General features: G+C 41.8%; 5 protein-coding genes, 2 long non-coding RNA genes and 1 other non-coding gene across 13 annotated transcripts; 5 read left to right on the forward strand and 3 right to left on the reverse strand.

Annotated features, from left to right (window-relative positions):
* The first annotated feature begins 321 nt into the window (after window positions 1-321).
* XPOT (exportin for tRNA) lies at window positions 322-37,716 on the forward strand. 3 transcript variants are annotated; one of them, XM_042947061.1, is made up of 26 exons: window positions 322-690; window positions 2,202-2,261; window positions 4,012-4,145; window positions 7,959-8,041; window positions 11,276-11,332; window positions 12,023-12,092; window positions 12,825-13,043; window positions 15,507-15,691; window positions 15,792-15,960; window positions 17,781-18,017; window positions 20,022-20,060; window positions 20,187-20,249; window positions 21,182-21,306; window positions 22,010-22,154; window positions 22,305-22,424; window positions 22,785-22,879; window positions 23,670-23,739; window positions 26,219-26,457; window positions 27,911-28,196; window positions 29,095-29,284; window positions 30,105-30,221; window positions 30,399-30,514; window positions 31,194-31,241; window positions 31,771-31,842; window positions 34,433-34,489; window positions 37,112-37,716. In XM_042947061.1, the coding sequence occupies exons 3-26, from the start codon at window positions 4,086-4,088 to the stop codon at window positions 37,136-37,138; spliced, it is 2,889 nt and encodes a 962-aa protein (XP_042802995.1). In that variant the 5' UTR covers window positions 322-690; window positions 2,202-2,261; window positions 4,012-4,085; the 3' UTR covers window positions 37,139-37,716. The 3 variants fall into 3 exon arrangements, with proteins under 3 accessions (XP_042802995.1, XP_042802994.1, XP_042802996.1); XM_042947060.1 differs by lacking the exon at window positions 2,202-2,261; XM_042947062.1 differs by lacking the exon at window positions 2,202-2,261 and having other exon boundaries at window positions 416-685.
* A 3,070-nt stretch (window positions 37,717-40,786) lies between these two features.
* TBK1 (TANK binding kinase 1) lies at window positions 40,787-90,837 on the forward strand. 2 transcript variants are annotated; one of them, XM_042947069.1, is made up of 21 exons: window positions 40,787-40,886; window positions 43,307-43,424; window positions 48,875-49,015; window positions 51,867-51,996; window positions 55,394-55,575; window positions 62,640-62,800; window positions 65,477-65,587; window positions 70,588-70,767; window positions 72,999-73,195; window positions 73,951-74,009; window positions 74,869-74,960; window positions 79,410-79,511; window positions 80,292-80,370; window positions 80,978-81,099; window positions 81,199-81,275; window positions 82,161-82,200; window positions 82,697-82,798; window positions 82,904-83,000; window positions 83,886-83,992; window positions 84,209-84,280; window positions 90,077-90,837. In XM_042947069.1, exons 2-21 carry the CDS (start codon window positions 43,338-43,340, stop codon window positions 90,126-90,128), a joined length of 2,190 nt encoding a protein of 729 aa, XP_042803003.1. In that variant the 5' UTR covers window positions 40,787-40,886; window positions 43,307-43,337; the 3' UTR covers window positions 90,129-90,837. The 2 variants fall into 2 exon arrangements, with proteins under 2 accessions (XP_042803003.1, XP_042803004.1); XM_042947070.1 differs by lacking the exon at window positions 40,787-40,886 and adding an exon at window positions 40,950-41,475.
* LOC122224783 lies at window positions 58,692-80,052 on the reverse strand. Of its 2 annotated transcripts, none has more exons than XR_006204933.1 (3): window positions 79,566-80,052; window positions 70,609-70,720; window positions 58,692-59,095 (listed from the first exon to the last, which is right to left on the reverse strand). It is a non-coding gene; the product is annotated as an uncharacterized LOC122224783 (long non-coding RNA). The 2 variants fall into 2 exon arrangements; XR_006204934.1 differs by lacking the exon at window positions 58,692-59,095 and adding an exon at window positions 62,730-62,817.
* An 82,513-nt stretch (window positions 90,838-173,350) lies between the features above and the next one.
* RASSF3 (Ras association domain family member 3) lies at window positions 173,351-247,248 on the forward strand. The gene is made up of 5 exons (XM_042947071.1): window positions 173,351-173,640; window positions 237,265-237,372; window positions 239,454-239,691; window positions 241,668-241,777; window positions 245,814-247,248. Exons 1-5 carry the CDS (start codon window positions 173,530-173,532, stop codon window positions 245,961-245,963), a joined length of 717 nt encoding a protein of 238 aa, XP_042803005.1. The 5' UTR covers window positions 173,351-173,529; the 3' UTR covers window positions 245,964-247,248.
* Window positions 207,526-207,627, forward strand: LOC122225688. Its single transcript, XR_006205302.1, has one exon. It is a non-coding gene; the product is annotated as a U6 spliceosomal RNA (small nuclear RNA).
* Window positions 247,249-260,280: 13,032 nt separating the features above from the next.
* On the reverse strand, window positions 260,281-316,561 carry GNS (glucosamine (N-acetyl)-6-sulfatase). Its single transcript, XM_042947073.1, has 14 exons — window positions 316,192-316,561; window positions 310,705-310,764; window positions 307,950-308,156; window positions 304,484-304,549; window positions 303,924-304,022; window positions 302,099-302,266; window positions 300,170-300,252; window positions 298,800-298,918; window positions 296,810-296,913; window positions 290,322-290,423; window positions 268,763-268,870; window positions 267,724-267,834; window positions 265,779-265,939; window positions 260,281-262,989 (listed from the first exon to the last, which is right to left on the reverse strand). The coding sequence occupies exons 1-14, from the start codon at window positions 316,378-316,380 to the stop codon at window positions 262,911-262,913; spliced, it is 1,656 nt and encodes a 551-aa protein (XP_042803007.1). The 5' UTR covers window positions 316,381-316,561; the 3' UTR covers window positions 260,281-262,910.
* Window positions 316,562-329,986: 13,425 nt separating this feature from the next.
* On the forward strand, window positions 329,987-414,356 carry TBC1D30 (TBC1 domain family member 30). 2 transcript variants are annotated; one of them, XM_042947074.1, is made up of 14 exons: window positions 329,987-330,073; window positions 334,509-334,673; window positions 376,779-376,840; window positions 377,368-377,433; window positions 379,719-379,844; window positions 382,262-382,447; window positions 387,852-388,020; window positions 389,925-390,093; window positions 394,171-394,276; window positions 402,962-403,074; window positions 404,559-404,698; window positions 407,060-407,266; window positions 407,431-407,490; window positions 410,464-414,356. In XM_042947074.1, the coding sequence occupies exons 1-14, from the start codon at window positions 330,052-330,054 to the stop codon at window positions 411,234-411,236; spliced, it is 2,364 nt and encodes a 787-aa protein (XP_042803008.1). In that variant the 5' UTR covers window positions 329,987-330,051; the 3' UTR covers window positions 411,237-414,356. The 2 variants fall into 2 exon arrangements, with proteins under 2 accessions (XP_042803008.1, XP_042803009.1); XM_042947075.1 differs by lacking the exons at window positions 329,987-330,073; window positions 334,509-334,673; window positions 407,431-407,490 and adding an exon at window positions 372,904-373,066.
* A 58,750-nt stretch (window positions 414,357-473,106) lies between these two features.
* On the reverse strand, window positions 473,107-486,690 carry LOC122223662. Its single transcript, XR_006204382.1, has 4 exons — window positions 486,457-486,690; window positions 481,748-481,833; window positions 476,754-477,035; window positions 473,107-473,318 (listed from the first exon to the last, which is right to left on the reverse strand). It is a non-coding gene; the product is annotated as an uncharacterized LOC122223662 (long non-coding RNA).
* Window positions 486,691-549,111: the final 62,421 nt, after the last annotated feature.

Raw genomic sequence — 549,111 nt, forward strand, 5'->3', positions numbered from 1 at the left:
TCCTAGACGCTAAACACGTGGGACCATGGAAGAGCAATTAAACTGAATCACATGTGGTTTGGATCACGTCATCTGGATCTCAGGAGCGCCGCACTCGAATCCACCAGCTAACCTGAGGAGGCCTTCACGGAGCGTGCTAAGCGCGCCCTACCCTGCGGCTAGAACCACCAGGATTCAGCAGCGCGGGAGGGACTCGCGCCGGACACCCCATCCCGGCATGCACCACAGGCCCGGCGAGCGCCCGGAAGCGCCGCCTGCCCCGTGCATGCCGGGAGTTGTAGGCTCCCGGCCCGGGCCCGCGGGCTGCCGTCTGCACTCTCCATGAGGCTGCTGGAGCTGGCCCGCGCGGCGCCGACGCGGGGAGCGCGCTTCGCGCTGACTCAGCGGCGACGGAGGCGGCGGCGGCGTTAGCCGGCCCCTCGCGCTCTTTCCCTTCCTGGGGCGCCGACCCCGCCCGCCTGCTTGCTAGGTTGCCGGTCCGGCGCCACGCAAGAGAAGGCGTCAGGGGACGCGGAGCGGCGCGCGGCCCCAGCCAGCTCTGTCTCCGGCATTAGCGCTGCGGCCGTGGCGGAGGACGACGGCGACAAGGACGAGGGCCGCTCTCCCCGCTCCCTGCGTGCGGCGTCGCTCCGCTCCGCTGACCAGCCCTCGGGAGTGCAGGCGGGGAGGCGGGATGGAGTGATAGGGAAGGTGACTCGGAGCTTGGGGGCGGCGGGACCCGGATCCACCTCGGTCCGCTCGGGAATGCGGGGAAGTTGTCTGGGCGGACTGGCCCGGGGAGCCCCCACGCCAGGGTTGGGGTGCGGGCCGGGGGCCGTCCAGGGAGGTGCGCCCCAAGGCTTGGCGGACTGGGTGGGGGTGGGTACGAACCGCGGCCGTCGCCGCGGAGCGCGTCCCGAATGCGTGGCCGCCCGTTGCCCGGTGTTTCATCACCCGAGTTGCCACGAGGCTCCTTTCGGGGAGGGACGGGGTGGGGGAGGAGGGGGCAAGGCCGGCCGAGGAGGGTCGGCTTCATCTGTGGCCCCTGATGTACTAAAGGTGGCCAGCCTCATTTGTAATAGCGTGTCCTACCAGTTTCAACTGCGGAGACCTCAAACTTGCTTCGCTGCCCACCCCCCAGCCCCAGGACAAAAAGGAGAAAAGTAGTATTTCTGTGTAGTAATTTTGCCAGCACAGACACGCCATTTCTTCTCTTCCCTTCACAGTTTTGCAGGAGTAGACAAGCGTGATGTTCCCTATAACTAGAAGAAACAAGTACTTTTTGAAAGTGCTAATTAGTTGTTACTGGGGGAAGTTACGTTTTATTAAAGCGACTTGTCAGTGTGGTGGTAAAAGACTGGAAAGTTTCAGTCCTGGTCTTTGAACAGTCTTTAGTAGGTGTGGAGGAACTTTCCCAGATTGTTTGATTTTTTTTTTTTTTTAATGGCTATCAAGGAATAGTTAGGGCTCAGTATTTTAAGTATGTTGCTTGCTTCCCTCCACAACATTTGCTGGATGCGTAATTGACATGTTTATCGCATTGTAACAAATGTTTAAGCCTGCACGTCCGTGGCTTGTTAGAACATTAAGTGTTCATGCACAACCTTTAATTGAGGGAATGGTTACCTTTTCGCACAGGTTGTAACTTTTCAGTTCTTTGCACACACACGTAGGTAATTTACCATTTTATGCTTATTTATGTTCCACTGCATATTGATTTTTATCCAAGTGCCTCTCTATGGGGGATTCTTTCTGTACCGACAACGGTAACAAGTTTATGTTTCCTTAGGTTATTTACTGGCCAGTTTTTTTCTTAAGACCAGTGCTGTTTCACTTGATAGAACTAAAGCGACTCAGCTTAAGCAATTTTCCCTAAATTCAAGATGATTTTATAGGACGTTTTAATACGGAATTCACAGAAACTCAGATTTTCTGAGTATGCAGTTTTCCAAAGAATCATTAAATTTTCATTTTTGCAGGGGTGAGGGAAGAAAACCTGTGTTTTCCAATCTGTTCAAATGCCCATTTTTTAGTATATGATAAATCTAGACTACTCCAAGTAGTCCCCTTCCCCCATGTGGCAAGCTCTGAATTCTAAATAACCTGTTGAGGGCCCACTATGTGCCAGGCATGCTTTACATGTCTTATCTCATTGAAGTCTTAACAGCTTTATGAGGTAGATGGTCTCTTTCCCACTTCATAGAAAGGGCTGTTTTTTTCAGATTTCCTAGTTGTCCATGTGGCCCCAGTTTGAAAATTACTAGATTGGAGTACAAATCCAGGTATTTCCAAACCCAAAGCCTATGTTCTATGTCTTAGAGGCATAATGGTGAATATTTGAGACAGTTCTTTCCCTTCAAGATTATGGAGAGAAAACAAGGAGGCAGCGACAACATATCAGCACTTAAGAGGGGCATTTAATCCAGTTTAGGAGAATTGGACAATAGGGATCAAAGAAGTTTTCTGGAAAGAGGTGACATCTAAGCTGAGTTTTGAAGGACAGGCAGGGGTTAACAAAGTAACAAGAAAAGAGCAGTGAGTGCAAAGATGAAAGGCCAAATACCACTGGCCTTGCTGGGTTCAGCTGAAGAATAGTCATTCAAAAGTGTGTGCACCTTAATCCTGGGGGGGGGGGGGGGGGGGGGGGGCGGTGCTACACTGCCTTGCTGTAGTCTGCAAGTATCTAGAAATAAGAAGGGGCTGGACTTTACTCTCCAAGGGCTCTCAGCACATAACCCGATTTATTTGTTTCAGGCAGGCCCTGGGGAAGACAGAAAAGCATATTGTAGTTGGGGTCCTCTAACCTAGATCAGATCCTGGCCTCACCACTCCCAGAAAGGCTGTGCACCCCCATCCCGGGCCTTTAGTCTCTTGGCTTCTTTAGGCTCTGATCTTCTCTTTGGTTTATGATAATTAAAACACCCCTCCCCCCCCCAAAAAAAAAAGCCCTACAGCCATTTTATGTGAGCAGTAGTCCTGGTTTTTCTACCTCATAGGTATTGAGAGGATAAATGTGATTTTCACATTATTTAGAATTTGTTCCTTGTTTCCTCAACTGTACATTGTATCAAAAACCAAGTAGCCTTTTGGGACTTAATCATGTTCTTACTTGAGAACGTTCGACCATATATTGTGAAAAAGTGAATTGCTTTCCAGAGACTAAATATTCTTTTTTTTTTTTTTTTTTTTTTAATGTGTATTTATTTATTTATTTATTTATTTATTTTTTAATATATGAAATTTACTGTCAAATTGGTTTCCATACAACACCCAGTGCTCATCCCAAAAGGTGCCCTCCTCAATACCCATCACCCACCCTGCCCTCCCTCCCACCCCCCATCAACCCTGTTTGTTCTCAGTTTTTAACAGAGACTAAATATTCTTAAGACTAGTCAGTATTAAGTTCTTTATCAATTTTTATAGCTACTATTAAAAAATGTTTTGTGAAATAACATTTCTAAAAGTGGCTGTCAAGAGAGTCTGTTGTTTAAAAGTTAAATGCCTGGTTTTTCACTCCTCCACTTCTCTTTCATTTGACTTCTCTTGAAGTACTTGGTAGACACTCCAGTAAGGATATTGAACTCTGAGGTCACTATTTAGCCATTCTGAGTTCTGTATTTTTTTTTTTAAGATTTGTGATATTGACAAATGGAAAGGGGCAAATTAGTATAATAAGATAATCTAGGCTTGTCATTTTTTGGTGTAGTCATACAGTTGTACTTTTAAGTACTGGAGGTAATAATATTGCATAAATTAGATACTTCTGTTTAGAGATGAGTTACTTCCTATATTCATGATCTTAAAAATTTGAGAACATCAATGACATATGTTAGATTTTTAGAAATTACACATTTGTGGAGTATTTAGTATTTCTTCTAAGACGGGCTCCTTTAGTTGTAATTTTGGATAGTTTTCAAAAGTTCTTTTAACATTTAAACTTCTTTGCATAATGTTATCCACTTGTGATATTCTGGATAAGCATTAATTTTGTTTATCAAATGTTTTCTTTCAACTTTTTGTGTGTCTGTGCAGATGTTTGTGGATTCTTCTGTGGGATCAGAGGGCACGCCTATTGTAATCAGAAAACTCCAAGAATAGCAGCAGGGATGGATGAACAGGCTCTTTTAGGGCTAAATCCAAATGCTGATTCAGACTTCAGACAAAGGGTAAGTTAAGTCAGCTTAATCATTTTTTAAAGGTTACTACAGATTTGCATTTTAGAGGACTTGAATTAAAAAAAAAATACATCTGATGAAGATTTCATTTGAGTAGACATGAATGGAGACAAATTTGATGTACTTGAATATATTCTGAATATACAAACAGTGAGCATTGTGATTTGTGTTTTAAAAGTTGGTTTAACAAGTATTGAAATCCCATGTGTGATTCAAGGCAGCTCTTTATGTCACATCAGTCATTGTTTCTATTTAGTTAAAAGTTGTAATGCAAAGACTCTTCGAAGAACTTTCCATAGTGACAGACATGCGTGTTTTATCTTTCTATTGCCTGGCTTGGTCTGATGTTAATGATACTTAACATCCTTGTTATTTAGTCCAGGCAGACATGTAAATTAGCAGTTAGAATATGCCATGTCTTAGGTTACATAAAATGGTCAGATGACAAGGAATCCATGGGGCGCTGGGATATTTGGACAATTAAACATAATGTAGGCTACACCTGTAATCATGGCTATAGCTGAATGATAAAAGAAGAATCTAAAGAGCAAGCCTATAATTACATTTGTTAAAGATGTGGGTGTTTTGAAGTATAGGGTAAGTGGAAGGAGAATCCTTTTCTCTTTCCACTTCTCATAGCAAAGGATATTTTTTACAAATGAGCTAAATGAGGTTAACAATCTCACTAAATAGTATTGCAGTTTTTGTGCTTTTAAGCAGAATTTTCTTCAGTAGTAAAAAAAAAAAAAAAAAAAAAAAAATTTAAGCAGAATTTTCTTCAGTAGTAAACAAAAAAACAAAAAAAAACCCAAGTACTTTCTAATACAGTTTCATGCCTCTGCTGTTGAATAAGTAACAAGCCCTCCACATTGAGGGCAATAACAGGAATTGAGATTTAAATATCTGGCTAGTTACAAGATACTTAACAAACTAGTTAGGACATCAAAAGACATTTAAAATCACGTTTTCTCTGTGTAGACAAATTTCTTTCCACAGGAGTTTAAGCTGCCTTATCTTCAAACCCTTAGTCACATAGTTGAAGTATCATAGATGTTTACCTTGGTATTGTATGGCTATGATTAAAAGCCTTTTAGTATTTGTTATTATAGTCTTTTGTGGTTTTTTTTTTTTATGATCCCTTTTGGAAATTATTCATTTTTTATTAAATACCACAATCCAACAGATTAAAAAAATTTTTTTAAATGCTTATTTATATTTGAGAGAAAGAGAGATGGAGTGTGAGCAGGGGAGGGGCGGAGAGAAACAGAGACAGAATCCTCAGCAGGCATCAGGCTCTGAGCTGTCAGCAGAGCCTGAAGCAGGGCTCAAACCCACAAATTGAGAGGTCATGACCTGAGCCGAAGTCAGATGCTTAACAGATCAAACCACCCAGGTACCCTCTCCCAACACATTTTTTAAATGTGTAATTATTTTATTTTTTGGAGAAGTAAACCTAATGCATTGTTAGTAGTTTTAATATAAAGTTACGCTTTTATCAATAAAATTGAGTTCCATCAGTCATAGGCATATATTAAGCATCCAAATTCAGGCTTAATTTGATCCCCTTAAGCCATCCTGAGTAATGGAATTAATTAGGATAAAAAAGAAGGAATCTTAAAGTGAGTTCTAATAGTTCTGATGCTGGAAATGAGTAGTTGGGACACTAATTCAGTTTGATTGTAAGATAACTGTGTGCCAACCCCATTTCTTAGTTGTCTGGCTATAGTTCTGTTTTTCTACAGGGGCAGTAGCTGAAGTGCCTCTGTTGCCACTTAGAAGCAGCAATCTAGAGCATTAGAAAAAAGGTATGAAATAAAAGAAATAGGTGATAAAAGCTTTGACTTGTTCATCATTGCCACAAAATTTTATTTTAAAATGTTGGTAATGCATGGATTCAGAGTTAAAAGACTTCAGTTAAAAACTGAAAACTTTCAAGTTATTTTCACTTTTTTAATGGAATCGCTGTCTTTGGCTTAAAACTTACTAGTTAAAGAAACTGGTAGGTCAGTGATACACTGAATCCCCCCCCCCCCCCGCCTTTTTTTTGGTAAGTGATACATTAGGTGGTAATGCAACGTACATGATTGACTTCCACCTTGTCCTTAAATGGGACAATAAATGTTCCTAAAGGAAACCCAACGTTTCATGGAATATTGTTAGACAACAACTGAACTAGATTCTTTGCAGCAGCCTGGATTCTTCTGGTCTTAATTTTCAAAGAGAGCCATTATTTATACTTGTGGGAGCAGCCAGTGAGACCACATATGAAAACCCATTCCCTAATCCCTCACTGATACAATTATAATAAAAGAATATCACTTAAATATGGTAGCTTTTTGGCTTTTTTTTTAAACCTCTAACCTAAAGAAAAAATTTTACATCTTGATTGTGTGTATGTGTGTGTGTACAGACATATATGAATAAATATATTTTTTATTTAAAAAAATTTTTTTTAACATTTATTCATTTTTGAGAGACAGAGACAACATGCGTGGGGGATGGGCAGAGAGAGAGGGAGACATAGAATCTAAAGCAGGCTCCAGGCTCCGAGCTGTCAGCACAGAGCCCGATGTGGAGCTTGAACCCACGAGCTGCGAGACCATGACCTGAGCCGAAGTCGGATTGTTTAACCGACTAAGCCACCCAGGTGCCCCAAGTAAATATATTTTTTACATGTGTATACTGTGTGTATGTATATATATGTGTACATATGTACACATTTTATATGTATGTATATATATACATACACACAGTATACACATGTACACATATATACACACACGTACTCATATATAACTAAAACAATTTACGCAACATAATATGTGCAGTGTACTGATATTCTGTCATTTTTTTTATTGCTGATCAAGAGCTATACAATTTATTTCATTACTATTGGAGCACAAACCATAGCTTTAAAAATATTTACTAATTAAAATTAGGTTCCTCTAATACGTAATGTTCTTTCTACGTCATTTCAAGGTTTATATCAGTCATTTCAAGGTTTATATCAGCTTTAAAATTATCTAGCACTGTTTTTGTGTTATTTTCTTGGCTGTTTGAGGTACTTTTCACAGCTCGCTAGGATTACTATTTGTCCATTGTCCTACGTGACATCTGTATCTGTCATTGATGCCATTTGAAACAGGCTACTGGAAGAGTGGCAGAAGTCGTTCCCATTTTCCCAGCAGTCTAGTAAGGAGCACATGGACTTGGTGCTTCATCCATCTTGACTATATTTTTGAACAAAGCCCTGAATTCCCAAGCAGAGAAATATGAAACATTTCCTAAAGCTTTTCAATTGTTAGTACTTTTCCAAAATTCATATCATGTAATTGGACTCATTTTGTAATCACCTCTTTAATAGCATATTTGCTATTAAATAGGAAAAATGCCCTTTATGTACCATTTTATAATTACATATACCTCAGGAACACCGCACTTGACAAAGCACTTGTGGTTTTTCTCTTAATGCTCCTAATTATTCACGGGACAAAGCACTTGTGGTTTTTCTCTTAATGCTCCTAATTATTCACGGAGGTCTGCAGGGCATTTTTGTGTTGTCTTCTTTGCTGTAAGGAAACAGGAGTATCTAACTAATAGAATTTGCTTTTTACGTAACCTTTTTTCTAGGAATGATCACTAAGTTGCACATACTTAGAAGCCAGTATTTTAGCGCTTTTTTTTTTTTTTTTTTTTTTAGGTGGATTGATTTGTTTATGGTTTGCTACTCATAAAATATTTTAGTATCAGTAAGGCACTGAGACTGACCATTCCACATATGTTTTCGGCTTTGTAATCTTACAGGCCCTGGCCTATTTTGAGCAGTTAAAGATTTCCCCAGATGCCTGGCAAGTGTGTGCTGAAGCTCTGGCCCAAAGGACATACAGGTAATTAAAACAAAATTTGCATGACTTAGAGGAATTTAAATTTCTGTGAACCTGATAGGACTCTTAAATTTGCCTGTATTTGGAAAACGTTTCCATAAAAACATTTTATGGCTTGTGTTTTGGAAAACCATTCAGTGTAGAAATGAGAAAAATAGTAAACTAATAATTTGGCCATTCCAGGATTGACTTTTCAGTAAGTCTGTCTTTTGCCGTATGCTTTTTGCACCCGATAGCAGATCCCAGCAGGAATACAGTGCAGTAAGAACTTCCTTATGATGGTTTTCTAAAAGGTTGGCAGAGGAGGTAGTCATAAATTGTATGTATCTTAAGTTTTTATTTTAATTTAAAGTATAAAAAAAATTTAGAGTGTATACACATTCACTTAGCAGCTTCTTTATATTAAATCAAGCTCTTTCCTTTATGTATATGCCACTACCATTCACTTCATCATTCTTACATTGATCACACCTATAATGCATCCTCTACAGTTTCCACTTTGGCTCTCCAGTGGATTGAAGAAGTTAGATGGTTTAGTTACTTAGCCCCACCTCTCCAAGTCTTCTAGTTATCTAGCCCACATCAAATATGCAGAAGGATTTTCCTTTTATAATCAAATTTTTTTAATTTTTCTTTTTGTTTGTTTATTCACTTAGAGACAGCACAAGTGGGGGACAGGTGGAGAGAGAGTCCCAAGCAGGCTGTCTGAACCATCAGCTCAAAGCCTGACCTGGGGCTCAGATTCACAAACAGTGAGATCATGACCTGAGCCAGTCAGTCACTTAACTGACTGAGCCAGCCAGGTGCCCCCTTTTTAAAAATTTTATTTTAGGGGTGCCTGAGTGGCTCAGTCAGTTGAGTGTCCCAGTTTTTTATTTTGGCTCAGGTTGTGATCCCAGGATTGGGGGATTGAGTCCTGTGTCGGGCTCTGTGCCGAATGTGGAGCCTGCTTAAGATTCATTTTCTTTCTTTCTCTCTCCCTCCCCCTCCCTCCCCCCCCCCCCCCCTTTCTTTCTCTCCCTCCCTCCCTCCCCCCCCCCCTTTCTCTCTCTCCCTCCCTCCCTCTTCTCCTCTCCCCCCAATCCCCTGCTCCTCCCCCTGGCTTGGCATACGCTCTCTCTCTAAAATAAATTTTAAAAACTTAAAAAGGAAAAAAAATTATTAAAAATTTTTATTTTAATTCCAGTTAATTAACATGCAGTGTTATATTGTTTCTAGGTGTACAATATAGTGATCACCCTGTGCTCATCATGACAAGTGCCCTCCTTAATCCCCATCACCTATTTAACCCATTCCCTATTTAACCCATTCCCTTAGCCACCTCGCCTCTGGTAATCATCAGTTTGTTCTCTATAATTAAAAGTCTTTTTCTTGGTTTATGTATCTCGCTTTTATTTTTTCCCCTTTGTTCATTTGTTTCTTAAATTCCGCATATGAGTGAAATCACAGAGTATTTCTCTTTCTGTGACTGACTTATTTCACTTAGCATTATATACACTAGCTTCATCCAAGTCATTACAAACGGCAAGATTTCTTTCTTTTTTATGGCTGAATAATATTCCATTGTGTATCTATACCACCTTTTCTTTATGCATTCATCTCTCAGTGGACACTTGGGCTGCTTCCATGTCTTGGCTATTGCAAATAGTGCTGCTATAAACACAGGGGTGCATGTATCCCTTTGAATTAGTGTCCTAAGGTTTTTCCTTTTTGTAGTGTGACTTCCTGTGAAGTCTTTTTAAAGCGTTCAGCTTAATTTTTACAAAAATAGGAACTTTCATACTCATTTCATTAGTTTATATAATGGTTAACTAAGTTACTTAACTGAAAAAGACATACAATTGACATAGTAGGGCGTAGGGAAACCCAGCTGACTTAGGGTAAGCAGACAACTTGCTGGTGGCAGTAGATGCCCCTGGGTGTTAGTGATGGCTTCTAGCTGGCATAGTCAACGTGCTGTGGCTGTGAGTTGCCACCGTTGACGGTTGGAACCAAGTACTCCACGTTAGAGTTTATTTCGAGAACATCTATATGCCTTAGAGGATATAAGATCTGGCTTTTAAAAGGATTTCTGTAGTATATTTTCCAGTGGAAACCTAAGTCTTTTATAGTTCAGTTAAGGCTTCAGTGTCATCCATGGTAAGGATAGAAACCTTAAGTTCTCAGAAGAGGTGGTAATTAAACCTAACTTAATTAAAAGATTGTTTCAACTTCTTGTGTGTGAAATTATTTTGTTTAGTTAATTCATGTAGTCTAAATTAAGATACTGCCTATCCTTGTATTTACCAGTTAGCTTTAGATATGAAAAATTGTTCAATGATTAAGGCTGGCCCAGACAAACTACACTACATGAACAGATTGTTGTTATTGCTGGTATTTTTGGTTTTGCTTTGTTTATTTATTTATTTTGAGAGAGAGAGAGTTGAGAGCAGGGGTGGGACAGAGAGAGGGAGAGAGAATCCCAAGCAGGCTCCGCCCTGCCACCGCAGAGCCCTATGGGAGACTCGAACTCACGAACCGAACCGCAAGACCATTTGACCTGAGCTGAAACCCACTTGAACACTTAAATCGACTGAGCCACCTAGGCACCCCTGTTGTTCTCTAAACGGATTTTGTTAGAGATTGTAGTTGACTCACTGCAGCTCTGCATCACCCCTAGAGAGACCCTTGAGAGTAGAAAACTGGTAGATAACTGATTTTTGCTCCCTTCTTACAAGGGCAGTGTATCTGTAACTTGGTTTTCTGCATGACATTTTGAGGCTGAACTACCAGTCCGAGTGACACTGCTCGTTTTGGATTTGGTGCAATGGAGCTGTCTAGGGTTGAATTTTAAGTATGATTTCAGTTACTAATCTCTGTTGGAATCAATCTCTGGGTATTTGACCATTTGTTATTCTACCCCTATTCTAGCCTTTCTGTTGTAAAGTGTAGGAGTTGTTACAGGAATCCAAACATCTAGAATTTAGGGGGAATCCCTTCTGTTCGCAAAGCGGTATACTTAAGCTGCATCTTAATTTTTGTCATCATTTTGCTTATCAGATTTAATGGAAATATTCATCATTGTATAATATTGAAGTTCTAAACAAATGGATATCTGTGTAACATATGAGATCAAGAGGTAGAAAGGAAGCCAAAGGTCTCCTTTGAGAAACTTTTCAGCTGTTTCACTAGTATTTTACTTTTGATTTGTTTTCTCTAAATTCTGTTCTAACCTGGTTTTCCTTTTTTCTTTTTTAGTGATGATCACATAAAGTTTTTCTGCTTTCAAGTACTGGAACATCAAGTTAAATACAAGTAAGGCTTTTCTCACTGTTTTGACTCTGAAATTTGTGAGGAGAGACCATTTTCTAAGTTAGTTTTTTTCTGGGAAAATCATAATATAAGCTGTAGGTTGAGAGTGCATAAGTCACATCCAGTTTATAGATGTGTTTTGATTTATTCCAAAGTGTTTTAAAAATACTGACTTCATTGGTTACAATAAAAAATCCAGACATTTCACACAACAAATTAGATTTCAAGCTTCTCTGGAAAAATCAGAAGATCTAGCAACAGCAAACCTGTTTTCTACATGATAACTCTGTTGGAGGTTAGTGGCAGTGTGGCCGTTTGCATTTAGAAACCTGCCTCAATTAAGCAGAAAACAGTGAATCACTGCTCAGAGGACCCTTGGTTTGCCTGTCGATTTATTTTGTAAGTCACAGACCTCAAAACATAGCCATATTTCCATTTGAAAAATTCCACAGCTCCCATTTTATTTTCACGTGAGCTGAACCTTAAACTAAGATCAGTGGTTGATATACTACCTACCAGGCCCACCCGTCTTTTCTTTAAAGCCATGATGAGAAGCATTCTCAATTTATTTTAGGGAGTTTTAAGTAATTGAGTGTTACATAGATTTTCCCTTTCAAATATATGAGGCTGTTACTTTTTAAACCACAGACACCAAATACAGGCGTTACTATTTTTCTTCTCTATTTTGGACAGATACTCAGAACTAACTACAGTTCAGCAACAACTAATTAGGGAGACGCTCATCTCTTGGCTTCAAGCTCAGGTAAACTAGTAATTTTATTCCGTACCTCAAATTGCCAGATATTTAAATTTTTAGTTTTGTAAGAGTTTAAAATTTTACCTCAAAAATGTTGGACATTTATCCTCCATTTGATCCCATAGCTCTTTTAGAAAGTGCTGATTTCAAAGATCATGGGTATAAGAAAGCCTAGCAATGATTTAAAATTATATCAATAACTGAAACTGTCATGCTTTCCATGACACATTGTTGAAACTTGGTTTTAAAATAGTTTGTTGTTGTTTAACTACTTGACAGAAACAGATACTTGTTTACTTTTAAACATGAGCCCTCCTGGACAGCCTCTTTACAAAGGGGGGGGGGGGGGAATCTTAGAGTTTTTTGTTCATGTTGTGTTCTTTTTTGTTAATTTTAACTAATCTTAGCATATAAAGTAGTAGTTATGTAGGTGGAATTTTTATTTTCCTTAAAGAGCAAACAGCTAGAAGAAAAGCAGTTAGTAAAAGGAGTAAGTAGTAAAACTCTACATGTGAAACTTTTCTCTAAAAGTGTGAGAAAGAGAAGTAACCATCTTTGACTCTTTTCCACCTGGGTAATCACTTAAATACTTTGGTAATTTTTAAGCATATTTGTTGCATAGCTAATCTAGACTGTGTAGAGGTTTGGTGAGTTTTTGCCTATCGATGATAAATAGGAAAACAGTATGAGAGTTTCCAGTTTACATTTGATTTCAAGGACAATTTCTCTGTTTGTCAGATGCTGAATCCCCAACCAGAGAAGACCTTTATACGAAATAAAGCAGCCCAAGTCTTCGCCTTGCTTTTTGTTACAGAATATCTCACTAGATGGCCCAAGTTTTTTTTTGACATTCTCTCAGTAGTGGACCTAAATCCAAGGGGAGTAGATCTGTACCTCCGAATCCTCATGGCAATTGATTCCGAGTTGGTGGATCGTGATGTGGTGCATACATCAGAGGCAAGTAACTTCCCATTAATTGTTAGTTGATTTTTTTTAAGTTTATCCATTTTGAAAGAGAGAGCATGCGTGAGAGAATCCAGTTCATGAGCGCAAGAGGGGCAGACAGGGAGAGAGAAAGAATCCCATGCAGGCTCTGTGCTGAGCCCAATGCAGGGCTCAGTCCCAAGACCGTGAGATCATGACCTGAGCTGAAATCAAGAGTTGCATGCTCAACCAACTGAGCCACCCAAGTGCCTGTAATTGTTAGTTTTTAATGAAGATTTTGTAGGAGGTGATGGGAACATAATAAAAAAAGAGTGGGATGTCTCTTTTATTCAGAGACACATTTTCTTTTTTTTTTTTTAATTAAAAAAAATATTTTTTTTTAATGTTTATTTTTGAGACAGAGTGCAAGCAGGGGAAGGGCAGAGAGAGAGGGAGACACAGAATCTGAACTGGGCTCCAGGCTCTGAGCTGTCAGTACAGAACCTGACATGGGGCTCAAACCCATGGACTGTAAGATCATGACCTGAGCTGAAGTCAGATGCTTAACACACTGAGCCACCCAGGCATCCCTGGAGACACATTTTCTTTTCTTTTTCTTTCTTCTTTTTTTTTTTTTTTTTTGTTATTTATTTTAGTAATTTCTACATTCAACATGGGGCTCAAACATCCCCAAGATCAAGAGTTGTATGCTCTTCAACTGAGCCAGCCAGGTATCCCCAAATTTTTGCAATGATTATAAATTCACCCATTTTTAATTTTGTTCTACAAAGGAACTTGAACTGGCTTTTTTCCCCCAAGTGTATGTTGAAATTAGAGTATTACTTTAGAGGTTTGTTTTTTGTTTTTTGTTTTTTTGGTGGTTTTTGGGTTTTTTTGTTCATTTGTTTTGTAATGAGGCAAGTACTTTCTCCAATGAACTACACAAATTGGTTCTCTTAGGAATTTTTGAAGCAATGCAGTCTGTATTTACTCCTGCTATATAGTTAGGAGGTATCGTTGCTTATCAATCTGTGCCCTTTCTTCTGTATTCTCAATTACACAGCCCATCACCTTAGTCTTTATTTCTTCATTATCTGATATAACTTTTCTCCTTATTCTTTCACTTTTTTTTAATGGTTTATTTATTTTGAGAGCACGTGGGCAGGGAAGGGCAGAGAGAGAAGAGAGAATCCAAGCAGGCTCCGTGATGTCAGTGCAGAGCTTGACACAGGTCTTGATCTCACAAAAAAACCGCAACATCATGACCTGAGCCAAAATCAAGAGTAAGATGCTTAACTGATTGAGTTACCCAGGCACCACACTTTCTCCTTATTCTTTTTTTTTTTTTTTTTTAATGTTTATTTATTTTTGAGAGAGAGAAACACAGAATCTGAAGCAGTCCAGGCTCTGAGCTCTTAGCACAGAGCTAACATGGGGCTTGAACCCATGAACTGTGAGATCGCTACCTGAGCCAATGTTGGACACTTAACTGACTGAGCCACCCAGGCACCCTTCACCTTCTTCTTAAAGGACACAATAGAAATTGCTTGATTCAGGAGTATCTGGGTGGATCAGTTAAGTGTCCGACTTTGGCTCAGGTCATTATCTCACGGTTTGTGAGTTCGAGCCCCATATTGGGCTCTGCACTATAGTGGTCCCTCTCTCTCTGCCCCTATCTCAAAAATAAATAAACATTAAAAAAAATTGCTTGATTCAAATGTATAAAATAAAGTCATATGTCAGAAATACTTAAAACTGTAAAGGTTATTATTATGCATTTAAATTATTACCATTCCTGCAGAATGTATAAAGATGTTGATTCACTATGTTGTATACCTGAAACTGCTGTAATATTGTAAGTCAACTATACTCAAAAAAATTTTAATTAAGAACAAATTTCCACTCTCTTACGTAGGTTAAATAATCATGTTTGTATAATATTGACAAGTACCTTTTATCATATGCTTTAGATTTCTAAGTAATGCTTATTTATAGTTGGGTTTTTTTTATTAAAAAAAATTGTTTTTAATGTTTATTTGTGAGAGAGAGAGAGAGAGAGAGAGAGAGAGAGAGAGAGAGAGAGAGAGAGAGAGAGAGAGAGAACATGAGCAGGGGAGGGGCAGAGAGAGGGAGTCACAGAATCCAAAGGAGGCTCCAGGCCCTGAGCTGTCAGCACAGAGCCCAATGCAGGGCTCGAACTCACAAGCCATGAGATCATGACCTGAGCCAAAGTTGATTTAACTGACTGAGCCACCCTGGCACCCCTATGGTTTATGTCTAATAAGAAATCTGGCGCTGTGGAATGCAACAGAAAAAGGAAATTAAAAGAATCACAGGATATGATTTTAGAGTTGAGAAATAGAAAATAGTGGCAGGGAATGTGTTAACAAGTCTGGAAGTTTAGTAGTGAGGAAATTTGTGTAACTGTTCAGATGTCAAAAATTATTTTGTGTGGTAATCTACTCGATGCATAAGATGTTTTATTTTGTTTTTTAGGAGGCTCGTAGGAATACTCTAATAAAAGATACCATGAGGGAGCAGTGCATTCCAAACTTAGTGGAATCATGGTACCAAATCTTACAAAATTATCAGTATACTAATTCAGAAGTGACATGTCAGTGCCTTGAGGTAGTTGGGGCTTACGTCTCTTGGATAGACTTATCCCTTATAGCCAATGATAGGTAAGTATACATATATTATCAGGATTTAAGTCTACAAAATACAGTGTGTAAAACTCATGTGTTTGAAAATGTTGTAACAGTTTTATTTTGCTGTTGCCAGGTTTATAAATATGCTGCTAGGTCATATGTCAATAGAAGTTCTACGGGAAGAAGCATGTGACTGTTTATTTGAAATTGTAAATAAAGGAATGGATCCTGTTGATAAAATGAAACTAGTAGAATCTTTGTGTCAAGTATTACAGTCTGCTGGGTTTTTCAGCATTGACCAGGTCGGTAAATTTACGTATTAAGTTTTCAAAATTGTTAGAACAAAGTAGGACAGGTATTAATTTAAATACGCTTTCTTTTTTCCTTTTTTCCCCAATGTTGTAAACTCTCCGTGAGATTGTAAATAAGGAAACACTGTATTCAGAAAGCCATAATGTTCGCTGTAGCATTTGCCTTGGACAGTAAATTATATTGTTATATTCAATAATTACATATATAATAATACTTATTATGACATATATATTATATATACTATAATGTATACATAATATATATAATAATACATATATAATATACATACTTATACTTATATATCTATAATATATATATGTGTGTGTGTGTATATATATATATATATATATATATATATATATATATATATATATATATATATAATTATACCAGTTCTTAAAGTTGAAGACCTGGGATGGTACCTGCAGTTGTGCATTTTTAACAAACTCCCAGTTGAATCTGATACCATTGGTCTGTCCTTTAAATAGCAAGGAATATCCTATATACATGGCAGTGTGTTTTGTTTTTTTTTTTTTTTTTTTTTTTTTTTTTTTCAACGTTTTTTATTTATTTTTGGGACAGAGAGAGACAGAGCATGAACGGGGGAGGGGCAGAGAGAGAGGGAGACACAGAATCGGAAACAGGCTCCAGGCTCCGAGCCATCAGCCCAGAGCCTGACGCGGGGCTCGAACTCACGGACCGCGAGATCGTGACCTGGCTGAAGTCGGACGCTTAACCGACTGCGCCACCCAGGCGCCCCAACATGGCAGTGTGTTTTGACCAAAACTATACCCCGTTATAAATGTTATATTTTCACCATACTTTTGATTGTTATTCATTTGAGCTATGTACGTTGTAGCCCCAACAGAGTGAGGGCTCTGAGTGTGGTAAATAAGTAATTTAGAAACAGAATATGGAGGGGTTTTGTTTTTAAGATTTTTTTTTTATGTTTATTTTTGAAAGAGTGCAAGTGGGGGAGGGGCAGAGAAAGGGAGGCAGAGGAAACAAAGCAGGCTCTGTGCTGACAGCAGAGAGCCCAATGTGGGGCTCAAACTCACAAACCGTGAGATCCCGACCTGAGCTGAAGTTGGATGCTCGACTGACTGACCCAGCCAGGCGCCCCATGAAGGTTTCTCTTTTGCCTGTGACAGTGATAAAAAATTACTAAGGAATCTTTGAATTGCTGGTATGTCAGTAGTACAGCTCTACCGTTATCCTTGCCGACAGAAGAATAGTAGTGTTTTCTTACATTGCTAACAATTGTCTTATTTAGTCTGCGGTAAAAGACCTAAAATGATGAAACTAAGATCTCTAAAGAATCATCGTAAGAATAATTAATGAAAATAATGTGAAGTTTAAGTTCTGACTCTTAACACTGGTATGACCTTAGGCAGGTGGTTATAATGGCAGTTCTATCTTTCTGTAGCATAGTTGAGGCTCACATAGTTTCAGAAAGGACTGTTACAGATTGTTATACTGTAGTGTGACATTAACTGTTATAGCATATTTACTAAATCAAACAATTTAGACAGAAGGTTTTGAAACCACAGATCTCTTTTTTTAAGCTTTTATAACGTTGGCAGTAGAAGCACACAACCGTTGGAAAGAATTGCTTGGAAGAGTACCAATGGCCAATAATAGTAGAAGAATTCAATGAGTTTCCAGTCCAGGTAGTAGAATAGTTAAATTTCTGTTAAGTTTAAAATCGAGTTGTAGAATTGTCACTTGACTCATACTAAAGTTGATAGAGTTTTTCTTCTTACTCTTAGGTGGGAGGTTTTAAATTGAGGTCTCTTTTGATTGCTTGTAGGAAGAAGATGTTGACTTCCTGGCCAGATTTTCTAAACTGGTAAATGGAATGGGACAGTCCTTGATAGTTAGTTGGACTAAATTAATTAAGAATGGGGATATCAAGAATGCTCAAGAGGCACTACAAGCTATTGAAACAAAAGTGGCCCTGATGCTGCAGCTACTAATTCATGAAGATGATGACATCTCTTCTAATATTATTGGATTTTGTTATGATTATCTTCATATTTTGAAACAGGTAAGTCCTTGTTTTAATCTTTTTGTCCAGTACATAATATAGAAGAGCCACAGAGAATTGAAAAATATAGGAAAAAAGAAAATACCTGTCATTCTACTAGCTAGCTACATTTACTGTTAAATATTAATGTCTTTCCGTCTTCTTTTTTTTCCAACTTCTTAGCCAGAAAACGAGAATGGCCAGAATCTAAAATTTGCTAGATTTTAACAAGCTCCAGAATTAAGTGTAGGTTTACGTTATTTTTTCATTTTGAATCTGTGTATGTTTGTTTTGGCTCCATGCCAAGCGTGGAGCCCAACTCAGGGCTTGAACTCAAGAACCTGAGATCAAAACCCGAGCTGAGCTAAGAGTCAGATACTTTAATCGACTGAGCCACCCAGGTGCCCCTGTGCTTGGTTTTAAATATAGTAGAAATTTTGTTAAACATCATTCATTATTTTAACTAAATATACGTTACTTATAAATAATTTTTTACAATTAAAAATCTCTCCTTACAGAGTTGTTTCCAATAAGGACTTAAAATGTAGACAGTAATAGTCTCCATGTTAGGGCTTGTAGCCATTTATTTATTTTTGTTCATTTTTTTCTTTTAATATTTATTTTTGAGAGAGAGAAAGCATGCATGCAAGCATGGGGAGGGGCAGAGAGAGAGGGAGTCAGAATCTGAAGCAGGCTCCAGGCTCTGACAGACAGCACAGGGCCCAATGTGGGACTCAAACTCACAAACTGTGCCATCGTGACCAGAGTGGAAGTTGGAGGCTTAACCAACTGAGCCACCCAGGCACCCCTGTTTATTTTTGAGAGACAGAGAGTAGAGGAGGGGTAGAGAGAGGGAGAGAATCCCAAGCAGGCTCCGTGCTGTCAGCACAGAGCCCTACAACATGGGGCTTGATCCCACAAACCATGAGTTTATGGCCTGAGCTGAAATCAAGAGTTAGACGCCCAACCTACTGGGCCACCCAGGTGCCCTGAGAAGTTGCTGAGTTTTTTGTTGTTGTTGTTTTAAAGGGTTTTTTAATTTTATTTATTTTGAGAGAGCACAAGCAGGGGGAGGGGTAGAGAGAGAGGGAGAGAGAGAATCCCAAGCAGCTTCCACACTATCAGTGGGCTTGAACTCACGAACCGAACTGTGAGATCATGACCTGAGCTGAAATCAAGAGTCGAACACTTAACTAACTGAGCCACCCAGCTCCTCAAGAAGTTAGTAATTTTTAAAAGGCTGCAGGCCCTAGGGTGCCTAGTGGCTCAGTGATTAAGCATACAACTCTTTATTTTGGTTCAGGATGTGATCTCATGGTTCCTGAGATCGAGCCCCACATCTCTGCACTAACAATGCAGAGCCTGCTTGGGATTCTCTCTCTGCCCCTCTCTCTCTCTCTCTCTCACTCAAAATAAATAAGTAAATTTTTTTTTTTTAATCACACAGCAGGGCAGATTTATTAAAAACAAATTAATAACTTCTCATTATGTAATTAGATGAGAAAACCGTTGCTATTTTATTTACATTTGATTAGTTGAATCAAGTCCAGCTTAAAATGATTTTTTTCCAAACTGAGTTTAGCTTCTATATTATTGTTGAAAACATAACAGATGTCTGCATACATACCTTAAGAAATTTTAGGTAACGGAAAGACGTGAAGAAAGTTAAAATGACTATTGGTAATTCCACTGTATGTCTCTTAATGGATTTCTAGCATTTTTTTTTTTTTTTGCCTTGTTTGAAAATAAGGGAAGACCATACTTTACTGTCCTGTAAACTTCTTTGCTGAATACATTATAAATAATCCTTATAGTTGAAATTCATCTATGTGTCAAGTTATTTACTAGAAATGGACTTGCTAGATCTTAGGTTAGGTGCATTTTAAATGCAGAAAGGTACTACCAAACTGCCCTCCACAAAAGTTGTGTGCATGTTTTAAAAGGTCTTAATTGATGAAAAAAACATTTTGATGAGTACGACTTTAGGAAACCTAATAAATTGTTGCTTGCTTTTTTTTTTAACAGCTTACAGTGCTCTCGGATCAGCAAAAAGCTAATGTAGAGGTAATTGACTTATTTTTGCTTCTTATAAAGTGATACCAGAATTTGTGACTGCAGTCTGTCTTGAAATATAACAACTTCAAAATATGTCAAAGGAAACTGACCCAAGATATTTATTCTTAATTTTAGGCAATCATGTTGGCCGTTATGAAAAAACTGACTTACGATGAAGAATATAACTTTGAAAATGAGGTAAGAATTTTCATTGGGAAGAAATCAGTTTTATTCGCTTACCTCAAATTAACATTTTCAGTTTTGCTTAGAGTTCTTTAAATAAAACAAACATTTTAACACTCTTGCTTATATTGACCTCCACCTTAGGTGAAATTAATAGAAGCCTCATAATCCTTCATAATACCCTCAAAAAATGCCTGTTTGGTATTTTATCCCTTTTTAAAACACTTATTGTAGCACTGAATTTCGTAAAATATTGACAATACAATTGCTGATCATATCTCACTTTGTATTTAATAGAAGTGATGAGTTGAGACCTTGTCAGTGGACCTCAGATCATAAGTGTCTATGGGAAAGTGGGAATGAAGCACTTAACTCTCTGGACTTCTTGTAGCTACAAGTCTTGTCCAGGGTTGCCAGTGAGTTATTTTACACACAAGGATCGTCAAGTACTTTCTATCAACTCAAGCGTGGTTTATACTATTTTGCAATGTGCTAAGTGTTCAATTCCCCATCTGAGGCTTTCAAAAACTTTGGACTATAAAAAGGTAATGGTGATGATAATGAACAAATTGCACACTTTAGTACGAAACTTGTTATATACAATATCTTTATAAGATATTACAAGATACAAGGAGTATGAATAAGGTGGTGAACCTTTTGTGAAGCCCATTGTGAATCCATTCTGCCTCTAGGTTCTTGTCCTTAACCTCCTCCCTATACTGTTTCTGGCTCTAGGCTTTTGAGGGCTAGGGCTGTGTTCAGAAATGTTTGTTGTGAACAGGGGAGGAAAGGCTACTAAACGTAGTAATTTTTCCTACATAAATAAATATTAACGAAAAAAGTACATATTAAATTTACAAATGCAGAAAACTGTATGAGAATGAACCATTTACATGAATTTTAAGGTCTTTTAAGTTTTAAAATGAGAATTTAAAAATCTGTCTTAGGGTGAAGATGAAGCCATGTTTGTAGAATACAGAAAACAACTGAAGTTGTTGTTGGACAGGCTTGCTCAAGTTTCACCGGAGCTACTGCTGGCTTCTGTTCGCAGAGTTTTTAGTTCTACACTGCAGTAAGTGTGTGCCTGTTTTTGTAAGTGGTCTCTCTCTTCCCTTTTCTCCGTGATGATGGTCTACAGTGCATGATTCGTGTAATTTATTAATCTTTGTTATTTACCAAGGTCTTATGTTGTATCTGAAGCAATGCATTTGACTCCAATTATCTTTTTTTTTTAATCCCTGTATAGGTAACCTGCAGTGTTATATTAGTTTCAGGTGTACATTATAGTGATTCAGCTTTACACATTACTCGGTGCTCCTCACCATGAGTGCACTCTTAATCCCTTTCACCTATTTCATCCCCTTCCCCTCCCCCCTCTGGTAACCATCAGTTTATTCTCTAGTTCTCTTTTGTTTTTTGGTTTGTCTTTCTCTCTTTTTATCTCTTTTTCCTGTGTCTGTTTTGTTTCTTAAATTCAACATACGAGTGAAGTCATTGGGCATTTGTCTTTCTCTGGCTTATTTCACTTAGCATTATCCTCTCTAGCTCCGTCCGTGTTGTTGTTGTCTCCATTTATGATGATCCTTGTGGGGAAAACACTGCTTTTGGAACATAAACAGCGAAATGTATCACGAGTCATCTCTAATTTTGTGATGTAATTTTGTTGCCTGTTAAAATTAACCATTACTATGATTTCTTAATAACTAAAGAGGCTTTTGTTGGTGTTCTATAGAATGTTTATATGCAGATGTCATGTACATGTTCTCTCTTGGTAGGAATTGGCAGACTACACGTTTTATGGAGGTTGAAGTAGCAATAAGACTGCTGTATATGTTGGCAGAAGCTCTTCCAGTATCTCATGGTGCTCACTTCTCAGGTGATGTTTCAAAAGCTAGTGCTTTGCAGGATATGATGCGAACTGTAAGTATACTACAGATCATTTATTTTGAACATAATTTTCTGTTTTCACTGCAAGCTAATGGGAGTTCCTTAATTAGCATCTGTTAATACTGGGGTATTTTGATGTTACAATGAATTAAGGACAGATGTCTTAACTTTTTTCTGCTCCAGTTGGTAACATCAGGAGTTAGTTCCTATCAGCATACATCTGTGACATTGGAGTTCTTCGAAACTGTTGTTAGATATGAAAAGTTTTTCACAGTTGAACCTCAACACATTCCATGTGTCCTAGTAAGTATATATTTTATCCTCAGTTTCTGGGTTTTTTTCCAGGTATTTCTGCTAATGAGCAGATAGTAGTCTATTTGTATACATTTTCTTGGAGCCAGAAGCTCTCAGAAACTCTTGAATACACTGAAACCGACCCCTACTCTATTTCTTTAAAATAGACAGTTTCTGGCTTAATCAGTCATCTAAAACAAGTCCTCCAGGGCCTATTGGTGTCCTCAAGAATTATTTGTTAAATATACCAGGTTCCTGCCTTCTGGGAGCTAAGAAGTAAAATCTGATGGGAACAAACATGTATTGTGACAATAACAATAAAAGCCGTAAGTAAGTGCAGAAGTAGTGAAAGTGTCTCCGTTTCCTTAGATGGCCTTCTTAGATCATAGGGGTCTGCGGCATTCTAGTGCCAAAGTGCGGAGCCGAGCTGCTTACCTGTTTTCCAGATTTGTCAAGTCTCTAAAGTAAGTACGAAATATCAGCTGTTATGTGTCCTTTTTAAGATTATTAAATACGACCTATAAATTATTTTCTAAAAACCTAGTGTAGATTTGGTTCTTTTTGTTCTAAGGCTTTTTTTTTAATGAAATGTTCTTTTTTGGTATCATAATGTTACGACTTCATTTACTATTCATTAGCCCCAGGTACTTTGCAAATAAAGCATACCTTTATATAGAACAGCTGTTGTCATTAACGGCATTAGTTATTTAATTTTTTTTTTTTAATGTTCGTTACTCACTTGTGAGAGACAGAGAGAGAGAGAGAGAGAGAGAGCATGAGCAAGGGAGGGAGAGAGAGGGAGGGAGACACAGAATCCAAAGCAGGTGACAGGCTCTGAGCTGTCAGCACAGAGCCTGATGTGGGGCTCAAACTCATGAGCTGTGAGATCATGACCTGAGCTGAAGTCAGACGTAATGGCATTAGTTATTTATTTAGCCAACAGTTTTATTGGTGCTGTAACTGTATGCCTTCTTTGAAATTCTAAAGAATATATTTCTTATTCTTAGAAATAAATTTTCTAACCTAATCTGTTTTTGTTTTTTTTTTTACTAGTACCATTTTTGGGGGGAATGAAAACTCATCCTAAGGCTTATAAGGTTATAATTTTAAAAAATCATAGCTAGTCTTAATGATTACACTGACTAACGTAGAACGGAACTTTTTTTTTTAGTTCTGCCCTTTATAAAGGGGGATTTGGTATTTTGAGCACTATTTACATAATTGTGATTTTTTTCTTCTTTTGCCTTTTTTCAGTAAACAAATGAATCCTTTCATTGAGGATATTCTGAATAGGATACAAGATTTATTAGAGCTTTCTCCACCTGTAAGTATCTATCTTTCCAAATTACAGATTCTCTCCAAATATCATTGAAGCCATACGTGCCTTTAGCCTTTAATGCTAATGCCTTGTAGGCAGTTTTCTTAATGAAGGGTCAGGGTGGCAGAGAGGAAGAGGGTGTGTACAAGGATTAATTACTTCTGTTTACCAAAATTCTGTTAGGATTAGTAAACATAGTACTAGAATTAATAAAATAGTGATAGAAAATAATCAGGAATTGACTGATAAATTTGGCAGAATGAGATACGGTCTGTTCTCACTGTTAAATGTTGGAAGTATCTTACGGAGAAGGAAAAATTTAATTTCTAAATTATTTCTTATTTAGTATATGATCATATTAGCCATTCTAAGTGACTACTACCAGTAGAGTGACTTTTTTTGAGTAATTTAAGGCTTTGGCTAAAAATGTTTAAATGCTGGTTGATATTTTGGTATTCATTTCATCAGAAAGATTTAAATTGAGATACTTTGTAAGTATATTTTGACCTCTACATGTTTTTGTATACTGACGTTGACTCATTTTTTTCATTTTGATAAAAGTTCCTACTAAAGCTTCCACTTGAGAAGTGTTAAACATAAAATAATACTTTTGTTCTTTTCATTGAATATCAAAACTTAGGGTTCAGTGGTTACATAATTTCACTAAATGAAAGATTACTAATGAATTATATGCTTAAATTGTCTTGGCATATTACAAAAACCTATATATGAAAGAACTTCACCTAATTAATGCCAGTTTTCCTTGGCAGCTTTACAGTGACCTTATAAGACCTAGGCATTCAGAAAGTTTTATGTAGCAATATCATCTTATACATATTAGAAATCTTTGATTTTTTTTATACTGTTTGTATAAACAAGGGCTTAAACTATAGCTGCAATCCCTTTTTAGTATATAAAAACACTTGGTTTAGAGGCTTTTACTGAATGTTGTCTGCTTAATAGGGTCATGAGTACCCATTTTTAAGTACCGTTAATTAACTCATTTATTTTTTATTTTAAATATTTATTTTTGAGAGAGAGAACATGAAGGGGGGGAGGTTGGGTAAGGGAGACCGAAGACCTGAAGTGGGCTGTGCACTAACAGCAGTGAGCCTGATTCGGGGCTCAAACTCACCAACTGTGAGGTCGTGACCTGAGTCGAAGTTGGATGCTCAACCAGCTGAGCCACCCGGGTGCCCCAGGACCTAATATCCATATGGCTGCTTTATCTTGGTGTTTTTAACCCCTAAAGCAGTGATTAGTCCTAGTGGTACTTAAATGCTTTAGCTACTTCTATATGGGGACATGCTTCTTTTAATAAATGAGGTACTCTTTTAAATAAAATCACCACATAATTTGTTCTAAAACTAGATTTTTATGTAAATTTTTTTAAGTTTATTTATTTTGAGAGAGAGAGTGCAAGCAGAGGAGAGGCAGAGAGAGAGGGAGACTCTCAAACAGTCTGCACTGTCAGTGCAGAGCCCAGCACAGGGCTCTAATTCATGAAACTGTGGGATCATGACCTGAGCCAAAATCAAGAGTCGGACTCTCAACCAACTGAGTCACCCGGGCACCCTTTTTATGTATTTTTTCTTAGGTTTATTTATTTTGGGAGAGACAGAGACAGGGAGAGGGGCAGAGAGAGAGGGAAACAGAGAATCCCAAGCAGGCCCTGCACTGTCAGTGTGGAGCCCCATGCGGTGCTCGAACTCACGAAACTGTGAGATCAAGACCTGAGCTGAGATCAACAGTCTGATGCTTAACCAACCGACTGAGCCACCCAGGTGCCCCATGTGATTTTTTAACAGGGAGCTTTAGTGTTGGATCTAGAGTGCACTCTGGTATTTTCACCCTCCTTTTGATCCCTTCCAAAGTAAAAAGTAATAAAAGTCATTAATGTAATGTAAAAAAATAATAAAAGTCATTAATAAGAATTGACCAGTGTATGGGATATTTACCTGTGCTTGAATGAGAACTATTTCTTCCATATGCAGTCTTATTTTCATACATTCTAAAGTAACAACTGGTGTGTGTGTGTGTGTGTGTGTGTGTGTGTGTGTGTGTGTGTGGTGTGTTTATTGTGTGGTTTTTATTGTTACTCAATTCTTAAATACTCCTCAAAATATTTACGTGTGTGATCTTTGTATTAACATTCAGAACACCTTTATACATCTCATTCGCCTCATAACAGTTTTACAAATAAGATTGTTCTCAAAAGAGAACAAGTTAGAAGGCTAACTAATAATTTATATGACAGTTTACTGTTTTATCAAGGATAGAATTAGACCTTTGATCTTTTGACCTCAAATTCCATTCTCTTTCCATTATGTGGTGCTGGGAGAAAATTTGTTTTTGGTAAGTACTTGATCTTTTTAATAATGAGTTGATGTGATAGATTGTATCTCCTGTCCCTATCGCACTAATTGTACTTAAATGAGGGGAACTGAACAACGATAAACACCAGTAGGATTAAATTTCTTTCTAGGAGAATGGTTACCAGTCTTTGTTGAGCAGCGATGATCAACTCTTTATTTATGAGACAGCTGGAGTGCTGATTGTTAATAGTGAATATCCTGCCGAACGGAAACAAGCATTAATGAGAAATCTGTTGACCCCACTAATGGAGAAGTTTAAAATTTTGTTAGAAAAGTTGATGCTGGCACAAGATGAAGAAAGGCAGGCATCACTAGCAGACTGTCTCAACCATGCCGTTGGATTTGCCAGGTGAGTGTGATTGCAATTAAGATTGTAAAGTGAGTATGCACACACAGAACATACATCAAGAACCATTTACTTGGATCTTTTAGCACTGGGTGCACACACACACACATAAAATAATTGGGCACACATATCCACGTTTTGAAAACTGGATTGTCCAGAAAATTATCTAAACCTTTCTTCTCTATATCCAATAAATTAGAAGATTTAACTGAAGAAGGGACTAGGTCACATAACATTTTGCATTTCTGGTTTGATAACTATCCAAATCCTTGATCATCTCACTTCTTTGGTATAAATTGATTGTATATTTAGGGGGGTTAACTGAAGAGTTTATATACTAATGACATGTGGAGACATCTTGGATCAGTTTAGATACTTAAACCAACTTGAGCCACTCAGGCACCCCTGGATCAGTCTTGGTTCTTTAAAGATGAAGTCTTGAGGTTTCTTTTTAGCTCTTGCATTGTGTCCTGAAGACCACCCCAAGTGCCTTTTTTTTCCTCTTTGCCCATATATTTTATTGGCAGACAATAATGTATGAAAGCTGGAGTGGTTGCTAACTGGAAATTGCTCTACAGAATACTTCAGTGTAAAAGCTAATGTTAGGATATATAAATAACTTGAATTCTAAAGACTGTTTTCTAAATTTAAGTCAGTAGTTTGCAGATTGTCTAATATAGCCCAGTCGTAGTAAGTGTATTTTTTTTCTCTTTTCTGCTTGCTTTATCAGGATTTTAGTAAAACATTTAAGTAGATTTTCATTAGAAGGCTTGTATTAATGACCTGTCATTCGTTTAACCTGAGCCTATTCTGGAATGGTAGCTAGAAGCGATAGTACGCAAATAACTGTATTAGCCGAAGATGGAAGCAGTTGTGACATAGAAAATAAGTAATTGGCAGGGCACCTGGGCAGTTCAGTCAGTTGAGTGTCCAGCTCTTGATTTCTGCTCAGGTCATGATCTCATGGTTTGTGAGTTCGAGCCCCGCATTGGGCTCTGTGCTGACGGCGTAGAGCCTGCTTGGGATTCTCTCTCTTCCTCTCTCTCTGCCCTTCCCCTGCTTGCTTGCCTGCTCGCTTGCTCTCAAAATAAATGAATAAACTTAAAAAAAAAAAAAAAAAAAAAGAATTGGCTTCTTCTGTCAATTGTGTGATTTATTGTGTTTTGTTTTTTTTTTTTTTAAACAATAATTATTTTTGAGAGAGACACAGCGTGAGTGGGGGAGGAGCAGAGAGAGAGGAAGACACAGAATCCAAAGCAGGGTCCAGGCTCTGAGCTGTCAGCACAGAGCCTGATGCAGGGCTCGAACCCACAAACTGCGAGATCATGCCCTGAGCTGAAGTTGGCCCTCAACTGACTGAGCCACCTAGGTGCCCCAATTGTGCATTATTTTTAATTACTCCATAAAACTTCCAAAGAATAAAGCTAAAACTAGTTGCTTGATTTTGCTTATGTAGTCGAACCAGCAAAGCTTTCAGCAACAAGCAGACTGTGAAACAATGTGGCTGTTCCGAAGTTTATCTGGACTGTTTACAGACATTCTTGCCAGCACTCAGTTGCCCCTTACAAAAGGATATTCTCAGAAGTGGAGTTCGGACTTTCCTTCATCGCATGATTATTTGCCTAGAGGAAGAAGTTCTTCCATTCATCCCATCTGCCTCAGAACACATGCTCAAAGATTGTGAAGCAAAAGACCTCCAGGAGTTCATTCCTCTTATCAACCAGATTACAGCCAAGTTTAAGGTACCACAGACCTTCAGAGCTCAGAGAATCACCTGACTTACAAATTAGACATATTTTGGCATTTGCCCCTTAGCTTGTTTTTTCTTTAAATATAAGTCACTTGAGGGCATGGACCATAGGTCTTGTTGTCAACCCTTGTCTGGCACACTGCCTGACACATAGGACATCCTTAATAAATGTTTTAGTAAAAACATTTTTTCTGCTCTTTGCAAAAGAAAACTATTAGTCTGCTCTTTTAGAAGAGCAAATAAAAATGACATTGAGTACTAACGGTCTAGGGGTAAATAAAAAGGATTGTAACTTGGGTACCCAAGCAGGAGTTTGAAATTAATTCAGTGTACTAAAGTCACTTTTATTGTACAAGGAGATTTAAGGCAAATATAAGCCGCGTAATAAAATTTACTAACAGTGCTTTCTGTGTTCAAAATCTATTCTAAGCCTTTTTTTGTACATTCATTCATTCAATCCTAACAGCCCTAGAGATAACTATTTTATATATGAGGAAATTGAGACGAAGATGTTAAGGAGTTTGCCAAAAAGCATGTAAAGCCTTGAAAGCCCAATCATATAAATTCTGCTAAAAATTTAGCAAAATAGAATTCGCTTCTTGAGAATTTAAATTTGAATATATTCCATGGCAATACTTGATGGTGAAATACGTCTGAGTCCCTATTATTTTAACCTGAATCTTGGGCTGTAGGCAATGAGTTAACAATTTTCAAGATTTCAATAATGCACATGTTCAATGTAGATTTTTGTTTTGACATTGGTATTTGCTAACAAAATTATGTAAATATATTAAATTCTGGATAAAGACTATGTAAAACATGTTTTTTCTGTTTCATATTAATTATCTTACTCATTTCTGAAGTAGTAATAGTTTTTTTTTTATCTTCAGATACAGGTATCTCCTTTTTTACAGCAAATGTTCATGCCTCTGCTTCATGCAATTTTTGAAGTGTTGCTCCGACCAGCAGAAGAAAATGACCAGTCTGCTGCTTTAGAGAAGCAAATGTTGCGAAGGAGTTACTTTGCTTTCCTGCAAACAGTCACAGGCAGCGGAATGAGCGAAGTCATAGCAAATCAAGGTGGGGGTGCTGATACTGTCTGCTCGAGGCCTTGTCACAGTTGCAGTTGCACCTCCGTAGGAGTAAGAGCTCATTGAAGTGAATACCAAACTTCTAAGGTGGTTGTATGTTCGCACCTGGGTTGACAGTTCGTTATCATCAAGGTGAAAATCTATCTCATGCACAGGACCTTAAAATTAATTTGTATTCAGTTCCCCTTTTCCTAGGGCAGTATTTTTTTTTTTTTTTTTTTTAAGATTTGTAGTTTTAGTTATTTTTTTTTAAGTTTATTTATTTATTTTGAGAGAGACAGACAGTATGAGCGGGGGAGGGCAGAGAGAGGAGGAAGAGAGAATCCAAAGCAGGCTCCACACTGTCAGCACAGACCCCGACACGGGGCTCAAACCCCCAAAACAGCGAGATCATGACCTGAGCTGAAACCGAGAGTCAGATGCTTAACTGACTGAGCCACCCAGGAGCCCCCTAGGGCAGTCTTCTTTAATTGATTCTTTAGTAGTATAAATAGCATGGTGGCAGCTTACCAGCATTGATCTGACAATTGAGTCGCACTGGCCAGCTTGCCATTTTGAAATTAAAAATAAATGGGACTATATGGATCAACATAGAGAATTTTGCTATATAAGAAATCCAGAGGTCAGGATAACAAGAGAATAATTACTTTTTAATGTTTTATGCTTAAAATTTAGCCAAGTTAATAAAAATTGAGGGATCTTACCAATTCTGTAAATGCTTTTGTCTTGTTACACTATACGAAGTGAAAGCTTCAGGTTGCTTTTCTAGGTCTTTTAAAAATTAAACTCAAGTTTTTATTTTGCTTCAGGTGCAGAAAATGTAGAACGAGTTCTGGTTACTGTTATCCAAGGAGCAGTCGAATATCCAGATCCAATTGCCCAGAAAACGTGTTTTATCATCCTCTCCAAGTTGGTAGAACTCTGGGGTAAGATGATTAAAGCAAAACAAAACACTTCATTCCACAGCTTGTTTCCTAAGACTCTTAGAGATAAAGTGGAACCCCAGCTATTAACATGGACGAGAGCTGGGAGTTGATTTTCCCCTCATGAAAATTAGTTGACTTTCTTTTTATGCAAGATGAACATATGACTTTTCTTGACAGGAGGTAAAGATGGACCAGTGGGATTTGCTGATTTTGTTTATAAGCACATTGTCCCTGCATGTTTCCTAGCACCTTTAAAACAGACCTTTGACCTGGCAGATGCACAAACAGTATTGGTAAGCACCTCGGAATCTTTGTTCACCTTGTGTACATCTCATGTATTCTAATTTACAGTTTACTTAATGCCAGATTGACTATATTAGTCTCATTGGCCCACCCCCCACCTTTTTTTAAATTTCAAATTAGGATTCACTTTTAAAAGGTTGATCTCTTCTGGATCTTTTGTGGGTTCTTACTGAATCCTGATACTGAAGTTTAGAATATAAAATACAGCTCCTTCAACTTTAACAGTCCTTTTTCAAGGACTGGGAAAGGATACATTATACAAACATTCTTTAAAGCTTGGTTAAGTTACACTTTTCCACTGCTTTCATTCTAAACCTTGCTCTTAATGGTATTTTCCTAACCATTAAAAGTAACTTTCTCTTGCTCAACTAATAGTTTCCCTAGCTCTTACTTTCAAAATACTTAATTTCAAGCAGTGCCCTTTAACCATTTCCCCAAAACCTAGTAAAAGCTAGTTTTTGTCATTTGATTTACTGCATTAAGACAGCAATTTTGTATTTTTTCCCTTTTTCTCTCCAACCCACTTACTCCACATGCTGGTCACCTTCCTTCCTCTGTCTCTTGTTTGGAAGTAATTGTTAATGAGCAGTGGCCAGGGAAATAAAAAGACAAGTGGGATCACTAACCAAAAATTGACTGTATTAAAATTCTCAACCTTGTTGTTTATAGGCTTTGTCTGAATGTGCGGTGACATTGAAAACAATTCATCTCAAACGGGTGAGCTTTGTACTCCGTGCCCCTTCATTTTCATCTTACACATAGATTTGTTAACATCTTGGGGTTTTTTTTTTTTTTTTTAGAAAAGCACAAGCGGGAGAGGGGCAGGGGGGAGAGAGAGAATCTTAAGCAGGCCCCACGCTTAATGCTGAGCTGGACATAGGGCTTGATTCCACAATGCTGGCATCATGACCTGAGCCTAAATCAAGAGTTGGATGCTTGAGCCCCCCCCAAGCACTCCGCCAAGCACTATTCAAAAGCTTTATATTTCTTAACTCATCCACTCCTCACAATAACTTCCATTTTTCATATGGGAAAACTGAGGCTCAGAGAGGTTAAGTAACCTCAAGTTACTAGAAGTTTGCCAGAGTTGGACTTCAAACCAAAGCAATCTCACTCCAGACTCTCTGTTCTTAATCACAATGCCATATTGTGTTTGAAGTATACATGTGTTGTTCTAATTCATTTTTATGCATTATTTTAATATCAAGGAAGAAAATAATTGAGTTATAATTATCTTAATTTTTAGGGCCCAGAATGTGTTCAGTATCTTCAACAAGAATACCTGCCTTCCTTGCAAGTAGCTCCAGAGATAATTCAGGTAAGAGTCGTCCCAGCAGATTCCTTTTACTTTAATTAAAGAAATATGACTGTGTAGTTCAATTTATATTTGGATTCAAGAAAGTCAAGCTGCATTCAACTTGATGTTTTACTGTATACAGGATAGTAAGAGTTGAAACTTCGGGGGTATGTGAAATTGAATGGGAAAAAATTGTATTTTTATTTTCACTAAACTTTAACCAGAAATTTAATTTCCTACCATGGTGTAGGTGACAAATCATAATACCATTCCCATTGCCTGTGACTTTGTCCCCGGTAGAAATCACAGATGTTTTCGTTTCACATTAGTTGTTCCAGGAATCTCAAAATACTGTGTACGCTCCAAGATTTTGAAATTTTAAGTTAACACCCCTAGACCTTGTCGTCTCAGTCAGCATCTCTTACTGTTCCACCACATATCAAAAATATTTTTGATAACCAGAAGTCATTATAATTAGTTTCCTTTCTAATCCCGTGTGTTATAAATGTATATATTTTTTAAATTTTTTTAATGTTTGTTTATTTTTGAGAGAGAGAAAGAGAGGCAGAACGTGAGCAGGGGAGGGGCAGAGAGAGGGAGACACAGAATCTGAAGCAGGCTGCAGGCTCTGAGCTGTCAGCACAGAGCCCGATGCAGAGTTTGAACTCACAGACCGTGAGATCATGACCTGAGCTGAAGTCAGACGCTTAACCAACTGAGATACCCAGTATTTTAAAAAACATTCTAGGGGTGCCTGGATGGCTCAGTCGGCTAAGTGTCCGACTCTTGATTTTAACCCAGGTCATGATCTCCTGGTTCCTGGGTTCGAGCCCCACATCGGGCTCCATGCTGACAGTGTGGAGCCTGCTTGAGATTCTCTCTCTCTGCCCCTCACCCCCCGCTCAAAATGAATTAAAAACAAAAACACAATGCTTTAAAAAAAAAAAAAAAAAACTACCAAAGTCCAGTGGGCTCCCCAGACTGCCAAAGGGCACCCTAGCACACAAACCTGTTCTGAAGATTTGTGCTGGGTGGTTCATTTTACATGTGCCAAGCTTATCAATGCTTAATTTTTAAAACCTGAAACTGTATTTTGAAGTAAGTATCTGGAATGCAGTCTTACATTTTTATATATTACAAAGTAATTTTTATAATGGTATTCAGTTATTTTCTTGGCATGTAGTTACCCCAACTTACCTAGTAGCACATAGATCTAATTGAGGTATCAGAGTTTTGATTACAACTAGAGTTAGACTCTCTTGAAGGGATTCTAAGAATTCCTTCAGCAACAGTGTTTTTTAAAAGTTTTAGGGGCGCTTGGGTGGCTCAGTCGGTTGAGCGTCCGACTTCGGCTCAGGTCATGATCTCAAGGTCTGTGAGTTCGAGCCCCGCGTCGGGCTCTGTGCAGACAGCTCAGAGCCTGGAGCCTGTTTCAGATTCGTGTCTCCCTCTCTCTGACCCTCCCCCGTTCATGCTCTGTCTCTCTCTGTATCAAAAATAAATAAACGTTTAAAGAAAATTTTTTTTTTTAAGTTTTTATCATGCTATTTTATGAAAGGCATTGAAAAAATTGAATGAAAAATAGGATAGATCTCACATAAGAGTAATCATTAATGAATTTATGGTCTCATTTCATAACATGCTATCTTTAACTTTAGAGGTATTAATGAATTTTCTTAGCTATAACTTGTTATATAAGTATAAGGTAATGTTTTAATGAAAGCAGTGACCTTCTTGCACATCAAAAATAGAAATATACCAGGTTAAGTAAAGGAAAACTATATTTCTGTCTAATAATTTGATCATAGAAGATAAGCATCCCCAGTTTTCCTTTTTTTTCATATGTCTCGTGACAACACTTTTTCAGAATTCTGTTAGAGCGCCTTAATTCTTTTTCTTTTGGTCTAGCTCTGCTCAGTTACTGCTCTTACTGGGTGAGAACAGCCACAGCAATGCAGTTTTTGTCCCACTCTCCCTTCTCAGGCGTGAGTCAATCTTGTGGGAGAACCGTGTTCTCAAAGGTGAAAGCAGTCTCTGAAAACCACATTTGAAATGCCATAGAACCTTTTTTGCTGAGGACCTGTTATCTGACTACTGTAGATTTGAAGCACCTTATGACAGATGAGTAGATGAGTAAAATGTGGTATTTACATACAATTGAATACTATTCAGCCGTAAAGGAAGGAAATCCTGTCACATGCTACAATCTTGAGGGAGCCTTGAGAACATTCTGCTAAACGAAATAAGCCAGTCACAAAAAGATAAATACTGCATAATTTCACTTACATGAAGTACCTAAAGAAGTCCAACTCTCAGAAACAGAAAGTAGAATGGTGGTGGCCAGGGGCTTGGTAGGGAAAGAAAGGGGGAGTTGATGTCCAGTGAGTATAGAATTTCAATTCTGCAAGATGAAAAGTTCCAGAGATCTGCACAACAGTGTGCAGATAGTTAATGCTAATGTATAGCATTATGGTGGTTAAGATGCTCAGTTATACAGATTTTTTAAATCACAGTTTAAAAAAGAAAACTGTGGATTTGATTTACAGTGAATTTAATACAACTACAATTCATTCTCTCTCTCTCTCTCTCCCCTCCCATCTGGGCCCCCCAGGAGTTTTGTCAAGCGCTTCAGCAGCCTGATGCTAAAGTTTTTAAAAATTACTTAAAGGTAGGTATTTGGAAAACTTACACATATTCATATCATTAGGTAATATTTTAGAGCTGAGAGACAATACATATTACAGGATACTGTGTCATACTGTAGTCTTACCAGTTATTACTTGTTTGGGGATCTCTTTGTTCTGAAACCGACTTCCAAGAATTTGCGGTTTTGGATGTTAATACTTCAGAGTTTTCTATAAAGTCCCTTTCAACTAAGCTCTTAGAAAAGATCATAAAAAGTGAGGTAAGCACACTGTGTATATGCTTGAACGCACTATGAAAATGCCAGTTTCCTTTTATAGTGTGTGATGTAATTAGATAGGAGCTACAGGATTGGGACAAGTCACGTTTAAGAACATGTGCCCCCAGGGTGCCTGGGTGGCCCAGTTGGTTAGTGTCCAACTCCTGACTTCAGTTCAGGTCATGATCTCACATTTCATGAGTTCGAATACCGCATTGGGCTCTGTGCTGATAGCATGGAGCCTGCTTGGGATGCACACTCTCTGTCTCTCTCTCTCTCGTTCTCTCTCTCTCTCTCAAAATAAATATATTATAAAAAAAAAAAAAAAAAAGGAACGTGTGACCCTATTGAAATGAAAGAAAGGAACTAAAAATATAAAAACAAGTAAGAATTACCTGGTGTATCTTATTTTGAAACTTCTGAGTTGTAGAACGAACAGAACAAACTCTCTGATTTGGCAGTCAAGGCTCTTTTTACATTCATAAAATGAGTGAATTTTTTAAAAAACTCGCCAAGTTGGCAAGAAGTACCAAATGCTTATTTGGCATTCATATTGACAATTTAAATTTGTAAGGCAGAACTGTCTTGCTGTCACCCAGGTAGTCATTCAGTACTGCATCATGACTTTTCACGTAACAGGTACTGTGCTAACTGCTGCAGATATCTGTACGAGTGACTTCTCTTGCCTATAAAGAGCTTGTGCTCTGGAAATAAAATTCCAGTGTGACAGGATGAAGACGTGTTCTTTATTTTTATTACCTTCATTCAGAAAATTGGAGGCCAGAACACTATGCTAAATATGTTAGTAGCAAGTGACTTAATGAATGGCTACCAGGTTTTTTTTGTCCGAGGCATTCAGTAAAATTCCTAAGTCAGGGCCTTTGCTGAGGAAGTAAAGTGTGTCATGCTTGGGCTCCGGTTATAACATCTTCCCTTGCCACTTTTTTCCCTAGTAGTGGTCTGTCAGCTTAAACTGATGAGAGTTTTGTGAGAAGATGATCGGGAGCTACTGGTTATCATTGGGAACCCTCCCCACTCCCACGTCCCTGTAAAAGCAAAGTGCCTGTAGAGGTAATCTCTGTTAAATAACTGATCAAACTGGATAAAAGGACTAAAACAAATTGTAACTGGCTATTAAAGGTATCTGTAAGCAGATGCAGGAACAGTGGCAGGCTTGTGCTCCAAAAATACTAATTCATGCAGCTGCATTTATACAACGTCTGCACCCAAGCCCAACATCTCTTCAGTGCTAGTATTATCTCTGGGAGAGCACTATTCTTGTTGGGAAAAGTGGATTCCTTCTTGTGTGCCTACTCTCTTTAGGTGTTATATCTTATAGATTCTCTCTTCCTCACTCTTCACTTTGTCTCCCCTGCTGCTACTCCAGTATGTGTTGTTACCTCACACTGATCTCCCTTCCCTTGTAGCCAGGCCTATTTGAAACACTGAATAGTCCTCTGAAATTCATTCCCCTCATTCTTCATAAACCATATAGTTGACTACAAAACAAGTTCATGTTTCTTAGTTTGACATTCAGGCTTTTTGTTTTTTTATTTTGTTTTCTTATATTCTGATCTCAGACTGTCTTTCTAGTTTCTCTTGCAGGAGTGGTCTTTGCTGTTCTTCAACAGTTCTGCCTTATTAGCAACCCTCCTCATTTATGAATTCTACCCATTTTTTTAGGCTTACCTCAAGCATGGCCTCTTTGTAAGGCTCTGTTTTGCTCATATACCAATCCTTCTCTTCACTTAGTCAATAGATTTGTTCAATGAATGCCCAATCTGGTAGGTGCTAAGGATGCAGTGATGACTACAGTCCTTATCCTTAGTGAGTTTGCTGCCTATTTAGTCTGTCTAGTGCTCACTTAGCATGTACCTGACTGTGGAATATGGAAGGTAGTATGTACTATTGGGCCAGTCCCCAAAGCAGCCTCTAGCCTATTCATTCATTGTCTCCAATGGTGAATTGCAAGTATTGTTTTATAATCCAATGAATAATAAATTCCTTAAGGGATAACAGCTGTTATCTTTAGCTCTGATGTGTTTATTTCTTCCTAAGAATTTAATTTCCCAGCGTTGCCTTTGACAGTGTGCCAGTCAGCAAACGGTGTCCGAGCATGTTTTCTTGTGCACACTTGATTCTCCTAGCCTTAGAGTTCATACCATAGTTTCACTAATTTCCCGGCCAACATCAACATAAGTTACCACTAGATTTGGTCAAATTGTCCAGAAAAAAAGTTCTTGTACCATGTGTGGATTTATGAAGCATGTAAAATGTTCTGAGTAGTGACTATTTCGTAAAAGAGTGACTAGCCTTACTGACTTGGAGCCATTCTTCACGTGATACCTTCTGACACCAGTGCTAATTGTACTGATTCTTTATTTCCAGGTATTCTTCCAGAGAGCAAAGCCCTAAGGACTGGATCTCCCTGTGCCTACTTTATGATCAAGAATTCCAGTTAATAATTTATAAAGAAGCAGTTTTTGTGTGCCATTCACACTGGTCTTTTTAACATTGCTTTAAGCTTATTGCAGTATATGTATTGGAACTTTTCCTGTAAAATGGGTGTAATTTTCTCTGAATACAGGTATGTGACAACAAGAGAAGTTGCTTGCATGCCAGTTCAAATTGTTCTATATAAAAATGCTGTTAAAAGATACAGCACGGTTATCTTAGTACCCCCCCCCCTTTTTTTTTTTACTGGAAATGTTAAATCCTTTATAAAGACCACAAAGCAGGAAAACTGTGCTTTTTTTCAATTGCTAAATATGTTTGAACATGTTAATTTCCTTTTATGTGTGCAGACTCCAAATATGGGGAGAATATAACAAATCAAAACTAATTTTTTGTAGATAGCCATTACATTTCTTTAAACTGTTTCGATGCCAATGTGTGTTCTACAAAAGAGAATGGTTTCATAAATTAACTGATTTAAGAGTAGGTGTCAGTGTTACACACTTTTTATAAAAATAAATTTTACGTAGTGAAATCTACCATGTCTTTTTTGGAATTATTATAAATAGTCTTATTTTCTTATCTCTCCCTGATTTCCCATTTAAAGATTGCACATTTAGGCTTATGGATGATTTATTTATGCTCTCAAAACGTTATATGCAGCATAGTTCTGTTGGACTCTTTTTTTGTTTGTTTGTTTTTATATTCCTTATTTTGAGAGAGGGAAAACGAGTTTAGGAGGGGCAGAGAGAGAAGGAGAGAGAGAATCCCAAGCAGGCCCTTCATGGTCAACATGGGAGTCCATTGTGGGGCTTGAACTCACAAACCCTGAGCTGAAATCAAGAGTTGGTTACTTAACCAACAGAGCCACCCAGGTGCCTGTTAGACTTTTTTTTAAGATGCTAGAAAAAGCATGTTTCAATCTGTTGATAGAATTTAAAATCCAATTTCCCCCTCCTTTATTGGATTTACTTAGGACACTATACCTATGTGTTAATGAGGCTTACGAGTAGCTGCCCATTTAGTTACTAAAAGTACTTACCGCTGTTTTTATTCATGGCTATGCAAGAAAGCAAGAGGAAAAGTATCAGTAGTAAGTAGTATTGGAAAACTAAGAAAGGAGGGACAAACTGAACAGGAGAATTAAATTGCTGCAGTCATATAAGTTTAAATTCTAAAAGCCTAAGGAAGATTTTAGGGGATTGTTGGTTTGGTTTTTCTTTTCAAACTTTGGCCCATGTGGTTCCCCTATGGGTTTCACGATGGGCTTCAGTGTAGTCTATAAACTCCCTTAAACTATTCTGAATGATATATGTAAATCTTTTTCTAGGGTTAATTCCATAAGTGATTTTAAACATTTTCCTTCATCATAGGACAAAGGTACTAAAGTAAATTAACAGTTGTCAGAATAGATTGGTGAAATGTATATTTCAATAAAAATATCTTCAAAAGTAGATAAGTGAGGGGCACCTGGCTGGCTCAGTCATATAGAGCATATGACTCTTGATCTCATGGTCATGAGTTCAAACCCCATGTTGGGCATAGAGATTACTTTAAAAAAAAAAAATACATAAAAGTTAAAAAGCGAAAGCTTGAGTGTTTCATTGATAAGTTTTCCTATACGGTGGGAAAGACCATTGGCATCTGTTATCAGAGCACTAATTTTCCAAAGTACTAACAAGTCACATAGTGTAGTGGTTAAGAGTTAAGACCGGTTCCAGATCCAGAGTAAGTAGGTTCAGGTAACAGTTCTGCCAGTCACTGGTTTTTAGAAGTGGTTTTAAGCAAGTTAAATTTCTCCCTACCCCAGTTTTTGCATCTGTGAAAGTGTGAAATGAGCTTACGGTACCTGCTCATGAAGGCTTCATGCTAGCTATGGCCACTGTACTATTAGTTCCGTATATGTGAAGGTGACACCTCTTTTTCCCCTGTCTCTTTAAAGCCCTTCAAAAGATTCCCGTGTATTCAGAGCCAAGCAAAATCAAGACATGGAAATTAAGAGTCTGCAACAGAAGTTAAACTTCATGTTCTATAATCATGTATAATAATTCCCATTTTTTCCCTGAAGTTATCCAGAGCACTTTATTTAGGGAGTACCATAGCAATTAGGTACCTCTGCTTCATCATGAATTACCTTATTTGTAGTTTCCAAAAACAAGCACCCAAATAATTGTCACAAGAGTGAATCTCACCTCTTAACAGATGGGGTCATTGAGCCAAAAGACAGATTTGTGTGACTTGACTACAGAACCACAAGGATTTTAAGATACCTGGTCTAGTTCTGTGCCTAACAGTTTATTTAAAGTCTTAAATTTAGTTAACCATAAGCTGGCTCACTTAATACTGTTGTATATCAATATGCATCACTTATGTGGTAAATATGTGAATCAAGGCCTTTGGCTCAGCTAATCACATTTTCTCCCATAAAACTTTTGAGCTGTGGGTTTTACTGTTGTTAAGGAACCTGAACAGGTCCCCTTCTTGTCATTAGATACAAGAGAACTGAAATTGGTTGCAATTGTAAGCAGTAAACATTTGTTGGAATGGTTCCATGACTTAAGCATTGTTTAAAAGTCTAATAAAGTAACTTCCTTTGTAATAACGCATTACTGTGGGCTTTTGTTATCTCCATTGTGCAAAGGACACAACTGACTTGGAAAAACATGCTTAGAGTCAGTATTTGGTGGGGAGCGTTGAGATTGCGACCCCAGATCTGTTCCATTCAAAAGACCCTGCTCTTAACCACTCTGCCTTGGTTTCCTAATTCATTCCCGGTTGCCGTAGTTCTCATCCGGGGAAGAGTCCTTTTTCTTCCCTCTCTCAGAAGTTTAGCCCTGGATCATCAGGAGTCTCTGTGGCCTCTCCATCTGTTGAGAAAGGCTGCGATGCAGTCAGCTGGCAGAGGGGATCACTCTTTAGGGAACAGCTGCTTCAGATCTTGGAGGCACGAATATTCAGGACCGGATTTTAGCCGAGTTCTCCAATACTGCTAATTTCCAAAATACATCGCCATTTTCCAAAATACCGCTTAAAGAGAGAATGAAGACATTGCGGACTCCCTCACCCCACAACGGCAAATATATAAGAAGTGAGCTCATTTACACTAAGAATTACGTCCGGATTATTCTGAGGCGATCACGGGGCTCCACGGCTGCCTACGGTCTTTAAAGCGGCTCCAGATCGATCCCTCCAGACGATGATATTCCCCAGTGACAGCCTCTCTCGTGTCTAGCAGTCTGCACACCTGTGACTCTGAGTGTTTGCGATCAGGAGTTCGCTGTTTGTCTTCCCTACTACCACCGCACGCCGCACTCTGCCGTTGGCTCTCGAGAACTGGGCGGGATTTGCAGTTGTAGGAATCTGAAACTGCTCACTGCGCAGGCCCTCCCCCCCCCCCCCCAGCTTCACCCAGAGAGCAAGGGGGGGACAGGCAGAGGGTGTGGACCGGCTCGGACTCCAGACAGCCACCGGCCTCCCCACCCCTCCCTAGAAAGGCTCGGGAAGTCAGCCGCCGCACCAGACACACAGCACAGCACCAGCGTCAGGCTGCCGAGGCCAGGGCCGGTCCGGCGGGCGTGCGCACGCGCACCGGCGCGCGCCGGCCGTCGGTCACGTGGCCCGCGGCCAGGGCTCGCGAAGCCGGAAGTGTCCCGAGGCGCAAGGAGGCCGCGGGAGCCCGCTGGCGGTGGCGCGACGGAGGCCGGGCGCGGTAAGTGGGGTTGGCGCGGGCGGAGGGGCCGAGCCGCGCGGGGCACGGGTAGCGAGGTGGGCACGGGCTCGCGCCGAGCGCTTCCGCCCCCTGTGGGCAGCGGGGATGCTGAGTCAGAGCGGGGGCGGGGCGGGCGACCCGAGAAGCCCTGCACGACCCGAGGCCGAGCCCTCCCCGGACCTCGACTAGGTGGACGCCCCCCCCACCCCGGGTGTCTGGGGCGTCCGAAACCCGGTGGAATGGTCGCGCGGGCCCGGTCCCTTCCATCTCTACTCCTCGCCCCCTGGCCGGCCCTCTGACCGGGGCCCTCCCGGGTCAGCGTATAGCGACGTTGGGCAGGAAGAAAGAGGCCGTGCCCGTTACCGGGTCTGGGCCCTGGCCGCGCTGCAGAGACGGATTCCTCTTTTCCTTGGAGTTGGACCGCTTCTACCCCTCTTTATGAGCGTTGACACGATCGTCACTGTTTGAATGGATTGGTTTTTCAGATGATTCAAAAGAGACGTTTCGTTTGGGTTTTAGTGATGATGACGGCGGGGATTGACTAACCGGAAGCTGGAAGCAGACGTTTATTAATATATACACCTATAATGTAAATTCCCAAACATTCCCTTTGGGAAATGCCTTACGGGGTTGTTTTCCAGTCCGTTTCCCAGGTGTTTTTCAGTAGGTGGCCTCAAAACAAGGTCTACCCGTTAACTGTCCAGTACATAACCAAAAACCGAGTGTTGTTGTTTTTTTGTTTTTTTGTTTTTTCCACTCTAGAACCCTGAATTATTTAACATAGTGGTAGAGTTTGAAAATCCTTGAACTTTGCCCGCATGCCTGTCACCAAACCTGTTCTCATCTATGGACGAATAATAACTTTCGTTTTTGGACGGTGTAAGGAAGTAGGCTTAAGGCAGAGTCACTAGTAACATACTTGTTGAGTGCTTGCCTGTAGTGTATCAAGATTTATAAAGCATACACCTTGTGGATGTGCTGAGTCATGTTTTAGCATGCTGTTATTGTGGGTTTATTGGAAGGTAGTCACCAAAAGACATTTCCCCCTGATGACTGTGAAACTAGTCTGCTATCTTCATGTAGAGAAGCAGATATCTGAGCTGATCAATGTGTTTATATTTATTCACTAGGTACATATAGGTACCTAACGACACTGTTTTCCATTACAGTCATCTCAGCACAGTTACAGCAATTAGGGAAGGGTTTTCATTATTGACAAGTATTTGTAAATATTGAAAAGATAGTTGAGGAGTTTATTGTTATTACCTCAGCTGACAAAGGTGTATCCCTTACTTGTAAAAAATGAATCTTATTTTTATTGCTTATTTGCAATGAAGTGCTGTATATAACATTCCTTATCTAAATTAGATGGGTGGTAAAATTATATATCTTAGTATATCAAAGATTGTTGAAAATTGGCCATTCTTTATGTTCCTAATCTTTCTTGGAATATTGGCAGTCATTAGTTCATCACCGAATTCTAACGGAGTTCAGAGGGGTATTAAGATCCCTTTTGATCTGATATTACAGCACATTTAAGGTGGCATGGTGAGACTAGGGTTTATGCTACTTAGCATACCTGATTTTTATTCCAATGGGGAGCTCAAATATTTTAATATCCTTATAGTTATATAGCTTTCCAGTATTAAAGGACAAGGCTAGGGGTGTTGCTTTTTTCTTAAGTCAACTTTTTAGAGCAGTTTTAGGTTTATGGCAAAATTAAGCAGAAGTTACAGAGATTTTACTTAATATATAATAGTCTGCACTTGCATGCATAGATAGCTTCCACTTGCTCATTTTTTAAGACTTGATAATATACACTTAGTATGTGTCTGTTTTTATACTTGGAGATTGGAGAAACTATCCTTAAATTAATTTCAGGAGAGTTAGTAACTTTTCAGGTATAAAAAACCTTGCACCTTTCCATTATGATTGTCAGGTGCTATGCAGATGAAATTTTAAGCTATGGAAATGTTATGCCATGGCAACAGTTGTTTTCATTGTGTAACCCTGCCCTTAAGGAAACAAAGTAGTTCTTTTACTGTCTGTTATATTGTACATTGTTGCTTTATTTTAAAACACTTTATAATTCATCATTGATCAATCTTTCAAAACATTTGAAGGAGAGAAGTGGCCAGTATCACTCTGACAGAGGTAAAATTAGAAGGGAAATAGATATTTCTGTAGCCCTGTGATAAATGAATTAAAGTGAATATATGTCATCAGTTAATGTTTTTTTCAGAGCCCAGCCAGCATTTTAGCCTTTAATGTTGTTGGAAACTTAGATTGTTACATTAGACTGTGTGCTTCAAGTTAGCAATAACTAAGGGGTGATCTTACTTGAGACTAAAAGGATCTAACATTTGTTCCTCAAATGTGTTATTCCCTTAAAACAAACATGCAATTTTTTTTTCTCTTAGTTTAATAAGAAGATCTCCTGACCAAGCCGAGATGCAGAGCACCTCTAATCATCTGTGGCTTTTATCTGATATTTTAGGCCAAGGAGCTACTGCAAATGTCTTTCGTGGAAGGCATAAGGTTGGTTCAAAGAAAACCCTGAAGACTTTTTAGCACTGTGTATGTACTCTTCTGAGAAGCACTCTTGTACTAAGATGTGAGACTTGATGTTTTTGGTCATACTGTCTAAAGAGAGTACCTGTTCGTGTGGTTATTTCAAGTATAGCTTGTGTCCGAGTCAGTGATGTCTGCCCAGTGGTGGCAGAGGTTATGTGTTGAGAGTGGGGAAAATAAAGAGACTAGGAAGATTCATGTTCTACCTTCTGATTCTTTTCCCAACCTAGGCCTCCGGTGGTAGTGAGTGATCTCCCTAACAAGTTGGGTATGTCGGTGTACCAGACTGGACTACAGATGAGGGAGAAATACTGGGAGGCAGATGTATGGTTTGAGGGGAATCCACAGATGATGCTGATATGCTGTCCAATAGCTTCATGCCCCGATAAACAGCACCCTGCAAGGTAGCTTAGAATCAAATGAGATTATCAGCAAGGAGTCCACGTTTAAAAGGTATGAGGTAGCCAGAACTTGTTAGTGGAAGTGAAAATAGAATAAGAGGGCTAATCTTGGAGGCACTTCAAGAACCAAAAAGATTTTCTGTCAGATTCGATATTGGAGGATGAAATTAAAGATAATTAATATAATTTAAAGTGAAGAAATGTAAGGGGCACCTGGGTGGCTCAGTCAGTTAAGCATCGGACTTGGGCTCAGGTCATGGTCTCACGGTTTATGGGTTCGAGCCCTTCGTCAGCCTCTGCCCTGACAGCTCAGAGCCTGGCGCCTGCTTCTGATTCTGTATCTCCCTCTCTCTGCCCCTCCCCTGCTCGCACACACGCTCTCTATCTCAAAAATAAATAAATGCTAATTTTTAAAAATTAGAAAATAAAGAAGTTAAAGAAATTTAAGATCATTAGAGCTGTTCTGGGAGGGAAGCTGGAGTAGAAAATTCCTTTATAATGCAAATAATCCACTAATTTTTCAACACTTTGAATTTGTTTTGAGCTTGATTTTCAGAGCCTTTTAAATTCTTATTTTGAGAAACCAGAGCTTTAAGTATTTTAGTAAGGAGGAATTTCTTCATATTTTCCTGTAGCCTTGGTGATTACCAATCAGTTCTGTCCGTAACAGTGAGATAAGCATTCAGAGGGGAGGGACTGTTTCCTCTGGGGAGAGATTATGACTGTAAACAGTCTCTGTGGTTCATAGAGAATGAATCAGAAGTGTCCTACAGAGAGCTTTTAGCCTTTTTCTCTCTTCCAGAATTATCCACTGGTACTGGTCCTTGATCAAATTTGTTGTCTTTGTGTCCATTGTGATCAACTTTGGGTATTCCTATCCTAGAAATTGTTTTTGCTTTGTGCCCTGTGCCAAGAAGAAGAGGTGGCTGGCGACACAAGGTTTAGCGTTGAGACTACATCTGATTGTCTGTCTTCCTATGACCCACATTAACAGATTTTAATAGTCACTTGGTATGTGACAGGCACTGTGATGAACCTGGTGAACATAACTGCAAATGATGCACAGTTCCTTCCCACAGAGAGTTTTGGGTTTAGTAGCAAGGTTGTCAGTTGGAGACTGATAGAATGATAGGTAGTCAATAGTGATAGAGATTGGGTGAGGCATATTTAAAGTGCCTGGTGCTCGTAAATATTTCATTGATTCTGGTCCTCTTTCCCTACTTAGATACTCAGTGCCCTCCTTTTAAGTTCCTATATATAGTAGGCATTCTGTAAATGTTGAATGAATGAATGAGGACAGATTAGACTACCCTAAAACAACCCAAATTCTTCCTCAAAGGAAACAAAAATGTACTTTATCCAATATAGTCAGAAAGCCTAAAATAAGGATTTGAGAGGCATAGGAATTTACTTAAAAGATTGTGAAGACTCAGTTTAGTATTCAGTCCATAATACTCTTCCCAGGGATATATTTTAAGAAACCGTGTTTGTTCTCAGTGACATTAATTTCAAAGAATTAGGGCTATACCCGAAAATCCTACTTGCTTTTAATAACTGCTTAAGGATTTTTTAACCATGATATTAGGTAGGCCCTTTCATGTTATTGCCTAGAATGACCAGGTTTCCAAATTTACTATTTGTCCTTCAGAGTATGTTACCTACTTTGTCTTTTTCATGGAGTTGCTTATAGTTACTAATGTGTGTGACAGGTGTGTGTGTGTGTGTGTGTGTGTGTGTGTGTGTGTGTGTGTGTGATACCCATGGGGGAGCTAAAGGGAAGAGAGCTGTAGGAAGGATGTGGTGATCTGCATATGTGTGTACAAGTGACTCGTGAACACCATAGGTTTGAACTGTGTGGGTCTACTGACATGTGGATTTTTTTTCAATAAGTACAGTATAGTACTGGAAATATGTTTTCTGTTCCTTATGACTTCTTAGTAACATTTTCTTTAATCTAGCTTACTTTATTGTAAGAATGTAACATACAACGTATGTTATAGAAACATAACATACAAAATATATGTTTTTGTTAAGGTTTCCAGTCAGCAGTAGGCTGTTAGTAGTTAAGTTTTTGGAGAGTCAAAGTTATACGTGGAATTTCGACCACATGGAGGGTTGACGCCTCTAACCCTCATGTCTTTCTGAGGTCAACTTTATATATACACGTAGATCTCTAAATATTATTCATATTCCCTTTGACTTAGGGACAGTGAATGATAGATGACTGTGCAGTTGAATAAATGGAAAACAATAGATTCCCAACTGTTGTGCCAATAATCTCACAGTTATGATATAGACTACAGAAGTTTGGAAAATGCTAGCCTTGAACTCAGTGGGCACTTTGCAACATTATATTATTTTCCCTGATTGCTCCTCTGATAGGATTATCCTAATTTTAGACTACGTTGAAGACAGGAATCCTCAAGCAAAATCTTGGTGGTACACGTTGGGTCGTATAGATTTGACAGTGTTCTTATTCTGGTTGAACAAATGGAAAAACTGTAATTTGATTGTGGTTCAGTTGTTATTCTCTTTTCATATTGTCTGAAAATGGTCAGTGGACGTTTTCTCTGGAAAAAAATATATGTGTCTTTGGTGTGAGGGGAGGACAAGGGTGAGGGAGTTGTGATCACGGCACATGGATGGTGGTCTCCAAATAGTGATCTTGAAGAGAGATTGTGAAGCAGTTAAATGGTTTTAAGAAAAAAAGATCATGAGGTTCTGAGGTGAGAAACAGATCATGAGGTTCTGAGGTGAGAAACAGATCATGAGGTTCTGAGTGAGAAAAAGGTCAAGAAGTTCTAGGGTGCCTGTGTGGCTCAGTCAGTTAGGCATCCGACTCTTGGTTTTGGCTCAGGCCATGATCTCCTGGTAGGTGAGAACGGGCTCCGTGCTGGCAGTGCAGAGCCTGCTTGGGATTCTCTCTGTCTCTCTCTCTGCCCTTCTCCTGCTCGTGCTCTCTCTCTCTCTCAAAATAAATAAAACTTAAAAAAAAAAAAAAGATCATGAGGTTCTGAGGTGATCATGGCTGTCAGCAGTGGGAAAGCTGTAGAGAGAGCACAGAGATCCTGACAGATGGGAAGCCATGAAATATCTTTAGGCAGGTGGTGCTCGAACCCCAAATTCAAAGAGGAAATGATCTTTCCACTTGCTCCAGGGAAGTTCAACCTTGCATTATGGGAAAAGTAAGATTTAACTCCGAGAATCTGGATTGACCACCAAGGAGATTGCTTAGATTAGAGTGATTGGAAGGAGATGCGAGGGTCTGGAAGAGAGCTTAAAGTCAGGTTAATATGAAGAACATAGGTAATGTGTATCTGAAATGAAGCTTATGTTTGTACCTCGAAAAGTCCCTCCCAGCCAGAAGGGTGCATTGTCATTTTCTGTGTAATCTACTTCAGTGTGCTGTGAGAGTGGGTGCTGCAGGTACATCCACAGAGAAGAGGAAATACCTTTGATCCTCTAAGAGAAGGCTTTGTGAAGAAACAATCTGCCCTCGTCATCTAGGTGAAGTCGCAGAAAGTTCTCCAAGGCAGCAGTGGTGCAATCCAATGACGATACTCTACTTGAACCCGACCGACTCCAACTCCTACTTCCACTCGCATATCCACACACACAGCGTTGCATAGAGGGGGTGTTTCTTAACAATTAATTTCATTACTTTGAGATCCTAATGAAATTTCCTATGTGGAATGTGGTTTTCAATCTCTCTTTTTCTGTTTTGTTTAGTTTTTAAATTATGAGGCCCAGGAGAAACCCTTGTGAGTTCCCCTTTTTTTTCTTTTTGATTTTTTTTTTTTTAATCTTTATTCATTTTTGCCAGAGAGAAAGAGATACACACACACAGTGTGAGTGGAGGAGGGGCAAAGAGAGAGGGAGACACAGAATCTGAAACAGGCTCCAGGCTCTAGGCTCTGAGCTGTCAGCACAGAGCCTGACGTGGGGCTCGAACTCACAAGCCATGAGATGAGCCAAAGTTGGATGCTCAACTGACTGAGCCACCCAGGCACCCCCTGCCCCCACTTTCTTATCTAAAATATACTTTCACATTTGGTATTATTAAAGCTCTTTTTTTTCTTACATGTGAAGGACTATCTTTGCCTCGTGTATCATAACAGAAGCTTTTTCCCCCCCCAATATTCATTCATTTATTCATTCATTTTTAAGTGGGCTCTAGGCCCAATATGGGGCTTGAACTCATGACCCCAAGATCAAGAGTTGCCTGCTATACCAACTAGGCTAGCCAGGCACCTCTGGAAGTGTTTTTAATATGAAAGAAAATAGCCATTTCTTCATTCCAAAGCATACCATTTGAAAGAGATTTGGAGCAGTTGATTGACTGATTTTAGCTTTAAAAACAAGTGAAGTGGGCGCCTGGGTGGCTCAGTCATTAAGCACCTGGCTTTGGCTCAGGTCACCATCTCACAGTTCCTGAGTTTGAGTCCCACATCAGGTGAGCTCAGGCTCCACTTTGGTGAGCCTTGCTTCTCAATCTCTCTCTTTCTCTCCCCCTCTCTCCTTCCCTCCCTCTCTCTCTGTCTCTCTCTGTCCCTCACTCACTTGCTGTCTCTCAAAAAAATAAATAAAAATAAAAACAAATGAAGAGCCCTAATAGAATTACCTATGCTTAAAAATATTTAACTGTCCTATGGGGCACCTGGGTGGCTCCACTGGTGAGCATCTGACTCTTGATTTCGGCCCAGGGCATGATCTCACAGTTCGTGAGATTGAGCCCTGCCTTGGGCTCTGTGCTGGCAGCTTGGGATTCTCTCTGTCCCTCTCTCTCTGCCCCTTCCCCTCCCCTTCTCTCAAAAAAAATATATATATATATATATTTAGGTGTTCTATAAGAAAGGTAAATTGCTATCTAGTTCTGATGGCAGCTTTATTTATTTATATTTTATTTCTATTTTAATATTTATATTTTAAATAAAATATATTTTATATTTTAAATATTTATATTTTAAATAAAACCTTTCTCTCTCTCTCTCTCTCTCTCTCTCTCTCTTTTTTTAGAAAACTGGTGACTTATTTGCTATCAAAGTATTTAATAACATAAGCTTCCTTCGTCCAGTGGATGTTCAAATGAGAGAATTTGAAGTGTTAAAAAAACTCAATCACAAAAATATTGTCAAATTATTTGCTATTGAAGAGGAGGTAAGTAGTAATACTTTAGTTAATCTTCTCATGTTTGTTGTAGTTATTGCAATTTAGAAATGACCCAATGTAAAAAATTGTTTTATAAACAATGAGTTTTTTGTTAATGGTGAAAATTACAGTTCATATAACCAAATACTGTGTCCTCAAAGATTCTTGAGGAGATATAACGATGGAAGTATCATGGAATCAGAAAAGGTAGCATAAGAAATAAGAGTATAGAATATGGTTACCAGCATTTTACTAAAAACTAAGTGAAGTTAAATTGACATAATTCTATTTTTTTTTTATAATGTTTATGTATTTTAGAGAGAGAGAGAGAGAGAGTGTGCAGTGTTGGGAGGGACAGAGAGAAGGGGAGACACAGAATCCGAAGCAGGCTCCAGGGTCCGAGCTGTCAGCACAGAACCTGATGCAGGGCTCGAACCCATGAACCCTGAGATCATGACCTCAGCTGAAGTTGGACACTTAACCAACTGAGCCACCCACGTGCCCCATGAAATCATCATAATTCTGAAAGTAACGAGTCAATACAAAGAAGGCTTTGTAAAAGGATAAAAATCCTAGGAATCCAGAAATTTATATAACATAGAGCGTATATACTATATATATTAATACAGTATGTTAAGGATAGGACTGACTTTAGGGAGAAACAATGAAAATAAGAATGTCGTTAGGAAAATTAGAAGTAATGGAAATAGAAATCTAGTTTAATCCCCTTAGACATGGGTAATCAATAAAATCACACTTTTTGAATAATAGTTTGGCAGTTTATACTCCTTATAATAGTGATTTCATTTTTAGTGAGTACTTCCTTTTAGGAACTAATCAGAAATGTAAATTACAGTTTTATGCACAAAGATGTTCATACTGCCCTGTTTATAATAAAGAATGGTTAAATAAGTTAGAATATATGATAGATACTCAGTTTGCTATACTCCATGCTAAGAGCGTAGCCCTTCAGACTGCCTCCTCTGTTCAAGACTTTTTGACCCCAGCTGCTGCAGAAGAGTTTGGCATACTGCACAGTTGGAGAGAACAGTCCCCACAAGACTGTGCTCATTCAGACGCTGGCTGTGAACTCAGGGGTCCCTGAGGCTGTTTGGTCATCACTTGACCGGGTCAAGTCTGGAGCTCCCCGTGACTGTCCCCAGGTTTGGTAATTTGCTAGAAGGTTGAAGGACTCACAGAACTCGGGAAAGCTCTATCCTTACAGTTCGTTTTATTGTAGCGAAAGGATACGACTTAGAACTAGTCACAGGAAGAAATTCGTAGGCGGATTCCAAACATGAGTCTTCCTTGTCCTCGTGGATACATTACCCTCCTGGCCTTGATGTATGACAGTATGCACAGAGCGTCGCTAGCCTTGGAAACTCACTAGAGCTTTTGATGTCTACACTTTTTATTGGGACTCCATCACATACTGCCTACGTGGCTGCCCTTTCCAGAGTTTCAGGCCAACCCCTTCAGTCTCCATTTCCTCTGGAAGTTGAAGTGGATGTGTGCATCCTAAAACCCCCATTATAAATTACATTATTAGACTGTTATGTGGCCAGAGCTCCCAAAGAAAGACACTTCTGGCACACAAGATACTCCAGAGGTCTAGTGATCACCTCCCAGTTGCCCAGGGCAGACAAAGGCCTGACCTTTCTTGGGGTAGAATTTATTCTTCGCTACACAGTAGTTAAGCAGTAATGAAGAGATGTTTACCAAAATTTGAATCACCTGGGAACATGTTTGTGTATAATATTACGTGAGAAAAATAGGATTAAAACATACATGCAGTATGATCCTGAATGTACGGTAGGTATCATGTACAAATAGTGTTATGTATCTATAGTGTGGTTCGATATATAGGAAAAAGGCTAAAAGGAAGTGCACCAAAATATTAGCGTAATTATCTCTGGTGATGGAATTATGGATATTTCCCAGATTTTCAACAATCAGCATATATTATTTCATTGTCTAAAAACAACAGTCTTGGGGTGCTTAGTCGGTTAAGTGTCAGCTCTTGATTTTGGCTCAGATCATGATCTCACAGTTTGTGAGATTAAGCTGTCAGTGCAGAGCTTGCTTGGAATTCTCTCCCTCCCTCTCTTTCTGCCCTTTCACCACTTGCGCACTCTCAAAATAAACATTAAAAAAAAAAAAAAACAACAAAGTTAAAAATAATTTAAAAATAATGCATTTTAAAAAATTTAAAAAAAAAGGATACAAAATTAGAGATAAATACTGGATTTTAAGACTTATAATCACATTTTCAAGTTCCTGAAGCTGTTATGAAATTGGTTATGAATTGTTATGAATTGTTTTTCCCTCTGAAGCTGTTATGAAATTGATGGTATATCTTACAATCGGTGGTACATGAAAATCAACATTTAAAACAAATGAGCAGACTAGAACTTTGCTACAAGAGGGACCACTCAGCCATTCTGCCATCTTTTTGTTTTTAAGGCTAGAACTCTATTCCTTGAAGTAAAAGTACTTGTCCTGAGAAGAATTTCAGGTGTTAAGAGATTTGTTAGAAGATTAGTGTCCTAAATGTACTATTATGTATTAGGAATTAAAGATAGTTTTCAAAGAACCATTATAACGGTGTAGCAGTGATTTTTCTAATTCAGATTTAGCCAGCTTTCATTGTCTTCAAACATAAATCCAGTAGGAATTTACAAGATGTTGATTGTTATGTGCATATGGTCAGTAAATATTTAACAAATTCCAGGTAAAGCAGTTCACAGTGCCTTCATCATTGTAATAAATTCCACATTTAAGTGAAATTAGATAACTATTGGCATATAATAAAAACTTATTTTTATATTGAGTCCCAATCAGTGATTTTTTTTTTTTTCAGACAACAACAAGACATAAAGTACTTATTATGGAATTTTGTCCATGCGGAAGTTTATACACTGTTTTAGAAGAGCCATCTAATGCCTATGGACTACCAGAGTCTGAATTTTTAATTGTTTTGCGAGATGTGGGTACGTTTGTTTACATGATTTTATAGATCTGTGTAAATACAATTTAATCATACAAGAATTTTTAAAAAGTAATCTATTCAAAACCAAAGACCTTTATGCAGTGCTCTCTTAGATCTGACCCTAAGAGCACAAGTACAAAAAGAAAAAATAGATAAATTGGAACTTCATCAACATTAAAAACTTTGTGTTTCAAAGGACAACATCAAGTAAGTGAAAAAACAACCCATAGAATGAGAGGAAATATTTGCAAATCATTTATCTGATAAGGAACTTTTTTTTTTCCAACATAATACTTAATTTTATTTGTTTTAATTTACATCCAAATTAGCATATAGTGCAACAATGATTTCAGGAGTAGATTCCTTAATGCCTCTTACTCGTTTAGCCCATACCCCCTCCCACACCTTCTCCAGTAACCCTCTGTTTGTTCTCCATATTTATTAGTCTCTTATGCTTTGTCCCCCTCCCTGTTTTTATATTATTTTAGTTTCCCTTCCCTTATGGTCATCTGTTTTGTCTCTTAAAGTCCTCATATGAGTGAAGTCATAGGATATTTGTCTTTCTCTGACTAATTTCACTTAGCATAATACCCTCTGGTTCCATCCATGTAGTTGCGAACGGCAAGATTTCATTCTTTTTGATTGCTGAATATTATTCTATTGTATGTATACATATATATACCACATCTTCTTTATCCATTCATCCATTGATGGACATTTTGGCTCTTTCCATACTTTGGCTATTGTTGATAGTGCTGCTGTAAACATGGGGGTGCATGTGTCCCTTCAAAACAGCACACCTGTATCCTTTGGATAAATATCTAGTAGTGCATTGCTGGGTCGTAGGGTAGTTCTGTTTTTAGTTTTTTGAGGAACCTCCATACTGTTTTCCAGAATGGCTGCACCAGCTTGCATTCCCACCAACAATGCAAAAGAGATCCTCTCTCTCCACATCCTCGCCAACATCTGTTGTGCCTGAGTTGTTAATGTTAGCCATTCTGACAGGTGTGAGGTGGTATCTCATTGTGGTTTTGATTTGCATTTCCCTGGTGATAATGTTTCTGTTAGCCATCTGGATGTCTTCTTTGGAGAAGTGTCTATTCATGTCTTTTGCCTATTTCTTCACTGGATTATTTGTTTTTTGGGTGTTGAGTTTGATAAGTTCTTTATAGATTTTGAATACTAACCCTTTATTTGATAATGTCGTTTGCAAATATCTTCTCCCATTCTGTCGGTTGCCTTTTAGTTTTGCTGATTGTTTCCTTCGCTGTGCAGAAGCTTTTTATTTTGATGAGGTCCCAATAAGGAACTTTTATTCTGACAACTTAATAAAAAGACAAATAACCCAATTTAAAAATGAGCAATGGAGAAAAGTAAGTAAGTAGGGAAATGCAAATCAAAACCACAAAGTGATGCCACTTCATCCCCAATAGCATAGCCAAAATCAAAAAGACAAAACAAAAGTGTTGCCAAGGGTGTGAAGAAGTTGGAGCACTTTATATAGCTGGTGGGATTGTAAAAATGTGCAGCCACTTTGGAAAACAGTCTAGCAGTTCCTCCAAAGATTAAACATATGACTTAGCAATTCCATTGCTAGATATTTACTTAGAAGAATTAAAAACATCCACACAAAAACTTGGACACGAGTGTTCATAATAGTCACAAAATGGAAAGAGCCCAAGTATCCATCAACTGATGAATAAACAAATGTGGTATATCCATACAATGGCATATTATCTGTTCATAAAAAAGACATAGGGGTGCCTGGCTGGCTCAGGTGATAGATCATGTGACTCTTGATCTTGGGGTTATGAGTTCAAGCCCCACGTTGGGCCTAGAGCTTACATTAAAAAAAACAGAGAAATATAGTAGTGATACATGCTGTAACATGGATACATTTTGCTAAGTGAAGGAAGGCAGACAACAAAAGGTCACAGTATTTATATGATTTCATTTATATGAAATGTCCAGAATAGACATATCCATAGAGACAGCAGATAAGTCATTGCCAGAGGTTTGAGGGGACGACAGAGTTGAGGACTAACTGCTAATGGCGTGGGGTTTCTTTTTGACATAATGAAAATGTTCTGAAACTAGTGATGGTTGTTTGACTTTGACTCTTCTGAAAACTACTCAGTTGTATACTTTAAAAGGCTGAATTTTATATGTGAATTTTACCTCAAGAAAGCTATTTTAAAAATTCAAATAAATAAATATATATATAGCAACTGAAGAGAATAATATCTTCTTGGAGAGAAATGAATCAGTATTTGAGGAATGAGTAAAGCCCAGTGATAAAGAAGGCATAAGGTTAGTGGGAGTTCTTGAACTTGGCATTGGAAGCAGTGTAGAGATTCTTTCAGTGAGGATAAAATAAGAGAAAATCGGGGCGCCTGGGTGGCTCAGTCGGTTAAGCGGCCGACTTCGGCTCAGGTCATGATCACACGGTCCATGAGTTCGAGCCCCGCATCGGGCTCTGTGCTGACAGCTCAGAGCCTGGAGCCTGTTTCAGATGCTGTGTCTCCCTCTCTCTGACCCTCCCCCGTTCATGCTCTGTCTCTCTCTGTCTCAATAAATAAACGTTAAAAAAAAAACACCAAAAAAAAAAACTTAAAAAAAAAATGAGAGAAAATCTATGCTGCAGCCTGTTTAACCTAGTAGAAGTTATAGATAATCAATGACTTCCCAAGTATACTGGTAGCCCTGAGTTTTCATAATTGAATGTGATACCTCTAAACTTATTTTCATAGGTTATATTTGGGCATTCATCTGTCAGCTGTCAGACGTTTCAAACTAGCATTTAGGGGCACTACCTACCGCCCAAAACAGGTTAATTTCAGCATTGTAGCCACCTCTACCCTTAAAAAAAAAGGAAAATGGCCTTTTTAGAATAGCTTTAAACATATGAGAAATAATATTCTTGGAAGCTAGTCTGACACTTTGCCTCTGTTACTTTTTTACTGTTTTATGTATTGAGTGCAGTTTACTTTTTTATGGAATTCTTTCCCCAAGGTAAAGAAATATGAAACTATGATGAAAGATTGGTATCTTTCTCAGGAATCATTATTCTTAAGTTTAGGCAGATTGCCCACATGTATATAATCAAAAGTAATTCAGGAAGTCATATGCTTAAGATCATTTTGTTCCATTTTCCTGATAATATTTAATTAAGAGAGATTGCACTCTTCCTTAGACCATATTGATCCTTATTCTAAAACTTTTTATTACTCAAATATGAGATAACATAAACATAAATACTATCTATTTCTTCTTTGGTAAAAATGACTTTGGACCAACTTATGGAAAAACATATTGAGTGAATATGAGTGAATGATGTCTGTGAATTTGATGCACACACACATAGATGCCTACATTATGATTTCCTTTGTTTTATTAAGTGGGTGGAATGAACCATCTACGAGAGAATGGCATAGTGCACCGTGATATCAAGCCAGGAAACATCATGCGTGTTATAGGGGAAGATGGACAGTCTGTGTACAAACTCACAGATTTTGGTGCAGCTAGAGAATTAGAAGATGATGAACAGTTTGTTTCTTTGTATGGCACAGAAGAATATTTGGTAAGTCATGCATCAGTAATTTATTTAAAGATGAATAGGTTATAAATACAGGTAACTGGTTAACCAGTTTACTATAAAATGTCTTAGTAACTTTTAGGACAAAACTTAAACTTTTTATTCTAATGAATTTGGTGTGTAATGAGGGAATTAGATATTGGCTTCTAAGGATGCTGTTATTTTTCTGTTGAAAATTCTTACATGAGTTTTAGGGGCACCTGGGTGGCTCAGTTGATTAAGCGTCTGACTTTGGCTCAGGTCACGATCTCATGGTTCATGGGCTCGAGCCCCACGTCAGTCTCTGCGCTGACAGCAGAGTCGACTTGGGATTCTTTCTCTCTCCCTCTCTCTCTGCCCCTTCCTCACTTGCGCATTCTCTCTCTCTCTCTCAAAATAAAGAAATAAACTTAAAAAAAATTCATATAAGTTTTTAACACTCTTAGGTTCTTTAATTTACTAATGCTGTGGATCTATATTAAAAGAAAAAAGCTGTATGTACACTTAAGAAGCATCTAGCTAGTAAATGCTCTTTTTTTTGATCAGAGCAGTTAATATATTACAAGCTTGTTATAATATCCCCTGTAGAGCAAAATTCATTATAATTCTGAAGCAGAAGATTCTATTCAGGGAGATTGGTTATTGAAAGACAGGACCATTAATAGAAGCACACAAAAATGAAATGTTTTTTAAAAGATCTAACTTAAACTGCTAGAAAGCTAGAAAAGCCCTGTGTTGAAACTGTTTGTGTTGGTGTGTTTGTGTGAAGTTAGTATAACGTTTGGAAAAGTTAAGAAAATATACTTTAAAATAAGTACATTTACTTTTTTGAGCAACCGCCATACTATTTTCCACAGTGTACCAATTTACTATCCCACCAACAGTACCTGAGAGTTCCCTTTTCTCCACATCCTTGCCAACATTTATTATTTCCTCTTTTTTTAATGTTTATTTATTTTGGGGAGACAGAGAGCATGTGCACATGCATGCAAGAGGTTGAGGGGGGAGAGACAGAATCTGAAGCAGGTTCTGCACTCACAGACTGTGAGATAATGACCTAAGCAGCTGGACATTTAACCAAGGGAGCCACCCAGGCCCTTTGTTATTTCTTCTGTTTTTATACTAGCCATTCTGACTGGTATGAGGTGATAATCTCCTGGTTTTGATTTGCATTTCCCTGACGATTTGTGATGTTGAGCATCTTTTCATGTGACCATTGGCCATATGTATGTCTTCTTCAGGAAAATGTTTTTTCAGGTCCCTTGCCCATTTATTAATTGGATTATTTTTGGGTTTTTGGTGTTGAGCTGTAGGAGTTTTTTTGTTTTTTTGATTTTTGTTTTTAGGATTTTAAGTAACCTCTCTACATTCAACCTGGGGCTCAAACTCACAACCCTGAGATCAAGAGTCGTATGCTCCACCGACTGAGCCAGCTGGGCACCCCCATATGAGTTCTTCATATGTCTTGGATATTAACCCTTTACCAGAGATATCATTTGCAATTACCTTCTCCCATTCAGTAGGTTGCCTTTACGATTTGTTGGTGGTTTCCTTTGTTGTGCAAAGCTTTTTATTTTAGTGTTTATTTTTGCTTTCATTTCCTTTGTGGTAACTACACTTACTGTGGTGAGTTTTGTGTAATGTATAGAATTGTTGAATCACTATGTTATACACCTGAAACTAATATAACAATGTATGTCAATTATATTTCACTAATAAAAATTTAAAACAAAAAGTCAGTACGTTTGACATGTAATCAGGAAGTTTATAATATATAGCTATCACTAATTGCTCATGGCTCTGGACTTTATCTTAAAAGTCTTAGATTATGGGAGCATTTCACTGGCTCGGTCAGTAGAGCATCTGACTCTTGATCTTGAGGTCATGAGTTTGAGCCCCCTGTTGGATATACAGATTACTTTAAAAAAAAGTCTTGGTTTCTGTGACTTTTTTCCAATTAGATTCTGCCATTGTAGTTTATAACATGGAGAATAAAATCTAACTGCCCCTATAGGTTTATTCATATTATTCTAAGTCTGCCCTGAATTTAGTGTCTTAAGTTGTTTGGTATATACTGTTATATATAACAGTATATAACCCCAAATTAATTTTTAGTTATATTTTGATAATCTTTTAATACAAAAACTTACAAATGGATTAGATTCATCCAACAAATATCTATGGGGTGCCTACTGTGTGCCAGGCAGTGTTGTAGGCCCTGGAACTTCAGCCGTGAACTGCATGCACACGATTCCTGCTCCTAGGGAACCCACATTCTAGTGGGGAAATAGTTAATAATAAGTAAATAAGATAAATTCAGGTAATTAAAGTGTTGGGAAGACAATAAAGTAATAAGATTAACAACAACTAGCAGGAGAAAGATAGCTAGGGAAAGCCTCCTTTCAATCCTAAGTGACACTTAGATGATTAAAAAGAAGCAAGCCATGCAAAGATTTGGGGGAAGAGCATGACAAGCAGAGGGAACCAGGAACTGCAAAGGCTTAGAAACAAGAATGACCTTGGAAGTTTGAGAAACAGAAAGGATGGCAGTTTGGCAGAATTTAATGAGTGAAGGGAGGGGGGGGGTAGGAGTTGAAGTTGGAGATATAAGCAGAGGCCAGCCATAACATCACAACATACAACCCTAGTGGTTTCAACTCTGTATGACACCTCTCTCTCTCTCTCTCTCTCTCTCTCTCTCTCTCTCTCTCTCTCTCTCTCTCTTAAGAGAGCGAGCACACACACCAGCAGGGGAGAGGGGCAGAGACAGGGAAGAAAGGAGAGGGGGAGAGAGAGAGAAGAATGAATGTTAAGCAGGCTCCATGTTTAGCTTGGAGCCCAACGCAGAGCTCAATCCCACAACACTGGGATCATGACCTGAGCCAGAATCAAGAGTCAGACACACTCAACCACCCGAGCCATCCAGGCGCCCCAGTCACTTCCTTTTTGTAGTAAATGTTTTACAGTGTTCCCTTCAGTGTCTTGAAATGAAATTCTTAGATATAATCAACTCGTGTGCCTAATTAAGAGAATGGCATATCACCTCAATAATAATATAAAAGAAAATATTTATAATAAATATCAGAGATATTTAATATATAAAAGTCTAGGAATAACTTTACTGACAAATTAAATAATCCAATGCTTACACTTGCACGTATTATCATTTCCAGCGCAAGTGCAGTGATAACTTGTATGTTCTGTTAATGAGTCCCACATCACAAGTGGTGGTGTCACTGACAGGATTTTCCAAACCAGTGAATAATTCTTAGTATTTTGTAACTAAACAAAATAGATTTACATAAAGGTACATTCTTGTAGCTACAAAAATACTTTGTGTACAAAAATATTTTACATTTATTTATAAGATGGAGTAATAGACTTACCACCTCCACAAATGTCTGGCAGAATATTCAGAAGTCATGCTGGATATCAGAAGCTTAGTTTTCAGAACTGTTCCCTAGTCAGCAGGATGTCTTTCCCGTCTAGTCTCTGCCCACTAAATACCGGTAGCCCTTCCCGGTAACTGTGATGAGCAAAACAAACAGCCATTACACACCAGCCTTCATGAAGCTGATCGTCCACTATCAACTATTAATGTTTCACATATCCTAGGATCATTGTTTAACTTTTGCCTCTTAACAGACTTTTAAAATGGAAAAAAACAAAACATTAAATTAACTCCCAAGTTCATGCTGTACTCTAGGCTGAAATTTTACTCTAATCTATTTCCTATTTCAGATTATGCCCAGCCCTATTTTCGTATACAGCATACCAGAAGTTATAAAAAGAGATAAATAATAGCCTGAAGCTCAGCAATCTAGAAGTATTTATATTTAAATGAAAATTTTTCTCATTTCGGAATTCCTAGACCAGATGTTAAATCTTCTCCCCTTTGTTTGTAAAAGTCCAAAGAAAATTTCAACATTCTTTCTTCCACCATTTTCAATATGATGGATATCTTTTTTTTTTCTTTTTTAAAAAAATATTTATTTATTTATTTTGAGAGAGAGTACATGCACACAAGCTGGGGAGGGGCAGAGAGAGAATCCCAAGCAGGCTCCATGCTGTCAGCACAGAGCTCGACGTGGGGCATGATCCCACAAACCGTGAGATCATGGCCTGAGCCAAAATCAAGAGTCGGATGCTTAACCGACTGAGCCACCCAGACGCCCCTGTTATGGATATCTTAATAATGTAACCTGAGAGCTTTACAGTAGCTTTCTTCTCATGTTCCTATTCCAGATGTGGAGGCCCAGGCCCAACAATATGAAGCCCTACACAAACACAAGTAGCACATTCAGGAGAGAGCCAATGAGCAGAGATCATGTGTAACCAGCGTATATTAAGCCAGTATTAGTCACTCTGTGGGAGAATTATTTATTGCACCTTTTGTGGAAATTTCCCTGTCTCCTTCTAGAAACACTGTATCTTGTTTTCCCAGCTTGGCACCCTCGTGTGGTAGGGGATATCAGGCATACACAGGTGCTCTTGGTCTGTTCACATCACCATTTAAACACTGAGTACCAGCTACTGTGTCAAAGGTCTGGCTGGTGCTTCTTTGGATAGTAGTTTATATGCTGTGCCACAGAACCAGCAAAACCACTGAGACCCCATATATCTGGTAGACATCTGTTTAGACACTCACTTCAAACCTCTCATGCTAATCACCTCTTGATTTCTCGTTAAAATGTATTTCCCAAAAGAGTGATTCCCCCATCCCCACCTCCCACCCTGCTATACACACAGAAAATCCAGGGATGGTGACCCTTTGGAGTCATATTCACAGACCACATCATTTAGAAGCACCCTCCCCATAGTGTTTGTTACCTGCATTCATTCCCAGTCTCTTAGGCCACAGCCACATGCCACAATGTCGTAAAGCATTTGTTTTTATTTGGATGATGACTCTACTTTGGTCCTGAGTACACTCTTGTAGCTTTATCTTCCAAGAATTTTAAAGTTTCGGTGCGTAACTTCTGTGAAGGCAGATGTCAGGAGGCTAAGCAAGTATGACTTCTGGTGGTATTCTGCAGAACTAAATGTCCGTCAGAATCTCTGTCTAGACCTGTAAGCTGCTAAGCCATGTCATATAAGATTTATTGTACTCCAGGGGTGCCTGGGTGGCTCAGTCGTTTAAGCGTCTAACTTCAGCTGAGGTCATGATCTTGAGGTTTGTGGCTTTGAGCCCTGCGTTGGGCTCTGTGCTGACAGCTCACAGCCTGGAGCCTGCTTTGGACTCTGTGTCTCCCTCTCTCTCTGCCCCTCCCCTGCTCACACACACTCTCTCTCTCTCTTTCTCAAAAACAAGTAAACATAGGGGCGACTGGGTGGCTCAGTTGGTTTGGTGTCTGACTTCGGCTCAGGTCATGATCTCCCGGTTCATGGGTTCAAGCTCTGTGCTGATGGTTTGGAGCCTGGAGCCTGCTTTGGATTCTGTCTCCCTCTCTCTCTGCCCCTCCTCCACTTGCACTGTGTCTCTTTCTCACTCTCAAAAATAAACATTTAAAAAATTAACATAAATAAACAAACATTAAAAAAAATTGCCGGGGGGGGGTGGGGGGGTGGGTGACGCCTGGGTGGCTCAGTCAGTTGAGCATCCGACTCAGGTCATGATCTCAGGGCTTGTGGGTTTGAGCCCCACAATGGGCTCTGTGCTGACAGCTCAGAACCTGGAGTCTGCTTCCGTTTTTCTGTCTCCCTGTCTCTCTGCCCCTCCCCCACTCACGCTGTCTTTCTCTGTCTCTCAAAAATAAACATTGAAGAAAAAATTTTTTTAATTAAAAAGAATTTATCTGTACTCCATACATCTGTAGTGTAGCATCTTCTGGACTTAAAGTCATGTGTTTAACATCATATTAGTTACTTGTCTGGCCTACTAGATCCCCAATCAACCCAGTCAGACTAGTCCTCTGAAATAATTCTAAAAAATTTAATTTTTATCTTGGAGTCCTTATGACTTGCTCTGATGGATTGCATTTAAGAGATGAGAAAAAAGGAGTCAAGGCCACCTGATAGGTTTGGGGAATAAGTAACTGGATACATGGTGGTACAGCTTACTTAGGGGATAAAGATTAGTAAGAAACCGGTTTGAGAGCAAGACCAAGAAGAGTCTATTTTGGACATGTGAAGTTTGAGCTACTTTTTTTTTAATGTTCATTTACTTTTGAGACACAGAGCGTGAGTGGGGAAGGGGTAGAGAGAGAGAGGGAGACAGAGGATGGAAAGCAGGCTCTGTACTGATAGCAGCGAGCCCGATGGAAGGGCTCGAACTCACAATCTGAAAGATCATGACCTGAGCTGACATCAGACACTCAACACACTGAGCCACCCAGGCACCCCGAGTTTGAGCTACTTTTTAGACATTCAGGAAAACAGTAGAATATGTGAATCTGGAGCTCAGGGCAGGAAATAGTTTTGGGAGTTAAAGTATATGGGTAATTAATACCATAGGCCTCCTTGGGAGATGAAGAAATAAGGTAGTTATAAGTGTGGACAGCTACTTTGAGAAGTTTTGCTATCGTGGGAAAGAGAATTGGGTCATAGCTAGAAAGGGTCGTGAGATCAATTTAGGTTTTTAAAAAATAGGAGATCTTAAAGCATGTATGTAAGCTAAAAGGACTGATCCAGTAGGAGGAAATTGATGCATAAAATAAAAAGGGTAATTGCAGGAATTGATTTCTGGAATTGGCGAGACATTAGTAGTATGGGTTCCGTAGCACAGATGGAAAAGTTAGCCCTTGATAGGACTAGTTCCATCATAACTGGAAAGTAGGCCTAGAGTCTAGACACATTCAAGAAGGTTGGTGTTTGGTAAAAAGCATAAGGGAGAATTGATCTCTTTTGCTTACATTTCCTCATTGAAAGACAAAGTGAGGTCATTGAAATTGAGAGTCAAAAGAGGGTGGTGTTGGAGGTTTGAGGAGGGAAAAGACGACATGAAGTAGTCTTTTCAGGTTGGGAAAGTGAAATTATTAGGGAAATATGAAGGACTTTGTAGGCATTATTAAATACCCATTTGTGTGTAATACCATAGAACACAAGTTAGTTCCTTCATCCTTTTTTTTAAGCATCCTGATATGTATGAGAGAGCAGTGCTAAGAAAAGATCATCAGAAGAAATACGGAGCAACAGTTGATCTTTGGAGCATTGGGGTAACGTTTTACCATGCAGCTACTGGATCACTGCCGTTCAGACCATTTGAAGGGCCACGTAGGAATAAGGAAGTGATGTAAGTGATTTCTCCATCTAAAATTAGAAATAATTTTTAAAGTGTACTTTTGCTTTATTTTGTTTTGTCATATGTTAGAGGTATATGCTAATGAAAATTGATTTAGCCATCATTTCTGATATTTTAAGCTATTTGGTTTTGAATAAGAGTGCAGCCTTATAAAGTGCTTAGGCATAATTTTTCTTATTGTGTTAAAATATCTTACGTACAAAGTGTAAATGGCATCCAGTCTTTGGCCCATCATTAAAAATACACTGCTTTCTGGATTATATTTCAGAAATGTTATATATGTTTATTTCTTTTTGTGTACTACTTACCAGGGATTTTCTTTTATGTAACTGAAAAAAATTGTACTTCTGTGGAGTACCAGAACCATTACCAGATGTAAAAGAAATAAAATTTTTACCCTGAACTGATCTGATTTCTTTTATCATTTCAAAAATAACATTTAATATACTATTAAATTTTTTTCTAATGTTGTGGTTTCAGTCCAAAGACTGAATGCATTTTACTAGTACATTATACCTTTATGTTTTGCCATAATTATTAGAAAATAGTTGCTGTGTGTAAAATCACTGTTGTAAACCAAATAATGGAGGAAAAGAGATGGAATTCTAGATGTGAAATTTATTATATAACATCTGTACACGACCACACACCTTTTTATTGTGAGAGAAATTAGCGAATGACCTTGCTTCCTGAGAAACAGCCAATCCACGCACACATAAACTTACGAGGTTATGAATGTTGTTTAGAGAATGTTTGGGGACAGTAACTCACTGACAGCCCAGTGTATCCAATCATTCTTTAAATCTTACCTTTTCCCTCAGACCTTTATATTTGACCAGGCCTTTTGTAAGCAAACACGACTTAAATAATCACAACTGTAAAAATACAGTCTTTAATCTCATCTCAGGAAATTGAGGGAGAAGCATATTTTTCTGTTTGTTGATTTCAGGAGGTAAAACCAGCTGATATAATGGCTTTTGCTAAAACCTGGATATCTACCTGTTTTCAGCAAGGACAGAGCACCTCTTCATGGGAAGAAGACATCCATTACTATAGTGATGATTTTGGTGTAACATCATTTTGAGCCTGCTTTTGCAGCAGCGTCCATTTTGTAAAATCTCTTCATTAATGAAGGCTGAGAGTAAATTTGTGTTTTTCTCATTGAACATAAGTTGCGCCTAATAGTTTACCATGTTTTTATTGTCGTACATACATTTTAAAGCTTTTGAGGCATTTCTTGCTGTCCTAAAAATGGATTAAATAAAAGCATGATGCTTCCTAATAAAGGAAACATGTGACCCATCAGCAACTAGAAATACCTGAAAACTTTGTCATCATGTGCACAGATACACCATTAGAAGAGTTTTCTTTCTTTATATGCACAGAAACTCTGGTTTTGGGGAACACTGATAATGAACATTGAGAGGTGCTTGAAGTAGTAATAACACCTGTTTTACTATCAAAGGATGCATCTGCCTCACATTATAGCTGTGTTGCCCCCTCAGTGTCTCATTTACATGTTGTCAATGTACTTTTATATGGATCTTATCAACATTAGTAAAGCTTTTCTAAGAATGTTAAGCACTCCTTTAAGGATTCTGTTTTCATTCTATTCATTTCTTTTTTCTTGCATGAAACTCACATATCTCTACTTACTCCTCCACAGTCAGACCTTTCTCATGTGAGTGTACCTTATTTTTATTAATTTCCTTCTTCTGTGAAAACTCTGTTAAGGCCGAAACCCCAGCTGCCTCTTTAGGAAAGAGGCAAGTGATCCAAATCAGTGGTACTACTGGTTTGTTGTACTTTTTAGAGAAAAAATGATTTTTCTCAGAGCACATTTATGTAGACATTAAACAAACAAAAAATTATGCCCAAAATAATATCTATAAATTCATCGAAGACAGCTATATTAGGTTTCACATTTTCACCTGGATGAAAGTATTCCAGAAGGCATGAACTTTTATTTCTCCCTCACTCTCAGGTTTTGTTTAGGAAAGTGCTGAAACCTAAGAGGCTGCTTTTATTGACTTGCTGCATCTTTTATAGTATTCTTTTGCTTCCCCATCCATCTCTTTCTTCCGGTCATCTTTATTTTTATCACCTACCTCAAGGATCAAATTCAATTTGGCTTTTAATTTTGGTACACACACCTATTCCTGTATGTGTATATATTTTTTCAGTATGCAAAGAATCTTTCTGATACTATGCTGTGTATAGTTTTGTCTTCTTTAAAAAAAAATCAGGCTGTTGTTCATTCTGCAGTGATTTCACAGTCCAGTTGACTGCCTGTGGATAATTTGGGTAAAAGGGATTTTAATGGCCTAGAGATATTCTGTAACATAACTTTTTTTGTGTTTGCTCGATTTTTTCAGATGGAAAAAATTAATATTTTTGTTGTGAACATCAAGCTGCTGTTATATGGCACTCTGAGATCCCAATGAAAATTAATTATGGCATATATAAAATAATCGTACAACCACTATTCTACTTCAGTCAGTCAGATTCAAAGTATTTTGATTGTTTTATGGATCCTCTGAACATCAATCACAAAGTTTCGTCTAGTAGATAATTGTAGGTGCAACTGAGGAAATATTTTTGCAAAGCCCATTGATAGGCTCTGCAATGAGGAACTGCTTAATTTATTCTCCATCTATTCCTCCCAAGGTATAAAATAATTACTGGAAAGCCTTCTGGTGCAATATCTGGAGTACAGAAAGCAGAAAATGGACCAATCGACTGGAGTGGAGACATGCCTATTTCTTGCAGTCTTTCTCGGTCAGTGTGGTGTATGCAGCTCTTCTTTTTTTGCACTTTGGTGTTTGGGATCTTCAATGAGTAAAGTCACAGATACTTAAGTGTAGTTTGGTTTGGGGTTTTTTTTGTTTCTATGTTGTTGTTGTTTTTAAGATTTTACTATGTTTTAGATGTGCTTTGATAGGTGATTTTAGTCTTTGTGGCAATGTAAAGATGGATTCTGATCTATATGCGTAATTTTGCCAGAGGTCTGTTAGGGCAGAAGGCATACGTTTTCAGGATTGCTAATCATTAGTCTTAGAATTCTGTCCAGTGTAGGAATCCAGCTTAGAGACCTTTGTATCTTTTATATTGATCATCCATATTGATGGATGGTGATACAGATACAGATGATACAGATAGGAATAACTAGATACAGATAGGAATGGTGATACAGATAGGAATAACTAGAGTTCTAAAAAACAAACCCTCAAGAAGTTTATTTAGTTTTGTTTAATTTTTTTATTTTGGAGAGAGAGAGTGAGTGGCAGAGAGGGGCAGAGGCAGAGAGAGAGAGAGAGAATCAATCTTAAGCAGGCTCTGTGCTCAATACAGAGCCTGATGTGAGGCTCGATCTCATGACCCTGAGATCATGACTGAGCTGGAAGCAAGAGTGGACACTTAACCTACTGAGCCACCCAGGTGCCCCAAACACTCGAGAAATTTAGTATTATCTTCATTTTTAAAAAGTACTCATATTATTGAAAAGGTAAGAATTAATAGTTTTCTACTACATTTTTCAGCATTCCAAATGTTCAGATGGGTCTTTTTTAACTTAGTAGCCAGAACTCAGAAACGTTATTATTGTCAGACATGAATTCTGTTATCACAAAGAAAAATTTAAGGAGAAAGAAATTAGAAGTAGAGAGTAAATTATTTTAGATTTTACTCTGGAAATAAAGCCAAAACACTCATCAATATTCAGAATTTCTGATTCCTGGGGTTCCTGGGTGGCTCAGTCAATTAATCATCCATCTCTTGATTGTGGCTCAGGTCATGATCTCATAGTTCATAAGATCAAGCCTTACATCAAGCTCCACACTGACAGTGTGGGGCCTACTTGGGATTCTGTCTCTCCCTCTCTGCCCTTCTGCTGCTCATGCGTGCATGCACGCTCTTTCTCTCAGAAAGAAGGAGAGAGAGTGAGAAAGAAAGAAGAAAGAATAGAATTTCTGATTATTGAATTAACTTCCATTTTTCCTGAGTATGGCAGTTATATAATCCACAAGTAATACAGGTTATGATTTACTGGCTTAACTACCTATTATAATTTGTGGGTGCTTTTTGTATGATTTTCTACATATAAAAAAAAGAAAGAATTTAAATATTTAATATTTTAAATATTGAATATTATTATTTAAATCATCTATATAAGCTAATAAAATATCACCTATCATTTTATATTTCAATGTCTGCGAAATTCATTTAAACTAAGAGTTCTAATTCTAAAATCATTTTTGAAAACTATTCTGACAGTTTCATTTTTGTGTGTTGTTTAAAGAAGTCTCCAAAACAAAATTGGGTCATGCAGCCAGCATTATGAAGAGACATTCATTTCATTCGGGAACAGAAATTGCATATTGTCATAGTGATTTGTGTTAACTTTTGATTTAGAAAATACTCATTTTTGGAATCTCAGGCAAAACATAAAATGTAAAGGCATCAGGAACACTGGCTTTTTAATAATTGCTGAAACTTAGAATCAGTAATTTGACAATCTGAACTACAGATTACATATTTCAGGAGGGTAGCAGGTCTTAACCTGCCTAATTAGTCTTGAGCATACTGAATTATAAATTCTTTGATATAAATTGCTTAGGTAACAGAAAACATATCATATAATCTTACGGGGTTTTTTTAATAGTAAGGACTTCAAGTACTACAAATCAGCAGTGAAAACGACTATCAAAAATAAAGCATCTATAAAAAAAGATAACCATCACTTCTTATATGTATTAGCCAAGACTGATAACAAGGGAGAAAAACCTAAGTCAGCTGGTTTAAGTAAAGAAGGATATAGATTGGCCTTGTAATTAAAAGTATACATATGTATGTGACTCAAAGCCCAGCTGAATCCTTGGACTCAGACTGTGTCATCAAGACTTGGTCTCTTCAAATTGTTCAGGTCTGCTTCTGTCTGATTTGTTTTTACTTTAGGTCAGCCGCAAGGTGGCTGCTACCATTCCCAGACTCACACTCTCAAAGCTTTGAAAGCCCAGTGGGAAGACAGACTTTCTTGCCTGATAGTTTGAGCAAAGACTTCTAGGTTGATTATCACTTCACTAACCTGCATGCTATCACCTGCTCACCTCCAACTAACCATAATAACCATACCTGGCTGTCATGCCCATCTCTGCACAGGGAGATAGTAGAGGAGAGGTATGGATTCTCTTACAAAAGGAGGGAGAATAGATACCTGTTAGTCAAAACTTAAAATATCCACTACTAGGGCACCTGAGCAACTCAGTCGGTTGAACATTCGACTCTTGATTTTGGCTCAGGTCATGGCTCTAGGCCATGTGTGTTAGTCTCCACGCTGAACATGAAGCCTGCTTAAGATTCTCTCTCCCTCCACTCCTCTCCCTGCCATCTGCCCCCTTCTCCCGCTTGTATGTGCACTCTCTTTCTCTCTGTCCAAAATAAAAAAAAAAAATAAGATCTCCACTACCTACTTTAAAAACTCTTAACAAAGATTTTTTCCAGTGTCTGCTATATAGTCAAGAATGTATTTTTTTTACTTTTTTTTTAATGTTTATTTTTTATTTTTGAGAGAGAGCATAAGTAGGGGAGAGGCCGAGAGAGAAAGGGAGACAGAATCTGAAGCAGGCTCCAGGCTGTCAGCACAGAGCCCTATGCGGGGCTCGAACCCATGAACCATGAGATCATGACCTGAGCTGAAGTTTGATGTTTAACCGACTGAGCCACCCAGGTGCCCCAAGAATATATTTTTAAAACTATTTGAAATTCCATAATTGAGAGTCTATTTGAATATATTGTGTAATTCATTGAAAGCATGAGAAAGAAAAAAGGTCCTTCCATTTTTTTTTTTTTTTTTTAAATCTAAGCCTACAAGGGGCGCCTGGGAGGCTCAGTTGGTTAAGCATCTGACTTCAGCTCAGGTCATGATCTCACAGTATGTGAGCCCCACGTCGGGCTCTGCTGACAGCTCAGAGCCTGGAGCCTGCTTCAGATTCTGTGTCTCCCTCTCTCTCTGCCCCTCCCCTGCTCATGCTGTGTCTCTCTCTGTCTCAGAAATAAATAAAAACATTTTTAAAACTTAAAAAAAAAACCTAAGCCTACTAGTCAAAGATTATCTCTAGTTGAATTGGCACTAATTGATTGTCAGACAATTACATTAATTTTACTTACTGAAGAAGTATACTTCAAAAAAAATAGCAGTATACTACAAAAGGCATATAAATTCAGCATTAAAAATTATATATTTGAGGGACACCCTAGGTGGCTCAGTTTGTTAAGCTTCCAATTCTTGATTTTGGTTCAGGTCGTGATCCCATGGTTTGGGAAATTGAGCCCCAAATTGGGCTCTGCACTAACAGCAAGGAACTTGCTTGGGATTTTCTCCTTGTTTCTCTGCGTGTCCCCCCTCCCCCCCCCCCCCCCCCCCCCCCCCCGCTTGCTCTCTGTCTCTGTCTCTCAAAAATAAGTAAACTTAAAAAAATTATATATTGGAGAAGCATATTAAAAGGACATTAGAGGTGCCTGGGTGGCTCAGTCAGTTAAGCGTCTGAATTTCGTAGTTCTTGAGTTTGAGCCTCACATCAGGCTCTCTGCTGTGGAAACAGTCCCCACTTTGGATCCTCTGTCCCCTTCTCCCTCTGCCCCTTCCCAGCTCAGGCCCGTGCACTTTCTCTCAAAAATAAATAAATAAATAGATTGATAGATTGATTAGATAAGTAGATGGACAAATAGACATTAAAGGGATGCCTGACCTTGGGCGCCTAGGTGGCTCAATCAGGTAAGCATCTAACTCTTGATTTCGGCTCAGGTCATGCTCACGGCTCATTGTGTTCAAGCTCTGCTAAATGCACAGAGCACAGAGCTTGCTTAAGATTCTCTCTCCCCTCCCCTCTCTCTCTGCTCCTCCCCATTCTCTCTCTCTTTCTCTCAAAATAAATAAACTCTTTCTTAAAAAGGTGGAGGGGGGGGCCCTGGATGGCTCAGTCAGTTAAGCATCTGACTCTTGATTTCAGCTTAGGTCATGATCTCATGGTTCGGGAGTTCGAGCCTCACATCGGGCTCTGTGCTGTTAGCATAGAGCCTGCTTGGGATTCTCTCTCTCTCTCTCTCTCTCTCTCTCTCTCTCTCTCTCTGCCCCTCCCTCACTCTCACACTCTCTCTCAAAAATAAATAAACTTTAAAAAAAAAAAACCAAACGACACTAAAAACCCTGAAATTAAACCATTATCTTATCCTCATAACTGCCTGGTTCTAATCAACTGATCTCACCTGGATAGCCATGTATATATACATATATAGATTGTGTTTGGAAAATGAGAAAACTTGGGAAGGGACGAATCAAAGAGAATAATCAATAAAAGATAAGTTAACATAAAAATACCATAACCCCAGGGGCACCTGGGTGGCTCAGTTGGTTAAACGTCAGACTCTTGGTTTCAGCTCCGGTTATGATCTCGCAGTTCGTGAGTTTGAGTCCCACATCAGGCTCTGTGCTGGTGGCACAGAGCCTGCTTGGAATATTCTCTCTCTCTCTCTCTTTCTCTCTCTCTCTCTCTCTCTAAATAAACAAACAAACTTTTCAAAAAATACCATAACTCCTGATGCATTGACAGGTAATTTTAAACCAAGGTTACCTGACATTCTGAAAAGTTGGCAGATTTTTTTAAATCTTAAATTAATCTAAGTAATAGCAATTCCTTTGATTTGTTGGTAAATATTATGATTTTGTATCTGGACAGAATGTAACATTCACTCTTCAAGTAACTTTCTCAATACTATTTTAGGGGCCTTCAAGTTCTACTTACCCCTGTTCTTGCAAACATCCTTGAGGCAGATCAGGAAAAGTGTTGGGGTTTTGACCAGTTTTTTGCAGAAACTAGTGATATACTTCATCGGATGATAATTCATGTTTTTTCACTGCAACAAATGACAGCTCATAAGATTTATATTCATAGCTACAATACGTAAGTACCTCTTTATGTTTTCATCCTGTATCATAATGTTGTGTTTTGTTTTGTAATTATCTTCCTAAATTAGAAGAGGAAATGGAAAAGATGTCTCAGCTTCTCTAAAAGTACCTACCCACTTCTCACTTAGGAAATTATGTTTGAGCCTGGTTAGTACTTGGATGGGAAATTATGTTTGAGTGTTTACTAAATTCTTTTTTGCTTATTTTTGGAGTAAAAAGATCAATTTTCTACTTTTATAAAATATACAGGTAAATTAGCTTGTTCTTAAACTGCAACTTTTACAAGACTATTTTTGTTTCTGTGCCTTCTCTCTTACATAATCACATAACCACAAATAACATCCACAAATCCATAAATGGGCTAGGTTTTATTAAGAGTATTATGGTCAGGGTCACCTGGCTGAGTCAGTAGACCATGTGACCCTGAGTTCAAGCCCCATGTTGGGCATAGAGCCGACTTACAAAAAAAAAAAAAAAAAAAAAAATTTACAAGTACTATCCTATCATTTAAAAAACATTAAAGCATAAGTCTTAAATATAGCTAGCATAGTTATTATTTGCATATGTGGCATAAACCCCTTATTAGGTGCTGGAGAAGTAATCATTTGTTTTACCTAAACAAAAACACATTGTACCTATATTAGAAAAAAAAAATCTACCTATGTGATAGAACTGCATTTAACTAAATACACTCACACTTACATGTAAAGCTAAGGAAATCTGAATATCATAGGTGGATTATATCAGTATCCATATCCTGGATAGGATACATACACTATTCATATAGTATAATAATATATCATATGCAGGATGTTACCATTGGGGGACACTGGGTGAAGGGTATATGGTATCACTGTGTATTATTTCTTACAACTGCATGTCAGTCTACAGTGACCTCAAATGTTCTTTAAAATGAAGGGGGCACAGGGCGCCTGGGTGGCTAGGTCGGTTAAGCGTCCGACTTCAGCTCAGGTCATGATCTCACGGTCCGTGAGTTCGAGCCCCGCGTCGGGCTCTGTGCTGACAGCTCGGAGCCTGCCTGGAGCCTGTTTCAGATTCTGTGTCTCCCTCTCTCTCTGCCCCTCCCCTGTTCATGCTCTGCCTCTCTCTGTCTCAAAAATAAATGAACGTTAAAAAAAAATTAAAATGAAGGGGGCAGCTCTTTCTGCCCTCGGGTCCTGTCCCTGTGCTATAATAAAAACACCTTTTGTACTGAAAAAAATAAAAATAAAATGAAGGGGAAAAAACATTACACCCATTCTGCGTGCCTTAATGTCTGTTTTGACAAGAGTCAGATAGCAGTTCTGATATCTTATAAAACCTTTACTGGCAATTAATGTATTCAGGAATAAAATTAATTAGATAAAGTAATATTTTAGGTACTAATATGTAATATGTATAATATACTGTTAATATAAGCATAAAAGAATACAATATAATGAATAAAATAATATTAATATAAAATTAGACTAAATGTGTATTATTCATCTTTATTTTGTTATGTAATAGCGTGAATAAATCTGTGTCAGAGTTAGGTGTTGGCAACTATTTCATTTTAAGAACATATGTGAACATTAAAAAGCCCACCCAAGCCTGAGCCAGATCACAGCCTTTCCACTGAAATGTCTCTTTGATTGCATAGATCTGTTTAGGGAGAATCTACTTTTCCCCCTAAAACATCATTTTGAAAATACCTGGTTGTATTAATTCATTCAACAAATATTTATAGTCACGTCACAGATACCACTGTGAGTTCTTTGTCATTTAATCCTCACAGCAGCTCTGTGAGGTGGGTACTATCGCTTGTGTTTTATAGATGAGGAAACAGCATAGAGGTGTTAAGTAACTTAAGGTGTTTCAGCAAGTCAGTATAACTGGAATTTGAACCCACGTAGTCTGATCCAGAGTCCTTGCTCTAAAGTGCTGTGTTATGTTGGCTCCCCATTATTCAACATGAAGAATCCTGTATCTTATACATATTCAGTATAGGTGTTCAGACATAAAAGTATTCTAGAATGGATTACTGCATAGACAGGTCTGTGCAATTTTCAGTTTGATAGACATTATAGTATCCACATCAACAAAACAGTGTTTCTATAGACCTGCCATGATCTGAAGTATCTCTTAGAAAGAAATGTTGTACCTCCCTCCCCCCCCCCACACACACACAGATTTACTTCCTACTCCATCCCAGTAATGTTGTCCCTTTGCATTTTTCTCACACAGTGCTACTGTATTTCATGAACTGGTATATAAACAAACCAAAATTATTTCTTCAAATCAAGAACTTATATATGAAGGACGACGTTTAGTTATAGAACCTGGAAGACTGGCACAGCATTTTCCTAAAACTACCGAGGAAAATCCCATCTTTGTAGTGAGTCGGGAACCTCTGAGTACCATAGGATTGATATACGAGAAAAGTAAGTTGGAATTTTTCTAGTGTTCTTCATAGCCATTAAAAAAAAAAATGACCTGTAAAAATGTTGGCATCTTCATAAAGTTGATTGATGATGACAGTAATGTAGAATTTTCAAAAACTTAAAAATTTTGTAAATAAGTTGAATGAGACTAGTAATAAAATTGAAAAGCCTTATAGGAACATAATTTGACCTTAAATATTTTGTGTCATAAAATGGTAGTTTGTCATGTATACTTTACTGTAGCTCTCTGCTTTTAGTATTTTACTAACATTCAAAATAACCTTTTGTATCACAAGTTTGAGCCAATATTTATTGTGTCCACTGTGAATAGGACACTTTGTCAGGCTTTGGAGTCTATGAAAAATTAGATCTACATTTTGGAATCTTAAATTATTAATTGTACTGGTGAAAAAAAAATTACCCAGATTTTTACTTTTCTGTTTGGATCTTTGGGATTTGATTTAGATTTAAAGAGAAGCATTGAGCTTGTGTTGTATTGGAATATATCTAAGAAAAGAACTAAACTCCTTAGAAATATTTTGGGTAATTTCTTAGTTGTTAAGGAATGAGCATTTTTGCTTCAAGTGATTTTTTTTTTTTAACCAGGAAAGAACATAAAAGAGTTTTGTTACTAATGTTTAATTTGGGGGTAATGTAGATGTTAATGTTTAATTTAGAGATTGCTATATAAAAGCAATAGTAATTTATTCAAAATACTTTATTTCTGATTTTAATTTTTTTACTTCATATTTCAGTTTCCCTTCCTAAAGTACATCCACGTTACGATTTAGATGGGGATGCTAGCATGGCTAAGGTTAGTGTTTAATTAAGTTACTATGTAAACATCTGAATTAAAATTATCTTATCAACAATGGAAGCAATAAAATGTATTATCTTTACATACGCCTATACAATTTAGGAAATTATTCATTTAAGTTGTTATCCATTGCAGGGGCGCCTGGGTGGCTCAGTCGGTTAAATGTCCGACTTAGGCTCAGGTCATGATCTCATAGTTTGTGAGTTTGAGCCCTGCGTCGGTCTCTGTGCTGACAGCTCGGAGCCTGAGCCTGCTTCGATTCTGTGTTTCCCATTCTCTCTGCTCCTCCTTGGCTCATGCTCTATCCCTGTCTGTCTCTCAAAAATATAATGTTCAAAAAAAAAAATTGTTACCCAATGCAGATTATTTTGTTCTTTTTTGTTAATTTTTTTTTTTTAACATTTATTTAATTTTTAGAGACAGAGTGAGACAGAGCATGAGTGGGGGAGGAGCAAAGAGAGAGAGGCGGGGACCCAGAATCCAAAGCAGGCTCCAGGCTCAGAGCTGTTAGCACAGAGCTCAATGCAGGGCTCAAACCCACAGACCATGAGAGACCATGTCCCAAGCCGAAGTCAGACGCTTAACTGACTGAGCCACCTGGGCACCCCTCTTTTCTTCTTTATATCTTTTGTTAAATTCCTAAGAAAATTTTCTCTATTGAGACAGAACATGTTTAACATTATCATGTTAAGGCTGAAATATTTATTGTATCTGTCCTTAGCTTTTAGAAATTGGTAGTTTGTGTTTTTAAATTAACCTGATAAAAATATATAAGCTTGAAAATTTTTCTGTAAAAGTTTTTCTTATCCTGTGCCACAATTTGCACCAAATACTGACATTTGTGTTTCTTTATTAGGCAATAACAGGAGTTGTATGTTATGCTTGTAAAATTGCCAATACCTTGCTGCTTTATCAGGAATTAATGCGAAAGGGGATACGATGGTTGATGTAAGTAATAGACTGAAATTTGAAAATGAGTGGTAACCACTCCATCATTGATACTTTACCTCTTCAGACTAAGAAGCATCAAGTGCTTGGGGTTTTTTATTGTTTGGTTTGGTTTGGTTTTTAAAGATTTTATCTTTCCTTTTTTAATTTTATTTTTTTGAGAGAAAGAGAGAGACAGAATGGGAGCAGGAGAGGGGGCAGAGGGAGAGAGAGAAAGGGAGAGAGAGAATCCCAACCTGGCTCCATGTTCTGTGCAGAGCCCAGCACAGGGCTCGATCCCACTAACTGTGAGACCATGACCTGAGGTGCAATCAAGAGTCACATGCTCAACTGACTGAGCCACCCAGGCTCATTCCTAAAGATTTTATTAAGTCATCTCTACACCCAGTGTAGGGCTCGAACTCACTACCGCAAGATCCAAAGTCACATGCTCCACCTACTGAGCCAGCCAGGCACCCCTTCTGTAATATTATAATACATTTGTTTCACATTTGGTGTACAAAACATTTAGCAACTATTTTTTTATTTGATTCCTGCAGCAACTTGTAAGATACATAGGACAAATAGTATCTGAATTTTAAAACTTATGCCACACTGTAGTACAGGGTGATGGTAAATGAATTCTTTTTCCAAGGACTTGACTCAGCTGTCATTTCACTCTCTTGGTGGGTGGCCTTTGGCATTGTTGTAATCCACGATAGTCTGGACTTGTTCTAGAATTCTAGCCCCAGGCAACCTCTCATATGCTTTCTGTCTATATAGATTTGCCTATTCGAGACACTTCATATAAATGTATAATAAATTATACAGTGGAGTACACACTCACCTTGACAAGCAATAAGAGCTGTTTTTTTTTTTTTTTTTTTTTTTTTTAAGTAAATCATGTTAATATAGTTACTCTGGGTCAGAATATTGATTAATTAAGTATTATCTTTCCTGAAAGTGACTCTAAGAAATATTTTGTGGATGAATATGATTTGCCCCCCCCTTTTTTTTTTTTTTTTTTTTTTTTTTTTTACTTTTCATGATTTGTAGATGTTCTTTCCATCTGATAGAAGTGGAGAATAAATGGTCTCTCTTGAACATCATGCCTCTAGTTTCTGTACACCATCATTTAAGGCTTTTGAATTTTATACACACACAGCAATGGCCTCATGTTCCCTGGGATCATAATGCTCTTTGGCCTACTGCTTGTGACAGTTTATATGTACCTCCCTCACGCCTATCCTTCCCTTCTTACGAAAGCATGTCATCATTCTCATTCTGCTGGTGCTTTAAGAAGAAAAAAGAATGACACTTTTTTTGTTAAACTCATAAATTTATGGGGTTTTTTTTAGGTGTTCACATATCCAGCTTATAAGCCTATGCTTTTCTCTTTCCATTAAGAAGGCTTTTTGTTTTTACTAAATAATTTCTGGAAAAATCTGAGTGTTGACTCCATTTACTTTTGTGGTATTGTAACTAACAGCTCTCATGTTCTCTTGTTCTTGTTATGTACCACAGTCACTGCTCCGTGAAGCTTTTATTCCTTTTACCTATTAACTTTTGGTTTAATAAGTCATGAGAAAATAGTTTTTTGTTTTGCTTTGGTTTTGGGTTTGGGGTTTTTTTTGAAAATGGGTTTTTTTTTTTAATTTTTTTATTTAAAAAAATTTTTTGGGGGTGCCTGGGTGGCTCAGTCGGTTGAGCGTCCGACTTCAGCTCAGGTCACGATCTCACGGTCCGTGAGTTCGAGCCCCACGTCAGGCTCTGGGCTGATGGCTCAGAGCCTGGAGCCTGCTTCCGATTCTGTGTCTCCCTCTCTCTCTGCCCCTCCCCCGTTCATGCTCTGTCTCTCTCTGTCTCAAAAATAAATAAACGTTAAAAAAAAATTAAAAAAAAAAATTAATGTTTATTTTTTGAGAGAGAGAGAAAGAGCAGGGGCGGGGCAGACAGAGAGAGGGAGACACAGGATCCGAAGCAGGTTCCAGGCTCTGAACTGTCAGCACAGAGCCCGATGTGGGGCTCAAACCCACAAGCTGTGAGATCATGCATGACCTGAGCCGAAGCCGGATGCTTAACTGACTGAGCCACCCAGGCACCCTGAAAATGGTTTTTAATGTAGACCACTGCTGGCAAGCTTTTTCAGTTAGTAATTTTTTTTTCCCTTTTTTTTTTTCCACCAATAAAGGACTTTATTTGAAATCTGTATCTGTTCCATGTTTCAAACACAACAGTTTTGTATTAGAAATACAGCTCTCTGCCGCTAACTATGGGGGATATTTGCCCTGCTAATTAACCAAAATTAAAAGGATCCAAAGAGACAGAGAGTGACCAAAGAAAGCCTCTGGTGGTCTATGAACTTGAGCTCCTGTCTCTCATACTCCTTTGTTGTTAATTTTTTTTAATCAAAATATATTTTTTTAGGAATAGAATTTAGTGATTAATCACTTAGTAACACCTAGTGCTCATCCCAGAGTCCTCCTTAATGCCCAGTACCCCCTCAGCACTTCCTCCCACCCAACACCCCACCACCAACCTTCAACTTGTTCTCTGTATTTAGGAGTCTCTTATGGTTTATCTTCCTCTCTGTTTTTACGTTATTTTTGCTTCCCTTCCCTTATGTTCATCTGTTTTGTATCTTAAATTCCTCATATGAGTGAAATCATAAGATATTTATCTTTCTCTGACTTATTTTGCTTAGCATAATACACTCTAGTTCCATCCACATTGTTGCAAATGACAAGATTTCATTCTTTTGATTGCCGAGTAGTACTCCGTTGTATATATATATACACCATATCTCTTTTATCCGTTCATCTATTGATGGACATTTGGGCTCTTTCTGTACTGTAGTGCAATTGCTGGGTAAGAGGGTAGTTCTATTTTTAATTGTTTGAAGAACCTCCATACTGTTTTCCAGAGTGGCTGCACCAGTTTGTGGTCCCACCAACAATGCAAAAGAGATCATCTTTCTATGCATCCTCACCAATAGTCGTGTTGCCTGAGTCGTTAATTTTAGCCATTCTGACAGGCGTGAGGTGGTATCTCATTGTGGTTTTGATTTGTATTTCCCTGATGATGAGTGATGTTGAGCATTTTTTCATGTGTCGGTTGGACATCTGGATGTCTTCTTTAGAAAAGTGTCTATTCATGTCTTTGGCCCATTTCTTCACTGGATTATTTGTTTTTTGGGTGTTGAGTTTGATAAGTTCTTTATAGATTTTGGATACTAACCCTTTATCTGATATGTCGTTTGCAAGTATCTTCTCCCGTTCCGTCAGTTGCCTTTTAGTTTTGCTGATTGTTTCTCTGTGCAGAAGCGTCTTATCTTGATGAGGTCCCAATAGTTCATTTTCACTTTTGTTTCCCTTGCCTCTGGGTGACATGTCAAGTAAGAAGTTGCTGTGGTTGAGGTCAAAGAGGTTGTTGCCTGTTTTGTCCTCTCGGATTTTGATTGTTTCCTGCCTTACATTGAGGTCTTTCATCCATTTTGAGTTTATTTTTGTGTATGGTGTAAGAAAGTGTCCCAGGTTTATTCTTCTGCATGTCGCTGCCCAGTTTTCCCAGCACCATTTGCTGAAGAGACTTCTTTCCACTGGATATTCTTTCCTGCTTTGTCAAAGATTAGCCGGCCATACGTTTGTGGGTCTATTTCTGGGTTCTCTATTCTGTTGCATTGATCTGTGTGTCTGTTTTTGTGCCAGTACCATACTGTCTTGATGGTTACAGCTTGAAGTCCAGAATTGTGATGCCTCCAGCTTTGATTTTCTTTCTCAAGATTGCTTTGGCTATACGGGGTCTTTTCTGGTTCCATACAAATTTTAGGATTGTTCCAGGTCTGTGAAGAATGCTTGGTGGTATTTTGATAGGGATTGCCAGTTAGTAAATATTTTAGACTTTGTGGGCCATATAAGGTCTCTTATTTATTTATTTATTTATTTATTTATTTATTTATTTATTTATTTTTACAGCCTTTAAAAATATAAGTATCATTCTTAGCAAAAGCAAACATCAGGCCTTAGTTTGTTGACCCTTAGTGTAGACCAAAAGCCCTCCAGTTTTATTATTAATTATGTCATCCTCCTTCTTCAGAGATCATAATTTATGAGCAGTAAAAATTAATTCTGGTGGTATAAAGCATAACACATATGGCTTATTTGTATGATTGTAGTTTAGTTTACACTGTTTAATATAATTTTAATGCCTTAGATTTCTAAACTGTTAACCCAATAAGTAGTAACTAATGGCCCGTGCCCTAGATATGTATAAGGGTCACAGAGATGCTTTCAGTAATAAAAAGTGAATTGGTGAGACTCAGGCCAAGGGGGACAAAAATGAATTGGCTTTCATAATATAAGACTGTTAATAAACTTGTCTGAAGAGTAGTAACAGCAGTGTAATTAGTGATGGACAAGAGGAAACAAATCATTCCTTAGGTAAACTAATGAGGGTATTATTATTTTTTAGAGAATTAGTTAAAGATGATTATAATGAAACTGTTCACAAAAAGACAGAAGTTGTGATCACACTGGATTTCTGCATCAGAAACATTGAAAAAACTGTGAAAGTGTAAGTAGATTACTTCCTTACTAATAGTGGTGAAAATGTTAAACATTCACTTACGTCGTTATCCTTGGCGTAGTAGAACATGCTGTGCAAGTGTTTGAGTCGAGCCCCCACTTTTGATTGAGTTACTTCCTCACAAAGCCAAAATTATTTAGTTGTCTCAGTACGAAGTGAACATTTGGCGGCATTTCTCCTTCCCCTTACAAAGGAAGAGGTAATCTGACAGAAACGTCTCAGTTTTTAATTTTGCAAAGCAGATACTCTGAATAGGAAGATATAGAACCTACAGTCAACAAAGGAAGCGGGAAGAGGTGTTCTAGAACTGTATTTTAGTAGTTGTAGAATTTGGGGATTACTTTTAGTTTACTCTTACTTATTAATCTTATCCCTGAGACTGTTTTGAAACAATATTTTAGACTTCTCTCTTTTTAGGCTGTATTATTTGTACTGCAGAGAAAATATAATAATTGAATTCAGTATGACCTCCAATCTGTAATCTAGTAGTTTGACCATTATCATGGCGTAAGACTGTTGGAAATTAAGTTGTCTTTTATATTTTGTATAAAAATTTATAAGTAGGAGTATATAAAATTCCTTCTTTACAGACATCAAGTTTTCTTGGAATCTGTTGCTTGTAGGCTTTGCATTCAATATTTTATTCTTAAATAGTTACGATAATAAAAACTCAGGTATAATTTATAAAACATCTTTTAAAATCTTTATATTCAAAAATCTGTATATTCATTATGCTCATTGAATTTTTCCATGCTTGTTTTCATACAGATACGAAAAGTTGATGAAGATCAACCTAGAAGCAGCAGAGTTAGGTGAAATTTCAGACATACACACCAAATTGTTGAGAGTGAGTATTTACACAATTATGAGAGTCATTGGCTCATAACCTATTCCTTTGCTAGTCAGATTAGATCTCAGTTTTCCTAGAAAGATGATATACCTAAAGGATTTCCAGAGAAGGAGTAGCCTTTTCCCATCTTTAGGAACTATTTACAATATTTAAATTCCCTTGCTGACATGAAGTTCTTCATGATGTTTCCAAGTGCCTGCTTTGCTTTAAGTCCTTTTCTCTGTAAAGTCTCTCTCAAGTCTCCCTTTAAAATCCATAATGCTCAGGGCGCCTGGGTGGCTTAAGTCGTTAAGCGTCTAGCTCTTGATTTCAGCTCAGCTCATGATCTTGTTCATGAGTTCACCCTGACAGTGTGGAGCCTGCTTGGGATTCTCTCTCCCTCTCTCTCTCTCTCTCTCTCTCTCTCTTCCCTTCCCCAGCTCACTTGATCGCTTGTTCTCTCTGTCTCAAATAAATAAACATTATTCTTAAAAAGGGGGGGCAGGGCACCTGGTGGCTCAGTCAGTTGAGCAGCCTGCCTTGGCTCAGGTCATGATCTCATGGTATTCTGATTATTGTTTCTGTATTTTGCTGATCTGCATCTGAACCCACTGGTTTTATTTAGCTTTCCAGTTCTCAGGGAACAATAGAAACCAGTCTTCAGGATATCGAAAGCAGATTATCTCCAGGTGGATTGTTGGCAGACATGTGGGCCCATCAAGAAGGCACTCATCCAAAAGATAGACAGTAGGTTATAGAACTTTATTGGTAGTTTCTGCTCTTATTATTAAATGTCCTTTTTCACATTGACTTATATAATTTACTTGGATTTTTTTTCTTATATAGTGTAGAAAAGCTACAAGTCCTGCTAAATTGCATCACAGAGATTTACTATCAGTTCAAAAAAGACAAAGCAGAACGTAGTGAGTAAAATTTGCCATTTGTTAATCTAATGAATCAATTCTACTAGTTGTAATTCAATTGAATTCATTTGGTATATTTCTGAGGAATATTTCTGAGATATATTTCTGGTTCCTTAAGTTATTTATTTCAGAGACTTGATTCTGTTGGGAAAGAGGTTGAATATACTAAAAATTATTCCTAAAAACAATCTTTTGAAAATTTTAAATCAGGGGTCCTGAACTCCAAAATCTCTAGAGGCCAGTCATAGAAAAGAAAATGATTGGCCACTGGAGACAGGAGGACAGGAGAGGAAGTACCCCGTCTAAAGAGGAGAGTCACTACTCAGATTCACCAGATTCATTGCCCAATCTTCCTGTTCTCAAGGGAAGCTGGAAGTACAGATTTTATTAAAAACCCTGGGGACACCTGGCTGGCTCAGTTTGTGGAGTGTGTGACTCTTGATCTTGGGGTCATGGGTTTAAGCCCCAGATCGGGTATAGAGATCACATAAATAAATAAATCTTTTTTTTTTTTTTTAAAGGAAAAAAATGTCCTGATTTTAAATGTTGGCAGTTAATTTTTTTTTTTTTTTTTTTTTTTTTTTGATGTTAACACTGTATAGATCAAATGAAAGCATTGGACTATATATCTAAGCCATGAGTCATGAGTTTGTGACATCTACTCTAAACTCTGCCTTTTTGGGGTGCCTGGCTGGCTTAGTCGATGGAATATACAACTCTTGATCTTGCAGTTGTGAGTCCCACATTGGGTGTAGAGATTACTTAAAGATAAAATCTTAAAAAGAAAACCCTCTTACCCTTTTTGAAGTCATAATTTCAAAAGATAAAAATTTTTGCATGACTCTGTGATTCTACATTTACAGAAGCAATATTTCTTATTTGTAGGACTAGCTTATAATGAAGAACAGATCCACAAATTTGATAAGTAAGTGTCCATTTTATGTTTAACAATTGTTTTCAGCATTATGTTATTAATATAATTCCTCTTAAAATTGAAATTAATTACAATGAAAAATACATTTTCATCTTAGCTTTACAGAATTGTTACTGTGTATGTACATATTTGAGGTCCATGTGTCTGGTCCCTGATTGAGAGGTTGAAGAGAAGGGAGAATAAGGAGGTGGTCTTCTGCTTGCAGAAGGACAAATAAGGAAGAACATAGACAAGGCCAGCCTTAACCACTTTCTTACCTTAACTTCATTGAATAAGTATTTGTGACCATTCTCCTTTATGAACCTTCTCTTTTGCTTCCTGCTGCTATAATGTCGATTTTAGAAACCTTTGGCTTTCTACTATAAATATTCTAAAGCCATAACAGTCATTATTAAGAAACATAAGTTTTATATGTTTGAAAAGTTTTTAATATTTGAAGTAGAAACCGTGACATTGGTTTAAACCTACAATTATTTCTAAATTATAGGCAAAAACTGTATTACCATGCAACAAAAGCTATGACCCATTTTACAGACGAATGTGTTAAAAAATATGAGGCATTTTTGGATAAGTCAGAAGAATGGATGAGGTAAGTAAGCTTTGTGGTTGACTGCACAATGTACAATTCAGTGAATGTTGTATTTTTTAAGTAACACTGATATTAGACTGCTTATTGATTCTTTTTGGTTTTCAGAAAGATGCTTCATCTTAGGAAACAGTTATTATCACTAACTAATCAGTGCTTTGATATTGAAGAAGAAGTGTCAAAGTATCAAGATTATACAAATGAGGTATGACTATGAAAAGTATCTAGAAAACATCTCTCTTTTTCCTATTAGGAAAAAAAAATGTATTTCTTCTCAGTTTGAAATGATTGAAAAGGGAGAAATAGGACATAAATTGCCTTATATTCAGTTCTGTTTACCCATTTGTAATATGTGTTTTGAGCCAAGTTTTCAGAACTTAGATGTCTTATGATTAAAAGCATATGATAAAATATTAAAAAAAAATTTTTTTTACATTTATTTATTTTTGAGAGACAGAAACAGAGCACTAGTCAGGGAGGGATAGAGAGAGAGGGAGATACAGAATCCGAAGCTGTCAGCACAGAGCCGGACGCGGGGCTCAAACTCACAAACTGTGAGATCATGACCTGAGCCGAAGTCAGACACTTAACTGACTGAGCCACCCAGGCGCCCCTAAAAGCCTATGATAAAATATTTTTTAAAAAATTTTAAAGCGTATGTTAGAACATTCTTTTATCTATAAGAAAAGTTTTCTTTAGGGGCTCCTGGGTGGCTCAGCCGGTTAAGTATCAGACTTAGGCTCAGGTCATGGTCTCACAGTTGGTGAGTTCGAGCCCCATGTCAGGCTCTGTGCTGACAGCTCGGAGCCTGGAGCCTGCTTCAGATTCTGTGTCTCCTTCTCTCTCTGCCCCTCCCCCACTTGCACTCTGTCTCCCTCTCTCTCAAAAATAAATAAAACATTTAAAGAATTTTTTTTCAAAAGAAAAGAGGAGATTTTCTTAGAGTATTCATTTAACTACTGTATCATTCATGGTTTTGAAATTAAAATTTAAAAGCTATAAAGGGCTTAATAAACCTGGAACATTTGATGTAAGATCTGTAGTTTGTACTTCGTTCAGTGATTGATGTGAATTTTTTTCGATGTTTTAGTTACAAGAAACTTTGCCTCAAAAAATGTTTTCAGCCTCCAGTGGAATCAAACATACCATGACCCCAATTTATCCTTGTTCTAATACATTAGTGGAAATGACTCTTGGGTAAGAAATTTATTATTTGGTAACTATTATGTTTCTGTTCATTTTTATTTCAGTTTGTGATCTTGCTCTTTTATTTTGAAATTTTTGGTGTTTGTGGTGACTATATTTGCTAATGTATTTAATGGCTTACTTCAATCAAGAGAACTAAAACATGGTGTAATTCTAAAACATTTGCATACTTTTTTGAGCAGAGACATTCTTATTTTGTTTGTATAGTATGAAGAAATTAAAGGAAGAGATGGAAGGAGTGGTTAAAGAACTTGCCGAAAATAATCATATTTTAGAAAGGTGAGTAATGGAAATGCCATTCTGCTCTGTGATTTTCTTTCTTTTTTTTTTTTTTTTAATGTTTTTATGTTTGTTTATTTTTGAGAGAGAGAGAGAGAACATGAGCAGGGGAGGGGCAGAGAGAGAGGGAACACAGAATCAGAAGCAGGCTCCAGGCTCCTGGCTCCTAGCTGTCAGCACACAGCCGGGCGCGGGGCTCGAACTCATAAACCGAGATTATGACCTGAACCAAAGTCGGACACTCAACCGCCTGAGCCACCCAGGTGCTCCTCTGCCCTGTGGTTTTCTGTGCACTAGAGCACATATAGATCTAAACTTGTACCTGTCTGTCTGTAGTAGTAGGTTAAGTAGTGGGAAAAGGATAGACATCAAGTCGAGAACCCTTATGTTTTGCGATTTCCGTGGTGCCCTGTAATGTGCTTGAGGTTGGTTGGATAAAGACAAGTCAACTGTGATTGATTCCATTTTATAGAAGCACTGGTTAATAGAATTATTTGCTTATTTGAGTCAGTTTGTGAAAATGAAAATCTTTTGCACATTATTTTTCATACATTTTCTCATTAGAATCATAAGTTTAAATTTTGGAATCAGAATGGCTTATAAGAGGCACCTGCCTGGCTGGCTTAGAGCATGTGGCTCTTGATCTCAGGGTTGTAAGTTTGAGCCTGACACCGGGTGAAGAGATTACTTAAAAACAACATCTTTCAAAAGGAAGAAAGAGTGGCTCATAAGATGCTGGTGCTCTGGTGCTCTGTAACTTACAAGCCCTCTGCAGACCTCTGTGCGGGTGAGCGCCCTCTGTAAATGCAGTTCCTTGAGAGCTGGGTATCAGCTTTTCCTATATATCCTCATAGATCAGGGAAGGGCACCTGGCTGGCTCAGGCAGAAGAGCATGTGACTCTTGATCTTGGGGTCATAAGTTTGAGTCCCACATTGGGTGTAGAGATTACTTAAATAAATACTTCAAAAAAAAAAAAAAAAAATCCTCATAGATCAGGGAGAGAGAGAGTTGGAAAACACCCAGAGCCAGTAAACCCACTTTTGAATGCTATTTCCTCGTCCCAGTTCCTCAGGGAAGTTAAGGAATATTTGGCTTTCTAGTAAGAACCCTTCTCTTTGAAGCCCTTACGTGCTTATCGATATGTTCTCTAATTCCCAGCACACTAATAAAAGTACTTCACACTTGTGCGACATTTTATATGCTTGCAGGGCACTTTCACACTGCGTAAGCTTGCTCAGCATGCATTCCAGCCTCGTACAGTAGCTGAGCAGACAGTCTCTATCCATGTTTCACAGGTACTGAAGTTCACACCCTAAGAGGTGAGCTGGAGCTGGAATCTAGCCTCCTACTTCCTCATACAGTCTTATCCCCACTGGAACTATTCTCGCAAATAAAAGGACCAAAGAAAGTTTCCTGTAGTTTGGAAAGATTGTCAGAAAGTCACATGATTTTTGAGCTATGTGCAGAAAGTTATTTGACATTTCTTTTTTTTTTTTTTTTAATATTTTATTTTAGAGAGAGCACAAGTGGGGGGAGAGAAGAGAGAGAAAGAGAGAGAAAATCTTAAGCAGCTCCACACTCAGCCCAGAGCCCAATGCAGGGCTTGATCCCATGACCCTGGGATCACAGCCTGAGCCGAAATCAGGATCTGGACACTCAACTTTGACTGAGTCACCCAGATGCCCTGACACTTGGTTTTTTTTTTTGTTTGTTTGTTTTGTTTTGTTTTGTTTTGTTTTTGAGTAATCTCTACACCCTATGTGGGGTTTAAACCCAAAACCCTGGGGTCAAGTTGCATGCTCTACCCACTGAGCCAGCCAGGTGACTTACTCACTTCTGTAGTATTATCAATTTTTTCTTTTTTATACATATATATATTTATTTTATTTTTTATAATTTAACTTTATTTTTTATTTTTTTTAATTTACATCCAAATTAGTATATAATGAAGCAATGATTTCAGGAGTAAATTTTTTAATGCCCCTTACCCATTTAGCCCATCCTCCCTCCCACAACCCTTCCAGCAGCCCTCAGTTTGTTCTCCATATTTATGAGTCTCTTCATTTTGTCCCCCTCCGTTTTATTATATTATTTTTGTTTCCCTTCCCTTGTGTTCATCTGTTTTGTCTCTTAAAGTCCTCATATGAGTGAAGTCATGATTTTTGTCTTTCTCTGACTAATTTCACTTAGCTATCAATTTTTTCTCAATGAATTAGTTTTTAGAATACATTCTATAAAGATTTCCTACAATATATGATTGTAAAAATTTGGAAATGAAAGGCTCTACCTGCCTTTTCTCATGATCCCCTTCCACCCCCGCAGAAGTAATTACTATTAAGAGTTTGTTGTGCATGTACGTTTTATGTGAATGGGATCATTCTGTTCATACTGGTTTAGTCTTTTTTCATCTAAGACTGTATATCACCAGTACCTTTTCATGTCCATATATATAGCTCTATTTTTTCTCATTTTCTTTCTTTCTTTCTTTCTTTCTTTCTTTCTTTCTTTCTTTCTTTCTTTCTTTCTTTCTTTCTTTCTTAGAGAGCGAGGGAGAGCAAGCAGAGGGGGCACAGAGGGAGAGAGAATCTTAAGCAGGCTCCATGCTCAGCACAGGGCCTGATGTGGGGCTCAGTCCCACAACCCTGAGATCATGACCTGAGCCAAAATCAAGAGTCAGATGCTGAACCAACTGAGCCACCCAGGCACCCCATTTAAAGATTTTATTTTTAAGTAATCTCTACACCCAATGTAGGACTCAAACTCAAAACCCCAAGATCAAGAGTTGCATGCTCTGAGCTAGTCAGGCACTTCTTTTTTCTCCTTTTCAGCAGCTGCCTAATAGACTAGTGTATGGCTCTACCGTATCTATTTGGCTGTCCTATTTGTTGGGCATTTAAGTTGTGTTAATTTTTCACAATTATAAACCATGCTTCAGTGAACTTATTTGTATGTATACCTTCATGTACTTGTGTAAGAATATTTGAGAGATTGGAGTGCCTCAGTCACTTGAACGTCTGACTCTTGGTTTCGGCTTGGGTCATGATCTTGCAGTTTGTGGGTTCGAGCCCCACATCAGACTCTGTGCTGACAGTGAGGAGCCTGCTTGGGATTCTCTTTCTCCCTCTCTCTGACCCTCCCCTGCTTGCTTACTCTCTCAAAATAGATAAATTTTGGTAAAAAAATTATTTAGGGGCACCTGGGTGGCTCAGTCGGTTGAGCGTCTGACGTTGGCTCAACTCATGATCTCGCAGTTTGTGGATTCAAGCCCCTCCTCGGGCTCTGTGCTAACAGTGTGGAGCCTGCTTCACAGCTGTCTCCCTCTCTCTCTGCCTCTCCCCTGCTCACATTCTCTCTCTCAAAAACAAATATTAAAAAAAAAATTGTTTGGGGTACCTGGGTGGCCCAGTTAATGAAGTTTCCAACTCTTGGTTTCAGCTCAGATCACGATCTCACGGTTCGTGGGTTCTGCACTGATGGTGCGGAACCTGCTTGGGATTCTCTGTCTGTCTGTCTCTCTCTCTCTGCCCCTTCCCCATTCACACTCTGTCTCTCCCAAAATAAATAAATAAAGTTTAAAAAATAAATAAATAAAAATTGTTTAAATAGGGGTGCCTAGGTGGTTCAGTCAGTTGAGCATCAGACTTCGGCTCAGGCCATGATCTCGCAGTTCACAAGTTTGAGTCCCACATCGGGCTCTGTGCTGACAGCTCAGAGCCTGGAGCCTGCTTCAGATTCTGTGTCTCCTTCTTTCCCTGCCCCTCTCCAGCTTGCACTCTGTCTGTCTCTCTCTCAAATAAATAAAAACATTAAAAAAATTTTATTTTTAGTTTAAAAAAAAAAATATTTGAGGGATCAATTTCTAGATGTTTCTAGATGTGGAATTGCTGGGTCACAGGGCATCACATTTAAATTTTGGTAAGTATTAATTTTTTCTTTTTTCTTTATTTTTTTATTATTTTGAGAGAGATAGAATGCATGTGGGAGAGAGGGAGAGAGAGGAACCCAGGCATGCTCCGCACTGTCAGTGCTGAGCCTGACATGGGGCTCGAACTCAGGAAACTGAGATCATGACTTGAACCGAAATCAAGAGTTGGACGTTCAACCAACCGAGCCACCCAGGCACCCCAATTTTTTCTTTTCTTTTTTTTTTTTTTAAGGTTATATATTAGAGAGAGAGAGAGCATGTGGGGCAGGGGCAGATAGAATCCCAAGCAGGCTCCACGCCAGCAGCACTGAGCCTGACTCAGGGCTCAAACTCATGAACTGTGAGATCATGACCTGAGCCCAAACAAGAGTTGGACGCTTAACCAACTGAGCCACCCAGGCGCCCCTGTTTATTCAAATTTATATGTGTGTGAATTGCCTGTTGGTTTTAAAATCTTTTTTGTATTAATTTATAGCAATTACATAGTAATTTTTCTTTTTTTAGTGCCCAATTTACTTTCTTTACAACCTTAGCTAAATATCAGCAAGGAGAAGAGACTATTAAGTAATGCTTTTAACAAGCTTTTATACTCACTTTCTTATGTCGTATGCCATAGAATCCCCACTGCCCAAAGCACGTCCCATAAGTCACTTTCCCCTTTTACTTGCAAGTTTATGTAACAATAAATGGGTGATATGACATGGTGTAATCGTAACTTAAATGCTAAAGGACATAATGGAATCCGGGTCTTGAGCACTGTCTCCACATGGGTATCTCATTATCACTTTATTTCTTTCATATCTAAAAATCACATAATATCACCCTTCCCAGCTCAGTTTCCCCTCCTATTTCCTCATTCTATTCAAAGGAACCACCTTTCCTTCTGCTTCCGTGAACATACATCATTTTAGACACTAACTGTTTTTTATTGCCTTTCATTAGTTTGGTGATCTTCCTTCAAAATGTTTCCATTTTCCCCCTCTCAGCCTCATGAGACCCCCTTTCCTGCTCACATGTGAGCTGTGGTGATAACCTATTATTATCTTCCTAAGCCCAGGCCTTTCCCATCTGTCATGGGCTAGTACAGCCAAAGGTCTAGTCATGCCATGCCACTCCTTTGGCTCAACAATTTCTAAACTCCTCTTACCTAAAAGGTCAAATCTAAATTCATACTTGAAATCACAGGATATAATCCTCTGGCCAGCCTATTCACTCACCTTCATTTCCCACTAGTCCCCAAAATAACATTCCATTGTAGCAAGGTCGCTTTACTTAACTTTACATAATTTACTCTCCGTTAAGTATGTCACACCTACTCCCAACTCCTTATCTTCGCTTTTCTAAATCCCACCCCACCAAAAGGAAGTTGTCCAATTGTTTCTAATACTTTCTAGATCACATCACTCAGCCTTTTCTCCTAAGAAGTCTCCCAAGCCACTGATTGGTATTTTTTCACATATTTATAATAATACCACCATGTCTCAGTAAAAATTGGGGACATCATAGTTGCTTAAACTTTTTTTTTTTTTTTTTTTTTTTTTTTTAACGTTTTACTTATTTTTGAGACAGGGAGAGACAGAGCATGAACAGGGGAGGGTCAGAGAGAGGGAGACACAGAATCTGAAACAGGCTCCATCCAGGCTCTGAGCTATCAGCACAGAGCCCGACGCGGGGCTCGAACTCCCGGACCGCGAGATCATGACCTGACCTGAAGTCGGCTGCTTAACCGACTGAGCCACCCAGGCGCCCCAGTTGCTTAAACTCTTAAATAACAGTTTATTCATCTGAAAAGTACCCTATATACTCTTTAAAATGTTACAGGCCAAATAAATGAATCTTCTGAGATTTCCTGTTTTCTTTTGTGTTTTAGGTTTGGCTCTTTAACCATGGATGGCGGCCTTCGCAATGTTGACTGTCTTTAGCTTTCTGGGAAGTTCGAGAACAGTTTTAGTTTGCACAAGAAAATAATGCTGAGACATTCATTAAATGAGTGCCTCTATAAGTGGTCTCTTATTTCTACAATTCAGTATTTGATGTGGTCTTGTAAATATGTACAATATTGTAAATACACAAGAAAATATATAAATTTTTGGCTGCTGTTAAGATGTAATTTTACCTTTTAACATTTATAATTATATGAGGACATTTGACCTCAGTGAGCACTAGAAGAAAGCCATGACCGATATGTTGAAATACTGGAGTAAGGCTAACTGGGTTGTTTCTCCGCCTGCCTACTGGAAACATTTTTTAAATGGAACCAAAATTGTCATCCTTACAAATCAGAAAAGACTGATAGTTGACAGGTTTGTAAGTGATAGGATGGAGAAGTGGCTTCTTTGGGTGAAGAGCAGAACCAAACCACTGTTTTACTAGGATCACAATTTTGGGGGAAGGATAAAGTGACATTATTTCATTTTACAAGGTGCCCAGATCCCAGTTATCCTCACGTCTCTTTAATTTCAGATAAATTATTGAGCAAAATTTTTAAAGTGATTTAATTATTAAAAACTATTCATTTTATTTTGGCCATAAGTGTATGATTGTCATAAAACATTTTAGGGTTATTTCCACTGTTTCAAGCTGTATATTTCTTGTTTAATTTAATTCTGCTTACTCCATCATGAAAAAATATCAATAAATTTCTCAATTTTAATGTAAAGAATTTGTATTTTTCTGTGTACAACAGTTTGAGAAACAAAAGGTGTCTTTTGAAAGAAAGAATATCGATGGTGATGGTAAGTTATTCTCAGACTGTTGGATATATGGACGGTTTTGTTTCTCTTCTAAGTCTGATTCCAAGTTTAGTATAAGTTCTCCCATAAATGTATACAAATCTAAACAGAACATTCTCTTTGAAAAATCTACCCAGAGTCCTTTGCTAAAGGGTATGTTCAGCAAGGAATTATTTCTCCAACAAGGGTGTGGTTTTGGTTGTGGTTTCTGATTTACCAGATTATTGAAGTGTGCGTGTATACAACCTGCGTATCACAAAGATACCACGTCCCAAAGACTAAATAAATTCGACTCCCATGAGCATTGGAAAACTGAAAATGGATTAGGACTTAATTTGAAATCGCAATGCATTATCATAGTGGAGAATTTTAAGCATCATCTGTATGCATTCTAGACATACATGCACGAGTAGGTAAATGGTCTCTGTCAAACACCTGTTCGGGCTTAGAGTTTGTGGGGGGGGAGGGGCTATCTGTTGAATCCCTCTTGATTTTAATTTTCCATTCGACTATCTGACACACGTGTATTTAATTGTATCACTTTTAAATCTGCGTATCACTGAACACCAGGTTATGTGATTACTTAATACGTTTGCAGATTTAGTTTTCAGCACCTCTGGAAAAGGTCTCCAATAAACAAACTCTTGCTGCGGGGACTGAAGTTTTAGGAGCTGTATTGTTAAGAGCAAATCCATTCCGTGTTAATATTGGTTAAGAGTTAAGGTTTTATTCCCCATTACAGCAACATGAAAACCAAGCATTCTTGCTTTTTAATATTTTACCTTCAAAAATATAACCCTCTTTCAGAACATTTTAAGTTAATAAATACATGGTGATGCTACTCTGCTAACCTAATAATAACCTAATAAGTTGCATCTCCAGTCTAGTAGCCTTTTTTCCATATTAGGATATATTTCTTAACGGTAGGGATTAATGATATAAAAACGGTATATAGCTAGTGGATTTAGTTTTTCACATAAGTTATAGTTCTTTTTTTTTATTATTTTAATGTCTATTTATTTATTTTGAGAGAGAGAAAAAAGGCTGGGAAGGAACAGAGAGAGAGAGGGGGAGAGAGAATCCCAAGCAGCTCTGTGCTGTTAGTGCAGATCCCAAGGTGGGGCTTGATCTCACAAATCGTGACCTGTGACTTGAGCCTAAATCAAGAGTTGGACGTTTAACTGACTGAGCCACCCAGGCGCCTCAGGTTACAGTTCTAACACCACAAGAAATAAAAATGAAGTAAGTGAACGTAAAGCATATGGGAAAAAAGATATTTTTGAGTAAATCAAAAAGGAATTAGAGGTTAGGGAAGAGATGTGAAAAATAATCCCATAACATCTTCTGGAGTTCCAGGTTCAATTATTTTGGAAACTACCAAGTACTGTATTAGTGGCTTATAGACCTCCTTACACTTTGTCAAGCAGGGTACCTCTTCTTAGATACAAAAGATCTTTTCCTCAAAATTCTTCTTTAAAATATATTTATCAGTAAATTAACCAGAAAGAAATTATAATAGTCTTGGATTTTTCTTGTTTTCCTGTTTTTGTTTATTTGTTTTTGAGAGAGAGGTCTCTGAGTGAATAGGTTCACTTTCGTGTTCTATGGTAAAAATAAGAAGTTGTTTGGAATTAAAGGCACTATCAGTAGGAATAAACAATCTCCATTGAAATATCAAAAATCTATTCTCCTGGGGCTCCTGGGTGGCTCAGTGGGTTAAGTGTCCGACTTGGGCTCAGATCATGATCTCACAGTTCGTGAGTTCGAGCCCCTTATCAGGCTCTGTGCTGACAGCTCAGAGCCTGGAGCCTGCTTCAGACTTGGATTCTGTATCTCCCTCTTTCTCTGCCCCTCCCCTGCTGGCACTTTGTCTCTCTCTCTTTCTCTCTCTCTTTCTCTCTCACAAAAATGAATAAATGTTAAAAAAAAAAAAAAAAGGTCTGTTCTCCTTTCAGAATCACAGTCACAATCAGGACTAACCTTTTATTTCTGATTTCACTCCACTCAGAAGTGCCTATTACGCATTATGCTTTGCCTTTCAGGAGGTGCTGAGGGAAATTTACTCAAATGTTTAAAACTGAGAAGTGTTGAAAATATAAAGAAGTTGTAAAACTCTTGTTTTAGCTGGATCCACCACCCTACATCCCACTTTTAAGAAGACTAAAGTTGGGGCGCCTGGCTGGCTCAGTTGGAAGAGCGTGCAAATCTTGACCTTGGGGTCGTGAGTTCAAGCCCTATGTTGGGAGTAGAGATGACTTCAAAAACAAAAAAACTGAAGAACCTGCAAAAGTCTTACACTGTTGTTTTTAGTTGGACTTCCTCCCCACTTGTCACCTAGAGAAGCACTCAAAATCCAAATTCCTAAGGAATACTGAAAATGGGATAGAAAACAAAGACGCCGACCTGGAAATAAAAGTTGGTAATAGCATTTGGGTTACTTAGAGTGTAAGTCAGCACCAGAAATGTAGTGTGATGTATAAAAGCATACCCCAGGGGCGCTTCGGTGTGGCTCAGTGGGTTGAGCATCTGACTTTGGCTCAGGTCATGATCTCATGGTTTGGGAGTTCAGCCCTGCATCGGGCTCTGTGCTGACAGTGCAGAGCTGGGAGCCTGCTTCAAGTTCTGTGCCTCCCCCTCCCTCCCTGCCCGTCCCCTGCTCACGCTCTCTCTGTCCCTCTCTCTCTCTCTCAAAAATGAATTATACATCACACTACATTTCTGGTGCTGACTTATACTCTAAGTAACCCAAATGCTGTTACCATCACAGGGCTCGAACTCACAGACACGAGATCATGACCTGGTGTCTTCAGGTGTGGTGACGGGAACGTCAGTGCCAGTTGCTTGGTAGACACTGGTGTCTGCTGAGCTAATATGCAATAAGGGCAAAGGTCTAGAGAGAGATTCAACAAAGGGCTAAGTTCCAAAAAAAGGACCCTGGAAAAAAATCTTGTTCTTTTACACATTTCTTGGCTTGTAAGGATACGTCAAACTTTTTTTTCTGGGATCCATTCCTGCCCCAGTTTAAAACACACCGTTTTTTTCACTGGAAAAAAATTTCAGTTTGTACAAAATAAAACATTTTTTAATTCGTACAAGCAAACGTGACCTAGGCCATTGCTTTGGGAGGCAGCTTGTTAATCACCACCAAGTCCCACAGATTGCCACCGAGATTCCCCCTATGCTGAGTTTAGTGGATACCGGTTACTTTGTTCCTCTGTGAATGTAACTTCTTATGAAGGGGGAGGGGCAGGAGGGTGTGGGGAGTCTGTGCTTAAAAATTACCAAGTGTTACAATAGGTTAGAGTTTCTGAAGCTTAAAACTCTTTCTTTAGAAAGAACATCTATTAATACAGTTTCTAGTTATGAGGGCTAAGGTCTAAAGGACAAACCAAAGGAATGACAGGGGAAGGGGATTTAGGGCTAACAGGTGGTCCCCAGACATATTGGCTGGAATAGAGTTCACAGCCAAAGTGTCATATGTGGGTGTTACTGTGTTTTCCTCATCCATGCTCTCTGTAGGGAGTCATTCTGGAACATGCATAGTTCTAGCTATGGCCATAAGAAGTGACTTCAACAAGACCTTCAGAAGAATAGCCCGGCTCTTTTACTGGTTCCCCAAATCACTGACCTGCTCAAAGAATCGGAAATCAAAGTTGGTCTGGAGCCAAGGTAGAGGTAAGTTTTCTCAAGCTAATGCTTCATTACAGATACTTTTTTTCTGTTAGTAGTGTGGGGCCTCCCTCAACTATGGAGAAAAGAACAAAGCTCTTAAGGCATTATTTAACATGGTCATTTGAGAAAAAAACAGAGAAAATGAAAGCGATTTGAAGGTGAGAGATTAAAAACCATGAACATTTCTGTAATTCCAATTTTATGCTTCGTAGGCATTTAAGTTCAGAAAAGTTTTCTAGAGAAAGGTGGAGAATGTTTAGCTTTAAAAAAAGTAACAAAAATAGCTTTTATTTTCAATGAACCTTAATTTGCTTGTAGAATTAAAATCCTTCAGAACAAACAAAAAAGAATGATTAAATGAGTTTCTCCTTTTCCTAGAAAACTAAAAAGGTCAATGGACTTTATATTTCTTTGGTTTGGGTCAGTTTCTGCAGCATATTTTAGTCAGGTTTTGGGTTTTGTTTTTGTTTTATAGTCAGGTATTGATGTGAGATTTTAAAACACCTTAAATACACTACCACATAAAGCTCTGCATTTTCTTTATTTTTTTTAATGTTTATTTATTTTTGAGAGAGAAAGAGAGAGGGAGGGGCAGAGAGAGAGGGAGACGCAGAATGTGAAGCAGGCTCCAGGCTCTGAGCTGTCAGCACAGAGCCCAACACAGGGCTCGAACTCACAGACACGAGATCATGACCTGAGCCAAAGTCGGATGCTCAACCGACTGAGCCACCCAGGTGCCCCATAAAACTCTGCATTTTCTATTCAGCCCTGCCTGACTGGAGTTTAAAAGGGCCGTGGGGCGCCTGGGTGGCTCAGTCGGTTAAGTGCCTGACTTTGGCTCAGGTCACGATCCCATGGTTTGTGGGTTCGAGCCCCGCGTTGGTCTCTGTGCTGACAGTTCGGAGCCTGGAGCCTGATTCTGATTTTGTGTGTGTGTCTCTCTCTGCCCCTCCCCTGCTCATGCTCTGTCTCTCAAAAATAAATAAATGTAAAAACAAAAAAAAAAACAAAAAATTTTTAAATGGTCAGAGGAGGGGGTAGGGAATGAAGGGAGTAAGGAAGGGGTCCTGGTCTGGTGTCTGAAGCCAGAGCTGGCTTTCACCTTTGTCCTCTGGGACAGGAGGAGGGTCCAGCACAGCACCTAGAGCAAGGTAAGCAAACTCTCTTTATCAGGTTCCATCCTGCAACAGGATTACAGTTGTGATCACATGTTCTTTGACGCCCATATAGTTCTGTGTCTTATATGAGTACTTAACATTTTCCCCTTCACTGGTAGATTATCAAACAGAATCTGATGATACAGTCGATGATCTAGAAGCAGATCCTCTCTTATTATTTTTTTTTTTTTTCAAGTAAGCTCTACACCCGACATGGGGCTTGAACTCACCACCACTAGATCGAGAGTTGCATGATGTACCCACTGAGCCAGCCAGGCACTCTCACATCTTCTTTTAACGAAAACAAATGACAGGGCACCTGGCTGGCTTGGTTGCTTAAGTGTCTGACTCTTGATTTCTGCTCAGGTTATGATCCCAGAGTCATGGGATCAAGCCTCTTGTCCGGCTCTGTGCTAATTGTGGAGCCTGCTTAAGATTCTTTCTCTCTTTCTCTCTCTCTGTCCCTTTCCCTCCCCCTCCCTCTCCTCCTCTCCCCTGCTCGCGCTTGCTCTCTCTCTAAAATAAAAACCAAAACCAGAAATGACTGTGATCTATAATCACGAAGGAAGGTGTCTGATTAAGAAACTTACAAAATGTAAGGCCTAGTACATTTCAAGCATGTATTTTCCCTTGAATTAAGATTTTATTTTATTCTCTTTTACTGTCAAAATAAGTTAAAAGTCCCTCTGTTTGTGTGTGTATATATATATATATATATATATATATATATATATATATATATACACATCATCCTTCAGATATGGAACAGCATAATTTGGATGTCAGAGCCCCCAGGGAACTTAGAAAAATCATCTTCTCCAATCCCCTCATTTTATTTTATTTTTTAATTCTATTTATTTTAAGTGATCTCTATACCAAATGTGGAGCTCAGACTCACGACCCTGACGTCAAGAGTCCCATGCTCTTCTGACTGAGCCAGCCAGGCATCCCTCCAATCCCTTCATTTTAAAGATGAGTAAATTACCTCCAAAAGGTTAAGTAACTTCACCTTCCAAAACTATTATATGGGAAGAACCAGAAGTTTATCCTACATTATAATTATTGATCCAGCACTCCAAATTTCTGCACCACAGTGCTATGGGGTGTGTGCATCAGAGAATGTGAACATATAAACCCTCACAGCATATTTTACAGATAGCCTTCATTAGTGGGTCATCTATCCTTGGGAAGTTTGGTTATTTATTTCCAAAGCAGAACTTGCTACTATCCTCTTTAGTTTGGAGATTAATAGCCTGTATCCAGAAATCATTTTACTTATGATCTGATAAAATACAGCCTTTTGATGAGATATTACCCCATCCTAAGGAGATTATTTAAATATATGCCTTACAGAATTACATCTCCTTAAAAGCAAGAATTATCTTCTGTCTCCGATACTTAAAACAGTATTTTGTGTAGTGGGCAGTTTAATAACTGTTTGTCCTATTGAATTGACATGAATACAGCCCTGTGGGATCTGAGTTAGATGAATTAAAAACGAAATAACTCATGGGGCGCCTGGGTGGCTCAGTTGGTTAAGTGTCCGACTCTTGATTTTAGCTCAGGTTATGATCTCGCACATATCTGATCTTCGTGGGTTCAAGCCCCACATCAGGCTCTGCACTGACAGTGTGGAGTCTGCTTTGGATTCTCTTTCTCACCCTTCTCTCTCTGTTCCTCCCCGACTTGTGCACTCATGCTCTCTCTCAAGATAGATCGAAAAACTTAAAAAAAAAAAAAAAAAAAAAAAAAAAAAGAATGAATTGACTCTTAGAAATAAACTAATCCCTGGGATCTTTCCTCCAACCTTTTATGTAGACTGATGGATTGTGGCCGCCTACAAAAGATTGCTTAACATCAGGTCACCTCTTCAGGATTATACTCTTTCTGTCACTTATTGATATCTTATACTCTAAAGGTGCCACAGAAATAAGCCAAGGGTTCCTAACCAACTCCATATGAAAACTTAAATGGTCTCAAGGCAAGGCAAGACAAATGATTGATTTTTTAATTTTATTTTTCTTAAGTTTATTTTGAGAGAGACAGAGAGTGAGCAGAGTAGGGGCAGAGAGACAGGGAGAGAGAAACCCGAGCAGGCTCTGCACTATCAGCTCGCAGCCCGAGGAAGGGCTCGAACCCACGAACTGTGACATCATGACCTGAGCCAAATTCAAGAGTCCGTCACTTAACCAACTGAGCCATCCAGGCACCCCTGATGGATCTTTTAGTACCAATAAGTGAAAGCTTTATCACCAGGTCACATTGGCAACCTCTCCTTTATTTCTTCTCTGTCTCCCCACCTTAGAAAGCAGTAAATTACACCAAAGCATGAACTAGGAAGAAGTGTAGAAAGTCAACAAATCTGAACTCAGTACATGTTGTAAGCACCTCACTAATGTACGGTCTGGAAGGGAAAGAACAGGGAGGGGCATGTGAGGAAATCCACACTCAGTGGCCTGGAACCATTTCTAATCCAGTTGAGAAACCTCAACTATAAGTGGAAACTACCGAGCTCAGGAGCAGGGCTCGGAAGGGAAGAGCTGGGGACCTGGGCGTCAGACCTTGCTCCTTCTGCTGCTGCTGTGGCCCTGAGCAAGTCACTCGACCTCCCTGATGCACGATTTCTCATCTGCAAGATGTATGGATTGGACTTGATCTCAAAGACTCCTTCCAGTTTTCCAGCTTCGTAATGCCATGACCCTAAGATACGGTAATATAGATGAAGAGCTGAATAGTTGCTGAAGAGAGCAAAAAAGGAGGAAGGATTCTTGAAATCAAACAGCATATCGCTGTTTGATTGCCGATATCTGAGACTTTATGTAAAATCCTGTTTAAGGAGCTACCACACCAAATGCACGCATGCTCTTTTTTAAAACAAATACGAGATCTAGACTCTCCATACGTAAGAAGGTGTGAGATGAGAGGTGTGAGAAGGAGGGGCCCCAGGGGGGTCTTTTATACTAAAGACCTTCTCTGGTTCTCCCTCTCACCCCTTTTGCCCCAGGTTTTAGCGGTTAACTCAATGAAATTTGGTGACTGAACAAAAGTCTGTAGCTTCCTATAAGGAGGCAGATGTGAGCACATCTGGAATACCCAGAAAACCACCTCCCTCCAATGGAGAAGAGGACAAAGGGGAGAGCTGCTCACCAGATAGCATCCCATTTGTTGCCAGTGTTCCATGGTTCCCTGGAGCCCTGGTAAGGACACCCCCCAACCTTGCAAGCGGAAGAGCAAAGAGTAGGGTGTAACCTCCTGGTAGCATTTATTCTGTGCATCAAGACGACTTCACAAAATCAACAAGGCCTGTCTTGTACTTAGTGGCCTATAAAAAGCAACCAATTGGGGTAACTGGGTGGCTCGGTCAGTTAAGCTTGATTTGACTCTTGATTTTGGCTCAGGTCATAATCTCGTAGTTCGTGAGTTCAAGCCCCACATTGGGCTCTGCACTGTCAGAGCAGCCCAATCCCACTGCTTGGGATTCTCTCTCTCTCTCCCTCTCTCTCTCCCTCTCTGTCTCAAAATAAATAAATAAACATTAAAAAAAGACAATGAAGACTACCCTGACTCTGAGAGAGAACAAGCTGGACACAGATGTACAATTATCACTATCGAAGGCTGGTTATCTTTCCTCTGGGAGGAGAGAGGAGGAACTTTAGATGCAAAAATATATATTTTTTCACACACACACGCAAGAAGAGTTCTTACAGATGATTTAAACAATAACTCGGGGGCACCTGGGTGGCTCAGTTGGTTGGGCGTCCAACTTCAGCTCAGGTCATGATCTCACAGCTCGTGAGTTCGAGCCCCGTGTCGGGCTCTGTGCCAACAACTCGGAGCCTGGAACCTGCTTCAGATTCTGTGTCTCCCTCTCTCTCTGCCCCTCCCCTGCTCATGCTCTGTCTCTCTCTGTCTCAGAAATAAATAAAAACATCAAAAAAAATTTAAAAAAAAATAAAAAATAAACAATAACTCAGGCCATACTAACAAAACACCAATAGTTATGAATCTCTGAAATGTGGAAGCTGAGGGTAAGAACCTGCTATCTTCAATGAAGTTGTCTCCCGTCTAGACAGCCGAGACATTCTTCCCTGCTGAGGCACCTCTCAAATGAATGACCTCATGCATGTCCACATTCCCCAAAGTGGCCACGACCATTCCAGGTGGTCCTCAGCGAAGTTATGTCAGGACGCAGTGTAAGTTTGCAGGAAGACAAGCCCATGAGAAAGTGGCTGATGGTGGATCAAAAGATACTGCTTCTGAGCATCTCAGCCCTCGACCCTAAAGAAGCCATCCTGACTGTTGACCTAACAATCAATAGCCTGCTGGCTGCCAGAATATGTGAAGAGAAGCTCTCTCCCAAAACAAATTTCTTATCCGCAGACAAGGCTGAGGAGCATTCTTCGGGTCACCCAACGTATAAGATGTTGGATAAGCAGAAAGAGAAAGGACAAGGTGTTAAAAGCCAGATCTTACCAGAAGGTACCAAAGTCTGTTAAAATCCTCAAATCTCGGGAAGTAAATAATAAACCCAATGCTGAAGAGCCTGAGACTGTTCAGAGTCTAGATTCAGTGCAAAGCTGATATAGTCAAGAGACAGATGAGCAGGTGAGGCTCCGGGGTCTCAGGTATGCATGTTCTTACCGAGGCAAGGGTCCCACTAGAAGCAGCCAGGGTCTTGGGCAAATCTGAAGGACCTCCTACCTGTCCTAGTTCAATTGTCCTAGTTCAGTCAGTTTAGCCTCCTGGAGACAGACCCGTAAACCATACGAGGAAGCCCTCACTCCAGAGCAATCATGGGATGTCTCCCCAAAAGAATGGTAGGTAGGGGCACCTGGGTGGCTCAGTCGGTTGAGCGTCCGACTTTGGCTCAGGTCATGATATCATGGTTCATGGTTTCAAGCCCCGCGTTGGGCTCTGGGCTGACAGCTCAGAGCCTGGATCTGCTTCGGATTCTGTGTCTCCCTCTCTCTCTGCCCCTCCCCCACTCTCACTCTGTCTCTCAAAAATGAATAAACATTAACAAAAAAATTTTTTAATAAAAAATTAAAAAAAGAAATGGTAGTACGAGATGGGGGAAATGATGGCGGTTAGGTCAAATGTAAATGAAACAGGGTTTTGATGGGCTCAAAGCAGGGCTATGCGTAAAAGGATCAGCATCAGGTCTGAATTGCAAAGTGGCCCAACTCCTATGTCTTTGGAAACCACGGGTTAGATGAATATGGAATGTCATATTTAGAAAATCCTTATCTGCAGTTGTGTGCCTGGACTGGGAATCAAAGCTGCCATGTTGTGTCAAAGTGACTTAGACCCTCAAGTGACAAGTGTGATGTTTCATTCTTACGGATCTTACTTCAATCGGCAAAATTTCTCACAGTGCATGATTTGGGGGCTTTCTCAGGGAACATTATGACACTTTATAGCTGCATGTGAGAGAAACATTAGCATTATCTGTTTATTTTCCCAGACTGATGAATCGTAGGAGAGAGTTTAACTTTGTTTTTAATGTAAGTTTTTGTAGAAATGTTTCATTTTAATTTTTTTGAAATTTTTATTTTTGAGAGAGAGAGACAGAGAGCAAGTGGGGAAGGTGCAGAGAAAGAGGGAGACAAGAGGATCTGAAGCAGATTCCACACTGACAGCAGAGAGCCTGATGTGGGGCTTGAACTCATGAACCGCAAGATCATGACCTTAGCCAAGGTCAGATGCTTAACTGACTGAGCCACCCAGGTGCCCCGAGAGTTTAACTTTCTTAGTCCAAACTACTTTGTTCTTCCTATATTTTTCAATAGCCTCTCAATACAATTTTATTTATAATGAAACATTTTAGAGGTAACCTGTCACTTTCATATCCCACCCTTACCCCCAAGCCCCAGAGCACTCTTGTTCCCATATGGACATATTGCTCAACACTGGTTGAGCCTTTATCCTGGAAATTCCCTTTACCTCTTTCTTCAGTTGGATCCCCTACTTCATGAGTCCTATTTCTTTGTTCTTTGTTTACTCCTTCCTTTTAGTGGACAACATCTAGTAGCTTTCTGTAACAAGGGCTCATGAAAGGCATTTCATGTCTCATATGCAGAAATTCCCACAAGGAAGTGCTTTGGAACGGGTCCTTTTAAGGTTATTTATTTAACTTGTGCCACCTGGGTGGCTCAGTCACTTGAGCGTCTGACTTCAGCTCAGGTCATGATCTCTTGGTTCATGAGTTCAAGCTCTCCGGCTCCCTGCTCTCAGTGTGGAGCCCACTTTGGATCCTCTGGCTCCCCCTCTCTTTCTGCCCCTCCCCCACATGCACTCTCTGTCAAAAATAAAACATTAAAAAAAAAAAAGATAATTTATTTAACCAGACACTCACTGGGCCTTTTCAAACCGGAAACCCGTGTCTTTCAGTTCTGGGAAATTTTCTTGCATTATTTCTTTGATAATTCCCTACCTTCTGAGTCTTCTATTCTCCTTAAGGTTACCATACCTCTTAGATTAATCCTCACTGACCCTTTCTCTCCCGGGCCACCTCTTTGACTTTTCATCCTGCATTATATCCTAGCAGCTGGTGTGGGCTCCAGGAGGATGGAAACTTGTTTTACTCCTTATCCCCAGTCCCTTCCCCAGGACCAAACAAGTTCTGGACAGTTACGTATAAACCTAACAAACTCTAGAGGGACCAGAATTACTTCTTTTCAGCTTTGGAAACTCTTAATTATATAATTACTTAAGAAAAACAGAAATATTTGGAAATAAAAAGACTGAAAAGCGATGAACGTTGAAACAATGCAATGTAGCCTCTTCTGACTCACGGCATCTGGGTTAGGCTGCTGTTTGCTTTTGTGTACGCTGTGAAGAAAGACTTGGCTAAACATCATTTGAGAAGAACACAGCGGGGATGTTAAGCTGGTTCAGAGAGCCAACTTCTTCTAAGTACTTTATTATGTTATTTTTAACAAAGACCATGGCTGATTATGAAGTTAATGCTCATCAATTTCATTAAAAGGAACTGAGGGGTACCTGGCTGGCTCGATACAGTGTGCAACTCTTGATCTCGAGGTTGTAAGTTCGAACCCCACATTGGATGCAGAGATTACTTAAAAATAAAATCTTAAAAAAACAAACAAACTGAAGTCTTACCTATTTCAGAAGCTGGCCATCAGAAAATTAGTTCTGGGCTGCCTGGGTGGCTCAGTCAGTTGAGTGTCCTACTCTTGATTTTGTCTCAGGTCACGATCCCGGGGTCCTGGGATCAAACCCCTTGTAGGGCTCCGTGCTGAGCGTGGAGCCTGCTTGAAATTCTCTCTCCTTCTCCCTCTGCCCCTCCCCTGCTTAAGCTTCTCTCTCTCTCTCTCTCTCTCTCTCAAAATAAATAAATAAACATTAAAAAAATATGTTAGTTCTTAGGGCAATAGAAATCAGAACAGCATTCGCCTGGCAAGAGATGAGGAGGACTGGACTACAAAGGGCCATGAGAGCTGATGGAAACGTGTCATATCTTCACTGGGGTGGTGGTTACATAGGTGTGGACCTCAAAACTTGCCCAACTGAAAACCGTGTTTCCCTGTCTGTAAACTATACTGCAAGGAAGTTAACCTAGATCTTTATGTCCTCTGAAAAGATTTCAGGTCAGAGCAACGTTGTGGGTGATGTTAGAACCAAACCACCCGGGCTCACCACCTTCCACGTGTGACCTTGGTCTAGTTCTCAGTCTCTCTCTAAGTTGGGGATAATAGCAGTACCTCCCTTGTAGGATTATTCATGAGGCTAGAGTGAGTTGATAGAAATAATGCCTTTAGGGGCGCCTGGCTGACTCAGAGAGAAGAGCATGTGACTCTTGATTTCGGCATTGTGAGTTTGAGCCCCGCATGGGGTGTGAGATCACATAATGCATTTACATCAGAAACTGGCACAAAAGTACTTAATAGGTGTTAGATTCAATGTCTGGTTGTAATGGTGCATTCAGAAAGGCTGCTAATTTTTGATCCTTTAAAGCAAAAAACAAAGAAAAATTGTGTTGTAGATTTCCGGACTGGAAGTCTAGATAGATGTGTTAAATATGAATGTGGTGTTTCAGGTCTCTGGTTTTCTGTTATTATTCCTGCCAGCTAAAAGAATATTGAGGTCATTACTAAAAAGAGGACACTGGAAGAAAAAGAGAAACCAAACGATTGGTTGAAATAGGGGGTGTTGGGGCACCTGGGTGGCTCAGTCGGTTAAGCGTCTGACTCTTGATCTCAGCTCAGGTCTTGATCTCAGAGTCGTGAGTTCAAGCCCTGCGTTAAGATCCATGCTGGGCATGAAGCGTACTTTAAAAAAAAAAAGAAAGAAAATAGGGGGGTGTTAGTATAATCTCTGGAGAGTCTACAAATAAAGTCTTAGAATAGATGGATTTGAAATGTCTATGAGCCCAGCAACAAAAGCAACAATAGGCAAGTGGGACTACATCAAAGTAAAAAGTTTCTGCACAACAAACAATCACTAGAGTAAAAAAGACAATCTATGGAATGGGAGAAAACATTTGCAAACCATATGCCCCATAAGGAGTTAATTTCCAAAATATATAAGGAACTCCTACAGCTCAATAACGAAAAAACCCCACTAACCCAATTTTCAAATGGGCAAAGGACTTGAACAGACATTTCTCCAAAGAAGACATACAAATGACCAACAGGTACATGTAAAGGTGCTTGATTGACATCACTCATTATCAGGGAAATGCAAATCAAAACCACAATGAGATACCGTCTCACAACTGTTAGGATGGGCATTACCAGAGAGAAAAAACAAGTGTTGGTGAGGATGTGGAGACGTTGGAACCCTTATACTCTGTTGTGAATGCAAAATGTGCAACCACTATAGAAAATAGCGTGGAGATTTCTCAAAAAATTAAAATAGAACTACCATATGATGTAGCATTCCAAGTCTCGGTATTTATCCCTCCAAAAGTGAAATCGGGATCTCAAAGAGATGTTAACACTCCCGCACTCATTGCAACACTATTCTCAGTAGCCAGGATGGAGAAACAATCTAAATGTCCATTGACAGATGAATGGATTTTTTAAACTGTGGTACCTACATGCAATGAAATGTTATTTCACCTTTTTAAAAAAAAATTTTTTTTTTCCTGAGAGAGAGAGAGAGAGAGAGAGAGTGTGTGCAAGTGGGGAAGGAACAGAGAGAGAGAGGGAGACACAGAATCCAAAGCAGGCTCCAGGCACTGAGCTGTGAGCACAGAGCCCAACACGAGGATCAAACTCGCAAACCGTGAGATCATGACCTGAGTCGAGGTCGGACGCTTAACTGATCGAGCCACCCAGGCGCCCCGAAATGTTATTTCACCTTTAAAAAGAACAATATCCTGCAGTATGTGACAACATGGATGAACCTTGAGCATATTGTACGAAGTGAAATAAGGCAGTCACAGAAGGAGATTCATGGTTCCACTTCTGTGAGGTATCTAAAATAGTCAAAACTCAAAGACGCCAAGACCAGAATGGTGGTTGCCAGGGGCTTGGGGGAGAGAAAAAGTGGGAATTGCTCATCAATGGGCATAAAATTTCAGCTATGCAAGATGAATAAACTCCAGAGACCTGCTGTAAATTGTCCCTCTGGATAACAATACTGTATTGTACACTTACCTATTAAAAGGCTCTCATGTCAAATGTGTTTCTCACAATAAAATAAAAAAGATTTTTAGAGTTTATTTCAGTAATCTCTACCCTCAACGTGGGGCTCAAACTCATAACCCCGAGATCAAGAGTCGCACGTTCTGACTGAGCCAGCCAGGCACCCCTAAAATTAAAATAAGTAAATAAATGTTGAAGAACCCAAAGGAGCCAGAGTCAGTCATTCTTTAGAATAAGTGGAGGTGGTGTCAAATGCCTAAATGTAGGGCTCCCAGTTGCAGCCTGCTGGTGAAAAAAGTCTACAAACAGGGAGCAGGTACGTGGACTGAGCAACATTCGCTGCGTTCGGCCAGAAACAGCCTGCGGGATCATCTGTAGACGTGTGCGGAAGATGGATACCTCCCCGGTGCAGGAGCTCCCCGGGCCATGGCCCGAAACGATGCAGAGACTTTTGCCTCCTGCCTCACCCAAGGACGAGACCCAGGACCCATTCCTTGCTGCCTCCAGTGTTGGGGACCAGCCCCCAGTAGTCATGCTCAACCATGCCCCATGCTGGATATGTCACTCACACAGACAGGCAGGATTTGGGGGGCAGAGCGACAGGGAGCTGAGGAATGCACTTGGGTGGAGACACCTGTCCTCCACTCCTTGGACAGTGGCAGGAGACCGACATCCCTCCTGTGAGGCTCAGATTGGGGTCCCAACCAGAGGATGGCATTTCTGGTTTTCCCTCACCTCCCTGCTGGCCCACATGCCCCCCTTGAGCATGTCCTCGGTGTCAGGGGAGTGTACTCATAAGACAGAAACTCTGAAAATGCATAAATCTGCTCAGGCCAAAATTAAAGTCCAAAAAGTCTTTTAATTTGGAAAGTCCAATCTTAATAATGTAATGCAGACAAATGACATGTGGGCCCTATAAGTGCACAAAGGGAGAAAAAGCAGTGTCCATGGATGTGGGAATTGTGGGTAATATTTTTCTTCCTTCCATGTGTCTTATGTTTCTGTTTTCCAAAGTTTCACCACTCTTTGGATCACGGCTCTGTGTCCGCGGCCTCTACTGCAACACCGCACATCTTATTCCCCGCCCCATTTTATTTTGACCAAAGAAGGAATCAAGGCTCAAAGCCTCAAAGAAGCTTAATACATTGCCCAGATCCCTCAGCTGAAAAGTGCCAGAGGCAGGGGAAATGAATTTTGGCTACAGCTATGCCTGAGTTTGAGTGCTCCCCCCACTTTCTTGGGCCTCTTCCCCCAAATGGTGGGAGCACAGGCCTTCCATTGTTGGGCTGATTCATCGCTAGAAGAGAGGAGGAATCTGTGAAATTATACAAAGCTCAGCTTGTGAAGCTTCAAAATTTTAATTTCACACTTACAAGTTCTTTGGAAACAGCAAACTTTTTTCGGAACACCAGGACGCGTAAAAGCAAATGCCTTTGGCAATGCATTGTGTTTCCTGTGACACGGTTTTCCAGATAGATCTGGCAAGTTCCAAGTAGAGCACCTTTGAAAATACCAAAAAGTCTGTGACAGGATAGATCTTCTCCAGGCTCCATACTATTCTTTCTTTCTTTCCTTTCTTCCCCTTTCTTTCTCCCTTTCCTTCTTTTTCTCTTTCTTTCTTTCTTTCTTTCTTTCTTTCTTTCTTTCTTTCTTCTTTCCTTCTTCTTTCTTTCCTTCTTTCTTTCTTCTTTCCTTTTGTTTGAGAGCATATAAAATAAAAACAGCAATTGCAACAGAACTTCTGTTCTCCAGATGTCAACTCTATTATTTTCATCTCAGCTCCTGCTGGGGGACGTGGGGAGAAATTGGCACGACCTGTCTTCAGCTTCTTTTAGGCACCAAGGCACCAGCACCGTGGTAGGGCTGTGGTAGGGTGTGTTCAGTGCTGTTGATGAAATACGTGTTTTAACATTTTTTAATCCTCATCCCACCTCCTTCTCCTCCTCCCCGCAAGCCCAGCACGCGCACAAAAGAGCACAAACATTTATGCACACATGCGTACAGCATCTAATTAAGTCTCTTGTCAAGAGCACTTTTAGGTTTGGCCACCATCAGATGGTTTGGATGATCTGCCTTCTCAGACTTTGTGCCAAGGGAATGGAGAATGCATTGGTGAGAAGGCTGTGACAGCTGGGTACCAGGAGTGCCAATCCAAGGCGTTAAGTGACTGGCAGTCTCCCCCCTCCTGCCCCCAAAATTATCTTCTTGGCTGTGATCTCCAGAGCCATCCACATACCTGGTTTTTGCTAAAGAGGCTGGGAGTACAGAAGTTTCTCTGCACTGGCAGGGGTTTAAGATGTAAGAAAGCGTACAACCTGATAATCTGGTTCCCTGCAAAGTGGGGAAAGGATATGGTCCCCTCCGTTCCTTCCTCCTCACTGTTCTGGGCTGCTGAGCCCCTCTGGGAATCCAGAAACCGAGCGTTGCTTCTAGACCCTCTACATTCCCCAAACCCGGGGTGTCAACATGGCAATGGCACAGTGCCGATTGATTTCTGGGCAAAGGAAGATGCTGCCCTATTCTTTTTCTGAAGTTCCATCTCTGCTCATTTGCTCAAAAGAATGGGCTTCCTTGTACAGGCGTCGCCTCATGGATAAAGAGGTTCCCTAATGTTCCAAAGGGCTCCCTCCTTGCCCCACAAATCCACCAGCCTGCAGCAGGAGCTCTCTGTGAAGACAAGCTCCCACATTTGCAAATGATCCAGAGTCGCTTGTGGACTAAGACCAAAGACCCTGAACTCTGGGATGGCTTCAGGAAGGAGAAGACCAGCCAATGGTAACAAGGACAAACATTTTTAACACGGTGGTCCTCGCCGTCTCGGGCCGATCACTTGACCCACAGCCCAGTTGCTGAGCTGATCAGGTGACCGTTTCAGGAAGGACTGGAGGATTGGTGGTGGGGAAGGAGGCCCCAAGTCCCACCGGATGTTGAAAGAGACACAACGCTGTCATTCGCCAGCTAGTCCTCTTGCTGTCAATCATCCTTCCTTCCTTCCTTCCTTCCTTCAGGCCCCAAGCTTCCCCCAGAGTGACGTGCCAAAAATACGAGTGGGCTCGCATCATTCTCACGCTGCACTCTGTTCTGTGGCTCCTCACAGCTTTGGTTCCTGGCTGTTGTTTTACTTCTAGGCCATTCTCATACAAGACACGCTCCCAGAAGAACAACTCTCAGTACACTTGGTAATGGCAAGGTGGAGGGGTCTAAAGAGAGCACCCACGTGTCAGCTGAAAACCACTGACTTTTTTTTTTTATTTTATTTTTAATTTTTTTAAAATTTACATCCAAATCGGTTAGCATATAGTGCAACAGTGATTTCAGGAGTAGATTCCTTAGTGCCCCTTATTGGCCCATCCCCCCTCCCACAACCCCTCCAGCAACCCGCTGTTGTCTATATTTAAGAGTCTCTTATGTTTTGTCCTCCTCCCTGTTTTTATATTACTTTTGCTTCCCTTCCCTTATGTTCATCTGTTTTGTCTCTTAAAGTCCTCATATGAGTGAAGTCATATGATTTTTGTCTTTCTCTGACTGACTAATTTCACTTAGCATAATACCCTCCATTTCCATCCACGTAGTTGCAAATGGCAAGATTTCATTCTTTTTGATTGCTGAGTAATACTCCATTGTGTGTGTGTGTGTGTGTGTGTACACACACCACATCTTTATCCGTTCATCCATCGATGGACATTTGGGCTCTTTCCATACTTTGGCTATTGTTGATAGCGCTGCTATAAACATGGGGGTGCATGTGTCCCTTCGAAACAGCATATATCCCTTGGATAAATACCTAGTGGTGCAATTGCTGGGTCAGAGGGTAGTTCTATTTTTAATTTTTTGAGGAACCTCCATACTGTTTTCCAGAGTGGCTGTACCAGCTTGCATTCCCACCAACAATGCAAAAGAGATCCTCTTTCTCCACATCCTCGCCAATATCTGTTGTTGCCTGAGTTGTTAATGTTAGCCATTCTGACAGGGGTAAGTGGTTTTGATTTGTATTTCCTTGATGATGAGTGATGTTGAGCATTTTTTCATGTGTCGGTTGGCCATGTGGATGTCTTTCTTGGAGAAGTGTCTATTCATGTCTTTTGCCCATTTCTTCACTGGATTATTTGTTTTTTGGGTGTTGAGTTTGGTAAGTTCTTTATAGATTTTGGATACTAACCCTTTGTCTGATGTGTCATTTGCAAATATCTTCTCCCATTTTGTTGGTTGCCTTTTGGTTTTGCTGATTGTTTCCTTCGCTGTGCAGAAGCTTTTTATTCTGATGAGGTCCCAGTAGTTCATTTTTGCTTCTGTTTCCCTTGCCTCCGGAGACATGTTGAGTAAGAAGTTGCTGTGGCCAAGATCAAAGAGGTTTTTGCCTGCCTTCTCCTCAAGGATTTTGATGGCTTCCTGTCTTACATTGAGATCTTTCATCCATTTCGAGTTTATTTTTGTGTATGGTGTAAGAAAGTGGTCCAGGTTCATTCTTCTGCAGGTCGCTGTCCAGTTTTCCCAACACCACTTGCTGAAGAGACTGTCTTTATTCCATTGGATATTCTTTCCTGCTTTGTCAAAAGTTAGTTGGCCATACGTTTGTGGGTCCATTTCTGGGTTCTCTATTCTGTTCCATTGATCGGAGTGTCTGTTCTTGTGCCAGTACCATACTCTCTTGATGATTATAGCTTTGTAGTATAGCTTGAAGTCTGGGATTGTGATGCCTCCTGCTTTTGTTTTCTTTTTCAAGATCGCTTTGGCTATTCAGGGTCTTTTCTGGTTCCATACAAATTTAGGATTATTTGTTCTAGCTCTGTGAAGAATACTGGTGTTACTTTGATAGGGATTGCATTGAATATGTAGATTGGTTTGGGTAGTATTGACATTTTAACAATATTTGGAGAACCACTGACTTTTAGCACGCAAACCCTTTTGTGGCATTAAAGGCCCACACCACCCAGCCCATGTGGCCAATCTCATCTCCCCACCCTCCCTGCACCCCCTCCTCTGCAATAACTACATCAGTATCCGTATCGTGCTGGTCCGAAGCTCCTATGCTTATGGGAATCCAGGCATGACTTAAACAAAAAGTGTCAAGTGTAAGAAAAATGGAAAATACTGAGCACTATGCAAGCTGAAGAGCTCTTGTTCTGGCTTCATCCTTCCCATCATTAGGCATCAGATGTTAGAGTTCTGAAAGTGTTTTCATTCATTTGCTCGTCAAGCACACTCCATCCCTATTTGAAAATGCTTGTACTCCTCTTGCAGTATTTGCTACCATCCCGTACTTTGCAAGGTTGCTATTTGTGCTCATTGTTTATCTATTTTCTGCACCTGTGCCTCTGAGGGGGCCTGTAACCAGAAGGTCACGTCCTTCTTTTCAGAAGCTCTGAAGGCATTGTCACTTCTTTTTTTTTTTAATTATTAATGCATTTTTTAATTTTTTTTAACATTTATTTATTTTTGAGACAGAGAGAGAGAGCGCGAGCATGAACAGGGGAGGGTCAGAGAAAGAGGGAGACACAGAATCTGAAACAGGCTCCAGGCTCCGAGCTGTCAGTACAGAGCCCGACATGGGGCTCGAACCCACAGACCGCAAGATCATGACCTGAGCCGAAGTCAGACGCCCAACCGACTGAGCCACCCAGGCGCCCCTATTAATGCATTTTTTAAAGTTTACTTATTTATTTTGAGAGAGAGAGAGAGAGAGAGAGGGAGAGAGCAAATCCCAAGCAGGCTCCGCACTGTCAGCACAGAGCCTGACACAGGGCCCGAACCCACGAGCCAAAATCAAGAGTCAGCTGCTTAACGGACTGAGCCACCCCGGCGTCCCCTTCCCCTCTCAGTGTTTAGCAGGCCTGACGAGCAAAGCTATGCCTGGGGCACAAGCATCTCTTTTGCTCATTGCCGCTTTGGAAAAGTCACACGCTGTTCTTCCATTTCTTCTTCAGCCGTTGTAAGCCCCATCTAGCCAGCCTCCTTGCGATCCCAATGATCCCGGCTGCGGGACGGGGGAGGGGCTGGCAGGTGGCAGTGGTGAGCATGGGTGAGATTCTGCAGACCCGTCATATGTTTGCTCCACACCGAACTTTTTCAAAGCCTACCTTCCTACTGTCCTCCTCTTTGGAGTTCCTTTTATTACTGGTAGGTGATCAGGGACATAGAGATCTGCTGTCAGAACAGCCTTGAGAATAAAGATCAGCTGGTCCCTCGCGGCTGCTGTGATGTGTGTCAAAGGAACAGTTGAAAGAGACCCGATGTCTGATGTCCGCTCATTGCTTCTGTCCCTCAGGCTGAGAAAGGCCTCAAGTGCGAGAGGCGAGCCAGGTGAGCCCAGGTCCCGACAGTGACGCATTCTTCTAATTATTCCTAGGATCGCGGCCGTTTCTCAACATGAGACCGTAGGTCCACCTGCTTCAGAACCACCTGGGCTGAGTGTTAAAGCCCGGCATCCCCACACCCCTCTGATCTGACACCCAGGATTTATGGAGGAAGGGCTGAGAATCTGCGGTTTTAACAAGCTCCTCAGACGATGCTCTTGCTGGCCTCGGTGGGGACCCCCTGAGCCATTGAACCCCATCTTTGTGTCTTGGTGAGTCCTTCGCACTCGTCCAAGGTTGTCAGCAGACCACGAGGACTAGGAACGTGGCTCTGCCTCATACTGGCAGGTGACGGTAAGAAAGCAACTTACTTTCTCTGTGCCCCAGGGTCCTCTTCTATTGAACAGAGATGATGGCTCCTGGGTAGCTCAGTAGGTTAAGCAACCGACTCTTGATATTGGCTCAGGTCATGATCTTGAAGTTCATGAGATCAAGGCCCGCGTCGGGCTCTGTCCTGACAGTAGGCAGTCTTCTTGGAATTCTCTCTCTCTCTCTCTCTCTCCCTCCCTCTCTCTGCCCTCCCCTGCTCATGCCCTCTCTCTCTGTCTCTCAAAATAAATAAATAAACACTTAAAATAATTAAAATATAATGACAGCAATAATCACATAGGATTGTTTAAAAAATTTTTTTAATTACTTGACGGTGCCTGGTTGGCTCAGTCTGTAGGGCATGCAACTCTTAATCTCAGGGTCAAGAGTTCAAGCCCCACGTTGGTCATGGAGCCTACTTTAAAAAAAAAAATGCATATTAAGTGCAAGGTTCTTGGCACATAGTAAATGTTCAGCAAATGGCAACTCTCATTTCCCAGCCCAGCGTTTCCCAAACATCAGTCATTCACAGGCGACAGTCACATTTTTTGCCATGCCTGCATAACCCTCCACTAGAATGTACTTAATGTTTGTTACAAAATAACTGGTCCTTTTTATTTAGCATCATCCTTAGAAGTGAGACCTGGGAAACGATTGATGTGATGTACTGTATTTTTTACACATTAAAATTAATACATAACTACTGAAAATCTGAAATATTTGTTTTAGGTACTGCAATGGTATGTCCACCACCAGCAGAAAACACTGTTTTAATCCAACTTCAGCTCAGGAAACTGAGACTCAGAGACGTTAAGTGGATTTTTCAAGGTCACACAGGGAATTGTTGGAAAAGCCAGAAATGGAGGACGCATAACTAGGGAAGTGCTCTACTCCACATCAGCCTGCTGGTTTTACAGTGTTCTTAAATTTTTTTACATGTTTACTTATTTTTGAGAGAGAGAGAGACAGACAGAGCGTGAGTGGGGGAAGGGCAGAGAGAGAGGGGAGCACAGAATCTGAAGCAGGCTCCAGGCTCCAAGCTGTCAGCACAGAGCCTGACACGGGGCTCAAACCCACGAACCACAAGATCGTGATCTGGGCTGAAGCAGGACGCTCAGCTGACTGAGCCACCCAGGTGCCCCTATAATGTTTTTAAACGACACATCGAGGAGTGCCTGCCTGGCTCAGTCATTAGAGCATGCAACTCTTGATCCCAGGGTTATGAGTTCAAGACCCATGCTGGGCGTAGAGCTTACTTAAATTTACAAAAGGGGGGCAGCTGGGTGACTCAGTTGGCTAAGTGTCAGGTCATGATCTCATGATCCGTGAGTTCGAGCCCCACCGTCAGGCTCTGTGCTGACAGCTCAGAGCCTGTTTGATATTTTCTCTCTCTCTCTCCTAAAAATAAATAAATAAATATAAAAAAGAAAAAAAAGACAGTCCTGAAAAGATCCCTGGGCCTCAAGTGTGGTGGAGACCTCTCATTCCATGCCCCCCTCTCCCCCAAGCCTATCACCCTGCTCTCAAGGCTCTCACCTCCGCCTAACCTTGGGGGAACCTCTTAGACCTTCTGAAAAGGATGTCAGCCTGACCTAGGACTAGCCTCTGACTCCCAGAGCAGTGGTCCCCTCCCCCAGGTGCAATAAGAAGCCTCAGAGCTTGTGTCTGGGGGAGAGGGGTGAGGCTAGGGGTCAAGACCTGGCCTCTGACCCTGCCTGCAGCAGCCCCTGAAGCCCAGTCCATCCGGCCAAGAGAAGGACAAGGAGGGCCCAGAGTGCCTTCTCAAGGACGTCTCTCTTGTGGGCTGTTCTTGTGGACTCTCGCTAACATTTACATTCCATCCTGGAATATAAACTGGCCACGGGCTATGTCCACGTGTCTGGAAGGAAATACACCCTTTCGTAGAGATCCAAACACACACACAAAGAACTCATATTGAAATGTACTGAAAGGGAACATTCTTTTGCGAGTCCAATGTTAGCAAATGGAAGCAACATCTATATATTAAATTGGCTACAAACAGACTTCGGCTCAGGTCATGATCTCGCGGTCCGTGAGTTCGAGCCCCGCATCAGGCTCTGTGCTGACAGCTCAGAGTCTGGAGCCTGTTTCAGATTCTGTGTCTCTCTCTCTCCCTGACCCTCCCCCGTTCATGCTCTGTCTCTCTCTGTCTCAAAAATGAATAAAACGTTAAAAAATTAAAAAAAAAAAATTGGCTACAAACATTCCCGCCCTTCAGCATTAGGCAGAAGAGGAAGTTGAAGGCATTGGTTCACCTCGTTTCGTCCCTGTCTGCTCTTGCACTGGGCGCTTTGCATGGGTGGCTTGGCACCTGGGACAGGTGAGGCCGAGCAGCGGAGCCCTGGAGGCACCGCCTCGTGACACCCTGCGTGACTGTGACTCCCAACGACTAGTAATGCCACAGAGGGAGTCCCTCTGCCGCGAGAGCAGCTACAGGCACAGGGTCAGTGTCAGATGGGCCTGGATTCTAAGGCCCCTCACCGCTCACAGGTTTGACCTCCAACAAATCACTTAGCCTTTCAGAACCGCAGTCCCCTTGTCTATAACACGCTCATAGGGTGGCCAGAAAAATTAAGTACTTTCTAGAGAAAGTGCTTAGTGCAGCAGGGATGCTTTTTTTTTTTTAATTTTTTTAAAGTTTATTTATTTTGAGAGAAACAGAGCGAGCGAGCAGGAGAGGTGCAAAGAGTAAGAGAGAGAATCCCAAGCAGGCTCCACACTGTCAGCACAGAGCCCGACATGGGGCTTGAACCCACGAACCGTGAAATTACGATCTGAGCTGAAATCAAGAGTCAGATGCTGAACCGACTGAGCCACTCAGGCACCCTCCCCACGTTTTTTTAAAGTTTATTTATTTATTCAGGGGTGGGGGGATGACTTTTTTTTTTTTTCATTGTGCATTTTCCTAGACTGAATAATCATATGCAGTGAAATACAATTAGTTTTTTTTTAATATTTTATTTATTTTTGAGAGAGACAGAGACAGAGAGAGAGCAGGGGAGGGGAAAAGAGAGAGGGAGACACAGAATCCGAAGCAGGCTCCAGGCTCCGAACTGTCAGCACACAGCCCAATACGGGTCTCGAACCCACGAACCGTGAGATCATGACCTGAGCTGAAGTAAGATGCTCAACCAACTGAGCCATCCAGGTGCCCCTGCAATTAGCTTTTAATCCATAGTTTAAAAAGAATAGGGGATAGAAAACCTGCTACACTGATTCGATCTTAAATGCCCCTTCTAATCATATGAGTCCATAATTCTATGCATATTTAATATAAAAAGCAATTAATTTCCAAAGAGCCAAATTTCCAGGAAATAAAATTAGACACCCCATCAAACTAATTATTAGTTCCTTGCAGGGGTTAATTCTACAGGTGTAGTACATACCTGATTTTCTTTGAGGAAACACTCCCTGTATGCAATTGATCTGTGGATAGACTCATGACTCAACCCTGGTCAGTCAGCATTTTCTAACATCTAGCCATAGACATATAAGCCCATCCATCCTGGAACTCTTAGGAAAAGGAAGCACTCTGCTAGGCGTAGGCCGTGACTTACTGATAGTCATCTTGCCACCATGAGAGAAGACCTTCCTAAAGAAGGAGCCATCACAGAGGGAGAAAAGAGAAGAAAGATGGAAATAGATCAAGAGCCAATGAGCTTGTTTGGGCTCCTGGATCCAGCCATACCTGAATGAGATTTTCCCTGAACTTATCCATCTGTGATAAATAAATTCCTTTATTGGCTTAAGTCAGTTTGAGACAGGTTTCTTATTACTTGTAATCAAAATATCCTCACCAATAAAATAGGCAATATCATTTTCTTGCAAAAATACAAGGAAACCTAACCCAACGTATTTGCCCAACTTATTCCCATGGCAAGCAGAGAAGAGATAGATCTCAAGAGACTCAATCTCGGATCTTGTGGCGATCCAGCTTGATGAGACATTTCCCAAGTACTGTGCATCTACCCTGCTACCTTGGACCCTATATTCTTTTCTACCAATCTACTCTCATCTCAGAAAACCTTGACCCCATAACCTTGGGAGTCCCCATAGTCAAGATATTGAACATATCCATCACTTCCCAAAACTTCCACAAGCCGCTTTATAATCCTTGCCTTTCACCCTTCCTGCCTCCTCCCCCCACATAACCCCTGATCTGCTTTCTGTTGCTATAGATTATTTTGCATTTCTGGAAAATTATATAAATGGAATCACGGAATACATACTCTTTTTTGTCTGGCTTCTTTTATTCAGTATAATTATCTTAAGGGGCGCCTGGGTGGCTCAGTCGGTTAAGTGTCCAATTTTGGCTCAGGTCACGATCTCACAGTTTGTGAATTCGAGCCCCGCATCCTCTGCACTGACAATGCAGAGCCCGCTTCAGATTCTCGGTCTCGCTCTCTCTCTGCCCCTACCCCGCTCATGCTCACCCTCGAGGGTGCGCCCTCTCTCTCAAAAAGAAATAAATAAGCAAACACTTAAAAAATTAATCCACATTGTTGTGTATATCAAAATAGTTCAGGAGAGCCTGGGTGCCTCAGTCGGTTAACCGTCCAACTTTGGCTCAGGTCGTGATCTCACCGTTCATGGGTTTGAGCCCCACATCAGGTTCTGTGCTGACAACTTGGAGCCTCGATCCTGCTTTGGATTCTGTCTCCCTCTCTCTCTGCCCCTCTCCTGCTTGTGCTCTCTCACTGTCTCTCAAAAATGAATACACATTTAAAAAAATAGTTCGTTTTTTTTAATTGCTGAATAGTGTTTCATTATGTTACAGATGGAATTGTCCATTCCCCTGTTGATAGACATTTGGATTGTTTCTAGTTTGGGGTTATTAAAAATAGAGCTGCTTGGGGCACCCAGCTGGCTCAGTTGGTAGGAACACCTGACTCTTGATCTTGGGGTCACGAGTCCAAGCCCCACACTGAGGGTAGAGATCCCTTTAAAAAAAAAAAGGAACTGCTATAAATATTTGTGTACAAGTCTTTGCATAAACCTACGCTTTCCCTTCTCTTGGATAAAGACACAGGAGTGGAATGGCTGGGTCATGTGGCAGATGCGTACTAACCTGTCACAAGAAACTGCAGGGTACCCAGCCACACTGCACAGAGGAGTTCTGTTTGCTCTTCTCCAACACGTGCCACGGTCACTTCCATCTCAGCCATTTTAAGTGCATAGCAGTATCACATTGTGGTTTTAATTTACATTTCTCTAATGACTAATAATGTTGAGCATCTTTTCATGTCCCTATTTGCCATCTGTGTCTTTTTTTTAATTTTTTTTTTAATGTTTACTTATTGAGAGACAGAGAGACAGAGAGACAGAGCATGAGCATAGGAGGGGCAGAGAGAAGGGGAGACACAGAATCCGAAGCAGGCTCCGGGCTCCGAGCTGTCAGCACAGAGCCCGACGCGGGGCTCGAACTCACGAACCGCGAGATCATGACCTGAGCCGAAGTCGGATGCTTAACCGACTGAGCCACCCAGGCGCCCCGTGTGCCTCTTTTTTTTGATGAAGTCTGTTCATATCGTTTACCTATTGTTTTAAGTTTATTTATTTATTTTCGAGAAAGAGAGAGAGAACAAGACACAGGCAAACAGAGGATCTAAAGCAGGCTCTGTGCTCGCACCACAGAGCCTGATGTGGGGCTTGAACTCACAAACCTTGAGATATGACCTGAGCCAAAGTTGGATGCTTAACCGACTGAGCCACCCAAGAACCCCTCTTTGGCCTATTTTTTAATTGATTGTTTACTTTCTGGTAATAAGTTCTGAGATTCATTATGTTTTTGTAGCAGTTATGTTATTTGCAAATATTTCAGCCTGTGATTTGTCTTTTCATTCTCTAAGCAGTGTCATTGGAAGGGAAATTCTTAATTTTGATGAAAGCCATCTTACCAACTTTTTCTTTTATCAATTATACTTTTGGCATCTTCTCTAAGAAATCTTTGCCTAACCCAAAGATTTCCTCCTGTTTCTTTCAAGAACTTTCATGGCTTTAGGTTTTGCATTTAGATCTATGGTCCATTTTGAATTAATTCTTGTATATGGTGAGGCGTATGAATTGAAATTTATTTTAAACAAAACATTAAAAAAAAAAAAACACCTTTAGGAGCACCTGGGTGGCTCAGTCAATTAAGCGTCCGACTCCTGATTTCAGCTCGGGTCATGATCTCACAGTTCATGGGTTCAAGCCCTGCGTTGGGCTCTGTGCTGGCAGCTCAAAGCCTGCTTGGGATTCTCTCTCCCTCTCTCTCTGCCCCTCCCCCACTCTCTCTCTTTCTCAAAAATAAATAAAACATACATACATACATACATACATACATAGAATATTCAAAAAAGGGGTGCCTGGGTGGCTCTGTTGGTTGAGCATCTGATTCTTGATTTCAGCTCAGGTCATGATCCCAGGGGCGTAGGATCAAACCCTGCATTGGGCTCTGCACTAAACATGAAACCTGCTTGGGATTCTCTCTCTCTCTCTCTCTCTCTCTCTCTCTCTCTCTCTTTCCCCCCCCCGCCCGCCCTCTGCCCCTCTCTCCTGCTCATGCTGTCTTTCTCTGTCTCTAAAAGTAAAAATACATATATGCAAAAAAGCAGATAAATATCCAATTGTCCCAGTGCCATTTGTTAAAAAGAGCATCCTTCCTCCCTGATTGCCTTTGTATCTTTGTCAAAAATTACTTGATAAGGAAAGTGTGGGTTTATTTCTAGACTCTCTAGTCTACCTGAATATTGTTTTTTAAATTTGCTTTATTGTGAGGGGCACCCAGGTGGTTCAGTCGGTTAAACGTCTGACTCTTGATTTCACCTCAGGTCATGATCTCACGGTTGGTGAGATCGAGCCCCACATCGGGCTCTGTGCTGGCAGCACGGAGCCTGCTTGGGATTCTCTCTCTCCCTCTCTTTCAGCACGTATGCTCTCTTTCTCAAAATAAATAAATAAACTTAAAATTTGTTTATTTTGTTTTGTTGTGGTAAAAATATATATGTAACTGAAAATTTGCTGCTTTAACCAGATTAAAATACACAATTCAAAAAAAAATGCAATTCAGTGACATTGATTATATTCACAATGTTCTTCAATCACCATGATTTTTTCCAAAATGAATTCTTTCAATCTTTTTTCTTTACAAAGTACAAAAAAAGGAGCACCTGGGTGGCTCAGTCGGTTAAGCGTCCTACTTTGGCTCAGGTCATGATCTCACGGTTCGTGAGTTCAAGCCCCGCATCGGGCTCTGTGCTGACAGCTCAGAGCTTGGAGCCTGCTTCACATTCTGTGTCTCCCTCTCTCTCTGCCTCTTCCCTGCTCATGCTCTGTCTCTCTCTGTCTCAAAAATAAATAAACATTAAAAAAAATTGTTTAAATAAAAAAAAAAAAAACCCTGAGAATTTAGAATAGCCTTCCATCACACCCCTAGTGTTGTTTTCATATGAAAACATAATGCCAACGCTCCAGAAAGATGAACATATTTAGCCTGTAGCCTCGTGTGGATTCCACACGGCATCCCTCCATCCCTAGGTTGTTCAAATTCCCACTTGAGAACCTTGGAGGAAAGTAGAAGTTACAGAGATCTTACAGGTGACTTTGAAGCCCCTTCATTTTACAGGCGTGAAAGCTGAGAGCTCTGGTCCTGTGCTGGTGAATGACAAGGCCAGCTGAGAAATAAGAAATGCTATTTTTGTGCCATGAAGGGTTTGCACCAAATCCCGGTACCTCCCTCCATGAGACCTGGCTTTGGTGAGGCCATTGCTCTCCCTCTCAGGACACCACAGTAGTGAAGCCATGCGACCCTCCTTAGAGGGTCGACTTGAGAGTTCAACCAAGGCACAGGAGTGCCCCAAAGTCAACAGAAGAGGGGATGGTCAGGAATAGAAAAGAGCTCTCCGTGGGACTTCTGACCACCAGGATGTGGCCACTGAGGCAGAATGCTTGGAAAGAGTTCTCACAAGAGGCAAGGATGATACCGATCAGCAATTCCTGCCCTCAGGATGGACTGCGAATTGTCACTACAAATAGAAAACAGTCCCGTTTACAGACTTGATTGAAGAATGCTAATGAGCAGCCTTACTTCTCATTTCTGGCTATTATTTTAGTGCTCCCTGCCCCCAAACACCGGGAATTGTGCTCTGATTTATCATATGAAGTGGGGTTTCTTGGCAGTAGCTATAAGCTACTACTCCAATCAGTCGCTAACCCTGCTCACAAATGCAAATTTTCCTCTTTTTTTTAACGTGTATTTAATTTTTTAGTAATCTTTTTTTTTTAATTTTTTGTTTAACATTTATTTATTTTTGAGACAGAGAGAGACAGAGCATGAACAGGGGAGGGGCAGAGAGAGAGGGAGACACAGAATCCGAAACAGGCTCCAGGCTCTGAGCTGTCAGCACAGAGCCCGACGCAGGGCTCGAATTCACGGACCGTGAGATCATGACCTGAGCCGAAGTCGGCCGCTTAACCGACTAAGCCACCCAGGCGCCCCTAATTTTTTAGTAATCTCTACACCCAGTGTGGGGTTCAAACTCACGACCCCGAGATCAAGAGTCACATGCTCTTCTGACTGAGCCAGCCAGGTGCCCCCAAATGCAAATTTTCTTAACAAGAAAAGCACAGGGTTTCTTTTAAGAACAATCGTAATATCTATGGCTAACACTTACAGAGCACCTACTACGATGTCGGCCATTATTCCAAGCACTCTTCATATTTATTAGAACTCTGTGAGATGGGAACTATTGTTTTCCCTCATTTTCTAGAAGAAATGGAGGCACAGAGAGATCAAACAACTGGCCAGAGATCACCCAGCTCGCCTCAGCTGTGTCCAGAGGCCTTAACAGCTACATTACAGGCATCTCCAATCAACACTGTGGTCTGGAGATGCTCCCTTGACCTCTCTAATGTGATTTACAGATACGCTTGTGAACGTTTGACAGCCTTGATGAGCAGAACGGCTGAGCGTGCTGCTGGCCAGTTGGAAAGCACACGAAGCCAGGGACTGGAGGGACGCCCAGCCTCCTGGTGGGCTCTGAGTCACATAGGTCCGCCAGGGCTGGCCGGCTCAGCCTGTCACCCTCAGCTGTCTCTCTTGTGTTGCACGGAGGGGCTCAGAGATGGGAACTGCCATTTATAAGCTCTCTGGCAAAATCAGCTTCCAGGTGAAGAAAACCCACATACCCGGTAGGTCGTGTTTGCTTCTGAGTCTGATAGCACCTGGGCTGCCGGGAGGAGTAGGAACCTCCACGTTGGTTTGATTGTCTGTGCCTTTGATGTGATCGAAAGACCCAGCTGGCCTTCAGGGCTGGAGTAAATGCTTCAACAGGGTCTGCTGTTTTGGTTTCTCATTCATCTGAGTTCGTTTATAAGCCAGTTCAGTTCGCAAGGAAGCTTTATTTCTTGTAAGCAAATGTGCTTTCAGAGTTAAACGAAGGATGGAGACCACGGAGCCATGCGGCTTCTTGCTATTACAGGACAGCTCAGTAGGTTTAATTTTCCATAACAGATGGAACATTAACTCCAGCATTATTTTGACCAGTTATAAATATCAAAGACATGTGTTTTGCAGTTCAGATTCTTCCTAAAAGGACTCAAGGCCTTCTAAGCTTTAATCCACAGCTCCGAAAGCCTTCTTGAGAAGCAATGGAAAACGCATTCAGGCTTATGGCGCTGGAAGGAGCATTGTGGGGTGGGGGTGGGGGGTTCAGGTACAGTGGCACACCTGTGAATGCATGGGAGCTTTTGGGGTTCTGCCAGGCTCAAAGAGCGGGCAGATCCTGTTCTGCGTCCCCACCATAGTGTTACAGCATTCGCCACACCGTATTGTGAGTATCGCTTCTCTTACCCATTCCTCCCACTGAGGGCAGAGACTGAGTCTTCTCTTAACTAACAAGCCCTGGGATGAAGTAGGCACTTGCATTTTTTGCACGGACTTATGAATGTACACACACGCGTGGGGCGCCTGGGTGGCTCAGTCGGTTGAGCGTCTGACTTTGGCTCAGGTCATGATCTCGTGGTTTGTGGGTCCGAGCCCTGTATCGGGCTCCGTGCTGACCGTGTGGAGTCTGCCTGGGATTCTATCTCTTTTCCTCTTTCTCTCTGCCCTTCCCCCCACTTGCACTTTCTCTCTCTCTCACTCAAAATAAATAAACTAAAAAAAAAAAAAAAAGAATGTATACATGCATGAGGGATAAGCTCTGCAAATTAGTTGAGTCTGACTCTAGAGGCTGTGGCTTCTGGTGACCTTTGGATGCTGTGCTGTGAGCCAGGTCCCTGTTACCCTCCTACAGGTTTAATCAGGGCATCGGCACACAAAACATTTTGATGATGCTGATGACGATGTAGACTGCTTCATCCTTGGCTAGAATAAACACTGTGAATAGAGCTCTGCCCTAAATTTTCCTGCAGGGTTCTGCTTACCCGGCTACTACTTTAATGGGTAAAGTTACTTCATAATGAGGTCCCTTAAGGACTTAGTAATGGGGACACCTGGGTGGCTCAGTCGGTTAAGCCGCCGACTTCGGCTCAGGTCATGATCTCGCGGTCCGTGGGTTCGAGCCCCACGTCGGGCTCTGTGCTGACAGCTCAGAGCCTGGAGCCTGTTTCAGATTCTGTGTCTCCCTCTCTCTGACCCTCCCCCGTTCATGCTTTGTCTCTCTCTGTCTCAAAAATAAATAAACGTTAAAAAAAATTAAAAAAAATAAAGGACTTAGTAATGTAATGGATTCCATTACCAGACAAGTGTTGTGAGAATTCTATTTGCAGGTGAACAGAGTTGTAGAACTGCTCTTTTCAAAACATTTACATCAGAAACCAGTTCGGTAGTTTCCTCAAGACAATCAAACAGAGTTACCATGTGACCCAGCAATTCTATTCCTAGGAATGGAAAAACCCAATGTCTAGCAACCAGTGAGTGGATAGACAGCATGTGGCCCTTCCAGGCCATGGAATATTACTCAACGATAAAAAAAAAGAATGAAATTCTGATACATGCCACACATGCTGAGTGGGAGAAGCCAGCACACAAAAGGCCGCAGATTGTAAGATTCCATTTATAAGAAATGTCCAGAAAAGGCAAAGCCCCAGAAAGCAGATGAGTGGTCACCAGGAGACAGAGGAAGAAGAAAAAGGGAGTGACTGCTACCAGGTAGGGGATTTGTTCCTGGAGCGAATGAAATGTTCTGGAATTAGACAATGGGGATGGTTGCACAGCATTATGAATATACTAAAAAAGACCAAATTTTATTCTCTAACACATAACTGTACATTATGTAAATTTTACCCCAATTGAAAATTGCAAAAAAAAAAAAAAAAAAGTACAGCGGCTTATTCTGTCTTTGCGAAATATATTCACTGACATGTTATGTTTAGATTTAGGGATAGGCCAAGACAGCCCAGGGTGAAGTGCTCCGCCTACTGTGGGAACAAATGGGCCTTAGGCAACACGGGTTCATTACTCCGGGTCAGACGCTGGCTTTTGGTTTTGGGGGCTTCGCTTTCCCTCCGCCACGTGCATCTAACCAGGAGCCGTCTGTGCTCTCTCTTTCAGAAGGGAAATACATATGCCACTCTTACTGCCGAGACCTGGTGCATCTGGATTATCCACAGAATGGGAAATTAGCGAGCCGCACAAATGCTCGCGAAGTAAGACATTCGGGCAAAAAGAACGCTCAGGTAGGCAGGCCCTGTTGGCGGGCACTCTGCGTGGGTGGCGCCATCTCTCCCACGCGAGAGGAATGGCCTTGTCACCCCTGGGGCTCTGCAGGTCTCAGCCCCTGCTCCTCATCTGCCATTTCCCCCACCTTGGGGCCTGTCCAATCAGAAGCCTGAAATTAGGGCATGCAGTGCAAATGTGTGGCGCGCGCGCGCATGTGTGTGTGTGTGTGTGTGTGTGTGTGTGTGTGTGTGTGTCAGTTGTCTCCATCTGATAAAGAACCTCAGCTCCAGCACTCCTGCTGGGGAATCCATCAAAGCAAGGATCTCGGCTGGCAGGTGGGGATCTACTTCCCAGTAGATCCTTAGCTTGGCCTCGCCCAGGACCTCCTCCTCCTCCTGGTCTCCCTGCCTTTTCTGAGATTCTCCAAAGGAAGGGGGTGTGAGGGCTGGGAGGCCTGTTCCTCTGCAAACCCGACTATTTCTAGCATCCTCTCTCCTGGCACCTCAAGATTTTTCTTACAAAGTCAGCTTTTTCTCCCCCCCCCCCCATAAGGTTGAGGACACTTGCATTGAATGCTCTTTGTCTTGGCAGTTTCTGGGAGCGCTCGGGTGTATCTGAACAGGGATACTGAAATTAGGCATCAGTATTCATCTTTCTTTCATACGTGAATAACGCTATGATTCAATTGGGGACCACGAGGCTGGCGATTCCTCACTGTCCCCCGACCAGTACAAAAGACCAGATCCATGGTTTTGTGGCCACTTTTTTCCGCTAACAAAGTTAACTCTTGATCAGAACAGTGATGGTTGTTGTTCAGCGTTTGTTCAGCGTGTGTGGTTCACATCTGCTGAATTCCCGTTCGACTTCATTACACTTGGCGGGGGCTCGGGATGTGAATGGAGAATCTGTCAAGGGCACGAATAACAACTTTTCTGGCAAACTGATGTCTTCGTTTTAAGTAAAGACTGATGTGAATTTTACAACTGGGGCCTATTGGACTTGCGGCAAAGCCGTGTCAGCCTTAAAACTAACCTCGGAATATGCCTTCATCTCAGGAAGAAAAGCTTGGATTAGGGATGCAGTTTGTAACTTAATAGGATGACTGTGGAGCGAACAGAGAGGATCATAGAAGTATTATGAGAAGCCCCAGGGAGAACAAATATATGCTTGTTCGGCTTGAAAAAAAAAAATCCAGAGTTCAAGTGCAAGGTTTAAACAAAGGCTTGAGGAAGTTTCTCAGAAGGTACCTGAACTGCCAGTGCTTAAATAATTTACATTCTTTGCTTATATAGATTTTTTAAAAAAGTAATACTGAGTTCTCCTATGTGGCCCTGAGAGTTTTAGAAAATGGTAATTTGGTACTTAATTTATTTTGGTTCAATTATTTTGAAATTGTAGAATATAAAATCTAGAAGTTGACATTTTGGGGAGTCCCAGATTTGGTGCAAGACAGAGCCACAAAGAACATGTGAAAACAGTCTTCCCAATAGGCTGAGTAAAAATTCCTCCCTATTAGAGTAAGAATGCCCCTCTAGCAGATCCTTTCCTGGACATACATCTGAAGGATAAAGATACATACCTGTCCTGGGGTGATGAGAATCCTATTAGAGCTTGAATTTTTTTTTCATGAGGCAAACCCAAAATGTGTTGCTATAATATATGGTTTCGACATTCTACCTTCTCTTGTTGGCTTTAAGTGTGCAAAATGATACATGCTGTGGTTCCAAAGTCATTAACAGCTTTCCAAGTGTTGGCGATATCTCTAGCCTCAGGATATTAAGCCTCACGTTACACACTTTTGGAAGTATCAGCTGATTGGGTTACAAGATCACTCAGTCTCATTTTAATCCCCAATGCCGTTGGCTTTGGCCACTGATGGTTGCATAAACTTCAGAATGGTTTCAATTCAGCAAAGACCCTTGAACAATTCAAGTAGAATCTCCTAGAAAGCGTAGAATTTGGCCAAAGAACCAAAAAAACCAATTCTCTCACTCTTATTTTCCTGCTGCTTTCTGATTTGGTGAAGACTTTGAAAGATTGTTGACAAGCATTTTTCAACTATAAACCACATATTAAAACGTATTTCGTTATTTATCAACTTCAGATTTTGATGAAACCTGGTATTCAGTTTCTACATTTGACACCATGAAGATTATGAAACTAAAATTTGACTGACTTTGCAAATCCATTTTTTTTAAGTTTATTTATTTATGTTGAGAGAGAGAGAGAGGATGAGCAAGCATGAGTCGGGGAGGGGCAGAGAGGGAGAGAGAGAATCTCAAGCGGGCTCTGCACTATCAGACACAGGGCTCGATCCCACGAACTATGAATCATGACCTGAGCCAAAACCGAGAGTCGGACGCTTCACCAGCTGAGCCCCCCAGGTGCCTCCAAATTGCTTTATAGTCCATATATTTTTGTGATTATGAAAGTAATACATGGTAATTACAGAAACTTTGGAGAATGTAAAAAAGTTTAAGAAAGTATTAACATTAAAAAAAAAAAAAGTATTAGGGGCACCTGGGTGGCTCAGTGAGTTGAATGTCCGATTTTGGCTCAGGTCATGATCTCACTGTTCGTGAGTTCGAGCCCCACGTTGGGCTCTATGCTGTCAATGCAGGGCCCACTTTGGATCCCTCTGTCTCTGCACCTCCCCCTCTTGTGCTCTCTCTCTCAAAAATAGATAAACATTTAAAAACTGATAATTTTTTAAAAAGTATTAAGATTGCCTATAATCCCACTACCCAGGAGTAATTACTCAGTATTTCGATATGTTTATTTCCTCTTTTAAAAGTGTCTATTGTCAGGGCGCCTGGATGGTTCAGTCAGTTCAACATCTGACTCTTGATTTTGGCCCTGGTCATGATCCCAGGATTGTGGGATTGAGCCCCACGCTGGGCTCCACACTGAACTTGGAGCCTGCTTAAAGTTCTCTCTCTTTCCCTGCACCCCTCTCCCCTGCTTGTGTGTTCTCTCTCTCTCTCTCTGTCTCTTTCTCTGTCTCTCAAATAAAAAAATAAGGTGTCTATTTTCTATATGTATTTCTTATAAAACTGGAATCATTAGAGGGCTAGATAATAGATATATCTTCACTCTTCATTACATGTGACCATTTTGCCTGTCACTCTATATTCTTTGAAAACATGATCTTGAAGATAGAATATTCATCTTGTTAATGTTTTATACTTGATTTAATAATTGTTTGTTTTAGTGTTGTTTCTTACTATTATAAAAAAACCTGCAATAACATATTTCCTTAAAAATATTTTTTATATATTTTTAACATATTTCCTGCAATATTTCCTACATATTTCCATTTTATATATTTTTAACATAATTTTTAACATATTTCCTGCAATAACATATTTCCTTAAAAAATTTTTTTTTAATGTTTATCTTTGAGAGAGAGACAGAGTGTGAGCTGGGGAGGGACAAAGAGAGAGGGAGATACAGAATCCAAAGCAGGCTCCAGGGTCTGAGCCGTCAGCACAGAGCCCGATGCCGGGCTCGAACTCACGAACCATGAGATCATGACTTGAGCCGAAGTAGGATGCTTAACCAACTGAGCCACCCAGGCACCCCTGCCATAACATAGTTCTATGAAAATCTTTTCTGCATGATTCCATTTATTTTCTTAATACAGACTCCTGAAGGAGAATTATTTGGTCAAAGGCTTTTATGACTCTTGATACAAAGTTCCAAATTCTTTAACAGAAAGTTTGTACCAGTTTGTACCCTCACCAACAATTCCTAAGCAGGCTTATCTCACTGTAAATTTACCTGTAGTCTCCTTCATGATGTGTTCCATTAAAAAAAATTTTTTTTAAGCTTAGTCCCTTAAGATTTGGTGGGTGAGGTGGGGAAATGACTGAGTGTCTGGGGCTATTCTAATTTTTCAAAACTGTGATTGATGGGGCTCAGTTGGTTTAGTGACCAACTCTTGATTTCGGCTCAGGTCATATCATAGTTTGTGAGATCGAGTCCCACCGGCTCTGCCTGTTTGGGATTCTCTCTCTCCCTCTCTTTCTCTGCCCCTCCCCATTCTTACTCTCTCTCTCTCTCAAAATAAATAAGTAAACTTTAAAAAATTGTGACTGGTGATTTTGTGACTCCCCAATCTGTCTTTCTCAGAGGGGAAAAAGACCCTTTATGCAGAGGGTATGGGGTTCACGATCAGTCGTCCTCTTGATCTTCTGAGAGGGGATCTTCTTCCAGAGTAGGGAATGAAATGGCAGGCCTGAGTGCCTTCCAGAAAAGGAGGGTACAAACGCCCACCACCACCTGTGTTTCTGATTGAGGCAAGGGCAGCGATTTAAGGATGGAGGATGTTAGAAGAGATACAGGTGATTAGGAAACCCGCCCCCTTTATTAAAATCCCTGAGGGGTTTGACTAAATGGGAGAAGTTATCTGTTCCTCTTTTACCTCCAGGTCTCTAAGGCCACAAAGTCACTCTTAAGTCACTGTGTGTTTTGTTTCCTTGGTTTTAGCACGTTACACTATGCACTCAGATTTTTAATTACTCCCCAAATAGAAGCAATTATTAGGTTCAGTCCTATGACACTGCCATTTTGGTCGGTCAGAAATGGCTGACTACTGACTCATTTCATAAGATGCCAACTCAAATGTAGGGAATTCTTCATCATTATGAGTTAATGGTAACGTTTTGTGGTGGGAGCACCTGATGTACGGCCTCTACCGCACTCTTCGTGGGGTGGGTGTAGATTCGTGGTTAACCGCAGGACAGAGCCTTCTCTTCCTGGCCCCATGGAGAGGGAGGTGGGGACCGTGGGATTTGTTTGTGGCAGCAAAGCCACCAGAGGGCGCTCTAGCATTGGTTACTGGAAGTTTGCGTGTTTGCCACAGATTCCAATGAAAAACAGTAAATATATAATTGCTAGTATTTCTTGCATGCTTACGGACAGAACTAAAGTGTAACAAACCATGCCATTATTACTTTTGTTAACATCAGTTCAATTTCTGTGTGCTTGCCGTATATTATTTCATTCCACGCTTACCACAATTCTATCAGCAAGACACTATTTTTATTTTTACAGATGAGGAGAGTGAAGCGTACAGAGGTTAGATGGTTTTACAGATGAGAAAAATACAACTGATTTTATCTACAGGCTCAGCCCTCTATTAAAGCTTTCCTTCCTTCCCTCCCTCTTTTTTCGCTTTTCCCACGGGCAATGCAAAGGAGATATATCCTTGCTTGAAAAGAAAAAGAAAAAGAGCGGAAGCTCATTCCGAAGGGCCACGAACTTTCCACCCGTGCCTGCCCGCTGCTAAAGCAATACCACAACCAGCCACCCCCATGCCTGGTCCCACACATTTCTCAGGCCTCTGCCTCTATGACTCCTTAACCCCCTCAAGCTTGCCTGAGATGACTATTTGATATTGCTTTCAGCCTTATTCAAATTCAGAGGGGTGACAGGCAGATAGGAGGAGAATGTTAGGACTCTCCATAACCCCTCAAAGATGGCGGCCATACAGTACGTGCTCAAACTACCTACGCAGCACCGTGACTAAGAGCAAGAAGATACAAGGCATGCTGACTGCCGCTGCTAGCTGGGCGGCCTTGGCTTAGTCATTTGACCTCATCCTTAGCGTGTAGGCAACAAACATAGTACTAGCTCATTCTTTTTTTTTTTTTTTTTTTTAATCTTCGACAATAAGGACATTTTTTTTTTTAATATATGAAATTTATTGTCAAATTGGTTTCCATACCACACCCAGTGCTCATCCCAAAAGGTGCCCTCCTCAATACCCATCACCCACCCTCCCCTCCCTCCCACCCCCCATCAACCCTCAGTTTGTTCTCAGTTTTTAACAGTCTCTTATGCTTTGGCTCTCTCCTACTCTAACCTCTTTTTTTTTTTTTCCTTCCCCTCCCCCATGGGTTTCTGTTAAGTTTCTCAGGATCCACGTAAGAGTGAAACCATATGGTGTCTGTCTTTCTCTGTATGGCTTATTTCACTTAGCATCACACTCTCCAGTTCCATCCACGTTGCTACAAAAGGCCATACTTCATTCTTTCTCATTGCCACGTAGTATTCCATTGTGTATATAAACCACAATTTCTTTATCCATTCATCAGTTGATGGACATTTAGGCTCTTTCCATAATTTGGCTATTGTTGAGAGTGCTGCTATAAACATTGGGGTACAAGTGCCCCTATGCATCAGTACTCCTGTATCCCTTGGATAAATTCCTAGCAAGTACTAGCTCATTCTTAAGATTGTTGTGGAGATTTGATCAGTGCGTAGAACAGTACTTAGTACCAGTGGCTCGCAGGTAACTATTCAATTGAAGTTCACGGAGACTACTGTTTTCTTTACTTCTCCTTACAGCCTGTAAGGTAGGAATTTAGCAGAGAACCTGCCTTAGAGCGCAGTGTGTTGGGCGCTGGTGGTTAATGGAAGAGAAAATCTGAGTTCCCAAGAGGCCAAGCAACCTACCAGAGGTCAACAGCTAGCATTACGACTGTAACATATTTTCAAAATTGTTTTCAGTTTTTTGGTAGGTGAGGCTGAGAGATGTGATTTTCAAAGAGATTACAAAAGACACAGCACTGTAAGCTCACATTACACAAGTGCTAGAGACCTTCCAACAGCCTTCAGACAAGGCCTGGTGATTGTTAGCTGGGGTTCTAACAGCACAGTGCCACCCCCAGATTTAGGGGAGCCATAAAGATGATTTAACTTAAATATTGTAATGTAACTCTCCGAACAATTAGCATTTCCTTTATGCTTTGACTTTTTTTTTTTTTAATGTTTATTTATTTTAGTGGGGCCTAGAGAGAGGGGAAGAGAGAATCCCAAGCGGGCTCCACACTGTCAGCACAGAACCCAATGTGGGGCTCCGTCCAACCAACCGTGAGATCATGACCTGAGCTGAAATCAAGAGTTGGATACTTCCAACTGAGCCACCCAGGTGCCCTTATACTTTGTTTTTAAAAGGTTATGGGAGGACGGGGTGCCTGGATGGCTCAGTCATTTGAGTGTCCAACTTCGGCTCAGGTCATGGTCTCACGGTTCAAGAGTTCGAGCCCCGTGTCGGGCTCTGGGCTGACAGCTCGGATCCTGGGGCCTGCCTCGGATTCTGTGTCTTCCTTTCTCTCTGCTCCTCTCCCACTCACACTCTGTTTCTCTCTCTCAAAAATAAATAAAACATTAAACAATTTTAAAAAGGAAAAAAGAATATGGGAGGATATAATTGGGGGTGGGTGGGCTGGGGGTCATGGCGGAAGGGGATGGGAGAAAGAGAAATCAAGTGTGGTGTGAAGGCCCAGCAGTGAGGCAGGAGATTGGAACGCTGGACCTCCTTGTCCTTCCAAAATGAGCAACTTGGATTCTACTTCTAAAGTCCTGTGATTTGAATATTTTCTTTCTACCATTTTCCTGCAGATCTTTCCACCTTCTCTTTTAGATATCACACGAGGCTTTACATGCTCAGTACCAGCTTTAGACGTCTGCACGTTTTAGCTTTTTCTGTCCAGCAACTACTAATACATTCTTTTTTAAAAATATATTCTTAAAAGGTTCAATAATTACACAAGGTTCATTCACTAACTGAAGGGAAGAGGTAACGTCATTTTGTAGAGTAAAACTGAGCAATAAATAGGAAGCAAACAGCTAAGTGCTTCTGGGGTGCAGAACTACTATGCGGTGAGGTGGGCCGGGGTGCTTAAATGTCCCTGGCACTGGACAGTATTTATGAAAATTGAGCTGTTGTTAAATTACTGCTAAGAAATTTGACATTTTTACTAAGAATTATAGTAAAGTAGATGTTCAAGGTAATATGTCCTTCACAAGTGGAAATATACCATGTGGAGTCAAGAAACATTTGACTCTTGGGGCACCTTGCTGGCTCAGTCAGTAGAGCATGTGACTCTTGACCTCGGGGTTGTAAGTTCGAGCCTCACATTGGGTATAGAGATTACTTTAAAAATTCAGTCTTTAGGGGTTCCTGGGTGGCTCAGTCAGTTGGTCATGATTTCACGGTTCATGGGTTCAAGCCCCACGTTGGGCCCTGCATTGGCAATGCAGAGCCTGCTTGGGATTCTCTCGCTGCCTCTCTCCATCTCTCTTTCACTCTCTCACTTTCTCAAAATAAATAAATAAACATTAAAAAATAAAATCTGTAAAGTATGTATATATGGGAAACATATTCAGATACAATGCTGCCAGGATGCAGAGGAATCTGGTGGAAAGCCTTTCTTAAATGTAGAATTCCAGGGAATACAAAAACAGAAATGAGCACATTCCAGGAGGTATCATGACCAAGTGAGTGGTAAGAGTAGTCCATAAACTGGCAGTTCCTTTAGGACCATCCTAAGAAGATGCCCGGTCTGCCCTCTGGGTCAGTTCAACTCAATGAGATTCAACAAGTGTTTATTGCATTCTCCACTATGCATAGGACCCTGGTGATTTCAACACAGACCGGTCCTCAAGGAGTTCATGACCTAGAGAGCAATCTGATCTAAACCAGCCGGCTCAGTCACTCTCTCTCACAGCCTCTGCTTTATTGTCTTCAGGTACTTCATTCTAGAAATATTTACTGAATGGCAACCATGTGATCAGAGTAGACAAACATCCCTGCCTTTGCAGAGCTCACATTCTGGTGGGAGAAAACAGAGCACAAACAATAAACAAAATATGCCATTACATTATACAGTATAATAGGTCCTAGATAAGTGCTTTGGAAAAAGAAAAGTAGTAGAAAGAGGGCAAGGGAATCTGGAGTGCCAAGGGGTGGTGGTTTTCAAATCCATATGTGGTCAAGATAAAAGGTGACATCTTGAGGGGCACCTGGACCACTCAGTTGGTTGAGTGTCTGATTTCCGTTTAGGTCATGATCTTGCGTTTCTTGAGTTGGAGCCCCATGTCGGGCTCGCCACTGTCATCCTGTCAGCACAGAGCCTGCTTCAGATCCTCTGTCCCCACCTCTCTCTGTCCCTCCGCCGCTTGTGCTCTCCCCAAAATAAATATTAAAAAAAAAGAGGTGACATATGGGTGGGGGAGAGGGGAAAGTGGGTGATGCGCATTGAGGGGGACACCTGTTGGGATGAGCGCTGGGGGTTGTATGGAAACCAATTTGACAATAAGTTATATTAAAAGAAAAAAAAAGGTGACATCTGAGAAAGACTTGAAGATGAGGAGTGAACCATGCAGATAACTGAGAAAGAGCATTCCAGACAGATGATGGAACAGCTGATGCAAAGGCCCCGGGCAGAAGTGTGCCTGGCCTGTTGGAAGCCACTATGGCTGGAGCAGAGTGAGTGGGGAGGAGAAAAACAAGGGAAGAGGAATGGGGGTGGATGGTGGGGTGATCTGTAACCCACTATAGACTTTGGCTTTTATTCCGAATGAAATGGAGAACCATCCCATGGTTCCACATTTTCTTTTAAAAGGATCACTGGTGGGGCACCTGGTTGGCTCAGTCATTAGAGCATGCAACTCTTGATCTCAGGGTCATGAGTTCAAGCCCCACGTTGGGTGCGGAGCCTACCCACACAAACAAAAAAAGGAAAGCTAGGATGGGATGCGACAAACAAAACATTTACTGTGAGACCTTCTGTGAGGGGGAGGGAGCCAGGGAAAGTGAGGAGAGATTTCACGTAGCAGCACAGACTTGACACTGAAGAGGAAAGGGAAGGAAAGAGATTGGGTAGGAAAAGCCTGAGGCCGCAACACCGTGTGGAGAAATCTGTGAGTGGGGAGTCCTTGAGTCCATTAAACCATGGACTAAAAAAATCCTGCCACGTTTGCAACAACATAGATGAACCTGGTTGGCATTATGCTAAGTGAAATAAGCTAGACATGGAAGGACAAATACTGCATAATACCACTTACATGAGGAATATAAAATACTGAAACTCCAGGCACCTGCGTGGCTCAGTCGGGTAAGCGTCCGACTCTTGATTTCGGCTCAAATCGTGATCTCATGGCTCATGGGTTCGAGCCCCATGTTGGGCTCTGGGCTGACAGAGGCTCAACGCAGAGCCTGCTTGGGAGTCTCACTCTCCCTCTCTCTGCCCCTCCCCCGCCACACACACACACACACACACACACACACACACACACACACACACTCTCTCTCTCTCTCTCTCTCTCAAAATAAATAACTATAAAAACAAAACAAAATAAAGTAGTCAAACTCAGAGAAGCAGAGAGTAGAATGGTGGCAAGGGGGTAAGGGATATGGGAAGGTATTAGCCAAAGGGTATAAAGGTTCAGTTATGCAAGATGAATAGGTCTTAGAGACCTACTATGAGGCACAGTGCCTTTGGTGAACAATTCTAATTCTGTATTTTATACTTTTATATTTTATACTTTAAAATTTGCTCAAATTTGCTCAGAGGGTGGATCTTATGTTAAGTGCTCTTATCACAGAATAATAATAATGATAACGGTGATAAATAAAGAGGACAGGATGGATATGTTTATGGCATAGATTGTGGTAAGGGGTATATAACTATCTGCAAATTCTTCAAGCTGTATATATTAAATATGTACAGCTTTTTAAATACATCAACCATACCTCAATACAGTGGTTTTTTAAAAAATTAAAGGGGGAGCCTGGCTGGCTCCGTCAGTTAAGTATCCAACTCTTGATTTCGGCTCAGGTCTTGATCTCAGGGTCCTGAGTTCAAGCCCCACATTGGACTCTGTGCTGTGTGTGAAGCCTGCTTTAAAAAAAAAAAGTAAAAGGATAGAGGGGCAACTGGCTGGTTCAGTTGATAGAGCATCTGACTCTTGATCGTGAGGTCATGAGTTCAAGCCCCACACTAGGAGTAGAAATTACTTAAAAATAAAATATTTTTGGAGGGCGCCTGGGTGGCTCAGTCAGTTAAGCATCCAACTTTGGCTCAAGTCATGATCTCACCACTCGTGAGTTCAAGCCCCTTGTCAGGCTCTGTGCTGACAGCTCAGAGCCTGGGGCCTGCTTCAGATTCTGTGTCTCCCTCTCTGCCCCTCCCCTGCTGGTGTTCTGTCTCTCTCTCTCTCTCTTTCAAAAATAATAAACATTTAAAAATTAAAAAAAATAAACTATTTTAAAAAATAAAGTAAAATAAAAATAAAAGGAAACAAAAAAGTTTTTCATTAAGGAGTCAAGGTCTAGCAAGAATGGGCCTGTAATAGTCTCCTCCTTGCTCAGTGGTTGGCTGGGAGCCCCAGCCAGAGTGGGCTGGATGCAGATGGTCAGAGCTCTGGCCCTCAGTCACACGTGCCTCCTACAGCAGGAGACCCAACTAGCTGGTGAAACAAAAAATATGGGAACCTTCCTCCACTCTTCTTTCCCTTTCTCCCCGCATCCAATGAGTAAATTCACTTGGCTCTGTCTCCAAAATATAAGCAACATCTGTCCACTTTTCTGCACGTCCACTCTTGCCACTCTTGTCTGAGCCACCAACATCTCTCCCCGGTACCACGAGGACAACCTCCTACCATGTTTCCTGCTTCTCTTACACGCAGCAGCAGTCAGAGAATATTTGTAAGACGTAAATCACATTACATCACACACTCGGTTAAACCACTACTGCCCTTACTGTCAAACTTGCTATCTTTACCACGCCTTCCAAGGTCCTGTATGACCTAGCCCCTGGCTACCTTGCTCATCTTGGCTCCTACCACTGCACTTTCCAGTCACTATGTAATGGCTCTGTTGACCCTTATTCTGTCCCTTAAGTATGCCAAGCTCAGTCCTGAGCTCCTTTGTTGTTCACCCTGCCTGGAATAGTCTCCCCAGGTCCTCTCTCTACTGGCTCCTTGATTCAGGTTTCAGTTCAAATGTCACCTTCTCAATTAAGCCTTCCCTGATCATCCAGACTAAAGTAGCCCCCACCGCACATATTACCCTGTTTTCTCGTCTTCATGTCACTTACCATCCTCTGACTTTATTTTATTTGTTTCCCCCATCTAGAATGTTAGTTTCCTTTTTTGTTGGTTTGTTTTTAAATTTATTTATTTATTTTGAGAGAGACAGAGAGAGCACTGGCAGGGAGAGGGGCAGAAGAGAGAGAGAGAGAGAGAGAGAGAGAGAGAGAGAGAGAGAGAGAATCCCAAGCAGGGTCCACACTCAGCACAGAGCCCCACGTGGGCCTTGATCCTACAACTCTGGGATCCCGACCTGAGCCAAAATCAAGAGTCAGATGCTCAACTGACTGAGCCACCCAGGCACCCCTTTAAGATTTTATTTTTAAGCCATCTCTACACCCAATGTGGGGCTTGAACTTACAACCCCAAGATCCAGAGTCATTGCTCTACCAACAGAGCCAGCCAGGCACCCCTAGAATGTCAGTTTCATCAGATAAGGGGCTGTGTCTGTTTTGTTCATGGCTGTAACCCTAATGCCTATCTTTCCCAGCCTGCCACAGGCTGGGTTCTCAAAAATATGTGAATGAATGAATAGTACCTTTGATGTGCATAGTCCGTGTGTATCTAATGTTGCAGATTTTGATCATTGACTTAGATGATCTTGGCTCTCGATATACAGCATCCCAAATGTTGGGGTTGTTGTCTCGAATACTTTCATTGTCACTATTGACTTCAACTCTCATCTGATAGACAGTATTTGCTATTTGACAACGGAACGTGTGTAATTTCAAAAGAGAATCTTCTATAAACAAACAAGTGAGGGGCCCCTAGATAACTACTATCCTAATTTTATTGGATTGGGGAAGATAATTCTTTGTTGGCCTTGAAATTCAGTAATTGCCTCCTCACATTTCTACAAGCTGCCATCTCTGACAAAGAAGCGACCATGTTCTTTGAGAAAACAAGTCTCAACACTTTAACATAAATCCTCAGTAACCTCAAAACTAAATTTGACATGAGGAATAGAATAAGGTGAACTACAACTATCATGTGAGCAAGAAACAAAAGACTGGTCCATGAGCAGACAAAAATTTCTTGCTTCAGTTTGGGGTGTGCGTTAGGAGGGTGCTGGGGGGACATCTTTTTGTCCTGATCACCAATCCCTGAAGGACTGAAGGGTCTTGCTGATGGAACTCTATCCAGAATAAGAGAGAAGAGAAACTTCTCTAAGAATGCTCACCATCCTAGACATTTCTGCTTTTTTCCTCCAAGGAATGTGAGCTATCTTGTTTTACATTTTTTATTTTATCATTTAATCCATTTGCATGGCACTGTTGCAAAGCATTTGAAAAACACATTCCAAAGCAGACCTCATTGGAAGTAAAGCCATTGGCTTCAAAATCCAGCGTCCAGCAGGGCCCTGTACCTTGTGCGCACTCAGTAAGTATACTAACCAGACCCAGAAGTCCTGAAAGGGTCCCCAAAGGAGACAGAGCCCCAGTTCCCAATGGCTCAGTCATGAGGTTCACTGTCAATATTACCGACAGAGTAGGTGAAATTTTGGGAGGCCGGGGTGATAGAAAAATAAATGTTAAAATGGCAACGCTGAGGGGCGCCTGGGTGGCTCAGTCGGTTAAGCGTCCGACTTTGGCTCAGGTCATGATCTCACGGTCTGTGAGTTCAAGCCCCATGTCGGGCTCTGTGCTGACAGCTCGGAGCCTGGAGCCTGCTTCCGATTCTGTGTCTCCCTCTCTCTCTGACCCTCCGCTGTTCATGCTCTGTCTCTCTCTGTCTCAAAAATAAATAAACATTAAAAAAAAAATTAAAAAAAAAATGGCAACGCTGAGAACTCTAAAACAGACACGAATTTAGGGTTCCCAGACAGAGACAAATAGACCACATGCTATTACTGTCAGAAGCCCATAGTGAGGCTTTGGGGCACCTGGGTGGCTCAATCAGTTAAGCGTCTCACTTCAGCTCAGGTCATGATCTCACAGCTTGTGAGTTCGAGCCCCGCATCGGGCTCAGTGCTGACAGCTCGGAGCCTGGAGCCTGCTTCGGATTCTGTGTCTCCCTCTCTCTCTCTGCTCCCCCCCAACCCCCCCTCTCAAAAAATAAATAAACATTTAAAAAAATAAAAAAAAAAAAAAAGAAGCCCATAGTGAGGCTTAGATGTAAAGATGGTGGACAGGGACACCTGAGTAGCTCAGTTGGTTAAGTGTCTAACTCTTGATTTCAGCTCAGGTCATGATCTCACAGTTCGTGAGTTCAAGCCCCGAGTCAGGCTTGTGCTGAATGTGAAGCCTGCTTGGGATTCTCTCTCTCTCTCTCCCTCTCTCCCCCCCTTTTTCTGCCCCCACCCCCACTCATTCCCTCTCTCTCAAAATATATAAACTTAAAAAAAAAGTCTTTAGGGGTGCCTGGATGGTTTCATGGGTTGAGCATCCAGCTCTTGATTTCGGCTCAGGTTTGGTCCCAGGGTCGTGGGATCGAGCCCTGCGTCAGGCTCTGTGCTGAGTGTGGGGCCTGCTTCAGACTCTCTCTCCCTCTGCCCCTCTCCCCGGCTCATGCGCTCTGTCTCTCTCCAAAAATCTTTAAAAAATAAAAAAATGAAGATGGTGGGCAGGTCTGTTGCAGATAAACAGAACATTTACTTTTCTGACCATTCCGTACGCATCGCGTCTGTAAAATGGAGGCTATTGTGCACGTCTGTCCCTATCTCCCCTGAGCGACAGGGCCTCCAGACTCTTGAGAGTCTGAGGTGGTGTTTTTGTTTCTGCCAGGTGGGGACCAAAGGCAAAGAGCAGTTGTTCCAGTGATTAGGTCCAGATTAAGTGCAGCTTTATGGGCCAGGGCTGACATCTTGAATCCTATCCTTTGGCAGATCAACAGATGCTGCAATTCATTGAGGGCGGGGATAATTGATTCCCTTCTACTGGCCAAGGAGCGAAGGAGCAGCTGGGGTTTGCAACTGTTGTGGCAGATCGATTTCAAAGGAGGCCTGGCTAGAAGAAGCCGGTTGTGGGAGCTGGGCCAGGAGACAGAGGTGTGGGTGACCACAGTGATTCCCACGGGAGGAACCTGGGTGACACTTTACCTGAACCCAAGGAGTGATAGTCACACCCTCGTTCTTGATCCTGCCTTTATCAGTCCCGGCTACAGCAGCAACTCTCTTGCTTGAGCAAGGCCAAGTACAAAGAAATGCAAGGAATCCCCTCCCTGCTGGCCCCAAACTGCAATTTCCTCTCTGCAGAGAGACCTTGACTGGCAACATTCATGTATCTGTATTCTCTTCTTTTTTATTTTATTTTTAATTTTTTTTTTTAAATTAATGTTTATTTATTTTTGAGAGAGAGAGGGGGGTAGGGAGGGGCAGAGAGAGAGGGAGACACAGAACTCGAAGCAGGTTCCAGGCTCCGAACTGTCAGCGCAAAGCCCGACGTGGGGCTCGAACTCATGAACTGCAAGATCATGACCTGAGCCAAAGTTGGATACCCAACCCACTGAGCCACCCAGGCGCCACTGTATTCTCCTCTCTCCTCCTGGGCATACAGCGGTGTTACATTTCCCAGCCTCCCTTGTGTTAAAGGTGGCTTTGTGACCGAGCTCCTGCCAAAGAAACATGAGTGGAAGTAGGCCCCTCTTGGCCTGGCCCCCAAACCTGTCACCCAGCCATTGATTGCGCTCTCTCCTCAGCCACCGGCTGAGTGGAGACAACTTTGGGAGGCTGAGGGATGAATGGAGCCACGCACAGGAGACGGACCCTGAATGACTGCTTACCCACATGGACTACAGTCCCTGGAGTAGGATTTGGGGATTCTCTGCAACAGTTAACATACCCTGAATAACACACTTCTGGAACTGCGACTCTAGAAACGCTGTTCCCTGAATGAGCCTCACAAAGTCTCACTGATGGAGCTGCGGGCCTGAAAGACGGGGCTCCGGACACCAGAGCTGCCTCTCAGGACGCTTGCACCGCAGGGCTCCCTGGCCTCCACTTCCACACTTGCTTCCCAAGCTCGCAGCTGTGCAGGAAGCCGCCTCTCCACCGGGCAGGGCGAAGGTGGATGCTGGAAGAGGCCTTGGCTAGACTCCCATGCCTTTCCCTTTATACTTTAGGATGTGTGTCTCTTTGTGTGCGTTTGCTTGTTTGTTGTCTTTTATTATTTTTTTCAATTAAAAAAATTTTTTTCCATTTATTTTTGAGAGAGAGAGGCAGAGTATGAGCAGGGTAAGGGCAGAGAGAAGGAGACACAGAATCTGAGGCGGGCTCCAGGCTCTGAGCTGTCAGCAACAGAGCCGGACGGACGAGCATTTGTCCTTTTAACCTTTGCTTGTTTTTCTTCCTTGTATTACAATGGAGGACCGTAGGCCTCGGTAAGGGTCACTCATTCCCGTTCAAGTTGGGTTGGAGACAGTTTCTTTTCTTTTTTAATGTAAGCTCTGTGCCCAACCTAGGGCTTGAACCCAAGACCGTGAGACCAAGAGTTACATGCTCTACCAACTGAGCCAGCCAGGCACCCCCAGAGACATTTTCCACAGCTGCTTTTCCTCACACCCCCCAACACAGCACGTGGTAGCCATCTTTCTTCCCCCTTCTCTGTTGCCGAAACAGCCTTTGGACTCCACCAGTGCAGGCGCTGTAGATGGGCACTTCCTCCTCTGTTTGAGGATCCCACTCGACAGAAAATTCCAAAAAGTATTTCGTTTTCATTCAGCCCCTAGCACGAGGCTTAAGGCGTAATGCGCCTTTTCTGAGTTGGCAGCCAGGAAGTAGCAGGTCAATTAGGGAGTCTCAAAGAGGAACATGAGGACAGTTGGTGGGGATTAAGTTTTGCTGCCAGAGGAGGTTCTGATCTAAGACATGTTTATGCCCACTCCAAAGTTCAGCGACCCAGAAATAGCAATGTGTATGTGGATGACAGCTTCTCTCTTGCTTCTCCCCCACTGATGACCTCTTCTAGCAAAACTGCTCCCCACTCTTTTTTTTTTTTTAAAGATTTTTATTTTTATTTATTTTTAAATTTTTTTAATGTTTATTTTCGAGAGAGAGGGAGACACAGTGTGAGTGCGGGAGGGGCAGAGACAGAGGGAGACACAGAATCCGAAGCAGGCTCCAGGCTCCGAGCTGTCAGCACAGAGTCCGACGTGGTGCTGAAACTCATGATCTGTGAGCTCATGACCTGAGCTGAAGTTGGACACTTAGCTGACTGAGCCACCCGGGCACCCCAAGATTTTAATTTTTTTATGTAATCTCTACACCCAATGTGGGGCTCGAACTCACAATCCAGAGATCAAGAGTTGCATGTTCCACCAACTAAGCCCACCAGGCACCCCCACTCCCCACTCTTAATACCCCTTTATGGAAAAGCCATCTTTCGCTGTTGCTTTTGAAGCCTCCAGATTTCCACTGGGGCATAGCTTTTTAGCACAAATTAGGAAAATTCTCCTTCTCTGACAGCCTCAGCCTTGCCCCAGAGCCCAGCTTGCCTGGTGGAGGGCAGGCTGGATTTCAGCCTCCACCTGGACCCCAGTCAGGTGCTTTGTGCAGTGCACAACCTGTACATCTGCAGTGCTTGCCCCTTCCATCTGACTGCTGAAGTACCCCCCTCCACCCTCACGTTGCTGTGAGTTATAACCAGTACCTCCCTCCTCTAGGTCATCAGTGCCACCCTAGGGGCTCAAAGGCATAGGCTTGGGGGTCGTAAGGTGACTGGAGGTGGAGGTGACTTGGGTTACACTATGCCAAGTAGAATTCTGTGCACTGACCTGAGAACACAACTATCACAACATCATCGTTCCTATGGGGAAATATGTTCTTAGGTCTTTTCAAACAATCAACTCAAAAAAGTCTGTCCACTAAAAACACAGGACCTGAAGGTGCCTGGGTGGCTGAGTCATTAAGCATCTGACTTTGGCTCAGGTCATGATCTCACAGTTGGTGAGTTTGAGTCCCACATCTGATGAGCTCGAGCCCCGCTTTGGGTGAACTCGTACCCTGCTTTGGGTAAAAACATGAGCCCCAGGTGAGCCCCGCTTCTCTCTCTCTCTCTGACCTTCATAGAATTCTCTCTCTCTCTCTGCCCCTTGGTCACTTGCACCCTCTTTCCCTCTCTGTAAAAAAAAACCCAAAAAAGAAAAAAAAACACGGGGCCGGACTATAATGTATTTGACTTTCTTCTCCTCAGGCTTGTGAATGTGTGTGGCTCACTGTAACTTGGGCCATGGCTGGCTCGGATTTGATGTTGGCTCTCTCAGACTTTGCCCTACAAGTTCTACAAACTTTGGAGACTAGATTTCTGGATATAATGTTTTCTTTGAAACTTGAACTCCACACAGAGGATGTGTCTTTGTAAATGACTGATGTAATTAAAAAGTGGACAGGCACTGATTATATGCCTTTCTCCTCTTGGAATGCTTATTTTGGTGTCTTCCTAAAACTGATGTTTTGTGGATGATGGGTAAGGAGAACAGATGTTTCAGCTTGGACTCTTCTCTTTGGTATTTCTCATCCGGGCATCATCACAATATCAAGGGACAAACAAAACTGAACTCAACACCATCACTTGACCTCATTTCTGATTTATGAATTCCCCTGTGACCGTGCAATTTGAGAAGAGGCCGGCTCTGAAGTGTGTTTTGAATTTTAATATCTTTTCATAGTGGCCTCTTTCTTTGTCAACCACCATGTGTGTGTCTGGCTTAACTTGCTGACTAGAAAATTGAAACATACTTCTAGCTGGCAGCCGGGAACAAAGGGAAAAATTGTTTGTCTAAAGAGCCATTTAGCTGCCTGCATTGCCCGCCCCCCAACACCCCCTCGCTTATATGAACAACCCCCACAAGGATCTAAGCTGCTTTTGTATTGCTGTTAGTCGTGGCATTTCTCACAGGGTTCTGTCAGCCCTGAAGTGGCAAGGGTTCTGCCATTTCAGTGAGGTGCACGGGTGCCCAGTGAAGTGTACCATTTCTGCCAGAGGAGAAGCTTGAGGGGTGGGGGGGTGGTTCCTCACATCATCTGGCAAGCCACATTCTGGGTTAAGAAGTGTCTAGAAACCTTGCTCAAGGTTATGTCCTTTTAGCACTGTCTGCTTCCTGGCTCCTTGGGAGCCAGTCAGGATGGACTCAAGGAATTGGCAGTGACTTCCTCTGAAAGCATTTTCCCGAAACATGTAAATATCTGTGCCTCGGGGAACGCTCTGACTCCAGAAAGGCTTGTAGCAGCATGTGCTGCGTAGAGGCAAAGCCGAACACTCTCAGAGGAGACCGAGTCTTACCTACCTGTCAAGAGCATTTTGAATTCCAGTGACAGGAACGACCCATAATAGGAAAGTTCTATCGGAACAGAGAGGGTGGGCGGGAAACAGGCAGTGCCTGAGTCAGGCTTCCAGATGTTAACTTGCTAGTGGAGAAGGCGCCCTGGAAATGTCCTTGCAAATGGCAGTTCAGTTCGTCTCTGAGTTTGTCCTGTCCTGTGCTCTATAATGACATGTTGCAGATGCTGGGCCCTGAAATCCCTGGACAGAGAAGGGAGGTGGTCAGGTTTTCAACACAAGGGTTCAGAGGACTTCGGGGCCACTGGGCAACAGGAGATGAGAACACCCCTCTCAAACCTGGACGCAAGAGGGAAGCCTCACGGTCACTAGGTGTCGGAGCCGAAGCACGGGCAAGGGGTTCTGTCTGCAGATCCGCTGGCCGGGCGGAGGCTTCCACATTAATAAGCTTCCTGATCGTTCGGCACTTTCTTAAGACACCTGTGCTTTTTGGCTGCCACAAGGGGGAAAAATGCCAAGCTCTTGGCAGCCTCGTCTGATCTGGTGTTAACAGCATCACACCAGTCACTTCCAGAGATTCATTGCCCTTTGTGTGGTTCCCATGCAGACATTAACCCTGGGAGATGATTTTGTTCAGAAGCTTCTCTTCTCCCCAGGTTCCCAAGTGCTTGGCCCTGCCTAGCCATAAATGGCTGCAAACACAAACCAAGGAGTGCTGGTGAGAACAGAGGGGCCACGCAGGGTAGTTTTTGAGATTCTGTTGGTGCTAGAATCACTCACTTATTCTTTCTGAGACCTAGAGGGCAAAAGTCCTTTGACCACGCTCAGAATTCATAGATTATGATGTTGCTTTTTTGTGTGTCATTTTTTAAATTAATTAATTAATATCAAGTTAGTTAGCATATAGTACAATAATGATTTCAGTGGAATCTAGTCATTTATCCCCTACATAGAACACCCAGTGCTTATCCCAACAAGTGTCCTCCTTAATGCCCCTTGTCTGTTTAGCCCATCCTCCCCACCCCTAACCCCTCCAGCAACCCTCAGTTTGTTCTCTATATTTAAGATTCTCTTATGTTTTCCCCCCCTCCCTGTTTTCATATTATTTTTGCTTCCCTTCCCTTATGTTCATCTGTTTTGTCTCTTAGAGTCCTCATATGAGTGAAGTCATATGATATTTGTCTTTCTCTGACTAATTTTGCTTAGCACAACACACTCTAGTTCCATCCACGTAGTTGCAAATGGCAAGACTTCATTCTTTTTGATTGCTGAGTAATACTCCATATATATATATATGTGCGTGTGTGTGTGTGTGTGTGTGTGTGTATATATATACATATATATATATTTACACCACATTTTCTTTATCCATTCATCTGTTGATGGACATTTGGGCTCTTTCCATACTTTGGCTATTGTTGATAGTGCTGCTATAAACATTGGGGTGCATGTGCCCCTTGGAATCAACACACCTGCATCCTTTGGATAATTACGTAGTATGCAATTGCTGGGTTATAGGGTAGTCCTATTTTTAATTTTTTGAGAACCTCCATACTGTTTTCCAGAGTGGCCACACTAGTTTGCATTCCCACCAGCAGTGCAAAAGAGATCCTCTTTCTCTGCATCCCTGCCAACATCTGTTGTTGCCTGAGTTGTTAATGTTAGCCATTCTGACAGGTGTGAGGTGGTATCTCGTTGTGGTTTTGATTTGTATTTCCCTGATGATGAGTGATGTGGAGCATTTTTTCGTGTGTCAGTTGGCCATCTGGATGTCTTCTTTGGAGAAGTGTCTATTCATGTCTTTTGCCCATCTCTTCACTGGATTCTTTGTTTTTTGGGTGTTGTGTCTGATAAGTTCTTTATAAAGTTTGGATACTAACCCTTTATCTGATTTGTCATTTGCAAATATCTTCTCCCATTCCGTCAGTTGCCTTTTAGTTTTGCTGATTGTTTCCTTCGCTGTGCAGAAGCCTTTTATTTTGATGAGATCCCAGTAGTTCATTTTTGCTTTTGTTTCCCTTGCCTCCAGAGATGTGTTGAGTAAGAAGTTGCTGCAGCTGAGGTCAAAGAGGTTGTTGCCTGTTTTCTCCTCGAGGATTTTGATGAAGGTTTTTTTTTTTTTTTTGGCTTTATGTATATGAAGACGGATTGAACTTGTCAATTACTTCCAAAGTATTAATTAAACATCTATTCTGTTGTATTAGGGAATTCAAGGTGAATAAAATTCAATTTCTATTTTTAAAAGCAGTAGTTAGGGGTGCTTGACTGGCTCAGTCAGTGGAGCATGCGACTCTTGATCTCAGGGTTGTGGGTTCAAGCCCCATGTTGGTTGTGGAGGTGACTTAAAATCTTAAAAAAACAAACAAACAGCAGTTAAACTGTTAAAATAACAAAACTGACTATCCCCTAAGTGCTTACTAATGCATAATTTTATTTATTGCTTACAACAGTCCTATGAAATAGATCTTATCGTCCTCACTTAACAGATTTAGAAAGGTGAGCTCAGAAATAATATTGGTAAATTGTATTAAGCTTTTACTAGGTGCCAAGACTATTCGACCTGTTTTACCTCCATTTATGAACACACTTAATTCTCAAGGCTTGACTAGGGAAAGGTCCACTTCCAAGCTGACTCATACGACTGTTGTCAGGACTCAGGTCCTCACTCACAGTTCACCAGAGACAGTTCCTTACTAAATGGGCTTCTCTATAGTTGTAATCACAACATGGCAGCTTGCTTTCCCCAGAGCAAGGGCTCAGAGAGATAAAGGCTGAAGTGAAAATCTTCGTAACTTAATCTCAAAAATGACTTTCCACCCCTTAATTATTGCCAATTTCGATTCATTCTCTATTCTAGTCATTAGGTCCAGCCCATATCCAATGGGAGGGTGTCAGACAAGGGCATGAATTCCAGGAGGCAGAGATGACAGCCCATCTTACAGACTTCCTACCAAGCAAGGGTAATTTAATAGCCTAAGTCAGTCAGTGTATTTTGTCACATAAATAGTACAAAGAAGAAAAATATGGTCACTTCAATAGATGAATAAAGTCTTTGATAAAATGTGATATTCATTGGTGACAAAAGTCCTTAGAAAACTAGAAATGGAATTGCTCTTATTCTGAGAAAGACATGTGATAGATTGCAGTGATAGCCTCATTTTCTCACTCTTCCTATGTACCACACCCTTTGCCACATAACTTTACAGTGTCCTCCCATTATGGGCAAAGCTACTGTTGACTCTGGACTCGGTCATATTTGTCCATAATATTTAGCATATTGGCAGGTGTGCTGCCAGCAAAGTTCTGAAGTGGGATTGCCTACTAGTGGGATTTGCTTTTTTGTTTTCTACCATTTACCATGAGAAGGATCAACCCAAGCTAGCCCGCCAGTTCCAAAAGGAGGATTAGAAATAGGGAGGATACACACATGCACACACACTGGGAGGGAGGGAGAGAGAGAGAGAGAGAAAGAAAGAAAGAAAGAGGAAGAGAAGAGAAGGAAAAGAAAAGAAAAGAAAAGGAAAGGAAAAGAAAAGACAAGAAAAAAGAAAGGAAAGGAAAGGAAAGGTAAGGAAAGGAAAGGAAAGGAAAAGAAAAGAAAGAAAGGAAAGGAAAATAGGTAGGACATAACTGTCCAAGTTAAGGTACCCAGTCAAGACCAGGTGAGAACATTTTAACCCCTGACCTATAGATGCATGCATGAGCCCAGCCAAGACCAGCAGAATAATCCAGCTAAGCCCAGCCCAGATCAGCTGATTGCCACAGATGTGTAAGAAGTAAATATCTATTGTTATGTGTCACTGGGTGTTTGTGGTACTTTTGTTATACAACAAAGGCTAACATACAGGTTGTCTACAAAAAGACCTTTGGCAGATAGCAACTTAATGGTGAGATGTTGAAAGTTTTCCTCTGAGACTAGAAATTTGCTAAATTGACTGCAGTCACTACTTCTCTTTAACTCTTTTCTCGGTACCTTAGCCAGTGTAATAAGACAAGAAAAAGAAATAAAAGACATAAAGATGGTTGGGGCACCTGGGTGGCTCAGTCAGTTGGGCGGCCGACTTCGGCTCAGGTCATGATCTCGCGGTCTGTGAGTTCGAGCCCTGCGTCGGGCTCTGTGCTGACAGCTCAGAGCCTGGAGACTGTTTCAGATTCTGTGTCTCTCTCTCTCTGACCCTCCCCCATTCATGCTCTGTCTCTCCCTGTCTCAAAAATAAATAAAACGTTAAAAAAAATTTTTTTTAAAAAAGATGGAAAGAAAGAAATAAAATTGTTATAATTTGGGGGCACCTGGCTGGTTCAGTCTGTAGGGCATGTGACTCTTGATCTCAGGGTTGTGAATTCAAGCCCTACAGTGGGGGTAGAATTTACTTTAAAAAATAAAAACAGCCTTATCACAAAAAAAATTATCATAATTTGCAGATGGCATGTATACAGAAATCCTAAAGAATCTTTGGATCAGTTATTGGAATTCACAAGTGAATTTATTTAGGTCACTAGATTCAAAGTCAATATACAAAACTAACTATATTTCTATACACCAGCAGCAAAATAATTTTAAAATAAAGTTGTAAAATGTAACATTTGTAGGGGCACCTGCCTGGTTCATTTGGTGGAGCATGCAATGCTAGATCTCAGGGTGGTGAGTTCAAACCTCAGGTTGGGTGTAGAGCTTATTAAAAAATAATAAGAAGAACATCTGTAATGGTATGAAAAAGAACCAAGTACCTAGGAATAAAACAAACAATATTTTTAATATCTTTGTACAGAAGATTATTGAAAGAAACTAAAGAAGGTATATTTAAAAACAGAAAACAACAACAAGAACAAAAAGGAAGGTTATAACATGTTAGTGGATTGGAAGTTATATGTCAGTTATCCCCAAACTGATCTCCCCAGTGCAATCCCAATAAAATCCCCAAAAGGTCTTTTGTGAAAATTTACATATTGATCCCAAAATATATTTGGAAGTGCAAAGAGCCAAGAATAGCTAAAATCAATCTTGAAAATATGGAAAGATTTAATTTTCTCCAAAAAGTTAAACCAATATAATTATTATATAATAATATTAAACCAAAATAAGTAATTATAAACTGGGGTGCCTGCCTGGCTCAGTCAGTGGAACATGCAACTCTTAATCTTGGGGTTGTAAATTCAAGCCCCATGTTGGGTGTAGAGGTTATTTAAAAATAAAATGCTTTGGGGTGCCTGGGTGGCTCAGTTGGTTAAGCATCCGACTCTTGGTTTCTACTCAGGTCATGATCTCACAGTTTGTGAGTTCGAGCCTCATGGTGAACTCCATGCTCACAGTGCAGAGCCTGCTTGGGATTCTTTCTCTTCCTCTCTCTTTGTCCCTCCTTTGCTCTCTCTCTCTCTGTGTCTCTCTCTCTCAAAAATAAATAAATAAACTTTAAACATTTTGTAATAAATAAATAAAATATTTTTTAAAAAGAAAAGAAAGGTCCACCTGGATGGCTCAGTCAGTTATGTGGCCAACTCTTTGTTTTGGCTTAGGTCATGATCTCACGGTTTGTGAGTTTAAGCCCTGCGTTGGGCTCTGCGATGACAGTGCAGAGCCTGTTTGGCACTCCCTCTCCCTCTCTCTCTCTCTCTCTCTCCCCTGCGTGCACTCTCTCTCTCTCTCAAAATAAATAAATAAACTTAAAAAAAAAAAAGTGAAAATGTAGGGTGCCTGGCTGGCTCAGCCAGCAGGCTGAGTTTATTTTTATTAAAAATAATATCTTAGAAAAGAAAAGGCAAGTCGATGAGTGGGGAAAATGATATGTAACTAACAAAGATCTCCTATCCAGAATATTTAATGAAGCCCTATATATTAATAAGAAAAAAACTGTAGGGGCGCCTGGGTGGCTCAGTCAGTTGGGCGTCCGACTTCCGCCCAGGTCATGATCTCACGGTTCGTGGGTTCGAGCCCCGCGTTAGGCTCTGTGCTGACAGCTCAGAGCCTGGAGCCTCCTTCCGATTCTGTGTCTCCCTCTCTCTCTGCCCTCCCCCTCTCACATTCTGTCGCTCTCAAAAATAAATGTTAAAAATAAATAAATAAAATAAAATAAAATAAAATAAAATAAAATAAAATAAAATAAAGATAGCACTACACACGCCCAAGAATGACTAAAATTACAAAGCCTGAAAATGTCAAGTGATGACAAGAATATAGAACAACTGGAATTTCCATAAGCTGCTGGTGGAAGTGTAAATGACTACAACTACTTTGAAAAATGATTTGATAGTGTCTACTAAAGGTGAACATATGTATGTTCTATAACCCATTATCTCCATTCCTATGTAGATCCTGAATGAGTAAGCGTATGTCCACCATAAGTCATATACAAGATGTTGATAACATTATTTATAATAGCCAAACTTTGTAACAATCCAAGGTCCATCAGTAGTCAAATACATTGTGGTAGTCATACAGTAAAATACTACACAACTATCTGCATTGTATGATTCCATTGATACTAGATTGAAAATTAGGTAAAATGAATCTGTGATGTCAAACGTCCATCAAGTCATTCCCTTTAGGGAAGGAGAAAGGAATCGCAATTGGGAGGGAACTTGAGAAGCTTGAGGCTGCCAGTGTTGTGTTGTATTTTTTAATCTAAGTGGTGGTTGCGTGGGTGTATTTATTTTGTGATGATTCATTGAGCTGTATTCCTAAGAGTTAGCACTTTGATGCATTTGTAAATTATACTTCAATCATCAGCCTTCAATTGTGAGTTGCTGGGTTGAGCGCAGGGAACGCCAAGGTCTGATTGGCTGAAGACTGCACACCTCGGGGTGGGGGTGGGGGTGGGGGGGCGCCTGGGTGGCTCGGTGGGTTAAGCGTCCGACTTTGGCTCAGGTCATGATCTCGCGGTCCGTGAGTTCGAGCCCCGCCTCGGGCCCTGTGCTGCCAGCTCCGAGCCTGGAGCCTGCTTCAGATTCTGTGTCTCCCTCTCTCTCTGCCCCTCCCCTGCTCATGCTCTGTCTCTCTCTGTCTCTCAATAATAAATAAAAGTTAAAAAAAAAAAAAGACTGGACACCTCAACCAGTCACTGTGGCAAAGGTGATGGGACATCCTTACAGATCGTACACAAGTATTTTTCAACAGGAGTCTTGTTGGCATTTTGAGAAGATAGTTCTTCATGGTGCAGGACGGTCCCACAGCAACCCTGGCTCCCCAAACATTAAATGCCACCAGACACCTCACTGCACCCGCCCCTCACCGCTTCCCACTTTGGGGTGGCGGGGGGCACATTCTGCTTTGTTTGAAAACAATCCCTTTACACTAATCAGGACCAACTTTTGGAACTGGAGTAAATCCCACCAAAGCCCCAAGGCTAATGCATAATAATGGAGGGTGCAGTGGTTTGGGGGAGAAAAGTACAAAGGGCACTTACATACTGATGAAAAATAGGGACTGAAAAAACATTAATCATCCCCCTTCTGTTTGCTCTATTGTCTTTCATTTCTTTAAGGGTGAAATTCAATCTTCCAGGGGAAGCAGTGTGTTCACTTAGTGAAAATATTGATTTAATTGCTTTGATTGTGAGAAATAGGTAAAGAAAAATAATTGGTGAGTTGGAAGGCATTTCTTTACTTGCAAATTAGTTTAGTATCTTAAATGTTCATAATTGTGTTTCTGCTCACACACAAAAAAGGAGTTAATCTGACACGTATGTTTTTGTGAATGTACACTCAGCCTCTGAAAATTAATTTGAATGACAAAAATAGGGGCACCTGGCTGGCTGTCAGTAGAGCGTGTGACTCTTGATCTTGGTGGTCGTGGGTTCGTGCCCCCAGATTGGGTCTAGAGCTAACTTAAAAAATAAATTTAAGGGGTGCCTCAGTGGCTCAGTCGGTTAATCTTCCAACTCTTGGTTTCTGCTCAGGTCATGATCTCTCAGCTTGTGGATTCAAGCCCTATATTGAGCTCTGCACTGACAGTGTGGGGTCTGCTTGGGATTCTCTCTCCCTCTCTCTCTGCCCCTCAACTGCTTGTGCTCTCTCTCTCTCTCTCTCAAAACAAATAAATAAACTAAAAAAAAAATAAATTAAAAACTAAATAAATAAAGCTTAAATAAGTAAATAAATAAGTAGATAGGTAAATAAATGACAAAAAATAGGGGAACGGGGGCACCTGGCTGGCTCATTTGCTGAGCATCTTACTTCAGCTCAGCTCATGATCTCGCAGTTCGTGAGTTGGAGCTCCACAACGGGTTCGCTGCTGTCAGGGGTCAGCGCAGAGCACACCTGGGATCCTCGGCACCCCTCTCCCACCCCCTCCCCTGCTTGCACTCTCCCCAAAATAAATAAAAATGTTTTAAAAATTATCTTTTTTGGTGGTGCTCTACTGGCTCAGTCAGTAGAACATGTGACTCTTTTTTTTTTTTTAATGTTTTATTTATTTTTGAGACAGAGAGAGAGAGAGAGAGAGAGAGCATGAACAAGGGAGGGTCAGAGAAAGAGGGAGGCACAGAATCTGAAACAGGCTCCAGGCTCTGAGCTGTCAGCGCAGAGCCCCACGCGGGGCTCGAACCCACAGACCGCGAGATCATGACCTGAGCCGAAGTCGGATGCTTAACCGACTGAGCCACCCAGGCGCCCCAGAGCATGTGACTCTTCATCTCAGAGTCATGAGTTCAAGCCCCACATTGGACTTGGAGCCTACTTAAAATTTTTTAAATTTTTTTTCAAAAATGACCTTTCTGATGACATGTAGGAACGTGGAAGAAGATGTGTGCTATTATGCAAAGGAGAGGACACAAGAGGCCCACAGACATGCACCCTATGATGGCGCATATGTAAAAATGAGTGCCTCTGACCAAGGACGGAACGATGTTTTGCAAAAACAAAAAAAGTTGGTAGTGATCATTTTTTCTTTTCTCAAAATTGTTCCATGGCCTTCTATGAATGACAAACTAAAAGAGAAAGGAAAGCCTTTCTCCCCTTGGAAAAATCCCATTTTCCCCATAGTTCAAGCTCTACTTTGATGAAGTTCTTTAAAAAGGACTAGCCCACCTCCCAGGGGCTGTGCTGTTGGGAATTCTGGCTTCTAGTTCCATCCCTGCTGGACTGAGGATAGACCTCACGCATGCGCCTTAAGTTTTCCCCATGTCTGAGGCTGAGACGGTTCTACCTGCTGTCGCCATTTAACCCAGTGAGGTCCATTTAATGCCCGTGAAGCTCATTGTGGTATTTCAGATTATAGTCTTCGAGAAATTGGTGCTTCTGGAGGAGAAAGAAATAGTAGGAGTGCTGGTGTGTTTTAGAAGTGAATTCCTTTAACTAACTTTATTATACAGCTTCATATGGAAGGCACCCGATTTGGACATAAGAAGTATACAAAAAGATGTCTAAATTGTGTTTGCTGCCTTTCAGGGGGCTTACAATCTTATAATGATGAGAATACATGATATTTACCAAGGGTTTACAATGTGACGGGCACTGTGCTTTATGTACATTCATTCTGTACAAATTAACTATGTATTTTTATCATTACTATATATTAATTAATATGTAATGAATTTATTTAATCCCAACAACATCCTAAAGTTATTAGCATCATTTTATTTTATTTTTTTTTAAATCAGGTTTGTTTGTTTTTTTTTAATTTTTTTTTTAACGTTTTTATTTATTTTTGAGACAGGGAGAGACAGAGCATGAACAGGGGAGGGTCAGAGAGAGGGAGACACAGAATCTGAAACAGGCTCCAGGCTCTGAGCTGTCAGCACAGAGCCCGACATGGGGCTCGAACTCATGGACTGCAAGATCATGACCTGAGCTGAAGTCGGCTGTTCAACTTCATTTTATTTTATTTTTAAGTAAACTCCATACTCAACATGGGGCTGAATTTATAACCCTGAGGTCAGGGGTCTCATGCTTTACCCACTGAGTCTGCCAGGTGCCCCTATTAGCATCTTTTTTTTTTTTTAATGTTTATGTTTATTTATTTATTTTTGAGAGGGAGAGGGAGAGGGAAAGGGAGAGAGAGAGAGAGATTGAGATCATGGGTAAGGCAGGGGCAAGGGCAGAATGAAAGGGAGACAGAGAATCCCAAGCAGGCTCCACACTGTCAGCTCAGAGCCCGACTCAGGGCTTGATCTCACAAACTGTGAGATCATGACCTGAGCTGAAATCAGAAGTCGGTCACTTAGCTGAGCCCTTAGGTATGCCCCCATTAGCATCATTTTAAGAAATAAGTAAATTATGGGGCACCTGGCTGGCTCAGTCAGCAGAGCGTGTGACTCATAATCTTGGGGTTGTAAGTTTGAGGCCTACGTTGGGTGTAGAGATTCTTAAAAAAAAAAAAAAATCTTAAGGGGCGCCTGGGTGGCTCAGTCAGTAAACGTCCAACTTCAGCTCAGGTCATGATCTCACGGTTCGTGAGTTCGAGCCCCGCATCGGGCTCTGCGCTGACAGCTCAGAGCCTGGAGCCTGCTTCGGATTCTGTGTTTCCCTCTCTCTCTGCTCCTCCCCCACTCACCTCTGTCACTCACTCTTTAAACATTAAAAATTTTTTTAAAAAAATCTTAAAAGAGGAAAGGAAGGAGGGAAGGCAGGAAGGGAAGGAGAGAGAAAAAGGAGACAGAGAGAAAGAAAGAAGGAAAGAAAGAAAGAAAGAAAGAACGAACTTAAAGCTGAGAGAAGCTAAGTCAAGTGCCTAAGGTCATGAACTAAATCTGCGTGACACTGACAGGGCTGCTTGACAGCAAAGTGCATGCTCTTGACTCTTGACCTCAGGGTCATGAGTTCAAGCCTCATGTTGGCTGTAGAGATTACTTAAATACATAATACATACACACACACACACACATATATACATAAACTTTAAAGAAAGAAAAGTTCATGTTCTTCATCAGTCTCCTACACTGCCTCTCACACATTAGCATTACTGCCTCCCTCAGCTAGCTTACAACCAGTTAATCCTGACGTAGGTTCTGATCTACAAAATGATGCCTGTTTTTAGTTTATTATTTTTTTAGTAACCTCTACACCCAATGTGGGGCTCAAACTTATGACCTGGAGATCAAGAGCCATATGCTCGGGCACCTGGGCGGCTCTGTCAGCTAAGCGTCTGACTCTTGGTCTCAGCTCAGGTCATGATCTCAAGGTCATAAGATCAAGCCCTGCATCAGGCTCTGTGCTGACAGCTCAGAGCCTGGAGCCTGCTTTGGATTCTGTGTCTCCCTCTCTCTCTCTCTGTCCCTCCCCCACTCAGGCTCTGTCTCTCTCAAAAATAAGTAAACATCAAAAAAAAAAAAAAAAAGCAAGAGACCGCACGCATGAACTGGGGAGAGGCAGGGAGGGGGAGAGAGAGAATCCCAAACAGGCCTGGCACTACCAGTGCTGAGCCCCACTTGGGGCTCAAACCGATGAACCGTGAAATCATGACCTGGGCTGAAATCCATAGTTGGGCACTCAACTGACTGTGCCACCCAGTCGCCCCAATAATAAGTAGTTTTAAAGGCACATTTTATTTTATTTTTAAATGTTTATTTATTTTTGAGACAGAGAGGGACACAGCATAAATGCAGGAGGGTCAGAGAGAGAGGGAGACACAGAATCTGAAGCAGGCTCCAGGCTCTGAGCTGTCAGCACAGAGCCTGACGCGGGGCTCGAACTCACAGACCGTGAGATCATGACCTGAGCCGAAGTCGGAAGCTCAACCGACTGAGCCACCCAGGCGCCCCTTAAAGGCACATTGTAAATGTTACATACAAGATAGAAGGAAGATCTATTGCCAAAGCCTGAAGAAGAATGCATCGTCTTTTTTTTTTTTTTTTTTTTTTTTTTTTTTTTAAATCTGAAAAGCCTTTCAAACGAGTTCAAGAAGACATTTGTTCTAATTGTAAAAGACAGATCCCAACTAACAGGGCAGGGTCCAAGGAAAACCGTGAAGCCTCCCTTTCCAGGTCTCTCGGGATGCTGCTACCCCTCTGCCCGCTCTCTGAAATTCGTCTCGTTTCCCTCCTCTGCCCAGCCCCAGCCTGCTCAGGGGAGTGAAAAAAAAAGGTTACCTAGCCTGATCTTTCCTTAGGCGATACCTAAACAAATCCTTAGGCCTGTATTCACTTTTAAAGGCTTTCCTATTTTATGCGTAATTTTTAGAACTTAAAGGACACTCTGACTAACTGAATCTTTTTGTGTCTCCGAGACATTCAAGTTGGAAACAGTCCATATCCATTACCCTGCCTGCCGAGATTCTCAGAGGGGCTACTTTGGGAGGGGCCCGAGGGGTACATCTTAGGGTGAGAAGAAAGAAGGTATGAGGTTTGAAAAGATCTCTCTGAAACAACCTCCCTTCTACTTCCCACCTTCGCTCCTGTGAAGGAATCCCTACCGCCTAACCTGTTTCTCGGAGAGCGGGGTCAGTCTCCCATGACAAAACACTGCCTGTGTTCTGGGCTGTGCAGTCCATGAAAGGTACTAAGGGTTGAGGCGGGGTTCCGATTTCACTCTGCTGGTCGTTTTCCTAAGATCGTGACCAGCTTGTATGTCCAGGTATTTTTTTATCCCTCACAGGAGTAGGGTGAAGAGTGTAGAAGGAGCTTTGCAGACACACCAGTCATTCTCCAGGGGCAGAAACTCTGGGCCTCTACGCGCACGTTTCGAAATGAGCCTTGTACCTTTTGCTTGCTTGCGCAACCCGCAGTTCTGCCCCTGTGGAACTCTAAGTCCTTCCCCCCACCTCCACCCTCCTCTCTACCCCAGGCAACGGGGAGGCACTTGGGGCACCACTCAAGGCAATGGGTATTGAGTCTTTGTCCTGGGGTGGGAACAAACGATCTCCGCCCTCTGGCACAGTTAATGCAGCTGATTTGTCTGGGCTTTTTGTGAAATTGAAAATAATCCCTTTGTTTACTCCCTGTGAATGGGGTGAAGAGCTCAAGGGTTCTGTGCCAGGTTGGGGAAATCAGACTTGTGTTTCAGTCGTCCAAACGATTTTTGCTGGCCCCAGGCACGCGTTGCACCTGTCTGCCCTCAGTGTACTAGCCTAGGAGAAACCAGGACTCCCGGTGGTGTTTTCTTGACTGCTCGTCCCCAATCCTGTCCACTTCCGGTTGTCTTTCGAAGATCCCTGGCAAGTTGTTATTGTGCGTGAAAAATATGGTGGGTTTATCAGTGCTCCCGATTTCTGATGGGTTTACATTTCAATCTCTGTCAGCCCATGTCCCAGGCTCTAACTTGGCTTGAACGGAGCCGCACAGCTCTTGCGCGGGGATGGTGCCGTCCAACTGAAATCACATATGGAGGCACTGATTACAGCGAGACACTGACCTTGAGCTTGAGCTCCGTTGCTGTGTGGTGATCCAAGCCATCTGCACTCGGCAACAATTGAAACCTTCAGATCTCTCAGGCGTTTCCTTCCTCTGATTATAACTTAGGGGTTGCAGCAAAACTCAGAAGGAAACACAGCAGGCTTTGGTGCCAGTTTGATTTCTGCAGGGCCGTTCTGAACAGAGAAATCTCCCCTTCACATCACCTCTTTTCTCAGCGGAAATACAGGTACTTAATTAACATCTGACACACGTTGAACATTTAACTATTCTGATTGCCCCTTTTGTCCAGAGGTGAAAAGGGGCCTTTTGTTCGTGGAGCCAGAATCAGGCAAAATTATGAGGGCAAGTTTGTCCTGGAGAGCGCCTAGCTCCCCCGTTTTCCACATCTCCCTTTTGGCCTCTCTGATCTGCTCTCCATACCCTCAGAGGTCTCGTTGCCTTCTACTAGAAATGCCCAAATAAATAAATAACGCTGCCCAAATAAATGCCCAAATTAAAAAACAAAAAAAACAAAAAAAACAAAAAGGAAAATAAAGTTAATGTCCCATTCTTCATCTTTCTCTTCCCTTAAAATTCCCTCATCTTTATGACTGTGACTTTTCTTGTGAATTCCGGAGGAAATGCATACAAATAAACGCGTTCAGCCAGAGTGCAGAAGAAGGACACATTGGCTCTTGGGAGGTGGGGGTGAGGAGTGGCAAGGAAAAGTCCTTACGAAGAACAGACTGAAGAATCGACTTGTGATGGGAAGCATCCAGCTCTTAGCAAATCCCTGGGAGGGAGGGGTGGGTTTGCTGGCAGGAGCACAGCAAGTCATACTATACCCACTGCAATATTATTCTACAGGAGCGCTCTGGAAAGGCACAAAAGGATTCTTTGAACTCAGCCTCTCCTGAAGGATGGAGGCTGCCAGCTTCAGCCCAGGGATACCAATGGGGATTTCTTGGGTGACCTCTAAAAAATCCAAGACCATAAGGATTTCTGTGTCTGGGCACCAGGCTGGGGAGAGAACTTTGGGGATACAGTACTTTTTCTTAAGCATGAAACTTTGACAGAATAGCAGCTAACTCAGGTGCCAGTAAGTGAGGAGGGGAAAAAAATGAGACATTTCTTTCCCCAGTCCTTGATCGACACTCTTACTGAGTTTTGCTAGATCTGTCTTTGACAACAGTCCTCGCAGAGTATTAGTGTCTACAAAAACTTTTACATTCATTGTCTTACTTGTTCCTATTTAGAACCTTCTGGAACAGGCATTTTCATTCTCTTAAAAAAATTAGAGGGGCACCTGGCTGGCTCAGTCGGTGGGACATGTGGCTCTTGATCTCAGGGGTTGTGGGTTCGAGCCCCATGTTGGACACAGAGATTACTTAAAAATAAACTCTTTATTTTTTAATTTTTTTTTTAACGTTTATTTATTTTTGAGACAGGGAGAGACAGAGCATGAATGGGGGAGGGTCAGAGAGAGAGGGAGACACAGAATCTGAAACAGGCTCCAGGCTCTGAGCTGTCAGCACAGAGCCCAATGAGGGGCTTGAACTCACGGACCGCGAGATCATGACCTGAGCTGAAGCCAGATGCCTAACTGACTGAGCCACCCAGGTGCCCCCAAAATAAACTCTTTTAAAAAAATTTAGGAAGTGAAAATTCCCCATTAACTCATTCTCTAGAGATAATTACTGACATATATATATATATATATATATATATATATATATATATATAATTAATATTATTATCCTCATTTTGCAGATGAGAAAACCAAGATTCAGGAAAAGTAAAATAATTCACTGAAAGCCAAATGATCTATTTCCAAAGTTGCATGCTCTTTTAAGTCTATTTCCATGTTCTCTCCCCCTCTTTTTTTATGGAGTGGTAGTAGCTGTGTGTGTGTGTGTGTGTGCGCGCGTGTGTGTGTGTGCATGTGTGTGTATGCATTTTTTAATTTTTACTTTTTCCCCAGGGGGGAAAAATAGCTAATAGTTGGAAAACAACTTCACCTTGCTGTTTTATCTGTAAGACGGCTATGCTGCCTGGCCAGGGTATTGACAAGTGCCATGTAAAATACATATGTTTTTTAAGTAGGCCCTACACCCAGTGTGGTGCTTGAACTTGGGACCAGATACTAAGAGTCAATGCTCTACAGACTGAGCCAGCCAGACGCCCCTAAGATGCATAGTTTAATTTAAAAAGCCTGTCTTTTGTTAGTGGGTCACCATCCATAGGATTAGTGTGTCTGCAGCCTGGTGGTGTGAACGTGCCCCCTTCCCCCTGCGGGGTAGGGGACAGATGCTTTTAGTGCCGAGGGTGGTATTGTTGGTATTTGCCTGGCTGGGGCTGGTGGCTGATCTTCCACAGTTGTGTCTTCTATACTAAGATAAAAAAGAACTGGTTTTTATCTTCCAACCACTTACAACATGTAACTGTTTGAAGAATATGGAAACTGTAACAGTTCTATTTTTGTTCCAGTTAAAAATATTTCAACATAGACAATGGTATCTCAACTGAGTAGAGACCATAGTATTTGGTTGTTTCATGGTATTAACTAAGTGAACACCACCCCCTGGCTTTGTATCTTTAGATTTCTATATTTATCAGAATCCATTTGCTAAATGAGTACATCAGGAAAGAGCCAGTTATTCCAAGTTTTGAGAATGCAGAGAGGGAATAGAAGGAAAATGTCTCAGGGGAATATTTCTCTGCATTTGGGTGTTTGTTTGTTGTGAAGGACGGAAGATTGGAAAAGCGAATTGTTGGACTGTCCAGTCAACTGTACATTTTGTTGTCCGTTTTTGCATGCCACAGACTTGCTGGGAGCTGTGTATAATCATTATTAAAAATATTCATGGGCACCTAGGTGGCTCAGTCAGTTTAGCATCAGACTTTAGCTCAGGCTGTGATCTCATGACTCATGGGTTCCAGTCCCACATCGGGCTTTTCACTGATAATGCGGAGCCTGCTTGGGATTCTCTTTGTCTCTCTTTGTCTCTGTCTCTCTCCCCACATCTCCCCCTCTCTCTGTCCCGCCAACACTCTCTCTTGATCTCTACCAAAATAAATAAATAAACTTAAAAAAATATTCGTGGGGTGCCTGGGTGGCTCAGTTGGTTAAGCCTCTGACTTCGTCTCAGGTCATGATCCCAGGGTTGTGAGATTGAGCCCCATGTCCGGCTCTGTGAATGTGAAGAGCGTGGAGTCTGCTTAAGATTCTCTCTCTCTCTCTCTCTCTCTCTCTCTCTCTCTCTCCCCTCTGCCCCACTCTAAAGAAAAAAGAAACACTAATAAAAAAGATGCTTTTAATGTCTACATAATACATACAAAAACCTTTTTTTAATGTAAATTTCAATGTGATTGAATATTTTTAATGGGGTCAAAATGCATATCTTTTATGTCCTGTAATTTTTTACATGACTTCTCTTTAGTTTTTAATTTGCGAAAAGCTGCTTTGACCCAGATTACAATAAAACCTGAAGGAAAAATAAAAAACCATTACAGTGCCTTTTGAAATACAATAAAACGAAGGTATTCAAATAATACCAAATGTGTTACATAAATCAAAGAACAAGGGCAACATGGGAATTTAGTTGAAAGTTAATTCTCTTTTTCACATAAAACTGTCAGCACACTCAAATAGTTAAAGCTGACACTCCATAATTAAAGACTAAAGATAGTAGGTCCTATACTTAGGGCCTTCCCACATGCCGATATTGCTTCAACAAACATGAGCATATTTTAAAACATTTAGGGATGCTGTTTTAAATTAACTTTTTTCCCCCCACAAAGAAAAAGGGTTCAAGGCTTGCCCTGTAACAGTGCATTCTGTGACTATTTGACAAACTGAACTTCTTGGCTTAACTCTTCTCTAGAGGAAGTAATGGGTCCAAAACAGCACAAACATACTCAACAAGCACTGTGTTCTATCATAATTATTTTGTAGACATAAGCCCATAATCCTGAGTCTCAAATAAAGTAGAAGGGACACCCTTGATTTCCTAGTAATTCTTGAAAATGGGGTTAGGTGGACACACACACACGCACACACCAGAGAGAGAGTGAGAGAGAGAGAGAGAGAGAGAGAGGGTGCCTAAATGCATAGTAAGGTTTTTAACTCATTCTAGATGATCCATTACATAGGAAATTGAGAGATTTTTTAAGAGTTTATTTATTTTGAGAGAGAGAGAGAGAGAGTACAAGTGGGAAAGGGGCAGAGAGAGAGAATCCTAAGCAGGCTCCATGCTGTCAGCGCAGAGCCCAACTCGGGGCTCGATCCCACAAACCGTGGGATCATGACCTGAGCGGAAATCAAGAGTTGTTTACCTAACCAACTGAACCACCCAGGCACCCTGGAAGTTCAGAATTTTTATTTGATCTAATACGGGGGCACCTGGCTGTCTCAGTCAGAAGAGTGTGTGACTCTTGATCTCAGGGTTGTAAGTCTAAGCCCCCACATTAGGTGTAGGGATTACTTAAAAATAAAATCTCTAGAGCACCTGGGTGGCTCAGTTGGTTAAGTGTTGGACTCTTGATTTCAGCTCAGGTCATGATCTCACGGTTTGTGAGTTCGAGCCCCGTGTTGGACTCTGTGCTGATGGTGCGGAGCCTGCTTGGGATTCTCTCTCTCTCCCTCTCTCTCTTCCCCTTCAGTGCTCTCTCTTTCTCTCTCAAAATAAATAAATAAACTTAAAAAAAAAAAACCAAACACTGGGCACCTGGGTGGCTCAATCGGTTAAGTATTCAGCTTTGGCTCCAGTCATGATCTCAGGGTTGGTGAGTTTAGAGTCCTGCATGGGGCTGTCTGCTGTCAGCTCAGAGCCTACTTCAGGTCCTGTGTCTCCCTCTCTCTCTGCCCCTCCCCCCTACCTCTCTCTCTGTCTCTGTCTGTCTGTCTCTCTCTCTCTCACACACACACACACAAATAAACATTAAAAAATACAAAAATAATTTTAAAAAGTTGATCTAATATGTATACCATATAACCACAATGTTCTATAGTAAAAGCAAAAATATTATGAATTCTAATCTCATCTCTTGATGTTTCCTCTGTAATCTGTATAAAATAGTTGAATTGGCTGATAGGAAACCTGAGACTCAATATCAGCTCAACTGTGATCATAGACGCATTGCTTACTTGTTCCAGACTCAGTTTCCCATCTGTGAAGTGTCACTAATTACAGAGCCTTTAGGTGAAGCCGAGACAACTATGTGTGTGAGAAAGTGCCCTAAGCATTTTAAAAAGCACAGCCCAAGATACATCAAGCTATTATTATTATACTCCTGTTATTTAGAAATGCAGCAATTAACTGAAATACCACTCAACAACACAGTGAAGCTTTATCTTTGAGATTTTTAAATAGCTTTGAAGATGAAAGGACGCTCAGAAGTTTCTTCATAGGGGTTCAGATCCCAGCTGAATTTGTTTTTTAGATAGGATAAGAGGTTGATGATTGTACTTCAGCAGAATTGCTAAAAATTGAGATCTTATGCTTCTTTAAAAAATTTCTGGGGCTCCTGGGTGGCTCAGTCAGTTGAGCGTCCGACTCCTGATTTTAGCTCAGGTCATGATCCTGGATTGTGGGATTGAGCCCCACGTTGGGCTCTGAGCTGAGCGTGGTCTGCTTAAAGAGTCTCTCCCTTGCCCTCTGCCCCTCCTGTGCCTGTGTGCACACTCTTTCTCTCTCAAATTAAAAAAATAAAATTATTCTGAAACCTAACATGAGAACAAATTGCATAATGAATCCCCAGGTACCCAGCATTAACATTCAACAGTCCCATCCTTGTTTTATCCATTTCCTTTTTCTCTCTTTTGCTCAAGCAATTCCTGGCCATCAGGTCATTTTATCCACACATACCTCGAAATATATTTCTAGAAAAATATGAACATAAAAAACAATACTTAATTACTTTACCCTAAAAATATGCCTATAATCATTTAAAAATAACAATACCAGGGGCGCCTGGGTGGCTCAGTTGGTTAAGAGCCCAGCTTGGGCTCAGGTCATGAGCTGGTAGTTCATGAGTTCAAGCCCCACATTGGGTCTGTGCTGACAGCACGGAGCCTGGAGCCTGTTTCGGATTCCGTGTCTCCCTCTCTGTCTGCTTCTCCCTACTCATACTCTGAGTCTCTCTCTCTCTCAAAAATAAACATTAAAAAATTTTTTTTAATAAAAAAATTTTTAAAAATAACAATACAAATGTAACACTATTGCAATTTAAGATTACTCGATAATTATTTTATACTTAGAATTGATCACACTAAGGAACATATAGTAACATATTATTTAAAAATTTTTTTCAAATTATTTTTTTGTTTTTTTTGAGAGAGAGAGAGAGAGAGAGAGAGATAGAGTGCGAGCGGGAGAGGGGCAAAGAGAGAAGGAAAAACAGAATCTGAAGCAGGCTCGAGGCTCTGAGCTGTCAGCATAGAGCCTGACACAAGGCTTGAGCCCTGAACCCTCATGAGATCATGACCTGAGCTGAAGTCAGATGCTTAATCCACCGAGCCACCCAGGTGCCCAAGATTTTTTTATTTGTTAAAAAAAAATTTTGTTTTTAATGTGTATTTATTTTTGAGAGAGATAGAGAGAGACTCTGTGTGAGCGGGGGAGGGGCAGAGAGAAAAGGAGACACCCAATCTCAAGCAGACTCCAGGCTCTGTGCTGTCAGCACAGAGCCCAACATGGGCCTCAGGCCCATGATGGTGTGATCACGACCTGAGCCCAAGTCAGATGCTCAACCAACTGAGCCACCCAGGTGCCCCAAGGTTTTTTAAATTTTTATTTAAGTAATCTCTACACCAGGGACTTAACATTGGAAATCAGGCTCAGAGATCAAGAGTTGCTGGCTCTTCCAACTGAGCCATCCAGGCTCCCCGCTGAGACCCCTTTTATCACCAGGGAGGACCTCCCCCCCTCCTCTTTGATATAAAGATACTTAAGCTCCCGTCTAATGCTTCTTTGGGCTCTCCTTTTCTGTGAAGCTTCCATATGCATATGCAATAGACCCCTTTCTCCTGTGAACCTGTCTTTTGTTAATTTAATCTGCAGGGCCCCAGATACCGGACCTAAGAGAGTGGAGGAAAAAGTTTCTCACTTTCTTCCACCGCCCATATCCCTTGAATATTTTGAGTTTAGCAGGAAGATTGAATTTTGGTGGACTGTGTTCAACAACAGTCATCCATCAGTGACAGCAAAGTTCAAGGATTTGGTGTTGTTTTCCAATGCCTAACCAGCGCTCCACCTCTGTGCCGTGGGAGTCCCTCACAAAACCACAGGAAGTTTCACAAGAGATGCACAAGCTTGTTTGTCTGCTCCTCTCTGGTTGGGTTTACAACACAGCACCCCCCCCCCCCCCCCCCGCCCCAACACCTCCAACTCTCTCTTCTCCAGGTCACCTCCCTGGAAGTTCCCCACTTCTTCGCAGATAAGCCCAACTTGCCTTATCTTTCAACTCCTTGGCCCTCACCTCTCTGGTCAACTTTTCCCCTCAACTTCAAGTGTTTGATTCAGCCCGAGAATAGGCTGTGCCTAAGTTGTTGCTGACGACCTTTCCTCTGGTCTCTGCCCTTCGTGTTCTCTTCCTCTCTGTCTGTCTCCTTTAGGACTCACCAAATCTCACGCTTTCTGATCATTGTTTTTGGATTTTGATGTGTCCTTCATAAATTCATCGATTGCCTGATTACAGTATGTCATTGTTATGTAATTGTTCCACGGGATATGTTTTTCTCACCAACGAAATTATAAGCGTTTGGAGGACAGCAAACCTACCTCTTATTTTGTACCTTACCAGCTTTGGTGGTGCTAAACACATAGTGAGGTCTGAATAAATACTTAATGTAAAGAAGAAAATGGAGGTTGCTGAGCCCCAAAGTAGAGTGGGGGAACCTTAATGCTCCTCTAGGAATCTCTCTCCATCAGCGACTGTCCTCGTCTTTGACAATTCATGCAACCCAGTTTAAGCGGCCTTTAAGCCCTCCTCCATAGAAACCCTGAGGCCACCGCTAGGTTTCTGTTTGTATTTATTAAGGAAGATCCCTATTTCCCTGGAATGTCTTTCCTGAACAACAACATCAGAAGCATTTTTTTTTTTTTAACATTTATTTATTGTTGAGAGACAGACACAGAGCATGAGCAGGGGAGGGGCAGAGAGACAGGGAGACACAGAATCCGAAGCAGGCTCCAGGCTCTGAGCTGTCAGAACAGAGCCCGACGCGGGGCTCGAACCCATGAACCGTGAAATCATGACCCGAGCTGAAGTCGGACGCTCAACTGACTGAGCCACCCAGGTACCCCCGGAAACATTTTTTGTTTACCTAAAGCTGTAGTCTTTAGACACAGATTTCAAAGTCCGATGCCTTGGGCTCTGGGTCCAGGTACTACAACTGAAAGAGAGTCATCAGATTTCTGCCATGTATTTGTAATAAATGGTCCATATTCAGCTACAGAACATTCTCTATTTCTTCATTCCTTCCTCTACCTCCCAGTCTCCTGAGATTAATGACATCTAAAGCAAAAGTGCAGAAAAATGTCTCTTCATTCTTCATAGGTTACAAAATGAACATGTCTACAGGGAGGACACCACTTGACAAGGAGACCCAGCAGTGGATAGTGACTCTTCGCCTTGAGGACAGTATTAACCTCCTAGGCACAGGCTCTGGTTTTAGATGACCCTGCAAGAGATAATGCCAATGTGAACGCACCATAATAATGGCGACTACTTGGGGCACCTGGCTGGCTCAGTCCGTGGATCATACGACTCTTGTTCTCGGGGTCATGTGTTCAAGCTCCATGATGGGGGTAGGAATTACTTAAATTAAAAAAAAAAAAAAGGCGACTACTCCATGACAAAATGAATGAAGTCCTTCCTCCTTGTATTCAAAATAAGGGGCTACTAAGCCTTTAGCAGAAGCTGAGGGTAGGGTGGGGACTTAAATTAGTAGGAAGGATTGATCAAAATAACTTTTGGAAAATTCAGTGTCCTGGTCAGCTGAATAAAAACAATCTCTCCGGGTGCCTGGGTGGCTCAGTCGGTTAAGCGACTGTCATGAATTGTGAGTTCGAGCCCCATGTGGGGCTCTGTGATGATTCCGTTTCCCTCTCTCTCTGACCCTCCCCCACTCACACTCTCTGTCTCAAAAATAAAATAAACTTTAAAAATTTTTTTTAAAAATCTCATTTCAAAACTTTAAATAGGAAATATCTCCTCTCACACAAATATTCTATTAAAATTAACTCACTGGAAATCACTTCTGACTGGCAGAAACCTGGTTTTCCTCTGAGACAGTCTGACTCTACTCCCATTCTAGGCTGGTTGAGTCCTAAAGGCAGTGTAGTCCAAAGGTCAGGAGGGCGAATTTAGGAGCGAAAGCAGCTTTATCGAATGGAAGCTGTACCCCCTGCTCCATGCTTCTCTTTCATTGGGGAAAATGATAGTTGTTGTAAGCACTCAGTGAGTTAATACAGGCCAAGCACTCAGAGTACTGCCTAGCACATAATATGAGCTCAGTAAATGTTCAATGAATTATTATTATTATTATTATTATTATTATTATTATTATTATCAGCCCTTGCTCCTGAGCTGGGATTGAACCTCTTTCCCTGAGAAGGGAGGATTCCTGAACTTGAGTCCTTAGTTGGTTAACAAGAAAGAGGGTGATATATGTTGAATATGCAACAAGGTATAATATTTGGGACCAGAAAGAGTAATACTTGCTTGGCCCTCTTCTATGCCCAGGGGTTTTACATGGATTCTCTTGCTTAATCCTCATCGTAAACTAAAGAGAATAAAATGGAGCTTAGTTCTTGCCATTTTACTCATGATGAACCTGAGGTATGGTAAACGAATTAAATTGTCAAAGGTCACACACGAGTTAAGGAACAATGTTGTCATTCACATTCAGGTTGCCCTGACTTCCAAGGCCATGCTTTTCCATATGACATAGGTATCAAAGGAACAGTTCTCTGTCAGTGAGAACTTTATTATTAATTTCCCTGACAGGGGCACCAGGGTGGCTCAGTCGGTTAAGCACGAGACACTTGATCTCACCTCAGGTCTTGATCTCAGGGTTGTGAGTTCAAGCCCCATGTTGGGCGCTGTGCTGGGCGTGAAGCCTACATTATATATATATATAAAAAAAAGTCTCCCTGATAAATCATCTTAGTTCCTAGCACATCTTAAGAATATTACTTGGAGGGGGGGGCGCCTGGGTGGCTCAGTGGGTTGAGTGTATGACTCTTGGTTTCAGCTCAGGTCGTGATCTCACAAGTTTGTGATTTTGAGCCTCAAGTCTGGCACTGTGCTGGCAGTGCAGAGCCTGCTTGGGATTCTCTCTCTCCCCCACCGTCTGCTCCTCCCCTGCTTGCACTGTCTCCATCTCTCTCAAATAAATAAACATAAAAAAAAACCCCAATATTACCTACAATTACAATTATATAAATATAATCATATATATTTTTTAAAGTTTATTTATTTATTTTGAGAGAGAGAGAGAGAGAGAGAGAGCAGGGCAGAGAGATAGGGAGAGAGAGAGAATCCCAAGCAGGCTCTGCACCATTAGTGTGATTAGTGTGGAGCCCGACATGGGGCTTGAACCCCATGAAACCATGAGATCATGATCTCGGCCCAAATCAAGAGCTGGACACTTAACTGACTGAGGCACCCAGGTGCCCCCACAAATGTAATCATATTATACATGTTGTTTCATGACCTGCTTGCTTGCTTTATTTATTTATTTATTTATTTTTAACTTTTTTTTTTTTTTTTTTTTTTTGAGACAGGGAGAGACAGAGCATGAACAGGGGAGGGTCAGAGAGAGGGAGACACAGAATCCGAAACAGGCTCCAGGCTCTGAGCGGTCAGCACAGAGCCCGACGCGGGGCTCGAACTCACGGACCGCGAGATCATGACCTGAGCCGAAGTCGGCCGCTTAACCGACTGAGCCACCCAGGCGCCCCTATTTATTTATTTTTAATGTTCATTTATTTTTGAGAGAGACAGAGTGCAAGTGGGGGAGGGAGAGGGAGAGAAGGAGACCCAGAATCTGAAGCAAGCTCCAGGCTCTGAGCTAGCAGCAAAGAGCCTGATGCAGGACTTGAACTCATGAACTGGTGAGATCATGACCTGAGCTGAAGTCGGCCCCTTAACTGACTGAGCCACCCAGATACCGCTTATTTGAAAAATATTTTTTTAAGTTTATTTATTTTGAGAGAGACAGAAAGAGCATGAGTGGAGGAGGGGCAGAGAGAGAAAGGGAAAGGGAGAATCCCAAGCAGGCTCTGTGATGCCAGTGCAGAGCCTGATGTGGGGCTTGAACCCCCAAAACTACAAGATCATGACCTGAACCAAAACCAGGAGTTGGACACTTAAATGGCTGAGCCACTCAGGCACCCCTCATTACCTGCTTTAAAAAATACTTGCCATGGGGCACCCGGGTGGCTTAGTCCATTGAGTGCCCAACTTCAGCTCAGGTCATGATCTCATGGTTTGTGAATTTGAGCCCCACATTTGGCTTGTAGCTGTCAGCACAGAGCCTGCTTCAGATCCTCTGTCACCCTCTTTCTGCTCTCTCTCTCCAATAAATAAATAAATAAATAAATAAATAAATAAATAAAATAAAATTAAATTAAAAATAATATTGCCAGGGGTGCATGGTGGCTCAGTTGGTTAAGCATCTGACTTTTGGGGCACCCGGGTGGCTCAGTCGGTTGAGCGTCCGACTTTGGCTCAGGTCATGATCTCGCAGTCTGTGAGTTCAAGCCCCGCATCGGGCTCTGTGCTGACAGCTCGGAGCCTGGAGCCTGCTTCAGATTCCGTGTCTCCCTCTCTCTCTGCCCCTCCCCTGCTCATGCTCTGTCTCTCTCTCTCTGTCAAAAATAAATAAACATTAAAAAAGAAAAAGCATCTGACTCTTGATTTCTGCTCAGATCATGATCTCACAGTTGTGAGATAGAGCTCAGAATCAGGCTCTGTGCTGAGCATGGAGAACTGCTTGGGATTCTCTTTCTCCCTCTTCTCTCCCTCTCCCTCTGCCCCACCTCCACTCAAGCACACATGCATGTGCACTCTGGCTCTCTCTCAAAAAAAAACCCAAAAACTTGTCAATTTCAGGGGTATGTAGTTGGCTCAGTCAGTAGAGTAAGCAACTCGATCTTGGGGGTCCTGAGTCATGAGTTCAAGCACCATGTGGGGTGTAGAACTTACTTAAAAAAATTTCTTTTGAGAAAGAGAGCATGGGGGGGTGGGGTGGGAACAGAGAGAGAGGGAGCCAGAGGATGTGAAGTGGGCTCTTGGCTGACAGCAGTGAGCCTGATGTGGGGCTTAAACTCACTTCGTGACCTGAGCTGAAGTACAGGTCTCAACAGACTGAGCCACCCCAATGCCCCCTGGGGCATAGAGCTTACTTAAAATAAAAAGAAAAATACCAAAAAAGCCCACAAAAAATAAAAACAAAACCCTTGCCAATTTCATTGGTGGAAAATGTCCCTTGTTTTCATTTGCTTGAGTTTTCATAAGGCTTACCATTTTATTCTTTACCCAGAAGCCAAAGGAGTCCTTTAAAAAAGTAAGCCAAATCATGCCATTCCTTTGCTCAAAATCTCCAGGAGTTATGTCAGAGTAAAGATCAAACTCAAAGCTCCCATAAGTGCTTTCATGGCATTATAGGAACAGTAAGCTTTCTGACCCTGTTACTTTTTGTACCAAAATTTCTCCTACTTTCTCTTCCACTCGCCCACCTCAGACACACTGGCTTCTTGGCTCATTTCAAATATGGCAGCACACTTCCTCCTCAGGGCCTTTGTACTTGCTGCTCTCTCTGCCTGGAATGCTTTCCTGGGGATATCTGCCTGGATAGCTCCCTTACCTCCTACACGTCTTTGCTGAAAAGTGACTTTCTCAGGGAGAGCTTAAACAGCAAGTCTGTATTAACCATTCTTTATCTTTCTTCCATGATTTATGTGAGAGTAATTATTACCTTCGAACATACTATATAATTGTCTTCTTTGTTTCCCCTGTTTCCCTCTAGCCCACACTGAAACATGCTCTATGAGGACAAAGAGTTTTGTCTGTTTTGTCCAATGGTGCACCCTTTCTGTTGAGGTCAGCATTTGACAGATAGTATGTGCTCAATACATATTTGTTGACTGAGTGAATGTTTTAATGTATACATGACTGATAAGTTACTTTATTTTTCTTTTTATAAACTTATTGTCATGTTTTTACTTATGTCATGTCATTGTCATGTCAATTTCATTGATTTGTATGAGCTCTTTGTATTGTAAGGGTATCAGTTATATGGCAAATATTTCCCTCCATTTTTTCTTTGTCTTTACCATTGTGTGTGTGTTGAAAATATTCCCAAATTTGCACAGTCAAATCTATAATTTTTTTCCTCATTTTATTAGGACAAGTTGACAAAAGAAAAAATGTACTTTTGTGTTTTTTTTTTTTTTTTGAGAGAGAGAGAGGAAGTGCGAGCAGGGGAAAGAGCTGGGGGTGCAGAGAAAGAGGAAATTTTTTTAAGTTTATTTATTTATTTTGAGAGAGAGAAAGAATGAGTGAGGGAGAGGGGCAGAGAAAGAGGGAGAATCCCAAGTAGGCTCTGCAATGTCAGCATAGGCCCTACGTAGGGCTTGATTCCAGGAACTGTGAGATCATGACTTGAGCCAAAATTGAGAGTCAGATGCTTAATCAACTGAGCCACCCTGGTACCCAACAGAAGAAAGATTTTGCTTTTTTTTTTTTTTTTTTAACTTTTTTTTAATGTTTATTTATTTTTGAGACAGAGACAGAATGCGAGTGGGGTAGGGGAAGAGAGAGATGGAGACATAGAATCAGAAGCAGGCTGCAGGCTCTGAGCTGTCAGCACAGAGCCTGATGCAGGGCCTGAACTCATAAACTGTGAGATCATGACCTGAGCCAAAGTCAGAAGCTTAACTGACTGAGCCACCCAGGCACCCCTTGAAAGAAAGATTTTACTTTTAAATGTATTTGGTTAAAAGGTGAGATGTGCTTAAAATGTTTTTTTTTTCCCCTACATTGATTATATCTGAGTTTCTACTATTTGTGGATATATAGTGCTTAAAGTATCTGAATAATGATTTAAACTTTTGATTTATAATCATACTTATAGGATTATTTTTCTCCTCTTTTTTTTTTTTTTTTTTTTTGTTTTTTTAAAGTAAGTTCTTACCCAAGTGTGGGGCTTAAACTCACAACACTGAAATCAAGAGTCACATGCTCTCCTGGCTGAGCCAGCCAGGCATCCTTCTTCTGGAGGGGGGTTTATTGGGTGAACAAGAAGGGTTAAACTGTTACTATAGCTGCTCCTTTTACATTGATTCAAGGAAAATGATTTGATGCACAGGATGGTTACAATTATAAAACATTTTGTGTGTATTTATAGTTTTTGCATTTAGTTATTCAGTTTTAAATATATTCCTCATTTAATATGGAAATAAAAGGTTACTAGGCTATAAATTTAAATCATTAGGCTCTGTATCACTGGGACATTTATGGTAATGGAGTCCACTTACAAATCCTATTGTGTTTGACAGTAAGTTCTTTCAAAACTGAACTTAGTTGCATACATTTATTCCACCTCCTTCCTTGAATTTTAAATGCTAGTTGCTTAATGTGACATTTTGAATTTTTACAAATACTAATTTCATGAGCCAAAATTTAATATTATTTTATCAAGAATACTATCAGAAAAATTTAGAAATATGATTATTATAGTGCTTTTAGGAAGTAGAATGCCAATTCTTCCTTCCTTCATGTTTTTTACTTTTTGTTGTTTTTATCTTATTTTCTTAAAATTTTTAAATTGTTTTTTAATGTGTATTTACTTTTGAGAGAGAAAGAGAGACAGAGGGTGAGTGGGGGAGGGGCAGAGAGCTAGGGAGACACAGAATCCGAAGCAGGCTCCAGGCTCTGAGCTGTCAGCATAGAGCCCGATGCGGGTCTTGAACTCAGGAACTGTGAGATCATGACCCGAGCCGAAGTCAGAGGCTTAACTGACTGAGCCACCCAGGCGCTCCTGTTGTTTTTATTTAAAATTTTAAAATTTTATTTTATTTTGAGGGAGAGAGAGCACATGGGTGGGGGGGGGGATTGAGAGAGAGAGGGAGAGAGGGAGAGAGAGAGGCTCTCAAGCCAACTGCATGCTCAGCAAGCATGGAGCATGATACAGGGCTCTATCCCATGACCCTGGCTTGGATCATGACCTGAGCCAAATCAAGAGTTGGACGTTCAATCAACTGAGCCACCCAGACGCCCCTACTTTATGTTGTTTAAAAGCAGTGCTTCTCCTTCATTATTCAATTATGCCTTTTTGTTATAACTGATTCTGATGGTGTGCTGACGGATATAAAAATTTAGTCCTTTGGAACTTTAATACCATGAAACAATCCCTTTTATGGTATGGTGGATCATAAAACACTTAAGTGTATTTTTCCTTTTAATATTTTTCTTCCAAGTATTCTGAAACTTTAATTAGTTCAGGTTGGGGTTATTTCCCTCTTCCCACCCACAATAAAACAAGTTATTTCAATTCTTTAACCTACACATTACTCTTCAATTGGAAGTTTTTAATAATAAAGATTACGTTCATGTAATAACAGAAACCAGGTAACACAAATCTACCATAAAGTAAGTAAATTGTCTCATTCTCTGACATTAGGTTACGTGCATGGCACCAGCAGATCAGTTTAGTCTGGGTAAAACAGCAGGGAGTTAGAATTCCTGGTTTCTAATTATTCAGTAGCTGTGTGGCCAGGAAGAAGGCTTTAATGTTGCAGGATCTTTAAGATGGGCTGTAACTCTGAGGCCTGCCTCTTGCAGTTGTGAATCACTTGGGGTAACGCACAACTTTGCAAGCTGGATGTGTAAGCCTGAAAGTGGAGAGGGTTTGCAAGCCTTCCTTTTGCCTGCGGGTAGGCTGACTCAAGAGCCAGCTCTCCCCTCCACTAGTGCACAAAGAAGCACAGCTGACTGGGGACCAAGCCAATCTAGAAGGGTCTCTGCAGACTTTGAGATAAACAGAAAGCAGATCGGAATGGCCCCCGCCCTACCATCCACAGCTACTTTCCTCTTTAAACTTCAGCTGCTCTGGGTATGAAATGAACATAAGTAAGTGCTAACTATCTTATACAGTTGTTTTCAGGATTGAAAGGAGATAATGCAAGAGAGTTTAGCGATAACGGGTGAAGATTCTCTTTTCTAACCCTTCTCTTTCTCTCCTAATGAAACCTCTCTTAAAGCCTGGTTACCACTGCTTTGAGGCAGTGGTGAAGCCTCACAACCTCCTTTCAGTCAAGATGTCAGCACGGAAGCTAGTATGACTTAAATCAGTTAAATAACACCAAGGTGTGAATGGTACCCACAGGTGGCTTGAAGGAAAATTTTGCATTCTAAAAGAGGATTAATTGACTGGAAGGGTTTCAGAAAATAGGGATTTTTTTTTTTTTTTTTTTTTTTGTAGGAGGTGAATAGAATTCCCTGAACCCCATCACTGAAACCACGCCTTTGTAGGATTGTCGGAAGGGAGGTCTAAAACACGCGTTTAATGAATAAGCACTCGAACTAATTCACCCCCACCCCCTTCACCAAGAGGCCTCTAAGATCATAACGACCTTGGCCGTTCTTTGGTCATCCTAGGCGAATGAACCTTCGCTAGAGAGAAGGCGGGAAGGAAAGACCGAAGCTCAACTGAATTACCAGAAAGGATGTTTTCATTTGAATAAACTGCCCAGTTGTTACCTCCCCACTCATCTCCGCTAACTTTTAACCCTCCTGCTGGGGCGAGATGCGGGGTTGAGGACGCGGCGAAAGGGGTGCCGGAGGCCCGACGGTCGGGGGGCTCCTCCGCTGGACAATCTCTACTGCCGCCCCCTGGACCCCGGGAGGGGCGAGCAGGGCGGAGACAGTTCCCTGCTCTGCCCGGGTCCTCCCCAAAGCCCCAGCTAGCGGAGTGGGGGGCGGGTAGCCGGATCACGGAGGACTTGGCAGTTTCCGGGAGGTTGGGGAAGCGACCCCGAGCACAGCCCGGCCAGACGCAGTCGCCGAAGCGGACGTTCTAGGTGGCACAGACACCTCCGGGGTAGAGCAGGCGCCCGGGAGGGCGGGCTGCACCACCCCCACCTGCGGCCACGCGCCGAGCGCTCCGACCGCGTGGGCACAGTCCCCAGCCTCCCGGGGAGGGGCACCCGGGAGAGGGCGGGGCCCCGGGAGGCGGGGTCGTAAGGCTCTCGGAGGCTAAAGCCGCGCCCGGAGCCTGGCGGGGAGGCGGCGGGAGGGGCCGGGACGGCCGGAGTGAGCGGCGGCCGCAGCTGCAGCTGGACGGCCCGCGGGCGGCTCGGGCCGCGCGCCTGGAACCTCGCGGGGCGGGCGGGCGCGGTACCCCCTGCCTGGCCGCCTGCACCCGGGGGAGGCGGCCCACGCGCGACGGGACCAGCAGCATGAGCAGCGGCTACAGCAGCCTGGAGGAGGACTCCGAGGACTTCTTCTTCACCGCCAGGACCTCCTTTTTCAGGAGAGCGCCCCAGGGCAAGCCCCGCGCCGGCCAGCAAGTGAGTGGCACGCGCCGTGGGCGCCGCAGCCCGCGCCCATCGCTCCCGGGGTCCCCGAATCCACGTGTGCCTGCGAGGCTCGCTGGGGATGCCGGCTGGGAAGGAGGAGGGGGCGGCCGAGAAGGGGCTCCTGCCGTTTGGGATCCCAGGGTCGTGCCTGGAGCTCGTGCACATGGGCGTGCGGACGTGCGCGCGCGGAGAGCGGCCAGGGCTAGGGAAAGAGGAGGAAGGGCAGGAGACCGGGGGCCGTCTCCTGCCTTCCGCGCCAGATGGCCTCTGCGGCCCAGCTTCGGGCTGCGGGCAAGCAGTTCTGAGCGTGGAGGCGTCCCTCGCCCATCCCGGCGTTTCCTCTGCGCCCCAGCAGTCCGTGGTCGGGTCCTGGCCCCGGCCCTCACTGTGAGTCGGCTCAGTGGGCACTGAGTGGCTTGGGCACCGTGTAATAGCCAGGGGTGGCGGTGGTGACCTGGCTTCCCCTACCTTCCGGGTCCGGGACTTTGGTGGTGGGGGTGGGGACGATAGAAGGCGCTCACTAGATCTTGGTTGCGGGAGTCAAGGTTGTGCGTTTCCTGCAAAGTCAAGTTTGTGAGTGCCTCCAGTGTTTTGCAAACAAGTTCCGGTGCTAGGTAAATACCAGCCGGCGAGAGCTGAGCCTTAGGCCGGTTTCTTCCTTTTTTGGAGGAAGCATGCCGTGGGAAGTAGGACTCTGGAAAAGATGGGAAGGGAACTTGGGCCGGTTTCGCCGACCGTGACCGTGTTATTCAGGGAGGCTTTCTCGAAACGGGCCACTTGGGGTGGACTTCTCAGTCTGGAGCGTGAACTTGCGGCCTCTTGGCCCTGGGAACCACACCAGGGAGCCCCGCCAACCAAGCCGTGCCCACATCAGATTAGTGAAGGCTGTAATGGAACAAATTTGTTGCCCTTAAATAACATCAGGCGCTCCCCGAACTTTGCTATTAGACAGTCCTGGAGACTAGAGGCAAGGAAAATCGTTCAGGGCCGGAAGAGGAGTTATGGGAGGGGTGAGGACGGAGTAATGTGTCAGGGTTTCCTTGCCAGACCTTTTAAGTTTACTTAACCACTTTCTGAGGTCAGATTTCCAGATTCGGAAGTTCTAGTCTTCTCAGCCTCTTAGCCCCCAAACCAGAAGGAGGGGCAGAGGGGATGGTGAAGGGCCAGAGTGAAGTCAAGTGCCCTTATTCAGTAAGCAGGTAATCCTAAGTGAAGTCCTGGGGCGGCAGTCCGCCTTCTTTATTGTTTCTAAGGCTTAGGGTTGCACTATTTACTAGTCACTTTGAGCGATGGCTTAGCTCAGGCTGCTGTAACAAATACCGTAAACTAGGTGACTTAAACACGAATATTTCTCATAGTTCTGGAGGCTGGAGGTGGATCTGGGTGCATGGTGGGGTTCTGGTGAAGACCCCCTTCTTGGCTTGGGCTTCCTGGCTGGGAGACAGCCCACCTCTTGCTGTGACCTCAGGTGGAGAAAGGGCTAGCTTTCTTCCTCTTATAAGGGTGCCTCTCATCTTGGGGGCCACCCTCCTGGCCTCATTGCCTCCCACAGATCCCCACCTCCAAATCCTGTCACGTTTAGGGCTTCATCATTTGAATTTTGGAGTGGGGGGGGGGTCCACGTGGAGTTAATAGCAATTGATCCTTCTTTTACAATAGAGTGTATTTTATTTTATTAAAAAAATTTTTTTTAACGTTTATTTATTTTTGAGACAGAGAGAGAGAGAGAGAGAGAGCATGAACAGGGGAGGGTCAGAGAAAGAGGGAGACACAGAATCTGAAACAGGCTCCAGGCTCTGAGCTGTCAGCACAGAGCCTGATGCGGGGCTCGAACTCACAGACCGGGAGATCATGACCTGAGCGGTCGGACGCTTAACCGACTGAGCCACCCAGGCGCCCCCAATAGAGTGTATTTTAATGGCATGCGTTTGCTGTGAAGTTTAGAAGGCAGAAACACTGTTCTTCTGTCTTTGAGGGAAGAATTAATCGCTTTTCCTTATGCTTCTTTCTTTCGCTTGGCTCTTCTTTCTTTCTTGATCTCTCCTTTGTTTCTCTTCTCTTTGTATTTTCTCCTGCCACTTACATTGCTGTCACCGCCTGACACTTTCGCTAGAATTTGACAGCAGTGGTTGTGCTGGGTTGATGGCCGTTCCAGAGGCGGCTCTTGATCTCCAGAAAACTTGCTGGTTCTCAGGTTCTCCAGGTATGCTCCTTCCCAAGGGCCAGATTATCCAGGTTAGAATAGTGTGAGAATGTTTCAGTGCTTTAGAAAGTAAAAGCCTCTTTTTCTCTGGGTTTACAGTGTTTCTGCTTGTTGATCTAGCGTTCATATTGTTTAATACTTATTTAGCATTTAGAATTAGTCTGACATTCATTAGTGTTGTGCTGAAAACCGGGACAGTAAGACCTAGTTCTTTGCTTGAAGATCCTGTTCTGTATATTCTGAAGCCTTATTGCCTGTGTATTTCCCCTTCTAACATAACACATGGAAGGCGCTGACTTCTGGAACTTACTTGCCAGGTGGAAAAAGTGTTTCCAACTGAATTTTTGTGGGCATTTTGGTTAAAGTGCCTGAGGGAGTGTGTTAAATTCCTGATAGGATTTGCAAGTTAAAGAAGTAAAACTTTTTTAAAAAATTTTTATTTATTTATTTATTTAAAAAATTCTTTTAATGTTTATTTCTTTTTGAGAGAGAGAGAGGGACAGAGCATGAGTAGGAAAGGGGCAGAGAGAGAGGGAGACACAGAATCCGAAGCAGGCCATGTGGGGCTCGAACTCACAAACTGTGAGATCAGGACCTGAGCCGAACGAAGTCAGACGCTCAACCGACTGAGTCACCCGGGCGCCCCCTTTTTAAAAATTTTTAATGTGTATTTATTTTTGAGAGCGTGCAAGGAGAGGAGGGACAGAGAGAGAGGTACAGAATCTGAAGCAGGCTCCAGGCTCTGAGCTGCCAGCACAGAGTCCGACACGGGACTTGAACCCACGAACTGTGAGATCATGACTTGAGCCAAAGTTGGTGTTAAACCGACTGAGCCAGCCAGGCGCCACAAAGAAGTAAAACTTCAAAAGCAAGGCACTCTAAATATAGAACATTTGTTTTACCTATGGTTAGATGATAGATAAGCCTTTGTCATTTTATTATCTTATTATTATTATTTTAAGGAATCTCTGTGCCCAATGTGGGGCTTGAACTCATGACCCTGAGATCAAGAGTCGCTTGCTATATTAACTGAGTCAGCTAGGCACCCCACCTTTTTCATTTTATTATGTTGGTGATTAGAAGAAAAAGATAAGCATATCTGACAAAGTGTGAAAGTGAAATTGAAATTTATCCTTTCTTTATTTAGAGAGGTGCAAAGAGAGATGTTGCCATAGGCTTTGTTATTGATAATGGTAATTGTGGGTTTTTGTTTTTGTTTTTTTGGTGCTGAACCACCTGGTGAAAAAGCCAGGAAGATATGGTTTCTAGGACTCTTGAAAATATCCAGAGAAAGCAAGATGTTTGTGGTAAATTCAGGATGGAGAAAAAGGGGGAGGGGAGTGAGGAATTTCTTTTCTTCTCTTGCCAGGCAAAGGAATATAGCCCAACTTCTATCTCCAACAAAAACAAAAATCTTATGGATATAAAGAAAATGTTACTGTTTTCTTTCTTATATTATGTTGGTATCCTCTTTAAAAAAAGCAAAAGACTGAAAAACCTGTCTGGAGGATATAAACAGGAATGAACACATGGCCTTTTTGTGGCAGTTTGGATGTCCTATGTATTGTTGTATCTCTGGGGTCTCCATTGGTACCTGATACACAGTGGTTGCTCAGTGAATATTAGTTATGTGACTCCTTTCCTGGTTTGATAATAATTGGCTCTTTTTAAGTTTATTTATTAGAGAGAGAGACAGACAGATACGGGGGAGAGGGGTGGAAGGGAGGGAGGGAGAATCCTAAAAGGCTCTACAGGGCTTGATCCCATGGATCATGAGATCATGACCTGAGCTGAAATCAAGGGTCAGAAGCATAACCGACTGAGCCAGCCAGGGGCCCTGATAATACTCGGCTCTTTACAGGTTTTCAAATGTATCCTATTTTATGATTCTCCCCAGAACCCCCCTGGAGAATTAATGAAAGGTAAGGCCTTTATGTTAAGGGATTCACCGAAGGGCCCACAAACTTTCCTTTTTTGTTAATTCTCAGCCAAAAAAAAAAAAAAAAAAAAAAAAATTAAAGTTCAGTTTTCTTGTTGCACATATGGACATCTATAATTTAGGAGTTTCTTAAAATGTTGGGGACCCGTCCCCCATTCTGCATATATCTTCATTACAGTGTTCATAATTCTTAATGTAATCTATTGGAGCATATCTTACCCCCAGCTAAGGTAATTACTTTTCTTTCTGGGCCTTTGGTAGTTCAATAGGAATAAGGAAAGGAGACCCTGTTTTTGCTTTAGCAGAATAGTCAAGAAGCCTTAAACTTAAAAAATTGTCTCTGAACCACTCACACTTCTAAAAGAAGTTACCCTGAAAAATTGTTTAATAAGGCAAGCCTGTGAGACCCCATATAACAGGCCTCAAGTTTGCCCTATGGGTTCTCTCCTTAGTATAATTTAAAGTTTTTTCTGGCTTGTTTGGTTCTGTGTCACATCGTTAGAATCAGCAGTAATGAGGCACACTGTTTTTCTTCAGTGTTTCCATTAGAAGCTTTGGCGGTAGGTCACTGGGGATGAAAGAATAATGGTTTACAACTTCAAAAGTATTTTGACTTTATTGCTTTTCTGCATGGATTTTTAATCCCTATATTGTCAAACATAAGTATTCCTACCAGTCCTTTTGCCTGGTGTGGGGTGATTTGCACGTTTCGTCTCCATGTTTGCTATGTCCTGTCCTTACACAGTACATATTAATCCATTGGAATTTTGTGTTTGTGTGAACAGGACTCACAAAGACACATTCCTTTAACTCAATTTCAAGAGAACATTAGTCACCTCTTCTATGAAAATACATTCTCTTCCCCGTTTCTTCTTCTGGCTAACTTGCAAAGATTTGGGATTATTTGGAAAGCAGTGACAGAAAACATTTATGAAAAGAAAAGCTAAAAATATCCAATAATGTGCTTATTCTTTTTAGACTTCCTTTGGCAGTCCATGCATGTCATACTGTAAACATTCATTTTCTGGGAGGAAAAAAACACGAGGCAGACCAAGTACTTTTTAGTGTGGTGTGGTCCCCAATTCTTAGCCGTGAGCATCAGCTCTTGCTCACCCTCAGCTGCCCACAGAAGTAGCTGTCCTTTGATAAAGGCCCCTGTTTGAGGCTTGCTTTTCGCTTCTGATTTGGCTTGAGGCCATTATCTAGTTGGGGCCCTTGTTCAGAAGTGCTGGTGAAAAGACAGTACAGGATAGGAGATAGATGCCTGGGAAGGAGCTGCTTTTATATACTGTATCTTGGCTAAATTCACCTGTTTGTATCTTTGTCTCATTGAAGAGCTATGCACAGTGCCTAGTAAGAGGTTTAATTCTGAATAAGCATTAGCTATGTGACGAGGCCCTGCTTCTTGTTCATTTTCGGATGCAACAACTTTTGTTTGTTTATTTATTTAAACGCTTATTTATTTTTGAGAGTGTGAGTGGAGGAGGGACAGACTGAGAGGGAGACAGAGGATCCCAAGCAGGCTCTGTGCTGACAGCAGAGAGCCTGATGAGGGGCTTGAACTCACCAACTGTGAGATCATGACCTGAGCTGAAGATCATGACTAGATGCTTAATGGACTGAGCCACCCAGGCGCCCCTGATGCAGCAACTTTTAATGTTTATTTATTTTATTTTTATTTTTATTTATTTATTTTATTTAGAAAACTAGAGCCAGAGAGGGGCAGAGGAGAGGAAGAGAGAGAGAATCCCAAGCAGGCTCCACACTGTCAGCACAGAGCCTGATGCGGGGTTTGAACTCTTGAACTATGAGATCACGACCTGAGCTGAAATCAAGAGTCGGATGCTTAACTGACTGAGCCACCCCAGGCTCCTCTGCAACAACTTTTAAATAACTGCATGTAACTAGGACTCTGGTCATACTAGTCTTCACTTCCTTTCTGGAGCCGTGTAATTTGCCATCACAGAACCTTGGCCTGGGATTGCTTCCCTCCCTTCTCCGTCCCCTCAGAAAAGTCTTCCTGAATCACCACTCTGAAGTAGGCAACCTCTCCTCTTACAGCCCTCTGCTCTTTCCTTTCATAGAACAACAAAATTATAATTTTTGCTATTTAATGAGGACAGGGACTACCATGTTGACCCAGCACATAAATAAATGCCCCGTACTTAGTTTTTGAAGGAATGAAAACCTACTGATTTTTTTTAATATGAAATTTATTGTCAAATTGGTTTCCATACAACACCCAGTGCTCATCCCAACAGATGCCCTCCTCAATACCCATTCCCCGCCCCCCCCGCATCAACCCTCAGATTGTTCTCAGTTTTTAAGAGTCTTTTATGGAAAACCTACTGATTTTGGATGGAAGTTCCAGTCCTTGGTACTGTGACTTTTCCTTTATACACAAGTATACAGAATTTTTCCTCCTCTCCCAGCTGGACCAAAAGTTTCTAAAAGCATCTTACACGTTAATAGTCATTTAAAAATAAATGATATCGGTAATCAGTGTTATTACTGGTTTAGGTATAACTCACTTTATGTATTTCCCCCTTATTTTAAGAAAGCCCATTATTCATCCATTTAACATTTATTGAATTTATTTTGCCAACAATTTATTTTTGCTATGAAGGGAAGGAGCAGAGGGCTTAAGAGGGGAGGGATGCCTACTTTGTTTTGCCTTTAAGGTTTTATTTATTTTTAAGTGTTTATTTTATGTATGTATGTATGTATTTATTTTTGGAGAGAGAGCACACGCAAGCAGGGGAGGGGGCAAAGGGAGAGAGAGAATCTCAAGCAGGCTCCATGCTCAGTGCAGAGCCTGATGTGGGGCTCGATCCTGTGACCCTGGGATCATGACCTAAGCCAAAGTCGAGTTGGATGCTCAACCGACTGAGCCACTCAGGTGCCTCCTTTGAGTAATATTTTTTAAAAGCTTACCAAATAGAATATCTCTCTAATTTTTCTTTAAAGAGCTTGTCCCTTTAGTGTAAAGGAAACTTGTACCTGTTGACAGTTTTTAAAGAACACTTGTATTGTGTAAAGTGTGGTAAAGCTGTACATCAGTTTAGATGGAAAGGCTTACGGAGAAGTGTATCTCTGTAAAACAAGCCACGTTTTCCTGTTGACATCTGTCCAGAAGCTGTAGATGATTGTGTTCCAACAGAAACATCATCATCCTCAAGGATATGAAGTGCATTAAACAGAGTTCATATTAATAACACTAACCAGAGTTGATCAAACTCTCCCAAATAGTGTTAGTTTTTCAGGTTTTTCTTAATAGTTCTGGTTTGGCTGTCAGTGGCTAGTGAAATGGTTTTGTTTACTTGTTATTATCATCATTATTTTTTAAAGTTTATTTTTGAGAGGGGGTGGGGCAGAAAGAAAGAGAGAGAGAGAGAATCCCTCTGCTAATAGCACAGAGCCTGATGTGGGGCTTGATCCCATGAACCCTGAGATCATGACCTGAGCTGAAATCAAGAGTCAGATGCTTAACTGACTTGAGCCACCCAGATGCCCCAAAAGTTAGAATGTCTATATATATACACACATATATATATATATGTGTGTGTGTATATATATATACATATATATATATATATATATATATATATTTTTTTTTTTTTTTTTTTTTTTTTTTGAGAAAGAGAGAGAATGAGTCAGGGAGAGGCAAAGGGAGAGAAAGGCAGAGAATCTTAAGTGGGCTTCATGCTCATGGCTCAGTCTCACAAACCATGAGATCATGACCTGAGCTGAAATCAAGAGTTGGACACTTAACTGACTGAGCCACCCAGGCGCCCCTAACTTGTTATTTTTTTAATGGACAGGGCCAGATATGCAATAGGAAGGATGTCAGAGCCCATAAAAAAATGATTAAGATGTGATATGCACATAAAAATGTTGTGAATAGAAGTGGTCATCATTCTAAAACTGTACTGTAATACAGTAGTTACTGACCACATGTGACTCTTGAGCACTTGAAATGTTTCTGACCTGAACTTAGAGGTGCTGGAGGTATGAAATATACACTGATTTCTAAGACCAAGGGAAGAGAATATAAAATGTAAACAATGATTGCTTAATATTGGTTATATGCTGAATATTTGGGATATACTGAGTTAAATGAAATTGTTACCTGTTTGTTTTTTAACTTGGCTACTAGAAAATTTAGAATTCTGTATGTGGCTCACATTCTGTTTCTGCTGGGCAATGCTATCTGCTAAAGCAGAGCTGCTAACTCTTGCCGGGGGTTTCGATCTCCATCCTCTGCACATGGATGGATGGGTTGCCAGCCAGGTGCCCTGAGAAGATTTTTCTTTGTGAAGGGGAACTTGCCCTTTACTGTTGGGAATAGTTTCTTCTCAGCCTATCGAGGGTCATGCATACCAGCATTTTGAGGTTGTGAAACTTTTGTGTGGGGAACTTCCCTTTTTTCTGACCTATGAGCTGATAGGATAAAAACTGTCCTAATGGCATTCAAACTGCAACCCTGCCTTGAGTTTAAAGAGAATGGAGCTCATTATTTCATAGGGTATTAAAACAACAAGAGTAATACACATTTTATGGACTATAATTGCTAACTGCTGCTACATGATTCAGTCAGCTAAGAATAATTTACTAATTATATTGTAGCACTCAGTTCTTTTTTCCAGATGCTAAAGAAAGTGAGATAATTAGAGCAGGAAGAAGGATGAATTTGGGAATTGGAGACCAGAAGAATAGATTTAGAAGATCTAGATTTAAGAGGTTTAGAATGCAGTCAGCAAACTTTTTCATGAAATTAATGCAGGTCAGGCCATGTTTGTGTGTGTTAAGATTGTGAAGGTAGTTTTCTACATTCATTCCCAAGTGTTCATGGAATGTTCGCAATGTGATAGACTGGTGCTAGGGTTTTGATGAACAAAACAGATAGAAACCTGCTCTTAAGAAGTTGAGTTCAGAGTCTTACGGCACTTGGCTAGCTCGGTGGATAGAGCATGTGGTTCTTGATCTCAGGGTTGTATGACTCTAAGTTTGAACCCCACTTTGGGTGTAGAGATTACTTAAAATCTTTTAAAAAGTTGAGTTTGTAGTCTGTATACATCATTTCTCGTCCATGATAAAGAGCAAGGTCTTAGTTCAAAATCTGGCTCCATGTTTGTTTCGTATATGCGAAGAAAGTACTTTATCATAGGCATGGCATTTTTACTCAAAGGATATTAAGGTTTTATTGGTAGCTGGAGCAGTATGTTTAAAAATCTTTTTTTCCAGAATTTTTAATATTTGTTTATTTTTGAGAGAGAGAGAAAGAACGAGTGGGGGAGGGGTGGAGAGAGAGGGAGACACAGATAGAATGTGAAGGAAGCTCTGGGCTCTGAGCTGTCAGCACAGAGCCCGACATGGGGCTCATACTTACAGCCATGAGATCATGACCTGGGTCGAAGTCGGATGCTTAACCACCTGAGCCACCCAGTTGCCCCCCCTCCCCCAAATTTTTTTGATAATAAGAGTGCTGTAAAAATCGCATCATATACTTTGAGGGGAAAATGGTCCATTATCTAAGTTCAGGTCAATATCCTAATTCGAATATTATTTTGCAGAATTGTTTTCTAGTTTTTTTCATTTGTCTTATTTTTTTAAGTAATCCCTACACCCAACGTAGGGCTCAAACTTATGACCCCAAGATCAAGAGTCCCATGCTTAACTGACTGAGCCAGCCAGGCACCCCTCATTTGTCCTTTTACATACATATAATTGTTTTGTCCTGACTTTTAAAAAAATTGTGGTAAAATACACCTAAAATTTGCCATCTAGTGTTAAGTATATTTACATTGTTATGTCTCCCATTGCCAGAACTTTTTCATCTTGGAAACTGAAACTCTGTCCCCATTAAAGTGCAACCCTCTCCCCACCGTACTCCTGGCAGTCAGCATTCTATTTCTGTTTCTATGGGTTTGACTGTTCTGGATATCTCCTGTAAGTGAAATCCTACAATATTTGTCTTTTTGTGACTGGCTTATTTCACTCAGCGTAATGTCCTTAAGGTTCATCTGTCTGTAGCATGTGTTAGCATTTCCTTCAGGTCTGAATACTACTGCATTCCATGTATGTACCACATTTTGTTTATCCATTAATCAGTCAGTGACTAGTTGGGTGCGTCTAACTCTTGGCTATGGTGAGTAATGCTGCAAGGAACATGGGTACACAGATCTGTCTTAGGTGAATCTCAATTCTTTCAGGTATATACCCAGAAGTGGCATTGCTGAATCATATGGTAAATTTTTTAAAAAATTTTAAGATATGTTTTTTTTAAATGTTTGTTTTTGAGAGAGACAGAGACACAGAGCATGAACAGGGGAGGGGCAGAGAGCGAGGGAGACACAGAATCCAAAGGAGGCTCCAGGTTCTGAGCTGTCAGCACAGAGCCGGATGGGGACTTGAACCCATGAACTGTGAGATAATGACCTGAGCCGGAGTCGGATGTTTAACTGACTGAGCCACCTAGGTGCCCCTGAAGGCTGTATTTTTAACTAGTTTCATTGTGCCCTTAGCTCCACTGGGCATCGTCGTTAAAATAGAGGGAAAAGTGGGGTGCCTGGCCGGCACAGTCAGTAGAGCATGTGACTCTGAGGACAAAGAATAACTCATTGTTATTTAACTTGCATTCCTTTAACAGTAAATTTAATATGTTTCTGTACTTCTAAGTAGACCTTCCTCTTGGTGTGAGCATTGCTCATGGCCTTTGACCATTTGTTAGGCAGGCCGGAAATCTCCCAAGAGCTCTGTTCTTGAGTCGTGTGCATGTTTAGCGGGGGAGATGGTTCCCCTTTTTTGTGGTCAGCTAAACTCCAGGTTATTTTTTGACTTACTCTGTTTGTACCAAAAGGACATTACATATTCTGGCATTTTGAAATCCTTTAGAGTCTGTCTCAGGCTGACATCACTCTGAAACTCCAAGCAAAAAAAAACCCCACTTTACTCCTATAATTATGACACAGGAAAGGCATTACTAAGAAAGCATCTGTGTCCTGTGAATACACTGTGGAATACAGAGGGTGGGAGCTGGACGATGTGCCTTTTACTCAGCATGTTAAAAAAAAAAAAAAAAAAAGTGACTGAAGGTGCCCGTTTATCTTTGAATTTCAGTACATTTAGTGTGAGTCTTCCAAGCCCCCGGGAGAATTCAGAGGAACCTAAGTTTTATAAACAGACCAGATATTGAAAAAAAGGATTGTAGGACAAACTGCTAAAAAAAACAAAAAACAAAAAACAAAAACCCACCTACCCCAAAGAATTTTTATACTGTTTACTTATTGGCCTACTGTCTTTTGTTGAAACATTGCAGTTAGATAGAATCGGGCATCCTTCTATCTTAAGGCTTGCCTGTGATGAAAATTTTGGCTTAATCTCTTATAATCTGATGAACCCGTAGTTTGTCCTCATTTAATTTTTTCTTCATTCATAATATTTTAATTAAGTGAATCTTTTAAAGAGACGGAAAGAATTATTTCTGACTTTAGATGGATTATGAAGCCGCCTTAATCCTCATATTCTTAGGCAACTCAAACAAGTTTACTCTGAAAATTTCCTACAAATGCTTGTTTCGAGGAATATTTTTTTGATACTTCGCCAGTGAAGTCCTAGAAATTTATGTGTAGTTGATACAGTTCTTGAGCAGCCAAACAAAAACCAAACACTTTTATGAAAATATAAAAAAGCTGTATGCATTACATAGGGAAAAAATAGCAGTACTAAAAATGTTTAACATTCCATCGTGTTTTATAGTTAATGGAGCTTTCCAAGAGAATTAACATTCAGTTGATTTATTTGGACTTTAATTTCAGTGGAACTTGGAAATGAGAAATTAAACCAACAGAAGTTTTATTGGTTTAGACCTTCACCAGATCCAGGTTTTAATGGCACTGCGGAGGTGAATTCAGAGGTATTTGACTGTAGTCCATGATTTCCCAGCTATGGGAAAATGTAAATATTATGTAGGTGGTTTAAAGAAACAATAATATTACTTTTGTCCATTTAAGGTCTGTTTCTGTTTGTTTAAACAGGCTCGTGGATAGCTTTTTCTTGCCAGTTTTCCTTTGGGGGAGAGTCACTGCCCTTTCAGATCTTTCTGAAGTTTGAAAATTGCTTTCTTGCTTTCTCTAATGACCAGGCCCACGTGGTGCCCTGGGGGTGGGGGTGGGGGGGAAGGAGTGTGGTGGTGATGTACTGTGCTGAGGTGTGGGGTTTGATTCTTGGCTGTCCTGCTGGTCTGTGCTAGAGAAATTTGCTCTATGAACTGTACCCAGAGTGCAATTATTCCTGCCATTTGGTGCAGGGGACTGGAGGTAGGTTATGTAGGGGAAAGTAATACCTTTCAAAAAGGCAAATATAGCACCCAAATCAGCAAATCAGCGTAAAATTCATTCACACTGGAGGTACTTCTGAACAGTTTTTTTAAATTTTATTTTTAATGTTTATTTTTGAGAGAGAGAGTGAGAGCAGGGGAGGGGCAGAGAGAGAGGGAGACACAGAATCCGAATCAGGCTCCAGGCTCCAGGCTCCGAGCTGTCAACACAGAGTCAGACGTGGGGCTTGAACTCATAGGCTTGAACTCATAGTGAGATCATGACCTGAGCCGAAGTGGGATGCTTAACTGACTGAGTCAGTCACCCAGACACCCCTGAACAGTTTTAATTAACAGTGGATCTTGATCTTTTCTGGTGAGGGCTATTAAAAAAAAAAAAAAAAAAAAAAAAAGAGAGGGGGAACTGGATTTTGTTATGGGCTAAAAGGATGTGTGTCCTTGATTAATAATAAGCAGCTGTGTAAGGCAGCCTAGGTTTAAATCTGCCCACCATTATCTTGGGCAAGTCCTTGCACCTCTTTGAGCCTCGATTTCCTCATCTGTAAAGTAGCAGCATGCCTGGCACATATAAACAGTAATAAGTATTAGCAATTAAAAAAAAAATTACCTTTTATTTTTAAAAGGTTCTTCCACATTTGGTCATGTATTTCATTTGAGTTTTGGGCTGAATGGAGAACTGGCCGTGCCTGGGAGAGTTGAAGCCAAAGAATGAAAGGTAATTAGGTGCATCACTTTGGATTTATTGACCAAAAGAAATTGGGAATCTCAATGTCCTTGATCAGGAGGAAGCTTTAGTCATTGCTGGAGGCTTAAAAAAAAATTTTTTTTTTTTTCTTTTTGAAACCACTTTCAGTCTCACTGTAGTGCTTTTGTTTTCTGGTAAAGGAGTTGTTGTCTCCTGACCAAGCCTGAGGCCACCTATCAAAGTCTTTACTAAAGTCTTTTTTCCCCTTAAAGTTAGCCACCCCAGTGGAAAGAGAGATCGGACATAGGAAAATGTGGTTCTTTTGCTCAAGAGTTGGTGTATACCTTAACACACTGAAGTTTTTTTCTTTTTCTCCTCTTTTCTTTCAACTTCCTTTTGTTCTCCCTCTCTTATCTGCCTCTGGCTGCAGGATTCTGGCTGCAGTTTTCTGCTGGAGGCTACTGGCTTGACCTGGTGACAGATTTTTGCTTCTTCCTGGGGGGCTTCCCTTTTTCCTCCAGAAGGTGTAAATTGCCTTGTGCTCATTGTTTAGGGACTTAGTCACTGTCTTGTTTCTGGTTTTCATGAGATCAAATTGAATGGGGTAATTTATGTGAACTGAGTACCTCACGGCAAAGGGGATGTGTTGCTGTCCTTTGAATCCATTTCCACGCGCTGTGGCTGGGCTCCCAGCCCTCTGGTCTCCCACTCAGTGTTTGAGCATTGCTGGACACATCCACAGTTCGGAAGTAAGCTTCGCTTGTGCACAGTTTGAACACAGGCATTAAAGAAGCTCAGTGAGTCACGTGATCTGTTTGGCTAACTCTTCAGAGTTCATTTATGCTCTATAAAACTGGCATGGGTTTTGGAATCTGGTGGGAAACCTCTTCCTTCAGACCATGTGAGCCTCTTGGGGTTTGCCATTCCCTCTCTGTCCCCAGCCTCCCCTTCCTTTGGTTGTGTTTCTTACAATAAATTGGTTGTCTAAAGCTGGCTTTATATTCTGAATGCCATTGTGAATATTTTTAATCACTTCCATTGTAAATTTAGCTGAACCGTAAATTTTACTGATACTCCTACGTAAATATTCTCTTGTTAATATAAAAGACTTGGGACATTATCCAGCATGTGAGTACATATTCAATAAATGTTGACTATTATTTCTAGTAGTATTAGCATTATTCATTAAAAACAATTTCATAGGAGCTCTAAGATAGTGTGATATGATGGGAAAGTCTAGGGATCTAGAATTGGGAAATCATCTTGATTTTGAATCTGTCATTCACTAGCTCTGGGAGCTTTGAAGAGGTTCCTTAACTTTTTGAGTATCAGCTTGTTAATCTTTAAAACATATTCTAGAGGGGTTATATAAGATAATGTGTGTGAAAGTACTCCCAAGTTATGAATTGTTACATAATTGCAAATATTAGTGTTTAGAGACTAGTATAAAATTGTTTTCTTAACATATATTGTGTCTTATAAATTGATTTTAAATTCTCAACCTATGGTAGTATTGGAGGTGATACTTGATAAATGGTTATTGAAAAATGAATTTATTCCCCCATCTCATTCATGTATATTTTGTTAATTTTGATTTTCATTAAAAATTTTTTAATGTTTGTTTATTTTTGAGAGAGCGACAGAGAGACAGTGTGTGAGCAGGGGAGGGACAGAGAGAGAGGGAGACACAGAATCTGAGCAGGCTACAGGCTCTGAGCCTGATGCGGGGCTTGAACTCACAACTGCGAGATCATGACCTGAGTTGAAGTTGGTTGCTTAACTGAGCCACCCAGGCGCCCCCAAGTATGTCTCTTTTTATCTGCAAAATGGTGATTTGTATTGGGGGACCTGAACTTTTTTTTTTTTTTTTTTTTTTGGTAATATTTTTGGATAGAAAGCATGAGCTGGGGAGAGGGGCGAGGGGCAGAGGGAGAAAGAGAATCCCAAGTAGGCTCCATGTTCAGCATGAAACCTGATGTGGAGTTCGATCCCATGACCCTGGGGTCATGACCTGAGCCGAAATCAAGCGTCCCACTCTCAACCAACTGAGCCATCCAGGCACCCTGGATGACCTGAGCATTTTATATCTAAGCAGCAAGTTTAAATTACCTTATGAATGAATTGTGTTTATGAAGCACTCTGATGCTTTGGAGAAAGACAATATCCCATTCTTATTATTGATTGAATGCATCAGGGGCTTTGAGTAAATTTAGTTTTAGGCCTTCCAGATTATCCTGTCTGTGAGCTTCATGAGGGCAGGCCATTTCTGTCTTGTTCACCACTAGATGTTCATTGCTAGTGTGGTACTTGGCACAGGGCACCAAGTGGGGTCTATTGTTATTTGTTTTTATTTATTTTTTAAAGATTTTATTTTTAAGTAATGTCTACACCCAATGTGGGGCTCCAACTCCCCGAGTGCTGAAATCGAGTCACATGCTCCTTTGAGTGAGCCAGCCAGGTGCCCTGTCATTATTCGTTAATTGACCGCGTGGTTTTCATTTGGTCAGATTTGTGTCAGAATCCTAATCAAGAAAAATAAGTTGGTTGAAAGCAGTGAAACATGTTTCTTTTTTTTTTTTTCAAGGGGAGTAATCCTAAAATAAATAATGGTAATAGATTCTGTATCATGTGAAAGTGAGCCATTTAGGCGAAACGGAACATATATTGGGCTGGGGATGTGGAGACCTGGGTCCTAGGCCTCTACTTTGTTCCAAAGAAGTAGCTTTGGAATTTAATGGCTGATTTATTCTAGAGCTGAATTCTTGATTGGAGGGAAAGTAACGGTGATAAAGGGCTTGAAAGGGATTCCATGAAATGTATTGCGATGCCAAATGAATTAGTTAGGAAATAGCTGTATTAGGTCATATCTGGTTGGGTGGGGTTGAACTTAAGTGAATTGGTTAGTCATGGGTGTTTGAGAAATGAGTAGAATATGTGGAATATGAGTAGAATATGAATTATTCCTTTTCCTAAAGAGGGAATGTCTTGGGTAAGAAATCAAGGGGGTCCTGGTGGTTTATTGAATTCATCCCTATATAGTTCCAACAAGAATGGGTTTCATGCAAGCCAAAGGAAAGCCTTAATTATTGCAGGAGTTGTAAACATGATGTCAAGAACTATTTAAGAAGGAGCCCACCAGAAAGCAACTGGGCAGGATGAATGTAGGAGAGTCTTGTGCTTACAGAGAATGCTAGGGTAGTGTGGGTAATTTAGCCCCCGTGCTTACTGAAGGACGAGTGCTTACAGGCAGGTGTGCATTCACATTTGGGAGTGAGGGAAGTGTATTCATTTCCTTTGGAAGATTAAATGTTGTCTTTTGTTTCCAGTGTCTCTTGTATTCCAGTTGGTCTGCATTGACCCTTGCCAGGTAAATGTTCCAAATCAGTTTCTTTTAAATTCTATTATAAAACCTCAGAGTCTTTTGCCTAATACAATATATCCAAATATGAGGCTTCCAGAGGCTTCTATCCCCTTGCCCACACCCTGTGTAGAGTGCTTTACTCAGCTTCTCCATTCACTGATCCATGGATATCCAGTTCAAGGCTCATTTCTTACAACAATGTCTTGTCCTCTGATTGCTACAGGCATATTTAAGTATCGCCTTCCTGACAAGAATGAAAACTCTTGAGGGCTAGGGATCTTTGCTTTATAGAGGCCATATTGAATGATTCGTGAATGTGATGATTAACCTGATTCATAATTGAGACATTGTCATTCCCAAGAAGAATTATTTTCAATCTGAGCAATTTATTTAGAATTTTCATCTGTTTCTAATTTCATACAGACTTCAGGAGATATTTCAGCAAGACCCCATAGGGAAAGATATTTCTTTAAAATTTGACTTTTAAACATTTGAGGGATTATTGATAATTTAGAAAGACATAACTAACTCTAAAGGAATGGCCTGAGTGGAATGGTTCCTTTTAATGTGAAGAGTCTGGTTTTCTGCAATTAGCTAGAAGGAACATACTTAAACACATAATTATAGGAAGCTTTGTTTTTAGGAATGGAAATCACAAAAAAAATTATTTTTGTAGCAACTCCCATTTTTTTCATTAAGCACATTGTAGTGTCCCTGAAATTCTGTGGTGCATTTTATTTATTTACTTATTTATTAAAAATTTTTTTTCAATGTTTTGTTTATTTTTGAGAAACAGAGAAACTGAGCGTGAGCAGGGGAGGGGCAGGGGGAGAGGGACACAGAATCTGAAGCAAGTTCCAGGCTCTGAGCTGTCAGCACAGAGCCCGATGCGGGGCTCGAACTCTCGAACCATGAGATCATGACCTGAGCCGAAGTCTGAGGCTTAACTAACTGAGCCACCCTGCTGCCCCTGTGGTGCATTTTAGATTTGGAAAATGTGTGATACGATAATACAAAGAGATGGCAGATTTAGTAGCTGCTCACATTTGTGTTCTTTTTAATTTGAAATGTAGGCTCTATGAAAATGAGTGTTGTCAAAATGGTTTAGGTGAACTAAAATGTTGCATTACCATTTTGTGGCAAGCAGAGTATCAGGACTCCAGACCCTTAATGTTACAGTTATTAAACATTATTTGAAGTATCTCTGAGTTTGCATATAGGCATTACATTCATTTAGGCAGTGATTGATTTTAACAATTCTAGTGATCAGAAAAGGAAATGTGGGCTGAAGTGTGAAGGAGTGGATTTCCCCAGCTGCATAATTTATGTCCCCCCCAAAAGGTAGACACATGAAGCTAAAAAGCCGTGCAAAGTACTGACCTGTTCTTTGTGGCTATCGGGGCTTGCAGGAGTGACTTCTAGCTAGGCCTCCGTGGCTGCCCAGTTACTGAGGTGGAAGGAAGGCAGTGAGAGTGGGGATGAAGCGGAAGAGGGGCCAGGTTGCAGATATTGGTGAATTGGGATGGGGTAGGTCTGGATGTGGGTACTGGGGGGTGGTGAGAACGAGGACAGGGATGAGTTGTGGTTTCTTGGCTTGGGTGACTGGGAAGGTGATGTCATCACTTGCCAATTAAGGGAATATGGAAGAAAGAGGAGATTGGGGAGGGAGGATAAGTTCAGACCGTGTATTGACTCCAGGCAGTCAATAAATAACGAATGAATGAATCTGGGTGTATTTTTTTTGAGCTGTCGGTAGGGTGTCAGTGTTCCCTGAGCTTCTTGGAGGTATAGCTGATCTGGGGAGAGAGCTCTGGGATTTGTTGAAGCCATGGGAGGAGGGGGACCCAAGCAAGGAGGATACACCAGCATGCATGCATTCATTCATAAGTTTGCTTATAAGTTTCTTTATTTTGAGAGAGCATGCAAGTGGGGGAGGGGCGGAGAGAGAGAGGGCGGGTGGGGGTGGGGGAATCCCAAGCAGGCTGCCACTACCAGTGGTGAGCCGCAGACAGGGCTCAAACCCACCAACGGTGAGATCACGACCTGAGCCAAAGTCCTATGTTCAACCAACTGAGTGTTCCAGGTGCTCCTTGCATTTAAAGGGTAGGCAGAGAAGAAGGGTGTGTCTCCAGAGATAACCAAAGTGAGTGACTCGAGAGGTGAAGAAAGCCAGGAGAATGGTGTTGTGGGAGTCCAGGGATGGGCCGCCTCAAGAACAGGCACGTGGTCAGTAGGGCAAGTGCAGCACGCAGAAAGGCCAGGGACTGAAGTTGAGCCAGTAGGAGCCTCTGGAGGCCTTGAGGAGAGCCTCTTCAGAAAACTGGAGAGGCAGTCGGACTGCAGAGGGAGGAGGACTGAACAGCTATGGAAGAGACAGGAAAAGTGGGTGCAAACTGCTCGCTCTTACAAAGGAGAGTGCCCTAAAATGAGTCCATGGGGAGAGGGAGTCGTTGGTGTGTTGGCATCATTTTTAGATGAGCGACCTGAGTAGAAAGAAGGCGGATGGGGATACAGGTGAGGCACTAGGGTTCCCTCAAGGAAATGGCTGCCTTTGCAGCGGAAGGGGTGGTGTTTGGACCGGAAGTGGTGGAGGACTGCTTAGAAAGCGGGTGGGTCCTCTTGGAGAAGGCGGGCAGGGTTAAGTCTGGTAAACTTGTACCTGATACGGGGTTGGGGGGTGGGGGTGACTAGAAGTTTGAGTCGTGGCCGATGGGCACCGACCAAGCAGGTGGATATGCGTGTGCAAGTGCTGTTGTGTGGAGAGAAAGCCGGAGGCACAGAAGCAGAAGGGGAGCTCTGTGGTGTGTCTGGGGGACCAGGTGGCCTTCTGGGTGGAGCTGTCGGGGAAGGACACACCTGCGGGTGTGGTGGGTGTGGTGAACGACTGGGGAAGGAAGCCGGCTCTAAAGGGGCCTTGTTTGTCAGGCTGAGGACTTTGGATTGCATCTCCTGGGTGGGGAGGAGCCACTTAGGGAGAAGTAACGGGGTCAGATCTAGAATTTGGGAGCTGAGAGCAGTTTATGGAAGAGTTTAGAGAGAAGCAGGGGTATTGTTCGGGAGGCCATTGCGGTAACCTGGGTGACGGTCATTAGGGCTTGAAATGGGGCAATTGCAGTGGGAGAGGTGCGGATTTCTGAGGTTGACTGATTCCTGAGATTGACTGATTAACCAAGCGGGGGGAGAGAGGAGGAAAAAGGTGTGTGTGTGGGGGGGGGAGGGGACAGCTGAGAGGATGGCCCTGCCGATGGGGAACTGGAGAACACAGGAGGAAGAGAGGCAGGTCTAGCCAGGTGGTGGGATAGTTCAATTTCAGGCACATTTACAGAGCGTTTGTGTAGCACCCAGCTGGCTACGAGAATCAGGATTCTGAAGCTCAAGACAGAGGTCCCTGCAAGAGAGATCGGAAGCATGAGGTCATCATCCTTGAATTGGAAGTGGTTAAGATTTATTTGAAGGAACAAGAGAAAAATAAATCCTGATGTGGATATGGACTGTGAAAGCAAACTTCTTAGACCATTTCAGTGTATTATTAACTTTCTTAGAATAAAGCCTTTGATGACCAGAATGTGGATGTGACCCAACCCCCCCCCCCCCCCCCCCCCTGCCGCCCCCCAAATAGCTCAAAATTAATGACAAAAAGATGTTAGGAAATAAATTCAAGAAGTTTCGATAGAAGTGTTTTTATCTTGATAGTTTTCTTTTTTTTCTATCAGGTCGAAATCCCTTTCTTAATCTCTGTTTATTATTTTTGATAAGAAACTTGAGAAAACTGGGGACTATCTGGTTGTATTTTTGAAACCTCTTTGAATATGAAATATACTGTCTGAGTGTGGTATCACTGGATTGTATTCCTCAGGCTTGACATCAATGGATACCTAATAATTAATATTCTAATGCAGTGTCCTTAGATCGATTAAAAAAAAAAACAAACTAAAGTGGTTTTCAGGAAATATGCTGATTACAATTTATATTTAGCTCAATACTGGTTTGTAGAGCCTTACTTTGGATCTTCCATAAAATCCACGTTTTTCTGTTTTCCTTCCCAAAATGTAGAAGCACACAATCCTGTTGATCTGTGGAAATGTTTACTAAGGAGAAGTCTTTATTTTTTCCTTTTAATTTTATTTTTATTTAAGTAATCTCTACACCCAACATGGGGCTCAAGCTCTTTCCACTGAGCCAGCCAGGCGCGCCCCCCCCCCCTTTTTTGGGGGGAGGGGGAAATAAAGCCTGTAAAGAGCTCATGAGCCTGCCGAAAGGGGCAGAGGGAGAGAAAGAGGCTGCATGCTTAGCACAGAGCCCAACGCGGGCTCCATCCCACGTCCCTGGGATCTTGACCTGAGCCAAAATCAAGAATCTGACACTCAACCGGCTTGAGGCACCAGGCGCCCGGAAGTAAACTTTTGAGATCCTTTGGAAGTTCCGACAGTGCAGTGGGTGCTCTAGAATTTGTGTGGGGATGTGGGTGGTTCCGGTTATTTTCCCTAGCCCCCTCCTACTTTTTTCTGAACTATCTGCAACTACTGTATGGTTTATGCTGTAGCAGAGAGATTACTTTCCTGCTTCCGTGGTCTCAACAAACATTTATTGGGTGCCTGCTTTATAGCTGGTGTTGTGCTTGGCCCTGGGATTTAAAGAGAAGGAAGGCCAATATCCCACCTCCAGAGCATGCAGTCTAGTAGAAAGTCATAAAGAGCCATTGTGATATTGTGACGTGTAGTATATATAATGGAAGGAATTTGGAAGAGCTTCTGGGTTGGTGAACATGGGAGGTGAAGGGGGAGTGGCACTTGTGGGGAGGTCGTGAAAGCTCTGGGCCCCTTCCCACCTACCTCCTCTTGTGTATCTCTTGGCTGTTCATGAATTGTAGCCTTTGTAAAAAAACAGGTAATAGTGATTAGAGTACTTACCTGAGTTCTGTGGGCCATCCTAGCAAATGGATGAACCTGAGAAGGGCGTCATGGGAATCCCTGATTTATGCCTGGTCAGTTATAAGCATAGATAACTATCTGGATTTGCGATTGCACGTGAAGTGTGTGTGTAGAAGGTGTCTTGTGGGACTAAGCTCTTAAATTCACTTGTGGTATCTATGCTAACCCCAGGTGGATGGTGTCAGAATGGAGTTGAATTGTAGGACGGACACCGGGTGGGTGTCTGCAGAGAACCTAAGAATTGCTTGCTTGGTGTGAGGGGAAGCCCCGCCATCTCTGGTGTCAGAAGCGAAGTGTTGTGAGTAGTGGAGTAGACAGTCCAGTTTTTCTTTTCAGCTATAAAGAGACCATTGTTGATGCACGTGGAAGGGATACTCTTACTGTTGATAACAACGATGGCTCAATGCATTGTCCATTTATTGGTTCATTTCCTCCTCACACTAACCCAGTGAGGTAGGCGTGGATATTCTCTTTGTAGAGAAGAGGCACAGAGAGGGTCACAGTAGCTGGTAAACAGAGGAACTAGGGTTAGAAAATGGGCAGTCTGGTGTAAGAACCCATGCTTTAAGAAATCGATGAAGAATAGGGAAAGCAGCAGTCTCGTTGGGGTGACTGTGCCACATTAGCAAAAGTCAGTGCTTAGTGCTTGGAGCTTGGGCCGGGGGTTGGGGGGGACAATGGGAAGGGAAGTCATAGGCTTATGGTTAAATTAAGCCTGGGTAGACTTGTTTCAAGTAGTGGAATAGGAGAGGGGGATGGGAACCAGATAAGGCAGTGTCTCCTTGCATATCAAGATTTACTGTGAAATCCCTACAAATGTATGTATAGATTTGCATATATTGTACATTGACGTTACCTTTTGAATTTCTAGCATTCTTGTTTTCATACCGGTTGTGTACATTATCATCTAACAAAGTGCATATATATGCACTACACAGGTGTAAATGATAGTGGTTGTAATGAATGTCACAACTTGTAAGAAATTGGGGATTTCTGTCTGGTTTGTTGTGATTTAAAGAGCAGTCTGCGATTAATAAGCTTTGGAGATTTGTTTCAAGGAGTGGAAAATGAAGTTCTAGAGGCTGGTTCTATATTGCTATATATTCTCAGAAAGAAAATGTAAAGGATCTGGGTGAGTTCCAAAAATTGAGTCATTCACATCCTTATTGGCACACTGAGATTGCTCAGATGTTTGCAGTACGTATTGTTGAGCACGGACCATGCACAGGGTTTAGTACTACATACAATTGGGTTATTATAAAAGACTCTCCCTTCCTTATAAGGAACTCTCTGGGATTATATGAGGAGACCAACATATAATATGCAGTTTGTGAATGGTAACAGCTGTAATAAATGAGCACAGAACAACTCAGAAGAGATTAAATACATTTAAGAGACATTTATTTTTTTTTAAATTTTTTTTTTTCAACGTTTTTTATTTATTTTTGGGACAGAGAGAGACAGACCATGAACGGGGGAGGGGCAGAGAGAGAGGGAGACACAGAATCGGAAACAGGCTCCAGGCTCCGAGCCATCAGCCCAGAGCCTGACGCGGGGCTCGAACTCACGGACCGCGAGATCGTGACCTGGCTGAAGTCGGACGCTTAACCGACTGCGCCATCCAGGCGCCCCATGAGACATTTAAAATAAATATAATAGTACCCTTGATTTATTGGTTTTGTACAACTCTTGTTGAGTGAGTGGCACCAAGAGGCTGAATAGAAAAGGGCAGACCTAATTAGGAGTACTTCTTGGAGGTTGTAGACACTTGGATTTGGGTTTTGGAAGGGTAGAAGTTCAGCCAGTGACTGGGTGTGCAACTTATTTTTCTGTAGAAGAAGCACTGATGTGTGTTTGGAAAAGGTTTAGATTGCCTCAAAAACATGAATTTTCAGAAATGGCATGTGTCTCTAATGGGGTGGTCTCCAGGGATAGGTACACAGAATGAGTGGTGACTTTCTTTTTTTTTTTTTTTTTATTTATTTTTGGGACAGAGAGAGACAGAGCATGAACGGGGGAGGGGCAGAGAGAGAGGGAGACACAGAATCTGAAACAGGCTCCAGGCTCCGAGCCATCAGCCCAGAGCCTGACGCGGGGCTCGAACTCACAGACCGCGAGATCGTGACCTGGCTGAAGTCGGACGCTTAACCGACTGCGCCACCCAGGCGCCCCGAGTGGTGACTTTCTAGAAACACTACAAAGTGTATCTGTGAGATTGGGATAGATCTTAAAATCATGATCTCATGGTTCATGGATTTTAGTCCCATGCCAGGGCTCAGCAATGCTGATAGTAAGTAGGAGCTTGCTTGGGATTCTCTCTTTCCCTCTCTCTCTGCCCTTCTCCAACTCTCTTTATCTCTCTCAAAGTAAATAAATAAACTTAAAAAAAACTAAAGTCATGCAGAATATAGTAATTCATAGTACAGTAATTCACAATACAGTTATTCAGAATACAGTGATTATGTAAAAGTATATGAATGCCTTTATAGCTGATCGTCCAACCTAAAATTTTTTTTTTTAATGTTTATTTTTGAGACAGAAAGAGACAGAGCATGAGTGGGGAAGGGGCAGACACACACACACACACACACACACACACACACACACACAGAGAATCCGAAGCAGGCTCCAGGCTCTGAGCTGTCAGCACAGAGCCCGACACGGGGCTCAAACTGTGAGATCATGACCTGAGCCACCCAGGTGCCCCCGCTGATCATCCAACTTTAAATTTTTTTTTTTTAATATTTTATTTATTTTTGAGACAGGGAGAGACAGAGCATGAATAGGGGAGGGGCAGAGAGAGAGGGAGACACAGAATCTGAAACATGCTCCAGGCTCTGAGCTGTCAGCACAGAGCCTGATGCGGGGCTCGAACTTACGGACCGCGAGATCATGACCTGAGCCGAAGTCGGACGCTTAACCGACTGAGCCACCCAGGTGCCCCGATCATCCAACTTTAAAGATAACACATTGCAGATGTAGTTGAAGCCCCTGGGTATTCCTAGCTCCATGTTTGCTCCCCTTCCCTTTCTCTCCAGTTGTTTATCATTGCTGTCCATGTATTTAATACTTTAATTACTGGTGTCTATGTAAATATTAATCATCAATAGTTGAGTGTTACTTTACGTGTTTTTTTTTTTAAACTTCTGGCTGTAGTGTCCTATTGCCTGTTTTCTTCTGTAGCTCAACGTCTATTGTTAGCTTTGTTTTTGAGATTCTTGCTACTCTAGTTCATTCTTTTTAATTGCTATACACTACAGTGTGTCCATTTTCCTGTTGATGTACATTTAATTACTATTTCCTCCCATTTTTCTCTATTACAAATGACATTGCAATACACTTCTTTACGTGCCTCCTTTCACGTGTATGGGAAACTTTTCTGTAGGTTGTAATCCCCAGGAGTGGAATCGCTTAGTCACAGGGAAGGGAATGTGTATCTTCATGTTCATTGGGTTAGTACTTCAGTTCCATCTTTGAATTGGGAAGCTTGAGGATTTAATTATTTCTTTTTAACTTGTATGCTAATATTTTCTTGAAACTGTAATGGACCTGTGGAAACTTGTGGTTTGGGGACAAGTTGGAATACAGAAGATAATATTTATTATGTGTTAATGGTTGGTAACTTCAGTGATTTGTGTAAAATTCCACTTAACTGGATATATGGTTGCATATCTTCACCTAAAATCGCAAAGAAAGACTATAAAAAAGAAATTCCTAAACTGTATTTCTTTGGTCATCTGTGCTCACCTGAAGGTGCAGGAAGAATGGCTTGGTGGGGCAGGGGAGACTTTTGAGTAGATAATAACATTTTTTTGTGGTGTTTAAATTTTCTATAATTTATTTGAAACTGTCTTTTTAAACTAAAAAACATATTTGAGGTGTAACTGATGTGTGTAAGTTTCAGTTGTAGACCGGTAATGATTCATTATTTGTATATGTTGCAAAATGATCATCAAATGGCAGTACCTTGTTTTTTTTCTTGTCAGGAGAACTTAACTACCTTAACTGCTCCTCTCTGAGCCACTTTCAAATATATGCTGCAGTATTATTAACTTTAGTGTCCATGCTGTACTGAAAACTTCTTCAGTCCTCTTTCTGTCTCAAAGTGATCAAGTAGAAGGGAATGAAGAATGGCATAAATCCTGATGGCATCTTTTTGGAATAACCTGGGGAGTGCTCCCTTTGGGCAAAGGGGGGGTGGGGGGTTCGGTTCGGTTTTCTTATAGCCTTCCTCAAGCTGCCTAGGTTTAGTTTGTGGTTTCCAAGAGACCTGTTGGACTGGCTTTAGGCTGATAATATCAGTTTCTTCATGTTTTCCCCACGTCTCTTAAAGGAACTTTTATGTAACTCTTCTTTTCAGTAAGATCCTAAAACCATTTGCTATTATGGTTTAGTTGTTTCTCCAAACGTTTATTTCCTTCTGGCAGGAATCCGTAAGAGAGCTACTTCTCATGGATCTTGGTTACAGGTTCTATGATGAGTCATTATTGACAGAAACTTTATGCCGGAATACAACATGAAAGGTCTCCTTGCCATTGTAGGAGAGGGGGTGAGGGGTGAGCTTTGCACTTATGCGGATTTAATGTCGATCAGATCACCGACTGATTAATCTTAGGGCCTCTTACATATTCTTCACTGTCCTGCTAGTTTGAACTAAGAACTTTAAAGCAGGTGATGGTCAAAGTAGAGAACAAATGGGAACCCTTGTGGAGGTGGGGTCCCACGAGTCTGAACAGCTGTCAGGGTGGGGACTCCAAGGGACATTTCATGGGCAGTTAATGTGTTCTTCAATAGCAGCATTTCTTTAGTCATGGATAGCCTCCTTTGTGACTCTCTGAATTTCTAGTGATTCTCCTTTTTTTAAAATATTTTTTTAATGTTTATTGATTTTTTTTTTTTTACAATGTTTATTTTTGAGAGAGAGAGAGCACATGCGTGAGCAAACTCACGCTCATGAGCAGAGAGGGGCAGAGAGAGAGGGAAACACAGAATCTGAAGCAGGCTCCAGGCTCTGAGCTGTCAGCACAGAGCCCGACGCGGGACTCGAACTCATGAACCACGAGATCATGACCTGGCCGAAGTGGGACACCTAACCAACTGAGCCACACGGGTGTGTTGTCCCCCCTCCCCCATTCTTACCCTGAGACTTAGAGCCATCGAATTACAGTTACTTGTTGCAAATCATCTACTTACTGTATTCGGCTTCCTTGTAAGCTGATCAAAATGAGCTCTGGTTGATGGCTCATCCACCTGGTTATTTAAATTGTTTGCTTTCTGCTCTGACCTACCAGTTCTACCTCTAAAAGCGTACCCTTAAATTAAAAAACAAACAAAACAAAAACCACAAAATCAAACCCCCAAAACCCAAGGATGTATGAAAAATCTGTTCTAAGGCAGCTCATCAAAGCATTGTTTTTAATAGTGGGAAATTTGGAAACAGAGTAAAGGTCCAACATCAAACCTGTCCAATATGCAGACATTTAACAATTTGAAAATATTTATATCGGAGAAAAAATATTTGTAGGCTACAGTGTCTAGAACTTCAGGTTCTAGAGCCAGACTGTGAATTCTGACTCTGGTGCTGCCCCTTAGAGCTGTGTGACCTTGGGCGAATCTCTTTCTCTCTTTTAAAAATTATGGTAAAATATACATAACATAACTTTTACCATTTTAACACTTTTTAAGTGTATAATTAAGTGACATTAAGTGTATTCACATTGTTGTGCGGGCAAGTTTCTTAACTGATCATTGTCATCACGGCTTTCTTGAGGTTGTTTTGAATGTCAAAGAAGGTCATGCATGTAAAAAGCATAGTCATGGCCTAGTCCCTAGTAATACTCAAATGTCAAAATATTATATATATTTTCACTTAAATAAAAATTGTTACGTATTTAAGACCTACAACATCATGACTTGATATATACACAGTGAATTATCGCCATCAAGCTAATTAATGTGTCATTTCTTCATAGTTAACCATTATTTTTTGTGATGCCAGCAACCTGAAATCTGTTGTAGGATATTTCCTGGGATCAGTATGATATTAACTATAGTTATCCTATCCTGCCTGTGCGTTAACTCTTTAACCTCATCTCGCAGAACCGAAACTTTGTACCTTTTGACCAACAAACATTAACAGTTGTTAAAGTATTCAATACACAGATCTTCACGACATTTTTTAATTGGAAAAGATTTTAAAAATGGCATGTATACAGGTGCCTGGGTGGGTCAGTCGGTTGAACATCTGACTTTGGCTCAGGTCACGGTTCGTGAGTTCGAGTCCCATGTCAGGCTCTGTGCTGACAGCTTAGAGTTGGAGCCTGCTTTGGATTCTGTGTCTCCCTCTCACTCTTCACCTCCCCAGCTTGTGCTCTGTCACTCTCTGTCTCTCAAGAATAAAATAAACATTAAAAAAAAAAAAAAAAGGCATTTATAGGTTAAATGCAAGAATAGAGAGGGGAAAAAGAAAACCCCAAAGGGTTTACTTCTCTGGGTGATAGGATAAATCTCATTTGGCTTCTGTGTTGTTTTTTTTTTTCCTCCTATAATTGTCTTGTTTTTCTTTTGTAAATGAAAAAAATTTGCATATGAATTTTATTCTGGGTAGAAACAGCCAGAGGTTCCTGCAGGTTAATCCTAAAAAGGACAGTTTGATTTTTCAGTTTCTCTTAGAGTTTCATTTGTTCCCCTTGATTGACTAATTATTTAAATAAAGTTACCATTCGTTGTGGCATGCATATGGTTGTGTCCAAAATACACTTTCATACAATGGCGACTTCTTAAGAGCATCCTTAAAAGTGCATATCGTTTGTTAATCTTACTGTGGTATTTTGTTTGTCTTAACTGTAGTTTCCTGTTCTTTCGATTTTTGCGTGTCGACTTGCTGAAAATAAATATTTTGTTTTACTGGGTTAGTAAGCCAGACAGAGTGGTGTTGACAATTCAAGGAAACAGCCCAAGCCATCATCAGTTAAAATTGCATTAAGAAGCCAGGAGTACCTTGATTAGAGTTTTATAAGGTAGAGAGCAGGAATATTCTAAATTCCTGGTGCCCGAGCTGTGAAAACTGTTCCTGAAATGAAGGTGGGGAGAGCAGGAGAGGACGTGGGTGGGTCAGGGAGAATGAGGGCCAGCGAACCACACTTCAGTGCCCGCGGCTGGGCGCCGAAGACTTCTCAGCAGTGCTTTGTGCTGCCTTGGCGAACGTCGCAGCCTTCTTAACGTCTGCTTAAAAACACCTACGTTTTCTTTGAGGTTTTAAGTGAGACCGCCTCCGGTATATATACCATATTTACCTGAACTCCAGTACACCTTGGTATGCCCCGAGGTTTGTACAGACACTGGCGTCAGAAACACAGCCTCAACAGCTTTGTATTTTCTTGCGGAATCAGGTGGGAATTGTTGATGGTTTGCATGCTCGGAGAGAGCCTCTGAGTTTATTTTGCCGATACTAAATGCCTGCTGGGCTGAGAATTTTTGAGGGATGGGCTGAAAGGGATTGAAGGAGATGGACAGATAATTATGGCAAATCAAGAGTGATGAGTATGGACCGTATTGATGAATAGGTACTGTATTAAGTGCTTTATTATGTGATCTCCTCAGTCAACTATCACAGTAACCCTGTGAGATAGGTATTGTTACCCACCATTTACAGGACGGTGTATTACAGATGAATTTATCCTTTTTAAAAAATGTTTATTGAGGCACCTGGGTGGCTCAGTGAGTTAAGCATCTGACTTAGGCTCAGGTCATGATCTCACGGTTTGTAGATTCGAGCCCCACGTCGGGCTCTGTGCTGACAGCTCAGAGCCTGCAGCCTGCTTCGGATCCTCTCTCTCTCTCCCTCTCTCTGCCCTTCCCCTGTTTGTGCTCTCTCTCTCAAAAATAAACATTAAAAAAAAATTTTTTTTTTTTTTTTAAATTTTTTTTTCAACGTTTTTTATTTATTTTTGGGACAGAGAGAGACAGAGCATGAACGGGGGAGGGTCAGAGAGAGAGGGAGACGCAGAATCGGAAACAGGCTCCAGGCTCCGAGCCATCAGCCCAGTGCCTGACGCGGGGCTCGAACTCACGGACCGCGAGATCGTGACCTGGCTGAAGTCGGACGCTTAACCGACTGCGCCACCCAGGCGCCCCAAAAATTTTTTTTTTTAAATATTGCCATTTTGAAAGTTTTTGTGTTCTTTAGTTGTGTTGTTTTATTAAGTAAAACTTTTTGTTACTAGCCTTCTGTCATCTTTTACCAAAAACAACAACAACAAAAACCCAAAACAAAAGATATTTTGTTCCTGAGGTTAAGAATGGAGTGTGGTTTATCTTCAGACACAGAATCCTCATCTTTATTTGTGTAGGTATTTGAATTTTGAAAATCGAGGCATGACTAGTATAAAGTAAAATGTATAAATCTTAATTGTACAGCTTAATGCGTGTCTCTTCCCCTCAGTTTCCCTCCCCTCTTGCCCCTCCCAACTACCAGCTATTTCCAGCTCAAAATACAGTATGTTTCTGGTACCCCAGAAGGTTCTTTTGTGTCCATTCCTCCCCCCCCTCCCCCCCCCCCCCGCCCAGTGTATGTGCTGCTGAAGTGAGCATTTTTGTAATCATTCCTAATCAGTAATATTTTCACCTCTCCGCTAGAACCACTGTACTTTTAGTTTAAAAGTTTATTTCTTTATTTTTTAAGAGTGCGAATGCAAGTGGGGGAGGGGCAGAAGGAGAGGGGAACAGAGGATCTGAAGCAGGCTGTGTGCTTCATATCAATGAAATCTGGAGTATATACTCTTTCTGTAGCTGACAGCTTTTGCCCAATGCAATGTCATGTGATTCATCCACATGTGATTTATCACTAATCAACAGTAAACGAAATCCGGGGTGCCTGGGTGGCTCAGTGGGTTAAGGGGGTGACTCTTAATTCTGGCTCAGGTCAGGATCTCAGGATTGTAGCATCGAGCCCCACATCGGGCTCTGTTCTGAGTGTGGAGCCTGCTTAGGATTCTTTCTCCCCCTTTCTCTGCCACACCCCCGCTCATTCTTTCTCTCTCTCTCTCTCACTCTCTCAATAAATAACTTAAAAAATAAATGAAGCCCATATTTGTTTTATTCGTGGGGTTGTTTTTAGGTCCTTTTAGGAGTATTAAACAGTACATGAGAAATCAGTCCAATTTTAAGAGTCCTGTGTGAGGTACCCAAGGTAGGAAATGCATATGGCTGACCATGACATAGAAAGTGCAGAGGAAAACTCCTGATGATGTGCTGTGGCTGCCCTGGTACCAGGCTTTGTGTAGAAGGAATGAGACCTGTACCTTGGAAAGTGGCTGGACCTCACGCAGATGGGCACTAGATTTTGGGCTAAGGGATGGAATCTGGGCTCCCAACAGGTGTTTGTGTTTGATGGCAGGCATAAATTTGGTCCTCAAACCTGGAGCAGGTCAAGGAGGCACTTCCTGAATGTCTGGCCCTGCAACCTTTGAGATATTTCCCCACTTTGGAAAGGTTCTTTGGGCAGCGGGTATGGCATTGCAGTAGGATGTTGGCCATGTCGAACTGAGGGTCAGGAGGGAGATCTGGGCTGGAGAAAATGAACACAAAACTGGTTGTAGCTGTGGAAGTGGACTGGGGCTCCTGGCTGGAACTCTAGAGTGGTGGGGTTCACCCAGGATGGTTGTCAGAATTGCTCATAAAACTCGTGGAAATACAGTGGCTGGGCCTACCTGGAAGCTTTGATGGGTGTTCTGGGGTCACAGCAGTCACTTGGATTTTTGTTTATTTATTTTGAGAGAAAGAGCATGTGAGCTGGGGAGGGGCAGAGAGAGGAGAGAATCTGCCTGATGTGGGGCTCAAACTCACAAACCAGGAGACAGTGACCTGAGCTGGAATCAAGAGTTGGACTATTAATTGACTAAGCCACCCAGGTGCCCTGCTATTTGGATTTTTAAAAATGCCTCTATTTATTCTAATGTACTTTCCCTCCCCATGCTGCAGGTTAGAATCAGTAAGGAAAATGGGTCTTGAGCTCCCCTCTAGGACACAGTCAGATCCCAGGAGAGTCAGAAGATGGAAATGTTGACACCTGGCTAGGCAAGAGAGCGGTATTAAATGTGTCTGGTTTCCAAAGTGGTCATGATGTCCCTGCTTAAACACTTCCAGAACAGAGAGCTTGCCAGTTTCCCAGGCAGCCGTTTTTGGAAGATCGGAAAAGCTTTTTGGTAAAACAAGCCAAACTGTCTCCTTGTGTAGCTTTCACAGAGTGGGCTTTGCTTTTGCAGAGTGGGCTTCATATCTCCCTGGTTTCCTTTTCCCGTGCTGAACCTCCCCAGTGCTTAGTCCTCCTGTGGAGTTTTCAGAGCCTCTGTTGCCATCGTCTTTCAATTGGTCCTCTTTCCACTATTGCTCTTCAAATAAGGCATCCCCCAAATTAGGCATTTTTTTGACGAGCACGGAGTGGGACCATTTACTCCTCTCTTGTTACAAAGATAATAATATACTTCTGTCTTTTTTGAGGGGGAGTGGAGGGATCACAAGTGTAGACCTTACGTGTGCCTTTAGTTCATCTTGGATTCATCCTATTCTTTGAGCCCCTGGATGTTAACTTTGATCTGGCCCACCCTCCCAGCTGTCGTTTCACCAGCGTGATGAGCAAATTTGATCCTCCCCAAGGAGAAGAGGAAGCAGAGCCTCCGAGCCAGGCTGAAGCAGTGCCTCAATGTCCCTATCTCATGACTCCCATAATGTGCTGAGTTCTGAGCTGACAGAGAAGATCAGATTCAAGTATTTAATCAATAGTTGGCTAATGAGTTGTCTTCTGTGGCTAAAATAAAATTGCCTTTGCACCCCAGGAGATGTTTACTAGGGAGTTTTAGGGGTCCTGCCTCTTCCTGTACCTTACAGAAGCAGTTGCACTAAACTTGCACCAAAGTGATTTGCCATTTTGGGTGCTTCCTATGGATTCTTACACGTATTTGCTTACAGTAAATCACACTCCTTGGAAAGTCCCTGCTCTGAGTATTTACTTTTAGTCCTGTAAACTATATGACTTGGAGTTGCACGTAGCACTGACTGAGCCAGCCAGGCACCCGCAAACGTTCTTATTTTGAAATATTGGAAGATCTAAGGCAGCAGCTTGAGATTTACAACAGACTAGTTGGTGGTTAGACATTACATTATCATGCTTTTCAGTGTATCAGCAATATCCTTTTTGAATAGGGATGAAGAGGAGTGGCATCGTGACTTCAAATTAGCTGAGGTTCTAATGGCAGAATAAACAGTGTAATCTTAAGGTTTCTTGAATAGTATAATTTTCTGAATGATGACATATTTTTGTTTTGCTTTGTACAACCAGATCTGTGACTTCTTTAAAGGCATTGTTTTTAAACTTTCTCCACCTTTCTGTGTATGCTGTAGCACACTGCTTGCTTCATGGTAGGTGCTCAGACTTTTTTTTTTTTGAGAGAGAGAATGCACACGCCGGGGTGGGGGGGGGGGTTGGGGAAGAGAGAAAATCCCAAGCAGACTCCATGCTGTCAGTGCAGAGCCAGATGCAGACTCCAACCCATGACCGTGAGATCATGACCTGAGCCAAAAATCAAAGAGTTGGATACTTAACCGACTGAGCCACCCAGGGGCCCCAAATTCTCTTTAAAGTCTTGGTGTCTTCAGTACTCAACCAGAAGCATGTCTGTGGAGTGATGTCTGAGGATGACCTAACCGGGTCCTAACTCCGGTTCACCCTCCAGGATCACCAGGTTGGTGGAGGGCAGTTGTTAGTGGAGCTCCTCTGGATCCAAGAGCAAATTCATGTTGGAGAAAGATATTATCGCTCCAGTGTCAGATTGCCCATTTTCCCTCCTTCTCTCAATTCTGACTCCCACTAAAATCACTTTAGTAGCACTAGGAGGAGTATTTTCTACCTTGGCATAATCGTCTAGCCACTAGTCTAATTTTTTTTAACATTTTATTTTGAGAGAGAGAGCGTGCGTGTGCGAGAATCAGGGAGGGCAAAAAGTGAGAGAGAGAATCCTAGGCAGGCTCTGTACTGTGAGTACAGAGCCTGATGCGGGGCTCAAACCCATGAACCGTGAGATCATGACCTGAGCCAAAACTAAGAGTTGGACACTTAACCAACTGAGCCACCCAGGTGCCCCACCACTAGTCTAATTTTTAATTAAAACTATCTTCCATCTGAAACTAATTCACCAAGGTTCCCTTCTCTCATTTCCAAGTAAGTGATTTCAGTCATGTGCATCTTTGTTTTTGCATTAACTTCCATGGATGCTATTCAAAAGACAAAACAAAACTACTTATGTGCCATGACTTACTAGTCTTAAGAGCTAATGACACCGATACCCGTCCCAGGAGAAATCCGCTCCAGAGTGAAGTGAGAGCAAGGGGAGATGCTTAATTCACAGATGGTTTGTGGACACGTTCACTTCAGCACATACACTAAAATTGGAATGATGCAGAGAAGATTAGCATGGCCCCTGCTCAAGGATGACCTACAGGTTCATGACGGTTCACTGTTTAACAAAGTGGTTTGTGCACAAAGCACATGCTTCCCTCTGAGTAACACTGGTATAAATCTGTAGAGGTGTTCAAATCTACATAAGGCCCACAGGTATTATATTTCGTATTTAGTATTTCTGTGACCAAATGGTTTACCTTAAAAAAAAATCTTGTGATGTCCCATTTCTTTTTCCCTTTTTTGAGAGAGAGAGAGAGAGAGAATCCCACAAGGGTCAGAGAGAGAGAAAGCAGGGCTCGTGTTTTTGTTTTTGTTTTTGTTTTTAACCCGAAGTGGGGCACGAGCTCACTCAAAGTGGGGCTCATGCTCACCCCATGTGGGGCTCAAACTCACGAACTGTGAGATCATGACCTGAGCTGAAGTCAGGTGTTTAACAACAGACCCACCCAGGTGCCTTGCGATATCCCATTTCTTTGAAACGGCTTCATTTAAGAGGATACGGTATCAAAATTAAAAAAAAAAAAATGCACGTTATCAAATGAAGTATCATTCAGTGGCCTGTATGTGTTGTTTTTGGAGGGAATGAGGCCGGAATCTTCATGGAACAGCTGGCCAGATCTAGTTTCCTGGGGTGGTGGCGAGGCAGGGGACTGAGAAGAGAGTCCTAGATGCTATGGAGAGGAGTTCGCTCCTGAAATGCTTGTTTTAGCCATTGTTCTGTCTTCTAAAATTATCTAATTGTAGAAAACAAAAAACAGAACATGGTGCTGTTTTGGGAACATATATCTAGCTTAAAAACTTTTTCTATTTAAAAAAAAAATTAAAATTAAAAAAAAAATTTTTTACTTTCAAGAGAGAGAGACACACACACAGAGCATGAATGGGGAAGGGGCAGAGAGAGAGAGAGAGAGAGAGGGAGACAACAGGATCGGAAGCAGACTCCAGGCTCTGAGCTGTCAGCACAGAGCCCGACACGGGGCTCAAACTCATGAACCCTGAGATCATGACCTGAGCCAAAGTCAGAAGCTTAACCAACTGAGCCACCCAGGCGCACCCCCCCCCCCCCAATTTTTCTCTTTTTAACTGGAATCTCATTGTCGGAGGAGGAGATCTTGGCATATGCCTACTTACAAAATTTCTGAATGTAATGTTTACTAGACAGAATTATTTTTGAGGTTATTTGTGGCATAGGTGTATATGCATCTGATGGTGACGGACAGGTACGTACCGGACTTTTAAGTACTTGCTAAGTACTTTGGAAGATGTAGAAGGAATGTAAGACTTTTTTTAAGATTTTATTTTAAAGTAGTCTCTACATCCAACGTGGGGCTAAAACCCACAACCCTGAGATTGAGAGTCCCACACTCCACTGACTGAGCCAGCCAGGTGCCCCTGGAATGGAAGACTGTTAACGAGATACTAACTTTGAGATGGCCTAATGGGAAGGAGTGGGGTCCAAATACTAATGGGATAGGATTTCTGGGTCTGTGAATATTGTAAATTTAGATCTTGGGAATGGTTGTATACATTGTGAGTATACTAAAACCACTGACTTGTGTGCTTCACGTGGGTGAATTTTATGGTTACGTGAGTTATATCTAAATAACTTTAAAAAAGAGATGTTACCAATTTTTAGTGCAGAGAAGATTCCCAAATTGCTTGTGATTTCCTGCTTTCCTTTTTCCATTTGCCAGATCTCCCAAAGTAGTTGAAATGAAAGATAAAGAACCTTTAACGCTCGTATCTTCTGGTGGTAAGGAAATGCTGAGTGGCCCTGAATTTGTGCAGTGAATGTTGTTTATACAAGCCTGTGTCTTTTAGCCCAGAGACCAGAAAAAATACAGGCTGAAGGCTCGCTTGAGCAAAAAGCGGTCGGAGAAATGGGCCTGTCTGCCCGTTGGAAAACCTGGGACTTCATGATATTGATCCCTTAATTTATGGACCATTCCAGGCTGTCAACAAAGTAGTTGTCTAAAGTAAAATCCTGACGCATGCTCTAATGTGGATGAACCTTGGAGACCTTAAGCTAAGGCACAAAAAGACAAATGTTACAGGATTCCACTTACATGAGCTACCTAACGTAGTGACATTTATAGAGATAAAGTAGAATGGTGGTTGCCAGAGGCTGGGGGAGAGGAAAATAGGGAGATACAACAGATACAGAGTTTCAGTTAGAGAAGGTGAAAGCAGCCTGGAGATGGGTGTTGGTATGTTGCAGAACTGTGTGAAACTGTACTTAATGCCCCTGAACTGTACACTTAAAAATCAGTAAAATGAGGGGCGTCTGGCTGGTGTAGTAGAGCGTGTGACTCTTGATCTCATGGTCAGTTTGAGCCCCATGTCGGGGGTGGAGTTTACTTTAAAAAATGGGTAAAATGTGGGGTGCCTGGCTGGCTCAGTCAGTAGAGCTGGCAACTCTTGATCTTGGGGTCATGAGTTCAAGCTCCACATGGGGTGTAGAGCTTACCTAAAATTAAAAGAAAATGGGTAAAATGTTAAATTCTTTTTTTATAAAGTATTTTTTTCTTTTATCTTTTAAAAATGTTGATTTTTTTTTTTAAATATTGTTTTTTTTTATTTTTATTTTTATTTTTTTTTATTATTTTTATTTTTGGGACAGAGAGAGACAGAGCATGAACGGGGAGGGGCAGAGAGAGAGGGAGACACAGAATCGGAAACAGGCTCCAGGCTCCGAGCCATCAGCCCAGAGCCTGACGCGGGGCTCGAACTCACGGACCGCGAGATCGTGACCTGGCTGAAGTCGGACGCTTAACCGACTGCGCCACCCAGGCGCCCCTTAAATATTGTTTTTAACATTTATTTTTGAGACAGAGAGAGACAGAGCATGAACGGGGGAGGGTCAGAGAGAGGGAGACACAGAATCTGAAACAGGCTCCAGGCTCTGAGCTGTCAGCACAGAGCCCGACGTGGGGCTCAAACTCACGGACCGCGAGATCATGACCTGAGCCGAAGTCGGCCGCTTAGCCGGCTGAGCCACCCAGGCACCCCTAAAATGTTTATCTTGAGAGAGAGAGAGAGCACTCGCGTTCATGCAGGGGAGGGGCAGAGAGAGACGTAGAGAGAGAATCCCTAGCAGGCTTCATGCTCTCAGCGTAGAGCCTGATTCGGGGCTTAAACTCAACGAACCGTGAGATCATGACCAGAGCCAAAACCAAGAGTCCAAGGCTTAACCGCCTGAGCCACCCAGCATGGGACTTACTTTTAAGTAATCTCTACACCCAGCATGGGACTCAAATTTATAATCTCGAGATCAAGAGTCACATGCACTACTCACTGAGCCAGCCAGGTGCCCCTAAAATTTTAAATTCTATGTTATGTATATTTAAACACACACAGGCACACACGCACACACGCACACAGAGAGAAATTAATTAAGAGTAAAATCACTTTGGAAGAAAAGAGAGTGGGACACAGCATCTGAATTCTCCACCAGACTGAGCACTGGTTCCAGTAGCTTAGCTTCTGCCACTATCCCGAGTATGTGTGAGGGACGAACCAGATGCTCAGCGAGGTCTCCACCTACTGTACCTTCCTTCTGATCCTCCCACCTGTCATTCCTGGAGCATCTCCTGTGTCCCAGAAATTGAGCTCTGCCCTGGAGAAAGGTAAACGTGTGCCCCGAGGCATTGATAATCCCGAGGGAGGTTGGGAGAGATGCATTTGCTTTTTGCCAAGTGTCCCATCGCATAGTGTGCTCATCTGTGGTAGTAAGTGTGGGTGGCACTATTTAGGTAGTATTTGGGGGGTGGCAGTGAAATGTCTGGAACCCGGTTTAAAGGAGTCAAATCAGTACATAGCTGACATTTGATGCCCACAGATGCACTCTTAAAAAAGACAGTGTCAGTAGAAGAGTAAGACTCGTTTATAGCCTGAAAATTCATCATGGAAGAAAGAAGTCCTCATGGTGCCAGAGGAGCTGTGCACTTTTGTGAGGAGCCACCAGGATGAGAAAGAGGCAGACTTACCTGATGGCTCTCCTGTTTCCTGGGGCAATACAAGGCCAGACACACCGCTAGTTCCTTCAGGAACTGACGGGGCAGTCAGTGGAGGACACAAGAATACAAACCCGAGACGAAACATGTTTACAGTGTCCTGTAACAACATAGCGTAGACTGGGTGGCATATAAACCCCAGGATTTTATGTCTCACAGTTCTAGCAGCTTAGAAGGCCAAGACGAGGGCCGTGCACATTGGGTGTCTGGTGAGGGCCTGCTTCCTGCTTCACAGCAGTGTTTTGCTGTGTCCTCCCTGGTGCTCACAGGGGCGGAGGAGCTCTCTGGAGTCTTTTCTGAGGGCACTAATCCCTCAGGAACCTGATCAAGTCCCACAACCCCACCTCCTAATACCATCTCACTGGGGATTAGCACTTCAACATACAAGTATCAGGAGGATGCAAATATTCAGTCTGTAGCACAGAAGCAATATATAATTGGTTGAAAATTAATTTGCTAAGAACAAATGACAGAAGGGAAACATGAAAGTCTGATGGGTCATTGATCATGAGCTTGGACAGTCTAGCTTCAAAACACACTTTATATGCTGTCAGTGTTTTTAGGGAGAGCTCATTCTCAGAGGCGGTCTTCATCTGTTAAATAAATTCTTTACCAGGGAGGAGGAGGAGGTGAGGGAGGAGGTAGGGAGGTGAAGGGAGGCAAGGATGTGATATTTTTGGAACAGCTTGAAATACAAAGTAATTTCCTGATAAGATTAGTTCCTCTTAAGCGAAACCCCAACTGTGGTCACTCGCTTAGTAATGAAGAAGTCCAAGCAAACTGGACAGGTTTAGAAAAACTGGGTCCCTAGCTCTTGTGCTGAATTCCCAGGTCATGTCCTACACCCACTTGAAGTTCACTTCTGGATCAGGGAGGCATCAGTTTTTGTGGAGTACTTTATTTTGATTTGATTTGTGAATTTCGTAAGTAAATCAGTCTTTATTTCCCTGTCACTTTTCCATATGGAAAAGCACTTATTCAGAATAGAGCAAATTTTGAAAGGAAGTATAGAAAAATCAATGCTGGGGCACCTGGGTGGCTCAGTTGGTTAAGCGCCTGACTTTGGCTCAGGTCATGATCTCACGGTTCATGAGATTGAGCCCTTTGTGGGGCTCTGTGGAGCCTGCTTGGGATTCTCTCTCTCCCACTCTCTCTGCCCCTCTGTCATCACGCTCACTTTTTCTCTCAAATAAACTTTAAAAAAAAGACATGAAAAACGCTAAGAATTAGGTATTATTAGCAATGCTCCTGGAAACAAATTCTGGGTTTTTTTCCCTATAAAAGGGACACTAGAAAATAATTACACTAAAAGCAATACTTCTTTCCACTTGCTAATTCCATTATCATTTACAGTTACATTTAGAAGCTGTTGTAATAGGCATTTAAAAGGAAAATATTAAAGAGCTATCTTATTGTGTTTAAGGGTATGAATACTGAGTCTATGTTGGCTTGTATTATAAGGAAACTGTTGCCTAAACCTGGCTAGGTACTGTTAGGGACAGATACAATTTCATATTTCATAAGTAAGTTTCTGCTTGGTCATTAATCTGATTTCTTGACCTTTAAGGAGTAGGTCACAAATCATTTCTTTTGTTTGTTTTTTTTTTTTTTAAATAGGCTATGATACTGTCATTTATTTTATATTTTAAATGCAGGGAAACATCTTTAAAATATGTTTTCCCTGGTGACTAAGATAATACATGCTCAATGCACAATACTTGGAAGTTAGGAAAAAAATGGAGAAGTTTCTGGAAAATCTCTTCCTTTCAGGCAGTCTGTTTCAGGATAACTGCTGGGTGTGTTTTGAGCAAGCTGATTCCCTGTTGGTTTGCTTTCATCCAGCCTAGCCACCCCTTCTGCTTTGGAGGATGTATTTGTAGAGGGGCTTGTCAGGGTATACCACTGTCCTTTTCCTGCCTCCTGTCTGGTCTCTTGAATGTGGAGGATTTGGGAGGCAGTCACCTGGCCTTACCCCATCAACTTCCTGTCTTCTCCATGGGTGCACAAGGAGCTTTATTTTGCATTTGTTAAATGTTAAAGTCAACAGGGGGCACCTGTCGTTGGAACCCGGGACTCTTGATCTCGGGGTTGTGAGTTTGAGCTCCTTTTGGGGGTAGAGCTTAAAAATAAAATCTTAGACAACAACAACAACAACAACAACAACAACAACAACAACAAACCAACCCATTGAAGTCAACAGAATATACTGCAGCAACCCTGTACTTGTGAATGTGTGTTCTCGGGGTCTGTTTCTAAATCTGGGGCAATCAGAAGACTTTCTGTACAAGGGAAGACCCCTCCAGTGGTAGGCATTGGGTTCAGATTCTGGCTCCACGATGCACTGGAATTGTAGCCGTGACAAACAAGCTCAACTTGGTTTTCTCATTAATAATAACGTTCTTTAGATAAAATTATGTGATTGATTGATGCATAACAGGCTACCTCCATTGATGGTGTACCCACCAAAACCTGTCTGTTTCTTTCATTCAGCAGTGTTTGTGGAGCATCACCTGCATGCCAGGCTTTGCCCTTGGTACTGGACACCAAAACAGAGAAAAGAATACCCTGTCCACAGGGAGCTCAGAAGGCAGTAATAAACAAGATAATTGCCTGAAATATATGATACATTAAGTAGTGATAGGTACTAAGGAGAAAAGAGTACAAGCGTGAAAGGGATCTGTGTATGTGTGCATGTGTTAGGGGAAAGGAGGAAATAATTCAGTTATTGAACCTGTAATGTAGCTGCATGTTGTTTCCATGTGTGATGGATCTTGATACTCCAGTTGGAGGCCAGAACTTGTCCCTTTGTTGAGGTGGAACTTCCTTGATGCCCCTGGCATGGTGTTTTCGGGAGGAAGTGGTGGGTTCTGATCCTGCCTGGCTGGGAGTGCAGGTTCTAGTAACGAAGGGTTTGAGAGGTACGTGTATGTGTGGTCTTTCGATCTATCCTGGAAAGTGCTTAGAATAGTGTCAAGCGTTCAATAAATTTTAGTTATTATATGTTAACACTGTTTAGCTATTGTCTCCTGTTATAAAACTCAGAAGTTTTAAATAGAAACCAGAGGGGCCGCTCTCTTGGAAAAAGTGCCTGGTGCTAGAAGCAGTAATTACGCAAGTGTTAGATTTGGAGCACAGATATGATGTGGACCCTCCTCCTCCCGATTTCCCACTCTCTCATCTTTTTTCCCCTTTCAGCCCTTGCGGCCATTTGGAGGAATAAATTTTTAAGGCAGGAGCCATGGTTAATGTATGTAACAGAGGCTGTGTGTTACTTAACGTCTGTTGAATCAATAGGCGAAAGGAACAAGCACATTCTCAAAGCACAGTCAAGTTTGTAAAAATGTACTTCGATAAAGGGATGAGGATAAGAGACTGTAGTAAAGGTGTGGTGCATGCTGATTGATGGGAAGACAAGAACAGTGCTTTTCCTAAACTTGAGCCATATCTTATTGAGCGACTACATACGGGTTTTGGAGAGTAACGGAATTCCGTTCAGGGATGTGAGCTTATTCTGTGTGATGGTATACCATCAACTTCTCATTCTCAGTGATGCTTTTTTAGCTTAAGAAATAAGGATTGGGGCGCCTGGGTGGCTCAGTCGGTTGAGCGTCCGACTTCAGCTCAGGTCGTGATCTCACGGTTTGTGGGTTCGAGCCCCGTGTCGGGCTCTGTGCCGACAGCTCGGAGCCTGGAGCCTACTTCGGATTCTGTGTCTCCCTCTCTCTCTGCCCCTCCCCTGCTTATGCTGTGTCTCTCTCTGTCTCAAAAATAAATAAGGGGCGCCTGGGTGGCGCAGTCGGTTAAGCGTCCGACTTCAGCCAGGTCACGATCTCACGGTCCGTGAGTTCGAGCCCCGCGTCGGGCTCTGGGCTGATGGCTCGGAGCCTGGAGCCTGTTTCCGATTCTGTGTCTCCCTCTCTCTCTGCCCCTCCCCCGTTCATGGTCTGTCTCTCTCTGTCCCAAAAATAAATAAAAAACGTTGAAAAAAAAAAATTAAAAAAAAAAAAAAAAAAAAAAAAATTAAAAAAATAGAAAAAAAAAGAAATAAGGATTTCTACTACTGGTATTAAAAAAATTAAATTTTACTGAAGGTTACTGCTAATTATTTCAGTTCTCTATACATCATGTCTGCCTCAGTTTAGTAGTGGTCACCAAGTCAGTTTTAATAGTAAATAAATGTCCACTGAAGATATTACAGGGACACCTGGGTGGCTCAGTTGGTTAAACCGTCCGACTCTTGACAGTTCAGGTCACGATCTCACGGTTTGTGAGTTCCAGCCCTGCGTTGGGATCTGTGATGACAGCACAGAGCCTTCTTGGGATTCTCTCTCTCCCTCTCTGCCCCTCTCCCACTCATGATCTTTGTCTCACTCTAACAAAATAAATAAACTTAAAAAAAAAAAAAAAGAAAATATTAGAACTATCCCCTCTCCCTAAAAAAATCAGAGGCCCAGAATTAAAAGACACAGTGTTCTCTGTTGGTTATGGTATTTTGCGAGCTAAAGTATCCTCTACAATTAGAAAAGCGATGAAGTACAGTGGAAAGTTTAGCATGGATCTAGATGTCAGCCTCTTTCTCAACCATTGTATAAAATTTGAGGCTAATCTTAGTGTGTCTCTGTTTTCTCACACGTGAAGTAAATGTAATGATCTCAAAAGGTGGTGACGATGATTTGATGGGTTAATATAGGTGTGTCAGACACAAGGTAGATGTTAAAATTACATCTGGTTGATTTGGCTTTTGTGAGGAAGGAAATTTGTTCATTCCTGATGTTGACTTTGAAAGCCCTCAGTCAGGTTGCCCCATTGATAAACATTAATTTTTATGTTAGAATTAAAAAAAAAATTTTTTTTAATGTTTATTTTTGAGACAGAGACAGAGCATGAATGGGGGAGGGAAGAGAGAGAGGAAGACACAGAATCGGAAGCAGGCTCCAGGCTCTGAGTTGTCAGCACAGAGCCCGACGCGGGGCTCGAACTCACGGACCGTGAGATCATGACCTGAGCCAAAGTTGGATGCTTAACCGACTGAGCCACCCAGGTGCCCCTATGTTAGATTTTTATTTTTTATTTTTTATCTGGGGGTGGGGAGGGGCAGTGGGAGAGAGAGCATGAATCTTAAGCAGGCTCCTCACTCCTCACAGAGCCCGACACGGGGCTCAATCCCATGACCCTGGGATCATGACCTGAGCCAAAATCAAGAGTTGGATGCTCAACTGACTGAGCCACCCCGGTGCCCTTTAATGTTCAGTTTTAATCTAATGTTACCGTTAAACACTGGCTTTAATAATACTGCTAAGCGGGGAAACCTGGCTGGCTCAGTTGGTAGAGCGTGTGACTCTTGATCTCAGGGTTGTGAGTCCCAGCCTGCGTTGGGTGTAGAGATTACTTAGAAAAATAAAATCTTAAAACAGAATGCTGCCAATCGCTGTCGTGGGAATGATGATGACCATAGGCAGCCTGACACTGTGAAGGGCTTCATGTGTGTTAGTTACCCCGGTGGCTCAGAACAGGGACACTCTGAGGGCATGTATTTCTGTGATGATCTTTTTGCTGACAAGAAGCAGATTAAGAGATTTAGAAAGTAAGAAAAGTAAGGAAAGAAAAATGTTAAGAGATCACTTTTTGTTGGTCCAGACAGCATGAGTTAAAAAGTCATGGGAGGTTGCTGATAACAGTTGGCAGTTAAGAACTTTCTTTTGGAAGCAGTTCAGTGTTTTGCGGGACAGAAGCCAGGTCTTGCTCTGCCTGCCCCTACAACAGCTAACCGTGCTTCATGCACACAGTATTGGGTTTTTCGAATGCCAATTGAACGGAATCCCACAGGTTGGGTGTAGTTGCATGGTCTCCCTGAAAATTCCTGGAGAGTTTCTGTGTTTTCCTCTAAATTGATCTGTCCACCCGGCAAACAACTGGCTTATGGCTATTAGTTCCCACAGGAACGAGAGCCGGGCCTGTAATCTCTGTTCTGCAGGGAAGGAAGTAGGCTGGAAAATGACAGCAGACAGCTTGGTCACCAGACGCTCTGGGCAGGCCTGAGACGGTCACGATGTGTGTCACCTTCTCTGTCTTCGGGATTCCTGATGTTGGGGTTCTCCAGGCAGCTGGGAACTTGGGGTGAATCAGCAATTGGCTGTCCTTACACCTAGCAATTTAGAACTTTTGATACACCTGATACTCTAGTTACCTGGAAAGGAAGATTCTAAGGTCTAGAATGCAACATTATTTTTGTCTCCTGACTTTTGTGCTTCCTCTTTGAATGTTGACATTTTAGTGAATATGGAGAGAAGTTGATTTAACAGTTTTTCTTAAAAAAAGACCAAAGAGACATAACATACCAATATGAGCCCCTTGAGTAGATAAAAAGTGGCTGTAAAAGATTATTTCTGGAACAGATGGGGAACTCTTACTATGAAAGGGATATTAAGAAGTTCTTATCGATTTTTCTTAGGTATGATGGAGGTGGTTTTGATTATGTAGGAGAATGGCCTTCTTCAGAGATTCATGCTTAAGGATGGAGGGGTAGAGGGTCATCATGTCTGCAATGGAGAAATGGTTCTGCAAAATAAATAACGTTCACTCCCTACAGAGGGCTGGAATTGAGTGCACGGAGGGCAGGGACCACATCTGCCCTAGCGCCTGACACATAGTAGCACGCATAGTATTTGCTGAGCGGGAAGCCTTTCCCCAGAAACCAGCCAGCGCCGTTTCGCCTGCTTCTTCCCCTTCCCTGGGCTCTTCAAGGGCAGGGTCTATCTTTGAATCTTCCCAAAGCACCTTGCGCAGTCCTGGGCACTCATTTAATCTCTGTCGAATGAATGGGAAAAATGTGAATAGCACCACCATTTGAAAGTACTGGCAGTGACCGTTTCAAAGTGAGCTGTTTTGTTTTCCTTGCAGACTTACTGACTGGCAGGAACCCAAGAATGGGGGGCATTCTGTCTGTTGGGTTCCTCATGGGTGTTTTCAGAAAATAAGGCCGAGTTTGTTACAGATCTGACAAGGGAGCGGCAGGGCATTGGGTGGTCCAGTTCAGATCTCCAAGACTGATGTATTTTTGCAGAAAATAAGCAGGTGCCACTGTGTGTAGTGAAAGCTGAGCTTTCTGGAACTTCCCATCCCAAACTTTGGAATTTGGTTTGCTCTTGGGCTGGGCCAGAGGCTTTAAGAGGCTAGTGGGTAGGCTTGGGATTGCTGTCAGGTTATGAAGTGTTGTTTAAGCCGTTGGGTGATTTGGGGAAGGGAAGGAAAATTTACCATTTTGTGCTAATTTGTTGCCTATTGCTCATACTCTTTTACATTGTTCAGTGCTTTTTTTTTCCCTCCTCAAGATATGCAACGTGAAATGATAGCTGTAGTGAACTTTCTTCCCTAAGTGCTAAGCAAATACCTTCAGTGTTTAGGCATAGAATGGAATTCGTTACAGAGTGCTGTTTATTTTCTGTTTAGGAGGAAAGAGCTGGAGCACAAAGGAAGGAAAACCATTTACTGGCTATGTGAATTTGAAATTTCTTCCTTTCTTTTTTCTGTCTTCTGAGACGTTCAGAGTGGTTAACTGAAACAGACTTCTAAAAATACCCGTTAGCACAGCAAGTATTTTCTCTGTCTAAAATTAGCTGATTTGAGCTATGTAGTCTGGTTTTCTAAATCCTTCCATCAGGTGCTCTAGCCGCTTCTCGCTGTCGTTTTACGAGCTGTGGGTAACATGTTTGGGGGATGCAAACTAGGAATGACTTTATCTTTTATACAAAAATTTACAAATACCTGAGGTGAGTTCCAGCTTCGGGCTCACTCTTCCAGGAGGCCTTCCCAAGGTGTTTCCTGTGCTTTCTTTTCTTATGAAAGAGAGAAAGAGTGAGGGGGCGAGGTGGGGGAGGTGGAGTGGGGAGGAGGGGCAGAGAGAGAGAGAGAATCCCAAGCTGGCTGCATTCACCACGGACCCCCACAAGGGGCTCAGTCACGACTCGAGCCGAAATCAAGAGTTGGACGCTTAAGCAACAGACTGAGCCCCCCCCCCCCCCCCCCCCCCGCCCCGCACCCCTCCTGTGCTCTCTTTCATCTCACCTGTCGTTCTCAATAGCTCAGCTTTCTGTGTCCCACCCCTGTCCTACCCCGAAGGGCAGAACCTGTGCTCTGCTCCCTGTTCTATCCCAGTGCCTCATACAACTATTTGCTTAATATTTAGGCGCCTAACAAATATTTGTCCACCGTTAAAAAGTTGGTCCATTTACTGAGCAGAAAGAAAGGGAAATATTATTTGTTGGTGGTGTTGACAAAGAGACCTGTCTCTTCACGTGAAAATTAAGGAAGTGGGAACGGAAGAGAAAGGGGGAGAGAAGCTAGTTGGGCTGGGAGTGGCTCAGAAGCGTGGCCAGGGTCAGGGTGTAGTGACAGAAGCCCGTTGCCTGACAGAGAGGCTCCTGAGAACACCTCCCTGCCTACCTTTCCTCTGCCTGGGCCGTAGATAGCACTGGGCCTTTCTGAGGTGTGTTTATGTTTTTAAAATACTGTCTGTGCTTTCCAAAAATGTGGTTTCCCTGCCTCATATGGGAAACATTGACTTGGTGAAAGTTAGGTACACTTGGTCAACAGTTTGCATTTGTCCGTTTCTGAAACTGTTTTCCAGTTTTGTGAAAGTGTGCTCTTTGTGTTACAAATTCCTTGAAGGGAGGGGTCCTGGCTTCTCTTTGATCAGTTAGTCGAGAAGGAAGACTGGGGTAAGGAAGGTAGAGGCCAAAGTTTGCCTTCATGGCTGACGGCAGAGGATGCTGGTGTGCAGAATGTGGCTTATTCTTATGGGCAGAGGGCCTTCCCAAGGCTGGCCTCCGGTGCTCTGCTGGCCCCCTCTGCAGGGTGAGCGCAGAACGTTAGCCCCCAGGTGAGGACAGAGGGACAGGGGGACTCCGCGTGCACTCCTGCTTTCTCCTTCCAGACCCACTGATGCTGTTCTCCTCCCTTGTTGAGGAGGCAGACTCATGGGTGGAGAGAGGAGGCCTTCCTTTTCTATTAAGAGGTAAGAAAATGGCACCCACAGAGGTGATATCCTTTCTTAAAGTCACACAGCTAGTTGGCAACAGATTTTTCTCCTGGGCTTTAGCAGCCATTTGGAATGCATGGAAAGGGCATGATTTTGGAGCTGGCCAGGCCTCATGTTCACGTGCTACTACCTCTGTGACCTTTGCATTGGTTTATATATCTGAACAATGGGATTTGACTTCCTGACTTCCGACCTCAAGGCCTCTTGGGAGGGTTACAGTAGATCTAACCCATGTTTAATAGCCTGGGCCAGTACTCCATTTCCCCCTAATCAGCAATGCAAATCTCCCCAGGCCTGTCCACGAGTTCTTTCTCTTAAATCCTGGCTTAGAGTCTTGGGAAACTTGGTGATGGGGAGGTGGTTCTCAGAGTGGGACTTGGAAATTGAGGGTTTTTTTTTTTTTTTTTTAAGCTTATTCATTTTGAGATGGGGGGGGTGGCGGGGAGAGGCAGAGAAAGGGGGAGAATCTCAAGCAGGCTCCACAGAGCCTCTGCGGGGCTCGAACTCATGAAACCATGAGATCAGGACCTGAGCCGAAATCAAGAGTCGGACGCCCAACTGATTGAGCCACCCAGGCGTCCTGGAAATTGAGTATTGTAAATTTGATATTTTGGGAGGAAAAGAGTTGTTCCTAAGGAAGTAAAGTGTTAAATTGGAAAGAATTTCATGTGTCCTATCCACCGTAGAAGAACTTGTGTCACACCTGGAATTGATTTGTAGTCAGGAACTGAACAGTGTGGCCTGTTTAACTTTGGGGAACAAATGCCTTTCAAGTCTTAAATGTTCGTACTTCTTTTCTAGGACGTTCTGTAAGTCTTTTGTTGTTGTGTTAAAGTTGTTTTGTTAAACGTACAAGTGGACTGTTAAAAAGTTCCTGGTTGGGGGCATTGGTGGGCTAGGTGAAAGGGTGAGAGGGGAAACATTCAGATCTGTGGGCAGGGGACCTGGTCTAGAACATGTGAAATGTGATGGGAGTCCTGTCTCCATGTTTCCTGAGGTGTCCTGGATGAAACAGTCTGTGCCGGGCCCTCAGGGACACGGTTGCTGCAGGCGATGCCCCACACAGGGAGAAGAATGCAGCTCTAAGCAGGCGCACATCCGGGCTTGAACACTGTGCGGTGACCTCCTCTTTCCGTGTCCGCTACTTGCTTCCTGTCCAGGTCTTCAGGTTAGTGAATGCTGCTCTGAAGCAGTGTCCACGCCACCGTGATCCACACACATCTGTCTCGACCCCTGATGCTAACGATACGTTCGTTCGACTACGTTTGGTTTCTCTTCTTCCCCCCTCAAGTCTGCTTTCTGCTTTTTGTGTGTTTCCAGCCCACACTTGGCAGGCAGAGCTCCCTGCCCGCCCCCCTGCAGGCCATGCCGACCTGGTCTTGGCTGGTGGCTGGTGGAGCCGGCTGGGTCCCTGACCCCCCCCCCTCCCCCCTCCCCCCCCAGCACTGAGGAAAGGTGGGGCGGGAGGGCACTTCCTCCAGGCCTTGGGCTTCCTGTGCAAGCCTGGAGGAAAACAGAGCTGGAGGGTGTGTGAACCCTCAGGTTATACCAACAACACGAACACTCCTCCACAACAAAGACGACTGAAATGCTGAACCCCCCTGCCCCCCCCCCCCACCTTTTGGAGAGTCGCTTTTAATTTATAAATTGTTGACTTGGTCGAGTGATGTTAAAAACCTATGCTTTCTTTTTGACAGTCTTTGGCAGTAGCAGGTTTTCGTTTTTTTGTGAGTGGCTGGAGGGGTTTTTTTGTTTTGTTTTTTTTTTAATTCCCCAGACCGCAAGCCTGTTTTTACCTAGGAGATCTCTGGTTTGCTCTCTAGCAACTTCCTACGTTGGTGTCTGTGCAGCTGGCTGCCAACATTAGGGAAAATGGATAACAGCCTTGCCACACTGGTGCCTCTGTTCTTAATGTGGGGTTGTTTATCTAGAGGTGGCTTGCCCCCCAGGCGCAGTCAGCACATCAAAGTGTGTTTCATTTATGCTGATGGGGGCTGAATTGCATTGTGTTTACTTTTGTTTTTAATGTGATTTTGAATTTTTTTTTTAATACGTGGAAATCTTTTATTTCCTTGCTAGATTCCTGCCCCACCCTGCCCCCACCCCGATTAACGATTAACAGTTATGCAGACCTCGGAGACCTCGATTAACAGTTATGGAGTTTTTGAAAATTTTGTGAAAGTTTTGTGTAGAAAGAAGAAACCGTCTCCGATCTCACCAGACTGGCATAAGCGCCGTGAACATTTTGGAATCTTCCTTTCTAGTCTTTGAGGCATGTTAAAAAACAAAGTTCAACGGAGTAAATTTTATAAGATCTTATTGACTTTAGTCAATGATTCATGAATTGGGCAACATCCCATCTGGCAGATAGAACGGAGCTCCAAAGAGCTGTACAAAATGAGAGGTTTTCAGGGGTTGGGGGCGGGGCACGCAGGGCGTAGGGGACACTAACGGGGAAGTTACAAAAGCAAAAAGCAGATTGTGGCAAGGTCACCTTCCTTTAGGGGACAGCAGGGATCTATCATGCTGCTGACTTCACTAGTGCTGACCAGGTAATTCCAAGTTGACTAGTTTGAGGTTCCACTGGGGGGGAGGGGCAGGGGGAGCTGAAACTGTAAGTTAGGTATGAAATCTTAGTTTGGTGACTTGGGCTTAGCAAAAGTGACTCCATTTTTCCAACAGGCACATAGTTTGTCATAGTGGATGTACAGTTCCTCTGATTTTTTTTTTTTTCTCCTCCCATTAAAAACTCTTCTGTAGGCTTCATGTTAACAGCTCCTATATGGTCCATCTTGACATTTGGAAGTATTACTTAGCTATTTTCTTTAAAAAAAAATTTTTTTTTTTAACGTTTATTTATTTTTGAGATAGAGCGAGACAGAGAATGAACGGGAGGGGCAGAGAGAGAGGGAGACACAGAATCTGAAACAGGCTCCAGGCTCTGAGCTGTCAGCACAGAGCCCAACGTGGGGCTCGAACTCACAGACCGTGAGATCACGACCTGAGCCGAAGTCGGACGCTTAACTGACCAAGCCACCCAGGCGCCCCTGCTTAGCTATTTTCTTAATGCTGGGAATACAGTTTCTGATTTTTAAACGAATTCTCTGTGGTCCTGGCCAGATTACTACTTCCCTGATAAATTGCTGGGTTGTATTGGTAGCTGCCCCCCACCCCAATTCAAGTTGAACACAGTGTATTAAAACAACTAAGCAGGCGTGCCTGGGTGGCTCAGTTGGTTAAGTGTCTGATTCTTGACCTCAGCTCAGGTCATGATCTCACAGTTCGTGAGTTCGAGCCCTGCGTGGGGGTCCACACTAGCAGTGTGGAGCCTGCTTAGGATTCTCTCCTCCCTCCCTCCCTCTCTCTCTCTCTCTCTCTTTGTCTCTCTCATAAATAAAACAACAACTAAGCCTCCAGGAGCCAGCGGTGCTAGACCTGAGGGTTTCTCAACTCACTTTCTCTGTCCCAGCACATGGTTGGTTGTTTCCTCCTCCTCCTGGCTTAATGGGCTTTGAATCAGATGGACGCGGCACAACCCTTACTTAGCTTCTACACGAACCAACCTCATGTCCTTGTAAGCTTCTGTTTTCCAATTGCAAAATAGGGAGAATAGTGGTACCCAATTTTGGGTTTATTCTAAGAATCCCGAGTCAGGTTGTGATGAGGGTGGCACGGTGTCTGGGGTTTGGTGACAAGTTTCACTAAGGGCTTTTGCTGTCCACCTTCCTCCCCACCCTCAGCCCCTCCTAGGGATTTGGGTGGCCTAATTCTGTCCTGTTTTGGAAGAGTGGGCAGAAAAGAAGGAGAAGCGGAATGGGGGGGGGGGGCGGTGTATCCAGAAGGCCTCCCCCCCACCCAAGTGTAGGGAAAGGTCAACTGTTTCAGAGATTGCCAGAACCCTCAAAGGCAGTGGTGCTGCTTTACCCCACTACTGCTGGGGTTGGGTTCAGTGAGGTGGGTGAGGTTGGCCAGGAGCGCCAGGCCCCTGGGCGTTTTTGCACGGGGTTCTGCCTCCCTGGGCTCTCTTCTGGTCATTCTTTGGGTGTCCTAACTCACCCCACACCTCTGACCGTGACCAGCCTTGTATCCCTGACACACTTCCTGTGACTTTTGTGGTTCTCACCCCATCTACAGCTAAGCAGGAGGGCAGGAGCGGATTTCTGTAGAAAAAGAGTGTCTTTACAAATTCCTGGGTGAAACCCTTCGAGGTAATAATCCACCAGATTTTTATTTGAATTGCTCTATCATCTTTTAATTACTCCAGAGTGCTTTCGCCTCCCTGGTAGGAAGGAGGAAGGTGATTCCTCAGATGAAACCAAAACCTGGGGCCGCTGAGGTGGAGCTGGAGGTACGGGTGTCTTTCTGAGAACGGAGGGCAGCAGTGGGGTATCTTTCTCTGTCCTCCGTGTATTGCCTGTGGTGTGGAAGAGTGAGTCCTCATACACACAGTAGTACTTCAGCTAAGCCTTTTAAGGGCTAGGAACAGACTTAAAAGAGCCGCCTCGAGTGGAGCATAGAGAAGGAGACCTCAGGAGAGGGGATGGGGGGACGGGAACAAGAGTGATAGAAAATAGCTGAAGCTTGCGTCCCCCTTCAGACTTTCAAGTTTGTCTAATTAAAATCTTTCGTGGTCTGGACATCTGGCCTGAAAGGACCGACGAGTCTCTCCCTATTCCTCAGACCATATGAGAGGGAGCTTTACAAGTGTGTTTGGACTAGTGCATTAGCAAGGCTACGGTGGGTAAGAATAGAGGATTTGCAAATCCAGACCCTAAGGAGTCAAATGTGACTTCCTGGACATTCTCCTCCTCAACAAATTGTTGTCATCCACACTTTTTAATTGTTACATGAAAACATAGAACTTTAAGTCGCTTTCAAATCTTTTATGTGCCGGCAACTTAGACTCCTATTAGAGATGGCAAGGAAGAACACCAGGTGTCTCTTAGATAAGCTTGCTTCTGATCACTTTTCTTGGAGTGCTGGCCTATAGGCACTTCTGATTTTCTTGAGACACTCTGTCCCTGTTCAGATTAGGTGACGACTCCTATTTGCTTGTAAGCCTCTGCCCTTGACTTTCACATTCCCGCCGTAGGTGGAGCTGGAGCCCGCTCAGCTTCCCAGATGGGCTCCACCTGCCCCGTCCTGGTGGCTTCAGCGTTCCTTCGCGCTTCCCGTCTGGCTCACTTCCAAACGAGCCTGCTCGTTTCCTTTCTCCGGAACCTACCTCCCCTTACAGCCAAGGTACAAGGGTTCCATGAACACTCAAATGATGTGGAAGTCACAAGATCTGACCTTTGGAAGAGCCTCTAGTGCCCCTGGGCTAACCTGAACTAGTGACGATGGCCTCCAAGGCCACAATTGTAATTGCTCTTAGCCAAAGGAAGTGGCTGGCTGCTGAATGACCCTTAGAGCCTTGAGCAGTGAGACCATTTAATCTAGAATTTAGGGTGGACGTTGTGTCACCGTTTGCCATTGTAGTGTCTTTCTTCTCTCCTGGCTTCTCAGCGATCGCTCATATTATTGTTCCAGTTAATTTTCCTAATACTCAGTGGACTGACTTTGTAGGTACTTGATTAGGACAGTGGTATAGATAATACAGAATATTAGAAAACTGGGGCACCTGGCTGGCTCAGTTACAAAAGTGTGCAGCTCTTGATCTCGGGGTCGTGAGTTCAGGCCCCACGTTGGGTGTAGAGGCTACTTAAATGAAAACAAAAATGTTAGAAAACTCACTGCTGAAAAGGACAGGGACCATAGTCCAATGTTTTCTTAATAATCAGGGAAACTCCTTGAGGACCCACCTTCCTTTGGAAACCTGAGAATCCACTGCAGCTTCCTTTCTGACACCTCAGAGAGCTGGGCCTGAGGCAGGCCTGCTGACTCACCTGCGGCCATGTTGTTTTTCTAATTATCAGAGCTGATTAGCTGGATTTGGATGTGCTTGGCTCTGAGGGCTGTAATAATCTTCTTTCTTTCTTACCTAGCTCGCCTAGAATTTGAGAAAGTTAAACCAGTTGTGAAAATGTATCACCTTTCAGAAATGAACAGCATCTTAATTGACTCCCTTTGAAAGCACGTCAAACTGGGATTGCTGAGGTTGAGTGTAATCTGGTACCCCTTGAGGTTGGGCGCTCAGGCTGGGGCACTCTGAGGAGACTCGTCCACCTCCAACTTTGTTTTCTGGCTCCAAACAAACGAGTGGCTGTTTGACGATTGGCACGCGACCCGGGTTTTGAAAGCACAGCCATATAGGGTATTGCGGACTGGGAACCAGGGGGTTTAAAAAGTGAGGTCATGGAAGGCCCAGATGGAACTCTCTTCGCGTGGATCACAACTGCAATTAATCTTATTAACATCCTGGGCCCGTGCCTGCTCTCACTGCCTCGGGTGTGTTGAGGGTATTTAAGGGGCAGGCTTTGAAGGACTGTCTCCTTTGATGGTGCAGATGCATAACAGAAGCGTGTAAAACTTTGTATCTGCTGTTATAAAGGCCTTTTGTGTGCCCTCGCAGATTCATTTAGTTTGGAGAAGCAAACAGAAAACCTCCTGCAGATAAGATGTTGCGAGGCTGGGTTGCAAATGCAATCTTGTAGATGCGGGTTCTGTGACCAGATAGAATCAATCAGTTGGAAAGGAATATTCCCCCCCCCCCCCCCCCCCCCCCCCCCGCTAGTTCCAGCACCGTATTCCAGAGTGAGTGGAAGACTTAAAAATGCTGTCAGGTCACGGGGAGGCAGGAGCAAACATAGGAAACAGCAAACTGTGGAGGTGTGTGCGGTGAGTGCTAAATCGGCAGGGATGGGGTACCCCAGGGGTTCCTAATATACAGGGGTGAGTGAGGGCTCTTGTGGCTAGGATGGCTTCCTGGGTGGGGTGGGCCTCGAGGAGGTGGCCCACAAGGTGCTCTCAGGGCACAGTGGCTCGTGGCGGAGTGGTAGGGGTGCGGCTGGGAGAATTTAAAGGCAGTGGGTGGCACACTGACGTCTCTCTCAAGTGCATGGAAGACGAGCCTAGTATGGTGTTCCATCCTTATAAGGGTGCTGCCTGCTTCTATTTTTGAAGCCCATTTTTTAAAAACTCCTCTAAAATGCCCACATCGACTCTCTCGTGCTGTTCTCTTGTTTTAACAAGTAGCCTTGGGACAAAGAAGTTGTTTAAAATTGTCAAGTTCAACAGATGTGGTTCATGTGTGCTAATATCCCAGAATTGAGTACAGAATCTACTCACTAAGTGAATAATTAAGAAAAGAAGTATCTGTTCTTGTGTAATGTACCCATTTGCTCATAATTAACGAATGTCCCAGTTACAACATTATGACAGGCCTGTTTTCTTACAAGTTTTCTTGCTGTGTACCGATACAGGGTTTTTTTGTGTGTGTGTTGTGTTATTTCGTTTTAAACCTTCGGGTCTTCTCAGATCTCGGTCCCTCTGGGACTCGCCAGGGGGGTGGGAGAGGGAGGCGAGGAGCGGCGGCGCCCTTTCTGCCCACAGAACATGCTGGGGGATTAGCGTTCTGGGGGGCACTCTTGGGGAGCCTGGCACCCAGCCTCTGGGCAGCACTGTGCGCATTGACCTTGTCCTCTTAGCTGCCCTCCCGTCCCTCCACCTGCTCTTCCTCCCCTGAGATAACAGAGATGCGTTTCTCCATAACAGGAGGATGGAGCGGGCTGGGACATCTTTCCCTTGCCTTTTCTTTGCCGTCGGAAACCTGAACAGCAGACCTCTTTTATGGGTGCAGAGAAGCCTACAATGGGCAAGGTGAATCCCTGAACCTCACCTAATGGGACGTAATATATCCCAGCTCTATATCCCGCAGTTAAAAAAAAAAAAATCTTCTCATCCGGCAGGGGAAAAAACTCTGGACTGGCCAGGGTGAATCAGCAGGCCGTTCACCAAGATAAGTGCGAGTCTCTAGACGTGGCACCCAGCCGATTGTCAACACTGGTGCCGTGAGAACGTGGCAGCAAGCAGCACCCTGTACTTTTAAGGTCAAGAACGGCAGCACCAGGCCCCCTGGACACAGTTGCTTTTTCCTTCAGGAAGAGAGTTTCATTTGTCCCAGAAAGGTTGTCTTTTTACTTAAAACACAGAGTTCGCGTTGCTTTCTTGTGGGCTTCCCCACCTTGTTGTTCGTTTGCACGGCGCCCAGTGCAGTCCAGATTCACGTGGCCGGGTCGAGTCCCACGAGCCACACATAACTACTTACACTTAAATTATTGAAAATTGAAATGGAAATTCATGGTCTCCCTTTACTTGCTCAGATACCACATGTGGCTAGTGACTGTTCTTTTGGACAGCAGTTATAGGACATTTCCCTCGTTGTGGAAGGTGCTGTTGTCTCTCGGTGGTGCCGCTCCTTATTTGAGAGAACTTTCTGGGCTCACTCAGCTCCCCCGTCTGCTCTGCCTACTTTTATATCTTAGAGGTTGTGGCACCAAAAGTGAAGAATGTCCCAACAGGCATCTAATGTAAGTACACAGCTGTCCCCTGTGACCCTTCTCGCCGGGCACGATCCTAGCCTAAAAGACCCTCTAAGGACTTGGCGGGTTTGGCTCTGTGTGACGGCCTTTCTTACATTCCTCACAGGGTTTCTGTTCTGCACACCTAAAAGACATTTCAGAACAGTTTTTCCCTGCTAATTCTACTTTATTAGTTTTTTAAAGTTTATTTATTTTGAGAGAGAGAGAAGGAGCGATGGGGGGGGCAGAGAGAGAGACAGCAGGAGCAAGAGGGGCAGAGAGAGAGAGCAGGAGTGAGGGGCAGAGAGAGAGAGAGCAGGAGTGAGAGGAGTTGAGAGAGACAGCAGGAGTGAGAGAGGGGCAGAGAGAGAGAGAGACAGCAGGAGCGAGAGGGGCAGAGAGAGAGACAGCAGGAGCAAGAGGGGCAGAGAGAGAGAGAGAGCAGGAGCGAGAGGGGCAGAGAGAGAGAGAGCAGGAGTGAGAGGAGTAGAGAGAGACAGCAGGAGCAAGAGGGGCAGAGAGAGAGAGAGAGCAGGAGCGAGAGGAGTAGAGAGAGACAGCAGGAGCGAGAGGGGCAGAGAGAGAGAGCAGGAGTGAGAGGGGCAGAGAGAGAGAGAGAGAGCAGGAGCGAGAGGAGTAGAGAGAGACAGCAGGAGCGAGAGGGGCAGAGAGAGAGAGCAGGAGTGAGGGGCAGAGAGAGAGAGACAGCAGGAGTGAGAGGGGCAGAGAGAGAGAGAGAGAGAGCAGGAGCGAGAGGAGTAGAGAGAGACAGCAGGAGCGAGAGGGGCAGAGAGAGAGAGCAGGAGCGAGAGGAGTAGAGAGAGACAGCAGGAGCGAGAGGAGTAGAGAGAGACAGCAGGAGCGAGAGGGGCAGAGAGAGAGAGCAGGAGTGAGGGGCAGAGAGAGAGAGAGCAGGAGTGAGGGGCAGAGAGAGAGAGAGCAGGAGTGGCAGAGAGAGAGAGAGAGCAGGAGCGAGAGGAGTAGAGAGAGAGAGCAGGAGCAAGAGGGGCAGAGAGAGAGAGCAGGAGTGAGGGGCAGAGAGAGAGAGAGCAGGAGTGGCAGAGAGAGAGAGAGAGCAGGAGCGAGAGGAGTAGAGAGAGACAGCAGGAGCGAGAGGGGCAGAGAGAGAGCAGGAGTGAGGGGCAGAGAGAGAGAGAGAGAGAGCAGGAGTGAGAGGAGTTGAGAGAGACAGCAGGAGTGAGAGAGGGGCAGAGAGAGAGAGAGAGAGCAGGAGCGAGAGGGGCAGAGAGAGAGAGCAGGAGTGAGAGGAGTAGAGAGAGACAGCAGGAGCGAGAGGGGCAGAGAGAGAGAGCAGGAGCGAGAGGAGTAGAGAGAGACAGCAGGAGCGAGAGGGGCAGAGAGAGAGAGCAGGAGTGAGGGGCAGAGAGAGAGAGAGCAGGAGTGGCAGAGAGAGAGAGAGAGAGCAGGAGCGAGAGGAGTAGAGAGAGAGAGCAGGAGCAAGAGGGGCAGAGAGAGAGAGCAGGAGTGAGGGGCAGAGAGAGAGAGAGCAGGAGTGGCAGAGAGAGAGAGAGAGCAGGAGCGAGAGGAGTAGAGAGAGACAGCAGGAGCGAGAGGGGCAGAGAGAGAGCAGGAGTGAGAGGAGTTGAGAGAGACAGCAGGAGTGAGAGAGGGGCAGAGAGAGAGAGACAGCAGGAGCGAGAGGGGCAGAGAGAGAGAGCAGGAGCGAGAGGAGTAGAGAGAGACAGCAGGAGTGAGAGGGGCAGAGAGAGAGACAGCAGGAGCGAGAGGGGCAGAGAGAGAGAGCAGGAGCGAGAGGGGCAGAGAGAGAGAGCAGGAGTGAGAGGAGTAGAGAGAGACAGCAGGAGCGAGAGGGGCAGAGAGAGAGAGCAGGAGCGAGAGGAGTAGAGAGAGACAGCAGGAGCGAGAGGGGCAGAGAGAGAGAGCAGGAGTGAGGGGCAGAGAGAGAGAGAGCAGGAGTGGCAGAGAGAGAGAGAGAGCAGGAGCGAGAGGAGTAGAGAGAGAGAGCAGGAGCAAGAGGGGCAGAGAGAGAGAGCAGGAGTGAGGGGCAGAGAGAGAGAGAGCAGGAGTGGCAGAGAGAGAGAGAGAGCAGGAGCGAGAGGAGTAGAGAGAGACAGCAGGAGCAAGAGGGGCAGAGAGAGAGAGCAGGAGTGAGGGGCAGAGAGAGAGAGCAGGAGTGGCAGAGAGAGAGCAGGAGCGAGAGGGGCAGAGAGAGAGAGAGACAGCAGGAGCGAGAGGGGCAGAGAGAGAGACAGCAGGAGCAAGAGGGGCAGAGAGAGAGACAGCAGGAGTGGGAGGGGCAGAGAGAGAAAGAGAGAGAGAGAGAGAGAGAGAGAGAGAGAGAGAGAGAGAGAAAATATCCCAAGCAGGCTCCACGCTGCCAGTGCACAGTCCGATGTGGGGCTCACTCCCACGAACTGTGGGATCGTAACCTGAGCTGAAATCAAGAGTTGGACCCTTAACCGACAGAGCCATCCAGGTGCCCCTTTATTTTTTAATTTTTTAAAATGTTTGAGTGGGCTCTGTGCCCAGCGTGGAGCCGAACCTGAGGCCTGAACTCACGACCTTGATGAGATCAAGACCTCAGCTGACAACAAGAGTTGGACGCTTCACCGACTGAGCCACTCAGGCGCCCCCTGCTAGTTATACTTTAAAACCTAGTTCAGGAGCATCTAACTGGACTTTCTGGAAGTTGCCTTGGAGTCCCCTAACTGCTTGCTCACCCGCTGCTGGAAATCACTTGCTTGATGCTGGTGCTTAAGTGCGAGCCTGCTTTGGTTTGCTTTTAGGTCTGTCTGTGACCGCAGTGGAAAGATCTCTCCCAGAGAAGATTTTTCTGTTTTGGTTAGGTCCACAACACTTTATTTGCTGTCTTTGTGGGAACGGAGCCTGGGAGGAGGACATTTAAAGAAGTCACTACCAACACTCCATTCCCCTCGAGCTGTCCCTGCATTCCATTTGCAGCGGGGGCCCGTTGCCCCCGGACAGTGCGGTTACAGCCTGCGGGGTCCCTGTGGTTTGTTCCGTACCCAGGTCTGCACTGGTTCCGTGTGTAATGCGCCGGGTATCCCAGTATGTTCGGGACATCATTAGGTGACTGCCAGTTGCCACCACCGGAAGATGAGCTTGAAAGTAGGAATTCGTAAGTTTGGAATCTAGCATCACTTAGAGTAAGCGCCTGCTGGCCCGGTAAGTTCACCCTTTCCCACTGACACATGCTAGCCCTCAAACCTGGCCAGGAGTCAGAGCAGCTCCACACGAGAGCCGTGGGACCTGTGGGACCGGGAGGTGTTGACACCATCCACTGCGTCTGTCATCAGGCACCGCGCGTCTACCGGGGCGTCCCCCACCCAATCAGAGAAGCTGTGCTAGTTGCTTTTTTAAAGGGTCAATAGTTTTATTTTTTTTAAAGAAGACACGAGAGGGAGTGGGGCGGGAGTGGGTCAAACTTGACTAGGCTGTCAGCTGTGGAAAGGTAGAAAGGCAGCGGTCACGGCCGTCTGTCCTGGCCGTAAGTGCGTGGCCCCGACCGGGGCGCCCGCAGGCACTCAGTAGAATTGTTGGATAATGAGTTGTATCGTATTTTCATCGCAGCTCTGTCAAGTACGTATTGGCTTGCACGTTTTACGGAGATGAGAAAATGGTCTCCAAGAGGTTAAAGAGCTTGCCTTGGGTTACACAGCGAGGACGTGGCAAAGCTGTGAATCACACCTGTGTATGCCCACGCCGGAGGCCACATGCCTTCCCCAGCGCAAGGGGTCCAGCCCTCGTTCCCGCTCGCGGTCACAGTCCTCCTGGATGCTTTCTGTTTTGCTGTTGTTATATTTTGGACTTAAAATTTTAAGGTGAGATAAAATGTCGAATTCCAGGAGAGTTAGCAAGAAAGGGTATAAACAGGTTTGTAAAGCGGTGCGTTCATTCTCAGACAGTCTTGATTTAAAATGGGATGGGGCCACGCCGCAGGAGGACCACGCCGCGTCTGGGAGGCAGGGTGTGGCCCTGTGAGAAAGTTCACCGGTGGAGAAACGTCTCGGTGACCCCACCCAGGAACCGAAGCGAACCCCAGAGCAGCCCTCGGGCTTGCAGGATGAACACACTAGGGAAGAGTCTAGGGTTGATAATTTTTCATGGAAGAACTGAAAAACTGGAGGGTTGGGAGACTATAAAAGAAAGGTGGCTTATAAAAAAGAGGACCTGTAACTGCCCAGACAGACGTACTTGGGTGTGGCGTCACCGCCTCGGCCGCCAAGAACAATAAGGATACTTCAGACTGCTGCGCCCCATGCCATTTCCTGTCCTTGCCATCGCAGTTCAAGGTTAACGTCTATACTATTTGATCTGTTCTGCACTTGCCACACAGGTTTTTAAAAGCTCCTCCTTATTTTTACCTTTTGCACCCATGTACCTACTTTGTCCCTTCAGTGTTGCATGTTTTTTTCCTTCTTTCTGCTCGTAAGGCCGTCTTCCCAAAGGCATTGTATTTGGAGGAAGGGCAGGGGGATCCTTCCCTGTGTGAGAGGAAGGGGGGGGGGTCTTAAAGGGATAACAATTTGGAAGTTTTCCAGCTCTAGAGACTTCCTCCCATTCTGATACTAACAGGAACCAGTGTCCTTCACTCCACAGCCTGAGCTCGTGACTTCTGTTCCTTTCCCCCTGCTTCTACACTCCACTCAGAGCGTTGCTTTTATCATTTCAGAAGCTTTTTTTCCTTGACATTCTTCACTGAGACTCGGGCTTCGCTGGACAATAAGTGTCATGAGGGTGGAGGTGTGGTGCCTGACGTCCCCACGCCCAGGCGAGCGCTTGGCACACAGCAGGAGCTCAGTAAATATTTGCTCAGTGAGCAGGCCTTGGTCTGTGGCCTTTGTGGGCAATTGCTATGTCAGTTGACTTAAAAATATGGCGTAGATCTTAACCGTTCTTACAGGAAACAAAAAATCCTAATGATGTGAAGTGATGATGCATGTTAACTAAACTGGGGCTAATTGGTTTGAAGTATATACGTATGTCAAATCCTTATGATGTACACCTAAAACAAATAGTGTTATATGTCCATTATATCTCAGTAAAAAACTCAGGGTCCCAGCCTTCTAGGGTTTAGCTGCTTCTCTGGGATTTACTTTCCAGTTAATCTTTTAATAACAAGGTGTTTTGCCTTGAAAGGATCGTGGAGGTCCTTGGGCCCAACTCTTTTCTGTTATCGTTGCTTACAGTTTCCTTGGTTTTTAATCTCCGAGAAGGAAGGATAGCTGTTGCACAAGTATGTCTCAGCTATGCTTTTGTGGGCAAGCCGGGTGAGTTTCTGTTTGCAGGCCAGCTAGCGCCTTCGGTTTTCCTCACGCTGCTGGGAATGCTGACATGAGGTGGCCTAGGGACAGTTAAGAACTCACTAGGGGCGCTTGGCTGGCTCAGTAGAGCATACTACTTTTGATCTTGGGGTTGTGAATTTGAGCCCCGTGTTGGGTGTGGAAAGCCTGGGTGGCTCAGTCAGTTGAGCAACTCTTGGTTTTGGCTCAGGTCATGACCTCACATTTAGTGGGTTTGATCCCTGTGTTGGGCTCTGTGCTGACAACGTGGAGCCTGCTTGGGATATTCTCTCTCTCTCTCTCTCTCTCTCTCTCTCTCTCTCTCTCTCTCTTTCTTTCTCTCTCTTGCAGCCCTTCCCCGCCCCCCAAATAAATAAACTTAAAAAAAATCTTAAAAAAAAAAAATCACACAGATTCTTAAAAAAAAAAAAAAAAAAAAAAAACCTCACTAAATTCTAAATGGACTTGACCTTGCTCTTTGCTCTTAATCACTCCGTTTCCCCCTTCTCTTATTTAGGTGGTAAGCCCCTAGGGTGGACGTACGCTACGATATTTGTGTAGTTAGCTACTTTGTACATTTTTAATGGTGGGTCTTTGGTTGCCTTGATTCCTCAAATGGAACCATTTTGCCCCATAGGTCCCACCAGTGAGAGCAGTGTCAGATTTTTGCAAAGTTGTCCTGTTAGGGTCAAGAAGCACCGTTGAGATGATTCACTCTGGTCCCTTTATTTCCTAGGAAATGAGGCAGTGGCCTCAGGTCAATGAGCGGAGGGCACGGGATTAGTTGGTGAGAGACTCTGGACCAGAGCCCCCCGTCTCGCTGGAATTGGGCACGCTTTTCACAGCACCCTCTAGCTCTGCCAGTGCCACATCTCACCCGTTAGGAAGTGGAAATCCCTTAGGTTCACTGTTTAGTATTTGCTCTGAAGAGTCTTTGGACAGTCTGTACTGAAAAATCAAAGTCGACACAAAGACTCAGGATCTTTTTTCAGCTATGGCCCATGGCCAGCTAATTGTGGATTGGAAAGAGCAGGGCCAAGCCGAGAGTTACAATATATGTTTTGAATTTCCTTAGAAATAGTCATTGAAGCTTCTGTAAAGTTATTTTTTTATTTTTTTACTCCTTTTTTTTTTTTTTTTTTAATGTTTACTTATTTTTTGAGAGAGAGTGAGCATGGGCAAGTGCATGGGGGTGGGGGGGTGGGGGGGGGTGCAGAGGGAGACAGAGGATCCGAACTGGGTTCTGTGCTGACAGCAGAGAGCCTGATGCAGGGCTCAAAGTCATGCACCGTGAGATCATGACCTGAGCTGAAGTCTGACGCTTAACGGACTGAACCACCCAGGCGCCCCCCTATTCTTGTTAGTGGAAGCAACATAGAGGACCTGGGTTAAAATTAAATTTGATCTCTTAACTAGTTGAGGTGTCCCCGGACAAACCACACACTTCCCGAGGGATCTCAGGATTTGGAGTTACTGAGGGTTGGTAGGCTTTGGAACCAGGCTTCAGGGAAGTTCTGTCACTGCCACAGAACCGCTAAGTTTCTATTGGCAGGTGAATTTACTTAGAACTTGACTTCCTTTGGAAGCCGGAATAATAATGTCTACTTGGTTAGGTTGTTGGGAGAATTAAATGCAACACAAGCCAGGTGTGTTGTATGCTTGGCTTCTTGGGGGTCACAGCACACTGAAGTCTGGCCGTCTGTGATTGCATCTAGCCATTACATCATATCACGCACTGCTTGAGCTCTTTAGACGAGAAACCGTTATTGAATTCTTCAGTGGAAAGAGGGTTTACTATCATCCCGTCCACAGTGTGGACAGTCCAAGCCGGGGTCGAGACTGGATGGGTTGCGAGTGGGTGAGTAGGGGAAATCTGGCTACTTGTATCTTGACATGACAATGTGTTTGGAAGATCAATTACCCTGTGGTAGTTGTGTGTAATTAGGTCATTGGTTAGTGCCAGTTAACATGATTAATTACCATACTTTTTGCTTATAAATATGGCATAAAGCTGTAAAGACCGTAAAGTTCGTAGAATTTGCTAATGAGGAGCTTTTGGTTTGTGTCTTTATTTTTTTTTTCTTTTTTTTTTAATTTTTTTATTTTTTATTTTATTTTTTTCAACGTTTTTAATTTATTTTTGGGACAGAGAGAGACAGAGCATGAACGGGGGAAGGGGCAGAGAGAGAGGGAGACACAGAATCGGAAACAGGCTCCAGGCTCCGAGCCATCAGCCCAGAGCCTGACGTGGGGCTCGAACTCACGGACCGCAAGATCGTGACCTGGCTGAAGTCGGACGCTTAACCGACTGCGCCACCCAGGCGCCCCTGGTTTGTGTCTTTAAATATTGTTTAAAATGGAAATAGCCTGGGGCACCTGGGTGTCTCGGTTGAGGCTGAGCCGGCTGACTCTTGATTTCGCTTCAGGTCGTGATCCCAGAGTTGTGGGTTCGAGCCCGTGTCAGGCTCCACGCTGAGCATGGAGCCTGCTTGAGAGTCTCTCCATCCTGCTGCCCGTTTCCCCTGCTTGTGCGTGTGCGCTCTCTCTCAAAAAAATACAATAAATGGAAATAGCCAATCCTATAGGCACTCTGAGAGAATGGTGTCTGTGCAGAAGGGAAATTTAGCAAAGGCGGTTTCACAAAATAATAATTAATGAAGCGTTGCCATTAGCTGCTGACAAATTAGTTGTAGCCCTCAGGAAGGTGGTAGTCTGAAGGAAGGAGAACCATATTCGGTGGATGACCCTGAGAGTTTGACAGCGAGAGGGTGTGTGTGTGCTCATGTCTGCGCGTGTGTTTCGAGGTGAAGTGCCCCAGAGTTCTTGTGGGGACTGTATAAAGAGTCCTGCCTTACCTGCATTTTTTCTATGATTGTTCATGTGTGGCACGGCTTGTTTTCCGTCTAGGATGTGGAGAAAGAGAAGGAAACCCACAATTACCTCAGCAAAGAGGAAATCAAAGAGAAAGTTCACAAATACAACTTAGCAGTCACCGACAAGTTGAAGATGACCTTGGTAAGCACCCACGGTACTGTCCATGTTGGCACGGGTCGAAAGACAAATGAATGTAAATTGTTGGGACTACAGTCTATGTGTTTTAAAATCTCCGAGTAGCGTTTGCAGAGGTTGAATGGCCAAGGTGTGCAGGACGGTAAGGTGGAGTGTTTCCGCAGCTTTCAAAGTAAAGTTCTATGTTGAAGTAGGTGAACATCGGTGAACACTTTACAGTTTTATTGTAAACGTTTTTGTGACCCCCCCCCCCCCAAAGGATGTTTAGCGTTGAGTATAACCACTGTCTGTTTCACATACAGGTGGTGACTCAGATTCTAATAAGGCTTTAGATAAGTTTTATCTTGTGCAGATAAGTTTGGAAGTGTCAGCAAAAGGATTTCGTGCCCGTGGCTCAGAATATACTTGAGCTAAGATTTCTCTCAGCTGGTTGTTGTGGAAGATGAGGGAGGTCGTGCTCACGTCCTACACGTTGCCGTTTCGGGCTTCAACAGTGTGGTACCGAACGCTGATGCTCAGCGGGGGGTGAGGGTTTAGGAGGAAGGAGGCCCAGGGCTTAGTGACAGTACAAGGAGAGCCAGCAACAAAGCCACAGTATTCATGTGCCTACAGACTGGACTGGCATCTGTGCCTCGTCCTCGCATTTGGTGACTTTCCTTGAGGCACCTGCCATCCCTTTGCCGGTTTCCAGGGCCCTTGGACTTCGGCCTGTCAGTCTGTTGACCGTGAACTTGACAGTTGAGCAAAGACTAGGCTGACCCGTTTAGGACAGGCCCTACTGAGCTCTCTGACCTTTGGGGAGGAGCCTTTAAATCCAAGCCTTTGTGATAAAGAACCCCTCCCCGGCAGACTCCCCCAGAAGGGGGGTGGGACAGACGATCCCAGCTTCGTCATTCCAATGCTCACATTTCTTTTTTCAAATGCATTTTTCATCAGAGGAGAAATAGTCCACTTGCCATGGTTTCTTCTTCCCTTCCCACCATGGAGATTAAAACATGCAGGTTTCCATTCATTTCATAGATAGAAATTTTAAGTGTCGTATAATACTTTCCAAGGAATGAACACACGAATTGGCATTGTAAGTTGACCTTGTGGAAAGGAAGAAATATATGGACCAAAAAGGATATTTTTAATGTTTGACTTTAACTGTCTCATTTATCGATATAACACCTGAAGATTTGTTTTAATAAAACGTTAGAATAAACTTTTTCTAAATATACCCGCTGTAAAAGAAAAAGTGAAGCCCAGACCGTTATTACTATTTTTGGCAACCAAGAAATAGTAATTCTGCTCTCGGTTAAACGCTAAACTCAACAAGTTGTCTGTATAAATATGTGTGATTTTTTTTTTGGGGGGGGTAATAAAAATTATACCTCAGTAAAACTGTTAGGAAATAGTATGTAGACGGAGGTACAAGTCAGACCAGAAAGACAAGTCCTTACAAACTCTGTAGTTCACATCGTACCTTCGGGCTGTTTTGCACATCTTGTCGCTCGAGGTGCCGGGATCACATCATCGTGTACCCCACGCTGTATATGGCATATGTGTTGTGTACAAAAGTTTGAGTGAGATCGGTCATCGAGGACATACCATAAAGCCACTGGGAATGAAATAGGTTGTTCATTGACCACTCCAGGTTACTTGGGTGTCTCCCAGCCCCCCAGTGACCTTCCTTTTCTGTGTAATAGCTGGCCATCAGCTGCGGATGGACGGAGGCCCCCATGTGTGAAGGCGTCTTGGGATTTGGCTGGCCACTGCCCCAGGGGATTGTAACCTCTCCAACGGGCCCTGACCTTTCACATGTAGCTCCGGGCGCTTCGGGTCTCCAAAGCAGGGGGAGGCTTCTGTCCCACATCTGCCCTACAGACCTTGCTCTGGAAGCACTTTGTTGGGGGTGTTCCCTCCCTCTGAGATCATTCCCTCAGGGGTGATCTTTACTGAAGTTCTGCCACAGAGCAGGAAAAACAAAGACCAAGAGAAGGAAGGCGAGACATTCTTTCTCTTGTTTTGCCGGGGTGCTTCCCTCGAATGCCATGCCGAATGCCGCAGTCAGCGCAACTAAGTGTGTGCTTCTCTTCTGGCTTCAGAACTCAAATGGGATTTACACTGGCTTCATTAAAGTCCAGATGGAACTCTGCAGACCCCCACAGACTTCTCCGAGCCTTGGAAAGCTTGCTCCCAGTAGCAATGGCTGTACGAACACGCTTCACATCAGCAGCACGAACACCGTGGGAGAAGTGATCGAGGCCCTGCTCAAGAAGTTTCTCGTGACCGAGAGCCCTGCCAAGTTTGCACTTTATAAGCGTTGTCACAGGGAAGACCAAGGTATGCTGCCGTGCGTGAGATGAAAAGGTCTCTGCTTTTAGGTCTCTATCCTCATTCGCAGAAAGGACACTGCTGGGTGTCTGTACCTCGGTGGTGTCAGAGCCCTGGGGTGGGTTCTGGAAGCTGTGGTGATCGTGGCTCACACCTGATGTTTGCTGGCTTTCCGTATTTTTGAGTTGGCTAGTTGGGGGTCTGAGGAGCCCCGAGGCAGCCACATGTGATGGGCCTTTGTGGAGGAGTTTGTGATGTGTGCACGGGATGGGGGGGGGGGTAGCTTTGAGGGTTTTTTTTGGTTTTTTGTTTTTTTTTTTTTTTGTTTCCCGCTTTGATTTTGATGCTCTTCAGGACGAAAAGGAATGCCTCTGTGCTTGAAGGCTTCATTAGCACATCCCACATTTGATGTGCATCCGAACATGGAGTGGTGTGGGGGGGGGGCCTGCGTCCTCAGAGACTTTGAGGGTGGGAGGCACACGTGTGCCTGAACATCTCGGCCTGGAGTGGCACAGCCGTGAGTTCTTCAGTTTCTTTAGCTTGCCACACTGGCCTTGACGCTGGGGCATTTTGGTACGTAGCTCTCCAGAGGCCAATCCGCTGGATGAATGACATTCCGATCTGGGGTCTGCCTGTCTGAACTTAATACCCACGTTCGGTGGATAGAAAGAGAATATTAAAGAACTGCATGAAACTGAACACACAGTAGTCGAGGGCAGGTACTTGAGCAGAAATCGATACCACTGTGATCCAGTGATTCACCAAGAGCTCGTTTGCAAATGGTAACTATGTGTAGGCGATCAGCTACTTAAACTGTGCTTTTGGGGGGTAAAGCCTCCAGCAGAGCCATGGAGGAAAATACACTAACCTGACACGAGAGAACTGCCCTTCAGTTGCATGGGGATGGAACCCAGCTAGTTGCTAGGTGTGCATGCTCTGTTTTGAGCACAGGCCACCTGCAGAATACGAAGAGGGGCAGGCCAAGATTCCTGCCTACCCTCAAGAGGCCCCAGGCTCAGAGTTGTGGGGGTTTCCGTCCACAGGGAAATCAGGACCTGCGATGCAGTTTTTTCCAGAAGTGCCAAAATAACGTAAAAGAGCTCAGATGGCATTTTATCCTGCCAGCTGCTGTGCCTGCCCACCTGGACTGGAGTGGCACACACGGACAGTAATAGTGTGATAGCGGCCTGTTGAGATAGTACCCTGATGGCTGGCGAAATCTTCCAGCGTTGCAGGCAGTGCTGGTACCCTCGGGGGAGGGTGGGGGGGTGAGTGTGTGGGAGGAGACACATACAGCTGTGCTCCTGAAGTCACCAGAGCTTGCATCCTGACCGCCCGGTTTATTTGCAGCTGCTAAAATTCTAAATCTGTAGACAGATTTGCTCCTAGTGCTCCAATTTTGTGTTCTTTGGATGGTGTATTATTTTTATGGTTTCTGAAAGGGGTTGCAGATGCGTTTTGAAAGGAGGAGCAGAATGAATTGTAAGCCCGTTTGGGGACTAACTAAGACCCATTTAAATTCATTCTGGACAGTTATTTCCTTTTTTTTTTTTTTTCCTTCAACGTTTATTTATTTTTGAGACAGAGAGGGACAGAGCATGAACGGGGGAGGGGCAGAGAGAGGGAGACACAGAATCCGAAGCAGGCTCCAGGCTCCGAGCCATCAGCCCAGAGCCCGACGCGGGGCTCGAACTCAGGGACCATCGAAGTCGGACGCTTAACCGACTGAGCCACCCAGGTGCCCCGAGAGTTATTTCCTTTTTGATCAAGGCGCAGCGTATATTGTGCAGCTGTCCATACGGTGGAAATAGTGTAGATTTCATTCCACTATAGGCTGTTTCTGGTCACAAGAGGAGGAGGACGGTGACTTGGTGGCTGGGTGACATGGGCTGTTGTGTTGATCTGGAGGAGGGGCTGGTAAGCAGGGCATATGGTCTGGGGGACGGTTCAGTACTCTGTCACATGCCGCTTGTCTCCTCACCCAGTCTACGCCTGTAAGCTCTCAGACCGGGAACATCCGCTCTACCTGCGTTTGGTGGCTGGGCCCAGGACAGACACCCTTAGTTTTGTTCTTCGTGAGCACGAAATCGGAGAGGTGAGTAGTTGTTCATTCTTGCTTTAAACCGTACGGAGCAGCCGATCCTGTTTTACTGCTGTAGTGGAGTGACTTTTTATCCACTTGGGAGGGGGACAAAGGGAGAGAATGTGTGTGTGCGCGCATGAGTGTCTGGCTGTATCTCTTGGGAGGGGGGGAGAGCTGGTCTGTGGACGATACCTTTCTGTGGTGTGTGTGTGTGTGTGTGTGTGTGTGTGTGTGTGTGTGTGTTTTAACGTGCTTTCTCTCTTTCTCTCTCTCTTTTTCTTTCTTTCTTTCTTTTTCTTTCTTTGTCTTTCTTTTGTTCTTTCCTTTTTTTCTTTCCTTCTTTCTCTTTCTTTCTTTCTTTCTTTCTTTCTTTCTTTTTCTTTCCTTCTTTCTTTGTCTTCCTTCCTTTCTTTCTTTCTTTCTTTCTCTTTCTTTCTTTCTTTCTTTCTTTCCTTCTTTCTTTGTCTTCCTTCCTTTCTTTCTTTCTCTTTCTCTCTTTCTCTCTTTCTCTCTTTCTTTCTCTGTCTCTCTCTCTCTCTCTCTTTCTGTCTCTCTCTCTCTCTCTGTCTGTCTCTCCGAATGAGAGAGGGTGGGGATGGGGAGAGAGAGAATCCCAAGCAGGCTCCACGCTATCACTGTGGAGCCTGACGTGTGCCTTGATCCCACAAACCGAGAGAGAGCATGACCTGAGCTGAAAGCAAGAGTCAGACACTTAACCGACTGAGCCACCAAGGTGTCCCTGTGTTTTTCAGTTTTCAGAAGCAGACCCGAAGTTAGCGTACGATATAATTTTTTTTTACAACATCCATTCTTTTGGTGTGTAGTTTTCAGAGGTGGGAGGAGAGTAAGAAAGAAAGCTGCCTCCCACCTAAAGAGCGCTTATCACCCCTTCTACCTCCAAATTGCCAATCCAGTTAAACTATGAAAGTTGACACTCTCCATATGTTTGCTACTAACAAACATCTGCAGGCTTATTCATTTAAAGAGAAATAAAAGGAAATGGAATCTCTTTACCATGAAAGACCTTTAACTTTCTAGAATCTTTTTTTCCTCTTGCCAGAATGATTTAGAAATTATGTTGGTATATGCATCATTTGCCATTTTCTCTCCAGGGAGGATTGAATTTAGGCCAGTTCTGTTGAAGGAAAAAGCACTTTATACCATTTTTCTAGATCAAATGTCAGGTTTAAAATGATGCTTGAGTAAATCTTGCAAGGCCTGGGTCTCCGTCTTCTGTCTAGAACAGGAAATGTTATCCATGTAGAACATCATGTGATACAATGAGAATAGTTTCCAGGTTAAAAGTTAGGAAACCAGTGGGGTGCCTGGGTGGCTCAGTCAGTTAAGTGTCTGACTTCAGCTCAGGTCATGATCTCACGGTTCTTGAGTTCAAGTCCCACATCAGGCTCTGTGCTGACTGCTTGGAGCTTTGGGTTCTGTGTCTCCCTCATTTGCTGCCCTTCCCTGCTCGTGAGCGCGCTCGCTCTCTCTCTCTCTCTCTCTCTCCCTTTCTCCAAAATAAATAAACATTAAAAAAAATTTAAAAAAGGAAAGGAAACCAAGTCTCAACTTCCTACTGTTCCTCTTGTTAGATTGGGAGCATGACCTTGGGTAAATCTTCCAGTCTTTTCAATCCTCAGTTTTAAAATCTGTAGAGTGGGACTAAAGATTTTAAAAGGTGGTTTTGAGTCACAAATTAAAAATGTATGTAAACATGCCTTGTAAATTATGTTCATATGTCTAAATTGGAAGTTTATTTGGGGGGTTTTAGGAAGACAGTGCTTTTTTTTTTAATTTTAATTTTTTATTTTTAAAGATGTATTTATTTAAAAAAAAATTTTTTTTAACGTTTATTTATTTTTGAGGCAGAGAGAGACAGAGCATGAACAGGGGAGGGTCAGAGAGAGAGGGAGACACAGAATCCAAAACAGGCTCCAGGCTCTGAGCCATCAGCACAGAGCCCGATGTGGGGCTCGAACTCACGGACCGCGAGATCACGACCTGAGCCGAAGTCGGACGCTTAACCGACTGAGCCACCCAGGCGCCCAAATGTATTTATTTTTTACTGTTTAAATTTATTTTGAGAGAGAAAGTGTGAGCGGGGGAGGAACAGAGAGACAGGGAGAAAGATTTTATTTTATTTATTTTTATTTATTAATGTAAAAAAATATTTATTTTTGGGAGAGAGAGAGAGAGAGACTGAGAGAGCGTACACACGAGTGGGAGAGGGGTAGAGATCGAGGGAGACAGAGGATCCAAAGTGGACTCTGATCTGTCAGCAGAGAGCCTGATGCAGGACTTCAGCTCAGACACGATCTCACAGTTTGTGAGTTCAAGTCGGACGCTTAACCAGCTGAGCCACCCAGGTGCCCCAGTTTTATTTTATTAAGGAATTTTTTTTTCCATTTTATCTATTTTAGAGAGAGAAAGTGCAAGTGAGGGAGAGGGTCAGAGAGAGGGAGAGAGAGAATCCCAAGCAGGCTGTACCTCTCAGCACCGAGTCGGATGCTGGGCTTCATCTCCCAACGGTGAGATCATGACCTGAGCCGAAATTGAGAGTCAGACGTTTAACTCACTGAGCCACCCAGGCGCCCTCCCCGCCCCCCATTTTCCCTGACAGTGCTGTTTTAATTAATGGCGTATTCTAATGTAGAAAGTTTTGTTCTCCTACTCCATGTTTAATAACCAGGTCAGAATTCCTCTCCAAAAAGCCTTCTACCATGTGCCCACTTGGCGGTTTTATTCCTTCTGTTCCATCTGTTCCACTTGTATTAGGTTATCTCCAGTCTTTTTCCTCCCCACACTCCTGGGAGGTCCCCATTGGAAATTGTTCCTGACGGAGGCAGTGACTCTCAGCAGAAGACCCAGGGTCCCCTTTTGGGAGGGGAGGATGTGTCGAAAAGCAAACAAACAAAAACTCCCCCGTGATGCCAAGTACCTTTCTTGACTGCTTTAGTTAAAACAAAATTTAAACCCCACCGGTGTTTATTTTGTGCCTGCTAGGTACCAGGTGCTGTTGGGGAAACAACTCAGAGACTCGAGGGCAAGAGACAAACCTCAAATAGTGAGAGGTGCAGCAGCTGCAGTGTAGGTAAAGTGTAGGTGAGGGAGGTACTCAGCAAATAATGGTCATAACTTTTAAATCTTTTGTGATCGTGGCTGTCATTGCTCAGTGAGAGCTTCCAAGGGATGTAGTTCTGGGTGGGAAGGGAGGGAGGAAATTATGGAAGACTTCTTAGAGGAAGTGGCATTTAAGCTGAGGCTTGAAGGTTGAGTTGAGTTCGCCAGGCAGAGTGGAGAACATGTGCACAGCCACGGAGGCTAATGTTATGGGTGAGGGCCACAGCATGGCGGGGTGGGGTGGGGAGGGGGTGCGGAGGGTGCTAGAGGGGTTAGAGTCTTTCAGACTTAGCAAGAGCAACTAGGGGAAGCCACCGAATGATTCTAGCAGGGCAGGGTGAGGCCTAGATTTGCGTCTTACAGAGGATTGAGGCTCACTGTTGGGGGAACAGAGTGGGGAACCTAAGACCAGAGTAAGAAGGACATGGGCGAGGCTCTCCCAGGAATGGAGAAAAGGATGGCGGATAAATCAGGGGCAGTAAAGGTAGAGAAAAGCAGGCCAATTGGACAGCTGCTTTAGGCCCCGGTAAGATTGTGGGAGGTGAGGAAGAAGGCAGTGACAGTGGTGACTCCAGGGAGAGGGGGCAGGTAGGGGAGCCTCTGGGGTCAGAGGAGGAGGGGCCAAATCAGCAGTGAAAGTGTCTAGAGCACTTTGGCTCTTGTGGGAGCCCTTGTGGAGGCCAGTGGGAAGAGGGAAGGACGCGGGGTGAGAGTGTGGGGGTTGGCCTGGCTGCCATCTGGAGGGCAGGGGCTGCATTCCGTGGGAGGGCTGCGTAAGACAGCCTTAAAAACCTTGTAACCTTGTAAAACAGGCCTTTCGAAACGCTGGCTGGAGTAGGAGGGGCAGCCACACCCCCGCCTGCTCTGGGCCAGCATTCCCGAGTTCTGACTTCAACACCTGGCATTTTTCTTTTGTGTCCTTTCACAGTGGGAAGCCTTCAGCCTTCCAGAACTACAGAATTTCTTGCGAATCTTGGACAAGGAGGAAGATGAGCAGCTGCAGAGCCTGAAGAGGCGCTACGCAGCCTACAGACACAAGCTGGAAGAAGCCCTCAGTGAGGTGTGGAAACCCGATTAAGGCACCAGGTTCCCTGCCGCTCGGGAAGGAAAGGCGCAGGACCTGTGTACAAACCGGCGCAAGGGTCTCTCTCGTCGGAGGGCTGTCTTCTTGCCCCGTGACGCTAGGGTCTTCCCTCTTCGATCGCTAGATCTAGTTCCCAAAACCTGGTCACGCAGCGTCCCGCACCTTAGGCATCTTCTGTAAGGGATTCTGCAAGCTTGTTCTGTTACGGCACTGCGGTGTTACCTCTCGGCAAGCTGTGAATCTGTAGTCTCATCTGGAGCCATCCAGACTGCTTTGAAGCATGGACTCGGGTTTTTGTTTTTGTTTTTAAGTCCTTACTTTCCTTTAGTTACTTTAATTATGTGATGATGCTGTTAAGCTGAAGGATGTGCAAATGATTTTTTAAAGGCTTAACAAGGAATCTATCTGAACACTTGTCCTGTGTTGAAACTACCTGTTTTTTTTTTGTTTGTTTTTTGTTTGTGTTTTGTTTTTAAATGTCAGAGAAAGCAATCCATGTGAACTGTAAGGCACAGGAAGCTAGGAACTCTGAGGACTTTGTGAAGGGTTTCGTAGGAGTTTGACAAAGGAAGTGAAGAGCAAGTTTGCAAGAAGGCGACAGTGGAAGTTGGGGAGCTCTGCAGGAATGTGGTTTGGGTGAGGCGTTGATGGTAGGGGAGAAAGGTGTATTTGCTGATGAGGTGGACGCATTCGGTTTTGAGATGTTAAACCCATTGTAGTATTGCTTGATTACCTGGTGAGTAAAATATGGGAACAGAGCCAAAGAAAGTAGCAGCTAGACCAAAAGGAGGGACCTGGGAAGTCTGCAGCTGAGCAGAACATTCCAGCAGGTGGACCTCGCAGACCCATACATACAGGAGTCATGCCGCTGGGGCTGCCCTCCCTGTGGACGGTCCCAATGCTCTCTTCTCAGGGTGGTGGGACAATGACCGTTTGCTAACTCTGTTATGTTGTGGTCCTCCCCCCACCCCCCCCCCCGCCCCCCAGCTGTTTTCTGGATTGAAAAGGAGTCTGGGTAGGGAGCGGCTTGTCAGGTAGAGAGCTCGCAGAAGCATACTTTTGTGACAATCACTCCCCTCTTTTCCCCAGTTTTCCCCTTTTCCTCCCCTTCCCCTCCCTTCCTTCCTCCCTCCTTCTCCATCTCCCCTCTTTTCCTTCCCCCTTCCTCTTACAGTCTGTTCTGACATAAGGTAGAATCGGGATATGGATTGTATAGACCCTAGGACTACTTGGCTGTAGGGAGGAGGGTGGCGAGAAAGGGAGGGACCCTCCCCCCCCCCCCCCCCCCCCCCACCGCCCCGCAGCTGATCACACAAGAGGGGTTCTTTCTGGAAATGCTTTCACAAACGTGCATGTTCCTCCCAACCAAAGAAAGGCATGTGCAATAGGAGCCTTCCTGAAAGCAGGTAAAATAACCCCATTCTTTTTTCAGCAATCTGAAAACAATGGGAAAGGTGTGCTTTGGTTCTAGAGGGGCCTTGTGGTCTATTTTAGTCTAGATGTGTTTTGTTTATAAATTCCCAAGGAATTGTCCACACTTTGGTGACACCTAATGGATTCTTTTTGAAATTCCAAGGTGCTTCATTTCTTTGCCTCTTACGTGAACTGTGCCTTTTATCGCAGCATTTCTGTTCCCCTCTTGGTGTGGCACTTCTGACTTTTCAGAGCACACCCATCTTGTTGGAGGCAGGTGTAAGTGGCGGTCATGCCGTGCCACACACGTTACTGCGACAATCGTATCTTCCTAAGCTTTTTAAGGAGAGTTGGGGGGTGGGGTGGGGAAGTAGAACTAGCTATAAAATATGTATGGCACAACTTGTTTAATTTTGCATGTAACTTCTTTTTAGTGCCTCGATGAGGTTTTAGTGACATTGTCATCTAATACTTTACCTTTTTTGTTCAGGGAATGCCTTCGTGATTTTTATACTGGTTTTACTATTCAAGACTGTGGCTTGGGTTTGAGCGTACTGTTATCAACCACCTGGTCTTCTATTCGCCCATCCAGTAAGCTTATATTTTGTGAAGCTTTTGTTTCTCTGATGAAGACACTGTTAGAACCTAAAGTAGTAGCTGATGGCTATCTGTGAAGGAAAAAAAAAAAAAAACCAACTTTTTTTTTTTTTTTTTTTTTTTTTACTTGAACTAGATTGTCTAAAATAGGCATCCTCCTCCGTAGTACCCGGAACCTCGCTCATTGTCGTGTGCACTACAATTTGCAATTTGGAAAAGTTGCTGTATTGAAATTCTGTCAGTACACAGTTCTTTGAATACTGATGTTCTCTCCCAAACACTGGTTACCGCAGCAGCGTTTTTCATGGGCGAAAGAAGAAAGGCCACTAAGGCCAAAGATTTTAAAAAATCATTGTACAAATTCTTACGTTAAATTAAACTAAGCTTTGCTGTAATACTGTTTTCTCTTCAGTATGTGATGGTACAGGAATGTTGTTAAATGAAGGGCGTAGTATTGCAGGGGAGCATTTTAAATCGCAGAAGTAAAAAGTTATAATATTTATAATTTTGATGAGTTTATTTTTATAGGGAAGATTTTTCTTCCCTACAGTTGTTTCTGGAATGGCAAATTGTTTCCATTATTAAAAGTCGAAGTTGTTGATGTTTGTTCGTGTGTTTTTATTTATGGCTCGTAATATGCCAGGTGAAAGAAGGTCACGGGGGTGGGGTGAACTTCTGCAGATATGTGAGGACCATACGGGAATGCAATGATTTACTGGGTTTGAGTGGGGCACATTTGTTCCCCCAGGGGTTGTTTCCTTTGTCTTATCCTCTGGGGAAAATAACCCCAGCCGAGTGTCTGCCCATACAGCACATTTTAATTGTGAAACATACATCCACTCAAAAGTGTATAAGGGGCACTTGGGTGACTGAGTTGGTTAAGTGTCTGACTCTTGATTTCGGCTCCCGTCAGGATCTCATGATTTGTGAGTTCGAGCCTGGCATCAGAGCCTGCTTGGGACTCTCTCTCTCCGTCTCTCTCTGCCTCTTCTTGGCTTACGTGCATGCGTTCTCGCTCTCTCACAAAAAAAAAACAAAACACAAACGCATATAAAGCATGTGAACAAAGAATTGACATAAGGTGGGCAGCCTGTGGCCACGACCAAATGGGAGGGCTATCATCAGTTCCTTAGAAATCCTCTCCCTTTACCCTCAATTCCTGCCTTTAGGTCTCCTGTCCTTGAAACAGACCACTGTTAACATTAAAGGTATTTGTGTTTTTTGGCCAGCATGACTGTCTTACACGGTATGGTGGGATGGTGAGTGGTTGGTGGTCAGCAATGGTGACCGGGTAATATGCTCTGTGTGCAGACCTCCATGCCCGCCAAGGCAAGTGTTTTTTTTTCTGCTACACTGCCCCCTAGAGGCGTTGGTGAAATAGCGAGGCTGCACCCATTGGTGAGGGGGAAACATTCCAAGTACCATAGCTTTTTTATAAGTGAAAATACTATAGTAGAAAATGATGGTGTGGGGCGCCTGTGGGTGGCTCAGTCAGTTGAGGGTCAGACTTGATTTCGGCTCAGGTCATGAACCCAGGGTTGTGGGCTTGAGGCCCGCGTGGGGCTCTGTGCTGAGCCTGCTTAAGATTCTTTCTCCCTCTGCCCCTCTCCCCTGCTCACGTTCTCTCTAAAATAAAAACAAAATGATGGCTTCAGATAAAGGTGTGTTTTGATGAACCATCCAAAGGAATTTAGGAGTTCAGCCTGGGTTACTACCCAAGGTGCAGGGGGAATTTTTTGGAACTTTTATCACTTAAAGGGAGTTAGCTACCTGCCGTAGGTGCTTTTTTTTTTTTTTTTTTCCCTTTTCAGAATTAGTTACCAATTGATAACTTGTTTAAATTTTCTTATTTTGAAAAATCCCCAAGAACGGTGAATACTGCATTTTGTGTTTGAAAGAAGGGGGAGGGGTGCCTGGGTAGCTCAGTCGGTTAAGCATCTACCTCTTGGTTTCAGCTCAGGTCATGATCTCATGGTTCGTGAGTTTGAGCCCCTGCATCAGGCTCTGTGCTGACGGTGCAGAGCCTGCTTGGGATTCTCCATTTCTCTTCTGCCCCTCCCCTGTTGCACTCGCACGTGCGCGCTCGCTCTCTCTCTCTCTCAAAAATAAACATTAAAAAAACTAAAAAAAAAAAAAGAAGAGGGAAAGTCTCTATACTATAATAGCAAATTCAGACAAAGTGTTGACGATGTGCCAGGCATTATCCCAAAACCTTAATACGTATTAACTCATTTTCTCCTCCGTGAGGTAGGTGCCGTCAACACCCCCATTTTACAGATGAGGAAATGCGCTGAGGTCCCGCAACTTCCCCATGGCCTCTCCGAGGGTGGCAGAGCTGGCTCCCTGCAGCCGAGCTGCCCGGCCTCTCTGGTCTTCCTGTAAGTTCCATGCGGTCTTCCAGTTCAACTGCCAATGAAAACCCTCTTATGTTGCTTGTAACGGGCAGTTCGTCTGCTACCAGGCGTCCGGGTACAGCTGGGATTTGTGGGAAACGAAAGGACGGCCTTGATGTCAGAGTGCTTTATCCTCCTTTGTTGTTGTTGGGCATTTAGCAATTCCATTGAAGTGATTACAAGTTACCTAGAGTGAACCGTCTGCCTGTGTTTTCATTTGCAGGTTCTGTTGTGCTGGAGACTGACAGGGCAGGTAGCCAGGCCTGCGTTCTCACTGCAATTAGCATGGCAATTCCCTGGAACCACCGGAAGAATAGCGTCAGGGAGAATTCACTGTTCCCCTTGGAGAAGGCTGGAGCTTTACTCCCCCATCAAGGATGGATGAGTCTCTCCACAGGAACCCAGGGCACTAAGTATTATTCAAAGTCCTTAGAGCACACATTTGTGTGGTGTGAATCACCACATGTTCAAGTGTGCAGAGGAACAGCTCTGTACAGGGGTGAGGGGAGGAAATGGGGGAGGGGGAGGGGAGCGGGCAGCATTAAATAACAGCCTTCAGGTGAAATGTCACCTGCAGGGTTGTTTTTTGTTTTGTTTGGGGTTTTTGGGTGGCACTTTTTGGTTTCATTTTGCTTTTTGGCAGACCTTTCCCTATAATTCTACAAGGTGAGAGAGAATGGCAGGGTAGAGGACAGGCCCTTTTGATCTTAAATAACGGTTTGCAAAGACACTTAGGACTCCTGTTTGGCTGAGGTCGCACTTGGCAGCGGCTGAACCCCACAAGCTCCTCTCCAAACAGAACCGTGAAGGTTGGAATTTTTAAACGTTTGCACACAAACAGCAGAACACCAGGGCTCTTTGTAACTTCAAAAGAAGTTGGGGTTTCGGCTTCGTTTTTGGACAGGAGTTATTTTAACCAGAGTAGTTCTTTTCAATCTTTCTAAATGAGTCTTACCTTGAATGCGGCTATAGTGGCACAGATTGGGGGTGTTTGCAGCCTCCCCTTGTTTTCGGCACCTTTACTGGCAAGAGAGATTAATGAAATCCTGTTGTGTGTTTCCTCTTCTCTGAAGTGGAGTTCAAGGGGCTTTGCTCTCCAGAGCTTTCTGATTTTCAAGTGCAGTTAAGATTTGCTTAAATTCTAGGAATTCTGGAGCATCAAACCATACATATAGTACAGTCCTTGAATTATTACTGTGGCAGCTGGAAGGCAACAGCTTAAACTCAGATGTTTGATTCTGAGCTACACATAAATGGGGTCTTCAGATTCTTTTCAAAATGGCAAACCTTTCAAATATTTTTTTCTTGCATGTGTAATCTCTCAAGAAAAATGTTCAGAGTCCATGATTTTTAGGTAAAATCAGGCATATCATCTAATGCCATATCAATAAAGGATGCAAGGGCAGCCACAGTGATTGGGGAACTCAGGTGTTGGCCTTCAGAAAAGTCCAAGTTCCATGGCCTTTCTTCCAGATAAATGTTCTGTGGGTTTTTTTATTTTTTATTTTTTATTTAAATGATTATTTAGAGAGAGGGAGAGAGAGAGAAAATCCCAAGCTGGGTTTGAACTCAAGATCATGACCTGAGCCAAAATCAAGAGTTGGACGCTTAACCCACTGAACCACCCAGGCGCCCCCCCAAAAACACAACACTTAGTGTAGTTGACACAATGTTATGTTAGTTTCAGGTGTACAACATAGTGACTCAACAAGTCTGTAGTTGTGCTATGCTCACCACAAATGTAGCACCATACAATACTATTGTAATACCAGGAACTATATTCCTTATGTTGTCTCTTCTCCCCAGACATACTCATTTCATACCTAGAAGCCTGTGTCTCCTGCCTCCCTTCACTCACTTTGCTCAATCCTCTGTCCACCTCCACTCTTGGCAGCCTTCAGTCCGTTGTATTTATGAGTCTGTTTCTGCTTTTTTGTTCATTTATTTTGTGTTTTAGATTCCACACAGACATGAAATCACATGGCATGTGTTTAAACAAACTGATTTTAAATTGAGAGTAATGGCTAGCCTGCGAGGAGTCTCCCTGACCTGCCTTCCCTAGCCCTGGAAAGGACAGTTTTACATACAGTATGACCCTGGGCCCCTGACTGTGGCTAGTTGGATCTTAGACCTCTGATACGGGCTGTTGATCAATTAAACTTTCTCAAAATCTTAAACACAGGGATTCTAGTTAGTCAGCAGTGGGTACTCGGACCTCATGGACCTTGTGTCAGCAGGGGAGAGAGACTGCAGAGAAAGCAGAACAGAGCAGAGGGAAGCAGAGGAGAGGCTCTGTGGTCTCTGTGAGATGGAGAGTAAATCCAGAAGCTACCTGGGATTTTTCAGCTATCCCTCTGCCTCCAGTAAAGAACCATGTTTGTTTATATGAGCTCTGTACTAATGTGCCCATTTCTACAATGGGATCAAGAGTGGAAACAGCGAAATTTTTAGCACTAAATTCCTCCTAGAAAGGGCTCAAATAGACCTCAGCTTCCACCCTAAGAACTAGAAGAAGGAAAGTAAACCCAAAGTAAGCAGGAAAAAGGAAGTACAAAAGAGTCGTAATTAGTGGAATAGAAAACAGAAAACCAATGAAACCAAAAGCCAGTTCTTTGAGAACATCAGCAGAGTTAATATCCCCTAACCAGACTGGTCAGGAAAAGAAAGATGCAAGTTACCAATATCAGGAATAAGAGGCGAATGTGACATCACTACAGATTGTACAGATCTACTCGAGATGTTCATGTTTTAGGTTCTTGTGTTGAAATGTTTCCTTAAAAATTGCTGTTTTTGTGGGGCACCTGGCTAGCTTGGTTGGTTGTGTCCACCTCTTGACTTCAGCTCAGGTCATGATCTCACAGTTTGTGAGTTTGAGCCCTGAACTGGGTTCTGCCCTGATGGTGTGTATCTTGCTTGGGATTCTCTTTATCTCCCCCTCTCTCTGTCCCTCTCCAACTCACGCTGTTTGTCTCTCAAAATAACTAAACATAAAAAAAATTGTGTGCAAAAAAAAAGAGCTCTACATATGTTGCCTACGATTTTGCCTAGTTTCTGAAATGCTTGCCAAATGACAAGTGCAGATGATACTACTGCTACCAACATATTGGTTCCTTGGGAATTATCTGCAGTATGTAACTTTTATGCATGTGACCAATAATTTTTTTTCCTTTATTTATTTTGAGAGTGAGAGTAGAGGGGGGGAGGAGCAGAGACAGAGGGAGAGAGAATTCCAAGCAGGCTCTGCACTATCAAGGTAGGGCCTGATGTGAGGCTCGAACTCATGAACCGTGAGATCATGACCTGAACCAAGATCGAGTTGGGCACTTAACTGAGCCGCCCAGGTTCCCCAGTAATTTTCTCCTTTAACATTTAAACTTACTTTCATATTATTGGAAGTACAGTAGGGTTTATGCTTATTAAAATGAGAATTATGATTATGGTTGCTTCCTTCTCTCCATTCCTTCTACCCGCCCCCCTTCCCCATCCTTCCTCTCTTCCATTCTTCCTTCTTCCTCCTCTTCCTCCCTCCTTTTTTTCCTTTCTCAGTCAACAGCTTGGAATTAATTGTAATTATATTTGAAGTGAGTTAATCTGGTTCACCTGGCTGGCTCAGTCAGTGGAGCATGCGACTCTTGATCTTGGGGTTGTGAGTTCAAGCCCCACACTGGGTGTAGAGGTTACTTAAAAAAATAAAACAAGTTACAAAAAGAAAAATGACTTATTTATTTTTTAAAATCTGATTTACTGTTGGGTTCTGTGATATCTGTATTCTTATAATTACCTGTTGTTTTTTTTAACGCTTTATATATTCTGTTCTTTGTAGAAAAAGAAACTTGAACATGAAGTGTTTCAATTTCTTCTTTTTTTTTTTTGAAGTTTCATTTATTTATTTTGGGAGAGAGAGCATGTGTGCATCCAAGTGGAGAAGGTACAGAGAGAGGGAGAGAGAATCCCAAGCAGGCTCCGTGCTATCAGCACAGAGCCCCATGTGGGGGATCGAACCCATGAACAGTGAGATCATGACCTGAGCTGAAATCGAGAGACGGATGCTTAACTGACTGACCCACCCAAGTGCCCCGTTTTAATTTCTTTCATTCAACGTACCTGTATGGATCACCCTGAAGATGTTAGGTACTGGGTGGATTATGATGAGAAATAACCTCATGGCCCCTCCATGGAAACCAGAGTCCATGTGTAATACAGACTGGTAAGTGTTATGATGGTAAAGTACAGACTGTTATGAGTGTTTACACGGCTGGAGAAGGCCTCCTTGTGAGAGTGAGTTAGAGCTGAGATCTTAAGGATGAGGAGGGGTTGCCTCGTAGATTCCGTAACTTACATGAATGTCTTCTACACGGTGGGGGCTGGTTTCTAAAGTCCTTTCGGCAGCATGTTCTGTCAGCATCAGTCTTGCTGTTTTTCCTTTATTCTGAGACAGGAACTTTAGGATTAAATAATTCTATTTGGCAAGGGCAGAGTTAAAATTTACAGTGGCAGTTGCTTTGGATCACACCTTTTTTCTTTTTCTTTTTTTTTTTCCCTATGAAGTAGAGCATCACCTGTTTGCTCCTTGCCCCCTTACCCCCAGGGCTGATGTGAAGACCAAATACAATGGTAACTGTGAAGGTAGTCTCTAGGCCATAAAGCCTAATGTCCTATAAGGTGGTATTATTTTTCCAAGTTCTTGGTCCTGCAGTGGTGTTAATAGCTGCTTTACCACTAGGCTAAGATGCTTACCTATGGCATTGACACTAAAATTCACCTAGAAGCGTCACCTAGGATGCTGTTTCTAAAAGGGACATTTTCCCAAGCAGAAACATTTGTTTTGTTTTGTTTTTGAAACCCCTGCTTCGGAAAGATGACAGTTAAAGCAAAACTAAGCAAACCACCCAAGATTCTAGGGCAATTGGTAGACCATGAAATCAACATTCATTGACTTCCCCTTGCGCTCCCCGTAGATACAGTGGCAGAATGTTGTCTTTCTTCCCTGACAAGTTAGAGCAACAATGCTCAGAGCAGCTAAGACGAGGGATACCTGTCACCATCACCGTGGGGCGAGTGATGCTGAGACACCCTGACCAGAGAGCCACATGCAGGTGCACTCTGGGGCCTCTCCTTCTTCCTGGTCAGCGTGGTCAAACATGTGAATGCTCTTCCACCCGCCCCTTCCATACAACTCTCCTTGGGGGCTGGACCATATCTTCAGCTTACTTTTTTGTAGCTCTCTCAGCTGCAGGGCACAACATTTGGAAGACTCAACATTTCACAGTCTTGTCTGGAAACAGCCACTTGGGCAGCTTTGAGACAGGCAGGTGTTCGTATGCAGGCAGAACTGCAGTGTTCACCCTTGGCTGAACTTAGCTAGGGCCTCCGGCAGCACTACAGGAATAACAGGGCAGGATGACTGGGGCCCCCAGATTTTGTTCTCCTGTGCTGCATAGGGGACCAGACTTGACACCCCAGGCTTCATTTTCCCTGGGAGCATCCATAAAGGCATAGCCAAAGGCTGAAGGCTACCCGGCTAGGTGACAAAGTTTTTTAAAGGAATCCAGGCTGTCACGTTGATCTCAGGCCCAGTGAAGTTACGGCTCACCTAATCTGGGAGGTGCTAGGAGATGGGGGGACAGGGGAAGAAAAATACGCGAAGGAGCCGCTGTCTCAGAGACTTTAGCAGGAACAGAATGCGATTTGCTTCTGAGCTACTTTGCTAGCATTGGGATGAGCAAGGCAGTGGTGAGTGCCGATCTGGTTTTGACAACAGGCGCTTCCCGCATCAAGTCGGAATGTGGGCTTGCTGCTGTAGCTGAGAGAGCCGCTCTGCCCCCCTGCAGGGCTCTCTCCCACACCAGCTTCTGGAGGTTCCGGACACCTGCTGGAGAGAGGATTGGATTTGTGACTGGAGCCCGCCAGCCAAGAGCATCCATTAAAGTCTTTGACAACATGAGAGAACATTTAAGCGACCATTCCAACAGAGAAACTTCTACTTGGTTTTGGAACGATAGCTGGGAGCCAGTGTTGGTTTATGTTCTTCACGTATGTAACACATGTAAGACTTTTTCCCGCTGTGGAGACAAGGTGAACCTCTACCACTAGACAGCTTTCCGCGGGCCTGGGCTGAATAGGTTTTGAATAGGTTTTGGCAAAAGGCTTGCCTCAGTTTCTGTCTTGATAACCAGCTTTTTTGGTCCTTATATTAGTCATACATTGCTGCACAACAGATTACTTCAAAATCAGCTTAAAACAACATTCAACACTTATTATGTTACCTGGTTTCTGTGCGTCAGGAGTTTGGGAGCAGCTTAGCTGGATGGTTCTTGCTTGGGCGTCTCTTCAGATCACACTTCGGATGACTGCCGCCAAGGTCAGTGGTGGGTCTTGACTGGGGCTGGAGGACAGGCTTCTGAGATGGCTCCCTCACATGGCTGGCTGGCAAGCTGGGGCTGGGCATTTGCAGGAGGCTTTAGATCCTCTCCACACAGACCTAACCATAGGACTGCTTGGGTGCCTTCATGATGTGGCAGCAGGCTTCCTCCAGAACCACTGGAGGGCAAGGGGAAGTCGTCACGTCTTTTATGATCCAGGTCCTGAAGTCACACAGTGTCACATACGTCCCATCTCCCATCCTGCTGGTCACGTGGGCCAACCCCAATGCGTTGTGGAAAGATACTACACAAGGTCGTTAGGAACCATCTTGGCTGCTGGCTTACCACAGCCATTCTGCAATAGCTACGTGAGGTGTGAAGAGAGGAGCTCCGTTTTGACTTCTTTTCCAAAAGCCATGCTGTGGGATGGGATTAAGAAACCACCTGCACAGTAGCGACACCTCCTTGTCTTAGTCTGAAACTCGTTTCCCTGTAAATACAGGTATCAGGGACAAGTTTCCTCTTTTTTGCAGTCTGTTATTTGCTTTATGTATTTAGATGCTTCTATGTTGGGTGCATAAATGTTGTAGAAATGTTTAGAAACACATCCTCTTGTTGGCTTGACCCTTTTATCATTATGTAATGCCCTATTTTGTTTATTAGACAAAATAGGCTTGGAAACAAAGTATGCATATAGCTGCCCCTGCTTTTGTAGAGTTTGGGTAGGGGAGTTGGGGGGAGAAAGAGAGAGAGAGAGGGAGGGAGAGGGAGAGAGAATCCCAAGCAGGCGCCATGCTCAGCAAGGAGCCCAAAACCAGGCACTTTTGGTTGTGTTTGTATAGAGCATCTTTTTTCATCCATTCACTTTCAGTCTGTCTGTATCCTTACAGCTGAAGTGAGTCCCTTGTAGGCAGCATGTAGATGGGTCTTGTGTTTTATTTTTAATTTTAATTGTTTAAATGTTTATATTTGAGAGAGCACAAGTGGAAGAGGGTTGGACAGGGAGACACAGAATCTGAAGCAGGCTCCAGGCTCTGGCAGCCCAGAGCCTGAAACGGGGCTCAAACCCACGATCTGTGAGGTCATGACCTGAGCCAAAGTCATGTTAACTGAGCCACCCAGGCACCTGTTTTGTTCTTTAAATCCACTTAGCTGTTCTGTGTCTTGTGAATGGAGAATTTAGTTCATATTTAAAGTAGTTATTGGTAGGTATGTACTTACTGCTATTAAAATCTTTTTTATCTTTATTATCATTTGTTAATTATTTTCTGGCTGTTTTATAGCTGTTTCTTTTTGCTTTCTTCCTTGGTGGTTTGATGACTTTCTGTAGTGGGATGTGTACATACTTTTGGTTTTTGCCTTGTGGTTACCATGAGGCTTATAAAGAACTTATACCAGTCTATTTTAAATTGATAGGTTGAACACATTTTTGCCCCCCCCCCCCAACTTTTTAATGTTTTTGAGGTCACATTTTATTTTGGTGCATCCCTTAATTGTACTATTTTTTTTTTTTTTTTTTTACTACCTTTGCCTTTTAACCTTACACTAGCTTTATGAAATTAATCTACATTTACTATACATTTACTTTTGCCAATCTATATACTGTCCTAGAATAGACAGGACATAGAATATTCAGGAATAGAATAATTCCACTTCATAACCAAGCTCACTACCAGGCAGCGAGTAGGCACTCAGATGTAAAATGGAGGAGGGAAAAATCCTTCTTAGATCAGAGACAGCCAAGTTGGCTTTGAAGCCAGAACTTCTTTGAAATCCTGATTCTTTAATTAGCTATGTGACCTTGGATAAATTCAGCTGAAGGAAAAAAACTTACTCTGCAGATGTGCTTTATTATGATAAGTACTAATTATAAGCATCCTTTGTATCTATCCTGTCAGCATCAGTCAGACTTGCAGGTTATGGGAATATTTGTGGACCTCGGTTCTCCTGGGCAGAAGGTGGTCATGGACGTTTCCTCTGAAAGATGAAGTGTTAGAATGCTTGTGCTCTATGCTAGTCTAGAAGCAGGCACCCATGTCCCACATCTAAAGCTCTTCTGTGGGAATTCCTAGCCCTTCTGTAGGGGCCTTAGCTTGGGGCCTTTGGGTTCTCTGAGTCTGCTGTTCCCACAGCAGACTTAAAGGTACACCCGTGACCAGCCTTTCAAGCCCATTGCTAATGGAGGAAGAAAATGAAACAAAGATGAATTCTGTAGGGAGTTTGGTTCTACAGGGCAGGGTAGTCTCCTTGGGAGGTGAGCTAAGGTAGAAAAATGATCTGGTATAGTCTGTACTTAGCCTTACTTTGTACAAATAAATGTTTTCTTTTTTGTTGGCCTCACCTTTTGATACAAATTACATTTTTATAATTTAGCCAAGCATTAGGAAAGCATATAGAAATACACTTTTATTTGGACATTTTTTTTTTTTTTAAGATTTTTAGTAATTGCTACATCCAACATGGGGCTCATACAACCCTGAGATCAAGAGTTGCATACTCCGTCAACGGAACCAGCCAGGCGCCCTTCAAATTACTTTCTGTATAGTGATCTGGCAAGTTTACGGATGTCCTCTAACATCTTTTCTACTTGGTTTTCATAATTTTTAAAAAATGTTTGAAAGCACATGCACAAATGGGGGAGGGGCAGAGCGAGAACACCAAATAGGCTCTGTGCTGTCAGCATAGAGCTCAACACGGGGCTTGATGTCACGAACCGTGAGATCATGACCTGAGCTGAAATCGAGTCAGAGGCTCCACCAACTGAGCCACCCAGGTGCCCCAGGTTTTTATGATTTGTAAGATAGGAGGCAACCTACTAGGTCTGGGGTTGGCAAATCCTGGCCGGTTTTGGGAAGTAAAATTTTCTCAGAACAGAGTCACTCATACATTTGAGTAGTTACTTTTTTGTGTTACAGCACTGGTTAAGTAGTTATGACAGAGACCTCCCTTTAAGTGAATGTTTGTCAACACCTGTATAAAGTCCTTAATGGGGTGCCTGGGTGGCACAATTAAGCATCTGACTTGGCTCAGGTCATGAGCTCACGGTTTGTGAGTTCGAGACCCTCGTGGGGCTCTGTGCTGATAGCTCAGAGGCTGGAGCCTGCTGCTTGCTTTGGAATCTGTGTCTCCCTCTCTCTGTCCCTCCCCGACGAGTGCTCTGTCTCTGTCAAAAATGAATGTAAAAAAAAAAAAAAAAGTCCTTCTTTGTTTAGGGCAGTGGATCACATGACTGGACATCAAGGGAAAGTACCCTGGAAATTAAGCTTAGTTTTATCTAATTTAAAGCCTGCCAAGATTTTTTTTTTCCTGCAAAGCCGTAAATGCACAAAGACTTATTTTTTTCATTTAGGGGTGCTCGTTCAGGGGTACTGGTCAGCAGATCACATGTAAAAAGAGCTTTCGAGGTAGAGACTACAGCACCTAGAGAGGAAAGGGCTCATTCTCCAGTCCTAGGTGAGTGATGACAACATTAACCAGCATGACAAAGAAAAAAACTCTTGTCAAAATTACTTGTGGACTAAAACAAAGGACACATTTCCCACTAGAACAGAAATAAATTTTAATTCATTGAAAAGTGCAGCAGTGAACAGGGTCTTTGGAAGGGCACTTTCTAAGTCAGGTGACTCGAGATGACACAAAGCCACGGCAGAATAACTTCTGGGAACAGAAGATGCAAACGCAGGAATTCACAACACTCAGTGTGGGACCCAAGTGGTGGTGTAAGTAGAAAACCCAAATATTCCCACCTAGGTCACTGGTGGATCAGAAGTACCCTTTGCTTCCTCTTAATAAGGACCCTGGAGAAATCCTTCTTTAGTGCTTTAAAGCACTAATATTTAATTTAGATGGTAAAAATAAATTTAAGAATGTTTCTCACAGATGAGGCTATGACTTCCATGGCTACTGTTACGATTTTGTACAAAAACCTTAGTATCGTGAATTAAAAACGTACTTTGTAACAGTACCATTGGTCAAATTCAGAGATACTCAAAAAGGGGTTCCCCACTTTGTATTTGAGGGAGACCTCTGTAATAGGAAATCCTGTAAGGCAGAATCTCGATTCATTCCTATGGCCTTGGATCCCTCCTAAGGGTTAGTTTTCTACTCTGAAGGGTACCAACCAGTCCAGACCTGGCCTTCTTTAAAAGAGAAAATAATCAAAATTCAAATTCATACAATTAAGAGAGAAACAAGCCAAACCTCTTGCAGTGGGTTCCTTGTACATATACATTCTGAAAAGTTCAGTGCATTTTGTTGTCTGCTAGGCTATATAAACTGAGGCCTCTTCACAAAAGATGATTTTAGCACAGATCCAGAATGAAGCCAGTCTAAGAGAAAGTGAAATTATAGGCCACTCCAAGGTTAGTGGGAAGTGTACCACATATAGGAGAGGTACACAGGGAGGGCACCCGATCCCCCCACCCAAACAGAAATCGCTGAATGTAAGAACAGTGTGGCAGGGACACTATGGGCAGCTGACTTGTGTTGCTCTTACAACTTTACCTGCTCTCAGGAACCAGCAACCTAAAATTGAATAACAGGACATCACAATATAAGACCTGGTAAGTATTGGTGTCTTTTTATTCGGGAATAACTATGGTCAACTTTCATTAAGGTAGAAGTTGACTGATTAATGTTAAGAATCAAAGTGTAGAATAAAGCTAATACCCATATTTAACAGTGTAGTTTGCTTTTAGTTACAAAATATTTAGAATTTCTTTCCCTAAAACATTCACAGCAGAGGTGTTCTTTCACTTGCCTCTTTCACCTCTAAATACCACCACAGTTACTGGGATTGCATGAGGTAAAGGAATAAACCCAATGGCTATTAACCCAACATGGCTCTCTAGAGTTGATAGAGAAGTTGTTTACAGCCATGTCTTACAAAGTGCTTAAAGCTCAACCTAAGACCTTACATAAAGCTAAAATCACTAATGCCTGAGTTGAACAGGTTATAAACCACAGCTCTTCCTCTTCCCCCTGCTGTCCCACCACAGATAACTTTCTTGTGAAGAAAACAGTAGAAACGGGATTGGTCTTTGAGCCCAGAAACATACAAATGTAGGTGTTCTATACAGGAAACCTCAACAAGGTCTGGCTTTGCCAGGGGGAACAGTGAATGCGGCTCAAATTATGCAAGACTCCAAACCCTCCAGAAGAACTTCTCTAAAAGGGAACAAGGTAGGGTAAAGCAATTGGAACTTTGTAAAAACTGTAACAAATGAACACAATGTCCACAAAATGCAGAGAGTCAAAATTGAAACCCAGGCTCCCTGCTAGACAGGCACTTACTAAATCCCAACAATAGCCCTTCAACCTGTCCACCCAAGAGCCCCGTCTATAGAAGGCCCTCAGAAAATGCAACCTTCACCAACCCTTGAAAGTTCTTTTCCTCTACTGAGAAATATTAGGATAGGATACCTAAGCCATTTTGTTTTTGGGATCTCAGAGGAGTAATTATCAGGAGAAGAAACATTCCCTTGATACCTCTGTTGACTGGTACTCCATGTGGTTAGCAGCCACCAGGAAGTCCACGGCTTTCACTTTTAGAACTACCTCGAATTATTAGCCTGTACCAAAAACTGTTCTATTTAAGTGTAGCATCAGCCCAGAATGCATAAAAAGCAACAACAACAAAAAAACCAAAACAACACGAACCGTGCTTGGCTGACAGGTTTTGAACTTGTGACCTTATCACATTGTGATGGGTATTATACACACTGTATTTCTACTAATCTGAAAATGGCGGTACTTGTTCTTGCTCTGATGATTCAGCTCTGAGGGTTATTCTTCAAGCCATGTGATGTTGGTATTTTTGATAGTGAAGTGGTTAAGCTGTAAACCACCCCTCTGCCCCCAAGCAAGTAATTCAGACTATGACCACATGGGGAATAATCAAGAACTGTGACCCCAGGACAGAAAGGGTGTGGGTGAGGACAAAGACCTCAGGAGCATCGGTTATTAGGTGAATGAAGGGACAGCCATTCCTGACGTGTGGGCGGAGTTCACAGTTTAACACATTGCACAAGGAAGTCAGCTGATTGGGTTGCTTTTTCAAACAGGACTTAGAGCCAGTCCAGAAACTCTTCAAGGCGTGGTCTTGAGGACTAGCTACAGAAACCTACTACAATCACTTCATCAGACAGAGGTGTGCTGGGACCCAACTGCAGAGGTCGCTACAGAGGATGTTTTGAAAACCTTCGAGTCCTGACACTGCCATGATTGTTGAACATGAGACGAGGGTCAAACCTGTATCTGAGGAGGAAAAAAAGAAAAAGGATGTTACATCAACTCCAGTTAGCCGCCATGTTCCTCATTCAGAATGTTCGGTGGAAAGGATGGCAGGAAGGAAGATAAAAGGAACAATTAAGTCCCCAGAAAGGAATCTCGTGGCAAAGTCTGTAGTACAAAACAGAAGAACTTACTAATTAAGAGCATTCCCATCACAAGCAAGCAAGCACAAAATGATGTAAAATAATCTTGAGAGGCATTAGGAGACAAGATCTGAGCTGGTTTTTGAGGGGGAGGAGGACTCCCTAAGGTGTAAAGTAACTAATGGCAGAGGCTAGCCCCTGTCGGAGCCTGACCAGCAGCTTCAGAGCCCTTCCTTCTCTCACAGTTCACACAGACCAGCAGGCAAGAGCACAGGTGTGCACCTCAGACAGACATTTCTGTCTGGCTCATTATGAACTCAGGTAAGTCGTTAACCTCTCTAGCTACCAATAAAATCGTACGGGAATTCAATTCACGTAATATGTCTGGCACATAATATCAGTCGGCCCAGTGTCACGTTACCAGTCAGCATTTACTTTCCCCTGGGTGGTAAAACTAAAGAGGGTAGTTTGCAAAGACATTTTACACAGGCAGGCTAGAAATAATATATTTTCCTTTTACCTGCAATCTTTAGGGATAAACTCATTCTTACTTAGCATTATTTTAGAACAAGGGCAGGCCATACGGTCTCTGTCCTAACTATGTCTCAACTCTGTTGCTGTATGTAAATGAATGTGGCTATTTGCAAAGGGTGGTGGCTGGATTGGGCCTGAGGACCTAGTCTGCTGACCTCCATTTTCAGAGAGTGTATAAGCCTAAATGTTTGGTGGGAAGGAATATGCTATTGATAAGGAATTTAAAAAGTTTAAATAGCTGGGGCTGACATTAGTAAAGCCAGCATCTAGAGTCTTGGTTATAAGCTTCTTAGAATGTGAACAAGACAATTAAATTATAGTTACAAAACAAAGCCTGCCTGGGAGTCAGATCTTGCCTATCAGTCCTAACAGGGTGACCCTTGGGCACATTTACCTCTGGGCTCTAAAGACTATATGGAAATTCTATGGTTAAGTCCTAACACTTATGGGCTGATGCTCAGAAGACCGAAGGAATCTGCCGTATTGGCCAACCGGCTGCCAGCACAGCAGGTCCACGCTCCAGAAGCAGCACGGTCAGGGACTGTTTGGCCAAACACCGTACTTCAAGAGGTGTTAAGTCCTGACTCTCCATTCAAGATTTAAATAGAGGATGGGACACCTGGGTGGTTCAGTCGGTTAAGCATCCGAGTTCGGCTCGGGTCATGATCTCATGGTTCGTGGGTTGGAGCCCCATGTGGGGCTCTGTGCTGACAGCTCAGAGCCAGGAGCCTGCTTCAGATCCTGTGTCTCCCTCTCTCTTTGCCCACCTCCCACTTGTGCTCGCTCTCAAAAATAAACATTAAAAGATAAAAGATTAAATCCATCATCTAAGTTCATAAGTCATCCAGAGACTGCTATAAACATCTAAAGTTATTTTTTACCAAGATTTTACTTTTTTTTTTTTTTTTCCAGTAATCTCTATACCCAACATGGGGCTTGAACTCACGACCCCAAGATGAAGAGTTACATGCTCTACCTCCTAGGCCAGCCAGGTGCCCCTAGACATCTAATTTGATTTGATAAAACATTCTGAGCACAGTTGTTGGAAACTGCAAAATCAGCATGTGTCAACTAAAAGTCTTGTGCCTTTTAGAGACTGAACTTCCTTCCTGCTTCAAGGAACTGGTGTAAGTGAGGATGCATTTCACTATCTTGCAGAAGAGCTCCTGACCGACATGGATTTAGAATTTACAAGTGTGTATACCGTATTTAGAAGCAAAAGTATTACATTTCTTTCATCAGAAGTCTATTATCCAGTGTCTCTACTCATTCACATATATTACTCTCTAATGTGTACTGAAAATATTTCACAGAAGGCTGGCTAAATAATTAAGTTACTACTCAAATTACTCCTTTCCATCAGCTTAGGACATCAATCTCCCATTTCTCCTACAATCAATGTAAGAACTAAAATAATCCTTTCCTGGTGAAAATTCAACTTTAAATTTCATAATCTTAAACCCAAAATGACAGGTTTCTTGCTACATGCAGCTGAAATGCATGGTGTGCTGAGACCCCACGTCACTGGTGAAGGGTAACTGTTCCAGAGGAATGAGTGGGAGGGACAGAGCCCGCTTAGTAGGTGATAACCTTTTCTGCCTTCATATACTACAGTGGGCTTATATATTTAAACATTTGAAGTCTGTACCTTTTAATTTATTTTGTGTGTTCAGCCTACTAAGTTTACTGGCAAGCATTCAAGTTCCTCTAATCAGGGTTTCTGAGAAATGAAATGAAGGCATAACCTCTTGGAGGCGCTAGGGAGACAGGTAGCAGGTGGTCAGCTCACTTTAAAGAAACTCCATCTGTCACCAGTGCAATCAAGTGGGTACCATGAAAAGAGTCACAGGAGGAAAGGGAGGAAGAAGAGCCCCATGTGGCAGGGAGTAGGGCTAGGCCTCCAGCTAAAGTAGCTACTGGCACCACAGAGCAGAAGTTTCAAAGGGCTCATTTCCCCAGCACAACAGGCAAATGCACTAACACACAGTACTCCTACCACAAAGCAGAAGAACAAGAAACACAGCTTAGCTCAAAGCCAAAAGGACCCCTCAGGCTTTCTCTGCCTTCAAGCACACACGACTGCCACCGACAGCTTGACAAAGCCTGACAAAGCCTTCGAAGAAAATGGGAACTTACCCCGGGTCAAAAACACCTGGAGTGCGACAGGTTGGTCCAGAACAGGACTGTAACATCATTAGCCGGTAGTTCATTTTCCCCAAAAGCTCTGGGTCTATACTTTTAGCAATGTTCGTGATTTGGTCTGGGTCTGCAGTCAGGTTGTAGACTTCCACAAACACCTACAAGAATGAAGATGGAGGAAAGAGAAGAGCAAGCATTATATTTGAAATATTCCTCATGTGAGTTTTTTAAAAAATGTTTACTTTTCAGAGAGAGAGCGAGCGTGAGCGGGGGAGGGGCAGAGACAGAGGAACATACAGAATCCGAAGCAGGCTCCAGGCTCTGAGCTGTGAGCGCAGAGCCCGATGAGGGGGCCTGAACTCACTGAAAAGTGAGCTCTCAAACAGTGAGATCATGACCTGAGCTGAAGTTGGACGCTTAACTGACCGACCCACCCAGGTGCCCCTCGTGTGAATTATTTCTAAGTGGGAAGGGAAGAGCAGCGCCCAGGAGAACATTTTCTGGTCTCAAGATCCTAAAAGAGCCCATGGGTATACATGAGACTATGTTAAAATGCTTCAGGTCTGTGGCCCATGCTGGAGAGGAGCCTCTGGCACACCCTGGGGCTTCAAGCAGAGGCAGGAGGGGACATTTATGACCTTATGTAATAAAAGCAGAACAGAAGGGAGGACCCTCAAAGAGCGAGTCTCAGAAACTAGACTTAACAGTAATATTGTTATAGAAGTGAGAGTTGACATTTGAAGGTTTCTGCCTTAGAACTGTTAAGATTCAAATGAGAACAGATCTGAAAGTACAGTCACTCGTGCTGTACAGATGCTAAAGTTTCCTGTTTTAAAAGCAGTGTTGGATGTCTTCCCAAGTGGGGAAGGATCTAACCCTATTGTTTCTAACATTAGCTCTATTTAATATCACCATCCCCCCCACTCTGTACTGTGTTCTCCTAAGTGGAGTTAAGTGATAGGCTAGGAAGATGACAGGTAAACATCATGGGGGAAGGAGAAACAAGAATGGGCTTTGGACAATAGGCAACAGAGCTTCTTTCAAAGTGCTCGGGAGCTACAAATGGTGAGCAAGTCCATTTCTGAGAAACACAATGAGCCTCGGCTCCCCGTGGCAAGATGTGGGTTGCCAGATGAGGCAGGTGAGCACAGGCAGATAGAGTGTGAAAGCACAAGGGACTGCAGTGCAGGAGATCCTCAGACAACCCACACTGATCTGTGCTGGCTAAAAACCACCTTGCCTTTTTTTTTTTAAATGTTTTTATTTTGAAAGAGAGACAGAGTGCAAGCAGGGGAGAGGCAGAGTGAGAGGGAGACACAGAATCTGAGGCAGGTCCCGGCTCTCAGCACAGAGCCTGAGGCAGGCGGGGCTCAAATCCACAAACTGCGAGGTCGTGACCTGACCAAAGTCAGACACTTAACTGACTGAGCTACCCAGGTGCCCCTAAAAGCCACCTTCTTATGAGGATGGAAACTCCTGGTCCTGCCCCCCCCTGCTCATCTATTTAAATGAGCAGCTCTGGACTGTGCTGTTGTGGGGACAGAAGTTTCTGAACAAGCTGGCTGCCAGTAAGCCTTCTAGGAAATGTCCCAAACTCCTTACAGCTCCACAGAAGTTGAGGTGTCTTACTCTGACCCCAAACTATCAGAGAAACAAACAGACCAGGCATGCAACAATCTGAAAAAGTGGACTGTGCATTTAAAGGGTGTTTGGGTGGTGGTAGGCGTGGAGAGAATCCCATCCGGAAAGATCACAGTTACAGAGGCGCAGTATGGCCTCGTGGATTCCATGTTCTTCACTGAAGGAAGCCTGAATGGAAGTACAGATAAGAAACCTATCTTCCCCGGGGAACATCCTTGGACTTGCTCTTCTGCTACCAGGTCCAGCCAACAAAGCACTGGCACGAGACACAAGGGGGTGGGGGAAGTGGGGACCTTCTTACCTCCTGGTCGTCAAACTCACAATACTGTAAATTCCACTGTGTTGACATGGTCCTCACACAGGCATAGGTGTTATTGTAAGCATCTTCACAGACACAGTCTGGGAAGCATTGCTGTAGGGAGATTTAAAGAGTTAAACGAAAACAGTTCTTCTAATACGTAACACCGGCCTACAGGGGCAACCAAGTTGGCTCAAGCCAGACCTACAACTGGACCGAAATCAGGCAACCTTCCATGGAGAAGCAAATCAATAGATATGGGGCTTTGTTTCTTTTGGCCAACCTAAGGAACATGTGTTGGTGGTAGTTCTGTTCGTACTCTTGCCATCCCTGTCTGCTAATCTCCTGCCGAGAATTCGTGGTAGTGAGCGACTGGAAAATGGGTGGGACAGATGGTAAGGAGACAGAATCAATCTCCTGTGAGTCGTGTCTATGGTATATTAAAGAACGCTCGCCCTAAACACTTGGATAAAAAGGCTAAATGAGCTTTGTGGAACCAGTTGCAGGTAAGTTATTTTTTCATGTTTTCCTTACCAACTTCTGGTCGGTTCTTCACTACATCCTTACACGTTGGTATTAGGCTTCTATCTAGAGTTGACTCTCCTATTTCCCACTCTCCAAAGTGAAGCCAACGTGCTCTTACCACCTCCGTCACCAGCCTGACCGCCACCAATGCAAGACACTTATGATGGCAGTTACACAGAACTGTGGCAACCCCACTTCTCTACTGAGTGCCACGGATAGATAGCTTCCCTAATAAAAAAAATGGTACTGCTATTGGGAAGAGGTATAGATAAGAATATGGGCAGATACATGCACTTGTTATAAAAACTGCAAGAATTCAAGGAGCACATTCTGCCAATAGATCAGAAGCATCATTTTCAGGACTACTGAATTTACTTTTCATCTACTAATCTCCACAGCCAAGTGACAAAGTCAAGTGAAAGAGGAGCAAGACTCAGATTTGGGGTTTTAGTACCTGACACGTCTGAACCAATGCCTTGCTATGCTATTGGTAAGAAAACCATCTAAGCCAACTCACAGATACTCCGGGACTCAGGGAAGGACATGTTGGGTCGGTGACATTACGGCCTTCTCCTTGATACTCCACCAAGACATCAGACCGCCACGTCAGATTACTGGCACCTCTCTGGAAGGAAGAACAAAAATGGTTTCTGTGAGGCATACAGAATGTGATAAGGATCACAAAGTTTTATTCTATTACTTCAGGGGACACGGGAGTCAAAGCTGGTTGGACTGTGCATTCGGCACCTAAAGAGAATGACAAAAACTAATGCAGATGAAGGCTTCTGAGTATCATGTTTGGTATTTACAGAGCCCTTCCAAGTGATGGTCAAATACTTTGAGCATTTAGTAGTTACTTCCCAAGACTACTTCTGAGAAGCAGGTCAGGAATGGAAACTATAAACGATATCTAAGAATTCTTAACTCATCTGAAGAAATTTACAGGCTAATACACACAAGGACAAAAATTAAACACAGCTTATGCGTTGAGGACTATAACAGGTTCAAAATTCTTCTTGGTTAGAATGTTGATACCATACGTAAATGAACTCATTTAGTCTTCACTGCACATCCGTGGAGTGAAAGGAAAGAAGCACCAGCATTTGAAGTAGGAGCGCTGAAGACAGGCTCACACATGGTGAAAGGAGGAAGGCGACAGAAGTAAAAAGTTCTGGATCAAAAGGACAACAGGAGTACTGGAAGGAAGAACATGGGGTAGTAAGGTTTCCCCAAATCCAGCTTTCAGACAAGGGTGGCAACCACACAGAAAACGGCATGGACAGGAGGCTGCCCACTTGTTCTGTAAACAGCAGCAGGTGGTGGGAAGCAGCGGGAGGCTCTTAAGCAGGGAAGTAACACAATCAAGGCTGTCCTTTAGAAAAGTCATCCCAGTAGCAGAGTCTAAGAGATGGGGTGGAGAGATGGAGCTAGGGAGATCAGGTTAGAATGTGCTCTTAAGATGGTCTTCAGCCTTACTAATCAAAGTCTGCTTTGCGGTGTTAGGAGACGGCAGGCCCAGAATGGAGTCACTTGTGCTAAACCCTACATCAACAAACCTAGACTTAATACTTACCCTAACCCAGTTGAGTGTCAACCCTCCAGGAATGTAACCTTTATTTAACCAGTCAACTTGAAATTACTTGGTTAGTACTAGGGAGGTAATCTGCCCGATGGGTCTTTCTGTTCTCCTCAGGAGGGTGACCACGCATGAAACGATGCATTCTTTGTTAATAATTTCCTTTAGCTGCCTTTCTGCCTTAAAAAAACCCTTTCCTTTTCTACACCTCTCCAGAGTGCCCTTCTATTGTAGAGAAGTTGCTGCGTGATTCATGAATCACTGAATAAATTTTTAACAGACTGGGTAGTAGGTGCCAGGAGCTGAAGCAAACTTCTGACAGCATTTAGGGACCATGAAAGCCACAGGCGTGATAATCGCAAATCCATTTTTGAGTTCATGATCTTTTTGCCATTTCTGAGGGCTGAGGGTCTGACTTAAGCTCCTGGTCTAACTGGCTTTCTAGTCCAGGGCTCAGCTGGTCACCTTGAGACAGCAGAATGTTCCATTCAGAACCTAACTCCCCAGCCCTTGGTTCAATCTGCAGTTCCCCAGTTATTTGCAATCTCTTTCCAGTCCATAATCCCCATTTACTGGAGTTTACTGGTTGAGTCCACGCTGGGAATCGCTGGTGGTACATATGGCCTTCTCTTGGCCAGTCTGCAGTAAACATTTCGTGGTTCCTGCTGTTATGTTAAGGTGTGTGTTTGTCGTCTTTTGTGTAGATAAAAACTATTGCTAATGAGGATCTTTGAAGCCAAATAGCCTGAAAAATTGGTGGACACGAGTATTTTAGAGCGCTTGCCACCTCAAGAAGACTCCTGTGATAGGATAAACTGGTCATGGTATGGGTTGGATGGACAGGTGGTCACCCACCAACTTCTATCCAATGAGCTACACTGTAAAACACCAACCCCCAACCCAGTGGTACATCCCGTTTAGGTATTTAGACTGGCTCAGAGAAATCCAAAGCCTTAGCTAATGGGCATCTTAAACTCTAAGTCGAGTGTACCACCTTCTGGCACATGTGCTTATTTTATATCTAACAACTATGGTACCTGAGGTAATATCTACAACAATAGCAAAATCTTCCTAAAAACAACCCAGAGCCCAGGCTTAAAATGGCCCTTATGGGGACAAGTAGAGAAGATCACTCATTTAAGAAACATACCTGACTCTGCCACACCTGGCTGGCAGCCTCAGCCAGCACCAGAACCTTTCCCCAGTGACCTCTTGCCACGCCACACCCAGTGGGCTGCCTTGTCTGGCACTCGAGCTCCCCATGAGCGCCCCTGCCCTGGTGCCCGCAACAGCTAAAGCTGGACTTTGTAGACAGCAGCACCCGAAGGCTGCCCTGCCCACAGCCAGCTGCACCAGAGAACTGCCTTGCACACCAGTGAGTTAACATAGACTGCAGGCCAGTCATAACAGGAGGGTGCATGCAGCCCATGCAGGGGACATCCCTAGGGCATATGGCCTGGGTGACCAGGGGAGTTGGCACTACTGGGCCCCATAGGATACCTCTGGCATAAAGCCACTTCTTCAAGACTGGGAGATATAACTGATCTACTTAATAGAACAGATACGTGGAAACAGAGAGGCAAAGTGAGACAAAGGAGTATGTTCCAAAGAAAAGAACAAGACAAAATCTTCGAAAAAGAAATAAAGAAGATGGAGGTAAACAATCTACCAGAGAAAGAGCTGATGGTCATAAAGATGCTCACCAAAGTAGGGAGAAGGTCATAAAGATGCTCACCAAAGTAGGGAGAAGAATGGATGAACAATGAGAACTTCAGAACTTCAGACAGAAAATATAATCAAGAACCAATCAGAGCTGAAGAATACACTAAATGAAATGAAAAAAAAAAAAAATATATATACACACACTAGAGAAGATTAGATCAGGAACAAGACTATGATGCCTCCTGCCACTTTTATTCAACATAGGGTTGGAAGTCCTAGCCACATCAGATAAGCAAAAGGAAAGACACCCAAATTAGAAGAGAAGTAAAACTGTCTCTATTTACAGGCAACAGGATATAGAAAACTCTAAAGACTCCACCAAGAAAGTATTATAATAAATGAATTCAGTCAAGTTGCTGGATACAAAATTAATACACATTAATCTGTTCATTAATAATGAACTGTAAGAAAGAGAAATTAAGAAAATACCATTTACAATTGCATCAAAAAGAATTAAATACCTAGGAATAAATTTAACCAAGGAGGTGAAAGATCTATACTCTGAAAACTAAGACAATGATGAAAGAAATCGAAGATGACCCAAATAAATGGAAAGACATACTGTGCCCATGGACTCGAAGAATTAATATTGTTAAAATGTCCATACTACTCAGGGGAATCCATAGATTCAATGCAGTCCCTACCAAAATACCAACAGGATTTTACAAGAATAAATAGTCCTAAAATTGTATGGAACCACAAAAGACCCCAAATAGCCAAAGCAATGATGAGAAAGAACAAAGCTAGAGGTATTACGCTCCCTGATTTCCAACTATATTACAAAGCTACAGTAATCAATACAGCATTGTACTGGCACAAAAACAGACACATAGATCAATGGCACAGGACAGTCCAGAAATAAACCCATGCTCGTACAGTCAATATTTGACAAAGGAGGCAAGAATATACAATAAGAAAAAGATGGTCTCTTTAATATATGGTCTGGGAAACCTGGACACTACATGCCAAAGAATAAACTGGAGCACTTTCTTACACCATATATACAAAAATATACTCAAAATTGATCAAAGACTTAAATGTTAGACCAGAAGTCATAAAACAGCTACCAAAAAACATAGGGATATTTTTTTTGGATTGGTCTCCTTAGGTAACGGCAAGAAGGCAAAAATAAAATTAAAAATTGGGCAGGGGAGCCTGGGTAGCTTAGTTAGTTTTAAATGTCCAACCCTTGGTTTCAGCTCAAGTCATGTCTGACAGTTCGTCAGAGCCCCTCTGCGCTGACAGCATGCAGCCTGCTTGGGATTCTCTTTCCCTCTGTCTCTGCTCCTCCCTTGCTTGTGCTCGTGCTCTTTCAAAATAAATAAACTTAAAGAAATGGGCAGAGGGCTTGAACAGACATTTCTGCAAAGACAACAAACAGATGGCCAACAGATGCATGAAAGATGCTCACATCACTCATCATTGGAAAATTCAAGTGAAAACCACGAGATACCACACACTCATCAGAATGGCTAATATTCAAAAGATAAGAAGTAACAAGTATTGGTGAGGATGTGTAGAAAAGGGAACCTTCATGCACTGTCGGTGGAAATGTAAAATGGCACAGCTACTATGGAAAACAGAACTACTCTAGGACCCAGTAATCCCACTTCAGGGTATTTAGGCGAAGAAAATGAAAAGACCAATTTGAAAAGATATATGCACCCCTATGTTCACTGCAGTATTTGCAATGGCCAAGATATGAAAGCAACCTAACTGTTCATGGACAGATGAAGCTTATATACGTATATACATACATACATATATTTATATAAAATAAACTACGACTCAGCCACAAAAAAAGAATGAAATCTTGCCATTTAAGACAACACGGGAAGACCTAGAGGGTATTATGCCAAGTGAAATAAGTCAGAGAAAGACAAATACCATATAATTTCACTGATATGTAGAATCTAAAACAAAACAAAAACAAAACAAAAAAACCCAAATGAGCAAAACAGAAATGGACCCAAAGATACAGAGAACAGTTTGGTGGTTGTAAGAGGTGAGGAGATTAAAAGGTACCAACTACAGGCTATTAAATAAGACACAGAGTGCTCGCTTTGGCAGCACATGTGCAAGACCCAGAAATGCAATGTACGGCATAGGAAATATAACTTAATAACTTTGGTGACAGAAGACAGATGAATTGTGGTGATCACTTTGTATTATATATAAATGTTGAACACCTAAAACTAATATTGTACCTCAACTACACTTCAATTAAAAAAAAAAAAAAAAAAGATGTACTTGAAACAGTTCCTGAATTAAATGAAAATGGGATACCTATTTTAATTGATATGTAGGTTTCCAAAAGGCTTCAAGATTCCAAAACAGCCTCACTGAAAGATTCATTTCAAAAGGTCAAGGAAAAATTAAAGACAAAGGTACCTAAAATAAAAGATGTCACAAATGACCTGACTTCCACACTTCTATCCTTCTTTACAATAGTACTCTTGTTTTACTAATTCTGTCAAAACTGCCTTTCCACTCTGAAGAGATTTAAAAGTTACCTTTTAAAATAAACCTACCTGCGGTTGCAAGTGATCCTTCTCAGATCTATTTCATTCCTTGCTCAAAGACCAGACTAAGTGCCATAGCTAAAGAATTTCCTAAAGCCAGGGAAGAGCCCAAAGTTTTTTTTGAAGAGTTTAGAATCCTTACCAGGGCCTATGACCCCAGGCTGCTATATTTATCAGCTTCCACGTATGTTGGCAGGACCTTGTGAAGGCCAAAAATGGATGCAGGAAGTAGAATGGCATAATCCCAAGGACGATGATATTCAGGGTCCTAGGTCACCAGCATAGCTCTCTTAAGGACCATAAAGAGCTGGAAATATACCAACTGATATTTTTTTAAATGCTTATTTATTTTGAGAGACAGAGTGCACATGCATGAGCAGGGGAGGGGCAGAGAGAGAGAGGGAGAGAGAGAATCCCAAGTAGGTCCCACACTGTCACCGCAGAGCCTGACTTGGGGCTCATTCTCACGAACTGTGAGATCATGACCTGAGCCGAAATCAATAGTCAGCTGCTTAACGGTCTGAACAACCCAGGTGCCCTCACCAACTGATATTTTAAAAGCCATTCCTAGAGTCTTCCCTGCCTGCACTAGTTGGTCTGTTCATCAAATATGAAAATAAAAGATGAATCCATAGCAGAGTTGGAAGTCTGTTTGGAAATGTTCTTCTATGGCACTTCTGACTCCGTACAATCTGCTCAAGCTGCCCTATTTGTAAATGGATTATTTCCTGAGATTCGTGGGTTAATAAAAAGACAGGATGAGAGGCCACTGGCCTGACTGAACTTGTGACCATAGCCAAACACTTTGAGAGGATTTTGGACCAAAATCATAAACAGAAGTCTGCCAAACCAATGGCCTTTACTGGGTCTTCCATATCATACCCTCCTAGAAGTGCATCATCAAATGGCTGGTCCGGGGGCCATTATCTCACTTGTAATTAACTACGAAACTTTAGAGAAACTGTCCTGAAAGCTCCTACACAAATTCCTCAATGCTCCCAAGGGAGAGCTCCCATGTGGGGCCCTTCCCAAAACCGACAGGGAAACTCCTACCAGTAATACCCTTGAACATCCAAGGGGAAACTAAAATTAATGAAGTATACTTTGCTAAATTCTATAGCTACCGAGGCTATTTTTTAATTTTTAAAAAAAATTTTTAAATTTATTTTTTTTAATGTTTATTATTTTTTGAGAGACAGAGACAGAGGGTGAGTGGGGGAGGGGCAGAGAGAGAGGGAAACACAGAATCCCAAGCAGGCTCCAGGCTCTGAGCTGTCAGCACAAAGCCTGACACGGGCTCGAACCCACAAACCTCGAGATTATGACCTGAGCCACAGTCAGATGCTCAACTGACTGAGCCACCCAGGTGCCCCTACACTTTCTACTTTAAACCCCACTCTCATAGGACATCAAATTCCTCAGAGTGAAAAGAAAGTTTATATACTAGGGGTATCTAATCAAGTTTAGACAGAATTTCTACCTCAAACCAGGACAAACGACTTTGCGACCTTTTACTAAAAAGCCTTCTTTTTGGCTCTGTGATATAGCCACAATGTATTAGGTAGAGACCTCCTTTCTAAATTTAAAGGGCCAATAAGTTTTGCTTCTAATAAGACCTCACCCTACAATTTCCTGACCAACCTGAACCTGATCTTCCATTGATATAAATGAGGAAGACTTCCAACAAAAATCCCCTATTTTAACTGAGATGCCTGAAAATCTGTGGGCCACTTCTAATTCTGACATTGGGAGGATAACAAGTGCAGAGCCTACAGAAATTCACAGATAGGACTAAACCTATTCTTATGTTGCCCCAATATCCATTAAAGCATTAGGCTATCCAAGGCCTCACACCTTGCCCAGGGGTTAATCATTCCCTGTTCCAGCCCCTGCAACAGGCAGATTTTGCCAGTCTGGAAACCCAACGGGAGAGGATGGTGACTTGTCCAGGACTTGAGAGCTATTAACAAGTTTTCCCCATTTCCCAGTTGTCCCAAATTCAAATACCTAAGTTTTACCAGACTCAAATGGTTAGCTGTTATACACCTGTTCAGCCTTTTCCAGCATCTCTGTGAACTCCAGCAGCCAATATCCATTTGCTTTTACTTGGAACAATCAATAATACACCTGGATAGTCAGGCCTCAACGATTCATTGAGGTCCCTTATTTCCCCCATGTATTCCACCAAGATTTCATCCTCCACCAGTTCCTGGGAAATCGATCCTTTTACAATATGCAGACCATCTCTTTCTATGCTTGTTTACCAAAGAGGTCTCCATAAAGAGTTCCACGGACTTGCTGTAGCAGTTAGGTGAAAAGGGACATAAAGTCTCTGAGGAAAAAAATCTCATTTCTAGACGTTGTTGATTACCCTAGGTCATAATCTAAGCACGAAAGGAATCCAGTTATCTCCAGAAATGATTAAGCTAAGCATAGCTTTGTGGATTTCTAACCTAGCTGGCTATTACACATTACGGGTTCCTAATTTTTCTCTGTTGGCTTCCCCACTCTATGAATTTACCGAGACATCAGTCCCTGAACCCCTTGAATGGGAAGATAAACATGAACGGGCCTTTTTAAAACTAAAATAAGCACTAGAAGAACCGTCCACCCTAGAGATACCAAACCAACCAAACCAAAACCCTTACGTCTTATTTGTGTGTGAAAGAGATCATCAAGCACAAGAAATGCTGATGCAAGAAGAAGGCAATAAATACAGGCCTGTTACAGCATACAGCTCGACTCCCCTGCTAGAGCTGTGCAGCCACCGTAAGGCTCCAGATCCAGCAGCAGTTAGAAGCCTTGGTGAATTTAACCTTAGGAAATGACATTTCTTTACACAACCCAAACACAGCTTAAAGCCTTTGTAATTCCAAAAGGATTCACACTTCCAACACTTTTCTGCAAGCAGACTAACCTCCTAGGAACTCTTTCAACTCCTACCCCCTCATCTGCATCGTAACTGTCAGGACATTCTTAATCCTGCTACATTTACTGCCCCTGCCTGAGCAAGGGAGCCCGGGACTGTGGGGTAGTAATGTCCCATTCTGTGACACTGCGTCCTGATTTACAAGACATCCATCCCCCTTTTGACTAATCCTGAGTAGTTTTATTTATTGATGGGTCACACTATAAATACGAGAAAGGGAACTTCCAAGCAGGTTATGCTGTTAATCTCCCACAAGCTCACTCGGCCCAATAAGCAGAGCTCTATTCTATGCCCCCACCTCAGCATGCAAATTCCTGAAAGGTAGAACTGTTACACTGAGAGCCAGTAGGCCCATGATTTAGGGATGTTCTGGAGACATAGGGGTTTTCTTATGTCCACTGGGACCCCAATCAAAAATGGGCAAGTAAACTCCTTACTGCCATTCTTTTACCCTCTGAAACTGCTGTCATCAAAACTGAGGCTCTCACTAAAAAGACTGAACCTGAGTATCAGGGAAATACCCTAGCTGGCTTTCATGCAAAGGTAGCAGCGACAGAACTTGTACAGGTTGTGGCACATGTGGATCAAGTCTATTCTGCTTCTACAAAAAATGACATCTTGTTGCCAGAAGTTTGCCATGTGGGGCAAAGGGTGAGGTCTCATCCTTGCAACGTGGCAACATTCTGTTCCCGAGACAGAGAAATTAAGATTGGAAGACAATGGTTGTAAACTTAATAAACGACTGGGGTTACCGGAAAATCAAGACCTTTCTTCCTGGCTCCCTGACAAATCCCATTTTGTGGCTTTTGCATTCCTTCACCAACCATGGTGCATTTAAGATGACGCAAATTATAAAAAACATCGGTGGTGAAACTTCTTTAAAGAACTATAAATGTCTGACCTATCAGGACCATAATCCTGAAAAAACTATTTTTGTTCTCAGAGAACTCAAACCTCCTCTTTCCAGACCCTCTGCAGAAATGCAACTGAATTTCATTCATTTTTCACCTAGCATGGGTTATATTTTCTTGTATGTATGTCTTCCAGATAGGTTGAAGCCTTGCCCTGCTGCAAAGCTGATGCCCTTATAGCAGCAGAAAGACTGTTAGAAAACTTGTTTTCCACTTCGAGTATACCTTCTGTAATCACCAGTGATTGAGTCACCCACTTCAATGGGCAAATCATACAAGCATTAATGAAAGCTTTGCAAACCTCTTGAAATGATCACTGTCCCAATCACCCTCGATTATATCAGGCAAGACTGAGAGAACGAATGGGATCCTCAAACTTACAAATCTCTAAACTTGCTGAAAAACTGGACTCCTTTGACCTAAGGCATCGCTTCTGGCCTTGACGACTATTCATAGCACCCACTTTGGGAAACGAACTCATTCTACTACATGAGACAGTTACTGGTAGACCAATGTCTATTGGTATACAACTTTCTGTTGATGCCTTGTTTCAAGCTAGCCTGACATGATATTGTAAGTCTTTAACATCTTTTGCTAAAGCCTATTATCAATAGGTTAATGAAGCTTTCCTGGATCCCAATTCAAGGATCCTGTCGGGTCACAGTCTTAGAGCCTGGTGAATAAATGTCCTGGAAACATCATAAGAAAACAGCCTTCAAGCCCCACTGGAAAGGTCCTCCCCAAGTGGTTACTGATCACTAACACTGCTGCAAAACTAGAAGGCACTGAGCCTTGGGTATACACCTCACAGCTTAAGAAGGCTCCACCTGACATCTGGTCATATACAGACACTGGAAACCTCCAAATCAAACTGATGAGGAAGACAAGCAAATGACATCAAAGTAGACTGCTTCCCCCTGGACCAAGACTTCATACTTTTAACCGAACATGAAATTTTTTTACCTTCCCCTCTTTTCCTTTACTCTTGTCTTGGCCCATAAAAATAACATGCTTGATCCGTTATTTCTCAGGGAAGTGCTAAGGAAGGTAACCTTTCAGACTGCTGGATTTGTCATCAAAGATTCTGATCTACCCATGATGCTAGAGATCCTCTGGTGTCCCCTGTGACCAATTTCTCTTCTATTCCCAATGTTACTACAAACCATGATCGAGCCCCCCACCCCACCCCTTCAAGAAGCCTTTTACCAAGTTCGACTCTTAGAGCTAGAACATCCTCTGCCTTGTTTCACATTTCTCCATTTACGACTGTTATGTGCCGGATTCAGACCCAAGTATTTATGTAAATCTTAGTACACTTGCTCCCTCACGTTCTCATGATTATGTAGGTCAGACCTGTCCCTTTTCACGGAAATATCTCACCAGCAGCACCCACCTCTGCAAGGCATTTAGAATGACTATTTCAGGCTGGGAGATTTTCTTTCCCTATGTGCTAAAAACCTAACTGTCCCCTGTTTGAACAGGTACACACAGCAAATCCTGTGAATGATCCATTAACACTACCACTTAAACAGAGATGATCTGTGCCCTGATCCAGTCTGTCTTTGTGGTGGTTTTCACTCTCCTTGGGCCTATGAATGCTGAGAGAGCTGGCACACAGCCGGGCAATGTCTTAGATTATCTAACTGTGCCCTTGACTTTCCACAGTGAACTAAGACACCTCACTGGTTGACTCTCTTGATTTATATATCAAGTTAGAAAGAAATTACCAGGAGACATTCATGACTCAGAAATCACCTCCTTTGGGGCGCCTGGGTGGCTCAGTCGGTTAAACGTCTGACTTCAGTTCAGGTCACGATCTCACGGTCCGTGAGTTCGAGCCCTGCGTCGGGCTCTGGGCTGATGGCTCAGAGCCTGGAGCCTGCTTCCGATTCTGTGTCTCCCTCTCTCTCTGCCCCTCCCCTGTTCATGCTCTGTCTCTCTCTGTCTCAAAAATAAATAAACGTTAAAAACAAAAAAATTAAAAAAAAAAAAAAAAGAAATCACCTCCTTTGGCAGATACTTTTCTGGTTATTAGTAAATATAAATTAGAATACGACGGAAACCTCTCCACTCTTTAAGAAAAAAAAAAATTTTTTTTTTTTTTGAGAGAATGGGAGCAGGGGAGGGGCAGAGAAAGCAGAAGACAATAGCTTCCAGAAAAAGCTCCTTAGACTCTCTGGCTAAAGTTGTTCTTGTTAAAAGAATAGCCCTTGATTGTATTTTAGCTTAACACAGAGGTTTCTGTGCTATGGCTATACTGTAGCTGGAGTAACACTTCTGGGGAAGTTGAAACTCAGTTGTGTAAGATTCCTGAACAAGCCACTTCGCTCAAAAAGGTGACTTTCAGTGGGATCTTTTTTTTTTTTTGACAGATTCTGATTGGTTTGGGTCTTGGGGACTACAAACATTGGGAACTATCCTGTCCATAATAATCATCATAATCTTCCTGGTGCACTGTATTCTCTCAAAAGAATTAAATGTGTGTTCACAGCCACTAACCATCAAGCAAATGATCTCTCCAAGATTGGAATGTCAGAAAAGGAGTGAAAAGAATGATCGACTCAAAGAGTGTGAACCTGGGGGCATCTGGGTGGTTCAGTTGGTTAAATATCCGACTTTGGCTCAGGTCATGATCTCACGGTTCCTGAGTTCAAGCCCTGCATCGGGCTCTGTGCTGACCGCTCAGAGCCTGGAGCCTGCTTCGGATTCTGTGTCTCCCCCTCTCTCTGCCCCTCCCCTGCTTGTGTTTGGTCTCTCTCTCTCTCAAAAAATAAACGTTAAAAAAAAAAAAAAAAAAAAAGATTATGAACCTGAAGTTGTGGCTTGTGAATATCACAGAGATTAAGCAAAAGATGTCATGACCTATGAATACCACACAAAGGATGGACAAAAGCTGCGAGAACTATAGAGCAGTATCTGAGAACAACACTAATGCCTTAAATTCTTATCACTCTCAGTTAAGCTGACAGTCTGATCAAAAAGGGGTAACTGTTAAGAAGAAAAAAAAAAAAAAGAGACAACAGGACGCTTGGGTGGCTCAGTCGGTTAAGCGTCCAACTTTGGCTCAGGTCATGATCTCACGGCTTGTGAGTTCGAGCCCCGCGTCAGGCTCTGTGCTGACAGCTCGGAGCCTGGTGCCTGCTTCGGATTCTGTCTCCTTCTCTCTCTGTTCCTCCCCCGCTCACACTCTCTGTCTCAAAAATAAAGATTAAAATATATATACATATACATATATACACATATTTAAAAAGAGACAACAGTTCTCTCAAAAATAAAGATTAAAAAATTTTTAAAAAATTAAAAAAAAGAGACAACAGGCCCAAAATGGAGTCACTTGTGCTAAACTCCACGTCAGCAAACCAAGACTTAATACCTAATTACAGCCCCCCCTCCCCCCTACCTTGTACTTGTAACCAGTCAACCTGGAATTATCTGGTCAGTACTAGTGAGGTAATCTGCCCACTGGGCCCTTCCATTCCCCTTAGGAGGGCTACCATGCCTGAAATGATGCATTCTTCGCTAACGACTTTTTTCTGCCCTCTTTCTGCCTTTAAAAACCTTTGCTTTTTTATAGCTTGGTGGAGCTCCTTTCTATTACCAGATGAGCCACTGCCCAAGTAATAAATCACTGAATGAAGCCAATTTGATCTTTACCTTTACTCAGCTGAATTTTTAACAGCAGTCTATCAGTAACACCTGGGAGCTTGTTAGAAATGCACAATCTTGGGCCCTACTCTACCCTTAATGAGCCATGGTCTGTATTTCAGTAAGATCCACTGGTGATTCATATGCACAGTAAAACTTGAGAAGCACACTCTGAAACAGTGGTTCTCAGGGTGTGTTCCCCAGCAGCATTAGCATCAGGTGGGGACTTACTGCAAATGCAAGTTCTTCATTCCTAGTTGGGGCGGGAAACCATTCCTGATGAATGCAAGTGTGAAAACTGCTGCTCTAAGGACTTCAGCGCACCCACTTAACCTGCTGACCACAGTGGGAAGGACTGGTAGCCTGTTCAAGGCCTCGGAACGCCACAGCTGCCTGGAAAGGGGGATGCACAGACAGGAACGCGTCTACTAACCCACTATCCTATAATGAAGCCTGAACAATCCCACACAGGTTAAGGTCTCAGAAATCGTTAAGTCACAGGATTTCAGAAGCCATCAACTCCTCTGCAGGTACCCACTCTACCAACTCTCAGCTGTGGAAGCTGGGAGTCAGGGGAATACCTTATCTGTCAAACTTGAGTGGACTTTAAAACCCCACACTTGTGCATCGTTAATATGCAGACGAGAAAAGAGTATCTGAGAAGTCTACATCAGTTGTCTCAAAATTTTGCTGAATATTAAAATCACAAGGAGAGCTTTAAAAATCCCAACAGCCAGGTTATATCACAGGTCAATCAACCATAATCTTGGGGATGGGACCCAAGCAAAAGTAAGTAGTCCCCCCCTCATCTGTGGAGGGTACATTCTAAGATCCTCCCCCATCATGGATGCCAGAAACTGTGGATAGTACCGGACCTTATAGATACTGTTTACTCCTATTACATACATACCTATGATAAAATATAATTTATAAAAAAGGCACAGTGAGACTAACAATAACAACAGAACAAATACAATATACTGTAATACGAGTTATGTGAATGTGGTGTCTCTCTCTTGAAATATCTATTGTACTGTACTTATCCTTCTTGGAATAAAATACCCACGTGATGAGATGAACTGAGGGGGATGACACAGGCATTGTGACATAACATTAGGCTACTACTGATCTTCTAATAACACATCAGGAGGAAGATCATTTGCTTCCAGACTGTGGCTGACCATGGGTAACTGAAACCGTGGAAGGTGAAACCACAGATAAGGGGTGACTACTGTATTTTAGTCTCCAGGTGATACTAATGGTCTGGAAGCGTCATTAAACATTTCTGTCAAAGGCCAGATACTATTTAGGGTCTGTGGTTATATAGTTTCTGCTGCAGCTACTTGATTTTGCTGTTGTACAGGAAAGCAGGCCTAGAAAATACATACATGGATGAACGTGGCTGTATTCTAATATAACACTATCTATGGAAGATGGGGGTGGGCTAAATTTGGCTCACAGGGGTGTGCCAACCTCCCATCTCTAGCAGCACCATCCAGAATTTTCTGACTGAAATGTACTGTATCTGTGCTGTTCAACAGTCTGGCTAGTGACACATAGGAACTGAATCCTCGCTTTATTCCTGTGACCTTAAATAGCCGCATGCAGCCAGCAGCTCCTGAATCGGGGCAGGCTAGGGCTGCGAGCTGCTCTGCGACCTTCATACACCAGCGGTCTCACCAGAGTAACTTCCAAAACAAAACAGGAACAAGGAGAAGGGTGGAATCCTAAGCAGTGCTTCCACAAGAATGCAGAGAAATTAACGACAGCTGACACTCCAACAACACAGGGGTTAAGGGCACTGACACCCTGCACAGTTGAAGATCCACGTGTAACTGTTGGCTCTTTATTTTTTATTTTTTTTTTAATTTTTTTTTTCAACGTTTTTTATTTATTTTTGGGACAGAGAGAGACATAGCATGAACGGGGGAGGGGCAGAGAGAGAGGGAGACACAGAATCGGAAACAGGCTCCAGGCTCCGAGCCATCAGCCCAGAGCCTGACGCGGGGCTCGAACTCACGGACCGTGAGATCGTGACCTGGCTGAAGTCGGACGCTTAACCGACTGCGCCACCCAGGCGCCCCTAACTGTTGGCTCTTTAAAAACTCAACTACTGATGGCCTACTATTGGCCGGAAGCCTTACTAACAACAAAGTCAATTAACATGCTTTATATACCTATTATATGATGTGTTCTTACAGTAAAGCTAGGGAAAAGAAAATATTAAAATCGCGAGGAAGAGAATATATACATTTATGGTACTGTATTTCTCGCATCGTAAGCTTGTCATCTGTTTACGAGATGATCTGTCAGCACCTTAAGGGATATAACACACTGTACACGTAACACATATTGGTAACACTAGACATGAAAAAAGAAAAAACGAGGGTCGCCTCGGTGCCTCAGTTGGTTAAGCGTCTGACTCGATATCAGCTTGGGTCATGATCTCCTGGTTCATGAGATGGAGCCCTGCATCAGACTCTGCGCTGGCAGCACGGAGCCTGCTTGGGATTCTCTCTCTTCCTCTCTCCCTGCCCCTCCCCAGCTCGCTCTCTCTCAAAATAAACTTAGAAGTTTTAACAACAATGAAAAAATGTGAAAAAAAACCCCTCCTATTTACGGGTATAACGATTCATGCATTGGCAACACGTAATGTGGCTGCTTTATGGTGACCTAGTACAGCTGACACGAACGCTTCACAGTAGCCTAGCTTAATGGATGATTATATAACTTTTATGGCCAAAATTTATGGCACACAGTATTACAGGCATATTCATAACACAGCATTGAAAATATGGTTACATTAAAAAACTCTTACCAGCGGTGACAGGCTGACACCCAGTTTCTCCAATTTTGAGAGAGGCACAGGGCATGGTAACGTTATTCTTTGAAAGCACAAATGGCAAGAAAACTAACACATTAATTTTACTTTAAATATCACTCACCTTATGCCTACGTAAGGATAGGCCATCCATGTCCGTAGAAGCCTTGTACACAACATTCCACACAGTAAATACTTAAGCGATGCTGTTGATACATTTCTTGCTTACAGTTACTAGATTTTTACACAAAGACAAAAACCTACACAAGTTTAACGTCTGGCATGATGACTATTTTAAGGACAGAGGATCATCATAAATGTCTTCATCCCAGCATCTTGTTGAGTAGGCTGAGGAGGAGGAAGGGAGAGGCCAGTCTTGCTGTCTCCACACTGGAGGAGGTAGAAGGGGAGGCAGGCGCACTCAGTATAACTTTATGAAATACAGTGTAATTTTTGTCTTTTTTGCCATTTCTCTAAAACCGTTTCCATATGGTACCAATCCTTCTTCCACTGTTTACGTTAGCTTCAGTGCCTATATCATGGAAGGGTCCATGGCACTGAAGACGTTAAAAGCAGTCTTGAATAATGGAAACCCTTCTGCCAGACTGTCCAGTGTCAATCCTCCAAGATCTGTATCTTGAAACCCTTGACCCGCCCCCCACCCCTCCTTTTTGCCGTATAGACAATCTCTTTCACAATTTCCTCTACTGTAAATTTTGTGAAGTTAGGCACATGTGGACACAGTTTTCTCCAGTAGGAATTTATTGTTTTGGCCTTGGTGGCTTTTATAGCTTTTTCTACAACGATGACATCTTTGATGGTGTAATCCTTCCAGACTTTCATGATATTCTGGCAGGGTTCTCTTCCATAGTGTTGACAATCCTTTCACAGAGTAATGTGTGTAATGAGCCCTGAAAGTCAAGGTCCTATGACCCCCTGATCTAAAAGCTGAATTAGAGACACTGTTTGGGGGCAAGGAGACCATTTTGATGCCTTCAGTGTTGAGCTCATGGGGTTCTGGGTGGTCATCCTCATTGTCCAATATCAAAAGAACTTTAAAAGGCGGTCCCCTACTGGCAAGGTACTTTCTCCTGACTTCAGGAACAAACCATTGATGGAACCAATCCAGGAAAAGGTTCTCATTGTCCAGGCCTTCTTGTTGTACAACCAAAAAACTGGCAGCTGGTGTTTATCTTTTCCCTTCAAGGCTCAGGAGTCCTGATCATAAACCCAACTGCATTTGTACAAAACAGCAGGAGTTAGCCTGTCCCTTTCTGCCTTAAATCTTGGTGTTTCCTTCTCTTCCTTACTAATACATGTCCTTCATGGCATTTTTTCTCCAGAATTGGGAACCTCTGTCTGCATTAAAATCCTGTGTAGGCAGATACTCTCAAGGATGTTCTTAATGGCATCGGGAGCTTGTCTGCTGCCTCTTGGTTGACAGAAGCAGCTTCTTCTGTTTCTGTTACATTGGCATTTTTAAGCCACATATCTTTCTAAAATTTTCAAACCACCCTTGGCTGACATTAAATTCTCCAGCTTTAGATCCTTCAACTTCCTTTTGCTTTAAGTTGTCACATAATAACTTTGCTTTCTCTTGAATCACTTTAAGAGTCTATAGGTATGTCTTCCGTATAGCAATCCTGTACCCACATAAAAGCTATTATTTTCAATACCAGATAAAAAGGTATTTTGCAAAAGGTGTCAAGTTTTCATGCCTCCTGGCATGGCTGCAGTAATGGCCTCACGAATTTCCTTTTTTATTTTTTTTCCACAGTGGTGTTTACGCTAGATTAATTTATCTTGAAATGGTGAGCAACTATAGCGGCAGACCTGATCTACAGTACATATCCAGCAATTCGACTTTTTCTTATAATGTCATGACTTTTCTCAGCTTCTTGGGAGCATTTCTAGCATCCCAGGTGGCACTTTGTAAGAGTCCCATGGTGTTATTCAAGGCTTATGGTATTATATTAAAGGCAATGAAAAATACACGAGAACCAAAATCATTTACCACCATACCCAGTTTACTAGAGAGACAAACTGTTCATGCAGAGATGATTAGCACCACATGGCATTTTAAGCAGATACTCATGACACTTGAGTTCACTGTAACAACAACTGGAGGTGGCTAGGAAATTATACAAAAATACAGTATGTACTGCAGTTAATTTTATGCACTTATGGTTTAATCCTGCCTTGTTAAATTTTTTTACACTTCTCTCGAATGGTGTCATGTATGTTCTGTGGAAGTTTTTTTTTTAATATTTAATTTTGAGAGGCGGGGGGAGGGAGGGGGAGAGAGAGAGAGAGAGAGAGAGAGAGAGAGAGAGAGAGAGAGAGAGAGAGAGAGAGAGAGAATATGAATGAATGCAAGCAGGGGAGGGGCAGAGAGAGGGAGACGCAGAATCTGAAGCAGGCTCCGGGCTCTGAGCTGTCAGCATAGAGCCCGAGGTGGGGCTCGAACTCATGAGCTGTGAGATCATGACCTGAGCTGAAGTTGGACGCCCAACTGACTGAGCCACCCAGGCGCCCCTGTGTAAGTTTTGATAAGTGTTAACTTTTTATGAGAGATTTGTGTATATTTTATGGTAGTAAGAAATAAAATAGTATCTACATATAAATTATACATGTGTGACACATTTAACCTTTTCTTATTTTTTCAATACTTTTAGGCTACGTAGTTCATTTGCTAGTTTTTAAAAACTGTCACAAATCTCCAAAATATTTTCCAGTGTTTACTGGATAAAACCTGCATGTAAGTGGACCCACACAATTCATACTCATTCAAGGGTCAACTGCATAGTAATTTCATCCCCATAGTGAAATGGTTTTTTTCCTAACTAGAAAGGAGACAGATAGTATAAAGTTTGTATGGAGAACATTAAAAGATGTAAATTTTCCTTTTACTGATCTATAGATTCAGCATATCAACCAAAAATCCAATATGAATTTTTTCAGTTAATCTGAAAAGTGGTCTTTAAAGTTTGTATGAGAGGTGGCTAAGATCCTCACAAGGACAATGACAGAGGTGTGCCTTTACAGATTTAATTACACAGCTTTATAACAAGACAAAAATGATACTGGTACAAGGAAAGATACATGTGTGGAACAGAAAAAACAACGGAGTATTTATAGAGAAAAAAATGAAACTGAATTCCTCATACCATGCCAGAAAAACCAATTCTAGATACACCAAAGACTTCCGTGTAAGAGGGAGAAGTATGAAACTATTCTAAGAAAACCTAGGAAAATTGTTTTTGATCTCGAGGTTCAGAAGCCTTTTTATAAACAAGATACAAAGAACACCAACGATAAAAGAGAGGATTTATACATTTAACTCCTGTGTTCTCATATCTTAATGTAGAGCAAGGACAAGTCACAAACAGGGAGGACATCACGGGCAAAAAGATGCACTTCACAAGGGAAGCAACATAAAAAGCATAAATGAAAAAGGATTCACTGATCAAAAACTCAATTAAAAAATGGGCAAAAGATCTGAACAGACGTTTCTCCAAAGAAGACACAGATGTCCAATAAACACATGCCAAGATGGTCAACATCATCAGTCGTTAGGGAAGTGCACATCAAAACCACAAGGAGATACCATTTCACACCCGCTACGAAGTAATAAAAAGATAACAGCAAGTGTTGGCAAGGATATAGCAAATTTTGAAACCTTATACACCATTGGTGCAGTTGCTTAAGAAATAGTCTGGCAGTTCCTCAATAAGTTAAACATAAGTCACCATACGAAAGAGCAATTCTACTCCCAGGGGTATACTGGGAATACTGCGCTATTCACAGTAGCCAATAAGGGAAAACAACCTATCAATTGAGGAATGGATTAACAAATGTGACATATCCATACAATGGAATATTATTTGGTAATAAAAAGGAATGAAATACCGATACATGCTACGACATGATTTCTGAAAACATTATACTCAGGAAAAGAAACGAGTCACAGGGGCCACATATGATTCTATTTATGCAAAATGGCCACAACTGACAAATCTATAGCAATAGAAAGTAGATCAGTGCTTGCCTGGTGCTGGGAGAGGGAGCGAAGGTGGGGGGAGACTGCTAATATATCTGGGGTTTCTTTTTGGGAAGGTGAGAATGTTCTAAATTTAGATTATGGTACAGCTGTACAACTCTGAATATACCAAAAATTACTGAACTGTCAACTTCAGTAAACTGTACAAATTAAGTCAAGTAAGCTGTTAAAATGATTCATCTCATTAATAAAGAAAGAAATGCACACACAGTAGTAGGACCAAATAAAGTTTTGGTCTTTTTAAACCACTAGATTGGCAAGAATTAAGCTGTCTGACAGTTTCATATAGAACAAAGGGAAATCGCATACGTTGCTGCTGGGAAGGTAAATTGATGACCTCTTTATAAAAATAACTTGGTAATATCTGTAGAAGAGAACAATGTGCAGTTCCCATACCTTGGTATATACACACATGTTCACTGGAAGAAATATATAAAAATGCTCTAACAGCACTGTTCCTAAAACAAAACTAGCATAACAGAAAGGTTTATCCACTGACAAAACAGGTAATTAAGTTGTGATGCATTCATACAATGGAAATTAGGCATCTGTGAACAACATGTATCAGTTTGGAAACAATGCTGAGTTGAAAAAAGTCCCAGACTACATTCAGTAGGGTATAATTTTTAGAGTGCAAAACAATATCAAAACTAAGGTATTTCGTTTAGGAATATGTACATCATTACTAAAAAATTAAAATCCAGAGAATGGTAACCATGAAATTCAGGAAAAGGATCACTCCCACGGGGCATACAAAGGTAGGTAGGTAGGTAGGTAGGTAGGTAGGCAGGCAGGATGGGGAGAGGCATACGGGGGGGATGCACCAGCACTGGGAATACCTGCCTTCTTAAACAAGGTGATGAGTTCACGGGGATTTCTTCTATCTCGTAACTTATGTGAGTGACAGGAGTCCTCTCGTATGAAGCATATACTACCTAATAATATGTCGTAACAGGTTCAGACCAGTAAGAGTCACCTATAATGAGTCACCGTAAACCGCAGCACATTTTAATACTGATCCTCCCAACTTAATATTGATCCTTCCACAGATCCTTAGCTCTGTGCAGTGCCAGACAAACAGGAGGTGCCCAAATATTCTTGAGTTAAGTGTGTTTCCTTTAGAATAAATTCCCAGATGGAATTGCTTAATGTATTTCCTTTCCTTAAGATTTTATTTTCAAGTAATCTCTGTACACAATGTGGGGCTCGAACTCACAACCCCAAGATCAAGAGTCGCACACTCCACTGACTGAGCCAGCCAGGAGCCTCTTAATGTGTATATTCTGAAGTGAAAGGTCTTGTTAAAGACCTTTAGCCTCCTGACAGCTCATACTGATCACACTTCTGTGAACACAGTGTGAGTAGTTTTTATTTTCTCAGACTTCTGAAAATACTGGGTATAAATCTTTGTAATCTTTGCCAGTACTGTAGGCAATAAAGGCCTCCTTCGGTTAAGCATTTCTTGGATGAGCACTGGAGCAATGTTTTTGCATTTACTGTGGCCATTTCTCATTTCTCCATGAGTTGTTAAGTTACTTCTTTTGCCCACTTTTCTACTGGGATATTAATCTCTGCTTTCTAAGAACTCATCTGTTAGGACCAAGTACCCTTTTTCATGTATGTTGCAACTATTTTCTCAGTTTGTCACCTGTCTTCACTTTGTTTATGATGGTTTCTTTTTGGGGCAGTGGGGAGGGAAGGGAGGATACAGAACTCTTTATATGTGGTCCAGTCTTTTAGAAAACTCTTTCCCACCATAGAGAAGAGAAAAATTCTATTTTGTTCCCCAAATTTAATAGTTTAAGATTTAAATTTTTAAGTCTAAATTTATACACCCTGGAATTTATTTCAGAGTCTTGGCTCAGGCCTGATTGAAGGCTTTATACTCACCAAAATGGGCAATAAAGACATCCCATCCATCTGTGTCTTATTTGGGTTATATCCAGCAATGTCCAAAATAGTAGGACCCAAATCAATGTTGGCAACGAGCATCTATGAGAATGAGGAAAAAAGAAGCAATCTAGAACACAGTTTGTCTGATTTTTCTTTTTTACCTGTAATATAGCTGTTCCCCACCCCATCCAGAAGACAAACAGCATTTACTATTATTATTTTTGTATAGCCTAGACTTACTGAGGTCTACTGACTCATTGATTCAAACATAACTACAATAATTAAAAAACAACAACAACACATAAAGGTTTAATAAGACTTGTAATATAAGCCCCTGGGAAGTTATGTATTTATTCAACCTATACTGTTATTGATCAAAACATTTTTCAAAACTTCTTTGGGACTGCCCGAAGTCTGATGAATTATGAGGAAAATGTTGGGCTAATTAATTTATACAAAGTGTTTACAACTTGATTATTTCTATAGTTCACTAAATTTGATTTCAAATGAACTCCTGACATTTTTAAAAGTCTCAAATGTTAAATGCTTTTTAAATTTATTTTTTTTATTTTTAGAAAAACAGAGCACGCACGAGTGGGGAAGAGGGGCGGAAGGGGAGGGGGAGGAGGAGAGGGAGCAGGAATGGGGGTCCTGAGCCTGACATGGGACTCAATCTCACGACCCTGGGATCATGACCTGAACCGAAATCAAGAGTTGGGACACTCAACCGACTGGGCCAACCAGGTGTCCCAAAAGTTAAATACTTTTTACCAAGGAGGATATTAGCCCTTTTCATAGTTTCTCAAAGTGATTAACACATACTAAAAAATGTTTGCAATAGGCTGGAGACCACAGAAAACTTATTCCAACAGTGCACTGATAAAAGGTTCCTTAAAGAGCACAGAACTTAAATGTGCTACATAAACATTCTAGACATTAAAGTTATTGTCCTGCATTTATACCTTGCCTTATTCCTTTAGTTTATTAGACTATTTTCTTTCTGTACACAAATCCTCATTAGGACCTAAACCAGAAGAGTCTAATACAATGGGACCACATATGCAATTTAAAATTGTCTAGTGACCACATTAAAGTGAAAAAAAAAAAAAGGGGGAAATTCATTGTATATATTTTATTTAACTTGACATTAACAGGTACGTGTGGCTGGTGGCTACTGTAGGGGACAGTGTAGGCCTATACAGGACCTAAGCATACACCTGAAGTCACTTCAGTCACAGGCTAGGAAAACCTTTGAGAATGGTGAAGACAATTCACCATGGAAACTAGGGGCACTAATGTTTACCGAGCACCTATTCTGTGCCAGTATTTACCGTTTATCCTCAATTAATCCTCACCACAACTGTAGGATGCAGTATATTTCCATTTTACAGATGAGAAAATGAAAGGGAAGTAACTGAAACAAAGCCAACAGCTTGTAACTGGAAAAGCTACCATTTACTCAAAGGAAATTAAGTCTTCAACATTGTTGAGAAAACTTAGAGCGTCTTAGGAAAGGCCAAACAGGGATTCCTACCAAGTCAGGAACTTTTAATTTAAAAACAAAACCAAAAGTACAGACATGAAGGGCAAGAAAGCATCTTCAGGGCAACATCCAGGGGCCAGCTCTCCTGTGGCTACGATGGCTCTTGTAGGGCAGACCAAAATGCTTATCTTGGCTGTGAATCATTTAGTGTAATGCTGCAGCTGTCAGAAATTACCATTCAGTGGCAAGCCACTCACGGGAAAGGCAATCCGTATGTTACTGGGGAAAAAACCCACAAAAATGACGTCTCTAGAGATTATACAAGACCCAGTGTAAGAAATATCTTGCCTAATTCCAAGACTCCCAGACAGACTGAACCGCTCTGAACACAGTCAAGAAGACTGGGTATGAATACAGAAAAGATCGTGGCAGGAAAGAGCAGCACATATGTTACCTTCGGAATCAGATCAAGGCAACAAGACCCTGACACGTGACTAAAAGATCTTCAGTCATGTCTAAAACATAAATGACGTAAAGCCAATTCCACAGGTATTAGTAATAGGACCAAGGCAGTTTCATAAGAAAACAAAAAAAAAAGTAAACACCAAAATAATAAAGCCTGTAGAGATATAAAATAGTGACTGCCTGGGGGTGCCTGGGTGGCTTAGTCGGTTGGGAGTCCGACTTCGGCTGAGGTCATCATCTTGCAGTCTGTTGAGTTCCAGCCCCACGTCAGGCTCTGTGCTGACAGCTCAGAGCCTGGAGCCTGCTTCAGATTCTGTATCTCCCTCTGCCTGTGCCCCTCCCCACTCGTGCTCTGTCTCTAAGAAATAAACAAACATTAAACAAAAATTTTTTTTAAAATGGTGACTGCCTGTTTCACCAGCAATTGCCTCAAGAACCATCAGCTGTATGAACCGGGGGTGGGGGGCCTCTGTCGAGTGAGTCTGCTCTATGGGGAGACAGGTCTTTTAGGTTTCAGTACAAATCAAGAGTCCCTAAGATTCGGCCCAAGTGCCATAAACACCACCCCAGGACTCTCCGTTCCTAGCTATCTACAATAATCACATTTTTCATAAAAATAATGGACAAATTCTATTACCTTCTAGACTTTTATTTGACTAAGAGGTGAAGAGTCTCAAAATTAGCATACTATGTCAGGAGATGGTAGACTTTTAGTGGAAATGGGAGGAGTAAAGAATTCAACAGAATTACACCTAGCTCTGGTTTTTACAAATAAAAATTAGAATGGACACTATGGACCCATGATCATAATGACTTCTAGAAACATTAGCATTCAAGTTCCTAAAATGGTACTGCTTTTATAAGTATAAAGATTCATTTATGGATTGAAACCAAAAAAGCACTGACAAGACCAAAAATAAATTATTTCATAAATCACAGCCTCACTGTTTGGTAATGTTCTTAGGTTTGAAGTATACAGACATTCTGATCAAGTAAAAGCTCTGAGAAAATTCTGGGGCATGAAATCAAGGGATATCATGCCTTGCAGCTGCTTATTTTTTTTTAGCTCTAAAAAAATGACAGTGCTACAGAATTACTGAAAAAAAAAAAATAAAATAAGAGGGTTCTCAGGAGGACACATCAGATTTCCAAACAGACATTTAAGCCCTGAGAATCAAGAATTCATGTAGAGTTATCAAGGGAAGACTCAAAGCATGCCAGAGAACACCCCAAATCCATGTGGAGAAAAGCAGTGGAACCATGTAAGAGAGCAGAGAACTCTCCCCATCTTGGGCTGCTTCATCTGGGTTGACGCCTCAACCCCAGCTTCCCTACAAGTATGAAGCTAGGGTGTCACTAAGTTACACCTGAGAATCTTTCACTTACCATCTTCCCGACTTCACGTAGGGAAACAAGGCTTATTCTGTCCAGTCTTAAAGCCATTATGTCGTCTTCTTGACTCCCAGTTCAGTTCTATTTCCCCTGGATCATGCTGGTCATTTTTTTCCTGCTAACCTTTTTCTTGCTTAAAACCCTTTTGAAGAATTTCTACCACCAAATCTAAAGCTAGATTAACTTCCAGCCAGGGGAGAAAACCTCAATAAGCCAGTCTTTGGCATTCACACATACCACCTGCTTCTGATCTCCCAACAGCTAAGCCCCACTGGTCAAACGTGCCCTGTTTTGGCCATCAGCTTCTGGAGGCTCAGTTTATTATGCCCAACTCAAAACCCTGTGCCACTCACACGGGACAACTGGCACTGAGACAACTATGTTGTCAACACATGATGAACTACCCACCATCTCTGACATTCTTTGTGCACGGTGGAAGCTGAGCATTTCACACGTCTCCAACTACATCTGTCAGCACAGCAGTGCAAGACACACACACACACACACACACACACACACACACACACGGATTTTAACCACACACTTAATTTTCAGTCCTGGTTCTGCCACTTACTATGTGACCTTGGTAATTAATTAACCATTCAAGCAACAAGGATGTCCCCCAGTGTGTGTAAGGGCTGGGTAGTCTAAGCTTAGACAGTGCTTCTCTTCTAGGAACTCCCCAGATAAAAGACAAACTCAGTAGGGTGTGGTAAGTGTGAGGCCAGCTAAGAACATGGGAAGAACACCTACCCCAAGTGGGGGCAGGGGTCTGTAGAGACTTTCCAGACAGGAGTCCAAAACCGAAGCTCTAAAGGACAATTAGTGAGGTGGAAGGGGCTCAAGAGGGGCATTCCAAACAGAAGGAGCAATCAGCCATACAAAGGTGAGGAGGGCAGAGAGATGGTTCACTTAGGAAGTGAAAATAATTCAGTACAACTGCCACATTCTGTCCCCTGAACAAGCCAAGCTCATTCTCATATCTGTGCCTTCGCACTTATTGTTCTGCTCAGAATGACCTCCCACAAATCTCTGCAGGACTATATCCTTCTCAACATTCAGGTCTCTGCTCAAATGCGTCGGAGGCTCTCACTAACAAGTGTAGCTAAAGTATCTGGTTCTCCTGCACACAGGGACTTAAGAACTGATCTTCCCTGACTGCTCAGTACTGTGTATCCAAGGCTGCTGGCACAAGAAGATACTTAAATATTTTCTGAGCTATACTGTAATGGTTAAGCACAGACTCTGGAGCCAGACTGCGATACTTTTTAGCTACATTTTCTTGGGCAAACCATTTAACTTTGTACCTCAATTTCCTCATCTGTAAAAGGGGGATAGCTATCTATTTCTCATAAGGCCGTGATAGTTAAATGAATCGGTACAGCTAATACACTTAGAATAAGAGCTGTCACATATGAAGCATTTAACAAATCATACTTATTATTGAAATGGTTTTCTAAGAACCAAGTTTCATTTAGACTGCTTAGAGAAGGTGAACTTTTCTCATTGCCACTGTTAACTTGAAGACAAAAGGAATGGTTTGTTCAATGGGCAGCTGGCTGTTACATTTCACTTTGTTCTCATTCAGCCTCCTTCCGCACACTGGTTAGAAGTGGCCCCAGTAGCCCTGCTCCTTACAAATGTACACAGCTGCAGACACGTCCCTGAATCAACTCCCAACATCGAGATCAATAAAATGCTTTTTAAGATTTAATGGTCCTCCAAACTCGCCTATCTCCTTTGAAAAAAGGCCCATGTATAGGGAACTGAATTTGTACTGGGAAGTAACTGGGTTTAGGATTACAGGTCTTAGGAGAAAAAGAAAACTCCCAAGGAAATTATGAAGGCCATTTTACCTTTCTGAAAGAATTTCAACAGAATTCCATCTGAGCATTACAAAAGGAAATAAGTGAATTACAGACATTTAAACAAAATAAACATTAAACCTCCAAATTAAACTAAAGTATCTAGTATACCCAGAAAGTCTGGCCCACTTTCCAAATTTAGCTTAAACGATGTATTTACTCATTTCCTTTTGCCTCACAGAGCTGTTATCAGGAAACAAAAGACATAACTGGTAGAGCTTATCAATTCTTATCTCCCAAGCGTTAGACCAAAGTGTTTTGAATCAGGGTGCCTACAAAGTGTTTTGGATCTAGGAACAAAGTGCCTCAGTAGGAGGTACCAAGTTTGGAAAAAGACAATGAAACCAAATGGAAATGGCAACGAAAGAAAGTGGTACATTATGACAGTTCTAGGAGAATCAGTAAAGCAGAAACACATTAGCAAGGAAAAGTCCCACAGAGAGAGGAACGAAATCCTCACAAGACAGGCTTTCTAGAATGTTCTACTCAAAGTGAGGACAGATCAGCAGCAGACATCGGCTGGGAAGTCTGAAATGCAGAGTCAGAACCTGCATTTTAACAAGGTCCCCAGGGGAAATCTGCCTGAGGAGTTCTGATCTACAGGGTAGTAGGCCTCAAACCGGGCTGCCTCTCGGAATCATCTGTGAACTGAAGAAAAAAAAACAGAGGCTGGGTCTCTATTCCATCCAAGTGAGTCCATTAGAACCATTGTGGATGTTGAACCTTTCACAATTTCAGAGAGTGATTTTGAGGAGCACTGCACGGGAGAGTCACTGTTCTAGGACAAGGTAGAGATTTACAGTCTTGCAGGGGTGCCTGGGTGGCTCAGTCGGTTAAACATGTGACTTCAGCTCAGGTCATGATTTCACGGTTCATGAGTTTGAGCCCTGCATCAGGCTCTGTGCTGACAGCTTGGAGCCTGGAGCCTGCTTTGGATTCTGTGTCTCTCTCTCTCTGCCCCTCCCCTGCTCTCTCTCTCTCTCTCAAAAATAAACATTAAAAAAAAAGATTTACGTCTTGAAGGACAAATAAAAGTTATTTATCCTGATATGATATGATATGATATGGGGGTGGGGGGAATACAGTTAATGGAAGGTGGCCAGAAAATAAAAAAGGAAATCACTATTTCCAAGGCTTATAAATACACTTAAAAGATCTTAAGCCAATCAGACATCCTCCTCATAGCGGGAGAAATCTAATTAGGCTCTTCTCCAGAGAAATAACCTTCTTTTCTTAGGCAAGTGCTACCTGTAAACACCACCATTTTTTCAGGCACCTACCTTGCTTGTCTGATTTGGTTTGATCCCAGGTCCTCGAACCAACAGTGGAACTTTGATGTCAAACTCATACAGCTGTCTTTTGTCTATTGGCAAAGAAAACTGTCCTGAAAACAAAATACATGGGGTAAAGATGGAGCCAGGATAGATGTGTCACTGATTCATTTAATTGATAGTAAGAATGAAAACAACTTTGTCCTACTATTTATGGCACTTTAATGGAAAGTTTACAATCGCTCAGGTCTCTTATTACTACAAGGCAGGAAATGAGTTCATCTTTAAACAAATGTCTCAGGGGACTCGTTGGTCTAACATAGGACATATTCAGCAAAAAGAATGCCTGGAAAGTACTGTAACAAATATAATTTATGTATGTTACTCAACCTGACCACAGCTGAACGAGGTTACTCTAAAAACTGTAAATAAAGGAACGAAAACGTTTATTCGGCCTTTCCTGAATCAATCAATTTCAAGATACCAAACAGCTGATGTGAGGAAGTTCTTCCCTAAGGAATTCCAAGTAATAAATGCAAAAAGGACAGAGTTAGGAAGTCAACACTTTGCAATTTTTGAGAGAATGGATTAAAGCAACAATCATCGATGGAAGCTTCGATCACAAAAGGTTCATAAGAGAGGCTCAGGCTGATACCACATGAGCCATCAATTAGGAGCCTTGCTAAAGTGGGCCAAGCAGACACCCTCATGAAGTGATGCAACAGGAAGTACGTGTCAGTATCACCAAAGAAAGCATTCTCACTGGAAACGTGAATTTCTATTAAGATCGTAGATCTAACTACCCATCTATGGAAAACGCTGACTAAAGATAAACAAGCATCACAAGACCGCAATCAGCCAAATCTAGAATGCGAGATGTTAAAGAACAAAAAACACTTTTCCCCAATGAATTTAGTGGCAATGACAACCTTAGGGCACACAAAAAATACAGGTAGCATGTGGACTTTGTCTAGATCCCAATACATAACAGACCAGTCAGATACACAATCAATTATTGATGTACGGAATCACAATGTCTGAAGTTTTTCCAAAGCCTTCCAAGCTAAAAAAAGAAAAACAAGGGGAAGTTAAGAAGAATTTAAAAAACTGGTCACATGTAGCTAAAAATTGAAGCTGGATAATGAGGGTTATTTTACTACTCTCTACTTTGAGTGCTTCAAAATATTCACAACAAAACATTAAATGCCTAGGGGCACCTGGGGGGCTCGGTCAATTAAGCATTCAACTCTTGATCTCAGCTCAGGTCATGATCTCACGGTTAGTGGAATCAAGCCCAAGTAAGGGCTCTGTGCTGACAGCGAGGAGCATTCTCAGAATTCTCTCCACCCCCCGCACTTCTCCTGCTTTCTCTCTCTCTCTCTCAAAATAAATAAACTTAAAAAAAAAAATTAAATGCCTAATCAATCTGCTACTATGCAAGCAAGTCTCAGGTTAGCAGTTTGAAGTTTGTGAAATTTATATGTAGGGAAAGAAGCCATTGGTTTCTAAGAACATCCAAGTGGAGAAAAGGAAAGTCACAGATCTAGGGCTGACTCATATACACTTTTGAAAAGACAAGACAAAACAAAACCACACACACACAAAATCAGTAAAACTTCTTTCACAATTTCACAAGACAACCTTATCTTGGTCTTTCCTCGTAAAATTTCTTACCCCTGTATTCTCTAAGGTCTACTTGCCCTTTAAATCTAGTTCTGTTTCCTACCTCTTTCATAAAGCCTGCCTCTAACCCAGCAAGCTCACTCTCCTTTCCCAACTCCTAGAACATCAAGTAATTTAGCATATGAAATACAAATAATGAAACCTGGTCTTTCCATGCTAATGAGAAGAGCCTCTAAGCAGAGGAGTCCTGAGGACAACACCCTCCAGGCTTGGGCACCCCTATAACAGACCAGAGCTGCCTGCCAGTGCTGCTGACTGGGTGAAAGAGGAAAGGCACCTCATCAAGGTCACAGGAATACCCCAGCCTGCCCCTTACCTGTGTGATAGCCATTGTCTGAGGTATAAAAGATGTATGTGTTGTTAAGTTCCCCATTGAACTCCAATCTCTTGACTAGTTTCTCCACAAGGTCATCAACTGACAATAAAGTCTGCCACCTGGATGTAAACAGAAGGTGACAATGGGACTTCAGAAACAATGACTGAGGGAATATTATTTTGCCAAAAGAGCGGGAGCAAAGTCCAAAACAAAACAATACAAAGCCCCCAAACCACACCCCTAAAAAGCTCAAATCCCAAACTTCCTTTCCTCAAACCCCTCACTGGAAAAAACCAGAGATAATTTTCTAATTTCTAATTAGGAAATTCCAGAAGGGAAAAAAAAAAATTCCAGAATGTAATTAGTTCATTACAAATTTAATGATTTCTAGAGAAATAAATGGAGCTTTTAATAACCAGTTAGCTTTATCATCACTGGTTATGACAGCAGAAGCAACTGGAAGAGAAAACTGTCAATTCAGCACTGATGAATACAGATTAATTCAGACAGACCTATGCTACAATAAAGTTTAAGGGTCTAAACTAGGGGTTGGCAAACCATGGTGATGGGCCACAGTTTGCCCACTGTTTTTGTTTGCTTTTAAATTGTGGTAAAAAATACACGACATAAAATTTACCATCTTAACAAATTTTAAGGATACAATTAGTAGTATTAAGTATATTCACCCAGTGAAACAGATCTTCAGAACCTTTTCATCTTCTAAATCTGAAACTCTGTATCCATTAAACAACAAATTGTTTTTATATAAAGTTTTATTAGAACACAGTCATGCTCATTAATTCACATATTGCCTAGCTGGGCTCCAACAGCAAAGCTGGGCAACTGTGATAAAAACTGTATGGCCTGCCAGGCTACAATATTCACTATCTGGCTCTTCATAGAAAAAGTCTGTTATTCCCTGGTATAATCCAAATACATCTTAAGAGAGTATAATTGATTTTTAAGAATTGACTTAATGCAATTCCTTGAAATTCCAAATAGCAAAGAAAATACTTTGCTCTAGTCTAAGCCTTTGGGTCTTATACCAATATTGGGTCTGATTCTCACAAAGTGACCTTTTCTTCAAATGGATTTTTTTTTTTTTTTTTTTTTTTTTAAACCAAATGGCTCCAGTTTGCAATTATGTTAGTCCTGGGGTCCAAAGACCATCTCCTATACACCTGAATGTAAAGGAATCTCAGTCCGCTTCTGGGGCAGCGGACCCCCAACCAAAGTTTCTCCCATCAACCAGATAAAGTCTACCTTCTGACTTTATCTCAAAGATAACCATGTTGTGCAGTCCCCTGTTCATGGACTGGTTTGGAAAGGTCCTCAAAGACCATCCAGACTGATAAAGTAGCAGCTCTTACCTTTTCCTAAAGGCACTATCTAAAAACTGTATTGAAGAATTAGTCATTGGGGTCTTGGCTTGCCTAATTAACCAGTGCTTGTTCTAAAATTTAAAAGAAAAAAAAAAAAGTTAATACCAAGTTACTACAATCAAATAAACTACCAGAGTTGATAATGAAAAGGACCGTTTTATACTTCAGCAAAGAGGAACACTTAAGCAACTTCAGACTTCCTCTCCCCTGCCCCATGTGTTTGTAAAAACATGTCCTATAGATTATCACTTGTTCTTTAGCTTCTTCCTACTACCTCCCTAATGAGAGAAGGCCTGGACTCCTTGTTAGCAGCATTAAAATAGATTTGGTAAAAAAATACTGAGAAACTACTGGCTAAAAGGAGACTGAATTTGTAACTTTAAGTCTATGCTCTGGGTCTACTGCCCAAACTCCAAAAGGGTAAATATTAACTTTACCTTCCATTAAGTTTTGTCCTCATAAGCCATCATTCTATCACCCTCTATTTTCCTACCCAAGATGACCATCCTAGAGCCTTGGGAAAAATCTCATCATTGCAATTTCCTAAAACTTCAAACTCAAATCTAGAGGGTTCTTCTCATTTAAACAAAACACTCACAGTTCTAAAAAACAAAAACATTCCCATACATCATTAATTCTCTCCTCCCTCTTCATAAAGTCCCAAGCCACCATCTCCCAAACTACCATCCTCAAAAGGTTCTTAGTTAACGTGTTTGAGAAATGCTATACAGCGTATCGTCCTGCTGGGAATTCATGTTAGAACAGGAATATCTCTGAGAAATCCTATAAGAGTGACCTATTTAAAATTCCTCAACTTACTTGCTCATGGGAACTTCTATTAACTGCTTTTGAAAGTCTGAGAATGACTCTCTAATTCAAAACTCTGTTCTCTCAGCTTTAAAAATCATACTTAAGCATTTGCCTACAATGTGCCAGGCAACACGCTACTCATTTCTAGGTTCTTTAATCCATATAGCAGCTGCATGAGGAATGAGCATCTCCCACTTTAGACAGAAAAGCAGAAGTGAAGCATCTTGCTCATGTTCAGGTCACTTAGCTAGAAAACGGTAATGCTGAGTCTACTCTAAGACTCATTCTGTCTACTGGTTCACAAACAATGAAGATTTCTGGGTAACACACAGGAGGCAGTTGAGCACTTCTGTCTCTGAATCAGTGAACTGCCTATCCCCTGTGCCAAGGAAAGTATAAGTATCCTGCATGTAAGGCAAATATTTAGGTTGTGGTCCTTAATTATATTCCCTGCTCTGGCTCATATCTCCATTTAACTTCCCCTTCCAATCATTCTGCACTAAGTCACCCCCTCCTTCCCATGCCTCAGGCCTAGTGAGGGCCACCCATAGGAGGCTGCTGCAGGCCTAGCTCAGCCCCAAGAGATGTGCCTCAGACACTGAGGAGAACCAGCACAGAAATCATCAGGAGAGTGGGTGCCCAGGTGGCTCGGTCGGTTAAGTGTCTGACTTCGGCTCAGGTCATGATCTCACAGTTGGGGAGTTCGAGCCCCACATCGGGCTCTGTACTGACAGCCCGGAGCCTGGAGCCTGCTTCATATTCTGTGTCTCCCTCCCTCTCTCTGCTCCCCCACTGCTCATGTTCTAGCTTTGTCTCTCAAAAATAAATATTTAAAAAAAAAAAAATTAAAAAAAAATTATCAAGAGAGCCTGTAGTCAGGGAAGATGGCATTTCTTTAATATTCCCTGTGCACGCTCCAGCTGCTAACTACATATGCGGCAGGAAGCTTATCCGTACTTCAGAAGTAAGTTTACACTATCTATTGTACTTGAGACAGGTACAATTACCTTTAAAAGACCTGGAAGGAAAACTGACTACTGGCTCAATGGCTCCCTGACAAGTTACTTATATCGAGTGTGGTTTAATTCAAGGATTGGGGGAAGCTACCGTTCCATGGATGTTGAAGTTCTTATTTCTTGGTGCAAAGACGTTCTGGAAGGTCTTCTGGTACTGAGGTGCGGCTGTCCAAGGTGAGTGTGGTGCTGGTGTGGAGATCATCATGAAGAATGGTTCAGAGTTGGATTTGTAGTCCAGGAAGCCCAAAGAGATATTAGCCTGAGATACATAAATTCCATCATCATCGACCCTATCCAACAGTTGAGGACCTGAGAGATGCTTGTTCTCAGGTAAACAGGAGGTATACGGTCATATTCACTTTTAAGCAATCTTAAGAATTTTAACAATCTTAATCGAAACATAACCTATGTCACAGTTACTTACAAGTGTGTTGTTAGAACAAATATTTGGGTTTCAGGCAATACTTATTCAAAAAATATAAAGATACACCATCCTAAGAAAGGAATGAAGATCCTAATGATTTTACATGATCTAAAGATTGTTATGCCTCCCATAAGAAAAGAAATAGTACTATGGCCATTCAAGTATTAGCTTATATTAAAACAGCTTAGAGTGTTCCTTTGATACCTTGAAGAATGTAAAAAGAGTCAACCTAATTCACAACAGTGGGACGGGTGGATCAAGTTACCTTAATCTTATAAAAAATACACAGAGCGTAGATACGGTAAGTTATGCCAGTGAAAGCAGCTAAGCTGTATGAATAACATTAAATCCAAATACAAACACCAGGTTTTTAATTTATGTTGACTTATATTTTTCATTTGCTTATCTGGAGATACATCACGAAACTGAAAACATCTCACATACATGTTATGCTTTTAATTGTTCTAGCTGAGGGGTGCCTGGTTTAGTCGGTTAGGCATCCAACTCTGGACTTCAGCTCAGGTCACGATCTCACGGTTCGTGAGTTTGAGCCCCGCATTGAGCTCTGCACTGACAGCACAGACCTTGCTTGCGATTCTCTCTCTCCTTCTCACTCTGCTCCTCCCCTGCTCACTCGCTCCCTCTCTCAAAATAAGTAAATAAACTTAAAAAAAAAAATTGTTCTAGTTGTTATATTTTCATTTATCCCCATCACTAAAGTCAAAGGATACTTGACTGCATCGATTTCCTTTTACCATCCCACCCACCTGCTTGAGCCCTGTCAGAAGCCTGTGGTTTCTCCAACATGCCAAGCATACTCCTGCCTCAGGGCCCTCACACTTGTTGTTCCCTCTGTCTGCGGCAACCTCTCTCCTGATCTGCACAGCTCAATCTCACCTCTGTCAGTGTTATCTAAGTAACCCCCATACCCTGCCTTACTTCTCTAACCGATCACCAAGAGGGACTCTGCTTCATCTACTGAACACATGTTATGCTGGGGTCTCAAATATTTGCTGAATGAATACTCTATGGAGGGGTGTCATTAGAAACACCTTAGATAGGAAAGGAAAGTCCTAAATTCACCCAGTTTCAGTAATTTTGATATATAAATACACAATGCCTTAAGAACTCCCAATCCCTATCTCCCCACCCTCATGGTGAAGCTGCCATCTCACAGCTGGTGAATGAAACGGGGGTCAAGAGTAAAAACCTCTAAAATAAAACCTCTTCAAAGTAATCTCTATAGTCTTAGAGATTAGCCTTTGGAAAAGGGATTTGTTGCTGGAATTTCAAGAACATTAGCTTTGAGCCTGGCTTATATGCAAAGAAAAATACCCTCAGGAGTTTTTAATCAGTTGGAAATATTCCTTGGCAGTTAAAAGAAGTTATTATTCATTCACATACTCAATATGACCAAACCCAAAGGTTTCCTAGGCAGAGCCTTCACTCATTTGTAAAACAAACCTGCAAGGACAGAGCTTCAGTAACTCACCAGAACATCTGTCAGGTAGTCCACACTGTAGTTTTCACCATGCTTTCGTGCCTTCCCATTGATAGAGAGGGTATAATTATAGTATTTAGAATTCTTTTCCTATTAAGACAGGAAAGTAGAAGTTGTTATGAGGTCAGCACCCCAAACAAAAGTCAAAATCGTGCTGGGCTAACCTATACTGTTTAATTAGTGATAGGACATCAAAAAAAAAAAAAAGGCAATTAAGTCAATACTGAATCGGATTTTACATTATCTCAATACTGAATCGGATTCTTTGAAGTTTTATGAACTACTAACATAGTTTCAATAACATGTCCTAGTTTAAAATGCCACAAGTAGGTCAGGTAGAACAGCAAAACGTAGTTAAACTCTGTGTGATGCAGGAAAAATATCCTGCAGGGAGTGACTTGTAAATCAACAGACTTTGTTTTAAGGAGATAAAATAGCTACTCATAAACACAAAGCAATTTATGTGAAAAATCAGAACTAAATTAGAGAGTAAATATATTTCATATCTGTAGGGCCGCATGTAATTGCCAATGACTTCAGTAATCACTCACCAAGGCGTACCAGTAACTCCAGCCCAGAGGAACATGCTCTAGTCCACCTGCATCTGGGGCTCCATACTGAAAAGCAAGACAAGTGGGGCATCAGAAATCCTTAGACATGACCAGATCAGAAAGAAAGGAAACTTTTAGAATCTTTTTACTCTATTTTAATTTTTTTAAAGATGGGCACATTTAATTTTATTAATTTTTTTTAACATTTATTTATTTACTAGAGACAGAGCAAGCAAGCATGCACCAGTGGGAGAGGGACACAGAGAAAGAGGAAGACACAGAATCCAAAACAGGCTCCAGGCTCCGTGCTGTCAGTGCAGAGCCTGATACGGGGCTTGAATTCACGAACTGTGAGGTCATGACATGAGCCAAAGTCAGCTGCTTAACTGAGCCACCCAGGCGCCCCTAGAAATCTTTTTAGATCAGTGCCTGAAACATGATAGATGTGGGGTGCCTGGGTGGCTCAGTCAGTTAAGCATCCAACTTCAGCTCAGGTCATGATCTCACGGTTTGGGAGTTCGAGCCCCACATCAGGCTCAGGCTCAGGCTCTGTGCTCAGAGCCCGGAGCCTGTTTCAGATTCCATGTCTCCCTCTCTCTGCTGCTCCCCTGCCCGACTGTATCTCTCAAAAATGAATAAATATAAAAACTGAAACATGGTAGATGCTCAATTTTCCCAAACACATAAACCAGTCAAAAAGTAAAGAATATAATCCTAGGAATTTCTGAAGAAGGAGTTTGCAAACTAATGGCCACTAGGTCAAATCTAACCTGCCAACTGTTTTATATGATCAGCAAGCTGGGAGTTTTTTTCCAACCATTAAAAAATGCAAAAACAGGGGCACCTGAGTGGCTCAGCACGTTAAGTGTCCGACTTTGGCTTGGGTCACGATCTCATCGTTCATGAGTTCAAGCCCCATGCCAGGCTCCATGCTAACAGCTTGGAGCCTGATTTGGATTCTGTCTTCCTCTCTCTCTGCTCTGTCTCAAATATAAATAAACATTTAGGAAAAAAAAAAAAAAACCTTTAAAATACAAAAACAGGGGCGCCTGGGTGGCTCAGTCGATTGAACGTCCGACTTCGGCTCAGGTCATGGTCTCGCGGTCTGTGAGTTCGAGCCCCACGTCGGGCTCTGTGCTGACAGCTCAGAGCCTGGAGCCTGTTTCAGATTCTGTCTCCCTCTCTCTCTGCCCCTCCCCCACTCATACTCTGTCAAAAATAAACAAACATTAAAAAAATACAAAAACAATAGAGGAGTATTTTGTGACATGTGACAGTTACATGAAATTGAAATGTCAGTGATAATGAACTTTTATTGGAACACAGCTGCACTCACTGTTGATTTTTATAATGTGTATGGTTGCTTTCATGCTACAACAGCAGAGTCAAATACAGAAGTCCCCCCTTACACTATGTCACAATGCCTACGTCATTCACCTCATTTCATCTCATCACGTAGTATTTCATCATCTCACATCATCCCAGAAGAGTAAGTACAGTGCAATAAGATATTTTGAGAGAGACCATATTCACATAACTTTTATTGCATTATATTGCTATAACTGTTCTTTTATTAGCCGTTATTAATCTGTTACTGTGCCTAATTTATAAACTACACTTTATCACAGGTACATATGTACAGGTAAAAACATAGTATATATAAGGTTCAGTACTATCCATAGTTTCAGGCATCCATCGGGGGTCTGGGAAAATATCCCCCATAGGTAAGGGGATGGGGAGTGGGGGCAGAGAATTCTGTCATCACAAAAAAGACATGGCCTGCAGAGCCTAAAATATTTACTTCTGGCCCTTTCCAGAAAAAGTCCACGTGGCTTACACCACAGGGTTCATTTCCTGAGGTATTGATGGCATAGACTGAATACTCCAACTAACCTTGTGGCTCACAAGGCCAAAATAATATTATGAGCTCTCAGCCTACAACTTGTTGTGCTGATGATGAAATCTACTTTCGGAGCTCAACTTATTTGAGGAGATGAATAAATAACCATAGAATCATCCCTTTTTTCCTTGACAAGGTTTACTACTGCCTTACATTTAAGGAAGAATCCTTGAGAAATCTTCATATTTTTTTTAAAAATGTTTATTTATTTATTTTGAGAGAGAGAGAATATCCCAAGCAGGCTCTGCACTGGGGACTCAATCCCACGACCTGTGAGATCATGACCTGAGCCAAAACCAAGAGTCAGACACTTCACTGACTGAGCCACCCAGGCGCCCTAAGAGATCTTCATATTTTAATGAATTTCTCCTAATTTTATATACATTATATGATCTTTGATATGCAAAGTAGTACATGTTCTGTTTATGTTCCACATCCTTATCTCGATAACCTAGTATCTGTACTTATTTATCATGATTCTTTTTAAATAGACTCTTCTTCTTTCAAACTCACAAGGTTGCAAGTTCTCTAAATTATTGTAGGGAGGGAAAGAATGAACAGAAAATTCAGATAAGATATTAGGATCTCCAGCAACCATGGATAAAGTGTATAAGAAAATACACATCTTTTCTTTGTGCTGCATCCCCTCTTCTAGTTTTACTAGAAGAGACAACCCAAACACTCAAATAAACTATATTTCCTTTAAATTTGAACTCTAAAAGCGAAGGCCAATGTGGTAAATGTGGGGGCCATGAAATCTGGCCTTGGCAGGCTATAAGGGGTATTTCTCCATCCAGGCACACGAGAGGCCAGCATATCAACCACATAGACATATGCTTTAACGGCCTGAATATCCCAGGCTCTGAGTGCTTTCCCTTCATTACTGATCTCTCCACATATTGTTCCCATTTTTTTCAGGTTAGGACATGGGTTGTCTTAAGTTGTTACGATGCAGAAAAGATGGTAGAAGGAAAAAATTCTTCACTTTGATCTTGATAAAGGGGGAAATGTAAACAAAAATGACAAACAGCCACATGACAAGCAAAATTCTTAAAGAAAAAGGGGCAGATGCATCAGACAGCAGCAGTCATAGGACCATTTTTAAATAAATGCTATCAGGCTACTTAAAGGAAGAATTACTGGGGCACCTGGGTGACTCAGTTGGTTAAGCCTCCAACTCTTGATTTCATCTCAGGTCATGATCTCATGTTCATGGGTTCAAGCCCTGCATTGGGCTCTGCCCTGCCAGTGCAGATTCTCTCTCTCTCCCTTAGGATTCTCTCTCTCTCCCTCTCTCTGCCCCTCCCCTGCTCTCTCTCTGAAAATAAACTTAAAAAAAAAAAAAAAAAAAAAAAAAAAAGGAAGAATAACTATAGTACCCAAATCATGCAAATATGTTCATGTAAGTAAATTCTTGTTCAATGGGAAGATTAGGAGAAAACATCTACCAAAAACATTTTAACATGACTCAAATGGATACTAATTGAAAAACAACATGCATTACGTTAATTCACATTTGTAAGGCTTTTTTTTTTTTTTAAGGAATAACTAGATCATTTAACATACCTCATTTAAGTACTTCCCTGCGAAAAAGGTCTGATAACCACACACTGATCTGAGAATTGCTGGGAAAGTATTTGGTTCTTGGATCTTCTGCCAAGACTTACTACTGCAGTTTCCCTCTAAAGTGTTGTTAACAACGTGATGATTATGTGGATACTTCCCTGTCAAGATACTGGCTCTGCTTGGGCAGCAAAGAGCACTTGGCACATACTACAAAGGGAACAGAAGCAAAAAACCCAGTTACACAAGAAAGATGGATTTCTTATCATTTCTAAACAGAATAAAGAAAGCTGTTCAATACTCTAACTTTGAATTTCTAGTTTCCCATGGAATAGAGGTTTTTTGGTTTTTGTTTTTTTAAACACATGACACACTTCAGAGCTGCGCTAAGTCACATAATGGAGACAATAAATCAGACAAAACAAACCAAGAGAACAGATTTCTTTTGCAGTTGGATTCTTGCTTCAGAATAACAGTGATTCTAATCTCATCTGCCAAAGAAATATTTACATGGTAGGAACCGGGTCTTAACGAAGATAAAGAGTATCACTTGAACCTAATGTAGCTGAGAGGCACAGGTTCAGTTTTCAGGATAATCTGTAGTTTTATACATTTCCCGTGTCACTTAAGACACTGGACATAGTTTTTCTGTTCTAATTGTATTTCTATTAGCACCTATCATCAATAAATTTAGCCCATTCTACCCGATATTTGTATAGGTCTTAGGACACACATCACCAAGCCACTTTACAGAGCGTAATACTAGCCTATACTCGCACCAGCAGGGAAGGAATGCTCATTCAAGCACACCCTTGCCAAAATTACATATTATCTCTTTTAAATACTCAGCATTTCTTTGGCGTTTCAAATTGGATTTGGCATTTTTAAGTACTGGTGAGGATGAACATTCTCCACATGCATACTGACCAATTATGTTTACGTGAATGATTTGTTCACGAGCTTTGCACATTTTTTTCCTCCTGGGGCATGAGCTTCTTGTTACATAAAATTTGAGGTGAGGAAGGATTCAGTCACATTACAAATACATACTTGCCATTTTTTACTTTTGCCTTTTAATTTTGTTAGATATTTGACTTCTGTAATCTTTACTTTGGCAACCCTTGGATTCCTTTCCCATTTTTGTTTGCTGACCTATTTTTTGGCCAATGTCACACTGTTTACTGTATCTTCATATTTCATTTTATTATCTGGAAGAGCAATTTCTTCCTTTAAGAAATTACCTTGATTGTTCTAACCTACTTATACTTCCAGATAAATCTGAAATCCCTTTATTCAGCCTAAAAAAAATCTTGTTGGGATTCTGATCAGAATAAATTAATCTTGCGTCTCCCCACAGAAAATGATGGGTGTATCTACATATTAAAGATTTTTATTATACCACTCATGAAGTTCTGTACCTTTATTTATATAGGTATTAACTATTACAGGCCACCAACAGCTATTCCTAGAGTCTGCTATATGAATGGGATCTTTTCTCTCTCCTCCCCAGTACTTCTCTAACTGGTTATACAGAAGAAAGTTATTTTTGTTTTTTCATTTCTGTTTTACTAAACTCAATTAACTTAAAAAGTTTTCCAACAGTTCCATGTTTTCTAGGTAAAAAATCCAAAGAAGTGGAAATAATAATTTTGTCTCTTCCAGTCTTCCAATTAATTCCACAAGATACCAATGACCAGACAGTTCAGAAAAGCATTCAGTGACAAGTATTATGCCCTTGTCTCGTTCCTAACAGCAATGCTCTGAGTCTTTCACCTCAGCTATAAGGCGTGGTATGCTATTTGTTTGAAATACTCATCACAGTAAGGATGCACTTTTATCAGCGTAATAAACTACCAGGAAAGGATGCTAAATTTCGGAGGACTCTCAAGCATCTATTAACATGAACATCACATTTTTCATTTTTCAACTACTGACCTTGTTGGTGGACAGTATAATAACGACCATTATGTAGTACTATGAGTCAAGTGCTTGTGTTACATGTACCAATTAATTTACCATCACAAAGACCTTGAGATAGGATTTAGCACTCCCATTTACAAGTGGGGAGACCAAGGGCCAGAAACCTGCCCAAGGCCACACAGGTAGAAAAGAGGTAGAGATGGCATTCAAACTAGGTGATCCAGCTCCAGACTCTGTGCTCTTAAGCACAACACTGTGCTGGTGTTTAATGGATTTCCTGCTAAGCTAGACTACTACTTACTCGGTTATGTGCATGGTTCCTGAATTTTGTTAGTATTTGATTACGGATTTTTACATCCGTCTTTATACACACGTATATATTCGTACCTCACATACACACATACGTGAATATACATACACACACAGATGTCAGTTTTGTTTGGTTGCTATTATCTTTCTCAGGTTTGACTATCAGGGTTAACTGGACTTTTGTAACATGGCCTGCAAGCATTTACCACAAGGCAATTTACATAGCATGAATGTTACATGACTCCTAACATCCATTTTCAAACCTCCAACAATGATGTTTTGAAACAAAATTCTCTAGTTCTGAGCTATAGAGCAAACTGGCTTAGACACTATCTACAATTAACGTTCAATTAGTAAAAAGTAATGCTTCAATTAAAAGAATTTAAATCACATTAAATAAGGTTCTTCCTTTAAATCAGGCATCTAACTAGGAAAAAAAACCACATAGATTACACTAGATTACCCGAAAGAGAGGGTTTCTTCCTAGAACATGAACAGGAAGTCTCACAAAATTAAATTCAAAACTTACAGCACTGGAGAAGGTCATCCCCATTTCTCCAATGAGAGCCTTGGTTTTTTTTAGTGGTGTCTGCAAAGTAAATAATTATCTGTTAAACCATTTCCTCCGATAAACGAAAACACACAGACCAAAACTCATGGTTTTTGCATCTTACTCGCAATTATCAGCTCCATCAGACACTAAGAAACCACCAAGAGTCCTGTGTGATTCTTGAGATGAACCAAACAGGTTTGGTTACAGTCAGTTATGTCCCGTGCAAAAGTTCAGAGGGGTCATAATGCTTGCAGGAAGGGAACGTTCACAGCTGACAGCATTATTCCAGCAATGCTGATTTAAATGTGATGAAATTTTGGTGCTCTCATTCGTCACCAGCCCCCTTACAAGATAAATAGGGCAGATCTCCATTAATTCATCTTCAGAAGCAGGCTGTGGGATAGGATATGAAAGGAGCCTTCCACCCTTTAAAACAGAAATAACACTTAGATTCTAAAGGCCAGATAAAGCCCTGAGGCCCAGAAGAGGACTCAAATATCACACATTCAGTAGTGCAGCCTAAATCATGCTTTTCAGATATAAGCTCAAAACCCTGTGCACTAGACCAATCACCACCTCAGGTAAGGACTTGAACTAGGTGGCAAATAGTAGAATAATTAATCTCAAATCCTAGAGTGAGGATAAAAGTATGAAGGTCATTTAAATACAAATAAAAGGAACACTAACAATATTCAGATTCCAGACAAAAAGAGGCTCAGTTTAGTTGTATTATATGAATCAGTTCACAATGTTATTGAAGTACTTTTTAAATATGAGACCATATTCTGTGCAGTTCAAGCATATCTTACTGTGTAATAATTCCTTAAAAGTAATCTAAATATATGTTAACAAGGGTCTTGTTTACAATACTATATAAATCACTCTCTCCCACTGATTTCTATAGATAGTAAAAGATATAAGGGACCCATAAACTCGAAAGGATGAGAAGTCTAACTTATTCAAGAAGACCTTTCATAATTTCATGAGTAGATCCATAATAGGTTCCCAGGAAATGCTACAAATATACAAGGTCTTCACTAACCTTCAGAGGCAATGTCACTGGCTATGATCTCCCACAAAACATCACTGGGTGGTTATCTTTAGGTAAAGAATACTGGGCTGACTGAAACCCTGGTGTGATGAAAAATCTGAGTTATGATGACACAGGGAGGGGAAATGAGAATACACAGTGTAAGTGGGGAAAAGGACTACGTGAGTTGATTATATGGGACTTAATCCTCAAACTGTCTGGTCAACACACAAAGCTCCTGAAGAGTATCTGATTTATAGTAAGACTATACTCTGTGATTTTTTTTGTTTTTGAGAGAGAGTGCGTGTGGTGGAGGGGCAGAGATAGAGAATCCCAAGCAGGCTCCATGCCCAGCACAGAGCCTGACGCGGGGCTCAACCTCACATTCCTAAGATCATAACCTGAGCTGAAATCGAACCAGATGCTTAACCAACTGAGCCACCCACATGCCCCTACATTGTGTGATTATAGCCTACTTATTCAACACTTAATAATTCATCAGTGTGTCAGGAACTGATCTAGGCAATGATGGATCAAAGACAGAAGGTCCTTGCCCTCATGACCTTTGTATTCTTGGAGACTTAAACTAACAGGTAAATAATCATTTCAGGCAGTGAAAAGCGCTACGAGCAGAGTAAACCAGGATGATGTGCTTACAGCTGGTGGGAGGAAAGGGGGAAACTACTTTAGATGGGTGGTCAGGAGAAGCCTCTCTCAGCAGATAACTTTGGTGCTTAGCATCACATGACAAGGAGGTCAGCCAGGCAAAGATCCAGGAGAAGGTGTTTTCAGGCTGAGTGAATAGGAAGTACGAGGGCTGCCAGAAAAGGAAAGAGGCACATGTGAGGAATAGAAAGAAGGCGAATATGGCAGAAGTAGCACAGCAAGTAAAGGAGACTGTGGTGTTAGACAAGGTCAAAGCATCAGGCAGGAGCCAGCAGATGATGCAAGGCTGCACAGGAACACAGATTCTATTGGAAGTAAGACATTTACATTAAGGACCATAATTTTTATACTGTTAACACCAGTGTGGTGATAACCATCATCTATGCTTCATCAAACAAATCCTTTTATTTTTTTAAAGTTCACTTATTTATTTTTGAAAGAGACAGTGTGAGCAGGGGAGGAGCAGAGAGACTGAGAGAGAATCCCAAGCAGGCTCTGCACAGTCACCACAGAGCCCCATGCCGGGCTCAAACTCACAAACTGTGAGATCATGACCTGAGCTGAAATCAAGAGTTGGACGCTTAACCGACTAAGCCACCCAGATGCCCCAAATAAATCCTAGACAAAAAACCACACTGTATTGAAGATGTGTGTCCATGCTAATCTGAATACTAAAATGGAGCCTTAAGATGTAAGAAAAGACAGCTGCAAGGTTGGTCAGGTAAAGGATGTACAATACTGTTTAAGCAGCAGCCAATCTTATACCTGAATATAGGTAGATGTGTTATACTTTAACTCATCCAAAGCAAACCCCTTCCATAAAAATCCTAAGGAGTCATTTACTTTCTTGGTTCCTGTGTATAACTGCTCTGAAATAAAGTTTTAACAATTCTAAAAAAAATCTATGGCTAATTTTTCTTTTAACAACCACTTTTAAAGATCTCTTTGGTTTAAATAAAGCAGACACGTGATGCCGTCTTCTCCTACATTTCATCATGACTCCTTCCCTTGTTTCCTTGAAATTCCGACCAAGTGTCACTTTTTCCAGAGTGAATGATTTTAGAAAAGAGCAACCTGTGCCTCTGTGAAGCACACTGGGTCCATCACACCATAACAACATTCAAGCAAAATCAAGAAATAGGAACTGTTCCCAAAGCAAAAACCCCAAAGTCCCACAGATGACACCTGTAAACAAATACAGTGAAATGTTAAAGATGATGCAGAAAAGGCTATTTCAAAGACGACCAAAAGATTCTACATGAAACAACAATCACACAAATGCTATAATCCTTTGACCTGAGCTAGTCTGGTGGACTAGCTGTTTATTTTGCCAACTGTGGCCGCAATTCACAATCTTTTTTGAGTCAGAGACTTCACTATCTCCATAAAAGATAATACACAGACTTTTACGTGTAAATTAAGGATTTCCGTGACCCCACTGGTGCCCCTCAGTATCATCTAAAGAATCTCTGATCTGTGGTAGAAGTGTCTATGCTGATGTGGACATGTGGAATGGCATCTGGTAAGTCACTATTACCACACTGTTCTAGAATAGGAGAAAAATGGGGCTCTGAGATCGTAAGACACCAGATTTTGCCCCTTATTAGCTACGTGAACTTTGGCCAAGTTACTTAACCCCCTCTCAGTATTAGTTTCCTCTTATTTAGGGAAAGGATAATACCTACAGCAGAGGACTCCTGTAATGACTGAAGCACAAGTTTAATACTTCACACTCTTAACTGGCTCCAGTAGGTTTTCCAACAGTTATTGTCTTAGTGCTTTCCCTTCAAGTCCTCTTTAACAACTAGTGGTAGAATATTCTGAAAGAGGCTAAAAGAGAAGCCAGAATACTCCAGAGAGTTGGAAGCATTAAATTTGACTTGTGCCCTCCACTCCATTTTGGCTCGTCTCTCTAGTACAAACGCCTATAAAAAAGAATCTGCTACTGGTTTAGAGAAGCAAACACAACACGCTAGGGGAAAAAGAACTCAAATATATACAGACCACATCTGTGGTCCCTAAGAACTAAGACAATTCTGAACTCGTTACATTTTAGTGATAAAGTTTTGTTTTCACCAGAGATGTGAAAGCTTGACCTTTTAATTGTTTTAGTCACTATGCTATTACTAATTTTTTTATAGAGATGGCTTGCTTTTTCTAGACAAAACGTTAAAAAATTTTTTTAAATGTTTACTTACTTTGAGAGAGAAAATGCGTGCGCTCAAGAGTGAGCACAAGAAGGGCAGAGAGAGAGGGAGAAAGAGAATCCAAAGCAGGCTCGGCAATGATAGTGCAGAGCCCAATGTTGGGGCTGGATCTCAGGAAATGTGACATCATGACCTGACCCCAAATCAAGACTTGGACACTTAACCAACGGAGCCACCCAGGCGCCCCCTAGACAAAATACCTCAAGGGAATTTTGTGAGAAGAGTAAGAGCAGTGGTTGAAATGGAAAGAACAAAGTAAATTCCAGGAGAGCATTTAAGTCAAGACTCTTCAATGTCAATGTGGCTGAGTGGAAACTAAAAGGCAACGAGGTACATGTGGCAGGAAGAAGCATGGAGTCAAAATGCAAGCATCTTAAACATCAACTAGAAAAGAGTCTCATAGCTGTGGACACAGCCCCTGAGTAAGAAATAACATTTTAATCCATAACCCTTTAATATACATATAGATTGTATACTTTGCCCCATGTGCCACACCAACATTTTCTATTCTACTTTATTCCACAGGAAAGTAAAAAATGCTGGTAGCTACTCACTAAACTGATTTCACAACTCACTCATGGGTTGCAGTCAGCTGAAGGACACTGAGGTAGGGAATTCCCACACAGTGCAAATTAGGAACCTCTTGCCTGAAGTGTTTTCATAGTCTCAACATTAAGCTGAAAGCAACAAGAGAACTGAAAGGAAGAAAAAAATAAAGCAGACCTTTAAAAAAAAAAAAAAAGCCATACCCAGGATCAGAGCACTGAGGGTTTCAACTACTTAAGTGCCTTGGGAAAGCCACTCTCTGGGGCCTCCATGACTAGGGGGCTGGCTGAGTGCTCCTGAAGGTCGTAAATTCCAGATCTCTAAGATACAGAAGCAAAATGAACTCCGGGCAAGAACGAAGTCTCATGACAAAACATTTAAAATGGAACACGGACAGCAGTAGCCAATGCAGCAGCCAGGTGTTCAATCAGGCTAATTGAATTTTCTTGATTGTTGCGAGGCAAAAGGCTCCCTGAGTAGTTGACAACCTACCTACCGGATTAGTTCATCTCGGCATTGATTTTACAAATAAATAATCAGGCACAGACATTGTACACAGGGACAAATTCAGAGGTGGCCTAGGTCCTTCAAAGAGGAAGGACCTAGGGCTGGACTTGACCTCTGATCCTTCAAACCAAAAGAAGAGCAATAAAAGTTTGCGTGCTTTTAGCCAGCACCTGCTCCTCGGTGGCTCAGCCCATCCCTAACTGGCGTCCACATGTTCATCTTGAGCTGTAAACGCGAGCTCCGCAGCACTAAGGTCCAGACTAGAAGCTCCGTGTGGTGCGTGCAGGTGTCTACTCAAACAGACGCGAGACAGAGACGCGGGAGAAAGAGGAAATAGAGTCCTGCAAACCCTGAACTTCCGTAAGGGGTCCGGCGTGGCAAAAGCGAACCTCTCCCGGCGGGGAAAGCTGCCAGCTGAGGGAATTGGGGTGGGGACGGCGAAAGAGGGCAAGGAAACTGGGGGTCAGCCCGGGAGATGGAGGGGCGGGGCAGAAATAGAAGAGTTACCATGCCGCCGAGCACTTCGTCCTGGTCGTCGGTGAGGAGCAGCACCACATTGGGCCTCCGAGAACCCGCCGCCACCCCAGAGACCCCCAGGCAGCTGCCCAGCAGCAGCAGCAGCGCTGGGCTGCAGGAAGGCAGGTGACGGGGGTTGTCCCGCCGGGGCCCAGTTGGGGCCAGAGGCAGGAGCCACATGGCGGACACAGCGCCGGGGCGGCCCCGGGACCGAGTGGAGGGAGGCGCAGGTGTCTGAAAGGCTAGAGGAGAAGGACCTGCAGGAAGAAAGGGATTGCACGGGAAAGGCCCCGGGGCTGGGGTCAGGCGTTTTCTCCCCTAGCACGATCACGTGAGCCGGGGACTGGAGGCGGAGCACACCGAGTAATCACGTGAAGAGCGCTAGGGTAGGACTGCGGGCGGAAGGGGAGGGAGGACGGACCACCCGGCCGGAAACCGGAAGTGGGCGAAAAAAAGGTCCGAGAGCTGGACCTGGACTTGTTTCATTCTCAGGCTGGGGTTGGGTTCTCGGGGGACGTGAAGCTTAATGGTTGGTGTAAGGTTTAAAATGGAGAGAAGATAAGATGGAATGGAGGAGAGAATCAGCTCACAGTAAGCGATTAAGAGAAGGGAGAAATGTACCTACCGCATAGTAAGATCAGCTGGTGGGCGAAGTCGGCTCTGTCATATTTAATCTCCGAGTCCACACTCACTGATGGCCTTACAGTTAATCATTTCTAATTTTCTCTACCACCCACCTACTAAATTTGGAGCTGGATACCAGATTAGCATTCTTAATTTCAAGCCTCGGCTGATAACATGATTTCAAACAAGCAAACGATTTAGAGATATCCTGACAGCCTAATGTTCCTTGGTGAATTTTTTAATATTTACCCTAATAGTCTTCGGTGAATTTTTGAAAGCCGTCTTAGAGGTTGTTGGAGGATATGCATATTGAACAAAAACAAAACCCCTGAAACAGTCACCCAACCACATTAAGTAATGTTTGGGGGAACAAATTCCATGAAACTAGGACTATATTTCTGTGGTAGCTCTAGAACAGCTTTATCTCAACTCTCTGTTGAAGTCTATAAAAACAGAATTATCCCTGGCAGGGTGAAGGGTCAAGGCTTATTTCCAATTCAGAACAACAACTAGTACCTCCTGGCTCCTAACAAAGTGTATTTTCTCTAAGTACTATCCTATTGTGAGGTAAAAATAATTGTGGAAATACATCGAAATGTCACATGTACAACTATAAGATTTATGCAAAAGGAAGTGTTGCCTTTTTTTGTTTTTTTTTTTTTAAATAGATTTACAGAAGGCAAGAGAATCTTTACAAAGTGAAGTAAAGTTCCACTGCAAGAAAAATTATGCTGGGCATCTGGTCAGAGTAGTTCCCAGATGGCCATGGTACTGGGTAACAGCCTCAAGCTGGGCTCATTTTGCAAGCTGGTGGAATAACTCCTAGGAAATCAAAGACTTCCAGGAAGACTTCTGGCACAAAAAAAGAACCTGCTTCCATGCCCCAAATTGTAAGATTATATCACTGTTCTTATTTCAAGGCTAGATTATAAAGTATGATGGTAGACACTTTACAATTAGGTGCCAACTTTATTCCAAATGCTAGGCATCTGGAACTTGCAATCTAGTTGCAGAGAGATATACAATCTAATAATCACAGAAGTGTATTATTACAAATAAGGAGACGTTTTGTGAAGGAAAAGTAAAAAGTGCAATGAGCATTTAAGGAGGTGGGGGGCTGACCGAATTTATGATAGGCTAAGGAAGTAAACTTCCAGTGTCCATGTGAAGTTTAAATAGGAGATGACTTGTTAATGGAATGGTTCGGTGGTAGAATGTCTCCTAGGCACAGTACAGTATGTGCAAAGGTCCTGAGGTGGTGCATTCAAAGAACTAAAAGATGCCAGTGTAGTTGGAGCAGAGGGAGAGAAGGAGAGGGAGAGGTAGACAGGACCCAGATCCTATGTGAAGGATTTTGGTCTTCATCTAAAGCTAATGGGAAATCACTGGAAGAATAGGGGAGAAAAAATATATATGAATTTTATAAGATCCTTTATGCTGTGGCATGGTGTACAGATTAGAAGAGGGCAAGAATGGATAAAGGTCAATTAGGTGGAGAGATGATGATAACAGGAACAAATCAGATTTTGTGGGGCATGAAGCTTATATGTATACAAGTTGGCAAGGGTGGCTTCTTAAAAAGAATAATAGTTACAAATACAAAATTAGGTACAAAGTGAATATTTTTTTAGGCTAAGAAAGAAATACCAGTATTATCAATTTTTAAAAGTTGAAAAATATTGCAAATTACAAATGCAAAATTTTGAAACAGTATTTTTTATTAAATTTTTTTGATGCTTCTTTATTTTTGAGAGAGAGAGAGACACGGACACTCAGAATCTGAAGCAGGCTCCAGGCTCTGAGCTGTCAGCACAGAGCCCGATGCAGGGCTCACACTCACAATAAAAAATATTTTTATTAGTGAACTGCCAGATACATCTCTCCACGTTTTTTTCCCCTACATTTTATGGCTATGTACACTTCAATCATCTTTTATATGACGGTGGCTTTGTAATACTCTATAGAGAGAATAGGAAGATAATTTAGTCTTTTCTCTGGTATAGTTGATCAGTATTTGATTTTTATTACTGATAGTTCAGAAGAATTTTTTTTTCATCCTCGCAGTTCATTGTTGGTTATACACACACATACACGATCACACACACTTACTGTAATCATGTATTATGAGTTTATGTTGTCTTCATTTATGTCAACTTGAGGTCAAATCAGAAATTTAAATATTTTTAATGAGCTTATATGATTTTCTTCACAAATTGATTATCAAAAAAATTCACGGGCCTGTTTATTACTTTCGTTTGCAATTTATCTCTTCATTTTAGACAATTACTGTCTTTGTTATCTGAAAAAAATTAGTACTATTTACTTCTCAATGTCAAGATAATTTCTTTTGATTTTCTCACTCATCTTTACCACTTTAATTTCATATTTATTAATTTTTTACCCTCAATTTTATATCAGTACTTTAGTAAAATAAATTTACGAATGACCTGAGAAGGTGCCCACTATATACATCCACATCAGGAGTTTGTAATTTATCACATCTTTAATTGAAATGTTCCAAAGTGTCTTTCTAAATTGTAGTTAAAAATGTTATATTTGGGTTTTGTCAACTGTTGAATAAGTTCTTACATCTCATTTGTGTTTTGGTTTGTCTTTTGAGTCATTGAAAATATATTTTAGAGTCCTTAAATTTTCTTTGAGCCTGTGTTGCAAGGCTTGAACACTTTTATAATGGGCAGACCATTTCATTATAGTTAGATGCTTTAAGGAAAAATCCAACTTGGCATATATGTTTAAAAGATCAAGAAAAAAAGACTCCATATAGTAGTCGAACCTGAAAATAAGATACACAACAATCTCAGATTCTCGAAGTAGTTAACCTCAGATGCTTTGAGGCAGCCTTGCCTCTAACAAAATCAAGGTAGTGATTTGTGCATGGCTCATGTGCTGCAGTGGTTTTTAAAGAACACGCAGCCCTTTGTTCTAATCATCATAATAGCTGTGCTGACATGTGACTGTAAATGCCCAACTGCAGGTTGAAATGGCTCAAATCTTTTTTCACCTTGTTGAATAAAGTCAGACAAATGTTTTCAGTTGGGTGAAAAAGTTAAAAATTGCTAATAGGAGTTCCTATTAGAGGAGTAATCCACAATAATTGACAACTGATCAGTTTGTCACATCCAGAATAGAATGTATAATGTTATTATTTGGTGTCTGGTTATATATTTGACTTACCACTCTTTAAAACATTTCCCCATCATTTAAATTAATTTGTCATAAATTGTCTTGGTAAAATAAGTCACTTTTTATTTATTTTTTAATGTTTATTTTTGAAAGAGAGAGAGAGAGATGCACAGAATGTGAGCGGGGGAGGAACAGAGAGAGAGGAGACACAGAATCCGAAGCAGGCTTCAGGCTCTGAGCTGTCAGCACGGAGCCCGATGCGGAGCTTGAACTCACAGACCGTGAGATCATGACCTGAGCTGAAGTCAGACGCTTAACCGACTGAGCCACCAAGGTGCCCCAATAGGTCACTTTTTAAAATGTTATCATTTTTTCCTAGACCTTAAGCAAAAATGGATTAAACCCAGCTATTATTTGAAAAGTTCCCATGAAACTTCCATTATGACAACACTACTTTTTATCATGACCTTTGAAGTAAAAATATCTTTCACTTACATATTTGACAACCTTAAGATCTCCATCTCGGACCATGATGGAGTAATAGGGCTGGACTAACGTTCTTGCTGTAAACAACCAGAAAACAGGACCAAGTGTATATTTTTGCACAACGGACAACAGGCAGTGCAGGACTCTGATCCCTGTGTGAAAAGGAATCAATTAACTGCTTTCAACTTGGAGGCACATTCTGAACCCGGGAGCCAGAGAGAGTGTTCCATGTAGAAAGAAGATGAGTTGAGGGGACAGAGATGACGTTTGGGGGAGGATGAGGTACTTGGAAGTTGCGGGGCAGAGTTCCAAAGAGAAGGAAAAGCTCCATCAATCTGCACAGATGTCCTTTTGAGGTGTTGTTGAATACTAAGATGTGAATGTGTAGGGTGGAAGGCATCATAAGATAAGGCAACGAATAACCAAAAACATGTAAGAATTCTCAGTGGAAATATCTGAGATTCAACTAGCCAGAAGAGTCTTCCTTGATCACTGGGGGTATTCAGTAGAGAACACAAAAAAGTCATACCTTAGTAGTGGGGCTAAATTACCATGAGTGAAAAGTATTGTACACCTGCAATGACAAAGTTTAAATACAAGTCGCAAAATATGAAGCTGATCTGCAAGAACCTTAACTTGCCTGCCAGAAGAAGGACACACACACTTGAAAACTGCAAAATCTAGATACTCAACAATATGAAATTCATAATGTCCTGCATCCAGTAATAAAAAATTACTACACAGGATCCCAAATAGGAAAATGTGACTGATAACCAGGGAAAAATCAGTCAACGGAAACGTAATAAATGACACAGATGAAGTAATTAACAGGTCCGGGATTTTAAAACCCCTCTTATAACGATATGTCATAGTCGAAACAGATCTAGACCATCTGGGCACCCTGCAGAATATCATATCTGTCTGCTGCACCCATGACATACTGATCAGGCAGGGTGAACAAGAGGCAGCTAACAGGCTGCCATCTTTGATATGATGCATGTGCTCTCGGGAGTGGGTGACGGACCCTATGAAAATTCGGGGACTTGTCCCTTCGGTAAAGGATTGTAGGGGTCCAGGGGTATATCAGGGTCATGGTCTCCGAGGCAAAAACAAATTGCTGCATCTTGCTTTTGTTATTACAAAGAAGGAAGCCCAGTGCTCATTCTACCTTTCTGTATTCTGTATGCAACCTATTCTACCTATGCATACTGCCTCAGCTGTATACTGCGTGACGCTGAGTGACGTGGAAGGCTGCCAGCTTTGAGTGGGGCCTGGAGCAGACAAGCAGGCTACAGCAGACAGGGCTGGCTACATTGTAATCTGTGGGGCCCAGGGTGAAGTAATGCAGAAAAAAAGTGCCACGAAATGTACTAAAGTATAAAGCCTTTCATTTTAAAAATACTGTATTACTGGGGCACCTGGGTGGCTCAGTTAGTGAAGTGCCTGACTCTTGATTTCAGTTCAGGTCATGATCTCATGGTTCGTGGGTTTGAGCCCCACGTTGGGCTCCCCATTGACAGCAAGAGGCCTCCTTGGGACTCTCTCTGTCTCTCTGTCTCGCTCTCTCTGCCCCTCTCCTGCTCACATGAGCACATGTTCTCTCTCTCTCTTAAATAAACTTTATAAAAAAAATCTTGTATTTACTAACAAGATGCAGTGGGGGTTCTAGTGATACTTGAGTAACACCATAATCTTACAAACTGCAATTAATATTTTTGGCATTATAATTTATATATCCTATAAATAACATTTTATTAACGTGATACCTTGACTGCTAATATGATTTTTCTGGCTTGCTTTCCTGCAAATTCATTTCTTAGGCCATCAAAATGTACACTTTTAGTAACTTCATTTTCATTTGATACAATTAAAAGCAATGTCATTTGCTCTCAGCAAATGCATGATTGCAAATAATTGTTAATAATTTTTAATTTTTTTTAAACATTTTTATTTATTTTTGAGACAGGGAGAGACAGAGCATGAACAGGGGAGGGTCAGAGAGAGGGAGACACAGAATCTGAAACAGGCTCCAGGCTCTGAGCTGTCAGCACAGAGCCCGACGCGGGGCTCGAACTCACGGACCGCGAGATCATGACCTGAGCCGAAGTCGGCCGCTTAACCGACTGAGCCACCCAGGCGCCCCAATAATTTTTAATTTTAAGGAGGCTCTTTCTTCCAACATAACTATTCCTGAAGCTGTTAATGGTATTTTATAGGCTGCATAACAAAGGGATAAATTATTGATAGATTATTTCAAAATAGAAAGTTTGTCATGTGGAACTGACAATTCTTGTGGACTAATTTTTCTAAAACATTTAAATCTTATAGATCAGTTTTATTTAGATATTAATTTAATTGTAAATGTAAGCCAAAAATTATTGTGATTTTGCAGTTGTAAAATTGTTACTGGTATAATAGTTACACTGTAATGTTTCCTTTGATATTTCCTAGAACTTGTGGAAGGTGTACAAGAAACCTCCAGCAGCTTCAAACTTTAAAATATTTTTTAACGTTTTATTATATATTTTTTGAGAGATAGAGCACGAGCAGGGGATGGGCAGAGAGAGAGGGAGACAAAGAATCAGAAGCAGGCTCCAGGCTCCAGGCTGTCAGCACAGAGCCTGATGTGGGGCTAGAACCCATGAACCATGAGATCATGACCTGAGCTGAAGTTAGATGCTCAACCGACTGAGCCAACCAGGTGCCCCAGCTTCAAACTTTTATATACAGCAATTCAAGGTGCCTGTCTATTCATTCTATCACAGCATCTTCAATTACAAGGCAAAATTACTTTTAAATTCTTTTCATCATTAATAATTGGTTCATCTGGACTTTCACACGAAAATGGTGTTATTTTCTATTTGTAAGCTTGTGGATATTTGTTTTGCCATGTTGCAGAAGTTTTCTAAAGTCTGAAGAATTCTAAACTCTTAATTCTAATAATTCAATGAATTCTCTGATTTGTTTTGTTACGATGTTCACATGTGTGCTTTTATTTCATAATAATTTACTGGCAAAATGTATTGCCTGAAAGCAAGCAGTTCCCATCCTAGCTCTCAAATATTTGTGCAAATACCACAAAGATGGGATCTGGGGAGCAGATGGGGATCCCCACAACAGGTCCCAGCCTTGGCCTTGTGTAGAGCATCTTTCCCTTCCTGCTGCTGTTGCCACCACTGCTGCTTCTCCACTGTTCTCTCTGCTGTTGCTGCCTCCAGTTTGGGCTGTGGTCTTTTTCTGACCCCTCTGGGGCCTGAGACTCCCTGGACCGCCCTGAGGCATTCCCTGTGACCATTGTTTTGTGCCTGGCTGCTGCTTGTGGCATTCTTTGTCCTGGTTTATCTCTTCTGCTTATGCATGTCCCATTGCACTTTATTTTCAAAACACAAGTTCAAAGATGAAATTGTTAGTAATTTCAAGGTGGTGACCACAAAGCATCAGGCCAGGTGTGGGTACCTTCTCAGAATGATGCTCTGTGCAACTACAGGGTTCACATCTTAAAGTCTGTCCTGGTGGCAGATCCAGCCCGTGACGCATGTAAGCCTTCTGCTTGGGCCACACACTCTGGCAGACCCATGGTATTCCGGGTGCCAGTGATGAGAAAAGATGCAATGTGGAACAAGCCCCAGTGGGAAAATGTTATCTGCAGCAGGATTACGCATCTTTTGAAAAATAACTCCCGGTGTACTGAGCCCTGATAGAGATGGAACTCTTGGCCATGAGACACGGAATGACCATGCGTCCTGTACTGTCCACAATGAGTTGGGTCCTCTTGGATCTACCAAGTTGAAGTTGGTTAGGATCAGCAGTAATTTCACATAAGATGAAATATTACCTCTGGAACCAAGCATGAGCAAGACTGGAGGGAATAAACAAGTGCATGAGTAGGTAGCCCAGACTCTCAGATCGCTCAGCAGGGTTACTGGAGTACCCCTCTCTCAGCTCAGACCTCAGGTACTGTATGACCAGCCAAAGGAGGAGGAGAAAGTCAGAGCCTGGTTTATGGATAGAACAGCTTGGTACATTGATGCAAGGTGGAAATGGATGATGAGTTGCAGCCTCACTTGGAGCTGGCCTTGAACGACAGTGGTAAGAGAAAACCATCCTAAATGGGCACGGCTTTGGTGCACCTGACCATCCAGGTTGTGTGGCAAGGGAAGTGGTCTGACATTACAATAGTATATGCATTCATCGGTAGTGGTGAATGGCCTTGGCTGGTCCCGTCGTGGGTATGGAAGGAAAATGACTGGAAGATTGTAGATAGGGAGGTCTGAGGTAGAGGCAAAAGCATGGACATCCAGGAACAGGCACAAAGTGTGATCATCTTTGTGTGACATGTTTATGCCCACCAGAAAGCACTCACTATGGAAGAGGCACTAAACAACGAATTATACAAAATAGCTTGGTCATTTTAGGTTAACCACCCTTTGTCAGTGGCCACCTAAACGCTGGCATGGTAGGCACCTCACGCTCAAAGAATGTCACGTGATTACAGGTGGGCTAGCAGAAGTTTGGCTCCCAGCTGATACGCATTGAGCAATCACAGTTTTTTACTATTATGAAGAAAAAGTTATGTTCTGTCACTTGGAAATCTAGTGTAACAATCCTTAGTTAAACAGTAAGATGAGATCTCCAAAGTTCCTCTTAACACGAAATTTCATGACTTAAATGTCATTCATAATTAATAGCCCTTATTTTTAAATGTTTATTTCTGAGAGAGAGGGCATGTGCACGCAGGGGAGGTGCAGAGAGAAGGGGACAGAGGATCTGAAGTGGGCTCTGTGCTGACAGCAGAGAGGCCAACACGGGGCTTGAACCCTTGAACCGTGAGATCATGACTTGAGCCAAACGAACGAAGTCTGACTTAACCAACTGAGCCACTCAGGCTCCCCTAATAGCCCTTGTTTATTGGCTAACTACTATGTATCACTATGTATTTCCTAAGGTCTATCTAAGGCTTGATGGTTTTTAAAAGTAATAAAATCTCTTTTTAACCTGGCATCCCAGCTTTTTGGATTGAAAACTATGAGTCTTCCGCATGTCTAGTTATTAAACTGAAAACGGAGATTATTGTAGTCCAAGCATATAAATAAATTGTAATCAGCAAAAATAAAGAGCAAAAATGAGCTTCCATGAGCAGAAGCTGAAACCAAGCCATGACTTTTTGAATTTCTCTTATGCCTGGGAATGAGAAATCCCGGAAGGATTAGAGTAAAAGATTCAATGCTAGATATTAGAAATCAGCCATTCTGAGCATAATCAAAGCTTTCATCATAGCAATTCATTATTTATGTGTGTGTCTTAACATGCTGAAAAAATTATCAAATTATCAAAAATGTTGAGAGTCTTGTTAAGGTAGTTTTTTTTTTTTGTTTGTTTGTTTTTTTTTTTTTAGTTACCTTTAATGTTTATTCATTTTTGGTGTAGAGGGACAGAGTGCAAACAGAGGAGAGGCAGAGAGAGGGAGACACAGAATCCAAAGCACACTCCAGGCTCTGAGTTGTCAGTACAAAGCCCTACTCGGGCTCAAACCCACAAACCATGAGATCATGACCTGAGCTGAAGTCGGACTCAACTGAGTGAGCCACCCAGGAGCCTCTTGTTAGGGTAGTTTTTTTTTTTTTTAATTTTTTTTTTTAACGTTTATTTATTTTTGAGACAGAGAGAGACAGAGCATGAACGGGGGAGGGTCAGAGAGAGGGAGACACAGAATCTGAAACGGGCTCCAGGCTCTGGGCGGTCAGCACAGAGCCCGACGCAGGGCTCGAACTCACGGACCGTGAGATCATGACCTGAGCCGAAGTTGGCCACTTAACCGACTGAGCCACCCAGGTGCCCCTTGTTAGGGTAGTTTTAAGTGACAGGTATCAGAAGGTTATTGGCAAGACCCCAGTGCCTGTTTGGAAATTGTAAACGTTCACAGCCTGTAGTTTGCACACTAGATTTCCGTAAATTGTATTCTATAAATTGTAGTAAATTGTACTCAATATAGGTGCTCTTAGATCCTTGTAAATATAATGTATCACTAGACCTTATATCTGGCATAAAGTAGTTAGTATAATTATTTAAATATTGAAACTAAGTTTCCAAATAAGTTAAAATACTGATTATCAGTAGCATAATTAACCATAGTAAACTTAATTTTAGCTATTACCTTTAGTCATGATCAGTTTGAAATCATATTCTGTGAGACCAATAGTTCTCTCTTACCTCCAATTAGAAGGCTTCAGAGCTTCAGGGAACTCACCTAGGGACTTCCAGTCACCAGGCAGCAGTAATATAAGGTCCAAAAATGGGCTGCTCTATGCTAACACCACTTCTAAGATTCTTTTTAATGAGACTCTCTTTTTTTTAGGAAAGCAGGTAATTTGTTGGTCTTCTGTCTAGTTTGATGAGCATACATCCATGAACAAAATTAGACAAAAATTCCTGCCTTCAGGAGCTTACATTTTCCTGGCAGAAGACAGATGACAAAATAAGTCATTAGGTGATATGGTAAGTCGGAAGATGGAGCATATTATGGAAAAAAGAGAACAAGGAGGGGGAATAAGGGAATGGTGGAGGGTGGGGAGCCACAGTTTCAAATAGAGTGGTTAGACCCACTGAGAAGATGATGTTTAAGCAGAGACTTGACCTTGGTGAGGTAAGAGTCCTGTGGGTATCTGGGGGGATGATCATTCTAACAAGTGCAAGGGACTTGAACCTATTTTCCTTGTTAGCTTTTATTTTGCCAATTTCCTCTCCTAGTGTGGTTTGGTACTGACAGGAAATGAGAAATAATTTTGAAGTTCTGAATAATTTAGAAATGTTGACTGTCAATGACCTATTGTGTTTACTGGTTTCTTTCCCCGTCTCCTTCAAGCTCACTTTGAGTTTCTTCATCCATAAGTCCTGATAGAGATACCTAACATGAGGTTCTGAAGACTGGTAACCACATTTCTTACTGGATGGAGATAGAGAAAGGGTTGGGGAGTCAAATAAGAAAAGAGATCCAATTTCATTGTTTCCCGTTACTGAAAGTCCTGCGTGTTGCAAACTTTGGCCTATGAAAGAAGCTCCCAGCTAAGCGTCTGACTCTTGATTTCGGCTCAGAGGGTCATGATCTCACTGTTGGTGAGATTGAGCCCTTCGTCAGGCTCTGTGATGACAACTTGAAACCTGCTTGGGATTCTCTCTCTCTCTCTCTCTCTCTCTCTCTCTCTGTGCCCCTCCTCTGCTCACTCTGTCTCTCTCTCAAAAGTAAATAAACATTGGTTGATGGGGGGTGGGAGGGAGGGGAGGGTGGGTGATGGGTATTGAGGAGGGTACCTTTTGGGATGAGCACTGGGTGTTGTATGGAAACCAATTTGACAATTCCATATATTGAAAAAAAGTAAACATTAAAAACAAAATTTTAAAAAAAGCTCAAAAGACTAAACAACAAAGTAATAAATAATTTCATTTTTCTATTTAATACATTTTATAATTCAATGGGCATAGTAGTAAATACAGTTGTAAAACCACAACATGATGTTTCTAGTCTTTTTAAAAATTCTGGATACCTAAGGAGAAAAGTCATTAAAAGTTTGCTTTTCTTACAGTAACTCCAAATTTCAAAAAGGGCCCTATTGCCTTCACTCTGTGTTTACAAGCATTGTGGTGGTGGTGGTGACCAGAGGCCTCAGGTTTCTACCTGTAGGGTCAGACTCTATTATGAAAGTGCCATGAAAAGTAAAACGTGTGCTGAACAAACATGAAGCCCCACCATTGTTCACTAGGTGCATTGTGGCTGCTTTTAGAAATACGGCAAATATTTAATAGCTCTAGGGCTTACACAAATACATGTTCGTCCATTAATGAAAATCCATAATGGAGTCCATAATGGAATATGTATTCATCCATAATGAAAGCCAGACACTTTAAGCATTAAGGGAAGTTCACTTTATTCTTTGTGAATGGGCAGTTATTTAGTCCCTCTGTGCCTCAGCTCCTCACCTGAAAAGTGAGGCTATATATAGCACTTACCTTTTAAACTCTGTATGGTGAGGGATGTTAGTTCATTAGACTTATCCTTGTGGTCATTCTGAAATATACTCAAATATCAAAACCATATGTTGGACACCTGAAACTAACTTAATTTTAAGTCAATTATACCTCAAAAAAAAAAAAGTCCCACAATATTTACCTGCTTTATAGGGTTAAAGTGAGAATTAAATGGGATAGTTCGTGCAAAGAATTAAGAACAGGATTTGGCACACACAAAAAGCCGTCAAAAACGTTGAGAATTACTACTAAATTCACAAAGATACATGCCGTGGAGGGGCATCTCAGGGTTCTTCCACTGGGGTCTAATGTAAAGATACATCTCTCAGAATATTACCGTCAGCTTTTGATTTCACTGTCAGAATCAGCCATGTCAATTCATTGGTGCGGTCGTCTCACGGACATTTATTAAAGCCCTCATTCTCTGTTAGGTTTTGTGCCTGGGAATTAGTTGATCTTAATCTAGCACTTGACTTTTTCACTGAAGGATGAAAGTTCCCAGCGTTATTAAATCTCCAGCATAAGCCAAGTCTTCAGAAAGGTTATTGTCAGAAACTAAGAGCGCCTTGAAAGGCGCCCGGATCAGGTGGGACGGTGGGAAGGGCTGGGCACTGTGCCTTGAGTACGCGAAGAAGGGAGCTCCTGGCCTCGGCCTATTGACTGGCGTCGAGAACTCTCCCCCGCAGGATTTCTAGCAGGTGGCTGACTAGGAGGCAAGAATTGCCCCCTTTTTGAGTTAAATCACGTGCTTAAAAGTAAAGGTGGGGGCTGCCAGAGGGCCCTTCCCCCTCCGGCTGAAGGCTTCGTCCTGATGCGTTCTGGCCACATCCTCCTAGACGCGGATCAAATAGCGTTCCCAGGGGAAGTGGGGCCTCACCTGCTGCAGGTGTCCCCAGGTGGTTCAGAGGCGTGGCCGTATGCCCCCCCAGCCCCCCGCCCCGCTCGTCCCGGTTCGGAGCTGCGGGGCGGCGGCTCGCGTGCCCGCCGAGGGGAGGTCAGGAGCCTCGGGGATCTGGGGCCCGCTGGCGCGGCGCCCGTCCCAGGGCACCCCCGGCGGCCGTGAGGCCGCGCCTCCTCCCGGAACTGGCCGGCGCGGCCGGGCGGGAGGAGAGGCGGGAGCCGGGCTTTCGCGCACCGCGGGCCATGGAGGTCCTTCCCACGGGCGGGGGCCGGACGGGGCGCCCGGAGCCCGAGGCAGGGCGAGAGGACGCGGCGGAGGAAGCGGTTGTCGGTGCTCCCCGGTCTGTGTGCCTGCGCGGGGCCCCCCCGGCGGAGCAGCCTCGAGGCTCCCGGGACTCCTGGGAGGCCGAGGAGGACCCGGAGCCCGGCGAGCCGCGGGGCGGCAGGACGAGCCGCACGGCGTCCCTGGTGAGCGGCCTGCTCACCGAGCTGTACAGCTGCACTGAGGAGGAGGAGGCGGCGGGCGGGAGCCGGGGGCTCGGGGGTCGCCCACGGCGCCGCGACAGCCTCGACAGCTCCACGGAGGCCTCCGGCTCCGACGTGTTCCTGGGCGGCCGCGGCGGCGACTCCCGGGTGCTGCAGGAGCTGCAGGAGCGGCCGAGCCAGCGGCACCAGATGCAGTACCTGCGGCAGAAAGGTGAGCTTCGGGGGCTTCGGGGGCTTCGGGGACGGGCCGCAGGGCACCCCGCCGCGTCCGCCGGCGCTCCCGCGCTCACCTGGGCACCCCTGGCTGAGCCGCGCGGCGCTCCGATATTACGGTTGGGGCGGCTCCTTTGACCTGCGGCTAGTGGCCGCGGTGTCACTGGTTCGTGGCTAAACTCAGTTCTTACTGTGCCCCCGCCCGCATCCCTCTCGAGCTGCTCAGTGGAACCTCAGTTGTTGGGGTTGTAGCGGGTGGTACAGTTGTTGGGGGTGGTAGCGGCGGGTCTCCGCTCCTCTGCGCGCACCATGTTTGCAGGAGCCCGGAAGGGACAGGCAGCCCACCTTCTAATTGCACCTGAACAGCTCTTTCGACTGTTGGGAGTTTCTGGTACGCGTAGCACAAGTTGCCTAGGGGGCGCCGAGAGAAGACCGGCGACTCCTGGGCCTGATTTTTTTTTTTTTTTTTTTTTTTTTTAAATTTCTCCTAATCTGCCCTCCCTGGCCACACCACTAGGATAGTGTTTAACTAGTGAGGCAGAATAATTCGATAATGCAGTTTCTAAGCAGAGCGGATGAATTCCATTTCTGCCAGCCAGTCTGGTTTCAGGAAGCTCACTCTGCGGCGGATTAGTGGAGGGCCCTACGCTGTTGGCTTTAGCACAGGGTTTGACTGCTGGTACCTTCGATTTGGAAATGGACGTGGCTTTTGGGGAGTGGCGGGGGGGAGGCTAATTTGGTGTTTCTTTTGTTATCAGACCCTGATGCTCACGTCCTGAGGTTCCCCCCCACCCCCGCCTTAACTGTTCATAATAGCTTGCCTTTCAGGCACTGTTATTACAGATGTCTTTTTCATAGATGTATCAAGACCTCAATTTATATAATAAAGTGAGGTGTGGAAAACAGATGCTAAGCCGCCATAACATATCTTGAATTAGTGTCCTTGTGCTAAATTACCAGGAGAGGAAGGAAGGAGAGAATACTATTGAATGGTCTCCTGTCTCCTAATTGTAAGTCTAGCTGGTGCCAGGTGGGGGAAAAAAAATAAGTAACAGAAAAGGAATAAATCTGTCTGCTTTCTCGAATCTGTGTTGAAAGTTGAAAGCTGTTTGCTTTCAACTTCCTCCTTTGGCTTCCTAGCAAAGGTTTTTTTCTCAGCTGATTGTTACAAATGGCTTCTGCCTTCCTCCCCCTGCCTGGGACTTTGCCTGGAGTAGTGCCATTTAATTTTACACAGTTTTTTGGCTGTTCTCGGAGTGTTTATGCCAGGAGTTCCGTGGGGGCAATAGGTCTTTCCGAATCCAACAAAATCAACTCTGAAGAATTATGATTTGCCTTTCTGTCTTTTACAAGGCCGTTCACTTTTCATTACTGAGCAAATTTGGGGGGTTGGCAATTTCCTCGTGGAAGAGGAAATTTGGCAAGCTAAAGTTTAAAGTTTAAAGAGCTTTGCCTGTGGATTTCAAACCAGTGACCACTCTACTAATTCACAAGATCGCCAAGAGTCTGTTTTTCCCAAGTCTCAGCCTTATTGCATAGTTGCCTGCTAACCTTTTCTTTCCTTTGAATCGACTCTGCTAAGATGAACAAAAGTGCCATATTATAATAATCTTATACGCACCCACACGCACCCCCTTTATTGATGAGTATCATTAGAATATTAAGAATAAACAGGTGGAAGCACGTGGAAACAGCTGTCTGCATAAATAATTTTACAGCTTATTAGATTACTTGATTTTGTTTCAAGATCAAAAAATGTCCCTCCTATCATAATGCTTTGTAGATAACTTCTTACTCTATTAGGATTTTTGCTGTAGCACCTATTTAGGTGTTTGGCGTGTGTGGGTCCTTTATTTATGTGAAGCATCAGAATGGTTTCTCAGGAAATCTTGGCTCCCTTCTTGGTATTTTCATAAAGGAGGTGAACTTTGGAGTCAGAGTGCTTGAATCGATATCCTGCCACTGTTCATTACTCGCTGTGTGACCTTGGGCAAGCTATTTAACCTTTCTCTGTCTTATTTTCCTCACTTACAAATATGGATAATAATAACACCTACCTCCCAGAGAGGACTGTGGTGATAATTATGTAAGTTAATGTGTGTGTAAAATGCTCAACAAAGTTTAGATACTATTTTTATCAACATACACACTGGAATTTCTTAGAGAGGAAATTGTCCGCTGCTTGTCAGTTGGTCTTTTCCTCATTTACTTAACAGCAAAAGTGGCTGATGCTGTGGGGCATGCAAAGATAAAGGAGACCTTATTATTCCTGTCTTCAGGATGCTTTATCAGCAGATATTGCTGTAGAAGACATTTCTAAACTCTGAAGATTTTTCCCATGTTGGATAATACACATAGTTCAGAGCATCACAGAGCTGTGGATACCTTAAGAGTCCCTGAAAATGACTCTTTGTTGGAAGGAAACTATAATGTAAAACAAAAAACAACTATAATGTAAATGCAAGATAATGATATTCCTACCCTTTCTGTTTCTGGAAGGAAAAATTTTAAACATTCAAAGAAAGGCTCTTTGCTCTGTGGAAGGGATCTAGGGACGAAGAGCCCCCTGGTCTCCTCTTTTAGCTTGTTTCCATATTTAATTTTCCTTAGAACACGAATGTTATCATTTAACCTAAATGTGTTCTTTTCCTTATGTGCCACCAAGTTTGAACTCAAGGTAAGAGAAATGGCCTTTGTTCTCTTCTTCAGAGTAACCCCTTATTCTTATTTTAGTGCTATTTATATTGATGTTTATAAAGACTGTTCACATTTCTTTCTCAAAATAGTCTTGTATGCTAAACATAATTTGAGCCTGGGAGTACTACCTTGCCTAAGATCACAAAGATGGTTGGTTGGTCCAAAGGGAGTTCTTTTCAAGGTCTAATACATTTTCCATGATGTGGCTAAACATGATTGCTGTTAAAGGTCCACCTTGTACTTCTGTTATACAGACCCCCAAAGTTCTTTTTCTTTGACCTCTGGATTTTTTTTTTTTTTTTTTTTTTTTTTTAGCTTTTGAATACTTCTTTTGTTCTCTTTGGATCCTCTCTAGTTTCTCAAAGTCCTTTTAAAAATGAATAGACCCAAATCCCACACAGGATCTCTAATGAGGGCCAAGCCAATTCCGAGTTGCATGGAAGCTTCTTGCCTGACTGGCAGACCACACTCCAGTGACTAATGATAATACCAAGTGTGACAGACGAAACTCCCAAATTGTAATGATTATTCATATAAAGATTGCTGATAGTTCCGATTCCCAAGTCTTTTTTCATTTGTGGAAAAACAGCTGTTGGGAATATTAATTTTATGAATGTAGAATTATCCTTAATTTATCTGTGTAAAGGAAATGTATCTTCTATCATATTTGAAAAACTACTGAGTTTCTAAAGTGAAATATTGTACCTAATAATCAAGCTATTGGAAGACTGTATATTTAAAACCAAACCAATATTGCTATATTCATCTACGTTAGAAAATGTGGTTATATTATTTGCTTTTAACGGATCATTTACAAAGGTGAGTGCTGTTAAAAACGTTTGTTATCAGGGGACGTCTGAGTGGCTCAGTTGGTTAAGCCTCCCACTTCTGGTTTCAGCCCCAGGCGTGATCTCAGTTTTGTGAGTTTGAGTCCCACCTCAGGCTCCATGCTGGCAGTGCGGACCTGCTTGGGATTCTCTGTCTCCCTCCCTCTCTCTGCCCCTCCCCAGCTCATGCTGTCTCTCTCTCTCTCTCTCTCTCTCTCTCTCTCTCTCCCCCAAAACAAATGAATAAACTTTAAAACAAAACCAAACGAAAACATTTGTTATCAAGGGCGCCTGGGTGACTCAGTTGGTTGAGTGTCCAGCTTCAGCTCAGGTCATCATCTCAAGGTTCATGAGTTTGAAACTCGAATTGTTGCTGCTGTCGGCTTGGAGCCCACTTCAGATCCTGTGTCCCCTTCTCTCTCTCTGCCCCTCCTCTCCCCCCACTCACACATTCTCTCTCAAAAATGAATAAACATTTATTTAAAAAAATTGTTATCAGCTGTTAGATTTACCATTGATGTAACAGATTCAAAAGGATTCTTTTCTTGTAAGCTTACCGTCTGAGCACTTTAATGATACAAAATATACATGCCAATTTTCAGGCAATGAAAGGTAAATCTGCAACCTGAGCTAAATGTGACAAGAGTCTTTGCTTACATGTTGCAAGTAGCCTCAAAGATAAAACTTATCTTACAGTAATTATCTCACGGCCAGGGCAGGAAATGTTTGAGTGATTTATTTGATCAGAATATCTCAGCTGAACACGTGCATGTAATCCTGGGTGAGAAGCCAGAATTACTTGGTTTAAATGGATGTTCTAGATATTTGTCCTATGATTGGTGAGTGTTACATGGGAATTTGTATTATTCTCAGGGTATTTATTTTCTTATTTTTCTTTTTCTTTGATAGACACTAATGAACTGAAGACAATCCTTCAAGAGCTAAAGCATAGAATTGGCGTACAATCTGCAAAGCTACTAAGGCAGCTGAAGCGAAAAGATAGGCTTCTGCATAAAGTACAGAGAAACTGCGATATCGTGACTGCGTGCCTGCAGGCTGTGTCCCAGAAGCGGAGTAAGTGCTGGAGTGGGGTTATCCCTTTGGCCACATGTGTCTGGAATGTTAGTGGAGCTGAGCCAATAGTTGTTGTGTTTTTGAATATATGGCAAAGTTTTAAATGGAAGCTTCTATCATCGAAACTGAGAGCTATGAACAACTCAGTTTCCTGGGATTTTTTGTTTTGTTTTTGTTTTGTTTTTGTTTTTTGTTTTGTAAAAATGTATAGTACGTGTCTGATGTTACAAACTTCATTTTATTATTCTAGATTTGAAGTCGTACTTCATTTTGACCATGGTTATTTTTACCTGATGCTAAATAATGACTAAAATATTTTTGGAACTGCATCAAATAGACACAGCCTAAAAGGCCTTTGTTCTCTTCTTCTCTGTGTCACTCTAAAAAGTGAATCAAACATCGGCTTTAAAAAAGGACCCTTTTATAACAGGAACTTACACTTGCTTTGAAATTTAAAAAAGACGAAATATTTTAATAAGTTAAATCTGTCTCATAGGTCATCCATTCACAGCTAAGAGCTGTGTGGTTTGTTAACTGAGTTAAAAATGTTAAATCATTGATCCTTGTTAGCTACGGGATGTAAAACCTTGTGAATTAATCTTTTAATTCTCCATGCAATAGTTTTATGTTTTATTCTGCTAACATTTCCCTATTTTTGTTTTGTATTCTTTATTAACATGCAGCACGGCAGAACAGTATATTCAGGTATGGCAAATTTAGGCACCAGTGATGTTTTGATCAAATGCCTGTGACAGGTTTTTGGGTGCATGTGAAAGTTGCTTTATTTTGTTTCTTTGTCCCACCGCATTTTATATATGAAGTGATACCTTCTAGAGTTTTTTTTTTTTTTTTTAATTCCAAATTAAGATGTGTTTGTTTTCATAAGACAATTTTCAGGGTTTGACTAGTTTCAGATAATAAAATTAATGGCTTAAACTTCATTCTTAGGTTTATGATAAAAAGTAAATACCATGTTTTCCTCCTCCTGTTTTATTATGTCACTGTTTGTTATCCCCAAGTTGTTATTCTTGCTGTCTCCTAAAGAAGGTTTCAACCTAATGTAAATTGAACAGAATGTTACGTAATTATCATAATGATATAATGGTCCATACAAGGAGCAGGATGTAATTGAATTGACTGATTTTGAATAGGGTTTTCTCCAGAGCTAGGCACTTGTCTGAAACAGCTAGAAAAGGACGATACGGATATAGATATACATACACATGTGTGTATATTTTATATGTGTATCTATCTACAAAAAGTTGGCATGTGTTATATTTGATATTTTTCCGTGGATTCTGATTGATTCACAAGTGTCTAGTAGAAATTCTGTTATTTTCCCTTTATTTTGAAATACCTTGATTTTTCTCTTTTCAACTGTGTTTTCATCTACCATTATTACTGTTGTACCAGACGTTAAAAGCATGAAGTGGTAAATGCATGGGGTTTGGATGTGGGAAAAAGTATAAGGGGGCGATGGAACCAGTGTTAGGAGACAGAGGGGAATGTCTGGCTGGCATAGGATCACGGGTTGATAATTACCAGGGACTGATAATCATTTAGAGTTTGAATTTACTTGACTGATAAAGGGACAGGCATTTGTGTCTTTTTAGAAAAACGTGTTCACGAGAACCTAATTCAATTGTGAATTTGAATGCAGCCTTCCTATGTATTTTAGGGTTTGTCTCTTTAAATCCAGCCACTGTTTCGTATTTCATAAGAGTATGGGATTAATGCCTCTTAACCTTGGGAGTTACATTATCACCTTGGTAATAAGACTCTACTAAATGGGACAGAATGTTTTTTGTTGAATTAAGAAATGACAGTGGATCAGGGGTGCTGACTGAGCCACCCAGATGCTTAAGAGTTCTAAAGAATTTAGATCTCACTGTTTTGTAATGAATAACTGAGCTTTCATTTTAGCAGTGATTGGCAGTGATGCGTTCAAATACAACATGTATGTTGACTTTTTTGTATTTAATATACAGAAGTCCAGATAACCCTCATTTTCTCCACTATATATGGATTCAGTCCTTATAATTCTTTCCATAAGTGATGTTCTCCCTTTCATAACATGTTATAATGTAATATAAAACTTTTTAACCTTTTTTAAAAATGGGTCATTTCCTATTGATACACCAAAGAGGATATGATTTTATAAGTAAGTGTGGATTATGAACCAAAATGACTAGGTTGTGTTTATTTCAAACACATATGCTGTAACTGCTTGGATTTTATGGTTTCTTACACCAAACCTTACAGTAGAATCCCTTTATTACTTATTTATTTAGTTTGTTTCAAGTTTTTATTTAAATTCCAGTTAGTTAACATATAGTGTAATATTAGTTTCAAGAATAGAATTTAGCAATTCATCACTTGCATATAACATCCAGTGCTCATCATAACAAGTACCCACTTTAGTACCTATCACCCAGTTAGCCCATCCCCCTGCCCACCTCCCTTTCAGCAGCCCTCAGTTTGTTCTCTATAGTTAAGAGTCTGTGTTATGGCTTGCCTTCCTCTTTTTTTTTTTTCCCTCTATGTTTTGCTTCTTAAATTCCACATATGAGTGAAATCATATGGTATTTGTCTTTCTCTGATTTATTTTGCTTAGCATAATAGACTCTAATTACATCCACATCATTGCAAATGGCAAGATTTCATTCTTTTTGATGGCTGAGTAATATTCTATTGTATATATATGTATAATATTCTATCACATATATATATGTATATATATATGCGTATATATATATCTATATATATATCTATATATCTATATATCTATATCTATATATAGATATATAGATATATAGATATATATACCACATCTTCTTTATTTATCAGTTGATGGACATTGGGCTCTTTTCATAGTTAGGCTATTGTTGATAATATTACTATAAATATCAGGGACTGTGTGTCCCTTCAAATCAGTATTTTTATATTCTTTGGGGAAACATCTAGTAATGTAAATGCCAGATCATAGGGTAGCTCTATTTTTAACCTTTTGAGGAACTTCCATACTGTTTTACAGAGTGCACGAGTCTGCATTCCCATGAGCAGTGTAAGAGGGTTCCTCTTTCTCCACATCCTTGCCGACTTCTGTTGTTTACTGCATTGTTCATTTTAGCCATTCTGACAGGTATGAGGTGCTATCTCATTGTGGTTTTGATTTGTATTTCTCTGATGATGAGTGATGTTCAGCATCTTTTCATGTGTCTGTTAGCCATCTGGATGTCTTCTTTGGAGAAGCATCTATTCATGTGTTCTACCCATTTCTTAACCAGATTGTTTGTTATTTGGGGGTTGAGTTTGATAAGTCCTTTGTAGGTTTTGGATACTAGCCCTTTATCTGATATGTCATTTGCAAATATCTTCTCCCATTTTGAAGGTTGCCTTTTAGTTTTGTTGATTGTTTCTTGCTGTACAGAAGCTTTTTATCTTGATGAAGTCCCATAATTCATTTTTTGCTTTTGTTTCCCTTGCCTCTGGAGACATATTTAGTGAGAGGTGACTATGGCCGATGTCAAAGAGGTTGCTTTATTTTATTTTATTTTTTATTTTTTATTAAGACAGTGTGAGCAGGAGAGGGACAGAGAGAGACAGAGGCACAGAATCAAAGCAGGCTCCAGGCTCTGAGCTGTCAGCACAGAGCCCGAAGCAGGGCTCGAACTCACGAGTGATGAGATTACGACCTGAGCTGAAGTAGGGTGCTTAACTGACTGAGCCACCCAGGAGCCCCAAGTTTGCTTTATTTAAAAAAAATTTGGGGGGCGCCTGGGTGGCTCAGTCGGTTGAGTGTCCAACTTTGGCTCAGGTCATGATCTTGAAGTTCGTGAGTTCGAGCCCCGCATTGGACTCTGTGCTGACAGCTCAGAGCCTGGAGCCTGCTTCAGATTCTGTGTCTCCCTCTTTCTCTGCCCCTTCCCCACTCATACTCTGTCTTTCTCTGTCTCTCAAAAATGAATAAACGTTAAAAAAAATTTTTTTTTTTAACGTTTATTTTTGAGAGAGAACGAGAGAAAGAGAGAGAGAGGGAGAGAGGCAGAGTGCGAGTGGGGGATGGGCAGAGAGAGAGAGGGAGACACAGAATCCAAAGCAGGCTCCAGGCTCCGAGCTGTCAGGACAGAGCCCAACATGGGGTTCCAACCCATGAGCCATGAGATCATGACCTGAGCGAAAGTTGGACGCTTAACTGGCTGAGTCACCCAGGTGACTGAGGTTGCTTTATTTTCGAACAGGATGGGATTAAGAGCAGGATCAATATTTGCCTTGTAGAAGAGCATATGTTCCCCCATATTTAACCATTTGTCTAAGGATAACCATGGTATAACCAATTTATTTTTTTTATTTTATTAAAATTTTTTTTAATGTCTATTTATTTTTGAGAGACAGAGCATAAGCAGATAAGGGACAGAGAGAGAGGGAGACACAGAATCCGAAGTAGGCTCCAGGCTCTGAACTGTCATCACAGAGTCAGATGCAGGGCTTGAACTTATGAGCTGTGAGATAATGACCTGAACTGAAGTCTGACGCTTAATCGACTGAGCCACCCAGGCACCCTTGGTATAGCCAATTTAATATTAATAGTAAAATTAATAATAAGAATGGTAGTGGTGTCACTATTCATTACGTGCATGCAGGTGTGCAGGAAAATCACCCTCAAGGCTTTAAGACAATGGGATAATTAGATGAATATTTGGCCACGAGTTCATCTGTTGTCTTTTTGTTGTTGTTGTTGTTTTTCTGATGTTAAGGTTAAGTGGTTTGCTTATTATGTGACTTGATTATTTTTCCTGAAGGCAGAAAGGAGGCTATCTTAACTATCAGCATTTCCTAATTTTATAATTTTTTACATTGGTGTAGTAAATTTTTAAGTTATGCTGGCTGAGTTTGTGAAATGGTAGTATAAGCAAGTAATAAAATCTACCTGTCATTGGAAAACTGTGGTAAAGAGGGAAGGTGGAAAAAATGTGAACATTCATGAAAGTATTGTCTTTATTTTAGCCTTGTCAATAAGTACAGGAATTTTTTTTAATTTTTTTTAATTTTTATTTTTTTAATTATTTTTTTAAAATTTTTTTTAACGTTTTATTTTTGAGACAGAGAGAGACAGAGCATGAACGGGGGAGGGTCAGAGAGAGGGAGACACGGGACCCGAAACAGGCTCCAGGCTCTGAGCTGTCAGCACAGAGCCCAACGCGGGGCTTGAACTCACGGACTGCGAGATCATGACCTGAGCTGAAGTCGGCCGCTTAACCGACTGAGCCACCCATGTGCCCCAGGTACAGGAAGTTTAAACAGCTTACTGCCTCATTTGATCAATGTGTCTGGCATCTTTAATACTGTGACTAAATCTTGCTGTCTATCATAAATACCTGGCAGACACACTTGCCAAATAGTGAATGGTAGTGGTCCTTATTCTTTTTTTTTCTATGGTTATCTTCTCTAAAGTAGCCTTCTCTGTGGCAGGAGAAGGAATTTGTGTGGCTTCAGGTTGGTGGCACCGACATTCAACATTTTCTGCTAAGAAACAGTTCTCTGTGTTTTTAGAACACATTATAAAAGTAAATGCACTCAACCCGCCATTCCCCTCCTAGGTATTTACCCAAGAGAATTGAAGACGTATGTCCCCACAAAAATGAGGACGTTCGTGTTGGTAGAAGCACTATTCATAATAGCCCCAAAGTGGAAACAACTCAAATGTCTATCAGTGGGTGAATGGATTAACAAAAGTGGTATATCCATACGATGGAATAGTATTCAGCCATAAACAGGAATGAAGCACTGATTCATGTTACACATGGACGACCCTTGAAAACATTATGCTAAGAGAAAGAAGCAAGACACAAAAGTCCACATATTGTATGCTTCTACTTGAAACGTCCAGAAGAGGTAAATCCATAATAATGGAAAGTCAGTTCGTGGTTGCCAGGGGCCAGGGTAGGGAGAATGAAGAATGGTTGCTCATGGTATAGGTTTCTTATTAGGGTGACAAAAATGTTCTGCAATTAGATGGTGGTGATGGTTACACAATTTTGTGAATATACTAAGCATCACTAAATTGTAGAGTTTAAAAGGGTGAATTTTATGGTGTGTGGATTATATCTCAATAAAATAAATACAGTCAAACCTTGGTTTGTGAGCATAATTCATTCTGTAAACATGCTTGTAATCCAAAGCACTTGTATATCAAAGTGAATTTCCCCACAAGAAATAAGGGAAACTCAGATGATTCATTCTAGAACCCAAAAATATTCACATAAAAATGATTACAATACTGTAATATAATACAAAACAATGAATAAAATACAAAATACAAAGAAAAATAAATTAACCCGCCCTGACCTTTGAAAACCTTTGTGGCTGATGTGAGGGAGACAAGAGAGAGGAGGGTTATTCTGCAGGACAACTTTCACTATCACTAACGGAATCATTGTTGTCTATTGGCTCAATGGAATCTTTTTCTTTTTGCGCAACTTTAACAAGGAACCTATCCAATGACACTTGCTTTTGCCTCCTTTTGAGGTTTTTGTGGAAATGTGCTGTTGCATTGACAATCACCCACAATCCTGCAGAGACAGAAAGAGAGAGAGAGAAAGAAAGGGAGAACCATTGGCTCGGCTGTGATCATGTGACATTAGGTGCCATGTACTACTCGTATTGCAAGACATGGCACATTTATCAAGTAAAAATTAGAAATGTTTGCTCGTCTTGCAGAACACTTGCAGAATAAGTTACTCGCAATCCAAGGTTTTACTGTAGAATGTGTTATTGTACAATAAAAGTAATAAATGTAATAAAATATGTGTTAAAAATATAACCCACTCCTCATGGAAACTTCGGAAAATACAAAAGTATGAAAAGAGGAAAAATCACTTTCGAAAGACATTTTTTCATAGTTTTGAATATTTATTCAAGTGTTTTTTTATGCAAAGTTTTTCCAAAGTCAGCATACAACATAACATTTTTGTATCCAAAATTGTCAAACTTTCCATTATTATGGATTTACCTTTTTCATGTAACATCATAAGCTGGCATAAATTATCCATAAATATAATTTTGAACGATTAATGCACTGTTTTTCAGCCCATCATTTTGTTTTGTTACAACATCGTAATAGTGAAAAACCTCCTTTCAGTCATAAGTACAGAAACACAACTTAAGCTGATTTAAGTGAAAAGGGAAATTGATTGGCTCACATAATTAAAATTCCAAGGATGTGGCTTCAGATGTAACTAAATCAGATACAGCTGCCTATATATAGTATCTTTAAGGGGCACCTGGTTGGCTCAGTTGGTTAAGTGTCCAACTTCGGCTCAGGTCACGATCTCACAGTTCAGACAGCTCAAAGCCTGAAGCCTGCTTCAGATTCTGTGTCTCCTTCTCTCTCTGCCCTTCCCAGCTCACACTCTGTCTCTTTCTCTCTCTCTCTCTCTCTTTCTCTCTCTCAAAAAAAAAAAAAACAACAAAAAAAACAACAAACCATCAACAAAAAAACCCCACACCCCCCCAATATTAAGAATATGAAATCATATTAAGAATATGATTTCATACCTTAGCAGTGCTTTCCTCTGCACCAAATAACACCAAAAGGGCCACTATGGCAGCTCCAATTAATCAACCTTACCTGAAAGCACAAAGTTCTTTCCACAGTTCCAGAAAGTTCCATAATTCGCTTTCCTTGACCTAGCTGGGTCACCTGCTCACTAAGAATCAATAAATATTTATGTATGTAAGAAGGTGATAAAGTGATAAGTACTATGGAAAATAAAAAACAGGTTAGGGAAGATTTGGAGTAGCCAACAATTGGTCCTGGTGTTACCAGTCTTTTATTAGATTTATTCATAGGTAATTAAGGTTTCTTGATGATATTTTAAATTGGTATCTTTTAGAAAATTCATTTTCTGTTTGTTTCTAGTACATAGAAATATGGTTGTTTTCTGCATATTGACCTTATATCTAGCAATCTTACTTTTTTTGTTGATTCTAATTATCTGTACATTCTTTTTAATTTTTATTTATTTTAATTTTTTTAAGATTTTATTTTTTTTAAGTAATCTCTACACCCAGTGTGGGGCTTGAACTTATAACCCCAAGATAAAGTGTTGCAAGCTCCACTGACTGAGCCAATGAGGCATTCTGATAAATTATTTTGTGTTAAAAATTTTTTTTTAATGTTTATTTTTGAGAGCGATAGGTAGAGTGTGAGTGGAGGAGAGGCAGAGAGAGAGGGAGATACAGAATCTGAAGCAGGCTTCAGGCTCTGAGCTGTCAGCACGGAGCCTGACATGGAGCTTGATCCCAAGAACCTTGAGATCATGACCTGAGCCAAAGTCGGATGCTTAACCGAATGAGCCACCCAGGTACCCCATTTTGTATTTTTTTAATGAACATAATCTTTATCACCTGTGATTACGGTCAGTTTTATGTCAATTTTCTTTACCATTCTTTCATTTCTTGTTCTTGTGCACTGGTTAAGACCTCCGTGATAATATTGAATAGAAGTAGTGATAATGGGGTGAAATTTTTTTCAGATGCAATCTCAGAGGGAAAGTTTTTTCCCCCATCATTTCCCCATTAAGTACAATGCTTGCTGAACGTTTTCTATAGAAGTCCTTTATCAAATTAAGGAAATTCTCTTATCTAATTTGCTAAGATGTTGAACTTTATCATACAACTTTATTGCTGTATTGAGATAATATGTTGAAAGTTAAAACAACTTTGCATTCCTGGAAGTATCCTAATTAGGTCATGAGATGTATGTATTTATATATACATATATTTCTGGCTTTGTTTTTCATAATATTTTATTGATGATTTTTATGGCTATGTTCATGAGTGACAAGCTTATGATTTTCCTTTCTTATAATGCTCTTGTCAGGTTTTGGGAGACTCATAAAAGAAGCTATAGAGTGTGCTCACTTTTTCCATTATTTGGAAGAAATTGTGTAAGACTGGAATTATTTCTTTCATTTTTGATAGAATTCACTGGTAAAATATTTGGGCCTGAAGCTTTCTTTGTAGGAAGGTTTTAAATTATGGATTCAACTTAAAAAATAATTATAGGATTATTTGTATTTTCTATTTCTTCTTGTATCAGCTTTGGTAAATTTATAGGATTTACCCATTTCCCATATCTTGTCACACTTATGGACAAAATTTTAAAGACTATGTTTTGGGTTCCTTTGGTGTTTCAAGATACTAAAACATTTCTACTGATTTAAAGAGGAATTCACTTACCACTTAAAATATGTTTTATTATAGAATGTATCATCATAAAGAACAGTATTTTAACAAATATGTATATTAGAAATATATTAAAAAAAAATAAAGTTCTATGTATGTGGATATCTACTTACCAGAATTGAGTAACAGTTACTAGAACATTAGAAAACCCTGAGTGCTCTTCCCTGATTGAAATTTCCTCTCTTCCTCACATTCTCTTACTTTTCTTTGTAGTTTTTCTCCCTGCTGTGTAAATTCCTAAATAATGTATAGTTTTGAGAAACTGAGTAGCAAGCCCAAGCCTAGTTGTACACAGAAAGGGTAATTAATGTTTGCCTCTGTTAGATAAAGGCTCCCAAGAGATAAACCAGGCTCTGGATCATAGTCTGGTGGTGGGTACCCCTGAGAATGCACAGGACCCCCTTCTGGGGGAGTCAGGGAGCAAGGTGATAAATGAGGCTTGTGGCATCTGTCAGAGCTGAGGTTTAGGCTATTTGCTGCATGATCAGCTAAGTTGGGGGAATGGCCTGCTTTTTATGTTTGATTCAAAGCTTTCCATGACTTGCTCTTGCTTCCAGAAGTAGGTCAAAACACAACACTTTTGTGGGCATGGAGGGGAGGAGAGGGTGACCACTTCCTCAGCACATTGTGAGATAAACAAGTCCAGATGAGAATGTGGACCTGCTCTCCCAGGCATTCTGTCCTTGAGTTAGAAAGATGGTCCAGTAGCAGGAAGCATCTTGCATTGACTGCCATCAATACAACTGTCACTTGATCCACACTGCTACAATCTGGACTGATTGTGCTCAATCTGGTGCAGAGCTGTTACCTTGGGGTTTCCCTTCCCTCTCTATGCCTCTCTCCTGTGTTGGATCTTTTGTTTCCCATATCCCACGTTTTCTTCTTTCCTGATTATTCTTTTTATATCATTGCCTGTATCCCCTCGAGCAAGGGTGCCTGTGAGGTAGAAGTTTGGAAATTGTGCAGGAATGAAGATGTCTTTATTAGACCCTTCCTTGGACAATTTCATACTTCCTCTGTTGACTTCTTCCATTCTTGCTCTTCAGAAGTCTGGAGCCTTTCTGATTCCTTATCCTTTGTACTGGACTCCCCCCTCCCCCCACCTCCGAAAGCTTGTGGAATCTTCTCTTTGTTCTTGGTGTTCTGAAATTATCACATTCCTTCTTATTTTGCTTGGTGTGGGTCTGTTTTCACCCATTGTGCCTGGCCTTGATAGACTCTGAGTCACGCAGCTTACATCCTTCAGTTCTGGAAAATTTATGTAAATTATTCCTTTGATGCTTTTCCTTCCTCCTTTTCTTTTTCCTCTTTCTGGAATTCTATTTTTTGGCTGTTGGAACTTCTGGATTAGTTCTTGAATATTCTTTGTTTTCTTATTTTCCATCTCTCTTTTTTTGGTGTCTTTTTTTTTTTGTTTGTTTGTTTTACTTTCTTGCAGACTATCTCAACTTTATTTTCCCATCCTGCTATTGAGACCTCTTTTTTGGGGGATTGTTATTTGATTGTTTGTTTTATATATAGTATCCTACTCTTGTTTTATAAATTTATATATTTTCTTATTGCTTCAAGGATATTAATGATAGAGACTAAAATGGACAAACAGAAAACAATTTGGAGGAAAGAGATTATACAAGGAGGAAAGAAACTTTCAAAACTTATTATATTTAGAGTCTTTTCTCAGATATCTAGTAGTCCTTGGCTGTCTGCTTGTAATTAAGTGTGGGGGTCTAAAATAGTGACTTGAACTCTGAACTGTCCAGTAAGGCTTCTTGATTTTGAGCTTTGCTCAAGAGTCACCTGGATGGGTCCCCAGGTAAGTACCTTCAGGTCTTTCCTTTGGGGCTACTCAGCTTCCTCAGGGAAGAGCTTGCTGACCTCCTGCTTGGATCGTGAAGGTCTGTGGGCGTAAGCGCTGGGATCTCTGCCTTCAGCAGTCAGCATGCAGGTGGTTGCTGAGTCCCTTTGTGTTAGGTCATGTACTCACCGTCAGCTGGCTGTCCAGCAACTCTTTGTTTTAACCCTTTTCAGAAAGGAAACCTTCAAACTTTTGGAAGGATGACAGGAGTAATTGCCCAACCTCATGAAATAGAGGGGAGGATGTAGGGATGCAGCCATTTCTCAACAGCTTCCTCCAGGTTCTCCTTAGTAAGCCTCCTCAAGAGCTGGCTGTCCATCTCTGAGTTTTGTGGAATATGTGATGTAATGAAGCTTTGCCTTGTCAATCTGAGATCTGGCTTTGTAGGCTCTAAGTCAGTTTCTACTTGTCCATATGCTTTTTGAGCTTCAACATTTTGTTGTTGTCTCTGCTGCTTTGTTTCCTGGTCCTTATAGGGTTACGGTAAAGATCCCTGTACTGTAATTTTAGTGTGGTTTTGGTGGGGACCAGATTTACTGCAATTTTTTTCTGTCTGTCTTCACTCAGATGTGCATATTCCTTTTTCATAAGTTCAGAAGGTAAAAAGAAATTAGCATTTTTTTCAGGTTTTACTGAGATATATTTGACATATAAAGAAGTTAGCATTTAAATTAAGGTAGATTTGGGAGCTCCTGGATGGCTCAGACGGCAGAGTGTGGAACTCTTGATCTCAGGGTTGTAAATTCAAGCCCCAGATTGGCATAGAGATTACTTAAAAATAAACTCTTTAAAAAAATCTTAAGGTAGTTTGCCTTAAGGAACTTGGTGGCAGAACCGTGAGTTTTGGCACAATTTTGTTAATACGGATAACAGATTTAGGTATATTTTGATATATAATTAGCAGTTTGATCTGCCCTGAAGTAACTTAGTGAGAATATGACTAGATGAAAGCAACAGAATTGTAATTGCTTACAGTATTTTTAGCCATAGTTTCCTCTCATTTTTAAAAAAAAAACTCTTTAGTGTCTTACAGCTTAGGGTTATTTTTTCTGTTTTGTCCTAATTTGCTCATTCCTACGCATACTGCAAGTTTGTAGAATATTTGAAACAGTAACAGCTTTTGAACCTCCGACTTCCTAGAGATTGTTGGGGCTTTGAAAAAAGCAGAAGATGTTTGTTGTGGCTTTTAGAAAAAAAAAAAAAATCTGGAGGCGCCTGGGTGGCTCAGTCGGTTAAGTGCCGAGTTCAGCTCAGGTCATGATCTTGCGGTTCATGAGTTTGAGTCCTGCGTTGGGTTCTGTGCTGACAGCTCGGAGCCTGGAGCCTGCTTTGGTTTTCGTGTCTGCCTCTCTCTCTGCCCTCTCCCACTCATGCTCTGTCTCTCTGTCTCTCAAGAATAAATAAACATTAAAAAAATTAAAAAGAAAAATCTGAATCTCAAAGTCATCATAATTTAGAACCAGAAGAGAATTTAAATCTGATTTCTACTTACTCCCAACCTAATGGTTGAGCAAAGTGAAGGGTAGAGGAGTTGAGAGCTTTGCTAATACTCAGCTGGTTGGTGACTGAGGACTTCCTGGTTGGTGTCCTTGCTATCAGTTATGACAAGAGAAAAATATACAGCCAGCAGGGGGAGTTCTCATTCTCTCTTAAATTTCTTAAAAACAGTATTAAATTTATGTTCTCTGTACAGTAGTCCTCCCTTATCTACGAAGGGTAGGTTCCAAGACCCCCAGTGGATGCCTACAACCGTGAATAGTGCTGAATCCTGTATATACTATGTTTTTTCCTATGCATACACACAACTATGATGAAGTTTAATTTATAAATTAGGCACAGTGAGAGATTAACAAGTAATAACAAAATAGAACAATTATAACCATATACTCTAATGAAGGTTGTGTGAATGTGGTCTCTCTCTTTCTCTCTCTCTCTCTCTCTCAAATTATCTCACTGTACTGTACTCACCCTTCTTGTGATAATGTGAGATGATACAATGCCTACATGATGAGATGAGGTCAGGATATGATACATCAGGGGCATCATTTGCTTCTGAACTGTGGTTGACTGTGGGTGAGCGAAACCGCAGAAAGTGAAACCACAGACCCAGGGTGGGAGGACTTTTGTGTTGTCTAAACTTGAATCCCAGTTCTGCCACTCCCTGGATGTGCAATCTCATGCAAGTTAATTAACACCCCCGTGCTTCAGTTTTCTCATCAGTAAACAGAGGATGATGATAATACCTACTTCTCATTATGAGAATTATGTGAGTTAAAGTATGTGACGTGGTTAGAATAGTGTTGGCTGCATCATTTACTCTTATTGCCTTTATTCCTGCAGTAGGAAGGGTTGGAGGCTGCCTTTTCCATCAGCGTTTGGATACGTGCCTTTTTAAGGCAACTGTGAAGGTTGCTGAGGCTCCTCACATTTAAAAAAATTGATGGGGTGGCGTTATTGGAGGAGGAGATACTGAATAATCATGATTAGGTGTTTTTACATCTTTAGCTTTTTGGGAAAGCGTAGCTTACTCTTCTCCAGTAGCATGCAAGGAGATGGCTCGTCTCTCATGTGTCACAGTTGGGAAGAGGATATGTATACATATTGTGGGGACACACATTATATCTGAAAGTAGGCACCTGCCTGTCTGCTCAAAGGGAGATAGGAGCAAAGATGAGAGTCCCCCAAATCCTCCTTGAGACATCTCAAAGAACCAGGATAGAGGAATGATAGACACATGTCATGTGGGTGAGGGTGGGAGGCGTTGGGAGACATTTCAGGCAGAGATAATGGTGCAGAGGCTGTGAGAGCATCAGATATTTGTGATACTTTCAGTAATCTAGTGTTACAAATTATATAAAACTGGAGGCTGGAGGGAAGGGGCAGAGCTTGAGGCGGGAGTTTACATTGTGTCCTATAGCATCACTGCTGAGCACTAGAGTGATGTGATTGGAGTTTTGTGTTTCAAGGATCATTTTGGCACCAGTGAGGAGGACAGGCTGCAGAGGGAGAGTGTACATGAGGAGTATCAGGAGGAGGCTGATGCAATAAATGAGTTGAATTGATGGGCTCTCGGAGAAGGAGCTGTGGGAATGGAGGAAAGGCAGTGAGACATTTAGGAAGGAGATTGGGTAGGGCCAGGAGGCTGGTGTGGGAAGAGGAGGAATCTGGGGGCCTGGGGGTCTGGGTAAGGTTTGGGAAGCATTAATAAGTGCTTGCAGCTAAGATCCCTTAGGGGCACCTCGTGGGGCTGTTGGGGAGGAGTGTGTGGAATGGCCAGAGAACAGAGTCCTCAAAGGAGAGCTGTGCAGAAGAAGCTGTTGGAGGACAGAGACTGTTTCAAGGAGGTGCAGTTTTAGCTTCTATAGAACAGTTCTCAAGAACTTTTGTAAAGTACACATGGCTGTACATAAAATTACCGTAGAGGAGTCAAATAGGAAAATGAAAAACACATCGGATTTTTGCCTTTTTGTTTAAAGCTTATTCACTTATTTTGAGAGAGATGGGGAGTGGGAGAGGGGCACAGACAGAGGGAGAGAGAGAGAATCCCAGGCAGGCTTTGCACTGTCAGCATAGAGCCTGATGCGGGGCTCAAGCTCATGAACCATGAGATCATGACCTGAGCCAAAGTCAGACACTTAACCGACTGAGCCACCCAGGTGTCCTGGGATTTTTGCCTTTTTAAAATGATGGGAGTGCCTGGGTGGCTCAATCGGTTGAGCATCCTACTCTTGATTTTGGCTCAGGTCATGATATCATGGTTCATGAGATTGAGCCCCATGTCGGGCTCCATGCTGAGCTTGGAACCTGCTTGGGATTTGTGTAGACTCTGGGTCTGGAGTTCTCTCTTGTCCAGCAAGAGAGCAGACACAGGATTAAAATGTGAGAGAGGCTAATGTCCGGGAGGAGACAAGAGCCCTGAGTAAGGGTCCTTGCTCTGTTTTTATTAGGATCAGAAGGCTTACAAGCATGATGGAGTACACAAAGAGACCATGAAACCGTGAACATTAACTCATGGGTGTGAGGAAAAGAGGGTTTTGAAGACATGTGGTGTTAGGAGTTTGGGTCAATACAAAACAAATTCCTGGCACTGAGCAGATGGTTGTTTACAGCAGGCATGAGGTGCCTTGTCTATCTTTAGCTAGCCTAGGGGATAAGACAGACCTAGCATGCTACCTCAGGGTCAGCAAGGCACCTTTCTTTTGCTAATAAGCTCTGCTCTGGGCAACTTTGCCCTGGTGTGGTCGATAGCCCTTTTTACCTATACTGGTCCTTCCCTCCTGTGAAAGCAGCTTTCTGTTATTGTACTAAAGTGGGGGGTGCTTCCACCCTGAATACCTAATCTTGGATGCTTTCATCCTGAGGCTTCCTATATGTCTTCATTCCTATATGCCTTTTTTTTTTCTTTTATTATTTATTTTTTGAGAGAGAGACAGAATGTGATTGGGAGAGGGGCAGAGAGAGGGAGACACAGAATCCGAAGCAGGCTCCAGGCTCCGAGCTGTCAGCACAGAGCCTGATGGTGGGGCTCAAACTCGTGACCTGAGCTGAAGTTGGACGTTTAACCAACTGAGCCACCCAGGCACTCCTCCTATATGCCTTGTTAACCCATGGGTGCAAGCTCAGGCAATTCCTAAGCTTATTCCCCACAGGGATTCTCTCTCTTCCTCTTTCTCTTTTCTTCCCTCACTCGTGTCCTCTCTCTCTCTCTCTCTCAAATAAAAATTAAAAACAAAAAAGTGATGGAGAGGAGTTTCTGTTTCAGTAGAATGCTGGAGACAGAAGCCACATTGATTTAAAAGGCAAGGGTGTTATAGTCTTTCCAAAGTCTTTTGGTGATGCAGTGAGATGGATTGAGAACTAGGCTTGTCCCGACTTCCTTGCATGGAGGCTTTTCTGTGTCCCCATTGGTTATTATTGATTAACCTTTTCCTCCTCTTTTTTTTTTTTTTTTTTAATTTTTTTAACGTTTATTTATTTTTGAGACAGAGAGAGACAGAGCATGAACGGGGGAGGGTCAGAGAGAGGGAGACACAGAATCTGAAACAGGCTCCAGGCTCTGAGCTGTCAGCACAGAGCCTGACGCGGGGCTCCAACTCACGGACCGTGAGATCATGACCTGAGCCGAAGTCGGCTGCTTAACCGACTGAGCCACCCAGGCGCCCCAACCTTTTCCTCCTCTTAATTCCATCATTCCTTATCCTTAGTTCTATTATAGCACCAATAACATTTTACCATATATATATATATATATATATATATATATATATATATATATATATTATACACACACACACATATGTATGTATATACATATATATAGTGGTAGTTTGTTTCTTTATACATCTATTTATTTCCTTCCCCTGGCCATTTGACATAGATCTCCTGAGGGAGAGGCTATATCATTCACCTTTTTGTCCTCAGCATCTGTTACAATGCTTGGCATTGCGATGAGCTCATAGAAGGTCTGTTGGATGGATAGCTGGGTGGGTGGGTTGGTGGGATAAATTAAGAGGTTCGGTCAAAGTCACCGTGCATGTGTGAGGCAGGTGACTTGATGATGGAAGTGAGGGGGACAGGCGGAGTAGGCGCGGAGCTTGTGAACAACAGTGCAGATTTGGATTCATCACTCTGACATATGGGAAAGGGACTGATCAGGAAGGAACAGTATCGGGATGGTTGAGATTGGAACTTTGTCATTAGTAAATGTGCAGGAATTTTGTGTAATTATAACATCTTAGAATTTTGGAGCTAGAGGGGACCTCATAATTAATCTAGTGTAACTGTTAACAGAACACAGGGCACTAGTTTATGTGAACTGCCTTCCTAGCTAGATTGAAAGCTTATTTGAGAGTTTGGCTGTTTGGCCAGGACATACTTATTAATTGATAATGTTAATACAGTCTTATTTCTATGCGAGGATGGAGTGAGTAGGGAAAAATTAGGTTCTATCATTCTAGTTAGAAGGTCCAAAAAACTGTTTGAAAATTTATGTATCAGGCCGCAGAACAATAGCAAATACAGATAATTCAGCTGTATTGTCTTTATTTCCTCAACAGCATTGTAAAAGTTTACTTACCCAATTCTAAATATATATCTGACCCTATCTCCCTCCTCAGGATGTCAGAAGTCTTTTCCTACCTGCTGCTTGGGGTTTTTGTCATGATTTTTACTTTCAATGGATTATATATCATTGAATAGTAATGTAACATCATTTTTTTTTTTTTTTCTGGTAAGGGCATGAACAGGTAGGTGTTAGTAATGGACTCTGTAGAAGTAATGTTTTGAGGGGCACCAGGTGGCTCAGTCAGTGAAGTGACCAGCTCTTGATATAAGCTCAGGTCATGATCTCACGGCCCTCAGACTGAGCCCCATGTCAGGCACCAAGCTGGGGGGTGGAGCCTGCTTAAGATTCTCTTGCTCTCTCTCTACCCCTCCCTGCTTGTGCGGGCACGTGGTCTCTCTCTCTCTCTTAAAAAGTTGTCTGTCTGTCTGTCTATCTATCTGTTTGTCTGTCTGTTGGGAAAGAATAGCTTCTAATGAATGCACATCACAGCCCATGCCTAGCCTTTTAGACGGTGCTCTTTTTTGGTCTCACTCAGCATTTCCTTCTCAACACAGTTCCACTAAGGCAACATCAGAGTTTGCCATTTGGCCTGTGATCTCTCCCATAAAGTTTCTGATATGCATGAAACTTGTAGATAGGTGCCTTGGCTTTTTGTGTGTCTCAATCCTCCAGCTAAAGGTGCAGACAGAAAGGGTCTCATTCTTGGGGCGCCTGGGTGGCTCAGTCCGGTAAGTGCGTTGGACTCTTGTTCTTGGCTCAGGTCTTGGTCTTAGGGTTGTGAATTCAAGCCCTGCCCCCTACCCCCTTGAAGCCTACTTTAAAAAAAAAAAAAAAAAAAAAAAAAAAAAAAGTCTCATTTTTCAGGTCTTGCTGCCACTACTCAGGATGTCCACCAGAGGGCAGGCTTGCTCCTTTTCCTTATCCGGGGCTTGGACCCCCTCCTTCCTGCTCAGTCTTTCTCATATCCAGCAGTTTTCTGCTTTGTCAGATCACACAGTTTCCAGAATCAGTATGTGATATAATTAAAAACGAATGGAAAAGAAGGCACAAAAGTCATTTCCTTGTTTTCTCCATACATTGTGACTCTTTTGGGACAAACCTCTTTCAGCCCTTGTTGGTGGCCTTCTCTGAGCTTTTTCTGCCCTAATTGTCCCAAGATCAGCCACAGAAAGTATGAGATACTCCACCTTTAACCCTTGTGGTTTTCAGGTGTTGGGTGATGAGTCTTGATAGAACATTAAGGAGGCTTCTCATGTTTGGTTCCCACACCAGGTTCTCAATGTGCCAGTACTCCTACAAAAAGACCTAAACAATATATACACAGCCATGTTGATGGATTTTTGATTTTTGTTGTTCTTGGAAAGATGTAATGATAATAATAATCCTCCTTTTAGAGGAGGAGCTAAATTTGTGAAGCCTATTGGGCTGTGAGTTCAGGAGTCCTGGGTTCTGTTTGTGGTATTACTGTTTTTTTCTACAAATTGTCCTTCTTGTCTTTGTTTACCTGTTTGTAAGCACAGTATTCTTCCCCAGGGACTTACTGGTGACTCTTCGAAGTGTCCCATTGAGAAAATATGTTTCCCAGTTCAGAGTTTTATTTGCTGTATTTGGGAAGGACTCACTCCACACCAGAAAACATAACAGATTTCTTGGAGGTAATGACCTCTTCTGTCTGCCATCCGAGCCTGGTCATTTTTTAATTTAGTTGCAGTTCTATCCCTTTATATAAGTGAATGTTGAGCAATGAGTTAGAAGGTGTCTCTATTATAGTCACTGTGAATAATCCCCCCCCCCCACCTGCGTGTGGGGTGAACAGTGAAGTGTGCTCCAGGGGAGAGGGAGGAAGGGGGAATTATTGTTTAGTGGGTATAGAGTTTTAGTTTGGGAAAAAAAGTTCTGGAGATGGTTGTACAACAGTGTGAATATGTGGACCAATCAACTTCAGTATCCAGTGCCCTCCCCACGGATGGCTGGGACCAGGCTCTCTTAAATGGTCCCATTAAGTTAATACTCCTTGCACTTGAATTTCAGTCTGTGTTTAACTTGAAACCACATCCAGTGTGTCAGTGCTGTGAATATAGCTAGGGAATGTGAGTCTCAGAGTGATTAAATGACCTTGCTGAGTTTTCCCAGGAAATCAACCGAATTCTCATCTGAATTCATAGAATGAAATTTCAGATCCTTCAGGATCATTTAATCCAATGTGCTCATTTTACAGACGATGAAATTGAATGCTCAAACAAGATGTTTATAACCACCTTACACCTATTAAGAAGGCTTCTATAAAAAAAGAAAAATCTGGAAAATAACAAGTGTTCACAAGAATGTGGAAAACATTGAAGCCCTTGTACGTTGTTAGTGGGAAGTTAAAGGGTGTTGCTGCTATGGAAAACAGTATGATGGTTCCTTAAAAAATTAAAAATAGAACTATCATATGATCCAGCAATTCTACTTCTGGGTATATGCCCAAAAGAATTGCAAGTAGGGTCTGGAAGGACGTATTTGTATACCCATGTTCATTGCAACGTTATTTACCATAGCCAAAAGGTGGGAGCAACTTGAGTGTTCATCAGTGGAAGAACAGATAAACAAAAATGTGGTGTATATATACAGTAAAACATAGTTCAGTCTTAAAAAGGAAGGAAATTCTTTTTTTTTTTTTAATGTGTATTTATTTTTGAGAGGGAGAGACAGAACGCAAGCTGGGAAGGGGCAGAGAGAGGGGGAGACACAGAATCCAAAGCAGGCTCCAGACTCTGAGCTGTCAGCACAGAGCCCAATGCAGGGCTTGAACCCACAAACTGTGAGAGCATGACCTGAGCCGAAGTCGGACACTCAACCAACTGAGCCACCCAGGTGCCCCAAAAGGAAGGAAATTCTGACACATGCCACAACATGGACGAACCTTGAGGACATTATGCTAAATGAAATAACGCTATCACAAAAAGGCAAATGCTATATGATTCCACTTACATGAGGCACCAGAGTAGCCAGAATTGTAGAGGTATAAAGTAGAATGGTGATTGCCAGGGCCTGGGGAGAGGGAGGAAGAGGGAGTTATTGTTTAATGGGTATAGAGTTTTAGTTTGGGAAAAAGAGTTCTGGAGACAGTCGTACAACAGTGTGAATGCACTTAACGCTACAGAACTGTAGACTGAGAATGGTTAACACGGTAAATTTAGGTGTATTTTAATGCACATGTGTGCGTGCGCACACACACACACACACACACACACACACAGATGCTTATGGCCACATGGGTAATTGGTGCTGCGTTTCCTCTCAACTCCTATTCTGTTTTTGTCCTAATATACCATTCATGGCATTTCCCCCCCACAAAATTACTCGTGGATCAAAAGCTAAAGCATCCTTCCATCAACTGGTTTATCACTGTCCAGAAAAATCATTTTCATTGTTGATGTGTGGACGCTGTTTGACTCTCTACCTTCCTCTCCTTCAAATCACTTCCCATTCTGTGCTCCAAGCAGGAGGAGTTACATGAGGTGCTTAAAACTCACCACATTCTCAGGGTGATGGGGTGGCTCAGTTAGGTGTCTGACGTCAGCTCAGGTGATGATCGCACAGTTTGTGGGTTTGAGCTCCATGTCGGGCTCTGTGCTGACAGCTTGGAGCCTGGAGCCTGCTTCCGAGTCTATATCTCCCTCTCTCTCTCTCTCTGCCCCTCCACAGCTCATGCTCTGTCTCTCTCAAAAATAAAATAAACATTAAAAAAAAAACAACTCACCATATTTTTTCCAGCCACAACTATTTCCCCTTGTCTGGTACTCTTTTCTTCACTACCTCTATGTGGTAACTTCTATTTTTAGGGTGCAGCTGAGGGATCATCTCTCCTGCCAAGTACTTTTTTTTGAGAGAGAGAGAGAGAGAGAGAGAGAGAGAGGCAGAAGGAAATGGAGAAAATATTAAGCAGGCTCCAGTGCAGAGCCTGACGTGGGGCTCGATGTCACAACTGTTGAGATCATGACCTGAGCTGAAACCAAGAGTCGGACCCTTAACTGACTTAGCCACCCAGGTGCCCCTCCTGCCAAGTACTTTTGACTACATAGTCTGAATTAGATGCTCACTCTTTTCAGGGTCATCCTGGTCACATAGAATTGCCATACTTTATTTCCTGGTCTGTATCTTACATTGGACTCTGCTTTACCAGTCTTGATGTTCCCAGTGTCTAACACATTGCTTGTATACGGTAGAGGCTCGAAAATTTTTATCAAAGACGTACTGTATCTCGGAAGATACTGCTATAAGGGGAATATATTCAAAACTGCTGGACACCAAGTGCTAATCTGCATCTGTTCATGTGTATGTTTTTAAAGGCATCTCTCTTCTTTTAAATACTTATTAAAAAAATTTTTTTTACATTTATTTATTGTTGAGGGACAGAGAGATACAGAGCACGAGCAGGGGAGGGGCAGGGAGAGGGAGACACAGAATCCGAAGCAGGCTCCAGGCCCTGAGCTGTCACCACAGAGCCTGATGCGAGGTTCAAACTTGTGAACTGCAGGGTTTTGACCTGAGCCGAAGTCGGACGCTTAGCCAACTGAGCCACCTAGGCGACCCTCATTTTCTCTTTTTACTGTGCTAAATTACATATCACTTTACCATCTTAATTTTTAAGGGTGTATTTCAGTGGTATTCATCTTGCAAAACCACATCCACTAAACAATAAGTTCCCATTTCTCCCTCTCCCCAGACCCTGTAAACCACCATTCATTATTTGCCTTTAAAAAAACCCACTTTTTTTAAATGTTTATTTATCTTTGAGAGAGAGAGAGACAGAGCGTGAGCAGGGGACGGGCAGAGAGGGAGGGAGACACAGAGTCTGAAACAGGCTGCAGGCTCTGCACTGTCAGCACAGAACCCGACGCGGGGCTCAAACTCGCGAATCGTGAGATCATGACCTGAGCCCAAGTCGGACGCTTAACCAGCTGAGCTGCCCAGGTGTCCCTGTCTTTTGCTTTGTTTTGTTTATTAAAAAAATTTTTTTTTAAGTTTACTTATTTTGAGAGAAAGTGCAAGCAGGGGAGGGGCAGAGAGAGGGAGAGAGAATCTCAAGCAGGCTCCTCACTGTCCACGCAGAACCCAATGTGGGGTTTGATCTCACAAACTGTGAGATCATGACCTGAGCCAAAATCCAGAGTCGGACACTTAATCGACTGAGCCACTGAGGCACCCCAGAATTTCCTTCCTTTTAAAGGCTGAATAATGTTCCTCTGTACATATAGGCCACATTTTGTTTATTCATTCATCTGTGGATGGGCACTTGGATTGCTCTCGCCCCTTGGCTATTGCAAATAGTGCTGCTGCAAATATGGAGTAGCTCTGACTTCTTAAACATGGCAAGTCTTGGGGCACCTGGGTGGCTCAGTCGGTTAAGTGTCCGACTCTGGATTTTGGCTCAGGTCAGGATCTCACGATCAGGAAACGAGCTGCATGTTGGACTCTGAGCTGACAGCATGGAGCCTGCTTGGGACTCTCTCTGTCTCCCTCTCTCTCTGTCCTCCCCTATACTCTCTCTCTCTCTCTCTCTCTCTCTCTCTCTCAAAAATAAATAAATAAACTGTAAACATTGCAAACCTGCCCTTGTGCCATTCATATAGCATTACATCAAAAAATACACCTTTAATGCCCTGAATTCTTTACAGTCTTCATCCTGAACCATTTTTCTCTATGCATCTGCTTTGTGTCCTTTTCTGGTCTCCTCAGCTTTGATCTTGTGACTTGTTTTTCCTCACTTAAAACTGCTTCTATGGCTTCCCTCTGCCTCTGTGAGTCATGATTCATACCCAGCCACTTGTTTGTGGTTTCTGATCAGTATTGCTACAGGTCCAGTCTGAAGGCTTGCTACTGTGCCTCGTGGAATGTGGGATCTCCCGATGGAATGTTGTCCTCTCCCTCTTCCTTGTGTTCTTTCTCCTTCCCTCCAGGTCTTTATCTTCCACGTTCTCAGCTGTTGCGGTCAGAGAAAGGGGGATTCTCTGGCAGTCGCCCTCCCACGTTCTGTTCAGTACAAAGCCCCCCTGCCTGACCGTTCATTCCTGCTCTTCCCCTCCACACACCTCCCACGGTTGCAAGGCCACGGAGAAATGAAGAGTGACCTCTGGGACTAGAGACAACCAATAGCAAAATGTGGCCCTGGCTCCCAACAGCCCTTGTTGGTAGGTCTGCGTTTCACATCCATTCTGATTCAGCCGTCCGACTTCTCCATTGCTATGTGCTCTCCGCCCCCACAGTGCATCTTTCCTCCTCATTCCTTTCCTTCACTCTCCACCTGTTCCTCCTTTGTCATTCCCCAGTGTACCACGGGCATGTGGCACTGGTTGTCAGTGACACACTTACCGGAAGGTTTCAGGGTAACCTAGGAGAAAGCTACAACAGGGAAGGACACAAGAAACGGCTGACTATCGAATTAAGTCTTAGACAGCATTGTCCTCGAGTATTCTTTGGACTTCTTCCCCTGAAAATTGCTCTCTGACAGTCATTTCTGTTAGACCCTAGTAATCTGTTTTAGAGCTCAACTGTCCTTCCTATTAGGAAGCCATAAAGCTTCGGAGGTGGAAGGTAAACTCACATCACTGGCCTAATCTAATTTTTCCTTCCTGGGAGAGTCAGCCATAGATGAATTTGCTGCCCATAGCATCCCTCTGTGTGGTTCCAACTCACCTAGATGAGGACCAGGTGGGTTGGTGGAGTATCCTAAGCATTTCTCTTTGACTAAAGTTCATTTCAGATTAAATTGTACATCAAATTTTGTAACGCAAATGTTGGACATATGGCAAGGGAGCATCTGAGGGGTTGACTCACTGCGTCAAAGCTTCAACATTAGTAAGTAGTTAATGAGATTTTGCTACCGTGTGTGATATTGTGCAAGAGTTTTCAAACACGTTTTTAAAAGTCTGGGCAATTTGGTTTGAATCATCTCAAATGTCATCCTGACTCCGAGATGTAGTAATTACAACAGCTGCTCCTTGCACATGAGGGAACGCAACAATGGCCTGAACATCACTCAAGACTGATTATACCCTGAGTCCGCATCATTTACCATTTTTCTCTCTATGGAGAGGGTCTTTAATTTGTTGCTTTCTCAGCTAATTAACCAGCTTCCTGTTTCCTGTTTCACATTCGGCAAATTATTTTTAGAGATCAATCATATCTGCAGTTTCTCGGGGAACTTTAAGGTGGCCCACATTTTCCCTGGGTGAGTTGTGGGGTGACCTGATGCAGAAAGCCATGCCCCATGCGGTCTCCACCAAGCCCATCTCTCTGTGGGCACTAATTAACTCCTGCATGCCCCATCATGTGTCATAAAAGATACAGCTGGTTTTCTGTAATCCTAGCCTAAGAACCTCACTCGTTTGCTCTGGCATCATGTTTTTTGTTTGTTTGTTTGTTTGTTTGGGTTCACTGCTGTGCTGAGCTAACCTTGCTGAAGCAGATGCTTTGTTACCTGTACCAGTACTTTGTTTTAGTAGATTAATAGAAGAGGGGGAGTTTGGGGAAATGATGGGTATCTTATTCAGTTTTGGTAACATAAATGGGGCTGTAAACAAGTCTTTAACAACTTCCAAAATGTTTTTGACCCTGCTTAGATAAAAATATATGGTTATATTTCATTGGCTTAGTGGATAGAGCATGACTTTAGAGTGAGACAGACCTGGGTTCAAATCCCAGCTCCGCCTTATTATTTGTATGACCTTTGGAAAGTTATTTCACCTCTTGGTTGGTTTGCTTGTTTATTCCTTCTTTCTTTCCTTCCTTGGTTCCTTCTTAGGGAATAAAAGTCAGAAAAGTACAAGGAAAAATATAGTAGGCTCCCATATTCTCACCACCCAGAATTAACTGTATTTGATTGTATTTTCTTTTTAAAAAATTTTTAAACGTTTATTCATCTTTGAGAGACAGAGTATGAGCGGGGAAGGGGTAGAGAGAAGGAGACACAGAATCCGAAGCAGGCTCCAGGCTCTGAGCTGTTAGCACAGAGCCCAACACAGGGCTCGAACTCAGGAACTGCGAGATCATGACCTGAGCCGAAGTCTGACGCCCAACCGGCTGAGCCATTCAGGTGCCCCTCTTTTTTCTTTTTTTAAAGTTTATTTATTTTGAGAGAAAGAGAGGGACAGCATTGAGTGGGGGAGGGGGAGAGAGAGAGAGAGGAAGAGAGAGAATCCCAAGCAGGCTCTGTACTGTCAGTGCAGAGCCTGATGCGGGGCTCAAACCCACAAACTGTGAGATCATGACCTGAGCTGAAACCAAGAGTTGAACGCTTAACTGACTGAGCCACCCAGGAGCCCCTGATTGTATTTTCTTTTAGTCATTTGTTTCTTATGCTTAGTAAAACAATTACCCTGATGATATATGCATACACTGCCCTTTCGCTCCCCATTTCTTGGAAGATAATTGCTATCTTTTTGGTAAAATGAGATAATTAGAGTACCTAGTTTAGTGATGATTTGTAGTAGACAATGGGTACATGGTAGTTCTTGCTATTAGTTGTCCCACTTTTATCCTTACTTCTTTCTTTGTGCAACTGCTTTAAAAAATATAGTCCTGGTAAATTGACAGACTTAGAAAAATGATTTTTTTGGACAAGGTATTTCTCCTTCCTGGATGTCTTTGCCACCTCCAGCTCGAGGAATTAGTGTTAAAACATGTAAGAATGTAGAGCACACCATAAAACTTACTTACATTGCAAATCAAAATTTATTGAAAGACCAGAACTTTCTACCAAATGATGGGCTACATTTGGGAAAACTCTTTAAAATAAAATGATGGAGCCAAATTTCAGAAACTTGCATGCATTATTTAAAAAGTTATAGTATTGGAGGAATGGAAAGACTGAGAAGAAAATTGCTTACTTAAACTGTGCTGTGAAAGATTGATTTCCTGGTTGTAGTGATCTTGCAGGGCAAGTGGCTGTTGGGTAAATAATGCTGCGGCTTTATTAATTTATGAAGAGCAGGGAAGGATTAACTTGTCTGCATTGAAGAGACTTCTCCTCAAGTAACATGTTAAAAAAATCAAGATGATTAAAAACGTGAGCAATTTGTCAATTTAAATTAATGTTCTCTTTTATGGGCTTCCTAGACTAATTTTACACTAAAATCCATTCCAGAATGGGTGGTAACATAATTAAAGAGCAAAGAAGCTAGAGTGACCTGGCAGCATCATTTGTAATCTGTAGCAATATTGATGTAATAGTTTAAAATGTCTTTCCTTTAGGAAGGGGAAAAAATAGTTTCAGAGAGGGAGGCAAACCCATAAGAGACTCTTAAATACAGAGAACAAACCGAGGGTTGATGGGGGGGCAGGGGAGAGGGGAAAATGGGTGATGGGCATTGAGGGGGGCACTTGTTGGGATGAGCACTGGGTGTTGTATATAAGTGATGAACCATGGGAATTCCAAAAACCAAGAGCACACTTTACACACTGTATGTTAGCTAACTTGACAATAAGTTCTATTAAAAAAATAAAAATAAATAAAATAGTAGGTCATATTTATATAGAGCTTACCGTGGGCCAGATGGTATAGTAAGTGCTTTACCTGCATCATTGGATTGTTAGAATAGCTCCTATTAAGTAGGTACTTAAATTGTCCCATTTTATGGATGAGGAAACTGAGACAATTAACTTACCCAAGTTACATTGCCCCTGAGTGGTAGAGCCAGGTTTCAAGTCCAGACAGCTGGTTCTAGAGTCTGTGCTTTTTGGCTACTATACTATGCTGACTGCCTTGATAGCTAGTATTTTAAGAGCATCTTTCACCTGATAAGCAGAGCAAGTATGTGACATTTGAGCATTACATGTTTTGGAAACTTGTCAGGGAGACTAAGAATAGTGTTTGGGGATTTTTTTTGTGCTTTGTACAAATGTCAGTCAAAATAACTGTTTATAAACACATCTGCTTATGTCTCTTGTAGTTGAATAAAAAGCTCTTTTTCAATGAGTGGGAAGGTATGGCTCTCTTCCTGACATGATGAATTTATGATGTTGTTTATTTTTAACATTCATGTACTGAGTACCAAATGTGTACAGAGTCCCATGCTAGCTGCGGGCAGTTGTGGGGGGGACATACAACAATGAATAAGACTTAGTCCCTATGCTCAAAGGAGTTTATGATCTATTGAGAGGAGAAGATGTGCTTATAAATAATTCAAAGGCATAGCTGAATCAGCTGGGGGGGTGGGAGAAGTGTGGCATATGGAATACAGGTGCTAAGGCAGGTACCATGTGTAAAAAATTATTTTTAGAGAAAGAATTGACCTATAACACCGTATTAGTTTTAGGTGTATGACATAATGATTTGATATATGCATATATTGTAAAGTGATTACCACAATCTGCAGGCACCATTTTTATTTTTTATTTTATTGTTTAAAGACGTTTTTTATTTGAGTATAGTTGGCACACGGTGTTTACAGCTTCAGGTGTACAACACAGTGATTCAGCTTCTCTATACGTTATGCCATGCTCACCACAAGCGTAGCTACCGCCTGTCATCATGCAATGCTATTACAGTATCACTCACTGTATGCCCTATGCTGTGCCTTTTATCCGCAGGACTTACTTGTTCCATTATTGGAAGCCTGTATCTTTCACTCTCCTTCATGCATTCTGCCCATGTCCCCACCCCTTTCCCTTCGGCAACCCTTAGTTCTCTATAGTTTTGATTCTGCTTTTTGTTTGTTTATTCACTTATTTTGTTTTTTAGATCCCACATATGAGTGAAATCATACAGTATTTGTCTTTCCCTGTCTGACATATTTCATTTAGTATAATACCCTCTAGGTCCATCCATGTTGTCACAAAATGGCCTTTTTATGGCTGTGTAATATTCCATTGTATATTTAAATGCTACATCTTCCTTATTTACTTGTCTGTCAGTGGGCACTTATGTTGCTTCTATATCTTGGCTGTTGTAAATAATGGTGCAATAAACGTAGGGGTGCCTATATCTTTTTGAATTAGTGTTTTTGTTTTCTTTAGGTAAATACCCAGTAGTGGAATTATGGGATTGTATGATATTTCTATTTTTGATTAAAAAGTTTTTTTTTAATGTTTATTTATTTTTGAGACAGAGACAGAGCACAAGTGGGGGAGGAGCAGAGAGAGAGGGAGATACAGAATCCAAAGCAGGCTCCAGGCTCCGAGCTGTCCACACAGAGCCCAACACGGGGCTCGAACACACGAGCTATGAGATCATGACCTGAGCTGAAGTCAGATGGTCAACCGACTGAGCCACCCAGGCCCCGTATTTTTGATTTTTAAAGGAACCTCTATACTGTTTTCTACAGTGGCTGTACCAATTTACATTCCTATCAACAGTGCATGAGGGTTCCTTTTTCTCCACATCCCTGCCAACACTTGCTACTTCTTGTCTTTTTGATTTTAGCCATTCAGACAGGTGTAATGTGATATCTCATTGTGGTTTTGATTTGCATTTCCCTAATGATTAGTGATGTCGAGCATCTTTTCATGTGTTTGTGGGCCATCTGTATGTCTTTGGAAAATTTTTCTTTGGAAAAATTTCCATTCAGGTCCTCATGCAGGTACCATTTTTAAATGTTCAATCCAGGATCGTGATCTGATATCTTTTGTGTGTCATAGAGGCAATGAAAAAAAAAAAACCAAAAAACATTTACTGACTGCCTATGGTGTATCAAGCCCTATGCTGGAAAATTATTTAGAAGTTTTCTAAAATACTTTGTGGTACTTAGTTTTCAAGTATCGGGAAGGTTTAAAATTTAGAGAAACCAGAGGTTGCTTTTTTTTTTTTTTTTTTTTTTAAAGATATAATCTATTCCCTCCCTAGGAGCTGGCATATCTAATTGATTCTGGCATCAGGCCAGACTAACATACTGCCAAGTGAGACTCTGTGATAAGCTGGGACTAAAGACAATGGTAATTAAAGGTGCCAGCACTGCTCTATCAAGTACATGAGTATAATAGGCCATATTTGTATTGCTTCTAGAAGAGAAGAAACACATAGAAAGTGTACTTATTAAGCTGTCTGCTTCTTTAAGAGTTTTTCTCTGTTACCGGGGCACCTGGGTGGCTCAGTTGGTTAAGCGTCCCACTTCGGCTCAGGTCATGAACCCATGGTTCATGAGTTCGAGCCCCGCGTCAGGCTCTGTGCTGACAGCTCAGAGCCTAGAGCCTGCTTCGGATTCTGTGTCTTCCTCTCTCTCTACCCCTCCCCCACTTGCACTCTGTCTGTGTCTCTCAAAAATAAATAAACATTAAAAAAAAAATTAAAAAAAAAAAAGAGTTTTTCTCTATTACCCAAACTTTAGGTTGACTTTCAAAGACTAGAACACATACATAACCATTTCCAGGGATACACCGGTATATTCCTTTTTTAAAAATGTTACTTATATTTGAGAGAGAGAGACAGTACACGAGCAGGGGAGGGGCAGAAAGAGAGAGGGAGACAGAACCTGAAGCGGGCTCCAGGCTCTGAGCTGTCAGCACAGAGCCCAACGTCGGCTTGAACTCACAAGCTGTGAAATCATGACTGAGCCACCCAGGCGCCCCACACTGGTGTATTCCTAAATGTTTATGAAGGTAAAGGTAAAAATGAATAAGTCACCAGATATGCTACCCTTCAAAACACTGAGGACTGTGTTGATTGATACACCATAAACTTCCTCTTACCCCCAGGTACATGTAATTCAGGAGATATGCATTTTCCTTTTAATGTAGTCCCTAACATGATTTGGGATTCCTTTCCAGTAGTGTCTTGGATTCTCATATAATGAGAGTAATGATCTAAAGATAATGTAAGATTCTTAATAAATACATAAAAATTCAGTTTGTTCAGAATAGTCTTTTGAAGTCCAAGAAAGTGTAATAATATATCTTACAAGTATTCTTAATGAGGACGGAAGCCAAAAGGATCTTTTTGCTTAAATTGCAGCTTACCTGAAAATATAATAACTCCACCTGTATTCTCTGTGCATTACAGTTGGTAAACATTTATATTGGATTGAGGGATTCTTACAGAGTAATAGAATTTGAGTATCAGTTAAACTGAAGCTGTTTCACTGTTATTAGTTGTTGAGCCATACCTCATTTTACACGTCCATTGAGGGTATTCCTGTCTGCTGGGTGTGTAGCTTTTGCCTGAGAACTCTGAAGGACAGGGCATTTAAGGCGTCCTGAGGCTCTGGGTTTTGTTACAGGTAGAGCATTCTTACATTTTGCTGGTATCTGACTCTCTGTAACTTCCATTTAGCAGTTCTGATACAGTCCTTTGGAGTAAACATGAAGCTAATCTTAATATTCTTTTTTCTTTTTAATGTTTATTTATTTTTTGAGACAGAGAGAAAGCGAGAACGGGAGGAGCAGAGAGAAATGGGGAGAGAGAATCCCAAGCAGGCTCTGTACTGTCAGCACAGAGCCCGATGTGGGGCTCCATCTCAGGAACTGTGCTAAAATCAAGAGTTGGATGCTTACATGACTGAGCCACCCAGGCACCCTGCCAATCTTAATAGTCTTATCAAGTGAGTGAGGGCAGTAGGGTAAGAATGCAAAGGAAGAACACCTGGTCGGAACCTCGGTGAGGTATTCTGGCCAGTCACACTCTCCTGTGGGTCTGGTCCTGGGTCCTCTGCTAGGCAGATATTTGGGTAGACCGCCCTCCGGGCCATTTTAACTTTATCCTGTACAGTAACAACATACACTAAGGAAAAAAGGACGCCCAAATGTAAATGTACTGAGTGCCTACTTTGTACCACTATGTGCTAGACTCTGGACTTTTGCTATTATTTTGCCATTTAATTCCACACAGGACCTCAAATCAGTATCGTTGATTCTAAAGATGAGGAAACTGAAAGCTAGAAATTAAGCAACTTGCCCGCAGACATCGAGCTAGTGAGTGGAATTCTAACCTTGGTCTGCCTGCCTTCAGAGCCAGCACTTCCGTGACACATCACATTGTCCCCTGGAGGGCCGCACTAGGTGCCGTGACTGCTTTGACACGCTTCCTCATTAGCCTGCATATTCTACACCTTCTGAGTGATCTGAGGCTCCCAGACCAGCCACGCCAACATTAATGTTGACTCTAATCTCTCTTTCCAATACTTCTTTCTTCTCACCATCAAAATTAAGCACATTCTTCTTAAGGACATGACCCTTCTCCTCTCTATGAACATGTATTTGCAAGCCACGCTAATTTGCATCAATAGGTATCAGAAACCCTCTCCTTTCATATCCCTTGACTGGGTCAAAGGAACCATAGAATGGTTTGGTGTAAAAGGTTGGGAAGGCCAAGCTAAGTAGTTCCTCATGACTAGGGTGAACAATGACACCGTCTCCTGAAGCAATGGTCTGCGTCTTCCAGCTCTACTCCTGATGTGGAAGCAAAGAGCCGAATCGCCACAATTGTAAGAGCAGAAATCAGCTTTGTCCTTGGCTTGTTTTCAGTTGAAATCTAACAGTTTAATGAAATAAAGCCCTGGGGAAACATTGGAATACACAGTCCTTAGGGTAAGGTAAAGATAAGGCTATCCCTCCACGTACTCACATGATATTTTAAATACTCACATAGTATTTTAAACCTTTCACACTGTCCTGTCACCACCCATTTTGTCCTTCCCTCAGTAAACCGTAAGTTCCTTGAGGGTAGAGAATGTACTGAATTCATACTTTTACTTCCCACAGACCATAGCATAAAGCCTTTCCAACTGTGGTTGACGAATGAATGTTTATTTCATGAATGCATAAATGAATAAAAGAAATACAAAGATGTCTTTCTGTAGTCAACATAAACCTACCTCAGGCAGTATTACATCACTTTCACTTATTTTGAGGCAAGAAAATACTTCATAGAAAATCAGAGGCCAAGAGGAATAATATGATGACTTCTAAAATTTTGGGTTAGCTGTGTATCTGAGGTTGTGTGGACTTGGCTGCAGGGTTTTAAGTACATTTTCATAATGGTACCCAGAGGTGGGACTTCCACTCCCCTTGGGAATTAAATTCTCATATCATGGTCATAACTTAAAAATTTCTGATCTGTAGGGGCGCCTGGGTGGCTCAGTCAGGTAAGCTTCCGACTTGGGCTCAGGTCATGATCTCATGGTTGGTGAATTCAAGCCCTGCGTTGGGCTCTGTGCTGACAGCTCAGAGCCTGGAGCCTGCTTCGGATTGTGTCTCCCTTTGTCTCTGCCCCTCCCCTGCTCATTCTCTCTCTCTCTCTCTCAAAAATAAATAATAAACATTAAAATTTTTTTTTTCTGATCTGTAGACAAAACTGGTTATTCTTAAAATACTTCATCCAAAATATTTGAACGTGTGTGTGTGGGGGGGGGGGGGGGGGGAATGTTAGGAGTTCTTGAAAATATCTGATGAAAGGGAGTAGTCCAGAGAAAGCATCAACAGTGACCCTCAGGAGGTAGAGTGGATTTGGTTTTGGAATTTAAAAGCTTCTCTGTTCCATGCTTGATAGGATCCTTTCTCTCAAATAAGATACAAAAGCCACACCTGATTGTCTGCAAGGATGACTGTATTTAAATAGAGAAATCAGTTTTATGACTGAGGGGAGAAAATCACACAGAAAGAAAATAAAATGTCCCATGTACATAACATGATATGTCAGATAATTGTAAGATTTTCTTCCCCCTCAGTTTCTTCCTGCTGCCCTGCCTCTATGCCTCTTTCATGATGGGAAAATGGTTATGATTGATGCTCATCACCATGAGCTCATAGTGCGTGGGCTTTGTCCCAGATAATGGGTTGAAGGAACTACCTATTAAGTCCTTACTTTTAAGTAGGTCTGAGGAGAGTGTTAACCTTTACAGTACTGGTCATAGTTACTGTCCCTTTAGGGGAGATGTGATTTTTACTATTCAGGAGTTGCTCACAGACTTTCTCAAGTCGTGGGGAGAGCAGAGAGGAAAATAGTGGCTTTATGCCACCAGACCCCCGCCCTTCTAGTTAGCAGGGGTGCAGAGATGTACCCATCTCCTGCTAGACCCACGAGACCTGCTATGTGGTAACCTCTCATCTGCCGTCAGAGACTTGGGTACTCACAAATGATGCGAGAAAACTCTGCAGCTATAAGGATGAGTTCCAGGCTGTTTCTCACCCCTCCCGCCCCCTGCCCCCCACTCCCAAGCAAGACAGCTCCCTGTAGGGTTTTTTTCCTCTCCTCAAAGCAGGCTTCCAGGGCTTTTTCTCTTGGTAATTGTCACTACTAGTTCTGTTCAGTCCCTGTAGATAAGCACGTAGGCCCTTTTTATTTTAAGATTTTACTGTTAAAAATAGTAGCATGAGGAAATCACAAAAGTCCCAGACCCGATTTCTGTCTGGAAGCCCCTTGGGACAGAGCTTTTATTCCTTAAGTTGGGCTTTCTGTGCCTCCGAATAAAGGAATATTTTGCTCTCAAGAGAGCCTCACTCCCAGCTCAAGGACCTGAAGGTGCAGGGGTAGCCGAAGATCCCTGCTTCTTGTATCAGCCTGGGAACTTCCATCTCTGGGGATGTCCCGTGGGGATTGGACTCTGTATACCATTCAGGAGGCTCTCTCAAAACACTCATTTTCTTTAGCAATCCAAGTAAGTTTCAAATCCCAATCAGTTTTCATTGAGCCTTCTTTTTACCAAATACAGCTTAAATTGTAATTGTTCAAGGCTGTGCCAAGGTATGATTTGCCCAAATGTGAATTCACTGATATTATTTGATTAGTAAAGATCACTCAATTAGTAAAGAGGGATGTTAAGTTGGCCTTGGCTGGGAATCTTACCACCTGAGGTCTTCAAGCAAAGTCCATGCTGGCATTGTTTCCTATGCAAGTTGACTTCAGGTGACATCTTTTGCTTCTAGAAAACAATATTGCAGACATGAATAAGAAACCATGAGTCATACAATAAGTATAATACTAGGCTTATGCCATGGCTGCTTTTAGACCATTGTATTTTACTGCTTGTTTAATTATCTGTTTGCTGTAAAAGTTGGCAATCCTGGCTTTCCTCTTCAATGTAAACAAAATAATAATATTTAATTCTGTCACTATTTATTGCTATAATAGTAGAAACTATTTTTTTTCTTTTTTTGCTGTTTTCAGTTTCTATGTAGTTTAGAATGGCAAGTTTTCAAGGAAACTTTTTTAAAAGAGTTTTTCCTTGTAATAAATTGGAGATGAAACAGAATTTTTATCTTGAAAGTAAACAAACCCATTACTAATGGGAAAAAAAAAATTGTCTGGAGAAGAGTTATGGAGAGAGGGCTTTTTGTCAGCCATGACATGTCGAGGTGGGCTTGGCAATCTAGGGTCTAGATTCTCCTTTGGCAGTCCAGAAACTTGATTTCCTCAGCTCACTGAGAATTGGGCAAATTCGGGGGTATTGGCTGCTATTAACTGGCTGGTGCATTTTCTTCTTTGCAGCAAAATCTATGGGAAGTCAGATGACACTCAGCCTTTGTTTGGTGATCATGGAGTCTGGGCCAGAGGTAGGGGGATGGTCTGAGAGGCACATGTCCACCAGCTGTGGGAGCTGGATGTCCCTTCCGCTCCAGAGGCAATGTTGTAGAGCCGAGCCCACTGCTCCTCTTCTTGGCTGCTGAGGCTGTCTTTCCTGCTGGCCCAGTGTTAGAAACTGAGTGTGAATAGCCTCTCTGGTTAAAAGAGAACACAGAACCCCCTAAGGTTTGAGCAGATGAGAGCTCTCTGGAAGATGAGACTGTGCATGCAGATACCGGCTTGTTTTCTTGGATTTTCCCTCTCCTTCCGGTTCTCTTCCTTTGATTCTGGCCATTCATCACCGTCTTCACAACCAGGGGCCTGTGGTGCCCTCTAAAAAATTGGCTAAAGCCAAACGTCAGTTCTCTTTCTGTTATTACTCTCAGCACAGCTGAGATAGGCTGGAACAGTCAATGGACATCTTATTAAAATTAAGAGAAAGCAAAAGGAAAATCAACATGTACTGAAACTATGAAAGTATCGGGCTGACGAAGGATAGATTTTGAGCTTGGTGTAAAGTGTTGGGAAATCTAAGCCAAACAGTCAATTATGACCAGGTTAAACAATGACTTCATCTTCTCAAGTGATGAGGCAGTACTTTTTCAAAGCATTTTTCCCCCAGTGGGGCAGGCATAACCGAGTAGCTTACGTATCCCAAATGAGCCAGGTTTACTTTTGCAGATTAAGAATCTCATTTTAACAGATTCTATATGTATGAAATGTGTATTTCATGATTAGAGTTGTGTCATTTCTGACATTGTCCTCAGATTCTGGGGTACTTCATAAAGCCCAGAATGTACTGATTACCAAATAAGTGTGCCAGAGTCATAAGAATGACTTCTTTTCCAGCTCTTTCAGAATATCATTAGGACTGCATTTAAAAAATACTCAATACTTTTCAATCAATAGCAGTCATTGTTTTTGATGGTCAAAATTTCCATCTTTGGCCAGTAGTAGCCTATTCATGTGACTCTTATGTCCTTTTGACATGCCCCTATTAGTCTTGGAGCACTTCCTTACTTCCTTAGCTCATCAAAATGGTTCAGGCTTATCTTGTACTTTTTTCTGGCTCAGATGTAGAATCAGTCACACTTCAAAGGAGTCTTGATTCTTTTTAGTGGGGAATGGTTTTTAGAGACCACAACTTGGGTGCTGCAGGTGTTCATTGCTGCTGGGTTGTCTTTAGTTCAAAACCCATTCAGTGTCTTTAGTTCTAAACAACATGGGTTTGAACTGCACAAGTCCATTTATAAGTGTTTTTTTTTCAATAAATATAGTACTGTAGATGCATTTTCTTTTCTGTATGATTTTTTAAAAATTTTTTTCAATGTATGATTTTCTTAAGATTTTCTTTTCTCTAGCTTACTTTATTGTAAGAATACATATATAATACATTTAACACACCAAATATGTGTTTTTTTTTTAAGTTTATTTTTAAGTAATCTCTATACCCAGTGTGTGGCTCAAACTCACAACCCCAAGACCAAGAGTCTCATGCTCTACTGATGGAGCCAGCCAGGTGCCCCCAAAATTTGCATAGGAATTAATTTTTTTTTTTAATTTAGAGAGGGCAAGTTGGGGACAGGGGCAGAGGGAGAAAGAGAATCCCAAGCAGACTCTGCTTAGTGCAGAGCCCAATGCAGGGCTCAATCCCATGACCCTGGGGTCATGACCTGAGCTGAAATCAAGTCTCAGATGCTCAACATATTGAGCCAGCCACGTGCCCCAGTAATTAATTTTTTTTAAGTAAGCTCTGTACCCAGTGTGGAATGCAGGACCCCCAAGACCAAAAGTCACATGCTCTACTAACTGAGCCAGCAAGGCACTCCATTCAAATATGTGTTGATTGACCATTTATGTTATTGGTAAGGGTTCTGGTCAGTAGTAGGCAATTAGTAAGGTTTTTGGAAGGTCAAATTTATATGCAAATTTTCCACTATTGGGGGTGGGTGGGAAGGTTCACATCCTTTACTCCCCTGTTGTTCCTTGTTCAACTGTGTATGTATTTTTGAAAAAAAAAAAAAAAAAAAGACAAGTTCATACTAGTTCCAAAGTTCCAAATATAATATTGCAGAATTAAAAAACCCTTAATTTCTTTGTACACTTGAGTTTTCGGTTACACTGAGAACGTCTTGGTTTCTTGTGGCATTAACATTATTTGCTTTATCCCATAGTGTACATAAGGATTAAAAAAAATCAATATAGTAACAATAATGCTACTTACTGACATTTAAGGTTTTTTTTGCAGCTCTTTTTGCCCTTGGAATATATACCACCATTGATGTATAGTCACAATACTGTATTCTAAAGCAACTTAGTAATTTTTTCTGTATTCTTGTGCCAACAACAGGATATTCAGTTAGGTTCATTTATTTCCATTCATTTTCATTTTTTTCTTTTTATTTATTAATATAACGTTATCCCAGAGTCAAAACTATATAAGGCACATCCAGAGAAGTCTGTTTTCCATTCCTCTTTCTTCCACACTGTTCCCTCTCACATAAATACTTTTTTTGTTGTTTTATCCATGTAGTATTCCTTTTCTAAATATTAGCAAATACAAATGTCTCTGTATTTCCTCCTATCTCCTTTCCTTCCTTATTCCTCATTCATTTTTATGATTAATATTCCACGGGTGACTGTCATAGTTTAAGAATGACTCCCTCCCCCCCCCCCCTTTTTAAATAGTAATGATAGTTAATAGTTCTAAACTACTTAAGTCTATGGCTGGACAGAGGGGGCACTTAAAAAAACTTGCTTTTAAATGTGAACAATTCTTTTTTCTTGAAGCCTGTTCTTCCAAGAGAAACAACCATTATTATTCGGTGTTACGCGCTTTCCATGCCTCTCTAAGCTGCCAGGAAACTGTGTAACACCATTTGGGATGAAGCTTGTGTTTCATCACCTGCCAGCTTCTCTGCCACGCTGCCAGATTCGTCCTGCGTTCGGCTGACTGTCCCTTCTGAAGCTGCCCGGATAGGTGGGCACTTGAATCTCTCTGGTGTTCTGCACCTGAGACTTGCTGTCTTTGGTGCCACCCTCCAGCCCCTCCCAGATCTTGGGAAAAGCGCGTTAGTCTCCCGCAGCTTCTGGTCCCGGGGCGCATTTGTTCACCTGGCCGCTCTCCAGTTCCCAGGCTCCCGGACTCTGGGGTTTCCAGGCTCCGCAGTCCTGCGGTTCCTGGGCGCAGGTGCCAGGAGCCCGCCGGGCGCTCAGGAGCTGAGGCCGCCCTGGAGCTAGGGCCGCCCGCCTGCGCATGGTGATGCCGGGATTGGGGGCGGGAGCGCCGCCTTCATCTCCCGCGCGCTCGCTCGCTCGCTCCCGCCCCCTTCCCCGCCCCAAGCCCTCTCCTGCCTCAGCCGTGCAGGCTCCGCACTGCAGATGCCTGCCGACCGCCCCGCGCTCGGTGGCTCCAGCGGTGCTTCGCAGGTCCCTTCGACCCCCGGGCTCCCGCCGCACTCTCGCTGCTCCCAAGGGCCCCTCGACTAAGGAGACTCGCTAAGTCCCGCGCGCGGAACCGCTACGCCGGCAGGGCGGCGGGGATCCAGGCGGACGGTGGCCGCGCCGGAGCCCCGGGCTCTCTCGAATGCGGCAGGACAAGCTGACCGGCTCCCTGAGGCGCGGAGGGAGATGCCTGAAGCGGCAGGGTGGCGGAGGCGGAGGCGTGGGCACCATTCTGAGCAATGTGCTCAAAAAGCGCAGCTGTATTTCTCGGACCGCGCCCCGGCTGCTCTGCACCCTGGAGCCGGGTGAGGTCCCGGGGCTGCAGATGGGGCACTGGAAAGTAGCGTGGCGCCCCGGACTGGTGCCTCTGCCTCAGTTGAACTCCGCCTAAACCGGGCAGCGCTCGCGGGCCGCCCGGTGCGGGGTACCGCGGCTCGGCGCGGGCGGGGCTGGGTCGGTCTGGGAGGGAAGAGCGCGGACGAAGGCCTGGGCGCGGGCAGCGGCCTCCCAAGGCTGGGAGGACTGGCTGCTCCCGGTGGTTGCCCGCGGGTCCCGACCCTGCGGCTTGTGCGCGGTCTAGCCCTGTTTGTACCCAGAGCTTAAGGCGAGCGGTGCGCTCGGCCTTGTCCGCGTGGTGGGGAAGTGCTGGCGGCTACCCGGGCTGCCAGAGGCCGCGCAACCAATTGTGCTTCGGGCTCACTGGAAGCCACGTCTTGAAAGAGGTGTGTGAGGCGAAGAAAGGAGAATGTTTGATTCTTGGGGTCGAAGGGGGAGGCAGCGGCTGAGAAGGAAAAATCGGGTGCATTTTCCTGAGTGTCCCCGCGGCGTGAGTGCTAGGGTCAGTTCGCCTGGAGCCTCTAATTTGTGTGTCCGTTTGGGGAGCGGGCAGGAAACCCTCCTGCAAGTAGAGATCCTTTCTTACAGCTAAAGTCCGGGAGCGCGCCTTGTGTGCTAGGCTAGGCCCTTTATGGTGGTAGCCTGTGTTTACACATCCTTGCTTCTCTAGGCTGCATAACTCCGCGTCTGCTCCACCACCCGGCATCCCTCCCCGGGGTTTTATGGGCCTGGCGCGGGTGCCTGGGCACAGAGCTTTCTGGCAAAGGGTGGCCGCAGAGGGAGCCGGCTGCACTCTCGCCGGTGCTTAGCGCTCACTTGTCCCCAGCGTGGCACCAGCGGGGTTCCAGGCGAGTTCGTCCTCCCCCAGCCCCTGCCCCCCCCACACCCCACCCCGCGCCACCGGGGACCTGCTATCCTGAGGCTGCTGGAGAGAATCTGACGAGGCGCGGAGCCCCAAAGGGTGGAACGCGTGACTGCCTTTACGAACCTTGTGGTTTCTTTGTTTTTCTCCCCGTGGAAGTGTCTAATTGCAGAGACTGTAGTATTTATTCACCATCTGCCTTTACCCTTAAAAAAAAATTTCCTTTCCACGTTAAAAGTGTTTTATATTTCTGAATCCGGAACAGCCGTGACTATCAGATGAAACATAAGCCTTCTCCCCTGCTTTAGAAGAAAAGAGGAGAAAATGACCTGATTTCGGCTATCGCATGCAGGTGGTGAATGATCAATTCCAGTTAAATCCTGTGACTCATTCTAGATCATGAGAAAATAGTTGTGGTTTAGATTAACCCCAGCAGGTTTCAGCACCTGGTGCCCAGCAGGTGCTCTGAAAAAGCAAAGGGAGCATATTCGGTCATACATACAGGGAATCCAGAACTGTCAGGTCGGTTGAAATAAGTCAGCGCTGGACAGAATATCCTTGTCTTTGTTAAAGCAAAAGTCATGAGTATGTATGCTCCTCCGTTCAGCACCCCGCGTCTGGACAGCAACCTCACAAGGGAGTGTGTTTCATCCTGCCTTAAATCATTCGCTCCAGCTGGAGGCACTCTTGTGGCCATTGTATCATTGCTCTGCACTGAAGCAGGACTTCATTTAAACGATCTCAGAGAGATGAGAAATTGTGGGGGTACTTGATAGACCTTTGGAGAAGGAAATCTTATCTACTTAGGGAGAATATGCCTGTGGCCCTGAATCTTTGAAAAGAAGTATCAGGGCATTGATTGGATGCCTGGGATTCTTTATCACAGCTTGACTTCAGAAATCTAGGACCCAAATCATGTATTCACAGTACTCTTCCCAGAACTCCCAAGAAGGATATCTGCATACTGTCATGGGCTTGGGCAAAACATACATACCTCTTTCTAGTTTCTTGACTCCATATATATGTTTTTTTTTTTTTTAATTTTTAATGTTTATTTTATTTTTGAGAGAGAAAGAGAAGAGAGAGTGTGACTGGGGGAGGGGCGGGGAGAGAGAGAGAGAGAGAGAGAGAGAGAGAGAACACAGACTTGGAAGCAGGCTCCAGGCTCTGAGCTATCAGCACAGAGGCCAATGCTGGGCTTGAACCCACGAACCGTGAGATCATGACCTGAGTCAAAGTCAGATGCTCAACCGACTGAACCACCCAGGCGCCTATCCATATATATATGTATATATATATGTATATATATATGTGTATATATATGTATATATATGTATATGTGTGTATATATGTATATGTGTGTATATATGTATGTGTGTGTGTGTATATATATATATATATATATATATATGATTTTTTTTTAAGTCTACCTTATAGTAATTTTAAATTCTGAAAATTGTTTTTATCTACATACCAATTCCTAAGTACTGGAAGTTGTGGGGAAGTTTTCAGTATGCTTAATCTGCAATCAACATCTGAGAAAAAATATTGTCATAAATGACAATTATAAATTGTAAAACTGAATACTATTAATAATGTTTGGTATATCTTGATCCTTGAACTTTTAAGTAATAAGTCTAAAAAAGTGACTTGAAATATGATTTAATTCATTTTGAAGTTGTAGAAAAATCTAGCATTTTCAGAGTTGATTCTTTTTAATAAAATTTACATGGGAGGGATTGCCTGGGTGGCTCAGTTGGTTGAATGTCAGATTCCTGGTTTCAGCTCAGGTCATGATCTCGCAGTTCATGGGTTCAATCCCCAACCCCACCAAAATAAATAAAGTTAAAAAAATTAAGCTCATTAAAAAAATAATAAAATTTATGTGGGAATAAAAATTGTCATGTAATTTCATTTCAAGGACAATAACACATACTTCTCACATGGAATTCTGAATAAAAGCCTAGTATGAATGTAGCATAAAGTCTTTATGTATTATAAATACATTGTCTTGATATATTCTCCCATTTATTCTCTTCCATAGATTTGGATTTTAGTCAAAGAAGTTTGTTTAAAGTTGTAGATAACTTTAAATAATAGTTATGTTATCTATAGTTATATTTTTAGCTTGTAGTCTGTAATTAAACATACAAACTGTTTTATCTTCAGTGAGTAAATGTATCATAGAATTTTAAGGTACATGAAAATCTCCAAATAAGATTGTTAAAATGGATTATTCCACAAGTGAGAAAGCAATGACATTATTTTGATAACTTTTGATATTTCACTGAAGTTTCCTTCATAACTTAGTTCACGTAAATGTCTTTTCTAAGACAAATTCTGTAAGAAGAGATTTCTCTTCATAAGTTTCATAAATATTAATTATACTTTGCTGGGTGATTTATAGTTAATCATCATACTAATTTACTGAGGTAGATATTATTCTTCATTTTAAAGATAAAGTATTGAGACTGAGACAGGTTAAATAATTTGTTTGACACTAAGGACCAGAGTTGAGTGGTGGTCTGAATAACTCCAAGCCTGTGATGTCATGCTTTTGTTTTTGTTTTTACACAGCTCCAAACAACTGTGGAAGCCACCATTCTATGTGCTAAACTACATTCTAGTGGCCATAGGATATTTTTTATTTAAAAAAGTAATATTATTACCTTTTATCTTAACAAAATTGACTAAAATTTAGTAAAAACATGTTTTAAAAATTTTATAATGATTCAGTAGAATCAGGTTAATTTTTAATTTTATTTTTGATCTAACATGTTATTTATTTCCAAAATAACAGATGTATATTTTTGTTTTAGGAGTTGACACAAAGTTGAAGTTCACTCTTGAGCCATCTTTAGGTCAGAATGGTTTTCAGCAGGTAACTTTGTTTTTTTTTTTTTTTAGTTTTGAAAATACTCTTATTTTGGGGTATCGGTAGGGCACACTGAGATATATTCTCAAAGTGGGAAAATTAGCCTATACTTTGACATGCATAAGATGAGTCAGTTTTTAAAATTATAAATAAACTTATGAGGCTACAAGTGGCCCAAGTTTATACTTGCAATGAAAAATTTTGTACTTTCTCTTAATGGTGCAAGTGTGAAAAAAAATTAAAAAAGCCAAATATCTATTATTTTGAATCCGTAATACATGTATTTGTTTCTGAACCAGAGCTTCCCAATCATTGTGTGTGTACTGCACAGGGGTCACAGGTGTGTTAAGAGTACCTAAGGTGGGGGGTGGGGGTAGGGCTTGGAGTACTTATATGTGGCTGAAAGAAACTCTGTTTATCTTAGTGTGCTATATGAATTTTATCATACTCTGTGGATGTCAAAATAGGAAACAAGTTGAAAAATGCTTATCCAGGTCAGTATCACTTTGCCAATATTTCTTCTGTGCTCCTAGTGGTACGATGCTCTCAAGGCAGTTTGCAGACTATCAACAGGAATACCAAAGGAATGGAGGAGAAAGGTAAGGAGGATGCATAGGGCTCAAAACAAAAGGATCAGCCCTCCGTTCCTCTTTAAAATGTCTGAAATGTCCAAAAGAATATTCTAGGTTAGTAATTTGAAAGCTGTCTTTCTTCGTTATCTATGCATTTAATAAGTATTTATTGATTATTCCGTGCCAGGTACTGTTCTGGGTACTGAAGATACAGGGAGTGGGGGTGGTGGTGGAAAACAACAGACCAAAATTTTTGGCCTCATGGAGCTTACAAGGAATGCAATATAAAGTATGTCAGATGGTGATGTGTCATGCATAAAAATAAGGCAGAGAAAGAAATAAGGAGAGTTGAGGGGAGAGGAATGGAAGTAAGGAGGTGGAATTTTAAATAGCAAGGTGACATTTGAATAGTTGGTGAGGCAGCTACCTGGGGAAGGGAACTCCAAAGAGAGGGAACACCCTTAGGCTAGAGTATCACAAAAGCGAATAACCAGGATGGCTGAAGCCCAGTGAACAAAGAGGAATGCAATTGGAGGGAGGGTCATAGAGATAAATGTGATGGGGTCAGAGGATGGTAGATCATGTAGGACCTTACAGGCCATAGTAGGACTTTTGCCCAGTCTGAGATGGGAAGCACTGGGAAGTTTTGAGATAGGGAGTAACAGCACACAACTTACATTGTGAGCAGACCTCTCTGGTTTGATGATATGGACAAGGGCAGAAACAGGGCGATCAATGGAAAACTTGTGATAATTCAGGCAAGACATAGATCAGGGTTACAGTAGTGGAGATGGAAAAAAGGATTAAATTCTAGATATATTTTGAAGGCCGAGTTGACAAGAATTCCTGTTAGGTTGAATATAAGGTATAAGAGGGATGTCAACAATGACTTCAAGGTTTTGACCTGAGCTTCTGGAAAGTTAGAGCTACTGTTTACTCAGATGGAAGGGGCAGATGTGTGTGTTCATATGCATGCATGTATCAGTTGACGCAGTGGTAGATTAGATGATTGGTTTGCTATCTGTTAAGGTTGAAATGCCTATTAGACATCTAAATTGAGGGTGTCAGGTGAACATTTGGATATATGATTGTGATGCTTAGAAGAAAAATCTGGCTGGAGATATTGATCAGTGTTATTTCTGCTAAATTGTGTTGAAATGCCAAAACTTGAAATGCTTTCTTAGTATGTTATTTATTTTTCTTAGTATGTTAATTTATATACCTAGTCTTAATACCCCTAGAATTTGAAGGTGGGGATTCTTCATCTTCAAAATATACATTAAAAGTCTTTCAGAAACAGCTTTTCAGGAGAAAGTAATCAAAGGAGTAAAAATATCCAGTAACTCTTTTAAAAAAAGTTTTTCATGGGGCTCCTGGATGGCTCAGTCGGTTGAGCATCCGACTTCGGCTCAGGTCATGATCTCACGGTTCGTGAGTTCAAGCCCCGCATCGGGCTCTGGGCTGACGGCTCAGAGCCTGGAGCCTGCTTCAGATTCTGGGTCTCTCTCTCTCTCTCTGCCCCTCCCCCACTTGTGCTCTGTTTCTCTCTGTCTCTCAAAAATAAATAAATGTAAAAAAAAATTTAATTAAAAAAAAAAGTTTTTCATTATAAGACCCTGTTGTCAGTTTTGTGTGTGTGTGTGTGTGAGAGAGAGATGGAGGGATAATTTAAAGGCAGAGACCCTGCCATGGTGAAAAAAGACCCATTCTCCATGAATGACCAGGTGGCTCGTGTCCATGTACAGAGAGCAATTCAGAGTCAAGTCTAACAAGTATATAACATAATATAGCTAATCCAGTGAACTGAAATAAAAATGGAATTTTTTTTTGTTCTCTTAACAGTATCCGTAATGATCGGATCATTGCTTGCTGCGTAGCAGAAGCTCAACAAATAATAAAGAAAACAATAAATGAAAGGCTCTAATTGGTTCACTTCAGCACAGCAAACATTTCAATGAAAAGTTGATTTCTACAAGTGGGCTATATATGGTCTAGGATCAGTTCCCATTTTCTTGTTAGATACGATAACTATTTTTTTAAAGTTTATTTTGAGAGAGAGTGCGCGTATGTACGAGTGCATGTGAACAGGGGAGGGGCAGAGAGAGAGGGAGAGAGAACCCCAAACAGGCTCCCCACTGTCAGCACAGAGCCTGATCTCATGAACCATGAGATCATGACCTGAGCTGAAACCAGGAGTTGGTTGCTTAACCAGCTGAGCCACCCAGGCACCCCTGTGATAACTATTTTTTAACAAAGAAGGATGAAATTATATATTTTAGTGTAGCATTCTTTTTTATCTCTTAATATTTTAGGTTTGGTTGACCTTGGCAGATCATTATTTGCACAGTATAGCTATTGATTGGGACAAAACCATGCGCTTCACTTTCAATGAAAGGAGTAATCCTGATGATGACTCCATGGGAATTCAGATAGTCAAGGTAAGTCCCCTGAGTTTGGCCTACTGTCCTGACTTAAAAGGAAGATTCTAAGAGCCAGGTGTTTACTGGATAGAGGATCAAACCTTATGGTCTGAATGTCTATATATTTTCTGCTTTCTTATTTCATTAGTTAACAGCCTTTTAATGGGAACTTTGACAGTATCTTATCTTCATAAATTTGTATGTTGGCAGTAAGAAGAAAATGTTTCTGTTCATATTCTACTTGCTTATCTAACTTACTTGACAGGAGATTGAAATTTCTTTTACTTTCTTTAGCATGGGTCAGTGCTGTTAACTGGATTTTTACATGAAAGTCACAGATTGAGAAATTTAAAGTTAAGTATATTTCCTATTAAAATAATTGGGCTCTTATTAGGGCCTTTGATAATTCCTTAACTGTTAATTTATGAAGATAGATTGATGGGTCTACTTTGAACCAGATGGTCAAGGGTTCATGCCAGCTGTGGAGGCAGCTGTGGTTTGCCTACTGGGATTATTACAGTTGATTAGGGCCTGTTGCCAAAAGCCAAGGATGCTGATTCAATTTGATCCCACTACTGTTTTCTTACATAAACCTCCAGCACATGGCTTTTGATTTTATGAGTTCATTACAGTGTAATGCTAAGTTGGGTTATTTTTAATGCTTATTTATTTATTTTGAGTGAGTGAGAGAGAGAGAGAGAGCGAGCATGCACGTGAGTGCGTGTGTGAGTGGTGGAGGGATAGAGAGAGAGGGAGAGAATCCCAAGCAGACTCTGTGCTGTCAGCGTGGGGCTCGAACTTATGAACCATGACATCATGACTTGAGCTGAAAGCATGGGTCAGAGGCTTAACTAACTGAGCCACCCACGTACTCCTAAGCTAGGGTTTTAAAAGGGAAGTTGTCTCATAAATTTTGGCCACCGGAAGATGGCTAAGGTTTTGGCAGATTTGAAGATACTTTTCTCATGAGGAAGTACTAACTAAAAGAAGTTTCTATGTGATCTAACTTGGTCTGTTTCAGACAAATGTTGAAAACAATTATAAAATTTTATTTTGTATGTTTTAAAAGTGTCTGCACTATCCATCTTTCAGCTCTTTATTTGGAATTTCAGAATGTTTCTCAGAAATGAAGTATTCCATATATTTTTAAAAAATGTTTTCATTTATTTTTGAGTGAGCGTGAACAAGCAGGTGGCGGAGGGGCATAAAGAGAGGGGGACAGAGGGTCAGAAGCAGGCTCAGCGCTGACAGCAGAGAGCCCGATGTGGGGCTTGAACCCCTGAACTGTGAGATCATGACTGAGCCGAAGTCAGATGCTTAACTGACTGAGCCACCCAGGTGCCTCAAAGTATTCCATATTTGAAATATTTTCTTTCTGTTTAAATTGTGAATTAAGGCAATGTACATTTTATAACAATCATGTTATTAAGAGAATGTTTCGTTTTTCTCATTGAAGTAAATGCTCTGTCAGTAAAATGACATTAGCTCATGAAAATCATAGTCTCTGCTTAGTTATTAAATGATATATATTGATCTCATTAAATATTAAAGTACAACAAATGTTTCTGTCCTTTTTATACAAATTTATAAACCAATTTAGATAGAAAGATTTCTGTGTCTTGAACAGAATAATTTTTCTGTCTCTCTGCAATATAGATTGCATTCTTTGCTATTTTGATTTTTCTCCTTAATATTAGAGTTTTAATAGGTAAATATTACATTGTGTTTTCGAGAAAGGAATAATGTTAGCATCTATCATATGTGTATTGAAGTGACCGTTGTTTTATCTGAGACCTAGTATTAAAAGAAACTGTCAATTTATATAGAATTATAATGCAATTTTTGTTAATTCTGAATCACATTTGTATCACTTCTGGAAACAACTTAACTTTAATAGAAAATTAGAAAGAAATTTAGAAAAATTTGACTGAAATTCCCCTTGAAAATGTCCTTAGTCAACTATATCCGAATAAAACTGGAAAAAAATGTATCTTTGCATATTAGAAAATGTTAGGAGAAAGAAAATTTAAAAAATTGTTTTTGGCTTGTGTCTAGGGTACATATATAGTTTTAAAAACTAAAATCCATGTTGGGGCACCTGGGTGACTTAGTCGATTAAGCATCCAACTCTTGGTTTTGGCTCAGGTCATGATCTCAAATTTCATGAGTTTAAGCCCCATGATGGGTTCTGTGCTGACAGCTCGGAGCCTGCTTGGGATTCTTCCTCTCCCTCTCTCTTTGTCCCTCTCTACCCTCTCAGAATAAATAAACTTAGAAAAATAATCAAAAATAAAATAAAATAAAATAAAAATAATAAAAAACTAAAATACATATTCTATTTAGTGCTGAAGCAGAGATACAACTAAAGGCTTTTTTTTTTTTTTTGTAGAGAAAATAAGGAACCATTAGAAAAGATAATTGTTTCTCTTCTTTAGGATCTTCACCGCACAGGCTGCAGTTCTTACTGTGGCCAGGAGGCTGAGCAGGACAGGGTTGTGTTAAAACGGGTCCTTTTGGCCTATGCTCGATGGAACAAGAATGTTGGTTACTGCCAAGGCTTTAACATCCTGGCTGCTCTAATTCTGGAAGTGGTGGAAGGCAATGAAGGGGATGCACTGAAAGTGAGTATCAGGCTCTGGAGAGGGCAACTGAAACTGTCTGAGAGTCAAACGTTGGAACTGTAATATCTCTTCCTTTTCGACCCACCGCCTTCTAAGGGGTTTGCTGCGCATTGTAATTACCCATAATAACATTTCCCCCACGTTAAAGCCAGGTCAAGTGATGGACTCATGTAACTGCCAAATGTGAGTAGAATCATTATGTTTTTAGTCTTGCTTATGAAACAGCATATCTTTAAATTTTTTTTTAATGTTTATTTTTGAGAGAGAGAGAGAGAGACAGAGAGACAGAACATGAGTGGGGGAGGGGCAGAGAGAGATGAAGACACAGAATCCAAAGCAGCCTCCAGGCGCTGAGCCGTCAGCACAGAGCCTGACGCAGGACTGGAACTCACAAACTGTGAGATCATGACCTGAGCTAAGGTCAGACGCTCAACTGACTGAGCCACCCAGGTGCCCCTGAAACATCATATTTTTAAAGCAAGTTGAATACTAATTGTATTAATTATCCATTGCTGCATAACAAATTAGCTACTTAAAATAGCAAACATGATTTACCTCATAGTTTCTTGGAATCAGGAATCTGAGTGCAGCCTAGCTGGCTCAAAGTCATATTGTTGTGACATCAAAACTTTTGGCTGGGTCTGCAATCTCATCTGAAAGCTCACTTGGGGACAGCATTCACTTCCAAATTTGTTCATGTGGTTGTTGGCAAGATTTAATTTCTCACAGGTTGTTGGACTGAGGGCCTAAGTCTGGCTGGCTGTTGGCTGGAGGCCTTTTTTAGTTCTTTGCCATGTCTCCATTTCACAACAAGGCGGCCAGCATCCCTCAGAATAAGAGAGTAAAAGAGAATGGACAAGGTAGGAGAGATTCATTTGCGGATTTGTAGCCTATTATCAGTTACATTTTCATTTTTGTTACATCCTATTCATTAGAAGCCAGTCACTAGGGCTAGCTCTTACTCAAGGGGAAGGTCTTACACAAGGGTGTGACTACCAAGAGGTGGGACACGAAGGGTCTTGTTAGAAACTTCCTACTTTCCCACAAGTTATGCTTAATTCAGGTTGGGTCTTGTTACTGGATTGCTTTACTCTTTCACATATGGGGTGAGGTATGGAGGAGGTAGGCTGAGAGTGAGTGTGTATTATGGAAGGTATTTGCATGGAGAAAGGTTGTGGAGGTGAATTATATTTTATTATCTTTTAATCTTTGATACCTGGAACCTTTGTTTGTTAAAAAAAAAAATTCTGGAAACACTTTGAGATGGGTCACAAGCAATTTAAGCTTATGTGTTAGAATGTGAGTCAGTGAATCACCAGAAATAATCTTTATGAGAATTGAAGCATTTCACATGTGCAGGATGACTACTCCCTTATTAGCTTGGGGCAATATGGGGTTGCTAATTCATGTTTGAACTCTCAATCTGCTATTGATTGCAATGCTTTGTGATGGGTGGAATAGATACTTAGTCTTTGTATTCAAGAGCCTCCCCCAAGCCTTGTGTTTGATTGTGGTAAATAATCTTAAGGATATTTCCAATCACTGACTAATGTCATACGGACAAACAAACAAATATTCCTTCTCATTTTGTATGTATCATGGTGGAATTAATTATAAAGCCAGCCTGACATAGTCTAAATCCGTATTCACCCTTTCACTTTTTCCATTCGCATATTTAAGGAAACAGCTCTGAAGCTACATGTTCATCAAATAAGTGGGGGAGGGAGGAGCCAGAGACAAATAAATGTATGAATTTAAACGTTTAAAACGTTTTTTATCAAGAAGCAGTTTTGTTTACTCAGTCTATCAGCTTTAGTCAATTTTTTCTTTTCAGATGTAATTTCTATGCCTATAAAATGAGAACTGTTCTGTTGAAAAGTTAGAATAAGCAATTTGGGTTAGCAGGTGAGGTGGAGTAGTTTGGGGGAGGGGATATACATGCCAATCAAATCATGGAAAGTCTCAGTGATACTTGGGAAACTAAATGCACATAAAAAAGATGGATTAGATAAAGCTGAGGAGCTGCATATTTATATTTCTGCCTCTAAGAAAATGAACTCTGTGAAATGAAATGACATCATCATCATTTAGGAATCTTGTGGTTAGACATTGAATATGCAGAGGAAGATTAGATTCATGAAGAATCATTTCAGATGCAAAGGAAGATATTGGTATCCGTGTTTTTTAGCAGCTATTTTGGCCTCTGCAAATTTTTTTTTTGCAAGTTTTAATTATTAGGCAGATATATAGTTTATTTTAGAAGGAGGTGAACCATTTCCTTGCTTTTCAGCACTTACTGTTTTTTCTTAGTAACTATTTTTAACTACTTGTTAAAATTTTGATGCTCCTTCATTAGTTATTTTTTAAAAAATACATAATTTTTTTAGAGCAGTTTCAGGTTCACAGCAAAACTGAGTGGAAGACACAGATGTTCCATATGCCCCCTGCCCCAACACATGTGTAGCCTCCCCCATTATCACCATCACTTCTCAAAGGTACATTTGTTACAATCCATGAACCTGTATCAATGGGTCATAATCACCTAAAGTCCATAGTTTCCATTAGGACTCACTCTTGGTGTTGTACATTCTGTGGGTTTGGACAAATGTTTAACGACGTGTATTCGTCATTAAAGTATTTGTAGAGAGGGTGTTCACTGCCCCAACAATGCTCTGTGCTCTGCCTATTCATTCCCCCTGCCCTCACCCCTGGCAACCAGTGATCTTTTAACTATCTCCACAGTCTTACCCTTTCCAGAAAGTCATATAGCTGGAATCAGAGTATGGAGCCTTTTCAGATTGGCTTCTTTCACTTAGTAATATGCATTTAAAGTTCCTCATGTCTTTTAATGGCTTGATGGCTCATTTATTTTTAGTGCTGAATATTATTCCTTTGTCTGGCTGTATGTAGTTTGTTTTTCCATTCACCTACTGAAGGACATCTCTGTTGCTTCCAAGTTTTGGCAGATATGAATAAAGCTTCAGTAAACATCCATGTGCAGGTTTTTGTGTAGATGTGAGTTTTCACTTCCTTTGGGTAACTACCAAGGAGTGTGATTGCTGGATCATATGGTAAGAGTATATTTGGTTTTGTAAGAAACTTCCAAACTGTCTTCCCAAAATTGTGACTATCCAATTTTGCGTTCCCGCCAGCGACGAATGAGAGTTCCTGTTGCTCCACATCCTGGTCAGCAGTTGGTGGTGTCAGCATTCCATATTTTTGCCATTCTAATAGGTGTGCAGTGGTATCTCATTTTAATTTGAATTTCCCCGATGACATGTGATGTGAAGCCTCTTTTCATATGCTTATTTGCCATCCAAACACATCTTTGGTGAGGTATCTGTTAAAGTCTTTGGTCCATTTGATCCTACTGATTATTTTATTTTGAGCTTTCAGAGTTCTTTGTGTATTTTGGGTAATAGTCTTTTATTATATGTGTCTTCTGCAAATATTTGCTCCCAGTCTGTGGCTTGTTTTCTTATCCTCTTGACATTGTCTTTCACAAAACAGAAGTTTTTATTTAAAGAAATCTAGCTTCCCAGTGACTTTTTTCATGGATTGTATCCTTTGCTGTTGTATCTAAAAAGTCATCACCATACCCAAGATCATCTAGGCTATGCTGTCTTCTAGGAGTTTTATAGTTTTGCATTTTATGTTTAGGTCTGTGATCTATTTTGAGTCATTTTTTTGTGAAAGGTGTAATTTTTGTGTCTAGATTCATTTTTTGGCATGTAGATGTCCACTTATTCCAACACCATTTGTTGAAGAAACTGTTTTGCTCTATTGCCATTATTTATCCTTTTTTTCCCCCAATGTGTGGTCTTTGAAATATAGTGATGGGTGGAGTGACATACTTAACAAAACGCACAGCTATCTCTTATGTCCTATGTCAGACTTAGAGATGCCTTTGGACAGATAATTTCATTGTGTCATAAGAATTACTATGATAATTGGAGATTTGTTTTTCTTGTTTTGTGTAATTTTGAGAGATCATAGTTTCTTTTTTATTTTTTAATTGCTAACTGCTATCTTCTTTTTTTAAGTTTATTTATTTTGAGAGAGAGAGCAAGGAGGGGAGGGGCAGAGAGGGGGAGAGAGAGAATCCTAAGCAGGCTCCGCATGGCCAGTGCAGGGCTCTGTGCAGGGTTTGAACTCACCAACCGCAAGATCATCACCTGAGCCGAAACCAAAAGTCGAAGGCTCAACCGACTGAGCCACCCAGACACCCCCATGATTTCTTTTTAAAGCTTAAGTGTCTCTCTCTCTATTATATCCTTAGATAGAAAGTGCAGTAATAGACTGTTACTTTTAAATTTTACCTTTGTGATCCTGTAAGTCCCTCTTCTCCTTAGAAGTAGAGTGCAAGGTCCCCACCAGGATACTCCGTTCTCTCGGACCTCTGCATTCCCCCTCAACTGGCCCCAGTCTCTCTAGGACTTCCTTCCTCCACAGATTGAATATGCTGTACTCCTTTTATTGCTAAGCTCTACCTGTCCACTCTTGGAATAAAGGTCTTCGAGGGACCTTCTCAAGAGTATGGCCCAGCCTTATTAGTCAAAACTATGACCCGAAAAAGTAGAAATTACAAGCCAGGGATGAGGGACAAATGGGCCCTTGTCAGGTCTGGGAGAGAATTTTCTTGGAAATTAGAGTTTTGTGTTAGACAGAAAAATCAAAATGTGAGACAGCTACTTCTCTACCAACATATAGGGTTAGCTATGATTCTATTCTTCATCTTGTTTTTCCTGGGCTCTGGGGACTCAGTGGTTTTCTGGGGTGGGGGAAGACCTAGCAGAGTGTACAAGCTGATGGGGAAACAACCGGAGATTGACATATAGAACTCTTGTGTGTTCTGCTCGGTCAATCTAGTGGTTCTTGATATCTTAGAAAAGGTAATGCAAGTAGAAAAGTCAGAATGAAAAGAGTAATTTGAAGAACTTGTGAGACAATCTTATGAGAGAAATCCAGATTTTAGAAATACCGTGTATTCACATGAAACCTTGTTGCAGTCTCCTGGGAGAGGAAAGCCACTATCAGTTTCTGAGCTGATGCTAAGTGAATCCTGAGACTTGCTTTAGTTGCGGTGTTTTATGATGGTTCAGCTCTTGGTTTTCATATTAAGGTTGTAAAACTGTGCTGACATCAGGGAGCCAGCATTGAGATTCCTGCTGGCTGCTGATGAAGTATGTGCTCCATCACTTCTGAATGGGGCGGAAGGTTGTATAAGCACAGCTACTTTGGGGGTGAACTTAGGTCTAGTGGCCCATCTAGAAACTTTAGACTGACACATTTAAAGAATGGTGTACTTTGGCTAACAGCATTTTTGAATATGTCCCTTCTATTTAGGACATGTTAGGGATCCCAGGTTTTCAGAAGTAATCTTATTCTTTGTATTTTTCTTCAGATTATGATTTACCTTATTGATAAGGTACTTCCTGAAAGCTATTTTGTCAATAATCTCCGGGCATTGTCTGTGGATATGGCTGTCTTCAGAGATCTCTTGAGACTGAAGCTCCCTGAATTATCTCAGCACCTGGATACCCTTCAGAGAACTGCAAACAAGGAAAGCGGAGGTAGTGATGATTCAGTGCTCTTATATCTGTGAAAATATTTTACTTTGATTCCACTGTACATCTGAGCCTAAACCTTGAACGGAAATACTTGTTTTCAGGTATTTCTGTTAGTGAGAGTATGGTGCAGTGAAATAGATTGCTAGAGAACAAGAATAGAACTGAAAAAGTGATAGGGCCACATGCTGAACCTCTAACTGGTCATGGTTAGGAAGTCAGTCAAGAACCTAATACTTTCCCAGTATGAGATCAACAACTGAAATGATGTATTGCACTCTAGGTGAAGAATGGTGTCCATGTCTTACCATCTAGTTACACTGCTCTAAGCTGGCACCCATCTTATAGGAGTTCTTTAAAACAGAGCGACAGGTACAATTTCACACAGACTACGGTTTTGCCTGAACCACTGAGGCTATGGAGAGAGGAATATGTGTTTTCATTAAGTTTTAGGAGATACGTCAATAGTCTTTTGGATTGAAACGTTTAATTGCTCCTTTTATCTATTCATGGTAAGGGTATTTAGATTTACCAGAGATGAGTGGGTCAGCTCATTCTGGAGAAGGGCTCTCCAGGACGGCCAGCTAGAATCTGCACCCTGAAGGAAGGCACTAGGTTGAGACCGGGATGGAAACTCGGGTCTGTAAGCAGCTCTGAGTCGCTGCTGTCTGGTGGGCATCTCCCAGCTTTCCGAAGCACCCCAGCTAACGGCTGTGAATGTACCCACTGCCTGCGCTTCCCTGGCTATGCTCAGGATACCAGGAAAACAGAGCTTTGCTGTGTTTCCTGTATACGGTTGCCAACCCCCCACCCACGCATTCAAATCTGGGAAAATTTGAAACGATCTGAAGACCTAATCTGTGATTACAGTACACTGGAGATTTTAGTGACACCTGGGAGTCTCTCAGCATTTCCTTCTAAACCATTTGAATAATCTCATTTAATTTGGCCGTGCAGTGTAATTGTGCACCTGTGTGGATTTCATAGTGCTTCCAGATAGACCACCTTGCCTGTCCCATGTCAGACGTGCTTTCCTCGGCCCTACGTTTTCCTCCATAAGTCCTGCACTTGCTTATAAGTGCTGCCCTTAGATTCTAAGTCTCTGAAAAAAGATGCCCCTTTGTTCTTTAAGAAGAGAGGAAATGAGAATAGAGCTTTTTTTTTGCTTATCCTTGGGTAAATGCACAGTCTGATTAACTTGGAGGGAGGATCAGTTTAAATATCTACATTTTTTATTTCATAAAACACATACTTAATGCCATTCCAGGAAGTAGGAGGGAGCTCTGTGTTTTTGGTGAATTCACAAACTTCATTGTGAGCTGTGTGTATAGTTTAGTTCAAAATATTTTAAAATTTCATGTTGTTTAATCTACAGATACTTTGGGATTTTCCAGCTTTCTTTCTGTTATTTATTTCTAGTTTAATTCCACTGTGGTCTGAGAGCTGTGCATAATTTAAGAAGTAGACAAGTAATTTCATAAGGAGCCTTGTTTTTATCAGTAGCATTTGAATAAAAGTGGGCTTTATGAGATTTTGAAAATTGAATTCAGGTTTTGAGAGGCGAAAAAATCCTTTCTTTTAATCCTGTTTTTGGTGAGGAAAACGTTCTCCCTAATTTTTAGCACCACAAAATAAATAGGTAGAGCCAAATAAAGTTTCAGGTTAACATTTCTGAAATATAAAGAATTTGTGAAGGTTATATTATTGAGATTTTTACCAGACACACTTATGTTCTTCCAAAAAAAAAAAAAAAAGAAGGAAAAAAGGAGGAAAGAACCAGAATTAGAGATATGAAGAAATCAGTCAGGAAATGTAACATGTTTAGTGGGCATGGAAGATTGAATGAGGGTATTTTTATATCTTGTAAAACATCAATTCTGAAGAAACATAGAGTATTTGATTCATTTCAGGTGGATATGAGCCCCCACTGACGAATGTCTTCACGATGCAGTGGTTTCTGACTCTTTTTGCTACGTGCCTCCCTAACCATACAGTCTTAAAGATTTGGGATTCAGTCTTCTTTGAAGGTTCGGAAATCATCCTGAGGGTGTCGCTGGCCATCTGGGCAAAATTGGGAGAGTAAGTGATTTCCCCCTTCTGTTCTCTGGTGTGGAGGGCCTTAAGAAGTTCTGTGCTCTAATATGGAAAGCATCTGTATTTAAGTGTGAGCAAAAGAGAAATTTGGGAACTTTGTTGAATTGCTTTAGCTTTCTGAAATCTTAGTTGGCTGATTCTTGATTGTTGGGGGGGGGGCGTGGCAAATAGAATCTATGTTGGGGAAGGGGGTAAGCTTTTTCAGGTCTGCAGATATCTTCCTCCTCTTCAGTGCTAGTATCCTGTCTGGCTTACTTTTGGCAGCTTCTCCCTGGACTCTAATTGGGAAGAGGGGGAGGGAGAGGAACTTAGAAGAGGAAGATCTGGAGAGGAGTAGGTGGGCTTGTTAGTTAACATTCATGATTTGGATTATTTTTTGAATTTTTATTATTTGTTTAGTTCTGCCTTTCAGGATCACGATAGAATTAAATGAAATAATATGTATAAGGTATCTGTGGTGCTTAGTACATAGTCAATAGTAGAACACACAGGGGGCGCCTGGCTGCCTCAGTCGGTAAAGGATGTGACTCTTAATTTCAGGGTCGTGAGTTCTAGAACCCCTTTGAGTGGGGAGCCTATTTAAAAAAAGGTAGAACACATGGAACTTCTTTCCTTCTATCAAGAATTAATTCTATGATGAAACCTATTACTATTAAACATATTGCCACATAGATGTTATTTACATTTGTTACCAGTAACAGAACTATAAAAAGGAGGGTATTTTCACCCATCTCTAATATATTATGACTATTACATTAAAATTTTACCTTCTGGGTAATGGAGAGGACAACAGTTATGGTTATAGGACAATTGTTATAGTTAAGATTCAGAGAAGTTGTTAATGTTTCTTTCTTAGAGCTATAAATGACTTGAGTGGGTACTCATAGATAACATGTCAGAAAACTAATAAATCACTGACAGTGTTTTGTTTCAAAAACCTTTTAACTAGACTTTTTATTTATGATAAGTTGTTTCCTGGGAGACTTGTAGCATTTCATACTTTTTGCAAGAAAGATCCACCAACTATCAATTCAGGGATGTAGAAAGATCATTATTGTGTATAAGTATTTTTAAACATCACATAGCTATCTCATTTGCCTTTGTTTTACTGCGCACTGCTTTTCAGCTAGGCAAATAGATGAGTCTTCTGGGGATTTGGTGTGCTGTTTACTTATCTTTTCATTCCCCCCCAGTATCTATATTTTTCTGTAATCATGTGTTTCCAACCTACTGTATGCCTGAAACTCTTTGCACTTTGATGGTTTCTGTGGGTCTGATAGTCCAGTTGCTGGGTAACTAGTTTATAGGATTAAAATACTGTAGCACTTAACTGTGTGCTGAGTTCTAGTAACCTTTGTGTTAGTTCTTAATTATGGGGCAGGAAGAAAAGAAGCGATTCTGTTTTTATTCCATCTATCCATTATCTGCAGGATCAGAATTTATCCCTATGGTCCTCCCAGGGATGTCACACTGTTGAAATAATAACAGATACACTTAATATCCAATATTCATGGAGTGCTTGCAATGGACAAGCATTGTTCTAAGCATGCTAGATGTGAAGCTAACTCGCTTAGTCCTTGCATTTCATAAGGCAAGGACTGTTATCATCCCCATTTTACAGATGTGGGAACTGAGCCCCAGATAAGTTAAGTAAATTGCCCAAAGACACTCAGTAAGTGGACAGCCTGACTTTGAGCCCAGGTATCCTGACTTTAGAATCTGTACTTTTTTTTTTTTTTTTAAAGATTTTATTTGTAAGTAGTCTCTATACCTAATGCAGGGCCTGAACCCACAACCCCAAGACCAAGAGTCGCATGATCCACTGACTGAACTAGCCAAGAACCCCTAGAATCTGCACTTTTAATTATGTGAATCTACGGATAATAAATAGCTATCATTTATGAAATTCAGGGGATATATGAATCAGACTGGTAGGACTTTAAATGTTTCAGTCTTTGCTCACTCCACTTCTACATTTTTTGAACCTGCAACTTGTTCAGCAAAAGGAAGGGCAACCAGTATACATCACCAAGTGCCTACAGTGCCATCATTCTGTCAGGTGGCTTAAACACATTTTCTCATTCAGTTCTTTGCATAATCCTGTGAAGTAGGTAGGATTATTCTCCCTGCCTTTTCAACTGAGAAAGCTACCCCCGGAGGGTTAATTAACTAGTTCATGGTCACACAGCTCATGAGTAGCAGAGCTGGGACTCAATCCTGGATCTTTCTGACTCCAGGGCCTGTATTCTTCCCCACAAACTTTGCACTGGAAAAATCGTGAACAACATCTCCATGGGACCTCTCCATTCACTTTACTCCACCAGCTTGGCATTTCTTCCTCTCACTCACACCAGCGGTGCTTTTGGAATATGTAAGCCATGGACTGTCAGCTCACCTTCGCTGGCATCTCCTTAATGTAGCCTTTCTTCTCTGACCCTATGCTTTGGCCTCATGCCAGGCCTAGCGTGGTGTTTCCTTCCTTGTCCCCCTGTCATACTCTACACTTGCCATGCGACCTCCAGCCAACCTTGCCAAGGGCACATCTGCTCTCACATTGCCTGTTCAGCACCTTTCGGTGACTCTTGCCCTGAGGAGGCTCAGCCGGCATCTGAGGCCTTTGCCATCTGCTGTCTGCAGCTCTGTACCCTGAACACTTGCTCTCTCCCTCTGGCCACATAGGCCTTCTGGCCAACTTTGGTTGCATGGAGCTCCTTGCAGGGCCTGGAGAGGGCCTGCTGTCTCCTGCATCCATGTCTTTGGAGCGCTTTTTCTTTCTCGTCAACCTGGAGGATATTTTTCAGAAATCATCTGAAGCATTATTTCTCTTCCTCACCCTCTAGGGTAAACGTAACCACTTTTTCAGTTATGCCCACATGCCACTCTGTATCTTTGTAATAGCACTTCAATGGTCTATTTCATTTAGTGGCAGTGGGATTGAAGAACACTCCAGAACCTGAAGTTTTTCCATCATTATATATTTTTTGGATGGCTCCGTGGAAATTCCCCGACATTAGTGCATGTCAAAGAGAAGGTCTTATGTCGGTGGGCAAATAAAATTATCCTACTATCCAAAAAAGATTGTAATAAATGAAACAAATACACAGTGCTCTTTGCTTTAGACTATTAAATTTTTTTCCCTTCTAGAAGAAGGTTGAAAGTATAACCTGCGTTATAGGTTGCCAAGCGACAAGACTCTTTTTTTCTCTCTTTCTTTTTAATATTTATTTATTTTTGAGAGAGAGCACAAGCTGGGAAGGGACAGAGAGAGAGGAGACAGAGGATCCAAAGCAGGCTCTGCGCTGATAGCAGTGAGCCTGATGCAGGGCTCCAACTCACAAACTGTGAGATCATGACCTGAGCTGAAGTCAGACCTCACCTGACTGAGCCACCCAGGTGCCCCCACAGATTCTTATTTATGTACAGGAGCACATGCAGGAAGCAGGATGTAATCTCCAACTGGCAGCAGTGTCCTGAGAAGAAGTGAAAAATTTCTGCCTGTGAAAACATCCTGTGGATGATGAAATATACAGAGAAAGTTCTCGTATTTTTCACTTTCCTTTCTACTGTGGCTTGGTTTCAATTTTATCAGTGATCTCCTCATTTGCAGATTAAAAGCCCCAGATTCCCTACAGGGGATAATTGTTCTTTAGTACCCAATTTTGTGGTCCTTAGATCTGATCGGTGGTAGGCATTCTGCTGTGTAGACAGTGTCAAATAAAAATAATAAAGATGCCACAGATGGGGCTGTGAGGCTGGGGAGCAGGTAAGAAAGATGAGAGCTCACCCTGTAATAAGTACATCTACGTTGCCTTTGGTATTTTTTTATCTTTTCTCTGCATTCAGCAAAGATGGGTTTATTTGGGAATAGCAGAGAATTTCAAGCCAGGACATGCAAGCTACGACAAAGCCATAGACAAGTTCCCAGGAGTGTGGTTTTTGTTGATTGCTAACTTGATTAATTTAATGGCAAGAGGCACTGTATCCTGTTGCAACTGCAGTACATGCCTGATAAACAACACGGGTGTCCTAAATAATTCATTTTTCTGTTCTTTCTTTATCTAGGCAGATAGAATGCTGTGAAACAGCCGACGAATTCTACAGCACCATGGGACGCCTTACCCAGGAGATGCTAGAGAATGACCTTCTGGAAAGCCATGAACTCATGCAGGTGAGTGGGCAGCCTGGCCCCATTTTGGCTCTGGGAGTGCTGGGTGCTGTGGGAATAGGCAGTGTCACAGCAGCAATTTTGGGAAATATGTTTGGCCAGCCATCAGATTTAGTTTTTCATTTGACCAAGAGTCTATATATATAATTTGATAAGAATCTCACTGTGTCACAAGAGGAAGGAAGAAATGAATAATGGATATTTGTTATACTTCCATTCAAGCTGCGTTGCTTAAAAATCATAACGTGCAATCCAACCTCTAAACCCCACCCCCGCCCAAATTACCAGGTACTTCTTCTGAATCTGATTCTTAACCTTCATAAAGGGAGACTTGTGGGGCAACATATTATTTTGAGGGAGAAATTATTGAGGGTTGAAAAGGAAATTATTCTTTAAAAAATTTTTTAAATGTTTGTTTTTTTATATATAGAATAGTGGGGGAGGGACAGAGACATAGGGACAAAGAGAATCTCAAGAAGGCTCCATGCTCAGCACGGAGCCCGAATGGAGCTCGAGCCCATGACTGAGATCATGACCTGAGCCAAAATCAAGAGTCAGACGCTTAACCAACTGAGCCACCCAGGTGCCTCTCCACCAAAGGAGATTATTCTAATCAGTGTTTTGGTAATTTGTTTTACCCATATATTCTACTCATGTTGTTCTATATTAATCATAATATAAAAAGACTTGAAGGGTTTTGTTATTTTCTGGCATGTTATTATATCTCACTATCATATTCACCAAGGCATTAAAAGCGATAGTGAGTATAAAAAAGATAACAGATTTGTTAACATTCTCTCTTGCATTAGGTTCTGTAACATGATTTTATCCTTATTCTCCTCTGATGCTTCTGACTACTGCTTCTCTTCCTGGTTGTTCCTTTTGCCCACCGACCAAACTCTGGGTCTTGTCCAAGGTTGCCCTAGGGCCTTAGTTTCTTCTTTCTCTGTGATTTCTCTTTCTTTTTTCTGAGTTTCAACTTTTACCTTTATGTTGGGTTCCACGCATGGGGTTATGTTTGGAGGGTGCTGGGCCAAGTCAACAGATTGGAAAATGAAGACTCAGGCCCTGACTTCGGGCTTGAGAAGCGAAGAGTTTCCATTCCTTTGCTCATTTCCTGGCACTTCCAGCTCCTTCTCAGAATCCCTTATGTTTGGAGAATGTTGACCACCTGATAGAACTGCCCCGAACATTCATATATTTTTTAAAATATATGTATTTTTTTCATTTATTTATTTTTGATATAGAGAGACAGAGCACAAGTCAGGGAAGGGCAGAGAGAGAGGGAGAGACAGAATCTGAAGCAGGCTCCAGGCTCCGAGCTGTCAGCACAGAGCCCGACACGGGGCTTGAACTCACAAACCGCGAGATCATGACCTGAGCTGAAGTCTGACGCTCAACCGACTGAGCCATTCAGTCGGACTTCTCAAGCCCAAAGTCAGACCCTGAGTCTTCGTTTTCCAATCTGTTGACTTGGCCCAGCACCCCCCAAACATAACCCCATGCATGGAACCCAACATAAAGGTAAAAGTTGAAACTCAGAAAAAAGAAAGAGAAATCACAGAGAAAGAAGAAACTAAGACCATTCAGCCATTCATATTTTTTTATTTCAACTTTTCTTTGCCTTCTCATCTCTTCTTTCTTCTTTCCTGTCTGTCTCAGAGGAAGAAGGGTTCTGTGTGATGCTGACGTTGGTGCTATGATCCCGACTCTTCTCACACATCTCAGGGCTATTGCTTCATCACTCATTCTCTCTCTGAGGGAAGTACCTCTTTTTGAACATGGCTCTGTGTATAAGGTCTGTGCTTGGCATTTTCCACATATGGGATCCTTTACGTCTCACAGAACTGCCTGATTCATCTGCCCAAGGCAGGACTCTAGGATATTATCCCTTCCCCCTCGCTCATGAAACATTGTTGGCTACTCACTGCCTACAAAATGAAGCATGGATTTCTCAACTTATCATCCAGTGCTCTCGACTGTCCTAGCTCCTCCCTTTCATACCCTTTTCTTATTCTGGTCAAGTCAAGCTGTGCTCCACACTCCCAGGAATCCCTGGGAATATGCCTCCTCTGTACCTGTGCCCCCTCTGTTCAGTCTTTCCCATCTACCTTCACATGATTAAGGCCTGCCTCCTCATGAAAAGTTCCAGTTCAGATGCCCTCTCCTTTGTGAAGCATTCTCTGATAGTCTCAACTAAAATCATCTCCCATTTCTCTGAATCACTGTGGCATTTTCTTTGTACCTCTCTTGTGAACATTCATCACATTCTACTTTGATTTAAGACTGTATCTTAAATCAGTGATTTATCTTAAATCAGTAATATCCTCAGTGATATTTAAAAAAATTTTTTTAAGTTTATTTATTTTTGAGGGGAGGTGCAGAGAGAGAGGGAGACACAGAATCCTAAGCAGGCTCCATGCTCTCAGCTGTCAGCACAGAGCCCGATGCAGGGCTTGAACTCATGGACCACAAGATCATGACCTGAGCCAAAGTTGGATGCTTAACCGACTGAGCCACCCAGGTGCCCCCTCAGTGATATTTTTAAGCTCCTTGAGGTCAGAGCCTGTGCTTTGCTCATGAACACTTAGCATTTTGCCTTTTACTACAGCTGCTCAATAAATTTATTACTTCATTAAGCAAACATCTGTTGAGAGTCTGAGATTAATTTCCTGCCTTCTCTTTTTCAATAAATGTTTGCTGAATTAAACAACACTTATATGGTGGCCCTCCTTCCAGATTCCCTCCGCTCTAATAGCATTGGCATTTTGCTGCCAGAGTGATTGTCCACACTGCTTTGGTCATTTCATTGTTCTTCATAATGCCTTCAGTGCTTCCTTGTTACTAACTGCAGTAAATAAAATGCTTCAGCCTAGTTTTCTAGGTCTTATATTAACTTCTCCAAACATTTTTGAGCATCTCTGTCAGAAGACTTCCTTGAGGAAATGATTGTGTGGTTTTACCTTTTAAAGATGGAGTTGGTCAGGCTCTATATATGTGTGTGTATATGCGTGGGTGCATGCACATGTGAGGTGTGTGTGTGTGTGTGTGTGTGTGTGTGTGTGTATGTTGGAGGCAGTGGTGCAGAGCAGAAAGGGAAGTCATGGTTGAGGAAGGGGCACAAGCAAAGACATGGCAGTGGAAAACTTTACAGTGTGTGAAGGAAACTATGAGCAGTTTGGTATTTGGTGTGGATATGGAGGACCACAACCTGTGGTAAGGATTGGACTTGATCTTTTAGGTCAGAGGTTGTGAAATTGTGCTTGCTGGAATTCTAGGGGTTCTGTGGAGCGTTTGGAAAGGGAAAAAGAAGACCCGAAACATTTTAAGGAGAGAAGGAAAATGGTCTGAGTTGTGGCTTCTGTCAGATACAGGGGCAGCTCAGCGAAGGGTGGACTTGAAAGGGTCAAGTCTGCTAGCAGGAGCCCGTGAGAGGCAGTGAAGGGTAGAAACAAGGATGGAACAGAGACAGTACTTAGAAGGCAAAATTGATGGGACTTGGCCACGGAAAATGGATATGGGGTGAGGGAGAAAGAAATGGGGAGACAACGGCAACCCACAGGTTTCTGGCTTAGGAGGAAGAGCATAAAAGTTTATCCGGGGCAGAAATAGGGTTTGTTTGGAGACAGATTGCATTGGAGGTGCATTCTTGCTGCCCTGTTCCTTACCTATCGAAGGTGTTCCCCGACTGGAACCTGTTGCACTGGGCGGAGGTCTGTTGCTACCCGGCCCTCTCTGTTCATGCCCGTTCCTGTGAGAGGGCTTGTGGTTCCCTCTGCCACTTTCTGTGAAAAATGGTCTGCCCACCAGGATCCTACTCAGTCTCTTCTCCTCCCTCCCACCCCACAGCCTCTCTTATCTCAGCCCTTATTGACGAGCCTTCCTCCATATTCTTTCAGTACTTAAGATTCTCAACAACTGATTTAATGCCAATTACAGATTATTTTATATTATTTGGTGTTTTTTTCAAATGTGTTAATCTTATTCTCTAATGAAGTAGTAAGTTCCTTAATGATAAGGGCCTCCTTTTACTCTGTATCCCCATAACACCTAGAGGAGTGGTTGGTTTTTTAGCTTTATTTACTTTTTTTTTTTTAATATATATATTTTTTAATGTTTATTTATTTTTGAGACAGAGAGAGACAGAGCATGAACAGGGGAGGGGCAGAGAGAGAGGGAGACAGAGAACCGGAAGCAGGCTCCAGGCTCTGAGCCATCAGCTGAGAGCCGGACGCGGGGCTCGAACTCACGGACCATGAGATCGTGACCTGAGCTGAAGTCAGACGCTTAACCAACTGAGCCACCCAGGCGCCCCTAGCTTTATTTATTTTTGAGAGAGAGAAAGAGAGCGAGTGTGTGCGAGCAGGGGAGGGGCAGAGACAGGGAGAGAGAGAGAGGGACAGAGGATCTGAAGCGGGTTCTGCATTGACAGCAGCAAGCCCAATGAGGGGCTCGAACTCATGAACTGTGAGATCATGACCTGAGCCGAAGTCGGACTCTCAACTGACTGAGCCACCTAGGCACCCATAGAGTACTAAGAACCTATCCAGTTATGGGACGCCTGGGTGGCTCAGTCGGTTAAGTGTCTGATTCTTGATTTCGGCTCAGGTCATGATCTCGTGGTTGTGGGATCAAGCCCCGAGTTGGGCTCTGTGCTAGACATGGAACCAGCTTAAGATTCTCTCTCTCCCTTTCCTTCTGCCCTTCCCCTGCTTACACTCTCTCCCTCTGTCTTTAAAAAACAAAAACCAAAGAATACACCTGGTTGCTCACTGAATACACAGACTCCTAGAACATTAGAACTCGAGGCAGTGTTTTTCACACTTGACTATGTATGAGAAACTGCTCCAGAGTGTGTTAGAATGTGGACATTTAGTTCATCGGTGGTTCTGATGCACCATGGTTCTGATATGGTGTTTTGTTTTGTTTTAATTCTTCTTTTTTTTATTTTTTTAAACATTTATTTTATTATTGAGAGAGGGAGAGACAGAGTATGAGCTGGGCAGAGAGAAGAGGAGACACAGAATCTGAAGCAGGCTCCAGGCTCCGAGCTGTCAGCACAGAGCCCGACATGGGGCTCGAACTCACAAACTGTGAGATCATGACCTGAGCCGTAGTTGGACGCTTAACCAACTGAGCCACCCGGGCGCCTCTGTTTTGTTTTAATTCTTAAGTTAGTTAACATACGGTGTAGTCTTGGCTTCAGGAGTAGAAGCCAGTGATTCATCACTTACGTATAACACCCAGTGCTCATCCCAACAAGTGCCCTCCTTAATACCTGTCACCCATTTAACTCATTCTCTCACTCACTTTCCCCCTCATCAACCCTCAGGTTTTTGTTTTTTTTTTCTGTATTTAAGAGTCTCTTATGGTTTGCCTCCCTCTCTGTTTTGATCTTATTTTCCCTACCCTTCCCCTATGATCATCTGTTAAGTTTCTTAAATTCCACATATGAATGAAATCATATATCTGTCTTTCTCTGACCTGATGTAGCTGGTTTTTAAACAACACTTAGGGAGGCACTGGTTTAAAAGAAGCTTAAAGATCAACTAACCTAATTCTGTCACTTGATAGAGAGTGAGCTTATGGCCAGTTTTTTAGACTGTCCAGTGGCAGACCCAGACTGGGAGCCAAGTCCCCCTCTCCTGGCCTACTTTTCCCCTACCACCAGCCCACCGCTTCCACGTTAGTCAAAACGTGTCTTTCCCGAAGCTGAAATCCCCTTTAGAAAAATAAGGCAGCATTTTGTTTCACTTAAACGTTGCCAGAGCGAATGAGAGGTACGTTGACACACGCCATCTTTGTCCTATAGAAATTTCCAGTCTTGGGTATTAGGAGAAAAGACAACCACCTCTTTACCTTGCTGTGAGAGAATCCTAGAGGGAAAAATACCTACCGGCTATGGTTTGAGCAATTGGATGCCATTTTAGCGGCTTTTCTTCCGCAGAGGAAAACATCTGGATGGAGATGAACTGAGCCTAATTTTGTACAACTCATGTTTTCGTGTTTTTTGTGAAGCATGTCAGTAATGAAAAATACAATTTTGTTTTCAGCGGTACCTAAATATAAACGTCTATTTAAGTGTACTTTGGTAGTTTGAATAGTAAGTTGACTTATTGGTTTTCCTTGGCATCATGGAGTGTTATGGAGAGAAATGGTGAATGTCATTTCAAGGCACTCTGTTTTCTTTATTCAATCTTTTTAAAAAAAAAATTAATTCAGTGGCTGGGATCCAATTATGGTGGGCCATAAATCTGTCAGCAAACCTGAAATGGCTCCAGATGAAAAATGCGGGCTGTGCTTAAGGTCTTTATTTTTGAGCTGAAAGACAGGGAAGGATTCTCCCTGGTGGTCTTCCCAATTTCTTTCCATTCTAAGTGCCACACACAAAATCTGCTGGGCTTTTTCCTTCTGTAAATCATATCACTTTTTTTTTTTTAAGTAGCAAGGGCTGTTTTTAAAAAATTGGTGGTGTCTGAAAAAGACATTGGGAGAATGCCAGTGAAATAGCGGGTGTGGATTTCAGTGAGACTTTGGACAAAATCTCTCATGACTTCCTTGAGGGCAATAGAGAGAAAAATCAGGTGCTGTTGTCAGAAGGGTTTTTAGGTGCTTGGGACAACCTACCTCAAAGTGTATATCAGTAATTATTGTTACCTGGGGGGAGCTCTCATGTGCTGTGAGGCAGGATCAGCCCTTGGAACGTTCACTTTTTTCCATCAGTGATGACATGGAAATTACAAGGATGTGGATGCTTGTCCGATAGAAGGATAATGTTTGCTTAATTAGCGCTGTCAAAAATTGAAACCGTCTGCCCTGCAAAAGAGTGTGTGCCCACCATTGGAAGGGTTTCAGTGCTGCCTTTGTGACCATCTGTTGGAGAGTCTCTAGAGGGAACTTCTGCTTGGGAAGGTGGCCGAACTAAATTATGTTTACATTCCATTCTAACCCGAAGATTCTGTTAGTGTACCATATTTGGCTCTAAAGTGATTAGTAAAATTCCTTTCTTGGAATCCATTGTAAATCTCTGATTTACAACGCTGGAAACCAGAGCTTCTCAGGTACCCCGAGGACTATAGTGATGTGTGGTGTATATTCATGGCATAAACTCGCCTTCAGACGTGAGACCTTCGACTAAGTGAGTGAATATATGTGAAGAGGTGCCATAAACACATTTTTTTTCCCCAGAAGCACTGATTTCTTCTTTGAAGGATTAACTAAAAGTAAAGGATAGAGGAAGATAGACTAAAAAATAGAAAATGAAAGCACCAATGCAGCCAGGTTTTTGTTTTTGTTTTTGTTTTTGTTTTTTTTTTGTCAGATGTCTGAAGCTGAGTGGCTCTTGAAGGAGCTTGCTAGGAGCCCAGGCCAATTACTCTGGGGCAGGACGTACTTCCCATACTGTTCTTACCAGCTTCCTTCATGAGGCTGGACAAGGGAATATTTTAATGATTTTTTATAAAACTGACAAAAATAAAACACAAGTGAATCTTCACCTGGTCACCCTACTAATTGTCTTCAATGAGACATCTTCATTCATAAGGAAATTTGAAATTCCTATCATTAATAATTTCATCTTAAAAAAATTTTTTTTTAATGTTTATTTATTTTTGAGATAGAGCACAAGCAGGGGAGGGACAGAGGGAGAGGGAGACACAGAATCTGAAGCAGGCTCCAGGCTCTGAGCTGTCAGCACAGAGCCTGACATGGGGCTCAAACCCACGGACTGCAAGATCATGACCTGAGCTGAAGTTGGATGCTTACTGACTGAGCCACCCAGGTGCCCCAATAATTTCATCTTTTAAACTTGAATCCCAATGGTATGGGTTTCTCTTTTTAAATTATTAAGGTGTAGTTGACATAGTAGTTTTAGGTGAATGGTTTCCTGGGAGAAGTGAAACTTAGGGTGATTAATATACATTTTCTGGAGAATAAGTACTTGAAGGATTGAAGGAAAGCATTTGGAACAATTAAGCTTTAATAAAATTAAGAGAGCAAACGTGATTACTTTCCTCCTGCTGGTAGAATGATATATAATTTTGAAATTCTGGAGGAAGCACAGGTGCTTTTCCCATTTTTATTTATAGATTTTTTAACAGCCTATGCTTTACACCCTGTCACTTTTTTTCTTTCTTTCTTTTCTTTTTTTGTTTTTAAATAACAGCTAACAATTTTCACCTCGAACTCATTCACAGACATTTGAAAAGGTGGTATCTTTGGCGAAAGCTTGTGGCTGATCACACGATCACCCACTAGATTTAATGTTGTCCAGATGACGTTGAATGTCTATAAAAGTCATCAAGCAAAGCTTTGAAAAACAAGCACTGCATATGAGCATCACCGATGGGTTCTTTGTTAAAGAAATAATAGAGAGCTGTGAATTTCTGAGTTAACCCACCTGTCAGTTGAGCCCAGAGGAAGTCAGACTGCCCCCATCTGCCACCCATGTTCACCACTTGGAATACCCAGTCACCGCTGGATTGATTTGAGAAATGAGCATTGTGTTCCTCAGTATTCTTTTGTCTTTCTCTAAAGGGGATATTGAAGTAGAATCTCTCCACCTGCTGTGTGAGAAGCAGAATCTACCTCTTTACACCCAAATCATAGAACTTTAATATCTTTCCACGATTGAGAAGAGTTGTTTAAGGCCATCGTTTCAGACTTGACATTTTTGCTTGTGTTTTTCAGACTGTTTATTCTATGGCTCCATTCCCTTTCCCACAGTTGGCAGAGCTGAGGGAAAAATACACCTACAACATTACACCATTCCCAGCCACAGTTAAACCCACCTCAGTTTCTGGGTAAGGTCTTTTTCCCCCCCTTGTTGTTTTCATGATGGAAGACTTAATATCTTAATGTGTTGGTGTAACTTCATATTGGTTAAGCCCCAGATATATCTATTCAAAGTAGTTTGGTACTTAAAATCTGAATGTTTCTTTCCCAAAGGTTTTGATTTAAATTCAAGACAGATTTTTAAAACCATACTTTCCAAAGAAGATTGGAACATAAACTGAAGGAATATTTAGAGACCCCACAACTTATTTAAAAATGTCAAATATTAAAAATTTTAATAATTAAAATCGTATAGAACAGGTGCATGAAGAGGCAGATGGCCTAATTTAAAATGAGAAGACAAGAAATTGACAAATATATATTCCTGTATAGGAATTTAGTGTTTGAAAACTTAACATATCAAATCAATAGTGAAAAGTGTATTTAAATAGAAAAAATGAAATAATAAAACTAGCAGAAGAAAGTGTGGAAGAATGTCTTTAGTTCTTTGGAATTGGAAGGGCCTTAATAATGGACTCAGAAACACAAGGGAAAAAGTTAAGTAGTTTAGAAATAATTTTCTGCATGACTAAAAACCTTCATAAGCAGGCACAAAAATATTTTGTGAAAAAATATTTGTAATTGCGGTCTCTCATGTATAAAGTTCCTAGAAATCAGTAAGAAACTGGCTGCCCAACTGAGACACGATGAAAGGATGGGGATTGGTAGTTTATGTATAAAAGGCAGCATCAGTTGTATGAAGAGAAATGCAGCCTAGAACTAGATTGAGACTATGTTTTTATCTGTCAGATTGACAAAAATTCAGAAGGTGGATGTGTGCTCTGTTGGTGACGCTATAGGGGGACACTCTTGCACAGTACCGGCGTAGCGCATTGCTGCAAGATTTGTGGCAGGCAATTTGGCAATATTTCCCCAGATTACTAGTGCACATATCCTTTGACCCAGCAATTCTACCTTTATGACTTATCCCACAGATGTATTTGTACACCTGCAAAGCACAGTCTGTATAAGGTTATTTATTGCAACATTGCTTATAATGGTATAAGATTGGAAACCACTCAGGTGTGTATTGTCAGTGGCCTGGTTCCATTACATGGGCTACATGCACACAATACAGTGCAGCTGTACAAAAAGGATGAGAAAGCTCTGTGTGTGAACGTGGAGAAAGTTTTAGGTCCATAGAAGCAAGGTGCGGAAGAATGTATACAGTATGCTAATAATTATGCAAAAGGAAGAGAAAAATAAGACCATAGTTATCTTTGCTTATCTATGCAATAAAGGAACTGAAGAACACATAGAAATTAGTAGCAATGGTCACCTTTGGGAATTAAGTAGGGCAAAGGCAGAAGTTGGACAGGGATGGGAGAGAGACTTTTTATGTATGTTACATTCATAGTTATATATAAAAATTAAACCATGTGACTATATCATTTATTTTTCAAAAACACCACAATTTTCTTTGAATATTTCTTTTTCTTTTATGTTTCCCAAGACGACATGGTAAGGTCAGAGACAGTGATGAAGAGAATGACCCAGACGATGAAGATGCTGTCACTAATGCAGTGGGGTGCCTTGGACCTTTCAGCGGGCTCCTGGCACCCGAACTGCAGAAGTACCAAAAGCAAATGAAAGGTAAAGAGGTCGCTTTCTATTTAGATGATCTCAATGTGTTGGGTCACTATAGCAAAGGTATTATTATTGTGTCTGATCAATGACTACTGTTTCCTCACCTGGTTACCACTATTAAAGGTCTTTGTTAAAAGTGTCTTCTGTGCTACTCTATCATGTAGTAGGATCTCTCTGTTATGTGTTACACACATCATACCTGTATCTTTTTCTTATGTGTTTTGCCTCCAGTTCTTCTGATTCCACTTCGTATGCTCAGTTCCTTAGCCTGGAACCTGGCATATAATAGATGTTTAACACATTCTGTTTGAATTTAATTGATACAGAATGGCTTCTTTTCCACTATAGAGATACCCTCTAAATCTAAAACATTATGGTAGCCTCTCCTTGAATTTGAGTGATTAGAAACTTGTTATCTCATAGGACATTCTGCTGGATCCCTCTGCTTAGCCCATGGTTTCTAGTTGAGAAAAGATAATCTCCACCTACCAGTTCTTTTAGTAGTTCTTTTGAACAAAAGACAGCAAGTCTACTCCCTCTTTTATTGGATGTCTCTTGAAATCTTGAGGACATCCATCGTGTCCCCCAAATCCTTGTCTATGGTCCAAGATCAAAATTTTTCAGAAGGGATGACTTCCAGAACTTTTGATATTCTGTATATTCACCTTTTAATGTCCTGTAGTGTGCCTCTTAAAAAGTGGTGCTCTGAATTGGATGCTGTACTACATTTGTTTTTTTCTTGTAGAGAATGGACTTTTTGTGGTCTGGACACCATCGACGTAATGAACTTTTTTTTTAAGTTTTTTTTTTTTTTTGTAAATTTTTGAGACACACACACACACACACACACACACACACACACAGCATGAGCAGAGAGGGGGAGAAAAAGAGGGAGACACAGAATTGGAAACAGGCTCCAGGCTCTGAACTGTCATTATAGAGCCCAGCGCAGGCCTTGAACTCCCTGACTGTGAGATCATGACCTAAGGCAGAAGTCAGACGCCCAACCGACTGAGCCACCCAGGTGCCACAATTCTTGTCAGGTTTAACTAAGTTCAGATTAGCAGGACCCCTTTTAATTTTCTTCTCCTTTTTTTTTTTTTTTATGTTTATTTATTTTTAAGAGAGAGAGAGAGAGAGAGCATACGCAAGCAGGGAAGGTGCAGAGAGAGAGGGAGACACAGAATCCAAAGCAGGCTCCAGGCTCTGAGCTGTCAGCACAGAGCCCAGTGCGGGGCTCCAACTCATGAACTGTGAGATCATGACCTGAGCCAAAGTCGCACACTTAACCGAATGAGCCATCCAGGCACCCCTTAATTTTCTTCTCCTTAAAAATGTGTTTTCCATAAAAAAGGAAGTAAATTTGTCTGATGTTTAAGCTTTACCTGAATAACAGTTTCAGCAGATGCTACGATAGTTGAAATCCTCACTAATTATTTTTTTAAAAGCGGTTCCCAGGCCGTTTTACATACTGTGCTAGAAAAGCCTATGTAGTGTGTCTGCCCTCACACAGTGCTTATTTCTACTTCTCAGATGTAATCTCAATTTTATTTAAGGGACAAATCTGCTAGTTGTAGGTGTCACAGGAGCAGAAACCACATCAGACAAAACACACATAGGCAGGAAATGTGTATTAAATGAATAAAAACATTTCTAGTGATGCAGTGATTCAAAGTTTTGATATGTTTTTTTAAATGTTTATTTATTTGAGAGAGAGAGACAGAGCATGAGCAGGGGAGGGGCAGAGAGAGAGACACAGAATCCAAAGCAGGCTCCAGGCTCTGAGCTGTCAGCACAGAGTCTGATGCGGGGCTCAAATTCACAAGCCATGAGATCATCACCTCAGTTGAAGTCAGATGCTTAACTGACTGAGCCACCCAGATGCCCCGAAGTCTTGATAATTTTATAGAATGTGTTGCTATTTTTAACTTAGGAAAAACTCACTTTTAATGATGGTCTAAACTCTACGAACAGTCAATTCCTTATAAATCCTCATGCAGTTATATGCAAATCTGTCAACTGACTTTAGACACCTGGAGTTATATTTTCCTAAGGGAATTTTAGAAAAAGGCAGTGATATTTATGTGGAAACAGTTGTTCTTATGTCTACAGAATGAGCAAAGTGCTAATAAAATCAAACAGTGAACCCACACAGCTCATTTCAGACCCACAGTTAGGCTAATCAGAAAATGTGGAAATATTTTCAGGACCAAATGAAAACCAGTACAACAAACTGGAGCATGCATTTTTTTTTTTTTTTTTTTTTTTTTTTTTTGTGGTTAGAATTCCCTGGAAGTTAAGATACCACACTGGGGCACAGTGTAATCTTTCTCCTCCATGTCCGTGTCTCTCTCCTCTGGAGTGTAGAACCAAATGAAGAGCAGAGTCTGCGGTCTAATAACATTGCAGAGCTGAGTCCAGGAGCGATCAACTCTTGTCGAAGTGAGTACCATGCAGCTTTCAACAGTATGATGATGGAGCGCATGACCACAGATATCAACGCGCTGAAGCGGCAGTATTCTCGGATTAAGAAGAAGCAGCAACAGCAGGTTCATCAGGTGTATATCCGGGCAGGTAATGTGATTCTTTGTTTGAATCAATTTCCCCTCTGTGTCTTGTGAAGGAAGGAACCATACTCCTAGGATCGCCTCGGTATTGCAACCCTGTAGCTCAGTATCCGCAAACACTGCTGGCATGAGGAAATGACCTATTTAGTATCCCCTTTCTTATTTTATTAGGCTCGACCGAAGAAAAAGACCATGGGTCCCTTTTAGGTACCAAGAACCAGGCACTTGATGGTATTAAACACGTCTGTACTACGTGTGCTTGTGGAGAGGGGTTTACAAATGATGAAACTGTTGCAAACGCCATGCAGTCCTTGGACTTGAGACATTTTTGAGCTCTTCCTAAATTTTAGGCATTTGAAAATGGAATCTATTAATCTGTGCACTAGTAAATTAAGCTATCCACTGGTCATTTAGGTAGTAATATAACAGAAGTTGTCATCAGAGAAAAAGGAAGAAACCATTCCTGTGCCTCACCGATGGGTTAGCGGGGTCTTTCTTGGGGATCTGCCGAGAAGAGCAAAATTGGATTGAGGTTGGAAATGCTCTTTTCCAAGGACTGTCCAGCTGCTTTTTTTGTTTTCTTTTTAAATTCCACAAATGCCAGTGAACAGTCTGCTTTGTGATTTAATACATGCTGATTTGGGAAGTGGTTTGTCTTGTTCTAAGTGAAATCCTAATGAAAATGATGCCTGTTCTGTGTTAAGATGAAGTTGACTGGGGAGCACGTGACTGATCTTGCACGAAAACTGTACTTACCTTCCACTTACGGGGGAGGAGCGGGTTAACTTCCTGAATGTTTTTACTTTGACTTGAATCATTAAGAGGACATTCACAAAAGAAACAACTCTAGCACTTTAATTTTAAAAACATTGGCTCAAACATATCCTCATTTTTGTCCTTAAAGAAATGAGGCAGGTAAGGATGGATATGCTTCTGTCCTTTTAAAAGATGAGGAAATGGTGACTCAGGAAAGCTTAGCAGGGTTGTATAGCGATGGTCGGTGGTCAGGCCAGGGCTAGATCCCCGTGTTCTGATTCTTTACATAGTCCCTTTTTCTCTTGCGCCCTACACATCTGTGGGTGTGATGGTGAACAGTTGTCGGTGGTATTAAATCGGCCCAGTGTCTTGTGCTGTAGCTAGGGGCTCAGTAAACTGTGTTCCACAGGCCACATCCGGCTAGCTGCCTGTTTTTGTAACTAAAATTTTATTGGAATACAGGCATGCCCCCTTATTTACATATTGCCTATGACTGCTTTTGCACTACAAAAGTCTAAAATATTTACATATTGTCTATGGCTGCTTTTGTACTACAAAAGTCTAAAATATTTACAGTCAGGAAAAGTTCGCTGACCCTTATCGGGATCATGGTTTGTGTGGTTCCTTTTAGGGAGATTGTTGCTCAAAGACAAAGAGCATTGCTTTTGAAACTTCAGCGTGCATGTAAATCACTTGGGGATCTGTTAAAATGAAGAGTCTGTTTCAGCAGCTTTGGGGTGGGGCTGAGATGATGCATTTCCAACAAGCTCCTGGGTGGTGCCAGTGCTGCTGGGTGGGGATCACGCTTTGAGTAGCTTTTAGAAGAGATGGTATAAGAGGATTAGCAGTGCAGGTGGAGAGGGTGCGCTTGACTTCAGCTTCTGAGATGTGAAGTAAGGTGGTGAGCATGGCGGTTGAGGTCCCAGCTTCCCAGGTTAAGGAGGACGGGAAGTTGGGGCCTTTTGGACCCGGTGGCTTCGGTTTTTGGGGAGAAATCGGAGGAAAAGTTGTTTGCTTTTGGAGGAGTAAGTTGGGGAAGTCAGGTAGGAGCGTAGAGAAAGCAATGAAGATTTGGGTAGGTCATTGAACGGAATGGAAGAGGGAAAGAAAAGGGTTGTTCAGTGGCTTTGAGGACCCAACAAAATAGGAAGTTATGAATCTGAAGGGCTTTCAGTCCACATGTCTGTGTGATTTTTTTTTTCCCCTCCCTTTTTGGAAAAGATAAAAATCCAGGTTTGGGATTTTGCCAGGCAGAAAGAGATAGGGGTGTCAAGAATGTGGTCATTGGTGAGGCAGCATCCTGGTGATCAGCCATGCATCTAGCCGGGGGAGGAGTGCAAGTGACTCACACATAGACAAGGGGTTATGGGAAGTTTGAAAGACGAGAGAACCCAAGTCTCTGGTTCAGTACTATGTATAGTCATATCGAGAACCTGAGAGCCAGGAGAGCCAAAGAGAAGAATCAGAGACTTAAATATTTTTCAGGTAAGATAGATCTGGGTGATGAAGTTTCGGATGGCATTGGGGAGGCTGAGGAAGTATGAGGATGGGTCAGTCAGAGAAACAGTCATGCAACTGAGGGAGGTAGTAGGATATGGGATGGAGAGGAGACTGTAGTCAACATTTTCAGTAAAGACTGGAGTGTGACCCGAGGTACGTGAGAGCAATCGAGAAGCGTAGAGGTGAGCTCAGCCAGATGATAGGGATGTCAGGAGGAAGGTTGCTCACACAGAGACGGTAGGGCCTTCTCCCTACTGCTTCTGCCTGCTGTTGTCATCTCTGGGGCCATGTGTGTTTGAGCGTCATCTGAAATAGAGGCTTGGTCATAGCCACTGGAGGAGGACGACAGGAATACTATCACCAGTGCCCTCCAGGAGAGCATGGCTTTGGTGCTCTCCAGTTTCAATTGGCTTTCGAAGTCCATTGAGGACACAGGAGTGGGATCAGGAATCAAGTAGCAGTGATCTCCCTACATTTTCACCACCTTCTATCACCTCTGTCATTCTGCCTGCTCTCACCTTTATAATATGCAGTGTGTTCTTTTCCTACCCCTCAGAAGCTAACAGCTGATAATCCATATGGTCGTAGTGTTTGACTTATTTTTAAAACAGTCTTCTAAAGTTTTCTAGGTACAGGACCTCTGAGGTTATTTCTCAGAGACAAAAACTCTCAGTAAGAAACAGTAGGGTGTCTGCACTTTAGTAATGAGGGGCCAGAGTCTGCTTCTTTTTGTATCCTCAGCCTCTTGTCTCCTCCTTTTGGAAGAGGAGGGAACAGGTACTCCAGGCTCTAGGGTTGAATTCAGTTTCTGTTACCTTCAGTCACATGACTCTGCAAAACCTGGCAGATACGTGGGTTGGGATGTGGGGACAACCTCTGTGATTCCTGTTCTGTGATGGATGGTTTCTCTGTGGTCCATTTCACACAACCTTTCAACGTTTCTTTCAGATAAAGGGCCAGTGACCAGCATTCTCCCATCTCAGGTAAACAACTCTCCGGTCATAAACCACCTTCTTTTAGGAAAGAAGGTGAAGATGTCAAACAGACCTGCCAAGAATGCGGTCATCCACATCCCCGGCCACACAGGAGGCAGAACGTCTCCTGTCCCTTATGAAGACCTCAAGACGAAGCTCAATTCTCCGTGGCGAACTCACATCCGAGTCCACAAGAAGAACATGACGAGGACCAAGAGTCAGCTGGGCTGCGGGGACACCGTTGGGCTGATAGAAGAGCAGAATGAGGGCTGCAAGACTAAGAGCCCGGGGGCGGCGGAGTTCCCCTCCAGCCGCGCAGCGGCAGCTGGAGGAGAAGGTGGCAGCTCGGAAGGCTGTGTGGGGAGGACAATCGAAGGGCAGTCTCCGGAGCCAGCGTTTGGGGATGCCGACGCTGACGTGTCTGCGGTCCAGGTGAAGTTAGAAGCCTTGGAACTGAACCGGAGGGATGCTGCTGCCGACCCTGAGCCCAAGGCACACGCGCCCTGCCAACGGCACTTCCCGGAGCTGCCTGATACGCCCAGGGAAACCAAACCTCCCCAGGGCGGCCACCTGAAAGCACCCATCTTTAGCCCTTTCCCCAGCGTCAAACCACTGCGCAAGTCAGCCACTGCCAGGAACTTGGGATTATATGGTCCTACAGAAAGAACCCCAACCGTGCACTTTCCTCACATGAGCAGGGGCTTCAGCAAATCCAGCGGTGGAAACAGTGGCACGAAGAAACGATGATGGCCTTCAGAAGCTTCGACTGTAGATGCGCCTTCCCATGGTGGTAAAAGGGTTCCGGCTGAGGCTCCAAAAGAGTGTTAATTGTCCGGTGAAAATGAACAGATAGGTTCAGAGATGAGCACCAGTCTGTAAAGATGGGAAATGGAACTTTTCTAGTGGGAAGCCAGGACGGGGATGTTTTCCCACCCACCGCTAACCGATCCAGTGAATTCTTGTGGCAGCATAAATATTGTAGTTTTAAAGCGTGAAGTTTTCCCTATTTTTAATCGTGAGTTGTTTAGAAAAGACTGCGTATTTAGACTGTTAACCCCTCTTCCTTCTTCCTGTTCTGAAGGCTGTCAGGGTCCCTGCGACAACACTCCTCCAAACCTTCTGGTTCTCTGGGCGTTAGCGATACTCAAGCATGCACACACTAGCTCCTAGAACAGAAACTGTACAAAGGAAGTAAGTTTCTTAGTTACAAAAAACATCCTGATTTCCCTCTTCCTGCCCCACTGGGGGAATGTTTGTGTGTGTGCGTTTTTCTTCAGTAGTTTCTCTCAGCCAGTCTGAAGATTGTTTTTTCATTCTAGAGCTAAAGTGCAGGAGAAAAATGTAGATAGCCTTAGTTTCCCTTTCTGCCTGCAAAATGAAGAAAACCCTTTATCTGTTGAAATTTAGGTTAAGCCACCAATTTGAAGATCTTACCCAGAGAACACACACGGGACATGCATTAAGCAATCGCTCTGAACGGCTTGCTGATTCTGCTAAGCTTTCCCCAAGGTTCATTTTTTTCCCCTCTAAGAAGAATTATGGTCCTCAGTGTTGGGATGACTTGGTGGGCTCTCCATGGAGCGTGTCCCGTGTTGTCCGCCGTGCAGCTCACTTACCTACCAGCTCTTCATGGCAGACGTAGCAATGCTCGATCGTGGCTCGAGCCGTGTTCACGGCTGCTGCTCGGAAGCCAGAAACACAGCACCTGCAATTCTGTTACTTGAATTTTGTGCTTTTTTGATTGGAGCACTTTGTTGAGTACTTTTGTTACTTGAACACTGCCTTTCTTTGGAGAAGGCATTAGTGCTTTCTAGCTCTCTCTTACCCACTTCTCTCCTGGTCCCAGCGGGTCAGAGACAGCACCTGTTATCTCCACTATGCAGATGGGAACTCTGAGCCACACGGAGGTGAAGTAGCATTGCAGATACTCAAGGGGAATACTCCCAGTATTCCCTGTGACTTGGTCACATCTCCTCTGGCACGATAGGCGGATTTACTGCTCTTTGTACACAGATGCATTGGCTGTATAGGTTCTAAAAACCAAGACTGGGAAGCCACTCACTGTACTCCCTCTCGACTCAGAGGACCTTTCTCCAGATGGTACAGAGTCCCGTGATGGCGTTTCACAAAACCAGCTCTGTTTTTACCCAAAAAGGTAGTTCATTTTAAAAATGCTTCGTGCAGCTGTCATTTGAACAAAGGCTCACTCCTCAATCCCCTTGTCTTACTGTTATCCGAAGAATAGCCTCAGCATCTTTATCCTCCTCTCTGATAGACCTTGACCATGCCTGCAGGCACATTGTCGATGCACTCAGTGTTCATTTGGGCTAATTGGATTGCCAATTCTGAAACCAAAGCTATAATTTTAGAGAGGGCTTCTACTGTGAGAGGTATTAATTTTCATAATAAAATAGAAAATGTGGTAGTGTGGGCTTTTTTTTGAGTAGAAGACATAAGAATGACATACAGTGAGAAAAGCCATGTTATCCCTTTTGTGGTATTTTTACCCCCAAAGGCACAGAAGGTGGAAAATATGACTACTGAGTTATTGCGGTGTTGGTCTTGAATTCTGTGCCACCTGAAGTTGGCATGCAGCTTCTTAAAAAGCAGCCACGCCCACCACCTCTGTCTTGGGAAGGGAGGAGGTGGGATGTTGGGCTCACCTCGCGTCCCGCTGCGGGGATGAGACCCGCTGCATTTTTCAAAGTTAAGCAAATGACACGATTTTCTTCCATCTGCTAAAACTTTACAGATAATGATTCCACCTTATATTCTTTTCTCCTCCCCCACCCCAATGAGTCAGAACAGACTCATCCCTTTGAGGGATGTCTGACTGGAATGGAGGAGTAGTCTCTCTTCTCTTGAGTCAGCCCCACGCTCCCTGAGGATCTAGGTCCAGGGAGGTGGATGCTGGGGCGGAGCCGCTTACCACAGTCCTTGGGATGGCGCTGTTGTGTCTGCTAAGTGTCTTAGTGTTGGTGACCTAGGCCCCACCGGTTTCCCTCTGATGGTCTTTCTGGGAGAGGGACGGACGAGACGGGCGCATGCTTTGGAAGAAGTATTTTATCCCAAATGGAAGAATGAATAACTGAAAGGATCATAGTCCTTGGAGGTCAAAATGACCTTGTCAGGATTTTAAAAACCGAAGGATTTCTGTTGAAGCACTCTCTGTACCAATAACATGCATGCATTGTACCGTGTAATCGCAATGTGAATCGGTCAATTTTGGAGACTTGCCTACTTTAGGAAATAGAGAAATCTGCAGTAGCCTTCACCACACAGCATGTACAAAGACCAGTACGGACTCGTTCTCCCCCCTACGTATTGGACACTGTACTCAAGCACCAGAAGTACTTACCAAGTAGCGGTTTCTTGATTTCTAGATCTGTCTGTCCCCTGTCAGCACTTGTGCGGGGAGTCCCCTCCTTCCAGTGCTTCTGCACCTCAATACTCTTACAAAAGCCTCCAAATGGTTTAAACCTAGTTTGTAATGTTTGACCTATGGGCTGTCACTTTTTGAAACATTGTATTCCTTTTTCTCTTTTTTTTTGTCTCTGTTGTTCTGAAGAATTGTACTGATTACAAAGACATGTGCATAAAGATTCTTATTGTTGTAGCTGTTGTGCCATTTTCTGAGTGCATGCGTAGAATACCGTTGTGACACTGACATCCTCCTTCCCCTTCCGCTTCAACTTTTTCCCCTCCTTGGTCACGGAACTGGGGAAACAGCCCAGTAAGCTCCATCTCCCCCAATCTAATCACTGGGCTGCAGGGTGGCCCGTGACCTCTTGAGAACTTGGCAGAGGAGCGGGTTCCTAGGTATGAGTGAGTAGAGAGTTTACTTAAGAACGTGTGTGTGAATGTACGTGTGTGTATAAAATTAGCCATGAGGTTTGTCATTTTCCTTTGTTTCAATAAAATAGGACACTAGGAACGTAACTCAGCTTCCTGGTCTCATGAGTGGGACGTGAATGGACAGCTGTGGTCACAGGCACTGCATCAGCCTGCTCCCTTCATCAAGTCTCCCTTTACTCTTTCTGAGCCACTTTCTTTGCCTCCAACAATCATTTGAGGCAACGTTTAAAATACATTATTTTTTCGGGGTGCCTGGGTGGCTCGGTTGAGCATCTGACTTCGGCTCAGGTCATGATCTCACAGTTTGTGAGTTCAACCCCCTGTGTTGGGCTCTGTGCTGGCAGCGCGGAGCCTGGAGTCAGCTTCAGATTCTGTGTCTCCTTCTCTCTCTGCCTCTTCCCTGCTTGTGTTCTTTTTCAAATAAACGTTAAAAAATTTTTTAAAAACATTATTTTTCCTAATGAAAGAAGTAGCATATATTTTAAGAAAATTTGCAAAACCGAGCATAAGGAATCCTCAGTGTTCTGGTATGGGCTTCTCCGGAACGTTCTTGTATGTGTGTGTGCATGTATACACACACACAAAGGTATATTTAGCTGTCTTTCCAGTAGACGCTCGTATACAGCGTCATTTTCAGTGACTTTCCTTCACGTGTTCATGCCAGAATTCAGGACTGTTGTCAAACAGTTGGTTCCTGATTGTAGGTAGTATTTGAGAGCGTCTTAATACTTACATCTTTGTGTACAGACTTAACTACGTTCTCAGGGTACATTCATTGAGGTGGTGTTACTGGATTAGAAAGTATGAACATTTTGGGGGCACCCGGGTGGTGCAGTCGGCTAAGCCTCTGACACTTGATCTCAGCTTAGGTCATGGTCTCACGATTTGTGAGATCGAGTCCCATGTCAGGCTCTGCACTGACAGTGCTAACAAGCCTGCTTGGGATTCTCTCTCTCTCCCTCTCTCTCTCCCTGCCCCTTCCCCATGTTCTCTTTCTCTCAAAATAAATGAACTTTAAAAATAGGAACATTTGTGGGGCGCCTGGGTGGCTTGGTCGGTTAAGCGTCCGACTTCGGCTCAGGTCATGATCTCATAATTTGTGAGTTCAAGCCCCATGTTGGGCTCTGTGCTGACCGCTCAGAGCCTGGAGCCTGTTTTGGATTCTGTGTCTCCCTGTCTCTCTGCCCCTCCCCTGTTCATGCTCTGTCTCTCTCTGTCTCAAAAATAAATAAATGTTGGGGCGCCTGGGTGGCTCAGTCGGTTGGGCTTCCGACTTCGGCTCAGGTCACGATCTCACGGTCCGTGAGTTCGAGCCCCGCGTCGGGCTCTGGGCTGATGGCTCAGAGCCTGGAGCCTGCTTCCGATTCTGTGTCTCCCTCTCTCTCTGCCCCTCCCCAGTTCATGCTGTGTCTCTCTCTGTCTCAAAAATAAATAAAACGTTAAAAAAAAATTAAAAAAAAAAATAAATAAATGTTAAACAAAATTTTTTTAAATAAAAAAAAAAATAGGAAGATTTTTAAGTCATACGTATTGTCAAATTGCCACCATCAAAGGTTGAACTTCTCATTGCAAGCCATGAATAAGAATGCCTGTTTCTCTATGCCCTTGGATGAGGCAGCAGTTTTTTTTCTTTTTTTTTTTTTTCTCTTTTCTTTTTTTCTAGGACCTCCAGTATTGATAGAAGCAGTGATAATGGGCATGCATACCTCATTCCTGGCTTTTGAAGGAACCATTCAGTAAGATGTTTGCTGAGATTTCTGGTAGGTATCTTTTATCAGGTTAAGGAAATTACCTTTTATTCTTTGTTCACTAAGGTTTTAAAAAAAATCAGCAGGTACAGTTGACCCTCAAACAGCAGGAATTTGAACTGTGGAGGTCCACTTATATGTGGATTTGATAAATACAGTGCAGTACTATAAATACATTTTTCTTAGAATTTTCCTAACATTTTCTTTTGTCTGGCTTACTTTATGATAAGAATACAGTGTAATACATATAACATACAAAAAATGTGTTAATTGGAGGTTTATATTATTGGTAAAGCTTCTGGCTAACAGGCTGTTAGTAGTTAAGTTTTGGGGGAGTCAAAAGTTATACGTGGATTTTCAACTGTGCTTCTCACCCTCGTGTTGCTCAGTGGTTAATTGTATTGAACTTTGTCAAATGATCGCGCATTGCATACTTTGAGAAGAAACTAGTGTGTGAGATTTGAACTCAAACTTGAGGAAATGACCACTACCAGGTTTCTTCTAAGAGTATTAGATATTTTAGAGTTGGAAGTGATAGGAGTAAAAGTTTTATGTGCAAATTGTCATTGCAGTAAATTTACTAGTAGAAATTTGGAAAGAATATCTGAGAACAGAGGAAATGGTTGGGGTGAATTATGGTTCATCCATAAGATGGCTTGGTCCATGAGTGTTTCCCCCATTGGAATGGCTGTTATCTATTACATAAGGCAGTTCAGGTGAAAGTCAGCAAAGTGTGGAGTCGTGGGGCCCCTGGGATACAGCCATAGATGGGAGGCCCTTACCGGACGGTAGCTAAAGTAGAACCAGGCAGCTTTTCTTTCACAAAGACAGCCTGCGCTCGATCGCATGGGGACTGAATGGGGACTGGGAGATTGTTGGGGTTGGATCAGCTCCCGAGAGGTTCCCTGTTGGCCAGCTCCTGAACCTGAGTCTGCATCTCTCCTGGAGCTCAGCTCAGGTCGGACCTACTGATGACTTGAAAAGTCATGCTCTGTCTCATCTTCTTCACCTCGTCCAGCACACCCACTCCTTATCTGATTGCTCCACTCTGCACCCCAGAGGCCTCAAGAATCCTGGAGTTAAAAAAAAAACCAACAACAAGGAGTTGACTGTTCCTTAATTTTTGTATTCCTGCTACAATTCTAGTTTTCCTTTGGGCAATGCTGATCGTTGGGAAGGAGGTGGATCAGTTCCCTTCGGGAACCAACAGGGCCGGGCGGGAGCTAGCTGATACCTCAGCCCAGATGTCTCCCCACCCCTGAGGAGTCCACAAATCTGTATTCAACAAACAAACAAACAAACACCCTAGTAAATTTGACACTGAGCTAGATTTGGCAACCACTGTCATTCTATTTTAGCGGTATCTTAACTAGTCCCCCTCCCTGCTGCCGTAAGTACACACTGTTGCCAGTGTGATCCTTCCAAAATGAAAATCTTACCAGGCCATCCCTCCAGTCAAAATCCTATCGTACCCCATTTTCTGGGGGATAAAATCTGAAATCCTTAGTTTAGCATGATCTGGCCCATGGATATTGTTTGAGCTTTTTTCCCTACCTCTTTCCCGTTCGTCACCTTCTACGTCCTGTCATCCCCACACCAACATCTACCGTTCATTTCCATGTGCTAGGCATTGTCCTGGCTCCTTCATATATGTTATCTTGCTTATTCCTCCCAAGAACCCTGTGAAGCATATTATCCGTGTATTACACAGATGGTGGATATGAGGTGAGCGGTTATGGCCTTGTCCATGGCCACCTAGCTGATAAATAGCAGAGTCCTGATCCCTCTGACACAAGACTGAGCTCTTTTCTCTGCTGCACCGACAACTTTGCAAACAACTTTACATGCCCTGAGAGGTCCTTGCCCTCGCAGCATTCTTGTAACCGTGTATTCACAAACCTCTGCCTAGAGCACCCTGCTTGCTCCAGTCTGTCTGAGAAACACCCACTTGTCCTTTTAATCTTATCCAACACGTTAATGAGGTCAAATCCAATTTGTCACTTTCCAGTTCTTTGATTTTTGTGCAAATTACTTAATAGCTGGGAGCTTTGGTTTCCCCATCTGTACAGTGAGAATAGTAATTTCAACCTCATAAGGTTTCTTGTGGAGTCTGCTATTTTTGCTGCCTACAATTAACTCTCTCCCTTTGGCAGCAATGCTCTGACTTTGCTTGGGGGGTTGGCCCTCTTCCTTCTGTTGGAGTACTTCCGGGGAGGTTGATGCCCCTGGAGCACAGGGCCACAGCTAAGCCAGTCAGCATTCTCCCTCCTCCATCCCCGGTGTCTGGCCTATGGACATGCACACAGGCAAAGAAAGTCAGTTCCTGGGCTCTTGTTTTGAAATCTTGGGGAAGCTGACTTGCTCATTTCTACTGGGTTTGCACCTGGGTGGAAAATCCCATAAGTTGCTGCTGGGAGTGGTCTTGTAACCACGAGGGCAGAACCTGCTGGAGAAGAGAGTCAACAGGGAGCAAGTGGAGCTGAGAAACCACACCCTTTTCATATCAAGTGATCCTTGGATCAGGTCATGCCTGCAACTAAATACGTCTCTCTACGACACTTTGTTAGGTAAGCAGACGTTGGAATGCTAGCCCAGTTTGCGCAGGTTTTCTGTTGTTCCTATTAAACGTCTCTTACTTGGAACAGGGATGTTATAAAGATTACAGATATAAAGGCAAAGCAGTGGATGTATCACCAGTGAAAAATAGTTAATATTTTTTACTTTATAGTAATTCAAGCCTCTCCTGAGCTGCTTTCTCTTATTTTTGGCTTTGTCCTCCCTATCATAATAATAGATAATGGGAAGCAGTGATGGAGTCAGGGAGCGTGGTTCTTGTTTTATGAAGAGGGCTCTTTCCTCAAGCTCTTGAGTCTTTTTTGGTCTTGTATCTCCTTGTCACAGAAGGAGAGGTGATTTTGAGTATGAAACCATCTTTGGTTAATTTTGCCTACTATTCCAGCACCATCTGCATTCATGACTGAGCCCTGTGGAAAGCAGAGTGACTTGAAAACAAAACACAGAAGAGATATTTTAACCAAATTCCACAACGTTTGGGAGCCCAATGGCATACTTGTGGAACTCCTCTCGCAGAGTGCAATAGAAACAGAAGGCACATTGCCTCTGCCTTCCTTAGGTAGCCATGCCACCTGCTTACGGAGAAGGCTCCAGCATGTCTCAGGTGGTATCTGCTGGGAAGCTGCGGGCTGGATCTGGTCATGGGCCTCATGGGGACCTGTAGTGTTCAGCAGAGCCACGGAAGCACACGCTGGGACCACACCTATTTGCGAACACATAAGAGGCATCCCCTGAGGATTTCAACATAGCCCAGTGTTAAGGGGATAAGAAGACTTCACAGATGCTGTTTCAAAACATATCTGTGACAGGGCACCTGGGTGGCTCAGTCAGTTGAGTGCCCGCCTCTTGATTTCAGCTCAGGTCATGATCCCAGGGTCATGAGATCGAGCCCCATGTCGCCTCCGCATTTAGTATGGAGTCTGCTTAAGGTTCTCATTCCCTCCCTCCCTCTCTCCGTCCTTCCCTCTCCCTCTCTCTCTCTCTCTCTCTCTCTCTCTCTCCCTCTCCCTGCCCTCCATCCCCCTCTTTCTCTGCCCCTCTCCCCTACTTGTGTGAGCTCTCTCTTAAATAAAAAGAAACAAACACAAAAAAAACCCATAATATATCGTGAGAATAGTGATTTGAGTCATTGCTGTTACAGAGACCTCTTTTGGACCAGAAAGGTGCTGAGGTCTGGGGAAAATTGGGTTACATATGACTTTTACATAATAAATTCCACAAATGTATATATAGCCGAACTTAACAAATAGTGAAAAGCTTAAAGATTTTCATTGCATGTGGAGCTGTGGGCCAGAATTTCTAGTGTGTTTTTCTTTTTCTTTTTTTTTTTAATTTTTTTTTTAACGTTTTATTTATTTTTGAGACAGGGAGAGACAGAGCATGAACAGGGGAGGGTCAGAGAGAGGGAGACACAGAATCTGAAACAGGCTCCAGGCTCTGAGCAGTCAGCACAGAGCCTGACACGGGGCTCAAACTCACAGACCGCGAGATCATGACCCGAGCCGAAGTTGGCCACTTAACCGACTGAGCCACCCAGGAGCCCCTCTAGTGTGTTTTTCAAGTGTGAAACACATGACAGAGTCATGGAATCCTTAATAAAAGTGTATTCGAATAATGAAATCATTAAATGTTAGATCGAGGGATCCTGTCGCTCAGTAGTTTTCAATGGTTTTTAAAGGCAGTGTGTTTGCACATGGTAAAAATTCAAACTGTAAAAAAAGCTCTTGGAGAAAACTAGGTCTCTCTCTACACCTTGATCCTTAGCCATCCAGTTTCCTTACCTACAGGAAACCACTATCAGCACTTCCTTACAGATCCTCCCAGAAGAATTTTGTGCATATTCAAGCATGTTCACACACACATGTATTTTTGTAAGTAGTAGCAAGATAATAAACTTCTGAATCTTTCTTTTTTTTTCACTTAATGTATCAGGGAGATCGTTTCATAACAGTGCAGGCAGGGTGACCGCATTCTTTTTACTGGGGCATTGGTTCCCATTTGAGGTCTGTGCACAATGAATTGATCCTCTTGTCCATTGTCAGGGAATGTTTTGGCTTCTGATTCCATACCTATGGAATATGCATGCCCTTGTGTATATGTTGTTATATTGCAAATAAGCAGGTTTAGCTACAGGATAAACTCTTAGCTATGGGATTACTCGTCAACAATGTTCATTTTATATTTTGACACATGTGGCTAAATTAGTCTCTGCAGATGTTCTATAAATTCCTCCTCATGTTGCTCAATATCTTATCAAACTTTTTTGTTTTAATGTTTATTTTTGAGAGAGAGCGAGAGCACGAGCAGAGGAGGGGCAGAGAGAGAGGGAGACAGAATTCAGAGCAGGCTCCATGTGCAAAGCAGGACATGGGGCTCAAACCCACAAACTGTGAAGTCACGACCTGAGCCGAAGTTGGATGCTCAACCAACTGAGCCACCCAGGTGCCACCAAACTTTTTTGATCTTTTCTGACTGGACAGATATTAAGCTACATTTAAAAAATGGGCATGAAGTTAGCATATATCTAAACATTACTTATAGGTCCCTTGTTCATAGCCTATGCTCACTTTTGGTCCTTTTCTCTTATTGATGCACGTTCTCTATGCATTAAGAAAAACGTCTTTGTAATATTGCAATATTCTCATTTTCCTGGTTATCTTCTGACCTGATGCTGATTTGTGAACATGTATGTAGACTTAAAAGCGTTTTTATTCAAATTCATCAGTCTTTTCTAGCTTCAGGGTCTTGTGTGATATTTATTTTTTACAAAATTTTTTTAAATGTTTATTTTTGAGAGAAAGAGAACCCGTGAGTGAGTGGGGGAGGGGCAGAGAGAGAGGGAGACCCAGAATCCAAAGCAGGCTCCAGGCTGAGTTGTCATGAACTGTGAGATCATTACCTGAGCTGAAGTTGGACACCCAACCAACTAAGCCACCTAGGTGCCCCAATTCTTGTCAGTTTTAAGTAAATTCAGATTAGCGGCCCCTTTTTAATTTTATCCCCCCCCCTTTTTTTTAAATGTTTACGTTTTGAGGGAGAGAGGGAGGGTGGGAGGGAGTGCAAGTAGGGGAGAGACAGAGCAAGAAGGAGACACAGAATCTGAAGAGGGCTCCAGGTTCCAAGCTGTCAGCACAGAGCCCAGCACAGGGCTCGAACTCACAAACCGTGAGATTATGACCTGAGCCAAAGTCAGACTCGGATGTTTAACCGACTGACCCACCCAGGTGCCCCAGGTCTTGTGTGATATTTAGAAAGGCCTTCCCCAAATCTTTGGAATTGTTCGAAAATTATTTCTTTTTTTTCCCTTCTCTTTTCTTGGGTTTCATTTTCCATGGCTTAAATCTTTGATCCATCTGGAATTTACTTTTGTGTAATATGTGCATGATGGTTCCATCGTAACATTTTTCCAAATGGTTGCCTAGTGGTCCAAACACCATTTATTAAATAGCCCATCTTCTCATCATTGATGTGAAATGCCACCACCATGTGTATCCCATACTCAATACCTGTGTGTGTTTTAGGGTTTATTTCTGGACTGTCAGATCCACAGTTTGTGTTCAAACCAAATGTCCGGAGAATATCACAGCTGCTCTGGTTGAGGCTGAGGTGGAAGGGCCAAAGCCCTCTCCACTCTGTTCCCTTCTTGTTGCCTGAGGTCACCCCCAAGCTGCTCTGTACAGGTTTTGGGATCCTGGGGAGCATAGTTTCGCAAACTGCAGTTTGATCTGGCCCATTCTCTTTCACTGATGACAACTGTAGTTTGGAGTAATTAAGTGACATCAAAGGATGTTCTGGTAGGGTGTGTGTGTGTGTGTGTGTGTGTGTTTCCTTTCCTTCCTTTGTGTGTGGAGTGTATCATCGCTGTAGGAGCTACAAGGTGTGTGTGTGATGGGGGTGGGGGTGGGGAGGGTCACAGGAAGGTGGCCAGAAAGCAGAGTCAGGGACCACTACCATGGCACAGGTCCTCCTGTAGGTGTTTGGGGAGAGATGTTCCAGGCAGAGGGAAGAGCAAGCACAAAGTTACTGGGATACATACATATATAGTATAGAGATGTGGACATAAGGGTAGAGTAGGACAGGTGCAGTATCGCTGATGTAGAGAGAAGGAGGTCAATCTAGAGATTAGACTATACTTCACCTAGGAGTAGGAAAACTTTCACTTAGCATCCTGTTTATATTAATAAGAATAGGTTCCTATGTTATAATATTTCATAAGCCACGCACTACACATTATATTGTTTATATTTTCATGGCACTCCTGGATTAAGTGGAATCATTGCAAGTTGTCTCCAAGAAACAAGCATTTCTTCCTCAAATCCCGCTCTGCACTACAGTGGTTTCGATTTGGGTTTTGGTGCCAGCAGCTCAGCGTTTTGACTGATAACAGTAACTTTTCAAGTTTCTAGAACTAGTGCGGTGAGGGAGAGAGAACCTGAGTTGTAGAGCCTTGTGGAGAGAAAAGTATAAACTCTGCACCCAAAGCAGTCAGCTCCAGAGAGCCCCGGTCCTGCCCTCCTTTTGAAAACTGTCTTAGAGATCATGTCTGGAGCCTCCTTCAAGAGGAACCGTCTCCACTGGGTACCAAGAATGAACCACTGCTTGAGTTTGCCTCGTATGTGGTTTTGAGTGTCACGCAGGGACATAGTGACCATGATGTCACCTCATAGATTATACTTAAGTAGCCTGAAAGGTCCATAAAGAATAAATAAAACACTATTAAGAGGGTCTCAGCAACAATATGTATCTGAAAGCTTGCCAACCTATAATGATGTAAAAATAATAAGTAATGATTAGGTCACACACAGCCTTTGGATTTCCAGATTTTAAAAAGGTGATTTCTGGAAAAGGAATGACATCAAACGAACATTTTAGTTTCCTTGAATTAGCTCTCTTCCAAAACAGATTAAAAAAAAAAACGACTAAAACAAATAAGAAAAACAGAAAACAGAAAACAATTCAGCCCATCAGCCAGAAAAATGGATGGATTTCAGGAAGGGTATTATTAGTCATGACCAAGCTTCATCGTGCAGTAGAGAGGCAGGACTGTGGACTTCCATGTGGTCCGAGTCTGAGTTTCTGAACCACAGGGTATAGGCTAGGCTCAGGGTGAAGGGTTTTCCTGCCTCTTTCACCAGCTGCTGTGTGTATGTCCAGTTCCTTCGGCCCTTCTAGTCTGTGCGAATCCTCCCAGTTTTGACGGTGAGCTGACCTGGGGCCTGCCACTCTGCTGTGCTGATACACCAGGAAACCCGGACAGGTGCTTCGGGCCACAGCTACAAACTGCAAACACACCCCCGTGTGTCCCTGAGGTCTTCTCGTGGAGCCCATGAGGCCAAAACTCTTTTCTTTTTTTCTTTTTTTTTAAATTATTAAAAAAAAATTTTTAATCCAAGTTACTTAACATATAGTGTAATAATGATCTCAGGTATAGAATTTAGCGATTCATCGCCCATTTAGCCCACCCCACCCCCCACCCAGTACCCTGCCAGCAACCCTCAGTTTGTTCTCTGTATTTGAGAGTCTCTTATGGTTTGCCTCCCTCTCTGTCTTTATCTTATTTCTGCTTCCTTTCCCCTATGTTTATGTTTTGTTTCTTAAATTCCACATATGAGTGAAATCATAGGATATTTGTCTTGCTCTGACTTACTTCCCTTAGCGTAATATACTCTAGTTCCACCTACTTTGTTGCAAATGGCAAGATTTCATTCTTTTTGATTGCCAAGTAAAACTATTTTCTTAATAACACTAAGACGTCATTTGCCTTTTCCACTCTCCTTTTCTCATGAGTGCACAAGGAGTTTTTCAGGGGCTGCATGATGTGTAACATTAGAATAAATTGAATGCAGGAGCAGATAGGAGAACCCAGCTATTTTCTTAATAGCCTGACATGAACGAGATTTGGAAAAGTATAAAGCAATGACACTCTCTTACCAAATACTCTTATTATGGAGAATGTAGTTATTTTTCCTAAAATGTTATTTATGTTAGGGGATTCATTATTGTCCTCTTAAAAAGAATTCAAATATTTTGGTTTGATTTCTAAAACAGTGAATGTCAAAAGGTGTAACCTATAAACGTAAGCTCTTAGGGTCCTTTTAATTTTAGAGAATTTATGTAAAGACCAAAAAGTTTGAGAACTGCAGGTCTATGGGATAGCAGAAGAAGATAAACACAAAATACCAGTAATTATTGATTGAATGCTTCCCGCTTGTGAGGCCATGCACTAAGGGCCTTACATGGATTACCTCACTTAATTCTCGTAATCACCCGAAGAGTAGGGTCTAGTTTCTTATGTTCCAGATAAGGATCCTGGGTTTAGAAAGAGGGTAAGCAACTTTCCCAAGATTATGGAGGGTAGAACTAAAGCCAGGGAGGATGGCTCCAGCTCTCACACCCTAAACCACCCGAAGCAGCCACCTCCTCCCAGTGAAAAATTTGATATAATGAAAGAAGCAGACCCAGGAGGCAGCTGGAGAGGGGAGCTGTGGATGCCTACAAGATCCTGTCACTGAGTCGGGGTTGGACTGGCTGCTGGCCTCCCGGGCTGTGGTGGACCCAACATGGGGAACTAGATCCCCAAATGCTGAAGCCCACACTGGTGTCATTCCCCTTTTAAGTTAGACTTGGAGCCGAAGGGCCATGATTATTAAAAAGCAGTGAGAGACAACAACGAGAAAAGGAAACCCTATAAAAACCAGTGGAGGAAATCTTATTTCGCAAGTGTCTTAAGGTTCTCGCTTATTTCGATGAACAAAAGCTGACTGTTGTAGGTGATGTACGATGAACAAATGATGTATAGGTGATGTAGGTGATGTATAATGTTTGATTTATGCAACATATGCTAGCACCAATTCAGTGGGTCTGCATTCAGGAAAGAAATTTTGGCTGTATGTCAATTGTTCACTGAATGCCTAGTTAGATATGTTAAGTGTTTAGTAAGCTCTGCATGCATCATTTTAAGGGTTCCCTGTTTTACTGACTTTTTCTGTTTCCCAGCCAACTTCTCATTGGGTCTGAGTAGATCAGAGGAACAAGGGGAGGTTGGGGAGAAGGATTAGGTCTTTATCCGTTTTTCTGTCATGAATGGAGCAAGCATGTGGTTAATGCATATCACCACTAGATGCCACTGTTGCTTCATGCAAACATCACCAGACAGCCAGGTTCTAGCAGTAAGGTGGCAGTTTTTACTCCAGTGTTTTCAGGGTATTTGTGTGAGGAAGGGAACAAGAAGGCTTCCTACTGTTGCACACACCTCCCCCAGTATTCTCATCTCATCAAGTTTTAAAAGTATGTAGAATTGGTTGTTGGATAAGGAGCACTTAGGTACAAAGTTCTCAGCCAACGATCTTTTTTTCTTTTCTAATTTTTTTTTTTTTTTTACATTTATTTATTTTTTGAGAGACATAGAAAGACAGAACACAAGTTGGGGAGGGGCAGAGAAAGGAGACACAGAATCCGAAGCAGGCTCCAGGCTGTCAGCACAGAGCCTGACGCGGGGCTCGAACTCACAAACCATGAGATCATGAGCTGAGCCAAAGTCGGACCCTTAACCGACTGAGCCATCCAGGCGCCCCTAACGATCTTTTTTTTTTTCTTGAAGAATGACTTAAAAAACAGCTTCCTTTCCAAACAAGTAGAGTGGGAAGCATGGTAAGGGAAAGCTAGTGCTTTGGCTGGTTTAGGGCATAAGGCGCCCCACAGAGTGGCTGTCCGTGGCTGTGCAAATGGTAACATTGCAACCTGGAGCCCAATGGCATTCCCCTTTGAAGAATAGAATGCATGATAGGGGCTCCCTGGGGAGGTGAGTAGAACTAGCTGGACGGTGTTCTAAGCTAGCTATGGACATACCCTCTGTCGGCCATGGCATCCATCCAGGTTGCTCAGACTGAAAGAGCTTTTGGAGGCCATCCATTTCAGTTTCCCACTTAGTAGTATAAGCGATTCTTTGGTAACAACTCTGGTAGGTGAGCATTCATCTGATGAAATGTTAAGATTCCTACTTCATTGGGCATCTCATTTCATTGCAGGGCAGCTCTGTTAGGATGTGTATTCGGGGTTAAGCTATAATCCACCTCCTTTCATCTTCCCTTAATCATTTCTTTTATGATTCCCAGAGTCTTCCATATCAGCTCAGGGTAATTCAATACTTATTTATTGAACAGCTGTAGGTCCAAGGCTCTGTGCTAAGCAACCTGGACACATCCTCTGGGGAAAATTTGGATTGCTAATGTCCTTCTTATGATATTTTTCCTGGAACAAAAAACATTACAGGTGAAGTCTAATTCATGCCAAGTGTAGGCACAATTACTGCACTTTATCTGGAAGCTTGCATCTAATAAGATTGTATTAACTTTTTATATATTATAACAATGCTGGTCCATTTGACCAAACTTTAGTTTGAGTTGAATTTCAATTCCCAGGGCTCTTTCTCAGGATCTGTGTCAAGCCAGTTTTTTGTTTTTTTTTTTCCATTCTGACCTTTTTAAACAAAAAATTTCACTATAAACCCAAGTCTTTATCTTTATTCATCCATTCATTCAATTGGTGGGTTTTGAGCACCGCACAGCCCTACATATCACTTAGATAAGGGATACAACAATTATTCTATCTTTTCTTTCATCTAGTGAAACAGACCCTCCCAGGACTGTATCAGTCACAGATTTGAAACGTATGCCTGTTCTGACTTCATCCTAATTGCTAAAACATGACTGCATGTGCTTATTTGTTCTACAGGAACTTTAAAAGGATCTGACAAATTTTTACAGAATCTGATTGCACAAGGAAAATGAATGAAACTTTGCTTGGGTTTGGGACTCTATTTATCATCGTGTTAAAAAAATGGTGTTTAAAAAATTTTTGAAATGGTTACTTAATTCCACATTTTTAGTAAAATTTGTATGTAGATATGTGATTATGTTCAAGGAGTTCATAGAACAATAGTGTATCTGAGGGAAGTCATATGGAAGCATATGCCCCCTTCCACGTGTGAAGCATTGCTTATACTTACTTAGTTTCTGCAGCTCAATTATTATTTGTAGGAAATGTGATCTTGAAGGCATTTTTTTTTTTTTTTTTTTTTTTTAGTACAACTGCTCTGAGCTTCTGATTTAGAAGGATGATCAGGAGCAAAGATTAGGGAGCATCGGTGCTCGGCTTACTGGGGGAGTAAATGTTGCTATGAAGCCATCTAGAAATACATCAGGCATCTTTTTTCTTACAAAGACATTGATCCAGAATTGGTCTGGTTTTGTTTGTGCCTTGCTTGCTATGGTAACCCATGAACATCATATTTACCAAATCTATACTCCTCTGTATCCCTGGAAGAAATAACCAAGGGAAGTGGTTCCAAATGCTAAGTAAGTGTTGGGCTAAACCCTTGAAATTAACTAATTAATATATTGTCTGAATAATATCAGATCAATTATTAAATATTAGCCATTTTGTGTTTAGAGGGTTTTGTTATGGTGAAGTTTAGAGTTAAGAAAAACTCTTTTTCCCAGTTTTGATTCTTAGGTACTTATTTTGGTAAATGACAAGATTAATAATGTCACAGATTAGATAATGTCACAATTACTACATTTCAGATATTAGTCATATGTGTTGATCTGGTATTTCTACCTCCATATGCTCATACAACACCTAAACTTTTGGTTTATTTAATTAAACTGTGATAGCATCATAAACAGATGGAAATTAAATGGAGACAGGATCCTGAACTGCAAGAACTATATCTGATAAATTAATGAGTAATTAAGCACAGCAATGAAAGAAATATTTACATTGCATTCTGCATTTTGCTACATAAGTAGATTGTACATTTCCTAGAGAAGTCACTATGATGGATCTAGGTTTAGAGATTTTAGTTTGTCACTAAACGATCCCTGATGGATTGTTTTCAGACTTAGCTTGTAGGATGCGACACTTTGTCTTTGTTTTCCCCCTAACTCTCTTTTTTAATCTCCTTTGCTGGTTCCTCCTTTTCTTTGAACTCATTTAATATTGGGGTATCCCAATGCTCAGCCCTTGGTCCTCTTTATCTTTACTCCCTTGGTGACCTGCTTCAGGGTTGTGTCTTTTGGACATAAAGGATCTGACAAAATATGCATCCTTTCTTGATAAAAACCCTCAAGGGATAGAAGAATCATACCTCAAGATTTTATTTATTTTTTTTTTTAATTTTTTTTTCAACGTTTATTTATTTTTGGGACAGAGAGAGACAGAGCATGAACGGGGGAGGGACAGAGAGAGAGGGAGACACAGAATCGGAAACAGGCTCCAGGCTCTGAGCCATCAGCCCAGAGCCTGACGCGGGGCTCGAACTCACGGACCGTGAGATCGTGACCTGGCTGAAGTCGGACGCTTAACCGACTGCGCCACCCAGGCGCCCCAAGATTTTAAAAGCCATATATGAAAGACCCACCGCTACTATCGTCCTCAATGGGGAAAAACTGAGAGCTTTCTCCCCGCCCCAACATCAGGAACACGACAGGGATGTCCACTCTCGCCACTGTTACTCAAATAGTATTGGAAGTCTTAGCCTCAGCAATCAGACAACACAGAGGAATAAAAGGCATTCAAATCAGCCAGGAGGAAGTGAAACTTTCACTCTTTCAAGATGACTCCCAGATATTCTATATGGAAAGCCCAAAAGATTCCACCAAAAAACTGCTAGGACTGATCCATGAATTCGGCAAAGTCGCAGGATATAAAATCAATGTACATCATTTGCATTCCTATACACCAATAATGAAGCAATAGAAAGAGAAATCAAGGAATCAATCCCGTTTACAATTGCACTAAAACCCATAAAATACCTAGGAATAAACCTAATCAAAGAGGTGAAAAATCTATACAATGAAAACTATAGAAAGCTTATGAAAGAAATTGAAGAAGATACAAAAAAATGGAAAACTATTCCATGCTCCTGGATTGGAAGAACAAATATTGTTAAAATGTCGATACTACCCAAAGCAATCTACATATTCAATGCAATCCCTATCAAAATAACACCAGCATTCTTCACAGAGCTAGAACAAACAATCCTAAAATTTTATGGACCCAGAAAAGACCCCAAATAGCCAAACCAATCTTGAAAAAGAAAACCAAAGCTGGAGGCATCACAATCCCAGACTTCAAGTTCTATTACAAAGCTGTAATCATCAAGACAGTATGGTACTGGCACAAAAAATAGACCCTTAGATCAATGCAACAGAACAGAGAACCCAGAAATGGACCCACAAACATATGGCCAACTAACCTTTGACAAAAGCAGGAAAGAATATCCAATGGAATAAAGACAGTCTCTTCAGCACATGGTGCTGGGAAAACTGGACAGCAACATGCAGAAGAATGAACTTGGACCACTTTCTTACACCATACACAAAAATAAACTCAAAATGGATGAAAGAAACCATAACCAGCGAAGAAATTGAATCATTTATCAAAAATCTCCCAACAAATAAGAGTCCAGAACCAGATGGCTTCCCAGGGGAGTTCTACCAGATGTTTAAAGCAGAGATAATACCTATCCTTCTCAAGCTATTCCAAAAAATAGAAAGGGAAGGAAAACTTCCAGACTCATTCTATGAAGCCAGTATTACTTTGATTCCCAAACCAGACAGAGACCCAGTAAAAAAAGAGAACTACAGGCCAATATCCCTGATGAATATGGATGCAAAAATTCTCAATAAGATACTAGCAAATCGAATTCAACAGCATATAAAAAGAATTATTCACCATGATCAAGTGGGATTCATTCCTGGGATGCAGGGCTGGTTCAACATTCGCAAATCAATCAACGTGATACATCACATTAATAAAAGAAAAGATAAGAACCATGTGATCCTGTCAATCGATGCAGAAAAAGCATTTGACAAAATTCAGCATCCTTTCTTAATAAAAACCCTCGAGAAAGTCGGGATAGAAGGAACATACTTAAAGATCATAAAAGCCATTTATGAAAAGCCCACAGCTAACATCATCCTCAATGGGGAAAAACTGAGAGCTTTTTCCCTGAGATGAGGAACATGACAGGGATGTCCACTCTCACCGCTGTTGTTTAACATAGTGTTGGAAGTGCTAGCATCAGCAATCAGATAACAAAAGGAAATCAAAGGCATCAAAATTGACAAAGATGAAGTCAAGCTTTCACTTTTTGCAGATGACATGATATTATGCATGGAAAATCCGATAGACTCCACCAAAAATCTGCTAGAACTGATACATCAATTCAGCAAAGTTGTAGGATACAAAATCAATGTACAGAAATCAGTTGCATTCTTATACACTAATAATGAAGCAACAGAAAGACAAAGAAACTGATCCCATTCACAACTGTACCAAGAAGCATAAAATACCGAGGAATAAATCTAACCAAAGATGTAAAAGATCTGTATGCTGAAAACTATAGAAAGCTTATGAAGGAAATTGAAGAAGATATAAAAAAATGGAAAAACATTCTGTGCTCATGGGTTGCAAGAATAAATATTGTCAAAATGTCAATACTACCCAAAGCTATCTACACATTCAATGCAATCCCAATCAAAATTGCACCAGCATTCTTCTCAAAGCTAGAACAAGCAATCCTAAAATTCATATGGAACCACAAAAGGCCCCGAATAGCCAAAGTAATTTTGAAGAAGAAGACCAAAGCAGGAGGCATCACAATCCCAGACTTTAGCGTCTACTACAAAGTTGTAATCATCAAGATAGCATGGTATTGGCACAAAAACAGACACATAGACCAATAGAATAGAATAGAAACCCCAGAACTAGACCCACAAAAGTATGGCCAACTAATCTTTGACGAAGCAGGAAAGAATATCCAATGGAAAAAAGACAGTCTCTTTAACAAACGGTGCTGGGAGAACTGGACAGCAACATGCAGAAGATTGAAACTAGACCACTTTCTCACACCATTCACAAAAATAAACTCAAAATGGATAAAGGACCTGAATGTGAGACAGGAAACCATCAAAACCCTAGAGGAGAAAGCAGGAAAAGACCTCTCTGACCTCAGTCGTAACAGTTTCTTACTTGACACATCCCCAAAGGCAAGGGAATTAAAAGCAAAAATGAACTATTGGGACCTCATGAAGATAAAAAGCTTCTACGCTGCAAAGGAAACAATCAACAAAACTAAAAGGCAACCAATGGAATGGAAAAAGATATTTGCAAATGACATATCGGACAAAGGGCTAGTATCCAAAATCTATAAAGAACTCACCAAACTCCACACCCGAAAAACAAATAAGCCAGTGAAGAAATGGGCAGAAAACATGAATAGACACTTCTCTAAAGAAGACATCCAGATGGCCAACAGGCACATGAAAAGATGCTCAATGTCGCTCCTCATCAGGGAAATACAAATCAAAACCACATTCAGATACCACCTCATGCCAGTCAGAGTGGCCAAAATGAACAAATCAGGAGACTATAGATGCTGGCGAGGATGTGGAGAAACGGGAACCCTCTTGCACTGTTGGTGGGAATGCAAACTGGTGCAGCCACTCTGGAAAAGAGTGTGGAGGTTCCTCAAAAAATTAAAAGTAGAACTACCCTACGATCTAGCAATTGTACTACTAGGTATTTATCCAAAGGATACAGGTGTGCTGTTTCGAAGGGGCATATGCACCCCAATGTATACAGCAGTGCTATTGTCAATAGCCAAATATGGAAAGAGCCCAAATGTCCATTGATGGATGAATGGATAAAGATGTGATACACACACACACACACACACACACACTGGAGTATTACTCGGCAATCAAAAAGAATGAAATCTTGCCATTTGCAACTATGTGGATGGAACTGGAGGGTATTATGCTGAGTGAAATTAGAGAAAGACAAAAATTATATGACTTCACTCATGAGGAATTTAAGATACAAAACACGAACATAAGGGAAGGGAAGCAAAAGTAATATAAAAACGGGGGGGGGGACAAAATATAACAGACTATTATATATAGAGAATAGAAAGTTGATGGAGGGGTTGTGGGAGGGGGGAAGAGGCATTAAGGAGGACACTTGGGATGAGCACTGGATGTTGTATGGGGATGAATCACTGGAATCTACTCCTGAAATCACTGTGGCGTGATATGCTAACTTGGATGTAAATTAAGAAATAATTTAAAAAGAGAAAAAGAGTTGGACACTTAACTCACTGAGCCAACCAGGCGCCCCATGGACATTTTTTATTTTCACCACTGGGGGGAAGGGTTGCTATTGGCATCTAGTAGGTAAATGCCCACTATATATATATATATATATATATATATATATATATATATATATATATATATATTTATTTATTTATATATTTTCTACAATGTGTAGGACAGCCCCCTACAACAAAGAATTGTTTGGCCTCAAACTAGTGCTGAAGTTGAGAAACCATTGATAAGGTCAAGGACCCAGACTGGGATACCCAGCAACATGTAAGAGGTGAGGTTGAAGAGGAGGAACTGGCAAAGGAGACAGAAAAGGGACAATCAGGCAAGTAGGGCAAAACAAAACGTTGTGGATCCTGGAAGCCAAGTGGAGAAAGTTATCAAGGAGGAGGTGTGTCAGATGGTTCTGATTTGTCACATAAGACGAGAACTGAAAATTAATCATTGCATTTAGCAACATGCACATCTCTGGTGATATTGACAAAAATAGTTTCAGTGTATGTGGTGGATGGGTTTGGAGACACCTAGTGCTGGAAAGTCTTTGGAGAGGTTTTCATGCCAAGACAGCAAATAAATGGGGCAGTGGCTGGCCAGAGGTAAGTGTCAGAAATGGGACAGAAGATTTGGGTGCTGACTATAAAATAATAACCAGCAAATGAGGCAAGGGCCCCAGAACCAAGAACAAGGCAGATCCAGATTGTAATGATTTAGGACACAGGTCAATAAGGAGGTAAAGGTCTAGGGATCAATAATTTTGGGTGTTGACTTTATGGGTTAGAGGTAGGCCTGATGGCTGGGGCCAAGCTGGACTAGACTTATCTAACACATTATTTTTTTAAAAGATTTTATTTTTAAGTAATTTCTACACTCAACATGGAGCTCAGACTCACAACCCCAAGATCAAGGGCCACATGCTCTACCAATTGAGCCAGCCAGGCACCTCAGACATTCTATTATTTATATCTGTCTGCCTGCCTATCTATCTATCTATCTATCTATCTATCTATCTATCTATCAGAAAGAGAGAGGGAACAAGTGGGGAAGTGGCAGACAGAAAGTGAGACACAGAGTGAGAGAGAGAGAGAGAGAGAAAATCTTAAACAGGCTCCAAGCTCAGTGCTGAGTCTGATGCTGGGCTTGATCTCACAACCCTCAGATCAATCATGACCTGAGCCAAAATCAAGAGTTGGACGCTTATAGCAAAGCTTATAACTGAGCCACCGAGGTGCCTTTATATCTATCCTTTAAAATAAAGACCTGGAGTTGGCTATATGGCTTGCTCACAGTTGCTGCCCACAAGATTTCCTGTCATCTTTAACTTCTAGGGGCAGACTTATTTTGTGTTGCTTTGAACACAAAGCAGGCAAATTTTGGGGTGATGGATGTCTGCGCTAGTGCAGCAGCCATTTATCTGACTCCAGCTTGTTTCCCTTCCCTCCCTTTTCTACTTCCAGGGGGATCTTTCTAAATACTAATCCAACTGTATCATTCCCCTGCCTGAAAACCTTATAGCTTCCCATTGTGGTCAAGATAAGAATTTAGGCTCCCTTGTGTGGCATATGATATTATCCTGGACTTAGTTCCTACATACGCATATCCTTTTTTTTTTTTTTTTTTTTTTTTGCCTTGCAGTGTATTCTGGTCTTCTTGATATCTGCTGCAACACGCAGGCACATGCGCACACAAACACACACACATGATTTAGTTTCACACCTCCATGCCTATGCTCATGCTGTTTACCTTTCTAAACATCCTATGTACTTTTCTGTGCTTTGTTCAGGACTTCTTTGTTTTAGGAAGCTGAATAAATTAGAATTACATTTGGCATGTGACTAAAAATAACAGTGGCTTTGCTGCTCTTCTGGAGTGGGAACATGAGGAAGACAGGGCTATTTAGAGGTCCATGGAGAGGAATATCCGATGCTCCCACAATCTGTTCCCAGAATAACTATTGCCTAACTGGGAGCGGCAAGTCCTAGCCTGGTCTTTCTTAGATTCTGAGACTATGATATTGTTGCTGTTATCTGACCTCAGTTTTAGGGGGTCAAATAATCAAGTTTGTCCTGAGCCTTGTTTTAGATGCATCCATTAGTTCATTCATTCATCAATGACTTAATCATATGCTAGTTCACTGTAACTTATATATAAAAAGCCTGTTTCTTCTGGCTTAATCATCAGGGTTGAGGAGGTGTAAAACAGCGCACTATCCCTCTGTAAACTCTCACATTCTTGAGATCCCATATCCTTGGGGGTCAAGGAGACCCATATCCTTGATTCTTCTCTGCTCACTCACTGGCTATTTGTTAAAAAATAATTATTGAGTACTTGTTTGCCAGATACAGTGCTTGGCGCTCAGGATACAGAGTGGAAGATATTTCTTGTGCTTGCGGTCTAGCATTAGGGTGGGTAAGGAAAAGGACAGAGTGGAGCATAGGAATTGCTTATGCCACTTTTTTACCAAAGCATTGCTGAAATGTTACGAGAGTCCAGAAGAGGCATATGATCAAGACTAGGATGTCTGGGCAGAATCTTGAGAAAGTGATGCTTGTACTGAGTGATGAGAGACACCTAGGAGTTAGCAGGAAGCTAAAGGGGGGGGGGATCAACCAGAAAAAAATAAAGGGAGGGGGTTAACCAGGGGTAGCTTGATGAGAATAGAACTCCCCATAATTTCCATCAACCCTAACCCACACGCCCCCAGGTGAATAAACAATCAAAGTAAAAACAAAATGCTTAGTAGGCAAACGCTTTTACTACAATTCTCTTCATCTCCATCACCCCCATCTCAAGTTATCCCAAACTAATATACAACACAACTTCTGCAATTTCAGGTAGATTCCTACCTAAATCCCCTCCTAAAGACTCTTATGAAGATGTCACTGCCCCACATCCCTCACCTCAACAACCCCTCAAACTCATTCTCATCCCTGATACTGGCAAATCAGATCATCCTGGGGCTCAGCCAAAGAGAAGGAAGAGGGATGGGTGGAGTTGAAGGACAAGGCAAGACTCAGGGGTGGAATGAAGCTTTGGTTTGAGTAAGGACCAGGAATGGGGTGGGGTGTTATGTGATATTATATAGTATTATGTGATATGTGCTTTCTGCTTTATACTCCTGAAGAACTCTGTCTGGTGTGGAGGAGAAAGTGGAGTAGGTCTTATGCACTAGTCGGGCATTAATGAAATAGTCTATGTGAAACATAGGGAGTCTTGCTAAAGACTATGGTGAAGAAGGGACATATTTAGGAAGTGTTTTACATATACATCTATGACATATTTACATATATATCATATATACATTACATGTGTGTTATATATTACATGTATATTTTTTACAGCATCCTTTGATTATAAAAGAAATACTAATACTCATTTTTATAAAATTTGGAAAACGTTTGGAAATTATTAAAAAATTACCAGAAATTTCAATGTCTAGTGGTAAGAACTGTTTATATTGTAGAATTATTTCCCAGTGTATTTTCTATGTATATTCAGATGAATTACCTGTGATAACTATTCTGCATCGTCAGGATCTAACTTAATGACAGTTTTCCTGGCACTACTTTTTAAAAATATTGTGGTGGAATATACATAACAAAATTCATAATTTTAACCATTTAAAAATACATAGTTCTGTAACACTAAGTACATTCGCATTGTTGTACTTTCCTGGTACTTCTTGAGCTCTTTCTACCTATAGACATTGGTTCTCTTTTAATTCAAGAAAATTCTTTTCTAGCATATATTGATTATTTGTTTGGTTCCTTTTGATGTGTGTGCATGTGCGTGTGTGTGTGTGTGTGTGTGTGTGTGTGTGTGTGTGTTTTAACCAACCTTGAATGTACATTTGGAGGAGAGTGTAACAATTTGGGTTCTAGTGGTTTCTGCAGTTTTACTCTCTAGGGCTGCTTCAGAATTTAGGTCTTTGATAAGGATGAAGACCTTTATTTTGGAGACAGGTCAGCAAAATGCTCTGCAGGTAAACCAAAGCCTTAGTATACAAAGGACTTTTGGTAACCTGCCTGAAGAATCAGAGCCATGTGGTGTGAGTGAATGCCCACAAGCAAGAATATCCTTGGTTTCCTAGGTCACCTGCAGGGGGAGAGATATTGTCTCTTAACAGGAAATGATTCCTCTGTTTGATGATGCGTGCATCTTGGCATCTGGAATTCAGTGGACTGTTCTCTGTCTTAGAGCCAAGAATCTGGAAAGTGAGTAGGAACATCAGATGTGATTCAGTCTTTCACAATGGCACTGAAGAGAACTTATCAACACTCAGTTAACAGGCAGCAGCTTACGGAGGGTGATGATGAAGGCTGGACATATGTGAGGATGTGAACGAGGAAGAGGCTGGGGCTGGGAATTTTAGGAAGTGATTTCTGTGCCTCACTCAGTGCTGGGCACATGCTTATTGCTTAACTCTAGGTTGGACATTTCCTTACTGAGAGTCCTTATGAACCCAAGCTTAAATTAACTGTGTATATTGTTTTTTTAATTGTTTTAATTTTGATAGGTTGTTAGTGAAATCAACTGAGTGTTGGTCAGATACATTGACTAACCACTTTATTGATGATAGAAGTAGAAACATTAAATATTCGTGTGTTCCAGAGATAATCGGTTATTGTTACAGTGTTTATACTAAAGGGATAGTTAAAAAAATTTTTTTAACGTTTATTTATTTTTAGAGAGTGGAGTGGGAGAGGGGTAGAGAGAGAGGAAGACACAGAATCTGAAGCAGGCTCCAGGCTCTGAGCTGTCAGCACAGAGCCTGGCATGGGGCTCGAACTCACAAACTGTGAGATCATGACCTGAGCCGAAGTTGGATTCGGATGCTTAACTGGCTGAGTCACCCGGTGCCCCACTAAAAGGATAGTTTAAGGCCAACAAGATGTTGGGAAGACAGTATTTGTCTTAACTGAGGAGTAAATTTGATATTCTGGAGGCAGCATGTTGTGAGGAGACAGATAAAGTTCTGGATTTAGACATTTTGAAATTATAAATGTGGGTTGAACAAGGTTAACTTGAAAGAGTCCTTTTCTCTCTAAAATTCTGGAAACCTTTTATTTTTCTTGTGTGAATCAGTGGCATCACCATCTGTCTAGGTCCTAACTAGAAAGCGTGGAGCCGTCTGTGAGTTGTCTCCCTTCCTCACTTTTGGGAAGACTGAGCAGGTAGAGAGGAAAGAACCAGGATTGGACTCCAGACAGCCTGGGGGAGGTCCTGTCATCCTGCAGATGTGGAAGGCTCTGTGGCCTTGATCACATCACATGTATCTCCAAGTCTGTTTCCTCATCTGCTAGAGAAAACAGGCTTAAAACCACTTGCCATCGAGAGTAGAAAGAATGCATGTAAGGCACGGAGCTCAGCACCAGACACAGAATAGGTCCTCAATACATGTTAGCTATTATTAAATAAGGGTTAAAACTTAATAAGCCATAGACTCTTCTTAGGTACTAGGCACTGTTTATAACACTGCAATATATTTAGTAGTTTAATTTTAATGACAATCCTTTTTTTTAAGTTTATTTATTTTGAGAGAGAGAGAGAGAGAGAGAGAGAGCGAGCATGTGTGTGAGCAAGGGAGAGGCAGAGAGAGGGACAGAGAGAATCCCAAGCAGGTTCCACACTGTCAGTGCAGAGCTGAATGTGGGGCTCGATCCCATAAAATGCAAGATCGTGACTGAGCTGAGACCAAGAGCCTGATTGAGCCATCCAGATGCCCCTCAAGACAATCTTTTAAAGTGGGTACTATTACTACCTATATATCTTTTCCAGATGAGGAAACTAAAGTAGAGAGAGGTTAGTTGCCCAAGACTGTACAGTCAGTAACTGGTCAAACCAGGATTTGAACCTTAGTCAGGCTTCAAAGTCTGTGTTCAGCTACCAAGTTGATTCTGGTTCTGAAAGAATGTCTTTTTTAAAAAAAAGTTTGTTTATTTTTAGAGTGTGGTGGGGGGAGGGGCGGAGAGAGGGGGAGAGAGAATCCTAAGCAGGCTCTGCCCTATCAATGTGTGGACCCTGATGCGGGGCTCGAAACCCACGAACCTGAGCCAAAGTTGGACGCTCAACTGACTGAGCCACCCAGGCACCCCTGAAGAAATGTCTTTTATAAGTAACGAGACTCCATTGGGATGGAATCAGACAATAAGGTCAAAACCGAAATCACACCAAAGCCCACTAGGCAGAGACAACCACTATGACTATTTTAGGATATTTATCTCCAGACCATGTCCTATGTATACATGAAAAGAGAGGTAGAGATTTTGTTCTAAATAAAAATGAGACCATGCAATGAGTTCTTTGTAAGATACTCTATTGGCTCAGTGTGTCATAGGGATCTTTCCGGGTGAACAAATACGGAATTGAACCATTACTTGTTTAACCAATCACCCTACACTGCATTTTTAGGTTATTTCTAATTTTACCCACTATAAATAATACTGAGCTAAATATCTGTGTATATACACCTTTGTGCCCCTTTTCAGCTATATTTGCTTAATCACTCTTTAAAAAGATTTTAGGTTATTTCCAATATTTTCCTACTACTCTAATAATACTTGGACATATATCTCTGTACACACGTTTGTCCCTTTTCCAATTATGTTTTCAGGATAGCTTCCTAAAAATAACCTTATTGGTTACCCGTTGGTCAAAGGGCATCTACTTTGTAAAGATTTTGGATATGTATTGCCAGATTACCCTACAGAAAGGTTGTGCCAATTTGTACAGCCAGTACCGGTGAGTGAAGGTTCCCCTTGTACCCCCCTCTTGCCTGTACTGGGGTTTATGAATATTTGAAAGCTTGATAAGGTATATTTTGTGGACTGGTATCAGACTTTAACCACAAACGTCCCGGTTTCTCTAGGGACGTATATCTTACCTAAATGGCCAATTTAGAAATTGCCTTCCTCCGTTAAATGGGAGGTGGTCTGTGAAAAATACCCTGGAATTTTTCTTTGACACCATCCATTAGAAAGCATACCAGGGTGTGGGGCATCCGGGTGGCTCAGTCAATGAAGTGTCTGACTCTTGATTTAGGCTCAGGTCCAGATCTCACGGTTCACGAGATTGAGCCCTGCACTGATTGAGCCCTGCACTGATAATGTGGAGCCAGCTTGGGATTCTCTCTCTCCTTCTCTCTCTGCCTCTCCCCTGCTCATACACACACACCCTCTCTCTCACACAAAATAAATAAGCATTAAAAGAAAACGCACCAGGGTGTAAGCTGGATCCCTCTGTGTTTGTTGGCTTAGCTGCTCTACCAAAACACCCCAAAGAAAAATAGCCTCCCTTTTAAAGAAGTCTTGTGACATGCAGCCTCGCGACACTATCGTGTTGTTCTAGGGGATATTTATTATGCATTAATGGGATAAAGGGTCAGTGGTATTTAGAACTATACCCAAGACCCCTCGAAAGTATGCAGGGCAGGAGATTAATTGGTGAGGACCCTCCAAATACGACCTTTAGTCCAGCAAATTACACATAGACACCCAGCACTAGAAGTACGTAGACAAATTGGAGAGAGTTCAGAGAAGAACAGTAAAAATTAAGGGAATAGAGGGATTGATTTATGAGGAGAGATTAAAGAAACCAAAAACACAGAGCTGGGACCCAGAGGTGACTTCAGGGAACATGATTAACAGATGGCGAATCTTCGAATGATGTAAACCACCAGAGTGAGGATGTATTGAGCCTGGTACCAAAAACATAAGCAGCGGCAGTGAGGTGAAATGAAAGAGAAAAGGACTCACTGATTTATTCGGCATTGTCTCCAGAGACAGGTTAGAATTTCTCTTGACTGGAAACGTTTAGCACCGGGCAACACTCGGCCCCCACAAGGAGAGGATCCTGGACCGGAAAGCAAGAAAATAGACTCACAGGTTAGATCATGCCAAACTTTGGAGCCTTTCCAGTTGTTACCTCATGGTGACCGTATAAACACACTATCTGGGGTCCCGAAGGTAAAGTAATACGGCTCATCTCTTTTTCATTTCCTGCCTTTAATGCCTCTTTAAGTTAGCAGGTTGAATCATGTCTGAACACATGCTTCTTCAATCAGGTCTCTCCACATGCCTCTCAGTGGTAGGTGGGTTGCCGACGCTATTGTTCTGGGAGACAACGGACATCTCCCCCTGTGCTGCAGCGCCTGTTTGAACTGGTGAAGGGGGACAGAGGAAGCAGCTAGGCAGGCAGGGAGCCCACCCACCCCAAACCACGGAGGATGTCTCTCACCAGCTGGGCCTCATAGTTTTTGTCCAAAAGCTCACCCCCATCACGGACATGCAGGGACTCTGTGTCCTAAGAATCCACAAAGGGCAGCAGCAGGTCCCAGGGGAGGTGGATAAAGCGTGTGAGGGCCTATTTAGGGGATATGGTCCTGATTTTAGTCTCCTTGTTCTGCTGTCAATAATAGAAAGTTAATTTGCTTGGATGTATGCCAGGCAGTACTCAATTATCGTAAACTGGGGACCATAACAAGAAGGATCTCACTGAAATGAACTGCGGCGTGGGGCGCATACACACACCGTTTAAAGCATTTTGCTCCTCGGTGACAAGCCAACAAGTGTTTCCTGAGCGGTGATCAGATGCTCGATGCCGGCATCCGAGCTGTGAGGAATGCTGAAGCAGGCTTTTTGTGAAATGTCCAGAATCAGTGCAGAGGCAAGTGGAGGTGACAACAGGAGGTGGGAAGGACTAAGGCAAACGCTGCTGCCATCTCTCATTAGGTGTGTGTGGGCACGCACAAGAGCCAGGAGAGCCAGCCTCTCCTCCTAGACCACAGCCTCCGTGCTTGCTGACAGTGTGACCATGGCCAAATGATTGCACCCAAGCCTCCATCACTTCCTCAGCAAAAGAGATAAGAACAGTACTGAGCTCACAGAGGTTTGGGGAGGGGTTAAACAAATAAAACAGATCATACCCTCCGCCAGTCTTGTACAAAGTGAGCCCTCTATAAATGTTACAGTATCCCCTCCCTCTTTCCTGCACATACACACAGCAACTCTTTTTTTCTTAAAGCTTATTTGTTTTGAGAGACAAAGAGAGTGTGAGCAGGGGAGAGGCAGAGAAAAAGGGAGAGAGAGAATCCCAAACAGGCCCCTGAGCTGTCTGAGCAGAGCCCGACGCGGGGCTCGAACTCACGAACTGTGAGATCATCACCTGAGCTGAAACGAAGAGTCAGATGCTTAACCGATTGAGCCACCTGGGCACCTCGAACACAGCAACTCTTTTTTTATTTTTCTTAAAAAAAATTTTTTTTTTAACGTTTATTTATTTTTGAGAGACAGAGCATGTACAGGAGAGGGGCAGAGAGGGAGACACAGAATCCGAAATGGGCTCCAGGCTCTGAGCTGCCAGCACAGAGCCCGACACGGGGCTCGAACTCACGGACCGTTAGATCATGACCTGAGCCGAAGTCGGACGCTTAACCGACTGAGCCACCCAGCTGCCCCTACACACAGCAACTCTTAATTCAAAGTCTGTGGGGGTCTACTTGTGCCCTCCTTTGAGAAAGGGAAAGTGATCATCACCTCTAAAGATATTTTTTTTTTTAAGATTTTATTTTTAAGTAATTTCTACACCCAGCCTGGGGCTTGAACTCACAACCCAAAGATCAAGAGTCCATGCTCTACCGACTGAGCCAGCCAGACATCCCTCTAAAAAGATTTCTTTTTTTTTTTTTTTTTTTAATGTTTGAGAGAAAGAGAGTGAGGAGGGGCAGAGAGAGAGAGGGAGACATAGAATCCGAAGCAGGCTCCAGGCTCTGAGGTGTCAGCACAGAGCCCGATGCAGGGCTTGAACTCACGAACCGCGAGATCATGACCTGAGGTGAAGTTGGACGCTTAACCAACTGAGCCACCTGAGCACCCCTAAAAATATTTCTTAAGCTGTCAGCTATGAATTCCCAGAAGATCCATGAGTTCAGTGAGAAGTTTAAATTTTTTATTTTATTTTTAAAGTTTTATTTATTTAAGTAATCTCTGTACCCCAGCATGGGGCTTGAAATCATGACCCTGAGATCAAGAGTCGTGTGTTCTTCCAACTGAGCCAGCCAGGTGCCCCTAAATTTTTATTTTTTATGTCAATATTGTAATATTGAATACATTTAATGTTTCACTATTTAAAAAAATTTTTTTAATGTTTATTTTTGACAGAGAAGACGGAGCATGAGCGGGGGAGGGGCAGAGAGAGAGGGAGACACAGAACCTGAAGCAGGCTCCAGGCTCTGAGCTGTCAGCACAGAGCCCGACATGGGGCTCAAACTCACAGTCGTGGTGAGATCATGACCTGGGCCGAAGTCGGACGCTCAACCGACTGAGCCACCCGGGTGCCCCTTTAATGTTTCACTGTTAAAAAAGACAATCTGATTTTGGATCATATCATGATCACCTTCGATTCAAGCACTGTCATTTCATGTTAGTACCCACATTTGCATCTAGGTTCATAGCTAGGGGTCACAGAAAAGGACAGCTTTAAAGTTTCTCTTAAAGTGGGATGTGAGTCTGCCTCCCTCTCCCCCATTATTTTTGGTATGTTTCTCAAGTTTGAGAAGGACAGAGCTACAACGAACACCGTGCAGGTAAGGGTGGGGAGGATGGGGCAGCCATGTGGGAGAGTCATGGGAATACCTGAAGAGAGGAGAAATGGGGGGCAGCATCACGTAGGAGTTCAGTGTGAGGGGTGAATGAGGCTGATTAGGGTTCCAAGGTCAGCTTGCTGTGACCTTGAAGCCTGGGGTTTATGTGAAATCCCTTGTTCTGTCTACTTGTTGACATGCACTTATCTCAAACACCAATACTCCTCACTCGTATAGCCCAACATATGTGCAAAAGGAGTGGATGTCCAGTCCCTCTGGAAGGTTCTAGGCAGTGCACGAATTGGAGCAGTGGAAGCGCTCCCAGGGTTACATGACCGTGGTGACAAAGATGTCACCCCACACTGCCGCCACGAAGGAGATATTGTGAAGAGGACTTCTGTATAATGAATACAGAATCACCTGGAAATGGCAGTGGCAGAGGGAGTTTCTCAGAGAAGGTGATAGGACAGTGCTCCATGTGAGACTGTCATAGGGAGGGGTGACATCAGTTCTATAAAACACCTAATATTGGGATTGCAACTGGAGCTTCGTGGAATTGGAATACCTGTCTGCCTTGGTGTATTGTGACGTGAGTTTTGATTTCACAAGCTTCCTCGCCTCTCCTCCAACCCCGGGGGCAGAAACACTCCAGATACTCTAGGCTCAGCTTCATGGACTTACTGTCCTGCGGGGTCCTAAGAGCTTCTCCTCCACTCTCGGAGAGACTACACAGATGCTCACACTCCTGGCTGGCTGAAGCATGGCCCCGGCGGGGCATCGGCAGATTTTGGCAGGAGGCCAATGGGTTAACCTAGTTGAGTCTCCATTTCCTCATCAGAACAATGAGGATAATTGCGAGGCTGTAGGAAAACTACCTAGTCCAGGTGCTGCTACCCAACAAATTATAGCCATCATCATCATTTAAATTCAGCAGTGGCTAGAACTCAGCAGTGGCTAGAAGAAAAGCCCTGCTTTCAGCCCAGAGAACATAACTAGAAGAAAACACACATGCTCTGCCATTGGGGCTGTTTTATTTCAGCTGCCACCCTGAGGATCTCTAGCTCCGCTGTCTATTTAGCTAATTGTCTGTCTCCTTAAATAATTATTTATTTAGATAATGGCCTCTTGTATCAGTCACGTATGCAACTGATGACTTTGCTTGCAGGCATGACAGTGTTGGGGAGAATGGGTCCCATACTTAGTTTCTTGGGACTGACTGTGCCAACTTCTCCATCTTACTTCTGGGGCTTTGAACAGGAACCTATCTGTCTGTCTGAAGGGTCCCTTTTCATTTCCAGTCTCTAGCCGATTAAGGTGAACTTAAAGTCTGTAGGTGGTAGATTTTAAATATGTGCACAGGGACGATTATCTGTTTATAATGAACATGCTTATTGCCTTGGGAAGCGTCGGGGCATTCAGGGTCCAGCTCATCCTGACTAGATGACACAGGCCTGGCCCCTTCACTGTTTGGGGTCTTGCACTCTTTATCGACAAATTCCTCAGGAGACTGAATTAAATGCCATCTAAAGGGCCCTTCAGCATTTTCAGCTGATCTATGAATGAGTTACTGGGGTGTCTGGCTGGTTTCTGATTTTCTTAAAGGTCTCAGAGCTGACCACCATATTCTTAGGAAGGTACGTTTGAGAGAATCTCTTCTGTGAACCCTCCCTTATAAGGAACAAGTATTAATTTGAGGATCACGGCACTTGGGTGGCTTAGTTGGTTAAACCTCCAACGCTTGGTTTCAGTTCAGGTCATGATCTTACAGTTCCATGGGTTCAAGCCCTGGCTCCATGCCGACAGTGTGGAGGCTGCTTGGGATTCTTTCTCTCTCCCTCTCTCTTTGGCCCTCCCCTGCTCACGCTGTCTCTGTCTTTCTCAAATAAACTTAAAAAAATAAGTAAATAAATTGAGGATCATCCCAGCCTTTAAATTCACCTTTTTCACTTCTACTCTCTACCTTTGGGTACTCTCTGTTGGTATCTTCATGATACAATGGGAATAAGAGAAGGTGAGCACCCTGTTTATAGTGGTAAGGAAAATCTTTGCTGCCTTTGGGTAAATTATAGTTAGGGTGAGTGATTTTGCTGGAATTTAAGCCTGCCTAGGAATGTTCAGAGAAGGGACTATAGTGACCTCAGAAGCAGTAAGAGGAGAGAGAACATGGGAATAAGGAATTCCTCTTTACAAAGCTGCATCCCCAGACCAAGCCTCAAGAGCCTTGGAGTGATCTTTCGTGCCTGGAGAAAAATGGGAACACTCGCAGGGGAGCTCCCCAGCACTGCTGTGACTTTTGCCAGGATGGCCAGCTCTGAGCGCAAGAGCCTCTCTCCTCTTCTTCAATCCCACTAAGTCAGACACAAGAGAGGAAAGAAGTAGTTTCTGATGAAATCAAGAGTCTTGGGGCCCCTGGGTGGCTCAGCTGGTTAAGCGTCCAACTTTGGCTCAGGTCATGATCTCCCGGTTTGCGAGTTCCAGCCCTGCATGGGGCTCTCTGCTGTCAGCACGGAGCTCTACCGTCAGCACAGAGCATGCTTCGCACTTCGGATCCTCTGTCCCCCTCTCTCTCTGCCCCTCCCCCACTTGCACATGAGCCCTCTCCCTCTCTCTCTCAAAAATAAATAAACATTAAAAAAAAAAAAAGGGTCCCAAAAGGGATACTGAAGTGTAATCCCATGATCCACCTTAGGTCCAAGAAGCAAGGATGGAATTTTATTTGGACACAGCTTGTTCTAAAGTCTAAGGCAGAGAAGCAGGAGCTAGATTTTCTGAAGCCTGAGTACTCCTAACTTTTAAGTGTTTTTGTACAGCTTGAGGGATCAGAAAAGCATGAAGTTAATGCACTCAATGCTCTTACCTGCTCCTTATCAGCAGGCAGGCACGTTTCCAGGAAGGACCAACGACAGAGGGACAGGGGAGGGGAGCGAGCATATGGGAACTCCGTACTTTCTGATCAATTTATCTGTAAACCTAAAACTGCCCTAAAAAAAAATCTATCCGTTAAAGAAAATTAAAAACTAGAATTGGTACTGATTAGTTCACTTTAACAACTACCAATCACTTCCCTGTATTTGCTCCCTTTTTCATTGTTTATGAGTCAAAAATCACTTCATAATATTAATAATAGAAAACTAATTTGTATGAAAAAGAAGAGAAGGATGGGTCATTGATGGTGTGGGTCCTACTGGGGTCACCAACAGCATAGAGCAGACTGAAACATGACACGTAATAGATATTCACTATGTATTTAATTAATTATTAAATGGATGAATGGATAATTGAATAGATGAGTGCACTAGGTTCGGTTGGGAACTTGGGTCTATCTAATGGTATGCCCTGGGGCAACACTTAGGTGCAGCCTACCTCTGCGGACCAGACTTGTCCCCTCCCCCAGGCACAGAAGCTGCCAGCGCCCACTCTATTCCTAGATTCCTTAAAACACCTCTTTCCTCTTTCTCATCATCCCTGAAGGCAAATGATCAGACTTCTTTTTCTTTTAATGTTTTGTATATATATATATATGTATTTTTTAAATTTTTTTTAAGTTTTATTTGAGACAGAGACAGTGTGAATGGGGGAGGGGCAGAGAGAGGGACAGAGAATCCCAAGCAGCTCCCCCACCCCACCCCAGCCACCAGCGCAGAGCCCCATGTGGGGCTCTAACTCACATAATGGGTGAGATCATGTCATGAGCCAAAACCAAGGTTGGATGTTCAACTGACTGAGTCATCCAGGCACCCCTATTTATTTATTTATTTTGAGAGATAGAATGGGGGAGGGGCAGAGAGAGAGGGAGACAGTGAATCCCAAGCAGTTTCTCTGCTAGCAGCATAGAGCCCCATGCGGGGCTTGATCTCACGAACCAGTGAGATCATGACCTGAGCCAAAATCAGGAGTCAGAGGCTTAACCAACTGAGCCACCCAGGCATTCCCAGACTTCTTTTTGACTTAAGAGTTTTGCTGTCAATTTCAGGGGAATAGAAACAAATGAGAATTTCTTTCTGTAAGTTGCTAGAATATTATAAAATTCTCAGTACCCTGGGCCCTGGCATGTAGCTCTTACTTTGCATCTGCGGTGGTAACTGGATGACCCTTTGGTTTCCAGTGATTGGCTTTTATTTACTGTCACGTCACCCTTCTTACTAGCTAACAGTATTTGTCTTCTTGATTATGATCTGCCTCATTTTCTCTGGATGTAAATTCCTTGAGAGAAAGATGCTGCCTCTTATTCACCTCTCTGTCCTCAGGACTTAGAAGAGGGCCTCTGCCAGAGTGGGTGCTCTGGTTGGAGAATGAATACATGGAACCCAAGAGTCAAAGCCAGTTGGAGAAGAAATTTGAACCTGAATTTGACAGAGCTCAGACACTTTTGGTAGGCAATTGGAAATATGGATATCCAACTTAATCCGTTCATTCAAAAGTTATGACCTGAGCACCTACTATGTGCCAGCTACCATGCGAGGCCTTTAAATATCGGTTTGGCTTTCAGCCTTAGATGTCCAAACCCAGAAATAGAACCTCCAGACCAAGTTCTCAACTTCTGCTGCCAATTTGCTGTGTGGTTACACTCAGTCACTTAACTTCTCTGTTTCCCAAGTAGGCGAGCTGATATTCTGTCACCTTGCAGGTCATTTGCAAGGATTAATTGGCATTTACAGTGTGCTTTGGGATCCAAGATGAAAGGACTATTGCTTGTGCCAAATCACATGATTACAGTAATGTGTTAAGGATGAATGCTTTAGAGCTTGTGACAGACTTTGAAGGTGAAGAGAGATTTAGTCTTATGATGTCTTTTAGCTCCCGCTCAGTAGGGACCTGGAGGTTTATGTGCCCCCGAGCCTTCCCGGCACCACTGGGATTCTCTCTCCTTTTTTTGTCCCAAGAAGTTACATTGGTACCCAAAATTTTTATTTTTCATGGTTTGCAAAAGAAAAATCAAAGGTAGCATGGTGTATTATAGAAGGTCAACTTCAGCGAGCCTAGAGCTAGGGGATGAGTAGGAGGGCACAGAATACATTTTTCTCTGACATTTTCATCCCTGGATTCATATCCAGTTGTTCACTGAGTTCAGGCGCCAGTGAATTCTACTGGGGACTCCCTCAAAAAAATAAAGCTAAGTAGTAACCAACCCAAAAGATGGCTTGAAGCATCAATTTGTTCGATGTTAGATTCAGAAATATATTCCAAACCTAAATCTAAATCAAATCTCTCAGAACGTATTAAAATTGCTTCACATGAAAGACAAAATACCTATGTTCTGAGAAACTCCAGAGTTTCTCTCCCTCTTGAGGACGCATGAGACCCATTCCTAGAGGTGCAAAGATTCCTCCTGGTACTGCAGAGCCTCCCATGACATCCTTCCAGGTTCCCAGCACTTCGGAGGGGGCCACCACTGGAAGGTAAACTGAAGCAGGGTCATACCTTGGAGGAGGGTTCTGGGCCTGAGGTAACAAAACCAGGTGGGGTCCAACCTAGATAATCTCACTTGAAAGGACTCTGCTCTGTCCAAGTTTTTTATTTTTATTTTATTTTATTAAAAAAAAATTTTTTTTTTAACGTTTATTTATTTTTGAGACAGGGAGAGACAGAGCATGAACAGGGGAGGGTCAGAGAGAGGGAGACACAGAATATGAAGCAGGCTCCAGGCTCTGAGCTGTCAGCACAGAGCCCGAAGCGGGGCTAGAACTCCCGGACCGCAAGATCATGACCTGAGCCGAAGTCGGCCGCCCAACCGACTGAGCCACCCAGGCGCCCCTGTCCAAGTTTTTTAAAGCCTACTTGGGACTGAAAATTTGAAATAGCCATTAAGGGTGTCCCAGGGAGGATACGGTCCAGTACCCTAGGGCTTCCTGCCACCCCTACCTTAAATGTGGGGTCCAGAGTCACTGTCCAACTTGTCCTGAGAGACAGGCCGACACAGGAGGATGTAGGGTTCGGGTGGCGGGTGCCTCCTGACTTCCACCTGCTTGGGATGCTTTGCTGCAGACATTTAGATGCTGCTCCTGATATAGAAGAATGTGATCCTGGAGGCAGTGCACACCCAGATGGGAGCCGAATCATGGTTAAATGCATAACTTTGTTCAAAAGAAACCTACAAGACCAGACAGAGTTTTCAATTTCTTAATTCCAGAAGGGAGGTGAAAATTGTCTTTATCAGCTCTTTTCAAAACCTCACCGGGGGACAGAGATAGTTGTCTGGTCTTGGTCCTTTCCTGCAACCCCATATCTCCTACCACTTCATTTGCTCAGTCTGAGGGTCTCTTTTTATCATACTCTTTTTTTAAATTGTTTTTTTTTAACGTTTATTTATTTTGAGACAGAGAGAGACAGAGCATGAATGGGGGAGGGGCAGAGAGAGAGGGAGACACAGAACCGGAAGCAGGCTCCAGGCTCTGAGCCATCAGCACAGAGCCCGATGCGGGGCTCGAACTCACGGACCGTGAGATCGTGACCTGAGCTGAAGTCGGACGCTTAACCGACTGAGCCACCCAGGCGCCCCCATGCTCTTTTTTTAAAATATATTTTTTAATGTTTATTTATTTTTGAGAGAAACAGAGCATGAGTGGGGGAGGGGCAGAGAGAGGGAGACACCGAATCCAAAGCAGGTTCCAGGCTCTGAGCTGTCAGCACAGAGCCGACATGGGGCTCGAACTCACGGTCCACGAGATCATGACCTGAGCTGAAGTCCGATGCTTAACCGACTGAGCCACCCAGGCTCCCCTCTTTTTTATCATATTCTTTCAGAATGTACGCTAGTTAGTATCAGCCAGGAGTGGGGTGTGATTTCAGTGATATGTCACCCCGCTTCTAGTATATATACAGGTAAATGAGGGTTTTGAAAAACACAAAGGGTGTGCGACGTAAGTCAACAACTACAAAAATAAGTCTCACTGAGGCCTATTTCTGGGACTTCTTTAATATTTCTTTATTTTGAGAGAGAGAGAGGGCATGAGCAGGGGGAGGGGCAGAGAGAGGCGGGTACAGAGGATCGGGATCAGGTTCCGCACCCACGGCAGAGAACCCCATGGGAGGCTTGAACTCAGGCTCGAAATCATGACCTGAGCCAAGGTCGAATGCCTAACCAACTGAGCCACCCAGAGGCCTCGGGAATTCTTATCACTATACAGAAATCACTGTCGCTAAGCTTAAAGCAAAAGCTGTAATCCTATGCCTTGCCAACATGCACAGACATTCCTGGACGGCACGACTTGCATCTGAAGGACTTGTATCTGAATGCCAAGTGGAGAGAGCACCACATCTGACTGCTAGTGGGTCCGGGAGGAAGCGTTCATCTATTCTTTCAAAGCTTTGCAGTAATTCACCGACAGGCAGTCCATTCAGTGGCATAATTGGGTTTTCCATTTCTAAACAGTGATATTATAAATACCATAGTAGCTTGATCCAAAATTCTGTCCCAGAATGTCCCATTTCTTGGCAGTGATTTTCAGTGGCACAAAAGAGCTTTACTGGATTTGGGGAATATTTCCCATTTTCTAGCCCAGAGCTTTCTGAAGTTGTATGATTACTTGATGAAAGGTGCTTTGTGAAAAACTGCCTTGTTTTAAGAAAGTATTCTTCAACTTTTATGCTATATCTTTTCCCAGTTTTTGCATTAATACTGCCATAGGTATATATAGAAGTGCATGGTTTTTAAGCACAGTTTCTATATACATTCATTATTATATTATGTGTCATTGTCTCTGAAGATTGCCCCCAGTAGTCTTCTATATTGTTTTTGTTATGTCTGATTCTAAATTTATCCAGAGACGACTGTGGTTTGATGAGTTTAAATCACAGGAAGGACAAGTGCCAAATTAAAGGCTTGTTGGTAATTTTTTTTTTATGCTAGGTATTTTTAACCCTCCCCTCTTGCTGAGGAGAAATAGATTTTTATAAGACTGTATATTTAAATATATATTTTTGATGCATGACTTCTGAAGCCAAAGAGTGCTTCAATGCCAGAATGGGCTGGGGAATCATTTGCAAGAAAAACATAAAAAGGAGAGATTAATACGTTGAGGCACTGGCTTCAAGGAGTTTGTTCTCCAGAAAATAAAAGCTGCCACATTTCATTTCTTTAAGCCCGTTGTCAAACATAGTTGGTATGTCTGTCTTTCTTATTTAATTGTAGCCCTAAGGAGTCACTGCAGAGAGAAGGCATTTGGTCTTTCAGTTGCTTTTATTTATTGGTTGTGGTCAGGTTGGAGATCTCTGGGAAACAGGAAGTTTCCAAGAATAGCAGGTTTTAGTTGTTACTTAGTCACCCTAGTCAAAGGACAGGTATTTAACCAGAGCAGAGCTTGGAAGCTGCCTGATTGTCCACAAGTGTAGCACACTGAATGTCATTATCCCTTAAGGGGAATATCTAGGTGCTCATGGAAAAATCTCCCAAATTGGAATTGGGGTAGGAAGTGTGGTTTGTCTAACCAGCTGGACTTGATATCATTAAAGTTAGAATCTTAATTTTGAGAAGAGTGATAGGACACAAGGGTCCTGTACCTATTGAAATTATAAGCAATACTTAGTGTGGCTGAGCATTTTTCTGGAGATAGAGTGAATAGGTTTTATGAGATTCGCCCAAAGAGCCACAACCCTGAAAAGCTGAGGACTCTTTCCTGATGGCTTGCTCAGTCTTCTGCTCTGTGGACTGGCCCCTACAGCCTCCCACATGTGGTTCCTGCCACGGGGGAATGCCAGCCCCTATGAGGACTGCTCTGATTTATTGAGAGCTGGGTGGGAAGGAGCGCAGAAGCCACACTCGGCTCCCTCAAGGCCCTGTGGATGGCAGAAGTGGGTAAAGCAGGACCAGGAGTATGGTGGTGACCAGGGAGGCTACACCTCCTTTTGAGAGGGGGTCGTTTTACCCTCTCCAGGGTGAGCTTTTGTTGAGCAACCATACAGCTCAGTGCTGCTGGATGTTTATATATAAACCTGGGGTCTGAACTTGGGGCTTGAACTTATCCCGAGATTAAGAGTCGTGTGCTCTACCAACTGAGCCAGCTAGGTGCCTTTGGATGTTTATATATTTAAACGTCAGCAACTAACTCAAAATTTTGAATATTGAAGGAAACCCCACAAAAATGCTTGCAAGGGCAGAGTTGGCCACATCCTTTCGTTTGTCACCTTTCTGGCAGAGCAGTGCTTGACATTAAGAACAAACTCAAGGCTTCATTTTCATAACATATATATATATATACAGTAAAACCTTGGATTGCAAGTAACTTGTTCTGCAAGTGTTTGGCAAGACGAGCAAACATTTCTAATTTTATTTTTATTTATTTATTTTTAATATGAAATTTATTGTCAAATTGGTTTCCATACAACACCCAGTGCTCATCCCAACAGGTGCCCTCCTCAATGCCCATCACCCACCCTCCCCTCCCTCCCACCCCCCCCACCAACCCTCAGTTTGTTCTCAGTTTTTAAGAGTCTCTTATGTTTTGGTTCCCTCCCTCTCTAAACTTTCTTTCTTTTTTTTTTTCCTTCCCCTCCCCCATGGTCTTCTGGTAAGTTTCTCAGGATCCACATAAGAGTGAAAACATATGGTATCTGCCTTTCTCTGTATGATTTATTTCACTTAGCATAACACTCTCCAGTTCCATCCACGTTGCTACAAAAGGCCATACTTCATTCTTTCTCATTGCCATGTAGTATTCCATTGTGTATATAAACCACAATTTCTTTATCCATTCATCAGTTGATGGACATTTAGGCTCTTTCCATAATTTGGCTATTGTTGAGAGTGCTGCTATAAACATTGGGGTACAAGTGGCCCTATGCATCAGCACTCCTGTATCCCTTGGGTAAATTCCTAGCAGTGCTATTGCTGGGTCATAGGGTAGATCTATTTTTAATTTTTTGAGGAACCTCCATACTGTTTTCCAGAGCAGCTGCACCAGTTTGCATTCCCACCAACAGTGCAAGAGGGTTCCCGTTTCTACACATCCTCGCCAGCATCTAGAATCTCCTGATTTGCTTATTTTAGCCACTCTGACTGGTGTGAGGTGGTATCTGAGTGTGGTTTTGATTTGTATTTCCCTGATGAGGAGCGACCTTGAGCATCTTTTCATGTGCCTGTTGGCCATCTGGATGTCTTCTTTAGAGAAGTGTCTATTCATGTTTTCTGCCCATTTCTTCATTGGATTATTTGTTTTTCGGGTGTGGAGTTTGGTGAGTTCTTTATAGATTTTGGTTACTAGCCCTTTGTCCGATATGTCATTTGCAAATATCTTTTCCCATTCCGTTGGTTGCCTTTTAGTTTCATTGATTGTTTCCTTTGCTGTGCAGAAGCTTTTTATCTTCATGAGGTCCCAATAGTTCATTTTTGCTTTTAATTCCCTTGCCTTTGGGGAATGTGTCAAGTAAGAAATTGCTACGACTGAGGTCAGAGAGGTCTTTTCCTGCTTTCTCCTCTAGGGTTTTGATGGTTTCCTGTCTCACATTCAGGTCCTTTATCCATTTTGAGTTTATTTTTGTGAATGGTGCAAGAAAGTGGTCTAGTTTCATTCTTCTGCATGTTGCTGTCCAGTTCTCCCAGCACCATTTGTTAAAGAGACTGTCTTTTTTCCATTGGATATTATTTCTTGCTTTGTCAAGATTAGTTGGCCATACTTTTGGGGGTAAATGAATGATGTCTTGCAATATGAGTAGTATGTGATGCCCAATGTCTCATGATCACAACTGAGCCAATGTTTCTTCTCTCTCTCTCTCTCTCTCTCTCTCTCTCTTTCTCTCTCAGGATTGTGGTTGATCGTCCCTCATGCTTGGATGCTCTGTCTCAGGCTGTAGTGTTTGGCAGAAATTCATGATTTTTCAAAACGTTGGAAGGTGCCCACAACTGGCACTAGTGTATTTTTTGTCACTTTAAAGCACCTATGGACGGTCCTTTGCTTTTCCATACAAGAGTAAGCTTAGGAATGCTTTGCTTCATTCTAGGTCATTGGATAGGTTCCTTGTTAAAGTTGCACAAAAAGGAAAAGATTCAATTGATTGTAGTGATTCTGTTAGTGACAGTGAAAGTCATCCCACAAAATAACCCTCCTCTCTCTTGTCTCCCTCACACCAGCCACGAAGGTTTTCAAAGCTAAGTGCAGGTTAATTAATTATTTTTTTAAATATTTTGTATTTTCTTTATTATTTTGTATTATATTACAATATTGCAATCACTTTTTTGGGGGGGCACAAGTGAGTGAGGGGGCAGAAAGGTGGGGGGAGAGAAGCAGGGCTCACCCAAAGTGGGGCTAATGCTCACCTGCAGCAGGGCTTGAACTCACAAATCATGAGATCATGACTTGAGCCAAAGTCAGGTGTTTAACCAGCTGAGCCACCCAGGTACCCTTGTAATTACTTTTATATGAATATTTTTGGGTTGTGAAATGACTCATCTTAGTTTCCATTATTTCTTACGGGGAAATTTGTTGCTTTGATATACAAGTGCTTTGGATTACAAGCATGTTTCCAGAACGAATTATGCTCACAACCCAAGGTTTAGTTGTTTGTTTATTTTAATGTTTTATTTATTTATTTTTGAGGGGGAGAGAGAAAAAGAGTGCGTACATGTGAGTGGAGGCAGAGCAGAGAGAGAGGGATACAGAGAATCCCAAACAGGCTCCGGGCTATCAGCACAGAGCCCAATGCGGGGCTTGAACTCGCGAACCATGAAATCATGACCTGAGCCAAAATCAAGAGTTGGCTTAACGGACTATGCCACCCAGGTGCCCCCATAACATATATTTGACATCACCTTCTTTTCTATTGAACAATGAAATCCATAGATGATGTAACTAACAAGCACAGTTTTTTTTAAAAAATGAGTATTTTGCCTTAACTGTAATACATAGGGAGAGATAACAGGAAAGAAACTTATCATGAAAATGTGTGTTTTAGCATGTAAATGCTCAGCCGTGACTCTATTTTAGGTAGAAAAAAATTGCTACACATTTCCAAAATGTTTCCTGGGGGGGAAAGATAAGCACCATTGAAAGCCACATTGCCAGAGGCTTCTGATTCCTATGAATCCTATCTTGCTTCCTCCAACTTTTCACTCATCTGTCTTAGGTGGGCCCTCTAATGTCACACTTGAGGGACAACTTGTTGCCTTTATGGGACTTTTAAATGACAGGAAGAGTTTGTTTCTCTCCCTTCACACTGTCCACCCTCTCCTGTGCAGGTCTTCTCTGCCCAGGTGTTTCCAGTTCTTTCAACCATTCCTGACATAGATGCCCTTCCAACCACCTCCTTCCAGAGCCCTCCTTCTGTCCTTCTCATTTTTCTGAGTCTTCACCCCACCCCAGTCCTGCAGCTGTCCTGCATAGTAGGATGTGTCTGAACCGCTGTCCCCTTCCTCTCCTCACTGCCCCCCTCCCCGAGGCAGCCACCCAGGTAGATAGGACTTGGACTGTTGTGTTCCAGGTGGGAGCCACGGCCATCTTGTGTCACAGTGACTTAGGAGATGAAGAGCTGGTTATGAGTGCTGGGCCACCCCCTGGCCATGAAAGCACATCAAAGCATCTGAATGGCCAGATTTGGCTGTATTTGACCTATAAAATAAGTATAAACCTACTTGTTTTGCTAGTGCCGTCAAGTGCAGCCCCATCTCCTTTGTCGGTTCATTTTAGCAGGTTCCACTTCTGTCACCTTCTGAGTGTTGGCGTTGTCCATGCTGCAGGTCAGCACTTCATTCCATGCTCTGCTTTGCAGATGAGGCCTTTACAGGAAGCATGGGAGCTGATGAAATCACTATTTTTTGCTCTTTTGTCCTAATGGGCTATCTCCATCTTACTCCACATCAACTCCAATGTGAAACTCAGTCTTGTATTTAAATCTACAGGATGTTAAAATCACTTAGATTAAGAACACGTCAGTTTTTAAAGTTTAGAGGGTCAACAGGAATTACCATGTTGCATAGTACGGAGACTGTCATCACATCAATGACTTCCTCTCTTGTCTATTCCTCACTCCCTCCTCCTGGATTGTCTGTGAATCTTCAAACAGGCATCCTTCTTGGATGCAGAATAATTTAATTTTCATCTCAGAATCTTTGGTCCTAGCCAACGTAGAGGACCTAACCAGGTATTTTGAGCTGCTATAACAAAATATCATAGACTAGGTGGCTTATAAACAACAAACATTTATTTCTCACAGTTCTGGAGGCTGGGAAATTCAAGATCAAGTGTCATCAGATTCAGTGTCTGAGAGTCCACTTCCTGGTTCATAGAGAGCTGGATTTTTGCTATAACCTCACATAGCAGAAGGGTTGAGGGACCTCTCGTGGGTCTTTTTTATAAGAACTCTAATCCTGGTCACGATGGCTCCACCCTTGCAACCTAATGTCCCACCTCCAAATACCATCACATTGAGGGGATGTGTTTCAACATATGAATTTGATGGTGGGGTGGGGACATAAATATTCAGTCCATTGCACCAAGGGAGAGGGATAAAAGGGTGTGAGAGGAGAGGGTCTCACTGTGCACTCCAGTCTTTGTTAAAATTATTTTTCAGACCAAATTGTTTCCCTTTCTAAGAGATTCTCATGCCAGCTGTGAACATTTAACATTATAATATTATTTTCTCTGTTCTAATGCATTTCTAAGCTTTATTCCATCCTATGTGGAAGGAGTACCCATTTATCATATACTTGGGTATTGAGGGCCTGCCCTGTGCTAGAGATGGACGAAGCACTGGAACACACAGGCCTCACCTCAAGGAATTGGCATTTTGTGGTGACAGGAAGAAAAGTGAACAGACATGTCAACCTCGTGTGCTTTGATATGGTGTCATTGCATATTACAGATACATAAGAGAGGACTATGTAATCTGCTCTTCGGAGATCAGAGAGGTGCAGGTAGACTGAATGATGAACAAATCTTGAAAGACCAGCAGGAGTTTGCCAGATAAAGGAGGAGGCAAAGGGAGTTCCAAGTAGATTGAGGAGCATGCGGGGATGGAGTGAGTGAGACCTGAAGCATATTTCAGAGAAAATCAGTCCTAGCCATGCGAGAGTAGCCTGCCAGGGGGTTCCTTCCTGTGGAAGGAAGGCTCTCCCTGTGAGTGTTTAGTGCCTCTCATTGGACTTTTATCCTAAAAGTAAAAGCCCGTGTAATTTGCTTGCCACATTGGTTCAGCGAAGCCTTTAACCCTGGTATCAAGAGCTTTATTTTTCTCATTTTCCCACTGAATCGTTCTTCTTCCCCTTCCTGCTATCTTGGCAGCACGTACGGAAATGGACATATGTGAATATCTTCTCAGATCTGTTCCCAATGTTCATAAAAATCAGGATCCTGGATTGTGGGTTTACTCAAGGGAGAGCTCCTCTTTCTCATTCTCTTTTCTGATGACTCGAAGTTGGGGAGAGCCCAGTGCATATTCCAGTTCCACCGTTTCCAGCTGCCAGACATTGGGCAGGTTATGGAACCCCTTTGAGTCTCAGCTTCTTTATCTAGAAAATGGGAATAGAAGAATATATGCATCACAGAGTTGTGGCAACATGAGGTAATGCCTAGGGTAGCAAAAGCTTTCAACAAATGGTTGCCTTTGTCTGAATTCACATTAACTTAAAGTCCCACTCACTGAATGGGAAGATGGTGGCCATAGAACTTTGTGCCTCTATGGAAAAAATGGTTGAGAACTGAGTAAACATGAGAAGGGATAAAGGAAATCCCCTAAGAAATGCTGGTCTTACTGTCGCTCTTTGTCACCAAAATAAGAAAAAAATGAAGCCGTTCCAAGGAAGTTGCCAGGCCTCGGTGTCCCCCTCTGCAAAATAAGGGTCGGTTTACATGCATGTTCCTTTCAAACCATAACACTTCATTCTTCTTGGTTTCTAGAATAATTGCATAAATATAATAATAATTATGTATAATACCAATTGCATAATTATAAAGGTTCAGGTCTTCTAAATGATGGTTGCATATTTGAGGCCCTAGGAAGCTTTGAACAACGGCTGATGTCCAGGTCCTATGCAGATGTATAAAATCAGAATCCCTAACAGCGTGGGTATGCTATGGGGCAGCCAGGATTGAGGTCACAGTAAGAGTCTTGTCTGTAATTTCTAGCTTATAGCATCCTTTATACTCAATCACCTCCATAGGAGAATTAGATGTCAAAAGTCAATATCACAAATTGCTTTTGTTGTTGTTTGTTATAAATTTTTTGTTTTTATCCTCAAAGTGAATAATTAGGCTTCTTAGAGATGTGTGTAATTGCTCGTCCTTGAGTTTCCTTTACCAAAACATTCATAGCATAAAGACGTATGTTACCAATCATGTTTTTAATTAGAATGGAAATGTGTGTAAAGTTCTTTCATAGAAATGCACACTAAATCTGTTTTAGAGAAACTTACTTGTAAGACTTTTTTTTCTTTTCACTCAGTTCCAATTCAGGCTTTGGCCTTCATTCAAGAGAAGCCACTACAATGAAATATTTTCTGACACTGTGTGGAAATAGCTGTCCTTGATGTGTGTGTCTTTATTTATGTCAGGGTTCCTAACGAATCCCACAAATAAAACCTTTTTTTCAATGAGAAACATTTCAAAATGGAAGAAGGATGTATGTCATATTGACCCAAAATAGCATGAGCATAATGAGCCCAACATGGAAGAGGCTTTAAAGGCTCAAATCTTCATGGGAAATACTTGTTGATTTTACCTCACTGTATAGTTGGAGGAAAAAAATATAATGGCATTTTAGCATGATAATTTCTTAATGCGTACTTATTGAACTTCAGTATGTGTGGTCTATTAAAAAGAATTTCATAGAAAAAATTTCATAAGTCATATATATATGTGTGTGTGTGTGTGTGTATAACTTGGGGGGAGATAACAAGTATACACTTGCTTTTTGTAACTTCTTTTTTAGCTTAATATAAGTGGACGTTCTTCCTGGTCAAAACCTTTGGTCTCCGTTATTATTTTAATGACTGCATAGTATTCCTAATTATCAACATATCAGAATTTATTTAACCAACCTCACTGTTGGACATTAGGTTGTTTTAAGTTTTTCCTATGAATAAGAATATGAATAAGAATATCTTTATTCATAAGGATGTCTTTGTACAGTTACATTCATTACTGTCTTGGTACAGTTATTTCCTTAGGGTCAATTCATAGAAATGGAGTCACTGGGTCAAATAGGGTTCATAATTTTAAGGATTTTGCTACGTATTGCCAAATTGTAGTGAAGCCTATACCAATTTGTCCTCCTACTGGCCCGTTTGTTCAGCATAGTCTTTTCAGCAATAGAGTAATTTGAAGTCCAAAGTGAAACTCTCCCTGACTATCTCAGCAAATAACTTCCAAACTCCCCAAACTCATTCTGCAAGGGTGAAATGCTGAAGACAGCTGCACACTTATTGAAAGCAACAAGAGTGGAGTCCGGGGGACTGCCAAGAAGAAAGAGGTTGTCAACAGTGCACTTAGAAGAAATGAATATCTTTTCACTTGCCAGGGTCTGACCCGACCTGTGGGACAAGGAGCTTTCTCCCAAAGAAGAGTTGAGGTTAGAAAGAAAGAAAAACTAGAAATTCCAACTGAAATTCCACCGGGTCTCGTATTTGAGATTGGCAGCACTGAGGCATTCCAGATGGCTTTGTCTGTTCTTTTGAACCTACCTTTTGATCTTATTTAAATTTCCTCCTCATTTCACCTGTTCTGGGTTTATTGCCTGGAAAGCAAGCAGGTGAACATATTAGGTCCTCCTCAAGGCACCCCGAGACCACAGGAAACTCACGTTCAGGTCAGGAATCATATAACATGAGTCCATGCTCCACATTTATGGGCAAGTTAAACAACAGGGAATTTTATGCTGGGATTTATGACACAAACGTGTAGCAGGCACACTGTGAGGTGGGAGGGAAATTTAAACAAGGAAAATCTCTGCCCATAATATTGATTCAAGTTCTCCAATTGATGGAAAAAACATGTAAGGATTTTATTCTGGAAATTGCCTGTGAGTTAGACAAGAGGCAGGAGAACATAAATATTATAAACACATCACTCCTTCTTCCCTCAAATATTGGTTCCCCTCTTCCAAATGAGGTCATTTAGTTTTCTAGTCAGTCTGTGTACAGGCCAGAATGATCTGAAAGCATGTAATTAGCTGCTTTAGCAAACTTTATCCCTATTAATTCCAGTAGGGAGGAGGGAAGAAAAGAGGAGCATGTGTTGGGTTGAGGGGGCAAGACTTCTACCTTCTCTAAAAAACTGACCTACACCTTATGTATCCGTCCTTACAACCCATAAAAGCCAGCACAAAAGAGAGCACCAGCTGGAATCATTCAGGGAAGGCAATGGCTTTGAAAGACCTGGCTAGCAGCAGGTGGAATATGCATTAGGGGTCCTTTTATTCTCCAAATAGTACCTATTTTCAGTGGGAAACAATATGGTTCTTATATAGTCAATAAAGAGCAAATTCAGGGTGGTTGCCCTTTAGCTAGAGTAGTTGATGATTTGTGATGACTCCAGCATCACACCATCACCCATGAAACTCAGAAAACATTGGACTAAAATACTGAAAGACATGGGTCCTGGCTTGGCAGATCTGATTTTCAGGTCCACGCTGAAGTCCATAGGCACGCAGCCTAATGGCCAGAATAAAAAGTCTTGGACTGCTGGTGTAGGGGTTGCTTGGAAAGCTGTTTCACTGAACTTGAGTGGCTTTTCTTGGATCTTTGTTCATTTGTTTAGCTACACTCCCTTGCGTGTGGTCCATGAGGGCTTGAGTAAATTATCTGGTTTCTCCCAGTAACATCTTTGCTTAGGAGTGACAGGTATTCTCATTCTAAATATAGATGGGCACTGGTGGATGGATGGAGGAAGAGGAGGGAACCCCTAACTTGTCCATTTGCCTTGGGAGTTCAAGGATTCTAGGAAAGGTCAACGATGCCCAATGCTGGGAGAAATAAGATCATATACTCCTTGAGGGGAGGCTTTGCTGGTTTTGTTCTCCACTGTTCTCTCAGTGTCTGGCATACAGCAGGACCCTAATAAGTATATCATGTTGCCTGGGACCAAGTGGCATGATGGGGAGTGAAACCACCAGTTTTGACAACACCAAGAAGGGAAGCACTTATTTCCTTCTAAGAGAGATGCTCCAGAGGCTTAAGAATATGAAACATGGTTCCCATGATTAATTTCTACTTCCTTACCTATAGGCATTGTGGGCTGGAAGGGGACAAGAAGTGGCTTGTTACTTGAGTTACTCAACTCATCATTGCTGAGGAGTTGGAGTAAACCCAAATCCAGGGCCCAAGGGTTTTTTTTTTTTCTATGCTCTTTGTAAAATACAGAATAAGGAGTAGGATCTTAACTAAAGAGGAGATGCATGGCTTAGAGCAGGGGTTCTTGGAGGGCTCAGAATTGCTTGGAGGGCTTGTTGAAACACAGACGACTAGGTCCTGGAGTTTTCTGACTCAGTGGGTTTGGAGAGGGGCTGAAAGTGTGCATTTCTGACAAGTTCCCAGATGATGCTGATACCACTCCTCTGAAAACAAACTTTGAGAGCCAATGGCTTAGAGGAAAAAGCACTCACATCGAAGTCAGGTAAAGCTAGACTCCTATCTTGCTTACTGTGTGACCTTGGTCTGATGAAATTTGCTTAGCCTCAGTTTCCTTATTTGCAAAATGGTGACAATATCCACTGCACAGGACTGTAGTGAGGACTAAATAAGACAAAAGGAGTGAGACGGCTGGTCCATGGCAGTCACTTACTCCAATGATCAAGAACTTCTTCCCTAACTCCCCTTATGGGAGTCCTCATACAAAGCAACATCTGTTTGTGGGTTTATGTGTGTGTGAACTGGGTTTCTGCTGTATTAATTTCATATTACTACTTATATATCCTGAGAAGTGCACTATTACTGAACATTTACTATGTGAATGGCACGGTGTGACATGATTTTTCCATTATATATAACATTGAAAATATTTCTCTTTAACAGATGAGGTTAAGTAGCTTGCATACAAACCCACAGCAAGAAAGTGGCAGGGCTATGTTCAAAGAAAAGCCTCCTCCACACCAGCCTCTTGACTTCTGTGTTAGAGTGTTTCCCACGACTCTCTGTGGGCAGAAGACGCCAAGATTATTAGGTCCTTTTCTCTACTTACTCACTCACAGGTGTATCTATCTATATAGGTAACATATGTGAGAGGATTAAGCGATTATCCTGAGAATGTCAGTGAAAGGGGTAGGGTTTTTTGGGTTTCTTTTAAGCCAGGCACTGTCTTACTCATCCCACCATAGTGCATGGAGGAGCTCAGCAAATGTTTGTGGCATTAACAAATGAATTAAATGTTCAGATCGAATGACAAACTCACCTGCCTTAATAATTACTGGGTTTCCTCCTTAAATGATCAATATGACTTGCCTCGTTATCATTCATACACAACCAACTTGATACTGATTCCTGAACAACTGAATATTCTCTCAGGTCTTGGATATGAAACTTTTGATGAAAATGAGAAGCAGTTGTTATTAACTTCCCTTGCCTGGGTAACTTGCAGTCATAGTTTGATTTACCAGAATAATTTGAAAAAGCAAATCAGGGACCCCTGCCATGACAGGACCCGATTTGAATACTCACAGGTAAAGTTTCAGTTCCACTTTGCCAAGATTACCTGAGTCCTTTGATATTTGCGTCTTGTGCCCTAGAGAGGTAGTTCTCAAACTTCTTCAAAAAATCAATCACCTACTTCCTGATCCTTTTTTTCTTCCATAACAACCTCCAGCAAATCAGAATAGAAAATCGCTCTGAACAACAAAGGCCACAGGGATGGACCCTCAGGGTTGCAAGGCTGTAAACAGAGGGCTTGGGGTAGGGCTGTGGAATGGCAGTCATCCAAAGATGCGCGGCAAATTGCCGACTCCTGCTAGCTGGCATTCCTGAGGGCAGTGGTGACTTCCCCACGGAGATGTCTGCAAGTAGCCATTGGGGACATAGTGGGGGCACATGGTGATCCGAGAAAGTGCTGGTCCTTATGCTATTTTTAATCACAGGCACTGTAGTTCGCTGCTTCCTACTTTGAAGCAGACTCCATCTCACGATTTTGTCAACACAAGCATTCCAAGGATAAGTTTTAGTTATGTCACAGGCATCTGGGAAAAATAAGAATTTCCCATATGTGACTTTCAGTCAGAAGGTACCAGTTAATTACTTCAGGTGTCTGTTCTGCATGGTCAGCGCCTGTAACTTACTTATAATTAAATATTTTGAATATCGCATAACTGTAATGGAAGCCATGAAAGCAATTTTATTTCTACATTTTGCAAGACCAGTAGGCTGATGGCATGGCATGCTTTCCTAAAACTATGTCAGCGCTGTATTTTTGTTTGACATTGGGCCAGTGACAATAGGTTGCATGGTGATTATACTTCAGCTGCTGGACTCAGACAATGTCCGATGGTGTGACACAGGCCATGAGAAGCACAAAAGGAAAAACCGATTTTAGCTCAGACTCCAATCAGAAAACTCTCCTGCCATGCACACTTCCCCTATTCTTTTCTTCCACTTCCAGGTCACAGGCAGCAGAGTAAAGAGCCAGAATACTCAGTTTAGAGAGAGAATCCATTCATGCTAACACATAAGATGTGCTAACACGTAAGGCAGGCAGCTCGCCCACATTTTATGGGGGATGTTAGAGAAAAATCATTTTCTATAGACCTCAGTGGCAACGAGATTCTTCAACTGAACTTTGGTCAATTGCATGGCATATGAAGAGACCAAGAATTATTTTCAAATGAAAATAATTGAAAGAGCCTTGATTCAAGGCTTGGTAGCACAGACTGACATAGAGCGAATGCATTGTATGGCACAGTATCAGGTCAATGGAACCAGGGAGAAGAGGAATCGATCCAGTCCAGGCCCACCCACACGCTTACTTGTCATGTCCAAGAACTGCTTTTCGGGACAGTCGCTACAAAACCAGTTCCATGCCCCGTGCAATCTGCCGGCCTGGCAGCGGTTACCAGAGACAATTCATTGGACGAGGTATTTACACTACTGAAACAAGCGAGATACCTTTTCTGCTTTTGATAGAACTGAATGAAAAATGGAAATCAGCATCACTGACACGTAAATAAAAAGTAAATACATTCATTTCTCTAAGTATACAAGAGAAGAAAGTGGCATTTCCGATGCATACATTTATATCTAAGGTTTGGACTCACATATACAAGGCAGTTAATGTCTTACGGATTATCTACTTGGAGGGTCTACTTGGAGGGTCAAATTGTACCATGGCTTCAATTCCTAAGAGATATTTGGAAGCAAAGCACAAAATCATAGTATGTCAAGTAATTTTTTTATTAAGAAAAGTGAACAGATTAAAAGTTCTCTGCTCTGTCATTTTTTTTCCCTGATAACCTTTACACAGATGGAATTTTTGCAGTTTCATTCAACAGGCATTTGTTGTGTGTGTAAATGCTGTATACCTAGAATCATGTTAGCTGCTAGCAAATGAAGATGATTGAGAAAAACCCACATACCAGAACCCTTTGCATTACCAAGACAATTAAGGCGTGTCATAATCTCAGGTCATGATCTCATAGTTCATGGGATGAAGCCTCACATCAGGCTCTGTGCTGACAGCGTGGATCCTGCTTGGGATTCTCTCTCTCTGCCCCTCCCTGTTGTGTGCACTCTGTCTCTCTCTCAAAATAAGTAAATATTAAAAAAAAAAACAAACTTCTGAATGACATTGGTGGAATTTTCTTCCAGGATAAGTAGAAGTCACAAAGGACCTCCCAAACCCATCCCACTCCTGTGCTGTCCCTTCTCATGCGCCCCAGGACACGACAGTCTCCTTGGGGGGAGTACAGGCTTCCCTCTGGCCTAACATAGGTGCTTCCCATATTGGAGTCACTCAGCCAGTCCTAGTGGAATCCACTCGGCCTCAGGAAGACTGGATGGAGTGTCTTCAGAGAGTTAGTGTTCTCTTTTCTCTCTTCCTTCCTCTTACCCACCAATCAAAGTGAGTCTGAAGTAATTATAAAGGGAAAGGGAATGAAACCTATCACATTCTAGAAAGGAAAGGATTTAAAAAGGGAAAGAAAGGAAGGCAATGTTGGAAACCATACCCATCTGACAAAGTACAAACGAAACAGTAAATAGAAGGCTATTAGCCGATAGTGTGTATAGTTGTTTTCTCAGAGTCCATTCAGTCTTGTAGTTATAAAAATCTGAGCATTTGGGGGTGAACAGAGTCAATAGAAGATTATCTCTTCAATCTGATGGTTGCTTTACAGCCCGTCCCTGTCTGCCACTTGGGGGCAGCGTGTGACTCCTAGGCCTTAAACTTCAGTATCACCTGGTCTCCCTGTCTCCACAAGGTCTGATAGACCACCCAGTCCTCGGGGAGCATGTGTCCGTGTGTATGAGATCTTTCTTTTCTGCTACCAAAGCTGAATACAAATTCCACAAGAGTCCTCTGTGAGCATTTGGGTGTTCATCTCATATGCATGTTTACCAACAGGCCTCATCTCATCTCTCCTGATTGGACTGATGCGTCATGACACAATCTCATTTACAACATTTGGTGGTCAGATTGTGAAATCATAACTCCTCAAAGGAAGTCTTTTGGGTCAGAGTTATAGCATCCATTGAGAATTACCAAGAACTATTAGGAGATCTGAGTTCTGTTCCTAATTGTTCCAAAGGCCTGCCCTGTGACCGGGGCAGATTTCAGTGTTCCCTGGTGAACATTTTGTTGGCTTAGAAACGTAAAAATTCCTGTGGAGTGAAAGAGAGCGGCTACACACGTATTGCCCCCGTCACCACCACCGTCACCACCAAAGGATCCCAAGGCCCCCGGCCTGATGGCAACAATATCCTGATCTAAACCCCATCAGAGGATGTCTGGAAACCCAAGTACCCTAATGGTTCCCATTTATTCGACATGCATTACAGAATGTATACTGGATGTTAGTCCCTTTGTGGGCTCCAGGGTGGGTGGGAGTAGGGATTAAAAAGTAAAAATGTGTTTCCTGCTTTTCTATAGGAGAGAACAACATAAATCTTGAAAAGCTTTAGATCTACAGATGTTCTCAGCACGTAGAGCAGGGCTTGGTCCACAGTGATGATCAGTAATGTTAAATTGAATGAGGCTCTGACTCCAGGGTGCACCTAAGTATTGGTGATACCAGTTCTCTCTAGCATATGTAAATTTTTTTAAACATCTTGGAATTTTTAGAATTCCTGAAGTTCTGGGGAACAAAGAGTCGATTGTGAAGCTGGAGAGATTCTACTCCGTGGCTCTGTAGATAATTTGTAGAGTGAATGGCTCTGTGGTTGACCAAACCACAGATGAGTTCCTTAGGGACCAACGTGGAATGCGTATCTAAGGCTTGCTGGTGATTAGGCATATTCCAAAATAAGTCACGTGTTAAGCACTGTGCTAAAAACATAGTATTCTAAAAGTCCATCTTGGAGCCTCTCTTCATATAATGGACTATAAACTGCTTTGCAGTGAGGAAGTGAACATTCTTAATAAAGAATCCATGTGAGTAAGGGATGGCCTTGGAATAACTCTCAGGGAGGCCAGGAATGACCCAAGCTCTTAGGTCCTTGTTGCATCCTCTTAGAGTTCATGTTCCTTTCCTCCAGAGCACAGGCCGTGGTGTGTAAGTAACATTTATTCCTGTGATTGTTTGATAACTGTCTACCATCCTGCCCTAGGCTCCATTAGTACAGGGACTGGGTATGCTCTTAGTCACTATTGAGTCCCTAGAACTTAGTACAGTATCTGGCACAAAGTGAACACTAAACAAATAAACCAAAATTTCCGTGAATGAACTTATACTCTATTTAAGAGCCATCATGTCACTGGGTCAGTAAGCATACCTGTTATTAGCTCTGTCAACTTGCAATCCTGCCCACTCCCTAACACTATTGCAAAAAATATATATAGTATATATGTAATATGGATATATATTATATGCACATGTATACATATAGACACATATTACATATATATATGTATATATACGTAGATACCTGTATGTGCATATGTGTTTGTGTCTCTGGCAAAATCATAAAGAGCAAACTGAGACAAATATATGCAGTACCTATGATAACATATTAATACCCTTATTGTACAGTGGGAACATCAGTTAAATAAAATTAAAAGAGAGAATCTGGCTATTTCAAAGTTGCCAGGAGCCTCTTTGTGTCCAACGTGGCTGCACACTGGGATCATCTTGAGAACTTGAACAAACCCTGAGGCCTGGGTCTCACCTCCAGAGATTCTAACTTAATTGGTGGCATGTAGCCTGGGCATCAGTTCCAAGAACAACTCAAGTGATGCCAATATGGAGCTAAGGTTGTAAAGCACTGGTTGAAATGCCGACAGCAAGTCATTCTGGAGCAGATTCTGTTACGTTTGTGAGGAATCACTCTCAATCTAAGGCAGGTTGTTACCCCTTGCTCCGGAGGAAGTGCTTCAGGGAAGAGAGCCTTTCCTGTGGCTTGACAAAGAGGACAGGTTTGACCAAGAGGCACTCAGGATCCTTTCAGAAGAGAAGCAATCGAGATTTTGACCCTTACTTTTTTGAGATTCAACTTTCTAGTGGGTCAAGATTGTTTTGATGAAGTTCCACCAGCAGGAAAAGATCCCACAGTATCCCAAGAAGAGCTTTTCATGACAGAAGGGGGAGTCTGATAATCGGTGCTCAATAGGAGGCCACACTTATAACAGTAATGATCAAAACAGCGACAGATTGTTTCAGTACTCTTTTACCCGAAGTGATTTTGTTGACCTGGTTCAGTGGGTTTGACTTAAATTAGGTGACATGCAGCAGTTGACAGTCCTATCAGGGTGGCACGGGCTGGGAGAGTGTCAGTTCTCTAATGGAAAAATGGACAGTAGGTTGGTAAAAAACCAGCAGATGTGCATCCTTTTTCCAGCTAGTTCGTGAACTCCATGAGGGAGCCAATTCTGCTGGGCTCTGCAGACTCAACCTTCTTTGAAGATATTGAAAGTGTGGTTAATTATCAGCTTGCTCCATTTTTGTTGTTGTTGTTGTTGTTGTTTTTCAGCTGAGGCTTAGCCTCAGATGCTCAGTTTCCTTGCCTCTAAATAATTTTCTTGGACTTGTGAGTGGTACCTCGTTGGAATGAGGAAAAGCCTTTTCCCACCAGTACCTCCTATGTGTGGAACGAGAAAGGTTAGAATTACCTCAGCCATGGCGCTCAGCCTCTGGGACCCTTTGAGCAATGGGGACAGAGGCTCCTGGCACCACCGCTGGAAGACAGAATTCAATTCAAGTCTCAACAATCCTTGGAGTCCTTTGCATGTTCTTAGTGAGTCCGAATGAGTGTCACTTCAGATGTGGTGAGAAGCTGAAATGGAAACTATTACATCAAACATTTCATTTGGTGGGGGGCGGGGGGGGACTGTTTGGAAAAACTTTTAATTTTTTTAAGGAACAAAGAAAAGTTGATGAAAGGATTTGAGGTTATAATGACCAAAGTCTCCACTGCCTCCCTTCCCTCCCCCACCCTTCTTCCAAAATGGAGAAAAGAAATGAAGCCAGGGAAATGTCCTAAATATTGTAAGTCTGGCAGGCCTAGCTTTAGTTAGGATAGCGTGTAGTGATAATACCTTTTAATTACAGTTGTATAATTATAAATAGGAAAGAAATTAAAAGATGAAGATGCGGTTTGTAATGAAATTACCATAAATACCATGGCAAGCTTTAAAGTTGTCATGAAAATTCATAACACAAAAACATGAATGTGGAGGTTAACTTCTACCAAGACTAGAATTAAAATTTTGTGGATTCGTGGTCTTCCTTGTTAGCTTGGTATTTCCTCCTAAGTACACATAGGCACCGTTAGTCATGCAGACACAAACAGGCCTTTAAAAAGTCAGAGCCCTTGTTGGCAGCTCTTATGTTCTCTAAGCTACTTGGGCACGGTGACATAGAAATGACTGGGTTCCAAAGATAAATGGAAGAACCACTAAAAGAAATCTCATCCAACTGCTGCACATTTTAAATTACTTTTCCTGTTGGAATAAGGCATGTATTTCGCTTGTGATGCACAAGTTTACCTTGCAATCTTCATTTAAAGACCCATTTTACTTCCCACTGAACTGACAAATTTTTATGATTGAGGGGAGAGAATTATAATTGCAAACTGCTGCAGTGGTCCTTTGGCCAATAACCTGAGCTATTAGACCAGGGCACTTAGGTTACATCATCTTTTGGTGCCTTTGCTTTCCTTGCAGGTTAGCTCCTGTTTGTTAAAATACTGCTAATGAGATTGACATCATGAGGTCAGTTTCCATAAGCCTGTTCCATAGCTGCAAACTACTAAGACATCTTGCAAACATGAAACCTTGATCAGAGGAGAGATCAAATAAGTGAGTTTGGCTCACTCTTTTGCCAACCCTTCTCCAACATTGTGAAAATGCTTAACACATGTCTTAGTGATGGTAGATTGTGTCCTCCCTTTGTACCCAGCAAGAGGGATTTTTCTTTTTCTAAAGAAAGAACAAATATTTTTCCACTTCTTTACTACTATTAGCTTACAAGCTAGCACAATCAATTAAGAGGTATATTTTTATGTCTCTGCTGTGGATAAGAAATTATGCTGTGATGGCTATGTAGGATTAAATATAGGATAGCAAAGTCAATTAGAAGATGCCAGAGGAAAGTATTGGGGAAAAAAAAAAAAAACATTAGAGGAGGCCTTGTTTGCTGGACTTTTTTTTAATCCAATGGATCATGAAGAATCATTGAAGGTCCTTGAGTGTGAAAGTGACATAATGAAAGTGGCATTTGGGGATACGTTGAAAGAGGGATAAAATAGGAAGATGGTCACTGCCTGTCCTAAAGATACTATGAAGCAGGAATAAAGGGACACTTTTCCTTAACTTGAAGCTGTGGGAAAGCTAGAGCCCAGCTACTAATACCAAAGGTGGGTGGAAGGTTTGGCTCCCGATAATTCCCTCTTCCTTCTTCCCACTGTCCCCACCCAGTGAGCTAGGTGATTCAAGGGAGGGATGCTATTCTCTAAGAATTGCAGCTTCCTCCTGGAAGTAGAAGGAGGTTCTTAGAGAGCAGGGCCACCTGATTGGGAATGTGGATAGTTGTGTGTGGTAGTGGTGGTAGAGTTTGGAGTGGCCAAAGAGAAGTGGTCTCAGTCCTCACTATCCCTTTCTAAACTCTCAGGAAAGGATCAGCAATACATAAGACCTGGATGACTTTGGTTAGCCCCTCCATCTGGTGCCACATTACTACCCAATTGATAAGGTGAACTCACTTGGAGAAAAAGGGAGAGATTGGAGGAGTTGGATTTCTATAAAAGACAGCCAACAATCTATAATAAAGGAAGTTGGAATTAATGGCTCTAAGAGTGCAAGAATATAAAATAAATATATGTCCTCAAAGGAAAAAATATCAGAGATAGAAAGCAGAAATGAACAGTGTAAAGAAGACCCAACCAGATATAGTGGGTAAGAGGAAAGCAATAGATGAACTGAGAATCCCAACAGATGAATTGAACAGCAGAACAGATACCTTGGATAAACTAATGAATGACCTGGAAGACCAAGCCCTTAGGTATCAGAAAGAGATCATGAAGAGAACAACTAGATAAAAGAAAAGTTAAAAGATAAGAATATAAAGAGAGAAGTGCCAATATAATAGGGATCCTAGTATGAGAAAGTAGGTGAAGAAATACTTCAAGAATTATGACTACATAATGCAAATAATAGTCTTTAGATCAAAAGGGCTTTTAGAGTGTCATACAGTGGAGATTAAAAAAAACACCAGCCATATTATAAAGATATTAGAAGACAAGTAAAACATTCTAGATTTTTTTAAAATTCTAGATGATTCTTGACAGAAAGAGCAGATGACCTCAAAAGGAACAAGAAGAAGCTATCATCACAATTTTCAGCAGCAACACTGGATGCAGGAAGGCAGTGGAATAATACATTCAGCACAAGAATGTTGCTTTTGGGGTTTTATACCCTGATGAATTATCATTGAAATACAAGGAGTGAAATGAAGATATTCTTAGATATACAAAGTTTGAGAATGTTTACCTCCCAAAGACCTGCTTTGAAATGCTGGTGGAGGATAAAGAATCATTCCAGGAGGATGATAAGAATATGGAAAGTGTATTAGTCAGTGCCCAGTCAGGAAAACAAATCATTTTACATTGTTCAAACTGAGAGGGATTTAAAGCAGGGAGGCAATTACAAAGCTGTTGCTCGAGGAGCAAAGAGGAAAGGGTGTCCTACTGCGAGCTCAGGGGGTTGTTCCTGTACCTGGGAGCATATGAGCCTCCCCCTTGCTGTGACCAATGCTGGAGCAGCACGGTCAGCCAGCGCTGCTGGAACCGCAGAGTCACTGATGCTACTGGAACCACAGGGCTGACGCTACACAGGAGCCGCCACTGCTGCTAAAGCCAGGGTGCTGTCAGAAAGAAACAGGATAGTTCTGACCTTCTTTCCAGTGCTGATCAGGTGCAGGCACCTCCCATTGGCTAATGAGGATTTAGCTGTAAGGAACTCTGGGAATTTTCAGGCTTCCTGCTTGCACTTCTTCCACAGAATAGAATAGTGAGTGTGGGGCTAAGAGCCAAAGACAAATATCTGGCCTGGGAACTAAGAGTGTGTAAATAAACCAGAAAAGTTAATTCCTGTTTAAATAAGGAGAACAATGAGAGAAGACACGACAGGCACATCTATACCGGTCTAAAACAAAAGCAAATACCGATATTTCAAGGAGGTGACAGTGTGCTAAGGTGCCTGACTGTTCTGCATAAATTCATAGATACTGGAGAATGTAAGAAATTGATAGTATTCTATTTCATATCTTACCATGTCCTTTGAAATCTAGAAGGATGACATATTTTCTATTTTGGGGTTTTCCCTTTTTTGTGCTTATTATTATATATTTTAATGTTTTTTTTTGAGAGAGAGAGAGAATAAGAAGACAAGTTGGGGAAGGGCAGAGGGAGGGAGACAGAGGGAGACAAGAGGATCCTTAAAGTGTATCACTTGGCCCTGAGAGCAGAGAGCCAGATGTGTGGGGCCAAACTCATGAACCCTGAGATCATGACCTGAGCTGGAGTAGGACGCTTAACCAACTGAACCACCAAGGAACCCCTTGGGGTTTTTACTTTTAAAGAATGATCTGGTCATGGGCTATATATTTATCTATAAGATTTAATTGTTTTTCTAATAATTTGGATAAGCCTTTCATAATATATATTAGCTAGAGATATATTAGCAAACATATCAGCTATAAATATGTTATATAGGATATATTGACTGAAAATATATGGTTGGAAATCTGTTGCTTAACTTTTGAATTTGGTTTATTTTTTGACCTACAGAGGTTTGGGATTTTTTTTACCTAGTCAAATCTGAGCAGAGTACTCTATATGTTTACCTGTACCATAAGGTAAACCTCAGGAAAGCCCACTTTCTTCACACATTGGTATACTCGTGTGTATACATTTGATCTATAAATCACAGAAAAGAAATTAAGCAGAGAAAGAAGTGGTTGGTCTTGATTTGAAATTCTCCCTAGTAAAATTTCTACAGCAAATATTAGACCTAATATTTGGCATAGATGATGCTCATTCCATTTGGTATGTTTCTTTTTTTTTTTTTTTTTTTTTTATTCATTCATAGCCTTTAATAAAAGGTGAATTTGAGAGCTTCTCTGGGAACAGCTCTTGATGTTGACAGGATAATGAATAGGGAAACAGGCAATGATGGTTCATCATCTTCAGCTTGAACAATGGCGAGAATTCAAATATGGGTTCCCTGGAACATGAATTTTTGCTGGTTTGCTATTGTTCCTTCCTGCAATCCTGTTTGGCTCCAGGAATTGATCCTCTTTACTTCTTGCTGTTCTTTGACAATTTCCTGATGGTCTCTGCACTAGTTTCCTGTGGCTGCTGCAACAAATTACCAGAAATTTAGTGGCTTAAAGCAACACAGATTTACTATTGTGTTACGGTTCTGGAGTTCGAGAGCTCCAAAATCAGTTTCACTATGCTAACACTAAGGTGTTGGCAGGGCTGGTTCCTTCTGGAGACTCTGAGGAGAGAATGGGTTTTCTTACCTTTTTTCAGCTTGTGGCTGCCTGTGATCCTTGGCCTGTGACCCCTTCTCCACCCTCAAAGGGTATCACTCCAAACTCTGCTATCATCACATTGCCTTCTCTGACTCTGAGCCTTCCTGCCTCCCTCTTATAAGGACGCTTGTGATTGCACTGGGCCCACCTGGATAATGCAGGATTATTCTCCCCATCTCAGAGGAGATGTTCTTTCAGCCATATAAGGACATAACATTCACAGGTTGCAGGGACTAGGACGTAGACATATTTGGGGGTCATGATTCAGCCTACCACTGCAAGGAGCACAGTCTGAACCTCCTTCCATCCCATAGTGCTGTGGGGCCTCAAACTTGCCCTGTTGCTGTAAGCGCGCATCTCGTATGCCTGGGGTGAGAGCTGGTCCTCTGGTACCCCTACAAACTGCAGGTTTCATTATAATCCTTTATTTGGGGCCAGACTATACAGTTCATGTTCTTCCTCGGTTTCTTTTCTTGTTTATGACCCCAGGTCAACATTTGGACAAGCCGGGGCAGCCTCCTACACTGTAGCGGACTGCATATTGTCCTCTCATTATCAGCCAAAGCGAAGAGAACAATCTCCCATTGAACTCATCCTCAGCGTCACAATGATGCCACTCCTGTCACTGGATTAGGCATGCCTACATGTGGGCGCCAGCCCAAGTTCTCTTCACCTAACCTGGGTCACATTATACTCCATGTTACTAATTCCTGGTCACTCCTTCTTGAGGATGAGGGCCACAGCACGCCCAGCCCTGCTTTGTCCCAGCCACAACCTCTTCCCTCACTGGGTTGTCAGAGTGCCATCTTTCCCTGGGCCAGGTCCCTGGGCCAGGTCCATCTGAGTTGTGTCAGTTTGCAACCACGCTGAATGCTCCTCCCTTGGAAAATATCTCAGAAGCAGGCTGAACTTTTTTGTGTTTGTTTTTTTTTTTTTTAATTTAAATTCAAGTTACTTAACATATCGTGTAGTATTGGTTTCAGGAGTAGAAATCAGAGATTCATCACTTACACATAACACCCAGTGCTCATCCCAACAAGTACCCTCCTTAATGCAGGCTGAGCTTTTTAACATTTACTTTATAGATTTCTAGAGCTGTAACATGAGGTTACTGTTGGTTCACCAGGGGCCTACAAGGATTAGTTAGCAGGAGCAGGCAGCTACCTTGGTTCTTCCTGTGCACCAGCTCCCCTTTCTCTTTATTACTTTTTTTTAATTTTCTTAAAAGATATTAAAAATTGTTTAAGTTTATTTATTTATTTTGAGAGAGAGAAGGAGAGAGAGAGGGAGCGCATGCAAGCAAGGGAGTGGCAGAAAGAGGGAGAGGGAGAGAATACGGAGCAGGCTCTGTATTGTCAGTGCAGAGCCCGATGTGGGAAACAACAAACATTTATTATCTCACAGCTTCTATGGGTTCAGAACCTGCAGGGTGAGGCTTATCTGGGTGCCTCTGACTTCCTGTCTCTTGGGAGGCTACGGTCAAGGTGCTGGTCGGGGCCGGAGTCAACTCAAGGCTCAGAGGAGCAGGATCCACTTTTAAGCTCACTCACACATCTGTAGACAGGTTTCAGGCCCTCACTAGCCAGAGACGTCAGTCCCTTGACCTATGGGCTTCACGGGACTTTTCACAGCATGATAGCTTGTTTCTGGAAGAGTGAGGGATGAAAGAGAGAGATAGAGGCCAAGACAGAAGCCATGATCTTTCATAACCTGGTCTTGGAAGTAACATCCCATCGCTTCTCTATTCTACACCTGGAAGGGAGTCACTGAATCCAGCCCCCACTCGAAGGGGCAGGATTACACAAGGAGTGGGTACCAGGGGGCAGGGGTCACTGGAGGTCATCTTAGAGGTTGCCTGAGACCCCCTCAAGAAGAGTTAGAGAAACAGGGTGCTATCTCCCAGTAGGGAGCAGGGTGTGCACAAGCTGAGAGGGGTCATAGGAGCGCTTCAGAGAAAACGAGCTGTGAGCAGAGTTGTGCATTTACTCATACCACAACTCGGGCCACTCCCTTTCTCCCGGCCTTCTCTCTGGGTTCTGTTTTATTAACCAAACTAACTGAACAAAAACCAAGAAGCTAACTCCCATGCTGGTCACTTCTCCGAGTTTCAAGTTCTCCGTCCACAACCTGCCTACCAGTGTTTACTTTCTGAAATCCACAGTAGTCATTTTTTTTTTCTATTTTGTCCAGAGTTCATCACAGTTCACAGTGGGAAGGGTGTTCTGTAAGCCGTGTATACTGCCTCTCGTACTGGAAGTGGAGCTCTGCATTATTTGGAATACATCAGATTAGTGTTGGACAATATGTTACCCCGGTAATAGTGGGAGGGAAAAGGATTAAAAAGCCCAGGAATTGCCGGGTCAGAACAACTCATTTGGGCTTCCATAAAAGACTATAATGATTCTAGGGGCGCCAGAGTGGCTCAGTCGGTTAAGCATCTGACTCTTGATCTTGGCTCAGGTCATGGATCTCCGGGTTCATGAGTTCGAGCCCTGCATTGGGCTTTGTGCTGCCAGCGTGGAGCCTGCTGGGGATTCTCCCTCTCTCTCTCTGCCCCTCCCTTGCTTGTGTGCACACGCATGACTATGCACTCTCTTTCTCTCTCAAAAGTAAATAAATAAAATTTTTTAAAAAACTATAATGATTTTAAATTTAATTCTTTTTTTTTTTTTTTTTTTTTTTTTTTTGCTCCTGGAGTAGAAGGAACATGGAGTATCGAGATTCATGGATCTGATTTAAATTCCAGTTCTAACATTTACTAACAGGGTGACCTCCCGCAAACGAATTAATCTATGCTTTAGTTTCTTCGTCTGTAAAGTCGGATAATGATACGTAACTCTGGATTGTACAGGGTTATCTGAAACAATGTCTATGAAATGCATACAGTACACTGCCTGGTACACAGCCTTCCACAGAGCTTTTTACCTTTCTCTTTCCTTCATAATTCAGCTACCCTGTAAGTTCATGGCGCCGACGTAGTTTGGCATTTGCTAAACCATTATCCAGAGTATCCCAGTGTGCATGGAAAGAAAACAGCTAGGCCAGAATGGCTGTCTTTGTAGGGAGAGTGTCGGTGTGCGTGTAGGGCTGGCTCTCTGCCCGGGATGCAGGGGTCAGTGGGGCTGCCGCCAGCCGTCTGCAGTGTTAGCCAGGGAAATCAACTCACAGCCCTCCTGGCACCTACTGCTGGACTTGGGTAAACATAATTACAGCCTTTAAAAAGAAAAAAGGGAAAGCAACCAAGATCCCTGCTCACCATGTAAACAGGATGTCCACTGAATGGCAGCCATGGAGATGTTTATTTTCTGTTCAGGGGGCAATTGACAAAAGGCCTCGGGGAGCCTTTATTGCTGCCTGGGGCAATGGCCTGCCTGCTGCGGCGGTGGTGATGGTGGTGGTGGTGGTGATGGTGGCTGGGTTTCTCCCAGCTCTGTCTGCATTGCCAACGCTGAGCTTCAGCTGAGAGCTCCGGGGCTGTGCTCTTTGGAACCACCATGCCGTCCTTAGAGATGCTGGGTCTGGTGTTCTGCTCGAGGCCCTTTATACATTGATAAATATACACTGATACATACGCATGTAAATATACATAGATACATATACACTGATGTCCAGTGTTCAGTTTCCAGTGTGTGACCCAGAGGCTGGCTGCTTCAGCCTCTATGTAATCATCATCTTAATGATAGCTACCATTTACTCAGAGCAAGGCAGCTGGCCAAATACTTCACATGGGTGATCTCATTTAACCCTCGTGATAACCCTTTGTGTTGGTTTTATTGTCTTCACTCTACACCTGAAGAGCCTCAGCAAGGATAAGCAATTGGATTTGAAGTCAGATTGGTTAAATTCTCAAACCGGTGCTTAAATAGTAAGCTAGGTGAAGGCAGGGACCATCTGTCAAGTTCACAACTATCTCTACGGCCCAGCACAATGACTGAGAAACATCCGTTGGGTGAATGATTTAAAAAAAAAAAAAATTCCACCTGAATGCTCTTCTCCGCTGACTTTCTGGGGAGCACATCTCCCCCCAGTACTGAGAGTGCGTTGCACGACTTAGTCCACATGTTTCTGTTCTGCCCCGGGCGACTTGGGGCACTCACTGGTCAGTGCTGACTGCAGTTGGGTCTTGGGTATGGGCTGAGGCACCGCGGCAGTGACTAATTGGCCAGTGTCTAACCAAGAAGACAACTCTGCTTTAGTCCAGGCTTCTCTGGCATTGTAGGCAAGGAAGGCATCTCTTGAGCCTGCTCCTGGGGCAGTGGAAACAGTGAAAGCAGGTGCTTATCTCAGCTGGTATGTAATCTCTGGAGAGGGGTTTTGCTGTCCCTCTTCCAGGACACAGGTGGGTTGGGATGGAGTTGTGAAGATAGTCTGAGCAGATTTCTCAGGAATGCCAGGACGTGGTCCCTCTACCTTTATAATCCCAAATGTAACTGGCAGAGACCCAAGAGCCCTTTGGTCTTCTAATTCCTTTATTTTCTTTTAAAATTATTTATTATTATTATTATTATTATCAAAGCATAATTAACATACAGTGTTATATTAATTTCAGGCGTACAATATAATGATTCAACAATTCAATACATTGCTCAGTGTTCATCGTGATAAATGTACTCTTAATCCCCTTTAATTCACCCATCTCCTCACCCACCTCCCCACTGGCATCCACTTATTTGTTCTCTGTATTTAAGAGTGTTTTGTTTATTTGTTTGTCCATCTTTGTTCATTTTTTAAAATTGCTTAAATTTCACATATGAGTGAAATCATATGGTATTTGTCCTTCTTTGATTTATTTCTCCTATTTCACTTAGCATTTGACCCTCTAGGCCCATCTAGTTCTCGAATAGAAGGAAAGGGACGTGTTTGTTCTGCAGGATAGATTAGGACATCAAAATACTCCGTTCCAGAAGAGGACTTTATCCTACATCCGAACCTTTAGGTTAGAGAGAGATGAAACCTTCTTCATTTCTATTCAGGTGTCCTTCGGGGGAGGCATGTGGGTGGTAGCAGGGACTCTCCCTGAAACTGATCATTTCCCTGCCTGGAGCTGAGGCCATCATTACCTCAGTATTGTTTGCAAATTACTGCCAAGGGCAGGTAGTTGCTTTAAAATGGCCTAAGTTGTCAGGAAATCTCTGGAAAAGAAATTTATGTCAAAGATTGTCCAAACTGGTATCGTTTGGGTGTTGGTAAAATGCTGGAAATTATAAAGTCTTGTGCTGTATGTGTGTGTGTGTGTGTGTGTGTGTGTGTGTGTGTTCATTGTTGGTGGCAGAATTTTTTTCCTTTCTAATGTTTTAGCCATTATACTCTGATTTATGGAAGCCAATGTCACAGGTCCTAGACCCATCAGTTGATGATGTGTCCTGTTGGGATGCACCAGACCTACAGGTAGACCTGGGATTTCTGGGAGCAGTCTGGGATCAAAGGTATCATTCAATGTCCTTCTCAGTGGTCTCTTTTCCTTATGTTCATTCTTTTCCGCCAAGCATGGCCTCCCACCCTCCTGCTGCCTCTCATCATTCAGTCCCCTGTGTCCATTCTAGGCTTCTATCACACTGGTTCCCACATAGGGCATAGCAGCATGGAGCAGGGCATTCTGTCCATCTCTCCTGGCTTCCCAGTGTCTAACACTTCATTTATCTTGTTTTATGAAGAGAGATTCTATACTTGTTCCTATCACAATATTTGGAATAGGCTGGAAGGAAATATTCTGGACCTCTAAACACTTCTTTTGCCTACATTTCTGATACAGACCTCATTCATTGACCTTCCTACATCCAATATGCTTGAGTCGATGGCAAATTTGGGGCTTTATGCTCTGCATGTGTACATACTCCCTGGTCTCATGCCTGGTTCTACAATGTATACACACACACACACACACACGCACACAAGCACATATCGCCTACCCTCTACCCTCTCTATGCTTAAAGGATGTCCATTTGCAGATCTAACAATCAAGTACCCAGGGAAAAGGATGGGTCATTATCTTTGGATCAGCTCTTGTTAGTTTAATAGAAATATCCAAGGGATGTGAAGATAATGGTCCGTGTTCGGAGAACTCCTCTTTCTTACTCTCAATAATTCCCCCATTAGTTGCTATTGGATGCTTATATCCCATCATATTTCAGAGCTGGTTCCAACTTTCCAGGTGTGGGTTTGACTGAGCTTCTGCTAAATGTCACACTGGTCAGGCAGTAGGCATCACAGAAGTCTCGGCTGAATCGATAGGATTTAAGCAATAGGCTTAGAATTAGAGATGCGGAAAACATCAGTACCTCTTTTTGGTGCCAGTGGCCTTCCTGCTCTGGAAAATTTTATTAGAAGCAAAGTGATTTAGAATAATTTCCCATCAAATAAACCTTTTTTTGCACAGATCACAACAGCCCCTGTCACACGTGGAACCCAACCTGCCACTGCCATTTTATTATTGCAACTAGGAATCGTGACCCCACCCACTGCACCAGCCCGCTCTTTCCTGCCTTCTTGGACTATTGCAACCTACCCATGTGTGTGGCCAGGAAAAGCTATGCTCCTTCCCTCTGCTTTCCCTCTTTCCCATAGTCTCCATATGGCTAATGCTGCTGCTGTGTCCACCCAGGTAGCTATGCTCTGGCTCTAATGCCCTTCTCTGTGATGGGGCTGCTGCATCTGCAGGGCTCCTGTCATGCTGGGTGGATCCAGAAAGCACCACGCTCCTCCCACTGAGATTGACCATGAATGACAGTTCTTTCCAAAGCAAAGTGGCAATCAAAGTGTCTCCCAAAGTGACAGGTCTTTCAACCAAACTTGGAGCCACAATATTACCTTGCTAATTTGTGGGACCCAAGGAATTTAACAAAAATCCCCTACCCCTGGACAAGCAGAGCAAGACTAACTCCATTTTGTGCTACACCTACCATCTCATGTATAACCCCCACATGACCTACTTTTGCTTAAGACACTCCCCCACCCTAGTCAAGCCGCTGAGCACACCCTTACTGGAAACCGGCTCATATAGGAATACGGAACCCCTAACCGCCAAAGAATGTAAACCCCGCCTTTTGCCTGCCAAACTTGCGCGCCAATTCTGACCAGAGTGATAGGCTAGTTCAAACAGTTACTATAGGGTAAATTGTAATTCAATTGGCCACCTGCGTGTGGACTGACATGAATGTGCAACTTTCTGTGTGTGTTACAATCTCATTGGCCACTGGCCCGTATAAAACTGCTACCCCTCTTAACCTAGGGGTCCAAGTCCCTGCTCCGCTGTGTCGGGTATACTTGGGCCCAAGCTCGAGCTTGCAAATAAACCCTTGTGCATTTGCATCGGTATTGGCTCCTTGGTGGTCTCTCAGATTCGCAATCGGGGGCATTACAAATTCAGTTTTATAACTAGCTTGCTAGAGGCCTAGAGGAAGAACCCATAAACACAGAATAAATTGAGGTTCAGGAAATGAAGCAGGATTGTTCAAGTGTCTGGGGTCTGGGGCTCTTTGATTGTCAGCCCCAGAGTTTGCTTTTCCTTGCTCTCTGGGGGCCTGGGGCCCTTGTGCAGTAGGAACTTTCCTTGGTGGTCTTCCTGGGCACTCTGTGTGCCCGACACATGTATACAGAATGCCCACGAGCAGCATTTTCATTCACATGAAGACATGTGGGGCCTACGCAGGGTTTTTCCAGGCTAGACTCCGAATTATCGTATTTTTTTTTTTTTTTGAAAAATAAAGATATTGGCTGTAACTGCAGCTAATGTTTAAGAGGTAGGAATTGTTTATTTTTTTAATGCTTTTCTGTGTTTTCTAACTTAAAAACCAAGGACAAAGTGAGAGGCCAAGAACACAGCAGATGTTTACTGTTAAACCTAAAAACATTTCTCAATCCCATTTACTGTCACTTTTCTCACTTAACAGTCTGTATAGTAAGAGTCATGTTTTCCAAGGCCCTAACATGTCTTACAATTTTCCCTTTTGGTTATTGCTTAAATAAACACCCAGATGTGCTATTTTACAGATCATAAGACATATCAAATGTGGTCCTTTCATTGTCTTTATCACACATGGTGCCTTGGCCCCTGGCTTTCGGAGCTGAGCTCAAGTTCTTTGTCAAGCTGAGCTGTGGCAGACATCACTGTCCGTCTGCCTCAGCTGGAAGGAGTGACAATTGTGTTTCACCTCTGGGAGACTATGTGGGCAGAGCTGGCCTCTCCTGGGCCTGCTATAGAGGGGGAAACCGCCATGACAGCAAACTGGCAAGACTGTGGGTTCTGCTCACCTTCATTTGGCTCAGTCAATGAAGGAACAAACATGATCATCAAATAGATGCTTTTGACCGATACGTATTGTTAAGCGTCTTGAAGGCTGTAGGAAGCAAGGGAAAAAGGGCTAAAGATGTAGAAAGAGCTTGGAAATGGATTCAAATTCATTAGGGTTGCTGGTAGACACTATTAATGATTCCAAGTATTTCTTTGAATTAGAGAGTCATGGGGCTCTTTTAAATTGAGTGTTTCTTTGCAAAAGAAAAAAGGGTGTGTGGAGGGGAATTAGCAGATTCCCAAAAAATATAAATTGGGTTTTGGCAGAAAACCTATTTCTTCTTGCCTTCAGAGAGTCATGCAAGTCTCAGGAATGGCAAACATCTGTTTGAAGGGCATCCGACCTTGGCGTGGCAGGCAGCTCGGAAGAAAGGGCGATGGGATTTGGTGTATAGTTTTCATTCAAGATAGCAGGTGGCCAGGTATTAAGAATGGAGCAGGGGTGCCTGGGTGACTCAGTCAGTTGAGCATCCTGCTCTTGATTTCAGCTCATGTCATGATCCCAGGGTTGTGGGACTGAGCCCTGTGTCAAGATTAAGATTGTCTCTCTCTCCCTCTGCTCCTCTTCCCTGCTGGAGTGCTCTCTCTCTCTCTCTCTCTCTCTCTCTCTCTCTCTCAGATAAAAACAAACAAAAGCAGAGCAACTATTCCACAAGTATTTACTGAGTATCCACCGCGTGCTGGGGATGCAAAGTTACTAGGACGCACCAAGACCCAAATAGTTTATTCCATCACACAGATGTTAGGATAAAGGTTCACTGTGCATTGTCATGAATATACTGTGCCTTTACTGTGGTTCTTTCTTGTGCAGATTAGAATTCAGTGGGCAATTACCATGCACGTAATACAGACCAGTAGAAGAGGCTAAGCCTAGTTCACTTTCATGCATATGAACTGAATAGCTGGTCATTTTTTCCTTTCGACCACTTTTTAAAACATTGGCAGGTTATATTGATATTAAAATGATAAAAATAGTCTGAGATTCATGAGTGCAAGTTTGCTCTTGCAAGCTTTGTGCCAGATACATATTTTTAATTTTTTTTAATGTTTATTTATTTTTGAGAGAAAGAGACTGAGAGACAGAACACGAGTAGGGGAGGTGCAGAGAGAGAGAGAGAGAGAGAGACACTGAATCCGAAGCAGGCTCCAGGCTCTGAGCTGTCAGCACAGAGCCCGACACGGGGCTTGAACTCACAAACTGTAAGATCATGACCTGAACTGAAGTCGACGTTTAACCAACTGGGCCACCCAGCCACCCCAAGTGCCAGATATTTTTTAGAATTCCTAATTTTTCTTACTTTATGTAGGTAAAATGGTATGTAGATTATGTTATACTGCTAGTGGGTATAGAGCAATATCTGCTATTAAATATATTAAATGATAAACATTTTAATATCTCTGCCATTAAATGAATACATATGAGTATAGACATTAAGTGTGATAAATAAAGATCTTAAGTAAACTCACATCATTTTAGGTCAGGCATTCCTGCCAACTAAGTTATGAGAAAGATTCAGTTTTCAAAGACTTTAAAAACTTCACCAAGGGGGAGCCTGGGTGGCTCAGTCGGTTGAACGTCCGACTTTGGCTCAAGTCATGATCTCACCGTCTGTGAGTTTGAGCCCCGCGTCAGGCTCTGTGCTGACAGCTCAGAGCCTGGAGCCTGTTTTGGATTCTGTGTCTCCCTCTCTCTGACCCTCCCCCATTTGTGCTCTGTCTCTCTCTGTCTCAAAAAAATAAATAAAGGTTAAAAAAAATTTCACCAAGATATGGTGGACTTATAGTGTTGATGAAGATCATTCACTACGACCCAAATAGTTTATTTCTTCATACAGACACGGGAATAAAAGTTCACACAGTTTGTTGCCATGAACATACGGTGCCTTTGCTGTGATGATTTCATCAGATTTACCTAGGAAACAATTTTGACTTTTCCCTACAAACAAGCTTAATTGTAGGAAAAACACTGCTACCACCCACTGAAGATCTTTTGCTGTTCGTGTTTGGAGTTTTTCCTCCAGGCTTCAAGGCTGACATTCTATTAGAATCACTTTGCTAGTTGCCCTCTTGTGAACTATAATGCGAAGTAGGAAACGGGATTTCACCAGAGCCACACTAAAGCTTCTGAATTAGAGCCAGGAAGTATTTTATTTGATGCATCACAGATCATAAAGCCAACATCCTGTCTGATGGCCCTAGTGGCATCAGCATGGATGGCTGGATGGAAAACAGGGGCAGGAAGGATGTAAGCATGGGTTGGTGAATATAAAACCACATTGGCCTTGATTCTGTATCTTGAGCTCTCCAAACTTCTTCCCAGCCTATGACCTTTGTACTTTCTGTTCCCTCCTGGAACACACTACCTTGTGATTTTGAAGAAACTAGCTACTTCCCATCATTTAGGCATTGCTTTCAGTGACGTCTCCTTTGGAGATGACCTTGACCACCCTGTTTAATGTTATGCACCTCCAGTCTCTTTTTATAACATTACCCTATTTTATTTTCCTCAAAGCACATCTATGAAATGACCTTGTTGGGGTGCCTGGGTGGCTCAGTCGGTTAAGCGTCCGACTTCAGCTCAGGTCACGATCTCGCGGTCTGTGATTTCGAGCCCTGTGTCGGGCTCTGGGCTGATGGCTCAGAGCCTGGAGCCTGCTTCCGATTCTGTGTCTCCCTCTCTCTCTGCCCCTCCCCCGTTCATGCTCTGTCTCTCTCTGTCTCAAAAATAAATACACGTTTAAAAAATTTTTTTTTAGTTAAAAAAAAAAGAAATGACCTTGTTATGTGTTTTCTTATTTACTTGTTCATTATTTTTCTCTTTCACAAAGTAAAGACCTCTCTGACTTGTTGATAAAATCCTCAGTCCCTAGAGCAGTGCCTGGCATAGGAAGGGACTCAGTAAATATTTGTTGGAAGCATGAATGCCCCCTGCAATAGTACCAGCTCCCCTATTTTAGAATGTCTCCAACCTCTTCCATCCCAATACCCTAGGGTTCTTTGTGTGACAACTCTCCCAGAAAAAAAAAAATATTGCAAATGTGGGAAACGTGATAGAGCATGAAGTGTGGTAGAATATTAGTCTCATAAATTGTGAATCATAAATCATGGTTCCATCTGTTCTGTGACAGAGTGTAAACAGCAAAATTTTCCACAAGATAGGAACTGAAAACAAAGGGAAGCCATGAGTTTCAACTCATGGAGAGGCTGTTACTATTATGTTGGATTGTGTCCTCTCTCTCCTCCTCACTAACCACTTTAGTCATGCTATGCCTTTCTGGAATAGGCCCAGGAATCTTATTCATAGCAGACATTGGTTTCTTCCAATCTAGAAGTTTCTGCCCAATAGCTCTGTGCTCTGGCACCTGGAAGCCACATAACAAATATTTATTGACTATCAGTGGTAAACTCCACTCTTACACACTTATTCTTCTGAGTCAACTATGTTATTTTTTTCTAAAATGGAGATATCCTTTAGAAAAGGTGACCTATAAAAGAAAACTCTTCCATTCAAATCCAGTATTGTGCAACGCATTGAAAGACTTGATGAGGTATAGGATTTTTTGAGTGTGGGTCAGTATTTGGGCAGGAGTGGTCTGAGTGAGGCATAGTGAGGGGCAACACAAGGTCACAGGTTGTCCTGAGAAGGGATGGGACATTTGGAGAGGACAAAGGAATGAAGCGTTTCTAAGACAACTGGTTCACATCACAATTTTGCCTAAGGCAAATATGGTGGGGGAAACTATTCTGGGAGAATTGGTGCCTTCAGATAATGTCCTATTGGCTAAATGCACAGTGGAGGTCCATTTCAAGACCAACCAAACTACAGTTTTATCCAGAGGAAATTAGGTTAAAATGAACATCAGTACACAGATGACATTTCTGAAGGCTTCCCAGGAAACTGTAGCAGCAAGTAACTCTGGGGAATGGAAATGAGGGGTAGTAGGGGAGTGGATGGGTCTGCAGAGTTTTGCTTTCCTGTTTATAACCTATTGTAAAGTTTTAGTTTTTCCATGACAAGGTATTGGTTCCACAATTATAAATTTTAAAAATCAATAAAAACCACTATCTTTTAAAGATTTCACCATTTAAATCTCGCATTTAAAATGCCAGCTGAATTAAAATGAATACTGCAGCAATTGTAATAATCGTAGGGGGATGTCATGACAGGGTTCAAATCAATACAGATGGTTCCCAGCTTACAATGGTTCTACTTGTGAGTTTTTGACTTTATGATAGTACAAAAGCCATAAGCATTCAGGAGAAACTATACTTCAAATTTTGAATTTTGATCTTTTTCTGGGCTAGTGAGATGTGGTACAACAGTCTCTTGTGATGCTGGACAGTGCAGCTAGCTGAGGCTCCCCAGTGGTCAGCAATCATGAGCATAAACAACCAATTCTGTTTTTCAACAATTACATAAGATATTCAACACTTTGTTACAAAATAGGCTGTGTGTTGGATGATTTTGCCCAAATGTAGGCTAATGTAAGTGTTTTGAACATGTTTAAAGTAGGCCAGACTAAGCTGTGATGTTTGGTAGGTTATTTGTATTAAATGCATTTTTGACTTAACAACACTTTCAATTTATGGTGGACTCATTGGGACCTAATCCCATTGTAAGTTGAGGAAGATCTGTATATTGACATAAACAGAAAAACCTTGAACTTACAAACACTGTTATTCATATATATTTTCTAGTCTTCTGGGTAGATATTGTTCAACCCTCTCAAGATGTGAAAGCAGCTCCAGAAGCTGACCCAGCAATGGTTCTAGAATGCAGACCCTCAGACTTAAGCTTCTCTGACATACCGCCCCCCTACTGTATACATTCTACTCTCCTCGCGACTCATAATCCTTTTTTCTCCCTCTCTCATTACCAATGTAGACTGCTGCCTCTCTTGAGGGTTTCAAATCCCACAAGAGAATTGACTGTCACTGTAGAGTACTCAGGGTAGAAAGGTTTCCCAGGTTTCTTTATTATTCTTGTATCTTTACTGTTAAATGCAATCACCTGAGGGCATGTACAAATGTACCTGATATTTTCAACCTGAAAGTTTCTAACACCTTCTGCACTTAAATCCAAATTACTTCCTTACGCTGAGAGCACACTGAATAGATTTTCAGACTCTCATGAAGTCCCAGTTTGTCTTCTGCAGAGAGAAAGGGACTTTGCTGTGACATTCCTTTCCTATAATGAAGTCATAATTACACATAGAAAAAGAGGGTTTGCACCATAGAGATGAAGGTATTACGATCCATAGCTGTTGGGGGTGTTAGTTTTTGCAACTATCATCCGCTTCTGAAATAGCATACCTTGTTGAATCTAGAAGATGCCAAGCAGGCAGGGCACCAGGATTTTACGTAAGCATTAGTTAAACACTTGATAATTGTAGTTTGTGTAAGAGAAAAACTGTGTAGAGCCGCAGGGATATTAGAGTTGCATCAAACAGTTTTGGGGATTTCCTTTTCCTTTCCTTTTTTTTTTTTTTTTTAACATTTTTACTTATTTATTTTTGGGAGAGCGCAAGTGGAGGAGGGGCACAGAGAGGGGGACAGAGGATCCGAAGTGCGCGCTGCGCTGACAATCTGACCGTAGTGAGCCCAATGTGGGGCCCCAACTCACACACTGCAAGATCATAACCTGAGCCAAAGTTGGATGCTCAACCTCAACGGACTGAGCCACCCAGGCACCCCTCCTTTTCATTTTCTACTGTCTTCATTTAGAAAGCGTGGGAGACTCTCAGTTGGGAGAACTGTAGGTGTGACCTAATTTGGAGCAGTGAGGAAGATCACAGAGATTGTTGAGGCATCTTCTGGCTCTGTGGTTTCCTTCAGCATGGATGCAAGTTAACATTTGTCTGATTTCTCCATAATTTCAGTAAACTACAGCCCCACCCCTGGCCTTACGATAGTAAGTTGTTTCTGAAAAACTCCTTGCAGTCACACCTCTTATAGGTAAAAAATGGAATGTTCATTGAAATTATTAATGCATAGTTACTTAAAAATTGTACAAAGTCTATGTATGTATGTCATTGAAGCCTGGGAAAGAAAGCTATCTGTCTATCAAACACATGTTGGCCCCTTTTACAGCAGAGGCCTGTTCTCTGACATGCAATGTAGAAAGGAATGTGTTCAGAGAGCCCAGGCAGAAGCCACCTTCCCCAGCCCCTCTGCCCCATGTGTGCCCACATGACTGCTTCTTGCAAATAATAGTGAGCCAGTGTTCCAGTCATGGAATGAATAAGTCACGGGGATAAAAAGTACAGCATAGGGAATATGTCAATGGTATCATAATAGCGCGTATGGTGACAGATGGTAGATACATTTGTGGTGAGCGCAGCATAACATATAGAGTTATCAAATCACTATGTTGTACATCTGAAACTAATGCAATATTGTATGTCGACTATACTTCAATAAAATAAATAAGTACATAAAAAATTGATACTCCCACTAACACAAAGCAAAACGATAAAAATCCCACAAAACATAACAGTGTAAACGGCACATGAAATATTACTACTATTAGCCAGCAAACCGTGAAGAGGAGAGAAGACCATTAGGCCACCTGGGCTAACATTTGCACTATGAGGGTGACTACATGTGGCTCTCTTGTTGTGGCACCCAGGTGCTCCCAAGGCACACAAAATCCCACTTGTTCTCATAAGTGCAAAGAATACCTCCAGAGCTAAAGTTGGTGCGGTACATCAAAGTACTAAAAAAGTTAAAATCTTATAACTCGTATTGGCGATCGCCAGGATATGACAGTGTTGTGGCTTCCCCACCCACCTTCTCCCTTCGTCAGCACATGGCACTTTTTACACTACTCTTGGTACCTGGTTCACAGCTAGATCCAACTGGAGTCTTCAAACACAGATCAAGACCAACTAGCACATCTTGAAGCTCCACACGCTAAGATCCCAAGATGGCTTCTCCATTTCCCTGCACCCTCACACTCAAAGCCCTTCCTGTAGTTGCCAGGACTCGCAGTCGGGAAGGTGGCGCTGCCAGTCCCCATGCCTTCCATTCCACCCACGCCCTCAACCTGGTCTGCACAGAACCCAAGGCCACTCAAACCCTCAAGGAAAGTCATCGCCCAACACTAGGATGAATCAATCCATGACAGACTCATCTGCGGCAACTACAATGAAGATTTCAAAGAATTTATAATGGTGTGAGAAAAGCTTGTGAGCGAATATTAGAAGAGAATGGAAAATTATGTATTCAATAGGATCCCAATTGTCTAAAAACAAAGACGTGAAGGAAATACACCAATTAACATTGGGGTTCCTGGTTGGTGGATTATGAGTGATTGAAAATATGTTCTGGGGTGCTTGGGTGGCTCAGTCGGTTAAGCCCTGACTCTTGATCTCAACTCAGGTCATGATCTGGTGGTGGTTGAGATCCAGCCCTGGTTGGGCTCTGTGCTGATAGTACAGAGACTACTTGGGGTTCTCTCTCACTCCCTCTCTCTGCCCCTCCTGTGATCTCTCTCAAAACAAATAAATAAACTTAAAAAAATTTCTGTTCTCTGCTTTTTGAAAATATGTAAAATGAGCCTGTGTTGTTTTTTAAATGACCGAGAAAATTAAATGTGGTCCCGTCTACAAAATCTTTGGAGAGCTCTGCTGTACTGAGTTCCCAGCCTGAGTCCTGTGCTCTGAGAGTTTCCACTTGGAAAGCCTCTTCGGGGACCCTACAGACCATGCCCAGAATAGGAGCAGGAAAAGAAAAGAGAGCAAAGGGCGTAGTTCTGAATATGAGTCAACATCAGGTTTGAATCAGGGGCAATCTGGAGAGCCACAGCAGATGGTGGGCTCCATTGCTTTCTTGCCTGCAGGTATTCAACTTGTTTCAGACCCCAGTGTCTTCTCTCAGTAGCCCTTGTGCACTCTGGGTGTTCTCCGTTACCCCCTTTACTTCCTGAGCCCTGGCAGTGGGAGCAGAGCAAGCAAGAAAGGCTTTCTGGCCAAGGCTGTGCCTTCGCTCATTCTCTCCCTTCCCTGCGGGGGTCAGATCAGAAGCCTCCCATGCTCTGGTCTTGCGCCTTCACCCCTGCCGTCCAGACCCTTCCTGCTGCCTCTCATCTTTCTCACGTGATCACTCTGGAGCTATGCGGCAACTATCCTCCATGTGTCATCATTTCCTTTGTCGTGCACATGCGCGCACACATACCCATATGCTCTCTAGAACATGCATTGGCATTGCTGGCACATGGTTAGGCATAGCATGCATTCATTCAGCCAGCGAGCGAATTGCCCTCTGCTTAGTGCCAGGCGTTATTCTAGGTGCTGGGGTACACGAAAAACCAGATAGAAAAGGTCCCTGCTCTTGGAGCAGACTTTCCACTGGGGAGATGGAAAGTAAGCAAATACATATACCCTGTAACGTAGAGTAGTGGTAAGTGCTATAAAGAAAAATGAGGCCGAGGAAGGGGCTAGTGACCTGGGGTAGAAGGTGCCCTCAGATAGACTGGTCAGAGGTGGCTGGTTTGTGGAAGCTCCATTTTGGCAGAGGTTTTGATGAAGTGAAGAAAAGGGCTGTGTCAAGTGTGGGAACAAGGGTTCTGGCTGAGGGGCCAGTAAGTGCAAAGGCCCTGAATCAGCAACAAGCTTGATTCCTGCCCTCAAGTTGCTCCCATTCTAGTGAAAGAGGAGCAATAATCAGGCGATAGCAATATTGCCTGATAGACATTTGTCACTTAGTATCTATAGCTGCCTTGTCTTTATGGCATTTAAAAAATGTATGTTATCTATTGTCCGTGTCCTCCAGTAGCAAACAAGCTCCAGGAGGCAGAGCTGTTTGCATTGTTCATTACAGTATGTCCAGGATGTAAACAGCTACAGGCCCATAGTAGATGTTCAATACTGTTTAAATGGAAGAAAGGATCCCACACTGGTCCCTGTGCTCCCGGTTCTCCTTCCTAGAGGTGACCACTGTTATTTGGCCCTGGGAGAAGCTGTTATTTCAACAGACCACCATTGAGCATCCACTTGGGGCCTTACAGGCGAGACTCTGAGTGTGTCGAGGTAGAGGGAGCCGCTTGCTGACTGTCGTGTGGACTGCAATGGACACTCGTCTTCTGAGGCCCGGAAGACCTGGCTGGCCTTCCTGATCATGGAGCAAAGGGAGGATGAGGAGACTCTGGCTAACCCTGGGTCCACATTCAGGCTTTCATGGGGACTTGGTGCTTGGGAAAATACCCGCCTGCCTCCCGATACACTGAGGCCCCTTCATACAACTCATTGCTGTATCGACACAGGAGATCTGGCAGCAAATATTCTTTCTGTGTGTGAATGTGTAAATCCAGAGCTGCACACAGTTGTGGGTGCTGCACCTGTTGGGAGCCTCTGCTCTTGCAGTGAACTTGATGTACGATCCCTGAGCAGGACCCTGCCTGGGGGTCCCCGGGTTGGGTGACAGGGACTTAGTTCCTATCTCAGAAGAGACTTCTCAGAAAGTACCAAATCCACATAGAGTATCTGGGAAGTCAAAATGAATGTTTTCATCATTATTTCCTTCATAGCCAAGGTAAGACTATCCCTAAAATTTATAGTTGGGGTAACTTACAACTTATAGGTATTAGGGAGGGAAGAAATTAATAATTAATGAATACCCACTATCCTTGATAGATTAATTGGAAAACTATCATCGAGAATGTGCTCAAGACCACACAGCTAGTAAGAGGGTGGTCACTTAATTAGTTTTAGAAAATTAGAGCAGGATTCCTTGCCTCACAGCAAACCTCCCAAAAAGCAGTCTTATTCTGATGCCAAGTCACCAGTCAGGTTTCATTCTGTCTCTTTGAATATCTTGGGTCAAGTCACTGCATCGTTAGATTCCGCATACCTACATAAAGCTTCACACATCATAGATGCAATAAATTCTGGTTAAGAAACAGAGGAAAAAACTTAGTCACTCATACTTTGTATGAATTGGAATTATTCTATTGATTATTTTTCCTTCATATGCTATTAGTGAATAGCACATTCATTAATTATAACAGTAACACCGACTTTTCCATCTAAATTAGTGGCCACTGAATTCTTCCACTTGCTTAGTCCCAAATCTTTGGAGTTACCTGAGACCCTTCTTCTCTCACATGGTACATCCAAAATGCCATTAAATCCTGTTGGTTCTCCTTTCAAGAGATGTCCCAGTATGACTAACTCTCACCATCTCCCCTGCTACCACCCTGGTACAAGCCACCTGTCTGGATCACTGCCCTAGCTTCCTAACTGGCCTCTGGGTTTCTGCCCTTGCTCCCTCTAGTGTATTCCCCAAACATCAGAGTGAATCCTATAAAAACATGTCCCCAGATCACATGACTTCCACATGGTCTGTGAAAAAGAAAAATGAAGGGCATCAAAAAGCCAAAAGTGGGTTCATTGAAACAATTGATACAATTTATAAACCTTTAACAATACTGATCAAAACAAAAGAGAGAACACACAAATTACCAGTATGAGGAGGGGCAGAGGGGCCATTATTAGAGATCCTACAGGCATTAAATAGTAAGGGGATATCATGGTCAATGTATATGCCAATAAATTCAAGGACTTAGATGAAGTGAACCAACTCCTTGAAAAACATGCATTAACAAATACGACAAAGAAGAAATAGAACATTTCTAAGCCCTCTATTTGTTAAAGAAATTATATTCAAAATAAAAAACCTTCCACTAAGAAAATCCTAGGCCCAGATGACTTCACAGGTGAATTCTCCCAGACATTTAAGGAAGAAATAATGCTGACTTTACACAAACCTGATCAATATTAGCTGTTGTTATTATTACCATCAGTAGGTTTTTCCTGTCTCCTGCCTCATTTTTTGCATCTATATTAAAGAGGACACAACTTTTCGTGGTCTTTTAGAAAGATTCTCAATTCAATGGGAGGTTACTCTGCAATGCCTTTCTCTTCCTCTTCCTTTGCAACCTGTGTTCCTTTGACCCAGAATGGTATGTAGTGTTCACAAAATGCTCTACGTTGTTATTGCCTCTGACTTAAATAGTTTTTAACCTTTTAAACAAAACTAGTTATTTCTCTAGGACTTGAGAAGATCTGCCAAGCAGTGTGATAAAAAATTTTTCAGGATTCTATCACACCTGGTTTTCTGTTGATCTCTCTGTCTTTAAAAATGTTTTTATTTATCTTTGAGAGAGGATGAGTGGGGAAGGGACAGAGAGAGAGGGAGACAGAGGATCTGAAGCAGGCTCTGATGTGGGGCTTGAACTCACAAAAAGTGAGATCATGACCTGAGCTGAAGTCAGATGCTTAACCCACTGAGCCACCCAGGCACCCCTATGTTGGTCTCTTCTTAATAACAACTAAAGTTTTGTTTAGTTGTTTCTTCCATTCCTTCGTATAATCCCTTTCTTGAGAATGACGAAGAATTGTTCAGATCTTAATTTGGTTTCACATGACGGGGCCGAGATTAAAATTTGTCTAGTAAATGGAAAGGTTGGGGCAATCACAATAATGGCTGGAGGAAGCTCTCCTTTTTTTCTTGTCCTTCTTCTGAGATACTAAGGGCCAGTTAGACTAAATCCTTAAGAGGCATTCTTTATCACTTTTGTTTGATGTAGTTCCAGCCACATCAAACACGGGAGGAATCCGAACTTCTCTGAGTTAAAATGACTGAGGTGGCATTTTTCCGAGACCCAGGGAAACTGGTAGTGTGAATTGAAGAGAAGTAATGGTGAGAGTGTCTGAGTGAGGAGCATTCATTGCTGCCTAAGGGCTGAGGGCCCTGCGCTCTGGATACCTCTTCTCCCCACCATCCTGGTTTCTTTACTCACCTTCCTCAGCAGCAGAAAACTGCATGTTTTAGACTTCAAAATATCTGGCCTCAGCAAAGGACAGTTTGCTGATGGATTATGATATTTCACTCTATTAGAGTGCAGACTAAGCTGCTGTAACAGAGAGTCTCTAAAATACAGTAGCTTTAATGAGATAGAAGTTGATTTTTCTCTCCTGTAACAGTCAAGAGGTAGCTTGGCAATGGGGCACCTGGGTGGCTCAGTCGGATAAGCAACCAACTTCGGCTCAGGTCATGATCTCATGGTTTGTGGGTTTGAGCCCCGCGTCGGGTTCTGTGCTGACAGCTCAGGGCCTGGAGCCTGTTTCAGATTCTGTGTCTCCCTCTCTGCCCCTCCCTTGCTCGTGCTCTCTCTCTCTCCCAAAAATAAATAAATAAAATGTAAAAAATAAAAAAAAAAAAAGAGGTAGCTTGGCAATCCATGGCAAGTAGGTGGCTCTGCTCCTTGGGATCAGCCTTTAGCTTCTTTCTCCACTATTTCCCAGAGCATGGGTCTTGACCTTAAGTCCATGGGCCCTTGGGAGGCCATGGATAGAAGTTTCCTTTCACTTTTGAATGCAGGTAACAAACAACCATGATATCAGCAGTACCTATGACTTTGCTACCAACAGAAATAACAGGTAATTTTTGTATCATATTCATTTGTTACATGTATTTTTTTTTTAATTTTTTTTAACGTTTATTTATTTTTGAGACACAGAGAGACAGAGCATGAACGGGGGAGGGGCAGAGAGAGAGGGAGACACAGAATCGGAAGCAGGCTCCAGGCTCTGAGCCATCAGCCCAGAGCCCGATGCAGGGCTTGAACTCACGGACCGCGAGATTGTGACCTGAGCTGAAGTCGGACGCCCAACCGACTGAGCCACCCAGGCGCCCCTGTTTCACGTATCTTTTAATAATATTACACTGGATCACTGCTAATGGCACACCTGCCTCTAGGGATTGGTATTTGATGGGTTAACAAACACATACTTATTATATTAAAACTTTTAAACACAATTTTGAAAAGCATATTTTGGTATATTTTCCTTTTTTAACCTTGTGTATTTTATTTTACGCACTTATAAACATCATTCCGAGAAGGGCTACCTAGGTTTTACCAGACTGCCTACGAGGTCCACGACACAAAACAGATTAGAGTCTCTATTCTGGGACGTTTCCCTTGTCCTCAAGGTAGAAGCTTGCTTCTCTGCTCCGAATCATTCCATTCTGGTTAGAAGGAAGGGAGAAAGAGGGAGTAGTTTCCTTGTAAGTGTCTTCCTTATAAGAAGATGACCCAGAAGTTGCAAACGTCCCTTCTGTTAATCTTATGCTGTTGATGATATGGTCAAATGATCACACCTAGCTGCAAGAAATACTGAGACTGTAGTGTCCAACTTGGAACCCAGAGCCTTGCTGAATAGGCTAGAGCACCTACCACTCTAGCACTGAAAGGAACAGAGGAGAATATATACAGGATGACAGACAGAAGTCTCCACCACTCCCACGTAGTTCTACCTGGATTCTGGAATCTGTTCCATCAGTGGTTTATAAAACGTACGATTTCTCTAAATCTGGGGAGGGGGTGTCAAGTACATTTACAATCCTATTTGGAGCATCTATACTGTCTTTCTCTCAAAAGTTCAGATCACATTATAGACACTTTCACAAAGAATGGGTCTACAAGATTTTTCAGACTGACCATTGTGTTTGTGGGCTTGAAATGCATTGTGAATATAGAAGATGCGTTTCTTGCCTACAAATACAGGTAATTACATTCAACGTGAATGAAAACAGCATGCTCGAGGTCAATCCATCTGGTTCTGGAAGTCCTTTTTTACAGAATTGAAAGTTTTATTCAAGTTCTGTTTTTTCATATTTTTGAGTAAACATACATTGAATGTCTCCTGTGTTATAGGCAAGCAGGGGACTGGGTACATCAAAATTAATAAGAGTTTTGTCACCCTCAAGAAGCTCAGAACCACTTTGTGAGTGTGGGTGTGCACGCGTGCATGTGTATGTGTATGGGGAGGAGAATAGCACACATAAATAAATAAGTTATCTTTAAGTGTGATTGTTGCTAAAATAGAGAATAAATGTGTTGTGGATATAGAAAGAAGATAGAAGGAAATGAATGTCAAGTAAGAAATGGAAGATTAATCTCCAAAGCAGTGAAAGTTACTATTTTTATTATTACCCATCTAAGCAATAAGTCACCTGTCCCCAATTTGTATCTCTTTTTGCCCTCTTCTGACTTGGAAGCTGGTATTGACACTTATTTGCCATCATCTTAGAGAATTTTCTACAATCAAAACACAAGCCAGCAATATAAATTTTCCTGCATGTTTTGTAAGGGGTGAGGATAATTGACATTGCACAATTCATGTTATCTCACTTGAAGGTATCTCACTTTAATATTATTCTACTTCAAAAAGTCCCTTTAGACCTTCCTCTCTTTCAATCTCTGCAATGCTGAGGTCAAAGAGGGCTTTTTTCTGCTCTTCCTTCTGGCCTCATCTAGTTTTTCTACTCTGGTTTCCCTTACACTGGAATCCATAGCCTCCTCTCCTGGCTCTATAGCCGCCCTTTCTTCTGCAGAGCAGCTTAGTTCTACCCAGCAACTACAGACCTGTTCACCTATATTCACAGTTCAGTAGTGTCCTTTAATCTTAGAAAAGGCTATTCTTTCACATTGTCCTAAGGTGATTAATTTTTTAAAATTTATGGCTATACCCAGAACTGTTTGGAATCTTACTTGCTTTAGTTAGGCAAGTGAAGCAAGATGCTGTAACACAGTGATGCCAGAATGGGGTTGGGTGATAAAGTGGCTCATTTTAATGACTTTGTTAGTTGTGATTGCCTACATTTGTATAGATCAGTAACTCAGAATGCTATAACCCTCCAAAGGGACTCTTAAAATTCTGTTTATTCCCTACTCCTTAATGCAATGCACTTTTTAGGTTCATCTTTTCAATTGTCCTGGAGAAATGAAATATATACACAATTTGGAAGTAGAGGAAGAACATGAGAAGAGAGGAGCCAAGAAAACATAGGCTAGAAAAAAATGGCAGAAGTAATGCTGGGAGACCGGGGTGGTGATGGAGGTGGGAACAGAGCCCAGTATGTCTTCATCTCATATCATGCTTTCGGCTCCCTAAAGTTAATATAGCCAAACATTAACGTGGCCCATTTCTGGTTAGGAATGGTAGGGTAGGTGTGCCTTCTCAGCAGCTATCTCTTGAAAGATGAAGGTCCTGTAATACCTTTGACCCCCAGCAGTCACCTCAGAGCCATGATCCCTTCCAGGCTGCATGCTAAGAGAGGATGGTCAGACCAAGGGGTACAATACATGTGTAAGCTTTGAGCAGGACCTACTGGGGTCAAAGTGGGACAGTACTTGGTGTGTGTGTGTGTGTGTGTGTGTGTGTGTGTGTGTGTGAATTCAAAAATGGCAAATGAACTGGAGTCAAAGAGAGAAGTAAGGGTGGAGAGAGTGGGTATGACAGGGGTCCTAGATACTAAATAATTCTTTAGGTATGGTGAGTGGAGAAGGGAAAGAGAGATTGGGTATGCCATTAGTAGATCTCCATTACTTAGTTCATTTAATGTTGCAAGGATGAGCAAATTTAAGTGAAGCTTTCTTAAACAATAGGGTTTTCATTAGAACATGGTTAAGAGAGTTAGCTTTGGGGAAAGATTGGCTGGGTTTTAAGTCTGGCTTTGGTACTTGTGATCTTGAGTAAATCACTTAATCCTGGTGTCTCAGTTTCTTCATTTCAATGAAATAAATCCATTTAAGTGAAATTTAATAATTGTAAAAAGCACATCGAAGAGTGCTTGGCTTCTGGCAAGCTTTCAATAAGTTAACTATTATTTGTTATTATGATGTTGGTAAAACCAACCTCCCAAACCTATAAAGTCAGTTTACAGAAATCCATCAGGCAAAAGGAAATAATATTTTTTGCTTTGCTGTAGTTTGATATACATAGTATTTTAAATCATTATATTCACAGTGTTAGCTGTGCTATTCTCTTCATAAAATTATGTGTGTGCATATGAATTACAGGGTTCTAATTTAAAACTCTGAACTAATTGCATGTGTAGTCACTTTAATTGTACAACAAACCTACAAAATGTGTAAGTGTAAATTATCATGATGACTAAACACAGAAAATCTGCATTTACCAAAACCTGCACCAAAATTGACTATATTGGATGGATAATTGGATAGTCATGTAAAGAATCCTCATGAGGACCAGGCTACTGCTAACTGGATCTTCTACACTATTTAAATATTCTCTCAGCTGGAATGCCCAGAAGGCAGTTGGAGATCAGCCTTGTGGCTTCTGAGGGTTGCTTACAGTTTGTCAGCACAGGGGTGGGGTGAGTACCATGGGACCTTTCCCAGGCTGCTAGTTAACATACTCTAGTTCTAATACCTTAAACCAATACATGGAGGAGAGAAAAAGAAGCCAAGACTGTAACTGGAGGAAATGAGAGAAAGAAAGGGAAAATGGAAGGAAGAATAATATTCATGAAATGTCTTCTTTGGGTCACTTTCTAGGGACTTTCAAATATTATTCTTGCATCAGTCCTGTGGGAAAGATTCTTATCCCTATTTATAACAGTGTTGGCTGCCTGTATAACAACTCTTTCTCTCTCTTTTCTTGCTGATAGAGCTTCGATTTCTCTTTGAGTGTTTACCTTTCCCCTATGACGTAAGTCCTTCACATGTCCCCCTCTCTCAGCAACTGGAGTAATCATAAGTCATTGTTTTCCCATTATCCTTGATAGGGATTGTTTAGACATGAACAAGAGATAACATTCTAGTCAATGAAAGGTGATGAGAAGGCAGCTGGGAAGATTCTGGGAAAGATTTTTTATTCTCTAAAAGAGACACGGCTTCTTCTGCTGCGGTATGTGGTTGTGTCTGCACAGGATTGAAAGTATGGAAGCTATCTTGTGATTATAAGGGGAGCTAGCTTGAGGGCAAAACAGACATGCTGACATAACTCCTATTTGGACTTCTGTGCATGATTATAAATATTCTCATCATTAAATCCTCTTAAGGGATGGGGTTCTATTGTAGACAAAAGCATCCTTTTTTCCCTTTGTTTCAAGTTTTTATTTAAATTCCAGTTAGTTAATATGTAGTGTAACATTACTTTCAGGTATAGAATTTAAATGAAAAAAAATTTTTTTTATGTTTATTTATTTTTGAGAGAGATTGAGCATGAGGGGCAGAGAGAGAGGAAGATACAGAATCCAAAGCAGGCTCCAGGCTCTGAGCTGTCAGCACAGAGCCTAATGTGGGGCTTGAACCTACAAGCTATTGAGATCATGACCTGAGCCAAAGTCGACGCTTAACTGACTGAGCCATCCAGGCACCCCACAAGTGTAGAATTTAGTAATTCATCACCCACATAAAACACGCCGTGCTGATCATAACAAATGCATTCCTTAATACCCATCACCCATTTAACCCATCCCCAACCCACCTCCTTCCATCAACCCTCAGTTTGTTCTCTATAGTTAATAGTCCGTTTGATGGTTTGCCTCCCTCTGTCTTTTCTTCCTCTAGTGTTCATCTGTTTCATTTCTTAAATTCCACATATGAGTGAAATCATGTGGTATTTGTCTCTGTCTGACTTATTTTGCTTAGCATAATACACTCTATCTCCAACCATGTTGTTGCAAATGGCAGAATTTCGCTCTTTTTTATGGCTGAGTAGTATTCCATTGTGTATGAGTCTGTGTGTGTGTGTGTGTGTGTGTGTGTGTACCACAACTTCTTTATCATTCATTCATCAGTCTATGGGCATTTATTTGGACACTTTCTGTAATTTGACTATTGCTGATAATGCTGCTATAAACATTAGGGAGTATGTGTCCCTTTGAATCAATATTTTTGTATTGTTGGGTAAATACCTAGTAGTGCAATTGCTAGGCTGAAGGGTAGTTCTATTTTTAACTTTTGAGGAAGCTCCTTACTGTTTTCCAGCACGGTTGCAGCAGTTTGCATTCCCACCAACAGTGTAAGAGGGTTCCTCTTTCTCCACATCCTTACCAACATCTGTTGTTGCCTGTGTTGCTAAGCTTAGCCATTGTGACAGGTGTGAGGTGGTATCTCATTGTGGTTTTGATTTGCATTTCCCTAATGATGAGTGATGTTGAACATCTTTTCATGTGTCTGTTAGCCATCTGTATGTCTTCCTTGGAAAAATGTCTATTCATGTGTTCTACCCATTTCTTAACTGGATTATTTGATTTTTGGATGTTGATTTGATAAATTCTTTATAGATTTTGGATACTAACCCTTTAACTGATATGTCATTTGAAAATATCTTCTCCCATTTTGAAAGTTGCCTTTTAGTCTTGTTGATTGTTTCCTTTGTTGTGCAGAAGCTTTTTATCTTGATGAAGTCCAAGTAGTTTAATTTTGCTTTTGTTTCCTTTGCCGCTGGAAACATGTCTTAAGAAGTTGCTATGGCCGAGGTCAAAGAGGTTGCTGCCTGTGTTCTCCTCTAGGATTTTGATAGTTTCCTGGTTATTTGTCATTTTGAATTTATTTTTTTGCAAGGTATTTCTTTGCAGTTTCTTTTACATGTTGCAGTCCAGTTTTCCCAATGCCATCAGTTGAAGAGACTGTTTTTGTTTTTGTTGTTGTTGTTGTTGTTGTTGTTTTTGCATTGGTTATTCTTTCATGCTTTGTTGGAGATTAGTTGATCTTATAGTTGTGGGTTCATTCTGGGTTTTCTATTTTGTTCTATTGATCTATGTGTCTGTTTTTGTGTCAGTACCATACTGTCTTGATCACTACAGCTTTGTAATATAACTTCAAGTGCAGAATTGTCACGCCTCCAGCTTTGCTTTTCTTTTTCAAGATTGCTTTGGTTGTTCGAGGTCTTTTCTTGTTCCATACAAATTTTAGGATTGTTTGTTCCAGCTCTGTGAAAAATGTTGATGGTATTTTTTTGTTGTTGTTGGGGTTTTTTTTGTTTTTTTTTTTTAACGTTTTATTTATTTTTGAGACAGAGAGAGACAGAGCATGAACGGGGGAGGGGCAGAGAGGGAGGGAGACACAGAATCGGAAGCAGGCTCCAGGCTCTGAGCCATCAGCCCAGAGCCTGACGCGGGGCCCGAACTCACGGACCGCGAGATCGTGACCTGAGCTGAAGTCGGATGCTTAACCGACTGAGCCACCCAGGTGCCCCATGTTGATGGTATTTTGATAGGGATTGCATTCAATGTATAGATTGTTTTGGGTAGTATTGACATTTAAACAATATTTGTTCTTCCAATCCATGAGCATGGGATGTTTTCCTGTTTATTTGTGTCATCTTCAATTTCTTTCATAAGTGTTTTATAGTTTTCAGAATATAGATCTTTTATCTGTTTGGTTAGGTTTATTCCTCGGTATCTTATGGTGCGATTGTAAATTAAGTTGACTCCTTGATTTCTCTTTTTGCTGCTTCATTATTGGTGTATAGACATGCAATAGATTTCTGTACATTGATCTTGTGTTCTGTTACTTTACTGAATCTGTGTATCAGTTCTAGCAAGTTTTTGGTGGAGTCTTTCAGGGCTTCTACAGAGTATCATGTTGTCTGCATAAAGTGAAAGTTTTACTTCTTCCTTAGCAATTTGGATACCTTTTATTTCTTTCTGTTGTCTGATTGCTGAGGCTATGACTTCCAGTACTATGTTGAATAACGATGAGAGTGGACATCTCTGTCTTGTTTCTGACTGTAGAGGGAAAGCTCTCAGTTTTTTCCATTGAGGTTGATATTAGCTGTAGATCTTTCATATATTGCCTTTATGATGTTGAGGTATGTTCTTTCTATCTCTGCTTTGTTGAGAAATTTTTTTTTATCAAGAACAGATGTTGTACTTTAGACAAAGATACCCTAACTGATACACCTAACTGATATATTCCATATTATGAGAAAACTGAGGTACAGAAAGGTGAAGAGACTTGCTTACCATACATGCATAATAAGGAGTAGAGAGAGCAGATTATGCCTCCAAAGTATGGAGATAAGATGTGTTTCTTCTACACACACACTCCAATCTGACGATTTCTAACTTTGAGCTGGTAATTTAGTCCATTTACACTTACTATAATTACTGATATATTGGGTCTGTATTTATTGCTTTATTATTTCCATTTGTTCCACTTTTTCTGTTTCTTTTTAATGCTTTTTACTTAAGAAAATAGACATCTATAAATTCCCCAGCAAGATGAAAAGGCTGCATATGCTTGTACTCTTAAAACCCTCTTCCTGCCTTTCTCCAGCCTAATCTCAACATTTTGATATTATCTGGAAACTTAATTAGGGGTTATTATATATATTTTTTCTTTTTTTCTTCAAACGTAACTTTTAAATAACAAAATCTAGTAAGATATTTATTCATTTATCTTGCTATAAATGTATCTTATAGTTAAAATTCATAATATTTACTTATTCTGAGATCAATCAATGGCCTGATGAGTGGTCTAATGCTGGTCTCCAGTATATTGAAATTTGGGATATAACACTTTGCAGTGTGTTTGGTGGTTGTTTCATTGAAAAATTTAAATTCCTTTTAAAAATTGTGAAATTCAAATCAAGTATTTGTGTAGCCTTTGAACTTCTCAGCAGAATATCTTTTTTCTTCCTTAACTAAGATTTTAAAATAACTTTGTTGCATATATCTCATATATTTCTTAATTTTTTTCTCTTTTTAAGTATTTCATTGATAACCTTTCTTCAATGTGAGTCTTAGTGTGACCATTTTTCTGAGACCTTGAATGACCCAGGATATTTTTTATATTATCTGAGTAACAGTAAGTGCTAGGATATTTTTTTTCCCAGTATTTAAAAAAAAAAAATGTTTTCTCATTATATCTATTTGTTTTAATCTGTTTTTCATCTTTTCTATCTCTTTCTCTTTAGCCTGAATTTTAGAGCATGTCTTCATTTCTGTTTTCCAATGTGTTAATTCCTTCTGTGGCTATGTCTTATATGCTGTTGAAACCATTTATTGAATTTCTAATTTCAATTAGTGCATTTTTCACCTCCAGAAGTTCTGTTTTACTCTATTAAACATTTACTTATTGCTTAATCACATTATCCAGACTCTCCTCTATTTATTGAAATATATCAAACATACTTATTTCATATTGTGGATGTTATGATTCCAGTATCTGAAGTCACTGAGGATCTGATTCTGCTGTTTGTGGTTTCTTTTGGCTCTTGCTAATAGTTCCTTTTTTGTGATTTGTTTTGTTTGGTTTTTTTTTTTTTTTTTTTTTTGCCTGAGAGCTGCCCATTTTTCTATATTGGAATTCTCTGAGGCTCTTCCAATGTGAATTTGCATTTGTTTCTACCACATACTTGAGGGCACTAAGAGTCTGGTCTCTTGTCAACTAAATTCTTACTTTGAGGTTCTTCAGACCATTCAGTTGGTATAAATTTACACTCAATTATACACAAGGCCTTGTTTATGGGGATGATTTCTCAAGGAGGATTTCTTTTTCCCCTGCCCCCCTACCTCTATTTCACACCAATGTTGGAAGGCAATTTTCTCTTCAGTGCTTTGACATGAGGCTTATTGTTTATATTTTGTCCTTACACTGAGAGAGCAGACCTTTGGAAATTTTCACTTTGTGAATAACATCTCCCATTATATGACCTGCCTTGGGAAGGTTCTAGGACTTATTTCCTGTATCCTAAGCTCTATGGGTTTTGACAATGAATGCTCAAGATCAGCTGATTTGGTAAATGTTTTCAAGGAAAAGATGTCTGTTGTGCTCTCCTTAACTTTGTTTCCCACTTCACTTTGTTTTGGTCTAAGTATGACTTACTTTCTTACTAATTCATGGGTACTTTTAAGAAGATGTTTCTGTTTTTGTGGTTTTTCCCCCAGTTTTTTTGAGTAACAGCAATGGAAGTTTGGGCAAGATGTTAACATTTTGACTGGTAATATTGTTTGAATGTGCTTGTAGAGGGACCCAGAAGATTAGATAATTTACCTCTAAACTTGGATTTAAGCTGTCCTATTCCTGAAAATTGTTGATTACACATAGGACATGCATGTCTTTTGGTTCAAGCATCTGCTTATGTAGAGGCCTGATTTTTTCATTAAAGTAAACTGATAGAAATGAAAAGATTTTAGTTGATCTTAGTATAGAGCTGACTAGATCATTTTGTTGGTGCTCTATACGTAGTATATTAATCAGGGTTCTCTGGAAAACAGAACCAGTAGGATATGTACACACATATATATTATAGGAAATCGGCTCACACATTTATGGAGGCTAAGAAGTCTCATGATCTGTGTCTGCAAGCTGGAGACCTAGGAAGCCATTGTTATAATTCAGTCTGAGTCTGAAGGCTTAAAAACCAGGGTAGCCCATGGTGTAGATCTTAGTCTGTAATGAGATATCCCAACTCAATCAGCGAGGCTGGAAAAATGGAGCAAATGAGGCAAATTCCTCCTTCTTCCACATTTTGTTCTATTCAGGTCCTCATGGGTTGGATAATGTCCACCCCTGGGGAGGGCAATCTGCCTTACTGAGTCTACTGATTCAAATGCCCATCTCTTTCCAAAACACCCTCATAGCACACCCAGAAATATGTTTAGTTTGGGCACACTATGGCCAGCCAAGGCGACACATAAAATTAATCATCACACATGCTGATGTTTAGAACAGGTAGCCCAGACTTCACAAACTGTACCATGGTCTGTTGTGAAAGTCCTTTCCTGGACATGAGAAAGAGATGATATCCTGGTGTGTTGGAGGCAATAATTTAGCTAAAAGGGATCAATGTTCCTGTTCATTCCTCTTGGAACAGAAGAGGAGGTGAATGTTTGATTTGAAGGGGGAAGATCTTCCCCAATTGTACCCCATTCTGATAAGGAAAGATAAGATTTAGTAGGCAGAAAGAGAGAGACTAGGGCTTGAAGGTCCCTGGGTGGGGAAAAAACACATATTTTAAAACATTTCTGGGGATGTCTGACCTAGAGCAAACTCTCTCAGGTGTAAAGTTCCTCTTGAGAATGTGACAGATACCACCTACCCCCCCCCCCCCCACTCCTGCAGGTTTCCCTCAGGAAGCTGACAAACAAAAGACCTGACTAAAAATAAGTAGGCCATTAAATGTATGGCCCACAAGGAATGGTATGGCCCTATGCCACCCCTCATACAATGGAAACAAGCCAATCAAAATGGAATGACTAGGCATTTAGAGTTACCTAGCCAGAGTAGAACCTGAGAAGGAACAAGGGGACCCAAACCCTACAAAACCCTATAGTCATGGGCATTCACTTTTGAATGCCTGCTCTCTGTAGAGAGAGCTTTTACACTTTTCTTACTTTCTGATCTTGTCTTCTAAGAAACTTTTGCCTTGTCCTCTAAGAAACTTTTGTGTTCATTCTTCAAAGTGATGAGATAACGAATCCTGGGTTTTGAGGTAAAAACAAAAATCCTGCAATACCATCGGTATTCAGAAGGAGTAGGAATGAGAATAATTGGAGCTTAAACACAGAGAAAAGTAGTAACAGATTTTTAATGCTCAGGGTTTTTGTATTTGCTTTTCTTTTTAATGTGGACAGCAATAGCCACAATTATTTATACTTTGTTTAATGCTCAATTTATTTAACTTACATGTCTAATAAAAATTTAAAAACATATACAATAATTTTTAAAAATTTATGAATAAACTTAAATCTACTACAAAATATCAACAACATAGTTTTAATTAGTTTTTTGTTGATGTCATACTGTTATTTCATCTCTTTTAGGATTATTGTTATATGTATTTTTATATCTTTCTCAGACTTCAGTAATATTATTTTGGGGCCATTCTGGAATCTCAGTTATTTTAGCAGAGCCTGAAAGTTAAGCTGTGGGTACCCTGTGTGCTTTAGAAGGGTTTGTGAATTTGAGTTAGAAAGCACTGCACATTTATGTTTATTAACCTCTAAAAATTACACATGATCTAACTGAAATTTAGCATTTCTTTAAATTATGAATATAGTGTATCAGTCAGCTATTGCTGTATAACAATCACAAAAAAAATCTCAACGCCATACATCAACAAACATTTATTTTTCATGCATTAATAGGTCATCTGGAATAGCTCTTCTGAACATAGATCCTACCCATGTATTAGTGGTTGTCTAATCTAGAGTGATCTTAGCTGGTTGATTCAGCCTTTTGTTGCAGTTTTGTAGGTTGACTAGGCAGTTCTATGGCAAGTGTCCTTTTTTTAATGTTTATTTATTTTGAGAGATAAAAAGAACATGAGCAGGGGAGGGGCAGAGAGAAAGAGAGAGAGAGAATCCCAAGCAGGCTCTGTGCTGTCAGAGGCCGACACAGGGGTCCATCCCATGAACCATGAGATCATGACCTGAGCTGATATCAAGAGTCAGACGCTTAACTGACTGAGCCACTCAGGCGCCCCATGCCAAGTGTCTTTTATTCTCCTTAGATACTGGGTTAGTCTGGGCCTTCCCATGGTTTTGGAGAGTGTGCTAAGGGCAATGAAAACACATGAGATTTCTTAAGACATAGGCTCAGAATTGGTATACAATCACTTCTGCCATATTACTTTGGCCAAAGTAAGTCACATGGCTGAGTCCAAAGCCTAGAGTGAGAAAGTACATTCTGCATTTTGTGAGAGTAATTGCAGAGTCACAAAGAAAAAATGGGAATACAGAAGGGATGCAATGTTTAGGTCTACTAATTCACCACCACAGCAACAAACCTCAGAAGTTTGGGCTCTATCCTTGGCTTTTTCAGCAGTAAAAATCAGGTATTTTAATATCACATTATTGTTTCAGACATCTCTAAATGTTAAAAAAAATTTTTTTTTAATGTTTTTATCTATTTTTGAGAGAGAGAGAGAGTGTGAGCAGGGGAGGGGCAGAGAGAGGGAGACACAGAACCTGAAGCAGGATCCAGGCTCCAAGCCATCAGCACAGAATGTGACATAGGGCCCAAATCCACAAACTGAGAGATCATGACCCAAGCTGAAGTCGGACACTCAACCGACTGAGCTACCCAGGAGCCGCTCTAAATATTTTTTATGCTCATCACTACTTTGACGTTGTGATTGTTATTAAACTTGCTGGTAGATTGCACAGGTTCAAAGTCTTCCTATCTATAGATGTTCAGTTGATGTAGATGGCCAACAACTGGGAAGCTTTCTGCCTAGTGATCCTTCACCCACCAAATGCTGAGGGTTGTGTACTCATGCTGGTTACCCAGACATCTATGTTGCTTTCTCATATTTCTTCTGAATATGTGTGAGGAGGTAAGATAAGGGCCACCTCAAAGTTTAATGTTCCAAGTCAACTAAGACCAATAGCTTTCACACTGCAATGCCATTAAAAAATAAAATTTAATTTTTTTTAGTTAAAACATTTTAATTAAATTAAAATGTTTAATGTTAATGGTTAATTTTTTTTATTTTTGAGAGAGAGACAGAGTGCAAGCAGGGAAGGGACAAAGAGAGAGAGAGACGCACACACACACAGAATCTGAATCAGGGTCTAGCCTCTGAGCTGTTAGCACAGAGCCTGGTGGAAGTGGGGATGGGGTGGGGTGGGGCTCAAACTCAGGAGCTATGAGATCATAACTTGAGCCGAAGTCAGATGCTCAACTGACTGAGCCACCCAGGCACCTCAAAATTTAATTATAACTTGTCTATACTTTAAATGTATTGTCTTATTATTTAATAAAGTAATAAAGAAGCCCATATATTACTAGATCTCATTTTTATGTTAATATTTTGCTGCCTATATTTCAATATTACAGGTTTCCTTTTAATCCTTCATTTTACCCATTTGAAAACATTATTCTGAACCAACATGGATAAACCTAGTGGGTATTATGCTACGTGAAATAAGTCAGACTGAGAAAGACAAGTACCATATGATTTTACTCATACGTGGAATCTAAAACACAAGACAAATGAATAAACAAATAAATAAAAAGCAGAATCAGACCTATAAATATGAAGACCAAACTGATGGTTGCCAGAGGGAAGGGGGTTGGGGGTTGGGTGAAATGGATGAAGGAGTGTAGGAGATACAGGCTTCCAGTCATGGAATGAATAAGTCATGGGAATAAAAGGTACAGCATAGGGAATATAATAATGGTATGGTAATAGCATTCTATGCTGACAGATGGTAGCTACATTTGTGGTGAGCATAGCATAATGCATAGAGATGTACAATCACTATGTTGTACGTGTAACATTAGAGTAACATCGTATGTCAACTATACGGAAAAGATCAATTAATTTAAAACCACCCCCAAACCAGAAAGCACTCTTCAGACAAGGAGTTCCACATTCTTCACCGAAGTGCCAGAGGGTTCCAGGACATAAAAAGGCTTAAGAAGTCTATGCTCTATAGACTTATTTTCATCCAGCTCCTCTCAGAGATGCCTTCTTTGAATAAACCAACTATTTCAGCCATGCTATGGGCCGTTGAGGGAAGGGTCACATGTCTACAAACGAGCCAGAGTATTTGTTAAGTGAATGGGAGCATGGCCTGACTTCTCATTGGCCACCATGGTATGAGATCTCTCTAATGTGGAAGTGAATCTGGAAGGAGTGAATAGTAGAGGCTTTCTGGTCTTCTGTCCCCTCCGCAACCCCCCCCCGCGCCCCGCCACTAAGAGATTCTCTTATAGAGGTAAACTTGGAAGATTTGGGGTTTTAGTGAGAGATGGGACAGTTTTCACTTTATACCTCTACTTCTCTCAGTGGCTTAGCAAGGCAGGTTTTCTTAGCAGGATGCTGTGTCTCTTCACTCCTCACTATCAAGCCTCCAGCAAGGTAGATATCACTAAGCAATTGCAATTCTTTTTCCTACAGAGCTTAGACTCTTTGCCTCCAGGCTCCTTCTCAAAACAGAGCTCTGGGAGGCAGCCAACATTAATTGTGGAGGGCTGGCATACTAGATAAAACCTACTCGCCCTCCCATTCCAGGCTTTTCCAAAGTTCCTTCCAAAAGGAAATATACTCGTGCCCTGCTCATTCTCTGAAATGCTGCCTTTACTAATGTGTGATGCTTGTTAATGTTGACGTGTTTTCCTTCCAGGTAATAATATATTTCTATTTGAAGTGTAGAGGATATTTTAATATGGAAGAATGACTGTAAAGCTAGAAGTTTAAGCAAATCAAGGGAACAGGAAGGCAGCATAACATAACAAAAAGAGCATGAGTTTGTGGTGTACACCGATTTAAATTTTAGAAAGAAGAGGACAGCCAGCCATCTACGGTGTTGTCTACACAACCTCAAACCAGCAGCTGAGTTTTTTCACTGAACTCTTTTAGGTCCTGGAAGGCAGAGTAAATACTTTGCTTGCTGCGCAGCAACTTGAAGATGGAAAACACATCTTCTGATTAATTAAAAGCAAAAGGTTGGAACTACTTACCTTTCCATTCTTTAATTAACGAAGCCCACAGGCCACATGAGGAAGTAATAACACTCATTATGTTGTGATGAAGGACTGTGATGATGAGTTAAGTCAGACGGGACTCCAGGCACGATCCCCTTGAAGGCTTCCCTAAGATGTTGCCCCGAATGTAGACAGATCCTTACTTGTTGAAGAATCCTCTCTCACCAGTTCTGGCATATGCTTCTTCAGAGAGTGCATTTCCTTTTGCAAGGGAAAGAAGAGCCCTTGAAACAAAGGGTTATATTTTAATTAAGCCTAGGCATCCTCTCTGGAATTTCCTTTATTGAAAGAACACCTCCTTTGATTTGTATCTGTTTGTGTTAGTCTTTGGAACAAAAAAAGATGGATCCCTTCCAGGCAGAACTGTCCCATCTGAATGATCAAAAAGCCATGTCAGCTGATTTAGAAACCAGCAAATTATTTTCTTACTGTCCCTTACATCTCCCAGGAAGCACTTTTTGAAGACAGTCTCCATTCCTCAGGCTTTGTTCACCATCCTTCATGCCTGTGGGTGGTCTCAAGAAATTCGAGGAAATGACAAACACCTATTCTACCTGCTGGTGGAGGCCCCCACCCCACCCTCCAACTTCCTCCAGAGACCTCGCTCCAGTTCTCAGTCTGTTTTCCTTGTCGTCAAGGCACGACTGAAACTTTTAATCAAATGGCTTGCCATCCATGGGGAAAGTGAGCTTTAAAATATAGTTGCTGCACATTCAGCTATAGCAATATCAGTTAAGACATTGCCTCTACATGAACATGAAAGAATGAGACAGACTCTCTTTTTTTAAGTCCACTCACTGATCGGAATAAGAAATAACTCAATGACATTAGTATGGGACATTGGGTATCAAGATTTTTGCCTTCATTTCCCTTTTTTGTTTTTGTTTTTTTCTTTGTTTTGGAGATTCGGTTCAGCATTGCCATAATCTTTAAGAATCAGAGATGGTGATGGCTTTTTCAAAGCCTTTTTCCCCAGAAAGAAAATAAAGGTCTGTATAAAAGTCCCCTCCTCCTAATGATCTCAATGAAACCCTCGAATTGAGCAGCAATTGGGTCATCTAGAAGTGCAACAAATGTACATTTTTAGTGACTCTCTGATGGAATACCTATAGAAAACCCTTGCTTCTCCACATGAAGATTTTCATTCACCAAGCTTGATAGTATAAGTCACTGTTAAAAATTAAGTGAATTCTTTTAAAAAATATATATTTTTTAATGTTTATTGTTGAGATAGAGAGACAGAGACAGAGTGTGAGTGGGGGAAGGGTGGAGAGAGAGGGAGACACAGAATCCCAAGCAGGCTCCAGGCTCCCAGCTGTCAGCACAATCTGACACAGGGCTCAAGTTTATGAGATTATGAGAACCGTGAGATTATGACCTGAGCCAAAGTCGGCTGCTTAACCAACTGAGCCGCCCAGGCGCCCCTATATTAAGTGAATTCTAAACTAACTTTTACTTATATTTCTATTCTTGCTTTTTAAGAATGGAGTGATGGAGTCTTTGTGGGAAATGTAGAAAATTTTTGTAGCTAATTACGTGTGCCATGTTTCAGCAAGTTGTAAATTTTATGGCTCTGGAAACATAGTGTTAGCAATGGAAATTCTGACCCCTTTCTGATCATAGTGGCGCAAATATCAATGGTATTATCCCTGTCATTGAAAAATCTCATAATGCTTGAAACTTGAATATGGCCTGAATCATAGAATAGTCTATAAAACTAGTTGAGGGAAACCATCCCAGATTCCATGGGGTCAGTGCCTGTTTTTACCAAACTGGTTTAGCTGTGGGTACAGAGGCCCTCCAAATACACTTTCTCCTTCTTTTAGATACAGCCTGAGATACTCTGGTAGTATATGAGGAGCCCTATCTCCAGAAATAGACTGGTAGGAGATGAAACTTGAAATCCCTCATAAAATCTGGTATCTGTTGTGCTTAATGTGAACCTGAGCTGACATTACCCTGGTAAAAGCCACCACTAACTCTTGCCTGGCTTATTGATATTACCTCTTATCTGGTCTTTCCATATCCTCTGACACTCCTCCAGTCCATTCTCCCAGAGCCTCCAGAGTGATATTTCCAAGATAGCAATCTATTTTATCTTTGAGTTATGTAGTTTGCATTCTCTGAGAAGCATATGCCAAAGCATGGATGAGATATAAAAGGAATTTCCTGTGAGAAAAGGGGAGGAGGTTGAAAGAGATGGGAGAAAGAGATGGGAGGTTGAAAGAGATGGGAGAGATACTGGCCTGATCTATCTAAAGGAGAGGGATGGAAGGAAGGTTGGATAGGAAGAATCTCAGTCTGCAGTTCTAAGAAAGTTTCTACCTGGCTGATGAGGAGTCTGAGTCAAAACTGCCATCATGTCCCATGTCTTGCAGGAATGGGTCTGCATTAGTATCCTTGCTATACTCTGTCATTGTCTGGGAGCAACCATGGGAAGCATGGCCTTAGCGTGAACAGAGCACGGCATTCAGTGTGAACAGATCACAGCACTTGGGGCTATGTGTCAATTACTCTCCCATAGCAAACAGTTTGGGAGTGCATTTTCATAACAATCACCATGGATATATTCTGGAGACCTCTAGCTCCTTCTAAATATCATCCCCAGAGCTGTATCACACACAAAAATCTTAATAAGCAGAGTGCTTGCTCTGCAGATTGAGCTCAAAGACTGGTCTTCCTCTCGAATCAGGTTGTCACCACTAGCTACTTCCAAAGAGAAATTCTGAAACCATCTTTGGTTGTCTCCCTCATTGTGATGGTTCATTTTATGTGCCAACTTGACAGGGCCACAGGGCGCCCATATATTTGGTTAAATACTATATTCTGGGTACATCTGTGTGGATGTGTTGGATGAGATCAAATTTGAATTAGACTGAGTAAGTGGAGCGCCCTCCCCAGTGTGGGTGAGCCTCATCCAGTACAAAGAGGGTCTGAATAGAACAAAAAGTCTGAGTAAGAGATAATTTGCTCTCTTTGCCTGAGTGCTGAACTGGGATATCAGTCTTCTCCTACCCTTGGACTAGGACTCAGAACATTGGTGCTCCTGGTTCTTAGGCCTTCAGATTCAGATTGGACCTACACACAAGCTTCTTGGGTCTCTAGTTTATAGATGGCAGATTGTCAGATGTTGGGACTTCTTAGCTTCCTTCATTGCATGAGCCAGTTCCTTATAATAACTTCTTTATCTATCTGTCTATCTATCTATCTCTCATTTATCTATCTCCTATTGGTTCTCTGGAGAACCCTGACTAATACAGTCATGCTTAAAACTATTTAGTGGTTTTATGGTTTTCTTCAGCTAAAGCTTAGCATTCTTTTTAATACCCATAAAGTCTTCATATTTCTGCCTCTAGTTAATCATCTTGGGTCTCCCCCTCACTCCTGTAAGGCATGGAGAGACCTCAACACTTTTTGAATTGCTGAAGATTTGTCAGTTAAGATTTTTTATCATAAGTAACAGAACCAATTGTTGTTAACCTAAAAAGGTAGGGGGAAGATTGAAAGGATGTGGGGTGACCCCCACCATCAATAAGAAAGGAGAAAAACCAGGTGTCAAAGGACTAAAATGAATCAGAGAAGAATGAATCAGGCAGAATCAGAAAGAGCTACTGGACAGAAATCACTAAATAGTCTTGTCAGGCTATTACCACTGAGATAAGCTGGCTTTCAGATTTTTCAGTAAACTGAGTCTTTGTAAACCAGGAGCTATAATTGAAAAAGTAACCTACCAGCTATGTGTCCTTGGTCAAGTTATTTAACTACTGTGTTTCATAAATGACTAAATGCTTTAATCTTATGTTGACTCTCAAACTTAGATCTTCATTCTCCCTCTCTTTCACACAAAACTCTCATTTCAAAGGAATATATAAGCATTTCCCTTCCAAGGAGTCAGCTTCCAAGGGTACTAGATCAAAAGATGCTTATAACCAGAGTCTTGGTCCGTTTTGTTCACTGCTATAGCCCCAGCACCTAGAAGAGTGACTGTCTAATAGAAGGCGTGACCAATAAATATTTATTGAACAACTGAGTGAATGAACAGCCCATGTCCTGGGTGGAAACACTTTCTCTCTTGATTCTGTGATAAATTATTTGACTAAATGTGATGATTGGCAATAATAGCCAACATATGTTGGTTGTTTACCAGGCACTGTTCTATGCTCTGAACTGGTATCACCTCACTGAATCCTCACATCAACCCTCTAAAGTGAGGAAATTAATTGAGACACAAAGTAGTTAGGTAGCTTGCTCATCATCATAGCTGATGGGAGGCAGAGCCAAGGTTTGAGCCAAGACACCTGACTTCTGAGTTTAGCTCTGTCTCCTGATGATGAAGGTCAATGCATTACAATGTCAGCCACACAGGAGGTGTTCACAAATGGTTTCTTTTTTTTTTTTTTCTTCTGTTCCTTCCCTCTCCATTTTTCTCTTCCTTCTATTTTCAGTGTCTTCCTAAGGAGGTCTCCACTCTGCACCTTTCAGGATTAAGTGTTCAGGAAACCTCATTTCCTGTATCTCTGTTGGGAAAAGTTTGTGAGATCTGATCCTCTTCCTACCATTCTCCCTGGCTGTATCATGAGTGTATGTCTAGGGACCATGTGGAGGGGTCACATGAGAGGAGTATATTCTGTAGTCTACATTACAAATCAGACTGAACTAAATGTTTACTACCCCTGTCCTAAATTGAAATAAAGCTTAGTGGTCTCTCAGTGATTCGCTTGTCTACTTTCAAGCATTTCCTATGAACGTTAGAGAGACTTCTACTGCAGGAGAGCCACCATCTTTAGCTTGTTAGATTTTGGAAGCAAAGACTGGAAGTTGAGGGGTGGAGGCAGTATAGAAAAGATATAAAAAGTTTAAATAGGTCACAAAATTTTGATCCAGGAAATTTACAAATCTTAAACAAGTTATGTAAATCAAAAGAAAGGAAATATTGTTTTAGCACATAATAGACTGTTTGAGAGAAAAAGCCAAACCAATTGAGTGTCAAGGCATTTTATAAAACTTGTCTTCACCGAGGCCTCTCTAAAGGGAAAGTCTGTGGCTCCCTCATTCTCTAGGTAGCAAAGTTGTGCCAACAAGCTGTCACTGTGTCCAGAACCCTGAGCCCAGTTCAGCTTCCTGCCGTCTAACAACCATTGGATTTCACACTCCATTGGAATGGAATCTAGAAAGGAGAAACCATAAAATTCTGTATCCTCCAGTGTAATGGTAGTGTTTTGAGTCCATAGCAATGAAATCATTGCCTTGGGTTATCTGTTAATTCCCCTGGCTAAACATTAAGGCTGGAAAGTCATCAATTACAAAAGAGAAGGGGTTTGAGTAAGACATAAAAATAAATAGAAAAGGAGCAGCTGGACAGGCATGAGGCAAAGCTCTCCAGAGCCCAGGATGATGGCTTCTATGTAGTAGCCAACTCTGGTCTGTAAAATCCAGTAATCAATTGTATGAGACTTGGAGGCAAGGCCAGGCCAAGGATTCATCAATGCCATGTGTATATTGCCACGCAACAGTCAACGGTTTGGGAACTGTGTGAGACTGTTTTCTGGCTGGACCAATTTGTGGATTTAAAAACTCTTTTTGTTCAAGTTGGAATATCTGAGGAAGAAAAGACCACCTTTTAGACTTCCCCTTTAATATTGGACTCAGAGAGGCTGTGAAATTGGTGGATATGGTACATGGGATTTTTACCCTTCATGTCTTTCCAACAGCTACCCTCAAGATAAACTACATCACAATCTGAGCAGTAGAATCAGGGAGACACAAACACTTTCTGGCAGGATAACTTCCAGGCTTTTTCAGAGTTGCCAAAGATCATGGGAAGAAGGGAACACGAGAGATTAGTGGAACCATCCAAGAATGTGTTAAAGGAGCCACAGAGTTCAGCATGAAAGAAAATAATTATTAGAGATGACAATTAACTAAAGGGGAAAATGAGTTCCAGAATCCCTGTGCTACTCATTGAATTGAAACTGGTTTGCTGTCTTGGAGCTAATGAATAGAGGGTGATCTAGGAAGTCAGGCCAGATTATGACTTTAGGTCCACTGCTGATAGAAATATTATATAGAATTTGAGCTTGAATTCTCTTATATTACTTTCTATACAGTTAGCTGATGCAGCTGTGATAGGGAGCAATGAGGTAAGTATAAAACTGTAGTTCTCTAGAAGCTGTTTTGTTTATTGAAGCCATGAAACATGTGTGTGGGAAGGGATGTTAGACATTTCTAGCACACTATTCCTATGACTGAGATCCAGAGAGAATAAAAGACTTGACTGCAGTCACACACTTAAAGACTAATGACAGAGGACTTCTGGATTCTGTGTAGGATGTAGGAAGCTGGAAATAACATCATTCTCACTCTAACAACCACAAAAATACCAATATAAAAATTCACAGCTTTTCTTGAACCCATCAGAGCAGTAAAGTCACAGAGCAATCAACTAACCTGAAATCTGAAGAAAGTTAGGTGCTTCCCAAAAGCAATGAGAGTCAAGCACTTGTTTACAGGGGCAGATCCACTGGTATGTAACGTGTGGCTAAGATTTTTAACAAATTGCTAAAGGCTGAATGTGGGCTAGTTAGAGAATATATAACCTCAGGGGCCATAGACACAAGAGGAATTCTCTTCAGGGCCCTTCTCCATGGACCTCAGCAAGTGCTTATAAAAGAGATTGGGGGCAGGATGAGAATCCCAAGAAAGCCTCTATCATGGTGCACACCTGGGGAGGGGAGCAGGTGCTCCTGTCAGAAAGGCACAAAATCCTCCCCTATATCTCAGATGGAACAAAGCCTTAAGTCACTACACTGTTTTTCTTAGGGTACTGGATAGCCCAATGTACCTATGGAAGAGGGCTACAAAGATGTCCATTCCTATGGGAGATGTAGGAACATGAGCTGGTCAACATGAGCTCCACAACTAAGGATGGGGTAGGATCATTGAATGGCCCTGTCCTGGAAATCCGGGGGACAGGGTGCCTAACTAAGATTGAAGATTGAGTGAAACAACTGACAAATTCTCCCCCTGGCTCCAAAACTAGGCAGAAAAAACCCACAATCGTATAATTAAATAAAATTGTACTTGTGCAATTAACAAGTAACAGTATGGAGGTGCCACGAAAAGGATAGATCTAAAGCTGTGTGGAACAGACATTCAGGAAAAAAACCTATTATAATCTAGCACCCACCCTTACACCAGATAATGTGAGAGGAATTGGAAGCTCGTGGTACACTGAAGATAACTGTAGCAACAATGAATCACAAACTCAGCTCAAATCCTGACTAGATTGAGTCAGCTCCCTCACACTAAATACCTTGCAGAAAGAAATGCATGCCCCTATGTAGGCCTAAAAACTCATAGCCTTAGAGTCTAGTGACCTACACAAGATGTCTAGCTTTCAACAAAAAGTTATAAGGCAAAGAAAGAGGAACACACACACACACACACACACACACACACACACACCAGTCAGGAGTCAAAGTGTTTAACAGAACCAGACTCCTGTAAGACACAGAGGTTTGGACTATGACATCAAACAGGGAATTTAAAATATCTGTGATTAATATGTTAAGGACTGTAATGAAAAAAAGTGCACAGCATGCATCAAAAGATGGCTAAATTCAGCTTAGACATCGAAAAGAATTGGTGGAAATACATAAATGGAAGACAGTAACAGAGGTGAAGAATTCCTTTGGCAGGCTCATCTGTAAACTCAAAACAGCTCGGGAAAAAATTTGTGAATTTTAAGAGAGGCCAATAGAAATTACTCAAAGTGAAACAGAAAGAGAAAAAAGTGAATAACTAGAACAGGGCATTCAAGAGCTATAGGACAATATCAAGGGTATACTTAGGTTGATAATGATCTGAACATTGACTTCCAGTAGCATTTCATGTAGTAGCTTCTTCTTTCCCTTGACAAACTTTTTTTGTTTCTTTTCAAGGACCCAGTACTCTCTTCATCTTCTTTGTACTTCACTGGCAGCTGCCTCTCAGTTTCTTTTGCAGGTTCCTCCTTTCCTTCTAACCCTTCATGTGGGAGTGATCTAGGGCCCATCCCTTGCTCTCCTCTCTTCTGCAGTCCCTCCATTGCTGACCTTATCGAGTCTCATGGCTTTAAATATCACTTATGCTCTGATGTTTCTTACATTTACTTCTCAAACACAGACCTTCTTCCTGAACTCTAGACTTATATAGCCTATCGGCATCTCCTCTCAAATGTCCAGTAGACATTGCAGACTTTATATGCTTCTGAAAGGCAAACTTATGCTGTTATGTCTTTCTTCACAAGGCTATTCCTCTTGTAGCCTTACTGATGCCAGTTACAGCAGTTCCATTCTTCCAGTCGCTTGGGCCAAAAGTCGTGGCGCCATGTATGATGCCACCTCTCTCTCTCATTCCATATCCCAATCACCAGGAAATCCCATTTACTACCTGAGAAATGTATTCTGAATCTGACTCTTATCACCTCTACTGCTAGTCACCATCTGGACCAAGTCACCATCACATTCTACTTGAATTATTGAAATATCCTCTTAATCAACTCAGCTTCCGGTCTTATATTCATTCCACTTCAGCCTAAGCTCCAAACAGCAGCCAGAGTGGCCATTTGAAACATAAATCAAATTATGCCGCTCATCTGTTCGAAACCGTCCAGTGGCTCCCCATATTCAGAATAAAAGCCTGTTGTGGGCTGAATTATGTCCCTCCAAATTCCTATGTTGAAGTATCTCAGAGTATTTCTGCATTTGGAATTAAGGCCTTTAAAGTGGTAAAGCAAAATCAGATGATATGGCTGGGTCCTAATCCAGTATGACTGGTTTCCTTATAAGAAGAGGAGATTAGGACACAGATAACACACAGATCAAAGGATGACCTGCGTACACACAGTGAGAAGGCAGCCATCTGCAAGTCAAGGAGGGGGCTTCGGAAGAAACCAACTCTTGCTGATACCTTGATCTTGGTGAACTGTGAAAAAATACATTTCTGTTGTTGAAACCAACCAGCGTGTGGTACTTTGTTATGGCAGCCCTAGCAAATTTATACAAAGTCCAGCTCTTTTCCATGACCTACATGATTTGGTTCCCAATTCCATCTGTTATGTCATTTCCTACTCCTTTCCTCCTCTCTCATGCTTTTCCAGCCACACTGTTTTTGAGTATGCCAGGCATATTCTTGCTGTAGGGACTTTGCCCAAGCTGTTTCTGCTGCCTGGACCACTTTTCACTTAATATGAATGGCCAATTCACTCTCCTCTCTTAAGTCTTTGTTCAAATGTGACTCTTGATGAAGCCTACTCTGAAAACCCTATTTGAAACTTCAATTCCGCCCCCCTCCCCCTTTGCCCAATACTCACAATCTCACTTTCTCTCTTCTGTTACCTTCTGACTATATAATTTACTTGTTATGTTTGTTATTATGCTGGAAATTGCCTTTGCTCCTTTAGATCCACTTTTCATCCATATCCACCTTACACTGTCACTTGAGAAGCAACCATCTGTGGGTAGTTTCAACAAATCTTTCTCACTTTCTGGCTTTTAGTGGAGTTTAGCTAAGAAGACACTGTCAAAAGATTAGGTGTGGGGAAGAGAGAGAGAGTTCAGGGTGTGTGTGTCCCCAGTTCTTCTGTCAAAGGACACTAGACTGGTCAGCACGGTGCCTTCAAACCAAGCAGACTTGTGACCTTACATAGGGTTTGGAGAAACAAGGAGTTGAGGGATTGGTGGACTTTCAGAGGCTCTGGTGGGTTGCCTTCATCTGTATTGTGACTCAGCAAGACTGTTGTTGATTGGTCGACTCTTGGAGCTGTGTTCACTAGAGTGAGTCTGTCCCTGTTTGGCTGACTTTTAGAATGGTTATCTGATGGTGGTTATCTTGCAAAAGCATGTTCACTGAATTGAGTTTTTGGTGATAATTTGAATTGGGTTAAAACTGGTTCTTATGGCTACTTATTGCCATGGCTATAACAGTCTTTTTCTAAGTTTGAGAGAATTTCTGAATTCTCACCTCTGTACCATACTGTGGTTTGTTATTTTTAAGTCCCTGGTAATAACTTCTTTCTGTTGCTAGCCTTGGGGCGCTTTATCATGCACTATAAAGAGTTATTGAACTATGTGCACTGACTCGTTTTGAATGTGCAATCTTTTTCCTGGAGGGATCCTGATACACTGGTCTTCTTCCCCCTGCTAGAATGAAGCTCCATGAGGGCAGGGATTTTTCCCCCCATGTTTTGTTCACTGGCGTAACCAAGTGCCTTTGTTCTTTTTATGGTTATTATAACTTCTTTTATCTCTTTGGAGACCATAAACAGAGATTTTCCTTGACTTTTGATGGGGTTCTGTCTGGATGAATCCATGGTAAGTTGAAAATATCAAAAGTCAAAAGTGCATTAAATGCACCTAACTTATTTTTTTTAAGTTGATTTATTTTGAGAGAAACAGAGACAGTGTGAGTGGGGGAAAGACAGAGAGAGATAGAGAGGAACACAAACAGGCCATAGCATCCAGGCTTAAGACTCTAAACAGGATATTGGAGGGAAATTTGACCTGTCCATGGAAAGGAATTTACACATATGACCGGGTCCTACCCCATGACCTTCAACAAAATCTGCAAGTGGACAAGCTCTGTCTCCACACACAGAGGGCTTCTAACCCGTGTTCAAACACAAACGTTCAGTCAAGGGCCATCAGTTATGTGAGGGAAGTCTTTTGTGTGAAACCAGAGTCCAAAACAAATAAATGGAACAAAGCAACACAGACAAAACAGAGAATATAAAGGGAGCAGAAGAAAACTTAAGAAAAAAAAAATAACAAAATTAATATCTCAGGGAGATGAGAAGATATTGTACCCCTGGTACAAGACATGGGCACTATTTAAAAAGGAATAAGCAGAGAATAGGAATAAGCTTTTGGAAACAAAGTGTTTGATAGTAGAAATAAAAAATTTAATAGGAGAGTTAGAAGGTGAAGTCAAGGAAATCTTCCCAAAAGCGGAACAAAAAGACAAAGAGATGAGGTAATGAGAAAAAAAAAAAAAAAGGTAGAAGGCTTAAAATAGCATTCCATAGCATCACAATTTATTTAATCAGCATATTCATGGCTTACTGTTAAAACTGTTTCCGATTTTTGCAATTATTAAGTTCTTGCAGTGAACATCTTTTGAAGCTAAATTTTGGTTTCTGCCATGATTATTTCCTTGGGATGAAATTATAGAATGGAATTGCTAGATTAAAATTTATAAACATATTAAAGCCTTTTGATATGTATTGCTAACCAGAAAGATTGTTTCAATTTCTAATGGCAGAATAAGACAACAATAGTTTGTGACTTTTTTGTGAAATCCATCATCCTTGTCTCAGTCTATCTGGTAATGGGTTCCCATTTTATCAATGATACGTATGGGGATTGGCAATTGCAGTTTACTCTCATTTCCCAATGAGATTAAGCCGGTTATCACTGTATAAAATCCTGAATTGTCTCTGTGCATGCTGCTTTGTTCTATAGATCAAAAATTCTGAATGAGAGTTAAGAAAAACCCAATTCTGCTTGGGAAAAAGGTCTGTGATATCCATCTTGCTTAATTTCATCATTGCTGATACAGTGTTTATTTTTGTATTTCGCTAGAAAGGATCTACTTTGGACTTCTCTTCTTATCATGTTCATGCCAGAAGTATCTAAGTTCACACGAAAGTGATTGCCCTCTGACCACTCAATTAGGCAAAAGAAAAAGATGATTTAGTAAAGAGAAAGAGCCTCCCTGAATTTCCAGGTATTTAGTTTCATTTGGGGGAAAAACAAACAAACAAAAAACAGTAAAACTAGACATGAAAGATGCAGCCTTTGTGACTGCAATCTTTGTGACCAACCAATCAGAAACTTTTAACTGAGTAAATCTAGTGAGGGTTAGAACTGAAAGGGCCAATAGTGATGGCCTTGTCCAGATGAGAAAATTGAAGGCACCCCAACCCCAGAGATAAAGTGACTTTTGTTACTGGTTCACAGATACAGAGAAGAGTTGCTGTGTAAATCCACGTTGATTCCCATGTTTGAGCTCTAAAACAAATCTCCATAATGCTGGCTTTTTCCAGGAAATTTCCCAGGAAAGAGGGATAGGGTATAGATTGCATAAGATGCTATACTCCATGGCTCAGTGGACAACCTCAAACATAACTTCCTGTCACTGTTAGACCAGATGGTGACTTTAAGGCATCCACATACACCAAAAAAAAAAAAAAAAAAAAAAAAAAAAAAAAAAAAAAAAAAAAAAAAAAAAAAAGGAAAAAAAATCTACAAACAACACACATACAACACAAAGCAAATAAAAGTCTCATAAACACAATATCGCCAACACCATCAAACCATTCTTCTTGCTCCTGAACATACTATTCATGTGAGACTTTGTACTTTTAGGCACACTGTTCCTTCTTAACATTCTTTCCAGTGTACTTCAGTCTGCCTTCCATTTCCACCATTCTGCCATCAGTCACTCTTATCAAGATCATCATTGATTTCTGTGTTGCTGAATGCTACATATTCCTTTCTCAACTTACTGTTGAATGAATGGGCTACTTTTTGTTAATTTTTCTTTTATTACAGCTCTTTTAAAATAGTACAGGTTAATTGTGTGTACTAATGAATTTCTTCAAGCTTGTGGGATGTGGTTTTGGTTGTTTATAAGTGATGACATTTTGTCCTCTAACTTAGTCTCAGTGACTTAGATAAAAACTTTCTTTCCTTCCCTATCCCCTTCCTCTCTCCTCCCTCCCTCCACTTCCTTCTTTTCTTCTTCAAACATTTATAGCAAAGAACACTTTATTAAATCGATTTTCACTATCACTCCTATTATCCTTAGCACTGCTAAGATGTAGTCATAGATGGGCTAGATAGACTCTAAAATTAGAACAGCTTCATCCTGGTTCAATCTCTTGATCTCTTTAGATCAAGACTGAAGCACATGTATGGAGCTGTAAAACAAACAAACAAACAAAAAAGTAACATTTTTAATCTACCATTGTCAATTGGCACCTTATCTTTATACCTGGTTCACTTAGGCTAAGGCAAAACTGTTAAATCATTTTATTTTATTTTTTTAGTTTATTTATTTGTTTATTTAGAGAGAGAGAGTGTGCACAAGTGAGGGGGAGGGGCGGAGAGAGAAGGAGAGGGAGGATTCCATGCTGCGTGGAGCCTGACTCTTGACTCTGGGCTCAATCCCACGAATTGTGAGATTATGACATGAAGTGAAATCAAGAGTCGGATGCTTCACCAACTGAGCCACCCAGGCGCCCCAAAGCCATTAAATCATTTTAAATACTCAAATCTGTGATGTAGATAATAAGACAAGCAGTTAAATAATTGAATATTTAAAATTCAATTGTAGAATTGTAAAAATTATAGAAAGCACATTGCGTTTGGGCCATCTGGTTTGGGAAATAGCTCTGACCCGTACTGGATATGTAATTGTGGGCAAGTCGTTTGAACTTTTTGAAATTTAGGTTCCTCTTCCTAAAGTTCAGGCCGTGACTTCCTCTGGCTTAGTGACCTTTGAATAAAATGGAAGCATTTAGGAGGTGGTGTATAATTCTCTAATCTTCTGCTAGACTGACTGTTGATGTTCCAAATGGCTGAGCTGCCATCGATCTGTGACCCTGAGGGAGGATGCTGCTATAGAAATGTGAAAGAAGCCTATGTAGGAAGTTAACTTTTTTGTATCTTCATATTAGGTCACTGAATTTTGGGGGCTGTTACTGCAATATAATCTATCCTGTTTTAACTAATATAGACGGAAGAAAAAAAAGAGTCAAAAGGTAGAAGAAAAATGTATGATTTCGTTGGGTGATTTTAGGATGGAAGAAACTTGAAGCCGCTTACAGGCTAAAGAGAAGGAGTTAATAGAGAAGGGCCGGTCGAGGAGAGAGGACGGCAGGTCACTGAAGAATCAAGATCCAGCAGCAAACTGGCCTTAAACACAAGAAAAGAGATTTCGTGTCTGAGGGTGAATGAAAAGAAATAAAGATGAGTAAGGGAAGGGATGCTTATAGATTGTGGGGTGAGATATTAAGGGAATTATATCTCTGATCACTCGTTTTCTTTGGTTAAGTGTGAAGTAAGGCTATTTGCTGAGAGGGAGGAAGGTGGGAGTTGGAGAAGAAGATCTTGAGAAGGTTGGTTGGTGGAGATTTGGAATGGTTGCCAATGAGAAGGAGAAAGGAAGCTGACCAACAACTAACAAAGGACTTACCTATCTCTTCTACTCAACTATGAGCTTCTTGAAGGCAAAGGCAGTAACTTTATTCCTCTATATTATCAGTATCAAGCCCAGTACCTGACATTTTGGAAGTGCTCAAGAAATTCTTGCCAAAAACCTGGATACCAGTCAGTGTTACTTGCCCCATAGCTTTGACACTGAATGCCTGGGATATTTCCCGTTCCCTTAAAATATCAGCTTGTCCTACACCCATCCTTATTAGCTCCTTATAAAAATTGTTACTAAAAGAAACAAAAACAAAATCCAGTTCCTAATTGAAACACTAAATCCCAACACACCCTGTCATCAAAGGAACAGACACAGTTAAGACTTTGATTAGACGTATTTCTCCTGCTGTTATCTGAGGCTCTTTCATTGGTAGTGGCAACTTTCCAAAAAACATTTTTTAACAGAAAGTTTCAGCATGTTTGGTTCTCATCCCAAGCAAGCAGCACTGCAATACATTTGCAGCGTGAATTACTGTTAACATGCTAAAGCGCTATGTAAATTTTTGGATGCCTTGTGTGGCAGTTAAGCTCTGGAGGAGTTAACAACATGACTGCATTTTTCATAAAGTACATGCATTTTTTTAAAAACTTAAAAAAATTTTTAACTTTAAAAAACTATTTTTAAAAAAAACTTTAAAAAATTACCAAAATAATGCTTACCCACTGCAACCAGTAAAACAATGCAAAACTTATAAAGAATATATGAAAAATTTCCATCTTTTCAATGCCCATCCACTGGAGATGATATTAACAGCTTGCTGTGTATTTCTGGTTTGCTTTTCCCTATGTTCATGCAAATATATGGGGCCCTATAGAGTACCCTTTTGTTATTGTTTTACATTTCACTAAAACTCTGGCACATATACTTGTATAATGTCTCATGTACTTTCCCCAGATTAATGGCTAGAGATTGAATTGTATAACCCAATGTATTGAAATTTCCCCCTATTCATGAATATTCAGGTTTACTAGTTTTCTGCCTTTGAAAAAAAGCTGTAATAAACGTCCTTAGGTGTCCCATTATGTTTTTAGTTTATTTATTTTTCATAGCATCCCCAGAAATGCTCTTTTGGGGCTCGTAATGAGAAAGCCCCTTCTAGATATCAGGGGAAATGTGCCCAACAAAATGCATCCAAAAGTGTGGAATAGTGTACCAGCCGGGGAACAGAGGCATAGGGGACCTCAAGTAGATTCTACGTTTCTTCTGGGTTTGCTGTGTGTTGAGAAAACCTCTATGATTTCAATCCTTTCCTTGAAATAGAATTATTAAGGCTTTCCTTGTCATTAAAATAGCCCCTTGTTATCTCCATCACACATCCTTTGAAGTTCACTGGGGAAAGTGCTGCTTATGTATTATATATACATGTATGAGTATTATTTGTATAATACAAATGACTGCTGGCTCAAGAGCTCCCACTCACATTTCCCCCAGACCATTTACTTTTTGGAATGTCCAAAGGGATGCTTCTTTGCTGCCCCAAAAGTCATTTGGAGAAGCTTTATGCTCACTTGCCCCCTTTACGGGGTGACAATATTTTTGCCAAGGGACTGGCTCCAAAGACTCCATGCTTCCAATCCTGTCTGTCCCCAAGAGGTCCCAGGTTCTGCCACCTGCCATTAGAACCCCCAAACAACTCTGCTATTGGCAGTCACACGAGGTTTTTCTTGAACTGCCCCATCACTTCCTGGCCCTTTTCTTTCCCTAACCACTGGCCCTCAAATTCAGTCTTGAGGCTGGATGGGAAGCAGAAGCAAAGCCACCTTCTCCATTGTCCGCTTTTTCTTTTGGGAGCTGTTATCTTTCGGATGGTCTTCTGCTGACCCTTTCCCAAACTCCAGTTTCAAGGCAAGTCTTGGAACAAAAGTTCACATGCATCTGAAAGGAAACCATTACTTTCACTGCACTTATACAGGTGAAGGCCTTGTTCTCATATTTGGTGGCATTTCATATGCAAACGTACATACTGTGAGGAAGGTATAGAATGTATAGAAGTAAAGAATAAGTATCTGTAAGGAGGGATTTTTTTAAGGAGGTATTTTTTGATGGCTACATTCAATTTTTTGTATTAAGATTTTATTTTTTAGAGGAGTTTTAGGTTCACGGCAAAATTAAGGCGAAGACACAGAGATCTTCTATACATCCCTGCCTGTACACAAACGTAGCCTCCTCCATAAACAACATCTCCCGCTTGAATGGTACATTTGTTATCATTGGTGGACCTGCACCGATACATCATAAGCACCCAAAGTCCAGAGTTTACAGGAGAGTTCATTCTTGGTGTTGTACATTCCATGAGTTTGGCCGAATGTATAATGATATGTATCTATCATTTTAGTATCGTGGAAAGTATATTCATTGCCTCAAATTTCTCTGTCTATTCATCCCTCTCCTCTACTCCCACCCTGCCGGTCCCTGGCAACCACCGATCTTTTTACTGTCTCTATAGTTTTGCCTTTTCCAGAATGTCATATAGTTGGAATCATACACTGTGTAGCCTTTTCAGATTGGCTTCTTTCATTTAGTAATATGCATTTAAGTTTTCTCCATATCTTCTTATGGCTTGATATTTTATCTCTGTTTAGTGCTGAATAATATTACATTGTCTGGTGTACCACAGTTTTTTTTATCCATTCACCTACTGAAGGACATCTTCGTTGCTTTTAAATTTTGGCAGTTATGAATAAAGCTACTATAAACATCTGTGTGTAGGTTTTGTGGGATGTAAATTTTGAACTCCTTTGCTTAAAAACCAAGGAGTGCAATTACTGGATCATGTGGTAAGAGTATGTTTGGTTTTGTAAGAAACCAACAAAACTGTCTTCCAAAGTAGCTGCACCACTTTGCATTCCTACTAGTAATGAATGAGAGTTTCTGTTTCTCCACTTCCTTGCCAACATTTAGTGGTGTCAGTGTTCCAGATCTTGCCCTTTTTAATAGATACACAGTGGTATCTAATTGTGGTTTTCATTTGCATTTCTTTGATGGCATTCGATATGGAGCTCTTTTCATGTGCTTATTTGCTCTCTGTTTTGTCTCATTTTTATTAATTTTCTTAAATGTTTATTTATTTATTTTGAGAGAGAGCACACATGAGCTAGCAGGGGAGGGACAGAGAGAGAGAGAGAGAGAGAGAGAGAGAGGGAGAGAGAGAATCCCAAGCAGGCTCTGTGCTGATAGCACAGAGCCCAACATGAGGCTCAGTCTCATGAACCACGAGATCCTGACCTGAGCTGAAATCAAGAGTCAGAGGCTTAACAGACTGAGCCACCCAGGCGCCCCTCTGGTAATTATCAATTAAAGGGAAAAGAAACATATTTTTAAGGTTTTGTCTTATGCCAAGTATAATGCACTTATTAAATTAAAAAAAAAATTCTTCATGCCCATTTGAGTCCTGGGAAGAGGGGAAAATTCATTTCTATGTAGAGAATGAGTTTAAAAAAAATAATGCAATTTTTAGTTAAACTCTAAAACTTAGCTTTGTGGGGGTATGATTATAGGATTTAGGCTTTAAGTCTGAAAAACAAATAAATGTTGAAGGAAACTGTAAAGAATGGAAAATGCCTTCCCAAGCTCTTTGGAGAAGCAGAACTATTGAGAAGCATTCGTGTTACCAATAGAGTCTCCACCCGAGGAACCCAAACCGCAGCTCATCAAATTCCTAGACGTTGACCATAGATGCCTAGAGGAGCACTCCTGACACTTTATGAACTCTGGTCAGATTTCTCCCAGGAGTATGTTGTGCTGGCTTTAGAAAGAGGCTAAGTTCAATTCAGTGTCCCCTTTATCCAACTTCTAACAGACATTTAGAATTCCTCATGAAGAAGTTTCTTGGAGGAAATTTGGGGTCACTATGTTTCCAGAATTGTAAGTTTTTTATTTTTTATTTTTTTAATGTTTATTTATTTTTGAGAGAGAGAGAGAGAGAGAGAGGGAGAGAGAGAGTGCAAGGGGGGAAGGGGAAAGAGAGAAAGGGAGACACAGAATCTGACACAGGCTCCAGACTCTGTGCTGTCAGCACAGAGCCCGACACGGGGTCGAACCCACGAGCCGCAAGATCATGACCTGAGCTGAAGTCAGACACTTAACTGACTGAGCCACCCGGGTGCCCCCAGAATTATTTTAAAAATAATAGTGTCATTATGTGAATCCTTGTCCATAAATGTGAGTATGAAAAGAGGTCGCTTGTCTTTGTTTTCTTTACATCAAATAGAATCTGACTCTAAAGCAACCCCCTTCCCCTGCACCCATGCTGTGACAGCAGGAAATTTATGCTCAATAAAGTTGGCCTACAGATCTTACTCAGGGTTGTACAAACATCTTATGTGGTTCTTAGAAAATGGAAAATGTTCCCCTAATCTTCAGTCTGTTACTGCTACTGATATCTTCACCTCCAGGTCCTCATGGTCCTTGAAGATGGCTGGTTACTGGGCCATGTAGTTCATTCCTTCTCTGAGAACTTGCCATCTCCTTGGCATCACCAAGGTGGAGGATGCATCCTTATCACTAGCCAGGCTGGCTGGCTTACCCTTTAACCTCTCTGTTTTTCAGCATAAACCTCCCTGGAGGCTCAGAGTCATGAAAGTATAGGATAGGGAAAAATATGATGACAACAAAATACAAATTAGTATCTCAATAAATGATTCTGCCACAACGGGATGAAGACATGACCATTCCACACTGTCCCTACTGTTCCTGGTAGAGCAAGGGTTTTGAAATCAGGCAGTTTGACCCCAGAGCACATATGGAATGAATTTATTGCTTCATTCTTATAAACCACTGATCCAGTCAGCCGACAGTATTTATCATCTATGACCTTGAAGGTACTATGCTAGATACTAGGAATACAGCCGTGAACAAAACAGATATGGGGCCTTTCTTCCTGATGCTTAATGTCTAGCCATAGAGAGACATAAGCAAATGCAGCAGGGTTGAGTTTACTCCTCACAACTCAGATGTGCCAAAAATTAGTTTTCTTTCTTTCTTTCTTTCTTTCTTTCTTTCTTTCTTTCTTTCTTTCTTTCTTTCTTTTCTTTTCTTTTCTTTTCTTTTCTTTTCTTTTCTTTCTTTTGTATTCTTTCATTTTTATGATAGGCCTCCTTCCTATGGATGGTGAGAAAAACATTTAAAACTATAAATCCATCAAAATAATTCATTTTTAAAGACAGTTTAAAATAGTCATTTGGGTCTAACTCAGTGTCTTTTGGGTACTTGTATTTTTTCCCCCAAGGTTTTCACTCCTTCCTTTTCTCCTCCCTTGCTTCACAGGGGGGCCTAAGAAGCATGGGGGCAGGGAGGGTACTTTCCTGAGCTATGCCCTGAGAATTGTACCAGGATGTCTTTGCCAGTTCTTCATGGGGGTGCCTACAGCTATGCAGTTCTTTTCTCCCACTGGGTTTCAGCCCAGAGGGTGAGCCAGGGCCCTGCAGTCTGATCTCCTTGCATTACTCCCTTTCTCTCCCTCCAAATCCACCCAGCAAGGAGGAACTTGTACTTCTTGCTGGATGCCTTTATGATTGTCTTTGATATGGTCTTCATTCAACAAATACTTGTTTGTTTGTCTGCTTGCTTATTTATTTTGAGAGAGAGAGCATGTGGGAGGGGCAGAGAGAGGGCTCTGCACTGTTAGCATGGAGGCGGATGTGGGGCTCAAACTCATGAATCATGAGATCATGACTTGAGCCGAAACCAAGAGCTGGCTGCTTAACCCTCTGAGCCACCCAGGTGCCCCTCAACAAATATTATGGGACACCTGTAATACACCAGGTCCTAGTCTACATACTCAGGATATACCCACGATCAAAACAAAGGCTCCTGTCTTTATTGAGTTTACATTCTAGTGTGGGGAGAGGGGAGAGAATCAATACACATAGAAAATAAGTTAATTATATAGTATATTAGAAGGTCATAAAAGTTACTGAAAAGGAATAAGAAGGGCAAGTAGGATGGAGAGTGTGGGGCTGGAGGGCAGGATGCACTTTTCAATGGAATGGTCAGGGTTGGCCCCAATCAGAAGGAGGGATGCAGCAAAGGTTTGAGGGAGATGCCTGCATTGACCATTTGGACATCTGGGGAATAAGTGCTCTGGGCAGAGGGAATAGCAACTGCTCTAAGGTGGGGGTTTGACTTGCACACAGAAAGGAGACCACGACCGGGGCCAATCAAGACATCATGGCAGCAGTGGGGTGGGGGGAGGGAGGTGGGGAGGGCGGAGGAGGAACAGCAGTGACTACAGTAAGGAAGCTTATGAACATGGGGTGGGATCATGCGATTGTCTGAAATTGTACAGCTCATTTTGCCGTGATATTTTTAACTCCTTTTGCAAAGGTGTGTTTGATACTTCTTTTCTTGCCAGCACGAGAGGCGCTCAATATTTACTGATTCGTTTTAAAAACATTTATAAACTTTTTAGGGATTATTTGAGCATGGGTCGAGAGTGACAAGATGATGGGCTAAATTCCCTTCTGTAGTTCCATCTATCTCTAAATTCTGGACAAGGGTTGCAGCTGCACTTAGTCCTGAGTTAGGGTGAAATATTTCCAGTTTCTGTGCAGATCTATTCTGGTTCTGGTGGCAGAGCCTCAATGAGTCAGGTTGGAGTAAGAAGATTCTCATTAACATTCTGCCTTGATTCAATGAGACACTCAGAGATCACAGTCCAGGACAGAGAAAGGTTAACCGTGGCAGCAGACTGACAATGGCACTTAGCTCAAAAGCACAGGGGCTTGCTGGTAACAGATGCTTTTGCCTAAAAAAGTGGCATTCTTACCTAATATTTATGTAAAGGAGACAACTATAAATGGTTGGGGAGGGGAAGACAACTATAAATGGTTCCTGAAGCCCAGGAAATTCATTGCAGGGATTTGGCTAGCTTACCCTGCAGAGACAGTTCAACTCAGTGAGATATATATCTATATCTATATCTATATCTATATATCTATATCTATATCTATATCTATCTATCTATCTATCTATCTATATATATATATATCTTTGAAAATGAAATTTATAGAGCAAATCTACCAAAGAGAAATTAACAAGTTCCATTTCTGCCCAATCAGTGAATTTGATGTAATGTCTGGCTCATAATCCTTTTTTTGGTAAGCTTTATGTAAACCGAATTTACTTGTTTTCTGAAGGGGATCTGGATAAGAAGCCAGTAGCCAAGCATCCAACAAGTTACTTTTCGGTGTTTGAACAACTCAGCTACAGAAATGTGAGGAGCATGTTGGAAAAAGAGGGACTGCCCTTCAGTGTCTGTTAAGAATTTGCTGTGCGTCTTTGTACTGTGTACAAGAGCAATCTGTGAAGTATCACATTCCTAGAAGGAGGATTAATGAAATTCTGAAACCATCTAAATATGATACACCTCTTGGGTATCCTCACATGTGTTAAAACTGTTACAGACATTTTCCTGTCACCGCAATTACAATTTTTTTTTTTTTTTGTGTTGGGGGGTGCAGGGAAAGAAAGGAAAAGGATTCATGAAATCAAAGTAAGTCTTTGACATGTGGCGAATCTATCAGATACGTGATAAATCTTTTTGAGAGACGCACTCTGTACGGTGAGAGAGCCTGTTCTCCTTCACCACGGCCTGGCCTTCAGTAACTCGGGACTGCAGTTAATTGCACTTTGCCTGAGAACAAAGTTCCAGAGGCCTCCAGTGGGCAGTTTGCTGTATTTTTTTTGTACATTTTAAGGTTGTATTTTCAGTTGTTTGTCTTTCCCCTCCTTGAATGCCATGCAGTTTACTACAGTAGAATTACTTTTATGTTTCCTTTCTCTTTCATGTCCATTTCTGGCTGGCTCTTCAATACTGTGGCCATTGGCATGGGCCATAATGCTTTGGTAACTGGGCGAGCCATTAGTAGAACCAGACAGATCTGCCTTCTTCAGCAAGGCTTTCCTGGCTTCTCCAAATACAGCTGGCCAGAAAAGGACCATGAGAAGAAACCAGTCAGTCATTTCTTTCTTTAAAAGAAATGAACTCAAAATTGTATTATTAGGTGTCGTTTTGTAGTTGAAGACAAGATGTTTCAGGCACCAATGCTGCAAGGAAAATGTTGGAGGGTGCTTAGCCTTTTGTGGCTCTCTTCCTCCGTTGTAGCACAGAACTTGGGGTAAAACATTCAGATTTCAGGTCAACACATGGCTAATGGAAGAAGCTTCTGGAAATCTCCACTGACATTCTGAGAAGCCAGCTTGAAGGGGAAGAACTCAGTGAGACACCTCTTCAAACATCTTGGAAACAAATGATAGATTAGTGCTGAGGCTGTAATTAGAGCCTGAGATGAGAATTCTTCTATCCTGGAAACTAAACAAACCAGAGGGGAAAGAAATCCAAATATAATTTATAGACACAAAAGGAACAATTGAATTAGTAAGACTAGGCAAGAGCTCAAAGGTAAATTGGAGCATGAATTCTGTAGGCACAAGATCACATGAAATATATTTTTAAAAGCTTTTCAAAAACTTCTGAATCCCGTTGCTCTTGAAATGCAGTCGAAGAAATGGAAGAAGCATGGCTGGAAGCTCTGGTGAAGCCAGGGGAGTAGAAACTGTTGGTTCTACCAGGCTGAGCTCCTCTTGGGGACTGGGAAGGAAGAGAAAAGGAGTTGTGTCCCCACATGGTCCCTGTGGAGGATACAAGCACAGTGGCCTCACCCCTCACCTTTTTTTTTTTTTATGTTTATTTGTTTTTTGAGAGAGAGAGAGAGAGCGTGAGTGTGGAGGGGCAGAGAAAGAGGGAGACAGAGAATCCGAAGCAGGCTCCAGGCTCTGAGCTGTCAGCACAGAGCCTGACATGGGGCTTGGACTCATGAACTGAGAGGTCATGACCAGAGCAGAAGTAAGGATGCTTAACCGACCCAGGCGCCCCTCACCCCTCATCTTTGTATTTGTCATGTGGGATCAGTCTTGATGATGATGATAAGTCCTTGGTGACTGTGATATCCCACTATCAGATCCTTCACATTTGACCTAGGACTGGGATGGAGTGGAAGAGTGAAGAAGGGGGAGGGAGAGAAAGGGATCACAGGGGATGGAAGAGAGTCATGAATTTCAAACCAACCACAGGATGACACAAAGATAGGACTCCTCAGAAAAGTTGCAAGACTTCCTAAACAAGTAAGTTAGGAAAACAACACTAATCGTGCTGCCCATTAAAGGTAGTAAGCAAGAGGATTCCTTTCTATTGTCTTTTCTGAAGGCTGGAATAAGTTCTGTTGGATGCTTTTGCAAATAATATTGTAATTTTTAACTTTTCAAGTTGCTGGAGCTCACCACTTAAGCTGGACACCTAGGAGGAAGTTGTTTTGTGCGGTTTTACAACTTACAAGAATAATCTCCAAGGAAAGAGCACTGTCCTGGGACATTTCAGATGTGGCTTCCTGCCACTGGCTACTTGTGTGACCTTAAACAGATCAGCATCTCTGGACCTGCCTCCTAATCTGAAAAATGAAGGCTTTGGGTCGAATGACCTTTCACAACTCTCTAAGTTCTGGAAATGCCCCCCAATTTAATATTCTATAGATTTAAGTTTATCTTATTCCTTGCCATGGACTGGCAACTTCCTTAAAATTCTCTTTAAAAGGAAAACTTCATGTAAAATATTTCCTATATAGTGAAAGAGTTTAGAAGACACCACCCTAAAATGAGCTGCTCTGGCATATTGATTATTTTGAGTTAAAGGCACTTGAGAACAGCAGATGCATGGAAGGCACCATTCCTTTTTCTTCCTGAAAGGAGGAGATGAGGCGCCCATGTGGAAGATGTTCTGTCTGTACCAGAAGAAAAGAAACATTCTTATCACCAGGGATGAGGAGTGGAGACCAGGAGAAATTTGCACAAACAAACCTATTAAATGAATTCTATCTTCCTAGTCGACTTTCTGTAATTAACTACCCCAGCCTAAGCCCCTTTGCCTTGTCACGTGCTTACCATTTAGCGCTTGTTGTCCAACTTCATGTGGAAGTGTTTGACTCTAGCAGCTTCTTTGCTTCCTCATTTTTCTTGTAAGGACTCCAATGTACAAGTATAAAGAAAATAATTAAAACTTGTATGCTTTTCCCCCTCCTAATCTATGTCATGTCAGTTTAATTCTTAGGCCAGAGGAAACCCAAATGTAGAGGAGAAATTGTTCCTTCCCTACAATAGCAATATGTGTCTCTCATTTTTATATGCTAAGCGCATGTGATGAACATTGCCATCTATAGGAGCGTTCTCCTCCTTCTTACTGTTCTTCTGCGGAACAGTTGCCTTCCTTTCTCTCTGCTCTTCATACGATTGCAAATAATGAGACCCAAGTAGAAGCCTTAAAAACAATAATAGAGTGAGAGGAAAAAGATAGGAAGGAAAGGAAAAGGAAAGTGAAAAAATAGAACAGGTCATAATGAGAGGAAAAAGAAAAGGATGTGAGGAAGGGATTGGTGAGGGAGAAAACAGCAACCCCCATGAGGAATGGCCTCTGTCTCTGGGCAGCCCTCAGGCTGAGAGGGGTTCAACAGCCCTACAATTGCTCAACATTTTAAAAACTAGAGATGCTTTAACTGGCCTACCTGAGAATATACACCTACTTACTCTTCAGTTCTATGGGTCTTTTTGTAACACAAATATAAGGGCACTTGAGTTTAACAGCCCCTGAGACAGAGTTGGGATCTACTGACATAGAAGTGAGCAGCCCCAAGGGGGCAGCACCACCACGGGAAATTGGGGAGGTATCCCTTAAGGCCTCCTATTAAACAAACAAGGGCTGGGTTCTTTTTGGGGGATGCCTGAGAATCATGCAAGCCCATGGATTGCCATTGGATCCACGGATAAAGGTCACTATGCCTCTCCACTCACTTTCCCAACCCAAACCACTCACACACCTAGGGTTGCTGCCAGGTCTTTGCATGAGGTGGATGCTTGCGGTCACAGGCCACGTTGCATCTAGTCTGACACAGGGGACTCTCTGCTGGCAACCCAAATCAGCAGTGCTGCTCAACCTTTTTCATACAGGAATTATCATCCAGGTCCATACCAGGCTCAAATTGTCAGCCACTAATCAGCAACTCTCAGCACTCTGGAGAAGCAGAATCAAGTCACTGCTCAAGGAGATGGTGTTAGTGCTGTGTGATCCTGGTCCCCAGGAGAGGACCTAAGTACTGGTCCCCTTAGGTGTCCTCCTTTAAGTCTCTTTTAAAAGTGAAGAGCTGCCAGCCAAACTAGGCTTTGCTGAAAGTCAGTAGGAGAGGGAGAAGCGGTAGTATTTGGAAAGAGCAACAGGGCTTCTAGGTCCTGGTAGTGTTGTCTTTCTTGATTGGGATGCTCATTACACAGCTGTGTTTGGTTCATGAAAATTCACTGAGCAGGACAATTATGATTTGTGTACTTTTGTGTGTATATATTACCATTCAACTTAGAAAATGTAGTCTTTAGAAAGCGCCCTAGGTTGTACTCTCCTTGAGAAAAAAGAAAGATTGGATTTTTATTCGCAGCCCTATCCCCCTCTTTGAGTGCAGTGTCTAGCTCAAATTAACTACTTGATAAATATTTGTTCAATGAAAAAAAAAGAAGAAGAAGAAGGAATGACATTTTCCCAGTGTCCCAGCACCAACCATTTGTTGTGCTTCAGAAATTTTGGTTTCCGACCTGACCAGTGAGCCACTGTCCACACACAATTAACAGATGTCAGCTAGTGGCAACATTTCTGTGCTACGTTGGCAAGGAAACTCAATGGACGGGTGCCTGGCTTTTTGGGTTTTAAGTTCTCTTAAGCACAGGATGGCCCTTTAAGCCTGCAGAAGCCGTGCTAATCACAAATGTAAATCATCTGGGACAAGAGCTCCATGGTGGAGAGAAAAACCAGGCTTCAAAGATAAAGGCCCAGCTGCCCTTGGAGGAACCCAAAGAACTGCTCCAGGAGGGTCTATCTTACCCCCAGGGGATGGAACAGCCAGGCACCCTGACATCTGAGCGCCTTGCCGTCAGGTATTTCGTTGTCACCGTAGGACATATTTGTCCTGGTATAAACAAAGTACTTAAAATTTATTTTAAACAATCACAAACTTACAGAAAGTTTGCAACTGTAGTATAAAAAACATGTTTTCTGGCTGAAATGGTTAAGCGTCCGACTCTTGATTTCGGCTCAGGTCAGGATCTTACAGTTCATGGGATGAGCCCCACATGGGGGATCCTCTCTCTCCTCTCTCTGCCCCTCCCCCATGCTTGCTCGCACTCTCTCTCTCTCAAAATAAATAAATAAACTTAAAAGGTGTTTTCAAAACACGTTTTCTGAGCTAGGTGAGAGTCGGTTGCCGACCTGATGCCCCTCATCTCTAAATACTCTAGTGTGCATTGCACGCAGCCAACACGGGCTTATGGCCACAGTGCAACCATCCCCGTCAGGAAATTAACAGACATACGTCACTACCGCCTCAACTTTAGTTTCCACTACAGTTCCACCAACTGCCTCAATAATCTCTTTATGGCGAAGGGATCCAGTTCAGAAAACGCATGCCCTCTCGTTCTCATGCCTCTTTGGTTTCCTTACCCAGCGGCGATTTTTCAGTCTTTCCTTGACTTTCATGCTTTACAAGAGTATAGGCCAGTTGTTTAGTAGACTGTCCTCCAGTTTGGGTTTCCGGGCTGTTTCCTCATGATTAGATTTCAGTTCTTCGTTTTTGGCAGGGAAGTCACAGAAGCGAGCCTGTGTTCTCTCGATGCATCCTCTCAGATGCACAGGATTTTAATTTGTCCAGGGACTGGTAATGTTGACTTTGACGATTTGATGAAGGTGGTGTGCGTGTGGTTTCTCCACCGTATAGTTACATACAGGTATTCTGGGGGAGGTGATCTGAAACTGTGGAAACATCCCATTCACCATCAAACTTTCAATGTATTCATTTATTAATTAAGTCTGCATGGACTCAGGGTTTCTTTCCTATTTATTTAGATGCTCTAATGTAATTGTCCCTCAATTTGGGCAGTGGACCCCCTTCAAACTGGATTCTGTGTCCCTTGAGATGACTTCCTCATTCTTTGAGTGCTTTGTTTCCCGCCAGAAGATGCTCCAGGCTTGTCTTGTCCTTTCCTTGCTATTTCCTTTGGCCAGCCAGGGAATGAGCCATTTTTCCAAGTAGTGATGCACGCATACATACACACCCACCCACACGCACTCACACACACAATCTTTGTTTCTATAATTAGCTTTTGTATGGAAAACTACAAGTTCATATCCCTATCTCCGATTCTCGTTCAATACCAATATGGCAGGGTTCCTATTTGTAGCTTCCTTCTCTGTCCATGAGAGACTTGGCTCCCATTATCCTTAATATATTTGCTTATTTGATCTGTTTCCTTGAACATAACTGATAGCTCTTCTGCACTACCATCTCCTCCTCTGCATGGTCACCCTCGGCATGCTTATGCCCTGCTGGGGCTCTGCATCCTCTGCTGGGACGCCTCTCCATGTGGTCTGTCCTCACTCTCTGACATCCTCTCTGAATCACCTCACATTGGGCACCCTCCGCACCTGCTTTGTCTCTGGCCGTCAGTGCTGCCCACCCTTCGCATAGGCTCTGACACTTGGTGCCAGACTGCCCCCACATGTGAATACCCTCTTTACCCGATCTGGACTCCGACTCCCTGGTGTGGCTGCCTCTGCAGCCTCTGGGATCTCTTCCCATCCCACCTGCACCCTGACACTCTGCTCTGGGCCCTGTGGCTTCCAACCCTCTCCCACCTGCCAGTGTAGAAGCCCACTGAAGGCTGCCCCACTGCTGGCTCTAGGTGTGAATCCTTCAAGAAAGGAAGGAAAGAGAGAGGAGGGGGAAAGGGACTAGGGGAGAGGAGAGTTTTCTCCGAGATTTTGGCCCAGAAAAATGTATTCAGTATAGTTGTTTCAAACGTGAATTATATTCTACTATTTAGATGGTTCACTCATATATTTTGACTTATCACAGAGAGCTATCCTTTCAGACAGTAAGGAGGAATATCTGATTGTTTTTATCATAGTTTTCAGAAAAATGTATACCATCTAAGTCTTATGATTTCAAGTTATCCTGGTCAATCTGTCTTGGTCAAGGAGGATCCAAGATGCAGGTAACAGCTTCAGAGAGGAGAAGATTAATCTGCCTTTATTTTGTAGCTCTCAGGAGAATCAATGCTACTCTCCTTCTTTCAGAGGGACCCTGGTCACACCGGAGAACCTGTCTACACTGTTGCTGTGGAGAGGGCTGGGGGGAGGAAGGGGCAGGATTCTATTCCCATTCCCCCTTGGCCCTGGCCTGGTGGGGCTTCTCATCACACCTATGTATCTCTCCTGCATTTTCCAGGGTCCTTCATCATTTTCTACCTCAGAAAGACCCTACCTACCTGAAGGCACTCCTCAGCCATTTGAGGCCAGGTTTTGGGCCTCTTTTCCTATTTGAGATGCTTAATCTGGGGTCCTAACACAAAACATTAGTTGCAATGCTGTTATCAACATTTCTTCCACAGGTGACTTTGCCTGAAACAGTCCATGCTTTGCTAGAATGACTTCCTTGCTGCCTGTAAAAGTCTTCCATTTCTTATAGCTCTTGGGAGCTCTTTTCTCCTTGCCAGATGGGATGCTGCCTGATTCCTGAATCATTGAGTAAAGCCAATTCGATCTTCAAATTTACTCAGTTGAATTTTTTTTAACAAGCCCTTTGGAGTGTAAGACTTATCATCTCAAACTAGTGAAATACAAGAACTTCATGCATTGTCATAGACTCTAAGTCTAAAGTTCTCTTTTGGCCAGCAAAAGAGTGGGCACAGGATTGAAAGTCAGAGATGGCTAATGTCTGGGAAAAGACAAGAGCCCCGAATAAGGGTCCTTGCCCAGTTTTATTAGGATCAGAAGGCTTACAAACATGGCGATGGATGTGCACAAAGGGACAATGAATCTGTGAACATTAACTTGTGGATGTGAGGGAAAGGGGGTCTTGAAGATATTCGTGGTTAGGGGTTTGCGTTAATACAAAACAAAATCCGGGCACCAGGCAGTCAGGAGGAAGGTTGTTTACAGCAGACAGGAGGCAGCAGCTCTGTTTATCTTAACTAGCTTAGGGATGAGACAGATAGAGGGAGTAACCTCAGGGTTGACAAGGCACCTTTTCTTTTGTTAACCATCTCGGCTCTGGGCTGCTTTGCCTGCAGCACAGCGGTCCAAAGTCCAATTCACCAATTTACCTAACCTGGCCCTATTCTCCTATGAAAGCAGCTTTCTGCTCTAGTACTAAACTTGGGGTGCTTTCACCCTGGATATCTAATCTTGTTATTCCTATGTATTGGGCACCTTTGTGTCATTTCTATCTCAGGACTTTGCTTCTCCTTTTCTATTTTGGGGGCTCTGCACCCCATATTTTGGAGTGCCTTTGCACTTCCCTATTCCTGGCACCTTTGTGCCTCCCTATTCTTGGGGTGTCTTTACACCCCCCTATTCTTTTTAGATGTTTTTTTAATTTATTTTTGAAAGTGAGAGAGAGAGAGAGACAGAGCATGAGTGGAGGAAGTGGAGAGAGAGATGCACCCCCTATTCTTGGAGTGCCAATCTGTTTGATCCAAACTCGGGTGTGAGCGTTTTATGACTTTGTATTTCTTTATGACTTGTCAACCCATTGGTGTAAGCCTGGGGGATTCCTAAGCTTATCCCCCACAATGCATAGCATGTAATGTAATTAGAGGGAAAAGTTGTTTTCATAAAAACAAAACAACAGCAATAACAATAAAAACCAGCAGTATTGGACTTATTTTCAGAGTATCTTGGGTCAGACATCATAAGAATCATCCCATTGTCCTCTTATCCACCTAACTTGTTTGGCATTAACTTGAGGCATTTCTTGTAGAAGGAAACTTAACCACCTCTCCCCTCCCTAGCTCAGGCCTCTTTGTTGTGTCCCCACAACACCCTCTGTCCCACAGAAAGTTAACAAATTATCCTCTTTCCCTCTGAAAGATTCACTTCTTAATGCAGGGCATATTCATACCTTTAAACTTAGCATCTGAGTAAATAAATGAGCAACAAGTTAATTCTGCAGCCACCTTTGCTAGGTAAGATACTTTGAAGATTTCATTTGTACAAGGGTGTGCTCCAGCTCCGCAGGAAATAGGGGACATGGACCCTTTCCTTTTAGGGAGGGAAAACAACTTTCCAGAAGCTTGGCAAATGTTTCATGGAAATCCCACTTTTGGTTCCCTTAAGGACTCTTTTCTTGTTCATCACTCCATATGCCTCATAGACCAAATTGCCACATTATTCTGACGGTTCAACATGTTCTTGGCTACAGAAGGATGAAATCCTGCTACAAATTGAGCCTTGTAGGAACTTAAAAGGAGATGCATCTCATGGGAAACCTGTCCTCCAGCATGCCTTAAGTGAGATGCAGGCATTTGAAGACATCAGACCAAGACACCAAAATGAAATTAACAAGAAGGAGCTCTCAGGGGGGACTCGGGTGCCTCAGATCCAAACGAGCAGTCAATTGAGTCCAATAAGGGTGCTAATGAGCTGTTTTACGTGATTCTGGGGAACTCACCCTGCACCCATAATTTTCTCTCAAGGTATCATTAAAATTAAATGATCCCTTATTTTGGGTATCCACTTACACTGTAATTATTTTGGTCTTTTGTAGTGACTTTCGCGGTTAAATTAGGCAATTCTTCTCCTGCCTGGTAGATAATGTAATGACTTTTTAATCATTTGTTTTTTACCAGCCAAATTGTTTCCATGATCCCATTAGAAATTCTTCTGTAGTGATTCCAATGGATTTATTGAACTACTGGTGACAGTCACATTGATGAACTGCAGGCTGCCTGCTGCTAAATTCAGCTGATGAATATCAAACACCTTCTATTTTCCCGTGAACCCAGAACGAATCTCATAATTTTGATCGATGGACATATTTCCAGACATTCCCCATAGAAGTCATAAGGAATACCATGTGGTTACAGTAGACTTTTTAAAGATTGCGTTTATTTTTTTGTTCTGATTATAAAAGTAATATGTTTTATTACAGAAAATTCAGAAATATATGACAATACAAATACTATAAAAACATCTATAGTTTCACCAATGACTTAAAACCATTTCATAATTGATGGTATTTCCTTATAGATTTTATCTACTTTTGTTTCTATTATGTATCACCTATCTATCCATCTATCTCCAAAATTGGAGCCATAACTTGCATGCAGCTTTTTAATCAAATTTTTTTCATTTAACATTCATGATAAGCATTTTTCCAGGTCACTGATATTCTTTAAAGTTGTTATTTTATTTTATTTTATTTTATTTTATTTTATTTATTTTTTGAAGTAGGCTCCATGCCCAGCGTGGAGCCCAACACAGGGCGTGTACTCATGACCTTGAAATCAAGACCTGAGCTGAGATCAAGAATCGAATGCTTAGCAGACTGGGCCACCCAGGTGCTTCTGAATTTGTAATTTTAATGGTTGTATAATATTCTATTATATTTATTTGTCCTCTAAATATTTTCGGAGCTCCTACTAGAAACAAGCATAAAATTTGCTGTAACTTATTTCATTATTTCCTTATTGTTTGAACATTTGGATCCTTTAAAAATATGTCACCTTGTGCCTCTCTGCTCCAAACCCAGCAAAGGCACCCTATTTTGCCAAGAGTTAAGTCCTTTGAAGCCCTTCATAACTGCCCCAAACTCTTTTCTCTCTGGTTTTTGGCTTCATCTCCTACTCCTCCCCCTGCTCAGGCTTCTCCAGACACACTGGACCCCCTATTGATTCTCTAATTGCCAGACAGGCTTGTGTCCCTGCATCTTCGGACCAGCTGTTCCCTCTGCCAGGAATGCCCACGGACCCACTGTCTAGATATCTCACCTCCTTTAAAACTTTGCTCAATTGTCATTTTCTTAGTGAAGCAACCTGTTCCTCTTCAACTTGCTCCCAGCCACTTGTGATCCCCCTCATCTTGCTTCTTCTTTTTCTTTTTTCCACACCATCTATTCTCTCATGTACTATTTTACTTTAGCTATTTACTAAGTTTACTGTCTATTACCTATTTTTTCCACTATAATGTAAATTCCAAGAGGGTAAAGATTTTTGTCAATTTTGTGCACTAGAGTATTGCCCCAAACAGTGCTTGGCACATAGTAGGTTCTCCATAAATATTTGTCAAATGAATGGGCAAATGTTTTGCATTTGGGGCTATATTGAATCTAAATCTTTGACTGAATCTCTTATAATTTTCTGATACTGAGTCAAGGAAGCAAATTTTAAGCCTTGAGATGTACCCTTAAGTGACTTTTTAGAAAAGTTGTCCTGATTACGCTTTTAGAAGCAGAGTTTAACTGTCCATCTCATTGCATTAACATATGCATTAAGTATTATTTAAAAATATCTTTGCCAATCTGACTGATGAAAAATGCTGTTCATTTAAAAAATTTACAGTAAAAGTTTTGCAACTATTTGATTACTAGTAAATTTGATGATTTAAAAATTGGTTTATTAGTCATTGACATCTCTTCCTTTGAGGATCACCTGATCACATACCTTATTGATTTTTCTGTTGTGAACATTAGGATCTATTTTCATTCATACTAGGAATAATTTGTGCATAGCAACACAATATATTTAAAGAAATAAAATAAATAGTCTTGAACCTACCACCCAGCCTAAGAAATAGTACCTCATGGATTCTTTTTTTTTTTTTTTTTGAGAGCAAGAGAGCGAGCAAGCAGGAGAGGGCCAAAGGGAGAGGGGGGAGAGAGAATTCCAAGCAGGCTCCTCACCCAGTGTGGAGACTGACTCCATCTCACGAACTGTGAGACCATGACCCAAGCAGAAATCAAGAGTTTGTCGCTTAACCGACTGAGCCACCCAGACACCCCTGAATTTTTTGATTTAATATTTATTTATTTTTGAGAGAGAGAGAGAGAGAGAGAGAGAGAGAGAGAGAGAGAGAGAGAATGAGAATGATGGGGGGAGGGGCAGAGAGAGAGGGAGACACAGAATCTGTAGCAGGCTCCAGGCTCTGAACTGTCAGCACAGAGCCCGACACAGGGCTCGAACTCACAAACTGTGAGATCATGACCTGAGCCAAAGTCAGATGCCCAAACAACTGAGCCACCCAGGTGCCCCTTCCCTGGATGCTTTTGAAACCCTAATGAGTGCCTCCCAATCCTATTGCTCAGCATCTTCACAAAGAAACCACTGTTTTTTTTATGCGCCCCCAAATGGCGTATTATTTAATTTTGTCTCTTTTGAAAATGAAATCTTACTGTGTATAGTTTTCTGTACTTTAACATTGTGTTTCAAATTCACCGATGTACGATTTCTACAGCCGGAGGTCATTTGTTTTTACTGCTGAATAGTGTTCCTTTGTGTGGATATACCACCATTTATTTATCCAGTGTCCTGTCAGTGGGCAGTTGGGTTGTTTCTAACTCTCTGGTATTATAAACAACACTGCTACAAACATCCTTGTTCATGATTCCTGAGGCATTATATGCAAAGTCTCTCTAGGGTATGGAATTGCTGGATCTTAGAGGATGTGTATGTCCAACTCTTCAAGATAATGTGAAACTCCTTTCCTACTTGGTTGTATCATTGTATATTCCCACTATGAGCAGATGGTCATTCCTGTGGCTTCACATTTTTTCTAACCCTTGTACTGTGTCGGAATGGCTGAAAAGTGATATCCCATTTTGTTTTAAATTTCATTTACCTTTCAAATGATTATTGGGTATTTATCTTTCCTCTTCTCCTTCTTCTCCTTCCCCCCCTCCTCTTCCTCCTCCTCCTCCTCCTCTTTCTTCTTCTTCTTCTTCTTCTTCTTCTTCTTCTTCTTCTTCTTCTTCTTCTCCTTCTTTTAAAAGTCATGACTCTTCAAATGATAGCTGAATGGAGCAAGAGTAGAAGCTGAAACACAGCTTATCTGGAGGTTATAAACAGTCCCAGGTCCACAAGACAGAAAGGTTTCCAATTCCTTTGGAGTAAACCTTTCTTATGAATGAAGTGCATTCATTGATTTATTCAGTCATTCATTTTCAACCACTGAAGTTCTAGGACCTCTGTTTGACTACTCTTACTGTATTGTGGGCATGAGCTTCTTTCCACTTGGGAAGAAATTACATATCAACCATTTTTGTATACACTATATTTTGTGTGGTACCCACTGACTATAGTCATAAAGAGTAGAAGATTCTGGAACCAGGTTGCCTGTGTTCAAGTACTGGATTGCACTAACTAGCTGTGTGACTCTGGACATGTCACTTAACATCTTGTGCATTGGATCCCTTATCTAAATAATGGAAATAATAATTGTACAAACCTCATAAAATTTTTGTAAAGATTATGGGGTACCTGAGTGACTCAATTGGTTAAGTGTCTGACTTTGGCTCAGGTCATGATCTCACGGTTTGTGGGTTCGAGCTCTGTGTTGGGCTCCGTGCTTACAGCTCGGAGCCTGGAGCCTGCTTTGGATTCTGTGTCTCCTTCTCTCTCTGCCCCTTCCCCACTCACATTCTGTCTCTGTCTCTCATGAAAATGAATATTTAAAAAAAGAAAAAATAAATTTTTTTTGGTAAGGATTAAAGTAAAGGTTTAACAGCCAGCTCTCTTGATTTGTAGTATTTGCCAATCTCTGTGGGGTAAATACTCCCTCCATGGACAATTAGAAGCCACCAAAGTAGCATCACTGAATATGGAGTTGGGAAGAGATGCACAGCAGCTCACCATGACATAACATTTCCTTTAACACAGATGCACTACATAGAAATAACCTCAGGAATGTAGATAATAATGAGATAATTAGGGAGAGATTCATTTTGAGCATTTGTTAACCTTGTTTTTTTTTTTTAATTTTTTTTTAATGTTTATTTATTTTTGAGACAGAGAGAGACAGAGCATGAATGGGGGAGGGTCAGAGAGAGGGAGACACAGAATCCGAAACAGGCTCCAGGCTCTGAGCTGTCAGCACAGAGCCCGACGCGGGGCTCGAACTCACGGACCGCGAGATCATGACCTGAGCCGAAGTCGGCCGCCCAACCGACTGAGCCACCCAGGCGCCCCAACCTTGTTTTTAAAAATTATTAATTTATTTAATGCTGGCTGTGTTTAACAGTTGTTAAACTGTTCATAAATTTCCAAAAATTTAACAATTAACATTCTCTCATGAGCTGGTATAAACTGACTCCAGCTTATTTAAATTAATGTACATAAAGAACTTTGAACAAAGCCTGGCACATAGCAAAGGATATATAAGCGTTACCTAGTTTCTACTGCTACTGCTATTATTTGACGAGAAAGCTCTATAAATGCTGAAATTAGGTATTTTTTTAAATTACCGTAGAAAAGCCCTGGCACTAATGTAAAGTCCTCTCCTGCCACCAGAAATGACTAATTACTGTTAGAAGAGATCCACATTTAAGAGCATGGGCACCCAAGAACAGCACTGATTTGGCAGCAAAATGGAGGCGATGGTAGGTTTTCCATCACTTTCTCAGAATGCCTGATGCATTCAAAGCACTTTGGGCTTGGGAGCCAACTGTTAGGAAGAAAGAAAAGGCCTAGAGAGGGGGATGAGGAGGGCAGCATCGAGCTCAAGACCAACATCTTAGCGATCTTGGGTAAGAACCACCAGCTATACAGGGGCAGAGTTGAAGCTTGGGTCTCTTCATTCCAGTCTGCTGTTCTTCTGATGCATCATGCTCCCTGTTAGTCTTTAGCCGGTAACCTTTTGTTCTCTGCCTGCCATCTCTACCTCTGATTTAAAGCTGAGCAATATTTAAGAAGCAATGTGGAGATCAAGAATTTATAAATCACTACAGACACCATCTGAAGGTAACTCACTTAGAGAAGTGCTTTAGCTAGGCAGTTCACACCAGCTCCCTAAATGTCAGATGCTACTTAAATACCTAGAAAATTAATTCGTTATAATGATCCATTTATCCTTTGTTGATGAATTAATTCCGAAAGCTGTAAACGTCTATCTAAACTTTTAAAGTACTTACAATAATTAAAGTGTTTTCTAATACTTCTTTAAATTTTATTTATTTAAAAAAATTTTTTTAGTGTTTATTTATTTTTGACAAAGAGAGTGAGAGAGACAGAGTATGAGTGGGCAAGGGACAGAGAGAGGGAGACACAGAATCCGAAGCAGGCTCCAGGCTCTGAGCTGTCAGCACAGAGCCTGACATGAGGCTCGAACTCACAAACCAAGAGATCATGACCTGAACTGAAGTCAGACGCTCAACCGACTGAGCCACCCAGGCACCCCCTCCTTTAAATTTTTTTAATGTTTATTTATTTTTGAGAGACAGAGTGCGAGCGGGGGAGGAGCAGAGAGAGAGGGAGGCACAGAATCCGAAGCAGGCTCCAGGCTCTGGGCTGCCAGCACAGAGCCCAATGTGGGACTCGAACCCATCAACTGCAACATTGTGACCTGAGTCAAAGTTGGATGCTTAATCGACTGAGCCACTCAGGCACCCCTCCTAATACTCCTTTAATGTTTAAAGCTAGAATATAACATCAGCTTATTCTGGAATATGTAGGGGAAAAAGAAACAAATTATATAAAACCAACTGATTTACAAGTTAAACTGGAAGTTCTTTGTGTTGTAAGTCATAAGTTTTAGTTTTCCTTGAATTAGCTTCAAACAGAATCACATTAAAAATTCTGAAGAAAAAAACTGTGTAGTAAAGACTCAACTTCAGAGACTTTGATCTGTTCTAGGACTGTGTGCCCCAAAGTGTGCTGTGTAAAATTTTATTCCCCGGGAGATGCCTTAGGGAAAAAAAGTCCTTTGATCAAGTTAGTTTGGGGAATGCTGGAGATTAGCCCCCTCCTGGAGATGCACAATGCATCTAGTGTAGTAAAGGCTCTGAGCAGCGCTGCTCTAAAGACAACTCCCTAATGTGGTGTAACTCTTCATTGCTTAGATTATTTGGCCCCAGCATCTTGTTTCCACGTAAATCATGTCAACATCCCAGGCAATTGGTGTTCTTCAGGAACAATTTTGGAATCTCCACACTGAGGTTATCGTTAGCAATAATCAATTGCTTGTGATCTTCAGCAAACCCTAGCCTCAGTTTCTCCTTCGAACTAATAACCCCCTCCCAGAGATGCTGTGAACCAAAAGTTCCACAGAAAGCTTCTCTAAAGACTTTGGAATGCCACTTCTGTATCTGGCTAAGGTTCGTCACCAGAAAGCCACCTAATTGGTTCTCCTATTGTTCCGTTATAAGTCTCCACAACGCACCTCCAGAGTGTCATCTTGAACTGGCACACATGTAGATGTGGACGCTGGATAAGGCTAGGAAGCTACAACTTGCTTCAATTTCAACCTGATGGTTTGTTTCAAAGGTCATTTGTTTTTTCTTCTAAAGGTACAGCTGCTGTAGGAACTTCCTTCGGTAAATGTGTAGCCACTTATGTTGAGACAAGTTGTCATGGGATAACCTGTGTTCACATGGTCATTTCAAGGGTGGCTGAAATGTGGACCCAGGATGGCCACAACCTTACGGCTCATCTTGGCTTGGTTTTCTGCTGCCTTCTCGGTCTGGGTTGGGTTTAGAAACAAGGTAGTAAGTAATCCAAATAAAGAGGCCAGGGCAAAATATCCAAATGACTGAAAAGCAGAGTGGCTTTAAAACTCCAGTAGGACACTTGGAGTTTAGCTCTTGTGACACAAGCCAATAATCCATTAATCAACACGGTGCCCAATAATCCATTAATCAACATGGATTAGGGGCCCACGATTGGCTTTGCTTCTGCTCCTTCCCAGAGACTTTAGGGCTTAAATGCAAACACAGAGCAAATATTCATCTTTACAAAGTAAAAAATAATTACAAATTAGCTTTGGGTGTTTCCTTAAAGTGAGGCAAGACTAATTTGGGCTTTGCAGGACATTTGTCTTTGGGGTTTCTGGAGAGTGTCATAAGGCTCTTCATTGAATCAAGCTTCCATGGGTGGAGATGAACTTCATTTCTAAAACAAAGCTTTAGATCCCAATTCCAGCAAGGTTTCTGCCTTTCTGTCTTCTAATAAAGAACAGCAGTTATAAGTTGGAAAACCCCAAAATTATCTTTTTGGTTAAAAAAATTGTTCATAAAATTCTGAAAAATATCTTTCCCTTGTGACCTTTAATTGAAAGCTACAAATTCTTTCTTAAGCAGGAACTGAGGTTCAAAGAACTTCACTAGATTGACATATAAAGCAATAAATTTTGTCCTCTTAATTTGCCCCATACTTTCTTCCCCATTTTTGTGTCTGCAGTATTAACACAGGAACAATTCAGTACATGGTCCCTGACTTAACTGGTTCCATGGCGAATGAATCTTCCATTCTCAAGGCTTGGGTTCTGAAGTTGAGAGTGGGACAGGCACAGAAGAGCTTATCTGGCCAGTGCCTGAGGACAGGCAGATGTTTTGCATTTTCTCTAAACATCCTTGTCCATGGACCTAGGAACATGCTCCTCCACAGGGCCAGCTGCATGAATGTGTGAACGGTGCAGCTGTACAGGCTCTGCATGGAGAAAGACCCCAGGCTTAATGCCCTGAGGTCACCATGTTGATATTCTTAATGCTTTTTTGAAAAATTTATTTATTTTGAGAGAGAGAGAGAAAGAGAGAACAAGCATGGGAGGGGCAGAGGGAGAAAGAAAGAATCCCAAGCAGGCCCTACGCCTAGCCTGAGCCAAAATCAAGAGTTGGACGCTTAACCAACTGAGCCACCCAGGTGCCCACTTAATGCTTTTTGAACAAGGGGTCCCGCATTTTTATGTTGCTCTGGGCCCCTTTAATTATGTAGCTAGTCTCCTCTTGGATTATTGTTGACCAAGGCTCTCTGCTCTCCTCCTGCTCTTCTCTCCCACCTATGGCCCCAGACCCAGTATCAAGGCTATGCTCAGTGTCATGTTCACTGGAGCAAGAAGCTGATATTTACTTTGTGGTGAGTCAACTTTCAATGGCCCTCTTATGAATTTCATGGATTAGTTATCATCTCAGAGTGGCTTTCTCTTGGTCTGGACTTTCAAGAAATGCCAGGACATTTCAACAGTTGTGCCAGCCAAGCATGGTTAGGAAGGGAAATGTGTTATTTAGAAAAAGGTCTGCAATGCCAGGGGCGCCTAGGTGGCTCATTCGGTTAAGCAACTGACTTCAGCTCAGGTCATGATCTCGCGGTTTGTGGGTTTGTGCCCCACATTGGGCTCTGTGCTGACAGCTCAGAGCCTGGAGCCTGTTTCAGATTCTGTGTCCCCACCCTTTCTCTGCCCCTCCCCTGCTCATGCTCTGTCTCTCTCTCTCTCTCAAAAATAAATAAACATAAAAGAAAAAAGAAAAAGGCCTGCAATGCCAAAGCTTAATAAAAATTATTTTTCATTTGTAATCTCTATATTCTTATTAACAATAAACCAATAAATAGGTGCAAAATCAATTTACAATTGGAGTTTTATATTTGAATTTTAAAAAGTCTTACTGAACACCTGAATACTTTGTTTTATGATGTCAGTTTCCTGTATATTGTTTCTATTTTTTTTTTTTATGTTGAGCCATATGGAGGACATTTATTCAGTATGCTTATTAAACTTTTATATTTGTACCACTTGCATAAACTGCCTAAAAATTATGACGACAAAATTCCTGTCTTTGGAGTCCTTTGTTTTCTTTTCTTTCTTTCTTTCTTTTTTTTTTTTTTTTTTTTTTTGCCCCAAGAAATTCTTCTGAAAGTCAGTGTTTCCCATTTAACGAATTTATTTATTTTTTAAAGGTTATTTTATTTATTTTGAGAGAGAAAGAGAGAGCATGAGCAAGGGAGGAGCAGCGAGAGAGAGAGAGAGAAAGA

This window comes from Panthera leo, chromosome B4 (genome assembly GCF_018350215.1).
Source record: "Panthera leo isolate Ple1 chromosome B4, P.leo_Ple1_pat1.1, whole genome shotgun sequence".
Taxonomy (NCBI): Eukaryota; Metazoa; Chordata; class Mammalia; order Carnivora; family Felidae; genus Panthera; species Panthera leo.

Coding starts and splice junctions, on each gene's coding strand:
- XPOT (XM_042947061.1), top strand. CDS start 4,086: ATGGATGAACAGGCTCTTTTAGGGCTAAATCCAAATGCTGATTCAGAC. Junction 31,843..34,432: donor TAGCTCCAGAGATAATTCAG/GTAAGAGTCGTC, acceptor TGGGCCCCCCAG/GAGTTTTGTCAAGCGCTTCA. Junction 34,490..37,111: donor TTTTTAAAAATTACTTAAAG/GTAGGTATTTGG, acceptor CTTTATTTCCAG/GTATTCTTCCAGAGAGCAAA.
- TBK1 (XM_042947069.1), top strand. CDS start 43,338: ATGCAGAGCACCTCTAATCATCTGTGGCTTTTATCTGATATTTTAGGC. Junction 55,576..62,639: donor ATGGCACAGAAGAATATTTG/GTAAGTCATGCA, acceptor CTTTTTTTTAAG/CATCCTGATATGTATGAGAG. Junction 83,001..83,885: donor ATCAAGATTATACAAATGAG/GTATGACTATGA, acceptor TCGATGTTTTAG/TTACAAGAAACTTTGCCTCA.
- RASSF3 (XM_042947071.1), top strand. CDS start 173,530: ATGAGCAGCGGCTACAGCAGCCTGGAGGAGGACTCCGAGGACTTCTTC. Junction 237,373..239,453: donor ACAAGTTGAAGATGACCTTG/GTAAGCACCCAC, acceptor TTCTGGCTTCAG/AACTCAAATGGGATTTACAC. Junction 241,778..245,813: donor GTGAGCACGAAATCGGAGAG/GTGAGTAGTTGT, acceptor GTCCTTTCACAG/TGGGAAGCCTTCAGCCTTCC.
- GNS (XM_042947073.1), bottom strand. CDS start 316,380: ATGTGGCTCCTGCCTCTGGCCCCAACTGGGCCCCGGCGGGACAACCCC. Junction 308,157..310,704: donor GGATGACCTTCTCCAGTGCT/GTAAGTTTTGAA, acceptor TTCCCTTTGTAG/TATGTGCCAAGTGCTCTTTG. Junction 265,940..267,723: donor GTGAGTTTGACGACCAGGAG/GTAAGAAGGTCC, acceptor TCATTCTTGTAG/GTGTTTGTGGAAGTCTACAA.
- TBC1D30 (XM_042947074.1), top strand. CDS start 330,052: ATGCAGTACCTGCGGCAGAAAG. Junction 330,074..334,508: donor GCAGTACCTGCGGCAGAAAG/GTGAGCTTCGGG, acceptor TTTCTTTGATAG/ACACTAATGAACTGAAGACA. Junction 382,448..387,851: donor ATGAAGGGGATGCACTGAAA/GTGAGTATCAGG, acceptor ATTTTTCTTCAG/ATTATGATTTACCTTATTGA.